The 519,591-nt window shown below is 40.1% G+C and overlaps 18 protein-coding genes, 1 long non-coding RNA gene and 1 pseudogene across 47 annotated transcripts; 10 read left to right on the top strand and 10 right to left on the bottom strand.

The window, feature by feature from the left end:
* Positions 1 to 80,077: 80,077 nt before the first annotated feature.
* On the bottom strand, positions 80,078 to 108,788 carry sucla2 (succinate-CoA ligase ADP-forming subunit beta). The gene is made up of 11 exons (XM_003449501.5): positions 108,633 to 108,788; positions 105,362 to 105,557; positions 100,932 to 101,031; positions 99,130 to 99,292; positions 97,192 to 97,320; positions 92,068 to 92,206; positions 88,561 to 88,722; positions 87,312 to 87,454; positions 87,054 to 87,174; positions 83,694 to 83,782; positions 80,078 to 82,361 (listed from the first exon to the last, which is right to left on the bottom strand). Exons 1-11 carry the CDS (start codon positions 108,714 to 108,716, stop codon positions 82,287 to 82,289), a joined length of 1,401 nt encoding a protein of 466 aa, XP_003449549.1. The 5' UTR covers positions 108,717 to 108,788; the 3' UTR covers positions 80,078 to 82,286.
* A 1,317-nt stretch (positions 108,789 to 110,105) lies between these two features.
* med4 (mediator complex subunit 4) lies at positions 110,106 to 113,560 on the bottom strand. Its single transcript, XM_003449500.5, has 7 exons — positions 113,416 to 113,560; positions 112,823 to 112,889; positions 111,998 to 112,168; positions 111,574 to 111,631; positions 111,382 to 111,468; positions 111,165 to 111,296; positions 110,106 to 110,811 (listed from the first exon to the last, which is right to left on the bottom strand). Exons 1-7 carry the CDS (start codon positions 113,484 to 113,486, stop codon positions 110,639 to 110,641), a joined length of 759 nt encoding a protein of 252 aa, XP_003449548.1. The 5' UTR covers positions 113,487 to 113,560; the 3' UTR covers positions 110,106 to 110,638.
* Positions 113,561 to 116,066: 2,506 nt separating this feature from the next.
* On the top strand, positions 116,067 to 135,005 carry itm2bb (integral membrane protein 2Bb). 2 transcript variants are annotated; one of them, XM_003449499.5, is made up of 7 exons: positions 116,067 to 116,326; positions 130,366 to 130,497; positions 131,640 to 131,708; positions 132,689 to 132,838; positions 133,224 to 133,334; positions 133,746 to 133,896; positions 134,146 to 135,005. In XM_003449499.5, the coding sequence occupies exons 1-7, from the start codon at positions 116,243 to 116,245 to the stop codon at positions 134,232 to 134,234; spliced, it is 786 nt and encodes a 261-aa protein (XP_003449547.1). In that variant the 5' UTR covers positions 116,067 to 116,242; the 3' UTR covers positions 134,235 to 135,005. The 2 variants fall into 2 exon arrangements, with proteins under 2 accessions (XP_003449547.1, XP_005475331.1); XM_005475274.3 differs by having other exon boundaries at positions 130,366 to 130,524.
* A 2,240-nt stretch (positions 135,006 to 137,245) lies between these two features.
* LOC100698951 (serine/threonine-protein kinase Nek5) lies at positions 137,246 to 156,456 on the top strand. Of its 4 annotated transcripts, none has more exons than XM_005475277.4 (24): positions 137,246 to 137,377; positions 138,274 to 138,401; positions 138,941 to 139,037; positions 139,117 to 139,214; positions 140,454 to 140,537; positions 141,196 to 141,266; positions 142,823 to 142,909; positions 144,715 to 144,769; positions 145,032 to 145,145; positions 145,531 to 145,617; positions 146,177 to 146,273; positions 147,445 to 147,557; positions 147,897 to 147,955; positions 148,825 to 148,989; positions 151,378 to 151,456; positions 151,714 to 151,770; positions 151,978 to 152,058; positions 152,210 to 152,311; positions 153,243 to 153,323; positions 153,514 to 153,609; positions 153,845 to 154,019; positions 154,151 to 154,261; positions 154,365 to 154,503; positions 155,105 to 156,456. In XM_005475277.4, exons 2-24 carry the CDS (start codon positions 138,279 to 138,281, stop codon positions 155,397 to 155,399), a joined length of 2,466 nt encoding a protein of 821 aa, XP_005475334.1. In that variant the 5' UTR covers positions 137,246 to 137,377; positions 138,274 to 138,278; the 3' UTR covers positions 155,400 to 156,456. The 4 variants fall into 4 exon arrangements, with proteins under 4 accessions (XP_005475334.1, XP_005475333.1, XP_005475335.1 ...); XM_005475276.4 differs by having other exon boundaries at positions 151,714 to 151,827; XM_005475278.4 differs by lacking the exon at positions 145,032 to 145,145 and having other exon boundaries at positions 151,714 to 151,827.
* A 67-nt stretch (positions 156,457 to 156,523) lies between these two features.
* Positions 156,524 to 160,946, bottom strand: LOC100698681 (GDP-Man:Man(3)GlcNAc(2)-PP-Dol alpha-1,2-mannosyltransferase). The gene is made up of 6 exons (XM_005475275.4): positions 160,682 to 160,946; positions 160,165 to 160,386; positions 159,652 to 159,854; positions 159,168 to 159,336; positions 157,909 to 158,528; positions 156,524 to 157,753 (listed from the first exon to the last, which is right to left on the bottom strand). The coding sequence occupies exons 1-6, from the start codon at positions 160,732 to 160,734 to the stop codon at positions 157,470 to 157,472; spliced, it is 1,551 nt and encodes a 516-aa protein (XP_005475332.1). The 5' UTR covers positions 160,735 to 160,946; the 3' UTR covers positions 156,524 to 157,469.
* Positions 160,947 to 161,734: 788 nt separating this feature from the next.
* On the top strand, positions 161,735 to 165,771 carry LOC112844146 (uncharacterized). The gene is made up of 3 exons (XR_003216786.1): positions 161,735 to 162,365; positions 162,646 to 163,378; positions 165,419 to 165,771. It is a non-coding gene; the product is annotated as an uncharacterized LOC112844146 (long non-coding RNA).
* A 2,470-nt stretch (positions 165,772 to 168,241) lies between these two features.
* On the top strand, positions 168,242 to 182,215 carry lcp1 (lymphocyte cytosolic protein 1 (L-plastin)). Its single transcript, XM_003449498.4, has 16 exons — positions 168,242 to 168,403; positions 174,126 to 174,221; positions 174,934 to 175,082; positions 175,210 to 175,333; positions 176,014 to 176,146; positions 177,308 to 177,389; positions 177,498 to 177,663; positions 177,900 to 178,042; positions 178,387 to 178,482; positions 178,842 to 179,037; positions 179,143 to 179,221; positions 179,355 to 179,469; positions 180,043 to 180,176; positions 180,432 to 180,552; positions 180,925 to 181,049; positions 181,153 to 182,215. The coding sequence occupies exons 2-16, from the start codon at positions 174,158 to 174,160 to the stop codon at positions 181,280 to 181,282; spliced, it is 1,857 nt and encodes a 618-aa protein (XP_003449546.1). The 5' UTR covers positions 168,242 to 168,403; positions 174,126 to 174,157; the 3' UTR covers positions 181,283 to 182,215.
* Positions 182,216 to 182,947: 732 nt separating this feature from the next.
* Positions 182,948 to 187,843, bottom strand: cnot11 (CCR4-NOT transcription complex, subunit 11). Of its 4 annotated transcripts, none has more exons than XM_005475281.4 (8): positions 187,637 to 187,843; positions 186,897 to 187,237; positions 186,517 to 186,681; positions 186,186 to 186,338; positions 185,284 to 185,486; positions 184,343 to 184,545; positions 183,830 to 183,926; positions 183,212 to 183,409 (listed from the first exon to the last, which is right to left on the bottom strand). In XM_005475281.4, exons 2-8 carry the CDS (start codon positions 187,213 to 187,215, stop codon positions 183,212 to 183,214), a joined length of 1,338 nt encoding a protein of 445 aa, XP_005475338.1. In that variant the 5' UTR covers positions 187,216 to 187,237; positions 187,637 to 187,843. The 4 variants fall into 4 exon arrangements, with proteins under 4 accessions (XP_019208308.1, XP_005475338.1, XP_013129452.1 ...); XM_013273998.2 differs by lacking the exon at positions 187,637 to 187,843 and adding an exon at positions 187,456 to 187,630 and having other exon boundaries at positions 186,897 to 187,360; XM_005475280.3 differs by lacking the exon at positions 187,637 to 187,843 and adding an exon at positions 187,456 to 187,630.
* A 266-nt stretch (positions 187,844 to 188,109) lies between these two features.
* On the bottom strand, positions 188,110 to 218,601 carry LOC100698414 (abl interactor 2). Of its 7 annotated transcripts, XM_005475287.3 has the most exons (12): positions 218,459 to 218,601; positions 207,508 to 207,675; positions 203,530 to 203,706; positions 202,936 to 202,953; positions 202,273 to 202,376; positions 197,490 to 197,642; positions 192,999 to 193,123; positions 192,418 to 192,738; positions 192,027 to 192,191; positions 191,864 to 191,944; positions 191,526 to 191,708; positions 188,110 to 191,148 (listed from the first exon to the last, which is right to left on the bottom strand). In XM_005475287.3, exons 1-12 carry the CDS (start codon positions 218,573 to 218,575, stop codon positions 190,973 to 190,975), a joined length of 1,788 nt encoding a protein of 595 aa, XP_005475344.1. In that variant the 5' UTR covers positions 218,576 to 218,601; the 3' UTR covers positions 188,110 to 190,972. The 7 variants fall into 7 exon arrangements, with proteins under 7 accessions (XP_005475344.1, XP_005475346.1, XP_019208305.1 ...); XM_005475289.3 differs by lacking the exon at positions 192,418 to 192,738; XM_019352760.2 differs by lacking the exon at positions 197,490 to 197,642.
* Positions 218,602 to 219,365: 764 nt separating this feature from the next.
* LOC100698151 (transmembrane protein 237A) lies at positions 219,366 to 235,722 on the bottom strand. Of its 8 annotated transcripts, none has more exons than XM_025903879.1 (13): positions 235,631 to 235,722; positions 233,377 to 233,470; positions 231,304 to 231,759; positions 228,073 to 228,154; positions 227,845 to 227,973; positions 227,360 to 227,465; positions 224,662 to 224,816; positions 223,325 to 223,445; positions 222,216 to 222,407; positions 221,691 to 221,764; positions 220,934 to 221,021; positions 220,139 to 220,260; positions 219,366 to 219,488 (listed from the first exon to the last, which is right to left on the bottom strand). In XM_025903879.1, the coding sequence occupies exons 4-13, from the start codon at positions 228,140 to 228,142 to the stop codon at positions 219,421 to 219,423; spliced, it is 1,125 nt and encodes a 374-aa protein (XP_025759664.1). In that variant the 5' UTR covers positions 228,143 to 228,154; positions 231,304 to 231,759; positions 233,377 to 233,470; positions 235,631 to 235,722; the 3' UTR covers positions 219,366 to 219,420. The 8 variants fall into 8 exon arrangements, with proteins under 8 accessions (XP_025759664.1, XP_005475342.1, XP_025759665.1 ...); XM_005475285.4 differs by lacking the exon at positions 235,631 to 235,722 and having other exon boundaries at positions 231,304 to 231,460; positions 231,625 to 231,759; positions 233,377 to 235,425; XM_025903880.1 differs by lacking the exon at positions 235,631 to 235,722 and having other exon boundaries at positions 231,304 to 231,445; positions 231,625 to 231,759; positions 233,377 to 235,425.
* Positions 235,723 to 244,398: 8,676 nt separating this feature from the next.
* Positions 244,399 to 362,843, bottom strand: enox1 (ecto-NOX disulfide-thiol exchanger 1). 2 transcript variants are annotated; one of them, XM_005475294.4, is made up of 16 exons: positions 362,554 to 362,843; positions 328,026 to 328,058; positions 289,331 to 289,479; positions 288,517 to 288,651; positions 280,557 to 280,724; positions 279,152 to 279,358; positions 278,652 to 278,885; positions 272,090 to 272,302; positions 267,872 to 267,978; positions 264,649 to 264,766; positions 263,655 to 263,872; positions 259,269 to 259,376; positions 256,255 to 256,311; positions 255,155 to 255,257; positions 248,049 to 248,134; positions 244,399 to 246,720 (listed from the first exon to the last, which is right to left on the bottom strand). In XM_005475294.4, the coding sequence occupies exons 3-16, from the start codon at positions 289,338 to 289,340 to the stop codon at positions 246,589 to 246,591; spliced, it is 1,896 nt and encodes a 631-aa protein (XP_005475351.1). In that variant the 5' UTR covers positions 289,341 to 289,479; positions 328,026 to 328,058; positions 362,554 to 362,843; the 3' UTR covers positions 244,399 to 246,588. The 2 variants fall into 2 exon arrangements, with proteins under 2 accessions (XP_005475351.1, XP_005475350.1); XM_005475293.4 differs by having other exon boundaries at positions 288,517 to 288,654; positions 362,554 to 362,842.
* On the bottom strand, positions 290,514 to 290,632 carry LOC112844245 (uncharacterized; annotated as a pseudogene).
* A 4,669-nt stretch (positions 362,844 to 367,512) lies between the features above and the next one.
* On the top strand, positions 367,513 to 374,530 carry lacc1 (laccase (multicopper oxidoreductase) domain containing 1). Its single transcript, XM_003449496.5, has 5 exons — positions 367,513 to 368,558; positions 369,535 to 369,713; positions 370,481 to 370,646; positions 371,263 to 371,488; positions 372,738 to 374,530. The coding sequence occupies exons 1-5, from the start codon at positions 368,066 to 368,068 to the stop codon at positions 372,916 to 372,918; spliced, it is 1,245 nt and encodes a 414-aa protein (XP_003449544.1). The 5' UTR covers positions 367,513 to 368,065; the 3' UTR covers positions 372,919 to 374,530.
* Positions 374,531 to 388,350: 13,820 nt separating this feature from the next.
* LOC112844165 (uncharacterized) lies at positions 388,351 to 396,307 on the top strand. Its single transcript, XM_025903933.1, has 2 exons — positions 388,351 to 388,664; positions 388,852 to 396,307. The coding sequence occupies exon 2, from the start codon at positions 389,598 to 389,600 to the stop codon at positions 395,580 to 395,582; it is 5,985 nt and encodes a 1,994-aa protein (XP_025759718.1). The 5' UTR covers positions 388,351 to 388,664; positions 388,852 to 389,597; the 3' UTR covers positions 395,583 to 396,307.
* Positions 396,308 to 396,735: 428 nt separating this feature from the next.
* LOC102083145 (piggyBac transposable element-derived protein 4) lies at positions 396,736 to 400,406 on the top strand. Of its 2 annotated transcripts, none has more exons than XM_013273994.3 (3): positions 396,736 to 397,042; positions 398,024 to 398,140; positions 398,224 to 400,406. In XM_013273994.3, the coding sequence occupies exons 1-3, from the start codon at positions 396,876 to 396,878 to the stop codon at positions 399,881 to 399,883; spliced, it is 1,944 nt and encodes a 647-aa protein (XP_013129448.1). In that variant the 5' UTR covers positions 396,736 to 396,875; the 3' UTR covers positions 399,884 to 400,406. The 2 variants fall into 2 exon arrangements, with proteins under 2 accessions (XP_013129448.1, XP_005475352.1); XM_005475295.4 differs by having other exon boundaries at positions 396,737 to 397,042; positions 398,221 to 400,406.
* An 8,042-nt stretch (positions 400,407 to 408,448) lies between these two features.
* On the top strand, positions 408,449 to 446,668 carry itgav (integrin, alpha V). 2 transcript variants are annotated; one of them, XM_013274010.3, is made up of 32 exons: positions 408,449 to 409,033; positions 413,396 to 413,523; positions 420,921 to 421,009; positions 421,527 to 421,641; positions 422,834 to 422,895; positions 424,034 to 424,082; positions 425,823 to 425,945; positions 426,440 to 426,484; positions 426,819 to 426,862; positions 427,866 to 427,922; positions 429,233 to 429,285; positions 430,708 to 430,783; positions 431,259 to 431,388; positions 431,674 to 431,771; positions 432,355 to 432,448; positions 432,571 to 432,616; positions 433,881 to 433,988; positions 434,183 to 434,238; positions 434,346 to 434,500; positions 434,676 to 434,813; positions 435,028 to 435,095; positions 435,203 to 435,347; positions 435,572 to 435,664; positions 435,989 to 436,068; positions 438,414 to 438,494; positions 439,133 to 439,238; positions 439,624 to 439,782; positions 440,358 to 440,492; positions 440,767 to 440,880; positions 441,474 to 441,581; positions 442,675 to 442,794; positions 442,988 to 446,668. In XM_013274010.3, the coding sequence occupies exons 1-32, from the start codon at positions 408,870 to 408,872 to the stop codon at positions 443,078 to 443,080; spliced, it is 3,132 nt and encodes a 1,043-aa protein (XP_013129464.1). In that variant the 5' UTR covers positions 408,449 to 408,869; the 3' UTR covers positions 443,081 to 446,668. The 2 variants fall into 2 exon arrangements, with proteins under 2 accessions (XP_013129464.1, XP_013129465.1); XM_013274011.3 differs by lacking the exons at positions 408,449 to 409,033; positions 413,396 to 413,523 and adding an exon at positions 418,918 to 418,991.
* A 246-nt stretch (positions 446,669 to 446,914) lies between these two features.
* Positions 446,915 to 453,429, bottom strand: si:dkey-69o16.5 (Alpha-aspartyl dipeptidase-like). The gene is made up of 8 exons (XM_003449495.5): positions 453,009 to 453,429; positions 452,195 to 452,283; positions 450,820 to 450,894; positions 450,593 to 450,672; positions 450,157 to 450,330; positions 447,564 to 447,623; positions 447,370 to 447,452; positions 446,915 to 447,066 (listed from the first exon to the last, which is right to left on the bottom strand). The coding sequence occupies exons 1-8, from the start codon at positions 453,101 to 453,103 to the stop codon at positions 447,000 to 447,002; spliced, it is 723 nt and encodes a 240-aa protein (XP_003449543.1). The 5' UTR covers positions 453,104 to 453,429; the 3' UTR covers positions 446,915 to 446,999.
* A 1,722-nt stretch (positions 453,430 to 455,151) lies between these two features.
* On the top strand, positions 455,152 to 469,708 carry tgfbr2l (transforming growth factor beta receptor-like). 5 transcript variants are annotated; one of them, NM_001311323.1, is given in 8 exon segments: positions 455,152 to 455,305; positions 461,530 to 461,686; positions 463,771 to 463,979; positions 464,150 to 464,898; positions 466,297 to 466,434; positions 466,568 to 466,709; positions 467,765 to 467,892; positions 468,197 to 468,364. In NM_001311323.1, coding segments are annotated over 8 exon segments (1,845 nt in total).
* Positions 469,709 to 473,043: 3,335 nt separating this feature from the next.
* lmln (leishmanolysin-like (metallopeptidase M8 family)) lies at positions 473,044 to 503,012 on the top strand. Of its 2 annotated transcripts, XM_019352861.2 has the most exons (17): positions 473,044 to 473,508; positions 474,453 to 474,556; positions 474,683 to 474,713; positions 475,091 to 475,173; positions 475,894 to 476,011; positions 476,346 to 476,524; positions 476,711 to 476,816; positions 477,171 to 477,265; positions 477,345 to 477,462; positions 477,778 to 477,885; positions 477,987 to 478,174; positions 478,413 to 478,545; positions 478,743 to 478,902; positions 480,160 to 480,290; positions 480,637 to 480,847; positions 481,136 to 481,274; positions 502,976 to 503,012. In XM_019352861.2, the coding sequence occupies exons 1-16, from the start codon at positions 473,371 to 473,373 to the stop codon at positions 481,234 to 481,236; spliced, it is 2,004 nt and encodes a 667-aa protein (XP_019208406.1). In that variant the 5' UTR covers positions 473,044 to 473,370; the 3' UTR covers positions 481,237 to 481,274; positions 502,976 to 503,012. The 2 variants fall into 2 exon arrangements, with proteins under 2 accessions (XP_019208406.1, XP_019208405.1); XM_019352860.2 differs by lacking the exon at positions 502,976 to 503,012 and having other exon boundaries at positions 481,136 to 483,370.
* Positions 503,013 to 510,753: 7,741 nt separating this feature from the next.
* Positions 510,754 to 513,038, bottom strand: LOC112844164 (uncharacterized). The gene is made up of 2 exons (XM_025903931.1): positions 511,002 to 513,038; positions 510,754 to 510,823 (listed from the first exon to the last, which is right to left on the bottom strand). Exons 1-2 carry the CDS (start codon positions 511,844 to 511,846, stop codon positions 510,754 to 510,756), a joined length of 915 nt encoding a protein of 304 aa, XP_025759716.1. The 5' UTR covers positions 511,847 to 513,038.
* Positions 513,039 to 519,591: the final 6,553 nt, after the last annotated feature.

Below are 519,591 nucleotides of genomic sequence, written 5' to 3'. Positions count from 1 at the left end.
GAAAGGGAATACGCTGCAAACCTCCATGCTTCACTTTTATTTAAACTAAAACTAGCATATTCACGGGATATTAATAATGTATGATGCATCAGCCATAAAAGTATTTTTCTTTCATCTCTCTTGTTTGTTTTTTATATATCTTGGATGGCTCGACAGCTTGGTGAGAGAAAAACTTTAATGTCATTCAAACATTAAAAAAACAAAAACAAAAACTTTTTATGGTTCAAATTTGAAATAACTGACTTAACCAATACATGACCAAGTGAGAGGGGGGGGGGCCTTCTGCAGTGAGGTGCATGCTATACCAGCCTATTGTGGGTCTAACTGTGGGTGGTGACCACAAGAACAAGACCGGCAGAAAAAAACTTCCTGTTGTTGGAAGGAACTTAGTTATTTGGTAGCTGTACGAGTTTTTTCCTCAATAGTTTCGCCACGTTAGCGCTAGCAAGCACTCTCTGCTTATGAGCAAAAAAACAAAACAAAACAGGGGAAGTTTTAGGAGTGACAGCGAGAGAGAGAGAGAGAGAGAGAGAGCGAGTTTTGAGATGTGAGATTTGTGACGTTTAGCGTGTTTGGAGTGTGTAGTTAATGTGTTGTCTTGTGTAGTTAGTGTGTAGTGTTGTGGATAGTTTTGTGTTGTGTGTCAGAACAATGAGGCGACTGCTGTCTCCGGGTAGAAACAGCAGTGATACACCTGCTGCTGTCAGACCTGCAGGTATCAGGCTGTGATGTTCTCCTTTGTAGTGGACACAAAATATTTTTTTGGAGTGGCACAAATAATTTGTGTGGCATCTTATTGAAGAACAGCTGATTGTTCTGTAAATAGTTTGAAATGGTTATTTAAAAAATCAAGGTAAATGGATGCAAATAAATTTGTTGTTTGCAAAACTTGTGCATAGGATTTTAAAATTGACAATTTATATTTGCATTTAAAGTTATGAAATATGATTCATTAAACATGTTTGTGGTTGTTACAGTAAAAATATAACTTTTTCTACTCTGATTTTATGGTTTTTGTCTGATTTTAGATCAATTCTGGTTATACAGTATGACAAAATGAGAACATAACTGTAAATTCAGGCACGCGAGGTTGTGCTGAAAAGGATGATACCAAACAAGGCAAAGCAAATAGTTTTTAAAGGGAAAATGTGGAGGGAAAATCAAGAGTAGTAAAAAAATGGCCAATTATACCCTGGACCCCAGGGGGTTAAACGTTCTTTGTTTTTTTTTTAAGTAACGCAATAGTTACTTTTCCAAGTAATTAATTACTTTTAGAATATTGTAACTCAGTTACTAACTCAGTTACTTTTTTGAAGAAGTAACTAGTAACTATAATTGAATTACTTTTTCAAAGTAACTTGCCCAACACTGGTGGCTGGTAACAAAACAGTATGTTCACGTCATAGTTTTACTTATTTCTCTCTGTGGTGCCACCTCGTCTCCTCTGTCCTTTGAGCCTCAATTCCTAAAACCCTTCTGAAGGAATTAAGATTGAGGACAGAGGAGGCTTGATGAGGAGCTATAATCATGCAGGTACTAGCGTCTCCAAGAAGAGCTATGGCACACTGCCAATTTACAAACCTGAGCAAACATCTAGAAATAATCGTTCCTTAGCATTACTAGGTTTTGTTAGTAATTTAAGATGATCATCTGTGTGATTAAACTTTTTGGTTTTCACTCTTTATGTCTGATGAATTCAAAACTGACATCTATGCATTCTTGTCACGTTGTGGCAATGCCATCTCAGATCATAAAATAAAGCAACAGGCTGTAACATAACAATGACCACACAATGCAACCGTCCCACATATTTAAACGACTTCCTAATAAAATGAAGGCTACAAATCAAGGATGTTTCATTTTACCAAATACTCGTCATCTGCACTGCTGGAACATCGCTTCTGCTGAATAGATCCACTTGCCTTCATTATAATATAATTCAGCACCTAATTATAATGATCACAGTGTACGGATGTATAGATGTCTGTATGTACCCTATTTTCTGCGTAATGAATGGGGCAATCTGAAGGAAGCTTTGCATGAATATCATCATGCATGCCGCACTTATTCACATCCATATCTTTTTGAAAAAGACGTCTATTTCATTTTTTCCCTCCAAATGAGACGTTATGTTCTACATTTGTGCTTGTTTCACGTGTCATGTCCATCGTACATCGCCTGTACATAATCGGCTTGTCTCCAAATTTTGGATCTGGGACGAAATTTAGTCAGACTCACCACTAAATACGACATTAAGAATGGGAAAGAGTGCTGAAAGACTGGCAGAACCTCAAATAAAATCATTGATAGTCAAAACACCGCCCTGCGTCAGATTGGCGGAACCCTGGACAGGGTAGCTGGGACAGGCTCCCCCTGCGACCCTGAAAGGATATATGGAAGAGAATGATTGGACAGACAAATACTTACCAAAATAATCTTCTCAAAGGATTGGTTTAAAAGGAGCATCAGATTTTTACAGTTTGTACTCAACCAGACATTTCCCATCATAAGCCAAATACATGGAAAGAAGATTTGGAAACTGAGATCCCATCAGAGGATTGGAGCCAGCAGATCTGGAGCTCAAACTATACCCTCCTCAGTTTAACAGACTTTTGTTGGTTAATCTGAACATATATAACTCCTGCCAAGGTAAACTGTTTTAATAAAAATATACCAGAGGCTACAAAAACACTTTCACTGAGTCTGGTAGAACCATAAAAATATTTTAGTAAGAGCTCAGAGAGAAGCTCACACAAGAAAATTAACAAAAAACAAAATTAAAAAAAGAACATCAGTCTTCTAAATTTCAGAACACACAGGTCTCTCTTCTTGTGAATTCTTTTTTTAAAGTATGTTAGTTGCCGTGTTTTGAGCTGGAGCAGAGATGTGAAAGTCATTTTACATCATCGTAAACAAACCGTCCACTTTGAACTTAAGTGGGTTGGACCAGAACAATGAAACTGCTCTTAAACTGCTCTTAATTCTCTAAACCAGCGGTCCCCAACCTTTTTTGCAGCACGGACCGGTCTTTAAGGTGTTGCGTATAAATACAACAAAATAAAATCAGTACCGGTACCAAAAAAAAGAAAATGTATTCATAACACACGGGAAAAGACCGAGGGCAACCGAGTTAACGATAAAAAAGATTTTTTTAAAAACGATAAAAACCCTGAAAACCATAAATAAACCATAAAAACCATAAAAAAAAATCACTCGAGCCTTAACTCTCGTGGCCCAGTACCAAACGACTCACAGACTGGTACCGGTCTGTGGCCCGGGGGTTGGGAACCACTGCTCTAAACTCTTTTAATAGTAGATAGTGGACAAACAGGGACTGTTTTTACATTTGTTTATTTCTTGTCTAATCGCTTTGGTGTCTAAACGAATGTGTGTGAATGTATGTATGAAAGGCCACGGTGGCCAGCTTATCAACAGGAAAAGCTGCAAAATTTACAAGTAAAAAATCAATGCACTCCTTCACATTTATAAAGCTGTCCAGTGGGCCGGACTGGAGTCTTTGCCGGGCACACTCTGGCCCCTGGGACATGTGTTTGACAATCCTGAGCTATAAAAACATTTTTTTGTGTTTTTTTGTTGAAGAAATAAAATATTGTTGAGCAGTAGGTTACACAATGATTAATTGTCAGTTTTGTTGATTATTTGTTATTTGCATTAACAGTTTGTTTTTGCAGTATCTCCTTTACTTTAATGAACAATGCTTCAGTGCTTTCTGTGCTGAAGGATGCGATACAGTGAGCACTGAAGCACCTTTCCGTAGTGTTTAGAGAATTTGAATGTCTTATTATGGCTGCCAGATATTTCAAGGTAACTTCACTCAGTTAAAGACTTTCATAACAAAACGGACTATTCAACCACAATTTCTGAGTGTATGTGTGTGTCTCAGTGTCTATCTGACTACAGCAGTGGTGTCAGATCTTGGGCAAAGCCTGCCAGCTGCACCACATTTCAATAACAACACTCTCTGCAAACACCCAGTTCTGCCCCAGCCATGCCGCTGTAATCTGCACTCCACAAACACTCACTGCTGCAATGTTTCTAGCATTTTAGTTTTTCTGTGCAGCTTTGGGTAACTGCTTGTTCCTTACCCACCAGTAGACGTCTTCTCCAACTCCCGTGCAGCTTTGTTGGCGCTGTTTCTGATCCTCAGTCCTCTGTAACCTGTCAGCTAAACCTGCATACCTCTGTCAAGCCAGCATACTCAAGATTCTCTAAACTCTCCTTGTCTCTTTCAGAGACAAGTAGCTTTCCTCGCCAGCTGTACAGACTTTTTTCAGTAAATATTCTTTATTCTGTCACCTGCCTCTGAGTGTTTCTCTGTGCTTGGGATCACTGCTGTGTAACACCCTGTCCAAACAAAGTATTGCAGCCATATTATTCTTGTGTCCTCTTCCTGCATGTCTGATTCAACAAATCCTTTATATATGTTTCTATATATATAGTTGTAAAAGGGGTTTTGTCTGATGGCATTACAGCTCAAAAATAAAAGCACATGTTTACACATAAATGTGCTTTTTGCAATTGTAGTCAGTGCTTTTTGAGCCACTAGGAGTTTCTTGGTTGCTTATTACTGTCCAAACACGTGAAGAATCAATTCTATATTTGATGTTTTCTGGATTTCATATAGATTTTAAATGGTACAAACAGCTGCAACTATAATTAAGACAACTGTAGTCATTATTCAAATTAAAGGATCATTTCCAATTTTAGCATTTCACTGTCAGGCAAATCAAAGATCACAGAGGGAGCGCCACTCCTTCCACTTCAATGCTTTTACTAAAATAAGCTACTCTTCCATTTGATTCAGTACTAATGATTCAATTTCAGAGTGAAATAAATGTGGAGCACTACTGGAGCGCAAGGTGGAACTTCTGATTTGCAAGCGGAGAGAGAGCGAGAGAGAGAGTGTCTCATATTGTACTAATCTGATTCGCCCACAGCAAGTACGGTTCAACCATCCAATTTGTCTTTGTGAAGAATTTATCTCTGCCCCATCTGTCTTCTGCTGTTTAAAATAGTACAAGCCAAGAGCAGTTCAAACACACATGCACGGGCACGCACACACAAACACACACGCAGGCAAAGTACGTCTAATTTTAAAAAGTGTTTCTATCCGAGCATGAATGACACAATCTGCTCTTTGTAATGCTTTCCTTTTTTCTCCCCAGTTTGCAACATCAATCAAAATGAACCACATGAAAAATGGAAAAATGGGATTAAAACTTTCAGTTTCTATCAAACAGTCCCAGATGTCCTGAATTGAGAGACAGGATACAACCTGTACAGGTCACCAGTCCGACACAAGGCGAGACAAAAAACTAAATAAAAAATATAATTTAGACTCAACACTTAAGCCATGACCATGTCTTTGGACTGTGGGAGGAAACGTAAGCACCTGGAGAAATCCCTCCCGGGAACAAAGACAAACCATAAACCCCACAAAGAAAAACACGAGGTTTGAAAGTGGAAACTTTGTGCTGTTTCATTAAAAAAAATTCAAGTTTCTTGTGAAAACAATAACTGTATGTTTGATTTTTTACTTTTCACTTTAGGTTGTTGCAAAGGACCACAGTAATAATCATTTACTGAAAGATGATCTCCAGATTCTCAGTTGAGAGGATACATTATTACATTATGTAAAGTATGGTTACATTAGTAATGCCTCAAGATGTGTGTAGTTGTGCTATAGGAATTTACATTGTCAGTTAGTTTGTAGAAAATGCACAAACACACGTTTCTATTTTGTTCTGATTTGGTTTGTTTTTGATATAGTGCTGGAATTTTATCTCACCAAACACAGATTAAACATGGACTAACGTCTTCTCCTATTTCATACAAAGAATATTCAATGGACAAAAATAATCTCACTTTGACGGGCCCAAAGACTAAAATGATTTTCAAATTGTACTTCTTATGCATCACATTGCACACTTTTCGAATATCATATTAAAATTGATCAATTTTGAAATGTTGGTGATATTAGAAACAGACATGAGATCATACTGAATGTTTTAACTCGTGTGACCTTAAATTCATTATTTATTGTTGCCTGCTTCACATCAGCTGTATTTTAGGGTTTTGTTTTGTGTTTTTAAATCATTTTTAATAATTAACAGACAAACGCGAAAGCGTGAAATTAGAGGTGCAACCACCAGTTTAAGTCAGGATTTTGGGCTGAAATTTTCCTTGGCTGTACGTGATGGTGGAAGCACCACAATAGTCACTCCATGAAGTGCAGCTTTTACTTTATTACATCTCCTTGTTTGCTGTTTGATTATTTAAAAATCTTCAGATTCATCTTCATGCCATGTGTAAATAATCAGCCAATTATAATTTTATATATGAAATTGTAAGTATTGATGGTTTGAACCTTCAATCTCTGTCATGGGCATCTCACTAAAATAATAAACCTGATCTGCGAGGTCAAACTCTGAGTAGAAAAAAGAAAATGAAGTGACATAACATTAAGTCTGTATCATTGATTTTTTTTAATCAACAAAAGTCAACATTAATTATACAAAATAATTACAATGGCAATTTTTTTTAAATATGCTATCCACAATCTCCACCCCAACACCCACTCACGAGGCCACGCTTCCCTGCAGTCTCAGATAATGATGTTGTGTGTCTGTGCTGTGGAGATCGTAAAGGGTGTGATATCATAATCCTCTGGGAGGGTCACAATCTATCACCTTTCTGTTTGTGCAAGTAGTAGTCGTGAAATGTCAGTCAGCATGACTGCTCTGATTGGTGCACCTGCTGTTCCGCACACACATCATTACCCTTTAAATACATACTTATAGCCTCTTTTTAGGCTTGTTCCAGTTGAGCCATAAATTATTCAAACACTCCCTGGCTTACAAAAACACTGAGATGAGGCAGAGTCAGCCACAGAGAAGAATTTTTAAGGGCATAAGTAATACCTTACTTCCTGGGCAAACTTTGAAGCCTACAAATATTAACTACAGTAATGACTGCTAATCGAAATGAAGAAGTACTAGTTGGTGTCCAAAGTGCAGAAATCAAAATGTCCTTCTAGGCGTTTCCTCTGAGCTTCAACCATCATTGAAAAGGTTGTTATCGGGTGTAGAAGTTTAGTTTTTAAGTGGTTTTAGTAAGCACAGGGTAATTAAAGGATTCCTCACAAATCCCTCCGGAGATAGGCGTAGGCAGAAGAGGGGATTAATTACAAATCAGAGCAGGGATGAGGGAGAACACAGGAGGAGAGATGTGGCAAGGATGAAACCAGAGAGGTTTGAAAAAAAAGGCAAACTGCACCCAAAAAATAAACAAACAAAAAAACACAAATATCAAATGTAGAAACTTTTTCAGGGAAAATGTAGTGGATGGATGAGAAAATGTGATGACAGGAAAGAGATGAGCGTTGGAAAATGTGAAGGAAAAGAGCGGAGAAATGGGAACAGGGAGAGCTGGTGAAGAAAGAAGAGGAGGAAAGGAGACGGAACAAAACCAAAGTAGGAGGAGGTGAGAAAAAGAAGTAAAGATGATTAAGAGAGCACAGGAAAAAAGTCAAACAAAGACAGAAAGAAAGAGAAGTGGGGAAGAACAACACTGTGTTAATATTAGACAAAAGTTTGGAGTGAGGGTTGCTTTGCCTCTTTCCATTTTTACCAAATCGATCTTCTCGTTTTTCCCTCGTTCATGCTCGTGTCCTTCCAACCCTCCTCACTCCCACATGATGAACAGACTGTGACAGAGATGAGACACAAACAAGATGGTTTTTTTCTTTCTTTTTTTGTTTTTTACATTTCTGTAAATATTCTTTCCCTGCAGGAGACTGATGAAACTGATTTCTCAATAAAAAAAAATAATAGTAACAATAAAGATATTTTCAGTCCCAGTCAGACAGGATTACATATCAGATAAAATATTCACTGTGGTGCCTGTTAAATAATAGCATATGGTCTGTAATAGACATTCTGCATGGTTTATAAAGAGGAAGTATGAATGAAAGAAAAAAGTATTTCAGAACTTTTAAGTTTTCTTCGGTTATGCGGCGATATAGCAAGTCTGAATGTCCACTGATACATTTTAAGAAGGCACTTCCAATTGCTTAATAATAACAACAATATATAACATTTTTAACACGTGCATATGTATGTAAAACTGGAAGCAAAAGAGAATAGCAGCAACTACCTGCAAAATATCAAGCACATTCCTGACCCCTTAATCATTGTTTAATACACCCTTGATTCCCTTTTTATTCATATAACTGTCACCTGTCCTCACAGCATAATATTTTATGCATTTAGATTTGTTAACTATTTATAGTCTACACCTACAGTCGGTTTAGAACCACCAAATGACATCGTTTTTTGGACCCCATTCAGACAGCTAGCAATTTAAAGACAATATGCAACTAAACATGTCACTCCTGGTCCGATGCTGACATTGTTTTGGTAAAGTTACACACCGACTCAATATCTGTTTTAGTGATCTCTGACTAATGTAACCAGGTGTCATCACCGCTGATGTGAATGTCATGATTTTATGGGCTCTGTGCCCTGGAAGACAATTCACTATGGCTGCTGGTGTCTCTAATTCACATGTCTCAAAGCTAACCACTGTATCGCCATGCCACACATTTGTACACAAATGAAATCTTAATAATCAGAAGACTCCTAGGTAAGATTCCCTCTTTGTTTATCAACTCAATGTGAAATTCATTGTGAGTATCCAAGCAGTCCAGTGAATAGATGTCAGTGCACCCAGCAGAACAGAGCAAACAGGGAACTGTTAAAAGTTCATAAGGTCTTTTTGCTAAATCCAACACATTACAAAACAAATTTTGCTGCCACACCATAAGTCATTGTAAAATAGTTCACTGAAACTGTCAATCAAGGAGGTTATGCAAATGTAAGTGAATGCCAAAGAGAATAGTCCCTCCCTTTGAGTCTACTCCCAGACTGTCAAAAATCAGGTTGGTTGAGCAGAGTTCAACTCTAGGAGATATCTGGGAAAGCGGGTACACCATAGATCTGGGTACTTCCCTCTTAGTTCTACATTCACAAGGATTTATTCGGTCCAAGTGGCAATGAAAATCTGTGTTTGTGAACTAATATTAGCATGTGTTTCATCTCACTCACAACATTTGACAGCAATGGGGCTGTGTAACGTTTGGCATAAATCTCTTCAGTCCACACTGAAATTGGCCTTCATTCCGCCGTCTATCATCCAAACCACCCACCAAGCGGTCTTCACTGAGCTGTTGAAGACGGCTATCCATGAGGAAATACGATTAGAATATGACAAGACTACACAGAACAAACAACACTATACCTTCATTTATTTTATTTTCCCCTTCCACCTGTAGCATATGAGGAAAATCAGTCTTTGCAGATGTTATACACAAGTTCCAAAGACAAGTGTGACATTTTTTAAAAAGATTATGACGATATCATTTGAAAAGAGCTGGACTTGGATTAGCAAAAAGTGGGAACCAGGAGGGGTTTCATACATTTCATAACAAACTTCTGACTGATGACTCAGGGAGTGACAGATGTCTTGTTTTCTCTGAAAATCGTAGTTTTCAGCAAAAACATGTCAAATGAAACTGTAAAACACAAAATATGCGTTAGGAAGGCCTGATTCTTTCAATTTTTAGAGGCCCTCCCATTAAAATCCATAGTTTTGCTGTCACTCTTCCAACGCTGGCACAGTGGCACTTTGTGTCCACTGATTACCCCTCTCCTTATGCTCTGTGACAGGCCTCTATTACATCCTGAAACCACACAGTTGGTAATCAAATGTGTATAATTACAGTCTTTCGATTTACTTTTTTTTCCTCCCCTCACACTATTTTACATCTTGTTTTCTTTATTTCAGGCAACTTCTTCTTAGCTCTGTTCTCAGAGCCTGCTAAACAAAACAAACAGCACTTTAACAGCTTTTGCACCAATGACATTAGTTTGAACCACTTATGGCGCTTTTGTTTCCATTTCAATCCCAGGCGTCAAATAAAACTCGTGAATTTGACTTCGCTGAACACAGTAGATAAGAGACAAGTCAGTATTGTACCTAGGATTATAACTTTATCTAGCTTTTTTTTAGGTTAAATATTGACTTTGAGGATCTTTCGCGTACTTTCAAAGATTCCCCCGAGGCCGTGATTTCAGAGTAAACAATATAACAAGAGCAGCAGATATCAAAATAAACCAGAGGGAATGTTGGCAGGAGAAGATACCACAAAATTGATCCCAAACATTTCACTCATTTACCGCCTCCTGATCCTTCCATCACTGCCATTTCCCCAAGGAGATCTAACAGGGATTATAGTTTATCTCTGCCTCAGCCTTCAGGCCCTGCAGGTTTATTGATCATCATCATCTGCATGTGTGGTTTCCCTCAATTCTTCACAGTGTTTAGATGCTGCAGCCGCTCTCCTCTGGAGTTTTCTTATTCAGTTTAAAGTATTTTTCCTTAGTGGTTGTTCATCATCTGGCTGACAGATTGAGCTCCTTCATTGCTCACAAAGGAAGGCAGATTGATCCCTGACTGTCATTAATTCATTCACTGATGGTCGTACTTTGAACTGAAAAGGAAACAAACAGAGAATTCAGGTATGAGTGAACAAAATGTTTCTGGTTCAGTCAGATTTCAAGTCAAAGTTGAATAAAATGTTAAAAATAACTTTGGTGTCAAAATTATAATCAAAACGTTAAACCCTCAAAATTCCTGTAAATGTAAGACAAGATGCAAAGGTAAAAAATTAAAGGTTTGGTCAGACTTGTGAGATCAAAAGTGAACAAGGTCAACGTTTTCAGGTAAATGTGAAAAAAGGCTATGTGTGTCTAATAAAACAAGTACCAAAGTCAGAATGTGGCGTGTAATGTAGTAAATAGAAGACTCAGAAATCTGTATAATAATAAAAAAATCCTTGGACCCATGGACAATTAATGAAGTTAATCAGGAAGATGACTGGATATAAAAAGAGCTTGTTAGAGAGTTTTTCATAGAGGAGACTTTCACTGGTTTGTGAGCAATCACTTAAATTAAATAGCTGAACTTAATATTTCTCAATATAAAATTGCAGTGAATTTTGAAATTTGGTCATCCACAGTAAATAACTATAATTCATAGAGTCCAAAGAAATCTCTGTATGTAAAGGGCAAAAGGGTGATAACTGAACAGCTGTGATTGCTGAACACTCCTGCACCAATGCATTAAATACATTCTGCAGTTAGAAATGCAACATAGCTCTGGAACACTTGTTCATCTCTGAATTCCTAATATCATTTTAATACTTTACCATTCAAAAACATGCAGTCACTGAAGTCATTGAAGTGGACATGATACAATACATGTATGATGGCTAATTTACACCATGGAGCCTTTAAAAAAAAAACTGTCAAAGATTTAACATCAGTGTAAAGGTCACTTTATAACAAAAAAAGGTTTAGGCCATATGTAGCAACAATCTTGTGAATACAGTATGTGACGTCAGTGGGTTGGTTTAACCCCCAGTTATCTCATAGTTAAGTCTTTCTTTTCCCAAGCACATCTAAACAGTAACATGCATTAAAGGTTACTGCATGTGCATGTGAAGCCACAACCACAAATACATTTCTTACTGAAGCATTATCAGGAATCTTAACATCCGTCAACATGTCGTATGGGTTAATGTGTGTGACTTACCAAAACAACAGGAGTCTGCAAAACAGAGGCGGTACATTTTGGAAACCTTATTACGTTATTTTGGTTTGCATTGCTGGCTAAATGTAAATGAAGGAGACAGTAATGTGCCAGTTTTGTTTACCTGCAGAGATGCTGATGGATGTTAGGATTCCCATTCATGCCTTGGGAAGAAACTTTAGTATTTGTGTGGTGTGATGTGCATATAGCCACCTGTTGCTACATGTTCTACAGGCTGTAAACTGTTTGGGTGAAATACTTAACCCCAAGATGACTGGGGGTTCCATGATCGCATCTTGTGAACATCTGCTCTGCCAGCTGATTGCACCACTTAGTCTGTACACCCAACCCAATGAGGAAAAATCAACACACACAGTGCTTATTTATAAAGTGATCTATAAACCTGAACATTACCGCTAACAGATGGATTTTCCAGTTGTAGTGCAGCTAGCCAAACAACAAGGAACCGCTTACTACTTAAGAGACAGAGTAAAATATATCCTTGGCTTTATAGCATAAAACTCCTTATTGCAGCCGGGGCAGCACAAAAGTCACCCCCTTAGATCGCTTTTTAGTTTTAGAGTCTTTGTTTTCCACTTTGTTATTGGTCCTGTTTATTAGCAGTGATGTTGCAGTGTGTACTGGTACAAGATGGCGTGACACATGCTCTTAAAATTTCAACAACCCAGGTGCTCAACTGACCAGCCTACAGTTTAGTTCTGTTACCTACTGAAAATATGCAGCATATTATGACACAAAAATACAACAAAATGTAACAAATTTTATAACTGCATTGTTAATTTAGAACATTTTTGTAGACATTTGGCATTGCACAAGTCAAAAATAATCATCACATGCAAAACTCTCCTACTTGTAGGTGCCAGTTTTTTCCTTGTCTGAATGTTTCTTAGTGCAGACAAATATTTAGTATTTTGTGTTCATCCTGTCTTATCTTGCAAATAGTCTGCTGTACTGATTAATGAGTTATATCAGTCAGCTCATTAATCACAATAATCTGCTCATGGCTACTGCAGCCACGCAGTGCACACCGCTCCATTCTTGCATGACCACACATCAATTGATAGCTCAGGCATCGCCACTGTTTTCCCACAAGTTCTTCAGCTAAAGTGGTTCTCAGCAAACTAAAAAAGTTTTTGAGCTTCAATCTGTTTTTGGAGGCTACGACACCTGTTTTTCTCATCATTCCTGTCCTGCTTTTAAACGATCTGTTAAATAACAATCATTAGCATCTGAGGTACATGTGGAGCCTCCAGTCTAATGTTAGAAATTCCATTATTTCAACATACACTCATTTAAAATTTTTAATATCAGAATCAAAATTGAGAAATGGTGTACAGTGAACTGTGATGGAAGGAGCCCAAGGACATTTTAAAGTGTTGATTATCACATTTTTATATCAGAACATCTCTTCATTTGAACACGCTTCCCCGGAGAGACCTCCTCTTCACACAGCCCAACTTTTTATTATCCGAGGAGAGAGAACGCCGAGCAGGACGAGGTGGGAGGAGAAGGAGGAGGAGAAGGACAGACTGACATGTGCTTTAATAAAACAACTCATAAACACCAGAAGAAAAAAGAAAGAACTTGCTTCGCTAAACTGAATCTCTCACGCCCACATCCACAAACCCACAGGCAAACACGAGATTCACTCTGTATGTGTGTGTATGTGTGTGTGTATGTCCCTAAAAATAAGGACATTTTAGTCATTTTCTTTTAGTTGACTTTGATTTCAGCTCTACCCAGCAGTGCAAGAACATTTCTGTTTCTTTGTTCCCACAGCTGGTAAAGATTTTTGATTCACAATGTATAGGCTTTAATCTTTATTGATGTAATTATAATGTGATTTATGTTTCAATCAAATGAACGCAGAGTTCCAGCTTTACAACATTAAACATTCAGAGAATGATTTAGTCACTGAATCAACATAATTATGTTAGCTCACCTGCTCAAACATCTTCTATGACAGTTTTCATTTCATTAGCGGAAAACAAATTAGCACTAATTTGACCAAAAATGACTTTCATGTATCAGGTATGTGTGTGCATAAGTAGAAAAACCAATGAGGCATAACATTATGACTGCCTGCCTAACATTGCATTGGTCCCCCTTTTGCTGCCAAAACAACCCTGACCCTGAGCCATGGACTGCACTATACCCCTCTTTTCCATGAGAACAATTGCAAATTTCAGTCACGCTTGTGTTGTGTTGGGGATTCTTTCTTGGTCAGCACTCTTTCATGGACCCACTCAGTGCATGTAAAACTCACTTAACTCTGGGCAGTGACGCTGATTCCAGGAGTTTCCGGTACATGACAGGATTGGGCCTTGGTGGTTCCTGGGTTGTTCTTGAACATCCTAACCAGGTTCTTCTAATCTGACAGTGACAGTCTGGGTCTTCTTCCAGGCCTCAGTAAAGAAATGACACATCCAAATAACTTGCACTTATGTCCAGTTGATTAAACTGATGATCTTGGAATCTGCAGTTGTTTGGAAATGGCTCCAAGAGACCTTCCCAACTTCTGTAAATCTTCTAACAGTTTTTGTTAGATCTTGACTGAGTTCCTTGAACTTTTCCATTGTTCTGAGTATTGGTCAATCTGTCAAAAAAATCTGCTGACAAAGAGACACTACCAGTTGTAGTCAGGCATCGTCACTGACAACAAGGTAATAAGCCATGCCACTGTCATGTTGCAGCATTCAAATGCATATTGAAGGGTTTGACTTTAAAAGATTTTAGTGAGTGCATGTATATATTTGGTCTGATTTCATACACCAGTGGTAATAGGAGTGGAAAAAACCCAAATTCAAAGATGAGGAGGTGCGGTCAGCACTTCTGTCCATATAGTGCATGTTTTTCTCCCAATTTTACCCACATAGCTAACACATAATGCAGATTCAGTGTCAAAGCCTGCCAACTTCTGGACTCCTTAGACTAGACTGATCTGATCAGGTGTCAGGTGCTAGTCTCACTTTGGTGGACTGACGTAGTTCGTCTTCAGCCACTAATACTAGAGGAACAGTTGATGTGTCACTGCAAGTACATTTACACCTGAAAACAGCCACTGATAAAATCTGGTTATTTTAATATTGTTACTTTTAAAGTTATTGTTGACCAAACAACCAAGCTGCCTCCTTCACGATCATCAGTCTCTGTTTAGTAAAAAGTGCAGCTCCTGATTTAAATGGTCGTCAGTCTCTTTCGATTCCTGCTGGGTTTTCACTTCACTGTCCAGAGGCATACTGAGTCTCTTTATTCTCTTGCCTGCCAAGCCCCCGCTGTGACTTACCACCGATTACATTAATCCAACCATCTTTACTCCCTATTTACCCACAATTCATAGCATTACTGCATCCCCGTGCCTTTTCAGCACTGTCCACGTGAATAATGCCCTGCAGAATCCAACAGGCCCCCATGCTGACTGACAGAGCGTAGCAATGTTTCATGCTCGCAGACACAATGTACTGTAATTTTCGATAAACAAAGAATGAAAGAAAAGTTCAATCAGATGACAAAGAACTCAAAAAGCAGGAAAACCATTAAGCAAAATTTTAATACTGTGATAATATAAACTTTGTATCTGTAAATACTGATGTCATAGTCTCATAGAAGAGAGAGAGAGAGGTTGCCATGGTGACTCTTTGTTCCGTATCTCAGTGTGCTGCTTGGAGATGCAGAGATAATTGGATCATAAATAAAAGGGAATCAAAACAATGCATCAGGTGAGAATTTAGAGCAGACCTGCATACAAACAGGTGAAAAAGTGGTGGGAAAATGAGGGCTGGGTGCTCTAGTATAAATGATTTGGTTTAACGAATATACTTGTGTGCTGTCATGAGCCACTTTCAGTTTAAATGGTGCCACGCTGGTGACACCACCTTTAGACTGAGATTTATTCTACACCCTGAAAAATAAGATGTTTTTTTATAGCATATATGTTGTATAAAGTTTCTATTAACCCTAACTATGATCTTTTCTTTGTTATTTCTTTTTATTTCTTCCCTTAACCTTTACCAAGTAGATTTGTTGAATCTAACCCAGTAGCCACAGATACTGTAATTACTTTTGAAGTGAATTACTCCAATATTTTAGAAATATTTACATGGACATTTCCAATGCTAGGAACTGTAGTGAAGCGGAAAAAAAGTGCGAGAGAGAGAGAGAGAGAGAGAGAGTGAGAGACAGAGGAAAAAACCCACAGCTCCCAATAATGAGCCGGCTCGCGTCGTTCACTTCAAAGAGTCGGCTCTAAGAACCGTTTCATTCGCGACCGACACATCACTAAACTGTAGCTATCACAATATCATGGCTTCATTGTTTTCCTATAAAAATTCACAATATATTATTATGTCTATAGAAAATACAAATAAGACAAATTAGTTTCGCCATTACAAATGCTTCTTATAGAATGTACAAAACAATAGTACAGTTTTACAAATAGCCAATAGTGGACAGTTAATAGTTTTCACCTGTCTCAAACCAAGACTGCTTGGATCATCTGTCATGGGAGAAAAACAAAAGTATGAATTTTGGGGACTTGTGATTCATATTCTACCTCGGCAGCTTTATTTAAATCCCTGAATGTGGTGAAGAATATTAAATTGTTCATCCTTAAAGTTCGGTGCTACATAGCTAGTGCAAACTAACCACCACATGTAAATCATACGTTTTTCTGACTTGGACTTTTACAGTTTAGAGCCATGAAGATAATTAAGCCAACGTGGCTGAAAAAAAGAAATCACACGAGGACAAAAACAGACCAGAGAGAGAGCAGTACCAAAGTAATGCTAACGTAACAGGACATTATTGAGCTCATGATGCTGAGTGATGATTCCTAAAAAGGTCTTTTCTGTATGCTGGCTGGAGGACGTGGCTCTGAGGGATCAATTTAAATTACAGGAGGACAAGCAAGTTTGCTGAAAATTCCCAGTTTAGTAATTACTGGAGAGAAGGTGAAAAATAACATGCACTCCAGACTGGATTATAACCACTGACATGAAAAGGTCATATTAAAATACCCTCTAGAGAAATAAATCTCATCCAAATTGGGGTTAAGACTAAAACAAAAAGACAAAAGAGAGGGAAAGTGGGTGCTGTTATGAGAACTGAGATGTTCCCATTAACTACAGCTGACCCAATGACCTGCTGACCCAGCTGCTGTCATCAGCAATCAGTATTCTACTACAGAGGGACGCTCACTGCTGTGCCAGACTGTGTGCTATGACTGTGGTTAGCCATTTCTTGCTGCCTTTTTTACCTGTGTCCCCATCTGATTCTGCCTTCCTGTCCTGACCTGTGTCATTAATCACTTGCTCATTTGCACATTACTAAACACTCAAACCAAAAAGAGGCTCAGTGCTGTAATGAGCCAGAGCAAAATTGTTGCTGTGCCTTACACTTTTGTATTTTGCATCAAAGTATTTTATTTTAGAGCTATCTGAAGATAAGATGTAAGACACTGTTAGCATTTTTTCAAACATTCTTCCTCAGTCTCACTCTGCTCTCTTCTTTTCGTGTCGCCCCCAGTTGGTTGCAGCAATTGCTCCTCCCTGAGCCTGGTTTCTTCCTGTTAAAAGTGAGCTTTTCCTTGCCACTGTCGCCAAGTATTTGCTCATATGGGGTCATCTGATTATTCAGGTTTTCTCTGCATTATTGTAGGGTCTTTAAATTACAACAAGGTCCTTAAGGTGACTGCTGTGTTTTTGTTACATTCGCTTTGATTTACTCCCTGCCAGTCTGCATCTGTTGTGTCCTGCATTCAGGACAGCATTAAGAACTTCTCTGGCAAAGATCCTCTCCTCTGGCTGGAAATGATAAATAAGGTGATGAGTGTCATGTTTTTTCCTACAATTTTCTAAACCAAAGTCAGCATTTTGCCCTCGAGCTGAACTATTTTAAAGAGTACCAGCATTTCATGAAAATTACAGAATTATTAAATAATGGAAATACTGCCAATGTGTACCATTACATTTTTTCCACAAGGATATTTGGGGATGATAGGAGTAATTTTATTAAATCCTCATTTGTAAAGCCGGTTAAAGATGACTTTTAAAGTTTTGTTGTTGAACGGGTCACTGGCAGCAAGATTCAAGGTTCAAGATTCAATATTGTTTATTTGTCACGTGCAAGGTTATACAAGTACAACACGCAGTGACATGTGACCTGATATGCTCCTCGACTGTGCAAGAACAGAGAGAGAACATTATATACAGTGAGTCAATATATAGAAAGAGGACATTATGAGCAGTAAGTGAGTGAGTTATACGCATTATATAAATAAAATGAAATTAGAAGATTTTGTAGTGTGTAACAAAGAAATAAATAGGTAAACAACTAAAAGGGTGCATAGTCTGTGCGGAACGGTCAGGAAGGCATCTGGACGTGGCCGCGCCATCTTAACATCTACCTATCTATCTAGAGTTAGAGAGGAGAAAAGACCTAAATGCGGCACACTGTAGGCACAATTAACATGAGGTGAACTTTGGTCTGGCTGTTGCATTCACAAAACAAGAAACCAAAAAAAGTAGGAAAAGCAAAAAAAAAATAGAAAACAAAGTGTGAGAATCATGAGGAGCATGAGGGGAGAACACAGAGGGCAAACGAATGACAGATACAAGCGAGGAGGCGCTGTAACTGGACTCTGACAGAGGGGAGCCTAATTTTTCAGACTGACAGGGAACAGGAACTGTGTATTCCATCACACTTGAGCAGTGCAGTGATGCTGGAAGGCAGAGCAGCGGAGGTGAAGATGTGGAGAGATGAACAGCTGCAAAGGATGGTGACAGCAACAACCAACAGTGGACCAAACATTAAAAGGGTCACATGAGAATCTGACGGTGGCGTAGGGGGCCATGCTAATAAGCTTATAAAATGGGAAGATTAACACTGTGTGGGCCTGCACCCTTTTAACCATCATTTGCTGTATGCTTCCTCACGTGACATATTCATTGCAGACTTCATGTACTCGTAATGTGGCCTATAGCACCACACCAGGCAGTAAAATAATTATATCCTTCCTCAGAACCAGCGCCTGCACCACTTTATTTCGGCTTATGGTGACTTGCCTTTACTTTCCTCAAGTATTGAAGGTAATTGGCATTTTCTAATTAATTATTTTTGATAAGTATAATAAGTTGTATTTGGTACAAATGATTAGTTCCAACTACATTTAAGCTAATTAAACTCATTGTTTTTGGCATCAGATACGAGCTTCCTGCCTTGTTACTGGTGGCCACCAGTGCTACCCCTCAGCCTCCCTAGTAGAAGCACCTATGGTTTAAGTTTGAACATCTTAAGTGATTTTGTTCTTCAGTTATCATTCACAAGATTTTCAGAAAACCTTGTCCTCTGACATTGACCTCATGGTCACTGAGATTTGACCTCATTAGATTTCTAATAGTACCTATGGTATCCGTTTAAAAACCTTACACCACCTTGTTCTTGAGTTACTGTGTTCAAAACGTTGGGTATCTATGCTGCCTGCCGCATGCTGCGGTGACAACAGTAGCTTATTTAAGGGATAAAAACAATTAATTTCTTAATATGCATTTATTGTGAAAAATTACAGCTAGTGTCACTACTGTATCCAAACTATAACTGATTAGATCATCAAAAAGTCACTGCATCCAGGTTTCCAGTAGGCTAAAAATGGGTTAGACATACCAGCAGCTGACATGAGGAAGACTGCACCAAATTTGACATTTATCTAAATGACATCTAGAATAAGTATTAGTGTCTGATCATGTCTGATATTGCATTTTCAAGTGCAAACTCAAAAAGAGTCCCAAGATCTGTAGTACAGTTATGAACATGATGCCATACTGCTAATCCTAATGAAAATATTAAAATCCCATTTGTCAACATCATAGTCAACATGAATAAAAGTCATTTATACTGTAAGAATCAACAACTGTGCAAAATGTGTCAGTCCATCAGCAGGACTTCAATCCCATCTGGACCAAAGAGGTGGATGAAGAAATAAAACTGTTTTAAAAGCTGCATTTTAAAAAAAGAAGCTGTGATGAAGCCAGGGAAAAGATGATTTTCCTGGTTACTGAGACCTTGTGGAGATGCTACAAAACTTCTAGAGAAGCAAAATTGTGTTTCAGTCAAATCCTCTTAACTCATACAATTTTTCATGATACTCAGGATCACATAAATCAAGCTTGGCTTACTTTCTGGGTGCCCAGATTTCCATAATAATAGATGCAGTGTGAGGAGAGACATCAGATTCTACGTTTGTGGGGAAAATGTGAAAGTGTGGAAATCTTCAGCAGCAGCAGATTTAGATGCAGATTTAGATGCAGATAAGATTAATGCATAGAGAGTCTGAATAGAAAATCAAAGCCAAAAGAGCGTGAAGAGGCCACCGGGAGATAAGGCAGTAAAAAAATAAATAAAACAAAGACATGGCATCTTTATCAAGATCAAAAGTCCATGTAGTGTGTTTGCATACAAATTGATGCTGCATCATCCACTGGCTGATTCACTGACATTGCAGAGCATTTCCAGTTTGCACTACTTTATATTTCTACTCCACTAAATTTCAGAGGGATGTGCTCAAGAAAGAAAGAAAGAAAAACACTTTTTAATCAGAATACATCATTGATTCAGTTAAACCTCTGGGATATTGGTCTGGACAGTTAAGTAGCAGAGGGGATTATTGATAAGTTTTTAAAATAGGTGAACTAGAGTGACAGCAGTGAGACAACCCCCAAAACATCAGTGGTTTTACAGGTGGAGGTTCCCTCATCATCTTTTCTGACTGATTTATTTAACTAGTTTTGCGTTTGACTAGGGTCGGTGTTACTCCTGGCAGCATGAGCCGATACCAGGACCCTAAAGATGTTCCACAGGTACTTGAATTCCTCCAGGGTGGAACTTCAAAATCTGTCATTGCCGAGAGGTTTCTTGTGTCTCCCAGCACAGAATCAATAGCATGAAGGAGATTCCAGGAGACAGACTGTTACTCTAGGAGAGCTGGACAAACTGGAACTGATCAAGGAAGCTTTATGTCAGGAAAAAGGGCTCCATACAGGTAAAATACTAATGAAGGTGTCAGGTTTTGTGTTTGCTGAGGTGCTGAAAAATAGTTTGTTTGTATGAACAGAATAAAACATTTCTGGCAGGATGTCAGGATCTGTGTGACTTCATAGTACTAAACTAACACAATAACACACTCTGCAGGGGTTGTTGACCCACTATTGATCATGTGCTGCATCACATGAGCCAAGGTGTAAAAAAAAAAAAAAAGGTGTCACCAGAGATTTCAGGTGAAACAATTGTGAGACCTTGCCTCACCCTTTCATGTGACCTGTTTAAGGATTTAAATGCTGTAATGCTAACATGATAGCAGCGGTGGAGATATTAACAATATCAGTGTTTTAACACAGGCCACAGATCTGTAGGGATTATGACAGCAACAGGCTGCCAAAAACTCTATGATATAAAAGTAGCACTGCATGGCTGTTTCTTTGAATCCAAGATCACTTAAGGTTGTATAACAGTTTACATTGAGAAATAAACTCAATTTGCCCATCTACAGTGTGCGATTCAGAAGAATTGCACACTGTAACGCTCGTAAGGAAGCCATTAATCTTTCAGGAGATAAACACAGCGTCCCACTCCATTGTCAAAAAAAGCCGACTGAGATCATTTCCATTGCATGCATCGTGTTATGCAATGTTAAGAAAGAGACTGGTGAACAAAAACCATCTACAGTCCAGTGAGAACTGCATGTAAAGCAGCAACAAAACAGCTGTAACAAACTAGGAAAACATGGAGGCAGTTTTCTGGCATTTTTTAAAAGACCATTTTTAAAACTATGTCTAGTGAAAAACTACTAAAATTAATTCACAAATTTAATCAAAAAACAAAAAAATCAACACTACAGCTGCAATATGTTGCCAATTAAGCTTCTCTGTTTGGAGCTTTACAACACTGTGCTGAGATTTACATGAGGTCACCATGTAATTCAAGATTAAGTTGTAATTGGTCTCATTAAGCTCCTGAACGATAGTTTCTTTTGTAACATCTTGTAATGCAAGATGTAAAATACTATTATCTTGCATGAGACCTCAGGGCCTTTTGGGGGGAAAGGCTACTCTTAATCTGTTAAGTAATGAGCGCTATTTGCTTTGTAATATTATTAAACTTAAACGTGTTAAATATCTGACTTGCTAATGGAACTTCACAAATGATTTTTCTATAATTTGCAGACAAAACGGTCACAGACATTTAAAAATTGTTGTTAGGAGTAAAACAAATAGAAAGAGATGACATCATCACAAACATATTTCTGAATCTTTGACTCTTGTTGCTTATGTAGGATTAGGTTCAGGGTTTCATATGAAATCTAAATCTTTTTCTAAATGAAAAAGTTGTAAAGCAAAAGGTAAAAGTGTCACGGTCCTGGGTTGGTGTTTTGATTTTTGTATTATTGTTATTAATCTTTGGTTTCATCTTGGTTCATGACTACCAGGTTTTTGGTTTCTGTTTTGTATTTCTAGCTCTCCAGTTCCTCTGGGTTTGTGATTTCTCGTTCTTTGGTTTAGTTCTGTCCTCGTGTTTATTCGCTTGTTCCTCAGTCAGTCGTGTCTCATGTCACTCCTGTCCCTGTACTCCGTGTTCTCTCTGTTCAGTATCAAATCCGTGTCTCTGTACCTGTCGTGTGCTTCCTGTTTTATTTTGATGGTCCCTGTTCTGTGTTCACTCTCTGTCCCCATGTTTTCTCTGTGTCTGTCCTGATCCCACGTCTCTTTTCTAGTCAGTTTTGCTCTACGTTCGCTCTGGTTCCATGTCAGTCATGTTGTAGTCCTAAGCTCGTGTCTCTGAGTCCGTGTCTGTGACTACGTGTCGTATTTCCTGTTTTATTTTTGATAGTCTGTGTCCTACATCAGTGTATCTAGTTTTGCCTTCCCTCATCTCATTATTTCTGATTTGTCCCAGCTGTGTTTCTTCCTGTTCCCTATCCTCTCGTTATCCCACCTGTGTATTTTAGTCCTCAGTCTTCCCCTGCTTGTGGTCGCATCATTAACCTTCACACTCTCTCCCGTGCTGTGTTATGTCCCTCCGTGTTCAGAGAATTTCCTAGCTTGTGTTTCCTACTTTCCAGTGTACAGATTAGTTTCGAGTTTTCATGTCTGACATTTTGGTTTGCTTTTGTGAAGTTCATTTTTATGTAGAGTTTTTCCCAGCAATAAAGCCACGCCCCAAGTTTAACCTTATGCTTCTGAGTCTTGCGTTTGGGCCCTTCATCCTGCCTGCCACACAGCACTCGCCATGACAAAAAGACTGGAATCCACAGCTGTCTTGCAGCAATGACAGATGAAGTTGTTGCTGAATGTTGTGAGATCTGAGTACATGTTATATCATGTGGTGTGTGCAGCAGGTCTTTGATACAAACCAATTAGGCATCTCTTTCCTCCATCTGCAGAAAGACATCTGTCTCACTTTAAGGTGACACTTCAGTCCTGCATTTGACAGCACTTTGATCTCAGGGTGAAACTTTATAACTTGCACACTGCAGGACGTTTTCACCTCCACACAAAGGATGATGATTTTCCTTTACCATGTGAGCTTCACATAATATTAGGCTTCATTTTATCAAAGGCACACCAGTGTTCGTTTTGGGTTATTGCTCACTCACTGTGAGCATCTGGACAAGAGTTTTTTCAGTGTTCTTTCTGCACTTGAACTTTTCCTTACATGGACAAAACAAAGAAAAACATATATCATATAAGGCTACAGCCACACATGCAGGGTATTTTGGTAAACGTACCTTTTTCGGGATTACTGAAAACTTTTTAAAACATTTCTGACAGGATTAAGATTTTAAGAAACATTGTTTTTGTGTTTACATGCAGATAAGGAAGCCAGAGATTTTGTTCTGCAATGGCAAAGGTGTGCACCTTTGTCTTTTTTTGATGTAAGACTTTTGCATCATGTTACTGTTAATTCAAAAATAAAATATTTTGGACATACAACATTTGGGTCAGCACTTTTTTTTAATGGAACAGCAACGAAAGCACTCACTCATTGCATATAGGTGGTGTGGTTGGTCGGTTGGCATATAAAGAAAATCAAATGGCCAATATAAATCAATGTAAAGCTAAAAGAGCACAAAGCAGCACAAGCCCAAATAAAAATGGAACTTGATTGACGGTGTTAATATAGACTAGCAAAGAGTCTCTCTGAAAAGCTGATATGTACTTGTGGTCCTGGCTCAGTGACCCAGTGTTTTCTGTATTATTATTATTATTATTATTATTATTATTAATTATTATTATTATTATTATTATTATTATTATTATTATTTTGTGATTTCATCGTGGTTTATGATTACTGGTGGTTTAGTTGAGTCTTCATGTTTATTATCTTGTTCCCCATAATCAGTCGTGTCTCTCGTCATCCTTGTCCCTGTGTTCCATGTTTCCTCTGTTCTGTGCCTGTCATGTATTTCCTGTTTTACTTTGAAAGTCTGTCTCATGTCAGTGTTTCTAGTTTGCTTTCCTTGTCTCGTTAGATCTAATTTCTCCCAGCCTTGTTTTCCCTCCTGTCTCCCATTCCCTGATTACTCCAGTGTGGATTTAAGCACTGTGTTTTTCCCTGCTCTGTGTTGTGTAGTCCTGTGTTCCCCTCGCTTCCCTCGCTTGTGTCTCCTACTTTCTAGCTTCCAGTATACAGTTTAGCTTCTAGTTATGTTGAGATTTTGGTTCATTTTTATCAAGTTTATCTCTGATGACAAGTTTTTCCAGCAATAAAGCTGACATTTTAAATTCATCCCTCTGTGTTCTGCGAGTCTTTGGGTGCAATCCCCTGCCTGCCACACAGCACACATCATGACAGCTGATGAGAGTGGAAACAGATGAGTTGAGGGTCTTTACCCTACCTACAATATAAACTTGCCTGAAACTATTGTTGTTGTAATTTTGTGTAACTGAATTTGGTGTGGTAGAGAGAGAGAAAAAAGAAAATGTATATCTTTTCTTTTTATTTTATAGAATATTATAATATTGTTAATATAATATAAGTGTAACTCTGTCCCCTCAAAAGCTTTTTTTACTTCTTTTAAAATATTAAAAGGAAAATTTGCCACCTTCCTGGTTGATAGTACAGTGCTGTCACACTCCATTTTCCTCCAATGTTATTTTTCACGGTGCTCTACCTGGGCTGTGGATGCCAGAGGGTCTGACTTTAATATGGCACAGACACCAGACTTCTCTTCCAGTGACAAATTAACATGAAGGGAAAAAAAATTATAATCCTCGAGCTGCGAGATAAAGAAACAAACAGCAAGTTTAATGGCCTGTGCAGCTGTTACAGACTCATATTGTTTTTTGACAAACACAGAAAATGATGAATGGAAAATGATGATAAGCAAATTACTTTGGCATAACAAAGTCTGCACCTTGTTATGAGGATATGGAATTTCTGCAGCATGTGAAGATCACACTGTCAGACCTTAATTAACAATGTCACCTCACCTCCAGTGACGGGGAGGTGGGGGTACCCTTAGCTCCTACAAGTCATCAACAAGCACTGAAGCATGACTGAGGGTTAAAAGTTTCTAAATGGTAAGCCTGACTGTTCAACCTGGTTTAACAAACACAGGTTTTAGGATTACAGTTCTTCAACATTAGAATAAGCTAGGGAGCTAGTAAAGGTCTAAACATTACATGCTATGTTCTGCTGAGGTACACTGTGTGATCCTATCATGTCAATACTGACTCGAAGCTCTGAGGAATGTTTCCAGAACCTTGTTAAACTCTATTATGAAGAATTAAGGCTGTGCTGAAGGGGCTCCAACCAAGGATTATTTAAGAAGCATTGCAAAATGGTCTTAAATCTTCTATTTAATATCAGTATTGATAGTGTGGTGATGTAATTTAATATAAATGTGCATTCTTAAATATCAGTAGCATTAACTTTCTCATTTGGTATTTATACAAGTAGGCTCATTGATACAGCATTTGTTCTTCCCCCTGTTAGACTGTGAATGGATGGCAGGGTAAAAAAAAACAACAACTAAAAACTAAAAAGTGCATTATTTTACCCAAAGCTAAACATATTTCAACTTTCAAAGAGTAGAGAAAAATTCTTCTTAAGTCAAAAGACATGCAAAAGGGCACAGCATAGTGTTAAAATCCATCCATCCATTCTTTTCCGCCTCTCCTTGTGCTGGAGCCTATCCCAGCTGTGTTAGGGTGAGAGGCAGAGCATACCCTGGACAGGTCGCCAGTCTGTCGCAGGGCTACTAATGTTTAAAAAAAAAAGCAGAACTCTCATTCCTAAAAACCAAAAAAAGTGCACCGGTCTTGGGCAAAACCACTTTGATTTGATTTGAGTATTAGTTCCTGTGTTTTTGGTCACATCTCTTTAACCCTTTATTTAGAGAAGCTAAAATTAGGGTACTACATGCAGGGTATACAGCAGACAGGTTACCAGTCTATTACAGGGTTAACACATAGAGACAGACAACCATTTAATTTCTGCTATAAAATTAATTATATCAATATATAAGCGTGACACTACCGGGATTCCAGCTGCTGCGAGCGGACAGGACGAGAGAGAGCGGTAAGAGGAAAGGAGGGGGACTGGCAGTGTTTGTGAATGACAGATGGTGTAACTCTGGGCACATCACTGTAAAAGAACAACTCTGCAGCAGAGACATTGAGCTGTTAGCTGTTAGCATGTGTCCGTACTACCTGCCCCGGGAATTCTCGCATGTTATCGCGATAACAGCGTATGCCCCCCCCTCGGCCAACGCGGATGCAGCATGTGACTCTCTCCACTCTATGGTCAGCAGACTGCAAACACAATCTCCGAGAGCCCTTCTCATAATATCAGGGGACTTCAATCATGCCTCACTGGACTCCACACTGCCCACCTTCACCCAGTATGTGACCTGCCCAACCAGAGACAATAAAACACTGGACTTACTGTATGCCAATGCAGAAGAGGCATACAGTTCATCACCTCTCCCTCCCCTGGGCAGATCTGATCACAACCTGGTGCACCTTGTCCCTGTGTATGAGCCCTTAGTGCGCAGGGAGCCACCAGCCTCCCGCACAGTGCAGAGATGGTCGGAGGAGAGCGAGGAGGCTCTTAAGGATTGTTTTGAGTCGACTGTGTGGGAGGTGATCTGTGACGACCACGGAGAGGACATCGACAGCCTTACTACATGCATTACTGACTATATTAATTTCTGTGTGGATAACACCGTACCTACCAGGACTGTACGGTGTTTCTCCAACAACAAACCTTGGATTACTCCAGAAATTAAAGCTGTCCTCAAGCAGAAGAGGAGGGCCTTCAAATCCAAAGACAAGGAGGAGTTGAAAAGGGTGCAGAGAGAGCTGAGGGGACTGATAAGGAATGGGAAGGACAGCTACAGGCAGAAGATGGAGAACCAGCTTCAGCAAAATAACGTTGGTGAAGTCTGGAGAGGCCTCAGAACCATCTCAGGCCACAAACATCAGAACTCTCTGCCTGGGAGGGATGTGAGGTGGGCAAATGAACTGAATCATTTCTTCAACAGATTTGATTCATCCATGAGGCAGTCTCCAACATCGGCTGCAGACTCACCCACCCCCACTGCTGCTGTTCCACCTCTGACACCTCAGACACTTCACACCTCCTCCCCACCCCCAACAACAGCATCCAATACACAATCAACACAAGGCTCCAGCCTGTCTCTCTCAACCACCCAGGTTAGGAGGGAACTGAGGAGGATTAAAGCCAAGAAGGCAGCGGGCCCAGATGGCATCAGCTCAAGGGTCGTCAGGTCCTGCGCAGACCAACTGTGTGGGGTGATGGAGCACCTCTTCAACCTGAGCCTGGGAAGAGTCCCACAGCTCTGGAAAACCTCCTGTGTTGTTCCAGTGCCAAAGACTTCACGCCCCAAGGACCTCAACAGCTACAGGCTGGTGGCTCTGACATCCCACCTGATGAAGACCCTGGAGCAGTTGGTCCTGGCTCAGCTTCGGCGCCTTGTGAGCTCATCACTGGACCCACTTCAGTTTACCTCCCAGCCTGGCATTGGAGCGGATGATGCCATCATTCACCTCCTACATCGTTCCCTCGCGCACCTGGAGACCGCTGGGAGCACTGTGAGAATCATGTTCTGTGATTTCTCCAGTGCCTTCAACACTATTCTTCCCTCGGTTCTGAAGGACAAGCTGGAGAACTCTGGAGTGGACCATCACCTCACTACCTGGATTCTGGACTACCTCACCGACCGACCACAGTATGTGAGGACTCAGGGCTGTGTGTCGGACAGGGTCGTCTGCACTACGGGGGCCCCACAGGGAACGGTTCTGGCTCCGTTCCTCTTCACCATCTACACTGCAGACTTCTCCCACAACTCCACCCAGTGCTTCCTGCAGAAGTTCTCTGATGACTCTGCAATAGTCGGCCTCATCACTGATGGGGACGACAAGGAGTACAGAGGACTGACTCAAGACTTTGTGGACTGGTGCCAGCTGAACTACCTCCAGATCAATGCCAGTAAAACCAAGGAGCTGGTGGTAGACTTCCGCAGGCACAAACATCCTCCACTGCAACCACTGAACGTCCAAGGTATGGACATCGAGGCTGTGGACAGCTACAGGTACCTTGGTGTTCATCTGAACAACAAACTGGACTGGACTCATAACTCAGACGCCCTCTACAGGAAAGGGCAGAGCAGGCTGTACCTGCTGTGGAGACTCAGGTCGTTTGGAGTAGAGGGCCCACTCCTGAAGACCTTCTATGACTCTGTGGTGGCCTCAGCCATCTTTTATGGTGTGGTCTGCTGGGGCGGCAGCATCTCTGCTGGGGACAGGAAGAGACTGAACAGGCTGATCCGGAGGGCCAGCTCTGTTCTGGGATGCCCTCTGGACCCAGTGGAGGTGGTGAGTGACAGGAGAATGGCGGCTAAGCTGTCATCCCTGTTGGACAACATCTCCCACCCCATGCATGAGACTCTGACAGCACTGAGCAGCTCCTTCGGTGGGAGACTGCGGCACCCACGGTGTGGGACGGAGAGATTTCGCAGGTCTTTCCTCCCCACTGCTGTCAGACTCCACAATAAAGACTTTTGCAGCTGATCAAACACACACATCCACAAATGTGCAATAAGACTGCTATATGTGCAATTCTTCTTCTGACAAAGTTGTATTTTTGTATTTTCCTACTCAGTTGTATATAGTATTTCTATTTCTATTTTATTCTATTGTATATAGTATTTTATTTTATTTTATTGCATTTTATTGCATTCCAGTGTTTTCTAATTTCTGCTACATAATCTCCAAAAGTTGAATCTGTTCATCTGGACGTAGCGTTTTGTGGGAGAAACGTTTCGTCACTCATCCAAGTGACTTCTTCAGTCTCAGCTGACTGCAGGTTTCCCCAAACCTTATAAACAGTACATTTGCATAATGACTGAAACCAGCCCACTGAAGGAACAATGGGCTGTGAGGTCAGTTCCTTAATCATAATTATGCAAATTCTCATGACCATTGATCAACAATCACTGACCAAAACCCATTGATCAAAGAACACTGATCAATGGCCATGAGTACCATTCACAGAGATTTGGGGAATGGCTGCAATCACAGCATTGTAAGATGGCGAAAGATGTACCCTTAGGCCCCCTCCTCGATTCAGAGATGGTCTTTCCCTTTTCACGTAACCTCCCACGTTACGTGAAAGGTTTTCACGTAACGGAGGTCAACCTCCGTTGACCTCCCAGCCCATTGTTCCTTCAGTGGGCTGGTTTCAGTCATTATGCAAATGTACTGTTTATAAGATTGGGGAAACCTGCAGTCAGCTGAGACTGAAGAAGTCACTTGGATGAGTGACGAAACGTTTCTCCCACAAAACGCTACGTCCAGATGAACAGATTCAACTTGTGGAGATTTACTTTCCTGGATGATTGAGAATGCATCAAGACCTTCTGCTACATAACTTTGCACTTTTGCTGTAACAAAACAAATTTCCCACCTGTGGGACTAATAAAGGTCATCTTATCTTATCTTAAATAATATCAGTCTTCTCTCTGCAATTGAAATTGCATCTGCACAGGGAGGGATTTGTTGATCACACATAGCTTTGTAATTCTAGGCTCCAAATCTCTAAGTAACCCTAATATAATGCATTTAATACATGTTCATATGTCATGCAACAGCATTCTGTGCTGTCATTGGTAATCACTTCAGTCGCTTGCCTCAAAGTTCAGAAAGGTTTATCTCGAGATCTGCCCACTTCATGTCACCAGAGATATGTTTGCCCATAGTCTTTGATGTTGAGGAATATCTTTCTGTAGTAGCCATGGTATCTCTGCAAATCACTTCCTGTGTCAATGTAGCTTTAAACGTTTACGAATTTGTCATAGTCACTCCTGTAAAATGGTAATGCTACAGAAATCTGAAATAAATCAATTTACTTATATAAGTTATGTTTGTGGGATTTCGATTTGATTTGAAAATAACCAAACACAGTGGATACGCCACACAGGTTTCTCTTAGCTGGTAACAAAAGCACCACTTCATCCGGAGACGTAAGCTTCTCTCGTCAGTTAATCATGAGCACCACATATATTATGTGGATAAATAACATACGCTTGACTCCAAGAATTGAGTTGAGTCTGTGATCTTCAACTGATGCTTAGAAGCTTTAACTTTCAAGGAGAAGCATCACTTATATTTATGTTGAAGTTTTATATGGAATCATCAGTAAGAGGTGAATAGCACCATAATGAAGACACATCAAAAGTATGGCTTCAGTACTGCCTATGAAAATGTTTAATCTTTTAGCTCCAGATCTTTAAAAGTATGGCACAGAGAAAAGCTTCAAAAGATCTCTAAAAGGTAGAAAAAAGTCAAACTTATTTGCACACACAGCATTTCTTGAATTTAATGTGCAGCTTATTGTCTAAAGATGCTAATTCAGAGATTCAATATTTCAAGAATTTGGCGAGCCAGATCTTCTTAATAGGTCCAGCTGGGGCTGAGGTTGAGAGAGAATGCAAGATGGAAAGATGGCACTGGGGCATGATTAATCATGAAGATTGCATTATTGCCTGGCAGCCAAGTGTTAATTCTTAACAGTAAGCTGCAGCTCCACTGATTCATCTCTGCCCATGTTACAGGTTCAAAGGTTTCCTCCATGAGGCTGTTTCACAAAACTGAAAGCACACAGAGGAAAATTTCATTACTGTTGTATATTCAAATTAATTAATGACTTTGGTTATTTAAAGACGTATTTGTACTTCTAAAGTGATTTCAGAGCAGACTTTGCTATATTATCTTTTTTAAGAATGTGGCTAAATTGAATTAAATGATGTACTTTGATATACACGTCACAAACAGCCAGTGGATGAAACATTTTTAGGAGTTCAAAGTAAGAAAGACGGGTTAGTTAGGTGGGTGGGGGTAAAAGTGATTCGTGTTCCTAAAGACCAAGTGTTTGCTGCAATCTTCAAGCGCAGTGTATCATCCAGAGCTGTGGGCATGTGACTGAATACATGCTGCAGACTGTTTTCACATCTGTGTCCATTTCCACAGATGATGAATGTGTTTGCCAACTCACTCCTGCAGTGACCCAGACAAAAAAAACTTGGAAAGGTGATATAAAATCATTTTCTTAACCCTAATACACAAGAAATACGACAAGGTGACACATGGTTGTTGCAGGAAATGCGAGGAAACAATGTGTGCTACATTTGAAATAGACAGTTGCTATTCTTGACAATACTCTTTTCACATTATGATTTTTCGTGCTTGCTTTCCAGAGAAAAGCTGACAGACTAGCAATGCTTCTTTTCAGCACTGTTTTGTATTCAGACACACATTTACACCTGGAAGCATTGTACACATAAAAGCTTTGACGTGAAGAGAAAAAGGTTCATGATTGCTATAAAAACTGTTAAAAGAACAATATGTCCACATTACTATTTCTGTGAAGGTTGTCAGTCATCCAGGTCATTGTAGTCTAAGGAGCTTGAAAGAAAAGCGCCTGAACTTCTTTAGGTTTCTTGAAGACGTTTCACCTCTCATCTGAGAAGCTTCTTCAGTTCTAACGGTGCGCACACACCGAACGCGATAGAGGCGGCCAGAGCGTCAGGTGTACATGTAAAGTCAATGGAAAGAGCGCGATGACACGCGATTGCGCATCCGGCGAACATGCGGAAGCAGATTTGCGTCGCGAAAACGCCAAAACCCGTGAAACGCGCGTCAGTGTACCGCGTGGGGCGCGTTTGACTCGCGAAGAAAACCACGCGTGTCAGATTGTGTGTTGCATTTTGTGCACACGCCCGTACCGCGCCAACCGCTGGAGTTGGAAAATATGAACTCCGGCGTCAAATCGCGCCCCGACAACCAATCAGGAGGCCGGTGACGTGGCTGTAACCAGGTCACAGGGGCAGATCAAACCAAAGCCTTCATTCTTCATTCCGTATGGAGGAAAAACTCATCACTGCCGTGGCTAATCACCCAGAGCTGTATGATGCCAGCTGCTACTTCTACCGAGACAGGAATAAAAAGGACCAAGCTTGGAGGCACAGAAGTGAGGAGATCGGGCAACCTGGTAAGTTCATTCATTCTCCTTTTTAATTTTCAGACTGACCCGATAAAGCCGCGCAAAAGCTAGCAAGCCCGCCTACTGTCCCGCTATTTTCCCACTGATGTACAAATACCTTTCCGCTAACAAGATAATGTGTTTATTCAGAGGACATCTGCAGCACAACACATCTGGCACAACTTCCTCCCACATTTCCGGTCCACGCGCGTGGAAAGATGCAATTTTGAGGCGCGATGGGTTTTTCTTGGACACGCGTTGAGGTGCGAATGTGCACGCGTCAAATTAGGGGCGTTTAGGGCGTTTTCGCTCGCCTCTATCACGTTCGGTGTGAACGCAGCCTAAGAGCAATTGGTGGAGAGTCCTAGAGTTTAAGCCCTATGGAAGTGTCCCCAAGAGGGTCATGGACCCCCTATTGATCCTCTACCTAATCACATGAGCCAAGGTGTGAAAACGGGCATGTGAGTCACAATCAGCCAAGGTTTCAGGTGAACCCACTGTGAAACCTAGCCCCACCCTATCATGTGATTTCCTGAGGTCAGATGGCCCAGGATGTGAGTGGGAGTTAAGGCGTCTGGGAAGGGATCTCAAAACTGGATTATAGATAGCTGACAGTTGGTATCGTAAACCACCACCTCTGTTCAAAGATGGTCGTTCACAGTGGACATAGATGGGTTCTTTCACTCCTCTTTAAAACCATCTGTCCTCTCTGTCCAAAAAGTGAACACTCGCGTCCTCGAAAGAGTGATCTTTGTCTTTTAGATACAGATGAAGAGCTGAGTCTTGTGCCGAGTCGAGATGGCTCTTCTGAAGAGCCACCCCAACACCTCTGTGAGTAGGTAGAGGATCAATAGAGGGTCCATGACTCTCTTGGGGACACTCCCATAGGGCTTAAACTCTAGGATTCTCCACCAATTGCTCTTCGAACTGAAGAAGCTTCTTGGACCAGAGGTGAAACATCTTCAAGAAACCTGACGAAGAACATACGCTGTTCTTTCCAAGCTCCTTACACGTCTAAATTACTAATGTCAGTGTCACATTGATTGCTACATTTGAAGAAGGCAAATGAATTTACAAGCAGCTCCTTCTTAGTTGAGAGATGGGTAATCCGTGAACATTACCCTTCAGCAATGAAGTGTTTGAGTTTAGTTTTAATCATCTAGAGCGGTCTTTGTAGTTTTGACTGGACATACTGTACTGCTGTCAACGTAACATTTATAGGCCCCGTTCACATGTACACGCCCCGTTCACATGTACACGTGTATTTTGGTAAATTTAGCCTTTTCTGTGCTTTTTTGCTTTTGCTTTTTGTTCAAAAATCAAAATACAACTGCAAAATACAACACAGTCAGCAAATGCCCGATATCCCAGATTAGCATTGCAGCCCTGCTCACAAGCCATGATAATATTTTAGCAGAGTCAGGAATATGTAGACCAGAGTGGGGAAAGTTATTTCAGATTAATTGGGATTAACTATGAGTTTGACGATACAATAGTGGGCAAGTATTGTATCGTCAAACTCATAGTTAATCCCAGTTAATCTGAAATAACTTTAGGTCATGTTGGAGGGAAGAGAATGTTTATGTAATGCCACAAAGCGGAGCATGGTAGTTGCCGATTTTCTTGTCCAGTTGCTTCTGTGTCATTACTTCACATTTGGGCTGTCTTTATCAAAAATCACCAATGAAAACCAAAATAGACACAAATGATAGTAACTTTACTTCAAAGAACAATTATTAGCTAGCAGGCAAACAGAACCCAATGGCAGAATGGAAACAAGAAACATGGGGCCAGAGGGTGAAGCAAAGACTGCAGTGAAAAACACTGCTTGAGCGCTAAATGACTGCATGACGATCTGTAAAGAGCTGAGTGTTTGTTAGGGTGTTTGTTAGTTGCTCGTGTGGTTTAACATCACCAGGGATGCAGCTGGAAAAATAAAGCAAAATCTGTTTTACACCACATAAGAAAACATCTAAGCAACACGTGAATGTAACAGAATACATTCTTGCAGTAATACATCTTTCTGTGGCTTAATGACGATGCAGTTTTACTGGCAATCAGGGGTTAAAAATGACTGAACCCTAAATTCAGACTGATGACTTCTAAAAGTATCAAAGTTCCTATAGAAGCAGGTCCTGTTATCACCAGCCAAACTGAAACACACCTTGGAATATATATGTGCAAATATTTTGTAGCAATATAAAATGTACAGTATAAAATGTACAGTACTTTTATTTCAGTGATCAACACAGAATATCCTGTTAAATCATATATTGAATTACTGAGTTGATAGCCACTTTCATGTGATTGCTTATCCTGATTGCCAGTGTCAGGGTGACAAGTGAAGTCAGATATCAGAAAAATATCCCAGACATGTTGAGCTTGAAGGTGACACGTGGAAAACAAAAGATTGCTCCTAGCTAAACTGTCACAGGAATGTCACCTGAACTGAAACTAACCATTGTGAGTGACAGTAGTTTCAAATACAGTGCAGCATTTTTGGACAGATGACACTGACTGGATGTTTGGATGACTTTTTATTTTTTGTGCATGTTTATTTACATTTCAATATATCAACTATGCCAATTTATGTATAAGATGAGCCGATTTACTATTTGCTGACAACTATGAATGAATTACTCAGTGACATTGAAAAAGAAAAAGATCTTTGTGATTATTGTGACCTTTCATTCGGTCCGTGAACACTGGTGTGGATGCTGATTGGGCTGAACCTTTTGGCTGCCTCTCCCTTTAGAGTACATCTTTAAAAGAGGTTAAATTTTATATCATTTGAATATTTATTAAAACAAAACCATTTGAAGAGTTTAATAAAGTGAAAAATTGCTCTGTAATGGAACTGTTAACAACTCATTAACCCTGGCTACACACAGCTTTTTACTAGACATTAGAACAGAGACGACGAGGAAAACTCAAATTTGTTGTGGTTAAAAGCTTTGAGTAAAGTCTTTGTCTTCAGACTAAAAACAACTACATCTGCCATATAAATGTAGGGTGCAGAGAGTATATCATTTCCATCTATAAGTAGTGAAGTGGAAGGATTGCAGTTTTTCTCAGCTAATTCTCCAGATATTTTAATTTCTCAGCACTGAATGCATTTCCTAGATCAACTTGTACATGTAGAAAAATATATTGTTAACCTGCAAAGTACTCTAACTTGTCCAAACACTTGATTCATTTGAAATAGAAAAGTTTTCCAGTTTTATTCCAAAAAATAATTCCAACATGGTATTGCAAGATTGTGTAAAGGCAGTGAGAGAGCTGATCTACAGGGAGTCCACAGGTCCACAGGGATCATCGAATTCCTGTGACTGAGCAGGTGAGTGCTGAATGGTTCAGGGAAAAATGGGGTTTTAGCAGGGTCCATAATGCATGAGGCTAAGCAGCCAGGGTAGAGGGGCTACACTGGGAGTCCAGGGCTGGAGGCTGTCGTTGGTGCTTGGGGGAGTAGCTGTGAGGAATGAGGACAGGAAAATGTTAGAAGGGCACAGCAGACTAGACTGAACAAAAAAATTCTAGATATGAACCTGAGTAGTTAGACTATACAACACAAGGTGGGCTGATGATCTGACAGTGAGTGAAGATCAAAACTGGAGCTTTACACAGTACTTTATATCACTGGAATCTTAAAACATTCATTCTAGTAGAGTTAGTATTAGCAGCCAGTTCACAGTCAGACATAGAGATGATTTGACATTCAATAAAGGTCAAGAGAAGCAGACATGGCCCACAATGAGGACTGCTGTGTAGTTTGCAGAATTACTCTAAGAAGCTTATGTTGGGGCCATTTTTCTCTGTTTCTATCTTGATTTTGATGCCTGGTGCCTTCTCAAGGGGATTGTAGGGTCAGGTTCACACAAACTTCAATTTATAATAAAAAAAAAATAATGAGCACAGTTTGGCTAAAATGATTTGATTTGGTTTGGAGTCAGTGGTTTCCTCATAGCATGCATTTTTGAAGTTAACACTATCACAGTATTGAATTTTTTTCTATGTAGGCCGATAGTCCCTTTTACTAAATGCATAACATGAACAGTCTCAGAGTGAATCTCATGGATTTGTTTTAAACACCCAGATATACAGAGAACTTATTTTCACTGAAGCTGGAAAAGATTGGAGACTGTGGCCCAATAAAGATTCCTGCAGTCATGTGCACTGAATTTGCCGACTTCAAAGCAACTTTGGTGTATCGAGACAGCAATAAAACACTGATAAGACAGTGTCAGTGTGCTATCAGTTTGCCATTAAATATGGTGATTACATTCAAACTGTATGTTAATGCAGCGATTAACTGTAATAAATTGGTGGCAATCTTGCTTTTATATAACCAGAATGCAATCAAACCAGCTGATTCAAGTCAGAGACAAGACATGTCCAGATACCCTGGGTATCACGTCGTAGGACAGGGCTCTGCTAAATTCCCTGCTATACTGACAATCAGAATCCAAAAAAACAAACACAAAGCACGCCATTATTTTTAATTATATCTTTAATATAGCACAAGGTTCAGTAACCTTTGCATAAAAATAGTTATTTTTAAATTATTTCTAGGAGCTTCTTTTACTTTCTTACTTTGAATACATTTCAGAGCCTGTACTTTTTCACTTTCAAAAAGTTGAATCAGTACTTCAACTTTTACAGGAGTATTTGTTAACACTAGTATCTGTACTTCTACTTAAGTACAGAATGTCTGTACTTTTGCCACCTCTGCTAATAAGCCTGTGACAAACAGTTACAAGGAAAGAAAAATAAAGACAGAAAGTAAAAGTGAGTGAGACACACACAGGAAAGCAACTGCCAAAATAAAACAGGAAGTAGAACCAAAGAAGACAAAGTTAAAAAGATAAGACAGAGAGTAGGAAACACTGAGGGATGCTAGCAAATAAAAACATACACAGGAAAAAAAAAACTACAAGAAACAACAACACAACAGGAGAACATAGGAACGTGGCAATTGTGTGTCTGCTGTTTGCTAGAAGTCAAAGGCTTCTTGCAGCTTTTCCTTTGAAAACAGTTATGAAACAGTCCAATAACAGTGATGACAGGGAACAAAACCTGCTAGTAAAATCACTTGTTTTAAGTGCTGCTCATTTAGAAACGAGCACTTGATGAGCAGTGAAGCTGCTGAGCTTTTGCTCCCACTGGGCTGACTCATTCTAGATGTCAGCTGTCTGTATTTGAGTTGTGTTTGAGCAGGCACTCAGAATAATATGTCAGACGACCTTTAAACGGTCACATTGATTAGATGACAGTGACAATTTAGACAAAGCTAACCATATTTTCATGGCTCGTCCTTTGCCAGGCAAGTCAATTAAAGAAGCCAGCAGAGCTGCTGAACCCGCATACTCCTGTTGTGTCATGGTATGTTATATTATTTACTTCAGCCTTCACTCCAACTCTTGCAGAACGTGTTTTTCTGTTGTCTTCAACCACATAGTTGTTTTTTTTCATCATGTCTGCATCTTGCTTTTGTTAAAGGTCAGCTAGCTTGGCAAAGAAGATGAGCACAAAGAAGTTCAGTGGTTCTTGACAGCTGTGAATTCTGGAGATGAAGAAACACAGATGTTTGATATCAGCAAGGAAACACATTTCATGCCATTGCTGTGTGGACGACGCAGTACAGGAAGTTGCACTCTTAACACCAATATCAAAAAATCTATATGAATGATACTATTATATATTAATTGGCTATGTGTGATTTCATATACAATCATGATATTTGAAATAACTTACTCTAATAATTATACTCTAATAAAATGCAATATTTGTTTATGGAAGTTAAAATAAATGTTAACCCAAAAGCTACACAATTTGCATTTGGGCACTGGTTCATAGGAAAGCCATAGGCCTGTGCACGATGCCAACACAATACTTTCAAGGATTCACTCTTTATAACAATCCCCATCAACACTGCTTTTCACCAGCAGTTGATCTGATTTTGAGCATATACAAAGTGCACACAACAGCAGGTGTGAACTGGCTGTTAGGAAAGAAGGATTTACAAAACATCTTGATAAGACCATCCACAGCTTCACAAGAAAAGCAAAAGCATCAGATCATCAGCATACACCTAACAGTGCACTTTTCCATAAATTTAGAGGTGCATTATAGTGGCAGAGCCTTATCATGCGATTTCCTGAGGTCAGATGGCCCAGGATGTGAGTGGGCGTTAAGGCATCTGGGGAGGGAACTCAAAACTGGATTATAGATGGCAGACAGTTGGTGTCGTAAACCACCGCCTCTGTTCAAAGATGGTCGCTCACAGTGGACATAGATGGCTTCTTTCACTCCTCTTTCAAACCATCTGTCCTCTCTGTCCAAAATGTGAACATTGGCATCCATCCAACATTGGCATGAGCTCACCCGAAACCCTGGCTGATTGGGACCCACACCCATTTTCACACCTTGGCTCAGGTGATTAGAGGATCATCAGGGGGTCCTTTTGTCCCTCTTTGGGGGGATACTCCCACTGGGTTTAAATCTGGGACTCTCGGCCATTTGACTCTAGAACTGAAGAAGCTTCTCGGATGAGAGGTGAAACGTCTTCAAGCAACTTAAAGAAGTCCAGACGCTTTTCTTTGCAAACTCCTTTGACTTCTATTCACTGACTTTAACCGAGACATTAAAGTACAAATACCCCGCCCTATAAACTGCATCAACTCTGGACATAAACACTGCCTTTAGGACAAACTGAAAACAAAATCCAAGACACACATTTAATGTTCTTCACACCTGAAGCACCGGGGTCATGGTCTGTTTTTTATTTCATGTACTGAATTTCAAAAACTACTCTTTACTCCCATTCTGTCTAAAACTTGCTCATGTCCAGTTTGTCAAATCTTAGGATTACTAAAGATGTGATCTTCTTTAAACCACTTACAGCATGTTCTCTGCACTCAAACCAAGAAAAAAGAAACAGTGTTTTGTTTTGTTTTTTGAGGACCTGTAAATTTATTTTGATTGGATGACACAAATAACAAATAAACACTCCATCCATCCATCCATCCATCCATTTTCTGCCAAAGAAGACCCCAGGGCAGACCGAGGCCACAATGGAGAGTTTACATCTCTCTGCTGGCCTGGGAACACCTTGGTGTCCATTACCAGTATCAATAACTAACTTAAAATTTGCAAAGAAAACACTTAAACACCACAATATGCTTCATGTCCTTTAGGGCAAACATTTATGATACCTTTCTTCAATATTATCAATGTAGATATCTTTCTTCAACAAATCAGTGTTGCATGTATAACATTTTTTGATGTTTTTAAATGACTCTAGAGTTTTTTTCAATTTCAGAAGCTGAACTTTGATTAATCTGTATTTCCCTTTTCTGATTTCTAGTCATGGGGAATAGTTAAGCCACAGAAATGTGTAGATTCATGTTAAAAGCTCTCTGTAGTGTTGTATCCAAGTCTAATGTCTTTCCTATTCTAACTGCACAAAAATTGTAGTTCTTCTGTTTGAGAACTTTAAATTATGTTGTTACTTCTTACATCAGTGATTTCGTAGTTTCCCGTGGCTTCCACTAGAAGCTAAGACAGGAAAGGAAAGCCTCAGAAAATCATATCTAAGACACACACTGTCAATTCAAGTAAAAAGGTTAATTTTAAAAACTCAATACCATTTTGAAGATCATTGAATCTAATGTTATCTAATGCTAAATGTGTATTGAGATGTCTGAATAAAGCCATTCATTGTGAACAGTAGCATGGTCTAAGGGTTTACAAACTGTCAGTGAAGTCATCTCCAAAATCAATCATCATTTTCAGTGCGCCCAGGATCAGAGTGTCAACATCCTCGTTGGTGTTAATTTCGTGGCTATAGTTTTTCACAGGAAGGCTGCAGTTGAGTGGGATCCCCAGTTTGGAGCTGAAATCTGCCATCTGAGAGTTGAAGAAACAATAAATCAGTTAAGTTAAGTTAAGTGTTGACTTTTAAAGCTCGTATTTTACAAAGGTTTGTATAACTTAATCACATTCTTGGTAGAACTTGCCTTGTTTTTCACATGCTTGCTAAGATACACATTCTTCAGATCCTTTTCAGTTTCACCACAGGCCTCATCAATTTTGGTGACAATAGCAAGTCCACTCTGACTCCGGTCCCTTCCTCCAAACCCATGATGTCATTGAAGACAAAGGGGTAATACTTCCCACTGACTTCTTTCGGGATTTTATGGGTTTTATACTGAAATATGAATAAAATTGTTACACAGCAGATTGTAATTTTAGAAGACGCATGAAATACTGACGCAAGGATTAACATAATGTCATGGTCCGTGGCTCTGTGTATGAGGAGTGTGTGGGATGCCCCGGTGGCCACACCCCCGGGCTGGGCCACCACCATCACACCTGCATCCCGTTCCAGGCGATTGCCAGGAGGACTATTTAACCCTGTGCTGACGGATGCTCCACGCCAGTCCATTAGTCACCCCTCAGTGGTAACCAGGCTCCCTGCAAAGCTTTGTATATATCTAAGTGTTACTTGTACTGTGTTAATTCTGCCTCCGTGTGCCCAGGTTACTATCCGGCCTTTTGTGTCTGCCACCTGCCTGTCCTCCTGCCTGCTCGGATCTCTAAGTGCACCATCTATCCTCATCCCTGCCTCCTTGGATTCGCTTCCCAGGGACACGCCCCCCTTCTGAGCCCCACGATCCTGATTACGGCTTCCCTGTGTAATTTGTCTTCCCGGTTTCCTTCAGTTCCGCAATTTTGCTTCCTTGGTTGTTCCGGGTCACCTTTTGTTAAAACAATAAAGTCTGTACTTGCTCGCATTGTGCGTATTGAGTCTGCTTGTGTTCACGAACTGCGGTTCATGACACATAAGCTGTGATAGTATTAAAACAATCTGTTCTAAGATTGAAAAAAGTGCAAATTTCTCACCAACTATGAAGTAAACACAATTTACAAAGAACTTTTTGAAATTATTGAATTTAATTCTAAGTCTTCCTCAATCTAGCTGACCTTATTCTGTTTTCTAAGACCCCTTCTCCTCTCGATCTTTACTTTAGATGGAATACAAATCTGGATTAGAAGAAGCACATCATATAGTGTAAATACACTCTGGAGTTGGTAATAATAAGAAATAACATTTCAGAACAGATCACTGATATTCATACCCCCACTTATTTATGTAAAGCTGTTAATGTATCATGTTTATGGGTGCCTATAGATTATGAGGTTGTGAAAATAGGATTGTCTACAGATAAAAATGCCAAGAAACCTAAGAGTTGGTACTTTTAAAGATAAATAAATTAGAGTGAATAAAGGATAGTTGACCTTTTTGGTAAAACTTTGGTTAGAGGTGGTCGTGCTGGCCAAAGCTGGAGTGGCTATTCTCCCTCGTAAGGTGCTGCTGACAGAGCTGATGAAGCTGGACTTTCCAGCTCCGACTGGCCCATAGAGAAGAACTCTGATATGTTTGAGTTTTTCATTTTGAGGTTGGAAAGCAGCTGGTCTTAGCACACTTCAAATCCTGTCCCCCCCCACCCTGGACCCCCACCAATTCGCATACCGCCAGAACAGGAGCACAGAGGATGCAGTCTCCATCGCACTGCACTCTGTCCTCTCACACCTGGACAACAACACCTACGCCAGAATGCTGTTTAGAATAGAATAGAATAGAATAGAATAGCTTTTTATTGTCAGTTACAAGAACAGTGAAAGGCAGTTTGGCATCTCTCCATGTGTGTGGAGTACACAATAGCGTAAGTATTTACACAATAACAGACAAATTTACATTTACACAAGAAAGATATGTACAAGTTATACATACACCTGCAAACATACACGCACATACATACATATATGTATATATACATATATTCATCCGTACATACCTACACACACACACATATTTCCACATACACGCTTACATCTATATACATACACATACATGCCATCTAACTAGCAGGTGCATTGAGAGGTGCAGCGTGATCAGTGATATTGCACACTGAGTGTGTGTGTGTGTGTTGGGGGGGGGGGGGGGGGGGGGGGGGGGGGGGGGAGATGATATTGCACATTGAGTGGGGGGTGCTGTTGGAACTATACTGAATAACGTTATAATAAATACAGTTTAAAGAGGTAGGGGTGTTGGTTGCATTGAAGTATAAACAGAAATACGATTTATAAATAAGGTGTAATGTCCATGAGTGTTGGCAGTGCAGTTATCCTTCAGTTCAGCGTTCAATACAATCCACCCCTCACAACTCATCAGGAAACTGACAGACCTGGGCATCAGTTCCCTCATCTGCAAATGGTTACTGGACTTCCTGACCAACCGCCCCCAACATGTCCGGCTGGATAACCGCTGCTCATCTACCATCACAATGAACACTGGTGTACCACAGGGCTGTGTGATGAGCCCTTTCCTCTACTCCCTCTTCACCCACGACTGCAGACCTGCTGATGGTTCCAACACCATCATTAAGTTTGCAGATGACACCACGGTGATTGGCCTCATCAGTGACAACGATGAGGCCGCCTACAGGGAGGAGGTGGATCGTCTGGCTGAGTGGTGCGACACAAACAACCTGCTGCTTAACACCGAGAAGACTAAGGAGCTCATCGTGGACTACAGGAGGAATGCTGACCCACATCCACCCATCCACATTAAGGGGACGGCTGTGGAGTGTGTGAACAGCTTCAAGTTCCTGGGAGTCCACATCTCCGAGGATCTCATCTGGATGACCAACTGCTCCAAGCTGGTCAAGAAGGCTCACCAGCGCCTCTTCTTCTTGAGGACTCTGAGGAAGAACCACCTGTCCTCAGACATCCTGGTGAACTTCTATCGCTGCACCATCGAGACCATCCTGACCAACTGTATAACAGTCTGGTACGGGAACTGCTCCGCCTCGGACCGGAAGGCGTTGCAGAGGGTCGTGAAAACTGCCCAGCGCATCGCCGGAGCACCACTTCCTGCCATAAAGGACATCTACAGGAAGCGGTGTCTGAAAAGGGCTGGGAAAATCATCAGAGACCCCAGTCACCCATCACATAGACTCTTCACCCTCCTGCCCTCTGGGAGGCGCTACAGGAGCCTCCGGACTAAGACCACCAGGTACCGGAACAGCTTCTTCCCCACAGCTGTCAGACTCCTGAACTCTGCCTCCTGACATCTGACCCACGTTAAATTCATGGACTGAACATACACACACCCACAACTATTCTATTATTTATTCACCTATTCAGTCACTTTAATTTTAAAACTGTGTAATTTTAAAAACTGTATATACTCTATATTCTGTGTATTTATTATCTCACTCTTATTGCCTGTTTATGCCCTGACCTTATCTTCAACGTCATGCTGCTCTGTTGTATCTTAATTGCCCCTTGAGGATAAATAAAGTCTTTCTGACTCTGACTGACTGAAAACGGCAGGTGACACCTTTTATAAGCTCCTTGATTCCAGTTTTCCTTTCTTTATTACTTTCTTACTCAGTCTCTCTCTCTTTTACCCCATGACCTCCCCCACTCAACACACACAAACACATGCACAAACACACGCACGCACACACACACACACACACACACACACAGGTCATGGGATCTGGGGGCTTCAAAAAAACATTTTAACAGTTTAATAGTCTGTTTACTGCAAACGTCTGCAATCCCCACTTCAACCCTTGGACCTTCACTCCACAACTGGACCTTGAAATATAATTTCCAGTAATACCCAGTTACTGTAATCAACATGGTTTAACCTGGCTTCAATAAAAAAGTAAAAGTAATAAGCCTGCTCTTTAAAAAAGCTGCTTGCTTCCTTTAAGAAGCTTCATTCAGTGCTCTTCCCTGCTGCGCAGTACTATAGTGAAGGTAGGAATCAAGATTCATTTGTTATGTGGTTCAAGTTATGTGGTGTGTAGGTTAGAGAAGCTATAAAAAATGCTGTTTACACTGTGCGTTTAATGGGTTTGTGTGTGAAATGGATTTTTGCTTGTTTACTATGAACCATATGCAGTGTTACAATGGAAGTAAAACTATAAAAACTCCTTAATCTTAAATATAGACCTCAGGACCAAAATTCACTCCAAGTCAGTTTTGTTCACTATAAATATGTTATTAATTGTATATTGCTTATTTCTCTAACAATTCTTTGGTGTCTTAATATCAGTGTCTAAGGTCTGATGTTTTATTTTCTCTAAAAAAATTATTTTTAATTTATGCATAATTACAGTCCTTATGATGAGGTGGCATATTGCCACAAAGATGTACATGTCTCTGATCTGGAAGACCTGTAGTTCCCACATATTTATTGTTTTCTTTCTCTACTTTTGCTATTTTTCTTGTTGGTCTCTTGAGATTACATCATGACATCTGCACCTAAATGTAAGTGTCAATCTTCTAGACGACCACAAGGCTAATTAAAACTGTTTTGCTGTTATTCAAAAGTGTGGTCTGTACAACAAAGGTCATAAATAATTCAGTCCTCTCAGCTCAACCAGCCTTGAGGTTTTGTTTGATTTTTTATACAAAGAAACAAATGGGAGGATAGATCTTCAAAGTATTGTAATTCTCCAACCAGACTTGAAAATATTAAGACCCCTGTAATAAACCAAAATATGTTATAATAGCATCTTTTTTTATAATTAAAATTTCCTTTCACGAGTCTAAAACTACATCTGTTTCCCTAGGTGGCCACACCTACTCTGGACAATTGTCAGAAATCCTGCAGGTTAGTTTTCCTGCTCTAATGTTTGTTGGTAATACAGAAAAATAAGTAAATTTTATGTTCCAAAAAGAAAATATTGCTGGCCTGTGTTTTAGTTTCAGGAGCTACAGACTTTGAATGTCTCAGAAGATCCTTTAAATGGTATGTCCAACTTGTCTAACTCTGTTTGTAAGATGATTTGTTACAGTGCTCATGTTTTTTCTATTTCAAAATCTTTCATATGTTATGATGAATGTTTATTGGACTATGATGTGAATTTAAAAAGTATATGAAAATGAAGAGATTGGATTACATTCTGTTTATATTTTGATGATAGTCAGTTTTTAACATAGTTTTTACCATATTTCTCTCGTCATTGTCATTATAGCCTTTGACAGCTAAAAATCTAAAATGTCATGTCATCTTCTTTGTCTGTAGCTGCTGAAATGCTGCTCAGATACTATCCTTACTCAACTTATTTGTTTGTAACCAGTTCAAAACTGTCATTTATTAAAATGTGTTGAAATATTGATCACACAGTCCCTGCTTTAGCTCAGTGGGATGAGCAGGCGGCCATATGCCTTATGGTTGGTGAGCAGTAGGCCCGGGTCTGACGTATGGTCTTTTGCTGCATGTCTTCCCTGCTTTCCTGTTGTCACGGGTTCAAAATATTGGGGATGGATACAGGAGGAAAACCAAAATAACAACACTGGTCCGGCCGGGTCAAGTCAAACGATGATTTTAATGCACACGTGTGGGAGATGGGACACTGTGCGCAGACAGCATCCGATCTCTCACCGAAAACCACACAATAGTTTTTATGAAAATCAGGGTATTGGAACGCCCCCTCATGCGTAAAGTAGGTACAATACAATCAATGTTGACAACTTTTAACACATTAAAAGAACATCTTCTTCTTCCCGAGGCCAGATCCTTCCCAGTAATCTTCTAACTCTGATTATCCCCTAGAACAAACAGTCTCTTCTGCAAACATAATCAAACAGCTACAAGGCTTTGCAAACTATTATTTAAATGTTTGAACTCTCCCCTCTACATGAATTTAACTACTGCTTGTGTGTGTGTGACTCGACCTCAGCATTCACTCTGTCTATAAGGATAGAGGCCAACTCTGCATGTGTGCAATAACCTAACTGAAATCATACATGTAATAAATGTTCTAATCAAATGCCACTACTCAAAGCTTAATAAGAAGAGTATAAATGAATAAAGGATAATGATGAATAACAGGATATATGTGTTTTGTAAGCGTGTTCTTTCTATAGCTCAAGATCCTTAGCACAATAGATTGTTCAGTCCTCGTGCTGAACAAAGTTTCCGACCCTCCACTAGTTGACCGAGCCCCCCTCATTGGCAAGCACAAAAATACAATGCATGTGTATACAAAAGGATTATCACTGCACCTGTAATAGAAAATGTTAACCTGGAATCATGACAATACCTGTAATACAAGTTGCACCATAAGGCCGACAGCCTAAAGAAGTTCTCTAATGAAGTAACAATTAATGATGATACATAAATGAACTAATGAGTAATTATTGCCAATACACACTACTTTAAAGGTTAACAAAAAATATATCTAAATAAAGGATCATAAAATAACATGATGTAAGTGTCTTGTAAGCATGTGCGGCCTTCTACGCTCTACGTCACTTCCCTCAATAGATCAGCCAGACATCCCGCTGACTGTAGCTTTTAACCCTTACTGACATGAGCACAACTCCATAATAAGCACCAAGCGGCAATATGTATAAAGATGATCATGGTTACACCTGTAATGAAGGATTATATGATTATACCAACACCTCTAAATAGAAGATTAACATGAGGTTATAACAATCACTGTAATACAAACGTTAATGTAATGTCAATAGCTTCAATAAATGCTTTTAATGCAATGCTTATTATATGATTCTGATGTAATGATAAAATAACAGTAAAATATCTCTTCTCACTGTCCATCTACACTGTCTCTATCCAAAAAAAGAAATGCAAAAAATGTTGAAACCTGTGTTAAAATAATTATGGTTACTTATCCTGTTGCTCTTTTAAACTTCTGAAAAAATGTGTTTCATAAGTTCTGAATGTAAATGTTCTGTTTTATTTGTATTTTAAGGTTTTTAGCACCAATCGAGGACAACTTTTTAATTTCATTGTTCAAGCGACAATGACAATGAACATATTGAATTCAAATCAATTAAATTCCATTAAAAGAGCATTTATGGATAATTTTTTATTGTGAAGAGCGGATTGTAAAAAGAAGCGAATGTGGTTGTGATTGGTAGGAGGACTGAGAGAAGTTGCGACGGAAAGTATGAGAAGTTTGTGCATGTGTGTATGTATGAACTGGACTATCTGCTCAACAGTCTTTGTCAGTGTGTATATTTTGCCAACTGCCATTATGCAGCTTCTCATTTTTGTTTTAGCTCAAGAGCATGCGCCATCTTGGAGATGTCCAACAATCACCCTCCATTTCTTCAAACATAACTGTTTATATCCATATCAGGACTTTTTATGATATATCTCATATGATAAAGCTGCAGAGAACATCAGTGACCTCTTTACTCATACACGATTCTTACGCAGTTGTGCTTCTGTCCGTCTACAAACTCACAAAGACGTTGAACTTTGGTTCATGTTTCTATGATGATGCTTTTAGTGAAAGTGTCAGCTGATATGAAAGCACAGCTTGGAGTGATGACATGTCTCTGTTCTGTTTCCTTCTTTCTATTCCTTTAGTTGTACACAAAGTAAAGGTTCACATAGTCACTGCAGGAGAAACCTTTGGGGCTGACAATGTTCTGCTGACGGACCTTGCGGGTCTACAGGTGGAGAGCACAGACCAGCAAGGATGCAGCATCATCATTCTTTTCTGTCCAATCAGCTCTTGTGTTGGGTCAGACATGAAGGCAGCTATGAAGAAGGTGTCAGGTAAGTTAAAGCTCGATCACACTGTGGAAGCTGTGTTACACCATTGTGTAATTTCGTTCAACTCTCACTTATTATATATTTGTGTTTCACTTAAATGTGGGAAAAAAACGTTTTTGTTTTTGTTTTTCATTTTCTCTAGCTTAAGTCTTATTGAATGAATGTTTTCATATTGCTCACTGTGGACAAAACCCTGGTGAAACCACCTAACTTGTGATCATGTAGATGAAATGCATAATAAAATGATATAGTTATTTTAAGAATTAAGTGGTAAATCAGTGGTAACACAGATTAAGATAACAAAATGACCCAATTAAAGCTGAGAATGATATCATGTTCCTCATGATATCAATCTAGCAGCTCTAATTCCTCTCCTCTTTTCTTCTGTTTATTCAGGTGACAAACCAGTCATTCTGGTTCTGATGCACCACACACGAAATCCTGACTACTCAACATGTGGGGAAAGCCAGTGTTCAGTCTATCAGAACGTTGTCCTGGTTGTCCATGTTCTCTTCCATGAAAGTGTGAAAGGACTACTGAGAAGTTCAAAAAACAGTGAGGCAGTCCGACAGATACACTATAAACTACTGCAGTACAGTAGCATTAGCAGGCTCAGAAATGACCAGGGGACCCAGGATATGAGCCAATCGTCATGAAGAACTGTGGAAGAAGCTCATGAAGGTATGGTCAACATTGGACACAATAAAAAGAAAGGAATCCTTTCCTTTTTGGGGGGGGCGCAAGACAGTGCTGGTGAGAGTGGCTTCTGTGGAGATTAAAGTTAAAGTATGAGTTAAAGTATGAGTGTCTATATTAAAAAATGAATAAAACTAAAGAGCATATATATAATCTGAATGATCATGACTATATTCCTTATTAATATTATGTTTCATATTTTTTTGGCTAAAAATGAGCCAGCACAGGACCTGACATCACATAAAGGTCCCTTGAGCAAAAAGTGGTGCCTTCACCAATCTGTTTAAGACTAACTGCAATAAGTCTGAGTCAGACTGAGACAGCTCACCTCCCACAAGGTGATTTACACAATCGCCCTGTGACCTCAGTGATCACCCAGGGGTTGAGGGTGCTGTATGTTCGGCCCACCCGTTGCCGTCTTATTTTTACTCTAGTGTGACTGAGCCCTTGGAAGTCTAAACTACAGGCGTCTGTTGCTTGTGATGTAATATGTTCACAGGATCGGTCAGTTTTGTTCTTTTCCTTTGATTTTAAATGTACTGATGAATATTCACTGTTTCCCATTGACATTCCTTTCCTCTTCAAACTCACTTATTGTAATAAATATATACATTTTGTGATGAAATTGTATAATATTTTTCCTAATACTATCGAACTGTGAGAGGAAAAAGCCAAGTCATTAGGTTGAGATATCATCTGAATTTCAGGAGCAGGACCACTCCTCATTCACGCCCCTTCTGGCCTCAGGCTATATATGCCCCCTTCACCAATACTGGCTGTTCTCATTTTCCTGCCCTCCCTTTTCCTTCTCTTCTCCTCTTCTCCTTTTCCTTCATTCACTCAGTCATCCAGGTCATCGTAGTCTAAGGAGCTTGGAAAGAAAAGCATCTGGACTTCTTTAAGTTGCTTGAAGACATTTCACCTCTCATCCGAGAAGCTTCTTCAGTTCTAGGGTCAAATGGTGGAGAGTCCCAGATTTAAACCCTGTGGGAGTATCCCCCCAAGAGGGACAAAGGACCCCCTAATGATCCTCCTTTTGTCCTTAGCTCCTTAGATCACGTATCATATGTAACACACTAGACATTAAGGACTTAACTTGCTTGACAGTGTTTAATATAGCCACCTCTTGGAAGCCACATGAGATGATTTGGTTCTCCCTTTGTCCTGTAGGGATGTAGAGTTTCGTGATGCAGCATCTATTTGCCCTCTGATGGCTGCTGGTCGAGGCAGAGAGCCTTTACCGTCAAACCAGTGACGAACAGCCTGACACTCTCACTGAAAGTCCCCTGTGGCCAAATGTCAGAATAATGACTCATCACAGTAAAATGTATCTGGATCTGATGTGCTGGGATCTTGTTCACACCCCACACTGCAATGTTGTACACACGCGCACACACACACACACACACACACACACACACACACACAGAGTGAGTTCAGGTTTGCTTTTCCTCCCCCCAAAAAGCAGCCTGTCACTTCATAGATCAACAGATCTGTGGAGGATAAGTTGTCATGGTGACACCTGCATGTTCTCCCTCTTCAGCGTCACACTCTCCAGCTTTCAAATGGATTGATTTCTGTCCCTTTACCGTGTATTGTCATGCAATATGAATTCGACCTCGCAGCTCTGTATAAACGTGTGAGGATATAAATAAACACAGAAACTCTGAGCTGATGCTCGCAGCACTCCTCAGCAAAGCTCCATGTACAGTCAGACCGTCTCTTACAAAGCAAGGACTATCAGTCATACTACAGCAAGAAAGAAAACAACCGTACAATTCAATGCAATTCAGTTTTATTTATATAGCACCAAATCACAACAACAGTCGCCTCAAGGCGCTTTATATTGTAAGGTAGACCCTAAAATAATACATACTGAGAAAAACCCAACAATCATATGACCCCCTATGAGCAAGCACTTTGGCAACAGTGGGAAGGAAAAACTCCCTTTTAACAGGAAGAAACCTCCAGCAGAACCAGGCTCAGGGAGGGGCGGGGCCATCTGCTGCGACCAGTTGGGTATACTTGTTTTTGTTTTGTTTTGCACAATGACACACAACATTGACTCCATGTAAATGCTACTATTACTGGACAGTTGTTTTCTAATTGAGTCCGAGGCTGGAAAGATGAATTTGAATAGTTTTTGTAAAGGACTGAAACATTGTTACCCCTTATATTTTGAAAATGCACTTGTGTTGTAATTTGTGTGTGTGTGTGTGTGTACAAGATAGAGACATGTCTAGAAGGGAATTTTATAAATGAGGGTGTTTGTTATACGATGAACCATCCAGTCAGTCTGTGAGGACCTGTGGCTAATGGGCTTCTCTCTTTTGTTTCACACTTGCAGACATCACATTCATCCTTATGTTATAAGGATGTTTTGAGCTTGTGGTGGCCAAGTTGAAGAAGGTGTTGTGAGTTTACAGCATAAGCTTATATAAATGCATCTGCTCCCCCAGCCTCTCTTCAAGGTTGCTGTCCATGGTGCTGATCAAAAGCTGAAACGATACTGTTGATACTACTGATTATTGCTATGATTGTTTTGCACTTACATAGTGTGTGTGTGTGTGTGTGTGTGTGTGTGTGTGTGTGTGTGTGTGTGTGTGTGTGTGTGTGTGTGTGTGTGTGTGTGCGTGTGTGTGTGCGTGTGTAAGAGTAAGAGAGTAAGACAGAGTTATCTGGAGCAAACACTCATTAGCTGGTATAATGTTAGCTTGTAACCAGCTGTTGTTGTTTAGTCGGTTCGTTGTCAGCTGGCTGGGAGGGCCGCATGTCAATCAGTAACTGTGACAATATCAGGAATAAATAAACATGTTTATCCACATTTCTGTGAGAGATGAGGCTGGAGATGAGGATGGGGAAAAGGTAATAGAGGAGACAGAGAAGTGGAGGACGAGGCAAAAGACATAATGAGAAAGAGATAATGATAGTATCCATGTCCAAATTTTAAATGATCATTTATAGTTTGAACTGTTTGTAATCATCAAATTCAGTGTAACTAATAAGACGTACTACTGTATGTTTATGTTGACCACTAGATTCAAGATGGCAGGATGGATTAGTTCAAGCTTATGTATGTATATAACAAATCAATCAGAAAATCAATCAAATCAATCAATTTGTTGGAAGATGTAATTACATCTAATGTATATTATGAGTACAACTTTTTTTCATTGAATAACCCCAAAGAATGAATGCTGGTACCTTTAATACAATTCCTGGAAGAAACTTCACCAAACTAGGAAGTTCAAAAAGAACACATACTTCATTAGCTTTCCCTGGAAGGAAAAACCTTTGCCATGTTGAACTGCCTGAGTCACCTCAAAGTTTACATTTTGGTTAAATATGATGGGACATTCACGAGATTATTATGTCTTCTTGAAGGTGTTGGTTAATTTCTAGGCCTGGCTGTCTGTACTTAGTGCCAGAAACTGTTGCTGGATCTCGAGCTGACTGTGCGTGTTCTTCAGGAGTAGGAGTTCAATCACATAGCTCAGTGATGTACAATCATAAGATGAGCTCATCTCATATGCTGATTTACATCTACTCCACCTGCCTAAATCATTCACACCAGGACACTCTGGTAAACAAACACTGGTTTCATCAGGCTGTTTCTGAGACAGGCGTCGTCTGAGGCGCTGAGAGCAGGGCGCTCTTAAGGTAAACAGAATAGCACAGGCCCCACCTTGCTTCTGTTCCTTCTGACAGCTTGCTTGGCTTGTCTGTTCTGTTTCTGTTTCAGTGCTTAGTTACAAAGACCATCAACACCAACACCTCTGTCTGCTGTGAGGAAAATATATTTTTCTTCTTTTGAAAAAATCTGCACTTTAATTATTGTTTTAGACCAAAACCAGGTGACTGAGAGGCATTCCAGTCTGACTTTAAAGCATCCATCCATCCATGTGACCATTGGGCTGATCCAGATCAGGGTTGTGGGAGGACTTTAAAGGAAATCTTTCCTAAATGTCTTTTAAACTACAAATCCTAAACGTCCAGCCTGGTAGGTTACCACTGGGCACTGGACTGCTCAGCCAATAAAAAGAGGGAAGAGGCAGACTAAATGCCTGGAGCCCAAACATGGGTCAGCCAGAAGCTCAAAGCTGAGCCACTCATAGTGTGAGTCAGCTTTGAGGCTCTATAGCCCCAACAAATCTATCCGCAAGTGTAATTATGAAATACTTTTTATCCTTCTAATAATTAATAATATTTATAAAAATAATTTTTATCTTCATCTGCTGCCACAAGCATATGCCATGTTAGTTTTGCTATTATTTGGTAGAAGAGATGCCATTAAAACAATGATTACAGGCAGAGGTAAATGTAGAGCAGGCTGTTCTGCAATACTAGTTAAATTAACACACATGAGTTTACAGAGCATTTAGAAAGAAATTCCTGGATATATCACGGATTTTAAAATCAGCTGGAGAAGCGCAATCTTCTCTTGATTTGCTACCAGCTACCAGATATTTACATTCATGACTGACCTTTGGTCTGAGGGGAGTCGCAGAATTACAGCTAGAAAAATGTCTGTGAATAAATGTCAAATGGAAAATAAAAAAACTCTACCTACATGGAAAGTCTTTCTCAGTTTTACAAACTCACATATCGACAAAGATTAAGTAAGTTTAAGTTGGAAAAAGAAGTAAAAGGTCATCAAAGGCCAGAATGTGCACAGAAAGTAAGCTTGATGTCGCCTAATGAGGACTCCAGGGAATGCTGGGAGAGTGAGTTTTGTTGGGGAGGCTTACTGACATGGGAAGAGCAGCACCTCTGTGGATCCTCTTGATTTCTGTACATGGAGAGTAATTTTTATTTAGTGATTCCATGTCGATATCTTTTTACCTTCACGGTGCTGTTTATGTAGGCTTGTTGTTTGACGATTCAGTCACTCACACCTACTGTCAATTTAGATTCCCGATTTAACCTAGCACCACCTACTGTGTGTTTTTGGACTGTGGTAGGAAGCCAGAGTTTCCAGAGAAGAAAGGCCCTGGCCAGATGGTGGACTTAAACCCAGGACCTTCTTGCTGTGAGGCAACAGTGCTAACTACTGTGTCACCAGGTTGTCATTTAAAAATAATAATAATAATAATTAAGTAAATATGGATTACATAGATCCAATTTGGATTTCTCAGCATGGGCACTGAACAGCTGAAAGGCCCTACAAACAGAACTAAAAGAGAAAGTAATCCAAGCTTTGCCTAACTCCAAAACCTCATCTCACGATCGCAAACAAAGCTTTTATGATGGGGTTATACAACAGCATCAGTGAGTTCTGGGACTACACCCATGTGTATGTGCTCCTTTGCCCCATGCTTCCTGTGTTCTCTACTCAGTACTCACTGGTCTGAAAACACCCATCTTCAGACTCTGCTCTGGTGTCTCCTGGATGACACCCTCTCATGATGACACACACACAGACTCACAAGGTGAAAACTGCCTCTAGATATTGTTGTCAGTCGAGATCTGTCTCAGGCGCCTTGTGAGGAAGGGGTTTTTTACATTTTTTTTTTTTTTTTTGCTCCTGGCATACCATAAGTTCACATCATGATGCCTCGGCTAACTAGTTTCTCCAAGTATAACATCCTCTTACAGCTGGAGCCTCAGGTTGTCTTCTCACGGGCCTTTAATACATGATAAGGAGGGGCAATCAAAATAAGATGCCACAGCCTGAAGAGATTTAAAGAGGGTTTGCATCAGATGGTGAAGGCATCTGTTGCTTGTGATCACCTTCCACCTGAGATAAGGCAGGAGGCTGACAAAGCTGGAAGAGAATTAGACTTTTCTTTGCAGCAGTTTGACAGGAACTAATCACTTTTTATTGCTGTGCTGTGAACGTGGTTATCTGTTTGAGCCCGGTGACTCATTCATTTTCTGTTTATTTTTTCAAATACAAATAAAGAACATGTAGAAAGCCTTAGGCTAGATGAGGAAAACATCCTCCCTATATGTTAACTATAATAACAAAGTCCATCATTGTATTAGTCCCATAGAGAATTCGAGTGGAATAGGTTGTTGTAAGATGAGTGTATATTTTCTAATTGAAATTCAAATTTAATAATAATTAATTTTTTTTTTAAAAAGTGTGGACAACAGTAATTCATCTCTTTCTTACCACAGAGTGTTTAGCTTTTGAGTCCCTCTCAGGATATGTAACAGCCTCCCAAACACTTCCAGGCAGCAAAGCTTTTGACCCAATAAACAATGTCTGATCCTGACATCCGAAACATCAGCAGCCAATCTGCTGAGAGGAACAGGAAGCCGAAACATGAAATCAAACAAAGATGGGCAGAGTGCCGTAGGTTATTACAGTCCAATATCTCATGTCAGAGACGCACACCCCGAGAATAGACACAGCACCATTACGTTTGTGATGTGTCTCATTGAGAGGAGATAGAGAAGGGAGGGAAGATAAGAGCCTCAGATGGGGAAACAGAGCAAAGAGTCCAGATACAGCAAGGAAGACACGCCGTCAGGAAGCAAAATGATTTGTACACACACATACAAGTCAACACCACAAGAAGAAACAGTCCATTCCCCCCTCCCCTTCATCTTAGGTCCACCACATTATACAAACACTCGACTCCAGGTAAATGTTTTATTCAAGTTCGAGTTTTATTCGTTACTTTAAGTAAGCAGCATTGTGAGATGGATCATGTCCTACATTTACATTTAATTGTATTATCCTCTGTCAATGTGTGTGTGTTTACTCTTCTGTCACAGATGACTGTTTGCATTTCCGACACATTCTTATTAAATGACTTTCCATGGCGTTAAACTCCAATTTTAAATAAAATCCCACAGAAGGCATTAATATAGACTTTATTAATCCCACACTGGGGAAATTAACAGCAGGACAAGGGTCAGGAAGGAAAAACAAAGAAGTCGAAAGAAAATACTATACAAGAATGATTTGTATAAATTGTTGTTATATACAGTAAAATACACTAGAAAACATTTCATAGAGATTTTTTTAATAAGCACATAAAGTGCAGCGGTAATGATAATATTTACACATTTTTTAGTGTGTGTTTCCTATGTGGGTATTATATTTATATATACATATATATATTATTGGATGCTTTAATATATGTTTATAAATTTAGACATGAATAAAAGTCAGGAAGATGTTTCCGTTTGTAACATAGATTGAAAACAGAAAAGGATGAGCTGGAAAAAAGATATAACCCTAACCCTATAAACTGTATTTAAAAGATGGACCGTTGTTTGTGGGCTACCATTGTGAAGTCTGAGTTTAGCATTTCAGCTGTTGTTGTTAGGAACAACAGCTGAAATAGCCAGCATCTTTCAATATGTTGGCTATATTGAAACAAGCACATTACGAGTAAAAGGTCGAGCTGTGAGAGAAAATAGGGATACATCACGCTTTTATAGTAGAGCATCACCTTTATAAAAAGATTAACTCAACTCCAAGACCGTAATTTACATAAAGGTCATCCGTCCATGTAACTCTGTGTCACAGGAACTCTGTAGCCATTTTAAACTGTTATAGCAAAAAGTTGACAGTCCATCGAGAGGCTAACACAGAGACACAGACAGACATTACCCTCACTGTGACTGAGACCTTAAACCTGTCACTAAAGCATTTACTGAGGACATAAAGTCAGCAGTAGAGCCATTTTCTTATAGATTGCTATAGGAAGCACTTCTTTTTGCAATTAGAGAAATCACCCTCTGCTGGCTATTAGAAAGCGTGCCTGTTTGAGACTGATAAAATATAGATTCATCATTATCTCATGTCTTAGTGTAGCTTAGATATAAAAAGGAGGACATTCAGAGTGACTTAAATTGTGAAGGAAAGACAGAAAGACAAGCAAGACTATTAAAAATCTGCCACCTGATGCATCCAAGCATTCAGCAGTGCTGCACTCCAGTGTGCCTAAAACAGGGGTGGGCAACTCCAGGCTACGAGGTCCGGTGTCCTGCAAGTTTTAGATATTACCCTGGGTCAAAACACCTGAATCACTCGATTAGCTCGTTACCAAGCCTCTGGAGAACTTCAGGACGTGTTAAGGTGGTCATTTAGCCATCTACTTTCAAGATTAGGCTTAAAACTTTCCTTTTTGCTAAAGCATATAGTTAGGGCTGGACCAGGTGACCCTGAATCCTCCCTTAGTTATGCTGCAATAGACGTAGGCTGCCGGGGATTCCCATGATGCATTGAGTTTTTCCCTTCCAGTCACCTTTCTCACTCACTATGTGCTAATAGACCTCTCTGCATCGAATCATATCTGTTATTAATCTCTGTCTCTCTTCCACAGCATGTCTTTCATCCTGTTTCCCTTCTTTCACCCCAACCGGTCGCAGCAGATGGCCGCCCCTCCCTGAGCCTGGTTCTGCCGGAGGTTTCTTCCTGTTAAAAGGGAGTTTTTCCTTCCCACTGTTGCCAAAGTGCTTGCTCATAGGGGGTCATATGATTGTTGGGTTTTTCTCTGTATTTATTATTGTGCTATCTACTGTACAATATAAAGCGCCTTGAGGCGACTTTTGTTGTGATTTGGCGCTATATAAATAAAATTGAATTGAAAATAAAATTGAATTGAATTGAAATGAATTTGAATCAGCTATGTTGGACCAAGACCACATCTAAAACCTGCAGGACACCGGCCCTCGAGGCCTGGACTTGCCCACGCCTGGCCTAAAACAATCCTCAGTCAATCGGACCTACAGACCAGTCATTGGCCCCTGATAACCTCCAGTCGCTAGGGAAAAATGTATATTCCCCAACCTGTGTTGTAGTCCTGTGTTGATTGTCTGTTACATGTAGCACCGAGGTCTTGGAGGAATGCTGTCTCTTTTCACTGTGTACTGCACCACTGCACATGGTTGAAATGTCAATAAAGCCACTTGACTTGACTTGAAATTGGCTACAATACACGTCCTGTACCAAAAGCACACTACAGTGGGTGTGGTCACTAGCACATTGCCTCCTGGAGATTTCATCAAACACTCACATACTCACTAAGCAGCTGTGAAACTGCGAAGAGTGTGACTGAAAGCAGAAATGGAGATTGTTTGCCTTCAAAATAAAAGTTGCACCTCACAGCTTCAACCAACCAACATGTTTTAAAAGGAGTCCTTTTTAAAAGCCTCTGAAAGCAATCACACTATCTGTTTTTTTAATCACACTCTTTACAGCTTCTCAACTCCTTATCAGGTAGTTTGCAGGTGTTTAAAGACATGTAGGTGTCTTCCATATAAACTACGGGGGGCTACAGCAGTGATCAGTTTCACATAGTGACAGTAAGCAGCCTTCAGCAATCATTTGTCAACCAGTCAGGCATTACTAATTCTTTCCTAGTGACCATGACTGCCAGAAAGTTATCAGTCTTCTCTAGATCTGCAAATTGTTTGGACAAATGGATCAGAGTTTGTGCAGATCACAAATAAGCCTGATTCAAGCCTCATTTTGCATAAGAAGTGATCATAACTGAGATCTAAGCTTCTACGTGTCAGTTCATATCAGCAGAAAGGAAGAGCAGAAATACAGAAAGTGCATCAGAGTGTCACCCTCACGGATCATCTTCACATCGCCCTCACTGAGCTCAAGACGCATTCAGCTGCTGTAAGAGTTTGTGCTTTTAAATCTAGAAAGGCAAATACCTTATCAGAGTCTGTGAGAGCGGCTCTGACTGACAAAACACACAAATCCACGTATGTATCAGATTTTTATGACATTTTTATTCCAAGCAGGTCTTTGACAAATCCTCTGTGTCATCTTTATTACCCGGCGTCTGCGTTGTACAAAAGGACTTTCTGTCTTTCCTGTCGATTTGGTGAGCAGAGCTGCTTCAGGGTGTAATAACTTCTGAATGAAGGGCTGCTGGGTGCCGGTGAGCTAATTTTAACTCTCCCCAAAATGGCAAGAATTTAAAATGGTCCAAAATGAGCAGGGGCTGCACTGCCCTGCTGAGGAGCTGTGACAGAGACACAGCGTGGAGCGGGGAAGCGACTGCGACCACAAAACTCACAAAGCTCACAGCCGTTTGAGTGATGGGCACTGATATAGAAAGACTATTTCTGGAAGCCATGGGCTGAGTCATGCCTTAGAAAGATTATTTTTCTTTCCTTCCTTTTTTTTTCTCCTCCTAAAAGTCACCAATGGGAATAACACAGGACCTGTGGGATATGTTGTTTCTGTATTCTGATCTTTACTCAGTCCCTTCACTCCAGCCCTGAGATTTGTTCAGCTGGAGGTTTCTTCGTGTTTCACCCCATAATAGGGGAATTTTTGGGTTTCTCTCCATCTTACAAATAAAATAAAAATAAAATGACTGTTGTAAGTTATATAAATTAATCGAAATGATCTGAGCTGTATTGAAACTGACCATGGAAAAATGGTAGAAAAAGGTTTATGTGTATATCTGAATTTGAGATTCAATAACAGGGTTTCAACTGGTCAAACCAAAAGAAAAACAATTAAATAGAAGCAAAAGAATAAAACAGATTTGTGAACAACACAAGGTCAGGAAAAAAATTAACCAAGTTCTAATAAAAATTACACCCCTATTCTGCCTTTAGCTGTTTTTATGAAGCCTTTTCTCATCACCTTTTCCAATAAAAATGGTGATAAGGGGAATTCATTCCAGAGATTTGGAACTACCACTCCAAAGACCTGATCTCCATGTGTTTTAAAATGAGTGGCACCAGTACTGATCTCTAATCTGAAGACCTAAGCAACCCGCTTTAAAAGTTAAAGCAAGAATTTCAAAACTGACTTCTGGAGATTTTAAAACTGGAGAGATTTGACATCTTTACAGGAATAAGTTAGAAGATGTGCAGCTGCATGTTGGACAGACTTTGCCCAATTTAACGAGGTTACCATCTTCAAATAGGTGCTAATTCCACCTTGGAGATAACACAACTTAACTTAGCAATATTCCTGATATTTTTAAAAAAATGAAGATCAAGTCAGCTTCCTGTAAGACAGAGAACTAGAAAACCCCAAAGTTACATTAGCATGATTTAACATAAGAAGTTAGCATTGTTTAATCCCTGGGATGGCCCCATCCTCAGCAATGTCTCTTAAATTACCATTTAACAAGTCAAACAGGTATTTACATCATCAGATTTGCGTTCGAGTCTCACTAGAAGAGTACAGAGATATTAGCAGCCTGCAACTGATGTTCTGATAACCGCAAACTGCTGAATTAATTACAACTATTTTCACTGAACTCACCTACCTGAACTGGATTTCAAAATGTATCCAGTGTGTGTGTGTGTGTGTGTGTGTGTGTGTTTACAGCTAGTACTTCCCATGCCACATGCAGGTGAGAACATCTGTCTGTCCAGGTGTCAGTCTGTTTTCCAGTCCCACCTGCCCCCTCGATGGTGACTGGGATCAAAGTAACTGTGCCAGAGAACCATACATGCTGTGATCTGCTAAATATCCACTGCAGATATGGATTTTCTTTTTCTTTTTTTGTGTGTGTTACTAGCAGTATTAACACTTATTCATTCACTCATAGGTACCCCCTTCCAGTTCTCTTCCCTTCTGCTGTGAAAACAACTCCCAGTGTGGAGTGGCCAGACAGCCTCTCTACTTTTAAGGTTGAACTTAAAACTTTCCTTTTTGGTGACATGTATAGTTAGGGCTTATTCAAGTGACCCTGAATGATTTCATAGTTATGTTGCTATAGGCATGTCCTTCAATTTTGTCCCTCTCTTCCTTAGTCTGTGATTTGTCCTGTCTTCCTATTCTCTATTTTTCTTTTCTTTTTTCCAATCACCCTCAAACAGTCTGGCTGTCCCTCCCTGAGCCTGGTTCTGCTGGAGCTTTCTTTCTGTTAAAAGGGACTTTTTCCTTCCATTGCCACAAAGTGCTTGCTCACAGGGAGTCGTTTGATTGATGGAGTTTTCTGCAGAACACTGTCGGGTCTTTAACTATAAATTGCCTCGAGGTGGCTGTTTTTGTGATTGGGGCTGCATAAATACACCTGAATTGGAGAAGTTTGGGATTATTATTTATTTTGTGATTTTCTAATGGTTATTAATTCATTAATCTATTCCAAAAGCATTTTTTAAAATTTCAATCAGAAGGTGCAGGCTTGATCTTTATTGTTGCTGTACATAATGTGTGTGTTTTCTGTTGAAGTAGCCTATGTCATGTTGTGATAACCACAAGCATGTGATTACAGTGGTAGCAGTGTGCAGGATAAAATAGTATAAACATGAAATATAATTATGTATATGCAACATATAATCATGTTTCCACAGGACTCTGTGTAGTCCATGACTCAGTAGCTTGTAGAACCACCTTTAGCACCAATAACTTGATGTATTCATTTTCTGTGTGGCTGTGTGAGTTGCTCATATTGTTGCAAAGGAATTTTGGTCCACTTTTCTTTACAACGTTGCTTCAGTTCAATGATTTTCTTGTTCTGTCATGACCTTTAACATTTAACATGCTAACTAAGTCCTGTAGTGTCTCAGTGCATTTGATTAGCAATGCCTGGCTGCTATTAACTCTGCTAATTCCTGTTGAGGCAGTAAGTGTATACTTCATTTTTCATGGGACTGCATAGTCCTTTGTTTTCCAGCTTGTACTCAGTGTGCCTTCTTGCTTTCTTTGCTTGCATTTGTCTTTTCCTTCCTAGCGTGTGTGTATTCCTCGTGTTTGTTTTGCTAGTTGGTGTTCTTTGTTGTTTATTGTTTGTTTGTTTTTAGGTTTCCTCATGTATATTTGTTCATTCAAAGTTATCTCCTTGTGTGTGAGCTCTTGTACTGTTTTCTGTATCTCCAGCACCTTGTTTGCCAAAACTGCTCCCGGGCAATGAAAGTTTCAGTGCTTGAATATTACTTTACCTTCAGGTGTGTTTCATTTCTTCCTCAGGCCTCATTTTTGCTTCACTAATGATAACTCAGGAACAATGCATAGAAGGTAATTAAAACCACATTAAGCACACATTTGAATATTAATGAGGTAACTTAAGAGTATTATGATCACATGAATTTTGGCCATGGAGATCGCACAGGGACATAAGGAAGTCCTTCTTGTTAACTTTGGTTTGAAAGTCAGCGTAGTCCTGGTAGAAGGACATGTGCACACCCATGTGTATGTGTGTGTATGTGTGCACATGTGTGTGTGAGAGACAGCTCTATCAGCAGGCAGCCTCATTTATCTATATTTATGAAGGCAGGGTCCGGTCACCCCTTTCTTCTCTCTTACACTGAAGCTGAGAGAAAAACAGTGCAATGACTCATCACACACTCCTCCACCTGCAGAGATCCAGAGAGGATGAACAAGCTTCCCTGATGACCAGTGAAGGAAAGCGTGTAATGCCTTTTTCATTGAAGAAAACGGCTTGCTGTTGTTGAAGATGACAGCTTATCACAAATCACATTACGATCAAACACTTGAACCTTTGATGGCCAGAGACACACTGAATTATGATATTGAACAGCCTTCTTTTGTTGCTTTCAGTGAGCGCCCAGGTTGGAAAGCAGCTACTCGTCTCACAGGCCAGAGTGCAGAAATATTTTGTGTGGCCTCAGGGTATATCTAATGACTTTATTGATCCTCTGAGTTTTATGTTCCTGTGCTGTGGACAGAATCATTAGGGTCTTTTCGGATTGGGTATCTGTCCCACGCTTGTGGATGTGCTATGTTTTAAAAGTCTTGAGGGAATTTGTTCAGATTTGGCAAAGACATTCATTGGATGACAAAGATGAATTGAGGAGAGTTGTTTAAGTTGTTAAAGGTCAAGGTCACTGTGGCGTTATCATGTTTTAAGACAAATAAATAGACACGCTATAAATGCATTTCACACAAAAGTTAATTGGATGAAATATTACAGTGATGTTGTTTTGGTGATTTTTATAGGTCATTGTATGTTTGTTACTTGATCTGTACAGTTTCCAATAAGATCAACTATTGTAGATAAATGTAGCGAAGTTAGGTGCTGGTTTAGCTCACAGATTCATCAGGTGACCGTACGCCATGAGACTAAATGCAGGAACCACAGACCCCTTCCGTGACTTAATACTAACACTAATGGAAAGTGTAACTAATAATCAATTTAGATTTTTTTTTAAATCCAAGATTTTCTTTTGATGCAGAGTAGAAGTGTCAAATTAGACTAAATGGAAACTTCAGAACCTTCAGTCCATCCGGTCTTCTAGCAGAGCCCTGGGAGTTTGAGGGTTTGTCAAAGTATCACAGCTGTTTCTAGGTCTGCCCTCTTCTGGACAGCAACCTCAGATGTTGCACCTGGAATCTACTGGAGCCACTCTTACAGTTTTGGGGTTACAGTTCATAATGCCACATCTGCTACAGCTGTTCCTTCAGCCCTGGTACTTCTCTATTTTCCCGTGCTCCTTCATCCTGATGTTGCGGTCCACTGGGATTTCTACATCTTTCACAAATGCAGTCTTCTGCTCCATGTCAGCCACCACAATGGCTGGTTGGTTAACCAGCAGCTGCTTGTCTGTCTGGAACTTCCACAGGATCTTAGCCCTGCTATTCTCAACCATCTTTGGTGGGATCTCCCATCAGGACTTGGAGACTTCTGGTCCATACCTGGCGAAGATATTTCTGTACACTAGCCCAACCATTTGGTTGTGATTTTCAGTGTACAATGTCCCATTTTATATTCTGCTACTATGTGCTGGATAGTCTCCAGTGTAGCTTTGCATAGTCTGCAATTTGGTTCCTGTCGGCTGTGGCAGACTCCTCTCGTTCCTCTATCGGTCTGGAGCTTGAGGCCTGTTCTTTTGTTGTCATGATCAGAGCCTCTGTGCTGTTCTCTAAGCCATCCTTTTCTAGCCACTTGTAGGATTTCTTTATGTCAGCTACTTTCTCTAGCTGTCAATGGAAGATCCCATGTAGGGGCTTGGTTGCCCATTAGAGGCTCCTCCACCTGTTCCTCATCACAGTCTGTCTTCAGCAGCCTGAGGTATTCTTGGAGCAGCTCATCTCTGGGGCCGTCTTTCTGATGTATTTGCAGATGTATCCTGTGTGTGTGTGTGTGTGTGTGTGTGTGTGTGTGTGTGTGTGCGCTGCTTGTACTTCTCCACACCACTCTTGTGTGCCATTCCCCAATATGTGCTTTTCTTCTAAAAATAAAAAAATCAAAGCACTCATGCATTCAAACCCCTACAGGTCCATGATCTAAAATTATGTTTTTAGGTATACAGCACACTACTGGAGCCTGGATTATTATGAATTATTCAATACAGCCATTTCAAATTAAAGGAGTTTAGAAAGTCTGGATGCAATAACCCAGGGGAACCAGAAGCTCCTCCTTATGTGACAGCCACTGACCTCTTCACACACTTTGAGGTGGACAGTAGACAGTCTATCCAGGGTCTACTCTAAAATGAACAAAATCAACCAAAAATACACTTACTGCCACTTCATATAATCGAAAAAGCAGGTATATTTAAATGTTAATGCATTTTTGTCTCCAAATTCTGCATCTGTACATGTTTTTAGACATTTCTTTTTTTAATTAGTGTGTGATGGTTTACTTAAAATTGCATTTCATACATAACGTAAGCGTCTTCATTACTGATCCTTTTCATCTCACTGTCTTTCACCGTCTTTAATAAATTCAAACCAATGTGACACTGTTAAATATGATTTAATGAGGCACCGTCTGATGAGGCGATGTTAAACAGATGGTTTTACGATCCTATCAGCGAGAAAACATCTGCCGCAGTGTCTGCTTTCTCATCCCACCGATCACTGTCTGAACGTTGGCAGAGAGATGATGAGAAGATGAAACAGAGTCACGCGAGCCATGGCATCTGCGTGTGCAGAGATGCTAGCATGAGATGGAGTCATCATGGTAGCTGGTCAACCGTCGGCCAAAATCCTGCACGTCTGAACTGCATGTTACCCAGCTAAAATTTTATTGCATAACAAAAATCCACCTGTGTACTAATTCTAAATAAAAAATTTAGAACTAATCCTTTCTATTTAACAGTCCCTCCCATGGATGCAACAGAGAGCAATTTGGAGTATTTTACCCAAGGATATTTGGCACACAGCCTGGAGCAGCCAAGGATCAAACCACCAACCTTCTGATTAGTAGATGACATGCTCTACCTCCTGAGCTACAACCTCCTCCAAAACAGGGAAAACTCTAACTCATACTCTGTGAATTTAAATCATTACACAATTAGATCCAATTGAAGTTCAGGCTTTCAGTTTTTTTGCTGCCTTTTTTCAGCTGTTCCTCTCCTCCATACTTTTTTTCTTCCATCAGTCTGTTGCAAGTTAATCTGTCCTAACACTTTTTTGTCACAACAGGGTTGTTTAGATGTTTTCTACCAGTCTGGTCTTCTTGTTCTTGAATCTTGTAACCCAATTCATTCATAAAGATGTCTTTTGAATGTAGACTATAGACTGTAGATATGTTTAGCTTGGTTTTATTAGAAGTTTTTTCTCACAACCATGGAAATAATGTAATCATGCACTTTGTTGTTTTCTGTGTTCTTTCGGGTGTTTTGGTGTTGCTAAGCTGGGCTATGCTTTCACTCTGTTTCTAAATGCACTAGTTTGTTGATTTGGCCACTCCTGGAATTTTTACTCTCCCTCTCTCTCTCATGTGTGGTGTTGGGGGGGGTTTTCAGCCTAATGCCGGTCTCCCTCCCTTTCACAAACAGCTCTTTAGGCCACATATTTAAAATAACAGTGAAAAAACTCGAATAACTTTGAGCTTCTAAAAATCAGTGACTATGTATAAAAATGACTCTAATTCCTACACAGTCAACGCAATACTTTTATTAAAGCCCTTGAATTAAAGCTGAAAGTCTGAACATCAATCACAATTTGACTAATTGATTTATCCACCAAATCCACGGTGGTGGTGTAGACAGGCAAAACTAGGAAAAAAGTGTCTTTGCTCAACAAATTACTGACTTATCTGTAATAAAAACACACCAAACATATGTATAAAATGTACAGGAACACTGTGACACATATGGAAGATGGATTTTTAAAAAAAACCTGCACAGATCATTACTCAGGTATGTATGAATGACATGACAAAGCCCTTTAAACGTCACAGGTCTTAAACAACTGATCAAACACACTGTACAAGATCAATGATGTCACAGCTGGAGAACTTCCAGCCTTACTTCATACTTTTGATAATCACTGCTGACACCTTTGTGGTTAAATGTATTTAACGTATTTTCCGCAATATAAGGCGCACTTAAAAACCTTTAATTTTCTCAAAAATCGACAGTGTGCCTTGTAATGTATGAATTCTGGTTGTGCTTACTGACCTCGAAACGATTTTATGTGGTACACGGCGCTCAGAAATCTGTCAAAAAATGTTTTAGTCAGGGGCCTCGCGGAGAAATCTGGGTCCAAAACTCCGTCCGCTTCAGGTCCCAAAGTTAAACGGACACTGCGGCATCACTGAGAGTTAAAAACTGTCTAAATTCTTTCATCTTTAATATAATGATAAGTGCTGCTGCTTTACCAGGTGTAACAATTAAGTTAACACATCCAGGCATCCATGAAAATAAAATTCATTACATTTAAAAGTTAGCAGGAAGTTAACTCACTAGTTTCCACCTAAACATGATATAGCATGTTCTGACTGAGAGAGTTCTGAAAAAATTAAAACATGCAGCTCTGCTATCACTTCCAACATGAATGAAGACAGGAAACTAAACAGCAGTGACTTTTGTAGGGTTACTGAAGTTGGGCTAGCTGGTATATAATGATGTGCTACGTGATCGCTAGCGACACAGCTACGTTAGTACAACATAAACACAGTGGAAGGACGCTAACTTTTTTCCATTCGATAAAAGTTAACATGAGGGTTAGGGACAAATGCAATCGCATGGCAGGATGCTATAAATGGACCAAACTTCAGTCAGGAGAACAACTGAGATAATCCATCCACAATATGAGGTTAGTCATTAATATACTGCAACAACATGGGAATAGAGCAGCTGCGAGAGAATTCAACATTAATGAATCAATGGTACGGAAGTGGAGGAAGCAAGAAGAATGAGTTGAGTAAAGTTTGACTTATATGACTGTTTTGTTTTGCTTAATGTGCCTTATAATCCAGTGCGCCTTATGAAACCTCAGCAGAGGGTTTCAGTATTAAAAGAAACAGGTTGTCATAGAAATAAAATATAAAAAATCACAGAAGTTTTATTTAAGTCAAAAGCTTTGGTCGAAGAATGAAGATGGAGAGTAATTAGACTTTATATTGACTATAAAATCCGCAAACAGAAAGGTATGCAAAGCTGGGTAGTTCCATCTCTCTGTTATAATACATGGAATTATAGAACTTGTGCTTTATTTGCCTCTGTTGACACGCCAACAGATTCCTGACAGGAGTCACGAGGAGCCCCTGTCCACTAAAAAAATGTAAAGGGTTTTTAAATCTTTCAACTAAAAATACCAAACTTAATATTATATCCACTCAGTCGAGCAGGGATGGCATCAAACATGTGCAAAAACTATGGTCATTTCTGAATTTGGTGCAATTAATAGAAATTTCTAAGAAATATTTTGGCATGTTAAACATTTACTTGCTCATTAGCCGCTCTGCCTACAAGCCTTTGAAAAACTGTTTTGCTCTGCAGTAGTGGTTTTCTTGCAAATTATAAACTGCTCATTTCTCACAGGCATCTCTCCAGCATCATTAAAAACTGCAGGCCACTCCTGAAAACAAGAAATCTGGATGCCCCACTAATAGCATCCTTGACAGATTTTAATCAGGTCTCTGCTCATATTATTGTAACGTCTGGACTTACTCACCAAGGTAGCACATTTATGCTTCCTACAACCCAGGATCACTTCAAAAGGACCACGTGGTTATCATTTATTTTTACCTCATGCTAACATGCTTTCACCTTGTCTCATCTTGACTGTTGTAATTATGGCACAGACAGAAGGTCATATCCAGCTCTTGCTCATGAAAAACCCACCTATCAGACTTTAAACACATTTAAAATGATTTTTTTTAGATTATTTAATAGGAAAATGACTCGTAAATATATATATAATGGTGCATAATTACATTTTCTAACAAGCTGATGCATTTTCATGAACTTATAACTAATCTATAAAAATATATAGGAACAGGTTTGTAGTTTGTGGGAGCCTTCAACGTATTTTAATACAGTGGCCGTGAAGGACATCTCCCTTCAGACTAATGGCAGTTTATGGACATGGCTAGAGACCAGCAACAGAGGATCACAACAAAGATGGAAGAGAAGCTGTAGGCATTCATGTGCAGTGGAGGGACATTTAAATGAATGCCCGAACCTTTAATCTCAAGATATGTAGGATCATATCTATATGAAAGGGGTCCCATTGACCTAAGAAGCAAAAACGTGAAGGAAAGGGACAACGCCACCGACATCTTAATAAAATGCCATCCTCTTCCTCCTCACCTCAAGCCTAATCTCCTGAACTAAAGTCAGAGCTCTAACAGAAAAATTAACAGAAACATGCTCATTTATTTCCAATGTTGTCACAATTACGTCTCATCAGTAGATTAGACGTGTGACCTCCGGACAGCTGACAAGAGCCAAGCAAACAACAACATGTTGTTGTATAATGTTTGTATAATGTTTATAGCTAACATTAGCCTAAAAATCACAATTTCCCTCTGACAGTTTGATTACATTCTTGCATCATATGAGAGTTTATTAACTAAGCATCAGAGCTATGTTACATCCACTTCAAAGACAATTTCACTAAAGCTAACAGCAGCTAATAGCAGCTAACCGAGGCTAACAGCAGCAAAAATGGCAGCGCTACCAACAGTTCACCGTATCCTCAATCCGATCCTGTCACTGGCCAGTATTGGATGTAATGACCCAGCTCAGATTGCTCAAAAGGATCAAGGTTCTTTGTCTCGACTCGAGCTCGGCAAGTTCAGGAGCTCCTGGATCTCTGTAGCTTTTTCAGTTCAGAGATACTTGGGGGGCTCAGGATACTCAGGGAGCCCAAGAAAAACAGTCAGCTAGAAAGCTCGCACAGTAAACATGGGGGGCTCAGGCAAGCCAGTCTCTTAGAGGGTATTAATACTAGGTGCAGGAACAGTCTGGGGCCTAGTGACCTTCCTCCTCAGAGTGGGGAAGAATTTAGACTCAGCCCTGGCTGACCCAGGCAGAGGAATAGACATGGACCTGGCATCAGTTGTCCTCAGCAGTAGAGATAAAGGGGTGCTGCGACAGGCTCCAGGCAGCTCAGACTAGGCTTGTGTGCAGGGTTGCTGGGCTGCTGCACTAAGGAGGAACAGCACTGCCAAGGATGCTTCATCCTGAAGAAGGTGAAACAGAGGAAGTGGGCTGAGGCAGGCAGGGGGCATATGCCTCAGTAGGTGGCTCACTGACTTCATGTTTAACCAGCCCACACTGACATGTGAGGAAAAGCTCCCAGTGTAGAACATTCAGTTCAGTTCAGTTCATTTTTATTTCAAACATGTGCCTTCACAATCATTACAAAATATCATTCCATTTTTTGTTTGAACAGGAGTAGGCAGAAGTATATACTTATTTGTCCCTACCTCCTCAGGTTTTACCTCTCATTCATTTGATTTTCTTTTAGTCTTAAATTAAACAAACAACATATGAAGCAAAAGTAAAGCAAAACAAAACAAACATACATAAATCAAAAACAAGAAATAAGCAAACCCCACCACAGTATAGTTTCTTTCATATGAAAAAGACAGAATGTGTAAATTTGCAGATTCACAAGTTATGGAAAAAAACAAACAAACAAACAAACAAAAAGAACTACAACACCAGCAACAGAACATTAAAGCCAAAATTTCATAAGACTGGCTTTATCTTTGTTGAAATTTTGGTAAATTTATCCAAGGTCACAACTTTGAAATCCATCCAGACATTACATTAATTTTTTTACAAAAGTCTGGGTGATGGGAGAGTCAGACCACTGCGTAAAGTCATCTTTAGCCCATCCCAAAGAAATCTTTATTATTATTATTATAAATCTTTATTATTATCATTGTAATTATTATTACAATTATCCCCAATATAAAGATTATTTAAGAGTTATTCCTCCAAATCAAAGGTCTAGAAGCTGTCATGTGCTGTACAGATAATATTATATTATGATATTAATCAGAAGTCACTTGCATTGAAATATATAGTTATATATATATATATAGAGAGAGAGAGAGAGAGAGAGAGAGAGAGAGGCACCAGATCTGATTATTTATCTCCTTGCTGTTTAAATAAAAGCCTGTTTCCAATTAAAACTGGGTTACATAACTGTGCTAATCTGTGCAACTTTTATGTTGTAAATGTGCCTCAGGTTCCCAAAAGGTTGATTCTGTTCATCTGGACGTAGCGTTTTCAGTAATTTCTTTAGTCTGTGAGGTCTTCAGTAAGACTGAAGAAGTCACTTGGATGAGTGACAAAACATATCTTCCACTGAAAATGCTACATCCAGATGAACAGACTCAACCTTTTGAGATTTACATACCTTGATGATTGAGCATCCATCAAGACGTGCCTCAGGTTGTTTGAGGTTTTGTGTGTATCAGCTTGTATTTTCTGACTGTGTGTCAGTATTCAGGGCTGTCGTCATCAGTGAGGCCGTGTACTTTGAACTAAAATGAACTGTGTTCTTTGTCTGCAGCAAACTTTCTGATGTAAAACAGTTTTCACTTTAACATCTCAACTGATTCCGGCTGAAAATGATGAGCCTCGCTTGAACTTGATAGTTTTATTAGGTCACAAAAACTCAGATAAACAGTTTTCTTTCCGTCTGTGCTTCATCCTCCTCTCGTGTGCTTGCTCACTTCCCTCCCCCTCCCCGCTATCTCTTCGCTGGGTGCAGACAGTGATGGAGTTCCAGCAGTGTGAATACAGGTGGCTTGGCTCCCTGGCTGTTTGCTCTCAGCTGGCTTGCTCTGATAAGGTTCAGAGTTTACAGAAGTTGTGCTGCTGCTGCTGCCAGTTCATTTACTTAACTTGTGATAAGGCCAGTCAGCTGCAGCGAGCTGGGTGGGCTGGAGGTGGCAGGCAGTTGTTGGTCAATTTAGTTCATTCATAAAAAAACACACGCTGTCGTTCTGTGATGAAAATGAGTATATTTCACCAAGTTTCCAGACGAAGCCAAGAAGAGAAATCTACAGTTGAGTGTGTGTGTGTGTGTGTGTGTGTGTGTGTGTGTGTGTGTGTGTGTGTGTGTGTGTGTGACTTAGAAGAAGTAGATTTCAAATTCACCGGAAAAAGAATACACTTGTATCAACACAAATAAACATATAATCAGAGCAAAATCACAAAATCAAGCAAATTGCTTTGGATTCCACTTTTTATAGTAGGAAGTTATAATAAAACATTATTACAAAATGTTGCCCACAATCCCAGTCGCTTTGTAATGCAGTGCACGATAATCATCTGCATCATGAAATCTGTGTGTTCAAAATAGAAAAATTGACAGCTTAAAAAAAGGCAAAAATGTTATTCTTGTAGTGTGATTGACTTTTCATTATTCAATTAAATCATTCATTGAAATCAAGGGTATGTTTGTCTCTACTCTTATTCAACTATCTAGTGTCCACAAGTAAGTTGTGTTCCTATGTAAGTATATGAAATGTAAACCTTATTGTAAAATAATGATCGATTTTCTTTAAAATGTACATTATAGACTTTTTTACCAAGAGGAAACCTCAAAAAGTGGCCAGCTATCACTCCCCTCACCACCATCTATCTAGCCCTACATAGATATCCCATAATGCCAGTTATTTAATAATAGGCGTCTTAAAGCAGTGAGGGTTCACCTGAGCAATCAGCCTTCTTTCTCCATTTTCTCTCATTTCTAATTAAAAGACCCTTTTTTCATCATTTATGGCTTACACATGCTGAATGAGTGACGCTTTTATTATGAACCCCAGAAAAACTTTCCTCTCCTGATATAAGGGCCTCCCCATCACTGAGCCCTACAGGAGTCTTTAAGTTTTTTATTTGAATTTTGAATTTAACAATAGAGTACAAAGGTGATGCAAAGTTTTTCTGGTATTTTGAAAGTGGAATACTGTGTATTTTGCACACAGCGATCAGTATCAGGCAATAATAAATAACTCTGCTGCCCAGAGTGACAAACCAGTCAACCAAAGTCTTATCATGCTTTACAGCATTCACTGAAATAAGACTTTAAATAAACATGTGGTGCAAAAAACTTTCTGTTTCAGCTTTTAGCAGTGACGTCAGTGGCAGATTGACCATCAAAATACTAGCTAATGTTGGAAACAGTGACAGACTAGAAGTGGATTTGTGGCTGAAATAAGAGGTTGGACCGTTATGAACCCTATATGTCTCAGATACACTTATGTGACAACTGGGGCAGAAAGCAATCATCTGCCGGTAATAGATAATATGTAAAGAGAAAAAAACCCACCTGAACTCACGGTACTGAAAGTGATGTCTTTGAATGAAAATAACAGGTTTCCCACCCAGCAAGAGGTCTTTGAAAACATGTGTTTGGATTTGATTGAAAATTGAAAGTTGAGAAGATGGCTTTCTCAGATTGCTGTAGAGGTGTCAGGTTTATACACATAAATGCACTCAAATTCGACAGCTTCCAAATAAAAGAGAGAGGCCAGATCAGTACACTTTTTGTTTTTGTGCTACTACACAAATATTGATAACTGTAAACCTGTGATTTTTTTCAGGTTGTTTTGTTTACCAGCACACTAAAAAGTCAAGATTAATATCACTGAGTAGTTTATGATGTCAACTATTTTTACTGTAACATTTAAGACACCCATTATTTATGCTGTAAAGCTGACAAACCAATGAATTTCCAAAATAAAATATCTTTACAAAACTTTTAAAAATCTGCTAAAATTGTAACAGTTAGTTTAAAACAACTCATATAGGTCTACAAACAGTAGTGCTAGCGTATAAACCATGAAAATACCATTAAATAGTAGTTATAATAACTTAGCTTACGTAGCTGTGCCCTCCATTGGTCCAACAGGCATCCACACACTAATATAACAGCATGTGAGGTTCTAGGATTCTGACATGGGAATAAATAAACGTTTCAGCACCACTGATTAGCCTCCACATTTTGCTATCCCACTATAACATTTTCCTTTCAATTCAATTCAGTTTTATTAATATAATAATCATTAGAATGAATGAAATTAGAATGAAATCACAACAAGAGTCTCCCCAAGGCGCTTTATATTGTAAGGTAGACCCTACAATAATACATACAGAGAAAAACTCAGCAATCATATGACCCCCTATGAGCAAGCACTTTGGCGACAGTGGGAAGGAAAAACTCCCTTTTAACAGGAAGAAACCTCGAGCAGAGCCAGGCTCAGAACCATCTGCTGCGAGCGGTTGGGGTGAGAGAAGGAAGACAGGATAAAAGATTTGATGACATAAAGTTATGAAGTATCGTCTGTGATAATCATTGAAGTTCTTTTGTAAAATAAAAAATATATGTTTAATTCACTTTTTCCAATAGATTTGGTCAACAAAGACATATTTCCCATGATCAAAGACAAAGCTAAAAGAAGCATTATATGAAGCACTTCATATAATGCTTCAGAAACCTTCATTGGTAAATATATATATAAAATATATATTTTACATGCTTTCATTTTCAGTTTGATATTGGCTGACTTTGACTGTCACCAGAGGTATGATGGGACTATGGGTTTTGTATGTGACGGCAGAGATTTTTACATTTTGTTCTACACTTTACATGAAACCAATGAAGTGAAGCTATTGTGGAGGAAATATTATTAGTTCCTGAGATTCCCCTCAATCACCTGGAGGCTTTCCAAAGAGCCACGAATCATCATGATGACAAGAATTACAGTCCAGCATGAAGGAAACAAACATGTGTTTTTTTTATTGTTTTTTTTTAATCTTTCACAGCATTATTTTACAATCTAGTTGTATAATAAGGTTTATTGTTTCTATTCTTTTAATTTACAAACTTTCATCAGGCTCTGTTTTAGTTTACACACGGTACATGCATGCAAGATTAAGGACACACTAAAAATCAACCCGGACTTTAAAGGGTTGGTTCCTTCCTGCTGCTCTTCCCTCACTTCTGCTGCAACAAAGTGAGCAATGACCAGCCAGAGGCATCACGATTCACGTGTGAGCAGCAGCACAGTCGCCTCTGCTGAGAGAGTGGGAGTCCCTGATGTGATCCGTGCTGACACTTCAAATATCAGTGGTGGAGAAGCCTTTTATTTTAGACCATGGCATAATGTGTAAAAATAGCCCATTGTAGGAATTAAGATTTTCACAAATTTCGTCAGTAAAATGCATCATGTTGGTGCCTGTTTTATAGTATTTTAATAGACTTGGGCCCATAGGTTTGGGGACAATGACAGTGTTTTTTTTTCTGTACACAACCACAGTAGATTTCAAATAGAACAATTAGGATGTGATTGAAATCACAGCCACTGTAGGAGGGAAGAAACAGTTGGTTTTGGTGACAGTGTATACAATGAAAGAGTAAAAATAATTAATAAAACTAGTTTAAGCGTAGATAGCCAAGCTATCATCTGTAGATCATAAGACCCACATTCATTCTTGAAGATCTAGGGATAGACCTGCTAATAGAGGAAGTGTGGTTTTGTATAAGGAAGTCAGGTGTCAGAGAAGTATGTGAGGCTGGTGCAGCACATGTTGAGAAGTGGCAGGAATGTCCAGCCTGAATGACTGAGGTTTGCAGATGATGGTGTGCTCTGTAGTGAGAGTAGGAAGCAGGTGGGAAAGAGCGTGGAGAGGTGGAGGTATGCTCTGGAGAGAAGAGTAATGAAAGTCAATGAATAGCAAATTAGTCCCACAGTCACTCTACAGAAAACAGTGGTTGGAGATTTTTACTGCAGCCATGTGCAGTGAAGTTCTTGTTGCCTTTGACGTGGTTTGTTCAAAGACATGGAGCGGGTCTGCGGCAAGTTGCAGTCAGCTGCTGTCTTCAAAGTGTCTTTGTTACAGCAAAATGAGTGTTAAAACAGCAATAAGACACCTCATCAGTCTGCTATCAGGCTGTGATTTAGCTTACATAGGGTACATGCATGCAAGATCAAGGATAGATAGAAGGGTTGATGGTTGTTTTCAATTGACTGTAAAAAAAGATCCTTGAAAGTCATAAATCTGTTGCACTCTTCATACAGAAATTCACATTAATAGAAATTCAAAACAACATGTCTATGTTAACAGATTAGTCAGCAAGTACCAGTCTGTCTGAGAGTGATTGCAGCAATTGTTTGAAGACACATCTCCATCTCCACCAGGAGATGTGTGCAACCCTTTGGGTGATGTTATTTTAATAAAACACATGGATTTAACTTTACTGTTTCACAATAATTTAAAAAGATAAAGGCAACAATTTAGAATTTTTGAATGCAATGTAATCCAGCAGGAAACAGACAAACTCTTAGAGGTTATAATCTCACAGAGAAAAAGCCAAAATATATAAAATCAGTTTGTGGTTGGGGCAGGGGTTTTTCTCTGGCATTTCTTGCTGTAATTTCTAACTGTGACCTCCCAGGGCTGGATCTTCAGATGATGTTTTCTGCTTATGCAAGGAACTATGAAGAATTAGAAAAAAAAAAAGTTGAGCCAGGAAAAAATCCGTCATGTTTTTCTGTTCTATACTCAGTTACTTTGATACAATACCTTCTGCTATGATGGTTACACCTATGATTAGGTCTCACAAGTGTTTGCTTTATTTTCATACCAAGATGGTTTACACAGAGTTTGTAATTGTAGAGAAATAATAAATTCATAAATGATACATGGTAAAGTCAGACATTCCTTAATCATTCTGACCGTGCACTTAAAGCTTCTCCCCCTCAGACAAGATCTGGGCTGCACCATGTTTAACTTCTCCAGTGATGTATCCATCTCAGCACAGTACAACCTCACACCAAATCCCAGAAAACGGACAGAACTCAGGTATTAGAAACATTTCATTCTAATGATTATATTCTCATTCATCTGATTAGATTTTGATTAGATCTATTTTTGATTCTGAGTAGATTTAAGCATGATTCATTATTAGCATAATCACATACAGATAAACTGCTGTAGCACTTTGTATCACTTTAAATAAAAAAAGCTGGTCCTTTGATCGAGTCCTTTGATCCTCGCTCAGATGTAATGAGAGATAAGCTGGGGGACTTCCCACCCCTCTCAACACTTTCAATCTGTCAGGGAAAGGAAGAAAATGAAACGAAATGTCATTATTGTGTTTTCCCTGTCACAAGGAAGTTACTGCCCCAGTTTTACTCTCATGTGAATGAGCTTTTCCTCATAACCCACCTTTTCTGCCATTTGGTCTCACTGATTATGTTGCAATTAATATATGTAATATGTTTCAAACTTACAATATTACTCTTAGAGACTTTGGTAATCTTTGCTTTTAGTCTGATAAAAGTTGCTGTACATCTGCAGGCCACTTTGGATCCCACCTCAAGCCCCGCCTCTCATTTCATGCTCTATCACATTTCACAGATGTGTATCACATCTGTGAAATGTTCTGCTGGGGTCTGTTCTCCATAGCAAATATACAATACAATACAAATATAAATTATGCACAGAGAAAAAAAAACAACCTTCTCTTGGTTGAACTGAATGACTTAGCAATAACGCACACACATACACAAAAAAGGAAAAACAACATCAGATTAAAAGTGTTGGTTTGGTTTTGAGATGAACAAAGCTAGACTTAGATTGTAGAGGGCATTTGTTTTACTTTGACCACCCGCTGTAAGTTTATTAAACACTGCACAAGTGATTTTAGTAAGGTACTGCTACATTTTCCATTACGGCTAAAATTACTCATGACACAGATTGAGTGCAGTTTGTCCCGGCTCCAGCACAGACGCTGTGCCTGCCACCCACAAACACACATTTAGAAAATTAAAAATGTGTCATCGAGTTTCATATTTTAGTTCCAAATGCATACAGTGCATCCCTGACAAATCAGAGCCCAGCTTACTCCTCCTTTCCCTCTTAATTAGTTTTAGAAATAAAAAAAGGTCCATTTATCACAAGATTTTTGGCCTCAGCAGTCTTTTCATCTCTGGAGAAACATGGCAGGGAGAGATATAATGAAATGTCTTGTGTACAATCAAAATCATCTTTTCTAGCCACAGGGTCGAGATTTGAGCCTTGTGCTACAGCCGAGGAAATCGTAGAAAAAGAGGCTGGAGCAAAGACTTCAAAGCTCAGTGTGAGTGTGTGTTGTATTGGCAAGGTTTAATTTGAGTGAAGATGTGAACTCAGCAGGGAGTCCTCTGATGACTTAACCCAGCTTTTCATCTCTTCTACAGTGACACGGCCTTCCAGCGCTCAAAGGCCATATCCACATTCAGCTTTAAAGCAGTGACTTCATCTCCTGCTTCCTGCTGATATCGCCGTCCATATTAAAACAGTGCTGCCCTTGTGGATTTCAGCAGCAAAGAACTGCTAGAGCTTGTTGCCTGAACTGGAAGTGGGCACGTGTGGTTGTGTGCAGATTGACTGATAGATCTGCTGCTTGTGAACATCAAGCACCTGCATTTTAGCAGCTGTCTGACCAACTGTATAATTTGCAGCGTGGAGTAAATGACATCACACTGCACATAATGCACATTCTTCTTTAAGAAGTGATGTTATATTTTGTGCTTGTTTTGGCATCTCTTTACAGATTGACTGGTGTGTTCCCGTAGATGTTTTATTTAGATTCAATACCAGCCAGAACACACTCAGACACATACATGCACACAGCAAAATTAACTCACAATGTGACAGTACAAGCTCTTGCTTGTAGTTATTGCTGTTATTCTTGATGTATCGACTGATTGGAAGATATTACTACCCTTGTTTTTTAAATATGTGTTCATAAAAATATAACAGACGTTGTCCAAATTTGCTGATTGAAGATCTGGTGTCAGTAGTCCAAAACCTTTGACGCTAGTTTATATGAACTGTGAAGGAACAATAGTCAATAGTCTTTGGCCACATCTGTCTTTCCAGAAGTCTGATTTATTCAGATGGTGCTGTGCAAAGCTAAAAGCTGTCAAAATTTCAGAGGTGAACACACTCACTGATAATGAATTAATGAAGAGCATTTGATTATTAGCACCTGGCTGCTACTTAGTTGCTATGGATGCAATCAGCATGAACTTACATAACTATCATTAAATAAATAGATTTGTCGATCTTAAACATGGGCAGCACAAAAGCCAAACACTGTGATGTCAAACACTGGTTTGTGAAGTCCCATTTTAAAGCCTCAAGCTGAGTGTTTTCGACTTGTGATTAGCAAGCCATTAGCCAATGATGGCTTAGTCATCAGGAAAGAGTTTACTGGGATAAGAGAACAAGGAAGCTGAGGGTCGTAGACTTCTATAAAACTGGAAGGGTTTCTGCAACCCACTGCTGGTCATTAGGAAGAATGCAAGTTTAAGGCTTTTCCATGTTGGCTTCAGTTTACAGACCCATAAACTTCATCCATCTTCTATACCATCTATGATTTCAACTTGTATCATCTGGCATGTTATTGTAAACTTGTTAAACAGTGGATTGGTCAAGCCTTGACTATAGGACACACTTTTTTACTTCCATTTTGGGTCTCGACCAACTCAGTGCGAGTGTGTGAAATATCTATAACTCTTTATCTGTTACATGTCCTTCTACAATTTCATCTGGTCTCTGTCCTCTGACCTGCCTGATGTTTGATTTTCACAACTTCAGAGCAGGGTAGCTGAAAGACGACAAAGTGACTTCTACCTTGTTAAATAAAGCTAACTAAAGCAGGTTAATCTTCAAATGTTAACCATGTGTGAATGTTCCTCCAGTTTCTTTTTACTTGAGCAGAGTTTGAATCATCATGTGTTGTTTTCCATCAACAGAGTCAAAAGCATTTTAACCTGCTGTCACGAAACACCCACTCAGGTAATCAACCTGCCATTACAGCCAGCGTGGGTGACTCTGACAGAACCTGTAATCAGAGAGCGCTCGCTCAGAGTCGTTACAGGGCCAACACAAATGGAAATATGCTTACAAAATTATTATCATTTAAACAACAAAATGATCCTGCTGCATACCGAGCAGAATTGTTAGAAAATAGCATCAAACAAAGACCATAGTTTAAAGTACCATTCAGATGGGACTGAGATTACACAGGTAAACATTAGAAAACATATTCCCTGTTTGTGATAGTTTAACTCATTCTGAGAATATTTTTAACCTCAGCAGAATTACAGAAAAAGGTACATAACATTAAAACAAAAAATAAACAAGTAAAAAAAAAATTTTTTTCTATCACCTACTGACAGTCATCTGTATATTCATGAATAGAGGCTGTACAGCTTGGGTAATTCGATAAATTTAGAGTGAATATTAGTTGTTTAAATGTAGTCAGATTGTGTTTTTCTGTAACTGTGACTTACTTGGTGTCATCTGCCCTCCGTTTTCCACAGCAGTGCAGAATCTTTTTGATTTTTTCTGGCAAAGCCTAATCTTCTGGTATCCTTTGTAACCAGTGGTTTGCACCTTGTTTTAAACCCTCTGCATTTCCATTCATGAAGGTGTCTCTTGACAATGAGCCACCTACAGCCTCGACAGTTGTTGACTGGGCTATTTGTTGTGGAAGGTTTTATCTTAACCCAGGAAAGAAATCTGCACTTGTCCACTTCATTGGTCTTCCAGACCTTAAAGTTGACTCCTTTTGCTATACTTGGGATCAGTTTGTCAAAGAATAACAAGGGAACAGGTCTCACCTGCTCAAACTGCTTCTCACCAAGGTGTCAAATTACTTTTGAGGCTCTAAAAATGGTTGTAATTCCTGAACAGTTGGTGTTTGTTAACGCCCCTGAATTGCAGTTGAAAGAAACAACAGAAAATCAGTCAGAGCTTTAGCTAAATCCCCTTTTAGCCCAAACTTACCGGCTGTACAAGGCTATATTTTTTATTAATGAAATTTCCAAAGTAACTGATGAGGAGGACAGCAAACCAGGAGACCCGTTGTTGAATTTGCTTTTTTTGAATAAAACTAACGCTCATCTATAATTGGACAAGTAAGCTCTATGTCATCTCTGCTTTTTGCAGTTGATGTGGTCCTGTTGGCTCAGAGTAGAGCTGGTACACTCCACATTGAAAGGAGCCAGCCTAGTAGAATGCCTCCAGCTGTAGGTGTTCCTGGCACACCGAGGACCGCCTGCCAAGAAAAGCTACAGGTGGTGGCTGGTGAGAGGGAAGTCTGGGCCTCTCTGATTAGGCTGCTGTCTCTGTGACCCATGCCCCGGATAAGCAGAAGAAATGGGTGGAGGCCTGGATGTATGAATAGAAATATTCTCCACCATCTCACAAGACTATTGCAGGTTCTTGATTTCAAACTCATACAAAACATTAAACAGTTGCTCTTTTACAGGACAATAAATAAAGGCTTCTGAGGCTTTATGTTGCCACTACATTCAGCACCAATTAGGCATTTTTTGGTAAGAAGATTAAACCAAAATAAATGCTCAGCTTTGTACAGTGTCCAAGACAAAACACACAGGAGACAAGAAATTCAACCAGGGAAAAGTTGGTGTTCTCTGTATTTATTCTTTTCTTTTTCTTCCTTTGCTGTGCTCTTTGTGAGGAGCATAAATATTTTACAGAGCGAGAACATCAGTTTGGTTATTTACAAGATAAAATAAATGACGTACAACTCACAATGTCAGCTTGTGTTTGGAGAGCTGGAGGAGGAGTAAAGGGAAGAAAGAAAAAACATAACCTAGAGCCATTTTACCGTTTGACTTGGAGGACCTAAGTACCCCAACCTTGACTCTGACTTCACAAACAGAAACAAAAAAAAAGGAGCTAATAGACTGTGGCGCGATGGCACGACTGAACACACGGGAGCAGCAACTGCAGAGGTCTAAACCAGCGAATTATTCCATAGAGAGAATAAAGCAGATAAATAAAGAGCGACACAAAATTCCAGTGTCTTCAGCAGTCATCAGTCCATTTCTGGTGACTTTGATGCTCCAAGGGGGGAAAGAATTATTATGGCAGTAGTTCATTTAACAAGAAAGTTGCCTACAATAACCACTTTGAACACGGTGATAAACCTGCAATCGGAACCAGTGACTTTTCTGTCCTCTTCAGTTTGAGCTCAACCGGAAAAACTTGTGACTTGTGAACGTTAACGATCAGACTTCCTGGCTGCCCCCATTAGCCAGTATAACCAAGTACTGTTTGGATGACAGTGGAAGTGTTGGTGTCCACCGGTTTTGTGCAGTTTCAATTTGGAAAATAATAATCTCAATATTAAAACACAAAGACTGCAACTGAGGACTTTTTTCATTATCTGTTTAATTATTTTCACACTGCCCGGGAATACATCAAATTCCTTATTTGGATTACTTAGCAGCTCAAAACAAAAAGATCTTAAAAGTATTGTCATGAAAGACATCAAAAGAACAGACTTTTTGATTTTCAGATGGTCACAAGATGTGAACTCCATCTGGTTGAAACCTGGCAGGTAAGCAGGAGCAGTTTCCACGGGAACAGGAACGTAGACCAAGCTCTCTTGATTTACTTTGGGATCATTCAACTTTTGATCTCCATGTTCCTCCCTGGCAAAACTTGAGGTGCCCAACACGAACACTGAATAATTCATTTATTTAAAAAAAAAGAAAGTTAGCTGTGATGTATCACCTGTGTTCAACATACCCACACACGAGCTCCACCACAGCTGGGGCACAGCCCAAACGCCAGGCCTGCTCATCAATACTCGCTCAGATCCTGATGTCGATCGATACGCCCGCAGGTGTCGTGCCTAATAATTCAGGCAAACAAATGCGACTCGTTCAAACCCGGGTTAAACCAGATTAAGCCGTTCAAACTTTCAGGTAAAGTCAGAGATTAACCCGAAGACCATCCGTGCAGAGTGTGCAGTTTTGAAAGGAGGAAACATCTGCTGTGTGAGGAGTAATGAAGGAGGCTGAGGAACTCATGCCTACAGGAGGTACAGAAATAACACTGAGGCCTGCATGGAAAAACCCCCACCATTATTAAATCGATGCTGCTGGTTCTCCAATAAGGAGAAAACTGAGGTTGTTTCCTGATGCCAGAGTCAAGCTTGCCAGCATGTTGTTTGTGTGTTTGTAGCTCTTCACTCACACACAAAGAAAATCGTGTATGGAGGAATATATTCCTATTTAGAGGTCGCACACTGAAAGGCACTCGTGCTAAACCGTGTAATGGATAGCACTAGTGGGTCCCGACTCACAAGCATTCAGCTGAAAACAGGAAATGATGCGACTCAAAAGAGCCCCAACCTGAATACCAAGTAACAAGACAAAGCTACTGTTTTTATTCTATTATTGTTTCAAAGTAGGTCAAAGGAAGTGTTTGCAACAAGTACCAAATAAGACAGAAAGGCTCACCGCGAGTCTCCCTCTCAGGGTGGAAGAGAGTGAAGAAGAACAAGGAAGAGAAGGAGGTTTGTGCGTATCGACTCGAGTGCAACTTAAGTGTTTTTTTTCTGGGTTTGAGACTTTGAGTAAAGGAGGGAGACATGGGGTAGAGAGGAAATGGAGATTTGGGGGGGGGGGGGACCTGTTCAGAGTCGTGTCATCGTGCCACAGAGCCAGAAAGAGGTTTAACAAAGGCCTAACCTAATGTGTCTTCTCTCTAGCTCATGTTGCTGTTTGATTGGGTAGTGGAGTGGCGTGTTGTTGATAGGCTGACCCGGGGGTGTGAGAGAGGAAGTGCTTGGAGGAAGAGAGCTGAAAGGTTGGGTTTCTTAGATGGGCAGCTGGAAAGTGATGTCCACTTGAGCTTCCTTTGCAAGGGAGACGATTTCAGAAAGCTTTACAACCTGTGGACAGAGAGCAGAGTGGGCTCATTAAATAAAATTTAACATAACATACTTTTATAATTGACCTTTATTTAACCAATAAGCCCGTGTTTTAAAAAGGAGACCTTTTTTAAGATAGTCAATACAGAACAGATGACACAAATGATACAGGTCTCTGAAGTCATGCAGCTGTTTCAATGGGATCCCAATCCTCTTCTTGACTGTGCTTGAAAAGTCTGAAATTCAGGTGTTATGCAGGTATTCTGCTTTCAATTTAGGATTGAGATATAGTGCACCTCAGGTTTGACAGCTGACATCCCCATCACTCACAGCAGTCACGCTTCACTTCACCTCATTATTACCAACTTAGCCACTGACGTTCTACATTTACAAACTTTTTCTAGAACTTTTATCGTGGGAGTGTCATCGCCCAAGTGTCATCTTGAAGACGCATATTTGTCTCTCGACGCACGCACACCTCAAACTCTACTTGAACAGTTATAGAGCAGCTGCACCTGTTAATCAGCTGATTGCACAGGTGCAGTCTTGTTTTGTGCACTGAGACACACGCTGCAGTTTCATGCCATATCATGTCATACTTGTCTAGTAATTTTCTCCAAAATCATATTAATTCTAAACTTCTTTTTTTTTTTTAAATATTTGGTTATTTTGGCAGAACAAAAATACCAAACACGACAACTACTAATACAGGTGACTGATACACGTTTCTTTTCCTAATCTAACAACAAGGACTCTCCACTCACATCAATCTAAAGGGTTTTCATTATTTCTCATCTTTCCTTAGAATACAAAAGAACAGAACAAAGCCTTTCATTTCCTCACTAACTCACATATCTGACAAAGCTGATCCTGCTCATCACTAATATCCTGTTTTTAGATCAAATACAACCATTTTCCACATATATAATCGTTACATTAAAGCTGGAAGCAGTCCACTTTTAAGCAATTAATCAAGCAGCTTAATTGGATGTGAAAAGTGTTTAGAACAGAGTAAGATTTAATAAAATGTTATCAAACGGCCTCCCGGCACACCTGCTCCCCAACCCTGTTCTCAAATACGCTTTCACACTGTTGCTGCTTTCTGGTTACTTTGTGCTATAAATATAAAGTGACGTTTTTCCTCACATTGGTTCTCTCTCTCTCCCTCTCTCTCACACACACACACACACACACACACACACACACACACACACACACACACACACACACACACACACACACAACTTCCTCCTCCTCACATACAGCGACACACCTAAAGGCAGGTACATGTCAGCTCTGCTCTCCCCATTCATGACGTGAACATTTGAGTTGAACGTGCGTCTTTGTGCGTACCATTTTTGCAGCTTCGTCCAGGTCGTCGCAGGCCAGGATTTTCAGCGGACTGGCAGCGATCAGAGCTTTGGCGTCGTCCACTCTTGTTCCTGAGGACAAAAAAAAAAAAATATATTGGAGGAAAAAAGTGAGTTTTCCAAAACAGCAGTACCTTTGGCCTCCCTACAGCTGTGTCACTGTCAGGATTGATATAGTTTCTTGATACGGCAAATATTCGTTTGGATGTTGTTGAATGTTTTTGAACCTTGAGGAAGTTAATAACCTCCTTGTGGTTTTCTATGGATACCTGTGCCTCCTGTGCTGTCCACCCTCAGACCATAGTTTCCATTTCCACTCGGGAAAAACAAAGCTGAATGTCTAAAAGGTCTTTCCAGACGTTTGGAGAGCTGATGAAGTTTCTTTGATGAAAAAGAAAATGTCTGCCAGACCAAAGTGACAACTCAATTTCCCTAAAACTGCCCTATAACCTCCCAGCAGACAGTTTTTATTAAAGCTGCTGTCAGACAGCAAGCCGTTGCCTCCTCCTTTGTTTTCGAGGCAAACTGCAACGGCAACCAGGCGAAGGCGGATGCCTTCACACTTCATGGTTCAACTTTTTTCAGCTTGCCTCTGTGGCTTGCTGTGCAGCCATGGCAACCGCAGATACAACCATAGGGGGAAAATGGTAACAAAGGCTCATCAGCAAAAAGAAGACAAATCGATGGAGATCAACAACATCTGCTTTAATGTCTGATTATACAGACAGACCTCACAACCCAGAAAAGAATTACAAACAGAGCAAAGCAGACACATCCATTACAGAATTAGCCACTGACACAAATACACAAACCCATTAATCCAGGATAAACCAGCGAAGCACTCTTAGACACGAAAGAGCATGTATAAACATACCAAAGAAACTTGTCAGTGTGTAGACAAACACAGTATATTTATTATTTTTTTAAAAATTAAAATGTTAAAAGAGAGCATATTCCTGTTTTGAAAGGAGAACGTAGTTCAGTCAAGTTTCCAGAGTCCAGTTAGGAGCTGTGACCTATCTGATGTATCCGAGTCCGGCCCCGATTAACAAGTCATTTGGTCACACGCACATTTGTGGATTTGGCCACAGGAAAAGCATGTCTTAAAATCCAGGAAGCGTTTGGGTTTAAGCATCACACTGATGAGCTTGAACGTTTATCACAGTTTAAACACCGCAGAGATGTTTAAAAGGTTACAAGACAGAATTTAACAGCTTTGGAAAGTTATTTCAACTACTTTCCTTTACCCTTTACCACTAGGTTTAGAAGATAAAAGCAGATAAAGCATGCATGAAGGAATTCTTGCCTGCATGTGCTTGATTATCAATCACAGCATTATAGCAAATGATCTGCTGCAGTCCAGCAAAAGCCATTTTCAATGCTGACAGTCTTGTTTTGTTTTTTTACCCTGTACTGCAGGGTGTTAAAATTCAAATAGCCTTCAGAGCTTTAGACTAACAGCAGAGTATTTAGTTTCAGATGACTGGATGACTGAGTACTCTGAAGCCTTACAGTCTCAACCGCACTCAGTCAATTAACTTCATTTTGAAGGTAGAAAAACAAACCACGGTATTTAATCACATCGCTATAGGTAACCAACAAAATCTCAATTACATTCAACCATGTCCAAAACCTTTATGCGTGAAAATACTCCCTGAAGAAAATATAAAATACAGATGATTCTGCTAAGGCCAATATTAATGAGCAATATTTTTTAATGTGCAAGTATGTTAAGTATGCCCAAACCTCTAAAAAAAGTACACATCACTACAAAGGAACTGAAAACATCTGCTGCAAACCATGAACTAGGATGTACTCTTCTGAAGAAGGCAACTTCCTCTGTTGTTGAACCTTTCACCCACATCCTATTTTCTCTTTGAAACAGATTTTATACCAAGTGAACTTAAAGCAGCCCAAGTCCCTCTCTGCTCAGGTGACTCCAACAGTTCACAATCATCACCTTCTGACACTGCTGATCATAACATCCTATTTAAAAAAAAACAAAAAACAAACAGCATGCAAGGAGCAGCCAATCAAAAGAAAGTTGGCTTCTTCTCATCTTAGATTATAAAATGTGTAAAGAATACATGTTTAATCATTTTTTTTAAAGTTAAACAGAAGGCAGCCCTCCTGTTTAATTCACGTAACGTGTCTAAAGCTGCAGTGCAGTTACAGTCTTGGCACTGGAACGCAAACCTCAGCAGCAGCATTTTGAGGTGACATCCTCTCGTTTCCAAAATAGAAAACAGGAGCAGAAAATGTTGCCCTGAGGAAAACTGAGAAATGTCAGCTCTGTTTAGGCTCCAAATACAACCATGCACCATTTCTTTGTGCTTGCAAATTTCACTGCCTTGCACTGCCGAATGAATAAAGATGAGAAAACCAAATTGGCAGAGGAATATCACCCAGTGAGGGATTCAGCTCTCTGGAAGGCCACAAAGGACCAGCAAGTCTTTGTATTCAACACTTGGCCTCCTTTGGTAATATAGAGTATGAATGTACATATGCATATATCATACGATATCACAATAATTCACACCTCATTTGGGTTTGTCGTTTTCTGCGTGTTTCCAAGAGCCAGACTTTGAAGTAGGAAGCATCAAACGAAACAGACACGAGTCCCCCCCCTCAGCACTGCCAGCTGCTGCCAGTTAACCCGCCTGACAAGGTGGGGGAGAGTGTGTGTTTGTTTCCACTGGAAGGGGAGCCTGTGGCTGCAGTCGATCCAGAACATTACAAGCCTGCGGTTCGGGAGTGTGTTTGCGACCAAACCCCTGTCTATTTGCATTTCCTTTTAAAACGAGGTTTAGGCTGTTGGTCAGGTTGGTAATGAAATCTGCATTACAAATATCTGTACTCGTTTTTAAACTGAGATACTGTGCTGGAGAGTTGTCGGGATTTCCTTGCATTCCTTAGCTCACTAAGATCAGACATCCCCGAATTCAGCAAGATCTTCTCATGGAGGGATCCTGAGGGGCTCCAAGTGCAGATGAGATATATATAATCTTTGATCCTTATCTCTGATCCTATTCCCAAATCACTTCAACTGGCTGCTACCAGATGTCTGAAGTCGTCATCCTTTCGTTCAGCTTTCAGAAGGATTTGGTGACTCACTGCGATGGGTGAGGATCAGAACAAAGACTTGTTGATCCAAAGATTGGCCTCCTCACTACAGAGGGAGGGAGGCATCAATCCCCCATCAAAGTCATGGGAAATTATTTAACAAGAGTAAAAATTCTATTTAGGATAAAGTCTAAGCTTCAATTTAACAAATTAACGAATACAATGCCACATTTTAAATCCTTTTTTTGTTAAAAAAATAAAAAATAAGTGCATTTCTCACCTTGTAACCGCACTACGATAGGGATCTTGAGGTCCAAGTCTCTTACAGCCATGATGATACCCTGGGCGATGACGTCACACCTCATAATTCCTCCGAAGATATTGACCAGGATGGCCTGAACCTGAGGAAAAAAAAGAAACAACTTCATCAAAAACTGAATGTTACAAGAGCTCAGAGGGGTGAGCTACATCAAGCTTCAACAGTTTCCTGTTGAAAAAAAAAATCCTGAACAGCCTTTGGAAGGTGGCATCTTCTTACCTTCCTGTCAGAGGTGATGAGTTTGAAGGCCTCCGTCACCTGATGAGCTGTGGCTCCTCCTCCTACATCCAGGAAGTTGGCTGGCGTGCCACCATGGAGCTTGATGATGTCCATGGTAGCCATGGCCAGACCTGCTCCGTTTACTAAAAGAGACAAAGCCACTGGTCAAATGATTCAGGCAGACGATTTTCTTCTTTTGCACAGAATATGTACTGGGGGGAAAAAAAACAAAACACTAACTGATAATAAGACTGCAATTAAATAGGAACGCATTACATTTAAATCACAACTAAAATAGCTCCTACTACGACAGTGCTGTCTTTACACTCAAAGTCTGGTCTGACAGTCGTTATAAAAAGCCAATTGGTGAGAGGCTGGTAGGTGTTAATGGCTGATACTGATGCACCACTTTGAACTAAAGCAGCTCAGGTTTGTACTTCTGCGTCTGAAACTAACTGTACTACTGCCTTATGTTATGTGAAAAGGTTTAATATCCATTTTGAAATCTTTAAATGATGACAAAACATTACAGACTCCCACTAAAAATTGTTTTTACACATGGAAACAAGACTTGGGTGCCACTGTGCTGTAAAATACCACCCCACTGTATTTATGAGTCCCTCGCACTTTGAGCCAGTAGAAAGTGTTAGAGCCAACAACAGCTACCGAGTTTGGATATTTTTAAAGACGTAAGAAAGAGAAAAAAAGACCGTGTATGATCTGCTTTTCATTGTTAAGAGACAGAATTGTGTCAGATAAGCTAGCACACCACTGGACACAACACAGCAGCTCAGCTGGATCCTGTGAACCGTTTCTGAGACGTTGTCTAAAGTAAGTGAAGAAAAACAAATGCAACAGTTCCACTAAACGGCCGCAAGGTGTCTTTAGGTTGTGGGATGCTGTGTATGGAGCTGAGGTGGCTAGAACGTTGAGGGGGGAAAAAGACAGTAAATAGGAGACTGACTGACTGACTGCAGGATATCGCAGGACAAATTAGCAAGCTCCTTTTTTTAATCTATACATATCCATATCTTGTCCAGTTTGGTCATATTAGTATCTGTGTTACCGTTATAACCTATAACGTTCATTTTCTGTCTGGCATTACCGAGCATTATGGGAAAATCAGTACCCAATCAGGATTACAACTGAGAACATATCTCAAAATGACCACCAAATAAGTTCACAAACTATAATAAACACGAAAAATCAAACTACTAAATAGCTTTTCTGACATTTCACTTGCACTGACCCAGACAGCCGATGGTTCCATCAAGGCCGATATAGTTGAGGTCAGCCTTGGCGGCCTGCCGGTCCCGCGGGTCCTCTTGAGTCCAGTCCCGCAGTTCAAACACCTTCTGCTGGCGGTACGCTGCGTTGGAGTCAAAGTTGATCTTGGCATCCATGCACATCACTGTTGACAAGGAGACACATAAGATTTTGGCATTAGAGGAAGATCAACGTCAGCTCATCTCTCCATCTGCCAGAGAGTCAGCCATGGGGGAGGGAGAAAAAAAAAAAGTCTGATCAACTCTGGGACACAGAGTGTTTCCAGCACTGGCACCGGGAATGTAAATGTACAGCAAAGGGTTTTTTTTAAAGACCTTCTAAATGCTTATAACCTCGGAAATGATCAAATAATTCAATATGTCGAGGAGAGAGTTTCGCTTAGTAAAGAAACAAAAACAATTCAGGAGAATAACTAATTTCTCACTACACTCTGCTAAAATTTCTGGCTTTGATTATGAGCACAAGGAAAAAGGAACACTGTGAGCTTCACTGAAAGTCATACCTGAACAGTAACCGCAGGACAGAAGAACATTTCTAACATGTCTGTAATCAGCTGGCTACAGTGAAGGAAGCTAAGGAGCTATTATTTATATATATATATCTTTTTTTTTAATCTTTCTTCAAACGACATGATGATCATGCAGAAGAAGGACCTAACGTCTCATCAGGCGCTCAGCACAGCGTTTGGCACAAAGGTCAGCGGTCTCCTTTCCTCACAAGTGTGTTTGAGAGCTGTGATTCATGCCTGAGGAGCTCATCACTGTGCATCAGGCAAAGCCATTAACTCTGACTCACTGACAGAACAACACGCACACCTCAGACTGAAATCAATCTCCTCATCATCTCCAGAATGCTTTCATGGACAAACCCCGGTGCATTCCTCCTTGCCAGAGACCCATAAGTCCGGTTAAATTAGTCTGTTCCCCAAAATGAAAATGACCTTTAGAGGCCAAGAGCTACACAAGCATACCAACCACACACCACTCACATCTCAGTCAGCAAGACTGCAAACCTGGGCAAGACTAGCATGGCTCCATTTTTCTTTAATGTCAACTAGGCCCAGGAAATTAAAGAATCCTGATATTTGTCAAGAGGTAAATTCCCTAACTAATGATTAAACTGACAAGTCGTGTAGAGTTAATGTTTGTCAGGGTCAACCCTCTTCAGCAACATGACTGTGTAGCTGAAAAAAGTGCAACTCCAACCAATCTTCCGGAAGATTTGGAAAAGAGTGAAAAATGCAGCAAGAAGCTGATGCTGCATCTCGCTCATATTTCTAAGTAAAAACAGACCCTAAGCATATCTAGGAGCATGCACGTGGACAAAAATGATTACACGATTCAGTCCAAGTACATATTTTTCTGAACAACATGACTGATAACACAACAGCAGTCAAGAGTTGTAGTTTAATATGGAAGCAAAGCCTCTCTTTGCTGTGTAGCATTCACAGCAAAAGAGCTTGTTACTATAATCACCATGAAAGCATTTCCTGGTAAAACAAAAGCTAGCAGAGTTTTTATAATCAAACCACCTGTGCAAAAAAAACAAACAAACAAAAGAAGGGTGGTTGCCAAGTGATTCCATTGAATATTTTACTTTAAAGAAGGGTTGTAAATATTTGCCAAAAGATTCGGTCAGTCTGCCAATGACCTAAACTCTCTGACGAGTCTCTTTGCAGTAGGAGACTCAACTCAACTGGTCACTGGGCAGGTTGTATTCTGGTTATATTAAGTTTGCCGAGCACCAAGTCACTTCCCAACTAAACAGTTGTCCTGAAGCAAGTATATCACTATTTGTTAAAGGTGATTTCTGTGCATGGAGATGGCCACAGGTCTGTGATTTCCAATGATTTATCACAGTTAAATGGCATACCATCACATAACAACCCCATTCAATTGCAAACTGATAGCAGACTGATCCAGTGTCTTGACCATTGACTGTAATGGTCTTGACCCAGTTTTATCACCAAAGGCCTTTAATGTGACATCCAACTGTGACCGGTCACAGGTCTGACCTTCATCTTCAAAGCAACCATGTCAAAGGTAACAAGATTGCTACTTCATTGCATATGATTGCAATAAATCTGGTGTTGCAGCAGCCTCTCACTAGGGCTGTGCGATATGACCAAAATCTCATATCCCGATATCAAGACATCTATCGTCCGATAACGACATAAATCACAAACATGTAACATTTTCTGTAAATTCTGTGAATGTCGGGCAGCTCGACTTGCGTGAAGTGTTTCCAGCTGGGCGTCGCATACCTGGAGTCAAGTGTTTTAACTGATGCATGAAATACATTTTTAGACATAGGTTGTAACGGCAGCCGTTTTCTTTGTGAGTATTTATTACACAGCGTGCTGCGGGGAAAAGCCTGTTCTAACGTTTGAGGCTAAGGTTTATTTTTTAGCACCTGACGGCTCTTTTTTGCTTCTCATCCGTAAATACTCTGCATCTTTCACGTGATTCAGTTTATTTTGAAAAGTCTCAACAGGATCTTGAGCTTTATTGTGAAAGGTTTATGTGGAAAATAAACAAGCGGACACGAGGTGGTTTTACCGTCGTTGTTGCTAACGACAACGCATAAAAATAAGCGCTTGTCCGTCTGTAGTGTTGTTATATTAAATATAAGAGAAAGAGAGAACTTTAGGAAATTAATATAGCCACTACAGTGACCATCAAAATAATGAAAAAATATTGCCGTAAACAGTTTATTTTGCGACACCACGACACAAACGATAGCGTAAAATGAAACGATAGACGTTTTTATATCGTCATCCGATATATATCGTTATATCGAACAGCCCTACCTCTCACCACTGTTTTCCTTAATAATATTAATTTTGGATTAATTCTTTTTTTTTAATGTTTTAATTTTTATGAAATGCCATCAATGAAATGAACAACCATTTTTTAGATTACCAGATTTACAAATCCTTAAAGAAAAATTCCCAAACTAAATTTGGGCACCTGTATACCTTTCATTTGAATACATGCTGAACTGCTCGGTAAGACCAAACTGGTTTTTAAATTTATTAAAATATCATAAATTAATGCCATTAAATTCCTTTATCAAGCTGTATTTCCTAACCTAACAGTGACTCTGACTTCATCTCTGTGTTCAAATAGGATGTTTTCGTTTTTGTTCTCCAGACCACATGACTAAAAATTCAATGAGACAGAACATGTGTGTGATAGAGGGTGGAACAGTGATGTTATGACTCAGAAGGGAAAGATTAGTCTGTTCTCACTCAGGTTGCATCTCTCATGGATTTTAACACTTATTTCCTGCTACTGAAAGCTTAAAATGTGCTCAAAACAACTGTAAACACATTTGTTTGCCCACATGATCAGGCTACACATCACTCCAACCAGCTGAGTTAGGTTAGGGGAAAAGGCTAGACAAGACCCAGCACCACCCAGCAAGGACAGAAATACAGACACAGACAGGTGCATGTGTGTGCACCTACCAATGCCAGAGGAGTCTTCCACCATGGGATTGATCTCGACCATTGACGCGTCATACTTGATGAACAGATTGTACAGTTTGACCATGGTCTCGGCTGCCTCGTTCACCAGCGCTGGAGGAAAGCCCATCTTCTGAGCAACCTGCAGACAGATATACTTTGTCAAAAACAAATCAGCAGCGAGCTATTTTCAAACAAATGGCAGAGAAATGCATGTTTACAGCCACGATTAGGGGGTCAAACATAAAGCCCGTGGGCCAAAATTGGCCAAAGAAAAGACTCTACTCTGGCTTTGGAGAATGTGGAGGAGGAATTTTATACTTTTAGGTTCACAGCATTTACTACATTCACACATCAAAGTAATTAAGTAATTAGAAAGAAAGAAACATTTCTGTATTTTCATTATTTTATTTTATTTTTTTTAAGAGAAGAAATTATGAATGATCAAATATCTTCCGTTTTAAAACTACGACGCACCTTCAATTAATGTGTACAATTACAGAAAAGGTTCTGGTAGGTCACTGCCCAAAAAGTCTTGCTGACAGATTTACTTACCACTGCAGCATTTCTTTATCATGTAGAAACACTGAGCTGTACGGTTTACTTACCTTAAGATTTGTCAGGGATTAAATGTATAGTAAAACTTCTGTACACTGACAGAAAGGGAGTTCTGATCATTATCAACAATGCCATAAGAATTACAGCTTGATTTAACCTGCTTTAATTGTCCTGATATCTTTAACGTCTTTCAGCTCATTATTTTGGTTTTCTTGGTCACATATGTAGCACTTTGTCTCATTCGCTGCTCCCACAGAGCTTAACTCCTGTCAACATTAAGACAAAAGTGAAATTTCAAACAGAAACGGTAGCTTCGACAGGTCTCATTAGAAGCACGGAAAGCCTGCTGGGTCTGTAAGAACATCACGTCGTTTGAAAAATGTGGTCTTGGCGGACAGAAATAAATGCAGTGAAGGAATATCAATGCCGCTCCATCTACTTTGAGAGCCCTGCAATCAACACCTCTTCTCTCTGTCAAATATATTGAGTCTCTGCTTTCACTATGACAACCAACATATTCAATATTCAGAGCCAAAGAGATGTGCAGCAACAAGGGGACAGGAATAAAGTGGAAAGGAAAAGAAAGACAGGCAGAAGTGAGAAAGGGTGGAGAAATGAGTACATCTGTAAACAAAATAAATGAAGTCCACCAAAAAACAAGAAAGAACTCCAGCATTAGCTTCTGAAAGTCAGCTGACAGAAAAAATAACGAAATTTGTGTTTCTTTTAAAAGTGATCAGAATAATTTCTTCATGAACTGTGTTCTGTTTCAGTGATTTTCATATTACTACAATTTCTCTTTATTTTTTAAAGAACTCAAGTCCAGAATCAGTGCTTAATGTTTCTGAGGGGAAGAAGACCCTGTTCTAAAGCACAAACTGTTCTGCTGCCTTTAATGGTTAATTCAGCTTAGCTGATAATATAATTTTACAATTCTTAGTTTGCAAATTCATGTTTTATAATGATGTATTACTGATGACTGAGCCACAGTCTGAGGTTGGACTTTGGTCTTCCACTGTTGAGCTCTCTTAACACACTCTGTGCAGGCCTGAACTTTTCTAGATGGAACTAAAAGGACGAAAAAGTCTGATGCGATCAGATTCCACATTAAAAGGTCGTTAATCTCCCAGTCCATGACAACTGTCAACAAATATCCTAAATTTGTTTATCCACTGCTCCAAAACAAATGATTAAATACCAGAAGTTCTTGGTGAAGGCAGAAGAAGGGTGGGAAACCAGCAGCAGGAAGAGATGGATGTGGAGGACCTGCCAGTTCTTTGGAAAATGCCAGTCAAGCTGCACAGTGCTAACTGGGGAGCACAGGTCTCATGGACTGCCTCATGGAGTCTGATTGTAAGAGTCCGGTCAGGAAAAAAAAAAAAAAGCACATAACTAGCATGCACTGGAGGTCAATCTGAAGGGCTCTGGCAGTGTTTGTCCTGTTTCACCTTTCACAACGGAGCAGATCCCAGTCCTACTGCTGCTGGCTTGATGTCCTCCTATAACCCCTCCCAGCTCTCCCTGGCTATCCGCTCATCTCCTTGCATCTACTCCACACAGTTGACTGTGATGTGATACACAGCAAACCTTGCAACAGCAGATATGTGTGGTCATTCCCTTTTCGGGGGGGGGGGGGTTCTTGCCATTGTTACTTTCATTTATACCAAAGCAGGTGACACAAGGTCTGTCCAGTTGTGCATCCTAATTGGACAGACTGATACCCTGAGGTTTAACTGACTTGGTGTAAGACTGCGATGATCAAGTGTTCCCTTAATTTTATGTTGAGCAGTACATATTTAAAGTGGTAAAAGACTGATGGCAGCTTCCATGAGAAAACCCAACAAGAGCTGTACAGATACAGCTTGCAACTCTGAAAGCACTCCTGCTGATGTAAGAAGAAACAGAGGGAGAGTCTGATGAAGCCTTCTGCAATTATGAATTATAAGTTGATGTATGTCAGGAAACAAGCAGACATAACGCGTCATGGCTACAGGGTGATCACTTCAAGCTTTGTAGTTTGTTTGTTTTTTAAATATTATTAAGATCATGTTTCTTTGTTGAACACATTTTTAAGATCAGTCAAGAAGAAGCTTTGGCAACATGCAGATGCAGTGATAATGATTATTAAACAATATAAAATGTTTTGAGTTTGTTCAGGTGATCTGGAAATAAACCACAGTTAATGGAGTTCATGATCCAAGCATGACTGAGCTGAGCGCTCAGGTGCTCAGCTCAAGTGTGCTGAATTTTCCCCCCTAGTGCTTTTTACTTGTTCTACATGTAGCAGGAACATCCTCACTCTCCTCAGAAGTAGCTGCTCAATAGCTGTAAAGTACAGCAGCTACATTACAAACACCGCAGCATCATCTTGTTGACAAAAGGTAGTCCACAGTGCATCAGAAAGTATTTGCAGCACTTCACTTCTTCCACATCATGTTACAGTTATGTTGTCATTTTACAGCCTTATTCCAGAACAGTTTAAAATTTAAACACAAAACTTTACACATTGGCCCATAATGACAGAGTGAAAAGTTTTAAGAAGTTTACTTGAAATGCCAAATTTACCAAAAACAAAAATTAACAAAAATACAACATGTACATTTAGTATTTACTCAGTGCTTTCTTAAAGAGCCTTTGGCAGCAATTACAGCCTCAAGTCATTTTTAGTATCATGCTCGTTTTTTTTGTTTGTTTGTTTTGGGGTTTGTTTGTTTTTTATATGATCTGATCACAGTGTGCACCTGATGCCACTCCTATGTTATCTTGTCTGTGTGCTTAGGGTCATTGTCATGTTGGAAGATTAACCTTGCTGCAGTGCAGAGCGCTGGATGTGTCTATACATTGCTACATTCGTCTTTCCGTTGACTTTGACTAATCTCTCAGTTCCTGCTGCTGAAAAACATCCCAGCATGATGCTGCCACCACCATGCTTCACTGTAGGGATGGTATTGGCCAGGTGGTGAGCAGTTATGAGTCTGATCTTCGTGTCCTCAGACCAGACGATTTTGTTTCTCGTGGTCTTAGTCTTTCAAGTGACTTTTGGCAAACTCCAGGCGGGCTGTCATGTGCCTTTTACTGAGGAGTGGCTTCTCTCTGGCCACTCTACCATGCAGGACTGATTGGTGTAGTCCTCAGATATGACTGTGCTCGTGGAAGGTTCTCCTTGCTTCACAGAAAAAAATGCTGGAGCTTCGTTAGAGAAACCATCAGGTTATTTGTCAGCTCCCTGACAGTCTACCCTGATGGCTCAGATTAGTCAGGCAGCACCTCTAGGAAGCGTCCTGGTGCTTCTTCCGTTTACAGATGATGGAGGCCGCTGTGCTCATTGGGACCTTCAATGCTGTTTTCTGCACCCTTCCTCAGATCTGTACTTCAATACAATCCTGTCTCAGAGATCTACAGACAATTCCTTGGACTTCATGGCTTGGTTTGTGCTCTGATATGCACCTTTAGCTGTCGGACCCTATATAGACAGGTGTGTGCTTTTCCAAAGTCGCGTCCAGTCAACAGAATTTACCGCAGGTGGACTCCAGTCAAGTTGTACAAACACCTGACAGACGACCAGTGGAAACATAATGCACCTGAGCTCAATTTTGTGTGTCACACCAAAGACTGAAGAATTCTGTACATGTTATATTATTAATAAACTTGTAAGAATTTAAAGGAAATGTTTTCACTTTGTCACAATACCCCATGTATTGTGAATAGAATTCTGAGGTAGAAAATGAATGTAATCCATTTTGGAATAAGGCTGTAATTTGACAAAAGTGAAACACTGGGAATATTTTCCTGATGCACTGCAGGAATACCCAACCCTACCTACACAACCTGCTGTCCTTAAAAAAAACAAGCTTACTCCTTCGTAAGGACTAGAGCCAGTGTCTAATTGAGACTATTTTAGAATTCACATTAACATTTCGTTCTGCATCACTGTTATTGTTTGTACATCTCATGTGAAAATCTGATTCTGTAAAAAGCTCCAGCTGAATGCCTGTAGAGTCATCTTTGTAAATAAAGCAGAACATGGGGCATTATTTATCTTGCTTGGCACATCACTTACAAACAAGTTTGTTTTTTTTCTTCTAACAGATTATTTTAAAGGTAACCATCAGACTGAAAAATGAAAAAAAAAAAAAAAGAATGACTATTCTAAACCAGGCACCAATTTCATACTGTAAACATGAGAAAATACCAGTTGTTTTCTATAAGCCCTAGAAAATGATTATAACTTAGGCTCAGAGGAAAATTTGGGATGGTGGGCGGAAATTTGGCATTACAGGCCAACAAACTAAAAATTTAAAAACCTTAATTATATCAAACATACATGTAAAAACACGCTAAGAAGAATGCAAATATTTCTCCAACCAATGACCTTGTTTAGATAAGAGTTATCCTTCTTTAAACAGCAAAGAGCCCCTTGTGATTTAGACATTTTAGCACTCACTGCAGCATGAACGCACACAAACACACTCCCCTTTCTCTTCCTCCAAGTCTTCCTGCAGCCCAAACTACAAAGTTGGAGCACCTCAAGTCTGTTTCGTGACTTATTACATCTACCATCGATCGCACCTTGACAGCCTGCTCCATCTTAATGCCCTCCACGATGTCGATGGGCTCCTTCACAATGGCATCTGGATTTTCCGCTGCAACATCTTCGATGTTGACGCCACCCTGTGAGCTGCCAATCAGCACAGGGCCCTGTGGGACACAAGTGGGAGGGATGGGGATTTAAAAACTTAGAGTTACTGCAATATTTTTGTTTCAAAATCTGTGAAACCTAAGCCCCAGATAGACACCTTTACAAGGAAAACGAGTGATTTAATAAGAGTGATTTTATGCAAGGAGGTTTTGACTATCCTCTCCCAATAATTACAATCAAAATTACCTTCTGTTTTTTACTGACTTGGCTGCTCTTCCTGTAATTTAAATCAAATCTGAAGCCACATCCTTCAGACTTAAAATTCATCTTTTTGTGTGTAAAAACTAAAAGATGCTATTGCCATAAAAAAAATTACAATGTCTTCAAACCTCTCAGAACAAAAGCAACAAAGTAGTCTGTGGCTGCACAGTAAAATCACCGTCCTCATAATAAAATGCAAACGACAACAATAAGCAATTTTATAATCTTGTCATTTATCTTCAGACTATTTTCTCAAACTTTTACAAACCCTTAGATTTTCTATTTAAAGTCGTGTAAAACAGGAAAAAGAAGAAACTCTCAGACCGGAGTAAGTAAGTAATTTTCATTGTTGTTAGAAAAGCAATGCTAAATAGTTTATAAAATATGAAAATACTTATTAATTTTACATTCATCTGATTGTCAATAGGCTAATCACTGAGCGCGCTGATTGCTTGCAGCAGCTTCATAAACACAGCTGCATAGAAAAAAAATAAAAAGGTTATCCACACAAGTCTTCATGACTGCACATCCTGAGGAGGCTCCTCAGATCACAAACCCCGTTTAATACAAGGTTTTGTTCCAAAGACTCCTTAGGAGACCTCTGAGACCTCCTTATTTCTGCTGTGATTACGGCAAAATACTAAGAAGGAATTTCTGTGGTGAGCAGCATCTTTTTCCCTTTCTTCATACAGTAAGAACATGTGGAATACATTACAATCAGAATTTTATATACTATATACAACAGTGTCCAAACGTTTTAAACACATAAAATTCTTGCTCACCACATGGTTCATGATCTATGACTGGATGATCAAGCTATAGACACAATGGACACGAATGTTACCACCTTTGCCTAATTATGAATAAAAACCTGAACATCCAGTAAAGCATACAGACTCACTGAACCCTGAAAAAGATCCAGTGAAAGTGTTAAAATTCTTAACACATATAAAAACACTGACTTCATACTGGTGTAAGTCATGCTGAACAGTCTTTATCTTCAGTACTGTGCTGCCATCTAGTGGTCAAAATCAGATTAAAGCAGGAAAAAATCTGTTAACTGAATCACGACTTTCTTTTTTATGAGTTCAATGAAGATGAGTCAAGATGCATTTAAGCACTGAAAAATTAATCTACGTGTGCTTTGCTTAATTTAGTCATCTGAATGAAAAGATGAGATGACACTGTGGAGGGGAGGTGCGATGTACAGTTTCATTACAAAAACAACAGTGAATCACATCCAAATCTTTAATTTCACATCTAATTTTTGTAGTTTATAAATTGCCTCTAATTTTTTCAGAGCTGACTTTTCTTATGATACAGATCTTAATTTAAATGAATGAGTAATGTGTTTAACGTGTTTAAGTAAACAAACAGCAGCAGCAGCTTGAGCTTTTCAAACTATGCCTGCAGACTGTCAGCAGCTAAACTAAAATGAAATGGGCATTAAGGGCACTCCTTTTGAACTCTTCCACCCACAGCATGACATATTCAGTTCAGCCACCTTTGTGTCTTGTTAGGGAAATTAATGTCCCCCTGAACAGCATCGCTCTCAGCTGAGCAAACACATCATTTTGCTTCATGTGGGTTCATCTGTGTTCCCTCACCTGAAAGGACCTCTCCATGGTGATGGCGAAGTAGTATTCTCTGCGTGGGTACCTGCGCTCGCAGATGAACACCTGGTTGCAGATACGACCTGCCTCCCCGGTCTGCTTGGTGTACAGCTTTCGACCAATCATCTGAGATGAAATGTCTCGGGCTTCCTCTGGCCTGGAGATGAGGAGGAGACAGGAAATGAATACCAAGTAATTTAGAAAAGTTATGAGACAAATTGATAAAAACAACAATACAAACTAAAATTATTAAACAGCTACTTGAGTTTATTAACATTTATATCATATCTGTCAGCACTTTCCTGAGCTAGTCAGTAAGCAGCAGAATGAGGCTGGACACAGTTACCAAGGTTGTAAGTGTAATCTGCTCTGTGTATTGTACGGTGCAGAAAAAAATCCATTTCCACTCTTTATAGCCTCCGTCCTCTAAACAACAGTATGCAAAGTCTGAGCAGTAACTTCTGAAAACAGATAATAAATCAAGAACAGGTTTGTCAAACTCATTAAGAGGAAATGAATAGTGCAATTTATTATTTTGTTCTTCAGATGAAGTCTGGAGTTCATTTTCATCCATTTTCAGTAGTACTGCAGTTTGTTGCTGCCACACTGGAGACACTTTGCCAAGTAGGCAGCATTTTGCAATTACACAGCAGTCAGCTGTGCTAAATAAAAACTAATGAAGCACTTTGATGCCTACAGCAGCTCAGATATTCAATCAGCTCTAGAATCTGTAGGCATGTGAAAAAAGAGAATCCTACCTATTAGGAGCAGAGGCGGAGTTTCCAACAGTATATTAAAAGTAGGTTAATATAGTAGGAGAAAAAATGGGGGGTAAAGAACTTACTACTATTTACTACTTTTTGTTTTGTTTTACCAGTTCAGCTGATATACACTTAAAAATTCGTTGGGGGGGGGGGGGGGGGGGGGGGGGCTTCTATTCTATAATAGCAGAGGTTTTGACTGTTTGGGAGTCTGTTAACACAAATGTCAAGGAGGAAGCAGCTGTTGGTGAGACTCAGTCTGGGAGCGTAAGGCCATTTAAAAAACAACTTCAGGCCGTACGTCTGCAGTGAGAGAGATTAAACATTCGAGACCCCTGACAATTTTCCAGCAGTGGACAGTCCAGAAAATCCACCGCAACAACGGACTCTAAGAAATTACAAAAAACCCAGGAGCTACATCACAGACCCTACAGACCACAACTAGCATGTCAAAGTTCATGATAGCACAGTTGTGATGACTTCAAGTTAATCAAGTTATTGTTGCTAAAGATCTTTCAAATCGCAGGCTGTTTTTCACAGAACTGCATAGCATTGTGGGAAAACATTCTTCAAAAGACCGTATATTCACTACTCAAGGTAGGTTAAATCGTTGAGCACTCTACGTATACATGGTCAAACATCATTAAGGTCTCTAAACACAACACTGTTTCTTCATACAGAAGGAGCTGAACTCCCTGGTGTCTCCCACCTCCCTCTTCATGTATGCGTTCTCCTCTCCTCCTCCTCTCTGTGCCACAACATAATGAGGAGCTAGGACAATAGTTATTTACCGTTATCTCTCCTACAATCTTTTCACTCCCATGGCCAACACAAACATTTCCTGCTGATCCTATTTCATGTTAATAATCTTAAACATGGGTTTTACTGTGAAGCAGCAAAACATACTCTTTGGTACATGCGTAAGTGAGGATAGGATTTTATCTAAAATGTGTTTACATATAGACAATCGTGACTTAGCTGAATTGTTGTCAGTGACGACTTACTTTGTTGAATTATAAAGGCTGGATTACTTACGAGTAGACGATCCTCACTCCTCCCTTCAGTCCACCTTCAAACGTCCCCTTTCCTCTGCCGCCAGCCAGAACCTGAGCTTTCACCACAAGGTCCTTCGAACCTAACATTCGCGCACGCACACGCACACACACACACACACACACACACACACACACACACACACACACACACACACCAATTACACACTGTGATAATAAATGCATTAAATGTCACAGTAACTAATCAGTTACATAATAGACCGGCCAGAAATGAAGTTTGTACATTGTCAATAATCAAGTTTTTTAAAAACATTCCTGGTTCTCTGTTAATATTTACACTCACATATTTCAAATGTGTGTTTGCTGCTTAGTTCCATAAATGTACCAATCACTGCTCTACTTCAATTTTTATATTGACAGAAACAGACCTCCATTTGTATTCTTTCTGTAGTGACCCAACGTTTAGATGGACTAATTTGATCTTATTCTCCTGTCACGCATAAACAATATGGCCAAAGGCTTACAAGACACCATGAGGCTTTTGCAATAATGGCTGAGTTTAAAAGTGAGAGGAAGGACTCCAGTTGGCAACTAACTTGACCATTTCAAAAATATGCAGTGACACAAAGCTCTGGGTCATAGTTGTGTTTATGAGAAGGTTTGTTCACAAGTTTGGTTTTTCAAATCTAGGTGGCAACTGACTAACTGTGCTAATATTGCATAATAGTTATATACACATTTAGCTTTAACTTCCTTAAAACTAGCACGGCATGCTGTAGCACACAGCATGTTTAAGTTTTCTTAAATTAATGAGTACTTTTGTTTATTTTCATCTACACACAGTTTCATTCTGGGGCTTGAGGGAGGGGGTTTGCATAGCTCAGTTTAATTATTTCCTTTTATCCTATACTTGGCACACCCTATCACAGTTCATCCTCTGTCTCAAACAAGCTCTTTAGAGCAGTCTCACAGTGCTGTGCAAAAGTCATGACACTTGGAATTTTCTAAAGTGGTCTTGAGCAATAGTTTAGCAGGGTTTCTGAAGATCTTTTAAAGTTTTTCTTTTGAGTTCAGCAGCTTTTTTTCTTTTTTGCTCATTTTAAAACTGCATAGCATGTATCATGTTCTTAAAAATGTTTGATGAAATTAGAAAAGTGGAGGACAAAAGAAGATGTGGCAGCAGCCAGTGGTACCACTCAGCCTCCTAGCAAATACACCTAATGTATCAAATTTTACAATGTCTTATTCTTGGGTTAGCACATTCACAAAGTGGGCATCCAAGCCTCCTCAGAAATGGTCTCAGTGGAAGGGGTAGCTGTCAAGGGGTCATTCTTAAAGAATATAAACAGCTAAATTAGATAAAAACTGCACTAAATATCAGTGGCAACAGGTCTTATGGAGAGATCAGTCCAAATTTGACATATTTGGTTCAAATCATCATTAATATATACAGGAGAAAAATACAGCAGTGAATGTCTACAGCCATCTGTAGAACATAGTGGAGACTTAGTCATGTTTTGGAGCTGAATTTCATCCAGGGACGCAGGAGATCTTGTCAAATTGGTGAAATCATGAAAAAGTATTTCATGATTCCACCAGATTAGTATTAGTATTCCAGATTTTGATCCACTGTGAATTAACATCTGGAAAGCATTTGACTATCAACATCTTCATTATCAACATGACAATGACCACAAACACACTGCCAGTGCAGTGAAAGCATACCTGTATGGACAAACAGACAGTGGCCTCCCAAAACCCAGACCCCAACATTACTGAATCAGTGTGGGAACATCTTGTCAGAGAACAGAAAAACATGGCAGACAACATCCATAGAAGAGTTCTGAATGTCCTTCGAGAAACCTGGAAAACTTTTCCTGAAGACTACTTAAAGACATGACAAGAAAGGTGTCTAAGAGAGTTCAAGCTGTGCTGAAGAATAAAGGTCTTTATACCAAATGTTGACTTTCAAGCTTATCTCTTTTCGGCTTCTATACTGTATATCCATGTATGATTGCACATGTGTCAATAAATAACTGCACACACTTCCCATTTTCCTAGCAAAATAAAGAAATTTGGGGTGGCTAAAAACTTTTGCAACATACTGTATATGCCCCCCCCCAAAAAAAAAGCAGTAGAGGACCAGCTTAGCTAAACAAGTCTTATCATATCACGTATCTCCTTACTAATAGAGGAATATAACTTCAACGCAGGCAAAGTAGGAGTAAAATATGAGGAAAAAAAACATGGCATGTAGCTCTTTTCACGTTATTTACAATGAACAAGAAACAGGGTGTGTATTGATTCCAACAGGTGCATCTTCTTTCCATCCTAGAATTGTGCATGTTGAGTGTCAACTGATACCACTGAAGCAGAAGATGGCTATGTATAGACTGGGTGTGCGAGAGAGTCTTTCTCTGTCTGTCTCACTCTCACACTCACGCACAAACACACACACAATGTTAGAAAAGCCTCCAAGGGGCATTCAGGTCCAGAGGGGTGATGAAAGAGTTAGCAGCATAAATGGATAGTCACGCCACTGCGTTTGTCAGAGAGTAATAGCGTGGTTAAAGTCAAAAGTTTCATTCCATCTCTTGAAATGTTTTCAAGTTTAATGCAGAGCGATGGGGTCAAAATGCTTAACACCTCCATCTTTAAAATTTTTCATTTCAAACATAGCTCTAAACGTGCTCTTCTTGCTCATATGACCAACCAAAAAAATCACCACTGGTAAATCCACAACAGTGGCTTGGTGGTGGACCATTAACAGATAAAACATTCATAATACACTCATAACACTACTAAAGCACACTGCATTTAACGTGGTTGCTAAATTCAAAGGTCTCCAGACTGAAGTTTGACACAAAAGAGTTTAACTACAGTGACTCCAAACGTAAGACTGCTTTACTTAGTCAAGTTTGTGAAAGTGATGGCTTATATTTGTGAATTAAACAAGAATTGCAATATGAGATTGTTTGGAATAGAAACAGTACTAATGTAATTTGGCTTCTTACAGACAAGGTTGTATTATGGGTTGTTTAAAACGTTAATGTTGCCACAGTCAGTTCACATTGAAGGCATTTGAAATTTAGCCTACTGGGTTTCTGAAGGCTTCTGTAATTAAATGCATGTACAACATCTTCAAACATCAGTGCTTCTCTATCCATTAAAGTGTGAAGCTGTGCATACTGACTGAGGTTGGACATTATGTTTAAAATCACTTAAATTCTCACTTAAGCCGTTCTAAATAACAGAACTACAGTTTTTGGTTTTTTGTCCTTATCTAACAGTAATTCACCAGCAAAGGTCATATTTTTAAATGTCTCCAAGGAAACTCATGGCTTACAAGACCACACACTCTTTCTCCCTGCTACCACTGGGACATAATGAAGTACACATTGTGATTTAGCAATTTAGGCCTTTTTCATGTTGTGAAAAAACAATATTTCTCACAGACATAAGGGAATAACATTAAATGTCCAGTCAGGTTTGTAATATGGTTCCTTTTAAACTGAAGCTTTAACATACTTTTTTTTTTTTTTTAATACAGGTGCACCTCTTGTGTGGCTGCTTGCACATGTACATGTTTAGCATCTGTTTTCAAATACCAGTACAGCTATAGGACAAATATACCCAGGAACAGGGAGAACATGCCAACTCCACACAGAAAAGCCCCAAATCTGATACACAGGATAGACTGATGACCTCTATTGAGTTTTACACCAAAAACAATACTACAGTTTTCTTAGACATTGGGACATTGACCTGGTGAACAAACCAACATGCACAATTTTGTCTAAATAAATAAAACTAATAAAGATAAGCTCTTTCGCCCCATTTCAAAGTGCAGTGGTTCAACAAATTTGAACACACAACATTATGACCAAGCAGAAGCACATTAAAACCTACACCGTACTTAAAAATGTCAAGTGAAAGTATCACCATTGAGTTGGATATTTATAATAATACCACAATTGCTAAACTGCTAAACATTTTCCTCAATAATTAGTCTATGATCTTTTAAACATTATTTAGGCTACACATTGCCAATTTTAAACAACTAAAACCCTGCAGCTATGCAGAGTTAACACAAAAGTTATCACGGATCATTCTTGGGAGAATATATCAACTAAACTGCATAGCAACACATCAAACAGCTGTTGACTAATTTCACTCTGGAAACAAAGCTGTTGCCCAACCTGAATTGCCACATATTTCAAGGATTATAATGCAATTCACAGTTTGCCGGAATGAAAGGTGATCTGAGTAAACAGTCCAACCACAGCCTCATTTACAGCAACACAAAATAGAAAAAAGTGGAGAAGCCTCCCAATGGAGAAGTGGAGACATTGACAGTTTTGCTTAAACAAGTTTACCAAACGTTTTAAAATCATAGTCTGAGAAAAGGACAGTGAAAGTGAACTTGCTTATTAAGACCTTGTTCAACCTTACCAATCTGCTTGGCCACAGCATACGCCTCCTCTGAGGAGTTAGCCACCATGCCGGCCGGCACAGAGATGCCGGCCTCCTTCAGCAGGCCGATGCTCATGTACTCATGTAGCGAGAGGTTCCTCTGCTGCTGCTGCACGTGAGGGGGCTGGGGCTGGGACACATGGCCGCCAAACAGACCTGAAGAACCACCAAGAACCTGAAGGGACAGAAAGAACAAGAACAGGAAGCAGTGAACTTAAAGCCAGTACATATGCCATCTTCAAATGTCAATCTAACCTACAAGTAAACAATCTATTTTAACTCAAAACACGCAGACACATCATTGTGTTGTTCCTGTCCATAAAAAAAGGATTTATTTAAAGTCTACGTAAAATGTCCTAAATCTGATCACACAATGCCATGGCAGCACACTCGTTAAGCAAAAGCTGAAGAACTTTTGCTCAATATTGCTAGAGCAACATGTGAAAATCACAGATACTAAACCCACAAGATAAAATTCCTACACCACAAAACATTACCATCCTTAGAGGAAGAGAGAATCATTCACAGTCCGTAGGACCACAAAAGTAACACTGGAAATTTTAACAAGGATGTGAAACAAAGTGTTACTCGAAGCATGTCAGCTGGGCATTAGACAATCACGTTTATTTCCTCAACTAAATCAGTGGACCAAAAGAAAAATACAACTTTTCATTTTTGGTCAAGAAAAAACAAAAAACAGTGCATGAAATTCCAGATTTATGCAGGTTGAAGCATGGAAAAAAAAAAAAAAAAGACTGGCTGCTTTATTAGGTACACCTGCTTCACATATTTACTTATTAACACAAATATCTAATCAGCATTTAGGCAAATAGGCATGGTCAAGACAACCTGTTAAAGTTCAAACTCAGTATCAGACCAGAGAAACAAAGCGATTTAAGTAACTGTGATGGTGGAATGGTTGCTGCTGCCAGATGGGCTTTGTCTGAGTATCAGAAACTGCTGATCTGCACCTCTAGGGTTTACTGAAAAAGAAAACATCCAGTGAGTGGCGGTTCTCTGGGTAAAAATGCCTTCTTGTTGATGTCAGAGGTGATAGGAGAATGGTCAGCTGCTTTGAGCTAACAAGAAGGCAACAGTAGCTCCATTAACCACTCAGACTAAAGCAGCAGAAGCTCACACCAGGTGCCACTCCTGTCAGATAAGAACAGGAACTGAGGCTCACCAAAAACAGTCAACAGAATAATGATTCTGGATTTTTGCTGTGATATTCAGATGATAGCATCAAAGCTGACCGTAACAGGCTCCATCCTGCCTTGTTTCAATAGCTGAGGCTAATGAGGTGGTATAATAGTGTTGGGAATATTTTCTTGGAACATTCTGGTTCCTTAAGTACAAACTGATCATCATTTAAAAGCTCTCACTGTACTCAGATGGCCTCCACGGTCACCAGATCTCATTCCAACAGAGTACCGTTAGGACAGGACGGAACAAGACACTCACACCATGAATGTGCAGCTGACAAATCTGCATCTGTGTGATGCTCCATGTCAATATGGACTAAAATCTCTGAGGAATGTTTCCAGCCACTTGTTAAATCTGTGCCACGGACAATTAATGCAGTTCTGAAGACCAAAAGGCGTCCCCCCAGGTACCAGTATGGTGTACCTGTGACTGAAGTAAGTGTTTAGCTAAAACAAAACAAGACATTTGAAGAACTAAACCTGTAATGGTTTTTGAGGTTTCAGATACCAGACAATTAGTCAAACATTACTTCGTTCTGTTACCTTTACACACTCTATAAAATTATATCACAAGCAAAAGTGTGTGTAAACAGACATTATTAACTCTAATAGGTGTGCACACACTATCAAGATTACAATGAACAGAAAAAAAAGGGAGCAACTGAAGACTTTTTGTTGGCTACTCAAGTAACACTTTTAAAGTCCCTCTTGCAACCACATAATGTGTAGCACATGTAGTATTTCACTGTTACACCATTCAAAGTGAAAAACCAGAACAATACTGCAATTACAATATACATTATATCACATTTCCAGATGGATAACTCAAAAATTGCTATTGATGAATATAAGTGTAGGCAAACTGTCCTGACAAGTAGCCTAAAAAGAATGAAACCATTTAAAGATCACTGTTCTTTTTCGTTGATCTATATTACACCTTTCAACCATCTTTCAAACCAGTATACTATAAATTTTTTAGCTGAAAAAAAATGCAAATATTTTGTCACTAAACAGTGTATTCTGAGTTTTGGAGAAAAGAACTGAATGCAGTGCTTTTAGAGAGCTTCAACAACCTGCAGATACCTTTTTAGTAAAACAAATGTAAAGCTTTCCTGATGTTATCTGAACGGAATGTGTCAAAATAAGTTTTACATGCATTTCAAACTTTCAATAAGATGACACAGAGACTTCTGTTAAGAATGCTGATACTTTTACCACCGATAAGACAAAACACTAAAACCAGCTGTTTTGTATTGTGTAAGTCCTCTTCATGCTTCCAAAACAGCTCCGGACTGCCAGAGCACAGCCATGAGACCACTGGGTTTCTCCTGTGGTGTCAGGTGTCTGCAGCGATGTCTAGGCTGGTGGTGTTAGAAGAACATCCACCAGAGTGTCGAGACCCAAAGCCTCCCACCGATACGACATAAATAACGTCATTCTGCTCGGTGTAGAGTATTCAGAATTTTCCTGGTCAGGCTCTATCTTATGGGGGCCCTGGTGTAATGGACTCCCGGTTGAATTGCGCGCTCTTCCCGGTTAGATCTCTTCCGTCATTTTATCTTGCTGTTCCCCCCGTTGTATATTTACAGCGTATCTCTGCGGTGAACGCTGTTTATGCTTCCGAGCCTGAGCGGATTTGTCCAGTTAACTTTCCAAGAAGACCCAGCGGGACAGATGTGACAGGGGAGGAATCGCAGGGATGGAAGCTGTAGCAGCTGCCGGTGGAGGTCACTGAGCTTCACTGAGCATATCCTCCACCAAGAATGCCGTTCACAGCCACACGAAGTGCACGGCTACAGAAAAGACTAAGGGCACAGGGATTCCTTGGCCTTTTACTGCTTGATCTGCAGATTTGACAGCCGGCCATGCTAACTATGTGCTAGTTAGCGTGTTAGCCAAAATAACGGAAACTCAATGGAGTTGTGCTAATGTCAAATTTGACCCTGTCAGATTCGGAGAACTTTTAACCCTCGGGGAAGGTGTGGTGCCATAACAGACACATTCCTCGACAGCCCAAACGTTCTCCTCCATTGTGGATACACACTTACCTTACAAGCGGAGCTAATAGTGTTTCTAGCCCCTGAAGTTCTCAGGCTAGCCGTCAAACGGCCGCAAATCAGGGACGTCGCCATGTCTCCCTCTACAGCAAAGTGGATTGAACACGCATGCGTAGTGCAATTCCAAAGACACCCTCCCCACTGGCAATTTCAAATGCTGTCGGAAATTCCACAATTGACGTTCAGTCCCATGAAAGGAATATTATGGCCACATTAATATCTATCTATCTATCTATCTATCTATATGATTATTCTGAGAATAATCGAAAAACCTTCTTGAGAAAAAAGTCAAAATACTATTTTTTTTTAAAACTCGAATGAGTATTTTGAGAATAAAGTCGAAATGTAGAGATTAAAGCCCTCTGCAAAGTGCCTTGCGTAGATGAGCAAGTAAAATCGTACTTCAGAATCGATTTACGTTACAAGTAAATTGTTTATTTTTAACCATAAACACGGTGTGCAATCTCCACATTTCGCCTTTTTCCCCTCAAAATAGTTTTTCGAGTGTAATGATGAAATTTCGGCCGAAATCTCAATATGAACAAAATTTTTTATTGTTTTTTTCTGAATCTGGCCCTTTTACTACCATTGTACAGTGCTTAGGATGAATGACTGCTGGTGTGTGTTCAAATATCTGAAGACACGTGTACTTACTTTAAGGAATAAAAATGAGCATTTAAAAAGTAGCTAAATGTATTTATTTGTTTTAAATATCCAATTCATGCCTATTTCCCCCTTTTCATAACACTGAAAACACTCAAATTGGCTACGTCACATAATTTTAATTGCATACTGCAAAAACAAATCTTTATTTCAATCTTTAACCACAGTATACAACAACATAGTGTTTTACAATGAGTTCCTAAAGGCAGCACTATCATTGCCTCAACATACTGTAAATAAAGACTCCTTCCGACCTTTAACCTAAATAAATACAATTCTTAGTGTCAAGTATAAACTTGTAAATTAATAAACGAAGCCATATCTCATGGCTGGTTTTTAAAAAAAAAACAAAACAAAAAAAACATGTAGGCACCGTGTTGCACTCTTACATTAGTTCCACTTCTATGTAACAAGAAATGAAACCATATCTACCCAGTGCTCATTTCTGGCTTGTATCTCTATTATCTCCTCATCTTTCCACTCAAAAAAGTTGCCAAATGCAAGATGGCCCTGATGTACTTATTGCGCTTTTGCATTATTTTCTACTTCCACTTCCAGTGGGAAATAGTGTTCCAGCACATATGTGTCAGTTCTAATTTTCAAATTTAAGATTTGACAATTAAAAACATACAGACAACACCTTGCACCATGAAACGTACTGAACCGTAATGGATGAGATGATCTCTGACTGTATCTGCTTCCATCTAATGGTGTTCAGGAACATTTGAAAGTTGGTGTTCCTAAACATTAATAACAAAACAACAAATCCACATTCCAGACACAAAAAAAAGAGTAGAAAAATAGTATTCAAAAAGTATTTATTTACAAGACTGAGTATTTACAGACATATTTACACAACTTATATACTACGTTGCAAACATTCTGACCGTGACCAACTAAAATTAGATATCAAGTCTCTCACACACACACACATACACACGGTGTCACCAAAGAGCAAAAGAAGGCAAATTATTGTGGCTCTGGTCTTTGTTTTCTGAAGGATATTCTTTGATCTGTCCAGAATGACAAGTTCATTTTTGCTAGTTCTAGTTTATACAGTAGTTTCACTGAACTGTATAGTAACACCAATTAGCCTGGTTCTGTCCAAAGGGAACATAATCCACCTACTAACACCATAAACTCACTAATATTCAAAAAGGGTAAATTTAAAAAATCAATTTCTCACAGGCACAATAAATGACTGAAGCTGAAAATGCCTGCTCAGCTGTTGCTCGCTGGTGAGCTCTGAGTCCAACATACAGACACACACACACACACACACACACACACACACACACACACGTCTCAGCGTCTCTTGACTCTGAGACACACTTTTAGTCGGAGTCACTACTGCTGCTGGAAGAATCTGTGGACATGGCCTCTACATCATCTTCGTTCTCCTTGTTGTGACCCGGAGGCTCCAGGCCAAAGTCATTGCCGTGGTGAGGGGGCAGCATCCCCACTGAGACATCAGACGACTGCCACGGGTAATGAGGCGTCAGGACGTCTGAAGTGACACGAGAGAAAAGTGGTTATTCTGTGAAATGCCAGACACTGACTGACACTACTTATCTCAGCTCCCTTATATAGTATCTGAAAGCTGGCACTTTTTGCCAAGTTTCTTATGTTACAGAACATGATGTGGATGCAGTCTGAATGGCAACAAATAAAATCTGTGTTCAGTGTTTATACTTGATAAAAAGAAAAATAATGGATCCATCCTTTAACTTTTTATCATTATAACGATAAATTATTAACTTATACATTTTGAAATCACTGTAACAAACCTCTGACCTCATCTACAATCTCTTTGCCAGGAGGCATGGGCACTCCTTTCTTTAACTGCTCAGCTGGACTTACCTGGTAACCTCCCAGCAGCTAATGCATCTCCTGGCAGATGCCCATTCACACCATTGGTGGACAGGTTGGCCATGTGACCAAGCATCCCACTACGCATTTCCAGGTCGGTAGGGTACGGTCTGCGTGGATCACCTGTCAAGTATGATGACAGTGAATGAAGCTGAACATAACTTTTTACCAACACCCGGTGGGAGCTACAAGAGAGCCTGGCACATACCTGGCACCCAGTTGAGAGGAGCACACACAGCGTTACTGGCACTGATTCTGTGAGCATACTTGATGATTTCTTCTGATGAGATGCTTCCTGCAGAGAACATGTAAACAGTGTCAATTTATGAGCAAGACATCAAAGAGAAAACCAGCCATCAAACACAGCTTTCACCAGAACGTGTCGGGAGTGTTCCCTCACCTTTCCTGGCTCTTTCAATGGATTTCAGTTTCTCTTTTGCCTGGTAAACAGCAGTGGCCTGAAAGAGATACACAGAAATATATCAGTCCTCTCTATCACTTGTCACATGATGTTAGAATTTAAAGAAGATGTAGTTTCTGTTTATCATGACTCTTCATATGCTGGCCTCATTATTTTAAACCTTGACCATGTTTAATATGTACATCTGTAACAAAGTAAATCAGAAAAAGAAGAGAATCATAGGCCCCTTTACATTTACAATAGCAACACTATAACCCTGAACGCCTCTGCTGTAAGAGCACAGTGTCAGCTACACCAGCATACTTAAAACATTTGAGCATTTATTTCAATCTGTCAGCGTTGCCCTGCTCTGGATGAAAAAAAAAAAATTAAAAATTAAAAACAACAGACAAGCCAAACCCACCAGGATGTGTTCTGCTTCCTTCAGTTGTTTCTGGAGCTGCTGGATGTCACTGTCTCTCTTCTCCACCTCCTTCTCCAGCAGTTGCATCTCCTGGTGAACCTTCCCCTGCTGCTGTGCCACCTCCATCAGCTCCTGAAACTCCTTGTCCCTCTGCACCAACAGCTCCAGAATCTTATGGATAAAGCATATACACATTCTGTTATCAAAGATTTCCTATTTGATACGCTTCATACAGGTTACTGTAACTAACTAAAATCAGTCAAGTCTAACTTGTAAAATAATTTTAGGCATTCTCTGGAGACTCAGACACAATAAAAGGTTCAAAAGTTATGAAAGATTTATGGACAAGACGACAGAAAATCAGTTGGAAGGAACTAAATATCTTCAAATGTGACCGCATTAAAATTAAATGCTTAAATCTAAAAAATTATGGTTAGCAATTAAGCACAGGGTTTGTCCTTAAAGAAACAGTGATCCTGTATCAGTGATCATGTCTCACCAAAACTTTAAAACAGCAAAAAGCAAAAAACTTAAGACTGTGCAAGTCCACAAAGAACTTAAAGATCAAGTACCAGAAACTGGAAAAATACAGACACCGAGTGGCAGACAAGTATCAAACTGGACAGTGTTTCACAACACTGACCAAATATATAGCTGGAGACATTTTAGAATAGCTGCCACATAGTGAGACTTGCTTGTAGAAGGCCTTTGGCTAAGCTTTGATCACCACTAACCCTAAGACTACACATGGTCTGACGGTCACTGTGAGGGTCATTAGTTTGTTTAAATCTCGGTGTGTCAACTGCAGGCTGAGTGGGGTGTTACCTGCGTGTCCTCTCCAGGTTGAGGCATTTTCTGACTCCTGGACAGGGCCAGCATCTCTATCAGCTCCCTGAAATGAACGCACACACAATGAGAAATGGGTCAAACAGCACAACTCAATCCAACAAATCAATTTCTATCTTTATATATTTATTTACTTTTTAAAGCTCATACTGACGATCGTTTTCTGTACGCCTATGTTCACTTTGTTTCTCTGATTAGTCATTTTGGCCATTCTTGTGGTAGTTTCCTTTTAAAAATGACTATTAGCCGCTGAGTGTAGTACCTACAAACTCTTCAGCAACCTTGTTTTATAAAATGGACACACTCAGTCTTCTAACTGCTAAAAGTTTCCAAGAAAAGACTTAGAACAGTGTTTCAGGTTGTTTCAAATCCCAGGGTTCGTTATCTTTCTTTCAGAAAAGCCGTTGTTTCGGCCAGTGAGCGGCATGTCTGCTAGTAATCAGCACAAACTGGGGGTGCTAGTTCACGGCTCCAAATATGAGTATTTTATCTCTTCACAGATAAAATACGGATAGCTTACCAAACCGTTTACACGAGACACAAGAAAGCCCCCACACGAAGTTTAATTTTACCTGGATAAAACCTCCAAATCATCCAGCACAGACAGTAGTCTCTCCTTCGTCGATTTCTCCGCCGCCGCCATGTTTACTTTCTTTCCTCTGGTTTGCGCAAGACAGGAAATGATGTTCCAACATGCTAATGCTTCTTCTTCTTCTTCTTCTTCTTTATTGTTTTCGGGCAATTTGCGTTTTGGTCTCTAGGGTATGCTAGAGATATGACTCCTGTTCTCACTTCCGTAGCATTTGTTGGCGTTATTACATTAGTATTATCGGCAGCCCCAAAAAAACAAACAAAAAAAAAGTATTATTGGCAGCCATATTCTAATCTAGACTTATGGTGCCTTATTTATATATCTATAATTTTCAATAATTTGTACTAAGTTCATCTACTCCAAATAAATTCCTCCCGTTTTTTTGTTTTTTACTTTTTAATGCACTGCATTTATTTGTCAGACCTATGTTTTTAATTATAGGTTACCTGTCATTTACGAAGATAAGAGCGTCAAATATTTTTTTTCTGTTATCAGCGTATTTCACCTTCATTCAAGCGAAAAGCGACACGAATGAAAAATTAAGGAGTACATTAAGTTGGAAAGGTTGATAATATATATATATTATTATGACGGGACATAATGTGGAAATATTCAAGTAACGATTCAAGCGCTTGAAAATAAAAATGAATACAGTACTTCTGCCATATTTTTTTCATTGTTTTTCTTTTTTTGAGTACATCACACATCATACATCCCAGCTGGCGTGAAAGAATTGTATTAATCTTTTGTTTTGTTTTTTTGTCACTGTATATAAATGTGTTCACACAGCTTTATTTTATTTAGTTCCCATGTCCCCGACCAGGGGGAAACAGCCATTTCCCAGATGTCGGCTGTTTCCCCCAGTCTGTGGCAGGCCGTAGACAGCGCAAACCGAAACTGAAGAAGCTTCCGGACCGTCAAAATAAAAGTGCAAACCAGCTTAAAATTTCACAAAAGTTTATGTAATGCAAGCATTTATGCAAAATGGGAAAAGTGCCACAGTAATTAAAAGATAAAATACATATAAACTTTTTTCTCTTGGAAGCTGTGTACAGTGTATCTGTATTTCGTGGTTGGATATTGCCTTTCGGAGATGAGAACTCACATTGCAGCCTGATTTTATTCACGTGGTTTGTTGAGATATTTGAATCAAATAAATACGATATATTCTGAATTCATTATATAGCTCATCAGTTAAAACTGACAGTTCTTCTGTTTTTTCTGTAAATCAAAAATGTGTATATTTTCTTGAAGCCCATTAAATTATTTAAATTTTGGATTTCTTTAATCCACTACCACTTTTTAGTCATCATTTATGTTCGTGCCATTATGTTAATTTTCTTATTTTCTCTTATGTTATGGCAGGGTTATCAAACTCCTTTTACACTGTGTAAATATAAAGCCAGATTTGAGCTTAACTCCTACTTCTGTCATTGCAAAGAAGTTTAACTACACATTACACAATACATCTCAGTTTTTCTGCATTACAGAGAAATACTGAAGTTTTTCAGCACAACTCCTTGGGCTTAAACTGTTATAAATAAATGCATAAATTACTTCCACTAATTACGTTAATTGTATTAAATTTACACCCAAATGTATTAATACAGAAAAAGTTCTATTGGCTTATGGCACAGATGGTCTTTTACTTATACAAACAGAACATTTTTGTTAATTGAAAGAATTTTTGTTTTTGTATTTCTCCTGTAAAGCCACTGCAAAAATGATAGATTTGAATAATGATGGTAAAAAAGTGTCATTTGTGTTTTCATTCCTTGTTTATTTTAGGTTAGTGGTCATGGGGGAGTTTTTTGATCAGTAGGAAAACTCATAAAACTTATGAAAATACAGTTTAAAAAGCTGTCCCAGGGGCCAGATTGGAGAGGTGATTCTGGTCCCTGGGCTTATGTTTGACGCCCCTGCCTTACTTTTATCGTATTAATCAGTGTGTGTAGCTCGGATTGTCCCCCACTCCTTGGTGTTGATGGTTGGTTATGTAAATACATCCCAGAAAAGTAATAAACTCTATAAATTATATTTATAGTAATAAAGTCTTGAGTTTAGTGTATGTGTTCCACTACATTTCGGAAGTAAATGATATAATATTTATTGACAGCTCTAGGTACCAGAGCAACAGTCGTGATCTAATCACTTTCATAATATTTGCACAGTTTTATTGTTCTATATTTAAATAAAACATTTTAGTCTATTACTTGTCTTTTTGTATTATTTATCTATTTTATTATTTAACAGTCATTTATATGTTCTTTTAAGTAGGTATATTATTAAATATGTTAAATGAGTTTTTCGTTAATTGTTTTCTGCATTGTTTTATTTGTTGTTTGTCTAGCATTCCCATTCACTGTGCTTCTCGGCCTATTGTAAATCGCTTTGAAATACATATCTTATATAGGAGAGGCTATAAAATAAAGTATAATAAAAGCAAGTATAATAAGGTATAATACAGCACGTATATACAGATAATTACATAATTTCACACTGATGTTCTTTTTAAGCTAAGTTTTAAGCTTGGATTGTGCCATTTTGCTTTTATATTGTCGTATTTCAGTCAAATATCGGAACGTCTTAGATTAATCGTCGTGGATATGCTTTTATTTTGAAAGTCGGAAGCGCGGCGACTCTAAGTCTAGCTTTACATCGCTCTTATCACAACAACAGAGCAGACTTGGCCGGGGGAGAAGTGCGACTTATTTTTACTTCGGAGCAAATTGTCTTTGCTGTTGTTTGCTTTCTGTCGTGTTGCTTTTTTTCCCTTTCTCTCGGAGATTGTCGCCACTTGTTCCAAGATGGTCAAGGTATCATTTAACACGGCTCTGGCACAGAAAGATGTGAAGAAGGACGCCGAAACTCTTATTCCCGAGGAGGACAAAGTGAGTAGAAAATGGCTAACAGCAAACTCGGTTCTCGGTGGGGGGAAAGGCGCAGTTAAGCATAAATGCGTAGAGACACAATACTGTTGTTTAACAGGGCTCCTGATATATTTCAGTTTCTCCACTCTTTGAACACTTTTAAACAATACATTTTAAAATCATACAATGTATCATTTAAACTACTAACGTCAAATAATTGACTGGACGTTACTTCCTCATGTGGCGTTTGTTTTTTTCACCTTTGATACTCTTGATGTTTCCGGTATTTTCTACTTGTTTCCATTTTTAAATCTATTGTATCCACATAAATATAATATTTACACCTTTTAAGTTGGTCTGACAATACCCTGAAAACATTAATGTAAGTTTATGGGCTCTAAAGTGTAGGAACGAGCTTTGCCTGACTTTTCATGTCGTTTTAGAGGTCAGCAAGTATACCAGGTGGTTAAAGCGTGCAGTTACCAAACAGACCAGTCAGTAAGCAGAAGAATGTAAGAGAAAACAGTGGAGGGAAAAACATTAAGTGCTGGCACCAAAATCACGTGTAGATTTTTACCTGGCAAATTTTAGGATGGGTTTTAATCTGGTTTCATATTACAGTTATTCCTGCTTTTTTTGCAATCAGTTGGCCTCAGACTTCAAGGACATGAACATGTGCCGAGGAAAGAAAAAAGAAAAGAAAAAAAAACACAACAGAAAATGCAGATGTTATGTTATTGCCTCTTTGTGAAGAGTGCCACTCTCAAAAAAGAGAAAGCAGAGGAGGTGGGAACTTCCCCATAACTAAACTTAAAAGTCCATGCAAATTTAGTTATTTTTAATCTGCACCTCTCAGCAATTAATAACAGCTTAGAATGGAAAGACTACACAGGAAGGCATGGGAGTCTGTCACTTTGACATCCTCTTTGGTCTGAAAGATGTGTATGTTGAGTGTCCTAAAAATGTCATTCAAAAGTTAGAAAATTCACCTTTCCCCCCCAAAAAGTGCAAAAAACCCAAAAGAGTGCTGTGCAGTGTGGTGACGCTGCAGTGTATTTTACACAACATTCACTAGAAAAGTGCAACTAAATGACAGTTTTAGAGTTGCAGAGCGGCTGCGACTGCTGTGTGATCTCACCCTGCAAAGGAGCTGGTTGTATTATTCAACTGCTTTCGAGCTGACTTGTGGAGTTGAATGTGTGGGCTGCTGAGGCGTGTTGCCTGTCAGACAGTAAAGTCTACAAGAAGATCTTCCCGCTGGCCTCCACCCTGTTGTAAAAGGAGCTGCCTGTTGTTTCTGTTTCGGTCTGACAGAGGACCTCTGGGCTCTCTCTGTATGCAGAGAGCACTGCGATGTAAACCTTGCTACAGTTGCAAACGCAAACGGCTGCTTGTAGTTTCAAAGATGTGTGCTGAGTGACAAACCACAAAAGTGTAATTCTCGATGAGCAGCTGTGAGAATATCTTAACTTGACTCATTGTGGTGAGAGTTCTGCCTTAGCATGAAACTTTCACACAATCTGCCTGCATGGTTATTGTGGGATTAGACTGTATGAAGGAAGGTGGCAGGGCTCAGTTTCTACCGCCCCCCCGCCCCCCTGTGTCTTGAGCTTCAGTCTCACCGACTTTTATCTTTTTAATCTTGATAATCAGAGCTTAATGTGCTCCTTCTGGGGGATTGAAGTAGAAAAGAGGCGATTCTGCGCTTAGTTTGGGGTTGTGTTTTGGGGGATTTTCTAGCACTTGTGGAGAGAGCAAATGAGGACTTTGTGCCATGTGTCTCGTGCGCGGGGTTCAGTAGCATTTCGTTGAAATGTAATCCCTTGAAATCCTTTACTGGACCTTTTTTAAAGTAGATTGTGTACTCTGTTTTTTTTAGAGTTAGATATCAACCCCTATCCTCTAATTTGATTTAAATTAACAAAATCTGGATAGGATAAGAAGTGCATTATTGTCCCAAAAGTCAGGAAATGTCTTTGTTACAATTGCCAAAAAACCTGTAAACCAAAAAGTTCAAAAGAGTTCAGAAAACTAAAGTGAAGGCGCTAATTAAGTAAAAGTCTAATACAATAAAATGCGATGCAAGTTTTAAAAATGTTAACATTTAAATAAAATGTCAAAAAGTGGCAAATATATAATAAAGTGGCTGTATAAAGCAATATATCTTAAACTGAGGATTTCAAAACAAAACAGGATAAAGATGTAGAGGAAGTCCGGTGCTCACGTGGAAGAACAGACATTTATGATAGTGATTAATGATTGATTTGTCACTGGCAATGTCAACAACTTCTTCATAAGTGAGGACGCTTTACTAAATGTCTAAGACACGATTTAAAGTCCTGTACCGTATCAGATCTGTTCTCGAATGTATTAACATGCCCTCACAACAAAAACGAAAAAAATCAGTCTACAGTCACGTAACAAGGTGTGTGTCTTGTTGCTCAACAGGATCCGAAAACCGATGAAAGTGGTTATCAACATTGCAATGTCAGGCTAAAGCTATTAGTCAGCAGCTGCTTTAACAGGTGGTTAGCTGATTTAAATTAATCACAACTAGAAAAAATCATTTTTATCCCAAACCACCAACAGGAGTGGAAAGCTGCTTGCACACAGGAGCAGAGATGGAACTGGAAGTGTATTTATTGCCCCCATCCAGCATGAGAAGCCAGCCCTGTCTGTAGCAGTGAGAGAGCACTGGATCATATCTAATCTGATTTAAGCAACCCTGAGTAGTGGTCATAGGTGGATGAATATTAGCTGAATAAGTGAAAGACTATTAAGTCTTTAATAGCTCCTCTTGTTCTCTAATCCCTCATTAAACTTGTTGAACTTTTTTTTGTTTATGTGTAAAAATTGCTGAGAGGAACAGTATGCTAATACAGTACATTAGCCTTAGTTTAGGAAATAGCTTGGAAAAAATCATGATGTGATGTAAATTCAGTTCTGTTTTCAGTTTGATTTATTTCTTCTTCAGAAAGTACCGATTAAAAATACCATTAAAGTAATGGACTGATAAGCATTACCATTAAAAATACCATTAAAACCATTAACCATACCCATCCCTCACTCTGTAGTCAAGGAAATATTTGGAAAGTTTTTTCTAACATATTTACAAATCAAAGAGAGCTTATCACACCGTCATCTATTTTGCCTTCATGGAAATTTTCCTGCTGCTCTGCTTCCTGAGGGAGGAATCTGCTCTACTGGTCGGACCGCACAGGACCAAACAGGAACTAGCAAATGTTTTATGTTTTTGCTAGTTGTGCTTGTGTGTTGGGGAGGTTATTTGATTATAAAAATAGTCAGTCTGTTGAGGTCTTGGCTCCTGTTACTGCTGCAAAGGATCTTCCTTTCTTCATTGCTTATGTGAACACAGACACTGTTGTAATTCAGTGAGTTGTAAATCTTGTAAATGTAGCAGCTTGCTGGTTTACTGCCATATGTGTTGATTAGTAAACAGCAGATGAGTTATGATGCAAAAATAGGAGCTAGGATCCTTTAAAGTGCAGGATGAGCCAAGTCTTGCTGATACAAGGTGGCCTGATGGCAGACACTTGAATGAGTCTTGTGGTCTGACAGGCTGGAGACAGTGAGTTTGTCTCTAAGCCATCCCATTCTGCCCTCATCAGACGTTTTGGTCATTCCTGCTTCCTGTTGTAGTTGTGAATTTTCCTTGGATGTTTGGATTCAGATACAGTTATTAATCATTACTGATTGGGGAGAATGCCACATGATTACTATGTATGGTAGGGGGTCTCACAAGATCAGCCACTAGCTCCTTGTTGGTTGGTAGACTAAACAAAAGAATGTCTGCAGGGGCAAAGAGCAGTTCAGACTACAGCAGACTGTTGAACTTTGGAAGACTTGTTTCACAGGGAATGATAGAGATCCAATAGCTAACCAAAACTTTGATTGCTTGCTGCTGGAGACTGAGTGGGTGAGAGATCCTAAGCAATCCAGGTAAAAATCCAGCACCTGCAACTGCTGATGATTACAAGCTCAGCTACAGAACATTTTTCCAATTTTTACTACTTGTGAATAGATCTTGTTAATTAAAGGCTGTATTTGCATCATCTTGACTCTAGCTGAACTAAACAGTCAGTATGTTCTGGCTTATCATCACTCAATAGTGATGAAGGCGTACTTTGCCAAAGAAAAACCATGCACCTGGTGAGCTTCATATCGAAAGTAATCATTTTATTCTACTTTTGTTACTACAATTGATGAAAGCTAAATTTGGATTACAATTAACATCCAGTAAATTGTCTAGCTTTAGTAACTCTGTCTAAAAGATCCGATGATGATTGCTGCTGACATTTCTGCAGTGTCTTGTTGTTAGATGTGCTGCTAAATGTGTTTATTATATCTGCTACGGTTTTACATTTACAAGAAAAGCCATTATGAATTTTGATAGTTTCTCTTTTTGTTTGGTTCCTCTTAACTCTCTGAGTCACTATCTGTCTGATAAGCTCTTGTCTGAATTCCCTTTCATTTTCATTATTCTTATATTTTAGCTCAGTTATGAGCAGAAAAACAGCATATTGAGCTTTTGTAAACTTGAAATTTTATAGCATTCTTTAGATAAATTGAGTAACAGTTATCAGCATGTTTTATGATGGATACAGCTGTGTTTGCATCAAATACAAATATCTCTAAGATTGGTTGGAAATGAATTAAAGGTGCTTGATTATGTATCTGCTCTGAGTAAATAGATGTTTGTTTGTTTTTAAAAAGTGACTTGGTATATTACCAGACAGCAAAAAGCCATGTGAATGAAACGCAGTTCATGTATAACAGGAACAAATTTGCAAGCCTGTTTGGCTCCACAGACGCAGTTTGAGCACTTGTGGTGTATTCAGGGACAGCTAAACTAAGCATGAAGATATGCTTAGCCTAAATATTTAGCTTGACCTATTTTTCCCTCTATAGTTGTCTCAGTGACTGTCGTTAGTATGAGACACACTCAGGATTATTGGGGTTAAGGTCTGACAGAAACATCCTTGCACAGCAGTTGAACTGAAGGCCATGACTGTACCTACAGAGGAGTGTACTGTTTGTTATGTGGCTTTGCAGCCCTTTATATTGCCTGCCTGATAGTGTTTATTTCTTTTATACAGGATGGCTGTGAGCCATACACAGTCATAGTGCTGGACTTGCACCTTTATACTTTCAGTGTTGTTCCTAGTTGCTATAGAAGAGACAGCCGCTGTGTAGCCACTGTGTTTACATTTGGTATAGAACGATGTCAGTGTGTGTGTGTTATTCATGACTTGAGATGCAAATATACCTGGAAGTACCTGGAAACAAGAACAGTATGTGTGTCAATATTTGCATGAGAAGTGCTCTTAAGTAGCAACCTTGCATATAATTTGCAGGTGACCGTAAACACATTAGGAAACTGTGTCCAAAACCAGAACTTTGTTCATATCCAGTGAAAAACCTCTCATACAGTCAATTTATTCCCCCCCCCCAAAAAACAGTTATTTCACTTACAAGTTGGCAGAATAATTACTGCAAATTTAGTAAAATCTTTATGCTTCTTGTCCACTTATTGTTTATTTCAAGTATTAATAAATGTACCATTTTATCTGCTTTACAAAATTGCTGCTTTGTGCAAATTTAGAGCGCTCTTCAGTTAGATATTTTCTCTTTATAAATTTTCTATTTCTTAAATGGTAAATGGCCTGTATTTGTATAGCGCTTTACTAGTCCCTAAGGACCCCAAAGCGCTTTACACAACCAGTCATCCACGCATTCACACACACATTCACACTGGTGATGGCAAGCTACATTGTAGCCACAGCCACCCTGGGGCGCACTGACAGAGGCGAGGCCAATAAAATCATCAGTTTTATTGGCCAAGTGTTTCAACGGCACACTAAAAGATTTTCATTACATTTAGATATTGTCATTGAGCCAATGCAGTTTTGCATTTGTAAGGCGCATTTACACAACAAACACATTATTAGTACTTAATGTCAAGATTAGAAAAACTTCCAGCCACCTCAGCTTAACTTTGGATGGAGGAGCACCTGTGCTTACCTCACAGACGGTGTTTGAATCAGGCTGTAGTGCTACAGCAGTTGTGGGTGGTGCTTATTAAAGATCAGCTTTCACATCTCTGTCCTCAAATCAACTACAGCCGTGTCGAGCTGAGTGTAGAACATCTCAGGAGGAAACCGCTGCGCTGAAAATTTCAGTCTCAGAAGAGTCTAGTGTTTAATTTCATGCTTAAATATAAATGTCGAGTTCTTCTGACTTGATGTTTTTATTTTTTTAAACTTTCAGTTATGAGTTGAGAAAGAGTTTGCACAACTTTATTTATTTAAAAAATATAATTTAAACACACCCAGCTACCAAGAGACTTTTTGTAGTGATGAGAAATCATTGTCTTCAGGTCAGGTTAAATTTAAATAAATACATTTTTAAAAAGTAACAATCAAGATAAAGCAGCCAAACCCCATTTGTTTATAAATGAGCAAGTTCCAGGGACCAACGTCGTGTAATCTCTGTGTACTGACTGTGGTACAAAATGGCTTCTGCAGCTGCGTTTGATAATAAGTTTGATGTGTCAAACTATGCATATTGCAATAGTGTCAAAACCGTCTCAGTGTGCGACTTCATCCTCTCATTCTGTGATGAGTGAAGAAGATGAGGTTGAACTTTATCAGCTGACACGCACAGGCCAAAGTGTCTAAGCTGAAGTACAGATAAGAGAAGTATATTTTGAAGATTATGAAACTAGACTACTTCTTCTGTATATTGTCTTTTTGAACATCGACAAAACTAAAGAATGATAGAAAATAAAGAGTGCTTCTAAATATTTTTAAAAAATCTCTAGTTGTAGCATTTCATTTGTGAACATTTTCTACTGAACTTTAAACAAAGTTCTGGCACATTGTATCGAGCTGGTAACAGACGTCTCTGAAAACGACAGAGCACTTTTGCAAATATGTGATGTCTTGAAAAATCGAGCAGATATTTGAAGTTTACACAGCTGCATTCTCGCCAGAAAATATTTTGAAAGTTTATTTTGTGATCCAGAAAGAGTAATTTTAAAACTAAGTAGCTGCCGCCATTGTTGGAACCTGGAATTGGCTGGGCCGCACTATGAATTCTGGGATAGGTTGGGAAACACCCAACCCATCCTTCAAATCCAAGGAAATGAAGGACGCATTTGTCGGCTGCATTTGGAGCAGCCATCAAATTGCAAAAGAATTTCCCTCAGGATAAATAAAGTTCTTCTTATCTTATCTTAGTAATAAGATAAGAAGCCTCACAGTTTGGGTGTCATGTACTTTGAGTGTATGTGGTTTTATAGAGGCTGAGCTGGAGCAGATACATGCTTACACCTGCTGTTTATGCAGATGCTCAAAGGAAACTGTGGTTGTATCTTGTTGACGTTGCGGGCACTTTATTGCAATATTTAGGTTAAGAGCTTCATGTACATACTTGCTGTGCTTTGATTCCTAATTTCAGCATGAAACCTGGTGAACCTCCCTGCCCTGTTTGACGACAGTATAATCAGCTATGGAAGTAATCATTATCATTAGTAGTCTGTTGAGATTTAAAAGGTCTCCTTTTTACGTAATGTTGATTTTCTTTTCCGTCTATCGCGTCTTTCAGCAAAGAATCGAATGAAAATAATGTTTTCTCTCAGTTTTGGAAAGGAGCTATTCCACATGTGCCAGTAAAAAAAATTTGCTTCCACCTTCACATTCATCAGTAGACCTAATTACAGATTTGGATTACAGACCTAACCTTTCCTCAGTTGCTCTCTGCTTGTTTGTTCTCTGGTTGGTGTCTCAGACATGTGGGCTGCTTGAAAAGGATTACAGTGTAATCAGTCAGATGGAGAGTCAGCCAGAGAGCTTTAGCTGCCTCCCACAGGACGCTGCCGACCACTAAAACTCAAGAAGAGGGAGGATTAACTAAGCAGGCACATATATATGACAGTAGCTATGAAGCCCATGCACATTTACATAGTGCACACTATCTGAATGGTATGCACAACCACTGCTTAATGTAGTGAAAAAGTGTAGGGTTGCTTTACACCATGATGCTATTAGTATTATATCTGTGACACATATCTATGTCCTAATGTATGTTTACATACTTATAAATACACTGTATGGTGGAGGATAAGCATTTAACCACCTGTAATACATTACAGCTAATGGTAATACACTTTATGAAGCCCCTAATAGGATTTCTGTCAAACAGATTTCAGCCCTTCCCTTAAATCCTTCTGTAAGTACACCAAGAACTACTTTTAGATCTATTTCCATTAGAAAATCCACATTCTTTTAATTTCTTTATGTTGGACATGAGTGCTCTTATTCTGCAGAGTTTTGTTGGGTTTTTTTCCTTTAAGCCAGTGTGACAAACTTGCTGCCTTTGGCTTTTTAAACACAAAGATTTGCTGCTTTCTTTTAAATTTGTTAAACTCTTTCTACGACCTAACGTAACCCAGTTACTGCCTTCACAGACACACTATGTAGCTCAGAGGTGAAGATAAAGTTTCATGTGTAGACTGAAATAAAACCCGCCTTGGACACTGATACTCACCTGTCTCCACAGAGACGGAAACACAAACCGTCCTCAGGTAGACTGATGCATATGGACTTTGCAGCATTATCTGCTTAAGACATTTACTGAAAGACTGAATCGTGCTTAGGATCACAAGGAGCTCTAAATAGTACTTTATTTGCATATTGATTATTGACAAGGAAAATGCCACACCACAGAACATAAAACATATTTGTTGTGGTGAACTGAAAAAGTGTTAAAGCTTTCAGTATGCCTGCAAAAGACAAAGAACGGCATTAATATGTAACCAAAGCCTGACAGAAATGGAATATATGCATAACTAAAATATTCCTGAATTATTACCAAAATAAATTGAACATACACACACATGGTTGGCAATGGTTTACATTTAATCACGAAGTTGCTTGCAAAGCAAAAGTACTTTTGCTTTTCAGTGAATTCTAGCTTCTCAAATGAGCTTTTCTTCCTCATCTTTATACTGTCATACATTTAATATCTTTATGCCAAGTATAAATATCAACACCGATCTTCAAATTTAATTCACTTCATGTCTTATGTTACATCAAGGTGTGAAAGGCAGAAAGCACTTCTCAGATTTATTTCTGGAAACTTGATCGTCTTTTACGTTCAACAACTAAGCAACAGTAACCAAGACTAAAATGTGGTGCTTTTCTGTTGATCTGCCACATGCTTAAAACAACTAAGAATGATAAAGGATTTCCACTACTTGTTGACCACTGAGCACAGTGAGGAGGGCAGGGTTTGTGGCCACAATGACTCTAAAGATCTTCACACACAGATTAATAGCTCTAACCATGAGAATCCACAGTCATAATTTAGTGGAAAATGTTTGTTTGTTGTGGTGGGTTTAGTGTGGTCAGCCCGTAGGTTCATCTCAAAGACACACACTGACACACACAAAGACGGTCATTGATCCCTGTGGTGTTGTGAATGAAGCCCAGAGGACATTTCAGCACAGTGTAAACCAGCAGCCTTCATCTTCACAGCAGCAGCTCAAACTTGGGATTTCTGTGGCCACCAGTGTTGGGTTTGTTCCTCAGAAACATGTACAGGTACTGAAAAATGTAATCTGATTACATTAACATAGTACTTTGGAATGTGCTACACCCATCACTGGTGACCACCAACCACAACAAAAAGCTTACACAATAAGTCGTTCCTGGCATAAGAACAAAAGAGGAAGTGTCATTTAACCAGTATAAAAAGTGTACAAAAAGATGTTTGTGTTGAGAGTTGGGCCAGCTCAGATATGTTTCAGTTTCATAAATTTCATAAACATATATACATGTAATGATAAAATTAATAATCTGTAGGCTTGATGAAATAATACAAATTTAATACGCGAGTGTTCTCATGACGTCGGCATACTTTCCTGTGTTGACATTGGAGTGGTATAACGAGGGTGCGTGTGTTGGAATTATGATACGTTGGTCTGAAGGCCTGTTAGGTCTTGTTGTTGGTGAGGCTTTAAGAGACAGTAGTAAAACTGGAAAATCACATAGCAGAGCTCCAGTCTCGAGTTGATTCTGTAGAGGTCCTGATACAAACTTTGTCTTGAAATTTGAAAATGTTTTTACTTGGTGAACTCACTATTGATGCTTCCCTGTCATGCTTCATGGTCTGTGCATTAGATTGTTGTTGGAGAATAGCGAGCAGTTTTCAGATTGCATGTCACCAAATGCAGTTCATCATAATAAACTCATAAATAAAATCATCCTTCATTAAAGACACGAACCAACCATAGATGGTCAGCTGCAGTTCAGCTGCAGAACAGTTCTGACAGATTTATTTAAGTATGTTATTAGTAACATTCATTTCACCATTTCAGGGAGAAAGTCATCATCAGTCCTTATTTAACCTCACCCTTAGTAAACTTATTGCAGCTTTGCCACTGGAACCAATATTCACACCCTAGCAGTACTTTGGACAGCACTACCCTACACTTTCCTGCTTTAGTTTCCTTCCTTCTGCTCTGTTCAGTTGTGGAGAGCTGTGAGTACCTGTGAATTAGCTATTTGCTTGTGTTAAGTCTCCTTCATGATATTGACCAGGATCCTTAAAAGTCAATGCTTTTTAATTAAACTGCAGTACATGTGTCCTTCCTGGAAGGTCTCAGAACTCTTTTATTCTGTTTGCTATAGATATTTCTGCTTTTTATGTTTTGCTAACTTTTTTTTTTTTCTACCCTTAAAGTCAAAAAGACATGTCAGTGATTGGAGCAAACCCCTTATTTAGCAGAGGTGACCCCAGCTATACAGCTGATGGAGAAAAGCCTCAGGAAATGTTCCCATTTAGTGTCTTTCTGCCAGGCAGTGGTTCTATTAAACTGACTGCATCTGACACTAACATGTTGCTGATCTGTCAGCCTGTGTGCACTTTTAAAATGGCCTCACCCCCGCTTCCTCTTATTCGTCCTCATATTTGGTTTCATGTTGTTGCTAACGTCTGCTTTTTGGTTCCTTTTTTTTTTTTTTTTTTTCTTTCAAAACGCTATTTCTCTTCATTCCAGGAAAAATGTTACATTCTAAGAGTTCCCTCCTGCTGTCTGTACTTAGACTTGTAGATCTGAAAGGGCTGACTGTCTGTTTCTCAGCTGCCACCCTGATGCTGCTTTAAAAAAAACATAAAAAACTCTTAACACTTTTCTCCTCTACCCAATGTGCCCCCCTTGCTTCTGACCAGAAAGAGCTGAGGCATGTCCCACATTTATCAAGTTGAAAAGTGTACCGATAATGCTGAAATGCATGGTAATGCTTCACTGGCCTATCAAAAAACCCCCCGTAAAAACAAGTTTTAAACTGGAAGTCAGCTGTTCTCAAAGCAGATAATTCATGCTGACAAGTCTCGTTTTGTGATGACACAGTATATCTACAGACCACAAAAGATGAGGATGTCCTCAATTTTTTTTAATCCAGTGTATAAATGTGTTAAGTTCAAGTACTAAAACATGAAAAAACACCTTTAACATTTTAGTGATTATTAGCTATGATCAGTGTGACAAAAGACCGCTTTTGTTCATTTTATAAAATTTACACATTTTTGTAGTCTTGCTTCCAACCAGGATGATTTAATAACCATAATATCCCCTGGGTTTGATTATATAATAATGATAAGCATTTTCCTGTCAACCCTTGTGTTATTGTATACAGCATACTGTTGAACTGAACCAATTCGAGACCAATAAGGATTTAGGAAATTAGCAAACACACTCTGTCTGGAAATGCATGCTAAATATTAGCCTTTTTTGATCATTTAATTGTTGCATGGGTGTAAATGCATGGTTTACATATGAACACAGGAGACTCTGAGGCTATGTTCTGCTTTAGTTGAGACAGAAGGATGTGCCTTTTACATAGTGCAGCACTATGAGCAATTTGTCTTTACGTTAAAATGTTTGGTCAGCCAAGTTAATTATGCAAGCAAGCATAATTATGTAATATCATGCACCCCCCCACCCCCCAAAACGGCCACAAAAACAGATTATGAAATGTTTTCATCGGTGTTTCTGTAACTGAAACCGCAAAATTTATTTTCAGACTTAACAGGAAATTTAAAAAAGAAAATGGTATTCACAGGAAAGCAACAGATCAGCTGTACTTCCAACGTGTTCCCAGTAATAGAAGGTGCCCGGCTGGAGTACACAGTGTAGGTTTTGTTTGCAGCTAAAACCCCTGTTCTTTTCTTAGCTGTTGAATTACTTGCCCATAATCCCATAATCTTCATTTCTCCTCTCAGCTCACGTTAGAATCTCAGCTTCCTTTGTTAGGTTGTCCAGAGAAAGCAACTTTTATGGCATAAACAGAAATCCCTATTAAAACAAAAATGCCAGCCGGACTTGCATGCAATATCATTTAGTAATGTTGCCACGCTAGCAGCTCCGTGAGCCTCTGCTGGCAGAGCGTGACTTTCAGCTGATGCAAATATAACAACTTCTCATCCTCACAAAGGCAGTATTATTGTGTTGGTGTTACAGATGCCCCTTGAAGCGTCCCTGCATTTATTGCTACTCAGCAAATGAAAGTGTGTGAGGTTCTCCACAAATGTGGATTATGTTTTCTTCCTTTTAAAACATTTGGACTTCAATAAAAGGGGGCTCTAAATGCCACTGTACAATAGCGGCTCAGGAGTAGCTTCTGTCTTAAAGCTACCAGGACAGCTTCTTGTTATCGGTTCCTCCAGCCTTTGCAACTCAATTTAAATCTAATAAAAGAACATAGCATGAAGAGATCATTCCAGTGAGATGAGAAACCAGAACAAGAAAACCTGCTTCCTCACCTGACCCAGATTTTTTTTTTTCTTTTTTTTTCTTACTGCCCGCTGGTCAGAGAGAGAAGAAGAAAATGCAAATCAGGTAGAAGTTTCTAGCTGATTGTAACTCCTTTTAGTCACTATTCAACAAACAGGAAAATGTAAATCTGATTTTATTGTAGTTTCCCCTTTCCTGAAGATTCCAGTGAACTAATAACAGAACGAGTTGAGAGCCACACTTTCATTTCCTCTGTTTTCGTTTCTTTTCACATTTTTAGGTATTTTTTCACTCTGTCTCAGTTTGTTTCCCCCCTCTGTGATTCGCATCATGATGAGTCACCCTGATGCTGTGTTAGTCTGAAAAGAGATGTGGAGCCTCCTTCATCTGATCTCAAGAAAGCCTTTGTTTTCTTACACACACACACACACACACACACACACACACACACACACACACACACACACACACACACACACTGTCCTCATGTCACACCCTGGCCTCTGGTTTAATAGTTGTCGTAGTTCAGGAGATTTTCCCGGCTGAAAGGCTGGTGAAGGTCGGGACGGGTTCTGATTTTTATTTGAGTCTAAGTGCATTTGAATTTATTAAAAAAAAACAAAAAAACAATGTGCACAGTATTCAACCCATACTGCTGAAAAAGTGTGTTTCTGTTTCTTAGTAGTTTGACAACACAGGGGATGGAATCCGACCGATTTTTGTTTTAAGTTAATGTAATGTGGAGTGCTACTAAGTACATTTATATAACCGCAGTACTTTGTGTGTGTACTGTCCTACATGAACTTAGACTTTACCTGAGTAGGTCCAGCATGGTGAACTTTTCATATGTGGTACTCAGCAGTGTGTTGCTGTCATTATTTGTATTTGTCAGCTGTGAAGTATGTGGTTTATGAAACTGAATTTTTGTTCCCTGCATTTATCCTTAAGAAAGTGCTTCTCCCCAGACCAGCTGCAGTTTCACCAGTGTATTTGTTTTCTGGGAGGAGGCCCTGCCTTGAAGCGTAGGGTGGTTTTGAATGCTAAATACTTAAAGGGAAAAACTCAGGAAAATGCATTTGTGAGGGTTTGAAATAATAGGTACGTGTTGAAAATCATCACAAGTATTTAACAATAATAACCAGACGCGTACTGATCCTTGGGGGATTCTCTCTGATCCCTGAATGTATAATTGGAGACAGTTAAACTTAATCATATCTAATCAGTAGTTTTCTCTCTCCTGCAGGACGCTGAGGCTGCTGTGCTGATGCGTCACCAGTCTCGCGCCTGGTGCTGGTGCATGTGCCTTGGTCTGGCCCTCATGCTGTCTGGAGTGGTGGTTGGAGGTGCCTACCTGTATCGCTACTATGTCATGGAGGTGAGTAGCGAGCCTGAGGACAATTTGGTAAGTATCTCATACAGCGCATGGAGAAAATAGTGCGTTGCTAAATATGAAAGCAGACAGATAGAAATGCTGTCAACATTACAACAGAATGTCACAGACAGAGGTGGCTCAGGAAGAGTTGATCATCTATGATAAAAACTAATGGCCGGTGGTGACACCACTTTATCCACTTCATAATGGAATATATAAGTTTCCATATTTTCTGTTTAAAACAGTGACAGTGATGAACATAAACATAAACATGTTACTGCTGACTTGACGAAATTTCATATAATTTAGGATGTTATTTTCCTTCCATGATCAAAACCACCCTCATTTAAAGCGCCGTGCTCAGCTGTACTCCTGCAGCTCAGACTGACAGTCAAGAGCAAAGCACATAGTACAAATTTATATATACTTTTAAACACATTTCAGCTCCCCTTTCTGAAGGAAAAACATCCAAATTTAATTTCTGTGTTCTTGACACGGGTAAGAAAAGGCATGAAACTTGGATCAGAAATTGCAGAAGAAAATGTGAACTGACACAGCGCGACAGGTCGGAGCATGTACGCCACTGCCAGCTGTTCTTGTCACGTTAAGCTCCGCCTACAGTACAGTGGCAGTTCTAGACATAAACTAGACCAAGCTGTTTTGAGTTTACCAACTTGAGCTAATCCTTTATAGTTGAAGACTGAATAAACCTATTGCTGATCTGAGAAGGCTTCCTGTTTACTATTCTGTAAATGGCTGTGATGTGGCTGAATGTCCTCTTCTATTTTTTATTAATCCAAATTCTCCCTAAATTTAAAGAGAATCAGATTCTCTCCATGTCTATGTCACATCACATTCCTTAAGGAAATGTGAACATGCGCTGTTTCTAAATTCAGAAAAACTTTGTGTTTACAGAAGTAGTATCTGTTTTTATGCATTTCTCCAGAGAGAACTAAACTTTTAACAACAAAAACTGATATTATTAGTTATGACAAAATGCTGTGAAGTAGACGAAACTGAAGGACTCACTGGGAATAACACTTCCTCAAATTTGAGATGTACGTTCTTTACACTTCATGTAAAGATTGTCAAAAATGTCACATCTCTGTCTCCTTCCTTTTTTTTCTTTTTTTTTTTAACCACAGGAGGGCCAAGTATTTTTTTGTGGCGTCAAATACCGCGAAGAAGACTTCATGATCCAGGAGGAGGATGAGGTATGGCAAAACTCTGGATATAGTATCTTTTCCTTATCAGAGGCCTGTGTTATGAAGCAGGATTTGGGTTGATTTGTTAGTGGACTACATCGCTATGACCATTCAAGATGGAAACCTAATTTGCTCTGGAGCATGATATGTCAGGTTTGGAGACCAGCGGGTACGAAATCACTACCCACTGACCCACTGATCAGTTCTCTGGAGAGTATTTTGCTGATTTATTTAAAAAAAATAAACAACTTCTTGACCCCAGAGTGATAGCAGGAGGGCCTGCTGGTTTTAGAGACAGAAAAAAGCTTTTGGTTTTCTCTGCATACCCATCAAGTATCGCATTTTTAAGAACTTTTTTTGGGGGGGTTGTTTGCTGCAAGCATTTTCCAACCTACATCAATGTTCTGTAAACCTGAGCCTAAGCCTCATACTTGGCAATCTTAAATAAGATTGTGAAGAATTATGTCATAATTTCTAGCACATTCCTTATTTCTCGCTCTTTCATGCGTGAACGGGTTTGTGGTTAGACTCTGGGTTGTGTATCGAGTTGAAAATCCCCAAGCGTTGATTGGTTGGTCTCATTGAAGATGTGAGGGAGGGTAAGTGAAGCCAGATAAGGACGAGATACCACGAGTATGACGAACTCCCTTGCAACACAGGCCTGTGTTTATATGTTTGTGTTCAGTAGATGTGACACTGGTTCAGTGTGTCTATTGTTTTCATTTAATCATTACCGACTGAGTCACTGATTAATGTCCTGAGTTGTTGACTAACTGACCTCCACTTGCAGGGCTCTTTTAGTAAAGTGAGCCTAGTGAGTTTCGCATCACTGCCATAAATCGGTGTATGAGCTGACAGGCCTCCAAGCTTTGCTCTATATGTTTTTATTTCTGTACCAAAAGTATTCTTTAATAAAATGTGACTTTAAAGTGTTTCACTGAGTAACCAGTCACTGGAACTTATTAAAAATGTTACGCACTGGTTCATAGGTGGAGGTGGAGCTGCCAAACGAGTACCACCTGCGTCAGATGTCAGAGACGATCCGGGTGTTGGAGACGGAGCAGGTGGAGCTAATCAGTGTGCCTGTGCCCGAGTTTGAAGATGGAGACCCAGCTGACATCGTCCACGACTTTAGCCGGGTATGTACAAGTGTATGTAAAAGTGAAACTCTTAGTGTTGTCGCAAAGCTACGGTTGCACATTTAAAGGGATTCAAAATAGACCAAACATCACTTGGAATAACATTCTCACAGCTTTAGAAATATAGAATTTTAGAAATGTGAGTTGTGAGTGATGCAATGTCTGCTAACCAGCCAGTAGGAATTCAGCCTGAGGTGATTCACTCGGAGACAAATCTCCCAGCATAAGCACTTTTATGAGGAACTGTATGCAGATATATGTAGCTATTTAAGATTTAGATTTTAAAGATAACCAACTCAGCTTTATATTTTGTTACTAGGTTAAAGAAAAAAGAAGCAAATACCAGTTACTTTCCTGTTTTCTAACTGTATTCCTTCTTTCTCAGAGGCTGACTGCTTACCTGGATCTGTATCTGAACAAGTGCTACGTCATCCCACTCAACACCTCCATTGTCACGCCTCCCAGAGACTTTTTGGACCTTCTCATCAATATCAAGGTAACCGTGCAGGGTTCAGACCTATTAGTCTTACTGTGCTGACTTAAGCCTGGATTATATTTCCACAAATCTGCTCAGGTCCAAGTAACATAGTTTCATCATCAGACAGTGAGTGTGAGGCTCTGTGTGGGGAAGATGTTAAAGCATCTTCCCTGTTTAAAACACTTCAGACTGTTCCAAACAGCTGCGAACAAAATAAATGTATTGAAACCATCAAGCCACCTGCTTTAAAATGATATTTACCATGGATCTATTAATACACGTTCCAGTATTAATGACGATTAAGCAGAATCTGGCACTCCTTAAAGAAAATGAAGAGATCTCCAAAAATCGAAATACAGAAACAAAAAGTGCAAAAGATATTTACATCATGCTTTAAATAATTTGCATTTGGTTCCTCCCTCTGCCCAGGCTGGCACCTACTTGCCTCAGTCTTACCTGGTCCGTGAGGAGATGATGGTGACCGAGCGCCTGGAGCATGTTGACCAGCTCGGCTATTTCATCAACAACCTCTGCAATGGCAAAGAGACCTACAAACTGCAGCGCAGAGACAGAATTCTGGGTAAGCATGTCAGGCTTTCATTTAGGTTTAAACACAGAGATATAAGACTACAGATGCCAAACAGGCAAGGCAAAGACAAAATGCACTGCCATACAAATATTTAGCAAGCATTAAGAGATTGTAAATCATTGCGACCTTTGATCTGTGCATTTGAATGTGTGGAAGTTTATCTATGTACTCTTTCAGCAACATGAGACACGAAATGCAGCGATACAGGTTTATATAAGAGATTCTCTGATCACCTCACAGGTATGCAGAAGCGCGAGGCTCTGAACTGCCACAAGATTCGTCACTTTGGAAGCCAGTTTGTGGTGGAAACCCTGATCTGTGAGCCTTAAGACGCCTCGTCGCCTCACAACTGCTCTTAAAGTCACTGGCGTGCAGTGAGATTGTGTTTTTAATCCTCACCTGTCTATTGTTTCCTGTCCTTTACTTCAGGTAGTTTGAGTGAATGAGCGTGGTGAAATGTGATGCTGTTGGCTGAATATTAAGTGATCCTGAAATTTAAAAAAAAAAAAAAAAAAAAAAGGTGAAGCATTGCGTTTTTTGTTTTATGTTTTGTTTTCCAATTTCTATACAGAATTCTTTTTCAGAGATAAATTAGCTTACAGCCAGCTGGTATACAAAAGTAAATTATTTTAATCAAAGTAATTGCAAACATAGTATCAAGCTCTTCATTAATAGACGTGGGTAAATATAAGATTTCCTTGCTTTCAGTTCACATATAACATTTTAAGACAGGGGGATTTTTATACCACTCAGTCCACAAAGATTTTTTTTGTATTTTGTCTGCTGTAGCTGTTAATACACTGCACCTGTTTTCTTAACTGGAAAATGATCTTAAAATAAGAGTGTAAATGCACGCTTCTGTTGCAGAGCTTTAAAGTGTGTGAAATCCAACCGAAGAACACAATATTTTAATTTGGATGAAAGAGAGCTCCGAAAAAGAAAAACACGCTTATATTAAAATCTTTTTCACAGGGGTTGTCTGTCTTTTTATGAATGTGTAATTTTTTTTTCTTTTTGGATAACTCTTCTTGTACCAATTTGTGTATATAATCTCTATAAACATAAGCAGACCTACAGAATAAAGAAAATGGTAGAAACTATAAATGGTGTGTTGTGTGTTTCTGTGCCAGAAGCTTCAGAAAAATCCTATAAACTTTTAATTGGTGTATATACACTAATTATTATTTTGACTGTTTTTCTGTTATTAAGCGAAGGATCAGACTACTTGAAACCAGCAGTACATGTTTATTTAGTGTGCCACACTGGCGCATCAGCTCTACATCTTTTACGGGTTCTTTGACTTTAATGAAAGCTCAGATTATTTCTTACATCAGTGTACTGTTCACCACAGAGTTTCTGTTTTCATCATGCAGATCATAACTCATCAGAGAATGGGACTGACAGTGTCAGTGGCCATGCTGTTTACAGCGGTGTAGTTGCCTTGTCATCACATGCAGTCGTTACCTCAGTGAACTAACATGGATCAGCTGTCACAGTGGGCTCTCTGCCTGTGTGTCATAGGATCCCGGTGGAAATTTGTCTATGATTAAAGCACTAATCAAGAGAGCCCTAACCCAGGGGGCTCATGGGAAAAGCAGTGGATGGAAAGTCACCTTGATGGAGCAGGGAGGTGTTTGCACACAGGTCATAAAAGCTGAGGAGGTTCGTACAGTTACATCTGCTCTAAATACAGGACTGAAACACTATTAGATTTCTTTGATGTCTGTTTCACGTTTTAAACCTTCATTATTGTTTCACTCATGTTTGCTAATTTCAAACAGTGTCTGCTAGATTGTACTGATTCAGTTTAGGTCTTTCAGAGCTGCTTTCCTCTTACCAACCCGTGCCAGCCTGAGGCCCTCAAACAGGAGCCTACAGGCTGTTTGTGGGTCTACGTGTGAAACACAAGGCCCAGGGGCCAGAATTGGCCCTGAAAAGACTCCATTAAGGCCCACTGGACAGCCTTCAGAAATCTAAAGGAGGGCATAAATTTTGTTCCACCTGGTAAAGACATCCCCTATAACTATTCTCACTATACCAGAGTAATTAAGTAATGGTTAAACAACTAAAGTTCCTACCTTTTTTTTCAATAATATATAAATATGTTTTGCTTTTTGCTTTTTACAGTACATATAGTGATTTGTATGTTACATTAGCTGCATTTCACATTTTTTCACAAATACACATTTTTCCAAAGGTCTAGCGTCTATCCTGAACACGTCTATCCGTTTGTTTTTGCCGTCATTACAATCGGAGTTAAATTTCATACTGGTTGAGTACACGTGAATTATTCAAGTAATGTGAGAAAGTCATTTACGTCATACTTTTAATATTTAAAATGATTTTACAGCTGTATTTCCTGACGTGGATGTTTCAAAGTCAAATTATAATACAAAATTTACATTGTTTGCTTTACGCTTCACTTGAAGTGAAAGCACTGATATGATTACCTAATACCCCGTTCATAACTGAAGATGTGAGGATTTATTTTATATTGCAGCTATTCAGAGTATTACATCACCTTTTTTCAGATGGAGCAACACACACCATGAATAACTACAAGATGGCTGCCTGGAATATCAATCTGGGGTGTGAATGCTAAAATCTGACAAGAGAAACATGATCTGTGACTGTGAATAAAGGAGCAAACCTCTGCTGCTATGCTGAAGGTTTAAATAAAGGCTGATGTCTTTACACTGGCTGGAACGCCTTTGGCTCTGACTCCAAATGGCAGACACCCAGTCCACTACATCTATTTACTGATACATTTTTAATAACTACCCAAAAGTAGTATAAATAAAGGTTCTTATCTTAAAAAACGTCCAAAATTATGCAGGTAAACATAAGATTATTAGATAACATTACAATGCAGGTATGCCAGCAAGTAATCGAAAAAAATATAAAGCAAACAATAGAAAATAATCTTCCTGTGTCCGTGTCCTGTTTATGTGTAAAAATAGAGTCTAGGTCGGTTACTGCAACATGCGTGATTAATGTGTATAGGAAGTGACATGCAACAGCTGCTTTGAGCATTTTAAGAGATAACCTGTTGAAACTTAGACTTAAACGAAATTATAGGCAAATACGTTTAACAGGTAACCTCTTTATAATAATAATTTACATTAACATAAAAAATGATTAATAAAAAAAATTCCCCGTATGGCCCAAAAGTGTTGGAGTTTAAATAGTTTACGGCGCAAATAAAAATGAACGAATGAACTATTGAATACTAGGTACTGTAAATCAAAACTACAAAATTAAACGGTGCTGAACGGCTTGGGAAATATAAAAGCGAAAGCTAATGGCGAACTCGCCTACAAAAACTACTACTCCCAGCATTCTGCGTGGTTTCCTTTCGCGCTTACCGTAGTCCAACACTTCTGGAGACAAGCGCTTCTTGTAATGACTTTATAAGTAATTTGCCGCCGTTTTCTTTCGCAATGTGACTTATGCTTTTGCTACTTTTGAAAGGGTAAGTGGAGAGCTTCTGTGTCGCTAAAAGAAAGAAAAAGTGAGCACTGTCCTCCTCTTTGGTGAACTTGTGTTAAACATGCTAAATTGAATGCTAGTAGCCTGTGTTTCAGTCTCCATGGCAACGGCCTTAGTGCCGTCTGTTCGACAGCGACCTGTAATTAAGAAAAATGAACGCGTTAATAGTTTAAACTCATTCCAAATTGTTTAACCATTTCACGCATAGTGGTCACAATAGTGGACAGCTATTCAAAGGCTGTTTTCTTGTATTTTTATCAGTGTTGATGGTATACTTGCACATAAACCACCACATTGGACACTGATGTGTCACTCCATACCCTGCCACCCACTGGTCAGCAAGATGTCCACCTAAGTGGACATGTAAAAAAAACTCTTTGAATAGTACATGTTAAAAAAAAAAAAGAAATTCAAAAATCTTTTTTCATGCCCTAAAGATGAATAAAAATACTTAAGAAAGAAAAAATCCTGATTGAGGTGGTCATAATTCATGTATGAAAGGGTTAATAATACTGATTCGTTTTTTAAGGCGAGGGCATAGGAAAATAGCTTACACGCATAAAACACAATTCAAACCGAATTACTTGAACATGGGACACTTTTTTCCCTGAAATATTTTACGTGCTTATTATCTGACGTTTTGTTTTTTAATATTCATAGTATATATAACCAGATACGTTGCATGCGACTAACATTTATTTTATTTTGTTTTATTAGTTTTAACCAACGACTCTTTAACATTACCACCGTTTTAACATTTTCATTAATTTTTAAAATGAGAAAAAAAGTTTTCTATTGGATTTTTTTTTCATTATTACTCAGTCTCAGTGAGTTTGTGTTTCAGCAGCTAAACTGTTTGCCCCTTATACTGTCTTCCAGGCGCAATGAACGACTATGAGGTTATCAGACAGATTGGGCAAGGTGCATTTGGAAAAGCCTTCCTGGTCAGAGATAAAGGGGGAGGTGGAAACACACAGTGTGTCGTCAAAGAGATCAGCCTCAGGAAGGTACAGCAGCATAGCACAGTTTCACCACCTGCAGTGCTGGCTGGGATCAGGAAAACGATTACACTCTCTGTGACTTACACATGCATTCAAGCAGCTTTGTAATGTCTCAGCTTTGTAATTTAAGCTTCAAACACAAATTAAGCTTATCTGATATACATGTACCAGCTTCATTTGTAGTGGAATCAGGTTATGTTTAAAAAAAAACCGTATTCTGCAGTCAATACAGTCTAAGACAAGTCTTAAATAAGCTGTCTTTCTTACTGTATACATTAGAATGTCTTTTGTAAGTCACTACAGCCCTTGAGACATTCTACATCTCTCAGCTAAAAAACGTGTTGTTTAAGTTTTATATGTTACAAGACTAACTTAAGTAAATAATATACTTACATTGAAAAGGACTGGTGATGAATGGTTAGTTGCAGCCCAGATAAAACATTAAAGCTCGAGTGACCAATTCTAAAGTATATTTAGTGCTTATTTAGAAGTGTTCTTCCCAAGAACACATTCCTCCTTTTATTTTTGTGTGTTTTGCTGCTCAGATGTCAGCAAAGGAAAAGGAATCGTCCAAGAAAGAGGTGACGTTGCTGTCAAAGATGAAACATCCAAACATTGTCACCTTCATCCGGTCCTTTCAAGGTATGTGTGGGCCTCAGAGTAGAAGATGTAATGTATCAGTTTATATCAGTGTTAAAGTGTTTTCTGGATGTCTGTATAGAGAGAGGCAGCCTTTATATAGTGATGGAGTACTGTGACGGAGGAGATCTGATGAAGAAAATTAACATGCAGAGAGGAGTTCCTTTCACTGAGGAGCAGGTATACCTCACCATGGCCTTAGCTATTTGATAAAGACTGATCAGATTTTCCTCACTGTGATAGTTTTACACTGAAATATGTTCACAAACACACTGAAGGACATACAGTCTCTGTTATTACTGCACGTAAGTAATAACAGTACAAACACACATCGATCAGACATAACATTATGACCACTGACAGGTGAAGTGAATAACACTGATTATCTCTTCATCATGACACCTGTTAGTGGCTGGGATATATTAAGGAGCAAGTGTCCTCAAGGTGTAAGGTTTGGAGAAAAATTGTGATGGCTAGATGATTGGGTTAGAGTATCTCCAAAACTGCAACTCTTGTGGGGTGTTCCTGGTCTGCAGTGGTGAACAAGCGACATGGTTATGGATGCATGTGAGGAGCGAAGGCTAAGCTATGAGGTCCAATCCAGCAGACAAGCTACTGTAGCTCAGATTGCTTTAAGTTAATGCTGGTTACATAGATACATAGAGCATCACAGTTTGTTGTGTGTGGGGCTGCATAGCTGCAGACCAGTCAGGGTGTCCGTGCTGACTCCTGTCCACCACCAAAAGTGGCAGGAATAGGCACGTGAGCATGAGAACTGGGCCATGTAGTAATGGAAGAACGTGGTCTCATTGAACAAATCATGATTTCTTTTACCTCACATGGATGCTCAGGTGTGTGTGACTCACTTACCTGGGCGAACACCTGGCAATAGGATGCACTATGGGAAGAAGGCAAACCAGTGTGATGCTTTGGGAAATGTTCTGCTGGGAAAAGTTGGGTCTTGTCATCCATGTTGATGTTACTTTGACATCTAGTACCTACCAAAGCATTGTTGCAGGCCATGCATATCATAGAAACAGTACTCCCTGATGGCCTTTTGTAGCCTTTTTCAGCAGGATAATGTGCACTGAATTCCCCAGATCTCAAACCAATTGAACATCTGTGGGGTGTGCTGGACAAACAAGTCCAATCCACAGAGCCCTCACCTCTCAACTTAAAGATTAGAAGATCTGTTGTTGGCATCTTGCTGACAGATACCACAGCACACCTTCATGCCTCGATGGGTTGTTTTGGCAGCAAAAGGGGGACCAACACAATATTAGGCAGGTGGTCACGATGTTATGCCTGATCGGGACATTATTTGTGGAGGTTTTCATTTATATTTTTCATCAGGTGGTAATTTGCATTCTATCCATAGGAAAATGCCACAGTAATAAAACAGAGTTGTGTGTTTCTCAGATTGTCGACTGGTTTGTTCAGATCTGTCTGGGCCTCAAACACATCCATGACCGGAAGATTCTCCACAGAGACATCAAAGCTCAAGTATTCAACCTGCTTCACTACAGCTTGCAATCACATATAAAGCTGATTCATTCAAAACAAGCTGTTCTGTCTGCGTTCAGTATTTTTAAACTATTTGGTATTTCGAACTTTTCAACAAATTACACAAAACAGGTGGCCTTATATAGTAATGGTGTTTTTTCAAATAATAGTGTTCAAACCTGCCCATGTGTTCACCTCCTCATGAAGAGTTATATGTTTTTTAGTCTGTGTCCTGACAACAACCAATGTAAGTCTGATTATAATTTTTAAAGACAAGGATTGTGATCAATAATCATCACTTTAACTGAGCTTTACAATGCAGAGTTTACATCGTGCATTCATTATTGGACATTTACATGGTAAACATTACCTACAGAGACTGAGGTTGAGCTTTATAATTATCTAGTGTTATCATTGCACAGTATTGTACAGCTGAACTGTCCTGAGATCAGCTTTGCATTGAACAAAGACCTTGCTGTATGCCAACTCCAAGAATATCTCAAAACAACTGACCACAGACTGCTCATGGCCATCACTGTCTTTCATCAGTCTTATCCGTTTACACACACACACACACACACACACACACACACACAATGTTAGTCCCTTCCTTGTTGAACACAGAGATCCTTTCATTCTTGCTCTCCCTCTGGTCTAGAATATCTTCCTAACCAACGGAGGGATGAAAGCGAAGCTAGGGGACTTTGGAATCGCAAGAATGTTGAATAAGTAAGTCAGTGTCATCTTCACACACACACACACACACACACACACACACACACACACACACAGTGCAGCTGTCTGTCGCTGAGCACTCTGTAAAACATGGATGACTTCCAAACAACTGATTATCATTCCACAAACTGTCGTCCCGGACATGTAAACAAACGGTTGTGGAAATAATGGTCTGCCTGTAGTTTTTTTTGGCTGCTTGCAGAGAATGATAAAAACACATCTATGTCCTGTAAAAAACAGTCTGTGCATGCAATAATTGTTAGACATGACTGAAAATAGCAAACATGTTCAAAATGTCTCTACAATTATTGGATGTTTGATGAACATTTGTGCAGAAAGTCATTGCTCCCAGAGACTGAGTCCTAATGGCGAAGAATATTCTTTGACTGATTTTCATGAGCGCCACCAGCAAGTTTTGATTTACTCTTTGTAGGAGTTCAGCCAGCTTCTACTTGTATGACTGACATTCATTTATCCTTTAGCTTCACTTCAAGATCACTGTCTGATTTGCAGGAGAGCTGAGAGAAAATACAGAAAAAATAAGCTACAAATTAATTTTGAACTCTATAAAAATATATTTTACTGATACACAATAAAATAAAATTAGCCAGACAACCCTACATCTCCCAACTGAAAAACCAGTCTAAATCTGATTTTCTATATTCATCCACTATCAGAGGTAATATCTTAGTCTGTCACAGTAATTTATCTAGCACTGCCTCATATTCTCACCTTTAAATTTTAAAGATCAGGAAGAAATTATTCATCAAGGCCTACACCTCAGTTTAAAGTCCTAGACCTCGTTCCTTGACCCCATTCCCACCAAACTCAAAGGCGCACCTCAAAATCTGATCATATACTGGGATTTTCCCCAAAAAACAATTCATAAAACAGAAAATATCCAGCGGGCAGGTGAAAATGCCTTAAAAATAAACGCCAGACTTAAGTGTTAGTGTTTAATGAAGAGAAACAAATGTAATTCAGTTTTTCTCTATTGCTACATTCTGTTTTCTACATGCTCTTACCTTGCTAGGCTAATTAGCCAGTTAGATAACTTATGATACATATTTTCCTGATCACTTAAGTTCATGTTCTTACATTTTGACTCACTGACAAAAGGAGCTTCAGTTTAAAGTTATGTTTGGTCTTGGTTTCTGTTTACATTTTTCCAGAAAAACATTTCATTTGCTTTTCTCCAGAACATATATTTAATGTTTCTCGTCACCACTAATGATGACTTCCATCTTACATGGCTGACCAAAAAAACAAAAACAAATCCTTCCTTCAAGACTTTGCCTCAACCAATTGTTTACATTGAGTGCCCTTACTAAAAAAAACATTTGTATGCAAAACACCCATATTGCTTTATGAGACCATGTGTAATTTAGTGTAGATAAGATAAGATAAGATAACCTAACCTTTATTAGTCCCACACGTGGGAAATTTGTTATGTTTTTTGTATTTTGTATGTTCTTTGATAGCATACATATTAACTTGTATTTACAGTTAATTTATTTACCCTAATATTGTTGTTTCTGTCCATTGTGTAGTACCATGGAGCTGGCCAGGACTTGTGTTGGGACACCGTACTACCTCTCCCCAGAGATCTGTGAGAATCGGCCCTATAACAACAAGACGTACGTATGTGTGGTTGCCATACTTATTATACATCATACTGTTCAGATTGTTCCGTTATACCTGTGCAACCAGTAAGCTCCATAACATAACCTCTTTTTGGATATTTCTTTTATTCCATGATAAGCTACAGAGGCTTGTTGTGCCCACAATTCAATGTTTTGTAAAAAAAAAAAAAAAAGTTATACAAACCAATTAATGGAGGGGCACAAAAATAAAGCAGATGTGATAAAACTGTGTTTTTGTTTTGTACCTGACATGTGTGGGGCTGAAGCTCCAGTTGTGTACGGTTCAGCTCTGAAACCAGGCATCAGTGTCTGGACAAATAAATCAATCTGTCATTAACTTTGATCAAGATCTTTTATTAGCAGTGGAGCCAGAGTGTAAAGTCTGTTTATTAGGAGCAGCTTGAGTGGGATCCTACATAAAAAGAATTTCCTGATAATTTATATGTGAATATTTGCTTTATTAATGTTCCTATGGGACAGCAGTATGAAACAATATGTCACAATGTAGTTTTTATCATCTTCCTTATTTTTGGTCCCAGGGTTTTGAGTTGTTTTGGAGTACAGGGAAACGTCATAGTATAAACTTCCTTCTTCATAGTACAGTCCCCTGCAGTCCTCTGCTATGTTTTCCAGTCTCTTCAAAACAAAAAAAAAATCCTTCTAACCCTTAAAACTTAAACAAGGCCCATAGTTGTTGAAGAACACAGTTTTTAAATTGCTCTGTTTTCAAATTTACTGTCTCAAAAATTGTCTTTTATTTTTAAGACATCTTTATCTCGAGGAAACAACAACACAAGTATGCAGCGTGCACCGCAAAAGCCTAAAACCTTTTTTGTTCCAGGAAATCATTGTTGAAATCATTGTGATCTTGAAATCCCTCCTACACCTTGTTTTTGGGGACTAAGCTGTGATTGGATGAGGGAGGGTTTAAACAAGTAGCTGAGGCCAGAATGAGGAGGTTCCCTGCTAGAACCTGTGACTGTGGATTAGCTTTGTGGGTGTAATAATAGAGCACGGTGCTGTAATCTTCCAGTCATGATCTGCTCAGGCTGCAGCACCTTCACTCACCTCAACGTGTTCAAACACATACACAGAGAGACACATACAGGCCTGCCAAAAGCAGCCTCACACATGCAACATCTCAAGCTGATGATTCGTCCTTCCTCCATTCTTTTTTGTGTTTTTGCTGCTCTCTTCTGCAGTCTTATTTTGATACAACTGAGGTCAAAGTTCCTTCCTCTTTCCCACACTCACACACATGCACACACACACATGGGTTTCATGGCTGAAACCCCTACTGATGTGAACTAATTCCAAATTCCTAAGCTGTCCTTTCAAAAGAAGACAGAAATGCCTTTAGCTTCTCAACACTTAAAAGGTCCCAACAAAGTGCGAGAGGACAAACACCCCACACACATGCTTGGCTCTGAGCCAAGAAAGCAAATGCCTGAAAAGAATTTTTCCTATTGGTAGCTATACTCTGATTAGCTGCTTCAGTGCTCTTAAGATTCTGGTGTTGTTTGTAATGTTTGTGAGTTCAGCTCAAGTGGACTGGAAACTGAAGTTTCACAAGGAAATATTGAGTTATACAAGGTGAGGTGTATCAGAAATAATCATTTAACATGCTTTGCAAACACACTTTAGTAAATAAACCCCCCAAAATCAACAGTGAGGTGAGAGGTAATGTAATGAAGTCTTTGTCTCACTAGAAAGTTGATGTGGTTAAGATGATGTCAGATTGTTTTTGAAATCTTTCCTTCTAACCTTTGTCCTTGTGTGTGTGTGTTTCCTTCCTGCAGGGATATCTGGTCTCTCGGGTGTGTCCTGTATGAACTCTGTACCCTAAAACATCCAGTAAGCTGCCCAACGCCCTGCACACCCAAAGCTGCTTCACAAACTCAGCTTCACTAATGCTGTCTTAATGCTAACTCTTACGCTAATGCTGGCCTCTGCGTAGGAGGGCAGTAAGAGAATCAGGAATTAGACCAAATAGGAAACTGACACAGAATCTGTTTTGGTCGTCCAAAGTAGAGACATTTACATGGATTCTCTGTGTGCTGCATATATGTATCCCATGGGGTATTTGTGTGTGTCTGTGTCGACTTGACTCCTGCAGTTTGAGGCCAGCAGCTTGCGACAGCTTGTCAGTAAAATCTGCAGGGGGCGCTACAGCCCAGTACCCAGTCGCTACTCCTACGACCTACGCCTGCTGGTCACCCAGCTCTTTAAGGTCAGACACTCTCATGTCGGTTGCAGGTTTTTCATTTGGTCTGTGGATATGAGTTAGATAAACAAGTGTGCAAAACCAACAAGTATGAACATGAAGCTGGACTTTTGACTCAGACTTAATTAGTAATGAGTCAGACTGCAGTTAGCAGGGAGTAGAACAACTGGTCCTTTGGGCTAATATCTGAAGTGGTTTGGTCATGCAACCAGGCTGTCACACTGGAGTAAAAGCAGGTAGTCTGGATGCTTCCTACAGGGAAGAGACTGCATTCATAGACCGAGATGGTGGGTCTTTGCTAAAAATACTTTTGGATCTCCCAGGAAGCACTGAGTTTTTACTTTAATTGTGCATACACATGAAAACAAACATTTTTTCCTTTCTTGTTCAGGTCAACCCACGAGACCGTCCCTCAGTCACCTCAGTCCTCCGACGTCCTATTTTGGAGAAAAATATCAGCAAACACCTGGATACTCAGGTATGCAATCGGATTGGTTCACAGATGATTGATGTCATCAAATGGTCATCTCAGTAAAAGGAAATTGTTCATGTTTGCAACATAAAACAGTCAGATAGTTTAGGAATAAGATAATATGAGTACTGTCACTAATTCATGAAACAAAATCAAACACATAAATCAAAATATATGACAAGATCATACAAACACAGCAAACAAATTTCTTAAAAAATAGTACTATATGGGCATAATACTAAACAACTACTTAGTTATAAATATTTTAAAATATTTTTTCAGTGCCTAATATATTTGTCAAACAGATTGAAGCATTACTAAATATTAATTGAGATGAATTGAGATTTTAGATAATTCAGATTTCAGGAATTTGTTATTTTTCAGGCAGGATTTCATGGGGCATGAATTCAAACAGATCTCACATTACATGAAATGATTTTAGTGTGTTAAATCAAATGTTTGTAAATTCCAGATATTGACTTGGTTATAAAAGTCTCTGACAGATAAATACGTATATAAATGTGCAGGTTTGCTTCTGTTTTTGTGATTTCCTGTGTGTGAGCAGGTGATGCAGGAGGAGTTTAGCCACACCGTGTTGCATAGAAACAAAGCTGTGGGGTCTCAACCAGTTAAAACAAGAGGAGGAGCAGCAAACACACAAGGTGCAGCTGGACTTACAGTACAAAATTTTTAAATTACTTGGAAGGGAGCTTTTTTCCCTCACACATCTTTTGGAAAACATGCCTTGATTTTTTTCCCTTCTGATTTAGGTTCTGTCAGTATCTTCTGCCTATTCTGTTCCTACACTGTGTCCATGATGTTGAGGTCAAGACTCCTTACGGGGCAGACCATCTGCTGCAATACTTTTTTTTCTGTTTTGTTGCTCAAGATAGTGCATTATGACTTGGACCATGTTGTTATGGTGAAGAGCGAATTTGGGGGCTTCAGATGTCTGTCTGATGCGTTTATTGATGGTTATATGTTTTAATTTACTTTCAAAATAATTTAAAGTACATAAAGCATACCTGTAGGGATGCTTCTGTATGCTGTGTGCAAGGAACAAACATAATTCCCTTTCCAGTCACTATCTATGATGTGGGAGTGTTTTTTTTCTACAACTTTTTGCATTATTTTTTATAGTACAAGCTGTAAGAGTGGTATTAGATAAACATCAGCAGAGCCTTCAGGTATAAGAGCAGTAAGAGAATCTCTTAATAATTTCAGTTCTGCTCTGAGTCTTCAATTGTGTATACTGCAGTGACACCCAGTGGTAGCTTACCCACACCACATGCATCCTGGACTGTCCTTCAACACATCTGATAAGCTGCAGGGAAACTCCTGTCCGCTCGTATCACTCGGTAACCGTTGGGGAAGAGCTGGAACCTGATTGGACTAAATGTAATCACCTCACATCCTGGCTCACATTGTGTTTTGATAACATCAGCGCACAGCCCAAGTACAAATCACTGAGGGGGTGTTTATTTTCACTTTCTCCTTCACAATGGTTACCTAACTTATTTGTCTCAACACTTGCACATTATTTTTACCTGTTGTTTGAGTGGTTTAGTCTTTTAATGAAAAAAGCAAAAAGCAAGACTTGAAAAACTGCATGCACTGTCAAAGCAGTAAAACCCCCCACTGTATACGCATATAAACCTACATTTATGTCATGTGTGAAAGTGACACATTAAAAACACAGAAACCAAGAAAAGTGAAGTTTATCTGTGAAACAGCGACCAACAACAACAATTACAGCGTGTGACTCTGTGCTCACAGACAGCAAAAAACAGCCCACTCCATGTTATTCTAACTCAAGATTCTCATGTTTTCCAGGTAAGATTCAGAAGGCTAGAGTAGCCGAGAGGCCGGGGAATGCCAACAAGCGAGTGCCTGCTAGACCAGATTGGAAAGTCCCTCTCAAAGCCTACACACCCACCTACCATAAAGTAATAACATGGAAACAATATCCACAGTTTCACTGATTACCACCATAAAAAAGTAACCTTGTACGTTTCAGCGGTTAATGACTTGCTTGACTTGCTAGCTTGTTTTTAACTACTGTACCTCCAGTGGTGTGGAACTGCTGTACTTAGCTAGTAGGTGCTTTTTCAGATTTGGAGTAGAGCTTGTATCACCCAAGCATGATTTTTGCTTTACTGCAACTCTTTGTTCTTTTAACAAAGGTGCAGTAAAGCAATGGAAGCACAGCTCAGTCAGTATAATACAGTTCTTTAGTTTTTCTTGTATTTCTGTTGTATTAATACTGCATTTGTTTGTAATTGCAGCCTCCTCAACGTAGAGAAGCACAACTAGCAGCCAATAGAGAGTTTCCAGGGATCCAAAGGTTTGCTCAGAATGATGTGAACGCATAGTAATTCCTTTGGACCTATTCCCGCCTGATATTGACACTTCTGTTTACAGCTGTAACCTGACCAGCTTTAAGTGCATCTTATTTCAAGATGATCTGTAAAAAAAATTATATCTTAGATAGCTATAATATAATAGCTAGCTGCAGCCTCATATGAACATGACATATTACATCCATCTATCCTTTTTCTGGTTATCCAGTTAAAGTTTGGGTTGGGGTACTGGGGAGCCCATCCCAGCTTCATACAGTGAGAGCTGGGGTACACCCTGGACAGGTCATCAGTCTGTCACAGGGCTAATACAGAGAGACAGACAACCATTCACTTTCACATTCACACGTATGGCCAGTTTAGCATCACTAAGTAGCCTAACCCCAAGAATGTTTTTAGACTGTGGGAAGAAGCCGGCGTTCCCGGGGAAAACCCACACAGACACAGGAAAGTATGCAACCTCTGCACAGAAAGTCCCCAGACTGGATTTGAACATAGACAAATTACACCATGTCATTATGTATTTAACAAAAATTAAGCCAAAATGCAGAAGCAGTGTGTAACAAAGTAGACCCTTACTGGATGCAGAGGGAATTAAGTGGGTAAGTAGCAGCCATGTGCTGCTAATCAAATGTGCTTGATTTAAATGATCATCATCAAGTCTCCAGAGCTCATCAAGTTATGTCCTGATATGTAAAACCTTAGAATTGAAAGGATGTACTTTCCTATACCTCTATTGTATGTTTCTTATCATTCATACAGATACAGATCTCAGTTTTGGTTAATCAACTATTAGCTTCACTTAAAAATTAATGATGGTTTATCATGCATGTATAATATGTAATATTAATTACAGGTTTAATGGTCAGCAGCCTGTCAGCCATTACCAACACTACCACGCCCAGTTGGATGCCTTTCAGAGGAGGAACAAAGAGGATGTTCTTCCTCTTCCTCTTGTGGAAAGACCAAAGGAGCAATGTGAAGACCAAGCTGCTCCTTGTTCTGTGGAACCATATCAGCGGTGAGTGACCACAGACCAGTACACCTGTCACTAACAGTTATTCAGGAAACAGTTTCTGTAAAAACTTTCAATTAAATTAACCAATAAAAACAATTCTGGATAGAAAGTACATTCAGCTGTCATTACAGTAGCTGTCAATTGAGTTCCTCTTTACTAATGGATGATTTGTTTCAGCTGTACATACCACCATTAAAGGTTCTGTTTAAGTAGTTAAATGGGATAAAATGGTAATATACCATAAACATATCTTTACATTAAACAGACTTTGTGTTCACCCCTCACACATTCAGTTATTGGGCAAAATGTTTAGCATTTCTACACTTTGATCTGAAAACACTCATGTGTTGTGGCCATTGATGGAGGTTTTTTGCAAACAGTTTTTCTGTCAGGTGGGTCGAGCTTTGCTTTGCTCACTGTTGCACATGCACACTAGTCTTTGTCACCGTCCTAATTCTAAAAATCCTTTATTACAGAAATAAAAAGATTCCTGTTCTCACCCCAACAGGTCATGATAGATGGCCGCCCCTACCTGAGCCTGGTTCTGCCAGAGGTTTCTTCCTGTTAAAAGGGAGTTTTTCCTTCCCACTGTCACCAAGGGCTTACTCAAAGACAGTGATCTAATTGTTGTTTTCTCTGTATTATTGTAGGGTCTTTATTTACAATATACAGTGGCTTGCAAAAGTATTCGGCCCCTTCGAACTTTTCCACATTTTGTCACATTACAGCCACAAACATGAATCAATTTTATTGGAATTCCATGTGAAAGACCAATACAAAGTGGTGTACACGTGAGAAGTGGAACGAAAATCATACATGATTCCAAACATTTTTTACAAATAAATAACTGAAAAAGTGGGGTGTGCGTAATTATTCAGCCCCCTGAGTCAATACTTTGTAGAACCACCTTTTGCTGCAATTACAGCTGCCAGTCTTTTAGGGTATGTCTCTACCAGCTTTGCACATCTAGAGACTGAAATCCTTGCCCATTCTTCTTTGCAAAACAGCTCCAGCTCAGTCAGATTAGATGGACAGCGTTTGTGAACAGCAGTTTTCAGATCTTGCCACAGATTCTCGATTGGATTTAGATCTGGACTTTGACTGGGCCATTCTAACACATGGATATGTTTTGTTTTAAACCGTTCCATTGTTGCCCTGGCTTTATGTTTAGGGTCGTTGTCCTGCTGGAAGGTGAACCTCCGCCCCAGTCTCAAGTCTTTTGCAGACTCCAAGAGGTTTTCTTCCAAGATTGCCCTGTATTTGGCTCCATCCATCTTCCCATCAACTCTGACCAGCTTCCCTGTCCCTGCTGAAGAGAAGCACCCCCAGAGCATGATGCTGCCACCACCATATTTGACAGTGGGGATGGTGTGTTCAGAGTGATGTGCAGTGTTAGTTTTCTGCCACACATAGCGTTTTGCATTTTGGCCAAAAAGTTCTATTTTGGTCTCATCTGACCAGAGCACCTTCTTCCACATGTTTGCTGTGTCCCCCACATGGCTTGTGGCAAACTGCAAACGGGACTTCTTATGGTTTTCTGTTAACAATGGCTTTCTTCTTGCCACTCTTCCATAAAGGCCAACTTTGTGCAGTGCACGACTAATAGTTGTCCTATGGACAGATTCCCCCACCTGAGCTGTAGATCTCTGCAGCTCGTCCAGAGTCACCATGGGCCTCTTGGCTGCATTTCTGATCAGCGCTCTCCTTGTTCGGCCTGTGAGTTTAGGTGGACGGCCTTGTCTTGGTAGGTTTACAGTTGTGCCATACTCCTTCCATTTCTGAATGATGGCTTGAACAGTGCTCCGTGGGATGTTCAAGGCTTGGGAAATCTTTTTGTAGCCTAAGCCTGCTTTAAATTTCTCAATAACTTTATCCCTGACCTGTCTGGTGTGTTCTTTGGACTTCATGGTGTTGCTGCTCCCAATATTCTCTCAGACAACCTCTGAGGCCGTCACAGAGCAGCTGTATTTGTACTGACATTAGATTACACACAGGTGCACTCTATTTAGTCATTAGCGCTCATCAGGCAATGTCTATGGGCAACTGACTGCACTCAGACCAAAGGGGGCTGAATAATTACGCACACCCCACTTTGCAGTTATTTATTTGTAAAAAATGTTTGGAATCATGTATGATTTTCGTTCCACTTCTCACGTGTACACCACTTTGTATTGGTCTTTCACGTGGAATTCCAATAAAATTGATTCATGTTTGTGGCTGTAATGTGACAAAATGTGGGAAAGCTCAAGGGGGCTGAATACTTTTGCAAGCCACTGTAAAATACCTTGAAGCACCTGTTGTTGTGATTTTGCGCTATATAAATACAATTGAATTGAACTGAAGTGAGCAGTTCTTTTCTTGAGTAACAGTTAATCTTCTTGTGTCTGTCAGTGTGGCTGCTGCTCGAAATGAATACCTGCAGAGAAGACAGGAGGCCAACCACTATAAGCTGAGAGCAGAGAAACAGCTGGTAGGACCAAGCTCTGTGGCTCCACACACTGTTGCTGTAATAGCTACTCTGATATTAGTGTATTTACTATAAGTGGAGCTGTAGTGTTGTGGTCAGTGTAGTGGAACACAAGTACCTCAAAACTGTTCACTATTAAACTGTACTAATGCACAGTACAGTTTATTACCTGTGAGACTATACTGTAAGAAATGAAAGTGGTACAGTTTTCCCAACTTTTAGCCACTTTTACCTTTAGCCTTTGCTTTTCTGTTGTTCAGGGTCTGCGTCCATGTACAGCTGAGTGCAACAGCAAGCCTGGTGGTCAAGAGCAGGAGGTGGGCAAACCTGAACACCAGCATATGCCTCTTGAGAAGAGACAGGGGGGTCAGCAGGTGGGACACACTCACAAGACACAGCAGCGAGCAGTTAGGTTTAGTATCTAAATGAAGGGGAAAAAAAATATGTTTACAGAAATAAAGAAATGCAGAAAAAGTTTTCCCAAGAATGTTTTCTAGTAGCTTTCAGAGTGTGTGTGGTTGCAGGAGTACTTGCGTCAGCTCGATCTCATTAGACAGCAATATCACCTGGAGATGAAACAGATGAGGATGAGAGCTGAAGCACAGGTACGTACAAACTCCTGAACTCTTGAACCTTCCCTTTTACACTTTGGGTCACTTCAAAGGTTGAAAGAACCTTCTGCAGTAAATACACATAATAGCAACTCTCAGTCAATAATGAAGAGCATTAATATATTTTCATCCTGTCATGTTTCAGGCCAAGCCACAACACAAACACGAGACCTTTGTGTTGGAGCAATCCAAGGACACAGAACCATCTGTCGACAACAAAGAGCCCCAGAAAGCAGCACCTGCACTGGTGAAATAGATCACTGGATAGGAATCACAAATACTCTCTTCATATTGATGATATTTTAGTAATATAGAGCAATTTTCTAAAGCTAATTTCATTTCTTTCAGAGGCCAGTTATGAATTTTCTGCTTTCCTGTAGCGTGACATTTGCAGTGCAGTGCCCCTCTTTTACTCATATATGCAAACCTCCAGAGAGGAAAAGGGGCAAGCCTTTATATTTATTCAGACCAGCAACAAACACTTCATAAATATGTGAAAATATCTCTGTAACATGTTCTGCACCATCATGGACTGCAGGCTCTAACTTGTGAATGCAGTGTATGATGGTCAAGTTAGGGTTGGTCTTTCCACTGACCGTTCCTCTCTAACAGCCCATCACAGCAGCGTCACCATCAGCTGCCAAACTAACAAACTGTAGCCTTTCTTCACATCAAGGCTTTGAAACTGCAGGATGTGAGACAACAGACACCGCGCATAACTGAATGAATACAATGGAATGAAATAAGAGACTATAGATCTCACCTTTTTAGGGAATGCTGATGTAGATGACCAGGCATGCGTTTGATTAATAATGTAATAGTTTTGACTCTGAAACAGCCGTGCTTAATGAAAAGTTGGAGCAGAACAGAATCCAGATTGTTCACGTCTACGCAATGTCATTTCAACTATCAAAGCATTGCCAGTGCACAAAGTGTTGTTTGCACTGTAGATCGATTAAAGATCCATTCTCCTTGCAAATTACACCCTATGTCTGCACGGCATATACCTGTATTATCTTCATGAACTATTACAAACCTATAACCATACTTTAACAGTATATTCTGCTTTATTTTTAAAGCAATCGCTGTAGTGTTTGCACACATATTTAGGGATACAATATTCATTCTACAGAAGAATTAATGATAACTGTAGTTTTCTCTGTGTTTGGTTTCTGCAGGATGTTGAAGCAGCTCTGAGGGAGATCAGAGAGGAGAACAGAGACCAGATGAGAGCTTTGGAGAGAAAACACAAAGACAAAGTGAGTTTATACCAACAAAAACAACTCTGCAGAGGTTAAGTCCAGTAATTCTATTTGTATACCTGCATTCAAACTATTTGAATATTGAAGACCTTTCCAGATTCAACAGTGGCATTTAAGTTGTTGACACATCTGAATCACTGAAGACTACTGTATCTTTTGCTCTTTTTGGGGTTTGTGATGTCTACAGAGGGGAATCATGTTTGAGATCCGATTAGATCATGAAGAGCTAAGGGAAGACGATGAGGAGGAGAAAGAAGAGGAAGGAAGAAAACAGGATGACCAGGTGAGAGACAGAAGATATCATCATCATCATCATCACCTTTATTTATAAAGCACTTTAAAACAACCACAGCTGACACAAAGCTGTACATAGGAACTATATAATGAAATTACATAAGATAGAAATAAAAGAAAAAGTAAAATAAATAATTAAATAAATATAAATATAATAAATATAGTCTTTAGTATCTTTCTAACTGCCAATCTTCTTCTCACTCTTACGTTCCTTTTCCATGCAGGAAGTGGATCCACTGAATCGAACTCTGTCCTTCCAGGAAGGAGCACAGCTGAAGCTCAAGGATTGGCTACAGGGGAGGAGGGGGTGGAGCAACAGGACTCCTCAGACTTTGCTGAACGCGCTCGGCAACATGGACATCAACTCAGTCTACAACACGGCAGTCGAGGCTGGACAAGGTGCAGCATACCCGCAGAACAGCTGGGTGGTGATGCTCAAAATGTTTATTAGAATTAGTCGGTCTTTGCTTTTCTGAATAATGGTCATCTATTGGACATTGTAACCAAGGCACTAAAATGATGATTTTAAGGTGAGGAAGTGGCAGGTCGTAGGCAGTGGATTGACAAGCCCCCTAACACCCTACTCAGAGCTCTGGCTCAGGCTGAGCTCACATCATCAACTCTAGACTCAGTGGCCACAGGTGAGACATCACACACTCGCATCTGATCAGTGTTGAACCCAGCAGTGTAAAGGGTACAATGTGCTATTCTCAGTGGTCCTGAAATATCTTTAATGTGAAACAGATTTAGAGACACAGCAGGGCGGAACAGAGGAGGAGATTAACCCGGACGAAGAGGAGGAAAGGGATGGGGAAGAAGAGGAGGAGTCTGATGTAGAGATGGATGAAGAGCGTCTGGAGCCGCGGTCAGATGACGATGACACGTAAGTCAATGCTTCCTTCTGTTCACATTCTAAATATACTGCATATTTTTACTCCATGCTGCCACAGTGAGCTGAACCAGATGGAGTTACAGTTATGAGTTTATTAAAGTATTGTACAGAAATTAAAGGATTAAATGAGAGAGAATCAGATTGTCAACTATAACTTTGGACAAGTTCGTAATAAATTCCAGAACAATTTAGTGAAAAAATGCACCAAAAATTGCTCGTCAGTGCTACTGATTCATGTAACAGAGCAACGCTTTACATGTCTCTGAATTTCAAAGGGAGGGGAATAGAACAATACCAGGTATATAAGATATGAATGTATTATAGGCAACAAAGTTGCCTATAATACTAAATATAATATTAAAAAAATGATTTTTGCAATGCTTCATATTTTTAGTCACATTTGTACACAGAGGTTGAGCCACAATGTGCAGTGAGTCAAAAAGCCTCTACCTGTCTTTACTCAGCAGTGTACACGCCCAGAATTCTGCAACATCACAAATCTTACTTAATTACATCAAACATTTTGGTCAATGTTTTTTTTTTAACTCTTACATGTCATTAAGTGTTAATTTTTTCCACTCTTTCTCATTAGGAACTTTGAGGAATCAGAGGATGAGCTGAGAGAAGCAGTGGCAGACTCCATGAGGAACCTTTTTGTCATGGAGGACACAAACTCAGACGAAAAGGAGCAGGAACGTGAACCACAAGCTGATATGATGGAGGAGGAGATGGATGAAGGTGCAGTAAGCTCTGGAGATCCTCAACAAATCCAAGCAGAGGTCCAGAATTCAAGTGAAGAAGCGGGATCGTTCAAGGTATTTCCTTCTGAGCCCGAGTCCCACAGACAACATACCACAGCTTCAAACGAGCAGCATCAGACTCCTTAACCGCCCGCAAACTTTAACATTTTTATTTTGTGGGAGTTGGACAAAAATGTAAGAGTAACTGGAATCTGATAAGAAAAAGTGATTGTTTTCATGATGTGAATACATGACTCTGTGAAGGATTGTTGTTAATTTAGGTTGTTTATCTGGCGTAACCACAAGTCACACTTTCTAAGTTATCTTCAGCCTATTCCAGTAAATAGCCCAGTGGAATAAGATATTAAGCCTGAGTAATGTGCAGTTATGTGAATGTGTGTGAGGAAACATACACTATTAAAAGCACAAGAGTTTTTGTGAAATTTAAGGCACTTTGCCTTGTAAGAGGGGAAAAGCACTACTAAATTAATACAAGTGGGAATTATCGGACTATCCATGACATTATAATATGACACTACTTCACTCACATGTTATTGGTTGATGGCGATGGACTGCAGGACACAGCTAAGTGGCTAAACTGGCTTCATAGTACAGGTCTCACACATATGTCATTTAACAGATGAGTTGTTAATGTTTGGTAATGTTTTACTTTTGCGCATGATATCTCGTCTAGTTTATTTCATGTGTGTTTTTTACAACAGGCTGGCAACACACAACAAATCTGAAGTGTTTCATTTATTGCAGCATTATTTAATTTAATTGCAGTTTGCAAGTGAAACAAACTCCAAACAGCCTTTTTACATGGACAGACTTAAATAGTTCTAATTCCTCTTTAAAAATAAAAGTTAGTCAGCCTTTTACATATACTAATATTTCCATGCCTGGACCTCATCACAAACAGGAATACAACAACTGAAAAAACATTTAAATTAAGAGTGCTTTGGCCATCGTCTAAAACCACAAACCTGTGGGTTTAAGTGCTTCTTGTGCACACAGAAAGCGTTACAAGAAATTCTTCATCAGACAAAACATTTCCACCCTTCCCTTCACGTACATTTACAAGCATGTTGCTAACATCACGCCACTGTAAAAAATAAAATCAAACTATATCAGTATTAACTGGACATAAATCACTTCTACACGCTTAAAAGTGTTGTAGCTTGGAATGTCACTCTCCCCGCAATATTAAATTATTTAAAGAAATACATTTTGAGAAACGTGAGTGTTCCTGTGGTCTTTCTCACAATCAGTTTTCTCTCCAGCACAGAGATGCAGCAAGTGTGGCTTAGCTAAGCACGAACACAGAAGCCTTAGCTCCACCAACAGTGAAAGTTCTTTAGAGCTGTTGGATTTATATGTGTCTTGTGAGCATACAGTGAGTTTTATCTACCAGTTTTGATCTGTATTTTTAGTTTACTAATCACAAAAAGTTGTTAGCACATATGGGGTGATGCAGTTATATGGATAACATCCAATCTGAAACTGTAAAGATATGAGGATGAAAATAAATCACAGGAATTAAACGTTCATCTCGTCTTTATGTGAGAACTCTGTTAACGTTCTTTTTCATTGTTACCTAGCTTTACCTTCCAATGACCTCACCTCATTGTTGTCTTTTTTTACCTCTTATGAGTGTCCATTGTTGCACATCCTAACAAAACCCAGGTGATCTCCGGATATCCAGGGTTGGCTAAATTGCTCCTGGAGCAAATATCACAGAGAACATAAATAATAGCTATAATTATGAGATTAAAGAGGATATTTCCTGAACCTCGAGGTGTCTTTTAATTTTTTTATGTAAAGTCACATCAACACATGACTCAGTTTGGAGGTGAACAGAATGTGATTTTTCACCCAATTTGTTTTTCCTGTCATCGTGCTTCCAGCTCTGCTGTCACTGAAGACTTTCACACAAGTCTGACACACGCACAGTCCTACACTCTTTGTTGGTTTTGTTTATTCATCCCAATTATTTCTCTGGGTGTCCACCCCGAATTTGTGTTGATAATGTTGACTTGCTTTGCGAGATTATTATGCTGAGAATGATCCACCCCATCACACTTAAACTTTCAAGCTTAAGCCGTTTTAAACATCCACATGACCCTCACTGTTCAATCCTATATATGTGTGTAGCACTACTTAAAAGACCAACAGCGTCCTGGTCCCTGGTGGGCTCCACACCTCATCTGTTTTAACTCATCGCTCTAGAGTACCCATCAGAGGCTCCATGGCAGCCAGGAAACAAGACTCAAACTCCTGATCGGAAAATCGTTCCACAGAGTCCCTGGCGTTACGGCGCATTTCCAGTCGAGCAGCTGGTGACAACGACAGGATGGTTTCCATGGCAGCCGCATAGCTGTCCTCACTGTCAGCCAGGAAGCCCGTCTGCCTGCCTTCGTACGGCACCACGATGTCCAGCTTTGGACCTCCGGACTTGTGGGCAAGAACGATGGTGCCTGCGGCCATACACTCCACCACACCTGGAGACAAAGATGGAGGATTAATGTTCAGACCGGCTGATCTGAAAGTCTTACTGTTAAGTTTTTCATTCGCTCATTTCTGTGGAAAACTGTGCACTAAGTACTATTGAAAAAGAAATACTTTGTACGGTTTTAGTAACACATGCCGTGCTCACCGATGCCGAAGTGTTCGTTCCACATTGTGTGCAGACCAATGGTGGCGTCCACCAGCTCTCTCTTCAGCTCCTCAAAGGGGATATTAAGTTTGAATTCAACATGGTCGGCGATGCCCAGCTCCTGACAGAGTCCCCGCAGCATCAACACCCTCTCCTCATCCTCCTGGTTCCTGCATCCGCCAATCAGCACCAGCCGTAGAGACTCCCTTCCCCCTGGGCCGTCCCCTTTCCTGTCTAGCAGTTTGCGAAATGCTCTGATCTGAAGCTGGTGATCCTTCTCTGGCCTGAACTGACCCACCGACACGATGGAATGGCGCTTCCTGTCCCCTCCGCCGCCGTCCTCTTCTTCTCTTCCAAGCTCCTCCCAGCCCTCCATCTCGTCCTCATCCTCCAGTGGGACATCTAGGAAGGCCCTGATGTCACAGGGAGGGTAGACGATGCTGGTGCGGCTCGGAGAGCGCCACAGAGCGAGGATGTGTCCCAGCGTCCAGGTGGAGTTCACCATGATGACGTCGCTGCAGGAGCCAGCCAGGCCGTACAGCAGAGCAAAGCAGCAGTAGTACACCACCTTCAATGCACTCAGGATGGGGTTTCTTGAGATGAAATCAACATTGTTGAACCTGAAATATAAAGACGAAGATGAAAGGTAAGGTTTTTGTTTTTTTGGGCAAGACTAATCACACAACAGAACATTTACAGGTCAGGATTGGATTAGCCTCAAATGCCTGGGACGCTTTCATACAGCACAACTGAATAGCTTTGGGCAAATCTAGTCAAACACTCCACACTAAACACATCGTGTATGTAGCAATTCTCTGTTTTCATTTTACAGAAAGGCTGGATGATTTTTCTTCAATTACTCTTTCTGTCCATGAGTACCACTCACAGAGAGTTGCAATCACAGCACTTTAAGATGGTAAAAGATGGAGCCTAAGGTCCTCTTCTGTGAGCGTGACTGACAAAAGCACAGAACAAGTGCCACTGGTGGCGTCCTTCCTGATGACATCAGACACATAGTAACAGACAGCAAGCACAACTGGATGGTTAGCAATGGATAACCAGTCATGTATTTCGGTCAATGCAAGAACTTATCACTCTGTGCTTGCCTAATTTGACAGTGACCATTGTTAACCAACACAACCGTGTAGAGTAAGCCTGACATTATTTGATCTTGTTCTTTTTGCCTGCTGTACATTATTTGTTTATTTGTAAGCTGCTGTTGTTGGATTAAATGGAGCTGTGTCTAAATGCACTTTTACCTTGGGTTCCTTTCTCTGACCACAGACAGCATGTCGGTGCTGACAGTGGGATAGTGAACGTAGCTCGCTACTTTACAGCCTCCCAGGTAGCGGAAGATCGGCAAGGTGAAGGCGTAGCCCATCGAGTCCACATACAGGTCAGGAACGAAGGCCGTCAGTGCCTCCCACCCTAAAACACACACACACTGTGTCACTTCAACTGACAAACCTGTTGATCCCACGGAAAAGAATGAATTCAGTAAAATTCAAAACATATGATCCACAGCAGTGGATCACACGAATATGAAGGAATCACATACACGTCATGTGTTTCATGTTTGCAGAAGCGTTAGCAAAATAGGGTGGAGACTACAGTGAAGGCAAATGTTAGAAATACACATCATCTTGTTCCCATACATTAAATCAAAGACAAAAAAAAAATCTTACTGTAATATAAATGAGTACTTGAATTTATTTAGTCTCTCCATTTTAGCCCGGATCTTACCCAGGAACATTGAGCCTGCGCTCTGACCCAGTAGGGTGAAGTGAGGGTAAGAGCTGGCCTCCACGAGTACACGGTGACGCAGGAAGACAAAGGTGACTGATCGAGGCAGCGTGATGTTGAATCGCTGCCGGGCTCCCTCCAGAATCTGCTCACCGGTCACTCCCTGGTCACCCGTATAAACCACAAAGGAGACGCCAGGATATCTGGGATAAAGGCAGAAACTCTACATTAGTGTTTAAACTTAGGGTTTATCTCTGTGGTCTGAGGGTCAGCTTATGTTTTTAAAAGCAGTCAGTTGTGCTATACTATTTGCTAGGAAGCAGAGAAGCTGCTCTAAATGGCCTCACTAGATGGTCTGTGGGTCTTGGAGACAATGGTAGAGATAGTTTCAACCAAACATAGCTGTGAATTCAAGGACAGAGCTAGAAGAGAAGTGACTTCCTCTCCAACCTACAAACAACAACAACAAATGTGAGACATACTTTCCCTTAAAATTATTTTTAAATATTTTACCGGTGCATGAGGGCCCTCAGGGAGCACCAGAGGACCCGCTCCCCGCCTCCTCCCGCGTTACAGTAGGGGTGGAAGAAAGCCACCGCCGGGCCATCATCCTGAGCCCGGCGGGTCTTGCGGTGCCCCTGCAGCCACATGCGGACCCCCAAGAGGAGCAGCAGGAGGACGAGGGTCAGGATCAGGCTCAGGTAGAGGCATGGCACCAGCAGCGACCACAGCAGCCTGCGGAGGGAGGGAAAAAACAGGACTGGCAATGTGTGACACTAAAAACAAGCTCTACTCAAGACAATTATTAATCTGTTACTATGGTAACAACTGGACAGGGGACAGTAAATTTGTTATTACTGTTGATTACGCTAATGATAAGTCAGCTAGCTGCTAGTTAAGCTAAAGTTAGCTTGTCACGCGTCTCAACAATACTTTTCCTGTTTGTTTGATTTTTTTTTAGCACTAGCTCTTGGTACACCATTTTATCACCGAAGTGCAAATAAAGCAACACATGGGAGACAATTCCTACCTCATTAAATCACAAAAACACAGAGATAAGTGGTGGTGGTTGTCGTGTCCCATTTTGACAACACAACTCCGTGACACTAGCGGAAGTAACTGTCAGCTGCCCGAGTTGACCAACTGTGATTGGTTCAGCCTTTGTTTACGTACACGTCATCGACACATGACTTTCCTGAGTAGCAACGGAGGTCAGAGGAGGGGAGTTTGCACGGGTATAATGAATGTATCATTAAACACTGGATGGTGAACTCTGAGTTCATATTTTGGGAGTAAAGAGGGACTCGCTTCTCCCTGAGTGAAACTGTGACGAGTGCCCGCCAACCAGAAACCATTAAAGTTCGCCTTCAAAGTAAAAGTCGCACCTGTTTGAAATTTGTTAGGTGCAGGAGTTAGGCACAACTTTTATTCTGAAGATAAATATCATTTTCCTGTTTGTGATACACTTCAAAGTTTCATTAAAGCTGGGAGAGCAGTCGGTAGTGCTGTGCGATACTGCAGATGTTAGAATCGATCCAATACCAAGTAACTACAGGGCCAGTATTGGCAATAACAATACCAATACTTTTAACTTAAAAAGGCAGCTTATGTAGAACGGATTTATGAGATAAATCATTATTTTTAAATTCTGAACACAATTTAATGACCACTAAATCACTGTGATTATTCATTCTACAGTTATTTCTACAATAATTTGTTAGATCAAAAGAGACTGTGTTTGATTAGTATTTTTTTAATTTACCCCCAAAATTTATTATTTACAAAATTCAGTGGGCTATATATTGAGCTTGAATTTAGAGTATTGATTGTAGTATCAATGCCAGGGGCGTAATTTCCAGGGTGGTTAGGGGGGTTATGACCCCTCAATCATCATACCCAACCAATATAAGCCCCCCAATAAAATTATGAATTATCTTCCATAAATAGGCTGTTGATTTTCTTTACTCGTTTCAGGTATTACCAGCAAAATAGTTGCATGTTTAATCATCTGGGAATTTACCCAGATTGATTGATTGATTTATTTAGACAGAGATCTTGACCCCCCCCACCCCCACCCCCAATGTTCAGCACAAAGTTACGCCGATGATCAATGCTATGGTGCTAGTATTAATACCAATACCAGTATTAGAAACGAAACTATCCATATTTAAATCAGTCCGCACGCTAGTAGTCGGTCAGTTACTGATCAAAGCAGTTCCAGGGAGGCTTTCAGTGCAGGGCCTTCTTTCTGATAGCAAACAGGCCAGTATTGACTCGCTTCTTTTACTGATGTATACTTCTGTCACCTGACTGCCATTTTTCTTTTTTTTCTTTTTTGGTTTTTGGTTACTGCTCTTAACTAATGAATGTCGCTGCCTCATTTCTTTGGTTCATGCTGACACACACTGTGAAAGAATGATCACTTTAGAGGCAAAAGTACATGAACAGATGACTGACGAGCAGTCTGATGGCCTGGTGAGCACTGTTCTCTCATCATTTCATGAAAAATGATACAGATGAATGATTCAGACTCGACTACAAGTGCTGAATTTGCATTTGGTAGCTTTTCACAGGAACTCTTAATATGAGGACCAAAGAGGTGTTGATGCAAGCGAGGAAGATCATCGTTAGGGTGAAAAACCAAATATAAACCCATCAGGAAGACAACAAGTCTTTAGGGGGGCCAAATCAACAACTTGATACATTCTTAAAAAGTATGAAAGACAGAGAAAACTAAGTGTCAGTATGATAAGAGGGGCACTTCACTTTCAACTTTCATATTTCATATTTCAATTTTGGGTAATATATTGGAATATTTATACATTAGAGACATTAAAGCTATTCTATAGTATACTGTATTATATATAATATTGATAATTTAACTTATCAGTATTACAAATAATATTTCTTACTGTTCTTACTGTTGTGGAACAACTGTGACCACGCTGTTTCCTCTGGGATTAACAAAGTATTTCTGACTCTGATTCTGAACAGGCTAACTCAGCAACTCCAAAAGGTGTGAAAGACCACAGAAGACAGCTAAAGGAGATGATTGCAGGATTTCTCCCTTGGTTAAGAACAAAACCTTCAAACAAGCAGACAGAGAAGCAGTAAAGGCCTGCCAGAGCATCTCAAGGGAGGAAGCACAGATTTGATTGGGTTTTGCATTCAAAACCAGGAGCGTCTTCCTGTGTCTGTAGAAAAAATATGAATCATTCTGGTGACAATCATACTGTATGATTATATAATGGATAAAAGGTACCTGCTCTTGACACAGGAAACATGCTGCGTTTTTGTGTTTTGTTGCTTTGTATGAAGGAATGTAATGCTTTCACTAAGCTACTGCTTTAAGGATTTAACATTTATCTAACATCATTATTATTGGATGACCATAAAATTCACAGCGTTCTGCTGTAGGTGCTTCAGGATCATACAGTAGTAGAACCTCACACTGATGATCTGTCCCTATATGCTCCCAGTCATGCTTCTGACTTGTTCTGCTTCCTTCTGGCCACTGCAGACTCTTTTGTCTCCAGGATTCAAGCCAGAGATCTCTGTCTCATTACCAGTGATGCTCCTCCACACTGAACTGGGTCAGTTTGCAAAATAAACCCATGTTTCCGTCCTGCGGAAGTTTGAAGCCCACGAGTGCAGGAAGCCAAAATGAAAGTGGTCAAGAGGTGCACTAGAAGCCAACCTGGAAATGGAGATATCAAATTTAAATCAGGTATGGTTTTTGATATTTATAATCAGTCCTGGAAGTCGTACAATACTTGTTACCTTCCAGGTTTAGATCTTACATGAAAACAACCTGTGTATAAAATCTGACACTAATACAAGCTGAACAGAATGTCTTAAAGAGAAACCAGTGTCTTCACCTACAACTGTAGTATGTAGTATGAGCTGTCAGATGATTATGAATGCATATTAGTGTTTACCAGCTGGGTGTAGAGTAAGTTCTGAATGTAGCAAAGAGTTGCTAATGTGATACTAACAGGCAATGGGATGTTGTACCTGAAAGTCCAAATTTTTCTAGCGAGGTCAGACCTGAGGCGACACAGGCTTCATAAAACTTGTTAGAAACATGAAGCGCCTCTACTGAAGAGGTTCAGCAGGCTTACTTTGTGAGACATTTCCAGGGGAATCCCACTGTGATGGTGGTGATGGGATAAGAGGGAGCTTTTAAGTCAGATAAGGCAAATATGGACTATTAATCAAACACATGTTGTTCATTTTGCTTATGGTATAAAGTGTTAATTTGGGGCACCATGAACAAATTTGACTCCCTGGTGGGTGAAGTAGTCTGGGCCTACTTATGAAAGGTGCAGTATTTAAATCCATCAGAATATTAGTGTAAATACAACATCATGATGTAAGCTGGAAGCACAAACTACCCAAAGGTTAGGACTATTCCTGGTTATGGACTATGAGCCTCTGTTGGTTCACTGCACGTTTATCCAAGATCAGTCCATATTATATGATACAAGCCTTTTTTGATAAACATTTAGTAAATAGTATCCCAATTAACAAAACATGACTAATCAGTAGTGTATGTTGGTGATTTTCCCTGTAGGTAAAACCTCTGAGGTCTGAGCCTAAGCATCTCTGCAGTTATAATTTAGCAAAACAGCAACTTTAGTTAGTTACTAGCAACCGAGACCTTCTCAGATCAGGATAAACAGGAAGCGACACATTGCAATGACACTTGACTTTGAGTTTTTTGTTTTTGGAGGAGTGGGGGTAGGGTGTTTGCAGTAGTTTGCAGTATTTTGCAGTTGAAGCCCTCAATGACTCTGTTTGTGAGAAGGGTGCAAATGTGGCCCGAGGCCTGCTCTCGGGCCCGGGTGTCAACCTGCTGCCCGACGGATCCCCTCAAACCTGCCCCACCCACAAAGCACCTCCTGCCACGAAGGAGACAAAAAGCAATGTTGTTCATGCTTTTTTCAAGTTGTGCTCTTGAGTAGATTCAAAAATACCAGCTGTGTGCATCCCACAGTGATCAAAAACCAACATTTACAGTCCCCCTCCTGCACTGCAGCCTGTGAACCAGCAAAACCAGTTTGCACATTTATACAAATGCAAAAATGACTTGTGACTTAGGATCTGTAAATATGTGAAATTTCAAAGCCTTGCAGTTAATTTATGATTTATAAATGTATCTCATCTATTGAGTTTAAGAAATGAGCTCATTAAAACCTTTCTCTTTGCCTTCATGTTGACACCAGCTGTTTCCTTGAGACAAGCAGCAGGTGGCACTAACTGTCCAGTCCAGTTTAGTTTCTCTGACATGAGAAAGGTCACAGTTTCTTTGTTGCTCCATATGGATCTGAGGCTTTTGGCTGTTCTTCATTCCATGTATAAATTGAAAATGTGTATTAATAAATGTTCATCTAAACACAAACAGCCTTTTCATAGCAGCTGTTTTGACATGTCAAGGCAGGAAAAGCAAAGGTGTGTTAATGGTAACTGACGGTGCTAGTCTAGCTTCATCGATTACTGGGACATTAAATAAAATTGACTCATTAATGCTATTTATTTCCTTGGTGTCTTCTCTGCTATGAAAGGGTAAAATAAAAATAAAGGTATGTTGAGAAAGAGGAACAGACTGTGCTCAGTGTTTAGACACAGATATTGCGCTGTGCACTTCCTGTTATTTACACATCCAAGAGTCTACTTTAAAAAAATACACATGGCTGCAGAAAATACAGTTATTACAACACAATTTAACATTGATCATCTATCACTTCTTTCTTTTCTTTAACAACAGCCAGATGCTGACCTGACATCATTACCATGTGCTGCTCCATTTTGGGTTGGATGTCACTGACTCACCAGATGACTTGAAATGATCCACTTAATGCTGCTCAGACCAGATTTAAGCAACACTAAATGATTCAGCAGTTTTGGTTTGAATTTAGACAACAGCATTTCAATTTTTTGTTTTTTAAAAAAAGGAAGATTTATGTATGCGAGACTGTGCTCTGTTCCTCTTTTGTAGTACTTTGGTGACTACGGCTAACAGAAGGCCATTTCTTTTTTCAAGAGAGTTTTCCACTTGGAAATTTGTCCATTGAAAAAAACATGTATTTATAACAGCAGCAGTCAAATCACAACAACAGTCACCTTAACAACAGGCACTTTGTATTGTAAGGTAAAGGCCTTACAATAATACAGAGAAAAACCCAACAATCATATGAACCCCTTTGAACAAGCATTTGGTGACAGTGGGAAGGAAAAACTCCCTTTTAACCTGAAGAAACCTCCAGCAGAACCAGGCTCAGGGAAGGGCGGCCATCTGCTGTGACCGGTTGAGGGTGAGGGAAGGGAGACAGGACAAAAGACACACTGTGGAAGAGAACCAGAGGTTAATAATAACTAACTAATGATTAAATGATTGAAGTGACTACCAATGAGAGTGCAAAATACCACTGATTGACCTATAACCAGGTAATGACATCTATCAAAGAAAGTAGTCCTTGTAACTAAATCAGATATAGTGCCCTTAAGTTACTATGGCAATAAGCCAAACAGATAAGCTTCTGTATCAGTGTGGCCGGGTTTAGGGACCAGACCAACAGTAATTCTATCATTTTTATCACCAGAACATTATTAAAAGTTTGAGAAACACCAAAAATATGATTTAGTTAGCATTTACTATAGTCCTGAGTTGCTAACAACCTAGTAGAATAACACATTAAGGCTAAAAGTTGGCATGTTAGTTAAGTTATGCAAAATCACTTTAGTGGACATATTATGTACTCCAGTTTTGTTTGTAATTAGTCACATCTTAAAATAGATGGAAACAGTCAAGTGGTCACCAGGAGAAAAATTTCCAGTGGGTGGGAGCATGTGGGCTCTTTGGAAAGAGGTTTTGTGAGACAAACAGCTACTACACGGCACTTCTTTGCTTAAGTGACCCCGAGGAACAACCAGGATCAACCAGTTGTTTTCACAATTAGATAACAAACCACACATTCAGGGGTAATGCAGTCAGTGGGCTAATGGAGTGATGAATCCATATTTTTAATATTTGGTTCAAGCTATTACACAAATTACTTAGTAGCTTAGCTATGAGCTTTCAGGCTTTGCTGAAGAATAACGGTGGTCATGTCAAATATGGACTTTCAGGGTAGTTACATGGATATAACTGCACGTTTCCATAAATCACTGCACCTATTTTCTGTTTTCCCACAAAAATATAAAAAAATGAGTGGTGGCTCGAGACTTTTGCACAGTACTGTATAATGTCGTGAAAAAGAGAGCTTGCAGAGCACTCTGAGCAATCCCGTGAAAAACAAAGTGCACTAATTACAATAAGTTGACGTAATCTTTTCTCTATGACTTGTTGGTATCTCATATTATTGTGGAGGAATTTTGGCCCATTTTCTTTGTAATGTTGTTTCACTTTATTGAAGTTTGAGGTTTTTTGTTTGCGCACTGCTCTCTTGAGTTTCTACCACAAGATTTCAGTCAGGCTGAGGTTTGGACTTCATTGACGCCATTGCACAAGCTCAATTTCTTTCTTTTTCAGCCATTCTATTGTAGATTTGATGGGTGTGCTTTGGATCATTAGATATCAGATAGATGGTCACACATTGGACTCTAGAATAGTTCGTGGTGACTCAGTGACAGCAATGTGCCCATGTCCTGTGACCAAATCATGACCCCTCCACCACAGCTGGTATGAGGTGTTTGGGTTTCTCCAAATACAGTGCTGTGCATTATGGTCAAACACTTCACTTTGGTCTCATCTATCCAAAGGACATTGTTCCACACGTCTTTGTGATTTGTGCTGAGATGTACTTTTTAGAGAGCTGAGACTCTCTCCTCTCTCCTGGCAAACCTTCCAAACAAGTCAACCTTCCTAAATAACTTTGGGAAGGTTGATGCACTGTGCTGACACACCCCTGCACTTGACTACTCCAGACCTGCAAACTGCCACAACCTCTGCTTCTTTAGAGGTGCTCACACTTTCTGATGGTCGTTTAATTAATTGCACTTGATAAATACTCTCTTGGTTTCTATGGAAGCAGTAATGGCACACTTAGTTTTTTACATGTGGGCATGAAAATGTTCTTTTTCACAGCTGTAGTTTATGTGTCTGTAGCTACGTAACTGTTCCTCAGTGCGTGGCTCTTTGTAACTCCAGCTCTCTGTTGTCTTTACCTGCCTCTCAGCTTCCCTCCTTGCTTTCGCTCTCACTAACAACCACAATTATATCCAAATAAAAATGAAACTGCAGATTAAATAAGTAGATACTAAATGATATAAGGTGACAGAAAAAAACTACTTGCCCAGATTTCTTCAGTATTGATTCATCTATTGAATTTGTTTCTTTTAACTAACGCCTTCTTTTTGATGTCACAATGTTTTAAATGATACCACTGGAGTCCTGCGACACCTAAATGCCCACGGCGACCGCTCCGGCAACTGTTCAAAAACTGCAAAAGAAGCTTCAAACTGTTAGCGGTGGGGGGGTCACCTTGACTTGTAGCCACCGTGCATTGCCATATAAAGACAAAAAACGCCTTTCATTCCTGTTTCTAGTTTCAAGTGTTGCATGTCACTTCCTTCCTCTTAGATTTGAATAGATGCGTCGTCGCCCTGCTTTCGGTCCCAACTCAGTGCGCTGTCTGAAAAGCAGTGAGCAGCACAGCAGCCAGAAGAACCGACTGAGGACGAAAGAGATAAAGACGGACGACAAGTGTTACCCTCCGAGCCCAGAGATCAGCCTCCTCACCACGTCTCTCAGGTAAAGAAGGTAGAGGTCAGGTGGCTTCTAATCCACGTAGGTATTTCCTGAAGGCGTAACTGCAGGGTGAGAGTAAGACTTAGATTTTTCTTTTTATTATTTAATGCCCTTTGCAGAATAGAAAGAGCAAGAAAGACTGAAAGATGAAGAACATCTCTGCAGGGCATCTTTGTAATGATGTATTATCACATATATCGCTGCACAGCCATTGATTTTATTACTGAAGCTGGATCTTTCTTGACTGCAGCTCAGTTTTGCTGCTGTGTTCATTAAAGCCTGCCCTGCCTCAAAAACCAACAGCACAAACTCTAAACCCACCTTGTTTACAGCGTGCATGTTGCCTTTAATCATTTAACACCTGCTGTACATAAATAAAACAAAAGAGCAGCTAGAAGCAGAGTGAGGCCTGCACGGGGGAGAGGAACAGTGCAGAGAGCTGAAAAGGAAGTTTGCGGTTTTCAAACTTCAACTGCAAAAAAAGAATCTCTTTAAGCAATGGGTGGGCAGAAATTTAGAGATCATCTCAGGACAAGCGATTAATACTTTATGTTTGGAGAAGATGCTAAGCTGTGGATACAGTTAACTCAGACCTGCTTGGATGATGTGCGCTAATGAGGTTTATTATGTGTAAATGCTCTCAGGGAGGGGTGAGGCGAGATTGGGGCCATGATGCTTAGAGACAGCCCTCTTTCTTTGTGCTTTGTGCAGCTTTTTAAAGTACTTCTACCCATGCTTACCAAATAATAATACTTTTGCTACACTACTTTGCTATTTGATTTTACTTGCCAATCATGCAATATTCTGATGAAACAGGATGCTTGCCCACAGATGAAGTAACACGTGTGCATTCAGTGCAGGATATTCTTGACACTTGCTAGTGTTGCGTGTTTTAGATCGTGGCGCTGCAGGCCATTAAGAGGCTGAATGGAAATGAGGAGAAACATCGGTGTAAAAGCATTTCCTGTGGTGTGAGGCTTTTTTTAAATAAATGACAGCATGCATGAAACATGGGATGTGCGGCGCTGCGGTGAGGAAACGTACCGCTCTTGCTTTAACACATGGAACACACTAAAATGACCTGTTTGCATCATGTTTCCCCCCACGCTTTTCTCGGTAATGACGCCAGCTCACTGTAGCAGCGTGCAGAGCTTTGGTGGTATGTTCTCTGATTATTTTCAAAGTGGAAGGCGGAAGTCTTTAAAGTTAGTTTGTTTTAATATTAGGTGGCGCAGTGGTGCAGGGTCACCTCACAGCAAAAGAGCTTCTGGTTCAAATCCCAGCTGGGGCCTCTCAGCGTGGAGCTTGCACATTCTCCTAGTGTCTGCGTGGGTTCTTTTTGGGTGCACTTCAGAGATGTGCATGTTGGGGTGTAGGTGTAAATGTGAACGTGGTTGTCTGATTGCTTCTGTGTGTCAGCTCTGCGACAGGCTGACGACTTGGCTAGTGCATGCCCCGCCACTCGCTGGGGTGAGATTTATTAATCCTAAATCATCAAAGCTTCAGCAACACTTCACTATTTTAACTATGTTAAAAATTAGAATAAGAGATTTCAGACACAGTACTCATGTGTAACTAACTTTAGATTTTTTTTGTTTGTTTTATTATGAATGCTGTTTAGTCCAGGTGTTAGTCAGAGTCAAGATACAAAGCAGTGCTGGGAAAAGGTGAAATACACACGGACTCATGACCCGTGTACATGAGAAAGTTAAACCGTGTGAACTGTAAACCCTGTTTTTAAGGGGGTTAAAGTTTTCAGAACGGAAAACAATATTAGCAACAAAAAGGAGAACTCATGCATGCAGATGCTAAATCAGTCAGAAATGGTTGATATAAAAAATGTTTAAAAATAAAACTGTGAAAAGAAACTGGAGCTTGTTGCCACAGAGAAAAACAGATAGTTTGAGGCAGATCACAGAAGAGCAGCAGTGCTGGGTTTATGAGCTCAGCGACACTTTGCACCATAAAGGCCAGACTGAGTCATTTAATTTCCATCACCCATTTTAGCACATTAAAAGAGTTAAGACCCGTACTTTCGCAGAGCTGAGTTTCATTTCTGCTTCTGACTGCTGGCTGCTGTCTAACAGGCCGCTTGATTTTTAGTGGCTCAAAGCTAATTCTCATACTTAAAAGATACGTGTGTGCACATGGTGAATTTGGCTCCAAAATCAAAATAAGAGTGCCAGAGTGGACTTATTAGCAGCGGCTAATGAATGCCAGTGGTTGAGTCTTGCGTTCGTCATTCACCCACGCTCAAAAAAAGAAAAAGAATCTGCCCAAATTAAATAGTGTAAATAATCTAACAGTATAAAGCCCTTATAAGGCCCTTTTTGGGTGCTTGTGGCACATTTATCTAACTGTGTTGTTTATAGTTGTATATCTTAGACTGTACAATTTTTATTCTTTATCATGCTGCTGTAACATCTATGTAACTATCTATAGATCTATCTATTGCTGACTTCAGGCTGTGTTTATTGCTAATTAATTTAACTACATGTACATTTCCCAAATAATTTAGTTACATAAGTAAATGTGAAATTTTACATTTAATGGAATTTGCCCAAATGATATTTACTTGATTGGTACAAATTCAGTTTATACCAGGCACATTTTCCTTAATGATGAATTCTTTGAATAAATTAACCTTTGATTTTATATATTTCAGTTGCATTGTTCTCATAATTATTGTTTCATGTTCATTGCGGGCGAGGAATCTTTTTTGTTTTTGTGCATCTGTGGGTCTTGCTGCAGAAATCTCCAACACCCTTTATGGTCACTCTTTACGAACAATAAAACAAAACCCAGCCCGGCCCTCCATGAAGGACACTTGACTATTGCCCACTAGAAGCTGAGAAACATTTACTGTGTACCTGCACAGTTCAATCCAAATGATTCATACATCTGTAACCTGTCATCTCTGTGGATCTGATCCAAAAATGTGCAATCATTAAGTCTTTCTTTCTTTTTTTTTAGTCACTTGTAGCTCAGTGGGGTTAGCTTGAGCAGTTTTAGCATTCATGGGGGAAAAGAAAAGGAGAAGAAGTTTGGGTGTTTTTACACATTTACATATTTCGACTCATGCTAATATTAGCTGCGTCTTTATTTATCCTATCTTGGGTTTTGGGTACATCACCTGAAATCAGCTAATTTTGCTCTTTTTAAGGCAGCTTTCTTTTGATTGGCTGCCCCTCATTAACATAGGTTTGAACAACAGGTCATTTTACAACAGTAATTGTAAACAAAGTATTTCGTCATTAGCTTACAGCTGTCTGCAATCACTTACTTATCTTTCATCAATGTAACTGTGGCTGTGACACTTCTCTTTATACTGCGACACCATCTAGTAAATCGCTAAGTGTAAATCGCATTTTACAGCAATTTGCCTTTTCTTATCATCCCTTACATCAGGTAGCTTTTCGTCCAATTTTATTAATAAAGTCATCATCAAAGCGCCTTCCCTATAAATCTGTCGTAGCCCCCTTCCTCCTTTTGTCTTAAATGTTACTTTGTGTGCCTCTTCACGTTCGACTGCCAAAAAAGGATCTGAAGTCGACAAATGCTCGGAGTGAATCATCACAGACTGAAATATAACGTCCTGCGTGTCATGTGATTGGCAGCTACTCAGAACTGCTTCACTCTTCCTTATCTGCAGCTTTTTCCTTTCTTAAAAGAAAAAAGAAACAGGTCATGAACATGTGGTCATTGTCAACGTGACTGTTTGGCTGCAAAAATCGACAGCGCTCCAGTTAAATTGCATTCTTTAAAAATGCAACGCATGACAGTGCAAGGAGAATATATTGCAATGATTTTTGTTCATTTAGTCTCTGTTTTGCCCAAGTGACACTGGAAACAATAGGTTTACTCGGTGGCGTAAGTGGTACATGAATAGATAAATCTAGATCAAGAATGTTAAACTGAAACTGTCAGAATGGTGAAATAAAGGACCTTCTGTCACATTACAGCATCAGAAGTAAATGTTACAAATAGTCAAAGTTTCCACACTTGCAGTCTGAAGCTTTAAGTTTGGCACTGCTCGGCCTCATTTGCAACATGACCTCAAACTTCCCACTGAACTGAGATCATCGATCACATCTTCAGTTGCTCAGTTCCTCTCTGCTCTCAACTTTTTTTGTGAGTAAAGAACATCGAAAGGAATAAAACCTGACTATGTGTTGGTGCGTCCAAGAAGCTGTTTCAGACAGAGGCTGAAAGGCTGAGGTTGATGGGCTCCCACCAACAAGTCCTCAGAACTAACACTTCTACATCCAAGGAGCAAAATGTGCCTTCAGCACATTTTCTCTGGGATCTAAAAACCGATCGAGTCAGCTGACACAGAAAAAATCATTAGCTCTACTGCAGCATTTTTTGGAACAACATGGAGTGGGAGCTTCTGTTTACTAAACTCTGTCTCCAGTTCCTGGTGGATGTTTGTCCCTGAATGAAAGCTAAACAGAGTTTGAACATGCCATCTCTGGATCTCTTCATCAGCTTTCAAAAACAAAATTAATTAGTTTAATTCTTCTTAATTTAATCACTTAAATTATGGTTCATTATTTATCACAGCCTCAAACAGGGTGACATCATCTTTGACTATAAATCAAATCAGTAATGATAACACCCAGAAATGTAAATTCTCAGACAGCTGCAGCTTTGGTTGCTGTGGTCTCTGAGCTAATTCTATTTGACTCTAAACTGCAATCATCTGAATTCTCTGTCAGATCACCAATCTTATAGCATAAGAGCCTCTTTTGATACCCAGTAGTAGGGCAGATCGCTCCGCCCACTGCTGCCTAGCAGCAGAGAAAATACCGTTAAAATGAGAAGACCCTAATCCATATGATTTATGTCCAAACAACATAAACAATCATCAAGCTACACTAACAGAGATGCACAAAGCGATTCCTTGATTTACTGAAGCAATGGTAGCTGGTGCTAAACCTGTGACTACACTCAGTACCTCAAAAGATTCTCAGCGATTAAAAAGTGCCACCTCTTAGAGTGAGACTTGTTGTTGTTGTGCAGCTTTGGGTAGACCTTTTCTTTACTGCACGGGCTGGTAGAGGGACTGTGTTTCTAGAAATGTGCTTCAGGGATGTCCACACAAGAAGAGACCAGCAGTGTTGTGTTGACTGGAGACTGTAGGATGTCAGGGATGAGAGGTGAAACGGAAATAGGCAGTTTTTAAGTTCAGTTTCAAGGTGAGAAGCTGATGCGACCGCCAACGAGAGCAAAGGATACTTTTGATGAGGTGGTAATAGCAAAACTGGAGGCTTGAATGTCAACTAGACAACCGCCATCTACAAATGCAGACGCAGCTTAATGTGAATGAAAAGATTCTGGTTTCTAAACAGGGTTTTTGTGAACCAGAGCATCACTGTGCTGTTTCCTCTTTTGGCAAAGAATTTGTATGTACTTGCGACTTGACTGTTCAGTGGGTGGTTAAAGGTTACCTGCGGGACCTCAGAGTGCTCTGATCTTATTACACGCCCAGCAGTAATGAACAGAGAGGCTTTTGTCTGTCAGGCAGGAAGTGAAGCACAAGCAGGAAGTTTTACACTGGCAGAAGTGAGAACTGAGCAGTTTGCTTCACAGTAGAAAATCAGGATACCATCTTTGAGTTTCCTCTTTCTTTCTCTACCACATGGTCCCCGCTTACATGCTACTCGGTGCTGACAGGCTTTGACTTTTAAATTTAATGATGTCTTGTTTTTTTCTCTTGTGCCAGTTTCAGGTTCCTCTATTGATTCACGCTTCAACATGGCCGCCCCACCAATCACTGCAGAGGAGCTGGAGGATCTTAGAGAAGCATTCACTAAAATTGGTAAGACAGATGTTCAGATGATCTCTGAAGGTGTGCTCAAAAGATGTACGACTTTGTTAGTGTGTTTAAAATGTCCTGGGTGAGTGGGAAAAGTCAGATTTGGCTGTCTTTTGATAGTTCTTTCCTCTAATTGTATTTTTCTTTCTTCTCATGATAAAGATCTGATCATTCCAAATTTCATACAGTTACCATTCAAATAAATACAAATGCCATGTAAAGAAGAGATCCCTAAGAAGACACAGCAACAGGTTAAACTAATATCATTTTGAATATTTAAATAAGGCTGATGTGTAATCTCAGCAGCCCGTGCAGCCACAGAGATGAGAAGGAAGTTACACACCGGACATGAAGTTAGGTAATAAAACAATACCTATGATTAATATTTCAGGCCGGACATTGTGTTAGAGAGAAGTGTGCAATCTGCACCGTTAGCAGAGTGAGTAGAGTAGCGTTGCATGATTTTAGGTTCACTACATCTTTCTTCTGATTGGTTGGAGTTGAAGAGGAGATGATTTGGGTGCACAGAAGCCCCACCCACCCGCTGTGTGCCTGAGATGACCATATTAAGGATATCCACCTGACATCATACAGACCTGTGCCTGAGCTATTTAGAGCGACTTACATGAGTTACTGTCTTCATTCTATGAGACTTTATAGGGAAAGTTTAATGGACCCTCTTTAAAGTTATGCTTTCCCCTCCATCCTCCTCCAGATGTGGACAATGACGGCGTTATCAGCAAGGATGAGCTTGATGCTGTCCTCAAGGCCGCCAACCTTTCACTGCCCGGCTACAGAGTCAGAGAGATGATCCAGGAGCTGAGCAAGAGCAGCGAAGAGCTCAACTTTGATAAGTTTACTGAAGTGGGTTTACTGTAGAATGATCAGACGAATATACAGTGCAGACATGGTGTGTGATCACTGATCACTCACTTCATGCATACTGCATAAATTATTATTTCTGACCTTTCTTTTTTGTTCCCATCTCCAGATTGTCCATGGACTAAAGAGTGCAGAGGTTGCAAAGACCTTCAAGAAAGCAATCACCAAGAAGGAGGGCATCTGTAATGTGGCAGGAACCTCAGAGCAGACTGGCACTCAGCACTCTTACTCAGGTCAGCACACACAGTCGTGTTTTCATATCATAGTAGGGACATCAAATTGATATAACACTTTCTCCCTAGCTGCTTACCCTAACCATCAAAAATGAATGCCTAACCCTAACTGTTTGCCTAAACCTAACCATAACCTAATTGTAACCCTGACACCAAAACCACATTTCGAATCTCAAAAATGCCTTCAACCTTGTGGGGACAGGCATTTTCTCTCCATAAGGTCTGTTGGTCCCCGTAAGCATAGTAACATTCTAATTTTTGGTCCCCACAAAGATATGGAAACACACCCAAACCCAAATACATTAGACATTACTGGAGAGTTTTCATATCAGTAGTTCGCTTAATTTGATGCCAACCAAGCTTAAAAGTGTTTATGTAAACAATAAAACAAACCTATTATTTAATATGAGATGCTAACCTAAACTGTATGAATGATAATGATGAATGATCAGGATAAATGGGGCCACCAATAGTCAGTAAAAAAAGCACATCTGTTGTTATATGTGTGCATTGTTGAACTTGCCTCAGAGAATCAACTAAATGAATCAGACACCAGAGTCTGACACTCATATGTATATAAAGTAATTTAAAAAAACAATCCGTTTTGTTAATATTTTGCACGTGGTTGATGCAGATGATCATCCAGCTGCTCACTTTAATTTGCTTTTTTTGTTCTGCAGAGGAGGAGAAGGTAGCCTTTGTGAACTGGATCAATAAAGCTCTGGAGAAGGATCCAGACTGCAAACACGTTCTGCCCATGGATCCTAACACCAACGACCTGTTCACCGCCATGGGAGATGGGATCGTTCTCTGGTACGTTATCTTTCACAGGAACAACAGCTGACTTCCTGAAAACTTAACTCACGGTTTTAAATACAGGATTTCACCCTGTTTTTCTGCTTAGAGCTTTGTAATAGCTTTCTTCTGGAAAATGGAAAGATTTAGTAAAGAAACATGGCATCAGCAGTTACACATACTGCACCTTTAAAGCAGGCAGGTTTGATATCTGTATACTGAAGCCCTGCAGCCTGATAGACTGACAATGATAAGCAATTTTGAAACTTTAATAAAGTGCTGGAAAAGTGCTAGAAAAGACTTTCTAAATATTTGTATCTTCTAGTTTTTATGAGAAACACATCTGATTAAAGTATGTTGCATATGTTTTACAGACGTGCTTGGGTTGGATATTACTTTGGTTTTAAATAGCTATATTAACTTTACTGGTTGGTTATAAACTGAAAATTTGAGCAAATTTAAATGACAAACCCAGTTCCAAAAAAGAAGACAACTGTGATACCTTGTAATAATTTTTAGATCTCTTAAATGTATATTTTATTCACAAGACACCACAGGAAACAAATGTTTAAACTGGGACATTTTACTACTTCATTTTTGGAAGCAACAGGTCTAAAAAGAAAGTTATGACAGGGCTATGTTTACCACTGTGTCGCATCTCTGCTTTTAGCAACAGTCCGTAAACTTATCACTTTTTTTTGTATTTGCTTTTTGTTTCATGATGTGTTGCATCAGCACCTGGATTCTTACACAACCTGTTGTAATAGATGCGGTGCAGCTTAGCCGTGTCTGATCAGGAGCTTCCTGAAAGACGTTATCTGGATGGAAGCATATGTTCTAAACCCTGTATATACCTTTGAGGACTTTGAACTGGGCATGCACTTTTGGAAGTGGCCATGCATGCCCATGACAAAACCAGCCTGTTTTTAAAGGAGTGCTGCCTGAGTGAATGATTCAGTATTGATTGTCCACCATCTCCCTGCTCACAGATATTTCTCCAGAGTCTCTGATATTATGTACAATCCATGTAGTTTTGCAGATTCGTGAACCTCTGTACTTCCTTGCTGAGATATTTTAGCTTCAGGGACATTAAAAGGCAGAAATGAAAGTAGTTCTACTTTAGAATTGGGGAAGAAAATAGTTCTGTTATCAATCTGGATGTTTTTCCTCTCTTGTTAGTAAAATGATCAACCTGTCTGTAGCCGACACCATCGATGAGAGAACAATCAACAAGAAAAAGCTCACACCCTTCACCATCCAGGTGAGACTCTCCTTGATTCTGGCAATGCTTCTCGTCTTCTTCACCTGCCACTGTCAGCAGTCTAACAGAGTCTCTGTGCATGGGATATCTTACTGCTTGATCTAACAGGAGAACCTGAACCTGGCCCTGAACTCGGCATCAGCTATTGGCTGCCATGTGGTGAACATTGGAGCTGAGGACCTGAAGGAGGGCAGGCAGCACCTGGTCCTGGGTCTGCTGTGGCAGGTCATCAAGATCGGGCTGTTCGCTGACATCGAGCTCAGCAGGAATGAAGGTGTGTGTGTTTCTCATTTAGAATACAATGAAAGCTAAAAACAGACTAAAAAAAGACCACAGATGTTAAAAAAATACTTTGGAAGTGATATTATTTACTTGCTGAGAATTAGATTCAAGTATTTAAGACAAAAAATAAAACCAAAGCCACCAGCTGCTTTTCAGTTGCTAACCAGCTAATCTATACTCACTCCATGCACATGAGGATGTTTTTAATATCTGAACACATGCGTGCAGCTCTGATCGCTCTGCTGCGGGATGGAGAGAGTCTTGAGGATCTGATGAAACTTTCCCCCGAGGAGCTGCTGTTGCGTTGGGCCAACTATCACCTGGAGGAGGCGGGCTGTGGCAAGATCAACAACTTCAGCAACGACATCAAGGTGATCACACACAGACACACATCTGGGCCTTCTGTATAATGCATAAGCAGTCTCAGGCCTAGAAACGCAAGCTGGGTTTAAACCCGAATACTGAAAGCAAGAGAACAACATCGGCAAAAGTAAAGCTAACTCTGTGTTCTCAGAGTCCCACAGACCAAATGGAGAAAAGAACTGCTGTAGCCGAGTTGTGATCACTTTTATTCATAAAAGAAAGTCAAATCAGCCAACATCAATCTTTCATCGATACTGTACTGCAGACAGACTCACGTTAAAGACCTTTTCTTCTCTACAGTGTGAAGTTGTCTGGCTGTTAGAAGGTAACCTTTCCAAACTATTTGTTCCAGGATTCGAAGGCGTACTACAACCTGCTGAACCAGGTGGCACCCAAAGGAGACGAAGAGGGAATTCCCCCCATTGCCGTTGACATGTCAGGACTCAGGGTAAGACACCCGAGCATGCATCTGATAGCCATAGTGACCATTTATAGGACTAGTTCACACACATCAGTCAGTGTTGCTATTGTTTTTTATTATTATGCTATTTTTTCATTCTTTGTTCCATAAAATATCAGAAAATAAAAAATCTAATTCCTTAAAGCAAAAGGCAACATTCCAAATACGTAAAATACAAACTTTATGAATTAGTTTTGGTGCCAAATTAAAAAAAAAAAAAAAAAAGAACAGTTTAAATAAATATGTGCAGACTTCTGTTGTGACGGACCTGATTCTTCAGGAAACTCTGATTTTCAGCTGGTTTTGGTTCTCACGTTCTTATGTCGGCCTTGCTGCTTGCTCTGCAGGAGAAAGACGACCTGAAGCGAGCGGAGCTCATGCTGGACCAGGCCGAAAGGCTCGGGTGCAGACAGTTCGTTATGCCTACAGATGTCGTCCGTGGCAACCCTAAGCTCAACTTGGCTTTTGTCGCCAATCTGTTCAACAAATACCCGGCTCTGAAGAAGCCAGAGAACCAGGACATCGACTGGAGCTCCATCGAAGGTGGGCTTAATTCATATGTGAGAGATTCCCAACTTTCTAGACCTCAGTGTTCTCGTTTTCCCGCCATGGATTTTTAATAGCAGATTTTTTGTTGTTTGTTTCCAGGTGAAACCAGAGAGGAGCGCACCTTCAGGAACTGGATGAACTCACTGGGAGTCAACCCTCGTGTAAACCATCTCTACGCGTAAGACATCTCACCGCTCTTCCTCTGTCCTTCTTTGACATGCAGCATGTTGAGAATGTGAACACGTAGACAGCTGGACGGTCTCTCAAGATTACAACACCAAAGTGACGTGATGTGTTTGTTTGTGCTGCAGAGACATCGACGACGCCTTGGTGATCTTCCAGCTGTACGAGAAGATCAAAGTACCAGTGGACTGGGACAGAGTCAACAAACCTCCCTACCCCAAACTGAGCAGCAACATGAAGAAGGTACAACAGCTCAACACAGTTCAAGTCAGACATGATGGCTCATGATGGCCGGCTCTTTCGGTCTCACTTCTTCAAATGCCTCCCATCTCACTGTTCCAGGGGAAAGACATCAATTTATGATGGATATGAAAATCCCCCCCAAAACATTTTCATCGAATTTGACCAAATCCACGTTGCCTTTTCTAGAAAGATCAAATTTCCATTCATATTATATACAAAATTTGCAATGATGTTCGCTCTCCTGATCCCACTATGAATTCTTGAAATACTTCTGTATTCATTCACAGCAGCCAATGATTGTTTGTGAAAGATGTTTTCATTCAAAATTTTTTTTCTTTTTTTGCAACCTCACGACCCAGCAAGACGTTTGTCATTACGACACATACTATGCATGTTGTAATGACACATTACACATATCTGAAAGGATTCATCTGATCTGGAAAAGAACATTACATGTGTGAGAAGCTGTAAACAACAGGACACAGGACTCAGAGATCAGATATTCAGATATTTTAGGGATTTCAAGCATCCACTGATCCGTGCTGAACCCGAACCTTTGTTTGTGTGTTCCAGCTGGAGAACTGTAACTACGCTGTGGAGCTGGGAAAGAAGGAGGCCAAGTTCTCTCTGGTCGGCATTGCGGGTCAGGATCTGAACGCAGGGAATCGAACCCTCACCCTCGCTCTGCTCTGGCAGCTCATGAGGAGGTAAAACCTCACTTCACTCACTTCTCACATCTCTTTGGTCTCATCTTCTTATTTTGGTTGCTCTGATTTGTGATGCGAACATATAGGGCTGTTGGTCTAACCCGATATGAAATCAGCAGATATTTGAACGTGTTTTGGCTGTTAAAGAAAGCGTGGTAATGCATTGAAGGGTGTATAGCACCAGGAACTATTTAACTTAGTCTGCTTAGAAATGCCCCATTCAGGAATCTCTAAGCTACCTGTGTGTGCACTCAGGTACACCCTGAATATTTTGGAGGACCTGGGCGATGGGCAAAAGGTGATCGATGACACCATCGTGTCCTGGGTCAACGACAACCTGACAAGGGCCGGAAAATCCACAATCTCCAGCTTTAAGGTAACACACCTCGACAGTACCCACATGGAAATCCTCCTTATCCTCCAGTTAATACTCCTGTGCACAGATTTATCACAGCTTTAAAGGGAACCTATTCTACTTATTTCCAGCTCCAGATCTTTATTGTTGAACTTCGCTAGAGTTGCTTTGTGGTTCAGACTAACCCGAGTTTATGTTGCACTGGGCCTTGGTGCAACTGCTTAACAGTTTGATCCTCTGTCTGAAACAAGCCACTGCGTGAAACAAGAACAAAAACCCAACAGGGAGGTTTTGGTTACACTCTGGATGGCAACCAGGCTCATAGCAGTGTAGTTTCACATCTGTAACACTAAACAATGAGAGATTTACAGTAACTCTGCTGTTGTTGGTTAGGACGGCTCCATCAGCACCAGCATGCCGGTTCTTGACCTGATCGATGCCATCCAGCCTGGATCCATCCGGTACGACCTGCTGAAGACCGAAGACCTGACTGAGGAGGAGAAACTCAACAACGCAAAGTACGTACAGCTCTTCTTACAGCTTCTTATCACTTAACAGTTCAGAAATGTCTCTGCATCGCCAGCAGCAGGAGATTTAATCCAACAATTACTGTGTCTTTAGGTACGCTATCTCCATGGCCAGGAAGATCGGCGCCCGGGTGTATGCACTCCCCGAGGACCTGGTGGAGGTCAAGCCTAAGATGGTGATGACGGTGTTCGCCTGCCTCATGGCTCGTGGCCTGAGGGCCTAAAACCACAATCACGTCCCGTCTGTGAAGAGGAGACCTCTAAAGCTAGCACCCAAAGGAAATAAGTTGCTAATGCAGAGGCTCCACTCACAAGTTGTGGCTTTAGACTGTAACCATTTAATGACCAGAAATATTGGATTTATGATGGCGATACAGCTGTGGGACACATTTCGTAACATCTGCTGGTGATTGATGTCTTTTACTCGTGTTTCTTTTAAATGTACAATAGAAAACTTTGTTTTATTCAAAACCAAGAAGCTGAAATAATCCCAAGGGTCAAGTTAAACCTCACCTAAAGAGTTGATTTAAAATCACACAAATCACAGGTGTTACTTTAAATGTGTTTTTACATGAAAATATGAATATTAGAAAAAGGATCTGTACCAGTCTTGATTTTCAAAGTGTTTAAGTCAGCTACACAGATTTCTACCTCCAGCAAATAAACTAAGGGGAAAAAGTTCATAGTGTTTCAACTGCAGACTTTTAGCTTCAGTGTCTGTTACAGTAGCTGATTCACAATTCACAGAAGACGACAAATCAACAGGTACAACCAGGAAACAAGCACAAAAATAGGCTTTTAAAAAAAAAAAAAAAAAAAAAAAAAAGAACAGAAAGGCTTTGAAGGCAGCTGATTGGAGGTTAAATGTCCATCTTTGTTGCTGTATTCATTTTCCACTTTTCCTCAATCATCTTTTAACTGTGAACATTAGAAAAAAATAGTTTTTTCCAGTAAAGACTTAACCGGAGCATACATACAATCCACATTATATCACAAAGAGTTTTATTTCCTATGTAGAGCTGCAACAATTCATTTTTTTAAATTTCTGTGAAACCACAAGTGATCAGTGTAACACAGAGCCATCTGATTACAGACCCAGCCAAATCAAAATGTTTATATGTGATGTTTTTCAAGAAATAAACCAATTTTTTTTTTAATTACTTTTGTTATTATTCATTTGACATCCTGACATTTAAGTGGGGTAATCACTAACATTATATAGTGATGGACATTGTGACATCACTGTGGGATGCACACCTGGGTCGCACTCAGAAAATGTTTTGTTTTTCCCTGATCTCAGTGGAAAATGTCACAAGCTCAGATGAGTCCAACTGCCATTACGCTGACACACTAGATGCCAGTATTAAGACTTGCTGCTCACCTGGCCGCCCATTCTTCATTACATGACCCACTTTAACTCTTACCTTCATTGAGGCTTTCAGCACCTGTGGTGTGAAATTAATAATTGGCAGTACAGCAATTCCCAAAAATGAACATAACCGGTAGACCAGTGTGTGGTAAACGCTAAAGGAGAACTGCAGCAGTGGGATCAGCCAGCTCTTATCGTGGCTGCTGTGCAGATACGTCAGTAAAAGTGGTTTTTAGCCTTCTTTGGCAGTTACTGATCTAAACTGACACCATGTTTACTCTTAACTGTAACTTAATATTTAACAGATATATTCTTTCTGAAAATGTAGGATGTATTTAGCGTCTTTAAACTGTCTACAGGAAATACTGTGTCTGCCTGTATAAAAAGGATTTGAGTGTCACAGTTGTGTGAGGATGCTGATACAAGCCATTCAAGTACTCACCATGGCAGGCAGGCGGCACAGGGGGATGTGAGTGACAAGAGAAATGTAACAACAATCCAAAAATACAACTACACGGAGTCAAATAGACAATCTCTTTAATGAAAGAAACTCAGGTTTCATTTTCAAGGGGAGAGCAGTGGAAAGGAAAGGAAATGCTGCTGTCCTTTAGGCAGAACTGGATGCCAAATTTGAAGGACTTCATAACATATTTACAGTTTTTCCTCTGAGCTGCACAGTTTTCTCCTCCTGTGATGTACAGGGACACTACGAGTGTGCATTAGAGCAAACAGTCCTCGTTTAGCCGCTGCTTCAGTCCGGCCCGTGTAGCATCTATGACAAGTCTTATTTGGCAGGTTTGGCCTCGGTGGGGTTTTCTCCGGTGTCCAGAGTCTTGAGGAGGCGGAAGAGGCCGGCGGCCTCGCGGATGCGGCTGAACTCAATGCAGAAAGCCTGAACCTCGATGAAGAGGTCCTGAACATTGATAATCTTGTTCCGGATGAGCGACTGCAGGAAGACACAGACCAGACGGACCAGGCGATTCTGGAAGAAAGAAAGTGTGATTAATACCTAATAACACCACACAAAGCATAGTCTCCAATTTACTGGAAAACACACTGAACCAGTTCAGAAGATTCTCACCCAGTGTGGGGTGAGCTGTGCAGTACAGCCCTGTCAACAAGTCTGAGCTATAGTCTGTGTACTACAGTCATTCTACCTTTTCATTAGTCTATTATTTAGCACTTATTAGTAGGGGTGTATGTGCTGCACATGTACAGTTTGTGGATACACCCCGCTAACCAAGCTTGCTAGTGTTAGCTGATTAACACTCCACACTCACAACAAAACATATCAACTTTCTGCTCCAAAACTTGAGGAGTTCTTTGTCCTTTTATGGAGTTTTTTTTCAAGGATTATGATTAAATATTAAGAAGCATCACTATATCGAGTGTTGTACTCTACCTGCATGTATTTGTCTTTGATTTGCTCACAGGTGGAGATGCAGTTAGAGATGTAGAGGTGGATAAACTCAGGAGGCAAATCCACAGCTGTGGTCAACCTGAGGACAACCCCCGCCCCCAAAAAAACAAGAGTGACATTTCCACTTTTGACAATGAAACATTTAACAGCTTTTAAAACAGACCCAGTTTAGTCAGTCAGCTTCTGAATGAGTCATAGCGTGAGGCGAGTTTAGGGATTAGAACTGGGCTTACTGGCGAGAGGCCGCTTTACTCTAGTCACACAAAGTGCAGATTAAAAAGTAACCAGTGACACAAACCCCACAAAACCTTGAAAATGTTTGAAGACAGGATTTAAAAAACAAAACTTTATTTTTACTTTGACTTTTTAAAACTCAGAACACTGACTAAGAGCATCAGTGTTCTGATCATCGTCCTGGCTTTGGTTGTTTTGTTTTGTTTCAAATCACACATTTTGCCTTTTTCTGTAAGCAGCTCCATGGCTCCGTGACCCCACCTGTTGACGACCTCCATGGAGTGCAGCGACATGTCCATGTTGACCAGCACTGAGAAATATTCTGTGATCTGGCTGCTCTGCATCAGCTTTAGCAGCATCTCGATGGCCACCAGCGGGTTGTTCTCAACCAGGTCAGGCAGCTTCACCGGAGACAGACCGATGTGGTAAACCAGCTTCGGGTCCTTCTCCAGCTCAGCCAGCAGCTGCAGTGACAGAGCATGCAGGGAGTTACTGACAAGCAAAGATTTACACGCTGCATTTCAAATACACTGGAGGAAAAATGATAAATATTTTACCTCTGATAATGTCATAATGTTAAAAGCTCAAACCGTTACTGGCTCCACATCTGGAAACAAAGATTTTATGCTTTCTCTTGTAAACCCTCTCTTCATAATTCAGGGTCAACGGGGTGCTGGAGCCTATCCCAGCTGTTCTGGGGTCAGAAGCGAGGCATGCTCTGGACAGATTGCTAGTATGTCACAGAGCTAATCCTCAGTAACAACAGACTGTATAATGAATCTCTCTGGGTCTGGGAGTGATGGTCGGACAAAAGATGTCAATTTTTGATGTGGCTAAATATAAAAAATTATCATCTTGTATAAAGATGCATACTGTCCTCCAGTGTCTGGAGAAACAGAAATAAACTCCCACTATCAATCAGCTGTAAACTATCAGGCTTATCCTCTGATTAATCCATCTCATTCCATTTTATTCCTGTTGATTTCACATTCTGACTCTTTTCAAACCATTTTTCAATGTCTTGTCTTAATATATTTGTCTTGTGCTTTTCTCCTTTTTGTGAAGTAGCAACGTTAACCCTGAAATTCCTCTCTGGGTTTATCTAGTTGCACTCCAAAGGCAGCTGGTGGCAGCACCATAGTTTCAGTTTAAATAGAATTTCAGTGCCTGACTTTAAGAGAAGCATTCTGTGGCTGACCCACCTGTGATTGCTGCTGTGCAGACAGCGGGCTCTTGAAGGCCTTGGACATGATGCGTTTGATCTCCACGCCGGTGCTGTTCTTCACACACATGGAGCGATCCCACTGGATGCTGTGATCTGGCTCGGTAGGGTTCAGCCACGCCAGCTCGTCCTCACACACGTGGAGAGGAGGCGGCGGCCGGATGAACTCAGGGCGGAAGTGACCTGAGGATTAAACAACGATATTGAAACACTTGTGATAATCCTGGTCTGTTTCAGACTTAGCTTTATTCATGGGTGGCGGTCTACTCTAGTAACCATGGCTACATGTGTGCCAGCTTTAAAAGGTGTTCTCATGTTCAGAGAGCGATGAATTGTAATATTGGGACACCACGACAAAGAGCTGAAGCTCTGATGCACACACTAGTGAGACTTTCAGGTTCTTGTGTGACCATGCTGCTTCATCTGACTTATGGATGAACATAAGTCAGATGTGCACTTGACAGCTGAAAACCCACAAAACTGCCAGCAAAGCAAAACGTTTACGTGCTTTTCATCTGTGATCTCCTTATTCACACAGCTCCTGTCTTGTAAGCTAGAAGTGAATAACCAGCCCAACGTTTTTTTAGTGATGAGAAACATGATGATAAGACATACTCTTTTCATTTTGCAAATTGCGCACACGCACACATACACAGTGAAATCACTGACTCAGGGTCTTTGTGTCATGTCAAATCATTCTGAAAAAGATGGAACACGATGACCTACCGAGGTGACCTCCTAAATTGATCCCCCCTCCCCCCACCTCCACCTCCACCAACAACAACCGTGGTCAATCCTAAAATCCCTTTTAACGTTCTTTGTTTTCTGCATAACAAAAGCCTTTTTTGAAAAACGAACAAACAAATCACCAATAACACTTACTTTCCAGGGGAGGGCGCGGGCCTGTGACCAGAGACTCTATGATCTGGTTGGCCACAGAGCTGTCGAATCCTGAGTTGGACGAGTCTGGGTCTGGATCGTTGAGAATGCTTGGGAAACTGGCCTTACTCTGAGTGGGCAACTCTGACTGACGCTCTAAACAACAAAGAGACAGAAACAGTGAATTAAAACATAAGAGAAACAAAGTGCACTGCAAACTAAAGAAGAAAAAAAATTGTCTTTTAAAACAAACCAGTATAAACAAGTGACAGTTTTGACCAGTCACACCTAGTCTTTCAATCAGTAGATCATTTATGGGTGAGTGGGTACTGACCTGCCAACGCTAGCTGCAACCCGCTGATGTCTACAGACTGGGGCATGTTGCCAACATCCATGCAGGACACCTGTCTGGGTGTCTTTTTGAAGAGATCCCTGGGAGGTGCCAACATCAGTTGGGACAGGAAGAACTTCTCAGGTTGGGTAATGGGAGGCAGGAAGCCTGGACACCAAACAGATGAGACTTCATAGCCCTCATTCATCATGTTACACAGTCACACCAAGACTGCCAGTGTTACTGGGTGTTTTCCAACAAGAACTGAGCGCAAATGTTTAATTGAACTGAACAAGTTTTTGTGAAATGAGAAACAGTTGGCTGATTTCTTTCTCGGTGACATAACCAAAGTCAGGAAAAAGCGTTTTCACACGGAGACCTACCGGACAGCACCTTCTCCTGCTCCTCTCCGGCAGGTGCGGGGTTCAGCAGGTGCGCGAAAACAGCGGCGAAAGGGTTAGCGGCCAGTGGCTCGGTGCGGTACATCTCCCACAGCAGGTAGAGGGCGATGAGCCGCTGCGGGGAACTGGGCAGTAGGTCCGGTTGCTGCAAAAGCATGACCAACACCGAGCCCACCCTGAAGTGCTCCGCTTTCCCGAAGTAATGATGAAAGTGAGTGGAGAGGCTTTCGAAGGAGTTGGTGCAAGCCTCTTCCGAGATGATGCTCAGCAGGTTGGACAGTTCCTTCGGAGCGAGTGTCATGGTTTCCTCAGCTGAATCTTTTCTGCTTGGGCGGAACCGTTATAAGACTGTATTGTTTTTCTTTAAATAGCTAATATAGCAAATACAGCATCTCCGCAACGAACCGGGTGTGTTTAATTCATATTTGAAGAGGAAATCTGAAAAGCTACAGAATGAAAATAATCAAACGAGTTAGCAAAAAGTTAGCTTAACTAGCATTGCGGCGCTAACTGACATAAAGCGGCATTTTCATAGTCATACCAAATATTCCGCCCCACAAACTCCACTCTGCCCGGTGCTGAAACTGCATAACAGTCTTACAAAAACTAACAAAACATTAACCGATAGAAACATCCAAGTTTGTCCAGGTGTTTTCACGACTGTTGAGAATCGGTGACCGATGTATTAGCAGTTTAAATTCACGACAGTACGTCGGTCATACCGAGCTGCATCATGGGTGATGTAGTTTCGTACAGTGGCGTTTCACTTCCCCCTTAAAATAAACTCGCTAAAACACTTTATATAATCATTTAAGTCATCTATAGGAAAGCAGAAATTTTAGACTCGAAAAGCGTGAAGCGTCATCCAATAAGAGTCACTTTTAAAGCTACAGCTGATCATAAAATAGTGGTTTGACTAACTAAAGAGCTTCTTCCTTTACCCATCAGTCCTAGCGTTACGTTATCATTTCCGGCGTTGTCCTGTCGAAATAAAGTGATCATTGTCGATACACTCACTTAAAAGTGTTCTTTCATTCAGTTTTTTAAAAACCTTTAAGCAGGTTTGTGAATATTTTTTTTTAAAAAAATATTCTCAGTTCTTGTGACCATACGTATTTAATTATTATTTCTTAACTCTTCTGTACGCAGTTTCTACCGTCCAGTCCGATAAATACACGGCAGTAGCACATGCTTATTGTTAAGACATTTATTTTGCATTTTCACTTAAAGAACATTGTGCTTTCAGTCATGTTCACTTTGGAAAGGAGAAAGCTTCTCCTGCGGCCTGTTCTTTCAGGTAGATCCTGAAGAATGAGATGGAAGAAATAAAATGAAAGCGATGATCTAAAGAGAAACCAAAGCTCCTATAAGAAACTCAAACGTGATGAGTGCAATTCAGCAGGGGCGCGTCCAGACTTTTTTTTTTGCCAGCTGATTGTAGGGTGTCTTACTTTCTCTCGTGGTCACGTTTAATGAAATTATTACTAACATAGGAGGGGGGGGGGGGATTTAACTTAAAATATTTTGTGAATCTCAACCCAGAATTGTCCTGTTTAGAGGTTAATGTCTGCACTGAGGGCAATCAAACAGATTCCTGATTTTCTTTTCTTTCTTTCTTTCTTTCTTTTTTTAAAGGCCTTGGAGAAGCTGTCCATAACATTTCACAGTTCATCTCATTTTTTAATCCACACTTTAAAGGGATATTGCAGGCTAAACAAAAACCAGAGTGAGCCAAAGTTTGGAGCAGCTCAAACGATTTGCTGTCTACATTAAAGACATTCTGTCTGAAGGCTGGTGATCGCTGTGTTCACATATGAACTTACACCAGGTTTTTTTGTTTTTTTTTTAACCTTTTCAAAGAGGGTTGTGTGCTGCTTCACACTACACCTTCTGTTCTTTGTGTGCTCCTACAGGGAAGTGTGCAAGTTTCTGATGAGTTGTATCCATTTTAATCTGGACAGCACTTTGTGCTTAAACTTGAAAATACATGGATATATAAATAAATACAATAATATCTGAAAATGTCAGCTTGGTATGTAGGTATTAAAATAATTATTTGCAGCCACACAAGAGAGAATCTTTACCTTACGAGCATCAAGAAAAAAAGTTTTCTTCCTTCAACTCAAACATCTATTAGGGGAAAAACTGTTTCTCATCTTATTTGTTATTTAATTTGGCATACTCTGGTTTCTGTGGTAAAACACCTCTTAAGTTACACTGTACATTAAGGACACACTGTTTTCAGGTCCAAAGTCACTTCAGTCAACAAGGGAACATTTGGTTCTTACTGGTTCTCACACACACGTGCACACAACTCTTCACACACACATATGGCACAAAAATATCCACCTTTTTCTGAGAGTCGGTCTTACGTCCAAGCACACAGGACTTCAGTTAAAGGGCTATTACAAGCAAAAACTGCACAGAAACATCACAACCTCCAGCCGGTCAAACAGACATCATAAAGCAAGCTGGTGAAACTACAGGAAAAGAAAGAAAACAGAATATGGAGAATAAAAATGTCCGTTATATATCAGGCATGCAGTCAAACACACTGTAAACTTAAAAAAACAAAACAAAAACTGATAACAGCTCCAGAATCTCCTCCTGGCGATTAGATCAGGTCCACTTTACTACACGACAACAAAACCACGATGAGGTCGGACACAGGAGAGCTTAGTTCTGCTGTCTGGTCTGACCTCGGTGATTGATCAGATCTCTTGTGGATTAGATAAAATGTTAGTTTAGTTACACACATACATTTATGAAGCTGAAAAGCCGGTTCTGCCTTTGCAGCGTCATTCAACACAGAACTAACAAGAAAACTTCAGCTACTGGAAAACAGACAGTTCCACTTAGACGTCACATCACAGCAGGATGTGTGATGTTAAAGGAACTTTCTATGAGGACAGAAGCTCAGTTTTCACTGAATACTGTCCATGAAGAGAGCAGGATGGCATCCAATCAACTTGCAAAAAGGTCACTCACACAACTTCACTGAGTTTAGTGTTACTGAAGATCTTTGTGCTGTTCGCTTTGTTTAACATAAAAACCTTTCTGACTTGTAGTGTTTTCTTTTATTGTTTCCTTCATGTCAAGTTTATCTCCCAGACTCCGCACTCAGAGAACACCTTCTTTCACCTCATTGGCAGATAAGGCTCTTAGGATTGTTTTTTTTTTTTTTTTTTTTGGCAGATTGGCACCATTAAAAGTGACGCAGGATTAGCTTTTACCAGTTCCACACTACAGTGTCCATTTGAATCAACATCACTGGCTTATGTCTAGATTTCAGCTAGATTTTCTGTTACTTATTATAATAATCACTCTGTTGTGATCATGTCTATGATTTCTAAAAACATTTATGAACATTTAACCACACTTACATACTAAATGGTTTCACATCTGTATGATGCATGCAACATGTGCTGCAAGAGAACAAATTTCTTATGTCAACATCTTAAAATCAATTTCTTGTGATTAAAAAAAATAAAATCAAATGTGTCCTACTCATGTCTTGATCTTCTGGGTGCAGTCATTTATTTTGATAAGTAGGACTTAGATTATTAGGACAATTATCACTTCTGCAGCATACACACATTTGTATGACCGAGACCCGAAAAAACTAAAGTGTTGTCATACCCTGAATGTATGGCAACACCTGTACCATCAAGTCCCACTTAAACATTCTTTTCTAAAATGTGTGTAGTCGTTCTTAAAAGAAACAAAGCTGTTGTGTGGCTGGAAAGCACCGCATTTCATAATTTCTTTGAATTACACTGGGTTGACAAGAAGATACCCAAAGAACTTTACTGACATTTTACTTGCAGGTTGAAAGGTCTCAGGTGTTTTTAAATGAATATCTCACACCTGAAACAACTCTTAGTCCTAAAGCACTCAGGTAAAGCCTGTTATTGATTAAGTGGTCGTTTTGTTTTCACAAGCTCTGACTTTCTTGTGATCAATTAGTGTGAATTTAAGGAGACAAATGGCAACGTGGAACAGGGTCACATTTTCCCTTCTAGTTCTTGACTGCAGCTGTGATTACAGACACGTTTGGCTCAGTCAGCGTAGTGCATGATGGACTCTACGTAGTTTCCAGGGAAGAGACCGGTGGTCGAGTTCATCACTCCTTCAAACCACCCGTCCTCGTTCTTCTTGATGACGTATATGATCGCTCCTTCTTGGAATGACAGCTCGTCCTCCTTGTCGGCCGTGTAGTCGTAGATGGCCACCACTGGAGGGCGACAAACACACCGAAATATGATCACAGAAGGTTCAGTCATTTCACCCGAAGCGGTGCAGTAAATGTAATTACATGCATTTCAGTTTTTATGCACAAATGAAAACAAAAACAAAAAAAATAATTAGCTGCTCACCCCTGTGACTAATGCAACAACTAATATCCAAAGCAATTAATGAGTATAAAAGACATTAATACCTGACTTAGGTATTACCTTAAATCCAAGTTGTGTTATTCTACCCGGAGACGCAGTTTGAGGCTACATATATGAGCAGCTAATTCAAAGAACACTGGTGGAGTGATCTAAGACAACCTCATAAACAATGCTAACTGTAAGTATTTTGTTGCCTCTGTGTATTTCTGTGGCGTACCTTTCTCTAAGTAGTTCCTGGGGGCCCACGGTGGGTCTTCTTCAGCATACGGGTCGTTATACTCCACTACTGCTGAGTCCTCCTCTTCATGCCCATCCTCAGCTGGCTGAGGAGTGGGCAGGGGCTCCTCGTGCGCTACTTGGTTCTCAGTGGCAGGCTGCGGGGGAGGGGGGGCGTCTGAAACTGGAGGTGGGGGATACTTTACATAACCAGAACTGAATCTGGGCTTAAAAGCTGATGATGTCATCCGTTTTGACACACAGATGTTCACGAGAAAAATGATGTGCAGAAACATTTCTCTGATAAATTACTGAAAAAGAATCCAGATTAATACTCACTGGACTCCTGAACTCGAGCTACAAACCCCATCAGAGGAAGCTGAGGGGTGAACTGGAGCAGGGAGGGGGGCGTGGGAGAGGCTGCAAACACAAAAGACAAATTTTTACCAAACTTTCTCAATGTGGGAGTGGAGTGACTGGTGGCTGCTTTTATACTGCATACCTGGGCTCTGGTTGTAGTAGGGACCGCCATTGACCTGATTCTGGGTTGTAATTGGCTGACCGGTCACCGATGGGGGGCGGCGGTAAGGCAGTGACCCCCCCACCTGTGGGGTTTGCTGTCGAGGCTGAGGCCGGTTCATACTGTAGAACTGAGGGACGATAGGGCCTGACCAGCAGAGAGGGGCAACGTTATGAACTCATATTTTCTTAATACAGTGCGTATCAATCAATCAGTGACTCATGATTCAATTCAATTTTAATTTTCTGTGTGTTAAACATGAAGGAAAGAGGTAAAGATTAGCTCCCTGGAGTGGAGATAAAATCCACAGAAACAGAGAGACAAAGGAAGACTTGGTGATGTTTGGAGAGCAGAGGTGTCCCTGAAAACTCACCTTCAGTAGGTGATGAAGAAGAGGAGGAGGAGGAAAGTGGAGGTGGAGGGGCAGGGGGAAGCAGCTCCGACTGGACTTCGGATGTGCTTGGGGAAGAGTTAGAGGGTGGGGAGGTGCCGGCATTTGGCGCATTCGCTTGCGAGTTTGCTTGGGAAGGTGAGCTGGCATGTTGAGAAGGTGAGCTCGGAGGCAGAGGTGCGTTGGGTTGTGTTAAGGTTGTAGTGGAGGAGGAGGAGGAGAAGGAGGAAGGAGTTGGGGAGGGGGAAGGGGAAGAGTTAGGAGCAGTGGAGGACGAGCTAGCAGGTCCGGCAGTTGGGGAAACTTCAGGCAGAAGAAAAGGAAGGATGGAAAGGAGGAAGGAGTTAGGAAATAAGGTTAGAGGAGGGAGTGAGTGAAAGGACAAACAGCAGGGAGCTGAATTTCAAGTGCAGAAATTACACACTCAAAAATTAGGCTGTTTATAGTTTATAACTTTAGAATGAGTTTAAAATATAAAATGTTAATAGTACAAAGAGTCCAGTTAGAATTGGAGGAATGGTGGGCAGATGTGTAGCACAGATGTGTATATTTCTGAGCGTTACCTGGGAAGGTGGAGGGTGGGGAGGGTGTGGGCACAGCGATGGGAATGCCCACGCTGCCACTGCCGCTGTTCTCCCTACTGCTGCTCCGACTGCTGCTGCTGGGATGGCTGCCTCCACTGCTACCACTGCACACAGACAGAGTGGGGGAAGTCAGTGTCCTGCATAGGGATGCGTTCCACCTTGGATCCAGTTCCAAATGGGTAAAATACCAGAATCACTGAGCTGCGAGGCCAAATAATCTCCTATCAAACCTTTATTTCATGACTCCTCTGATAAAAGCATTCAAGCTGAAAAAGCATTGAAATGAATGTCAAATGTCCCACCTCACCACCAGTACTACAGCAGGTTCTGTAACCAATAGGATAAGATTATCTATGGCATGCATGGAAACGAAACAGCAATTTCTCAAACAAGTCGTAAAGCTCTTTGACTTGGCTCATGAAAGTCATAAAAAAAACAAAAAAAAAACCCACTAATTTTGGCTGCACTTAAAGGCTATCTATAAGGAGAGACTATAGCAAATTTACAACAAGTATGTATTTAAAAATTTATTGGTGTAAACTGTGTGATAGGACATTGCTCTCTATGTGTGGAAAGCCCTACAAACATTCGAGTTTAGGTTTAAGGTATAATTTTGATTATAAAATTAAAACCCCAACAATCAGACCTCCTAAGAGCAAGCATCTGGCAGCAGCGGGAAGGAAAAAACTCCCTTTTAACAGGAAGAAAGCTCTGGCAGAACCAGGCCCAGGGAGGGGCAGCCAAGTGACGCTACTGGTTGGGGTGTGAGGGCAAAGAGAAGAGAGCGAGACAGGACAAAAACCTCAATATTACTGATGAATGGTTCCTGGGTCACAATTAAAACGACCAAAAGTCGTATTACCAGGATTCTCACAGTTGAAGTTACATCCTATTGTGTAGTCGGCCGATTTTTTTGTCAGTTCAGCCTTATATATTATGTTTAACCCGAGTGACCACCCGGTCTGCTGTTGGGTAACGGGCATCTCCGAAAACATTAGAGCACTTATGCAAATATGTGATGTCTCGATAAATCGAGCAGATATTTAAAGTTTACACAGCAACAGTCTCACATGAAAATATCTTAAAAGTTTATTTTGTGACCCCGAAAGAGTAATATTTCAAACTCTGCCACTCTGTGTTCCTCCGCCACTGCCTCGTTTGAGTTTTGGACGAAATGGATTCTAGGATATTGCATTTCGTCATTTCGAGCTGAATGGAGACGAAAACAGCCAATCAAAAAAAACCCCCCAAAAAACAAAAAAACCCCCCCAAAACCCAGCCAATCAGATTTTTTTGCGTCCAAGTCTGTGATTGGCTGGTTTTGTGGCACAAATATAACCGTGTACAGAAAGAGTTGAGCGCACACGGGCAGAAATGTTGAGAGCGCAAGCGACACATTGCGAACAAGCGCAAATGCAAAAACTGAGCGAGAGGGGCTGCTAGTGTGTTAGTGTGTGTGTGTGTGTGTGTGTGTGTGTGTGTGTGTGTGTGTGTGTGTGTGTGTGGATAATAGCAAACACTGAAATACATTTTTTGCACGCAGGAATGAATTTTGTTCACTCAAATTTAGCTTTTCTTTGTTTAAAATAAATTTCTCCTCAAAATGCAACACTTGCACCTGCAAACTTTTTTTTTTACGTGCGCTCAAATTTTTTTACGTGCGCTCAGAATAGTGGCACAAAAATAACGCCATACACTACACCGATAAAAAGGAGTTGAGCTGTCTCCTATACGATGGCAGCTGGGCACACATGGCCCGCAGCAAGCCTACATTTGGCTCAGCAGTGAATCTGGCTTCCTGCACGAAACACATCGTCTAGACGAGTGATTTTCAAGGTCTGGCCTGTGATACGGTCACAAATGAGCCAGAAAGGAATAAAGGACAGGAATCATATTTACGTTATTTACACACCATATTTACTGAGTGTGTTTTGGTCTCTGTTCAGTTCCAAATTATCTGTTGTGGGGCCAAAGCATTACCTTAAATCTTTAATTTACACTAAGCAGCTGCTTTTATTTTCCATCCATTATAAATGCAAATAGCTAATATCAGCCCGCCAATAATACGGGTCCAATATAGTTTCATATTCATATTATTTTTTCTACTCTATTCTTTCTTTCTTACTTCCAGCCTTCGCCCTCTTACACTACGCCCTCGGGCCTTTGGCCTGGCAAGTCATTTACAACACGAATGCTAATAAAGCAGCAACCAGGAGTCACATGGCATCAGCTTCTAACTGGATGTTTTGTACACGCTGGTCTTTGCTAATAAGAATTGATGAACTGAAACAAAAGATTTGATAAGAGCAGATTTCTCAGCCTCACAACCTGGAACTGGATTTAATGAGCAGAAAGGCTGTTGAGTAATTCTGCTGTGAGGAACTTATTTTTTGCTTTATAACATTGTTAATATCATGTTTACAAAAAAAGACCTCTGAACTTGTAGACCAAGAAAACATGATGTGTAGTATTTCACAGTTTTCCAAAATTACATAATCAACAAAAAACAGCTCAATTTTTACACTCCAGAAAATGTAAACAATTAAAAAAAAAAGTGGATATGAAACACTCACTGACTGCTTACTCAGTCATGATTTTTCAAAAGGCATAAAAAAAAAGAGCGACAGATAAAAGCAAACTAATATTAAAGGCAAAGGCAGCAGGGGAAGAGGATGACTCGCTGATGAAGATGAGAAGAAACAGCAGCAGAATGAGAGAGAGCTAACATCATTACAGGAGCAATGAAACCATAAACACAACACATGCAATCTAATCAGTTTTAGAGTGACCGAGCTGAAGGTGGTGACTGGATGGGAAGGACTTGAGAATAGTTTGAGGCAGAGCTGTGATTGGACAAAACAGAGCCAGGCTCTAAATAATCTACACTCTTGTTTATTCATTTTTAAAATGCTACATCAGCCCTGCACAATTACCACAAAGGGTGCCTTTTAGAGCAACCACAGACAGCATAACAAGAACGTAAATTCTGGGTCTAAAAAAGTGAACCTGCATTCTTTTTACAGACGACCAGAGGGAAACTCTTGTGTTTGTAGAAAGCATACTGGTTGTACAGAAGTCTACAAGAAAACCACCATACATCTCTATTGCTCTATGGCTCAGTGACTAGTTCATGATGAAACTCATTTTGTAACATTTGTGACTTTTCCAAGTGTCAGAACAGAGGATTATGTTCATTGGCTACGCACCTGTCAATCACGTTATTGGAAAGTTATTGGAAAGTGAGATTCTGGTCCGCCCCTCAACCCGTCATACTCTTTATCACATATAAAGAGTATGAAGAGTATAAAACACAGAGACGGCCAAAATGCTCAGCTCAGAAATTTCATACCAGGAGTCTGAAAGGTAATGACATGGTGGCTATGTCCATCTTTTATGCTGTCTGTGAGATTAACACAAACACTGTCAAAGACTTAAACATTTATTTTCAAATGCAAAATTCAAAGTATTTGCCTCTCTCTCCTATCCAGGACACCAACAGCTACATAAACTGCAGAGGAGACAAAAGAAAACTACAAGCTGAAAATGAATCAGTTAGTTGATGCTGTGAGGATGTAAGCAGAAAGTTAGTTCTGTGTGTCCTCTGTGTTCTCTCAGCAGTAACACTAACACTTATGATTAGGTTAATAAAAGAACAACATAAAATCCTTTTAGCAATGAACAGTGTATTTGAAATGAACCAAAACAAGCATGTACTCCCTGCTGAGCAAATCCACAGAGGAAACACTGGACAGCAGCAGAGAAGCCATAGCAGGTGAAAGATTACAGAGGCCTAGAGGAACGGGAGCGAGACTGTATTTCTGTAGTGCTGCATGAAATATGCATTTGTTTGTCAGTTATCTGGAGCGGCGCTTTATAGCAGATTTCATGAAATGTTTAGATTTAAGCTTCTGAAGTTGATCAAGACTTTAAGGCCAAGATGGCATTAATTAATGAATTTTGTGGCTGTATTGCTATAGTATAGTATTGCTATAGCTGTAGCGCTATATTGAAATCTTTCTCCCTGTATCTTATTTTGTTGATGAAGTCAAAAGCTGAGAATGTTTTCTGCAGGATACATTTTGTCCTGCACTGAAAAACGATTCTCCAGGAGTTCTGAAATATATGCTCAATGTTTAGTCACCGTGCAAGCCAATTAGATCAGCTGTAAATGACCAAGAATGGAAGCATGAACTAAAACACGCTGCAAAAGGAGGAATGCAAAGAGAGCGTGAGGATGAGAGAGAAAACAAGCTCTCCTTTAGCTTTTTAAGCTGGTCTGTCTTAAACAAATCTGTCAGGGTGAAATGAAAATCATGTCTAAACAAAAAAACAACAACAAAAAACCCCAGCAGTGATTTTAAAGTTTGTCAAAGTTTTATAAATGTAGAGATGCAAAAGAATTTCAGCAGGGAAAAGCAAAAGCTCTGAACCCCATTCTGGCAGGCCACGTTTACCCACTGACCCGACTACCTGTATGTTCGGGGTCGATGGTTGAGGGTAGCGGTGCGGGCCGGACTTGGAAGCTGTCCCCCTGCCAAATTGTTTCTGGTAGGGCTGGAGACATAATCATTGGGTACAACAGGGGGGCGTACAGGCTCCAGCGTCCTGTAGGGGGAGTTCTTCCTGTACATGCAAAACGTAAGGGTGAAGACAGGGTTAATGGGGAGACAAATTTGATTCTGGTGACAAAGGATCGCTCCTGAAAGTAACATTAAATAGCCACAAGCACAGTTAAAGCATCAGTACTGATATGCAAGTACACTTTATCTCTGCATCAAATGTGAGCTAGCTATAGCCTCCTTCCTGCTGTGGAACAAAAAGAATAAAATCAGTAAAGGTCATGTTCAAAGGCCAGTGTGTATTTTTAGAGAAATACAATTCCTCCTGCGTCACAGAGCTGTATGTAGAGAATAAGGACGAATGAACGCCAATAGAGGACAACAAAAAACTGACCAAAATCAGAGTAAAGCCATGGATCAGCACAATAAATGTCACTTACTGAAGAAACATAACACAAGGCAGGCACAGTATCCACCTGGTTAACTCCTCCTCACTAATAATTACAGTTACATCCAATATTTCTGCAACCTGTGAGTCATGTAATGCACAAGCAGTTATCACTGTATGCAAAAGAAAAAGACTGCATGATTTCTAAGCAGATTTACAGTCATTTATTTGAACTTTCTATTAGGGTTTCCCATTTATGTCTATTCTGTCTGCAAAAGATTCTGTTATTTCACCAAGTTTAAAGCCCCGCAGTGTTAATCCAATCCGATTAACACTGGTGCTAAAGAAAGAACAGTCAAACTTAGAAGGTGAAAACTCTCTGAATCGTCTGGGTTGTTGTTTATGTGAGTGTGAGTCGTCAGAAGGCCTGTTGATTACAGCATTACGCCAGCTCACTGCTGTGATTTGTTCCTCGTCTCTCCATGCACATTTGTGTTAGAGTGTGTGTGTGTGTGTGTGTGTGTGTGTGTGTGTGTGTGGACAGACATTTGGCTTGTGCACCAAAGCTCCAGTCAACTCAAAGTTCCAGCCAACTGCTGAGCTGCTTCTGCTCTCTCATTCTTAGGAATGCAAACACGTTCTCATCTTATTTGTTGTGATACTGCACCAAATGTCAGACTTCTGGACATTAGGTTTAAAAAGTAGAATTATTTAAATATCAGAGAACTAGACAGCGACCTATTCCTAACTTCAGTGTTGCTTATGAAATGAGACAGCAGTAGCGCAACATTGTAAGATTGTGTTGCAATACGGGTTGTTTGCAGTCTTGTGATGATCTTTGGCTAGTCAGGGCTCTTTCAGCAGGGAAACAATCCTGCCGTGCTGTTCAACATGGTACAACAGGTGGCTGATCAGCAGGTTACAGGAAATCGGAAGCAACACAGCAGACAACACAGACTGAATGAGGCCACCTATGAGCCTACCTGCTGCACAAAGACAATCAAAGTATTGCAATAAATATTGTAATAAGGTAATGCACCAGCATGTAAGTTAGCTCCTCTGACCGGAGTCACTGACCTGGAGCTCTTAGGTGTTATTGCTGTTGGTGCCTTTTGGAGCATTTTCATGAAAATAACCCACCAATATCACTTAGTAACTGATGTGGACATTCCAAGAAGCTTGTGGTTCTCTTTTGGTGAATTTGATTTTACATGGATGTAGCTTCCAAGTCTGAAAAGTGAAGCCAGTAAATACATAAATACAAACCTGCATCCCTTTTTTTGGCCACCAGGGGACGATACCTGTGGTTAGAAAAAGGCTAATGGTCCTATAGAAGTCCGTGGAGAAAACAACCAATAGAGTTTTAGAAAGTGGGATTATCCAGGAAATTCTTATTGGTTAGCAACATGTGACTGACAAGTCGTTAGCCAGTTAGCGTGTGGTTTCCTGGTAACATCCACACCTTGGTTGTCAAGTATCACAATACGAAGAGGGTGACGTCAGGTCAAGATGCTCATGTGAATCTCATAGTTGCTACAACCATCTTTTATACTGTCTCTGGCTGTATTCACAAAGCTGCCTAGCGTTAGCTACTAATTAGCTAATAAGCACTCTGTCATTTTAATCCAAATACAAGAACTTCTGGCTCAGAAGAACCAGCATGGTGGAAGGTCCAAACGCAAAATGTTGGGTCAAAATCAACAGTCGACATCACAGTGGTTACATCCATCTTTTACATCGTCTATGGTATATAGGCTTATGTGTGTTGTGCTAGCTAATTCAGCACACCTTCCTTTAATGAGTGTGATTCCACAAATGTTGAATACATCTCAGCAAATAACAGGCCCACAGCTAGCTCACCAACTCTACTGGTTACATATACTTGCCAGGAGTATCAGATTATGAAAATGTACAGGCATATACAGACAAATGTGATTACACTCTCTTTCTCAAAATGTAAAAATGGCATTGGACCACCCAATATTTACTCGAGAAAGCTGGACCCAGAGAAAGTAAGACAAAGGGAATAAATAAGAAATAAGGAATGAGAAAGTTAAAAAAAGAGAGAGAAAAGAGTGAAATCAAGATGAAGATAAGGAGAGAGAAAGAAGGAGGGCTACAGCTGGGTGACCTAGATGTTTGAGGGGAGAGAACACAACAAGCTTTCACAACGCATGACGTTATTCCTCTGAGCACTGCATTTTACTCTGTGTGTGTGTGTGTGTGTCATTCCCTTCTGCCGGGTCAAATCTGTAATAAGCTTGCGGCAGGACGCTCCATCCTTCCACAAGACACAAACACACACAATCTGCAGCAGGTTCACACATGCACACGACTTATCTCAAAGTCAGTTCAGAAAACAACACATCTGTGAGAGCAGATTTATCTTATTAGTCCATTTATATTGAAATTGGGATGCTGTGTAAAATCTACATACAGTCAGAAAGCAACAATCTGCAAATCTCAAACCAATATTATATTCACAACAGAGCATATGAAGGAGATTTTACCATTTCAGGAAAAATATGGAATCACTAAACATGTGTCCAAACATTGGGGGTGGGGGGTGGGGGGGCATTAAAGGTATCATTTACTTTTCCAAGTTAGTGGCATTAAAAGGAAAAACAGGAGAAATATTTTCCTACTAATTAAGTTAATTGGCAACAGGTCAATAATATACTTGGGAATAAAAGACGGGCAGAGGTTAGTATTTCGAAATAATCTTCTTCAATGTAAAATTACAAGTATTTCATCATTTACAGTATGCATGTCATTAAAGAAGGCAAGAATCTGGAGAAATCTCTGTGCGCAAGAGACAAGGAGAAAATCAATATTGGATGTCCATGATCGCTGAGGTATGGCATTAAAAAACAAAACAATGTAATTTGATGACTAAATCATTACATTACAACATGACGGCTTCATGGTAGAAGAGTGAGTTGTACTGAAGTGTGCTAGACTGAATAAATTTGGCGTATTATGGAGCAAAAAATACAACATAAAGGTTGAGGTTGCTACACAGTGAAAACACTTTTTTCCAAAATGAGCTAATATTTTTCATGAAATAGAAAACGGTCTCAGTTTAAACATCTGGTATGTTTTATATGTTCTACTGAGAAAACAAATACGGGGTTATGAGATTTGCAAATAAGTGCATTCTGTTTTTGTTTACATTTTACGTAGAGCTGGGCGATATAAGATTTTTTCATATCACGATATGTTTTTTTCATTTCAGGCGATAACGATATATATCACGATATAAGCCAAATAACTATATTTGTAAGATTTAAATGTGCCGTTGCTCACAAGTAAAATGTGAAATAATTAGCAGCTTGTTTTAATTAAAATATTTATTTCCCATAATAAGTTCAACAGGGTAGATGTACTTAAGGAACATGAGACTTCAGTTTCAGATAAATAAAGGCAAATATTGTAAACTACACAAAAGGCAGCCGCTAAAGCGTTTAAGTTTCAAAATAGAACAAACAAAACACACCACTAAATTGTCGATTCCACTTAGAAACAAAATATTAATTCTAAAAATAAATCTTAGGTCGTTTTACAGAAGAACAGACAAAATTGACTAACTTTTGTCAATATCAAATAAACTGAGAACTAAAAGGAAATTCTCTCCTTGTTGTATAGCTTAGCTTTTCAAACAGTTTTAACAGTTACTTTAGTCTGACAAAATAGCCGAAATACCTTCACACTACGGAACTTCTGTGGCCCTTCCGTTCGACAAGCTCTCCGGCATTGGAACCATCATCTGTTTTTTCTTCGGTAACCTTCGCTCACGCTCTCGGTTGATTTTTCTCTAGTCGGCAAACTCATTTCCTTCATTACCTGGGCGGCCCGGCTGCAAAAACAAATACACATGTGCGCCTTGGCGCTTGTGCTGTACGTAACAAGTCATGTGACGTGACGCTGCGGCTGTGATTGGTTCGGCTCTGCGCTACTTAATTTGGATTGGCTGTTCTTTTTTTTTTTTTTAAGAGGACAAGAGAGATGAGGTCTATCGCAATAGTTTAATTTTTCTATCGAGAAAAAGTTATTTCGCAATACATATCGTTATCGTTTTATCGCCCAGCTCTAATTTTACGCATTCCAAAATTGGATTTGTACCCCATGGAGGCCACACTACTCACACATTTAAGAAAAAAAAATTGAGACAAATACTCAAGTTCCAAGAAATACACAGAAAATTCACTTATATTAAACCATGGAAGCACAAAGGATAAGACAAGGCGAATACTAGTAAGGGAAAGAACATACACATGTGGGAGTTGGTGCTAGGCTGTGTACATACCCCAAGATGCCCTTGCCTGCCCTCGGAGGGCTGGGCGGTTTTTGTGTGGGAGGGTTTGACCGAGACAGACCCCCTCCAAGTTTCATGTTCGGCTGACCATTCACCTGTGAGAATAAACACAGTGTTAATGCTCAGCGCTCAGCTCAGCTCAAAACAACAATCACCCCTGTGACAGCTTTAAAACATCAGGTCCTGGAGACCACCTCTGACCGTGTCCTGTGATACTGGGTAGAATGATATATAAGTCCTTTAAGACCTTCAGGACTCATTCGAACATTTTCCAACACTAACTGTTACTTCACGGTTGGACAGCAGGCAGGCTGTGCACTCAATAATACATTTATAAAAGGCACAGAGCTCATTAATCAGGCTGCTATGATTTTTATATGAGAACTTATTAAGCATTAAATAGATTTTTATGATCAGGTGAAAATTGGCATCAAGAAAAGGGGCTGAGTGTTAAGTTCCAGAGGTAGGAAGAGTGAGCTGATTCTAGTATATTTTGCTGCTTGGTTTGTTGACCACTGCAGTAATAGCACAACAGTCACTTTCTTAGATCGTTACTGCATTTATTGCTTTTCTAATGGCATTTTCCACATTACACAAGTTCCTTCTTTTATCAAACACACTTCTAATCTGTGTAGGTGTTTTGTGCATCCTTACCTTGAACCTCAACAACCACTTAATATGCCAATGACAGCAAATGGAAGAGAAAAGAAGAGACAGGGTAGTCTAAAGGTTAGTTACAGTGCAACAGTGCCATGCGAATACCAGCAACCATTAGAAACAAAGGGCAGAAATACAGATGAAGAAGAGCCGGTGGACAGAAAAAGTGAGGACAGTGAGGAGGAGTGCAGTTAAAGAAATAATTGTGAATGCGCGATGGCTAGTTAATTATTGCTACTTATCCCAATAAAAGCCATTTATTTACAAGCGCACACTCTACATGCTTAGACAAAAACTGTGGCTACTATCACTCAGTTATACACATAAACATGCAATTTCTATCTAATTCTTTTTAAAGAGATTTTTAAAAATATATTTCTTATTAATACATATAGTAAACCTGGCACAGAGATATTCATTCAAGAGTTTACTGATGCTTGCAATACATAAAGAAGAGTAAAATAGAAAAGGTGGTACATGCTGCAGACACTTGAGTGTGGATGAGAATCTATGTAATCATTTATAAACACTTGAATATGTGAGTGCATATAAACGGATGTTATTAAATTTCTTCCTCATTACTCTGCCTACCTTGACTCCATGGCCAATGTCATCCAGCATACTGTAGTCGATGGGCTTCCTGATGTAGCGCACTGGCCTCTCCGGATTGGCTGGAGCTACAATTTTATGAGCGCGAGACGTGTTTTTATTGGTGGTCAGGATGCCGATCTCCCGCCTCGCTACCTTCTCCTTGTGAATGTCAACCGTCTGGAAGAAGAAAAATGGAGGACGAGCAAATTAAGAAAAAAAGAAAAGAAAAAAAAAGTCACGAAAAAAAAAAAAATAGCACTCATTTTAATGCGTCAGTGCTCCGAACTGAAATATGGATTTTAAATGAAATGCTCCCGGCGTGGACGCAGCTTAAGATAGTAGCAGCAACATAGATGAAATACCAGTGGATACAAAGTTTAGCTGAGGTTGATGAGAAGGAAAGGTTAGAACAAAGTGTTTTAAAAAGCTCTATAAATTATTATCATCACTTTGACCTTCAGATAAATCTATTGACCTTGAAGGAGAGGTCAGAGGTCAAATGTGACATATTTAAAAATTTTTATACGACACTTTCTATATGTTGACAACACACAACACACTTGTAAGACTTCTAAATGTTACAATGAGCGTACTCTACACACCTACAAAGTTTTATCAGTATTCATTCAAAACCTTTCCAACTTTCGTGTTTATACAGGGAATAAAAAGCATGGATCCAGCGTGTTACCAAATACATAACCTCCTTGGCAGAAGTAACAATCGAAATCAATCACCTTTAAATGGGAGCTTTGAAAAAACCTCAGGATTAAAACTTTGACATTAACATTTTTCTCTGCTAAATTAAGCTTCTGGTTTAATTAAGATGTTGATGCATGATGAGAGTCATTCTTAAGCAAGTGCAAACTTCATGTAGCATATTTCCCCTTGCTGAATGAGGACATACTCGTTACATGTTTTAGTCTAGAACAGAAACCTGTACACTTCTGTGTGTATTATAAGTGCACCACAGTGATGGTGTCCTGAATCGCTTTGCTCCTGGATGTTCCTTTCACTTCAGAATTATAACTGGAAACACTGATCATATTCTGCTCGCTCTAGTGCTTCGTTAATCACAGCCTTCCAACAGTGTGCAGCGCGTGTCTTTATTTTAATCGCTCAGAAGGCTGCAAAGTATTTCGCAACCAATAATTCTTATTGTTTTAAACAGCTGCTGCATGGCCAGTGGGTCCCATGTGTGGTCCAAGGGAAGTTGAATTATATGAGCTGCATGCAGCCAGTAAGAGAAATAAACAGACACCGAGTTCACAGTGTCCTTACAGATCAGCCCGAGCAGCTTCCGACCAAACAGTCAAGTTAATGCTCACATGATAGGTTTATGGCGTCTCCTCTCTGACACGCACACACAGACACACAGAAGAAACACTGCAGCGCCACAGCCGAGACAGAGAACCCAAGTGGTTAAAGGAAAGTGTTTTTCTAGATATGACAACAGCTGTCAAAACCTTGGCAGGTGGAGAGCCATGAAGACACCTGTTAAAAGAAGCTGAAGAAAAGTGCTCCTGTGTACCACCTGCTTGTTTTAAGCAAAGAATAGCAATGGAATAAAGAACAAGCTAAGACGAGAGCTGCCTGTGTGTAGATAAAATGATTGTTTAATTTTTAAACGTGGGTTTTTGAAACTTTGCTGCAGGCTGACAGCTGCTGCCTTCTCTCTCCAGAACAATGACACCTTCATCCTGCAGGGGGATACTTAAAGGGAGAAATGCCATTTATTCCACTACAATACTAAACTTCTCCTAATTATTTTGCAGATTTAGACTCATAATACAAATTCCAAATTGTCATGCTGCATACGAAAACCAGGCTAAATCCCAACATTATTATTTTTTATTTGTTTTGAAAAAGGTGATAAATAACAATATATGTTATTGCAATACTCAGCATATCACAAAATGCTAAAAATCACCACAATCACATTGTGAGTGAAGTATTTTGTGTGTGGGGTGCTGGGTAACTCCCACCTCTTGTCGAGAGGTTTGTTGGACGAGGATTTGGTTTATTATTTGCAGTTATAGTCAAACCAGGTTAATCTACATTGTAGTGACAGCTTTGAGAGTCATCTGCACACAGTGAAGTTGAGATAATTGCTTGGCTCAGTCTGCATTTCTGGATGGCTTTTCCCAGGCTGAGTAGAAATCTACTAATAAATTATGCTGTATTATGACAGATTACACTCTCCAGCAGTATATAATGTAGTAGCCTGTTTTTTCAAAGGTCACTAAAACTGTACTTGATTGTTTTAAAGCAGAGATGATGAACTCCCACGCCAATCAAAGACAGAGCATCCGGCCTGCGCTACGAGCACGCCGGGACATCTCTGCCTCACCTTCCACGACTCCCATCAGCTGCTGCAGCACGCAAATGCAAAATGGATTTTTAAAAGATCATCTCAGTGCAATTCCTCACCGCATAAAGCGTTCGCCTACACAACAGATGTGACTGTGTCTCGCAGAACAGAAAGCGGCAATTATGACGTGCGACCACAGCCTGGCCTGATATAACAGGGACAGAAGCATCTCATTATTTCTGCTTGCAGAGCATTCCGATTATACTAATTATTCGGAGGTCCGACGAGGAGAATGGAGCCCCTGTACCACTGAAAACTACGATTATTCCTCAAAGCACACAGTTGCTCTGTGAAGAGACTGTTGAGGATTTAAACACTCGGTGAATGAAAATAGCTCTTTTCTCAATAGAGTGCACTGAGCGACGTGTCAGCTCAGAGTTTTTCTAGGAACAGGAATAAGTTGGACACAGCTGCAGTGTGAGATGTGTGGGTGCAGAGTGTTGTGTAAGCCTGATCGGATCCCTGGCAGCACCACACACTTTCACTCCACTGTTGGGTGCAATCACACTTACAGGTGGTTTTATTCATCCAAGCAGCTGACAGAAACAAAATTAGAGCTCTGTGTTCTTTGTCCTCCAACAGTTAGCATTTAAATGAAAGGGATTACTGTTCATTTACTATAGCATCCGATATTACTGTAAGTCATGTAAAGAAGGTTAAAAAAAAACTCTGCAGGAGAAACCGGAACCCTGGTATCACATTTTAGAGTCTTCGTGGATTTGACGGCGATCATACACAGAATTATGTTTGCATAGAGTATTAACCTGGTTAGAAATCGCCCCATCTCCATGATTCTAACATTACCCATTAACATTTAAGGTATAAGTGTTTTTCACTTCACAGCACAGAGCCGAACAGTGCACAGTGGCCTTTTAACGCTTCTCTGAAAACAGCTCCCTGCTGCTGCTGAAAAAGATGTTCTTATGCCGAGAGAGTGAAACAAACGCGGTTTGAAGTCGTAGTGAGACAGCCAAACCCTGAGCTGAAGCTCATTATAAAACTCTGCAAAGCAAAGAGGAGCCGCACATTCTCTCTCCAGAGACACCATAAACATCGTGTCTACGTTTCACTGTATACACCACCATAAAAAATATTGATTTAAAGACTGTTTGCTGCTTTAACCCTGAACCCTAAAAAAACATTACCAATCAAAGCCTGTTTATCTTTGTATAGTGTGTACAGAGAAAAAGGCTAGTTTCTCCACCGTAGCCACTTTATGCTAATAATTTGACCTCTCTTCACTTTGTTACTGCTGAACATTCAGGATTTTTTCGTCCTATTTGTAAGCACAAACTCCTTCTGGGCTGCTGAACATAAATGCATGCATACATGATTGCATGTTATGTCCTTTCATTTAGGAGCCCTCTTGCGGGTGTGTATAATTTTATGCCATGTGTGTACCAGTGTCTTTGTATACGGGCATTCCTGCTCACAAACTTCATATTTCAGACCATGTTTACAGTTTGAAACCTTCAGCGTGCCTCTGGACGCCTGACTTGGATAACAAAGGCAGTGCGAGGAGGAATTTTCATTAAACGTCATCCCTCACACATACAAAGCGGCTGTTTAATCCTCTAAGAAGAAATGAGAACATTCAAAGTTCAGCGGACCTGTGAAATGTGGTTGACGGAGCTCTCCATACGGCGGAGTTGTGAGGCCTGGATGTCCAGCATCTGCAGCACATTGTTGGCCAGCGTGTTGATGAGGTAGGCGACACTGGCCAGAGACTGTGTGGTGTAGCTCTTCGTTTCCTCCAGCGCCCGCTCCTTGTCTGCAGACTGCAGGGAGAGAGGAGACAGATTCAGGACAGGAGTCACAGAGTGCAACCATTTTACTCACAGACACAGACAGAAAAATGAAGCTTGGAAATGAGAAATATCACACGAACGTGGGGCTGATAAAACGGATGAGGCAAAGTAATATGCTATTCAGATTTTTCAGATAGCCACAAGAAATGCACTATTACAGGCCTTGCTTGCCCAGTTATGCTCAGGTGGACCTCGTTAGGCTAACTCCCAACTTTAGTATGAATTTATGACGTGAGTAACTGTGAAGCCTAGTCTGCAACAAATCAATGAAATACCACAAAAAATAGTGAGAAATATCAAAACTAGTCCTCACAGTAACATACACATGAATAAAACCCTTGTGATTTCTGCTGGAATGTCACAGTCAGCATTTTATCGAGAGAAGCTGGCAGAATGTATGCGAGTGTGTTTGCATGACTGCACGTGTCAGCGTGCATCAGCAACTACATGTGCGAGTTCACATGTGTACTGTATGTATAAAGAGTGTGTGTGCATGCTTGTAAATCACTGTGAGGACCAACATGTGATTCATAACTTGGGATCGAGGACATATGTGGGAAGTGAGGTCATTTTGGCTGTTCCCCACTTTTAAAATACGCCCTCAAACTGATCAGGGGATTTATAATTTATGTTATATAAAGGTCAGTGTTGAGCTGAGGGGCAAGGGAATTATGGTCCCCACGAATACAGAAAGCCCAACATGTGTGTGTATAATTGCTGAAACACAATGTAGGTCAGTGCAAACTCATTCACGCCCGAGGTTGACAAGAAACACACTGACGTCCATGTGTGCCTCTGTGTTACACACGCACTCGCTCACACACAAACACACACTACACACTTATAGAGACATGAAAAATATTACAATAGACAAGACCAATGCAAACACACACAAAGAGTTTGTGTCATAGGTTCAGATGACCCAGAGCCCTACATTCAGTCGCAGAGTCTAAACCATTAAAACTTCTTCAGTGACATAATTAAAGAAAACACTGAGCAGTGGTGTCACGAACCTCAAAGCAAACCAGCAAGTGGTTCACCGAGTCAGAGACACAATGCTGCATTTGAAGTCGCTATTGTTACAGCGTAAAAACAAAAACCGCACGCCGAAGTCATAATAAACTATGTGTGAGAGCAGAGCAAAAAGAAAAGAGAACAGCAGGTGTTACAGAGGCTCCAGCGGTGACCTTTGCCCTAAGCGAGCTGTGCAGCACTTTCCAGCCGTTTTAGGTGACGCCTGCTGTGACAGCTCAGCTCAGCGTTTTAACACTTCGAAGAGCACAGTGAGATTTTATTTTCATATTTTACATTCCAAATGAGTGGACAGAGAACTTGTAGCAAGTTCTATTTTTTTAACGTCATATTTTTGTGACCGCGGTCACCGTGAGGGCTCGAATTCTCTGCCGTCTGCCTTATTAATACTTCATGTGCTGATTCTATCTGGCAGTCTATTTGATTTATGAGACATAACATTTCTACATATAGGTTGTGGACATCCCAGTGTAGTGTAATGGTGATCTTTTTTAGTGTTATCTGCTTAAATCTAGTAAGAATAAAGGACACAAGTTACACAGTGTAACAGTAACTGATTATCAGCAGTCTGTCCAGGCTGCAGATGTCTGCACACTAAATTTCTCACTGCTCCTCATTTCATCCATCACTCCATCCATGCATTTTCAATTGCTTATCCAGATCCAGGTCATGGGGGATACAGAGGCATTCCCAAGCCAGCTGCCCCCACTCCCATGCCCACACACCTTGATAGGGGACAATGATATTTTAATTACTCAAATTCCTAAAAATGTAATACAGTGATTTGTTTAAATAGTCACCACCTTTTGTTGACTGTAGCACTTTTCAAACACGCACTGCAGCACTGACCTTTTCTAGCACTTATCTGAGAGCACAAATATTGGTCTCAGTCAGATGTGGTGTTAAACGGTTTTTCACCTGCCAGCTCGGGGCATGTCTGATGGCACCGATGTGGGAACTGTACAGACTACATCCAGAAGCGAGAATATGGGAGACAAAAACAATCTCCTACTGTCCTTTACATTCAGTCACTGAAGGTTAGTAAAAGTTTGTAAACATTGAGACAGACAACCATTCACACACACACACGGGCAATTTAGAATGACCAAATAACATAAACCCACTAACTGCATGTCTTTGGACTGCGGGAGGAAGCTGAAGTACCCGGAGAGAACCCACACAAACACGGGGGACTCAGCACCTTCTTGCTGTGAGGCAATAGTGCTAACCACCGTGCCACCGAGAGTTTAAAAGAGTGAATAAATTCATAAATTCGGCCCCATCTTTTTGAGGAGGTCCATGACAGCAATAGTCAGCATCCACAAACTTTGTAAATTATATTTGGAGAACGTAACTTTTGAGTCCAGTCCTTTTTGATAAATATTCTCATTTTTATCTTTGCTTCACTGTCTAATCTACAATCAGCCCACCTCCTTCCCTATTCTTCCATCCTCTTCTGTCTCAGTCATCTCCCTTTCCTCTCCTCTCCTCCCTTTCATCACATCATCCTAATATCTCCTATTTTTCTCTCCCCTCGTTCTCATCAGCCATCTGATACCCTGTTAGCAGTGACCTAGTTGGAGGGATGCCTCCTCTGGCCTGAGGCGAAGGCAGAGCAGCACACACTTAGTCGCACACGTAATGATGCTGTTGATGTTATCCCCTCCTCCCTTTTTCCAACTAAGTTCATGTACATAAATCATATCAGACCTATGTAGAATCAGAAGCACGCTCTAATTCCCCTGACCTCTTTTTTTTTTTTTTAAACTAACTATTAGCCACATTCCTGCTGTTAATTATTCTGAGATCAACATTTAAAAACAACCACAAAGTGTGGCGGCAAATGCTGCTCTTAAATGTTAAGACATCTTAATAAAAACAGGGTGTCTTGCAGCAGATGGTACGGCCTCCACAGAGCCCTCATCTCGACATCACAGAGTCAGTGTGGGATTGCATGAAGAAATAGAAGACCACACAAACCCACAGAATACTGGTGTCACGATCTCCAATATCAGCTGAGTAACCAACAATTCTGAGGTAAGTTGTAACTTGTAAGGTAAAGATGGCAATCACTCATGGGAAAGAAGAAATGAAGAAATCCACTCGCTGGAATGTGTCCGTTTCTGTGTCATGTCATATATACTTATATATATATATATACTTATTTAAAAACAAAATTAAAAAAAACTGAATCAATCTGGCTGTTAAACCTGAGTTTAACCAAGGACAATCTTTTATTTTCTGTCAGCTTTATACATACTAATTGAATTTGACCTTTGATGTTTATTTCCAGCTCTATATTATAGTCATAGACTCACTAGAGTACTTTTGCATGATTCACAGTTAAAAAACAAAACAACCCAAGACTGCTCTCTTAACTTACATTTGAGAGCAAGGAGAGAGCAGTCTTGGGTTGGATTGTTGACCAAAGGAGGCCACCCTCCTTTGGTCAACAATCTTTTGATTGGCTGTCTCTCACAATCAGAAGGTTTGAAGAGCAGGTAGGAGGGGCTGCTGTGCTCACAGGACTGACTCAATAACAAAAGACAGCCAGAAACTGCACATTTGCAGCAGTCTGGACATTTAAAGAAAAATAAGGACAATCTTATCCCACATCAGTGTCCCACATTACCACCTTATTCAAGACAAGTACATAACATAAGCTAACCCAAACCAGACTGATGAATGCGGTTGGCAGAGTAAAACCATCCTTACTTGCTTCTTTGTGAATCCCCAGTGATGTAAAAAACTGAGAGCAGAAATCAAGTCGTCAAATGACTGCTGTGCAAAGATAAATGTGATGTCATACACGTCTTGCCCCTTTATCTCATCCCTTTATGATATCAGCTCTTAAATAAAAGCGAAAGCCAGAGAGACGGATTTTAACAAATTGCTAACACACATGACTGGGAGCACTGGGAGAGGTGGAATGGAAGAAAGTGCAATTCTCTTTGGCTTTGAATCAGTCCCTGCACTACACCGTTCATCTTAAACCAAGCACAGGTTTGTTTGTAGCTTCTGTCAGAGAGAGACAGCCACCAACGGCCAAGAGCCTGCTTTTACCTTACAAGGACAGGTCGCTCTCTGTGTGTACACAAATGTAAGTTAATGGCTTGAGAGGTATTTCTACTTTAAATTATTTTTTTAATTACTCAATTACATAAAACATACAGGCAGTCTTTGTGCACACTAGAAGAACAATGAGGAACTTGAGGAAAAAAAAAAAAGACAATTTGTCAGTTAACGTCACGCAAAGTTTAGTTAAGAGAAAAAAAACAAAAACATATTTTTTTGCTGTCTCTTTAAATCAGCATCATCAATCCTCCTCTTAACGCTCAGTGAAAGCACTCATTTTAAATGTCAATACACAGCATCACTGCAGCTTGGTAACAGCTGCTGGGTCAAGCAGTATTAATCACAATGAAATTTTACATTGCTTCTAATGTCTGGTAATATAAATGAGGAAGCATAATCACTTTTGCAGATGAACACTAGTGATTATTACTGATCCTTAATAATGTAAAGAAAACAAAACGCAAGGAGTAAATAAAATGAATTTGAACTGCACTGGATCCGAATCCACTTGCTCTCACAGTAAGTAAAACATGAATAATAATAAAATGTACAACACACAGTTTTTTATCTTGTCTATCAGCCACAAACACACTGTGATCACAATAATTTCCCCACCTCTTGTGCGACACTCTTAATTAATGGCTGACACATTTTCTCCCAGCTTTATTTGCATTTTAAAGAAATCGACAGCTGTTTGGAACGGCCGTGATTTTCTTCTCTGTGGCAGTACAAAATGTTACAGGAGTTTTCTCCAACTCCTGCAGGTTAAACTGGGAATACAAACAGCCAGATTTGATTATTTCTGAAGAAAAATGGAAACACAGCTAAGAGCATTTGGCGGAGAAAAAAAAAAAGCCAAAAATCTAAATCTGTAGATCCATCTGTAGAAAAAAAAAAAGCAGGATATTTTCCATTTGTTCACTATACTTGCCACAGATTTAGAATTATTTCATGAAAGCAGTCATTTAAAAATAACCCAGGTGTTTTTGGTGTGAGCCACTTTCTCCAGCTCATCCTGCGGGACGCCACGCATGCATGTGGGATGACTAATCCCCCCATGGTAATCTGAGGTCTGGCCCCCAATCCCAAACCAGTCCAATGTACCTGGGAGCCATCCAGGTGGCATCCCAGTCAGTAAGTTTGGGCATGGCAATACTGTTACTTAAAAATCCCAGCTCTATCTGTCGGCCCGAAGCCGCAGTCTACTAGGATTTATAAACTGACATTTTAAACATCATCTTCACAAACCAGGATTTCTGGTGCCAACTAATTGTTTAGCCAACTAACATCCTCATGAACAATGACTTATTTCACTAGTTGAGGAGTTTGATTAGGTAACATAAACATCATCATACTGTAAACCCAGCTGAACTCTCAGGCCAGTGTTAAGGTACCAGAAGCAGACATCACTCTGTTGGACACGTGCTCCAAAAAATAGCTAAACTAAATTGATTATGAATAGATTATTGGGAATCAAAGAGTAACACTGTTTCTACATCAGCTGGCATCCAGTTCCACCTGGTCTCCACAGAGGGTAGTCATGTGACCATGCACCACTGCCTAAACGGAGACCGACTGTTGTAAATGGTAAATGGACTGATTCTTACATAGCGCTTTTCTACTCTCACGGAGTACTTAAAGCGCTCTATACAACATGCCTCATTCACCCAATCACACAAGCACTTTATCTACACTTAGTGCTTTCTAACGATATTCATACACGATGGATGCATCGGAGAGCAAGTTGGGGTTAGTATCCTGCCCAAGGATACTTGACATGCAGACTGGAGGAGCAAGGGATCGAACCACCGACCTTCCGATCAGTAGGTGACCTGCTCCTGAGCTACAGCAACCCCATAAGTTGCAGAAGGACAGTTGTACTGTCCTTCTGAAGTGCCACTCCACAAGCAAATGCTGCAACAGTGCATTAATTATACATTGCTAGCTGAATATCACATAATTATTAGAAAAAGAGAAAAAAAACAACTTTTGTTCTATGAGCCTGCATGTATGATCACCTCAGGTTTGCCAAGCTTCTGATCACAAACCCATCTTTCCAAATGTTCAGCGTGTTTCGCCCCCGCAGGAGCTGTTCCTGGCATCAGTAATGAAAGTGGAGGCTGATGCACCAATTGCCATGGTTTTCAACCCAAAACACACACACACACACACACACACACACACACACACGACCAGAGTATATGTCCAGCTTCCTGCAGCGCTACCATGTGTTTTCAATGAGCAGCAGGAGGTCGAGTTACATTACAACTACCTCTGCTGACAGCTAACCGGTACCAGCTGTGGAGAACCCTGAAGGAACAAAACAGGACAGGACTGTAGTCGGGGCAAGGGGGAGAAACGTGTCTGCACATGCTCAGTTCAGGCTCGTTCAGATTCTGTGCTGAAGGTGCTAAACAACTACACATTTTGCAATTTATCTGAAAAAAAGAAAAGTAGTAAAGACCTGCTTTGCTGCTTTTTTCCTCACCATTTTTCATCATTTTCTCTAATATCTTTTCCTTTGTGTTACAGTAAATATTCCAACAGACTTATTGTAAAAAAGAAAGCAGCTATTTAAGGCTCTAACTTTCTAGAGTGCAGCTTCAATTTATCTCAGTTTACAAACCTACAGCACTAAGGAGGAGGATGTGTGGGTGGTGTTATATTGAAAACCGGGTCTCCAGCATCTTTGGAAGAGGCAGGAACAGTCATCTCTGTTTTTTTTTCCCTGACAAAGCTAGGAGTCTGGATGGCTGTTTGAAGCATGAACATCTAAAGTAGGAGAGACCATTTCCCTGATTAAAAACTGACCACGTTAATGATCAATAATGATCATTATTATTGATCACAAGAACAGCAAAGATTACTTTTCCCCGATTATTAAAAGTTGCCAATAACTTAAAACTCCAGCGAAAATGTGTAATTGAAATGCTGTATTATTTAAGGATGCCACATGCATGGCAGCAGAGCATTAAGATCTGCACCACCTGCAAAGCTGTCATCATTTTACACATTCTAGTAGTCCCACACAGCTGTGGGCAGTCAGAACAAGAGGCTTCAACAGAGCAGAGCATTAAAATCCACTTTAATTATCACTTTGAGCAGAGGCAGAACAGGAAAGTCAGCACACAAGCTCAGCTCCTGCTGTTTGTGTCTCCTGACATCAGCCTGATATCTGCAGACAGCTGTTAGAAACTCGGCGCATACAGGCAGACTCGATAGTCCCATACTCCTCCTACTTTGCCTCTTCCAAACATAGTTTTGTTAATAAACACAACTAATGACCAGTTTGCAACTGGTTCACATAAGAGATATTCTCAGACTACATTTGTAATGGAAATCTGTTTTTATACCACATAACAGATTACAAGGTCTTGAATAATCAGGCCCCATTTTATGTTAAAGACCTCATAGTACCCCGTCAGAGCATTTTGCCATCAGACTACTGGCTCAGTTGTGGTGCCTAGGATATTTAAAAGTAGAATGGGAGACAGAGCCTTCAGCTTTCCTTTCTGATTAAGCATAAAGTTAGAGCTGGATGAGGTGACCCTGAATCCTCTCTTAGTAACTTTTAAATAGGCCTAGGCTGCTGTGGGGGCTTCCCATAATGCACTGAGTGTTTTGTCTTCATTCACCTCTTTTCACGCTCTCCGTTTTTATACACCTCTCTGCATTTAGTCATTAATTATTATTAATCTCTGGCTCGCCTCCACAGTGTGTCTTTTGTCTCGTCTCCCTCCCTTCACCTCCAACCAATCGCAGCAGATGGCTGCCCCACCCTGAGCCTGGTTCTGCTGGAGGTTTCTTCCTGTTAAAAGACAGTTTTCCCTTTTCACTGTTGCCAAGTGTTTGCTCACAGGTGTTTGTCTGCTTGTTGGGATTGCACAAAATAAAATGGGAAGGAGCCCTTGTCCTCCCCACTTCCAGGAAGCCTTTATTTAATGCTCAAAACTGACCACACCCATGTTCAAAGCCAGCATTCATTTTGATGTCAACCACAGACGTGCAAAGCTTCATGACTGTATCTTGTACAGTTGCAACATTATGTTATTGAAAATCTCTGTTCACAGAAAACAAATAAACACTCAGAGCACCTTGATGCAGGTAAGGAAATCAACTTTCTGGGAATGCAAAAGTAAAAGAATAAAGACACTCTGTAACCCCCCCCACCCCCCCCACCCCCACCCCTTAAAAAGCACTAGACTGTTTTAAATCTGAATTTGGACCACAATGATGCCAGGATGTGGCCACATAAGACCAACAACAACTTGACCCGGGTCAACTCTGAATCCAAATATTTAGCCCATAAAACAGGATCAGCACACTGCGCTATTATGTAACAATCACATCATCTGCTGGCTGCATAAATGTAGGCCATCCTCTGGGTACTGAGTTAGCCATGCTAGGCTCAATCTGAACATGCAGTGTGAGCAGTCTAACGAGCTAAAAAAGACTTTCAGTTTTCCTGAGAAGATGACATGTTACTGCTGATGTGACTGCTAAAAATGAGAAAGCTAATGCCAAGCTAGTACTGTGTGAAAACAGACTGAGAATTTCAGAGAAATAAAAAGGTCAAAGGTTATAAAGGAAAGAAGAAATAGAGAGGAGAAGGAATAAAAGAGGGGAAAAAGAAAGCGCCCTTGTGGAATTCATCATGTGTAGATGTGCAGAACAAGATTTCACTGTGTCGGTCTGCTGTGACGCATCATGTAGCGCCTGTGTGCTTCTGGCCTTTAAAGAAGAAAGACTGTTGATGCACTTTCACTTGTTGACTGACAGTAAGACTCACACAAACACACGAATCTAAATGAAATGTGGCGATGAACAGGTGTGTCTACAGAGCCAGCTGAGGAAGAACAGTTGTCCGTAACAGCCTTGTCTGCCCACGTACACTCACACACTCTCCGATAAGCAAGCACGGGGGTGGAGGGATGGCAGCCCAGTACAGATACTGGTGTCTAACTCACATTCTCAAGAAGCCATCAGTGGATAAGCTGAGTGTTAATTTAACACTAAATTCAAGGGGCTGTATTATGCCCGTGACAAATGACTGTGCTATAATACAACAGCTTCAAGTAAGTCGCAGTTGAAAATTGCCGTATGTGCAGTTTTAGATCCAACCTTTGCTTGTCACGTCCGGTTTTAATGACATGACAAACATTACGTTTGGGGGAAAAAACCCATCAGCTTGAAGATTCAAAAACAGGACTTCACAAACCAACAGCTGGCGTAATGGTGGCTACGTCCATCTTTTAGACCATCTATGGTTTGAAAAGCAGGTGGTGGGCCTTATGTGCTTACAGCCAGAAACAAAAAGTTTGGTTCAGCGTGCAGAGCAGAAACAGTGTCAGATAGAAACAGTGTACAAAGTATGTGATAGAACAGGTCGTGGTGTTGTTGGTCCATTTGCCAGCCACAGAGAAGATCCACTCTTGTCCCCTTCCCTTCCATATGCCCACTTGACGCATACGTCATCCGGTTCCACCAATGATGGAAAGAGCAATGAGTGCAAACCCCTTTTCCTCCATGTCATATTTGCATAAATTAGCCAGAGTTGTGAGCCTGACATGACCATATTAGGGATCTCCGCTGTCACTGACGTCATACAGAGCCAAGAGGAGAAGAAAGTGTCTGAAACTGAGCATTTAGACCACTTTGTTTTGGTTCACAGGAATAACTTGACCTCATGGTCTGAAACTTTGGCCATGTTAATATGAGCATCAACCACTGTAACAGCATAAAAAAGAAAAGCACAATTTGTATCAAAGAAAAGCTGTCAGCTATCAGCGATGATATTAATCATTAGCTGCATCTTCAAGGACAAACGGAATCTATAAAGGATCTATACTAAAGATTAATCTGATACATTTATTTGTCATAACAGCCGTATTTGCCACCTTGATGGCAATTTGAAACAATGTTTTTACTAGATACTGAAGACTTTAGATCAGGACTGAAACTAACAATTATCTTCAAATTTCCCTAATTCTGCCGGTTATCATTTGATGAAAATAAATAAATAAAAACAAACTGTTTATAGAATAGCAGTAAAAGTAAATCATAAATCTCAGCAGCGATTTACAGTGCAAGTTATCGGCCACAATCACATACCAGTTAAGTGTCGCGCCAGACTCCCATTAACGCATCTCTGCTCAAGCGATTGCCTGCTTACATAAACATCACAAACTTTGCAAGAGACATTTTACTAGAAAAACGCAACTCGACAATTAATTCGGCACCCATTCAGTGAACATATTCAAACTTATTTCGGTTAAAGCAAACTTTTAAAACTAACCCAAATCCACCCATCACATTCCCACAGAGTCACGCTCCATCAGAAAACAACACGGTGCTGCGCAAACCACTTACAAAAGTTGATTTTTCACTAGTAAAGATGTGTTTGAGGATATTTTTCAAAAAACCGAATTGACCCCGACACCCTTCGTATTCAGGCATCAGCGGGTCAGTGTTTGTATTGAATTCGCTGTGACTTTTCCCCTTTACATAAAAACCACGGGTAACATAACGGAATCTGGCACGGTCATTCCATCACTCCTCTATCCAAACCGCCTACTCCCAACTGACATTACCTCGATATGTCATTTCACCCAACTTATACACTTGCTGTTTAAATATGAGCATGTACCTGGACATAGTTGCTTTCGCAGTACTCCGCGACTCTTTCCAGGTTGGTAAAACTGTCCAACAACGCTCTTCGTCCCGCAGGAATTTCCTCCTCCAGCAGCATCTGCAGCTCCGCCATCTTTACATGGCTTTTACTACACGGCTGCAGCGCGCGCTGAATGGATGGATCCTAGCGCCTTCAGGGGCTGTGCGGAAATGTCAATACTGTGATGGCATGAAGAAAAGTGGGAGAGTGGGAGTGCTCTGAGGGACTACCAGGCACAAGTGTAGAGCCCACTGTCGTAAGGTGGGGCCACGATATTGTTTCGTTTGACTGTTTAACCTTCTTTTTTAGGGAATGTTAATCAAAGTCACGCAAAAACATCTCGGAAACGACTACAAACTGTTATGAAATACACGCAGGAGGTGATGCAAATGATGAAGGTAAAAGAGGCAAATAGAGCTCAGAAATATTACAATTACTTAGAAAACTGCTACAAACAAACAAGGCACACAAAATGACAAATGACATCAAACGGATACACAAAAGGAGACACATCCAAGTACATGCAAAGCGACTTCCCAATTACAACACACAGCATAAAAAATTGCTGTTGTGTATAAAAATTGTTACAGGCAAAATGGGTAAAATGACCACAAACAGAAAACACACAAAGACACAAAAACTGCAAAGTGATGAAAACACAACAGACACACAAAATGACTTCACAGACAAAACTGCTAAAAGGTGCAAACGACCATAAGCAAAAATAGAGGAATGAAAATAATACATACAACATTTACAAGTGGAGTACAAACACCAGAAAGTATTTTATGCTCTTCTGGCACTTATTCCTCTGCAGAAGTATCAACCACCTATTACCATATAGCCTTTATTAGTTTATTTGCAAAATCAGCTCAAACACAAAGCTACATTATACAAAAACATAAACAGACTTGGAGACAAAGAAAGAGAGAGAGGTTTCAGGCCGGAATGTCCAGGTTCTCATCTCCTCTCGGGTATCCCTCCACTTCCATTGTCATCAAAAACTCTGCAAAAGGAAATCCAGACCATCAGCTTACATTTCTACAAAGCACACACACGCTGGCTTGCTGACATGTGAATGTCTGCCATTTGCTTTTAGGGTTTGAACATGTTTCACTTTGCTTCTATCTAGTGGTGACATAAAGAATGACACCAGGAACACAGCAATGCATCAAAAGTATTACTTTTATACTATATACAGCTACATTTAAATTAAAAAAAAGTGATGTGTCATTAATCCTTCAGACTACCTGGTGTATTTGGAGTCCAGGAGACTCCATGTGCGTGTGCTGTGTGGCCAAAACCTTGCAAATCCTACAGAAGCCTTTTACGATTTCTGTTATTGTAGTTTTATTACCACTTTTTCATTTTATTTCACTGTTTCCACAGGATGTGAAGTATCATTAACGTTTCCTGTTTGCTCAAGAAGGTGTCCCCAAAGTTAAGTAACATCCCTCTGTGTGATCTTTACATTTCATTTTCTATAAAAAAAGTTTTTGAAGCTTAAAAGGAATACATATTTGTTATGAGCAATAGCATATTTTTGTACAAGTAATGCAAAAGACCAGAGAACTGTACTTAACTACATTTGGTTACTTTCCATCACTGGGTGATGGAATGTCCAAGTCATATCAGGTTAGTTTTAGCTAAACTTGCCTTCTGTGTAGTCGATGTCTGGTCGTGTGGAGACGACGGCCCAGGCCAGGCCCACTGATAGCGCCACCACCAGGTTCACTACAATCCACGGCCGCAGGATCTGCTGCTCTGAACCAGGAGGCCTGCAGGACATGAGAGGTTAAACAGCAGTTATTAATTTACCATTCCATGTCAAGATTGAGTCCTCAGGAGGGTTTTCCAACCATGGTAAGGAGAAAATAGCAGAACTCTGAGATTCTCCAAGTTAAGTTTAATAAAAGAAATGCATTAGCCTCTTAAAAGTCTTTGGCAATGGTACCTCAGGTCTCAGTGTTGTTAAAAGGAAGATGTTCCTTTTATGTGGAAATGTGTGAATGTTTTCTGGATACTTTTGGTTTTCAAATGTTTTGTTTTTAAATTTGCCAAACAATTGAAATGTAAGTATTACTCAATATATAGAAAGATATTCAAATTAGTTTCATCATGGGAAAAAACCAACATGTGACTACAATTGCCTGAATAAGGGTTACACTTTTGGTAAAAATCAACTTCTTATACATGGTTAGTGTTCTACTAGAACCACAGAAATATTAATAAGTATTAATAAGTATTGTATAATGTAAAACACCTGCTTTTAAACCATCCTGCATTAGATATTTCCTTTTAGCCCTTTAAGCTCCTATCAGTTTTTAAATTCAGTTGCCATGTCAACCTTGAACTTGTTGTGGAAAGAATTGCTTTCATCTGTTTTTCTCTTTACTTTTCCAAGATCACGCTAAAAATGCTGACTTATAAAAATGAAAACAAAAATCTCACCACAGAGTCTCGTTGGCAGTGGGATACAGGTTGATGCGATCACTGGCCATTTGCTGGCTGAGGGACAGGATCAGGGCTATAAAATACACTGAGCACACAAAGAGAGAAGATGTTTGGATACTTACAGGCATTTAAAAAAGAACATTTTCAGTTTTCTATGAGATCCTGTAAAAAACCACTAAGAGAGTAAAAAATGACCAGTCCAACATGCCTAGGTTCATAATTCATTAGCTTTAGATCTACCTTAATCGCCCTTACAATGAGTAAATGTTTTCTGTATGACTTTATCAGTCTGTAACATTGTTGTGGAGGAAGTTTGGCCCACTCTTCTTTAAACCTTGGTTCTTTGTTCATGCACAGCTCTATGAAGCCGCACAGCATTTAAGCCAGACTGAGGTTTGGATTTGCTGCTAAGCTGGCGGTCATTGTTCTTCAACATGACCCAGTGTAAGCCAAATATTACCTGTCAGACAGATGACTTCACTTTTGAATACTTTGATATGCAGAGTTGGGGGAATTGGTGCTATGTTCACTCCTGGAAAGACGACTTTGGAATGACAGACCAGCAAATTGCTAAAGCCTTTATATAATTGAATTAATCAGGTGCATTTGATTAGCAGTACCTGGGTCCTACTTTTGTAATTTCTATGGAGGCAGTAAAGGTATCTAGTTTTTTACATGACTGCATAGTCCTTAACCACATTAAGGCCTTAACATCAACATCATCATCATTCTGCTTTCGTCTTGTCTTACTTACAGAAGGAAGCCAGAGCGACAGGATCCAGGGTGAGGAAGCCTCTCAGGGCCATGGAGGCCTTGGCCAGGTTCACTCTGAAGATGGTGCAAAACAGCAAAGCTCTTACTTTTCACCTTCTTATTTATTCAAGTCAACAATTCCTGTCCAGCGGGAATTTGGATAATTATGAGACAATTTCTTTTAATTGCTGGTGGAAATACAGGTCTTCAGTACACGTTCCCACCAAGTGCAGATTCTTAATTTCTTTCAAATTACAAGAGCAGTGAAATTTTGGGATTGTTAGTTTAACAGTTGAGATGAACAAAATACAAGAACAATGCAATTTAAACAATAAGAGATGAAAGATATAAAGTAAAAATGCACAAGTTGAATAATTAAAGATTTTTCAAAGATAATTAAAATGACATGATAAAGGCCACAAACTGAACCGCACTCCTTTAAGTAGCTTAAACAATGGCATGGGTTCCACCTCCACTTCTCAATGAGAGTGTAGAGGTAGACCTCTGAGTTATTAAACACACAAACCTGTCGAATGCAGACACAGTGCTGATGGCCAGCAGCAGGTAGAGCAGAGACTGAGCCGGGTAGGCCAGCAGGTGGTACTGCTGCAACAGGTTGGGGAGCGTGGTCATCTGCTCGCCCGCTAAGACGTACACAACAATGATGTTCCACACTGCGAAGCCGGCCAGAAAACCGTGGCAGAACAGACCTATCACCCTGCAGGTGGAGATCACACCACAGGACCACGTTAAACTGGTTTCATGGCAGCTACTCATGCTACTCATTGAAATTGATGTCTTTGTTTCTCTGTCACAAAACAAGAGAAAAGAACTGCTGAATTGGTGTATTTAGGACCACTGCAGTATGATGGCATAGCATGTGAAATATTTTATATCAGATATACATTCACCAGCCACTTCATTAGTTACACTTTGCTAGTACAGGGTTAGAACCCCTTTCTGATTTCTTTGTGGCCTAATTTCAACAAGGTGGAGGAAACATTCTGGTCCATGATGACATGATGATGCACATTTCCTATTCCAGGTGCTCTTTTGGTTTGAGATCTGGTGACTGTGGAGGGTATTTGAATACAATGAACTCATATTTAAGAAAGTAGTTTGAGATGATCTGAGTTTTGTGACATGGTGCATTATTCTGCTGGAAGCAGCCATTGGAATACGGGTACACTGTGGTGATAAAGCCATGTTTAAATGATGCTTAGTTGGTACTAAAGGGCCCAAAGCGTGCCCACATACCATTACTCCATCATACACAGCCCAGCCAAACCTTTGACATAAGCAAGGAGGGGTCCATGATTTCAAATTCTGAGCCTGCCAGCCTATCACTCATACATACTATACTATCATACTCAGACCAGTCTGTCTGGTACTAAGAACCACGCTGCATTCGAAGTCACTTAAATCACTTTTCTTCTTCATTCTGATGCTCAGTCTGAACTTCAGCAGTTTGTCTCGATCATGTCTACATATCTAAATGCATTCGTTTGCTGCCATGTGATTGGCTGAGTAGACATGTATAGGATACATAACAGTTTGAAACAGCTGCTGCAGCTAGCTCCTGCCAATGTTAATGTAACCCATTTAATGTGTATGTGTATGTGTGTGTCTGCAGACCTGAAGCTGCTGTGGACTCGTATTGCAACATCTCTGGTGGTCCAGAGCTGTCTGGGTTCCATGTAGTCATCCATCAACTCAGAGTGTCGGAGATGCTCCACTCGCTCTCCCTGAAACCGCCCTGAACACACACACACACACACACACACACACACACACACACACACACACACACACACACACACACACACACACACACACAATTATGTTTCCATCACTTCAATTTTCTGGAGAAGATAATCCTAACCAGATCCAAACCTCAGAATCCAGCCATTGTCTAAGAACATAATAATAAACATTATTGGGAGTTAAGTGAACTTGTTTTTAACATTCATAAAAGATTCACAGTTTTACATGTTGACCAGTCAAATTATTCGTTGTCCTGAGCTTTATTGGATGGGGACAGTGAATATAGACAGAGAGAGGAAGACATGCAGCAAACAGCCATAGGTTGGTCTCAAACCCGCCCCTACTGCTCTCTGGCCATACAGCAAATGGTCACCTGCTCACCCACTGAGCTAAACCGGGTGCACTGACATTTAAAAAAAAATGTTTACATTTAAAAATCTTGAAGGCCAGCAATGACATAAATGATCATGCGGTCATTTCAAAGCCAGCAGTCAGTTAAGCCATGCAACACCAAGTGCTTGGAGAGTGTCTGAGGAGATTTGCAGGGTCAGATGAGGTCATCTGCCAGTGACCCACATAGACAAGGCGCCTGGTGGATTAAAGAGGCCAGTGGTGTGGCCAGGAAGGTAATCCCTTTATTTTTATTCAAAAAATTAAAAGTAAAACCAACAAACAAAAAATCAAGCAAATTTTATTTTGTGAAATAATACTAAATAATTTATTTTGTAAAGGAAAAGTCAAAAAATAAATGGGGCAGATAGAGCTCAGGAGGTAAAGCTGGGCACCTCCTAATCATGAGTGTGTGTCAGTGTTCTGTTAGTTTTTAAACTAACAGAACACTGACACGTGTATAATTTTTTTTGTCTGTTATATATAGAACCATGGTCTTGGAGGAATCATGGTCTTCACTGTGTAATGTACCACTGCACATAGTGCAAATGGCACTAAAGCCACTTAACTTGACTTGACTTGTACTATGTAACTGCCAGTCCATTTACTATTTAAATGAAATGTTCACTGGTCATGTCAAGTCATGGTTTCATTTATAGTATTTAAAGGAAGCAGTTTGTAGAGTTTGAAACTTCTAGATATGTTTCTGCATTTAGCTGTTCGCATTGATGCTCAAAAAATGAGAAGGATCATCATCCTTCTCATCATCTTGCTGCCACGTTGTGTATTTGACCCTGGTAAATCTGATTCATACTCACGGTTCCTCTCCACAAACACTTTGCCAGCCGGATGGCTCTGTCCGTGCGGGGCTGAGAACAGGGAATGCTGGGGGATGGGCGACTGGGAGTCTGTGATGATATCGTCATCTTCTGCTCCCAGATCATTGCTGGAGTGCTCTGCAGCCTTCGCCTTCCTGCCAGGTGACATTGGGAGGAGAGTTTTTGTCACATGGCAGCACCAGTCCATCCAGCACATTTATCCAGACTGAAATATGTTACTGCTTTTTAATAACTTTGGTCATTATTAGGTGTGGACACATGGACTGACATGAATATGTGCATCCAGCATTCATCACAACTCTATATTTGGTGTTATAGAAGTATTAAGTTAACCAAAACTAACCTAAAACTACAGGTGAAAAAACAGTGAACTGAAAAACAAAAAATCACCTATTGAGATTTTTCGTCTCCCCTTTTCTTTTTTTGTGAGTTGCCATAGCAACTGGGGACTCTTGCAAGGTGTTAGAAATCCAATGAGTAATTGGAGACAACTGTAATAATCATTATGGCTTTGATCGTGTACGTCTGCATGCTGGGCTTTGTTATCTGGTAATTGTTGATTGTTGCTTTAAGCCAAGCTAACACAGCTTTTTGAGCTGATGGTGAGTCCCAGGTGTTTAACCTTAGTGAGGTTATCACCTCAAATGCTTATGACTGCCATGTCCTGGATGCCTGATAACCTACAAAGACATGCTAGACTATCAGCACATAAAGCTCAGAGACCTCCAATAGCCAGAGTCTATCAAGAGACGCAAGCTTTTCAAAATAAACACGTGTTTAATTTATGAGTGTAAATGGGAAGTAGGTTTGCCTTTCAAAATCAAATCCTATATGTTACACAAACAACACTTACTTGTGGCTTTATTCACACAGACACAGACATAGTTAATGACATGTCACATCGACATTTTTGCTCACATTGAAAATGAGGGACAATGTAATAGGAGATAAGTGGAATTAAAGGTGATAACCTCAACCGCTAGTTAGCTCCATTAAGCTGCCATCTGGTCCTTTTACCGTCCATTACCTCTCATTACTGTCAAATAGCTCATCTCCATAACGATGGCTCTCATTGGCTCATAACTGATCTAAACAACAGGTACATTGGCAATTTACTGATTTATAGATATGCTGGTACAAATTATTTTGTCTGCTTTGTTCTTGTAAACCCTTTTGCCGGGATGCCGTGAAAAATAGAGACACACAAACAAAAAGAATGCAATCATACAAAGATGAATATGAAAAATGTTACCCTTTTCAGTCTTATTACTATGACACGTTTCAAAGAAGGTGGCACAGGAACATTTAGCCAGTGTATTACATCTCTTCTTCTTTTAATACATGCGAAAACTAAAGAAATCAGATGCTGTGGTTCTGGAAGCAAAATGTTGACTGCAAGCAGGCCAGTTTAGTACCTAGACTCTTTTACTGTAGAGCTATGCTGTTGTAATGTGTGCATAATGTAATCTGGCATTGTTGTGTTGAAACGAGACCATTCTGGGAAAACATTTTGGGGATTTTGATTTTCCATTTCCTGTATATATGAATTTTTACAGCTCACCTTTGCTTTTGAATTCCGTATTTATATTTTATAAATTTAGGCTATGAAATGTAGAGGTTTACACATTAGCCTGGCAAAGGAAAGATTACTGGTTCAAATCCCCTTTGAGGTTACATCAAACAAAAAAATGTGCCTTTAGTGACAAAAGGCAGACAAAAGGCAGAAACACTAACTCCAACAGTACTGCTTCCATGATATTATCTTGGTAAGTAGCAGTACAATTACAGAAATACCCAAGAGCTATGTCTCAGTTTGCAAAGGTGTTTCTGAATAAACCACAATACGGCTGGAACAATGTCCTTTTGGCTATAATGCACATGCTACATTTGGAGAAAAACCAGCATATCAGCACAATTACATCACACCGACTGTCAAGCACTGTGGTAAACTATGAATTGGGCTTTTTTTTGCTGCCACAGGATCTGGACGCCTTGCAATCACTGAGTTGACCATGTACTCCTATCAAGCAACAGGACAACATGCTCCAAGTACAGCAGCAAAAATAAAGGAGAATGGACCAAAATTCCTCCACCTCAGTGTGAGAGACTGATAAAGTTATGCAGAAAATGATTACTTTAAGTTATTGCTGCTAAAGAGGTTTTCCTTTCCACTGTTGCTAAGTGCTCATTCATAGGGAGTTCTGCGACTATTGGAGTTTTCTCTGTAATATTGTAGGGTCTTTATCTAACAATATAACACATCTTTGGGCAGCTGTTTTTATGATTTGACACTATATAAATAAAACTCTGCTGAACTGAATTGAATTGCATTGAACTGAAATTGGTTTTACAAGCTACTGAATCATTGGTTGTGTTTTGCTTATTACCACAGTCTTATGAAAGCATTCTTTTTCATATTACTGCACAGTGACTAAGTTTAACTTTTGACATCGCTTCAGCTAAAGCTAACTGCCACAGTTCACTAATATTTGTTGATCTTTGACCATAGTTAATGCTACTGCTTGTACTTTCCTAATTTGGATTCCTGACTGTCACAAATGATGAGTGAACTCATTACTGAAAAAACCCCTCAATGGTTCTTTGGATGCATTTTTCCATCAGTGATGGTTTTCCATCTAGCTCAAATATGAGGATCTGACCTAATGCTGGTACTCACCTCTTCCTTTTTGTCCTCCTGGTTACAGCGACATTCATTTCTTCTCCATCTATCACTGGTTCAGCAATGTTGCCATTTGGCGTATCAGCATGCTCTGTTTCGTGTTCTGACAAAGAAAAATATGATGTGAAAGCTTTAAAGGTCACAGTTGTCAATCATGATTGTTAGTTGAGGCCCTTTATTTTTTTAATCTCACTTGTTGTCATGCAGCCCATCATCTAACATCTAGTTTATTCTGTGCCTTTAGAACTCCCACTGCCTCTATGACAATTACAGGAACACTGGCATATGTAATAATAAGAAACAGAATGGGTGTAAAGTACATGTAAAAAAAATAAATAATGGAAATTCTGAACAAACAGACTGAAAGAAAGAATCAGAAATTTAGTCTTACTTTTCGTCTTCTGTATAGAATTAGTATTGCCTGTGAATTTGGGTCACAACATTTTACACATGGGTGTAAAAGCTAGTAAAGGTTTTGTTACCAACTGTAGGTGCCTTCTTCTTCTTCTTTTTCTTCTGTGGTGCTAGATCCTGTGGCTCTGGGGTCAAAGGGTCTCTGCTGTCAGAATGGCTCCTGTTGATCACTTCCTCCATCTCCACATCCAGGGCCACTAGAACAAAACAAAAGAGAAGAAAACAAAATAAAAATACTGGATGATAGAATACATTTTCATTTAAACTACAGATAGTAGTGACTGTCACTCCCTCACCTTCTCCCTGCTCTTCCTCATCAACAACCTCTTTCTTCACCTTCTTTTTCTTGTTCTTGACAGCTGGCATTGTGTCGTGTTTCTGTAAGGAGAACAAAGAGAAAGACAGAAAAAGTCTTTATGAAATCAGTCACAAATCTCTCTCAGTGTCTCACAGAATAGCTCCCTTTAGAAAGTAATTCAGGTCAGTTAATTCATGTTAATGAGGATATTGAGGTGACTAGTGGTGATGCCAGTTTGAGATAAATGGATTAGGCTGAAGCTCTGAAGACAGGTGGTTCAAGAAGCACACCACAAAGCACAGAGCACATGGTTTGCTGAAGAACACCTGTAGTAACACACTACACTGTAATGGACTGAAATCTTGGGCTATCCAAGAAGGCACATGTACAGGTCCATCTTAAGTTTGCCGGTGAACACCTAAACGATTCATAGAAGGCTTGGAAGAAAGTGCTCTGGTCAAAAGAAACCAAAATCAAGCTCTCTGGCAGGAAGAGGAATGCTCATCATGATCCAGAAAACACCATCCCAGCAGTTAAGCATGGAGGTGGAAACATTATGCTTTGGACTATTTAGCTGCTGGGGGTAAAAGACGATTTCACTGCATCAAGGTCAATGGACGGGGTCATGTGAGGTAAAATTGAGGACGCGAAGGCGTGGCAAAAGAAGTACATTAAGGTCATGGAGTGATCTAGCCAGTCTCCTAACCTCAGTCGGGAGAAATGTGTGGAAGGAGCTGACACTTGAAGTTGCCGAGCAGCAGCAAGAGAAACCTAACAGATTTAAAGTTTCTGTAAAGAGGAGTGGGCCAAAATACGTCATGAGATGTGTGCACACCTGGTGACCAACTGCAAAAAACATGGTATTGTTGTGCTTTCCAACAGTGGTTTCTCCACCAAATACAACGTTATGTTTGGCTTGAGGATCAAATACTTATTTTTACCCACTGTAAGTTTAATTAGCCCAACTGAGAATCAAACATAGCGTTTTGTCCTATCTGCCCAATGAATGGAGACACTTAAGGCAAAATATTTATGCATCATTCCTAAGGCCTAAACAAAAAGTGCTTGAGTAAAAATGAGAGGATCAGTGACTAGAATGCAAAAACTTATACACAGTGACTTTGAAGTACCACAGAACAAATGTAGGGCTGTACAGTAATGTCATAATTTTGCATTTAACTTCCTCTCTATGAAGAAAGGCGGTGGTGGGTTAAAAATCCATAATCAAAAATGAAACATCATTAACTTGTGCTCACAATGCATTTGAGCAAACCTTCGAACACTTTATCATCTGACATTTAACTGAAGGAATGATAGACGTGGAAAAAATGAGAGAAGTTGTGTTATAGTAGCCTGAGAAACACTGTCAGGTTTAGCAGCTCTAATCACATTCAATATCAGCTACATGTTACTGGTATTAATCTGGTACTGACTGGTCGCAATGTGCTGGTATTTGAATTTTAATGTGTTCATATCAATGCTGATGTCAGAACAAAATGTGTCTCTGTGGGGTTGTTAAAAATACATGTTAATATAATTTTGACCACATTCAAAACTGACATGTTATAGACTTATTCAATCTCTGGGTAAAATGAATGAATGAATGAATTCATGAGTATAAATCAGCTTGTAATCCTGCAGAACAGCAAATTGGTTTCAGTGTAACTGCAATTGGCTGGTTAATTGTGGTAACTGATGTTATCTCTAAAATGTTTCCATATCTCTAAAATTAGAAACATCATGTCTCAGCGTGATGCTGAAAAAACTAGTTCATGCATTTATTACGTCTAGGCTGGACTACTGTAATCTATTATTATTGCTCTGTTGTATAAACTCCCTGAAAATCCTTTGGTTGATCCAAAATGCTTCAGTGAGAGTACTGACAGGGACTAGAAAGAGAGAGCATTATTCTCCAATAATGGACACTGCAATAAGACCAGGCTGGTGGGGGCTTCCAATGATGGAGAGCTTTTCTTCTTCACTCACTTTTTTCCCACTCACTATGTGTTTATACACATTCAATAATTAGTTATTCACTTCTTCATCTTGTCTCCCTCCCGTCGACCCCAACTAGTTGTGGCAGACAGCTGCTCCTCCATGAGCCTGGTTCTGCCGGAGGTTTCTTCCTGTTAAGGAAAGACGTTTTTCCTTTCCACTGTCGCCAAGTGGTTGCTCAAAGAGAGTTACTTGATTGTTGGGGTTTTTCTCTGTAGTATTGCAGGGTCTTTACTTTACAATATAAAAAGCTATGTTCCCTCCTTCATTTGTTGTCACACATGATGTTATTTATAACATCTATAGATCACTTGTATGATGATCTTTTAACATTGTTTTTACTTTTATAAAAAATTCTTATTTGAGGTGTGCTTTTCTGCAGATATACTGCAGAATTTGAAATTTACTGTGTTCTGATAGTCTGAAACCCTGAGGCGGCTGTTGTTGTGATTTGGCACTACATCAGTAAAACTTAATTAAACTTATTAAACTATTACGTACACTGGGAAGTATTCTAAATTTACTAAAATCAAGGGCACTTATTCTACTTTTTAATTTGTTATGGCAGCACTCTCCATAATTTACTGTGCTATTGAACTGATTAACTGATTTATGGATCAGTGCTTCACATCTGTACTTAATTTCATGTATTTTTCAAGTATTTTTTCAAGAGTGAACAGATGCTTAAAACTTGCTTTATGTCAATTTGGGACACAATGGCAAGGGCATTGGTGATGAGACTAACCATCAGGGTGGCAGTTGGATAGTATGACTATATTCAGTTCAATTCAATTTTATTTATACAGCGCCAAATCACAACAACAGTCGCCTCAAGGCGCTTTATATTGTAAGGTAGACCCTACAATAATACATACAGAGAAAAACCCAACAATCAAATGACCCCCTATGAGCAAGCACTTTGACGACAGTGGGAAGGAAAAACTCCTGTTTAACAGGAAGAAACCTCCAGCAGAACGAGGCTCAGGGAGGAGCGGCCATCTGCCATTACTGGTTGGGGTGAGAGAAGAAAGGGTAAATGCAGTGGCCTGGGTTTGAGTCCTACCTGAGGCCCCTCTCTGTGTCCTACAGCATTTTCACAAAATCAGCTTTGGAAGCCAGACTTCCTTAAAAATAGAATAGATATACCCTAATAAATGTAACAACTTTGACTCAACCCTCAGTTTAAGTTTTGTAAGTGTACAGAATAATCATTTTAGCATGTACCTGTGCTTACCTGTGCAGCTGAGTGTGTCTGTGGCTGTGCAGAGGAAACACTACAGACCGTCCACGATCTTATCCAGCCGAACGAAAGCCTCTCAGTAAAAACTCCCCTGTCTGCGTCCCGCTGTCTTCAGTGAGCATGTGATTGCTTCACTCTGTGAATAAGAAGCCTTAATTAAAAAAGGAAATAAAAGATGAGGAGGTGGAGTGAATCAGGAAGAAGATATAGAGAAGGCAGCTTGCCCGGCTTTGAGACTTGTCTCAGGGTTTAGAGTGACAGGTGGATCATGTGCTGAGCTGTGTTTTGTGGTTGGCGGATCAGCTGTGATGTCACCTGCTCGCTGCACTTCAAATAAGCCACGGATGCTGATAATCTCTCAGTTGTTTTCTCGGGAGATCCAATCACTGGTTAGTCTGCAGCTCAGTCATCAAGAAACAGAACCAGGTCCAACTCTTCTCCATCCTGTACCTCGATACACATATTATACTGATCTTAAAACACAGAGTAAATTTTAACAATAGGAAGGTTTTAGGGATACTTGCTGAGGCATAAGGTTCATGGGGTTGATAGAGTAGCTGGGAAACATGACGGAAGATTGGTTATGCATACTGCACATCATTCCCTTGCTCTTTTCCCCCAAATATCCTGTCCAATTCTGGACACATCAACAACTAATACATAAAAAAAGAACAATGGTTTGTAGTCACAATAATGGGTAGCAACACACTCTCAGATCCCTGGAGAATGAATCCCAATGACTTTGATTAGATAATTTGAGTTTGGAGCAAAGTGTCCCAGCCATCAGGATGGATATCAGTAACTTTAGCTTATCACCACCATCAGGTAAAAATGTCATTCAAAAAGACACAAAAGTCTAATTTAACCTATAAAATTGAGAAACCGAGCAGGTGCACTGGTCCTCTGTCAACGATAAGAGCTTGAAGGTTAAACCTTTACACGGCAGAGATCAGGTCACTGAAACCAATCCTATTAGGCCAACACACACAGACACATGCATACTGTACATAAACAGCTTGAAGTCAGCATCTGGAAAAAGATTACACTCAATAGATATTTTTTTTTTTTTAAAATAAGAAGACTACATAAATATTCAGTGATTTATAAATTACTGGTGAATGTCACCCACCACTCAACTTGCAATTTCTGGTTATGAAAGAATAACCTTTACAAAGGATAACAGGCTAGTTTAAATCGTGTGTGTGTGCGTGTTAATGTATAAACACTGCCACTCACATTTTCCCACCCACTCATTGGTTTTTGTTTTCTGTTGTTATGTTGGGTTTCACAGACTTCCACTCAGTGCTGTTTATGTGGATGACCGTCAGGCTGGGGGACGTAGCGAGATGACGCTAATCCTCCAGTTAAATCAGCTGAACTACATCAGCCCTGCAAAGGATTAACCTGAGAAACACAGAGAGGTTAACCCTCTGTGTTTACACCAGGTGTTTCTCTCCAGCTCAGTGTATGTTCACACCACAAACCAAAATAAATAATTAGAACTGAAAAAAAGAAGGAAAGTGATTTGAGAACTTCACTAGAGCAGCTTTGCGTTTTATTGCTCAAAATAATCCTTATCTATTTTATACAGTCTGGTTTGGTGTATTCAGAATCCCTCGCCCTCCTTTTAAGCCAACATCCTTCTAAACGCCTTTTCTTCGTGAGGGAAGCTTTGAGCAGCAGGTGGGTGGGGCTTCTGTATGTAGGCTGAGGACCATATTAGGAACATGAGCTCTCTCTGACATCATAAGGAGCCAAGAGTAGAAAAAGAGTGATTAGAGTGAGTGTTTAGAGCAGTCTGAAACCTGAGCTTTTAGCTCACTTGTTTCTATAATGGTTATTAGAAATAATAATATATGCAAGCTTTGTAATCAAAATATATTTAATGCTAAAATATAAATATTGTTCTTGTTTATGAATTTCAAATTTACTCTTTTTACTTTTTATTTCTTTTATTTCTTTATTTATTTTATGAAGATGCAAAATTACAGATATTTACTTACATTCCTGAACAGAACTAAAGATGTGAGCCTTCTAATACTCCAGTGGATAAGAATATGTACTTACATCAATTGGACTCAAGATGTCAGTGTAGCCACTCTGTAAAACAGTTGCCTCAGCGCAGAACAAGATGCTGATGAAGATGTAGGGCATTTATTCGCTGATAAGCAGTATGTGGATTCAAGCCGACAGTAACGATAAAGCAAAAGGAAGATTGTAAGTCTAAGGAAGTTTAGCTCTGTGAGCAAAGTGACAAGAAGAAATTACAAAAGCAAACTCTTCAAATGTCATCAGATCAGATTCATCCAATAACGGTTTACATACATGAGCATTTGAGAGAAGCCTGCTAACAGGAGGGCTCGCATCTGAAATTTGACACTCAGTTATATCAAAACTCTGCTCTGTTGTGTGCTTCTATTAATCTAACAACAGTAATAGTTCTACTTATAAAAAAATTAATTTGTAAACACCTTCCATGACATTGTCCTAAACTTGACTTGTGCTGTTGTGAAATGGGTAATTAAATCAAAATGACTAAAACAAACAAACTAAACAAAACAAAAAAACCCAACAAGCCATATATCTCATTACCTGGTTTCTCTACAAGTGCACAGAGTTTGTTTTTCAAGTTCTGTTTTATTCTATAAAACACTATGTGCTTTACACTATACAATACAAAAATGAATGAAAACAGAAAAGCCTTTCAGCATATCTCAAAATTCAAAATTTGAAAAAAGTAAAAAAAGAAAAGAAAAAGATCTTCACTTTCACATCAGTGAATTCAGTCTGTAAACCTGATAAAGTGCAATGCTGAACTCGCCACAAATAGAGACTTAGGTTTCTCAACCCCACAGACTTTATTACAGTCTTAGAAGTTTACAGAGTCATCTTAACCGAACTGGCTAATCTGTAACATTATGAACAGCTGAAGAGAAAATTCTTTATTTTTGAATTCTGCTCTGCATGATGTAGTTTTTCACGACTGTCTACAATTTAAAAAACAAAAAACAAAAACAAAACTAAGAAAACCTCAACTCTAAAGTTCTGTGCAGAAATCTCCAGGTTACACATCAGTAAGTTCCCACCATGAACACACACCATTTATGCATCCTGTCAGTCAGATCTCAGCAGCAGATTGAGTAGAAGCGGATTGCTGCTTTCTGCCACTTCAAACACTGACCAGACAGAGGTTGCTAAGCAACTGTTGTGCAGTATTTTGTGATTCAGTTGTCTTTACACAACAAAGAGATGCTGTATCGCTGCTCCTGAATGTGACCTTATCACCGAGCCACCCACCATCAAGAACACGACCTTCCAGCAAAAGATGCTATGAGACATCAGTTCAACATGTTTAGGACTTTTAGTTGCTTCAGACTAAACATGTTTAACATGTTTAAAATCAGACATTGTCTTTGAAGATAATGCAATTATACTGCAGATTAAAGTCTAATTATGTAATACATACACTACATTAATAAAGGGCTTACTGGTTATGCAGAAACGCATGGGAACAGTGCAAGCAACAGTACTTGCACTCTTTCTCTCAAACAAATAAGTTAGGCCACGCCCACCTCTGAATTTGAGCCTCTGGTATTAGTTTGATGTTAGAATGACACTTTATCAACTACATCTTGCTCCTGTTACACTGCTGTTCTAGTCAAAGACATACAAAAATAAAAACCTTCAAAGTATTCAAAGTTTTCCCTACAGTAGGTGTCACCATGGGAACATTTTTCCTAGAAACATGTTGAAGTGGAAATATTGTTATTTTAACATTCAGGCTGAAAATAGTGGCATCTACGTCATGAATGTGCTGGAAATCATATCTATCAAGAAAAAGCTTCTTTTTATTTTGCCACTATACATACTTGTAACTGTTCAACTACTTGTTCATGAAATCAGTCATTCCCACTGCAGCAACTCAATGGATTTGTAAATGTGGTCTACAAGGTGATTTAAGTCAGCGGTCCCCAACCTTTTTGGGTCCAGCCATGGACCGGTTTAACGTCAGACAGTATTTTCACGGACCGGCCATTAAGGTGTCGCGGATAAATACGACAAAATAAAATGATACGACCAAGACAAAACTGCGGTATTTTGTAAATATAATAATAAACGTTCACTGTGTAATTGTGTAAATTCATTAGCAGCGTGAAATGCGCCAACAACAACATTCTCTTCTCTGCCCCATTAATGCTCTCTGGTTGCTACCGTAACGCGTAAACATTTCTTTCAAAATAATACAAACAACTACAACACGGGAAAAGACCCAGGGAAACCGTGTTAACGATAAAAACCCTAAAAACCATAAATTTCACACCTGAGCCTCAACTCTCGCGGAGGGGTACCAAACGACTTACAGGCCGGTCGGTACCGGTCCGTGGCCCGGGGGTTGGGGACCGCTGATTTAATGCCGGGCTCACACTGAATTTTTGGCCCATTTTGAGCCGATTTTTGAGTCGTGCGACCGTTTTGGCCATCGGCCCGAGTTAGTCCTTCATCGTGCGTCGTGCATCGTGTAGTGTACGTGGGGTAACGAGAAGCGATTAACACCTCACGACCGGCTCCCGATCATCAATCGCTTGGTCGGGAGGATTTCAAACCTGTTTGAAATCCTCGCGACCGTCGTGAGGGTGTCACCGCAGCTTCTCACACTGCGCACGCGCAAACACAAATGTCAGCGAAAAAGACGGCGCAGCACGGCAGTGCAGCGTGTGATCTGGACACAAGCGATGGAGGCACAACTTGTAGAACTTTGGAAAGCTCACCCGAGCCTTTTCGATGTGGCCTCACAAAATTATCACGACCACAACAACCGTGAAAATAGTTGGATCTACACTGCTGCTCAATCACAGCTGCCTGATCAATGTTTTTCATAAAGTTGATGGTGGTGGTGTGCGTGTCTGTGTGAGTGAAAGACAGAGAGGGAGAGCGAGCGACAGAATTTCTGTTATAACCTTCATTTTATGAACGCACAGTTTGAGCACTCAGGTCACATCAGAGCATCGGGCTGTATAGTGTGAGACCCTGCATCGTGACCTATGAACTTCTAACCCCTGCGACTCAATCGTACAGTTTGAGCAGGAGCTGAATCGCGCGACTGAAAAAAATCGCACAGTGTGAGCCCGGCATAAGTGACTTTGAAGATGGCATCCTCTTCCCTAGATAACAATTTTCCTGTGATGTCCCAGCAAATTCAGTCCAAGGATAGATGTAATATTTAAAGAAATTGCAAAAACTCCAAAAGTTACATACAGAGCAAAGCTAATGAGCAAAGCTGAGCAACTAGTAGTTGAAGGCTATGAAGGCTACACAAGAGTGCCCCAAAAGTTGATTCTGTTCATCTGGACGTAGCATTTTCAGTGGGAGAAATTACATTTGCTTAATGACTGAAACCAGCACCACTGAGGGAACAATGGGCTAAAGTGGGCAACACCCACTTTCACCAGATGCAAAATGTTAATGATGTACATGTTAATGAATCAATAGTTTGCATTTAGTAACATAAAAGAATCTGTCTTGGTGCATGCTCAATCATCCAGGAAAACCCAAAATGTTGATTGTGCTCATCTGGACGTAGTGTTTTCAGTGGGAGAAACGTTTTGTCAATCATCCATGTGACTTCTTCAGTCTCAGCTGATTGCAGGTTTCCCCAACCTTATAAAGAGTATATTTGCAAAATAAGTGAATCTAGCGCAACTGGTGAACAATGGGCTGTGAGGTGTAGTGTGTAAAGCACACTATTCTCACATGTCAATTCCACTTTTGGGAACTCTGTGTTTGAATGAATTTTGCACTTCAGTGAGAATCAGAAATGTAATTGAGAAAAGGCCAACAAGTGTATTGTGAACAGTACTTTACTCCCCTTTTCAGGACTTGCTTCACTTAAAAAGGTTGTGGGCTCTTTTGGACACACCATCTGATGCCGTCATTTACAGTTGCACACAGCTGTCTGCCAGAAGCAGCATCACAATTGCCCACATAGAAATTCACCCAAGAGATTTCCCACCGTAATGCTTGCCAGGTGTAGTGACAAGCAGGCGTTGGTGACTAGACATGACAGCGGCGGGGGATATGAAGGAACGTCTCGACACTGCACTCAACAAAGAGAACACAAAGAGCTGTGGCTAATTACAGCCGCTGTCAACAGGCTTCATTAGAGATGCAGCACGGCTAATGGAGGCCCGCTCCTTCTGCCACCTCACAATGCTGCCGCACGCATTATTTATAGGCCAGCGACACACACACTTCCACTTCAGGATGTTGAACAAGCAGATTTTCTTGGCGAGAAGACAGCTGGCTGCTGAGCTGATATTTACTGCTTCGCCTTGAAAAGAGGATGGTTTTAAAACAAGGCACTGTGATAGCTTGTAAGAAAGTGTCACGGCTAGGAATATGCTCCAGATTTCTGCTGTCTTTCAAGAATATTTTAGGTCAGATGTAACATGTAACTTTCCATGTTCGTCATACCAGTAGCTGTGGAAACTGCTCCCCTTATAACTTTTCATGTTAGGGGTATCTGTAACTTCATGAAACAGACGATCAGACATTCACACACCCTTCATGCTGGTTCAAATGCGTGAACTAGCATAGCCTGCATTCTAGCTCACTTTTTTCTGTGAGCAGGTTATGGTCACTTTAAAGTTACAAGCAAACTTTCTCCTTTCTAAAAGAAAATCTTTATTGTCTATGTTGTCCAGATTTTAGGTAAAATAATTATATACATAAAAATTCTCAAGGTTCTTCTAAATCACTTCTGATTTGTCCACAAATATTCAAATGAAGGTCAAATACGAGTTTTGCACAGAAGGGTCATGAGATCGTTATAAACCACGGTGCTTTGCTTGGATTAGGCTTAGCAGGAGCTCACACTGGAGCCATGCCCGGGGGAGGGGTTCACTGTCAAGTGTCTGCTGGTTGGGCCCAGGGGCCAGGTTCAGCTAAGATGAACATAAAAAGCACCCCTGTTGTGGACCCGTTACCTGCAAAAAGGGCTGTAGAGGAGTGCAGTGTGGTGTCAGTAAGAAGTGGGGGCCTTGGCACCTGGCAGTCTGATCCCCGACTGCTGAAACTAACTTTTGATATGTGGAATGTCACCTCCTTGGTGGCAAAGGAGCCCGAGCTAGTGTTTAAGACTGAGAGACACTGCTTAGATATAGTTAGGCTTTCCTCAATGCACAGCCTTGGTTCTGCAGGCAGTGTTCTGGAGTGCGGTTGCCCTGCATGAGTGGCAGTGAGCAGGGATGGGTTTAGATGTATTCCCCAGTTCAACACCTACACTTTGGGGTTCTTTCCATTAGACAAGAGGGATGCTTCCCAGGATCTCTGTGTCTGGGAATGTGAGTGACTGTCATCTGTATTATATGCCAAATTACAATTCTCGGGGTGCTGGAAAACCCCTCCTGGTGACCCGATTGTCCTGGTGGAGGACACTCACATGAGCAAAGAGCTAGATCTGAACCCAAGAGGTGTTTTGTTATTGGACTTCTGTGCTAACCTGCATTTGCCGTAACAAAAACCCTGTTCAAACACAAGGATGTCCATAAGTGTGTGGTACCACGACACCCTTGGTTGCAGGTCGATGAACGATTTTGTAATCATGTCGTCAGCTCTCCTGCTGTATGTTCAGGACATTAGGGTGAGGAGAGGAGCAGAGCTGTCAGTTGATAACTGCCTGGTGTTGATTCAGATAAGGCCGTGGGGAGAATGGCACACTTGGATAGTGAGAGTGTGCTGGGAACATCTGGTACAGTCTGGAGGATCTTCAACTTCCACCTCTGACAGACCTTTAAAAGCATTCTGCGCAACAAGTCTGAAGGGACCATGTTCCACACCTCCATTGCTAAAGTGTGGAGTTTTGGCTGCAAGCTGGTTGGTGCTTTGTGCTTGTCTGAAGAAGATGGTGGACACCAGAGATAATCCTACTGCCACATCTGTGCAGGTGGATCAGTAGCGTCATAAAAAAATGTGTAAATCAGGTAACAAAATTGTTTTGGTAGCACTTATTGAAGCATTTTGAATCATCATCTCAACTCCTTCCTGTCCGGAACAATGATGGGCAAATGGATAAATCAACAGCCAAACAGAAACCCTGGGTGAATGTGGGGAATGAAGCCACTGCCAGCTGTTGTGTACAAATGGAGACATGAACAGTTTGGGATCTGAGGAGAGAGAAAAGCCTGATGTTGACACAGTAAACCTACAGAGCCATAAATACTGCAGCCAGCCTTCCCCACTCGTGCTCCCTCCTCTCATGCACGGGCCGCAGTGTGATTATGCGTGTTCCCTGTTCAGGAGTGGTGTATAAATAGTAAAGCGCTGCCCCAAATTGCGAAATTGGTTTCTCTCTTCTCTCAGACCCAGAGGAAGCAGAAGCAGCCGTGTTGTAAAATCTTTTAGGCTGCTGCTTAAACTTGTGGACAAACTGCAGCGCTGGGGAAAGCGCTGGGACAAGACATTGCTGTCTCTAATTTAATAATGCAAACTAATGTGGCGCATTCTCCTCATTTCTTCTGACAGCGGCCTGCAAAATGTAACAGAAAAAAAAATTAAGGCATTAATGAATAAATAGCGTTTGGAGATGCTGCCGTTCAAATTCATGTCAAAGGTTACATTATAGAGATGCAGGAGTTTGGTGCATGAATGATTTGAAATTGATTCCTGAAAATGATGACAGGAGCAGTCACAGAGACGTGTCTGATTGACTAAAGTGGTTATATCACATTATGTATAAATTACAACAATATTTCAGAGAAACTCCAAAGTAATTTAGTACTAATTATAGAGGAAACGGAGAGTGTTACTGCTAGAAAATGATGAATGAGCTAAATGACAAAGAGTACATAAACTGAAATGATGCTGTACAGTCTGTATGGTGAACAGTTAAAATGCATTCTGTACTATAACATTTTAGTTATTGTATCATACTCTTTTTTTGCAGGCAGTTCATGTTTGTGAACCAGTCCTTGGGGTTTTGTTATAGTTGATAATACAGTATATTATTAAATGTAATGAGTATAAAGCCTGATGTTTTTCCATTTAATCATAATTGTGTATTTTTATTCACAGTAAAGGGGACTGAGAATGACAAATTCAGGCAATTCAGAGTAAATGTGCCTGACAGACGTATGCAGGTTTTAAAGTTGGATTTCAAAGACTTTTGTTCAAATACATTTCTGTTAAATTGGTGCTGCAGCTGCAGGGATGTGGACGCTGTACCGGTCCGTCATGGTGAAGAGAGAGCTGAGCGTAAAAGCGAAGCTCTCAATTTACCGGTCGATCTACGTCCCTACCCTCACCTATGCACACGAGCTGTGGGTAGTGACCGAAAGAACCAGATTGCGGATACAAGAGTGGCTGACCTCTCCCTTAGAGATAGGGTGAGAAGTACAGCCATCCGGGAGGGGCTAGCAGTGGAGGCGCTGCTACTCCACATCGAAAGGAGCCAGATGAGGTGGTTTGGGCATCTGGGTGAGGTGTTCCGGGCATGTCCCACCAGGAGGAGGCCCCGGAGCAGACCCAGGACAGGCTGGAGAGATTATATCTCTCGGCTGGCCGGACAAGTTGGAGGAGGTGGCTGGGGAAAGGCGGGTTTGGGCTTCTCTGCTTAGGTTGCTGCCCCTGCAAGACTCTTCTTCCAAAAGTGGAAGAAAATGGGTGGATGGATGGATGGATGGATGGGGTCACATACTGATACGTCTGCAGTATTCTGAACTATATATAGGTTTGGAACATTCAACTGTGTGTTAATGAGCTACATCTAAGACTCTACATGCATCAGTTAGCACGTTAAAAGCTAAAGTTAATGAGAGTACAATTAGGCTGAACAAGTATGGCTTGTTTGGAACAGTTTCCCAAAGAAAACCTTTTCTCTCTAAAAAGAACATGACACAACAGCTCAGGTTACCAGCTGTAAAGCACGGTAGTGGAGGCTTGATGATTGGGCTTTTTTTGCAGTTACAGGACATCTTGCTGTCATTGACTAGGCCCTGAACTCTTCCATATACCAAAGTATTCTAGAATCAAATGCTACACTTTAGAATAATGAATAATTTTGGAATTCGGCACCTAAAGCTTGGCCCAAAGTGAGTCATACAGCAGAACAATGATCCGAAGCACAGCAGCAAATCTGCAACATGGCTGAAAAAGTCTAAATCTCAACATGACTAATGGTACATGTGAGGGAGACTTTTCCCTTGTGCAGCATAAAACCTTATAGACCGCTTACAGAATTATGAAAAATGCCAGTTATTGCCTGACTCTTTTATCTAAATAACTCGAGTTTGTTCCTTTGCACACAGAATTCTGTGGCCTTTAATAGTAAACCACTTCGTTACCACTATCGACTACATTTTAACCAGAAGTGAAGCATTCAAGATTTTAAACACTGATAGCAATGATCTGTCATTTCCTCCACGAATCCTTTCCAGCGGCAGTGACAGAGAACGGGTGCACGGTTATCATTACCACCAATGGCCATAAAGAAAGCATATGGAACACGAACCGGCACACTCTCTCGAGCACTTGCTAAGCAACCAATCAAAAACTAGAAACTGAGGCTTTGCCTGTGTGCACTCATCTGCATCTTTCCATTGCCTTTCTATGTGATTCATCCACTTCTAACATTTGCTTCACATTCAGTCTCAGCACATAAAGAGGAACTGCGGCTTTGGGAGGGACTGCAGTAGAAGAGACGGCGTGCCTGCAGTACAGCAATATATCCATGAAAGCGGGTGTGAATTCCTTTGCAGGAACTTCAGTGAGTCAGTGATTCCTCTATGGAATTAATTTTTCTTGAGCTGAAAGAGACTTGTGAGCAGGGAAGGAGAAAAATGCTAAAAAAGCCTTTAGCTTTAGCAAAGATTGTGTTTGACAGTGAATCTCTGCCCCAGATTTTTATTTAGATACCCCGTGCATACACATACACCCACACTCATGTTTCCATTAGCAGCCGCGTGTGTTACGTCCGTGTTGCATCAGTAGCAGCTCTGTGGTCATGAACAGCCTTTTACATCATCCTGTGAGCTGGATTCCCCAGAGAAGTAAAGTTTGAATACTTTTATTTAAAGTCTCCTTTTACACTCGTCTTTTATTTAGTTTTGTTGCTGCGCTTCTGAGCTTCACTTTGCAGATGTATTACTGTAAGAAAAACTTTACTTCCACGTCACTAAAACCATAACCCGTGATTTTCTCCACAACTTTGCTGTGGAAATAACTGCAAATGCACTTTTAATGTCATTCATAACCCATAAAACCCTGTAACATTTAAAGGGAAAAGGTCAGCAAGGTGTCCCACATGCAGTTAGCAAAATGACCATCGCACTGAGCTAAATTTGGTGTTTGCTGTCACTCAGATCTCAGGGCTGAGTGTGTGTAGTATTGATCTTTCTACTGTAAGACTTATTGATGTAATACCTCAATGTATGAGTGTTTTTGTTAAACCTTTTTATGTGTATTGTTGTAGTTCCAGCAGAACCACCAGATCTGTGGTCTGGTTTCTAGTTTTAAATGTATACAATGGAATAAATCAAAGAATAAAATATTACCGTGGCACCAGCATGCCTGGAAAACTACAGCCTACCCTAATTAAATTCCCCAACAAAATATTTCCAACCCCTGATTTACTGTTTGTCCATAAATTGCTGTTTTTCACAGTTTCCCAGGAGGGAAATATATTTATTTTGAAGTAGTATTTCTTAAACTGGTTGTTGAGGTTTTGTGTGGGAAAAAAAAATCACACAAAAATATCCATCATGGCCTTTGTACTATCCATGTTTCTGTTTTTTTTTTTTTACAGTCCTTCCTTTGTGTTGTTAAGTTTTGGTTCCTCAGTTATCTTCAGTTCTTGTTTTGCTAAATATTTTTCAGTATCATGTTGCTTTTGTGGATCCGTCTTTGTGTCTCTCAATGTGTCGACTGTTTTTAAGTTATTTCCTGGTTTAGTTTTAAGGTTAGCTCCTCATGTGGTCAGGATACTTCCAAATAGTCCCAAAAAGGCCTCTAACCACCATTTGGTAAATCACGCTTTCTATATGACCTCAGTGGAAAACATTATGAGGTCAAGGAAAAGTGTGATGGAGAGTTTACAGGGAAAAGAGAAGCATGGAGTAGAGAATTCATCTGCAAAATATCACTTCATTACAAAAGGTTGGAATTTTAAAAAGTGGGAAGCTAAATACCCTAAAAAAATGAAATGAAATAAAAGTTGTTTCCTTACTTTTTCCTGCTGGAGTGTGTCAACGTTTAGACCCAAAACAAAACAACACAAGAGCAGAGATTACTAATGCAAACTGATCTACAGCAAAGCTGAAATACACAGTCGATATATAACTCACAATCTGGATTTAGACAGCAGCAAGTGATAAGAAGTATTTTATTATAGTAACGTATTCAAAGTTAACTTGTATCAGCCTGTAGTTCAAAATTCAAAACATGGAGCACTTCACTCTCCTTCCACTTCCAAGCCACACTTTTGTGCAACCAGCCAACACAGCCTCTCTACTTTAAAGATAGCTCCCCTCCTCGAGCAGGGTTAAGCTGAACATTTCTTCCTGTTAAAAGGTTGTTTTTCCTTCCCCCTGTCACCAAGTGCTTGCTCATAGAGGGTCATCTGATTGTTGAGGTTTTCGCTCTGTTAATGTAGGGTCTTTACCTCACAATAAAAAGTGCCTTGAGGAGACTGCTGTTGTGATTTGATGCTATATAAATAAAACTGAACTGAATTAAACTGTGTGTATTTAGTCATTGCCACACAATTATCATTGTAGACCTTGTGTTTGTGATTGTGTGTGTGAGTGTGCTGTTTTCATTCTTTCTTTCTTTTTTAGAACTAGATATTTAAATAAGGAGAAAGAGTACCCATAACATTAATGGGAGTGAAATGCTAAATAACATTAGCATTGTATTTTCTACACGTCCAGCTTTGTGGTCTTTAAAAACACTCACAAATGACAAAAATCATCTTCAGTCCCCAGACGAACATCATGATTTCTTCCCTTTGCCCTAGTCAGGGGGATAATAAATATTTGTCACAGTCATTAACTTTGAAAAAATTTGAAATTTGAAAAAAGTAGCACTACTCAGGCCATGTTTTTTGCATTTTACCATATTTAATTACAATATGTAATATGGCAGTGGAACATTTCAGTCTGCTGCCTTCTGTGAACAGCTTCTTTACACAATATATTGAAATAAATTAAGCAGAATGATTGAATTTCGATCCCTCACATCGGTCTTTGACAAATCAGCAATTTTTCTTTCTTTACTTCCATCATCTTCATGGAGTTTTTCCCAAATATGGTCCTTTCCTTCCTCTAACCCTCCTGTTTCCAGTGTCCGTGTCCTCGTCAGGGAGCACCTAACAGGCCTGGAGTGTTTTCACACTTAGTCACTCAGATTATTTCAAACTCCACATCAGTTTGCCTGTATATTATTATTTTTTCAATTAAAAAATATCTGGCAGTAAGAAATAAATAAGAACTCATGTTCACACACCAACCCCAAACTGTCACTCAGTAAACACTAGCATCCAGTAACAATGGAGGCTCACATTATTTTATCTGTATGGTAAATGTATCCAAGATGTTTCCCGATGGTACCCAGGTGTGAAGCAGCACGTGTCTGTTTGAAGACTTTTGGCTTGTTTATTCTCTGATCAGGAGCAGCAAAACAGCAAAAATCTAGGTCCTTATACTGCACGTAGTCTTCACGGATATAATCCCACAGCGTAGTCTGGCCTTAAAACTGTAAACTTCTAGCACTTTATAAGGTACTTTATTACTGATAGGTACAAATGGTCAATTCCAGATCATGTGACACAGACACATGATCTGTTCTAATCAAAAACAGAGATTAGAACAGGCCACAGGCATTAAAGGTACCAGGCTGCAGTGGTTGGAGTTCCACAGGGTTCTGTGCTGGGATTAGTTCTATTTACATTATCATTATAGTGTGTCTCTCGTTCCATCTCTCTCTGCTCTTTCCCCTCACCAAGAATGTGTTATTGTTGGGTCTTTACCTTACAATATAAAAAGCATTGATGTTGTGATTTGGCACTGTATAAACAAAGCTGAATCGAAACTAATGCAATGAGCCTACCTAAAGAATTCACAGTGTCAAACATGTTCTCACCATTATTTGTCTTCACATATGATGATATTTCTAACACCCTGTAGATCTCTTGCATGCTGACCTTTCAAATTTCTTTTACTTTAAAAGCAATCTTATTTCAGATACTCCTTTCTGCAGATATGCTCTTTTTACAGAATGGGGGATTTACTGTATACTGACAGTCTAGCAGAGTAAGGCTGACGTTAGTTGTGCAATGGCCATCCTTTCATGTAATCTGTGGTGGTCACTGTGCACACAGACTTTTATTACCTTACTTTAGCCTTAAAAGCAGCAAATCTTCTGAGGCAACACATAATTTGCACCCCAGTAAAAATTCTGGGGAAAATCGCTTCCTTATGGACAAAGTCAGGGAATTGCCTGAAAGCTTGAAAACCCCAAATATGAATACCCAGAAGAGAAAATGCAACATAAATAATGTTAGATATTGTTTCACCACCACATTCAGAAAGTAGCACAAGATTACAATCAGCTGGCAGTAAAGATTAAATTAAAGGGCTCTGTATGTGTTTTTGTTGAATGACAGATTTAGAGTTGGTGTACAAACTCCTTTCCAAACCATTAAGAGGAAATGATCTATCTGTGGTCCCATCATGCCACAGGAAGCCCAGCAAAAACTCCCTTGCACAGCCAGTTCTTGGACCAAGTAGGAGACGATTTATCTGCCAGGGAAATGAGGTTTGGCATCAAATCTTTTAACGTTCAACTTTGGTATAAATTTTTTTAAAACTCTGTCTGTGATGTTTCGGTTGTTGCTGGATTTTTCAGGCACCGACAGCAAGACACCAAGGACCATGATTCACTTCAGAGGACAGACAGAGGGTGTGTCTTCAGCGCTGACCGACGATATCTAGTCTATAACGCCCTGTTGCAGTTCACCGTGGTGAGAATCTGCAGTGAGGAAAAGAAATGTTATTTCACCTGAACCGGGCATCCAGAGGTGAAATGTCTTGGGATTTAAAAAAAAAAAAAAAAATCAGTCGCTTTCACAGTTTCCAGTGTCTGCTTGAGTGAACGTCATCTGTTGTCTACTGCACTGCCGTGTGTCTGAACAACATGCGCACACACACATGTGAATTAAAGGTCCGAGGCATTGTGCGCGTCTCTTCACGTTGGTGTGACTTCGCAGCGTGTGTGTGCGCCACTCCTGTGTCACGCTGAACTCAGTGTGTCAAAACCGCAGAATTTCCATCTTTTTTCCAGAGTTGCACCGACGCCACTCAGCTCCTGCCTGAACATACTGGGCAGACGGACCATGAGCCGCTCCAGTTCCCCTGCAGATACCTGACAGCAGAGAGGAAGAGAAATCAGACTGACATAGATCAAACTGCAGGGGCTTTTATTTTTGACTTTCATATCATATTGGATATCAGTTTGTTACTTTGATCTACCTTGGATTTACAGGTACAACCTTCACTAGATTAATTAAAAACCAAAGAAAATCGGATAATTTTTAGACACATTTTGTTTTTATATGGCAAATCTTTATCAACTGGCAACATCTAGGGCTGTATTATGAAGCTAACGCTTAAGTGCCGAAAACTGTAGTTCCTCTATTGACCACTTGAGGCTCCAACCCCCCCCCCCCAACTTTATAGCCTCGCCCGTATCTGTTTCTATCTGATTTCTCATGCTTTTTACCTGATGTAGTGCTTTTGAGTGATCATTCCCTAATAACATTTATATTTACAATAATGGTTTACATAGCAGCGGGAAATACATCTGATTACAGTAGATATTTTTTTGAAAGGGCTGTAACTAAATTTAAGGATATGCTTCCTCCACTGTTATCTTCTTCAACGTCATATTCCAACACAGAGCCGCTATCTAAACTCAGGATGTCTTCACCTTACAATATAAAACACCTTGAGGTGACTGTTATCGTAACTTGATGCTATATAAATGCGACTGAAATGAATTGAAAAAAGAAATGAATTGAAGTTTTGTGGCATTGTGACTGCAGAACAAATACAGCTTAGCTACCCTAAAATAACCTGTTGGATAATTATCAAAATCATTTTTTATGTTTCTGTAAGGGTTAATCCACTAATATGTGCAAGCTCTTTAATCTACGTGATATTTATAATGCAAAAATATAATTATCACTAATATAATTGAAAGGTTTTACATATAAACAAGGAAAAAACTGTTGTAAAGCACATTATTATTATTTGGTAAGATGGCAAATTACAGTTATTTATATGCTATTTCTAAAACATTACTTTTTATATAAATTATTATAGGTGGTATACTAGGTTTGTTAAGCATTGTATGTGAGACTGTTGCCCAAGATGAATGAAATGAAAGTAAAATTGTTATGTGTGTGTTCTTTTGTGCCTTAATATCAGCATGCCGCTTTGTGTTCACTTGATAAAAATATCTAAAAGCAGTGATGCACCCATAGACTTACTCTCGAGCAAAACCCAGAGAACTTCTTAGAAATGGCCAGTCCAATTCTAAGAAAGGTTACATAGATTATGCCTTTGCAATCCCTTGTTTGTTGCTCACGAGTATTTTGTGTATTACATACATTTTCTATGTCATGTGTTCTTTAATAGTGTTTAGTGAGAAATGTAGCTGAATGTTTCATGTTGTTTTTTAATGACATTTACCTTGGAGTCTAGCCTCTGTATGTACGACCACAGATACTCAAGGTTGGCCCCGAATGGATGGACATGGAGGAAGGTCGATATAATGCCTGCGGAGAAGAAGGGCCATTAGATAAACCCGCGGTTCAGTGCAATGAAAATATGAGCAGGGGAGCGATCTAACATCTCACTGGCAGAGATGATGAGTAACTAAATCAAAGGTTAACAAAACTATAGAGAAACATCTAAACCTCAATTAAGGATGGAATAGTAAAAAAAAAAAAACATATTTATGTTACACACAATGCATACAAATATTTCAATGAGCATTCATTCTCATTTTCATTTGCAGATTTTACTTTAAATTTGCTCAACATTTGGACAGAAACATTTGTCATTGGATTTCTGAATATTTGTGAGGCAAATGTGGTCTTTGAAAACTGCAACTGTGTATATTTAGTATTTACCATCAGTATTCATGAGTGCTTCAAGAACAGGCTTGGCAAACTAATAAAGCCAATGTGTGGGCGTGCACACACACACACACACACACACACACACACACACACACACACACACACACACACACACACACACACACACACACACACACAATGAGCTGACAAAGAAGTAAGATCCACTAGAGTGACTATTACATATAAAGGTTCAGGCTCCAGCAGAGCAGCCAATCTGCATCCTCATGAAATGCTGCACAATAAACAAATGGCAGGGCAGCCCCATAAAAATGCTGGCCAGAGCAGAAACTGCTCTCAACTTGATTACTTCTGAGAGGTCCTGCAAAGGTAGGCAGTCATGCGGAGGGGGGGAGGGAGTGGATGATGGTGGGGGCTGGGTAAGGGTAAAGAAATAGAGTGGCGTCCCCTGGAGGATCCAGCACAGCCAATATTTATTTCCTTGATTTATGTGGCGAAACGCTTGCAATTACAGACGGGCCTAATTCAATTTCTTCCACCAGGCCTGCTCACATGGAACAGTGCCACAGAGAACTGTAGGCTCAAGGAGGGGCTGGGGTGGGGGTGGGGGTGGGGGTGCACTAAAAAAGGAAGTTAAATTTCAAGCTTGCACCAAGGAAAGTGAACTCTAACTTAGAAAAAGGGAGGAGAAAAAACCTACGTATCGACGAATGCAGTATGAAATTTGGGTCTAGGCTATTTTAAGTGCAGGTTCAGATTAAGTTTTATAGTATTTACTCTGGATCCAAGTTATTTTTCAGGAAAACACCTGCTAACAGTATATTTACTGTCACGATATACAAGTGGTACAAATCTTTGTCTTCTTGTTTTTTTAAAGTAGCAAACACAAAAACAACCCTGTTACTTCTCCTTTAGATGAGTTAAATGAGTTAAAATGAACAAATCCAAACCACAACTGAAATATTTTTTAAGTGTATAAGATACTGTTTACTGCTGATAACAGGAGACAAGCATACAAAGGAAAGTTTAGGAGCAGTTGGAGAAATTGATGAAATTACAACATGTGCATGCGTGGTTCGTGGTGCAGCTGCAGAGGAGGCTGACACACCGGAGCTCCATCGGCTCATCATGCCTCCCCTGTACTGAACGTGCCGGGACCTGAGATGGTTGTTGTTGTGTGTAGGATGCAGCTGAAAAGCTGTGGCTGTGAGTTGTAAGAACGAACAACTGGAATAAAGTGTTAAAGCGCAAATTATGTGGTCGTGTCTGTCATTCCTGTCACAATACACCCATACTGATTTTTGGTTAAATGTCTCATAGCAAGTTGAATGTAAACCAGACATTTTTGGTCACCATCAACAAGCTTCTGGCATCATTTTGTCTGGATATTTGACCACCTGTCTTGACACAATTGTTAGAGTTCATTTAAACTGGTTGGTTTCCTGCCACAGATCTAGCTTTTAAGCATATTCCACAAATTTTCAACAGAGTTGAGGTTAAACTTTTGGGACTGTCACTCCACAAGCTCAATGGGCCATTTCTACACAGCTGCAGATTCCAGGATCATCAATGAAAAGGGAAATGTTTAAGGTAGTGAAGATGGGGCTTTAAATCTAAGAACAATCTACCAACTGTTAACCATAGTAGTGATAGTATCATGCTCTGACAAAGCTTTGTTGGTACAGGTAACACTGACAGATGGGATGGACACTTGATGGTTGAAACTTGGACACTGTTGAATGTTCCAGCAGGACAATGATCCCAAACACTTATCTAAACGGGTCTTGGTATGTATCAAGCAGGCTAACATTAGGCTTCTGGAATTGCCTTCACAAAGCCCCACATTCAACTCTATTGAAAATTTAAACACACTCCTGCCAAGAAGAGTGGTGAAAAAAACAGTTCCAGAAATCATTAAAAGCTTAAAACTACTGACATTCATGATGAGTGCTTGAAAACGTTTGACCACCACTTCTACAGACAACACAAAAGGTAAGAAAAAACTTGTATGCCCTCCTATTCAAAAGAAAGGAAGTGCTGCAGCTGTATAACTGGAGTCTTAAAATGGTTTCAGCTGTTTAAAGTGTGAGGCTTTTCAAATAGTCCAGGACTAATTAATGAATCATGGCAATTTGTGGCTTCTGCATCTGTGTCTGCAGACAGTGATTCAAACAGTGGACACAAACTTGAACACAGGCTACAACTGAGTGTGTGTGTACTTATGGACATGTTCCACAAATGTGCAAAAGAAAGCATGCTGGCAAACCTTCTGATGGCTAAAAAAGCTCCTTTGTTTATTGTGTTTGGTTGGACTATTTGAACAAGTCAATAGCAGAAAACAATCTGTGCAGCCACACAGCAATAACTGAGCCATAGATGTGGAACACAGTGACATCACGACACAGCGCACACAGTCTGTATGAAATGAGCATCCAATTTATTCTTTTACATGTGCACTCAGACTCACGATGACCCCTTGCAGACGTGCAAATGCAACAAACACACCATCTAAACCGACAATTTAATTTCACTTGAAAAGCTTCTGTTTTTTTCTCCACCTTCATTCACACACTGATATCAAAAGGTTCAACATACATGGATGACTTGCCTACCTTTCTTATCATAGTAATGACAGTTGCAGAAAAAAATGACATATAAACATATATAAGAAAGAGAAGATATAACCGTAAGATTAACTGTTGTTAAGTGTTAATCTGTGTTCTCTTATATACGTTTTCAATTCTAGTATTTATTCATATGTTACTTTTGTGCAGCTTACCTCTGTATGGCTCTTGTACAAATAAGACACCTTGCGCACACACACACACACACACACACACACACACACACACACACACACGCTTTCAGATAATTGTTGTGGCTGCAATATATTACTATTTGTCTCTGAGACAGTAATGGAGCCATAGAGTTATAAAGTAACCCTAACCCACAGATCATTTAAAAATTATATAAAATATATGATAATAAAATAATTTATATAATATCGGCTCTATTATATTTGTACTGTCAAAATGAAATGACATTAGTCTCATGAGCTACATTAGCAAAACTAGTTCACTGGCAACGGTTTGCTAAAAGGACTCAGCCCACGGCTGTGGTGTCTCTCAGTCTCTGATACATCACATGCCAAAAAAAGGTCTCAGCTTTCTCCAGTAAAAGTGAAACAAAAATAAATAAAATAAAGATTTCTATTCTGTAAAACAACATTGTGCCCAATGTCCGTAGCTGCTACTGTCACGGCTGCTAGGTGCAGGGAGCAGCATATGGTTATACTAGACCGTCCAACACTTCCAGCCTCCGAAGGACACTCGTACAAAAAGATTGCACATATAGAATCTGACTTTGCAATTCTCCCATAGATTTGAATTGTAGATTCTTTGTGTCTCTCCCGCAATGCCTCTGGTATAACCCACTCCCACTTAACTCAAGTTAGTCAGAAAGCCACTCAATGTGGAAGCATTCTCCCTGCAAGGCTCACTTGGTGACCTCCTATGCTGAAAGGCTGCACGGACCTGTGCTTGATTCTGCCCGGGACCATTTACTGCGTGTGACTCTCCCGACTTTACTGTCTACCCTATCCGGTAAAGGCAAATATGCCCAAGAACCATAAAACAGGAAGAATAGGTAGCATAACATTTCGAAATATTTCCACTCAGCGTTTCGATATGCAAATTAAAATGCTAAATGTAAATTCTATTGTCTTATTTGATTTTACTGTGTGAGAAAATGGGCCACATGTGCCTTTAAAAATGTGTTTGTTTGATGAAAATCTCCCAGCAGCAGCAGCAGCAGCAGCAGCAGCAGCAGCAGGGGAGGAAGACAGAGAGCCGTGCCTCCTCGCTCCTTCATATTTGGATTTTCTTGGCGCCACTAAGAGAGATAAATGTGCTGCTGTTCCTCCCGCTCTGCTCTGCTGTGGACAAATACAGATCGTTCTGTGCTTTTCTCCACGCTGCTGCATGGTCTGTGGTAACACGAGGCTTTACAGAGGGAAACAAAGGCAGCAGAAATGAATTGAGTCCAGCTGCTGTACGGGGGCCCAACACAGAGTGAAATCCACGTCTCTGATCTTAGAAGAAGATAGAAACAGAAAGGAGCCACAGCAGGCTTAAGGCACTTTGTTTTTCAGTCTCTCCTGCAGAAGAAGGTTTGAGAGCTCTCCAAACTCTCAGACAGCAGACGCTATGTTTACGCCTAACACGACAGCGCTGGTATGAGCTGAGACGAGTTAAGTGTCAAGCGCTCTCGCGCACTCACGTTCAGTTATCTTTAATGCGCCGCCACTAAACACTGTCAGAACCGTGCTGTGCACTGAACTTATAAAGCAATCAGGGCGCCGCTGTCCACATGTGTAGCATGAATGAACGTCACAGTCTGCACAGTCTCTCTGGAAATTAAATTAGCCATGAAAGCTGTCAGTAAGTTCCAGTCAAAGACTTTCATAATCCAACTATGCGCATAATCCACCTGGAGCTGTGTACTGGGAGAGTTTCTTGGAATGAGCGGAGGCTGGAAACAAATCACTCCGAGCAAGAATCAGCGCTCTCACACGTTCACCTCTGCTCGCACAGCAGCCAAATTAGATTCACATCTTTCCTGTACTGGAAGAAAGCAGAGCCCAGGAGAAGACCACGACCAAACTGGTCTGTGGGCAAAAAGGTTTTTATACCAGTGCTTTCCACTGATAACATAATGGAGAGGTAAGCAAGCTTTCATTTTGTTCCTTTCTTATGCCAGCTGAAATACATGACAAGAAGAAGGATATGGAAACACTTCAGGTTATTATTATACACTGGAGATTAATTTTCTGACTGAAGTCTATCTTTTCCTTTCGCTGTCCAGCCTCTGCAGAGCAGAAGACTGACGATCTGAGGTGAAAAAGAGTAAAAGATTAAGCAGTGAGTGCTCTGAGAGCTTTTTTGGCCACAGTTTTGCCTGTTGGGTACAACAGGAACATATTGTCAGTGAACTTCTGTGTTATTCCTGACACTGTTTGCTGGAACAAATAATAAAACCCCCCATCGATTTCAACCGAAATGTCTATGGGTTTTATTTCAGTGTTGTCTCATCCATACCTCACTGCACTCTGTCACTTTGTACGGCACAATGTGTGCACATCTGTACACTTATAATATCTGTAACATAACCCAGAAACATTAGTGGTAATACTTGTGTCCCTTTATATTTATGTTTATATTTCTCTATTTCTACACTTCATTCTATAGATAGTCAAAGGAGTTTGCAAAGAAAAGCGTCTGGACTTCTTTTCACGCCTTGGCTCATGTGATTAGAGGATCACCAGGGGGTCCTTTGTCCCTCTTTGGGGGGATACTCCCACTGGGTTTAAATCTGGGACTGAACTGAAGAAGCTTCTCGGATGAGAGGTGAAACGTCTTCAAGCAACTTAAAGAAGTCCAGACGCTTTTCTTTGCAAACTCCTTTGACTACGATGACCTGGATGACTGAGAACCTTCACAGACATTCTATAGATAGCTTTATTGTCTGTTGTATCTATGCTGCTATCACAAGTCAATTTCTGGGATTAACAAAGTTTCTCTGATTCCAATATAAAAACGTAATGTGATGGACCTGCATCTGATAGAACAGAACATTTTCCTTGATAAAACAGCTCTGCACATAAAGATGTACCTGAATTAGTTTTGGTGCGTGACTCAGATCCTTTAAAAAGCACAACAGAAGCACAAAATCGCACAAAATGGCTAAAATACTACCTGTGGATTTAGAACTGAGACAGACTCACATTGTAACCTCAGCAGTGTCGTCCCAGACACCAACTAGTTTATAGTATATTTAATAAAATACTGGCAGCTACCACAGATACCCTTCAGCCTCCTAGCAGACACATCTATGGTATCAATTTCAAAATCCTACATCTCCATGTTATCCAAGTTATCACATTCACAAGATTTTCAGATTTACCACTGATGTCTGACATTAAGGTCAAAGTCACTGAAATTCAAACTTGTCCAAGATTAGTAGTAGATACACCCAATTTGAAGTTCCTATGATTGCATTCACATAATTAGGGATCTATATATACAATATTAGGGTATACTATATTATACTATGCTACATATAGGGAGATTACACTAGATCAGTGTTTCCCAACCACTGTGCTGTGAGAAATGATCAGGTGTGCCGTGGAAGATTATCTGGCTCCACCTGATTAGTACTCTAAGCGATCAGCATGAGTAACAGGCAGAACAATTACATTCTCTTCCACTAGAGGGCAGTACAACTACCTGATGTAATCAAATGGGTTGCTAACTGCCAGTAAAACAGATGAAAAAATTGCATAATAGTCATGATGTGAGACAATGCAGCGTGTACTAGCAATAGATAAATATTTGAAAAAGAAAAAGTAGCCTATCTGACCTGTGTCCTGGAGAAAATTCGGACCCAGATGAAGGCCCTAGCATGAGTGGTGTTCAGAAGAAAGCAAAAAAGGTACACTGGGGACAAACTGAACCAATTCTGCTATGCCTGGTGCGTGAGGAAAAATTATCACCATGCTTTTTGTGCCATTTTCGTTTGGTGGCATAACTATACTTGAGCAATTTTTTCAAACTCAGACCAGTGTGTTTCAGCCATGTGTTATATGGTCACGTGCTCAAACAGTGAGCTAAACTAGCAGCCAGTAATAGCAACATTTACCAAGAAGCAGAGCCTCTTTTTCTGAAGTGATGACTCCTCTTGTGATAAGCTCAGTCCTCTGGTCTCTGCTGTGGTACAGAGAAGGAACACAGCCGTTGATCCCCTGTGAAAACACATGTGTATGACAAAAGAGCCAAATCATAAGGGTACAAATACACTTTAACTACCAATTGCTACATGAAGCTGATAACAGAGGGCTGGGAAACACCCGGAAGTGATTTAGCATTTGCACTTGTGTTGTGTCCAGAGCTGAATGTGTTTTGCTGAATAGTTTTTGGCGCGATATTAACAATTACGCATTTGCAAGGGGCAAACTGAGAGAACAGAAGCTGCTGGGTGGCCCAACATTTTGCCATCTGCCTTTAAGCTTCCACAAAATATCTAAATAATTTATCCTAAATCAGTTCATATATTCTTCATTAATCCAAAAAGCACGAGGAACAATGCCGCTGGCTTTCTGTTGAAACATTTGTTGGATCTCATTGAAATCAGCACTACATATTTGCGTGACACGGGTGCTGCATGCACTTCAACACACAAACAGCACACAAAACCCAAGCAAAACCTCATCATTTAATAAAAGGCATCACAGTGTTGCACTCAGGAGGTCCAGTACAGTGAATGCAGATCGACTCAGAGTAGCATGATATAAACGTCCGTGTCCTCCTGACTTCAGTCAGTGTGCACTTCAGCAGCTTTGAGGCTAACAGTCCATCTCCCATGACATGTGCAGTATACAGACACTGTGTGTAAATGTGTACATACTGGGTCATTGAGAGGCAACAAAGTTCTGTAAGAGACAGCTGAGGACCAAAATAACACACATGCTCTTCCTGTAACCTCTCCTGATTTCACTCATGTTTTACTCTCATCAACTATTTCCTTTGTTTTGGTCTGTAAAATTTCAAGTTTAAAAAAAAAAGTGTGCTGAAATCGTGTGGATCACAAACACAAGCATCAAATCTACACTTTTCAAACTCTGGAACGGGGCCATGTTTGGCTTGACAACCTGACAAAAATGTAGTTTTTAAAAATCAAACAACCAAAAACTGTCAGTTATTTTTCTGCCAATCGACTTCAGCTCAGGCCTCAGTTTTTACCTTTTCATGGAGCTCGCCGTTGGTCACTTCCACAGTCTCCCCATTACTGCTCAGCAGCTGCAGAGACACAGAGAGAAAACAGAAAGCATTTGATGAGTCGCAGTGAAACTCAGAGTTTGAAGAAAAAAGATCTGTAACAAAGAGTCTGTTTTTTCTGCTCTTTTATAGATGGGTCTGTTAGAGGGAAGTAAAGACAGACTTAAAATGTGCAGACTGTGAGTCCATTATATAGATACTCTGAAGAAACACTGTGCCGATAGCTGTTTGAGAATTATAAATGTATGTATCGTGCACAAACAGAGACATGGCAAACTGGTCATTAGGCGTTATGGAAGGCTTTACAGAGGGCTGCCACAGAGACTTGGCCGATGTTTCCTCTCATCTAACTCCCTCCTCTTCCCACGTTCTTCTAACTTTATCATCCAGAAAGTAACCCACTCAGCAGTGGACTGTTAAATGGGCTAGATAAGTACAAAAGCTAAAAAAAAACCTCAGAGAAAATAAGTAAAATTTTTAAAAGGGGGCATTTAAATTGACTGTAATAAGTAGCGACAGATGAAAAACAGTAATATGGAGCAGACTGTGGTCCCCAGTTTCCAGCAAAGACCAGTAAAAGAAGCTGAAGGTAGCGATTTACATCCACAATCATCTGTTATTAATACTGTCCTGGATTTGAAACCTTCTGTTTTCTAAGTATAAAATATGACTAAAGACACTTCTACATCCCCGGCACAACGCCATCGTATCTGCCTCCTTCAAACACGCAACATAACTTACAGCTGCTTCGACTCTGCGCTGCCAGTTATCCATCACAGAGCACTCATCAGAAGAGCCCGGCAACCTTCTTCTCATTACTGCGGCCAAAACTGCACAATGACACGTTAGCTCTCTTACCTTCAGCCAGCTGTTTTTACTCAACAGTTTCTGGGCAAAAGTCAGTCGTGTTTTGAAGATTTGACGCTCTAAAAGGGACACAACTCATGTGCATGGGAAAAGTATGAGAGGATAATGTGGGTTAGGTGATTAATTTGTGGTTTGTGTGAGTCCAACATAATTCTGTGCAAGAGATACGCAGTGTAAACAAGCTATCTCCCAAAAACTGCATTAGCCACACAGCTGCCATTGTTCCTGCTCCTCATGTGAACTCTAAAGAGGTTTGGGCAATCCAGGCTGTCACTGCAAGGCAAGTTCCTCAGGTATGAAGCACCTGAAGCACCTACTTCATTTGGATTGTCTCAAAGACTTCCCCCACAAAAGCTCCTGTGGTATACAGGCGTAAGCTAACGCAGATGATCCTGGCAGCTGATTTACGTGCTGTTACCTCCGACCGGACTTGTTCACCTCTGCCTACAGACTGGATTCATCTATGTGAAGCCTCTGTAAAACTTGGCAGTGAAATCACTACATAAAAAGCGTGTCTCCTCCTCCCCCAGGCCTCCTCTGTTCCCCCTGGCAGCCCTTTTCTTCCTGCAGAATGTATGCATCTATGAAGCCTAGGTCAGCCTGCAGTAATGTTGCTGTGGGATGTGGCAAAGAACCATCGGATAGCCAAAATAAAATTTGTTTGTCTATACATACACTGCTGAAAATATTTAAAGGAACAGATCAGATCGCAATACGATAAAAATATTAGGTGTTCCATTGGATTTAGGTCATGTGAGTGTGGGGGTCAGTCAAGCCAGCAGTCAGAAAAGATGAGGCGAGAACATCAAAGCAGCTGATTCGATGCCTCCACAGATCCGATTGAGTTTCTTTGGTCATTCATAGTTCATCCTTCTTGTGAGAACCACGTAAACCTTTTTGTGTTTCTGGAGATGCTTCAAAGAAGTTGAAGCAGCCACAACAATCTGCTATTAACGGCTCAGCCTTACACCTGCCCATATCTCAGACTGTTGACCTTCACATATATTGTTGCTATGAGATGAGAGTGAAAGTGAAACTGACTGAAGTCCAGTTCTCACAACCTCTAGACGTTACACTTGTAATGCTGTGGTTTCACACATATGTCCAAACAGAACTGCTGTGAGAGGGAATTATGGTGAAGGGCTGAGCGAGGCAGTGGTGTGAAGGTGCACCTGCCCCACTAAAGGTGAAGCACTGTGTGCTCTGTGTTACATTCAGGAGTCCCACGGTTCAGTTCTTGGGTGTTTGCTGGGAGCTGTCAATGCTTAGCTAGCAGATAACGGTCAGTAAGTACACTAAACCAGGTTTTGCTTACTCTCTGACACATAATAATAATAATCACACAAGATGCAGTGTGTGGCTGATTTACTGCTGGTGAAAGGCCTTTAGCAGAGTAGTAAATACTGTAACGTTACTTTCGCTGTAAATAAATAAATAAATAAATCGATGTTTATAATTTCTAGTGGGTAATATGCAGAGAATATTTTGCAGTTTCTAACACTTGGTGCACAGGTATTTATAAACCGCACACACGCCATCTTGGCCAGTCACCTCTCAGCTGGAGACCGCAGAATAACATCCTGGCAGGGCTGTTGCCATAGCAGCACTCATGTCCTTCCAACCCCCTTCATCCCCTCCATGAATTTGAGCCTCTGTGTGTGTTGTAGCGTGCTTTTCAGTATACTGCACATGAAAGAGCCACAACAGAGAGACCGGAAAATGCACTTCATGAGAACATGAAGACTGAACGCTACAGCGGTGTTCTCGCTGTATTACTGCTGTGTTCTGTGTGAAATACCTGATTTAAAAAAGTGTAAAACAGTCAATGGACTTAATGGCATTAAGCCTGAAAAAGGCAAAGATGTCTGGTCATTCTTATGTAGACACAGGGCTAAAGAGTCCAAACAAAAAGGAATCCAGTCAAGCGTAACAAAGTTGTACATCATCTGTTTATGTGCCAGGAATATCTTACTACTTTATTTGGTAAAAAATACTTAAACTGCAACCCTGATTAAGATAAGCAAAAGATGGAGGGAGGATGGATGCATGGATGGATGACTACTTTAAATTCGGATGCCAGTCATGGAGAGTGAATACTATTTGGTGCGCACCTTGTCTCGGAGGCTGAGCACCTCCCCCTCCAGGTAGCGGTGCTCCTCTCTTGCCTGCTCCAGCTCGGTTTCCTTGCTCGATAGCTTCTCTTGCAGGCTCAGAAGTTGCTGGAAGACAAGCACAGATCCACATTTAACTTGACAATATCAATTTAATAATCGCAGCAGGAGTGTTGCTTTTTAGCTTCACAGATCAAGTTGTTTCAGATTTAACCTACTAGGATTGTAACCCTTATTTCTCGTTTCTGAACTGAGTGGTTTCTGTCATATTTCGTGCCAGAAACAGTTAAGGGAAAACTTTAAGTTCAAGGGGTCTGAGTGCCTACAAAGTACCGGGCTCTGAATCTCTGATTTAACAGGCTTTTAACATTCTTAAGTATTAAACATTTTATACATTATGAAAAAGTATCAGATTTTTCAATTAGGCTTTATGTCAATAATATAATATAATATAAATGAGCTGAATAATCTACAAGGAAGTTCCTAAAACTTTGCTAAGGTCACAAGATGGACAACAATACGTCTTCTTTGGTGGTGCGCAGATCAAAATGCTGTGGTCAAACATAAGGCCCAGGGACCAGAATCACCCTGTTAAAGAATGGACACTACTGGAAAATGTGATGGAAACCATCAATTTTGGACTAAATATATTTCACATTTTTCTAGTGTCTACTCTAAAGACTGTGTCCACAGCTGACAGACGCCTTTCATTTACTACAGCAGGATCTCTTTATCGTGCAGAAATATTGAGACATACTGTTAAAATTGCACTGCTTGTTTTTACATCATTATATCTCAGGGATAAAAATGTGCAATTAAAGTTCTTTACGCTGACAGAGGGGGGAGTTTTACTGGTCAAAGTTCGCTGTATGTGGCCCCCAGTGAAAAATGAATTGATGTCCTTGCGGTGGAGTAAATTTCTGGCTTCTGTGAGGCGACTGCTGTTGTTATTTGGCGCCATGTAAATGAACCTGAAAACTAAAAGATCTTCTCCTTAACTGGCATCAGGACATATTTAGATGTGCAGTCTTACTGCAGGAGAAACTGTTTTGTGACTTTACCGTTCACAGCTCTGCATTTCCAGGATGACTTCAGAGAGTCTCAGGTTAACATTAGCTTGTTTTTCAGTTGCTGAAGGTTTGCTGGTTAAAGTCATTAATTTAAACATGGAGGAAAAAGGAAATGATGTTTACTTCGACTAAATAAAACAAAGCCAAGATGCCAAGAAGCCGCAGGACGTCTTGCTTTATGTCTTAGAGGATGAGAAAACAGAATTTTGACTTGAGGCTGCAGCTGTCAGGGAGTGCTGTGAGAGGGTTTTTCTGCCTGCTTCCTTTACCTACACTCAACACTTTGTCATCTTATTATTCTCCTGGTGCTGAAGCCACTTTTATTCAGATTTTAGTCTTTTTATCACAATAAGATGTTTATTATTTAAATGAACTGACTGTTTCATTCATCGTGTACGCGTTCATATTTTTTGCATGATGCGAAGTCATCTTAACGCCGTGATGAAGTATATGAAGCAAAGCACTGATTTTGTTTGTCACAGCTGATCGTCTGCGCTGAGGGGGAATAAAAAAACAACGCCGCGTGACAAATGAGAAGCGATAGCAGTGTGAGTTTCCCTCACACTACTAAGAAGTCAAGTAAGCAGCACATTTACAATGAGCCAGCAGGGCAGTGTGTGCATGTGTGTCTATATGATGGTGGTTGTCTCCAGTGTGCCTCATTTTATCAGCGCTGTCACTTTAGATTGAGAAAGACAGGAAGTCAAGTTAAATCAGGCTAACTTGTGGCAAACGAGCTGCGTGCTTTCTGTGCTTCATGAAAAAAGTAAAGTGAGGGATTGTGGGAGAACTCAGCAGAGAGAAAACACTGTTTGGTTGTTGGTTTTTCTGTGTTTGCTTGTGTACGCTACGCTTCCTGCTCTTTTCTGTTCAAAAAAAAAAAATGCTTTCTTGCAAACACTAAAGAGACTTGAGCTCATGGGTTTCATTATTCAAGTCATTTTTAAAGACACATTCCTTGGATTTTAAAAAAGGTAGCTGGTATGTATCAGCTGCTTACAGAAGAGGATTAGGGCCACTGGAAAAAAAAAAGTGAGAACGTTTTTTTTTTTTTTTTTCCCAGAATTCCCAGAAAAAAGTCAGAATTCTGAGAAAAAAAGTCAGAATTCTGACCTTTTTCTCAGAATTCCAACTTTAATCTCAGACTTCTGACTCTGGAGAAGAAGAAAAAAAAAGACGTGCCCACTTTTTTTTTTTTCCCAGTGGCCCTAAGCCTGTTCTGTAGCTGCTCCTTTAAAGGTCACAACAGTGGTTGATCTGCATCCATCTCACCCTATCCTGAGCATCGTCACACCAACCCTCCACCAGCTCCATCTTCAGCATCCTTTGGCCAGAATATCTAGCACCCCTCCTCTGTCCAAACCATCTCAGCCTTGAGATGGTTTGGCATTTAAATCAGCTGTGTTGGATCAAGGACACATTTAAAACATGCACGACACTGGCCCTCGAGGCCTGGAGTTCGACACCTTTGTCCAGCCTCTCTTCTTCTCTCCTGATGTCCTTTGCTTTGGATGGTTGACCACAGGTATTTAAACTGGTCAAGCTTCACTACCATCTAGTCCTTGCACTGTTATACCTATCTGTGTTAAGATTCCTCTGAAATCTTTACACAACCCCCCCCCTGCCGACCCCAAAACAAATTCCTATACCTGTTTACCGAATCAATCATTCTTTTAGCAAATCCTTCAGTGTCACATGTGATTTACATGATTTATTTACTGTTTTTATAAAACAATAAACATGTTTTGAATGTTGATGCCTAACAGTAATCACAGTTGGCAGAAGTTAAACACGGTTAGAGAGCAGATGTAACTCCTAATTGTTTGCACTTGTTGGGTAATGATGTGACTGTATGCTGGTTCAGAGTGTACAGCCAGGAAGGGCTGATGTGGATGGAAACAATGTGAGAGGCAGAGGAGGAACACTGCACATAAAAGGTGTTGGAAGAGAAGGCAAAGGAGGAGGTGGAAGGGGACGAGCAGGAGCAAACATTTCAGATAAAATCTGAGGAACTGAATCAATTATTTCTTTTAAAGCTACTTGTAATTTCTTTGGAATTTGAAAGCAATCACACGAGGGACGAATGAGTTAAATGTCAACACTGTTTTCGAATTATTTTGATGGAGAAGTTCATGAATGTTAAGTAGTTTTATTAGTTGTAAAGGCTGCTTGTGTGATCTGAACACAGTTTGGTTGTGAACACAGAAAAAGCTTTGATGTGCGTATTTGCAGCATTTTGGGATTATAGCTTGAAAATTGGGCTTTGAGAAACATGTGGAAAGTTTTCAGCAAATGTGTCATAGCAATGATGAAAAACTATGAGAGAACTCTGCCCTAGAGAGCCTATTAAATATCCTAAACAGCTTACTAAGACGCTAAAAAATTAGATAGAAAGTTAGCTGCAATCATTCACTTTATCTTATAGGAAAGAGTTTAGGGGCTATCCCAGCTGTCAAAGCCTTACTTTGGACTGGAAAAAGCCAAAGTACAGAGTAAAATATCATCTAAAATCCGTATTTGCCGATTATCAAGAGGATCTGTAACCTGTAAATACTCAAATTAAGAAAAGCAGTTTTTGTTAGTAAGAAAATAAATTGTTTATCTGCCTAACGAATAGTTTCCTTGCTTTTTCTTAAAAAATACAAAGAGTGAGCGTCTCTGCCCCGGAGGCCTGCTTTAGATGGTTGCCGTGGAACATTTAATGAAGAAGCTGCAGAAGCAGCAGCGAGAGTAACACACACTGTTGTCTTCACTTCTGCTTCATCAAAATTCACTGTTGAGAAATTTTTTGAACAGGTTCAGCAGCACCAGTGTTCATTTCTTCATTATTATTAAAGGCCATTATTCATTCACTAATTTACAGTATTGATTAAGCAGAAGTGAAACTGGGAATCTCTCTGACCTGGTGACGGTAACAAGAAATCTTACTGTAATTCATTCTTCCAAGTGTTTCTGAACCATTATAGCCAACACTGTTTATTTTGTCCTCGTGCTTGTGGAGGTCTTAATGTTCCTCTGTCTGTTTTTATAAACAGCCTAGGGTTTAAGGAGCAAATACATTTTTATGTTTTCAATTCAGAGCAAATGTCTTCCAATAGAAGGCATAAAAAAGATATTTAAAAGCAAAACTGAACAGCCATAAATGACAGATTACACATTATTGCAATAATTCCCATGAAAGGTGTGACGCAAAGTTATGAAAAGTGTGACTATCAGCAGAGATCAGAGGGATTTCCTAAGCTAAAAAATATGATTAAAAGGATTATAGTCACTTCTGAGAACCATGAAAATGTGATGTGCAGGCAGACAAACAAACCTGCTGCATGCTGTGCATGCTCTGCTGCAGCAGCTGGATCTGAGCCTCTGGGCTGTGAGGGTGCGTGTGTGTTTGCGTGTGCACGTGATCGTCTTCTGGGCGGCTGGCTCTGCTCTGCTCCTTCCTCAGGAGCTCCACCTCGTTCCTGTAGGCGTCCAGCTGCCAGCGCAGGGAGTCGTTCTCCTCCTTCAGAGAGGCCTGAGTCTGATCACACACTCCTGCGAGAGGAGAGGGGGAAGAAAGGCGGGATCCGGAAAGGTGAGGGAGGAAAGGGAGGAGGTGAAGGAAAATAAGAAACAAAAGGATGAGACAAAAGCAGGTGAGAGAAAGAAAGAATGGAAAGGGAAGAGAGAGGCCTTGTGTTGTAAAAAAAATTAATAAATAAACGTGAGCAAAATGCAAGCTCCTGACACTCATCTCATTCGGGGTCCACATCAGTGCTGTCCCCACAACTTTATCTTGCTTTTGTTTGTTTTTATAATGGGTTAAGGGTTATATGAACATCAGATTTAATGCTGCACAGGCTGCAAAGTCTCTTGTCAGAAATGTCTTTTTAAAGGCTGGTTTAAATAAAAACTGCCTTTACACGTATTCGAGTAAACCCAGCTTGAGCTATTCTGTTTGCTGCACAGGATTTTGTGACTTTTTATTGGTTAAACTGCCACACAAATAAATCTGCTTGTCTAAATCACATAAACCCAAAGATCCTGAGGAGCTCTTGTGAGCAGAGCACCAAATCGGGCGACCAGTGAAAAAAAAGTGTTTCCAGAATCTGGACGTCTCAAAGACAGAATTCATCTCAGAAAAAATACTTTTACTTTCCGTGTTCACACTTCTGCGTTTGGCTGAGACAAAGCAAAGCACAAACAGGAGCTGACAGAGAATCAGGGAAAAAAATTGGCACGTTTTCATCTTCCATCATCATCTCTAGCTGGAGGCCTCAAATTCACACCTTTAGTCATTTAATGTGTGATTTGAAAGGTGATATTATTACCATTTTCCTCAGTGCGCATCTTCTTGCAAGGACTTTCATCCGACTCGTCATCCGACATCTCCATCTCCTCTTCTCGTCTGATGCCCATGATCTCTTCGCTGTGGGCGTTCCTCAGCTCCTAAAACATTACAGCCAGCAGAGACACAGAGCGACAGCCGTCCTCAGCTCACTCGTGAAGAAATGGGATGTCCTGTTAGCGATTACATCACACGTGTGCTGTTACAAGTGTCGTATTTGTAACAAGTTGGGACAGAAAGGTTGTGTTTGCGTTCTAAAAGGCTTCCAAACATTCTTAGAAGTTATCTGTGTCAACTCAATGCATTCTTCTCTGTTCCATCTTTACAGTTCTATGCATCTGCCTTTCCTGTGTTGGTGGCTACACTGATGCTTTACGGCAAGTTTTTCAAAGAAATAAGAAGGTGCTGTTAGGAGTTCACCCATAGATGTACAAACAGATTGCTTTGATGCTAAAGAAAACTTCTTAGCCACTTCTGCAGTTATAAGAAGCTTCTTTTATGTACTGAAACACTTCCAAACTTGCTGGTGTAGTTTGATGCACTTCCTTTGGGCTTTAAATTCACAATAAAACCAGGATAAAAAACAAACCACCCAGTAAGCCATACTCTAATAAATAAGAGTGTGTGTGCTTTTTCTATTTTAAGTGTGAGGCTTGTGTAGCTTGTCTTGTGTAGCTCACTCAGTCACTCATGTATCCTGTTGTTTTATTGGTTCTAAGCCTCTGAGTTTAACATGCTTTTTACAGCACAGAACAGCCAGTGTCAATTATACCACTTTGTTTTATATCATTTTATACTTTAATTATTACAACAGTGTGTTGTTGTTAACTGGCAATAATACAAATGAATGCCATTTAATAACAACTGTGGGTGAATTTAATCTGTGGCTCTCTTCCACAGCATCTCTTTGTCCTGTCCTCCTCCCCTCACCCCCAACCGGTCGGGCAGATGGTTGCCCCTCCCCCCAGCAGAACCAGGGTCTGCTAGTGGTTGGTTCTGCTAGAGGGGGAGGGGCATCCATCTACCCTGTTTCTTCCTGTTAAAAGGGAGTTTCTCCTTCCCACTATCGCCAAAATGCTTGCTCAAAGGGGGTCCTCTGTTTTCTTTGTATTATTGTAGGGTCTTTACTATATTAAGTGCCTTAAAATGAACTGAATTGAATTGAATTGAATTTCAATTGGTTAAAGTTAAGATTGTGGCTGCACCAATAGGTGGCGCCGCTATGGCTACATCCAGTTTATGGTGGCAACTCAGTCCTCACAATATTGCAATAAAAAAATTTTGCAGCCTACCTACAAGCTCAACTGTCATCATTCCCATTGCTTTCATAAACTAATCATTCATCAAGCGAAGCACATACGCACGAGACGTAATAGATTGAGAGCCTTTTGCCTGCGTGTCGTATTATCTTTCACTTCTGCAGAAGCTGCCTGTGAATCAGATCTCTGCCATTTTCACCCATATTCATTAGCTTTTCATTTGTGGGCTGTGATTTCACAGGCCATTTCCTAACAGAATAATATCCATCTCCACTGAGGAAAAATGTGCAGCCTGCTTCCAAACAGTTGCAGAGACACTCCTGTTGTTGTAGAAATATGGATTCATATAGACTTACCATGAACGGTAGCCATTAAAGGAAGAACTCACAAGGGGACTGAATCTTACTATAGATGAATGAGAGCCTGTGGAATTCAATACCTCTTACCCAAAGATATTAACTGTGGTGACACCAGTGCCTCAGTCAAGACCCTTGTGTGTCATACAGTATTCACTTTGGCTACCCAAAATATAAAATGCCAAAATAAAGACAAATGAAAGAATACAAACATGCTAAGAGGATGTCTTTCATTATTTGCTTTTCAACCCGGACCAAATCGGAGCACAGAAACATCACCGGGTTTGTCAGCTCACAGTGCCCACAGCTGACTGAGTAACTGAGTGGAGTCAAAAAGCCTAAGCAGGGGATATAGAGCAATGACATGTAGCACAGATTATATCCATCCATCCATCCATCCATCCATCCATCCATTTACCCAGTGGAGTGAAAGCTTCCGACAGTGAAGTGCTTTTTATACTTTAGGTCATTTATTGGACTTTGCTTTGTTTTCAAGAAAAAAATTTCCATGTCACTCAGCTCCTTTTGGTGTTAGTCTTTGGCAATAATTCTAGGTCTACAACTCAAAAATAAAATATTGGCAAATGCAGTGGCCCTTACATGGCACCTTTCTATTTAATTTAAGTACTACAAGTCTAATACACCCACTCACACACATTCATGCAGTGCTTTTATCTCTAGCTAAGCACATGTGCATAACATTCACACACGCTCACTTGCCGATGGATGCATCAGGGGAAACTCAGGGTTCAGTATCTTGCCCAAGGATACTTTGATAGATGGACAAGAGGAGCCAGGGATCCACCCACCAACCTTCTAATAAGTAAACGACCCACTCTACCACCTGAATGCGCGATCTCAAAGCTTGGAAGTGCTTAGAAATCATCATTTGAAATTGTGTGCTGGAGCCAAAACACAAAAACTAAAAAAAACACACCTACTCCCTTTGTCCCTTTGTGATTTGACATGAAATACACAAAGTCAAGTGCATTTCACTTTTATCCTTTCTTCGATCACTTTGCATTTCTGCATTCTAACTTTGTGTATTCAACTCCCTCACCCCCACAGAACAACAAACCCACAACCTCAGTGAACAACAGTGCTCAGTATGGAGACTGCAAACAACATGAACAATCCAAGTGCGGCAACAGGCTGCTCCACGTCTGAATCCTCTGTGGTGCTACCGTGTGAACGGGTCTTCCCTCTTTCGCATGCAGCATTCTCGTGTTGATACTTGTTTTCTAGATTTGACTCTGGATAAATAATTGATTTGAGACTTAACCCTGGAAAGCAGTGTTGCCATAGCAGCGCCTCACACTTTCGAGGAGGCATCAGATCTTTGCTTTACATTGGGGCTGCAGGGAGAAAGGGAGGCCCGGGCGATCAGAGGCTGCTGTCTGCCCGTCTGTCTGTCTGTGAGGGCGAAGCATCCAGCAAAACAACAACCCAGACACTGAATACAACAAATCCTACGGGACTGTGTGTCAATCAGCCAGCTCTCTCCTGGGGACTCAAAAGTGACAGCAGAGAAGAAAGCAGTGAGCCAGGGTGGGAGGAGAAAACAGAAAAAAACAAACAAAGGTATACCAACCTCACACTGCTTGCGCCAAATGTCTATGTTCTTGCGCTGTGCTTTTGAGAAATGGTCCCATGCCTTTTGCCGGGTGGCAGCGGTGAAAACGGCGGTGATCTGCTCGACTTTGGGGTGAACGGGGAGGAGGAAGAGGAGGAGGAGGGAGGGTCAAGACAAAACAAGCCGTTTATGTAGCGTTGTAGCACTGACTGAGGCTCGTACAGCAGACAGAGGAGAGACCGTGGACATGCACCGACCACAGGCGGCAGGCCGCGAAGGTCTTTGTGTTAAAGGAACTGTTCACTCCAACACTGAAGTCTGTGACATCACTTGCTCAAGTCAAACTCCAGGAAGGTTCACGCTCTATTTCTCTTTATCAAATCATTTTTTTTTTTTGCCTCTTGGTTCTTTCATATCAGCCCAAACAGCTTCCAGAGATGTTCCTCACTGCTATCAAGGGCTCAGATGAAATGCTACCATATTTCAGAAATTAATAAGAAAAATGAATCAAAATCAACCACATGCAAAATCATGCAAAATCTCAGCTACTACTTTACTGGATTTCAATGGATACTTTTGACTCAGTGAGCAGATGATGACAGGACGACTGTACTTGGAGTAAAGTGCTCCTTTAAAGAAAGACTTTTATCTGAAGAATAAATGTGTAAGCATAAGAATAAATTTAAAACTAAATTTTAAAAAACATTCAAGTCTTATTATTACTTGGCGTAAATTAACAGGGAGTAATGCTTAAAGATAAAGACTGAATAAAAATCTTATTTGCCATGAGAAAGATGAAAAACAAAATGCTCTAAATGCAATGAATTTTTATTCTCCACCTTCATGTAAGAGATTGTTGGAAACAAGAACTCGGGCAAGCTAATTAAACTAAAGTGAATAACACTGATTATTTCAGTACAGTGTTCTGCCGTTACCTTGAAACACAACGTCTGCTATTGTTGCGGAACGACCAGTCCAACCACAGCAATTGCCCTCCCAAATGTCAGCTGCCTTTCCCAGCAGGACCGGGAAAGAATGCCAAGGAAGGAATACCTTGAGATTTTCACAACCTGGATTGGGACCTTGAGAGAAATTGCTCCAGATTCACTGGAGCTAGTCTGCTTCATGGAGTCCCTTCTCTAAAACAAGCAGAACACAAAGGTTCAGCTGCTGTAATCCTGTGCGAGCCACAGCGGGATACCCCCTGAGGTTCTGTATCACAGCCCTGATGAGTCCGAGCTGTTTTGGTGATGTGATGGGAACCTACGTAGCGTTAGGCAGGTGGCTTTAATCTTCTCTACTGGGCCAAGCAGCATGAGCCCTGTACAGCTTTCCAAATAAACCTCTTTTTTAAAAAAAGGAAAAATCTGGAGTGCAATTGAGCTTTATGAAAAAGGTTTTTTTTCTTTATAGATTATACTCAGTGAACAAAAACTGCAAACAACATGAACAATCCAAAGCACTCCAAGGCTTGCGATATAATGGTTAAATATTAAACGGTTTTCATCATCATACCTCAAGTCTCAGAGTGCCTTTGCTTTTTTTACCTATTGTTTGCAAACATGTTTTTACATGAGTGATTTCAAAAGCTTGTCTTAGTCTGACGTAACAGCCTGGAATGGCTGTTAAGGGTGACTACATAGAGATCTAAATCCAAGGCAACTGGCTGGATGCGAAACACAAGACCAGATGGAAAATGCATGTGTCTGCTAAAAGGCATGATCCCTTGCAGCACCTATCAACACTGGCGTCCTGCAGACTTTGTTTCACTTTCAGCTGAAGAAAAGTGTCTGACATGTGGATGCTTTCCACATGATATAAAAAAGCTATTATACATGTGTCCTACTGGCAACAAACACCGGCTCCTGGCCACATTCCTGGAGCCACCATGGGCCGAAATTACTGTCATGGCTGAGAGAACAAGTTAGGATTGTGTTGGATAATTAACCCCAGTTGATGTCTCCGAGTCGTGTTTCAGTCAACTTGCAGAGCAATTAGCCACAACTGGAGTCTCTGTCATCCAGCTGTAGTGCTGGTCAATAAACATCAAGCAGTGTTTATCTTCTCTGTGCCATTTGATTCATGGGAAGCTATCCACATCTTCACACACGTGCACAAGCTAATATGCAATTTTCAGGGCTGTCTGTAAAGCTGCGGGAGACTCTGAGACTGACAGCTGGAGAATGTTTTGCACAAGTCCTTGTTTCCTTGGATCTCAGAGGTGGTGAGAAAATATATGTTATCACAGCCTATATAGACAGATGCATGTCAAATAGGAAAAGCTAAACCAGAGCCATCCTCTAAAAGTTTAAAAGAATTCCTTTAAAATGTGTGTCATGTGATGAGCAGGTCTCTCTCCTGGCCAGTGCTCTGTACTTACATCTCATCACCTGCAGCTTCACTTCCCACAGGACTGACAAAGGCAACATTTATCCAGAATGGACAGTGAATTTTATAATCAGAAATGTAGACATGTCACATAGGATATTACTTGTTTAATGTTAAGGGGAAGCTATAATGGAATCAATCTGTGTGCAAGAAATTACTGGACAATTGGGGAGGATTGTCTCTAACTTTGTAACATCCAATCAGAAAAGACACACTTCCATTCTGCATGAATATGCTGCCTTGCATTTTTCTGTTGCTCTGACATTTGATTTGTGGTCAAACATTTCGAGTAATGACATAACTTTCATTTGCCAAACCTGAATGAACCTAAAGCAATTTCAGATTTAGCCTTTTCAGATATCACAGAAAAACTACTGACAAAAAGACAAAAACAGTAAAACTGTCCATGTTCTCACTCACCTTGTTTACAAATGAACACAAACCTTGAAATGACTCCAAATATGCCTTTTTCTGAACGTAACATCGGCTTAAATGTGCATTAAGTGATATTTTTGACCATTTCAGCTCCTAGTTTCGGTTCTGTGCATACCTCTTGCTGCTCATGTGAAAAATATCACCTTTGCACACTTTATTTCCCATACTTCTTTCATTGGTGATGTTTAGATCGTATCTGGGTGTCAGAAATCTTAAAAGCATTACATATTAGCAGATGATCAGCCTTAGCTATTATTAGAGTAGGTTTAAATTAACACACACGTTCACTTGGGTAACTGTTTTAGGTTAACTCCTTCTAGATAGGATTCTAGGAATTATAAGGTGAAGTTACTGTTATGTATTTTACCTGGTAACAGTAGAGGATTTAAAGGTTGTGTTATGTAGATATTTTCCTTGGGAGGTGGTGGAGACCAAAACTGAGCTAAAACTAGAGCAAATGTACGATATCAGGTGGACATGGATTCCTTTTCATTTCAGTGGCTGTGTCTGTTGCTGCTGGACACAACAAGTGATTATCGTGTTTTTGTAAAAACACTGCCTTCTAGTGGTCAACATTCACCTAATGCAGCTTTAATTGCAAAGACTTAGCTAAGGGTCAGTGAATGGGTGCTATTTAACCAGGGCTGTTTCAGAGTAGCATTAGGATGCAGTAACACAGCAGCTGTGGTTATCAGTCAGTGTGTGTTGGCATTTTTTGAAGGCAGCCTGTGAAAAGGTCAGAGCGCTCTCATGCTACTGACTCTGAAACCTCTGTGCGACTGACCTAATCACCACTGCACAGCGCGCCGAAGATAATGGAGCTGATGGTGAGACAGATCGGGGAGTGTTGTCATGGAGACTGGGCCGAGATGCTCAGAGAGTAAATGACTTGCATCAAGGCGGGCTTTGAAATGGATGTGGTGAAAATGGCTTCATGGTCTGCACCACCGTAATCTGCCACTGCACCACACCCTGCAGCAGTGTGAGAGACTGCAATCTGTAAGATCACACTGATGGCACACGTGGTGGCACGAGGTCAAAAGTGGATATCTATTAACTGGGTTTCACCTAAAAAAGTAGTATTGTTCAGTCTCAGGTGCTTAATATACAGACTTTAGCCAAAGTCTTATGTGTTTAAACATCCTACATGAATCTATTGACTTAACTGATCAAACTGAAGGTGCAGTTGACTGATGGGTGTTATCCAATCATATGACTGCCTCTAGTTCATGGTTCTCTTAAAACTGGTGACATAATGAAACTTGCTACCTGCAGTGTGAAGAGAAAACCACAGGTTGAACTTACCTGTACAGTTTACACTTACTATGGCAAAAACTTCTCACGTGAGACGTCCTTTGTCTGGAAGTTCTGTCAGTGCGTCTGTAAGTGTGTAAAATATGAAAGCATCCTTACACTGATTTAATATAGCCAGCAGAGCATTCTTGAAGACCTCTTTGGCACGCTCCAACTCCTCCTCGTGCTGAGCTTTCTCGCTCATCAGTCGGCGAACGTGGCTGTTGGCCGACTGGATCATGGAGTAGAAGTGATTGGCGGTGCGGCGGTTGACTTCGCCCCTGTCGATCCAGGTGAACAGAACGGCTATGGCCTCACTGAACTTATGATCATCTGTGGGAACAAGTTGAAAAAGGTAAGAAAGAGAGGTATGGCAGTTCTTTTTTTTCAATACCAACACCAGTGATACTTTTAAAAAGGAACTGGACTGTGTTTGTAAAAGTGCATTTCAAACCGTACTGATTGAAAGTGACTATAAGTCACCTGTTGCCGCATCGAGTATATTCATACAGTGCCTTATTTTATACATTCTAACTCACATGCTTGGACAATTTGGAATAACAACTAACAAGCATTTCTTTGGACTCGGGGAAGAAGCTGAAGTATCCAAACCAAGGGAAGAACATGGTAACTTCATACAGGAAGCCTCCATCTAACCAGGTGATTCAAATAAGGAACCATCTTTGTCTGTGAGGCAACTGTGCTCACCAGTGCACCACTGTACTGCACAGGTGCAGCTTTCACATGATGACAAAAGGTTTGTATCTGTATCTTACCGATAACTACTGTTTGTCTTATCTTCTTTAATCAGCTGTTACATGCAAGAAAATTTTGACTTGATCTAAATCCCAACTATGACCTCAACCGCAGGGGTCCTTCAAGGTGAATAAAGCTGCGTTCAAAAGTACATTTCTCATTCATTTTTCCCATACATATTCAGTGTAGAGCGGAGTTGTAGCCCTGCACTTCAGATAGACATGCAAGTGTCCTGGAAGAATGAATGGTACAGAAAGAAAGCATACTGTTTCTTTCAGCATCTTTCACGGTTCCCTGATGTTGACGGCTTAACATTTGAAGTAACACCTGCAGTTCTATGAATTTCAAAACCTTACGTCGCCTTGTTTTTAGAAAGCTTGACCTCTGACCTTGAGGGTGAGGTCACAGAGATTTGAACTTGTATGAGATTTTTAGTAGATGCACCTATGGTATCAATGTGAAACTCCTACGCCAGTTCATTCTCGAGTTACTGCATTCACAAACTTGGGTGTTCACGTCGCCAGCCTGCCTGCCTACATAATGGGATGCTTCTGTAGTAGATATGTGGGGTAGTCGTGAGGTGCCACTCCTGAAAAAAGAGCTGTGTTAAGACTCAGGCTCAACTCTTTATCAGTCTCAACACAGACATTTTCCTCTATGGTTTTCCAAGCTCTTCCTTGTCCTCAACAGTCATATCCGAACTGCTTTTAATTCCTTGATGGCAAAGCCCAACTTGACAGCTGTAGGTGACGGCTGAGGGAGGCGAGAACTCCTGACCAAAGTCACTTTTGATAGACGGATGTTTTCACATTTTAATTTGAGAGAAAAAGCATTACAGCTGCTTTAAAATTTATACATTCACAATACTAAAATCTCTTTGGACTCCAAGTCCCTCCCCCAGCACGCCATGTCTTGGTACATCACACCAAATGGTGACAGCCGTTTCATGGGACCTTTAACATTCACTCAGCCTAAATAAACAATGGAGCAGCTACTGGGGACTAAAATCCTCCTCTGGAGGCCTCCGCCGTTCACGGGTCTGTGAGCCACGTCACAGCCGCTGAACACAAAATGCATTTTTGATTTTCAACTTTTTCAAGCACAACCTTAAGCAGCGTTTGGTCTCAGTCACAAAAACTGCGGCGTCTCGGCGGGCTTCCGTCGAGTGCATTCTCTTCCATTTGAATAATAATTGAATGGTGCCACGGAGCCGCGGACGACGGCAGAAGAGAGTGAATTAGAGAGCATTTAATGAGCTCAATACCCAGTGCAACACAACCTGTAAGAAGACACTTTCCCCCATTCTGATAAAGCCCCATTCATACACAGCAGCAGATTACAGTCACATTACAGCGAGCACAATGAAGCGCTGCTGAACAGGGACGAGCGGGGGAATAATGGAAATTTATTTCCCCTGCTGTTTGAGGTGAAGAATGAATTGAAAAGGGTTATTCAGAGAGAAAACATGCTTGTTTATGTTAGGTATTAGAGGATGGATGGGAACACTACACTGAGGCTGAGGCTTGGGTTTTGTAGATAAACTGGAGATTCTGGAGCAAACAGAAGCAACATGCTGCTGGTTTTCCAGAGAGATAGGACAGAGACACAGATAAATACAGAAAATGGCAGACATAGAAAAGGTAGCTTGAAAGGAATCCTCTTTAAAAAGTGCTATTATTTATTATTAACATAATAATTCCCTGATCACTGTCAAGCTCATTTTGGAAGGCAGAGTTTTGATGCTTCATTTGATTAAAATGCACTTGCGACTGGACTGCTGCTATGTGTCTTCATATCTGAAGACTAGGTTTGCTTGAAATGAACCAAATGCGAGAGCTTGTGATTCTTTTGTGATTGCTGTTGCTGCATACGCCTTAGTGATAATCAGCTGGCATTTGAACGTGGCATCTTCGTGCCTCGGTGACCATCCTTGTCAGGTCACAACAACAATCTTCCAGGGTTAAACCTACTAACACTTTCATATGACTTCAATAGATTAACTTATAGGATCGTGTTTGTTTGTGAAGCACTAAAAGATCTGATTATTCTCTGGATAATGCTCGGCATTTCTGTTCCACATTTCAGCACCAACACTAACCTATGAACATCATAAAAAACACAAAAGGCAGTTTGCACAATGAAAACTTGGATGGATGAACAGATGGAAATGTAAAAAAACATCTTGATGGTGTAGTCTGTTCTGTGATGAAGAAAACTTCCATGACAGGTCTGACATTAAGACTTACTTTTAATGACTATCTGAGATGTAAAAATGGGTTCAGAACAGCAGCTCAAACTTGGATCAATAAAGCAGCTTTAAAAAGAGCAGATATGTCTGACTGTACCTTATAACACCGACTATGTGCATCAGTTTGAGTCATTCAAATCATCTGGATCTATTGTTGCACTAAGCAAGGACCATCAGGCTTTTTACCAGTTCCCATGGAAATAAGATATATCTGATTCCCACTGATGGTGGTAATGTGTGTCTCAGCAACACTTTATTGGCACAAAGGTCACAGCACCACATAAGGTGATGTTATTATTTCTTTTTGTGTGGGAGTTGTTACAGTCGAGATTTTGACTTTCTTTTCTTTCATGCTTTATTCAAATGATGTGTGCAGTGGATCTGACCGCACGTTAAAGACGGGTTTAGGTTGAAACACAGAAAATATAACAATAACACTAGATGGTAATGTTTAGTTTTCCTGCTCAATCTGAGACAACATGAAGGTCATCACAATGCATGAAGGCAATAACAGTAATAAGTAGTGCGCTGGATCTGAATGTGATTAAATTGCACTAAATTGCAAGTGATTGCAGCGCCGCTGTGTTTTTATAAACAGAGAACATTTACAGCCTTTTACTGTAAATATGCAACACTTTCAATCACTGGAGACAAGAATCAGCCACAGCAGAGTGGAGGCAACACGGAGGAGGTGGAAGAGGAGGAGGAGGAGGAGGAGGAGAGTGACCTTCACAGCAAACACCCCTCATTGCTCACTTCTCACTCATCAAAACCACTGCCAACTCAGTCCCACACTTCATCCTCTCCCATCAATTCTCCTCACGTGCAGAAGGAGCAGGTGAAGACAGGTTTGGAGCAGTACAGAAAGAAAGGGAGTGGTCCACGGTATTAATCCCATTACACAGTAGATAAACGGGGGTTTGAAAAACGTAACTCCTGTAGTAAAACTGGGCTGATTTTAAAAGAGAAGCATAACGAGGACTTTACCTTTTTTCAAATGTCACCTGAATTATTCATTGTCATGATTCGTTCTTTTATGGAGCACATTTCTACTCAGGTTTAAAACAGCTTGGGGAAAAATACTGGGTGTCAAGCATGGAAAACATCTGAGATCAAACCAAGGATTGCTAAATTTTACTCAAACACAACATTTGAACTGCATTCTCACCACATTTTCTGTTAATATAACAATAAATATTATATATGTGGATTGGTGCTGTGGCTGCAGTGATGCCGATGCTGTACCGGTCCGTTGTAGTGAAGAGAGACCTGAGTATAAAAGCGAAGCTCTCAATTTAGCGGTTGATCTACGTCCCTACCCTCACCTATGGCCAAGAGCTGTGGGTAATAACCGGGAGGAGGCCCCGGAGAAGACCCAGGACACGCTGGAGAGATTATATCTCTCGGCTGGCCTGGGAACGTCTTGGTGTACCCCAGAAAAGCTGGAGGAGGTGGGAGGGGAGAGGGGCATCTGGGCTTCTCTGCTTAGGCTGCTGCCCGTGACCAGGCCCCGGATAAGCAGGATAAGATGGATGGATAGATGGAAGGATATTATATATATGGTCAGAAACCCATCTCATTACATTGTACCACACTGGGTATGCACTCAGTGTAATTCTTCAACATGCAGGCTTTGCCAGTTGAGGAAAAATAACAGAGGAAACTTCAGCATGTGTCAGAGGTTTTGGATTGTTGCTTTGGTTATTTCTTGTTTCATATAGTAATCTATCTTTCTGTTTGTTGCTGCCAGCTTTACTTCATTTTACCCACAATTTACCCGCAGTCGCACATTTTTATACTTTCATTTTACCTTTCTTCTTTGGTGTCACTTTTTTGCCTCAATGGCCTTAGAAAAAAAATCAAAGTTTGGATGAAAATGGACCTTTTCTCAACATTAGCCACATGCTACAAGTCAAATGCCCATCAGGTTCCTGTGAGAGTGATAAGACCAGGAAAGCACATTTGCATTCATTGTAACCAGGTGTTGTGCACTCTATGTTTAAGCAATCCATTTTTTTTTAACCGAGTGATGCTAACAGCATGGCTCAATCCAAGTAACTTTGTGTTTGTGATAAATTTGGTGATCATCTGACTTCTAGTCACCAGGGCACACACACTGACACACACACTTCATCTATGACAGCTGGGAGGGTCCTGCGACTTTGAAATGGTCAGCGAAATGAATTGATGGATATCTTATTATATACAACTTGGAAAAAAAAGACAAATACTGCAGCATCACAGGTACTTTAGATAATGTTAGCATCCAAAATATGTTCGTTGAACATCAACATCAGTATTTAGCTCAAAGCTTCATATTGTGTTGCTGCTGCCATAAAAAAACAGCTTAGAGTCTGACAACTATAAAGAGTTGGGTTTTTTGCTGTACAAAAACTCCAAGGAGTCAAACATCTTTCTTCCTTTCCAGAGGCTAAGTGGTGTTTCAGCCTGAACACAGGGCCTAAAACGATATATTTATGACTCGATTACATCTGTAAACGCATTCCAGAATCCTACAATGGCTTACTTAATAATGCATATCTTACTGGATTATAGCTGCTTGAAGCAAAAAAAGAAGAAATAAGCAGGAAGCCACTAAAGGCAACGAGAAAGGTAAAGACACATAAAAAATTGCAACTGTTTTGTTTTATTTTGCACTGTTGAGAACTCTGGTAAGGCTTTTATTTAGCAGTTTTTGCTCCATCTCAATCGTGTTTGTCTCATTTACTGTTCACTGTGTTTGTACTGATGACTGAATGCGGAGAGCTCAGTCTGTGCAGACATCTTTGATAAACACTCGAAAATCTAATATTCTTATGTCACTCCAGAGCTCTCTGAGAACCGCTGAGTAATAAATGCAGTTTTTACAACAACACACAAAACACTGCTGTAAAACAAAAAACCTATACAGACCGATGCAAGTATGGCTTCTTGGACAGTCTTTGAGTGCGGCTCCCCTGTGTTTGCACACTGTTTGCCTGCATTATACTGTTGCCATCAAACACAGTTGTTTATCGGTGGCTACAAACGGGGGGATGAAGAATATCAATAATTGTGCAGCTTCCTGGACAATTAATTCATGCATGTTATTGGGTATCACAGCAAGTGACCTAAGCAGGAGATTATACACACACGCACACACAGAGCAACAGATGTGTTGCCAATCAAATTAAAAGCGTTGTTATCTGTGACCTACAAATCCGCTTTGAAAAGTCGTACATGGCTTTGGACTAATATGTTTACTACAAGGGATTTTATTTACTCTCTGTATCCATGACAACAGCTGCAGATTTTGTTCAGGCTTCTGACCTCCTGATCCAAACCACAAAAAACTTGAACAGATTCGGTCCAACCCTGTCACATTACTGATCAAGCTCATGGTCGTGCTGGCCTCTGCAGTCTTTGGGTCTCTGCACTTGCCAGCACACCAAAAATGAATTTGGATACAGCATTTAAAGGAGGAGCAGGGGTTGTTTTTCTGTGTGCATGTGTGTCAGATTTGCTCTTTAGAAGCATCAAAGGGTATCAGCTGAGCCATCACCTGATATGAGTTAGCAATGAGATCAGTTGATCTGCTAGATTTGTTGCACAGTAAACTTGTCATATAGTGGCAAGAAATTACTTTCTTAATGCAAAACTAACTGACACTTTCTCTGTAAACTCATCGCCAGTGCTCACCTTTTAGTCTGTCTGCTAACAGTGCTACCTCGTGTTCAGAGTAGTGCACAATCGGAGGGGGAGATGGTGGCCGCAGTCTGTCTTCATGGATCTTGCGGCGGTGTCTTTCCTCTCTGGCCAGTAAGCGCTGTTTACACTCCCACTCATAAAGGTCATCTCTGGCCTGGGCAAAGTCTACATGGATCTTCCCAGAGTCCTTTTTATCAGTGCTGGATCCGATACGCATCCGATACCCTGAAGGGGAGAAGGTGATACCATTATATTTAGGCATTTCTACAACAAGTAGATTTGATTTTCTGCCTTCTGAAGATGATGAAGAGTTAAGAAAAATAAAGTTCCTTAAATAGCCACCTGAGACTGGCCCTAAAAAATATGGCCCGCTTTGTAAAAATCAAAACAACAACAACAAAAAGCAACCAAAAGCAAATCGAGACAAACAAATGAAAACAATATCCCAACTGCAAACTTGAGGCATTGCATTTCCCAAGAAAAGTGCTCACCTGACAGGTAAATAGCCTTGTCTACCATGAACTCCTCACTGAAGCGGATGTGGCAGAAGTTCTTCTTGCTCTTTCGGATGGCGTTGATCTCCCCACATTGGTCAAACACTTCCCTAATTATTTCCTCTGTGGCGTTCTCTGGCAAACCCCCCACAAATACTGTCTTACAGCCGGGAGGGCGCTCCCGCGTCGATGGAGGAGGAAGGTCTGAGGCACAATAAGAAGACCAGTTACATGATTATATGGCCACATCATCCACAGCTCTCCTGCTACACTGCAGTTTAAAGAGGAAAACTATTGAGTTTTATGTCAAGTTTGAGCAATTAAAAAGAAAAAAACATTTAAATAATAACATCTAATATTAAAATAGATTCCATCTCACATTTAAGCTAATTACCTAAGTCACAGTCTGTAAAGTCTCACCACTAGATATCAGCAGATTGCAGTCAACTGAATTCTGGTTTTCAACCACTCCAAATTCTACTACATAGTTTAATTTATGGTGGCTGCTGTAGGACAAACAACTCTGGCTGCCTTTCATCTGTAGTGAGTGAAGGCTCTCAGCCTGCTGTTTACCTCAGCTGTCAATACGTGTTAATGCTTATTTTGTCTGGATACAGTGATACTGGAGTGAGTTGTTGAGGATATCCTAAACTTTTCTGTTGGTAAGCTCTGCTGTTTTTGACAGTGTTAACTGCTGTCAGTCGGCATTAGTGAAACTTTCTTTGAAGTCGAGCGAACGTTATTGGACTTGGACACTTAGCGAATAAACTCTCATATGGTCTGAGAATGTGATCAAACTGTTTATGAGAGGGAAAGCGTCATTTCTTTGGTCACTCGAGTGTAACATTAGCTGGTAAAACGTTATAAACAGCTGTTGTTGTTTAGCCAGCTCATTATTACCATTATATAAAAGATGGAGCTTGAGATGAGGAGGAAGAGAATTCAAAAATGCTGGTTGCATTGCCTCTTTCACATTTTTGCTTCTTTTTTGAAGGAGACAACTTCTCAAAGCACACATATGATCCTTCGTATCTTGAGTCTTAAGGTGCAGAAATAAATTTAAATGTCCCTCCATGCCACACCCAAATCCTATGACTTCTCTTCTATTTTGCCTTTGGTTTACTACGTATGTAGCCAGTCTTTAGACACATACATAAAACAGGTTTAGTCAGAAGACAGTTTGTGGTGGTTTCAAAAATCTGCAAACTCCTGTTTGTTTTTTAGGATTAATTATGTATTTTTTTTCTATTAAATAAGTATATAAACATTACTGACTTTACCTTATCAGTTTATCAGTTTACTTTTACTAGCCTGATATTGCTGTCTACCATTACTGCAAAAGTCACACCCCTCCAAAGTTTCAAGTAAAGTTTATCGGTTCTGCATTAAAGTACAGTCTTACTAGGGTTCTGAGGGAAGAGAGTGCAGCTCTTGCAGTGGATGATCTCCTTGATGACGGCCATGTCGGAGGGAACGGGTGGAGGGGGGACCAGGCTGATTCCTGCCATCATGGGGTTTATGGGTGCAATGAGGCCCAGCCCAGGGTCGAATCTCTGGATACACAGAGAATCTGCATGACAGAATAACAACAGATTACACCAGTTACACAGGCTCTGACCTTTTATACACAAAAACCATAACATTTTTCATACTTTCTTCCAGTATATAAAGAATGAACAGATAGAGTGATACGGTCTGACTTCAGACATGCTAGCACCACGTCTCTAGGGATGGTCTGTCTGCTGGTTGGTGAGAGATAAAATCCAATGAATGGAATGATGTAATGTTTTGTACAGACTTTCACGGTGAGCAGAGGTTAAATTCAGTGACTTGTTCTAGCATCATCACAGGGTTTACATTTGTGGCCGTGAAAGACACCTTTCAGCAACTTTTGTTAGCAATCCTCCCCAGAGGAAATTCTCTGTCACTGTAAAATGGCAAATAGCAAAAAAAAAATTCCCATTTACATCATTCAAGGTCTAAATTGGAAAATATCGAAATGTCTAAAGATCTTTGCAGTGTGAAGAGGACACATTTGACTTCATATTGTTGTTCTTAATTTTTAAATATCACTGTTATTATTGTGAATATATGGGTATTGTGATGGCGCTGTTGTACATTTGCAATGCTTCACTTACACCTCAGTGACTGCCTCACAAGTTGGTCCTGAACTGGAGTTTCCACATGAATAAATTCCCTCTTCAAACACTCATAGTTACAGTCATCGCCACCGCCAAACTATTCAGAGGAATGGTTATTCAGTACCAAGAGTTGGTATATTTAAGGGCCTTAATTAAACCAGTGGATGATTTATTTATAGAAAAAAGGGCATATTTGTAGAGGAAAGTGAGCTAAATTGGACAATAAGCCGTTTCTGTGAGAGGAGAAAACAAAATCACTATTGGGTTCTAATTGCACTTTAACATTTTTAAATCCTGTTGAAGAACCAATAAAGCAGTTATTGTTGAGGTGTCTGTGTACGTTCTTAGTTATCCAGGTCATGTCTGACTGTCGCTTTCTTTCCAAGCTCCTTAGAGTATTGTTGAAGTCATTAGGACTCTGGGACTGAGATGGCTGGAAGGTTGTTACCTTTAAAACCCGATTAGTGGTCATAACAAGAGCTCATATATACAACTGGTCGTCAACCGCATATGCAGAAGAGAAAAGGAAATTAGTTAAAAAAGAAAAAGGGAGTTTAAACGATCACTCCCTAGATAAGAAATAAAAGAAAAACTGGGGACTGGATCCTTGGAAAAGGACAAGAAAATATCATCTCGAGTGTACTAATGGGAAAAGCGCAAGGGAGGAGAGGAGAGAGAGAGGGAAGAAGAAAATCTGTGTTCTCTAGGACAAAGAGAAAGTGAGGAAGAAGGGGGAAGATAAACAGTGAGAGGACAGAGGCGACAGGAGCAATGCTTCAGCTGTCTGGGTGGAAATAGAACAGGCAGGTTGGAGGAGGGCGGAGCAGCATTGCATGTTCCCATCTTCAACGCTGCAATAACAACGGAGCGGGAGGAACAAACCGTCAGCAGAAAATCACCCCCACCACCCCACCGCTGCCCACACAGCCACAACACCACAGAAAATAAAGTGATTCAGATTACAGGCGAGGGAAGCTGTCACACTAGGAAAGGACAAACGTCCCTTACAGAAATTTAATAAAAAATAAACGTTTCTTTTTTTCCTGCTTTGTACAGAGGATTGATAGAACGCACCAGTGATTTAGTGTGAAAGCTTTTACTCCTGCCGGTCTGAACATTCAGCACACTGCAAGCCTACGTCGGAAACAATCAGCAGCTCACAGGAAGCACAGGAAGTGAGGCGCTTTACATTTCCAGTTAGCTTGGGATAAAGGGAAAAATATAAAATTACCAATGGTATTCTCAAACCGCTCACATTTCTTTCCTCATAGGCATTGCAAATCTCTTAAAACAAATGTGCCAAAACCTGTGGTTCCTGAAATGAGTCCGGCTCTAAAAGCATCTCGCTCCCAAGATGACCAAGATGACAGTTGGTTAGATGCTAAAATGTTAGATGATATATATTCATCAAATATTTTGATGCTCTCAGATAAGGTAAGCGATGCTCTTCTTCATCCTGTTCATTGGTTTTAGATTGTTTTTCTATCCTTTCATGAGCAGATAAAGGTCTTTTGATCAATTTCAATTCAATTTTATTTATATAGCACCAAATCACAACAACAGTGAAGATAAGAACCAGGCTCAGAGAGGGGCGCCCATCTGCCATGACCGGCTGGGGGTGAGGAGAGGAAAACGGGATGAAATGCACACTGTGGAGGGGAACCAGTGATTAATAATGATTAAATGCAGGTGATTAAACAAATAGTGAGTGAAATGAGGTGAGTGAAGAAGTGCATCATAGGAAATCCCCAGCAGCCTAGGCCTACTGCAATCTGACTAAGAGACAGCTCATGGTCACTTTATGCAGCTCAAACTACGAGCTGTAGCAAAAAGGAAAGTTTTACGCCTAATCTTAAAAGTAGAGAGAGTGTCTGTCTCCCAAATGCAGGTTGAAATATCTTGTTATAGGGCCATCAGCCTGCAGCAGATATTCATGAGGATGGGTGTGTTACATAAGGTACTGACAAAGATTCAGACTTTGGAAGGATGAGGACAGTTTTGGAGAGCATTCATGAAGATGAATACTACTCCTTAGATTTTGTCAGTCCCCACACTGCTGAGCTCAAGCTGAGATCTGCACAAAGGGAGTGATGTGGCCTGGTGCTTCACATCCTTCAATAAACAATACATTTGATTGATTATTAGAAAAACCCTCCACGTGAAAGCCTCATAAAATCATTTCTTGGAGAAAAATGGCCTTTAAGCTGGTAATCTTTGGTCAGCACAGTACTGATAATTCCAGACATATACTAATTTGCACTCAGCATTAGATCACACCGAGTGCTGCAGGGTAAAACACATTATGTTTAGCAAAGAGAAAAATGCTTCATGTACTCTTTATTACACATCTTGAGGCTTATAAAAAGACACAAAAAAAAAAAAACACCAGAGAGATAATCCTCCATTAATCTGACCACATAGAGCCAAGATGCATTCAGAGATTCTTCAGGTCTTAGGAAAACTCATTAAAACGGCATCTGCGATACCCTCGACAGGTAAATTACACATCTCCTTGCCACACATTCATCATAATCACAAAAGGCTGGTTTTGTTCATAGCTTTTCCTCCAGGAGCCAAAGTGATTCAAGCCAGGTTCATTTCTCTGGCTAAGAGCTCTGCTGCGACTGCCAGACTCAGAAACAGAGGAAGGAATATAAGGAAGAAAAACACACACACACACACACACACACACACACACACACACACACACACACACACACACACACACACACAAGTAGCCTAAAAAAATTAAAACCTGAGCCGTGAAATAAAAAGACGAGCTCTGACAGTAGAAAAACAGTGATCGTGCCTCTAATTGTGCTTATTTTGTACTATACACTAGAACCACTGACAGACATGCGTAGTATTGACCGTGCTGGGAAACATCTGGCTGTGATTAACATCAAGGTGAGAGCTCATCAGTCACGACACACCCATACAATGAAAAGTGAGCATTTAAATGTATCCTAATTGTGATCTTAACACAAATCACACTGGAGCTCTGACCTACACGGCCTCGTTTTTAGCCCTTAACAAATGGGCCCAGGTTTCACACGTTTCCAATACTTTACAATATCATAACAAATGACTCTGCATATTAGTTCAAAGTGTTGGTACTTGTAATAAACTTATATATATATATTTTTTTTAGATTCTGGACTTTTTAAATGCATTACATCTGTGCAATAGCTGCAGTTACCAGGATTAACATTAAAGTTTCCTTCTTTTAGGACAGAAGGACAGAAGCTGCAGTTAGGAAAGTTTACCTGCTTTATTTTTAGTCTTGAAGACTGGCCCTTGCACCTTTTGCTTAAAGTTGCATTGTGACATTGTGGGCAAATAAGGAGACGAGACGACGAGAGAGTAACGGGTTCTTACAGGATTCTGTTTATTTTGTACAGATAACGCAAGGTGTGAATGATGCAGCATCAATGGCCATTTACTTTTGTTTCTGGCATCATGCCTCTGTTGATTCTCACTGTAAACCTGCTCAAGTTAAGTCCAAACTAACTTTTCCTTTTTCCATCAACAAATGACAAATAATTCATGGTTTAAGCTGCTCAACTGGACTAGGTCCCACAAATCTTTACGTCTTCTCTAAATTCACAGGCTCCCTGTGCTTTGTCCTGCAGTGGTCTTGTTATGTAGGGACGCCACATTTTCATTACCTAAAGATCTGAGTTTTAGGGTCAAACAAACAACCTGCAAAAATCCAAACTACTACCAAGAAATCACCAAAGAAGACTGAGAGAACACAGAAGAAATATACACAGCAAACAGAGATAAAAGGGCACAAGATGAACTGAAATGAGACAGAGATGTGGGTGGGAAAAAGAACAAAGGGGAGCCACATGAGGAACTAAACTTCACAATAAAACACAAAGTAAACTCAGATCCACACAGACATTCTATTTTATTACTTTAAATAAAGGCTCTGAATACTATCAGCACCACTTTAAAAAAATTAATAACCGTCTCCTAGAAACATATGAAAGCAGAAACACATGTTTCTGTGGTTTGACCCTTCAAAAGACACATATCTGATCCACTCGTCCGTCTTTTTTTTCTGTCAGCCTTTCATTACCTAAACGTTCCCTCCCTCCCTGTAGTTTAACAAGGGAAGAGAGCTGCAGATGTTGCCAGAGGTGTAGTCTCATCACATCATCAGAGCGAAAGAGCATGTCATCATTTTAATATTTCCACTCGGATCCAGAGGAATTTGGTTGCTACGATGCTGTTTGTCCCTCCCTACAACAGCTCCTCTCTCCTCATTGTGGTTTCACTCAGTTAAATCCATGCATTCAATTATTCTGGACTTAACACACACACACAACCAAGTACTCAACAAATCTCCCCACGTGCTCACATATTAAAGCCCCACAATGCAGCACTTATACAACGACAGCTCTTAAATGGTAACACACACGCGACCATAAAGCTCAGACAAATCCCCACGTCTCAGAAAGACAATTTCGTAAATAGATTGCGAGGTGAAATTAAGCCCAGAGAAAGAGAAAACGAAGCAGAGCAGCTAGACACAGAGCTTAGTGTAGTTTTAGTTGAAATAACAAGTGAGAGCGGTTAGTCTGGAGCACAGCCACACTGTACACCCTGCTGAGGGACACAGAAAGCTCAGTTTTTAGTTGTGGCCTTGCATATATTTCTCTGGTTACACTTCGTAGTCCGCGGGGCACTTTTTGAGGTATATGGTTTACATATGAAAAAAGAAGAAAAAAGAGAGAACAAAACAGCGGTATTTATTATGTCCAGATGTTTCAGTTCATATTGAGACGAATGCTTTTTCCAGCCCTGCCCTCTTTAGCAAAGTGTCACAGTTTGATACATCTGGAAAATCTCTGCCTGCTGATGCAAGAAGCACTCTGTTCTTATAACAACACACAGATTATAAGAAAATGTCCAGAGTTCATAATGAGTAATATCTGCTTTGTGGTCCAGGAACCCTCCAAAGATTCACAGGAAGAATCTGTTGGGGGATAATTAATCGGAGAGCAAAGAAAGGCTTCAGAGCAGCGTTGCTCTGGTATATTTAGTGGTGGCGAGAAGTGATCAAAGCAGTCAGGAAGTTACATTTAAGTTTTAGATATGTGACTGAAACACAATTAAATACAACTATTTTCCAAAAATTTCTTCAGATTAAATAAAAGCCAAAAGATTTTTTTTTTAAGTGAGTGAGAGAGAATTTCACAAAGAGTGAAATACTAGAAAAACATCCTATCGTTCTGACATGCTCGGTGGGTTTCTTGGGGTAGCAGGTTATTGTATGACATCATTCTCAATGTCATTGTGTCCTCATGCTAAATGTATGCATCATTGATTTAGTCAAAACAAAACAGAAAAAAAAGATAGATGTTTGCACATGTGTTCGGATCAGGTCCGACTAACTGCTTCATCCAGAATAAATAAATAATAATGACTAAATTCGTTTCAGGTTGCTTTTCTCCCTATCAAGTAACCAGTTCCATCGCTGAGCCGCAGGTCTTCCAACAATCCTCACATGGTTCCCATCCCGTGTCTCCCTCTGCAGCCAACTATGGTGCACATTTGTGCACACCCTGTTTTTCTTGTTTTGAACTGATTCACACGGATTCAGTGATATTTCTGAGTCCCGGGTTACAATCAAACACAGGACACACAGGCTTGAAATAAAAATGTTCAATGATACATCTAGGTTTTTACTTTTACCAAGAAATAACACGGCAAGGGCAGGATGTACTAACAGCTTGTATGAGTGCAAAACTTTCTCTAAGCACAGGAGCACGTGGGATTTACTAAAGAGGCGCAGTAAATGTTTAGTGATGGAAAGGCTTGGTCAGTAAGTTTTGATGCATCTACAGAACAACTCTCTCACCTCTTTTTTTGATTTTGCTCATTAATCGAAACATATTGGTTCTTTTCCACTGCCTCACATCAACCCGAACCTTCATTTTGTTTCCAGTCAGCACCAGATGTGCAAAACTCACTTCTCCTATTTTCCTCACTGTTCAGTCTGTTTCTCAGGGCCCAGATAACAGGCTGTTATCTGGCTTACAGACTCCAGCCTTTTTAGTGCTGGTGGAAGTGGTGGGACTGTAACATTACCTGGTGTGGTGAGTGATTTTATTTCCATCTGGAGAATTTGTGAGTCTCTTTAGGTAACATTAAGTGGTAATAACTAAAGCAGTACAGCCCTTGTACCTTCTACATGAAGACCTGTAATATACATATCCACAGATTTATGGTTGCTGAGAGCTTCTGAAACTGAGACAATCAAATACAGACCAGGCCATTCACTGGACAAACAGGGCCTGGATCCAGAAAAGATCGAGCAGCATGTAAGTTTATTCACCTTACTTAACATCTGTCACATATCCATGATATTTACGGAGCGAATACGAGGACTTCTGATATTTCACAGGTGTTTATATAATTACTCTCTCTCTCTCTCTCTCTTTTTTAATCCATTTAACCCCATCCTCGAGGTTTTCATACCAGGAACGCGCTGCTAGTTAACGGGCCACCTGTTGCTTTTTTCCTCACATAAGAGATGATAGCTGTGCAATTAAAAAAATGTCTGAGGGTTAAAACACTGAGCTGCACTGCTAAAATTCTGCTAAATGAGAACATGCTTCCTTCCATGATTGTACTTTAAGTAATTGTTTTGAATGAATGAGACAAATGAGAAAAGAACTTTTAATTATTGGCAATCTAAGCAGTTTAGAAAATGTTGTGAACCTGGGTGTCAGAACAGAATCAGTCACCAGTGTGACAAAAAAAATTCAGGGGTGAAATTTAGCAACCTTAGTAACACAAGTTGTACAATGTAGAGTGGAAGTTTGTAGGGTAAGGATATGAATTCTGAATAAACAGCACCAGCTCAATAAAATATTCCTAAATCAACCTTCATATCCATCCTTTGGATCAGCTTGGGACATGCAGTAATACTCCTGCTTTAAAACACCTGTTAAAATCAGTGGTTCTTTTGTTTTGTATTTTCTTTTTGTATTGGCCACAAAGAGTTTTGCTGCTACCTCATCATCTTGTATCTGGCGATATGTGTGTATATATACATATATATATATATATGATGAAATCATTTCATTGATCCTTAAGTCAAATAAACAGTTTGCATACAACAAAAATATTCAGAGTAAATAGCAAATATAATTAACCATCGATGGTTGCCAGTGAAATAAATTTTGCAAAGTTGAGAGTAGAAGGTACCTGAAACCAGCTGCTGCCCGCTGATGCCCATGGGCATGATGCCCAGGTTGTTCATGGCCGTGGCCCAGGCTCCATGATCAGCGACAGGAACACTAATGTGGTTCTGCTCAGCACCCAGGTTGCCTACACCATCAGCTGCTGTAGCAGAGACAAGCAAAACACATTGAATGCAATACAGGATGAAACTGCATTAAATGAGAAGGTAATATTTTCTGGGAAAAGGTTTAAAAAAGTGGGGGACGGCTCATATTACAAAATTCGATATTGCTTTTCAATAAGGTACCAGTGTGACTGTGTCTTGTACAGAAAGTGATGTATTAAGCCAAGCTCACAAGTGTTTTATAATGAGTCTTTCAGAATCAGCTGGCACACTCTGAGTGTTAACTTAGCAAAGTTTTAGCTGCAGGAGTTCCTGAAGGCTCCTGATAAATTCTGCTGCAGAAAATAGATCCATTCACGATAACAAAAGGAGACCAGACTGCAGAACACAACCGGGGACAAAATATGCCAAACAGCCGAGTATTATGGCTGTCACAGAAGATGAACTCAGAAATGGTCAGAGGAAGTCTTTCAATCCCCTGTAACTGACAGATCAGGCATACAAATGTGGAGAAAAGGCTTCAACAAGGAGGACTGTCTTCCACGTGGATTTATGCGATCTCTGGGAAACTTTCCCAGCAGAATCCTGGCAAAGTTTTTCCTCACCTTTCTTGCAAAAACAGGAAAAAACACACACATACACACACAGAGAAGAAAAACATGGCCTAACAAAGTTGGCCTATCTTCAAGAAAGCACAGTAAATTCAATATGTACCACTGGCCATAGCAGGGGGTCTTTTCTCTCCACTCTCTGCAGTCCTGTCATCAGATCTTTCCTCTGGCTGACGGTAAGATGGAGGGATGGATTATTGGCTGGGAGAACACAGGGGCCCATCCACTCCAAGCCACAGTCACAGTCCACCTCTGGAATACAAAAAAACAGGAAGTTAAGGACTTTGAAACATGGCAAAGTCCAAAAAAAGTCCTTGAGACTGGAAATGAATTACTAAGCCAGAACTTGATGCAAGAGCAGAGAAATCTTTAGGCAATTAGGAAGAAATGCTCCAATCCCAGCTGACTTTCTACCAAGAAAAGAAGCTTAAAGCACACACACACGTACACACACATACACTGACACTTAAGCAGCAGTTTCTAATCTTAGAAAACACACAGAACTGCGATATAAACTCCTCTCTCGCTGATTAATACGCACACAGACACACACTCGCGCCCTTTATGTGTGTTGTTAGTGGGCCGGCATCTCGCTCATTAACAGTTTCCCACCCCTGCGCCGAGCCGAGCTGTCGACGCCACACGGAGAACATCAGAGGAACAAACTGACAGCACTCGATGACGCTGAACAAATCCCACATTTCTGTGTGACAGGCCGGTTTTTCAGCTGCATCCATACCAATTACAAGCAGGAATCATGCAAAGCAACAACAGCACCATTGTTCCTGAGTCTTGACACCCACTGTGACCGTTTCTATTATTATGCTTTTCTTATTCAGTATAAATTTCAGTCAACCCACCACTTTGGTCCACATTGAGCTATATCAACAACTATGAGCCAGGATGCAATGAGGTTTTGTGCAGACATGATCCAAAGACGATGTGTTTCAGTTTACATTTTTTCCCTTTGCTGCATTTACTGCATAGCGTATATGTATAGAATTTAAAGTTTTAGCTCTTGGTTGAAATTTTTGGTGTTTAAATGATAAATGGATTCTTACATAGTGCTTTTCTACTCTCCTGGAGCACTCAAAGCACTTTATACAACTTGCGTCACTCACGTCAGCATTTTTCTATGCTTAAGTGCTTTGAATATAACATTCACTCTCTGACAGACGCGTCAAAGAGCAAGTTGGAGTTTGGAGTATTTTGCCAAAGGCTGGAGCAGCCAAGGATCAAACCATAAATTCTCCATTTAGTAGATGACCTGCTCTACAGCCACCCCAAGCTTACAGTACCTGATGTTCCCAGGCGGTCTCCCACCCAAATACTAAGCAGGCCCGACCCTCCTTAGCATCTGAGATCAGACGGGATTGGGTGTCCTCGGGGTGGTACGCCTATAAGCTGTGTTTTTGATGTGTATCAATGCATTTTGCCTCTGCTTATGGCGCTCTATTGATTCATGTAACCTAATTATGCTGCCATTTAAATAGAACACTCTAGAAAATTACATTTTGATCTCGAAGGACCAGCCAGCTATTTTCTTTACTAATTTACTATGCTGTGGGTCACTGATGGCTCGAGACCCCAGTATGCACTGCCATTAAGGAAGGGAAGGTTAGCAAGCAATGCTAACTAGCCTCCACTGGTCCAATTAGTATCACAGGGGAAGTGCGGAGCCACATTCTGGTTCTTGGTAATTTAACTCATTATTGGGGATGTCATTTTATCTGGACTAACAGAAAAAGAAACGGAAAGCAAATAAACTACATTAAAATTTATAGAGGGAAAGACTCTAAAACAAATTTGCTTTTTTCTTGTCAGTGTTAAAGTAAAGCAGTGATAATTAAGATTAATTAACCTTCAGATCTGAAAAGTCAAGTAGGAAGTGCCTTAAACAACCAGGAAGTAGTTTTGAAATTATATATTTCTATGAGAAAATAACTTCATTGGTCAATGATTGATGACAATAAACGGTCTTGTAAAGAGTTCATAGTTTCAGTTGATATTTTAAAGTCTTCCTGAACACACCATAGCATTTAGTAAACTCAAGATCTATTTAGAGTAAAACAGATTCTAAAGCAGGATGCACTTTATGTCATTGCTTTATCACTGACTAGTCGACTCTCAGCCAGATCAACTCCTTGCTTACGTCCAGTTTCAACATATAAAGATGGCAATGGACAAAATGCCAAATGTAAGCAAACTTCCAAATGGGCCATGTCACGGTAGCTACTTCCATCTTTTATTTACAGTTTGTGTTTTTGTGTACAACAGCAACCAGAGTTAGTGGCACTCCAGTGGCATATTAGATGTGCTTTAATGAGGTCTGGCTCTGCTGAGGTGCGTCTTTGGTGGGTTAATTAATGACCTATATGTTGGTGCTGGCATGTTTCCATCAGCCAGAACAGCAGAAAGATTTCCATTTCCTCGGTTTTTCACATGTTACACTGAGCTGCTGTTTAAATTATGAGAGCAGCAGTCAATAGAGGGAAAAGAAGCTCCTTGTGGCTGTAATTATTACTGACACATGTGAAAAATGACCCACATGTGCTTTGGACTCATTAAGCAGGTAATGTTTAAATCACCCAACAACAAGAATGATGGTTTCTATAAATATGTTGAAAAAAAGGGTATGTCTCTTTAGAGAACTATAAAAGGTCGTCCTATCTCGAGGCTGCATTTGTCAGGAGTAGACTGTATCTTTGATGTAGGATTCAAAGTGTTTGACATGCTGAACACGTTGCTCTCACTCTCTCTCTGTCAGCCCACTCTGCTCTGCAGTAATCACCATTATTCACATCTGACACCAGGAAACCAGCTGAGCCCCGCAACACATCCTGCTTTAATTGAGACACAATCATATCGATGACTTTTCATTAATGACCGCACACTACGACGTGCGGTTGAGGCAGGCCGCGAGTTAAATTCCAAAATGTACACTTTTCCCGCTGCAGTCATAAATCTTAATTATAAATGTGATGATTGGACAATATTTGCAGTTTCAGTGAAAATGTTTGCCTTCACTGCAGGCCTCATCGGAACAGATCGGTTTTGTTTGTGTCACTGGCACGGTCTCAGCACTGAGGAGGCAGCCAATCAAATACCGCCGCACTGAAGATTTACATGTGTAGAGCCTATAGGACACGTGTTTAAAGTAAATGAAGACGGATGCTTCTCACATATCAGAGCACAAAGATGCACAGTCATTTCCAAAGAGACGAACCTTTAACCTAGACCTGAACTGATCCCTCAAACCACATCTTAACCTTCAAAGAGCCCGATGAAGGAATGAGGACCTGAGAAAAATGTCCTCACAAGGACAGAGGAACCTAAGCACACACACATCCTGCAGGCAGAATTAGGTCCCCGGCGATACGGAGGGGGGATTGTGGATGAAGCAAAGGCTTTTGACAGGCTGAGGAGGCTGCTTCGCTGCAGCATCGCAGGAAGTTCACAAGTTTAAGAATGATTTATCTTGCATAAAAAAGGCACTTAACACAATAGCGGTTTGGTTGCGAAGACGGCCTTGTCTCCAGCACCACCAGCAGAGTGTGTCACTGTATGGCAGGCTCTTGTAATGTGATACTGCGCTGTTTATGCTACACAGTTAGTCACAAATTAGACTTACATGTGTTTAAATGCTGCATATTATTTATGAAGCCAGCAGAAGTTACGTTTAAAAGTGTCCATAAAAGTCAATAAAATTTCAAATCACACAAAAGAAAAGTAACAACATCCACAAGGTTGACTGACACAAAACTGTGTGTGACATTAACAATCCCCAGATCCTAATGACTTTGGTTTGCTGCTCAGCAGGTAGTTCACAATCGCTTTTACAGCCTTTTCTCTGAAAGAGATGCGATGGTAGCGGTGAGAGTGAGTCAAATCAGTAAAGATGTTGATTGGATTGGATCCAGATCTCAAGCTTACCTGAATAAAACCAATTTTTGTTCCAGAGAGGCTTGAAAAGTGGGGATCAAGGAAAACACGTTTACAGTTATGGCAAAAAGTAACTACACCGTCTTTTAATTTTAAGGTTTTAGATATCAGGACTCAACAAAAATCATCTGTTCCTATTAAAAATAGAGCCTCAGATGAACAACAACATGTGAAATATTACATTGTGTTTAGCTTCAAAATAAAGCTAAAATGCAGAAGCAGTCTATAAAAAAGTATTAAGTGATCATCAGCAGTGTGAGCACTCTACAAAAGCAGGGGTTTTGTCCATTTACTGGTCTGGACTTCAGGTTTGTTTCCACACAATCGTATGTAGGAGATACAAAGCATAGCCTTGCCAATCAGTCTGAGAAAAGTTGTCTGGCTAATTCCAAACAATTTGAAGTCCATTTAAAGTTACTGACAAGTGGAATATATATAAGACCAATCTTCCAAGCAAATTCACCCCAAGAACTACACATCAGGCTCTACAGGTCTCAGTTAGCAAGTTTTGTACAATTAAAAAAGACTGAACAAGCATGACTTGTTTGGAAGAACAGACATGACCAGAGTAGCCAGATGTTTGGTCATAATGAACAGCACCACGTTTGGCAAAAACCAAACTCAGCATCTCAGCACAAACACCTCACACACATTGTCAAGCTGGGCAGTGGAGGGGTGATTTAGGTTTGTTTTGCAGCTACAGGACCTCTGTCCCTTGCAGTCATAACTCACCCATGAACTCCTCTGTATACCAAATTATTCTACAGTCAAATGTGAGACTGTCTGTCTGACAGATACAGCTTGGCCAAACGGGACAATGATCTGAAGCTCAACAAAACCCAACTAAAATATTCTAGCAGAATATAAGAGGGTTGCACATAAACAAATGCTTACAAACCTCAATGAATTGAATCAACATTGTCGAGAAGAGTGGGCCAAAATTCCTCTGCAATAATGTGAGAAACTGATGAAATCAGAAAACAACCACTTCAAGCAACTTCAAGCTGTTCCTTCTAAAAGTGTTTCTGCAAGCTGTAGAATGATACTGTTTACTCTGTTTTAGTACTTCCTTTTTAGCACGACTTTACATGCTAACATCATCAGATATTGTCTTTCAATGAATACCATACCACTGTAACATGGTCTTCCACAGAGAGAGAGTTGCACTATGTTTCCTATCTTCTAAAAACAAACAGTTTTATAAGGTTTAGTTGTCATTAGTTATCTTACATTTAAGCCATTGCAGTCATTGTCTGCTGAAAGCATTTTTACATTGTTGCTTTATTCAGAAAGGCATTTAATTTTTTGCAGTCTCAGTGTTGGCATATCAGCAGATATTACGGCATGTATAGTTGGTTAGAGTTACAATGAAAAGGGAAACAAATATATATGTATATGTATTTTACAAACAGCAGCTTACAGTGAAGACAGTGCAAGACTCAACAACACCGTCTGTTCAATAATGATGCAAACTTTACCACATGTATTGCACAAAGTTCTCAGAATACTTTAAGCAGCAGTCAGTGCTGCAATCTATTTGAAAAAAAACAAACACATGGTGATATCAGTATCTGCCAACCGACATTGCAGATGGGCTCTACCAAAACACTGATTACACCTGCACCAGTAAAAGAATTACAACATGCAAGTTTACCTAACAATAACTAACCATAGTAATCAAGAATGAATATTAGGAGATGTGCTGAGTGGCTGATGTAAAAAGTTGAGGTGGCTTTAAAGGTGTTCCTGAGTTTGCATGAGCAAGATGGTGGCAGTGATGCAGAGAAATCTGTTTGATGGAGAGCTTCTGTAAAGTGTGACAAAGAGGCAGTCAGAGCTGCTATCATCTCCTTCTCTCTGCTTTCTCTGAGCAGCACATCACTTTAACACAAACACACAGACACACACACACAAACAAACACAAACACACTCTTTATCCAGGTAAGAATCACATGTTTAATGGGCCACAGCAGGCAGTTACTTGAAATCTACACAGAAGCAAACACCTCCAGCCATGTACCGTCTACAGCAACTGTCTCTTTTTTCAGCTGCTTGCTCGTTCGTCTCGACCCGCTTTGGCTAATCTGTCTAATTTTCTGTGTGCTGAATGCGAGCATGTGTCTGTTTGGAGATGTAATGTACCATCACAGCCTTGAAAACTACCTCATGTTTGATATGTTTTCTCAGGTGCCTGAAGGCTCAAGTGTTCTTTTTTTCTCTCTCACCAATAAATGGATGAAGTACTTAAAGTAATCTTATTCCGTACATGCCTCTAAGCCCTAAACAGTCTATTTTAAGTTTGTTATAGCTGCAAACATCATTTTCTGTTGAACAGCTAGACTGTATATCTATTATACAACAATATGTTTGTGCTGCAGTACTAACAGAGGATGATTGCTAGTGAGTTAAAGCACATATGTTACAAAGAAAGGATTCAGACAAAACCAGCACTTGCACTGAAGTGCAGTGAATAATACCAAGTAATATCAATTCAAGTCAGTTACATTTCATCTGTATATCATAACGGCTATGCTCTGAATCTGATCTGGCACTTTGATGTTGCTAGCTTGCTAGCAAGTTAGCATTTAGCTAAGCAGCCTTACAGAGTTGCTGGTCACGTCTGTCATAAATATGTGAAAGAAGTTCCCATATTGAAGCTAAAATTAAGTGTAAACCAAACTTATTAACATAGAATTTGCTTTGAAAAACCTCCAAATGTTGTAATTGCTGTTACAAGTCTGCCAAAACCTTCAGCCTTCATTGCCTTCCTTCTTTTTTGCGTATCCATCCGTCCACTGCTTCCTTCTTCTGACAGTCGACAGGTCCACGCCAAACTCTGCTGTGCGTTTCTGCTCACTTTCACGCACCATGAAATATTCACAGCTGAATGCATGTCCTGTTTATTATTCATGAGCTCACTTGATCTCAGCATCATTCACACACAGCTCATGGTGGAGCTGCTTGTGAATGATCACACTCTCATATTTGCATATTAAGGAGTGTTCAGGTTGGTGTAAAACAAAGTTAAATGTGCAAAGAACTTGGCAGTCACTGGAGTCACTAAAGCTATTCTTAACAGTGAGCTTCTGATTTAGAGCCAGTTAACCCTTGTTGGTGCTTCTGGCAAAGGGAAGGAGCAGATGTGCACATTTTTACTTTGCAGTTAAGCTACTAAATGGTCACAGTTTTGCATATTTACTGAACATATTATAGTTCACAGGATCAGTTTCTGACAGAAATGTATAAAAAGTTGATGATTTACAGGCAAAGTTTACCAGATATGGATTTTTCTGAGTGGATTGTGACCGTTCCTGAACATTAAAATATGTGTGTGCAGAAGTATACGCAGTATAAAGAGAACCTAAATTTGAATCCTTCAGTATTTTTTTTTTCCAAAAAAGATCTAAAGAGTAAAAGTGAAGCATAAACCCAAGAACTACAACATACTAAAGAGCTCACACTCTCTGGGCTTTTATAGAGGATGATTGCAAGATAGTTCATAATAAATGACAAACTCACAGGATTCAAAATTTTGATTTCAAACATGAAGTGAGTAGTAACAGAATTTCTAGAACTCCACGCTCAAATGCTTCTTTTACACTCATTTTTGTTGTGGTTTAACTTTTTGCCTTGCTTTTGTTTTAGTCATCATTCAGAAACAGATGCTATCGAGTATTCTGTGCCACTGAGTACTGATTAACTGACCAATCATCATGCGCTAGTAAAAGTATATTTTAAAAATTTAGAAAGAACTTGCCTGCACAATACCCACCACTACTGCTACAAGTTTGAAGTTAACTTCAGTTCTGAAAGTTTGGGCAATCTCCCAGGAATCTGTCCTTTTTTTGAGGATATGATTGTTATTCCCTACACTGACGTGGTGACTGGTATTGTCCCACTCCCCGCTACTGTTTAACTACAAATCACAGTAGCCAATCACAGTAGCTGTGGACTGCATTTCCAGGGTGGCATGCCAGGTTACGGTGTAGGGTTTAGGAGAGGTTTAAGGACAAAGATGATCGTTCTCACAATTAACCTACAGGAAAAGGCAAAAATAAGTAGCATCAGCAGCTGAGAAATATGTTGGCGCTCTTTAAAGTGCGACACACGTGTTCTTAATTGGTCTCCAGTGGTGGTCAGGATGGCCGTCTTTAAAAAAAATGACCCATAAATCAGAATAAATCTCAGCTCCTTTTAGACACAAAGTGTTCCAGTTCTTTTAAAATGTGTTGTGGGACCTTCCACACATTCCACACATTAATGGAGCATGGCAACAGTCCACGATGAAAGTCTGCAACCACTCAGTCTTCAAAGCCACCGTGTTTCTGAGGATGTCCCGTTCTCAACCGACCACCAATAAATGATAGTAAATACTAAAAGACTGACTGTCTCCTTCAGCATGAGCACAATTTCCTGTAAAGCTCCACATTCTTCAAAATGTGAAATAAAGAATTTTAAACTGAAATGGTTTTATTTCACATCATGACTCCACACTCACTGCATTTGATTGCAGCAGTGAACAGATGAAGGGTTCGTGTCAAGGGAGTCATGCTTCACTTCACCCACACAGCCCAGCACACACTGTATTTCTGTGGTTACAGTGCACAGTGCTGCGTGTAACACTAGCCTAAAAATACAGTTCCTGAAGGCACCTGTCATGCAGTGGTTACAGACAAAGATATGTGCTGAATTACAAAATTGTGAATGAAACATAACTGAAAATGTCAAATGGTTAAAGATCACCAGGCAGGTGACTAAATAAGCATGTTACTTACTAGCACCATCATATAAAATCAATACATTATTTTACTGATTCAGTTTTAATGGAAATTGTCTCCAAACTTTAAAAACACAACACATGACAAATATATCCTGCCTACCAGTTGATCAATGTTCACTTTTAATGGTGTCCTGATGAGTTTTTAATAGTTTGTTGTACAGCAACAGAGCATTACAGAGGCAGTGATTTAAAGACGGTTGCTGCTGATGTATTAATAGTCAACATGCTGGAATCAGTCTGATTCACATTAAAGGACAGAAGACAGAGAGCGCTTCAATCCAGGAGAACAATGGCAACTTTTATCTCCACGTTTCTTTGAACAGCCTTAAACTGTGGCCTGGTGATATTTTAACATTCATTAGTGCTAACACCAAATACAGGTGTGATTTATTTTGTTTTCTTCATTACATTTTTAGTGATTTTAATAAACCTTTTCTAGCCAAGCAGTAACCTCCTGGATCCAAAAGATTGAGCCAACATAGAAGTGCCAAAAACTGCAATTCCTCCATGGCCATTTGAGAGCCTCTTAAAAAGCAAGTGAGCTTGCATAGATGCAAGACACAGAACTTCATGGAAAAATGATTCCGATACAAAAAAAGGTTTCTCTGTAGCTAAATTCCCTCTTCATACCTGTAATAGGAAGACCCTTCCAGGCTGGAAGGGACAGGGACAAAGATATGACATTACCCAAAGCCTCCAGAGGATTGGGCCCCTGTTAGAATCTAGTCCTCTCTGTCTCTCACTGTAACTCCTCATCAATCAAGGACCTGGTCAAAACTGCCACACTGAAGCTCAGCCAAAACTGCAAAATATCACCAGTCAGATGCTTTTCATAAAAGATAAGTATCTGACTGATACGCCACTAATACGCCACACAGTACTCGTGATCCCAGTATCCGCTGATGGCATTGCCAAAAACATTACAATAGAAAAAACAAGCGTACTCAAACTGCAGAGCTAATAATTCCAATCTAATAACTCTTGTTATATTCCAGCCACAGGCTGTATTAGGCTGGCTTGTCCTTCCTAATGAATGATTTTATTACAAACAATGATCTGGATTTTATGTTCCTAAACGAAACCTGGTTACATGAAAACAACAGTTCTACGGTTATTATTGAATCAGCTACTCCAAACTTCCTTTTTATAAGTGAGGCTAGAACACACAAAAAAGCAGGAGGAGTGGGCACTGTATGCAAAAATGGCCACCACCACAAAGAGCTGTCATATGGCATATCAAACATTTGACTGTCTGAACATTTGAATCTATAAAATATAATGAAAATTAAAGGATGAGCTTTAAAGAAAACCTCTTCATGTGTATATTTTTGCTGATGTTATTGCAACACTGTCTACTGTTACAGCGTCTTTACAGGTAGGACTTTCAAACCGATGCCATAGGTGCATCTCCTGAAAATCTCAGATAAGTTTAAAGATTGGTGACCTTGAAATTAAGGTGAAGGTCAGATGTCAGGTTTACTGAAAATCTTCTGAATGCAAGTTGATGCAAACACATCAGTTTGCATTCACAATTAGTGAAATATAATCAGTGTTTGAGCAAGTGTACTGTCATGACAATGCAGGTAAGAATACATTATGATTAGAGGAGCATTCATACATTAAGGCTCAACAAATGATGTTATAAAATAAGTCCTGTCTTGTGACACAGGTGTTTCAGGGGTGACCCAGCAGGTCTAGAACTTAAACTTCCAGGGGATTTGTGTCACTTAAAGATTCTACTACTCATATGGAATAAACTTCCTGATCAGCTAAAACTGTTAACAGGGCCATAATATAGAGGACGAGGTCCTCCCACAGTTTTGACATTGCTTGGTGGATTGGTGGTGATTATCCTATCTAGAGAAGACCCTGTTGTTTGTTGTTATATTTAAGCTTTATACGATTGTTTTTCTCTTCCTATCCTTCTGTAAAGCACTCTGAATGACTGTCTGAATAGTGTTATACAAATAACCGTGACTTGAAGTCTAATTAGCCGGTATCTTTTTGTACATTTGCACCGGTACATTTTGTGGATGCAGTTTGCTGACTAAGGCCTCTAGGGTTGGCAATCAGAATGCTAATACTGAGGCTTTAAAATCCAGAGTCCAAAAACAAATTATGTCACCATGGCTACGCCTATCCTTTATATGCAGACTGTGTTTCCTGCAGATCCTACAACACCATGTCATCAATACAGGGTTTGAAGGTTTTTGGCTCAGTTGCCCAGCCATAATAATTCAGTTCCAGTCAAAGTGCATCAGCTCTTTCTACCTGCCTCGTTCCCTCCATCAAACACACTGACTGTAAGAACTGACTCTTAAATTGGTAAAGTGTGAAAACACACGTTTCACACCACATCCTTCACGTGCACACAAAAATATGCAAGGACACTCCTATCTGCACTAAGCTTATCTGCACCATTACACATCACTTTTAACCAATAAATATTGGATCGAGCACAGAGTGTGCTGTCTACTTCACACATTCTGTGAGCGGCCCTTTATAATTCTTTATGAATATGCATGACACATGGTATATAGCAGCATCCTCATGAGGAACGGTCTGTATCTATGGAAACACCAACAGATCAAGAACTCATGAAACTGGTTTAGCTGACACAAAGCTGCTACATGTGCGATACTACCCAGCTTCATGTGGCAGAGGAAGTTTATACAGTAAAAAAAAGCTTGCGCAATGGCTTCTGTCAGAAGCAGCATCAGCAAAGGTGGGTGCATAAGCCTGCGGATTAGTAAGAGGTCACAAATTTCCCTGCTGCCTTTCAGAAGCCACTCTTTAGAAGACTCACAGATCCACAGCAATATGCATGACATATAGTGATTCTTTGCCTTATCTGCTGTGTAACTGTCAGCTGGGTAAAATGTTTCTTTTTTTCCTGTCATCAAACTCTTTGCCTTCCTTCTGCTGCTTCTCCTATCAGCTTAACACCAAATTCCATCATTTCTAAACCGCCCCAGCCACCCTCTTTACCCTATATTTACACAAGTGTTCTATGTCCACGAGAATTCAAAGGTCTGAGTGCTTTAAATTCACCGGAGGCTCCGTACATCCTGTTGTGACGTCCTCAGTTTGACACATCCTCAGAGCACAGTCAAGCGACTGGCAAACAGGGTAAAGAGGAATTAGAAGACGCTAATTCCTGCTATCTGTGTGGGCGTCTGATTTATGGGGTCATTTAGTTATTCAAATGTGGCTTTCACTGTGGGCAGTTTTCAATACGATTCTGCAAAGGTCCTGACCTGCCAAGCAGACAAACACATTTATAAAATCTCGCAGTGAGTGAGCAATGACTAGAAACTCAAATGTCAATAACGGCGAGCAGGTGCAGCTCCTGCTCCCTGAGATTTGACGCTTTACTCTCCTTCTACTAAAAATAACTGACAGAAAGCGAGAAACTGTACACGTTCCTCAAGGTTGTACATCTGCCTACGGTTGCACACAGGTAAACAGTGGAAAGCAAAAGATGGGCTGGATTTGGTGACATGTAATATTAAAACCACCGACTATTGTCTGAGATTGATTTAAATCTTTAATGGCTTTTAAAGGCTACAGTAGCTGCAGTCTACCAGGTGGTTATCAGGGCTGATAACTATAGAACTGTAACTCTTTGCACTTATTTGTGAACAACAAACCATCAACAGATTTTGTCATTACATTTGAGGACTCACTGGTTAATTATTCATTTTTGTCTAAAAGTATAATGTCAGGTAATCCGCAAGGTCTGACACGTTCACATCCAAAAGACATCTCTGGTTTGAATCACTGTCATTTCGATCTTCCCGTCTGCCACCCTTAGTACTCTTCAATGTATTCAGCAACGAGCGTAAAGAGACTAATCTATGGACGGAGTGCAGGGCCTGCCATTTCCAGTGTGACTGGGACTCCCTCTTTACCCTTCAACTGAGAGACAGGGTCATGGCCCAGATATCAGTCAGCACTCGCTGCAGCAAATTACTTCTAATAAAGCCTTTAGAAAGGCACCATTAAACACAGCGACAGAGAGAGAGTGAGGGAGAGAGACGGGCTGCAGTCGTGGCAGCAAATCCAATCAGCTCCAATCAAATCATTGTCCAGCGAAACAGCCCAGCTAAGACCCCGTAATGACGACCAAATAAAAGGGAGCATTTTGCATTTAACATCTGAATAGCCATCAGTGTATAAACGGCTGAAAAAGAAAACATCTTGGCAGGTTTTCCGCGGCTTATCAAAGAGCACAGAGTCTTTCCTCTCTGTTCGGAGACATGACTTAGAAAGAGAGAAACATTTATGCAAACCCATTTAGCTGATTAAACAGCCGAATACGACTCTAACACAGCTTTAATAAAGCATTAGTCAATTAAACCACCACCAGCATAGACTGACAAATATTGGTTACTTTTATAAGTACATTAATGCTGCATTTAAATTGAATAAATGCAAAATTATATCACCGATCATTACTCGACACAAACCTTCCAAAAAATTGTTCTTTATGTGCATATTGAGCCACACTAAAGCTCCTCGCAGTTACATCAGTGTTTGTTTTCTTCCTGCTTTCACTGTCTCCTTTTCCTCCACATTCATTATCACTTGATCAGGTTACTGCCCTGTAGTAAGACTCATAATGAGCCAGTGCCTAAAATTAGCTGTGAAAAGGCTGCATCAGAAATGGGACAAATAGCAATTAACGGCTGATGCGGAGGCCAGCTCCACAAACTGAAGGCCGTGGACAGGTCGCAACAAAACACTAATTTTCTTTTCTGGCTGTGTGTCACATGCTGATTGGCTGCTCCTTTGAGTTCTTGTGTTATGAATATGTTGCTGCCCCGAGCATCAACCAGGTCTACACTGTTTGTAAAACTGTTCATATCTACTTCTTCACATTTAGTTTTTTAAGCTTTTATTTTTTAGCCATGTGCTGAACGCTGTTTAGTGCGACTCCTATCTTTTGAAAGGAAGAGTCGTGTGAAAACTGCACACACTTTATTCTGTGGAGGAAAAATTTCAGATATTCAAACAGTTATGAGATAAAATGGATTTACTTTTTCAGATTTTGCAATTTAGAAAACTTTTTCCTGATAATGTTCCGTAGCTGTCACGATCCTGGGTCTTATAACCCAGTGTTTTGAGTTTTAGTTTATTTTGATGTTTATATGGTTAAGCTCATTAGGTTTTCTAGTTCATTCGTTATTAGATTCCCCTTGTGTCTTCCAACCCCTGTTAAGTCCCTTCATGTGTTTCATGTCTGTGTCTTATGTTGTCAAGTTCAGGTTGTCATGTCTGCCTCTCATTATATTTCCTGTTTTATTTTGAAGAGGTCCTGTGTTCCTATGTTCAGTGTTTTTAGTTTTACTCTCCTCTTGTGACGTCGTTATGTTCGTGTGTCAGCTGTTTCCCCATGTGCTCCCACTTCCCTCATTAGCCTCCTGTGTGTATTTTGTCCTTGTGTTTTCAGTCATTCCTTGTCAGGTCGTCTGCTCATCCACGTCATGACTTCGGGTATCCATGTCAGTTCACCATGTTTAACAAGGTTTTTTTCATGTTTTAGGTTTAGTTCACCCAGTTTAGGTTATTGTTTAGTTTCACCCATCCCCTTTGTTTGTACCTTGTTTCCCAGCCTTAATAAACGGCTTGTTTTTTGTTAATCCACGTCACGTTCTGTTTTTGGTCTGCGTTTGAGTCCTCTTTTGCAAACACATACAGCCTGCCTTAGCCAGACTGTGACAGTAGCCAGAGGAGCATTAATTTTTATGGATGTGAATGCCTTGGGTGCTTAGTCTCTCTTTGTGACTAACCAGCTTTTTCTTTTCTGTGTATGTCAGCCCTTCTAGAGGACTGTCTGCAATCACTCTCAGACAAACTGGCAAAGGTTTCTAAGTAACTGTTGCCTAATTTATAAATGCAGACAGATTGCCAACATTGCAAACTGAGTCAGTCTGATGAGGATCTCAACTGGTTGTATTCAGTTAAAGGTGGGGGTGATTTTGGCTGTGGCTCAGGAGGTAGAGCAGGTTGTTCACTACTTGAAAAGTCAACGGGTCTGTCCGTGGCTCCAGCCTACACCACACCTTTGGACAAGATACTGAGTTGTAGTTGGAGTGTGAATGTTATATAGATGTAGGCATAGAAAAAGTTGTGTGAATGAGGCTTGTAGTCCTTTTCAGTGTTTAAACAGAGTAGAAATATAGGATTAACTAAAGGTGGCAGCTTTACTGCTGATGCTCAAAAATACAAAAACTCAGGCAAGGAAACAACTAGTGACATGACACAGGAAACTAAGGAACTAGGATACTTGGAAATCATACAGAGGAGAGGATACGACAAAGGATGAATGCAAACTGAGGGTTTAAACACACGAGAAGAGATCAGGGCAGAGTGAAGCCACCTGGGTGACACAGCTGAACAGAATCTAGCTAATGAGACAGGGGAAGGAAAACTGAACTTAATTCACGTGCGATATCAAAAATAAAACAGGAAATAACTGAGACCAGGACTAAGATATATAAACTTGACACAAAGATAGAAATAGAAAACAGAGACAAGACTGGACAGACAGAACAGAAATACCAAAACTAAGTGATCAGAGAACTAACTGCACAGAAATCAGGAATCATCACAAACCCAGGAACGGAAATATAACCAGAAGAATAAATAGTACAGAATACAGAACCAAAGTACAAGATTATCAAAAACACAAAACTAGAAAGCCCCAAATATCCCAGAACTCAAGACCCTGGGACTTTGATTATCATAAGAAAAGCTCTAAATGTTTATATTCCTATATAAAAGCAAGATTGCTAAGTGCCTGTGTCATTTGAATTTCTCTTTCATATATATGAGGTTCTCTGAATATAAATAGTGAATGGGAATTTATGATTTATTACAGTTAATCCCCATGTTATCACAAACAGATGACATGTAATTGCCAACCTTACAGCATTCAACCGCAAACTGATAGCAGACTCAGTCTTATTGCCATGTTATTACATAAGACTTGGCCCCCGTCTTCCAAGCAACTATTTCAACTAAGTCCATTGAACATATTAAGATAATTTCAGGTCATGCTATGGTTTCCAACCACTGTTTTCTCTACTCAGACTGTAGCCTTAAAGGGCAAACAGGCTGTTAATCAGGCTGGCTGTGTTTCAACATAAGCAGCATGTTCTGTGATCATTTGTGAATGTAACAGCACTGCATCCTTCGCCTGTTGACAGTTTTATGTTCATGTGGTTTAATGTGAGAACTGTTTGTGTGTCTGCAAGTTTCAAATAAAGATCATTTGTGGCTTTTGAGCCTGTCAAGATAAACTGAATTATTTAAGGACTATATTCCCATTTACAGGTTGCCCAAAGAGTTAAAGCAAAAGAACCAATATTTGAAAACCTATTTTCAGAACCTTTAGTTAGACTTATCTAGGGACACGTCGTATGCAACTCTTCCTCCCCCATTTCCTGTCTTCTTTTCAAACATCTTCTGTCCTAGAGAGACAAAAGTGTAAAAAAAAACTGCATATTTTCTTTCCACCTCTCCTGAAATTAAAATAATGTCAGGCTGACTGAGTGCAGTGATTCTAAGACTAAGTTTATGCACTTGCAGTGAATAAACTGCAACTTCACTATAACCTCTTCAGCAAAAGATATTTTACATAAGAATGATACCACAGATTTTCCAACTAATCCTTTAAAAAATTTAGAACTGCAGTGTTTGGCTGATCAATGAATCATGGTTACAAAGTGTCAACCAGTGAATTGATTCTGGTTCCCCGTGTCTTCTGTGACTGCACACATAACGTCTTTGTTCTCTGAGCAGACATTTATAGAGGTAACCTTGTACTCTGGGTAAAGAGCATGGCCATTTTTTCATCATTTACTGATGCTATAGAACAAACAATTATAACTGGCATATCAATCAATCTGTGGTGGCTGATTATGGTGCAAAACCAGAACACACGCTAGAACACAAGTACCATGAAAAAGTAAGATTGTAAATTCAGTCACAAACTATGAGATAATAACAGCTGAAGTCCAAACGTGTCATCATTATCCGTAAAAGTGCACAGGCTATCAGATGAACCTCACCAAGCTAATGTACAGTTTGTGTCATCTGGCAGGGCTGCATTACCGAGAGCGCTCCATGCATCTCAGTTACAACGCTGCAGCTCTTTAGTCTGTGAATCAATCCACCGTGGATTGCTTAAAATTCAAGCAATGCTATTAGCGCGACTCCGGCTCCTGTTTCGAATCCATTTAATCCACTTAGGGCCTGAGAGGCAGCAGGAAGGGAGGTGGGGTGGTTCAATACAGCTGGCAGTCAGCAAAAGAAAGAAAGAAAGAAAGAAATGGGACAGATAGATGCAACCTGACATGTGTGTGACTAATGAGAACATGCTGATCGACACTTAAAACAGGCAACATGTCAGGATTTTATCTGTACTACGTCTTTCAGAGTCATCCTTTGGAGCGGCATCACGATATCTGAATCTCAAGTCTCCTCGCACGTCTAGCTGAACTTGTGATCCCATGATTAGTAGTTCCAGAATACAACAGTGACTCCAACTCCACATTAAAGTTGTATACCTCTGCACCCTGCAGTTTGTCTCCAATTTTGTTATCACATGCTATTATTACACGCGAATGGGACAAACTCAAGTTTCATAACGGTCAGTGTGACGCTGGAGTAACGGTTAGGACATCACTCTGCGGAGCTCCCTGATGCCGCCGCATTGGGAAAACCACCGTCCTGTAATCTATAAATCTGTTCTCCATATATGAGTGTTTTTCACTCATTCACGACCTTAAGACTGCTTTTCTTTTTAATCTCAATCCAACAGTGGCGTGCTTTCTACTGCCACAGTTTGTGTTACATAACCTGGCTGAAGCTGCACCTGAGCAGGTAGCCAGCATGCTAAATGGACTGCTATTTATATACAGCTTTTTTAGGCTTCGCGAATACTCAAAGCACCACAGGCCACATTTACCCCATTTTGTATCACATGCAGACCGAGAGCTGAAAATAAAAATAAAAATGACCTTCAGATTAGTGGATGACCAACATCAGCGACGGTAACCGCTTTTCAACAGTCTGGCATTCATATTCAGAACAAGAGATGACTTCGGTTTCTAAAACTGGGATGTTATGTCCACATATACAGGATACATACACAGGATACTGTTAAAGCCTGTTAAAAGTAGAAGCAGCAAGTCTGGGCTGGTTGTGTTCCTGCATGGGAATACTTTATATTCTATGAATGTGAACACAAACAGCTGAATTATGAGTGGACACAATCATTTGCTGTGACACTCTGGAGCTTGTTAGAGGTGGGAAAGAATGGCAGCCAACAAATCAATGTTTCTCACATGATGAAGTGACAGAGGAAGAAATAAATCAACCACACAGCATTAAGACCTGGACATGAATCCACACTGTTCACTCCAGGTCATAAATGTGCACAAAATCAGAAACAACAACAAGATTTATGTCAGTTCATCTCACATAGTTTATCCTTCCAAATAGATTTTATAAACAAGTTTACTTTCTTTTGGTAAGGTCCAAAACAGCCATAATTCAAAGATTTAAAAAAAATCTTTTGTTTATTATTAAGTAAGTTCTCAAAAATAATGACATATAATTGCTCTTCTTTAGAAAATTAGTATTTTTTCTTCAAAGTATATTTATTTTGACAATCTGGAGAAAAGGTTAGACAAACAGTGGCTGATTTCTTCAGCCTTTGACTTGACACTGGCCAGCTCAGGACAGTAATGAGATGCCAGCTACAGTGTGAGGTCAAACAAAAGACGAAATACAGTGGGTGAATTCTGCGCACTCTGAACTGGAGCTTGTTCTGAACCAAAACCAGAATGATAAAAAAAAAATTAAATGATTTGTGAAAATAACTGAATCTGAATAAAACTTAAAAATAAATCAACGATAACCTCCGCCCACTGTCTCTATCACAGCCACAACATTTGGGTAGAACGGTTCTTCATTAGGTACAAAACAATGCTCATATAGTGACTCACACACACTTGTATATACATTCACATCCAAACACAGGTCGAATTCAATCATTCAAACAGAGAGTGCTGAACACGTGTACTCTGAATAAAACTAACTTTGCTGGAGGACTAAAAGTCTGCAATGTCAAGGTGTCTTGAGATGATACACAGATGATACACTCACTGCTGTCTGTTTACATTGCCTGACACACACACACACACACACACACACACACACACACACACAGACACACAGAGACACACACACACACAGACACACAAACACGCAGTAACACTAGGTGTGCCAGCGATTGGTGTATTTGATGATGGTAATGATGAGTGATTACCCTGCTCAGCTGAGCAGGAGACAAACTGACTCCACAAACACAAAACTCTTCAGACTCTCTCTACGTGACAATCCAGTTTGTTCACTTCACAGTAAGTTGTGAAGTATCCACCAATCATATGATGCAACTTTAACTTTATGCGTGCTGAAGGAAGGAGTTATTTTTGTATGGCAACACCTGAAGTAATACTGGTGGGCCTGGAAAAAAAAAAACAGAACAAAACACTTTCCTTGAGTCCAGAATCCATATTTAGATCGAGGTTTCTAAATCCCTGGTTACCTACCTACACATTTTGTTTAGTGAGATAAAGCTGATGTTGGCTATAAACAAACTATACCACAGTTGTATAACTTCAGCATCACTGACATTAAGTTCCAGTGTTTATACATAAACACAATCTCTGCAGGTACATTTAGCCACTTGTTAGCAAATACCTTCTCTGGGAAAAGCTTTAACCTCCTAGGACCTGGCGTCCACGTATGTGGACGTCACATTTTGGCTTGTCTAGACCAAAATACTACATTTTGCTCTACAAGAACCTGCTATCCGCTTACGAGGACATTATACTGCCACTGTTCTATCAAAATTTAAAACGAATGTCCTTATATGTGGATCTCATTATTTCTTAGAAACAAAAATCAGGTAAAAAAAAAATCTGGTTCTGGTTCTTTGTTTTTACATTCATCAGGTCCCAATCAGCCCAAAGAGGAAAGCGCAAAGTTGGGGTCTTAGGAGGTTAAAATGAATAAACATTGTATTTATTTTGTCGTAATAATATCACAATGTATAATTTTATAAAATATTATAAAAATATAATATTATATTTATTTTATTCTGTTGAATAACATGAAAATGTCTATTGATTTTCATGTTTAAAAGCCCATTAAAAATAACTATAATAATAATAATCATTGACTGCGGGTTGTGTTTCTGTATCGTTAACAAGCACAAAACTCCGCTTATAAATGACAGCACGACACTTTTATATTCTGATGTGCTACGTGAACACTTTGTAAATTTGTACTTAGTTTTACTTTTTGTCCATCGCCTCTTCAAATGATTTAGGCAATCTTGGAATAGTCTTTTCCAAGAAATTGCTAGTCTCAGTTTAAAAAACGGAAAATTAACTGAGTTTTCTACACCCATCCATCCACCCTGAGCTCCTCCCTATACTGACTTGTGCCTCCATAACAACGTCACCTGATTTCCTTGTTTGCGCCATAATAACTTCATCTACTTGAAGGTTTTTTTTATTAGGATGACATCAAATTAGATTTTGACAGAGAGTATAGTGTTTACATATGCACAGCACACCATGGCAGTGCCACACATCGTCACACACATCCCCGGGGCAGTGAGTTTTAAATGTCACAGGTCTGTGTTTGTGTGTGTTTAGGTGTGTGTTACAGTGTGTATGTCGATGTGTGGGTGGCAGAGCCTCCAGCAGGCGACAGCGCTGAGTCACAAAAAATGACCAGATGGTGAAAGAGAAAGAGAGGAGCGAGGGTAAACGGTAACAGAGAGAGAGAGAGAGAGAGTACAGGGTAAACACAGACAGAGGAGAGAGAGAGGAAGGGAGAAGCGAAGCAAAAGAGAGAGCTTCTGACAGAGGCAGAAGGAGTGTTTTGTAGCTAGCATTCCTCCAGCCGTGACTGCTCTCTGCATTTTAAACACCTTCCCTTCTGTCGCTGACAGATCGAGCTCTGCAGGACGGACCAATTAGCATCACGCACACACACGACACGAGGGCACAAACACAGAGTGTATAGCAGGGAAATAAATCTCTGCTACGATGTTTACTTTTGTATCTATGAAAGATGGGAAGGCCTGTCCACATTTTGACCACAGACGACAAGAGCCATACTTATGATTAATGTTCCTGTAAAAATCAACAAACCCTAATCACAAACACAGAATGACAAAAAAATACAATGTAATAAACAAAGCAGTTGCATGTAACAATGTTCTTTGTCTTTTTTACAGATAACAAAGGACCCATTGCATGTTCTAACAGCTATTAGTGAAGACAAAGAAATTAAAACTAAGAACTGTACGGTTCTAACATCTTAATAGGGAACTAATATGTGTCCAATATAAAGAGTGATGCATGAGTGATTTGTGAGTGAGCAAGGGACACAAATCTAGGGTCATTTTAAGCTCATGGGAGGTTGATCCAGAGAATTATTAGTAAAACTGACTAAGTGTTTAAAATAAAATTGCTTATTCAAATTTATTCGTATGTTGGCTATTTTGTACAAGTGGTTGGAGACTATACATTAGGAATAAAAGAATATTTTTTTTCTGTTTATTAGCCCTGCAATAGACTGGAAACTATCAAACAGTCCAGGGTGCACCCCACATTTACCCTCTAACCCTGGATTGTATAAGTGGAAGAAACATGATGGACGAAAGGAAGATGTTGCCTTTTTTCCCCCTATTGTTTACAACTCATATAATAACTTGTAATGGATATTTTTACTTTATTTTTTAAATTCTTATTTTAAATATCTCCATAATAATACTTCATGTACTTTAAGTTCCTTAAAATATAGTCCACATATTCTAAATATATACTATTCTATGTATACTATATAGCAGCAGTCCCCAACCTTTTTTGCGCCACGGACAATATTTTCACGGACCGGCCTTTAAGGTGTCGCGGATAAATAGAACACAATAAATCATACGACCAAGACAAAAACTGTGGTATTTTGTAAATATAACAATAAACGTGAACGTGAATTAAGCTGGGTCTGTCTGTCAGGTTATATCTCAGGACAGGGGTTTAAGCAGTAATGCTTATTAGGTCTGATTAGTGCTACTGTATACTTCCACTTTATCAAGCCAATTGCTTCACATATTATTACTATTAGTGGTGTTTTATATTTCCTATCAATATCACATTCCCTACATTGATCTAATTGCTTATATATACATACATTCCTACAAGTGTCTTTTTTTATTTTTCAATCCATAGAAGATGTGTTGGCATAAATAAAAGTTTGAGGAAAAGAGACAGTCTAAATTTGCACTGGAACAAGATTTTAAAAGAGAAGAAAGAAGAAGAAATAAATAAAAAAGAAGGAGCGAAATAACGATGGCAGAATTAGAAAATTAATGGAAACTGAATCCTGTGTGTGTGTGTGTGTGTGTGTGTGTTTGTGTGTGTGTAAGCACAGCCTTGTATTATATTCATGCTAAATGGGCTGATTGACAGAAGCAGTGGGCTGAGGCGGCGCCGTCTGTTCCCATCCCCTCTAATTACAATCAAAAAAGACGAAAAGTGGCAGAACTCATAGCTGAACCCCCCTCTGTGTTCCCACAAATGTAGTCACGGGCGATACAGCGGCCATGCTTCAAGTGCTAGATGTGACTTGGATCGTTTTAAACTGCCCCCACCACCACCTCAAGATTTAAGGCTGCTGTTTTGGTTTGCTTAATCAGAATCAAATTATTTAACCCAAACATTTTTACATCTGAATATGAGGAAAGTGGAGAAAGTCACCACAGCTGGAGCATCAGGAATGCACCTGGACAGCGCAAAAAATAGACCCTGCTGATGCAATCCTTGTAGTGCTAACAGCTGATTCAAACTTTTGGCATCAGTCAATATTGGCTCCTGTGAACGATATCGGTCTCATCACACGGAGGACATCTGCCGCGTCTAGATGTTCTGAATCTAATCCTGCTTTAACATGATGTACCCAATCACTGCGACAAATAACATCCAGACGACACTGATGATATCAGACAACAAGCTGCAGCAGCACAGAGGAAAGGGAGCAGGTGACGGGGGAGATCATGCAGTGGTGTCATTTATCTGGAAGACCTGTTGAGCTGTAGAAAGCTTGGAGAGCAGACGGACAACATGTGGAAATCCACATTCATGTTTATGAGGGTTAAACCGGTTTTGATCTTACAGAGATAGGTGGTTTACACGAACAAGAAACGTGGTTCTTCATATCACTGTATACATTACAAATACTATTCTGGATGCTGATTACCTTGTGCTGCATAAAAGAAGAGTTTTTAAATGATGAACCTAACTTTTGGTCTCCTGTCTTCTCCGTCACTGACCTGCAGACCAGTTGGTGACCCTCTGGCAACCTCTGGTCACTAGGGAAAATGTCCATTAAGTGTTTGGAGATAACTCTGCATCTTCCATGCAAACTCCTAGCAACTGGAGCAACCTGCTAGTGACTAGTACATATACGCAAAGGCAGCACCGTGCATCAACCTCGTCTTACCTTCCTCATCTGTGGTATCACCATGGAGTACACCCACCATCCAATCCAGCCACTTCTAACCTTAATTCAATGTATACAAGGGTTTTCATGCAAATACACAAATAGTTTATCTAAAGGACAAACTGATCTGATCTAAGTACTTGTAAAAGAGTTTCTTTTTACTTTATTTCACTTTCTAAAACATAACGATCAATTTTTTAAAATCCAGTTTACACTTGCACTTAAAGTGCACTTAAAAATGTAAAGGTGTCATTCTCAAACTCAAATGGGCCGTCAAGTTGCTCCTTAAAATGTGGAAATGCGTGTGTGTGAGTGTGTGAGTGTGCTAACTTCAGCTGCAGGCGGAAAAAAGTCACTGCAGCCGTTTGGATGGGGTTGCTTCCAGAAATCTGATGAAAAGTCCAGATGTTTTGGCTCTCTGTTCCACATCGTCATTTATGCATGTGTGTGTTTGTGTCTATGAGTGTGTGAAAGAGGAAAAAGGAATGGAGTGCGCATTGAATTAAGCATGCATTAACCCCAATTTCAAGGGACCGACTGAGGTCATTTAAACTATAGAAAGAGTGGAAGTACAAAGTTTCCCTCTGACTGCACATCTTTGTGAAAACCTGCTCTGACTTACTTTAACAAAATGTAAAGCAGACTCTAACTTGAATCCTAAAACCAAGTCTGAACCCTCAAACGAAGCCTTTGATGGTCTGTCCCAAAGTGAGCATCAGCCAAAATGTCCTCACTTTCCAAGGTCTTAAACTAGCACAGCCATTCTTTGTTCAACTTTAATACTGAAGAAAAGGGGAGCACTAAGTCACATCTTATCAGTCTGAGTCTCTCACCTACCTCAAGTTAATTCCCATTCACCTTAAGTCAAAATCTATCTAAACCCTTCTTTTGAGGTCTGGACTCAGTTTTTGCTGAAGTTCTGCTGGACTGAGTAGAGTTCACAGTCAAGGAACAACCCAGACTCTGAGCTACAAAGTGCATCAGTCTATTTAAAGAGGCAAAGTGAACCCAGCAGACAGCTGTGAACTCTGAACACTCTGCAATAAATCTGTCAGCTCACACTCTGCACTCGCTGAAACGTACTCTGTATCTATGACTTATCTTTCAAATAAAATCAATCTGTGCACAGACGTCTCAATACACACTGCTAAGGTCCATCCAAGACTATATGTTGTTACTGTCAATCCAGCCAGTGTCATGTCAGTGTGTGTCCTTTTCTTACATTTTGAGTTTATTACACTAAGTTTTCGTTTGTCTTTTGCGGGAAACGTCATCCAATGGTATATATGATGGAATGGTTTTATATTGTATTTGTAAAGCGCTTAGCAATATTGTTTTTAAAGATGAATGCAATAGAACAATAGATTAATGAATAAAGATTTTTTACATGTTTAAGAGGTCACTAAATGAACAAAAAGCATACTAAAAATCATCAATTAAAGCTAATTAAATAAAACTTGGTAAATAAATAAATCTGGTTAAAATAAAGAGACTTGCAAGAGTGCAACATTAGCAAGTTTTCTGCAAAGTTTTCCATGTTTGTCATGATTCTGCTTTAGAAACCTTAACAGGCAGAAACTGACTGCAGTCATGCAAAGCTGCAGCCTGATTGCACATCTCTGCTTTTGTTATCGACTGAAGTTGAGGGTCTGGGCTGGGGCCGGCATTCATTCAGCTTTCAGTCGGGGTTCTTGGCTGTTGTGTTGTGCTAGCAGCATAATACAGTTGCTTTTGTTCGGGACACATTTTGCACTTTACAATCCTTTTATAAAAATAAAATGTACATATCCAAGCAATCAAAGCAAGACAAGATATCAATAAATAACATTACAATAACGTTGGTCCAGAATCAACATTGCAAATGACCAGTGATGTTCTCTGAGCAGTCAGTTAGCTTTAGCCAAGAATTTAGCTAATCCTTTCAAAATTTGCTAAAATTAGCAAAGCAACATAAGTAATTCAAATTTGGCTAACATCAAACTAAAATTGATAATCTACTTTTATACTGTATAAGCTAATGAAGAAAACACTTGAAATGCTTACCGTGTGTTTTAGAAGAGATTTTTAAATAAAAAAGAAAGATATTTTTTAGTTCCTTTTCTCCCACATTGTAAGGCTATGACTTAACAATAGCCTGAGTGGTTAGTTGCAATGTTGATCCTGGACAAAATTTATTATAATGATGCAGGGGATATCACATATACCCACAGTGCATTGTGGTCAATAAAGGTGGGACATCAAATCAGTTGTGTGTCAAATCAATCCAGGCTCATCCATCATGTGCAGGAAGACAGCACATTAAAATATACTGCTGAAATCAGGCCAGAAATCACAAGAAGATGATCCTTAACAGGAGGGCAGATGGAAACAAATCAGGTAGAGCTGGTGACTTACATGGGGAAAGATTTTAGTTGTAAAGTGTGCAATGGATATGAAGTAATACACATTTTCTTTAGCTATCACAGTGTTTTAACGCACTCATCTTAAAGGCCACCCAAGAGGATCCTAATCAGATGCCTGACTAAATTCAACTGGTAACAATAAACTGCTCTCCCCTAACAGTTCAGCTGCTTGCATCTGTGATCTTTCACCTACTACCCAAATCCGAATAAATAAAAAGCTTTGGCCACTGTAAAAACAATGGCCCCATACTAAGTTCTGAGAATTCACCTCCTAATAAAAAAACAAATACCCTCCATTCCACTTTCAGATTCGTCTTCCTCTCTACAGTTTGCTGATGCTGCAGAGGACCCGCAGCGCTCACAAAAGCAGCGGCGAATAAACTGGAACACAGCGAAAGCAAAAACAGATTACTGCTTCGTCACAATGATGCTTTTATTGCTAAAGAATAGCCCGAGTGTGGAGAAATCGCAGCAGGAGACTTTCATTTCTTATCACAACCAACACACTTTTCAGTCTCAGTCGTAAGCGTAGAGTAATTCTGCCTTCAGAAAACACTAAAAAACAATAAAGTTTATTCAGCTGGGTTGGTACGAGGTGCTGCACAGTCACACAAACAACTGAAGCTATTCTGGGTTAAAGCTGCTGCCGCCGCATCGCATTCCCCGGAAACACACACACACTTGTACATCAATGCATAAACACTCATACATATTTATTTACCTCATATGCAGTGGTACACACAGCCACAAAGCTACACAAATAAAGTGCACGTGAACACAAAATCTAGGAGGGGTCTTACTGAAGGAAAATGGTCCTTAATCTGCAGAAACGTAGCCCATCCCCACAAAGACGGCATTATAGGGACAGGTTCTTAGACATGAGTCTCTGGTGATTTTCTTTTTTTTAATGGAAGCACTGTTGCGTAGAGGCGTTTATTCAAAGAGCAGGCAGCAAGATCACCTCATCTGATTTAAGCCAGCAATTAAAGAGCAGCCAGATGCCTGTGGGGGAGAGGAGGGGACGATTGAGGGAGCGAAAGAGGAAGAGATCAGAGGAAGCATCAAATCAAGAAACGATAGGGCCTTCCTTTTGTGCATAGAAAGCCTGCTTTGCTTCCTCCTACATGCAGATAGACTCTTTGTGTGGTGTCGGTGTGAGACTCCATTGTCACACTCTGTATCTATTCACACCTCGGCTGAGCCAATTTCTCAATTGGGATGCATTTGCAGAGAGGTTTCATTGTGACTTGATCAAAGAGATGGCAGGTGGAAACGCATCATTTTATTAAAAAAAAGAGAGAGAGAGCGAAAGCCCTGCAGATAAGCTTACTGTATGAATAACAATCTGATATTCAGGAGATATAATATTACACATGTTGGTGTCAGAGCTGAAGGCATCATTGGATGTAATTCATTGTCACTGAGCATCAGTTACTGGTACATCTTTGTGACTCACTGCCATGCTCATTTCCCCTGAGCTGCCAACAGTAATTCATAATAGAATCACAACTCAGAAGATGAGGAGGTTCGACTAATCGTCATATTAGTATAAGTCATATCTATAACCAAAAAGCCAAAACATTCCATCTTTTAGCTTCTCACATGCAAAGTTTACTCTGCAATTATCTTCACAATAAATTAGCTACCGTACTAAGTGCACTCTACCTGCTAGCACTATTAGCTTAGATGAATTCTAAATAAAGCATAAAAAGTTTGTATTTGCAGAATGTTGAATCATATTAACCTTGATATTTTATACAGAAATGATAGCAACATATTTGGAGTAGATGAGTGTGCGCCTGCTGATATTCATATAGTAAAAAACTACCTGCTATCGTGGTGTCACAGTGGATGGACCTCACTAACTGATGGAACCACAGCTCATGACATGTGCTCACCGTGGAGCAACTGGTGCCTTTATATATAGTTGAAAACCAGAGACATGGTTATAATTTGTCTTACTATAACAACCATAGCATACGTATTTAGATATGTCTGTATGTACCCTATCACCTCCTTACAGGTGGGCCAACCTCAAATTTTGGACGAACATGTCAAATATGCAGCAATTATTGGAGATTATGTATCGGAATTTCAGGAGCAGGACCACGCCTCCAAACACGCTCCTTCTGGTTGTCATCTATATAGGTTCCCTCAGTTCTGCAAGCTGTTCATTCTCGTTTACGTGACCCACCCTCCCTCCGTCCCCTTTTCAATTCTTTAACTTCTTAACACTTCGATTTAGTACACGGGGATCTGCCAGGCCCGAGAGCCGTCGCCAGTTCCCTTTGAGGCCTTCCTCAAATTGCAGCTCAATTCACTTCCAAGCCATTCACCTTTACCTACTAAAACCCTGTCAAATCTAAATGAGGATGTGGGCCTTCCAAGCCAATCAGACTTGTTACATTTCTCAGGTTGAGCACGTCAGGTTACGTGGAAGGTTATGGCGTAGAGATCTGAAAAAGATCTGCAAAAGCACAACAGACCTGGATTTGTTTTTAATCACTTCTTTTATTTTAACACTTCTAGTAAAATTAACATTTCATCAAATTTCATTCAATTTTTTCATCAATTAAGTGAGCAGGTTTTCAAATATAGAGCCTGTAGAGACAAGACTGTATGAAGTGGATAAAACGTATTGTTGAGATGATGGATGTGTTAATAAAACGCTGTGCTTTAAGATCGGACAATGGCTGTAAGGTCAAGCATCCAGTGCAGGTGTGTTTTTGACATAAGCAGCTGTAAGCAGTAAATTATGGATTAAGGCAGCCACAAACCTTCAATATCTTGGCTATGAAAGACATTTTTCCAGAGGCAAGACACATGTAAAAGAGTCCCTGACAGTTTGCTAACATGGTCGATGTTCTTCCGCCTGATCACATTTGTGGATCTGACACCGTCGTCTCCCCCAGCTGCCATGAAGTATTAAATAACTCTGGAGGATACACTCAAGCCCAAAATGTCTCACACCAGAAAAAAACCAAAAAAACTAAGGGGAAAGAAACAAAGCTGAAGATGAGAATGTCTGCGAGTGAATGTGTCCACAGAGAAGTATTATATGAGGCCGCAGCAGAAGCCTCAGGGTGTCATCCGCATTCGGACCAGAAAGGACACCTCAAGGTTGAACCACCTCGCACTAAATTATTCACCAGTAAGGAAAAAACTACACATCTCCCCTTCACTCTGCTGTAAATATGCAAACACAACCCCGCCTCCTAACAAACTAACTGATAGAAAACTCTGGATTACATAATAAGGAAACATTGTTAATTCATTTAGCGAGGCAAAAAAATCTATATTCTCTGTGACAGTAAATCCTTTTGACACAAGCAGCCATGGGAACTAACACAACACACATTCCCCGCCACACACTATAACACAACCAACAGCAAAGAACTTATACTGATCATCATTAAATTATTTACCTCATCTTTGAACTTTGAACTCAGCTTAAACCTTTGTTTTACGTTCCTTGACATGATAAACACATGGCTCATTTCTGTGTTAAAGTGTGCTTACATTTAGTATATGTGTTGCTGCACACTGAAAGGTTCACACTAGCTGTTCAGAACTTTAATAATAATTGTTTTATAAAAAATGAGTCCTGCCAACTTAAATTTATGGCACAGTTATACTTGACTAAAATTAAGTCAAATGTCCCTTTAAGAAAACCCCCTTACAAATAGGAAATATCAGTGGTTACCTTATTTATTTTATTATTATTATTAGTTATTTATTTTATTTTTTTTGCATTTGGCAATCCACTGCAAGTAGTTGCCACAATCACTTTTGATTGCAAGCCAGTTCCAGGAGACAAGTTGCCTAGTTAGAGGCAACCTGTCTCCTGGAACTGCATTCTGATTTGGACTGCAATTACCCTGGATACACATTTGGAAAAAAAAAATTCCTAAATAACAATTTATAAAATAACATTGCAATCAATCTGAGTCAGTCTGCAATGGATCTCTTTTCAACTCAACTCGACGTCACTATTTGTGGAGGAATTTCTGAATTTGTTTCAAACCTGGGGTCTGAATGTGATTAGTTAATGTGAGTTTCTGTGTATGTAGACAGAAAAAGACTCATAACAGATGGGACTCAAAGTAGGCACACATTTCTTTTATCATTCATTTGTAAACTTTCCATGCTTTGTGTTTAATTACACAAAATCTTAGGTAATTACAATTGATGAGCAGTAAAATGCACATCACTTGTCATTGAATTACATGGAGTACAAGCTTAAAGATTTGTAACTTCTAACTAGTATATAACTGCATATAGCCGATTACTGTGTACAGACCAAGAAAATGCTGAATTTGAAATATAGTTTAGTATGTAATGCACTTATTAAATTTAAAATAAAAAGTAATAGAAAAATGATTGTAGAAAATAAAATAAGCAGGCATTCATACTAATTAAAAAAAAGGTAAAAAGTCAGACTTCTAACCTGATCTGCATTATGATCCTCCTTTCTATCATGAAACCCTGCTTTTGTCACAGCACGCAGGTCCCACTAAGAGAACCTTCTCCTTCACGGCTGCTGCAGTGCTGACACGTACGAGGACCTGTAACTTTCCATTTCAATAAGCCCGGGGCAAAATGAGCAAGCTGCCCGGCATCGATCTGTTTTTCCTCAGGTTTTATGGAGGGCAGGAGGGAGGAGGACATGTCAGATTTTCCCTCAGTTGGATGGCAGGCAGCGGCTGGTCTAGACATGAAATCACCAACCGCACGATGAGACACCGAGACAGAGAGACTGGAGGTGCACATTCCCTGCTACGCCAGGTTTTTAAAGTATAGCAGCAACATTGTTGTGTGCAGTCTTCACGCATTAGAACAATCAAACCACAGAGTGCTACACAAGCCCGTGTCATTTCTTTGCCCGTTCACGTCGGGCCGTCTGGAGTTTTGTGGGTAACGGTTTTTGTGAAGACATCAGCACGCTGCAGCTAAAGAAGCTTAAGTAAACAGACAAAACAAGCAAAACTGAGGAAACCATCCAGCACATGACAGCACATGAGCTCTGTTCCTCTGGGTTTATAACATATACACACATACGCAGGGCCTCACATGCATGGCTCTGTACTGGACCCACAAAAAGGAAACAATATCAGTTGGCCCTGACTCCAACTTCCACATCACTGTGCACAATCCCAGCATTTTTCAGGGTTTGTTTTTATGTGACCTAGCACACCAATATTTGTCCTTCTGATGATTTTGTTCCCTGTTCCTGCCACAACAAGCCACCGCTGCCTTTCCCTGCGCTCTCCTCCAATTGTGTTTTTCTCACTTCTCTTTCTGTTTTTCTGCCCCTCTCTTCTTTTTCTCTCTCTTTTCTCGCCTCCTTCCCCACCAGTCACTGTGATGAAGTGGCCAGTGAGTAGCCGTCTCTGTCGGTAATCACCACGGTAACTCATGGCAGCGCTGCGGCGCCGGCAACACGCCATCCATCACCGCCTCCACTGCTGCAGGAAACTGATATATCAAGATGTAAATTCTGGCCTTGCTGCTGCTCCCAGAACTCCTTGGATGTCTCCACAGAGGAGGGGGGGAAACAAGGAGAATATGATGGTGGAGAGGGATAAGGTGAAAAGAGGAATAAATGAGAGATGAGATAGCATGCACGGAGACTGTAGGGGGTGGGGGGTAAATATAGAATGCTGAGGAGAAAAAGAGGGGTGGATAACAGGATAGAGGATGTGTGGAGCAGAGGAGAAAGGTAAGAAGAAGGCAGGGACATAAAAGAAAAAGAAAAGAGTAATGAGGGGATATACTGCAGCAGAGGAGATATGAATAGGTGGGGGAAAAGAGGACAAAGCACCTATGGAATGAGGAACACAGAGTAGGGAAGCTGATGAAAGGGAGGAAGGGAGGAGAAGAAAAGGAGAGTGAAAAAGCAGAGGGAGGAGAACGATGAATGTATGATGACGGCGACAGTGTTAATCCATCCTGATGCATCCTTATTGCTCTGTCACAGCCTGCAGTTACCACACGAACACACACAAACACAAGGGTTGTAACATTTGAGCCCTGCATATAATGCATGTGAACGTGTTTAATGCAGTGGGAGATGGGAAAAATTAAAAGAGAGAAAGAGTAGTGTAGCCTAAAGAATCCATGGGGAGAAATCTGTAAGAGCAAAGATGGTAGTAAGAGCAGAACTTCCAGGGCGGAGGTGGGGGGCTTTTTAGCAACTTATTTTAGGCCAGGATTTAAAATCTCTGTCTGTTGGCTGACTGTGTGGACAGGTTTGCATCCATAGTGAAATGATACAAATTAAAGGATTCCAGTCACATTTCTGACACAAAGGCATGTGAGTGAAACAGGAAAATGTGATTAAAATAAAAATGCAGACAAACATCAGCTTTGAGTGTCAGTGAGCCAGAGGATGAAAAAGCGAAACACAAAGTTAAAAAAACTACATCCTGTTAATGTTCCAAGAGAACTAACGACTGCGACACAGAAGGTAACTCAGAAGGTATGAATGTAGACTTTGGATTGGATAACAAATTTCCAACTTGTGGGGCCTTTTTCCTGGACCAATTTTTGTCAGTTATTTTTTCAAATCATTTTTTAAGATTTTTCAGATGCAAACAAACAGATCTGACCAATCAGACCACTTGTAGCTCAAAACACACAACAATACCAAAAATACAAATAATATAATAATACTATTTTACGTCTGACACACATCTAGACGTTGCTCCAGGTCAATCGGCTCTCTGAAATGATTTCTCTGCCTCTTCAGATGTGGTCCCAACTCTGCCAACAGGAGTTCAAACTGCCCCACTGTCCTCCTGAAATATGTATTAAAAGCGCTTGTGATGCAGCTTCAGCTCCTGGATCAAACCGTGAGACTCTCCCTGCTGCTGCCAGAATCTCGGTTTCTTCCTTTTCTTTTCTTGTTTAGAACCAACAGGACCAGCTCATCATGTTGAGTTTATTTTTTTATAGCAAGTTTTTTGCTGATGAATTTTCAGCAAAAATTACGTGGTCTTGGTGTGTAATGGCCTTTAGTTTCATTTTTAATAGGTTTAGTCTTTTTAAATGATTTTTTTCTGTGTTTTATATTGTATTATATTGCCATATATCCAAGGCAAGATTTGGAAAAATACGTAAAGGTATTCCAACAAAGACACACAGCTTTTGAAAAGCAGAGACTTACTATTTTGTAAAAGTACAATGTCTGAATGAACACAATTGTGCGGCACTAACACGTACTAAAACCAGGCTATCTGTTCTATATTTTTTTTTAATTTTAATCAGATTTCCAAGTTCACGGAATCTTTTCAATTAGTTTTAATTTTTCTAGTCTAATTTGTATTTTTAATCAGCTACAATGTTTTTTCACATCTAATTTTAGTTTGTAGTTTAGTTTTAGTTAAATATAATAACCTTGGTTGCGAATACCAGTCTGGTGTTCCCCAGGTAGCTATAAGAGGTTGCTAGCAGTTAGTAGTCCCATTCATATGGGCCCAGACACCAGTCGGTGACCCTGTGGGAGCCGCCAGTCTCTACTGAAAAATGTGTATTTCAAACTCTTTGCAAGCAGTATCAACAGTGTTGGTCAAGTTACTTAAGTTGCTACTTAACAAATTTGTTACTAATTACTAATTACTTCTCCAAGAAAGTAATCCCATTACTTTACTGATTACTTATTTTCAAAAGGTAGTTACTTTATTACTTAGTTACTTTTTAAAAACATGATTTACAACCTGAATACGTAATAAAGCAAAAGATCTTTCAGCCCAATTCTATTTTTTCTGATTAATCCATCATATAAAACTGAATCAAATGAAAAACTGCCTTTTTAAAATTGTTTTATTAGTTTTAATCTTTTAACTTTATGCACATTGCATCAAGCAAAAATTGTCAAACAGTGTTTGACTAGAAGAAATTTGTTTAACATATTCCAGCATATAAAATAAAATCATGTTTTGTCTTTAAACTCACTGTTTCAAATAGATGCAAGTAAACACAGCATAAAATGAAATAAATCAAAGATTCATTGGTACTAAGTCCTCTGTTTTCCCCTGTTTAGCAGGAGTGGGGCCGGTGTAGGTTTGCCTAGTGCCGCAGCGGTCATGTCAGCGGGGGGATCCGGAGGTTTCTCAGTGAATTTCACATCCCCGTGTCAGCGTGCTAGGTGCTTGCTCAGATTTGAAGTTTAATTTTTCACTGTAGAAAGAAGTTTTCTTCCCACACAGCGTGTACAGCGCACGGTAATGTTTTTGTCACTTTTTACGGAATCAAACTCAAAGTCATGTAAGTACTTCCAAGCTTTAAACGCTGCATGGTCGTACTCTCTCCCGCACTCCATATTATCCATTGTTGATCTACACGTCTGTCACTGCCACGAATGTCGCACGCTCATATGTCATTGTAATGAGACACTCTCACAATCAAAATCAGGGTTTAGTAAGCAGTAATGTGGCATGCTTACGGGAAAGTAACAGTAATCTAATTACTTTTTGCAGTAGCAATCCTTTACTTGAAAAAGTAATCAGATTACATTAATGCATTACTGCCCATCTCTGGTTGTGAAACTGGTCACAAACACTAACGTGTTCTGGAAACGCTGCCACTGTGGCCACAGCTACAGGAAAGAAAGGGAAGTCAGCAGGGACGGAAAGTCTTCAGCTGGAAAACTCCCTGGAGGTGCCTCATCTGTCTCAGCCGCAGAGCAGCAGAGCAGTACCTGCTTTGTGCAACACCCACTATTACAGCACTGTGATTAGTAATATTACTGTGCTGAGTGATTTGGGTTTGGTAGGTGTTACTTTATGAGTGCTTTCAAGAGCTGCATGCAAGGTAATGTAACTCTAAAATTAGGTTAGCAAGTCAAATTTGAAGTCAAATGTAAAACCAAACAAAAAAGCAGTTTTAATTCCGTGAAGAATTTGCTGTTTGTTTCACACACTATATGATGGAGTGGGATTTTTATGCATTCATATCCATCAAGTGTTGCCAAAAAGAGACAAAAAACATGCACTGTCTGCATGTGTCCTCCCATGGCGTCAGCTAAATCTACATTTGACTTTTGAGCTGATGGGGAATCCTTCTAAAGCAGATGAAGCTAATGATATGAATCACATCAATGCCTCATATTCCAGACAGATTTCCAGTGTTTACGATAAGATTACTACAAGCTCCTGCTTGGGTCGGTGGGTAAAAGACTGTGTGCACAATGAAAGTTTAAAAAATCACATGATCCTAAAATTCAGCACATCTCCATCTTCTCCATCTGTTGTAGTGAAACATTCTCGTTAAGAACTACACACTGAGCACAGCAGAGAGAGAGGAAGAGAGCGCAAGAAAGCAGAGGAAAAATCAGCCATTTCACTCCTCCTCAGGTCATCATTACAGCGCATCAGGACAGCTGCTACCATGGAAACCTCCAGAGAGCAGAGCCTAGAAATACTTGTTGGTCGCAAAAATCAAAAGCCAAACTATCTGCATCTAGGCAGTTTGTTTCCCACTCTATTTATTTATTTATTTTGACCAACTTTAACTAATTTTTAATTTCTAATCTTTCCTTTCTGTAACGGAGGAAAAAGTCTCACCCTCTTTTAGAGCTGCTGTTGATGTCATTAGCTCACTTCTCCATAGACAGATGGATCCACAAACTAGACACATTGGAGCTCTTTCGGATGAAGGAAAAACTGATTTTGTGAGTTTTCCTCTCATTTGTTACCCTTCTTGCATCCTTATACTGGTACTGTCTGTATTTTCAGTCCTGTGATATTAAGTTGAAGTCTATATTGTTGTTTTCTGTTTACGACTATCATGTGTTGGCTCATCTGATGCTTTGATATGATGATGATCTGGTCTGATAGGGTGCGTCATTTTTAATGTTTTTATATAAGGCTCATCTGTTTGGTTTTGTTAAGGGTTATAATTAGGGACATGGCTGCAATGATTAACAGGTGTGTTAACACATGCAGACGTAGCTACCGTTTTTCCGCACCATAAGGCGCACTTAAATCCTTTCATTTTCTCACAAATCAACAGTGCGCCTTATAATCCGGTGCGCCTTATGCATGAATTCTGCTTGTGCTTAGTAGTGACCTCGAACCGATTTTTTGTAATACACGGCTTGAACTCCGTCTACTTCAGGTCCCAAAGTCAAACGAACACTGCGGCATCACTGAGAGTTAAAAACTGTCTAAATTCTTTCATCTTTAATAAAATGATCAGTGTTGTTGCTTTACATATGTAACAATTGAGTTTAACATCCAGGCATCCATGAAAAAAGAATTTAGTTTAGTTAGAGTTAGCAGAAGTTAGCTCGCTAGTTTCCACCTAAACATGATATAGCATGTTCTGACTGAGAGATTTCTGAAAAAATTCAAACTCTGCTATCACTTCCAACATAAATGAAGACAGAAAACTAAACAGCAGTGAGGTTTGTAGGGTTACTGAAGTTGGACTAGCTGCTATATAATGATTTGCTATGCAATCACTAGCGACACAGCTACGGTAGCATAACATAAACACAGTGAAGTTAGAAGATGAATACTAACTTTTTTCCACGCGTTAACGGGAGGGTTCCCGATGGTTAGGGACAAATGCAATCACAACGCAGGATGCTGTAAACTGACCAAACTTCAGTCAGGAGATAATCTATCCACAATACGAGGTTAGTCAAGGTTAGTATTAATATACTGCAACAACATGCGATTAGAGCAGCTGTGAGAGAATTTATCAATAATTAATCAATGGTACGGAAGTGGAGGAAGCAAGAAGAATGAGTTGAGTAAAGTTTGACTTATCTGACTGTTTTGTTTCGCTTTATGCGCCTTATAATCCGAAGACGCATATGGTCCGAAAAATACGGTAACACTTTGGATAATTGAAGTGACTAAATTGGACCTCTCCACCATGCTAGTGCTTTTGGTCCCTTTTAGTAGAATTTTTAATTGAGTTTTCTGAGCCCAAGAATCACGAGATGTTTGTACTTCAGATGTAGTTTATACATTTCAAACTTTAAAGGGCTTTAAAGTCTTGCACGATGTTGGTGTTCTGGCAGCTGTAAACATACGTATCAAGTCAAATCCCACCTTAGATCCATTATTAAATTGTTTGAAATCCTTTTCAGTTATCCAATGACAAATGTCTGACTATATGTTATGTTGTATCTTTTCCACTGCTCGGCTCTGATGAAGACACAGTTGTAGTGACACACAATGAAAGGCTGTAAGCAATGTGCGCTCCAGTCCAAACAACTTCTCAGTTATCTCCGTTTGAATTATATAATGTGATCTGGTATTTATTTGGATATGTAAACTGTATTTTAGGCAAAATAAAAACGGATCAGAGGTTCTAAAATTCAGAAAAGCTCATCTTGCATCTTGCTTTGCGTTGTTTTTGTTTTTTTAATCCAGGCTTGATTGGATATAAAAAGAACACAGAAAAAAAAAAAAGATCATGATTCATGATAACATTTTATCAGTAGATGTTCATTTTAACAGTCACACATTCCCCGTTAAATTTGGCATCAAGAATTCGAACTAATCAGTGTAAACAGGGTTTTGATTCAGAAGGCTCACTACTTACAAGATTACCGCATAGAAAGTAATGTGTGCTTGACTCTAGAAAGCTCCTGATGTTTTAGGGGAGCAAGAAACGTAACTTACTAGATATGGATTCAGAAAAAATATTGTAACTGAAACTACGGCTGACAGTTTAAATTCATACCATTTACAATCTGTGCTGAAAAATTCCACTTTGTGTCCAGAAAAGGACAGGACTTTGAATTTTGCTGCAATATTGACGCAGCAGTCAGCTAAGCTAATCAATAAAAATAGAAAACAACTGTGACCAGTGCTGCACTAATCAGATACTCATGAAATAATCACATGACAGCAATTTCATACATTTAGGCATGAGGAGATGCTGAGGCTTAAACCGAGAATCAAAAAGGGGAAGAAAAGTGATTCAAGTGCCAGCCCACATTTAAAGTCAGCTGAGTAGTGTTTCATTTCCAGTACTCATCTGAGTATTTCAGAATCTGCTGATCTACTGGGATTTTTCCACACAACACCTCTAATGGTGTCTAAGTATGCACAAGAGCATCTCTGAACAAGCAACACACAGAACCAGATGGGCTACAGCAGCAGAAGATCACCCCAGGTGCCACTCATGTAAGCTGAGATATCAGAAGATTATAAAAAATGTTGCCTGGTCTGATGTTCCGACACTCAGGTCAGAATTTGTGGTAAACACGATCAAAGCATGGATCCATGCAGGCTGCTGCTGCTGATGTAATGGTGTGGGTATTTTCTTGGTACACTTTAGTACCCTCAGTACTAACTGAGCATTGTTTAAACACCACAGTGTACGAGTATTATTGCTGACCATGTCCATCCCTTTATGACCACGGTATACCTATCGTCTGTCAGCGTGCCACAAAGCTCAGATTAACCCAAAGTGGTTTCTTGAGTATGATATCGACTTCACTGTACTTGAATGACCTCCACAGTCAACAGATCTCAATCCAATAGAGTATCTTTGAAAGGGGAGATTCACATCATGGACGAGCATGTCAATATGGACCATTTATAAATCTCTGAGGAATGTTTAGCGCACCTTCTTGCCTCTGTGCCATGAATGGCAGTAAGAACTAGAGACCTGTGTTGTAGTTCACAGTGATGTTATGCAGATTTACAAGAAGGCTGCAGTGGATTCCATCAACAATAAACCAGCATGCATGCACAACAAACTGTGCATCCTAATATGTGATAAAGCAGTTTTCTTTGTAATTTAAACCAAACTAAACTTGAGAATAATCTAAGGCAACGAAAATGTGAAAGTGACCTTAGTTGCACAGTAACAAAGAGCAGCTGGACAACCACTGCAGAGATGTGTCTGGATCACCACCTGAGGGACAGTTTTCCAAAACACATTATCAACACAGCTTGAGGTGACAAATAATCAGGCTGGTTCTGCATCAACTCTTTAGCCATTTGCTCGTGGAAACAAAAAGAAAGAAAGAAAATATGGCATGTCAAAGTGATTGGACAGGGTCTATTCATCACACACCTGCAAAACCAAGAAGAAAAGACAGGAAAGATAAACTTCTGACTCACTGTTGTGCTGCAGCTGCTCACGTCTGATGGCCCCTGTGGAGACAAAGACAGAATTCCTCATTAGTTTTATTGGTCCCGTGTTTAGGTTTTACCACTGTCCTAATGAATTAAATGTGCTGAGATCTCGTCAGGTTTCAGCCATGACATCATCTCAACAGTCCCCCGAAGCAACGCAGTGCCTGTCTGAATGTTAATGTGTGTGTATGATGGATTCAAGGCTCGCGGAGGTGAGCAGCTAATAAAACCGCTGCACGATTTATTGCACGAAGGCGCAAGAGTTCTGTGCACATACACACGCATACGCTGAGGACCAGCTGGGCTTTGCTGACCTTTCTAAAGAAAGGCTAAGCTTTAGAAGCCCACAGAGAAACAAAAGCAGGAAAACTGTGTCGAAAGAAACAGCGCTAAGCTGATCAGATCTTGATGACAGACTGTGCAGCCCGCAGACAAAAGGTCACTTCAGCTAAATCATCTCACTAACAAAAAGGAATTGGCCAGTAACAAAGAGCAATGAATGACATCAAACAGGATTTATTTTTATCATAAAGTGTAACAGGCTTATAAAGTGTACTAACTGACTATGGGGAAACCACACTGCCTGCTGCTAAATTATGCAGAATCATTATTCAGTGTAAAAGACAAAGGATGTGTAAAATTACAGTTTAATACTGTAATTTTAACCTGACGTCTAACTTCAGATGTCTAAACTATCCAAAGGTATTTTCCAAAGACTCACTTTACTAAAGAAGTATAAAAGCTCCTCATATTGATGCAGAGATGAAAGAAGTACTAGTAAAAATACTTGTACTTAAAATACTTAATAGTATTCAATGAAAGCCACTATGTTTTCACTGGATAAATGAGGTGTTTCCAGTTTTTTTCAGGTGAATGATTAATAGTTTTAAGAGATTTTTTAGAGATTCCTTCAGCTTTTGGAAGGCCAGTGGTTTTCCCAGGTACTTTTTTAACATCCTCTGGCTTCAAGTTTGGAAATTTGTCTGAAAGACCTGCTTGCTCATTTATATCAGCAGGGTCCAGGCAGCTGAGGTAACTAGATCAAATTCCCTCATCAGTCCCAACTTCACCGATGCTAAGCACTGGCTTAGCATCGGTGACTGACTTATTGTTTTGTCGTGATTTAATTCGGTGCAAAAAGAAACACCAGGAGTTGCAGTTAAATCTTCATTAGCAACGCTGTTGCCATCAAGTGCCTCCAATATCAAAGAAAACGGTGCTTTCCACTAAACCTGACAACCAGGTGCAGCATCATCCTGTTACTGTGACAACAAAGCTAATTAAACTTGTAACATTGTAACAGTGACAACAACATCATCCCATATACCAAAAAACACTGTCATTGTCACACATCTACAGTTGGTAGATTAAAACAAAGAAACAATATTTTAAAGTCAGTTTTAGCTGAAAAAAACTTCTTTAAAAAAAAACAACATTTGCAGGCATGATGCTATTAAGATGGGCCTATGATAGCAGCTTAGAGCAGATTTTATCTTTACACTTTCTCTCTCACTGCTTTCAGTTTTAATATGTATACAAGGCTCCACTCCCTTGAAATGCTGAATGCATCCTCTTGCTTCAGCTCCATGTTTACTGCTTCAGTATGTGGCTGGTTATGTATCCTCTCTTTAGCAGTGTAATCATGCAAAACTTAGATCAAACAATGGCTATCAGTTAGTCTCATAGCATAATATAATCTAAAATGTAAAAACAAATATGACATGATGTAAAGTGATGAGATGTTCTGTTACTAGCTGAATGGGAAAAGTGTAGGTGTGTTGTTTTTAAAGACAATAAAGCATTAAATGTGGTGCTGGGTGATGGTTGTAGCACAGTCTGTAAACAGAAAGTGAGCGATCGCTGTTTAATGTTCAGCCAAGTGAAGAGTACAGCGCGTGAGTGCCAGAGCAGGCCATATGGCAAAGACACTCCCAAGCCAAAGCAGTCTCGACTGGAATGAACCAGTCCATCTTCCAGCAGCTCCTGTCCACATACAGACACAATCAGTATGGTTTCGTTTCACAGTGATTAAACTATTAAATTATTTTTAATATATATTTTTTTCTTTCAGTTGTTTTACCATCCAATTATTACAAGCAGTGAAAACAAAGCTCAACTGAGCTGAAACTGGAACGCATAGAAAATAAAGGTGTGGAAATGACACCGCTTACCTTAGCTAAATTACCGGTAACACCCCTGAACAGCAGGTGTGCTGTTAACCTTTCCCCCCCTCTCTCTCTGTCTTTGCTCTTGTTTCTCACTAAAGCTTTAATACTTTTATTTCTTTACTGTCGGTCCCCGGTGTTTTATTTATCTCCTTGTTTTCACTCCCTCATCACCTCATCACCGCCAGACTGACTGATATGCAAATAACGAATAAATCTGCATATCAATTAACAACATCATCTCCTCACCAAGCATTCTCATTGCATGTACGGAAAGGAGGGTGATGCATGTGGATCATATGAGGGATGCATTAGAAATTCTGGATTACAGAATACCTGTGATTCAGTCTTTGTTTTGTTTTGGGGGTGGGGGGTATTCATGTTCCTCAAACTATTTTTAGAAGCAGTCAAATGTCGAAATGTAAGAATTATTTATTTAGTTTTGTAATTATAGGATTAAGAGTGACTTCAGCTGTACAGCATTTTAAAATGGATTTAGTACAATGTTGCAATACATAGTTTTAATGCCTAAATGCAGACACAGTGATACAGAAATGTGTCAGGTTAATATTTACAATAGCATGATGGTGTTGCAGGATTGCTTTGGTTTTGATTGCAGATGTTCTGCAGATGAAGGTTTAAGCCCTTCTTCCAATTTTCCAAAGCTGTCCCATGGATCAGACTGAGTTTTTTTATCGAGCTGTCAGGTCTTGTGTTTGACACCCCTGTGCTAAGATGTACTAGCGTTTTAAAAACTATTCTTTTAAAGGGGGACCTTTTCTGCTCATCTTCTAACTCCACATATTTATTTTTGGACTTTCTTTTTCAGGGTAGCTTCTCATAGTTTAAATTAGTCGTTATTTATCCAAAACTGGGCCTTAGTGGAGCACATTAGTTCCGTTACCAATTTCTTTGGCATCACACAGACTACAGAGTAGAATAAATCTCTTACAGCCTGAGCACTGCACCCAGAGTTAGTGCTTACACACCCACTGATCTCATCATTTGAACCTTGTTTCAGTTGGCCACGTTTTACGGGAGCATCCACCTTTTATGTCTCATGCATTCTACAGTTTTCTACACCACACCTCTGGATGGTATGTTACTGTAAAGCTCAGCATTTACCTTGTTTTTATAGTTTTTGTGGGCACCCAGCACTGACTGTGACCCTACCTGCCTGACCCTTACCCAAGCTAGAATCCAGTTATTATCCTTAAATCTCAAATAGTGTTTAAAGTTGTAGATCTCTACAAAGCCGTTGGACTCAACCAGTATGGGGGATGTATTTGCAGGGTTTCAGGACCCCACAAATACAAAAAAAACCCCCAAAAACCAAAAAAACACAAGCCTATAGAAAAGACACATTCACATAACTACACACTGATCTGCACAAAAAGCTATATGAGTTATTGCATCGGTCTTCATCTTCTCATTTGCAACCCTGCAGTGCAATTGATTCCTGTTGGCTTAGGTGTTATATAAATAGATACATCTGTGTGGAGGCTATAAATAGAAGAAGAGATGTTGACATGTATAATACTGTGAACATTTTAGGGGCACTATGTCTCACAGTGATTGGGAACATCATAGCAGTTTGACAGCTATGGCAAATACATATCTGATCTTGCAGCAAAATATTGAAGTGTTTTATTTTGGCACTGGTAGCTTTTGGTCAAGTGTAGAAAAAAACAATCCGGCGGTGAGAATGGACACCGAGGCTATTAAGGTGCTGAATAAATTTAGTGTATTTCTCACTGACCATGGGCAGAGTTAGTGCTTACACACCCACTGATCTCATCATTTAAACTGGAGCATCCACCTTTTATGTCTCATGTACACTGACCATTGGGTCAGTGTACATGAGACAACAGAGAAAGCACAATAGGTCCTCATTAAAGGATTAAAAGATAGAACAGAATGTAATTTTAAATATTATGAAAGAAGCAACAACAAAAAAAACCCCCAAAACTTTAAAATTGTCCATGCATCACAACAGGCAGTGAAACATATTATACCATCTAACTCTCATCCACTTATTCTATTTTCAAACTTGAGTGCAGTCTGGTTCATTTCTAAAATGGTTAGCAGCAGCAGAAGATTTAAATCGGGCCAGTCTAGCAAAACTTTGGTAATTACTGAATTTGAACTGCAGCAGCATTTAGCCAGCTTCAAATACTGAACCTCATTCATAATTATAATACACTTCCCTTCTTAGTAGTGCAGAATGACTAGCAAAATGTGAAATCAGAAATGTTTATCTGGTAGGAATGAATTCCTTCAGCTGAATCCTGAAAGCCAAATGAGAAATCCAAGTAAGTGCCGGTCTTCCCTCTAAAGCAAACCTCCAGGTCTCTGCCGACCGGCCTCTCTATTCATCACACACCACCGCAGTCGCACTGGCTGTTCTCTCCTGAAACAAAGCACAGCAACCATTTGTGTGTTTTGTGTGAGCTTCTGCTTTATGGCCCCTTTGCTTTGCCTTGATCAATCAAACAGGCGTGGTGAGCAGCAGGGTGAGCGGGGAGCGCTCTGTAGCAGAGGATGGGGCGATGTTCCCGCATCCCACCTATTGGCACAATCCGTGTTCCGGCAAGCCCTCGTATAAATCACTGTTAATGACACCAGAGAGAAGAGGAGGAGGAAAAGGGAGCAGTTAGGCTAAATAATCTGCACAGTGCTCCTCAGGATGTTGCTTTTGGAGAGTTTATGAGAATTTCACCTGCCTATGGAGAGAGCGAGGAAAAGCCGGACGGCAGTCTTTCCAGGCTCATACGGAGGCTCAATGTGGTTTTAATTTCTTTAATTGAGCCTTTATTAAACCATGGGAGCCCCACAACGTCTATTTCCACCCATATGTTTCTCCAGTGGGTTTGGAAACTTTGACAAAATCTTGAAATATCACCACAAAAAATCAAAATAAAAGAAAACGAGCATGACAACGACACCATCTTCTCCCTTGGTGTTTACACAGTGAGAGAGGCTGCTGCCAACGTAAGTGAGGTGATTTTCACCTGTGTCTCCTCTGAGCTGTATTTTCTCCATCTCTTCAAAGACGCCAACACACTTGGTGAAACAGAGAGCACAGGAGAGCAGCAAAACCGACACAGGGATGGTGGAGTGAGTCCAGGGTACGTAAGGTATTTGATCGACAAAGTATTTCACATCATTGTTTGATTCTTTATTTTTCTGACACACCAGCTGAATGTTTTGACTGCACTCTGCCACATGGAAGGATCACTCGCTTAAGCCTCAGTCGTGATTTCCAGTTTGTATTTTTCTTCATAACAGTGGTAACGTCATTACAGTAAGTACTTACAATAAGCTACTCCCAACATGCATCATGAATATAGAATATATAATACAAAACTCCAACCTCTTTCTCACTTCATGCACGTGTAAATGTTGCATCGTTTTACTCTAAAACAGATGTCAGATGCACGGAGCATGCTCAAACATTTCATTTAGTAGCTACAACTGCATGTTAATTAGCTACAGCTCATCTAATCTGTCATTTTAAACAGTGACAGCAGGTAAAAGACAAGAAGAAAACACACTTTTCATCACTCTTCACAATCAAACAGAGCAAAGGGAGATAAGAGGAGAGGAGGTTCGTTGACATCTGTGAGTGTGTATGTTGCAGACTGGAAGCTGGCTATAAGAAGTCATGTCTATAGGCTCATATCTTTCTCCTTAATGACTAAATGAAACTGCAGGCTGAATACAAAGTATTCAAAAAAAAATGTATTTAGGAGAAACGGAGAGGCCCCGTTTATGTTGTGGGCACCAGTGGAAAATGGCTGCGATCAGGATTTTCCTCAAGTACAATGAGGACAGGCACAGTGTGTGATTTGATGTGATGTGCAAAGAGAGGCTGGTTTGCTTTGTAAGTGGCAATCCAAATGCCCTGCTACTCTCGCTTTACTGCTGACACAGTGGCTGGATGGCTGGTTCCAAATAATATGGAAATGGCTTCAAATAACAGTTTGGGAAACTTGCAGTCTCTAGTGACTGACCGGTTAAGGAAATGCGAGAAACTGATGGAGATTTCAATGTGAATATAGCATGACACAGTCACTGTTATAAGGGACAGAATATGACAAGGCCCATTAGACAAATTAGAAAAAAGAAAAGAAAGAAAAAAAAGTCAAAGACTCCACACTGCTTGTCAAAGCAGTGACCCATAGAATAAAAGGATCTGGTGGCTCTGATGTGTAAGGCAATATTGTGCCTGTTGGGTTGCCTGTTGTTTGGGTTCTTCCCTTCAGGAGGAAGGGTCACTGCAAATCAATACAAAGATGCTCTGAGTGGTCACCACTTTCCTATGATTCAGGAGGTCTCACAGAATCACCTGACATATCTGACGAATATGAAAGTGATGTCATTTATATACTACGAGCTTTTACAGTGTCCAGATCTCAACCTCACTGAGGCCTATGGGAAATTTAGGACTGACATCTTAGACAGCACACGCCACATTCTGCTCTTTCCCACGAGTAGAGTAAATTTAAGTACCAGTGATGACAATGGATTGGAATGGGATGCAGATGACTGGAGTATATTCATCAATTTTTCCTACAATACATCTCTGCATGGTATATTACTGTAAAGCTCGCTGCCCAAATATTCTCAAAAGGAAACAATCATCTACAAATTTAAAAATCATCTGATGGCCAGTTAAAGTCTGTACTTTCTTCTAAAAGAAGACTAAAAACATATCTCTCCTCCAGTGTGCATGAATCCTTTAGGTTAATCCACCTGCCTGCTCAAACACTGAGCTATAGGACATGAAACAAACATGAGTGCACAGCATTTACCTTGTTTTATAGTTTTTGTGGGCATCCAGTACTGACTGTGACAAGTGAATGCCTAACCTGCCTGACCCTTACCCAAGCTAGAATCCAGTTATTATCCTTAAATCTCAAATAGTGTTTAAAGTTGTAGATCTCTACAAAGCCGTTGGACTCAACCAGTATGGGGGATGTATTTGCAGGGTTTCAGGACCCCACAAATACAAAAAAAACCCCCAAAAACCAAAAAAACACAAGCCTATAGAAAAGACACATTCACATAACTACACACTGATCTGCACAAAAAGCTATATGAGTTATTGCATCGGTCTTCATCTTCTCATTTGCAACCCTGCAGTGCAATTGATTCCTGTTGGCTTAGGTGTTATATAAATAGATACATCTGTGTGGAGGCTATAAATAGAAGAAGAGATGTTGACATGTATAATACTGTGCACATTTTAGGGGCACTATGTCTCACAGTGATTGGGAACATCATAGCAGTTTGACAGCTATGGCAAATACATATCTGATCTTGCAGCAAAATATTGAAGTGTTTTATTTTGGTAGCTTTTGGTCAAGTGTAGAAAAAACAATAAAGTGATGTGAATGGACAGCAAGGCTATTAAGGTGCTAAATAAATGCAGTCCATTTATCATTTACTATGGCCATCTGCTTTAATCTGTGTCATGAATAATGGGAAGAGATGGAGTCTGTTATCTTTCAGCAATAAACACATTTTACCACTGAGTCACATGTGAGGCTGCAGAGGATTCTAAATCACTTCTACAGAACACCTCAGACCCCTAAAATCGGACAGATCGTTGATACAGCTGTGAGAAGATCAGATAAAATGGAAGGATATCTGTCTTGATGCATGCTCAGTCATCCAGGTTAGTAGAGCCCAAAAGGTTGATTCAACAAAACAAATCAACCTTCTTTTTTTTTAACTTGTGTGTCTTCTCAAGTCTTCAGTGGACAGAACTCAGATGCAAGGAGAAGAGACAAGTGAAGGAAATAGGGACACAATTAAGGGAATTGGGTGTACTCCATGATGTTGAGATTAGGGCTCTGTGGGGGCCCAACCATCTGCTACAGGACTCAGTTTTATGACTCTGGCTGTGGGCTCATTGTCCTGCTGCAAAAGTGATTTTGGGATGATCAGATGGTATTGATAACAGACAGGAAAACAAACAGCTAAAATGCCTAAAGGTTTTGTGCGGCTGTGGAGGAAGAGCGTTTTTGTTGTGTCTCTTCATAAATCGTGTCAAATTATAACTCGTCGTTAGTGTGAGAATGTGTTTCTGCGCCTCATGTTTGCTGCCGAAAACCGACTTTAAACACGACCAATTACAGCACCCTCCTGCATGCCCACATGCATTAATCATATAGACAAGTAAAGAAAAATATCACCTTTTGATGTTCATTTCAAATTGAATTCTGAAATAAGCCATCATGCACTTATTACTCTCCGTGAGACACAGCTGATTATCCCTGTGTGCTCAAATGGAAATATTCCTGAATGAGAACAAAGAGATTTCACGGCAGCTCCATCACAACCCCCTCACCAACACACACACACACACATACACACACACACACATACACAACATGGAGATGTACACAGGCAGCGGTCCCATAGGACGTTCATGAAGACTCCTTCCAATAAAGAGGATTATAGATTTTGCCCTGTGCACCCAAGTGTTTCCAATGAAATAACGGCCTCCTCCTGCATAACTCATTAAAATGTAACCCCCCCACCCCCCACCCCCTCTTCAGAATATCACTGTACTGCTCTGCATGCATTACAATCTTTGCATGGAAAAATAACCCTGCCATGCATGTGTGTGTGCGTGCGTGTGTGTGTGTCTGTGTATGTACATGCATGTGTTTTAGCATCTGCATTGCAAGGGTGTGAGAAAATTAGAAAGGAAGATAAGAGGAAGTGCGAGTGAAAATGTGCTTCTATCCTTGGTGGCCCTGCAGGCTTTGTGGCTGGTTAAAGATTTCTCACACACACACACACTCACACACACACACACACACACACCTACACACACCTACACACACACACACACACACACGATCCTTAAAATAAGGAGGAAGCAGTGAGATGAATGTTAAATTTACATTTTTCTTCAAGGCGACAATGGAGGCAGGAAATACATATTTATGTTGAGGCAACACCTCGACAGGAGGAGGGCAGTGCTGCATGCAAACATGCACATGAACAATTTTTTGCTTGCTCTCGTTATGAGGACTCTAAATTACATAACATCCTCCAACATTAACCTGACCATAACCACAACCGTGAGCTACTTTCCACGTGTGAAGTTATGTTACTCTCCTCTCCATCTTGCACCTTCTGCCCTGCTTATCATGTGAGATAACTTTTTGACTTGTAAAAACAATACATGCAGGTGACAAAACCATGGCAATGAAAAATTGCACAGCAAACATAAAAGATAATCAAGAGAGATCTTAAGTTATTCTAGTCTAAATCCAGATATATAAAGTTACATTGTAGTTTTTCTTGTTTGAATTCATAAAAAGCAGTGCTGGTGCATTTAGTCAAAACCTCCTTTAACAAAATGTTTCCAATACCCTTTTTATGGGCTTCCCATCAGAAAACTCTCAGCTCATTTTTTTTCCTTTTTTTTGTTGGAATGAATATAATAAGACCTAAAAATGTGTTGAAATTGACTGACTGATCTTGAAAGCATTTGACTGCTTAAATTACAGCAGCCAAACTCTCTTCTGGCTGTGCTTGCGTCCTTGGATCTAACTTTACATCCTGAGGAGACCCTGGAAACAGATCTGTGTTAATTTAGCTACAGTCTGAAAATGAAACTTCTCAGTTTGACAAGTTCATGGGGCTGCTATGATGCTTCCCTCTCAGAGGAATCACCCAAAACTTTTAAATATGGTTCAATCCATAGATGCACAGACACATGTCCTTAGGAGAAGGACATTAAATTTACCTGTAGTTCAACCAATCAGCTAGAAAGTTCAACAGTTTCATAGAAATAAAGAGTGACTTAAAAAGTGTGAAACGTTATCCACCCAAACCCTGCTAACTTTAAGTAAAAACTTATGTTTCCATGGTAACACTAGGTAACACCTGCTGACAAAAAAGGTGGAAACATGGGTCATTATGTGTCATTTCCTGATAATACTGTGACGCAAGCAATGAGCATGGAAAAGATTTTTCAAGACACTACTAACCCAGATTTTTCCAAGGAAAATACCCTTGTAACCGTTAAAAATTTCAAGGAGGTCTAGATTTTCTGCTGGACTAAAGAGAGGTGAGTGGTTTAAAGTGTTACTTCGGTGATGTGTGGTAACAGAAAAGTACTCCGAGAACTAAACTGCTTTGTGCAACACATTTAGACCTCTATCTAAAAAGCTACACATTGCTGTTATTTATGACATGCTGTCTTATGCAAATATATAACTTTGCGAGCAGTTACATATTGTCATTTCAAAGTTTCTGTGTAATGATCAAAGGACGCCTTCTTTAATATGGCTACAAAGTGTCAAACAATGAGAACACATGATGCAGTTACAGCACCTGTGACAAACAGCTGCACATTTCTCACACTGGCACATTCTGAGAGACGGAAGGTTAAAGACTGGCAATTGTCTGACCTGGTTACATGCTTCTATGCTTTTGAAAACAGTTTGTGACTGTACAGCAAAACGGTAACGTAGTTAACCGCTGAACAATAGGGCAAGTGGAAAATCAGGAAGGCCCTTTCTGGAAATAAAACCACAACCAGGTGACGTCAGCTGGTGTCAGTTTAAAATATTCAACATGTTACAGAAACTTTTGTGGGAACAACTGAAGATCAGAGATAATTGTAATTTCATCAGCTACAGCTGATGCATAGAGGAACACTCTTGGTCCAACTCGGTCAGCTCAGGAAAAAGTATTCTTTCCCTGAATTCACACTTTGTGCCCTCACAACAAAAAGTAAGGTTAATGGTTTTGGGATTTTTTTGTGAGGGGCAGCTTTAAAGGCTTTTTTTGAAGCCAACCTGAGATGTGTGGAGTATGATATATGTCCAGTAGTGGTGCTTTTGGAGGCAGTGTCTACAGGGGCAGAAAACAACGACAATGTAAATTATGCAAACTCCAAAGTTGCTCCTCATCTCTGTTGCACTGATCTCTGCTACCTTGGCACACCTCAGTTTCACACCCGACTGGGTGATAATGTAGGCTAATTCTTCCTCGGTCTCTCTCCCCACATTTCCTGTTTGTCTCTACAATCAGCTATAAAATAAAACATAACATCTTAAAAACAAGCCAGTATGGACACAGACACTTACCAAGTTAAGAACCAAGTGTGGTTCTGTTAAAGAAATGAACCGTTCAAGTCTTACTTTCCTTTGGACTCTATTTTGGTGTCTACCCGTCTTTGTTTAATCAGTTAATCTGAGCAATTAGGAAAGTTAGTGAGGTGGCACATGCTTACACTACAAGCTGGTTCTCTGTTGTTGCTAAGCAACCTGATAACTCAAAGATTTGCAGGATGAGGTGAGTGTGCTTTCACGTGTAAAAAAACATCTCTCCAGTTTTCTCTCCCTAGGTGTCCATCCTTCTCTCTCTTCTCTGACTTTACTTTAGTACCTGCAGACAGATTTTTTATTTGATTCATAACTTGTAATAAAACAGACCTTCACTGATGAACTTCTGTGTTACAGGACTGTGTTGGAACAGCTGTTCACAAGTCCCTCACGAACTAAATAAAGTCCCAACAATCTCACAAGCTATGGATTCAGAAACATTTAAAGAACCTAATATATCTGAAGCAGCATTCAGTTTGCAAAAACTGAAACCATGCAGCTGATGTGCAAGAACCCATCCAGTCCACCAGCTCTTTGCAAAGTGTAAAACCTGTAGTGAAATTAATCTTTGCATAGTAAAATCTCCTGCTATTCCAGTTGATTACTAGGCTTACACAGGAGTGAAATATATATTCAACGTCATATGTTTTTCTAGATCTTGACAAGTTTTTTCACATCTTTGTGGCTTTAGGAAGGAGACATAGAGAAAGAGAGAGAGGGAATGACATGGAGCAAATGGCCACAGGTGCAATCAAATCTAGCCTAGCAGGAAGGGCCAAGAATTCAGTAGATGGTTTTCATGCTCAACCAGATAAATTATAGTAAAATACTCTGCATATGAAGGTCTGTTTTTGTAGCACCTCTGAATTGTAATGCAAATGTAATAAGATATTTACAAAATGCAACTCGAGTTTAAGTATCTCAGGGTCTTGTTCACGAGTGGCTGGAGAAGGGAGTGGGAGATCGACAGACGGATTGGTGCAGTGGCTGCAGCGATGCGGACGCTGTACCGGTCTGTTGTGGTGAAGAGGGAGCTGAGTGTAAAAGCAAAGCTCTCGATTTACCGGTCGATCTACGCCCCTACCCTCACCTATGGTCACGAGCTGTGGGTAGTGACCGAAAGAACGAGATTGCAAATATAAGCGGCAGAAATGGGCTTTCTCCGAGAGTGGCTGGCCTCTCCCTTAGAGATAGGGTGAGAAGTTCAGCCATTTGGGAGGGGCTCGGAGTAGAGCCGCTGCTCCTCCACATCGAAAGGAGCCAGTTGAGGAGGTTCGGGTATCTGACAAGGATGCCTCCTGGGCGCCTCCTGGGTGAGGTTTTCCGGGCATGTTCCACCGGGAGGAGGCCCCGGGGCAGACCCAGGACACGCTGGAGAGATTATATCTCTCGGCTGGCCTGGGAACACCTTGGTGTTCCCCCGGATAAGCTGGCGGATTTGGCTGGGTGGCTGGGGAGAGGGAGGTATGGGCTTCTCTGCTTGGGCTGCTGCCCCCGCACCCCGGATAAGTGGAAGAAAATGGATGGATGGATGGAACTATTTAAATTTATCTCAAAGTGTTTACCATCTGTTTTGTGAATGTTTTTAGGACATACTTTTACTTCTTTACATTAAAACAAAGCCAGGTTATTATGTGACTGCCTTACTGTTCCAGTATATAAAGAGATCAAATTTTTATGTGGCTAATTAGCTAAAAAGAGTTTAGCATCCCCGATGTAAATGGTATCACATTTCAATAAATGATCCATCATAACGTAAAAAATGTGATGCTCTATGTGACATAAATCAGTCAAATTATTAACACTCTCAAAATTAGCTACAACCCTCATTTAGTTAAAAATACTTCAAAGGCAACATTGAATGTTCAAACTGAGAAATGCTATTATTTTTATTATTTCACTCTATTTATACAGCACTCTAGTTTCATTTTAGTGTTGATTTTAGACATTAATAAATTATGTAACAACACAATGGATTCATATTCTACAGCATTAGCTAAGAGAGCGGTTAGCCAGGTAGCTGTACCTTGACTATGCTGCATATATTTGGCGTAACAAGCTAAAGCCATCTCGGTTGCCAGTGCACTGATACTCAGGTGTACAGCATGTACATTGGTCTCTCATATCATACCTTACATACATAAAATACAACAGGCCAGTGTAACAGTAGTATAACATAAAGATGCTAGCGTGCACATGGGGTGCAAGCAATGCAAAGTTTACGCCTCCCTTTTTCACACTTGTGATTAAAGCTGCAGCAGCTGGAGAAAACTGCAGCTACTTTGCTTTCTGTTTGGACTTTCTGCTCCTATATCATCACTGACGGGGGAGGTTTCTCTCAGAGTGGCGGCACCTACTGTTCAGGAGAAGACTCCAGCAAATCCAGCACCAGTATAAATGCTTATAGGGCTGTTAAGACATCACAGTTTGTGCATGTGACAACTAATGCAGTGAGCATATATTTAACATTTATGCCTGAATGATACAAAACTGTCACTTAAATTGGTTTATAAAGCAGCATTGTCACACATTCCAAATCAGGAAAGGATCGCCCATAAAATGAATATGGTAAATGGTACCACTGGAGTAACCTGCATTAGATGGAGCTTGTCAGTGAATGACTTAGCCATGCTCTACATACCACGGACAGAAGGCTAAGAGAGAATAGAGGCCAGAAACACAAGAGAAGAAAAGATGTGCTCTATTTAACCTCTGTTCTCTGATTCTATCCCCTGCAGCTACTTTCCTCCCAAGCTGAAAGGTTGAGAGATGAACTCTGACGTCTCAGTAACATGGCCCGACTTCCTGTGCTGTACAGTTCAAATGTAAAAATGCATATTTAATGTGCAGAGCAATGGGACAAACAGGAAGATGCAGAACCAGGTTTCAGGGCTTTTTCTGGGCTTAGAATTGTCTCAGTGCAGACTACCTTCCAAGGTAAAGAAAGTAACCAGATTTCAACAGCCCTCGAAACTATTTAAGCAGACGTAGAAATAAATAAATTTAACTGTGGAAAAAACCTCAAGTCATTAAACAAAAAGCTGCATTTTTCAGGACATGCTCCATTAGTTTTGTGGTGGGACAAGGACTAGACATATGACTCCAGCTCAGTGGGAAAGATTAGACAAATTCATACCAATGTGACTTTTCCATCATCTGTTGAGCCAGGAAGTTTCCATGAGAAACAAGGACACAAACACATTAACATGTGGAGCAAAGACCTATCTGTAATCGCCAACACTTAAAAGCTGTCAAGTGCCACTTATTAGGAAATTGGTTGGCATGCACATATTGTCTCTGAACTGTGTCAATGTGCAGATGGCTGGCAATATAAAACTCAATGAATGAGTGTAAAAACGTGACAAATGAGTTTCATTCATTTATATAAACCAGGTGTGATCTTCACCTCAACGTAGCTTTGTATTCTGTTTCTCTACCTTTACAGATAAACCTGTTAAGTATTCCTTTGTATTATTTCATATTATTTAATATTGTTCTATTGCCATATTTTCTGTTTCATCATTTCTGGGTTTCAGGAGTTCAACAGACATGCTGGATGGTGACCAAAAAAACTGAGATCTACCAAATTAAATAAGTTAGGGTTTTCAATTTAAAGGTGTACCATATTTTTAAATTTTAACTTTTTTCATGGTTAATTTACCATAGTGATGTATCACTAACAAGGCCCTCAGGAAGCAACATGAATGCACTAAAGAAGTGCATCCAAAAACAATACATGCTACTGTTTATTTACACAAATAAAGAGAGTGGAGATGCTACCAGCTGAAGAAAAGGGTTTAGGTTGAACCATATGTTTATCAGTATTCATTTCAGCCTCAAAAGTCTGTCAGGCTATAACAGCAATGACAGTAAGACGGAGAGATCACTGTCTAAGGTTCCAGAATAATGGACTGGAGGAAAAATGGTCTCCAGCTCACCTCTGTGCTTTTTGTATACTGCACCCAGAGAAAAACCCAAACCTGTAATCACCAGGTGAGCTAGGAGACCGATGAATTTTGGGAGCTGTAGTGTGGTGTGAGATGTGGCTGTAGGGGACAGGAGGCTGTCCAAGAGCATTTATCAGTGAAACCATCAGAGCAGAAGATGCTCTCAGCAGCCATTACTGTCACACGCTGCACTCTGCAAAGCAAACACACGCGCACATTCATCGTCCGAGCACAGCAGAGGCGTTCATGCAAGCACGCGTTCACACGGAGAGTGAACAGCGTGGTTGTGTGGAAGCTCTTTGCTTGAACAGAATCCTCTGTGCAGCTTCTTGTCTGCATTTTTGTGCTGCCAGTAACCAGGTTTTTAAAATTAATTTAACTCTCTGTCCTTGACTGTCTCACAGAGTACAACCACGATAAGCTGGTTAAAACTGTAAACACATATTTTTCTCTCTTCACTGGAATGAAGCCTTCAATATGAGAAAAAAATCTGAAAACAGAGCTTTCACAACAGAGGTCTAAATCACAGATCACTTAGCAGATTTATTCCCCGTTTCTCAGTTAAGTTGAGATATTAATGGACTTTTTACTCCTCAGGTTTTAATGCACCCCCGTATGTATAGCAGTAAGCGAAGGCTTTATGATCAACAGTTACTTCAGTCAGTGAACACATCATTATTCACAGGGCCTGATGTGCAGTGATTTAAACTGTCTCTGTTTCAGTACAGGCACTGTAAACAGGCACTGTGCATGAGGCTAAAAGCTCTGCATCGTGTTTTTTTGACAGAGTTATCAAACTATAATCATTTATTTGGCTTTGACTGATTTGTAATAAGCTTTTAATGAGGAAGTAGAACAATGTAAATCACAGATTAGCAGTCAGAGATGCTCTCAGTCGCCAGTAATTGGAGCTGCACTGCAAAAAAACGCTAATTCAGCCTCAAGCTTTTAACCCGAATATTCACAGATTTTGTCAGCTGATCGATGTTTTCTGAAAGCAGATTGTAATTCAGGATTTGAATTCAACATTTATCCCAAAGATTTTAAAATAAAATAGCTTTCTTTTTTCTTTTGAGAAATTAGAAGCTTGTTGCCATTTATAACTATTGTGGAGTCTATTTTTAAGTCCATACTTGGTTGTGCAGATATTCTGTGCAGTCAGGTTGCCTGACTGACAAGCATTTTTCATGGTGCATTACACTAATGACAAACTTCATACACCTTATTGCTACTTGTTACACTAGGATTGTATTTCACCATTGCATTTAGCTGTTGGGTTTCCATGAATTCAGCCTCACACACCTAATGGGTGGAGATGAATCTGTCGAGCAACTGGATGAGACAGTAAGTATCCATTAGCTCAACATCCCTAATGCAGTTAGCAAAATGACTATTCAGTTCTGCATGTGAGGCTGATTTCATGGAAACAAAACTGAAGGTTGTGTTTGGCCCACACAGCTTCTCTAAGGAGATCAGTCATTACATCAGCCCCCTTGTGAGCTTTATCAAATCATCTGCTGAGAAGCTTTGTAGTTTTTCTTGGACCAGCATTTGAATTTTGATCTCACATCTCAAATCTCATCCAGTCCTGGTTCTAAAAAATAGCGCAAAAATCAAACCTTTACTGTCATCCAGTGATTTGGAACTTCTAGTGCTCACTTTCATTTTTTCTGGCATCTGCCAGTCTTTACTGGCCTCTCATCAGCTGGGCCAGAATGCAGCAGCTAGGCTGCTAACATAAAGTAGCCATGAAACTCAGAATTTATTTAAAATTTTATTATTGACTCATAAAGCACTCCATGTCCAAGCACCTGCATATATATCAGAGCTACTGAGAACTTAATCCAGCAGTGGGCCCCTAAGATCATCTAATCAGTACATTTTAACTGTTCCACCCTCTTATTTTGAACGCAGACGTGACAATGCTTTTGAGGTTGCTGCTCACAAACTTTGGAACAATGTTCCTTAACCTATCGGGTCAGCTGAGTCTGTGATTTGTTTTAAAGGGCTGCTGAAAACCCCTTTTTATAGGTTAGTCTTTCCTTAATCTTTCTCCAATAACTTTTGGCCATAGTTCGTATAAAATGTGCCTTTGCTGGAATGAACGTAAGACCATATGTTTGAATGTGTGTCTGTGGTTTTATCCAAACTGTGAATCACTTTGTCACTGTGTTTTAAAAAGAGCAAAAAATAACATTATTATTATTTATACCTACACTTACAACTCAACGTTGAAACAAATGTTTAAACTTCATTCCTGTAAGTATTCAGTGTTTTTGGAAACCTGCAGCATGATTTAAGCTGTTTCGACGCCTCCTCGTTTACCCAAATCTGTTTAGGTTTCCTCCGCTCTGATTCTGCTTTAGATTTAAGAACCAAATAGATCACAGGAGTTGGGAGAAGGGCTCAGAGCAAAATAAGGCATTACACCTTTCTTTAAAGTTGGTTCTTATAAAGCTGAAGCAGGTTTTCAATACTCAGCAAGAGGTTCAAATATTTTACACAACCTTGAAAATATCTACATCCTTAGGCAGTTGTTTTTCAAGCAGAAATTTAGAAGAGTAAAGACACTGACGCACAGGTTTGAACATTAGTCAGGCAACTAAAATGTCACATTGGTTGGTCTCAGTTGCTGCGGCTCTACTTGAGGCTGGCATTGACTCAGCAGAGTGAACATTACAACCGGCAGAAATCAGGGCAGCCGCAATGTGATCATCAGGACAGAGCAGAAAGCAGAAAGACAGAGGGTGTATGCTGCTGTCGGTGTATCAGGGGGTTTGGCAGGCTGCGGGCAGCTTGTTCCCTCTATTGTTCCCACTGCTGGATGGTGTCATGATCCGTCTTCTCTGTCCGGAGGAGTCCACTCTGTAATAAAAGCTCATCCCTCACTGTCTCCGACTGTCCTGTGGCTGTCAAACTGATGCAGCTACAGGGTATGGTGTGTCATACATATAGGAACACAGTTTAACCGCACTTATGGGAACCTCTGGTTCTTGCCACATTTTTATCTGTTCTAAATTTGTTTTGCCAAATATTAGAGAACGCACCTGCTGCCCAGAGGATCAGAACAGTGGTCAACCAGTTTTCTGCCTGGCTGAAGATCAGGTCAATATTCATAATTTTACAAATCAGCAGTCAAGACTAAGACTACCCTGAAGCTAAGCATCTTACATCTTTCATGTCTGATATTATGTATTAAGGAAATGACAGCAAGTAGTTTTTGATATGTGCAGGAAACACCTTTGAGTCATTTCACAGTTCTGTCAAAGTAATGGCTCGATTTTTAATTTCCAGATGGTAAACTAAAATGAGCTGGTTCCTATATAGTGCTTTTCTACTCTACCTGAGCACTCAAAGCAAATTATACAACATGTCTTATTCACCAATTCACACAAGCACTTTTTCTGTGGCTAAGTGCTTTTCTATCTAACATTCACAATCCATTGAATATATCAGGGTTCAGTATATTGCTCAAGGATACTTTGGCATACAGACTAGAGCAGCCAGGGATCAAACCACCAACCTTCCAATAAGCAGATGTTGTCCTGTACTTCCAAAGCCACACCCACCAAAGAGCTGGCAAAATTAGCAAATCACAAAAAAAATTTAACACCAATTTGTTTGTTTCTGGCATCAGTTGGAGTGACTGCGGTATTACTGAATGTTTTTCACAGTATCCACATGGCTTCACAACAAGGGTCTCTTTTGTCTTTTGATTTGATCTCAGGAAGACGACCCTGGATCCAGAAATCTCACATCTTTCAGGTGAGAATAATACAAAATACAAGTACAAATACAAAATGTACTCAGAGCACTGGGTCAGAGACCCAGCCTGTGACACTGATATTATATAGTCAAAGAATGGCATAGTTTGTTACTACACTTAATAGTTCTAGCATTTCAGATACACACCAGAAATACCAAACAGGCTAAATGGGCAAACAGGCCCCTAAAGACCCTAATGCGGGTCACCTTGGGTCTTTATCATTTGCTTCATTTGGTTCGATATAATTCCAACAACAAATCTGAAACTTAAATAAAGGGTTCTTGTGGCCAAAGCAGCAGACTAGAGTCTGGAATTGAACTAGTTTTTGACATGAAAGGGTTTGCATGCCCGCCATCGTCACCAAGCACCTGCTTGCAGCTCGGATACAGCTGACAATTGTTGGCCCAACATTGATTAAAAAACTAGATCTGGTAGACAACAAACGGCAAAAAATCATTTTGATTGTTCTACTAAATTCAATTCTGTGTTGTCCTGTGTTTACTTTGCCACTTGTCAGCAGCAGTGAGATGACACTGCTGTTCTGACAGCAGTGCTTTCCCTGCATGCTTCAGTCTCTGTTACATATAAAACAACACCTGCTTTATCTGTCTGTCTGTCTTTGTCTGTCTCGGGACTGAAAAAAACACAGGTCTGGTGCACCACTATATAAAATACATTCTGTCTTGTATAATGTAGTTATAAACAATTATATCACATAGGTTTGACACAGCACAGACGACAAATATTAATGTCTTTGCATTAATATTTGTTTTATCTGCATCAGACCGTTCTGGGGAAAGCAGTGAAATCAACCGAAGAAAAACAAAACCTATTCACAGCGGGACCCAAACACCACTCAGGAAGCCTGAAAACGTGAAAACCTGCACCGCTGATTCATGCCAGATGTCTTGCACACGCTCACATCGCTGGATATAAAAGCTCCGCATTGAAACTGTGGGGATGTGTTGGTCTGCCACAGTCAATCTTGTGCCAATACACATCATGTCACCGAAAGTTTCACACAGCTACATTTAACCCTGGATAGAGAGAGGCAGATCAAGCCAGCGTGTTATTGGTGGGGGAGAGTATGGAAAGTCACGCTGTCCTTCTTTAGGATTGACCTACATTCCTTCCCTTGCTTGATCCTAAACTTAAACTCCCCTTAAATCACTCTTGGCCATAAACTTGTATGAAATTAATAATTAGTTTCTTCCCAAAATCAACATTTTAGTAGACTCTAAAATCTGTGATGCAAGTACATGTATATCCACAAGGGTCAGTCTCTTTCTTCTTATGGAATCTGTAGCGATCAGGCTTGTTTATCAACAAATACATCATAATTCATTATTATTATTATTATTATTATTATTATTCTCATTAGTAGTAGTAGTAGTATCATTGTTGATGTTGTTGTCGTTGTTATTATTAATATTTGACTATAAGTAGTCAATCTGTTTCTGACACTGTATTTAAAGTTAGTGAAAGAGAAATCTATTGTGTGAGATGAAAGACATTGAGAGGTTATTAAGCTTCTAATACAAATTAAAGTTAAAGTTATAACATCTGAACTCACATATAAAGCTGACATTAAGATCCAGCATGTGTGTCTTAACAGGAAAAATAAGGACTAAAAAAATAAGGTCTATCAGAAATTTCAAGACCCTGAATTGATGTCATTATATCAATCTGTTTTGTTTTAGCATGCAAGGCACTTCTATGGGAAATCATTACATTATCATTGTCCACTGCAAATGCAAATGCAAAGCATGCTTGATAATCTCCACGCTTTAAGGTTTCCGGTGATAGCTCTCTGCACATCCACCTCGAAATTGCAAAAGTACAAACTGTTGATTGTTTACTGTCGTTGGTCTTTTAGACAAACGGATGGCTGCCTCTCCAAACTAAATGTACACTAATAATCTGAGACACAGCTGGGCTCAGCTTATGTCTCACTTACTGAAACACTTGTTTACATCCCCAAAGCATTATATATGCAAACCTACAATATATTTATCACCCAAATAGAATAATGATAACTGAAAAAAAGCAATAAATTGAGATTTTTTTAAATGAATTTTCCTGGAGGAACTAATCCGAGTGATAATTTAACAAAAAAGACCCTTTTTGTTACTTATGTATCTTGTATCACTCAGCTCTGTCCCATGAAAAGACCTTGTCCTGCTGTTGGAGCCATCACTGTGGCAACATTATTTCTTCATCTGCTCCAGAAATCTGCTGGAAGATAGAGGCTGAAAGTGCAGCAGGTGGAGAACTGTGCCGAGCTCACTGGGGCTGCAGAGCAGAGCAAAGATTAATGTTTCCATTTGCATTTAAAGAGGGTGGAGTTAGAGTGAGCAGGAAGAGAGACTCACTGGCAAAGCAGCTGATTATTTCTTGGTCATTTATTGCAAAAAACCAACAAAACAGTTTACATATTTTTAATCATTTATTTAAACAACTGTGGGTGTGCTTCCTTCTGCATACATGCACATACACATGAGGATATGGGCGTGTCCCTTCTCTTAGCTACTGGCTAAAATACATACAAATTGGGAGACACTGCACAAGTTTCCACTGGACAAACTTCAGCTCTCGATGCATTACTCGCTCTCTGAATCTCTGGTCGGTTTCTGTGTGTGTGTTAAGTTTCATCTGGCAAGGACTGGCATCCCGCCTCTACATCTCTGCATGAATGAACACAGGCTTACAGCTGCAGCCGTGCAGCAGCATTATGAGGGCACGCACACATAGCAGCAATGTGTAACACACTGTGACTAAAAACCCAAAGACAGAGCTGCTGATCACGTTGTTAGGGCTACAGCTATTTCATACAGTTTGGAAACTGGGAACGGTCCACCAGTGGTCCTCAACCACAGCACCGTAAACTTCCAACACAAATGGGATTATAAAAGGGGGACTCGCAGCGACAGACCACAATCTAATTACTCCATGGGATCATCTTGCCCCATAACATTGAAATAAAAGTATTACCTCTCCAGACCTAACATGTGCACGCGATTCGAGTCTCGCCTGCACATTTAAAGGCAATAAGCCGAGGGAAGAGGATAGCAGATGATGTCTTTTATTTGAAACAGCACTCTCATGAAGAGAAGAGATCGGGAAAGACTAATATCCAGTTCGCACTTGGCCCCTACAGGCATCTTGGGCAGACTGAGCTTCTATCCAGTATCTAAACAGCCCAGAGTAAAAGCAGCCAGGATGAATTAGGTATAGGCTGCAACCACGTCAAGCAGTAGTTTGAGCTACAATGTGGCCATAAGCAGACAAATCCCAGAGGGCTTTTCCTGCATCTGTCGGCCTGACATACAGTATGGGATTTGTATCCACCCCAATCTAAACTATGCCCAGCTTCCTCTACTGCAGGCATATTTGGATAGAACAACCATTAGAACTATATGAAGATCATGCAGACCAGGTAAACATTTGACAATCAAATAGACTCAACTCGCACATTAGAAACATGAAAAAAGAAGATAGTGATTTTTGGACAAAACAGTGAGTTTGTTCCATAAGAAAATTATTCCTTTTGCCAAGAAAGCAGCGGCTCTGTGGAGATGATATTTGTCCATCTGTTTGACCATCTGTAGGATTACACAAAAAGATATCAGGCGGGGCATGTGCAAAGGAAACACCCACTGAAATATGGCGGGGATGCAAATTACTCTGAAAATTTATATGGAGCGATTTTGAAGGGGTTTGGCTGAACTGTATCACCAAACAAATGCAGTTGCAGTTGTCTGCCCTCTCTAAATGTCCTTATTGTACTTTTTTATGTTTCAAATGTTTTTTAAGTGAAAATAAATGTAAGCGAGCAGAAATGTGAGTCTATTCTCTGCCGAAACAGGAGCAACTCAATTTTTAAAAGGAGTGAACTAAATAATACAAATATTCAAGTTAAAGGAGGCATCTTCACATCTATAAAATATTCAGTTTGTAATCAGATAAAACAAAAAAATGAAACATCTTCCGAACTGTAAATGATTAGACAGTTAATCACTTCTTGTTTCATTCTCACCGTTTCTGTTTAAAACTCTACGTACTGCGCACACCATTTCTCGCGCTGGTTTCCTAAAAAAGCTGTTCTTGTATGTTTTTTTTGTGTTATCTTTGTTTCTTTTGACATTTTAATAAAAATATAAACGTTGTCTTATCACATATCAAGTTAAAAATGTGAAATATTCAAAATAATCTCCATTTGCCACCCTTTCGTGGTCTTAATGAAACTACACGATCGATTAAAGTTGCTGATGAATGCTGTTGTTTTGTTTCTGTAAGCTGCATGATGTGTTTGACTGTGTTTCTTGATAAAGGTCTCAGAACAGAGCCACATCAATTAATCAGCTCAGCTGGCAATAATTTTGCAGAGACATTGCTATGAGCAGATTCATTTTACAACGTGCACCAATGTGAAAACTTTTTTTTTGTAAGTACGCAGAAAAGCAGAAAAGCTAGATGAATTTCCACATTTGTCACATGTACATCCAGCAGTGCGGCTCCATCACTGCCATTTAAAACTGCCAATTCCCAAAAATGTAATATACTGTATATGTAAACATGCTGTATGAACAGGGAATATTTGTCAGCAACGACATCAAAATGTTTTTGCTCCATAAGCTCTCCATAAATTTTCAAAACACTGACATTGGCTTGTTTTAGCTTCTCAAATGTGATGTTGTCTTTTGTTACATATTTGCAAGTAAAACTGAACATTCTAAATTTTTGGATCTTTAGTTTAATAAGCTAAGAAATTTGAAGATGTCACCATGACTTCTTTAAAAATTCCCTTTGTTTTTTTGTTTATTGTTTACTTTACTGGCAAATTTCCTGAGAAACTAGGCTAGTGGTTGAGGGCGTATATGGATCTGCATTGGACTTTCTGATTAAATAAAACTTAGAATAAATAAATGGATGAAACCAGCACAAATGAACCGACAGCTGAATCAATAATGAGAAAGTCATTAGTTGCAGGCCTGCATCGGCCGCTGCGTCTCAGACAGACAGGAAGTAAATCCTATTTCCTGCCACTCTCCTCTGCAGCTTTCAGCACAAATCAGATTTACTTGATGTGTAGCCAGAAAAAGACCACACAGCACACACTCACACTCACACACACACACACACACACACACACACACACCAGCTATTGTGTGAATCAGACTGCACTTCAGTCACAGCATTTCTTCCCCTCCGGCTGCTTCCTCCATCACGCTGATGGCCGATCCTCCTTTGATGTGCTGCCGCTCTGTGAGCCGCCTCTGTATGTGGCCCATGCTTCTAACTATGTGTGTCTTAATAGCTCAGTGTGTTAAGGTATCAGTCGATGAACAGAAAATTTACCACAGTCCTTATGATGCTGGGCATGCTGATGCTGTGTATTTTTCAGAGTCAAACATTTGGCTGTTTAAATATTCATTCTGTTGATAAAGTAATTATTGAAGCTCATACAATTAAGACACCAGAGTAATTTATTAATTTTATTGTTATCATTTTGCTTTTGATTGTTTAAGCTATTGATTAATGTATTCATTTTTAGCTTTTTAAAACTTTAAAATGAGTAACAAAAATGTGCCAAGCTGATCAGCTAATTGCAGCTTTTAAGCACTGATGACACCCATCGGTTAGCAACCTGCATCCACAGACTGGCTGTAACAGAAAAACAGAAGCACAGTCTTCTTGGCTTGACTTTCATAACAACTAATATGGCAGCAATCCATATTTTTTCCATAAAATTTAATATGCTCCAAAAGGCACCAACACCACAAACCACTTCAGTAACTTCAGTTGCTGGAGGAGAAGCAACCAGCTGCCCGTCAGTTTAACTTTAACTTTAAGCTTTGATAAGGTTTAGAATTCACTCTTTGCTCCTATTAAATTGTAAACTAATGATAGAGGTTAAAATCATTTTTGCACCACATTGTAAACATGCCCTTTTTTCTGTTATAAAGATGGGCATTTTAACATGGAAGTCTATGGGCCTTGCTCACTTTTGGAACCAGCCTCAAGTGGCCACTTGAGGAACTGCAGTTTTCCCCACTTTTGGCTTCATTTACTATTGCACTACTATAAAATACCCATCAAACCTTCCTACAGCACAGTTACATGCTTCAGCTGACTAAACTCCAAAATACTTTAAAGTCCTAAATATACAGTTTTTGACTTAAAGCTTAGAAATCTTTGGCAGATTTTTCTTAATTACCTATAATTAGTCAGATGAATAAAATGTAACAGAAAATTAATCAGCAACATAATCAGGATACACTGTACTTTCAAGGCAGTTTATTTAATCAAATAATACATTTGTTTATAGACTCATATCTAATTTAAGATGATCTTATCTCAGTTGTATCTCATTATAAAGTAAGTACCAGTTCATCACTGAATATCAGAAACAGTTTCCTGTTGGTTTCAATTCAATTTTATTTATATAGTTTCAAGTCACAACAACAGTCGTCTTAAGGTGCAGTCAAGCAAATAGATTAAAAAAAATTAATTCTAACTGATAACTATTTATTGAATTAATAAGCTCCAGCCTGGACAGAGAAATATGAGAGGGGCTGCTGTTTGAATCTGAAAGCTACAGCAGCTTTCTGGAGTGACAGTAATGACTTTGTCTCCATTAACATGAGGAGGAGGAGGAAGCAGGAAAGGGGCTCACTGAGGTTAATTCTGGTAACATGCCCTCCCTTCTTCAGTCTCACAGTCTGAACTAGAGCTGCTTTCTACAGAAGAAACATTCTAGCTCTTATAGCGACTGTTCATTTGTTCCCTTGATCAAACCAAGAAAGAGATCACGTTTCTATGTTGAGGAGCAACACCTGCCTTGTAGAAAAATATCCATGGTTACAGCATTAACACAACTGGCATGTTTTCTGATTGTACTTTGTTAAAGGTTGAGGTATGTGTGAAAATCACAGATCACTTAAGACTGAATTTGCTATTTCCACCCAGAGACTGCACAGTAGAGACTGAGGGCTGAGCATGTGATATCGAGGTACTTCCTCCTGCCATGGCTCTAATGTGAGCACACACCTCTTGGACTTGCCTCTTGATGCTTGATACTCAGTGTAGGAAGATAAAATGATTTCTTGGTCCCAGAGTTTTGAGTTGGGTAGCTCCATAATTCCTTTTGGTGTTGAGAATTATGTGTTTTGAGTTTTTCTTACAAAAGTGTTTCCTGGTAGGTGTCTGTATAATCGTATTCTCAGATTTTAGTTTTATGCCTATCTGCCATCTGTTCATGGTTATAGTTGGGTTTATATTTAATTCCTTGAGTTCCTGGGTATCCCTTCCTCCGTGTCTTGTTTAGTCTCCGTCTCTGTGTTAACGCTTCCTGTTTTGTTTTGGTAATCATCTTCCTTTATGTCTTGCATTAGTTTTTATTTCCTTTGTCTCATTTTCTCACTTAGTTTCAGCTGTCCTCACACCTGTTACCTCTCCACTGGTTTCTTGCGTATGAGTCTTAACTTCTCCTTTGCCGTGTCGTCCCTCATGCCTGTTTGTCTCCTTGCTCTGTTTCCCTAATGATTCCTGACATTCAGATTTTCCGCTTCTGCCCTGCAACTGTTTTGGACTTCTCTCTGTTATTGTGAGTGATCAGCAAAGCTGGATTTTGACTTTATTTCCTGTCTCCCAAGTCCTGCATTTGGATCTGCAGTCTGCCTTCCACACAGCCATTCCTTGGCACTGCTAGTTGTCTCTACATAGATATCAGCTTTTCTGTCTATGGCTTGGTTGCTCTTAGCTTACTAGCTTCTCTTTCTCTGGTCACTACTATGAAAACTCTGGTTGCAAATTACATTGAAAGCATGAGATGGCAATTTGGATTTGTCTGAGGTTCTCTTCAGATGGGAGTTGAAAATGGATAGAACAGTTCCAACTCCAGCTCCCCAGAAGGGCGAAGACTTCTTCCAACTCATCTAGATGTTCTTGACCCAGCGCCCATCCTATCTGAATAAAATGTGTTTCTTTTTAAGAATGTTTACTCTTTTCTGTTTGTGAATATGTGTTTTTACCTAAATGTCAAACTTAGCAGTATTTAAAGTGCTTTATATCATGATGTTTTCTGATTTGATAGTTATTGAGCACAGCTGTTAAAGCATCAGAATCTGGGTCTATGTTTCTGACAGCATCTAAGTAGTTTGTTACAGCCTGTTTTTTTTTCTAATGCAGCTTTTGTCTCCCAATTCGTGCTATTTGAGTGCAATAATAAATCACTAGAGTGCTCCTTTAAGTGAACCCAGTCACCCCCTCAGTCAAAGTAATTTCATTCTTGCATTTATAGTGACCCTCTGGCTTTAAGAACATTTGTCTTTTTGCATTAAAGCTGACTGTTCTGCGCTGCAGCTTGAACGCATGGCACTGCGCTGTGAATTCAGGAAGCACGTGTATATGCATTTTGTTTTTTCCCCTCGGACCAGACGCTGCCCTCCTGCTCACACCGCACTGGTTGTAAATCTCAGACTCTGATTTCTGTGACAGCGAATGAAAACCAGCTGTGAGGAGCGAGCGAACGAGCGGGAGAGAAAACTGGTCTGGAGCCAGAAGTCAGTCTGAATGCTGAGTCTTCCAATCAATACACAGCTGGCGACTCCTCTCTCACACACAAACTCAAATAGCTATCCTTTGGAGGACTCTGCCTCACTTCCATTGATTCCCCTTGTCATGACCTTAAGCATCAGGACAGCATGCCAAATCTTAAAGTGATGCTTCATACAAACAATGTATTTTTTCATCCCCCTCTCAACATTCAGCTGGGTTTCAGCTGAGATCAGGTCAATTTTTTGACTTTTATTTTGATGTTTTTCTTACCTTGTCTCTTCATTAAAGATGGCCATAGCTCCCAGATCAGAAAATAGCCTTTTTCTACTAGTACCTACTCAGCTCGGCTCGACTCTGTTCTTAGTTTTCCCATTAGGTGGTAGTATCTGGTGCCAGATACTTTTTTAGTATCTACTCGGGCGGGGTTCCAATCAATCTGAGTCCATCCGAAAATGTGATGTCAACAGACTGAATGCCACCGATTGGTCAGTCAGTGACACAACTCGATGATTCATGAGTGCGACTCCTTCACAAAAATTTAATCCATCAATTTTCAGTTATGTTGTTTGTGTCGCATACAAATGACATCACATGACTTTTGGAAACGTTGCTATAACCCCAACAAACACACTGAGGTGGTGCTCAATAGCAATGGGAAATAACCAAAACCAGTTTAAGTCAAGTTGAGCTGAGTAGGTACTAGCGGAAAAGAAGCAAAGGAGAAGCCAATATGGAAGTGCCTCCTACCTGCATTCTTACTGGTCAGCAGGAGGCAAAAACAGAAGTCTGATTTTATCAAACCCCATGATAAAATAACTGTACTTTTCTCTTTATTTATGACCTCAACAAACATCTCCTTGATGAGGCTGTTGTTTTAATCGCATGTTCAGAGTCTTCTAGTAAACAGCATGAGGCTAATTTTAGTCAATTATGTTAACCTTTACAGTAAAATTAAATTTTATTTATGTAGTGCCAAATGACAACAACAGTTGCCTCAAAGCGCTTTATATTGTAAGGTAAACACCTGACAATAGTACAGAGAAAATAAAACAATCAAATAATCCACTTATGGGCAAGTACTTGGTGACAGTGGGAAGGAAAAACTCTTTTAACAGGAAGAAACCTCCAGCAAGACCAGGTTCAGGGAGGCAGACATCTGGGGTGACCAGTTGGGAATGAGTGCAAAGAGACTCGGTCTCGGACTTTCTCGGTCAGATCCGGTACAAGTTCATAACATATTGTTACAGAATGTAGTATTGAATTGAGAGTCTAACGTTGAGAAAGGATTATCTAGCATTTGTTTCAGGCAAAGTTAAGTTTTGCTAATCATTATTTTTTAAACGAAAAACAAAAATGTATTTTCTACAACACAAACCTTTTGTTTATTTGATGATGGGAGGCAGATGTAGTTTGATATGTGACTGCTAGTCAGACGTTACAGGACATGAAACGGTATATTTATACTCAAAACAAGATTCAGGTGTACATATTTTAACACATGTAAATGAGTGAGTGAGGTTTGTTTTTTTTCAATGCCCACAATTTGACGTGTTTTTCAGGTTTGCGTCCCCACAGTGAGCTGAAATCCAGGGAAACAGAGACTCTCACTCACACATAAATGCTGGTGGAAACATCTCTAGTGAATAATTCCTCCCGCGGTGGAAGACAGCCTAATGCTCCCACCGTATCTCAAAATACCACCGCAATTAGCGACAGTCTTCCCCATTGAGCTCTGCAGCGTGGGGTCAATTAACGTTTGTGAGGTGGCGTGGCAAAATCTGCAAAAGACACGAGGAGGATGGATAATCGCATTACAGAGGCTAACAAGCTGCTTTTGCCACACGGTGTAATGAGATGCACCGAACACAATCACGACACAGAAGACTGAAGAGATTTTCAGTCCAATCTGAAAAACTGAAAGAGGAGCCCGTGTCTGTGCGCTGAATGATGGAGGCCGCGGCGCATTGTTTCCTCTCTGTCCTGCGAGAAATCGTCAGCCTCCTTCTCCCCAACAACCCGCCAACCTGGGGGAAATCTGGTGGGCTGCGCAGCCGCCACCACCGCCACCATAGCTCTAATCCCTTCAGCCTCACACGACCTCAGCAGCCGGCCACCGCTGGGCAGAGTGGTGTCAAATTCTACTGCAGTGACTCCAGAGCTGATATTCAGCAGTCACAACGTCGTGTCAATTAATGATGTAACAGCCGGCTGTTTGCCTGCAGACAATAGAGAAGCTGTTTGTTGTTGATGATGATGAGTGGTGTCTGTGTTTCCACGGCCTCCTGGGAATCACTGTTTTAATGTCACTCATTCTCAGGCATCGTGACAGGGCGATCTAGCCAACACCAAGCCGCACCCTGGATACTCACTGATTGATACATTGTAGAACTGAAACAAGTAATCAGTTAGCTGAGCTATTAATCTGAACTGATTTTAAAATGGCTGGGTTTGAACACTGTTGATTATGTAATATTAGATGCGGTCCAATATATTTCCCATCCAGCTGGACTGTCAATATTTATGTGTTTGGTGAAGTTTGCAATTACCCTCGCAGTGAGAACCAGGTTCAGGATCCAGGATCCATACTCCAGGATTTTTCCATATCACTTTGTAGTTATGTATTTAAACCATTTATTTGCATTTTGGGTAAATCGGCTCTGAAATGATTTCTTTGCCTCCTCAGATATGGCTCCAACTCTGCCAACAACAGCACAAACTTCCTCACTAACATCCTGAAATATGTAAGGAAGTGATTGTGACACATCTTCAACTCCTGGATCAAACCATGAAACTCTGCCCTGCTGCCTTCTCCTGAGAACCGGATGAAACCAGAATCTCTGTTTCTTTGTTTTCTTGTTTAGAAACATCAGGACCAGATCATCATTGCTTCATGTCAGCTTCAGTTTTTTACACTGTGCATCTTTTTAGGACAATTTTTCTGCAAAGACACAATGCTTTCGGTGTGTAGATTTTTCCGATCTGAAAAATTCATAATTTATAATTTTGCAATGTGTAATGGCCTTAATATCAAAAGCAGAGAGGGTGTCTGTCTCCTGAATCTAAATCCAAGCTGGATAACAGAAGATGGGTCTGAAAACTGAGGGCTCAGTCTCCCATTCTACTTTTAAATACCCTAGGAACCAAAAGTAACCCACCAGTTCAAACCCTAAGAACAATTATCGACATATAGATAAAATAGTGCACTCTTAAAAGATTACCAGTGGATGGAATGGAAGGTCTTATACTGGATATCTGCGGACTTTAAGGAAAGCCCTGAAAATTTAGCAGTTGTCCCCAGAAGCAAAGTCAGCTAACTAGCTGACAGGTCTCCAGACTCGTGAGTAATTTTGACTCTTTCTGCAAAGTAAGCCAGAGATAAAACATCCAAATAAGTAACATTACCTTTGTGATTAACTCTAGCACACACAGCAGGATTGCTTCTCATGACCTAACTGCAGGAAACCAGAGCCCAGTGTTACAGACTTCTGTTATCTGGATTCACTTACCCTAACAGCTGCAATCAGGGTAAGCAGTCACATGAAGCTAGTTATCAGCACACTAAGGTAAACCAGGGTATCCCTGCGCATTCACATTAAACGGGTGGAAGCATCTGAACAGTCCCACTTGTGTGTAAGTGTACTGGCAGCAGAACGGTTGACTTTACAAAGAAAGATAAAAAAACAATAATATAAAAAAAAATGAAGAGGTTAAACACATAATACAGACTAAAAGCAACGCAACTTCTGCAGACAAAGCAGCAGTACGAGAGGAAAACATTGTACTGAAAGCACTGAATGAACTTTGAATGGTTGAATGAATGGCAGCCTAAAGCCCTTTGGTCAATAAGACTGGACAAGAGCTACTACATTAATAAAGTTTAGACTATTTGCAAGGAGGAAGGAAAGCTGTCAAAAATGCAGACTGTGCATTAAGAGAGATCAACATTACAGCTCTGTCATTGAGAAGCAAGAGAATCTGATCAATTATAATCAAGCATTTCATTCAATTAATGTTTAGAAGACGGTTTTTATTCTTTCAGCTGCAGCCTTGGTGGTGTTTAACGGTTTGAAAGCAAGAACTGAATAAAGGCTTGGACTCTGATTTGATACAAAATCAACACGTGTAAATAGGTCTGCAGTTTTAGGGTTATATATTAATGCTTATACAACAATATTATTATTTTAAAAAATACAGCCAACAGGAAAATAACTTAAAGAATAAGGTTATGTTTAAGAATCCATTTTTCTTATTGATGCTAATCAGGAAACGACTTTAGATATTATTAAATAACATCCGACCCTTTTACTACCTACCCACAGAGGTCAGAGGGATCTTTGAGCTCATTGGTCATTGGGTTGGCATGTCATACCTGCTGATTTCTAATCTAGAACATGACCTGCCCTGGAGCAGCATGAGGTACCATGGTGATATACCCTGATAAGAAGTGAACCACAGAAAACCCAGGGTTAACCCTGAAGTTACCCAGATAACACAAAATCCTGCTCCATAATATAGTCTTTAGGTCGAATCGTGAGCACCAACCAATTAATTTTTAACTACACGTGTAACTGCAAAGACCATCAGACAGAATGCAAGTATTTAACATATCCAAATGATTATCTTCACAATGGAACATAAATTGGCTAAAGAGACAATCCTTGGTAAAGACCAAAATCAGAACAAGAAGGGAGTCAATCAGTTTATAGGACTAAAACACAAGATCCCAAAAGGAATAATCATGCTGGTTTGAAATGGGATTAAGTGTCAATGTTGTAGCATGCTATTGATGATGTGATCAACTGGTCAGACACCCAAATCATCCAATTCCCAGTGTTCTCAGCCCTGACCAGTGACCAGCTGGTCAGGCTCATGTAAGCAGCCTCAAGAATGAGGTGGTTCATTTCATGCATGCACAATACATGCACAGTGGCACAGGCAAACAGTCACAGACACTCACAGCTACAAGCTAACATCTTGTTAGTGTGGAAGCTCCTCACTATGAGTGAAAACAAAAAATATACCAAAGTGAATCACTGGGGGACCACCACCTAAACATTCATAACAGCAAACCTCAGTCAGACACTTAAACACCCTCACACAAGTGAACATGGACATTTTAAAGAAGCTAACAAAGGAAAAGTGGCTAGATAGAGCCAACTACACGCTAGAAGCCTCGTTATGAGCAAAGGTCTTAGAGAGAAAATTAGCAAAAATCTGTAAAAATCAGAATCTGCCAATGAAACTGTAATCAGTGCAGCTTAAAAAAATTACTCATAAAAAATGCATGTCAATTTTTTCTAGCAAACTTCACAGCATATCTTTGGGGACTGAGGTTTCATGGTAAGACAAAACCACATCATATTGGTCTAAGAGGTAAAAACTGATTAATGGAGATAATTAATAGCAGATCAATCTCTTAAAGCTGATATTCCCAACCTGCAAATTTTCACAAGTCACAGGTCACCTGCCAAAATTATACCACTTTACCATTAAGGTTGCAAGATTTAAATAAAAGAAATATTCATAACAAATAATAAATTGTGCAACAAACTGAGCTCGAACACTTGGATGACGCTCAGAGAGACCCTCTCTCTGAGGCCTGGTATTGGTTCATCCTGAGTCACCTAACCATCAGATTTAAGGAAGTGTTTGTTATTAACACTCCCTGACGCCATCTCTCCATGGTGCTGAGGACGTCACCCGGGCGATGTGTTACCAAGAACATCTTGTTTATCCTGAGCTTCTCAGCATCAGCACAATGTAAACTAAAGACTGTGCTTTACTCTAGTAATTTGTCCAACTTAAACCTATTTACACTTTGTTTACTGCATTATTATTTCATTTGACATCTTTAATGAGGATTTCCCTTATAGATTTTACACAAACTGGCAGAGTGAGCTATGAAGAAAATCATCTTCCTTTGTTAGTTTTCCTCAACATTTCCCCTTAATTACTCTCTTATTTCTTAAAAACTCCAATAGAGCCAGACTTAATAGCTGTGACATTCCTTTTCTCAATTTCCACTATAATTAATACCAAACACTGCTCAGTTTATTGGACATACTCTTTTAATTTACAACTAAACATCCAGGAAATGAGCCAGACCCATAAAACAAACCAGTGCCTCAATTTGGTAATGGCTCCACGGCTATGACAGCATGTGAAAGCAGGTGACTGGTGTGAGCCTGACAGTGACAAAGGCAGCTCTGTGTGTGCTGCTGAAGGGTCGTCAAGGTGACTTAATAGCAAGGGCATCCTTTCCTCCACCACAGCTGATCTCCCCTGCACACCCCCCAAAACCAAAGACCAGCATCACATAAGCTCACACAGCAGCAGGGCCAGCATTTAAACGCCACCAAACACACACAGAAAAAACCCATCACACACGAAGCCTCTCAGGTGCAAAGAGTAGAGTGAACAGATGTGCATTTGCAATTAATCTCCTTCCCCCCTCCTCTGGATTTTCTAGAAGCAGAAGTGCTGACCCTCTATTTGGTCACTTTCAGTCCTCATTTATTCGCCTTTTGATTTCTTTTTTACTCTTAGTGACTTCTAGCCTCACTCTGGCTGGATTACACTTTTAATTGGAGAATCTGTTGAACAATAGGCGGATCCAGAGCCCCGTTGTTACAGACACCTCTGCTCTCCCCGCTGGATGAAAAGCGCCACGGCACCGCATTAAGTTGTCAATAGCGAGTCCCCGTTAACCAAAATGAATAAACAGTCACTAACAGAGCTTCGGTTCTGGTTTCACCCCGCTGTTTCACACTGAGCTCGGAAGGATGAAGTAACGAGAGAGAGAGAGAGAAAGGGGGGAGAAAAAGCATCAGCGCCTTCCAGTAAACCGCTCAGCGGGCTGACAGGAGCGTGTCATCTACCGGGGAAATGAAACACACACACCGGTCAAAAACACAGCAGAGAGCGCACCTCTCCGTATCTTACCGGGTCACACAGCGGAAGATTCGATAGATGCTCCGCAAATCCGCAAATTGCGTCAGCGCAATAAATCCCGGTGCTTGTGAGTGTGTGTGTGGGGGGGAGAAGCTGGGAACAATCCTCCGTGTGTCTCTTCTCAGGCGCTCTCAGCCAGCAGACACCGATACATCGCCGCCGCCGCTGCTGCTGCTGATGCCTCCGGTAGGAAGAAACCTTGGAGCGCGTCACCGACAGATAGAGAGAGGCAGAGAGAGAGAGAGAGAGAGAGAGAGAGACGTGCACGACGGCAGGGTCTGGTGTCTGTCAGCGGCCGGTGGAGTCTGGGACAGCAGGGGGGGAGAAATGAGTGGGGGGGTAGGCGTCAAACTAGGTTATGACATAAAATAATAAGAAATAAAGAAAGCGCTTATTGGTTTGATATTTCATCTTCAGCAATTAACCCGACATTGAGGCAGAAATTTGGAGCCACATTATTGAGAACCAACTGATTTTTTGTAGGTTTAAGTTAAAAAAGGCAGTAAAGCCTCTTTATCCCAGAGTAAAAAGATAAGCTCCCAGAGCCATACCTGAGTCCTCTATGTGTCATTGTTGTTACTTCACCAGGATCCGGAGCTCTAAAGCAGAAACAGTGGGTTTGGGTTCTACTGCTGGTCACACTTTAAACCAGGTGTTGTTCCAAAAAGTGATTTCCTATGTGTGTGTGTGTGTGTGTGTTTTTTATGGCTAATGTCTTTGCTTATATTGGAAAATAGACTAAAGACAACAGGATTTATGAAGAGTTTGTTCCTGCTGCCCTCTTGGCCAGATCAGTTAAAACAAAAGTGAGCCTTTTTAGCTGGACAAATAAAAGATATATAAAAGTCACTTTGTCAAAAGCTGCAGTTTCTGCCTTGTGATAGAAATTCAGTTCAATTCTTAAGTAGTTTAGCGCCAAATCACAACAGCTGTTCCCTCGTGCTGGTTTATATTGCACAATAAAACAGAGAAAACCCCAACAATCGGATGCACTTGGTGACAGTGGGAAGAAAAAACTCCCTTTTAACAGTGTGACATTTCTGCAGCAGAACCAGGCTCAGGGAGGGGCACCCATACTGTGACCGGCTGTGGGTGAGGGGAGGAAGACAGAACAAAGACACACTGTGGAGGCGAGCCAGAGATTAATGGGTTAACCCTATAATTCATGAGAGATATTTTTGACGTATGTTTCACAGATTATAGGCCAACAGGTCATTTTCAACAGCTGAAATCTGATCAATTATTTGTTTCTTCAGTGACACGTCACACTGTAACAGGGTGTGCTTTACTACTTCTGCCTCGAAAAACCTCAGTGGAGCCAGCTTTAGGTTTAATACAGATCAATATTTTACCATTGAGCAGAATCTCCCTCTGCAGTGTTCCTAAACCTACTAACTCACTTCACTCAGGAGTCACATTCATGCTTTGCTTTTGTCCTCCACCAGGCACACACTCTTATAAAACAATGAAAACGAGTACAGTAAAATTGGGCATGGGGTTCATTTATCCAACAAAACGCTTGAAGTCAATCAAAAATAACAAGGTTTAAACAACTAAAAGCAACTAAAATGTCAGGAACTCTGAATTAAGTTAGGAATACATTTCTTTTGATGCACATTTACACAGCTTTTAATGTATTTATATATTATGAGCATCTACATTCCCAGTGCAGTGAAATTTCCACTTGTAAAACTCTTTTCTTACTTTCTATACACAGATCTATCCACTAATAATGACACTAGTTTGTTGCGGCAGCCGCACTGCCAATTGATTATACAAGACTTTTTTAATGGATGTGCTTTGTGTTTGTATTAATGAGACAGTCATTGAGAGAGAGAGAAAAAGATGGAGGACATCATTAACCTGCAAAAATGTAACCTTTGTAACCCTCCTAATAACGACTCACAGTCCTGTCGGGTTTGGCACCCGTGGACATGGCCCGATGCTGTTTTTTTCTACTCTTTCTTGGCTTGGCGGTGATGTTCTGTCATCAGTGATCCCTCAGTGGTCTCAAGCCTTTTGTTGTTGCTGAGCTCATCAGTGCATATTGCACCAGACTGTTGACCGACCACAGTAACTAGTTTTTCTTTTTTCAAAGCTTAATGATGTCCTCCTTCCTTTGGGCCAGCATCTGTTTGGACTACCACGTTTAAGGTTCCCATAAATTGCAGCCAAATGCAAATGCAACACTTGTAACAAACTCCACACCTTTAATCTTCTTAAATTTGTCATGAAATCTGAAAACAGGCCACCTTTGTCCATGAACCAAATCGCTCTCCATTGTAATCGCATAGTGCATTATTTTGAGAAATTCACTGAACTTTATTCACAGCTTGATTTAATCATTTCCCACTAACTGTGGTGAGGCACAAAAAACATGCAGAAATACTTGACAGAAAACGTAAGTGCCCAATCGCAGAAGTAGGGACCCTTTTACTGCTGTTACACTGGCATCTTTAGATTAAATATGGCAACCCATGCAGCAGCCAGCTGCAATAAGTGGTCAAAAAATGACATTTCTTCAAACGCTACGACTGTTTTAATAAGCATTAGTAAATGATTACCTAATCTATAACGAATGAAGCCATCGCATACAATCTTTCCACTTAGTAAAAGCAGAAAATACATGGCTGTTCCTGACAAGCAGGATCAATACAGTACATTATCATTAAATTAAATATAGTTGCAGTCAGATATACACACTAGGCAGATGAATGAGTCGTATGGCCTTCTTTATTTTTGTAACACTTTATGTCAATGCCAAAAAACCCCACACAGATATAGATGGAAATAGGCACCAATCCCAGTGGAGAAATATAAATATATGCTGATAATAAATTCCTCAGCAGCAGCAGCAGCAGTGGGAGCAGGCTGTAACCTTGGCAGGAGAGTTGACAGGGAGCTTCAGCCCCAGTGGGCAGCCAGAGTGGGAAAATAGAAAGCTGCAGCAGAGACATCCACTGGGGACAAGGCTACAGCGTCACATTTCATATACACGATGCAAGGAGGCCTGCTTGGTTGTGATGGGGCTTAAACCTGGTAACACACAGTGAGGTAAAACACATCTGTATGTGTGAAGCTTCCTGTTTCTGGTTGGTAAGTTGCTGAGAAGTTTGAAATGTGTTATCAAACATACAGGCTGACGATGAGGAAGCAGGTGGTATCTGAGCTGGATATCTGGCGTCCTCTGGTGGTGGCTTAGGGCACATGCAACCAATCAATTTAAAGTGTATTACATGCAACTATGAACATGAAAACTAGAATTGAACTAAATAAACTCTTATATATATATGTATGTATATATATATATATATATATATACATATATAGTTTCAACACTTTTGCATTTGGCTACTGACAATAAAATAAATAATACATAATATGACGGAATATAGTATATCATAAAAAACTCATATATTAATAAATAATCATGATAATAATAAAAATTATGAGATTAAAAAGAAAAAGTGCAGAAATATACAAAGGAAAAAAAATTGAATGTTTTTAAATGTTGAAATGAATCCTCCCAGCTATTCCCAGTATTGGGTACTTCTGGCTGTTTTTTTTTTAATTATTACTTTTGTACCATAAAGCATAAAAGAGTTTACGAGCCACAGAAGCACACTTTACCCCATCACGCAGTAAAATCCTTCTTGCATGCCTTCGAGTTCCTTCGCTGACCTCTCCCAGCAGCACCATCAGCACATTTTTTTCTCTTTGTTTTTCTCTCTCTTTACTTTGTTGTTCTGTTGCACCCGATGTTAATTACGTTGCTGACACTGTGGCTCACAAACAACCCAATGGAAAATCCAACATCCTCCTGCTCATCAGGTGAGTCAGGTTTCCACATAGAAAGAGACAGAGCTGACATTCGCAGCCCAGCGGTTCCTCATTCCTCGCGTCTAGCAGGAATGAGGCTTTGAAAGCAAAGCAGCTGACAAACTGTCCTGTGTACTGTACAGATTTCAGGGGCAAATCCTGTACACTGTAATCACACTGACGCTTGCTTTTGTTTAAGTTAGGCAGTAAATGACTCTAATAAATGGGTTGTAATATGTTGTAAAGCTGCTGTAAATATGGAAAAAAGAAGGCATTAATGACTTTAGTTAGAGCTCGAGACAGCTGAAATGATATAAAATATTGCTGACAAATGCAGTGCTTTAATCAGTTCCTTAAAAAGCTGGTCTTAGTTTATTCCAACTTCATTGGAGTAAATAATAAACTAGTCACTACTTGGTTTTTTGATGGTTACAAATGCTAAATAGAGGAAGTTTGAGTGTGACCGCATGGACTGTACAGGGATCATATGCTCTGGCAATTACCATTATTTCCATCATGACAAAATATGATTAATAATGTGGTTCTACTACCTATGCTACTCCATTCATATCAATTAAGGTTACAAAATATTTACCCTGATTTTAATTCCATTTGAACTTTAACTTTAACCTTCTTTATCCCATTTAGCTGCTTTCTTTTCAGCTTTTTTATTTTATTTTTTTACATTATGTTAGTATCATTCAAACACTAAAATATAGTTAAACTTGTCACTCTGCAATTCTTTCATAAACAACAAATTACAATCAAGTTATAATTTAGGAAAGCGGTACAACAGTGAGTGTCTACAGCTATCTGTAAAACATGGTGGAGGCTGTGTCATGGTTTGGGTTTGCATTTCAGCCAGTGGTGTTTGAGGTCTTGTTACAATCATAAAGAGAGTCGCATTTTCATCCACCATGTAGTTCCATGTGGCCTGTACACGTTTCAACAAACTGCTGCACCTATTTCCCATTTTCTTAGAAAAATATAAAGAAATGAGGGGTGACTCTAATACACAGTACTGTATACTGTTTGAATGACAGCATGAAAATGACCCATACCATTCCAATCAAGTATTTACCAGAAAATCGGAGATCCATTTGGTGTATACTCTGAATTATTCACAGCATTAGATTAAACCTATTGATGCATTTAGAACCACAACATGATAACATTATGTTAAACCATTAAAAAAGGTTAAAATGTTGCTTTAATAATATTACAATAACCCATTCTAACTGATCTATTTCAGTTTGACAAGATGACAGTGTCTACAGACATGCTGCAGCGGTTTAGCCTACACTGTGTGCTAATATTTTAATACTTGCAGTATTTCTCGGGGACACGCTGGTGCAGTTTGTGGCCAGCATTTCTGTGCTCCTAATGTTTTGCAGAAAAGTCTGTATTGTGCACACTTGGACTTCACTCGACCTTTACTGTATGCAGCGGTCAGCAGATGCTGAGGAAACCGCTCAGAAGAATTTCCACCGAGCGTTAGGACTTTCCAGAGTGGGCGGAGCGACTGTGCAGTGCAGGAAGTACTGAGTCAGCTGTAGTTTCTGTAGTTTTTGAGGTATGTTGGTTGTCAAAGACGTTCCTTGCGGTCCCACATAAAGGGCAGGGAGTCTGCATTTGTCTGAGTTTTCTCTGTGTGCTGAGCGGCAGATACTTCAACTTCTCCGCGATGAGTCGAGCCGTGCTGGTGGATCTGCTTCACCGCTGCTGTGCATCATGCACGGGCGCTTCTCTGCTGGAGGACTCGGTTTCGGACTCGCAGGTCTTTGTGCTGTGCGGGAACACTTACCGGGAGAAAAACGGCTTCGTAGACACGTTCCTGAGCTCCTGCAAAAGTGTGCACATCCTGGACTCGAGCTCCACAGTGGAGAGTTTGTATCGTTTCAAGCAGACTTTGGACCAGCTGGACCTGAGCTCGATCACGGTCCTCACCACCGCACAGGGCAAAGAGGTGCTGGCTCATTACCAGAACCTCCTTTTTACGGCCATATACGACTTCCAGTACAAGCAGAGACCGGTGGACGAGACCTGTCCTAGTTGCAGAGGCTCCACAGATTCGGTCTCACCTGGCGAAGAAGTGCGCGAAGAAGTGTCGACGTTTATGCAGCAGCTTCCTGCGCTGAAGGGAGAACTCACAGTTCTGAAGTCTGCGCTCATTCCAGGTCGGCTTAAGCAAAACATACATATGAGATTTCTGGAGTTATTAATTACTGTATAAGTGAATGGAGTTTGGATTTCTCCTCCTACATCAAGGGTGTCAAACATAAGTCTGGAGGGCCAGAATCGGTCGGTCAAAGACTCCAATTTGGGCCATTGAATTCTCTTTAAAAATGTGAAAGACTGCATAGATTTTAAACTTTTAGGTGTGTTTTTATATATTTTACAGCTTCTCCTGTTGATAAAGATCTCCCCCACTGCTAGTCATACAATAGCAAAGTAAGGTAATAAATAAACAATTAAGGTTCCTGTTAACATTAGTGCACTATATGTGAAATACAAACAGTTTGACTTCCCCCTTCGACACTGACTGTTTGGGAACAGCGTGTTTTCCATTTTCTGTAAATGGGTGTATATTTGAAAGGAGGCTAGAATGAGCTTGTCTATCAAAACTTAATATGTCATACACATACTATATATTGGTAGTATATATTGCACAATAGTAAAGTCCAGAGTCTTTACTGTATGGAGGAAAAAAAGTGATTCACTGCTACTCCACTGTTAAATTTTATAATAAAGTCAAATCATTTGATAACCACTTAAACTATAGTGATGTATCTATTAGATAAAGAGGAAACTGAGAATGTACCAATACCCAACACTATATACCGTTGGACTCCTATGTCCATGCAAATATGTACTAGTGTACCGATAACAGGAGACAAAAGACTTTTTCACACCACTGTGCATGAGATCAGCTCATGTTATTATTTAATCCTGATATTTAATGAAGTTTCTTATCATTTAGTGCATTGTGTTAAATTTTCTATTAAAGTATAATCTGTTGACAAGATATTGGTAAATAAATACAAACCGAGCTAGAGGTAGCTTAGCATTCATTTAAATGCTATTAAATGTATTTATTTAAATGTGTTATTTTAGAAAAGCCATTTACCTTTTTTCTTTCTCTCTTTGTCTCAGATTGTTTTGGTCATGGCTTCAGCACCCGTACAGGTGGTGTGTCCTACATCCCGACCTTATCCTCCTTGAATCTGTTCAGCAGCTGCAGGAGGAGGGACCCGGTGGCTGTGGTAATGGAGAACAGGCGCCGATTAGCCCTCCATGCTGGTTTCCATCCTCAGCCCATGCATTTAGTCAAGGTACTCAACACTCATTATTTGAATTAAAAAGGGGTTTGGAACATTATTGTAGTAATTAAAGCTAGAGTCTGACCAATTGGCAGCCTGCAATTATCGGCTGATATTAACTATATGAAAAATAAAAAAGTAAAGAAGAGATGGGAGAAACAACCATGTTCAACCATGTTATGAATGTTGATGTTACATGACTTGTCCACCAGAGGGCAACGTCCACGTTCCAAACACAACAAACAACCATCTGATCCAAGCTGTCAGACAGAGCACAAATGAGTAATAAATAAATAGCTACATGTAACAGACATAGACACACCTGTTTGTGTTCTGTGTATCTAAAAGAAAAAAATATTATATTGGAATATGTGATTTTTAAATCACCAAAAATCAGACTTAAAATATCGGCTGAGTGGCATCTTAAAGTACCAGTAGCATTTATAAAATTGTATCATCTTACATATACTAAGGTGCAAGTTTTACATATTTAATTCTGGGTGCACATTTGTTTGATATAGTCTTTTGTTTTTAATATTTACCAACGTATTTCACATATTAACAAACTGAAGCAAACGAGCATTCACAGTCAAAGAAAATGAATATGCAACAGTAACAAATAATGAACAGATTAACACTCCTTTTTTTGTTTCAGTTGTTTATGTTTTTTTGGTTTCCAACTTCGGGCCAGTTTTGTTCTAACCTCAGCGCTGAGGGTCAGTGATGTGAGATCATTGTTTTGTTAAAGGCGTTCAGGACTGTCAGCTTGTTTTCTGAAGGTGAACCACGCTAACGATGTCTGGGTCTTGGGGAAAGCTGAGCCCGAGAGTTACGATGCAATGGTGACCAATCAGACTGGACTCGTCTTAGCAGCTCCAGGAGCCGACTGCATGCCGCTCCTCTTTGCTGATCCGGTCGCAAAAGTCATCGGAGTCGCACATGCAGGTCAGTCCTCACTGCTTCTCAAAGTTTTGATCACTGACTGCTAATTTAGGGAACCATCATATCACTGGGGGCCAATCAAGAAAAAAAATGCACATCAGAACTATTAGTTAGTGTTTGTAATATGTCTATGTGTGTGAAAGAGAAACTTGAGAAGAGGAACTTGAGAAGACTTTGCAGAAAGCACACGCTTCAACATTCTCTGGAATCAAAGTAAATTCTTCAGTGTTAATCATGCTATAGACCAGGGGTCCCCAATCTCAGTCCACGAGGGCCGGTGTCCCTGCAGGTTTTAGATCTCACCCTGGGTCAACACACCTGAATCACATGATTAGCCTCTGGAGAACTTCAAGACATGTTGAGAAGGTAATTTATTCATTAAAATCAGCTGTGATGGATCAAGGACACATCTAAAACCTGTAGGGACACCGGCCCTCGTGGACTGAGATTGGGGACCCCTGCTATAGACTCTTTATATAAATTCTTTTAGCCTTTGGCGCCCCCTAGAGGATTTATTTATTCAAGCTAAAACCAAACAGTTGAAGAGAGCGTGCAAAAGAGGCTGCAGTGGTACAACTTTACAATATGAACTCTGACAATGAGATGGCTACATTTACAGGTTGGAGAGGAACCATAATGGGGGTTGCCATGGCCACTGTGAATGCCATGGTGACAGAATTTGCTTGCCAGGTTAGCAACATTGTGGTGGCTGTGGGACCATCAGTGGGCCCCTGCTGCTATACCATGGAAAGAGACCAGGCGTTGGACTTCATGAGCGTCCATCCAGACTGTGTCCCTGATCCAGAGTTAGCCAGACCACACGTCGACATCCGTCTCGCCAACAGGTACGGCTCACGAAACAAGAACACTAGCACAATAGATTAACTAGAGGTGACAGAAGTACAGAATGTCTAACAAGGAAAAGAAAAAGAAAATAGTTCTATATTCTGTTGCCTACATTGTAGAGGGAGTCTTGGCTGTAATAAGAGAATGAATAGGGAAGAGGTTAAAGTGGGATTCAGCAGGTGGGGATCCCTAAAATCAATTGCAAGGTCTCAGAGTGGGGAAAAGAATCACAGCTCAAAATAATTTCTCTAGATTTTCTTAAATTTCCAGTTTATCAAACACCACTGAGCGGTCCTTACCTTTAAATCTAAGCTCTCTCCTTCCTCTCTTGTCATGTCTTTCTTATCTTTCTCCATCTGTGAGTGAAGTTAGCTCTTTCTTTTCTCTCCCTGTGAAATACAGCAGCCAGATCTTTAACAGTTTGTTTGTTAAGCTGATAGAAACGCTGCATTTGAAATTACCTGTCACTTTTAAAAAAAACTACTTGAGTAAAGAACAGATAACTGGAAATTCTACTTAAGTACAGTATTCTACTTTGTTACTTCCCACCTCTAAGATGAACCAATGAGGGAAAACTGGTCGTAGCAGTGCAAGAAACAAATTTAGGATTTATTGTGGATGTTGATCAGCATTCACATAAAATGTATATTTTCTTTGTTGAGGTCTTAAAGGCATTCTGAAGATGCCCTTTTCATTTGAGTCTGGTTCAAATTTGACCCGAATTTCAGAAAATGTTCAAGATGTTTTATATGCAAATTCAAAGTGTATCTAAACAGACTAGTGGATGCACTGACTACCCGGATTCATTTTAAGAGATGTTCCAAGATGTACTAGTCTCGTTCTTTGAAGATGTAAAAGGTAACTGTGTGGCAGCCACTCAACGATGACTCAGACTTGAACTTAAATACATCTCAGAGGAATTCATAGCTGAGTGAATTCTCCAAGTTCACTTTCATTCTGTCACTAGTGTTGGAGTGTGTTATATTTATCATGGAGTTAATCAATAAGATCAAGTAACAGCTTCAGTTTAAGACTAAGGGTCTTCTTGCATTTATCCATTCTGGGTTGTCTGGAGAGAAGGTAAGAGGAGAGAAAGGAGGTCCTTGTTTAAATTTTCAGCCATTACTATTTGAGTATTTGTTGGAAATAGTACACCGAAGCTTTAAGGTCTTTAATATTGAATTCACATATGGGAGTTGCTTTTCGCTCAGCTGTGAACCAAACCAAATGTCTAATTTCCCATCCCAGAGTTCTCCTCCAGAAAGGTGGCGTCCTGCCTGAGCACATCCATGACAACACGATGACGCACTGGTCCTGCGTGACGCCCTGCACCTCATGTCACCCTGAAAACTACTTCTCTCATGTCAGAGATGGGCTTAACTTTGGCACACAGGTGGGCTTCCTGTGGATCAAACAAACGAATGAATGAATGAGTGTTTAGCACATTTACCTCATATTGTTGTTAGCTAAAGCTCCACAAAGTCAATATGCTTTTTTGGTAAAATTACGTGGTACAAAAAATGTAGCAGACAGAAAATAGCTAAAAACCAATTGTTTGCTAATTTACTGTTTGATATTTACAGCTTTAAGGATAATTTTGCATGTCCCACAGACTCTAATCTTCAAATAAACTAGAGGATTAAAGTTACAATGTGCAAAATCTCAATGCTAGATGTCAGTACATAGCAGACTGCATTCAACTGAGTTCTGTTTTCGTACCCCTCCTAATTCAAATACACAATCCCAGCTAAGGTGGCTTCCATTCATCTGTAGTGAGTGCAGGCTGTCAGTCCACTGTTCACCTCAGCAGTACCAATATGTATCGACTCTAGCGGAAACTGCAAAACTTTGTGGCTGAGTCCAATACGAGTCGATGAGTCAGTGAAGCTCATTTCTGTCTGACAACGATACCGCGGTGTTGTTCAAGATATCCCGAACTTTTCTGTCAGTAAGCGCTGCCCTTTAGTGACACTTTCTTTGAAGTGGAGCTAACTTTGTTGGATTCAGAATCTTAGCGATTAAACTCTCATACGATGTGAGAATGTAATCAAATTGTTTATCAGGGAGGGAAAATGTGATTTTTAGGACACTTGAGTCTAACATTAGCTAATATAGCATTAGCTTATTGCTGCTGTGTTTTAGCCAGCTCATTGTTAGCTGTCTGAAGGTAGTAGGGTCGCATGTCTAATCTGCTAGCAATAATTATGATGACATCAGGAAAAAATGTTTATGCACATTTTCATGTGTTAGAGCTCTGACTTCAGCTCAGTAGATTCAGCTGAGGAGAAAGAGGATGACATTTTATCCAGTTATTGCCTTCCCTCGCATTTTCACTTCTTTAGTGAAAACAACCACTTCTCAGATGATAAAACATGGGTATGAACCTTCATATCTTGAGTCTGTAGGTGCAGACACAAATTAATATTTCACTAAGCTAAATTATTACTATTTTATTTTTTAAAATTTCACTAACTTTCAGGGATTTCTCACTTGAACGAACATGTTTTATAGCTCATAAGATTTTTTGGGTGAATCTAATTCTGCAGGGAATTATTTCGATGTTGTTGGAAACAGCATAGAAATACTGGACTGATACCGTTTGTCCGAACACGTACATTTGGACAGTTGTGGGTCCAACGTACCAAGCAAACTACCCACTAGCCAGTAAGCATTCATCTAGCTGCTCTAATCTGTCTCTCTTAATTCCAACCTGAGCCAACAGAATTATTTAGAGAATGAATTGGTGGGTTTAAACACTTGGATGACACCCAGACTAAATATATCTTTTCTTTTTATTCTTGTACTGAAAATTTTGGAGATCTGGTTTTTAATGGCATTTAACTTTAGTCAGAGACGCACAACATAATATTACTCAGTAATATAGGATTTAAGACAGAACACACATGATACCTTAAAGGAGTGGGGCTCAAGTTCTCTTGGTGAATGACAGTAAAAATCTGTACAGCATATTCTACATTGATATTTCTCTTCCTGCATTGTAAAGCATGGTAATTTTAGTGTTCAATAAACTTTCAGTCCAATGACCGGCTACGTGGGTTTTATTAATAAACTGAATGACAGATGGCAGCTGCAGCTGCTTTTAAAGTAGGCCAAATAACATCCTGCTGCGAGGTTCATCAGAGTTCAAATCTGTCACATTTTACAGTAGAACATCCAGGCGATAGATGGGTCATTTCATATGAAAACCAACCAACTGCACCAGTTTAATGTTTCTGATGGAGAGGAACAGAAACAACCATTAGTTTGAGCTGTTCTCTGATTATTCTGTGGGAAAAAACCTTTGGGTGCAACTTTTAAAGGATTGCATTACAATGTGAGATCGGGCAGAACAAGTTATACCAAATAAGAGGTTTGTTTTTTAAACCTAGTGTTTGACATTCCCACTATAGCCTTAATTCCTTCTCTGTCAAAAATCATTTTCCAGTAATCTACAATCCTGTTTAATTCTGTGGCTGTCAGGTGGAGACACTGGTTGATTTTACATGTCAGTTTCAGTTCCAAACTTTTAGGAGCATTAAACTTTCTGTTGTTTGATTTAATATAATGAATAAATGTAATTTTATTAAGCATGACAGACACAGACGTCTTCAGGGATACAGACAATTTTTATTCTGAGAAGACAAAAGTCTTGATTTGTCTTACAAAGCAGCCCTTTTCCTAAAAAATAAAATAAATATAACAAAGATCATTTTATTAACGCAAAGTGACTCATTGAAAGGATCGGCTGTTTTCTCAACAGCCTCATCACTGCATAAAATTAACTGGAAACACAGAGAAACATCACATTTCTGCATGTTTCACCAACACTGACGTGGGATCTGATTTTTTTCTTCCCCCCTCAACTTAGTGCAAGTTCAGTCATCACATTGAACAGTAATTACAAAAAAGTAAAAGCAAAGCACAAACTCTACAGTTCAGTCAGTTTTAGCTGAGATTCACTTTTAACATGATCAAAGTGAACTGAGGTCAGGTCTGCACAGGACTAACAGCAACAACACAAACTCTACAGTGCATGAATCGAAACACTTACATCATATAAATCATGTTACTGACAAAGTTATCAATTAAAACATTTCTTACACAGACACACATGCGTGACTGACCTGGTGGCAAACTTCATTTGTGGGCTTCAGATAATAATAAAACCTCTCCTGGCATCAGCTTTCAAACAGAGACATCCCTTCACATTAAGGCCAGTTCGTTTAGTGCAAACACAGAAATGCAAAGTCAGTCTTAAAATGAATGTAATGAGCTCCATTAGTCGGGGAAATGAGCCAGATTATTAACATCAATCACTAAACCAAGTTGTCTAATGTTAGATTGTATTTTCTTTAAGTGGTGAATTTTTTTTCTTTTTATTACTGACCGAAAATTATTTTGTACCCACACTACTAACTTAAATTTATGTGCAAGTCACACAGTTTCTTTGCAATTTTAATTTGCATCTCATTTCAAAACATTTTCAGGGCCTTCATGGTCACTTTGCCACTATTGGAGACATTTAGCATGCTCATGTGGTTATTTTGCATCTCTGTGTGGTGATTTTATACGTTTTTGTTTTCTATGGAAGGTCATTTTTGTGTCTTTATTGTTCTTCTCTCCTTACTGAACTGGTAGAATTGTGTCTCAACCTACTTAAGGTAATCAAAAATTTATTAATAATAAGTTTGTTAATAATTTTGTGTCTTTGTTTGTTTTTGCATAAATAAGAGCAAAACATTGCAGATTTATCGGAAAAGAAGGAGCGTATCATTATTTCAGACATTCATTCACTCTCCACCACAAAAAACAAACAAACAGAAACTCGCACTTTTTTCCTAAAGCATTGCTATTGTGGCTTCAGAGGTTGTTCTCAGTTGGCTCATGCAAAAGAGTTTAAATGAACCACAAATGTAGGAGCCCTTCTCACTCTGGGCCATAAACTGAAAACAATCACTAATCCAACAAATGTATGAACTGCTGAGCGAAAGAGTGCCCGTCATTACAGAAACAAAGAGCCAAACATTATAATCTGAATTTAAACAGTAAAAGTGTTTCCATTACAGGCTTCATGATATTAAGCACCACTGGATTCCAGCCAGTTCCATCTTAGTTTAGCTCATTGCATCACCACCTAAGCCGGGAACTGTAAACAGGCCATTTGGCTTGTTTTGGCCAATAATTAACAGAAATAAGCAGTCACGTATTTTTAAGACCAATGGAACAAGGACAAATCCAGTCTTGGTTTTGAATTCAGAAGGAAATTTGAGAGCTTTGTGCTTTTGAAATGTCAGTGGACTCATTTGTGGAAACATTGCTGGGTTTTGGCCCTGCTGAGGACACACAATGAAATGAAACCTGTGGGAAACATTTTTTTGGATTTTACTTCTCAGTAAAGACCTTCAACCATTTAATCTCCAACCTCTCTATTAGCTCTAAGTGGCTGCAGCAGCAGCAGGCTTGACAATCTGAGTTGACTGACTATCAAAACAAAAAACCACCACATAATTCATTTGACTTTTACAACAAATAAATTCCTATACATTTGTGAGGTTGGAAAATAATTCTAGTAAAGTGAATGTACAGCATCGTCATCAGCAAAACTTCTACTTGCAAAAAGCAAAGGCCTCGACTGCAAACGCTTGAGCTCGTCATGTAGAGAGCAACAATCATCAACATTATCAATCTGCACTCCAACAAAGATCCATACCTACATCTGAACAGCTACATATCTTAAATAAGGATAAAATGACTCTTAGAAGAAAATGAGGTAATGAATTTAAGCTCAAGTGACGTGTCAGGAGGTGGCAGGGGAAGTCCTTCCACCATATTCCTGTCCGGCCTCATATTTTTATTTACAGAAAGAGTTTTCAGCATAAAAGATCCTGTAAGCCAGAGGTTCCCAAAGTGTGGGGCCCGCCCCCTAGTGGGGGCACAGAGCCATTGCAGGGGGGGCGCGGTATGAAAAGAAAAAGAAAAAAAAAGAACGCTTGGACACTGTGGACAGGTTTTTGACGGGGCTCCCACACAAACGCAAAGCAGGAGATGAAGCATCGCCAAATATGTTTCCAAACCAACTTCCTTCCAAGCCAAAGACTAGAAAATATGGTGAAGCATATCTTCCCTTTGGCTTCACCTGCACAAGTGCCAAGGTAGGTCTCCCCTGCAAAATTAGTTTCCCTGCGTCGGGAGCAGCGCTGGGCTCTCCAAACAGTATCCCACATTCTTGATTTTTAGTTCACAAACACTTCTTGTAATAACTAATTACTCCTGACATTTTGGACATGTTAGCTCTTTATGCAGTAAAGTTACAGCGGGATACAAATAACATCAGGCTGATCCTGCCGTAATTTGTTCCCCCCGTTCAAATCACGGACAAACAGTAAACCACAGCTGTTTATGTGTTTAAACCCATTTTGCACAGAGAGACATTTTTTGAAAAATGTATTGATAGCAATGTTGAATATTATTACACAGGAAAAAACAACTACACGTAAAATAATTACACCATGACGCCTCTGCCTTTCTAAATGCAGGGACAGTAACTGCATGTGTATATGTAAGCGTGTAAAACCTGAAGATAGTCAGATTAACAGTAACAGTATTTTGTCTCTATCTGCCATTCTGCAATTCATCTCATGTAAACAATAACGTGGCGCACAGCGTGACGTGAAAAGAGGCACATACCTTTGTCGTTGCGTGACGAACTCTGTAATCCTCGTCCACACGTAAACGCAAAAAAGGAGTTTTAAATAATCTCCGTTTTCGGTGTTTACGTGTAGACGAAAAGCCCAAACGCATAGAAACAGCTGAGTTTTCAAAAATACCCGTGTAGGTGTGGACGCAGCGTAAAAGAGTTAGTAGTATATTTTATTACTACCTGTAATTTATTGCCGTTTAACTTGTATTTGCTTAATTGTTTACTAAATGTTTGAGGTGTGAAATAAACCGCAATGGAGTTTGTAAACAAAATATGGGTGTTGTCTGTGAAGGTTCTCAGTCATCCAGGTCATCGTAGTCAAAGGAGTTTGCAAAGAAAAGCGTCTGGACTTCTTTAAGTTGCTTGAAGACGTTTCACCTCTCATCCGAGAAGCTTCTTCAGTTCTAAGGTCAAATGGCCGAGAGTCCCAGATTTAAACCCAGTGGGAGTATCCCCCCAAGGAGGGACAAAGGACCCCCTGGTGATCCTCTAATCACATGCGCCAAGGTGTGAAAGCGGGTGTGGGACCTAATCAGCCAGGGTTTCGGGTGAGCTCATTGTGAAACCTGGCCCCACCTTGTCATGTGAATTCCTGAGGTCAGATGGCCCAGGATGTGAGTGGGCGTTAAGGCGTCTGGGGAGGGAACTCAAAACTGGATTATAGATGGCAGACAGTTGGTGTCCTAAACCACCACCTCTGTTCAAAGATGGTCGCTCACAGTGGACATAGATGGCCTCTTTCACCTTCTCGGATGAGAGGTGAGACGTCTTCAAGCAACTTAAAGAAGTCCAGACGCTTTTCTTTGCAAACTCCTTTGACTACAAAATATGGGTGTGTGTGTTTGGAGGATGTGTTTGTGCGGGGGGGGGGGGGCGAACATTTTTCTTGTAAAAAAGGGGGGCCTGGCAAAAAAAAGTTTGGGAACCACTGCTGTAAGCTTAAAAAACTTTGAACAGTTACCTTCTGCTGCCACCAGAGGTCAGCAAAATGCACAGAGCCTCATGTTGTTTCAGAGGAAGACGTTTGCAGGATTGTGAAACTATTATGTAGTTTTAGTTTGCATTATTCTCCTGAAGAGGTGATAACTATTAGATTTATTAAACTGATTTGTATTAGATTAGACTGCTGATTTATTGTGAATGAATGATATTGTTTTATGATGCATTATACTGCTGAGTTATAAGAAATACCGTTTTCAGAGAGTCATGGCCTTATTTGTCTGATTAGAAGAGAACAGAACATACCGCAGAGGTTTTCTGCCCCATCTCATCAGGAGGAGATAAAACAAGGAGCCGAGGTCATAACTTGGGCACCGTGTGAGAGAAAGAATGTGAATGTTTAGGCTTTTACGACTAGGTGGGGGCCACTAGAGGCTATAAGAAGCTGAGTAACCCTCCACCAGTTTGAGATTTGCTGTGACCCTCTGCATGCAGGTCTCCCCATCATGATGGTTTATGCTCATAAAGTGTTGAATTGTATGGAAATAAATGATTGTTGATTGAGCATTTATACACCGAGTATTGTCCTTCCTTCAGCCCAAAGATTAAAAGAATTGGGAGATTTTAACAGTAGTTTGCACCATTGTGGTTTTGTTGATCGACAGTCAGTTTGTCACAATCTTGAAATTAGTTTGAACCAGAAGAGATCAGCTAAAAAAATACAGACGTCCCGCTTTTATCACAACAGTGTAAAGAAAAAGGAATCTGATGAAGTACGATGATCCCAAAGCTGAAGTAAAGATGTGAAATTTAGGAAGAAACCAGAGTGAATCTATCTGAAAATAAACAAGTGTCCAGAACTAAAATGTGTTTTGTATGGAGGAATGATGCTGCAGATACTCTACATGCTGAAGTGAATTAACCATTTTCATGCACTTAAGTAACCAAATCACTGCAAGCAACCTGGTTCCAGCAGAAATCAGATAACATATTAAACATATATACAGTAACCTGGTTACTTAAACATTCAATGACGTGCTTAAAAAAAATCTGTGGATACAATTTAAAGTGTACACAAAACAATATTACACTCTTACAACTTTTGATATGTCAGCTGACCATCTGAATAGCTAGCTGTAGCAACAACTGGTCAATTATTATAAAAGGGCTGACAAATTTTATTTCAAATCACATAAATGATTCATTATAAAATAACTTTAAAATTCTTAATCCTAAAATAATCTTAAATCACTGTTTATTACTCGACTAGTATATAAAACATACTGATCAAATGTCTCGTTTTGCACTAAACCCTGTGTGTGACAACATGAAAAATAAGCAGATCTTTGAATAAAAGATGCTAAAATCCGAAAATATTTGGCATTTTTTTCATTATTTTTTACATACAAAAACTTATTTCTATCATGTGAGACTTTTGTTTTGAAGAGTTTGTTATTATTAATAATAATAATAAATAATAATGATAAAGTGGTAATAATAGGTGTGTTGTAAGTACATATATGTATCATGGTCTTGATAATAAAAAAGAGGTATTAGTGCATTCTGAGTATATGTAATGTGAGTAATCCCTGCCTCACTGAAAAGGAAAAATTACACTGCTTATTTTTCATGTTCCATTACTCTGCCATAAAAATGGTCCCTGTCGATCCAACTTGTTCTTTTTGCCAATAATTCGTCCACAAATAACAGTATTAGCTGCCACATAGCTGCTTTCCATGTTGATATCTGACAGAGTTTTGTCTCTGTGTGTGTGTCAGTCAGATAAATCTTGTTTAAATGAAAGCTGGCTATAACCTGATTACTTAAGTGCATGTAAACCTGGTGACAGATAACTGAATGGACCTTCCTTTAAAGAAAGGAACAGAAGAGGGGATGACGGGGGGAAGTGGGGAGGAAATAAGGAAGGAAGAAGGAAGTAATGAATAAAACAAAAAGGAGAAACATCTGCAGTCCAAGACCTCAGGCAACTATGGTATATAGTATGTATACACAACAGAATTTGAATGAAAACAACAGTTAAACACAAACACAAAACCCCTACAATTTTTTAAACTGTGATTTATAGAGATAATGAGAGGAGGGAGTAAAGAGATAAAAACAAAAAAAAAACATGACATGGCCTATCCCAGTCACTCCGTGTCATTAAATGTCTTTTAGCTAAAGAAAATGAAAGAGTCCCAAAAAGAGGCAACGGAAAAAGAAGTGGAAAAAGAATTCTGGGATGTGTAAAGAGTTATTACAACGATAATCTCTAGTTTAAAGTTGACCTCAGAGACATCGCATGGCTATGTAAACTATTGCTCACGTGTGCCCTCCCATCACAGCAACTTCTGCAATTTCATACTATAGGTTTGTCATTGACCCCAGCTCCTTTTCCCAGACTGTGGAGAACATTTTCCACGTGTCTTTTCTGATCAGATTAAGGCATTTACTGAAGATTTAAAGTGAACTCTAGTGCCTCCTGGTGACTGTAAGCAGGCGTGACGGTTTCATTCGTGTCTCAGGATGGCTTAGTGTAAGTGTCACAGAAATGGTTTATGTATAAAAGAGGTTAATAGTTGGTTCCAGCAGTTAAAATGTTCTTGCATGTCAATTTCTGTGGACCATATAGTGAAGGTATGTTTTATCTGGTGTATGAGGCATGTTTATCTTGGGACAAAAAAGCTCGAAAAAGTTTTTGTTGCACCGCTATTATCGCGAGGTTTGGGTGTGATCATATAGGCTGTGAGGCCACACCAAAGGATTTCAGTGAGCCATCTGCAGAAGTCTGGTTTTTCTACTATCTGTACAAGGTATTTGTTATAATTGTATTTTGTAATATTGTACAAATTTTCAATGTATGGTGTTCTAATTATTTTATATCTTAATTTAGAATGCACAAGACTTTAAGGTTATTTGTCCTCTGAAATGGCAGGCAGTCACGAGGTAATTTTTGTTTGAAGCACATTAGTTACTTTGAACTGATTGAAGGGCCTAAAGCATGTGTTTATGTTTGTCGTTTCACTGCGTAAGCGCTTGTCTTGAAGAAGCTGTGTCTGTGTTTTCATTTCGGAGCTACACTTGGCACAGATGTATCTGGATGAAGACAAATTGCCATGTATAGGTGAGATGATGTGACACGTGTACTTTTCTGACTGGGGATGACATAGAAAATCCCTTGAGGTATAAAATAAAATTAAAAATTGTTTTCATGTCTCAGCTCCTGTAGAGGAGGGGAGGTGGAAGCTGGAGGTTCACCAGACATAAAACGTATCCTCTCTGTCAGCCCAAAGATATGGAAGGTTAGCAGGTATTGGGTCTGAAGTGCAGATTAATGAAAAAAAAAGCACGGTAGCTACAATCAATATTTTGTTTTGTGCCTGTGATATTGATTGTATAGTTTGTTTTGTCCTTCTCAGGAGCTCAAAGACTCAATTATTCGGCCTCCGAACACAGGCTGACTGACTGACCGAACCACCTTCTCCATAGGAAAACCTCAGCGTTGTTCTCTAATTAACAGAATGAATTTGTCAAAGGAACGCCCTTTAAAGCTGCCCTCACAAAAACAAAACAAAGGACGTTTTTGGTCAGATGCTTAGATTTTCCAAGTCCAGAAGTAGAAAAAAAATATGAAGCTGCTGGAAAAGGTTTACAGTTTCGTATACTTCAGTTCAGTTATAAGGACATTTAAGGTTCAAAAGACCTGATGAATTCACCCGCAACATCTGAAGCGGGTGGTTGAGTTCATATTTTAATCACGAGTTTAAAGGCTGTAGGTTGCAGCCATTGCTCTAACACTGTATAAATGTGACAGGGCTCAGTGCTGGTTCTAATAGTCTGAGCTGCTTCAAGCTTTATTTGTGAAGAGCACTGCAGCTTACAAAACACATAGCTAGCTTGTACAGCTACGATGTAAAATTTTCACAAGCTAAGATGATCTTAAAATAACAGGGCTAGGTGCAGTGATGCTAGCATTAGCCATGTTAGGTAGGCTGACCAACCGTCCTCTTTTCCCCGGACATGTCCACTTTTCACGTTCTGGCCGGGGGGATTTTCGAGATGGATGAAAATGTCCGGGTTTTCCTATAGGCATACAGAGGACCCATATGTGCAACTTCGTCCCCGAACTGCTGCGTTGTAAGTGGTTGTTCCGCACTCACAGACGGGACAGAGTGCGCAGCGGCGCACTGAAAGATGCCACAAGATGCCAAAGCGCAAGTGCATCTTTTCAGACAAACTGCAAAACAAATTTCCCTTGTACCATCCCTCGGAATAAATGGGAGGCGGAGTGCACTGTGTGCAGAGCTGGCAAATACGTTTGTGTGTCTAACAAAGGTTTAAAAACGTATAAACAGGGGTGCATATAAGTGGTCCGCAGGTGCGCATTCGCTGTCAAAATAAAAAAACGCGCACCAGATAAGAAGTTGCAACGCGCGTTTGCGTACATATAAAAGGCACTGTTTTTGTCCGCTAGAATGGGACTTTCACGGCATATTCTGCACCACATCTCTGTGCGTTCATCATTTGTTTGAAGCCAGCTCACCTCCGGCAACCACTTTTCCGAGAGTACGCGCTTCTTTTGCGGTTCGGACTCCTGACATTTCTTTGGAGGTGGAGGAACACCAAAGTAATTGCTTAAAGGAGCTTGCTTCTGCGACATCTTTAAGAGTTTTAAACAAATGTCTGTCCTCCTCCAGAAAATCATATGTACGCTAATGCGCGTTGCAACTTCTTATCTGGTGCGCGTCTTTTATTCTGACAGCGAATGCGCACCTGCGGACCACTCATGTGCGTCCTGCATATAAAGACTGTGCGAGGCGAAAATTCATCTAGTAAGTTGACTGAGTTCTTTGTTACACCTGGGAAAAACGAGGATGTTGTTGTATCTGCAGCAGAAGGTGCACTGGCATTTCATACTATGAAGGGTCACAATAGCTACAGACCCATGGATTGCACTTGTGTGTTGCTAAAAAAAAAAGAAGCATTTCCAGACTTTAACAAAGCAAAAAAAAGTGCCCACACCAAGACTGAAGCTATTGTAAATGGTGTCATAGTGCTACATTCAGTTGAAGTCAGTCTTTGAGCTCTTAATAAAATCCAGTACTGTGGCATTTCTCAGACTTAAGTAACCATGGAACAGAGAATATATTCTCAACCATACTTTGACTGGAAGAATGGTGGCGTGCAAAAAAATTTAATTGAGGTTAGAAACGCGAAATGAGACAGCAGAAACCATTGCACAATACCTCACTGGTACCTCACTGGTCATTTTTCTTATACAAATGAGGCATTATTTCTGTAACGTTATTTAATTCTAGAGGTTTTTAAATTATTTTTTTTGCACTTGTTGATTTGTAAAAGCCTATAAGACATTTTTATTTCACCATTCATTTACCGCACAGAGAAGGCATTATTTAAGTATGTTAAATTCTTCTTTAAGCAAACAGTATTAATAAAATTCTTCATGACTGAGCCAAGTGTCCTCTTTTTTGGAAATCAAAATATGGTCACCCTAATGTTAGGACATTGTCAACAGGTGGTCAGACTGAGTAAACAGACACACTCAGAGGTTTAGTTCTGTTTCACTGCAGGGTCCCTTCATTCTTCACATATCTGTGTCGGGCAGAGTGTAAATCCCGAAGCTGAACGACCTTTGTACAAGCACACACGCTTCTTAGCTTTGCAAAGCTATGAGCACAAACAGCAGCATAGAAAAATCCAGGCAGCCAGCCTGTGTCTGTCCAACTAATCAGAGCTCCTTACATCCCACGGTGTGGCTAATTTGCATTGCAGCAGGATTATTAAAATGAAGTCGCTAATCCAATAGTTAATCCGTGAGCAAACAGGAAAGGGAACCGGATTTTAAAATGAGGAAAGGACTCGTCATATTAAATTGTGTTTTTAAAAACATTTTGAAAATCAGTTTTTTAATTTGTAATTCAAAAATGAATTTACAAATGCAGAATTTATTCTAAAATTCATTATTAAAGCACAGAATACTTTATTTCGATGCACATGGCTCTTGTGGTGAGGCGGAGCAGTGTTGAGGGATGTCTCCTGAGGTCCACTGTCATCTCTACAGTCTTGAGCGTGTTCAGCTCCAGGTTGTGCTGACTGCACCAGAGTACCAGCCGCACAACAGACATGCAGACTCATCACCATCCTCAATGAGGCCAATGACGGTGGTGTCATCTGCAAACTCTTTAGCCTACAGCCCTTCCAGTAATGATGGTCTTCCAGTAATTACCAGTGTATGCTCATTATCAGCAGGTTCACTGTCAAAAGGCTCATTGTCAAACATGACGTGTATGGTATCGAGGTGTTTGGCAGCTTAAATATGTGTTTTGCGACAGTAACACTGGGCATTAACTCTTTTTGTGCTCTGCAAAGTAAAAAGGAAACTGCCTGTTATTCCACAGAGCACACCAGAAAGTCCTCAAATAATGGGAACGAGTTCTTCCCCAGAGCCCCTTTCACAGCTGTCAAGCACCTCTACCTAAAACAAAATATCTATGGTGAAGCAAGAAGGTGAGGACAAAGAGGATTTAATGGCAGCCTCTGATAGAAAGGCCGATGTGAGCACGGACAAAAATGTAGAAAATAATGATCTGCTGGGGGCTTCCCATTATACATGATGGTTGAGAAATGTTTCCTCTTCATTATTGTAGGGTCTTTCCTTACCGTATAAAGTGTCTTGTGGTGACTGTTATTGTATTTATATAGGTAACATTTAATTATCTGAAGAGTGCTTCAAAGAAAGTAACTTCAAGATATATTATGTTCAGAACTTTAAAGTCACTTCAACTTTATCTTAACTCAGGTCTTCACATCTCAATGCAATATGCCCAGTGGTGACGCTTTACAGCTTGAAAAATGATCAGTGTGTTTAAGCTGACTTCGACAATAACATAAATTAACCTAAATTAAAGCTAATTTAGGTTAATTCAGTGGTTCCCAAACTTCTTTTGCTAGGCCCCCCTTTGTTTTACAAGAAAAATGTTCGCCCCTCCCGCGCGCGCACATCCTCCAACCAAACTCCATTGCGGTTTATTTCACACCTCAAACATTTAGTAAACAGTTAAGCAAATACAAGTAAACTGCAATAAATTACAGGTAATGAACTACTAACTCTTTTACGCTACGTCCACACCTACACGGGTATTTTTGAAAATGCAGCTGTTTCGTCCACGTAAACGGCGTTTCAAATCACCGAAAACTGAGATTTTTTTTAAAACTCCTTTTTTGCGTTTACGTGTGGACGAGGATTACAGAGTTCGTCACGCAACGTCAAAGGTATGTGCCTTTTTTCACGTCATGTTGTGCGCCAAGTTATTGTTTACATGAGATGAACTGCAGAATGGCAGATAGAGACGAAATACTGTTACTGTTAATCTTAATATCTGCAGGTTTTACACGCAGTTACTGTCCCTCCATTTACAAAGGCAGAGGCCTCACAGTGTGATTATTTTACATGTAGTTGTTTTTTTCCTGTGCAATGATATTTAACATTGCTATCAATACATTTTTCAAAAAATGCCTCTCTGTGCAAAATGGGTTCAAAAAGAAACAACTGTGGGATACTGTTTGTCCGTGATTTGAACCGGGGGACAAATCGTGGCAGGATCAGCCTGATATTATTTGTATCCCACTGTAACTTTACTGTATAAAGAGCTAACATGTCCAAAATGTCAGGAGTAGAATAGAATAGAATAGAATAGCTTTTTATTGTCACTGTTACAAGAACAGTGAAAGGCAGTTTGGCATCTCTCCATGTGTGTGAAGTACACAATAGCGTAAGTATTTACACAATGACAAATTTACATTTACACAAGAGTAGTTAGTCATTATGAGAAGTGTTTGTGAACTAAAAATCAAGAATGTGGGATACTGTTTGTCCGTGATTTGAAGAGGCCAGCGCGTGCTCCCGATGAAGGGAAAACTAATTCTGCAGGGGAGACCTACCTTGGCACTTGTGCAGGTGAAACCAAAGGGCAGATATGCTTCACCATATTTTCTAGTCTTTGGCTTAGAATGAAGTTGGTTTGGAAACATATTCAGCTATGCTTCCTCTCCTGCTTTGCGTTTGTGTGGGCGCCCCGTGCCAGCAGTGTCCAAGCGCCCCCCCCCCTGCAATGGCTCTGCGCCCCCCCCCCCCCCCCCCCCCAGGGGGCGGGCCCCACACTTTGGGGAGGTCTGGGTTAATTTAATTTAACCTCAATTAAACAACATAAATTAGCCATAAATTGCCAGACTGATTCTGGGCCCCTGGCCTTATGTGTGACACCAATGTTATTTAGGCTTGGATACATGCACCTCTGCCTACATGATACCCATACAGCAGGTTTTGTTGTTGTACACTAGTCGCTTTGCACACACAAAAAAAAATGAAAACTAAAAAAAGACTTGTGAATAATACCAGAGATGAGTAGTAATGTGTGAAAAGTAACGTGTTACTGTAATCCAATTGCTTTTTTCAAGTAACAAGTAAAGTAAGGGATTACGATTGCAAAAAAGTAATTAGATTACTGTTACTTTCCCATAAGCACGGTGCATTACTGCATTACTAAACTTTGATTTTGTTTGTGAGACTGTCTCATGACAATGACGTACGAGTGTGCAACATCCCTGACAGCAACAAATGTGTGTAGATCAACAATCGATAATATGGAGTGCGGAGAGAGTACGACCATGCAGCGTTTAAAGCTTGGAAGTAATGGCATTACTTTGAGTTTGATTCCATAAAAAGTGACAAAAAATTACATTGCACGCTGGGACGGAAATTTGAAATTCTAAGAGAAACCCTGGATCCCCTCAGTGACATGACTACAGCACCAGGCAAACCGCCACCGGCCCCATTACTGCTAAACAAGTGAAAACTGAATCTTTAATTTTATTTATTTTTTGCTGTATTTTCCTTGAAAGAGTGACTGTAAACACAAAAAATTATTTTATTTTATTTTATTTTATACGCTGGTATATGCAGAAAATAGGTTTAAATGTTATAATTTCTTCAAGTCAGAGCATATAATTTAATTTTTGCTTGATGCAATGTGCATGAAGTTAAAAGATTAAAACTAATAAAACAAGTTTTAAAAAGAGACTTTTTCATTTGTTTACCTTTTACATGATGATATCATTTTATATTGCTTTATAACATATTCAAGTTGTGTATCATGTTTTTAAAAAATAGCTGTTATAAAGTAACTAATTACTTTTGTGTAACTGTCCCTGAGACGGTTAAAATAAAGTTGTTTATTTCATATGTTTCTGTGATAGAGAGATGCTTAATAATTACAAGATAAGTTGATAAAAGTGTAAAATTGATTAAAAAAAACATGTCTAAAATATGTGACAAAATATGGGTTTGTAAAGTGCTGTAAAGTTTGTATGAGGTAGAGTTTGTAATGGTCACATGACCAGAGTTTGGTTGAGAGCGCAACCATGGCATGGTGAAGCTAGCATGGATACAGAGCTACAGATGCATCTACAGTCGCAACGTTAATGTCATTCTGCATGTGGTCCAAGAGGCGCACACGGTATGGTTTCATGTATAATGTTTGTATAATGTTGCATACGTGTTCTACACTTGTAATGAGAGGACATTTTTGTGATATACATTATTGTGCATTTTTTCTGTTCTGCTTGCACAGGACTGTTTATGGACAATGATATGAGAGACTGATAAGCTCAAACAGTTATGTTGTAAACTTTGTGTTTCTTCAGTTTTCACGGTGTCTGAAGACAATAATAGTCAGAGAGAGAGAGAAATAAATTTCCGAAGACATCAGTATGATGCGTGGCCATTCTTTGTTGGACCCCTGTAGTTACAGTGAAAACGTACCGCCAACGTGGCTGGAAGCTCGACGTTAGAAGCAGTGTATGTTCCAGAATAAGAAAAGAAGAAAGGTTCTTGACAGCGCAGTGTGTGTGGTTCGAGAACACAGCGGAAAAGAGGCTTGCAAACTCAAAAAGAGGAAACACCATTATTGGCGCTTTGGACGGCAACGACCACGACTTCACCAATAGAGGGCGACATTGACCACCATAAACTACAGCTCTGCAACTCTCTGCCGCTGCACACAGCAAGAACTGTATAATCCCTGGCGGTCTTCAAGGAAAAGATAACGGCTCTGCATTCAGCGTCAGGTTGGGCTGTGATATATGCACAACTGTTAGTAAAGTTTGGAGAGGTCTATTAAAATAATAATTTATTTTGTATGAGAAATGTTTTGAGTTAAAGGTAACCAACCTGTCATTATAGCCAAACTGTTCCCTTTTATTTTACAAGTGGTGTTGTTTAAAGTATTCTAATAATGTTTAAGAGTTCAACTTAAAAGAAGACTAACAAGGGGTGTAGTTAAGCAAACTGTTGCAAGAATCAGATTGTATTGAGAATTATATGTTTGCCAGGATCGCATGTACATATAGCAACAACTTGTTTATGCAGCAGGTTTGGTGAAACATGTACAATGTCAGTAAACACAGAAAAATCACATATTGAAGAATGCAGAGAACAAATTGATTCCCTTAAGGGAGAGTTGAGTAGATTGAATGAACAATTGAAATTACAGACTGATGATGTTGAAAGGGAGAAATTGGAGTTACTCATAGGTGATATTCATGCTAAAATAGAAATCAAGCAGAAGCCTGCCTCTAATACTTCAAGACTAGAGCCCAGGAAATCCTCAAGGGAGCGAAAGTTAACGCCCAAAATGCTAGAACTTAAGCAACAAGAGTTTTCTCAGAAGGAGAGTAAATTTATCAAACTATATGAAAGCTGGAAAGAACAAGTTAAAGCTACACGTTCCAAACTTAAAGAAGAGTGCTCTGACCAGGAATTAGCTGACATGATGGATACTGTCGAAGGGCTGGAGACACAAGTGAAAAATACATACGAAGATATAAGATCGCAGTCAGCCCCTTCTACTGAGACTAGAAGAAAAATTGATTCCTGCACAGCAGTTACAGCGGACTTGATGAGAATACTTAAAGTACGTATGAGTGAAGTGGGGCAAGAAGAGTTTGATGCTAAGGCAGAAAATGCGAGACTTCACATGGTGCTAGACAGAGAATATGCTCAGTCAATATTTGGGACTACAATCTCCCGACCTTCTGTACGTAGCTACCGCTCAAGCTGTTTATCGGAGCAGCAAAGCATCAATGCAAAAAAGGCAGAGTGTGCTGCACAGCTTGCCGCGAAGCAGGCCGAGATAGAGATGGAGGAGGCTATTGCTACACAAAGGCAAGAGCTTAAAAGACTAGAAAATCAGCGAGATCTTCAGGTAATAACTGCAAAGCTAAAAGCTTATTCTCAAGCAGATTCAAGTGAAGCCTGTGGAGAAGACAAAAGCGCACACAGTGAGGTAGTCAGTTGTCCTCCATTAGCTCCTGAAGAAATCATACCAGAGAAAACCTACAAGAATAATAACAATGAACAACCAAACAATAATAACAATGAGTCATTGTTAATGCAAGCCTTGCATGACACAATGGTCCTCACCAGACTTCCTGCACCTGAGCCCCCAGTCTTCTCAGGGGACCCACTTAAGTTCTTAGAGTGGAGCACTAGTTTCAAAGCTTTGATAGAACGGCGATGCACAAATCCAGCTGACAGGTTGTTCTACCTACGCAAATACATCAGTGGAGAAGCACGGTCTGTATTGGAGGGAAGCTTTTACAGAAAAGATGACGAAGCATATGACCAAGCTTGGGAAGCTTTGAATGCTCGGTATGGCCACCCCTTTGTAATTCAGCGTGCATTTAGGGAAAAACTGAACAACTGGCCAAAGATTGGTTCAAGAGAGTCGCTTAAACTGAGACAGTTCAGTGATTTTCTGACAGCCTGCAGCAATGCTATGCCATACATCAAAGAACTGCAGGTGTTAAATGACTGTGAAGAGAATCAAAAATTGCTCCAAAAACTTCCTGACTGGGTGACTTCTCGTTGGAATCGTCATGTCACAGTGCAGTTACGGCAAACAGAAGAATATCCAAGCTTCAAACAATTCGCTGACTTTGTTGCACAAGAAGCGGAAGTTGCATGCAATCCCGTAACATCATTTCATGCCTTGAAACACACTGAAGAAAGGTCAGCTAGAGACATAAAGCGTCCAAGGGCTAATGCATACATCACAAATGTGAAAGCATCGGACAGAACAACCACAGGATACAGCGGAGTGGAGAACAATTCAAATGAGGCTGATATAGAAAGAAAAGCACATGCTTTGCCATCAAACTCAGTCACATGTATTTGCTGTGGAGAAAGCCATTCTATTCACAAATGCCAGACCTTTGTTAAAATGTCCGTGGAGAACAAGAGAAAGTTCATACTCGACAATAACCTGTGCTTTGGCTGTCTCAGAAGAGGACACAATTCAAAAGACTGTAAGCGCAAGGCGACTTGTGGGGTTTGTAAAAAACATCATCCAACAGCTCTTCACGAAGACCGTCCAACGACTGCAGTGAACACATCATCACATAGAACGCAGGCAGAAGAAAACATCTCTGCACTTTCTTGTTGCATGGACAGAGGAGATGGTGGGAGCACATCCATGATAGTCCCTGTGTGGGTTTCTTCAACCACCACTCCAGAGAGAGAGACCTTAGTGTATGCTCTATTAGATACACAGAGCAGCAACACTTTTGTAGATCAAGGGGTATGTGAGGAGATGGGGATGAGTTTAGAGCCAGTGAAGTTAAAGCTAACCACTATGATGGGAAGAGATTCCATTGTTCAGAGCGAAAGAGTTAGTGGGCTCAGAGTTAGAGGGTTTTCCTCCAAAAGCTTTATCAACTTGCCACTTGCCTATACCAGAGACTTCATCCCACTTGAACGTTCACACATTCCCACCTCTGAAACTGCCAAAAGATGGAAACATCTAATCAGAATAGCACAGGAGATGCCCGAGTTGATGGATTGCAAGGTCGGGCTGTTAATAGGCTATGACTGTCCTAGAGCACTGGCACCACGGCAGGTAATCGCGGGAGGTGACGAAGAGCCATATGCAATCAAGACAGACCTGGGCTGGAGCATTGTTGGCAGTTCACAAAAAATGGCAACATCAGCAGAAGTGACAGGCCTGTGCCATCGCTTATCTGTTAAGGAACTTCCACCCTTGACACCAGCCACCATCATCAGAGTACTTGAGTCAGATTTCAAAGACACAGCTCCTGGAGAAAAGAGCATATCACAAGATGACATACAGTTCATGCATCTGCTAAATGAGAAAATACACCAGAATGCTGATGGGCATCTAGAGATGCCACTTCCCTTTAAGGCACGCCCTCAGCTGCCAGAAAATAAGCGTCTGGCTCTGGTGCGGCTTAAGCAGCTGAAAGGGAAGTTTGAGAAAAACCCCAAATTTAAGGACGATTATGTAAGGTTCATGGACAATGTGTTCAAGGAAGGTGATGCTGAAAGAGCTGAAGATGATCCCAAAGAAGGAAATATGTGGTATATTCCACATCAAGGCGTCTATCACCCAAGAAAACCAGAAAAAATCAGGGTTGTGTTTGACTGCTCTGCAAAGTACAGTGGCACAGCTCTGAATGATCACCTCTTGACTGGGCCTGACCTCATCAACAGTTTGACTGGAGTACTCTGCCGATTTCGCCAACATCCAATTGCAATCATCTGTGATGTAGAGAAGATGTTTCACAGATTTCATGTAAACAGAGAGGACAGAAATTACTTGCGATTCCTGTGGTGGGAAAATGGTGAAACAAACACAGAGCCAAAAGAATATTGCATGAAAGTCCATCTTTTCGGGGCCGCATCCTCACCAGGCTGCGCAAATTATGCAATGAAGTATCTTGCGAGCCAAAATGAAAGGGAACACCCCACAGCAGCCAACTTCATAAGAAGTAGTTTCTATGTTGATGATGGGCTAATCAGTGTAAAAACTGTGAATGCAGCCATTGAACTAGTGAGAGATGTGCGGAAGGTGTGTGCAAAGGCAAGACTACGGCTCCACAAGTTCATATCCAACAACAGAGAAGTCCTGGAGTCAATTCCAGATAGTGAACGAGCTAGTGGAGCCCAGGATGTGGACATCAGTCATCATGAACTCCCAGTTCAGACTGTGTTGGGAGTAAGGTGGAGTGTAAGCAGTGACACCTTTTCCTTTAAAGTTGTCCTGGAGGAGAAACCAGTAACACGACGGGGAATTCTGTCCATTATAGCCTCTGTGTTTGACCCATTAGGCTTCTTAGCTCCTTTCCTTCTAATAGGAAAGAAAATTCTACAGGAAATGTGTCTAAAGAGCATTGGATGGGATGAGCCACTGCCTGGTGAATTGAAGCCACAGTGGGAGAGTTGGGTCACTGATCTGAAGAACCTGCAGAGGCTCCAAATCCCAAGATGCTTTGTACCTGAAAGCCTTGGGAAAGTCCAGAGAATAGAACTCCACCACTTTTCAGATGCGAGCAATCGCGGGTATGGTCAGTGCTCATATATCCGGGTGGTGAGTGAAGACAGAGTGTATTGCTCCTTAGTCATGGGCAAAGCAAGAGTTGCACCCACGAGAGTTGTAACCATACCAAGGCTGGAATTAACAGCAGCAGTGGTGTCCTCAGCAGTCAGCAGAATGCTAAAAGAGGAACTGGAGCTCAAAATTGACCAAGAGTATTTCTGGACTGATTCACAGGTGGTTTTGGGCTACATTAACAATGAAGCCCGCAGATTTCACGTTTTTGTTGCTAATAGAGTGCAAAGAATCAGAGAAGCAACTGATCCAGCACAGTGGCACTATGTTGACACCAATCAAAATCCAGCGGATCACGCTTCCAGAGGCCTCACAGTAGCGGAACTGATCAGTTCAAATTGGCTCGTTGGACCTCATTTCCTGTGGGAAAGAGAGTTTGTCACATCAGACTCAGCTCCAGACCTTCTGGTAGGTGATCCAGAGATCAAAACGACACAAATACTACAAACAAAGGTAGTAGAGGACGGGAACTTCTTGGAGAGACTCAAAAGGTTCTCAAAATGGCATACAGCAGTAAATGTAGTTGCTAGGATCCAGCAACTAGCCAAAAGAGCCAATGCAACAAAGGGTATAAATGTGGAAGACAGGAGAAAAGCAAGTCATGTGCTTATAAAATTAGCACAAGAAGATGCTTTCAAGGAGGAAATACAAACACTGAGCCATGGTAAATTACCACAGAGCCATCCTTTGTTCCAACTTGACCCAATAGTGCAAGACGGTGTTCTCAGAGTAGGAGGGCGGTTAAGGAAGGCTTCCTTACCGCTTGACTTGAGGCATCCAATAATCCTACCCAAACATGGCATAATTACACACCTGATTTTAGATCAGTGCCATGAGAAAACCCAGCATCAAGGCAGAGGACAGACACTTAATGAGCTGAGATCAAATGGCTTCTGGGTTGTTGGTGGGAGCAAAGTCGTGGCTAATCACATTAAGCAATGTGTTACATGCAGGAGAGCTCGCAGGCCAACAGAAACACAAAGGATGGCTGATTTACCGGCCGCTCGTGTTGACCCCTCACCACCATTTTCCTATTGCGGGATGGATTGCTTTGGACCTTTCCATACTAAGCAAAACCGCAAGGACTATAAGAGGTACGGTCTTATATTCTCTTGTTTGTCCTCTAGATCAGTCCACATAGAAATGTTGGAAGATCTCACGACAGATGCCTTCATAAATGCTTTACGGTGTTTTATAGCTATTCGTGGAGCCATCAGACAAATCAGATCTGATCAAGGAACAAACTTTGTTGGGGCAAAAAATGAACTGACAAAGGCCTTAAAGGAAGTAGATAAGGACAGACTGTCTGCTTACCTGGCCAGGAAACAGTGTGACTTTGTTATGAATGTGCCCGACGCCAGCCACATGGGAGGTGTTTGGGAACGGCAGATAAGGACAGTCAGGGGTGTCTTAACCAAGGTCCTTTCACAGAGTGCTGGAAGATTAGATGATGCTTCTTTGAGAACATTTTTCTATGAAGCCATGTTGATTGTTAATAGCCGTCCTCTCACCACCGACAGCATCAGTGATCCCAAAGGCTTAGAGCCACTCACCCCAAACCATTTACTCACCATGAAAACCTCTGTACCACTGCCTCCACCTGGAAAATTTGTGCCAGAAGATCTGTATGCCAGGAAAAGGTGGCGCAGAGTTCAATATTTGGCAGAGCAATTCTGGAGTAGATGGAGGAATGAGTACCTCACAAATATCACACTAAGACAACGCTGGCACTCTCCAAGACGAAATGTTAGAATAGACGACATTGTCATTGTGAAAGAAGAAGGAATCCCTCGGAGTGAATGGAAGCTTGGGAGAGTACTGGATGTTTGCAAAGATGAAGACGGTCTGGTTCGAAAAGCCAGAATACAACTAGGAAATAGAAAACTATCGAAAGAGGGTGAAAGGCTCAATAAACCATCCACTCTTGAACGCCCTATACATAAATTAGTGGTCCTAATAGAAAGTAATTAGAATGTCCCAGTGGAACTTCTGTAAATGTGTATGGGATGGTTAAAGTATTAGACTTGACTTGCAAGTTGGTCACAATTAAGTACTGTTTGGTTCTGTAAATTCCTAGATTTATTCAAATTACTCACATTTCATAAATCATAGTAATTTGGTGGGAGTGTAACTGTCCCTGAGACGGTTAAAATAAAGTTGTTTATTTCATATGTTTCTGTGATAGAGAGATGCTTAATAATTACAAGATAAGTTGATAAAAGTGTAAAATTGATTAAAAAAAACATGTCTAAAATATGTGACAAAATATGGGTTTGTAAAGTGCTGTAAAGTTTGTATGAGGTAGAGTTTGTAATGGTCACATGACCAGAGTTTGGTTGAGAGCGCAACCATGGCATGGTGAAGCTAGCATGGATACAGAGCTACAGATGCATCTACAGTCGCAACGTTAATGTCATTCTGCATGTGGTCCAAGAGGCGCACACGGTATGGTTTCATGTATAATGTTTGTATAATGTTGCATACGTGTTCTACACTTGTAATGAGAGGACATTTTTGTGATATACATTATTGTGCATTTTTTCTGTTCTGCTTGCACAGGACTGTTTATGGACAATGATATGAGAGACTGATAAGCTCAAACAGTTATGTTGTAAACTTTGTGTTTCTTCAGTTTTCACGGTGTCTGAAGACAATAATAGTCAGAGAGAGAGAGAAATAAATTTCCGAAGACATCAGTATGATGCGTGGCCATTCTTTGTTGGACCCCTGTAGTTACATTTTGAAAATAAGTAATCAGTAAAATAACTGAATTATTTTCTTGGAGATGTAATCAGTAATTAGTAACTAATTACTATTTTCAAGTAACTTGATTAACACATAACACATTTCATTATTTACAGACAGTGGATAACACTTTATAGGGAGAGATCAGCTCAGAGTATCGCCATACGGGCGAAAGCCTTGTCCTTTGAATGGGCTCCATGAAAACAACCTTATCTTTGTCACACACGCAAAATTGTGAAATTCCAACACAAACACGCTTTCGGCTCATAAAACACTTCAATTACTTCCTGAACCAGCGAGGCGTCAGACGTAACCAGTGACGTCACTTGCGCGTGGAGGAGGTAGTTGGATTTCAGCACAGGACGTCCCGCCACTGCAGATCGACCAATAGGAGCCGGAGTTACTATCCCGGCTAATTTAAAGTTGCAGGAAGACTACCAATGTTTACACGCGATACGCATTACACGCCTGTCCTGCGTTGTGCGCGCTGTTGTCGTGCCGCACGTTTTACTTGCAGAAATGGCCTCCGAAAACAAATCGTGCAAGACAGAGGAGCTGCTGGAGATTTCGAAAGACAGTGAGGTAGAGTTGTGTGTTGAAGATTCTTCATCAGATGACGAGGATCTCATCCAGGTAGACAAAGAAAATGGCAGCGATTCGAGCTACGAAATACTACTGCCCCAAAGGTATGCAGTCTCAGTTTTATTGGTGAATACTTTTTATCTTTTGTCTTGTTGCATGCTCAGTCATCCAGTAAGGAAATCCCAGAAAGTGGATTCTGTTCATTTGGACGTCGCGTTTTCAGCGGGAGAAAAGTTTCATTACTCATCCAAGTGAGTCGAATTGAATTTCCCCAACCTTATCAACAGTACATTTGATAATGGCTGAAACTAGCACCACTGACTAACAATGCGCTGTGAGGTCAGGTTCGTGATCATTAATATGCAAATTGTCAGGACCATTGATCAATAATCTTGAGTACAATTCACAGAGAACTGAGGAAAGGCTGCAAACACTGGAAGTGAAAGAGGCTAATTGCACCCACATTATAATCAATCTTGTCGCTTTTGGTCAATTAAACTATTTTTATGGAACTGATGTCATATTTCTTACAATTTCTGCTTCTCTCTTGGCAAGATCTCTCTTGGAAACATATTTTCCATGTCAGTAACAACCAAATAATTAAAAGGTGTATATAAAAGTCACTTGAGCAAATATTGTTTGTGTCTTCTAGTTTGTGATACGAATCTTCTTTCTCACTCCTAATGACTTGATAGCATTCATGAGAGAGATGTTTGACCTGTTGTTGGCAGATCATAGGTCAACAATTCATTTATAATAGTTTAAATTCCCGCAATCATTTTTTGGCAAATACCGGAAATCCGTTTTTGGCACAACACCGTTATAGCACAAGAAGCAGACGTTGTCCACTGATCAATGGTCGTGACAATTTGCATGTTAGTGATCATGAAACTGACTTCACGGCCCATTGTTGGGCAGTGGTGCTAGTTTCATGGTCATTATCTATGTTGTATTGTTGATAAGGTGGAGAAATTCAGCTGAGACTGAAGAAGTCTTTAAGATGAGTAGTGAACGTTTCTCCCACTGAAAACTCCACATCTAGAAGAATCTAATCAACTTTTTGAACTTCATGTTTGTTTTATTAGTGATGATGAAGACTATGAGCCCCCAAGTCCCTCATCCCCTGCACAGCCATCAGAGCCAGATCATTGCCAAGCCACACAATCTACCTCAGCTCCGGCTGTCCCCCAGTTGCCTGAAAGGTATGTAATCTCAATTTTACTAGTTCTTATAAAGTTATGTTTTTCATAGATTTTGAATAAGTATTCTTTATTTACCACAGCAGCAACAATGATGACTATGAACAACCTCTGCAAAGCCCAGCCAAAAGAAAAGCTAAATCGAAGCCTGCTAGGTCTAAGTCTCGGAAGAGTGAGCCTCCTGAACAGGAAGAAATGTGGCGTACCGAAAAGGTGGAGGACAGAAATCCTGAACCCTTCAAGTTTATGCCCTCCAGGGAACCTGGTCCTACATTTAACAAGACGGCATCATGGTCTCCACTTTCGCTCTTCCAGCTTTTCTTTAGTGTACCTGTTGTACAGACAATCATTCAAAATACCAATGCCAATGCTGCAAGAAGGAAGGCAGCTGGCATAAAGTTTCAATGGACTGATCTGACAGTGAAAGACTTTTACATCTTCTTGGCTATTATTGTTTTCACAGGCCTTGTAAGTATACACCACAGAGCTGACTACTGGAAAAGGGAATGGCCATACAATTTTCACTTCCCCCAGGAATATATGTCCAGGAACCGTTTTGAGGCCATCATGTGGTCATTGCACCTCTCCAACCTGAAAGACGACGAGGAAAACCAAAAGAAAAGAAACACCCCGCAGTACGATCGGCTTTTCAAAATCAAGCCGCTCTACGACCAAATCGTGAATGCCTGCAAAGCAAATTTCCAGCCTTATGAAAACATCTGCATGGATGAGAGGATGGTGGCATCTAAAGCTAGAATTGGCGTCAAGCAGTATATGAAGGCGAAGCCCACAAAGTGGGGATACAAGCTGTTTGTTCTTGCTGATTCAGCATCGGGTTACACTTGGAACTTTTTTGTGTACACAGGGAAGAGTGAAAGCAGCATAAGCCATGGTCTGAGCTACTCAGCCGTTTTAGATCTTCTGCCATTTCCTTTGCTTGGTCAGGGCTACACTTTATATTTGGATAATTTTTATACCAGCTCTGCACTCCTCCAACATCTGCATAAGACTCGCTTTGGCTGCTGTGGAACCATTAAAAAAACCCAGAGTGATTTTCCCTGCACAGAAAAAAATGACTTCCCTAAAAGAGCTGAGAGGGGAGATATGCGCTGGATTAGAAAAGATGAAGTGCTCTTTGTCAAGTGGATTAACGCTCGGGAGATAACGATGTGCTCCACAGTGCACAGGGCCTTCAGTGGAAAGACTGTGCAGCGTAGAGTGAAGGAGGCTGGGGTGTGGTCGGCAAAGCAAATACCTGTTCCTGATGCAGTGCTGGATTATAATAAGAACATGCGTGGTGTTGATTTATCTGATGTTCTCATTCGTTATTACAGTGTTCAACAAAAAACAAAGAAGTGGTATAAGACTTTTTTTTATCACTTCGTGGACATTGCCATTGTGAACAGTTTTATTTTGCACAAGGAGATATGCAGGAGCCAGGGTCGGGAGCCAGTAACTCAGAAACAGTTCTGGGAGCACCTTGCTGCGGAAATGCTGTCTTTTGCTGTAGGCTCAGCACCAGCAGCACCATCGCCCACACTCACATGCATGCCATGTTATTACAGCAGCGATGCTACACAATCCAGGAGGTACTGCAGGAGGTGCCTGGATGCTGGCATCCCAAGGGTGAAAACACCTATTTATTGTAGGGCTTGCAATGTCCCCCTGTGCCTCACGTCCAAAAAAAACTGTTTTGAGCGCTGGCATAAACTGCAGGAATATTTATCAAGTGTAAATGTGCACTGATGGCTTGCTTCCCCTCTTGTAATGAAACCTGGAATTTCAAGAAATACTAAATCATTTTGGGGATGTTATTATTATTATTTTTATCAAGAACCTCCCCTAATGTCAACTTTTGCCCATGTATTAAAGAACAATATGAGCAGAGAAAAATCCCTGTAACGGGCACCATATGCACCTGAAACAGATCAGATTTACTGAATGCATCTGATTTGGAGTTCTACACAAAGTGTTTTGCCATTTCTAGTAGCCCGAGTATAGTTTTAGACCCACTGCAACATTCATAACATTCAAGTTCAGGCTTCAGAGTTCAACGCTGGTGATGAAATCTTTTCCTGGAGGATGCCTATGTCCATGTACTCAGTGTAATGCAGTGCAGATTTGTTTGACAATGGAAGTTCTGTGGGTGGCCCAAGTTAAAATGTTCTTTTGTCATCCAGCACTATAAATCTTTCATGAATAAAACCATTGAACAGAGTTGCAAAGAATTGTATTCAATTGAATAAATAAACAGATCATTTCTACTAAAGCACACAGTTTATTTTGTATCAATATGTCATCGATACACTTTTTAAAATTTCTTTTAGCCTGAGATGAAAATGCTCAACTGGGGATAGGAAGTGCCCATAACAGGTCTTCATTCCTAGTGTGAAGTTTGAGTCTTGGATTTCCCCAGGAAATCTCTAAACGCCTAATAAATCAGAATAAAGGTTTGGTCTGTCTAATAATTGCTCCTCTTTGGGTCATGGGCCTTATAGGCCAGTAACTAGTGAACTTAAATACAACACCCAGAATCGGATCACAAAGAATAAAGTCTTTATTATACACTTAGGAGAATCAGTCCAGAATTGCATAGAGCTGTGGAAAAGTATACCTCAAGACGGTCAATCCAGCACTCTCACAGGAGTTTTAATATTTTATGTTTTTATACACTGTCAACCTACAGTGCTGGGCTGTGGGCTGAAGTCAGATTCGTATTTAACTTGATTAGGATATGTATTAAATTTATACCCTTAATATATATCCTGAAAAGCCTATAAATGGATGTCCTTATACTGGCATTACAAGGCTCCTTCTTGTTACAGGCCTCAATCATTGCATTCTTTTATTTTTAATTGAGTAGCAAAATCTGGCATTCTCCCTGGCATCCCTCATCCTCCACAGCTAACCAGGCTGTCAGTAGTGGCTCTTATACAAGATACCTACATTAGCTGATCTGTGCCATGCCTGAGCAGAGCAGTTTTCACTAAAAAAAGTTCATTTTTTCTGTTCTTGCTGTATACTGTACTATATTCAGCTACAGTAGAAGTGATTCAGATGAACTCAGTCATGGTATGCACCTGATGTAACGACGCACGTTGAGTAGGTGAAAGGATGGTTCCACAGTGTGCGGCATCAACTGTCAAACATGGAGGAGGAAGCGTGATGGTCTGGGGATGTTTTGCTTGGATCCAGGGTCGGTGACTTGTACAGAGGGAGAGACACCCTACTACACCATTCTGCAGCGCTATGCAATACCCTCTGAGTTGCGCTTAGTTGGTCAGGGGTTCATTCTGCTGCAAGATAACGACCAAAAACATAAGTCCAAGCTATGTCGGAACTACCTCAGAAAAAAAGAACAAGATAGTAAGCTTGAAAACATGGAGTGGCCAGCGCAGTCTCCAGACTTAAATCCCATTGAGCTGGTTTGGGATGAAATGGACAGAAGAGTGAAAAACTCGCTGGGCTTTCCCAGTGGCCAATCACTTGGAAGTGAAAGAGCACATCGCACAAACCAAATGGGTGCGAAAAGCCCAGATCTATTGTCATGAAGTTTTACCCCTTAGGCTTATGAAAACACGCTAGTTAAGGGTGTGATTGGTAAATTTTACAAGGAAGCCTCACTCTATGCAGTATGTTAAACAAAGATGGGAAAAGGAAGGAAACATTTCAATATGAAATTGAATATGAAACTTCAGTATTTTTTTCTGCTACTAAAAAAATGCTATATTTAACATTGTGTTTTCTTTGGACCAAAATCTTCTTGTTTGTAAAATGACAATTTGTCTGATGGTCTCAGTAAAGGTTTTTTCATGGATGAAAGAAAATCTGCTGGACTGTAATCCCCTACTTTACCTCTAGGAGGCAGCAAAACTATTAAAATTAGTTTCTGCTGCTGTTATTCTAGCAAGTCTTATGATTTACTTATTTAACTGGTTCCTTCTGAATTTTTCTTATACAGCATGATGTTCACTTGATTTCTGCTTCAGTATAATGAAGAACAATCACAAGGACTTCATGAGAATAAAGAATTTAACTGGGAAAGAAATCAAATGTATGCAGTCAGTATGTAGTGATGATTCTTCTTCATAGCTTCTTCTTCATAAAACCCTCTACAGCTCTCTGGTGGTCATCCATTCTTGCCTTATCAGTGCTCCAAGCCGATCACAGGCTGTTCACTTGCTTCTTAAGGACTGACTGACTAGATTAAGATTTGGGGAGTTTCCTGGCTGTAGAATGTTAATTTGATGACCACCAAATCACTTAGTTATAACTTCTGTCTTGTGACATGTTGCTCCATCATACTGGAAAATAGACAGATTGCCACTAAATTCCTTCTGGATCATTGAAAGACCTTTTGCACCATTCTTTGTTTATGACAGTGTTTGGGGGCAGAATTGTGAATGTGCACAATCCCATGGATGAGAAGAAACCACATAGATAACCTCAGGATGCTTCACCATTGGCACAACTCATGGTAGCATTTACCTTTCCTCTTTCGGACTATCAATTTTTTAGAAGTCCCTAACAGTCAGAAAGGGGCATCATCAGAGAAAATAACCTTTGACCAATCTTCTACTGTCCAGTCCTTGTAGTTTATGCAGAATTTCAGTCTTTCCTTGATGTTTTTCTTGGAGAGAAGTGGCTTCAAGCACCTTCTATTTTATAGAGAAGTCTGTGCTCTCAACTGATTGATGCGTGACATCAGTTGACTCACACTTTCTCTTGTGCTATGAGAGGATACGTTGAAACGATGATACTCATTGTTTAATGTTAGGACCAAATTGTCATTGGATTTTTCAGATGAAGTTTACTTTTACAGCAATGGAGCTGTTTACAGTTCATGAATATACTTTTTGATCACCCTGCATTAACCTTTGGCAACAAGTATAAGATGTAATTGTTATGAGATGCACCACACATACTATATGCAATATGACTATAAAACACACACAAAAAAAAGTTTCTTTTCCATGTGACATGTGACATGGAAAATAAACATCAATACAAATGTCTTTATACACAATGAAATTACACAAATTTTTATAGAAATTTGCTGTAATTGCTACTTTGTCCTGTATAAAAATCTTGAGGCACATTATATTTTGCTAGGAAAATGAGAAATTGGTAAATTGATTTGAAACATATATGGACTCCATAGTATATAAGGTGTTTGTGCAGTTCTAACAACATTTACTTTTATTCTTCAGTCCTTGAACTTAGGCAAGCTTTCTTGCCATTTCTTTAAGCAGTCTTCAGGAATAGTTCTTAAATCTCTTCTGTGGATGCTGACTGTCTTATTCCATCAATCCTGTCAATACGATCCCACACTGCTTTATTAATGTGGAGGCTAGGTGTTACATTGTGTGTTTTTCACTTTTCTGTGTCAACTTTTCTTGTTGGATGAAACACACTATGTTGTCTCTATTCCTGAAGACTACTACTTACAAGAAGGCTTGCCCAGTCTTTCCAGTATACTGCATGTAGATTTACGAGTTATCTTTTGCTCACAGTGTTCTAAGACAGTCTCTATAAGTGTTCTGGGCTTGTAGTCTATCTAGTTAAAAAAAATCCCTTGTCTTTAAGTTTGTTAGGTGGAGACAAACACCAAAAGTCGTCATTTTCCTCTGTAAGTGCTAGATGTTTTAACTGTATAAGTATCACTGACTTAAAAGGGGGTGTTATACTAGTGTGCTAATTTTCATCTGTCGCCACCAACTCTTTTAGGCCTAATCATAATATCAACAAGTTTAACCTCAAACCATAAAAAAGCAAGACCGAATCATCAGATAGCTTTTAAGGAGTCAGACACAGTCCTCACTCCTCCCTCTACTACTTTAATTGGCCCTCATAAAGACAGAGATTCAAGAGGATACTTGGATTTAAACATTAAAACCAGGCTAATGTGCATCTGTGCTCTACATGGTACGTAATCTGCATAGTTAAGCCTTACACAACGTCCATTACAACATCTCTCTCAATTTCACAAGTATATTCTCTCTCTCTCTCTCTCTCTCTCTCTCTCTCTCTCTCTCTCTCTCTCTGCCTGTCTGTCTCTCCTGCTCACTCTGATTTCACTCCTTTACATTCATACAAATGTAACCATGGCACCAAAACCAGGCTTAAGTGTTTATCTTGATGCCTTATGCCATCAACATATGATTCATGCTATGTATTACACCGACGCTGTTTCCCTTCCAAACACAAACATATAACCTCCCCCTTCCTGTGAATCTCAAGGGAGTCCTGCCACACATTCTTGAGTGTACACTTCATTGGAGCAATGATTCAGAGCAGCTCATAGCCAAATAAGACGAAAACGCCTCAGCTTGCCTACTTTGTCCGCATATGAGCTGCTGCTGTAGCTACATGGACTTGGCCACTTGTGCATTCATACACAATGACAAAAAAACTTTGGGCTGCAACTCTGTTAGAGCTGAATGCTATTTGTAATCAGTGAGTTGAAGAAATGAACTCTGTAAAATCGCCACTAAAATTAGATTTTTAAACCACTATTATGTGTACAGCAAAAATGAGAAAAAAAGGAAAAAAGGGGTGGGGGGTGTTAGCATAGAACAAGTGCAGAGTTGCCCTGGACTGGTCTGTTTAGACTTGACAGATCTGTTTTGACTTGAGCTGTGCCATTTGGCCTTCAAAGATTCCAGACATGTGCCAAACTGCAATGAACTTTGACTCCGATGTCTTGATTTTTTTAGGCTTCCCTGTTCTAAACTGGCCTGTATTGCTGTATGTTATTATCCTGAAAAGTCCCAAACTGAGAAAGCAGGAGACTGGAACTCGGCTCTTTTGATTACATGTTGGGCTCAGGACTGGATTTTTAAAAACTTTTTGTTATCAGACTTAGTTCTTGCTTTTTCTTCATTCTTTTACCTCGTTGCCTTTTCTAGAGCTAAATATACAAAAGTTGTAACGTGACTTTCAAGAACAGAAAAGAACAAAAGTGGTACCTGCCTATCCCTGAAAAGGGGCTCACTAATGACTAGTAAACAATAATGTTGTCCCCTTCTCAGAGAAACTTTGATTGTAGCCATTTTTAAAGCAGGCAGATGGATACTTCCTTTTGCAAATATGTTACAAATGTGTATAAAATGTGTAATGTTGTTAAAGACTTACAAAAGTCACCTATTACTGTGTTGGTTTCTTTGGGGCTATTATGTGTGGACAGGCATGCTCTCATTGTGCTTGCATGGGTTTTCACCTCCTCTTGGATAATTCTTAATCAACCTTAGATGGGAGGCAAATTACATAACACACTTGAGGGCATAAAGTGCATAAAATGAGGTGTTAGATAAATAAAAAAGAGGAATAAAACTTGTAGTGTAAAGTGCATTAAGTTGGTGAAAAGAGTTGAAATCTAAGTCTGTTCTGTTCCATTATTATCCATTATATTTGAGAGTTTTATATTCGAAACTTTAATCATTTGGATCTGGTTTGAGGGGTGTCTCTGCAATGGATTGTAAGATTTTACTATAAGAGTCAAATCATGAATCTGTCATATAATAGTGAGGGCCCAACAATAAAACTAGCTTTGCTTGCTGTAATCATTGTTCTTTTCCAGTTTGTCCCAGAGAAGTCTGTTCCCGAACCACTTTTACTGCAGAGGGACAAAATCCACAGTCCTTACTCTGTAAATTTACATGGTAAAGTTGATCTGAAGCATATATGATGCTTGAGCAGTTTAGCTTTGTCCAATCAAGACGATGTTTCCCTAAATTAAAATCACCTCTTTTATCACTATCACTGCACCACAGCTCATTAAGAAAAGGGGGGAAATTTGCCAATTCTTTAGTTACTTCAAATGTAATTCATCAAGAAATTGCTTTCTTTGGTCTGTTTAAGGAGCAAAACCATTTTCAGCGTCCACTTCAAACTGCCTAAACATAAGAGGTTGAACAAATGAATTAATTCTGTCGTTTAAAGTTTCCATTATCTAGTAACAACGTTTCAGCTAACGAGACAAACCAATCCTTCATATTATCTGCTGACAGTGGCAACGTTTTTTAGAGGTGTAAAATGTGTAATGTTCTCACAATAGGAAGGGCCTTTTAAATTTTATTTATAAAAGTAAACTATTGACTATTACACTTCAGCGATCTTTTACACATGACTGATGATAATAAGTTGATGATGACCCAGAATGAAGCAAAACAGAACAGAAAACAGCTACATGACAGTCAAAATCCCTCCTTATAGGCTACGCCTGCCTGTCTTGGAAAAGTGTGTGTGTGTGTGTGTGTGTGTGTGTGTGTGCGAGTGTGTGTGTGTTCACGCTGTCTGATGCAGGGGAATGGACTTCCTGTTCAGAATGTGTTGTCATGTTGACTAACCAAGGACACCAAGAAAGGGAAACGACCTGGCCTTCAGAATAAAAGCTTGGTATGTGCAGTCTAGTTAACATGATTAAAGGCATTTTAACAATCCCAAAGCTATGGAGGCTAAATAATTTGCTAATAGTCTATAAATAGAGCATTATATTAATAATGTGTTATATAAGGTCACAAACAAACATACAAACAAACATTGGTTTAATACATATACATAGATTAGTGTGTAATAATGATTTCCAAAACAAATGAATATGTTCTCATAAACTTGCCTGAATTAATCCATTAAAATATATAGGACTTGGGCCAGTTTGTGGAAGTCACAGTGTTGCCTCTCCAACTTGAATACAGTGTCCGAGATAGTGAGAGGGACATCCCTTTCCTGCCTAACTGTGTCTTATGTATGTGATTAGAGATTGGCCAAATACATAGTACGCCCAAGGTGGAGGACAAGAGAATTCATGAGCGTTTGTGTGTTGTGGAGGCAAATTTTAATTTGTGTCTGCACCTTCAGATTCAAAATGGGAAGGTGTTTTATCGTCTGATAACAGGTCTCTTTCACCAAAGAACCAAAATGTGAAGAAAAGTGACAGCACGACTGGATTCTGGATAAAATGCTTTCCTTTTCCTCCTCAATTCACCGCTCATCTCCTTCATATCAATGTGCATATCAATTTTTTCAGATTTTGTTGCAGTTACTTATTGCCAGCATGCGACCCTGTGATTAGCTGACAACCAGCTGTACAACAAGAACTGGTTAAAAGTTAGTTTAGGATTGAGTGTCTTAAAAATCTCTCTTTCTGTCTGATGTAAAGATTCTCATATGACTGAGTGAGAGTTTATTTTGTAAGTGTTTGAGTAAAACAGGGTTATATTAACTTCAAGGAAACTTTCACTAGCACAGGCAAACAGAGGCTAACAGTGGCAAACAAGTGTTATTGGCAGAAAACCTTAGGATGTTTGCAACAACTCGCCTCAATATAGGGCTGGTTAATCTGGGATACCAGGCATTTTCCTGGTGGGCCGATAGGCCCAAAAAGTGACTCAAGGGTAAAAACATAAAATACAGCAAAATATTTGACACATAACCTTTTTTTTATTTATTTATTTTTAACTCTTACATCTATTGTTAAGTATATGTATTCCTCAAATATATTAAAATATAATTTTTTATATACAAACAGTAACAGAAAAAAAGTTGGTTATGTGGTACAGTCTAAATTTAATGTTTTGATCTCTTTTGGCTGACTACAACATGTTTGTCCTATAGCAGCCACCAAAGCACTGAGAGGAGTTGACTGCAATTATGCAATCTGCTGCCATCTAGTGGTGAGATTTTACACACTGTAACTCAAAAAAAAAAAAGAAAAGCAAAATATGCTAAACATTTTAATAAAAATTCCTAAGAAAACAGTACTTGATGGACTTTCACTGCTTTTTCAGCAGAGCATCATATATAGTGTTTCTCACAACTGTAATGAATTGTAGTGGCACAAACATTTCTATGACTTTTTTTGTGTGTGTCTCCTGATGGGCTGGATCCAGTTTATTTCTCTTTTATTTATTTGTTCTCTATTAATGGGAGTTTTTATTTGGAAACAGCAGTGCTTAGTGGCCAGCTTATTTTGGGCAGGAAGAGAACCTGAATGTTTATGGACTTGATAGAACGTCTGAGCATTTATGAAGTATCGTCACAACAACAATAACTACCAATGATGCCATTGCGCACTGTGTGTGTAATTTAGCTGAGCAATAGTTGAAAATAATTTAAACTATTTAATATTTATCTATATATCTAGCTAGCTTGAAAGAAACTCAACTGTTCTGAATCCCTTCCTACATTTGAAATTGTAAATTTGATTTAAATTTCCAACTCCCAGCACAGCCGAAAATCATGCTTTTGTTTTGAAGGGTATCAGACGGAAGTTGTTTGCTATGTTTGGACATATAACTTGACTTTAGCTAGTTGGAGCGAGCCTATCCTTGACACACTTACCCACACCATACAACATACACACACACACAGTGTCGCGGCCTCTCCCCGAGCTTGTTCCGAGATTACGCCGCTTTCATCGCTTAGACAAACTAACGAATCGCCGGTGAAAGACTGACTCTGCCCCCGCCCTGCGCTGTGTGTAACGCTGGTTAGCTCCGGTACAAGCTGGGAATGTGTTTTATTTAACAATTACATGACGACTTGTTCTCTGTACGGTTGCGGGGGGGACGCTTGTTAGCAGGGCTGAGATTTTAGGCATTTTAAAGTTACACCGTGGGTGCATACAGGCCACAACACCTCTAAGCTAACTGATTAACTTGATAAGGGACAGACAACATCTTCGGCGTCTGTGTTTGTGTCGGTGAAGCCGCGGAGATCTCCAGCAGCAGCCATGGCAGGGACACGGACAGCTGCTGTGCTGGTCCTGGTGTGTTTACACTTCCATCGCTCCGGCTCTTTCAACCTGGATGTGAATAATTCCATCGTATACTCCGGACCTGAGGGGAGCTACTTCGGCTTTTCGGTGGACTTCTTTAAGGCTTTAAACAACCTAAAGTAAGATTTGTAGCAGAGTAGATGGTTATGGTGATGATGGTGATGGAGAAGCGCCTGTTCAATGTAACCTTTGGTTTACCTTACTTTACATTATATATGCTTCTGTTGAAGTACTTTACTTAAGTTTTACACTTTGGCCATTTTGTTATTTAGTGACAAGTTCTCAGCTAGTGATATGTTTTTAAGATTTAACATGACAGTCCATTAACAGCAGTCCATTAACTTTTAACTTTTACTTCAGTACTTTATTAACCAAATTGTAAGGGCTGAATTTTACAGGCAATTTGAATTTATTGCCCATTATTATAACCATATATTTTAAGAAAAATCCATAAGTCAGAGATTCTCCCTTCAAAGCTGCACCAGCTGTGACTTTATTTAAAATGAACACAGACAAACAGGAACAGTGCCCAGAGGCCATGTAGGCTTGGTGCTGTCTAAACTCTCGTCCATGGATATCCATGATTATCCAGTTTTACTGAAGTGAAAGTAGTTCTCTCAAAAGAACACTACTGATCTAGTTGTTTTCAGACTGCATTTGTTTTGTTAATTTACATCATTAACAGACCAAATGCAGTCCCAAAACAGTGCCAACGCCCTCGGTCATAGAGGAGGTTTAACCTGAGGTGCTTTTAAATTGTGTTTCCCATATTGTCAAGTGTCATAAAGGTTCCTGAAAAACGTTTTTAAAAAATATTCCCTGGAGTGTGTGAGACATCCTAATAACAGTCTTATCATCGCCTTTATGCTTCCTGGTCTTGTTTCTTGCTGTATTTTTAGAGTGTCTGCATGAAAAGATAGCAAAAAGCTGCCTGTCATCCTCTCTCCCTGCACAGAGTTTCTGCAGCAGTTTTGTAGATGCACATTAACAAACTTGCACCGTGCTACTTTTTATGTATAATAAGAAAACAGGTGGTTTTTTCCCAGACCTCTTTAAAGCATCATCCCATAACGCATAGCCCAGTTGTTCATTTTTTGTGTTAAATAAATTCTTGTGGATTTCATCCCTTGTTCAACTAAACATCAGTAGGTACCCAGGAAAATGTCAGTTTATTGCAGATGACTCCCTCAGTGCAGCAGAGCCCTGTTGACCTTGGTAAGGGAACATATTCAGTAACTTTGTGTTGTAACATCTAAAACCTCTATGCTGTGCAGATAAATATCGATTGCCTGCCATTTCTCCATATTTCAAGGTTCAAGGTTCTTTATTTGAGAAAATATCAGAGAAATGTTGCAGTCTCATGTGACAATAGACTGACAGAGCGGACAGAAAGTTAGAGACTTTCATCTGCAGTAGCCTGAAAAACATTGAATCCTTTTAGTAACACTAATTAGATCAGCACTGAAATTCACTGCCCATGTTACAGTTATTGCCATGGTCAGAGTGGATTTGTATAATATGATATCAGGACCGAAGTTGGCTGAACATGGCTTAATAATGTAAATATGTCCTCATACAGAACACGGTCGCTGTGGAGACTCGTTTGGTTCTAGTTATTAAAAAAGAACTATAGATTTTCCTCACAGGGCCTAATGCATGTCAAGCATAAGCTGTATAAAGCATGGTCGTAGCTACTGTGACGCCACCCATCACCCATTAGTGTTTGACTGCTGCCATTTTGGTTTGCTGAACCCAGAAGTGACTGTGGTTAGATGAGAGGGTGGAATGATACGTTGTCGCTAGGAAACATCATCTATAAACCATATGGGTTGAATGCACAGTTACAGATGCCTACTAAATAGTGCTAAATAACAGACAGACACTACAATTTCACTCACCAAAACTGAATCACAAACTTCTTAGATGCTCCGCACCACACCCATGTCAGTTGTTTAAACATGGTGACTCCAGTTAGTGAAGCTGAAACCCAGCGGGTACCAATCAGCTACAGCTAAACATGTTGTCAGCATCTAGATGGATGAGTTATAAAAATAAATACAAATCCCCTCATACTAGAGTTGTTATGAAGCTGGAAACTCTCCACGGAGGCCAAAAACAGTTTTTACACCAGGCTGTAAACAGGCCTTTTAATGCATCTATGGGCACTGCCTCACTATGTTTTTCTGATGCCAAGCTCAGAGCCACTAGAAGAACCGTTCATTTGTGGTACTTTGTGTTGGCTTCATTTAGAGCTATGTATTCTGTTAAATAAAAAAGGTCAAAAGTTTTGATTCATTTTATAAATCTCACAAAGCTATATCAGCCAAATGTTACTAACAATAAGCTACGCTAAGTTCAGCCTGTCCTTCGGTTTTTATTAGCTAGTTTGAGGCAGCAGTAGTGGCTGGAAGCTAAAAACCCCCCAGTGTAACAATGTGTGGCCTGCAGTAATTACACGTATTGAGAGATCACTTGATTTGTAGCTGTTTTCCTGTTGTTGTTTTAATTTTATTCTACTGAGTGTGGTTCCTGTCAGCTTTTAAAACAACCACATCAATCATTACAACCACCTCGGTCTCACTGAACCAGCAGCCTTTTAGCACAGCAGTGTTTAACGGATGAAAAGTTTTCATTCGTTTTATAAGTGGTCAGTACCTTAGGTAGTGAAAACAGTTGCAGTTGCAAAGGAAAAAAAATGTCCACTGAATGGCTCTTTATAAACAAATCCTGTTTTGCACTGCAGCAAAACCTAAATGCTTTGAACAAAGACCTACTGTTCACCTGAAAACTGTTGGCTGTCTCTTGCAGCATCGCTACAAGCAGCCAAATCATGTTTTATATCGCTGAGGAAATTTGTCATGTTACCGCAGCATCTACAGACGGGAGATGATCTGTGTTTCGTATGTTTATTAGATTAAGAACTAGTCACATACTAGTTATGGGATGTTCCAGGCAATGATACTTTTGGACAAACACTCACTGTTGCAGCGCTGTGGCTCTGTAGACCTCTTTAAACTACACATGAAGGTCATTGTACCAGTCTCGGTCAGTAGTACTGATAATGTCATCTTCTGGTGCTCTGGATGTTTCTCCTGTAGATCTGTAGTCCTGTGTGATGTATGCAGAGTGGGGACATCAACACTGGAAGAAATGAGCAGGTTGAAGATAAAAGCAGCATCCAGTGTTTTCTTTCTTTTCTTTTTAAATTTAGTTTGAACCATATTAGAGACTAAAGTTCTGCTTTCACCACAGACTTCCTGGAGAGTATGAGTCTTTTAAAGAACTCTTCTACTTAACATTTAACTGGATGAACCAGAGTTTAAAGTTCTGTGAGATGGTTAAATCCCCAGAAAGTCCCTGCTTTGGTGCTAGATAAATTTAGTTCACTGTGCTTCAGTAAATTGAGCACACGGCTGAACTCTGGGCCTTTTTATGCATTATTGCATTGCCTCATCCTAACAATATCAATCTCTGTGCTAAATATAAAAGCCTGCCTGAAATGTGGTTTAAAAAAAATGCTGTTATTGGTATTACTGGTATTACTATTATTATTGGTATTTGTTATTGGTATTGGTATTATTAGAAGGTGGGAAAATACCACCACAACTAATCACTGCACCTCAGAACCTGAGCTATAATGAAGCTTAATAACCACCCAAGACTGTCATTGAACTCTATAGCAGGAATAAAAAAATCCAAAAACAGTGCAGATATATGGCGATGCTGATGTTCGTTTTACTTGTACAGCAATGATTTAAAAATCTGATTTATTTATTACTATTTTCTTTCAGATGCAAGAAACCTAAAAAGATTACGTGAACATTTGTTATGAGCAGTTAAATATGACACTGCAGTTATAATAATACTGTTTTATTGTCACAACAAGTGGTGGACTGCTTGTTTACACTCTTCCTGTCTCGGATTAGCTTGTTGTCATGTTTGTGGCATTTGTGTGGCAGAGTGCACTCTGGATAAACTAAGCAACATCAGCACTTGTTTGAAGGGTATTTCTCCAAGCACTTCTTTTTAAAAAAACCTTTATTTATTGGCTGTTTTAAATGTCATGGTGGATATATCAGCAAATAGCCAGAATTAACCAATATATTAACCCTGTCTATTTATCTATCAAGAAATATGCATATTAGTATAGCTAATATGCACATTGCATATCCATATGCAAGTATTTGATGAGTTCTTACTCACAGACTTTCCTCATATCTTGTAGGCCGAGTTCATTCACAGAAATTACTATGATAGTAAAGCTGCCATATTTTGAAACACCAGCTGAGTCGTGTATGCACAGGTTTTTAGACTGAGGTGGTAACAGATGACTGAAAGATTAAGCTTTGTTTCCTAAGCTGAATCAGACACAGTTTAGCCTCTCTTGGTCAGCTTAATTACTGCATGACAGCATTTGTGGCTTTTTCTGTATGAGTTGGTGTCTGTTTGTGTTACGGAATAACGTCCTCTCCTCTCCTCAGGTCAGACGTTCTGATTGGAGCTCCTCGAGCTAACATGTCTTCGGACAGCATTGTGGAGAGAGGAGTAGTGTACAGCTGCCCCTGGAGCGGTTCCAGCGCCTGTCAGCAGCTGCTGTTTGACAACAAAGGTACCAGAAGACCCTTTAGTTTGGTTAAAAACTCTTCCCCATCACCTTAGGGTGGCTTTAACCTTCAATATCTCTCCCTCCTTTAATGAAAACCACTTAGAATTTACATTTTAATTCCAGACCATGATAGATAACGTGGACAGTTTTCAGTAAGCGTATTACTGATTGGATACTGAGGGTTCAGCTCAGCCTGTTTCTGTTGTTTTCATGCTAAGACACATTCAGGAATGTGCATTGAAGCAGAATGTGTGTGGACTCGTCCGTGTACTGTGAGTGACAGAAAAACTGCTGCCTCCTTCTGTTTATCCATTTTGCAATCATCTGTCTCCAGCATTGATCATAATTTAGTAATTTACTGGTTCTCTTTGATTGTGAAAGGCCAGATGAGCAGAGCACTGTCTTCACTGTAAATATTTACACAGTGATAAACAGTTATAATTTGGCAATGTTCTGTGATGTGGGTATTAATCCCTTTATTGTCTTCGTAGAATTTCAGTCATTTTTCTGTGAGGCAGCAGCACCCACACGTTCCAGGAATCCTGGAAGCTTCACACAATAAAATGTCCTTTTCTTAGGTGCAAATGGTGATTATTTCCTTTATATGTGAATGAACTGATTATGAAGAACAGCAGAAGTTGTCAAGGAAATGTTTTTGGTCATATCTGTTGTTTTTACCAGGGGAAGCCAAACTTTCGGAGAATATGTGGCATTTTGGATCTATAAATGAGTAAATCTGTGTTTCACACACTTTTCTGACTACACCACATGTGATCCAGAGCTTTAAATGTTCTCGAGTACTAATTAATCTATATTTGTGGCTAAAAACTGCTGTACACTGATATCAAAAATAGCAGATAAACTGAAACTGAGACTACCTGGTGAACCATTGACCCACTCAAGAACCATAATTTCTCTCAGGAGCTCAAAGAGAGTTAGGATTTTACCTGATTATATACTTTGTCATATTCTTTAGTTCCTAAGCTGATAACAAAGCAAATGTAGGGCCCTCCCACTTTCTGTTCAGCACACTGATAGTCTTATTGTCAATGAATAGAAGTTAATGAGGCTAAAAGGCTAAAATAATGAATTCTACCTATTTCTATAGAAAATGTTTTGAAAATGCAGAACTGATAATATGTTTGCATTGAAATGAAACGATGCTTATGTGGTGTTTGCTTAAAGGAGGCTTTTCTTCCACATGAAATGCTACCATTCTGCATGGTGATTGGTCAGTTAGAGGTTTATGACAGAACAAACTCACTTCATGGTTCCTTTTCCGCTTCCTTTCAAGCGAAAACAAACATGTATAAAGAAGCAATTGATTGTTGTGGTCGAATTAAAATTCCTTAGAAAATTTCTGCTGGTTTCTCGCGTCGTGCCAGAACTCACAATAGCAAAGCGGGACTTGTTTCTGTGTCATCCTTGCGACTCAACAAATGGGATTACATCTAAGCCCGTCTGTCAAAACCATAATAAAAATGTCTACAATAAAACCATTTCCTTCCCATATGAAACCAGAAGTTCAGATGGGTGTTCTTGAGTATTTAAATGTAAAAAAGGGAACTGTGTGTTAACTTTTTGTCCAACAGACGTTTGTGTTGCTGTCAGCTTTGCATACATGCAGTGTACATTTTTAAAGTCTCCTCTCTAGACTTAAAGCTAGCCTATGTGACATTTGAAAGGTAAACAAGGAAAAGTACCATTTATAAGAAATCGTATCTGTTTTGCCTGCTGTTCTGTCTGTATGTCCTCCTTAATGATTCAGACTGGGAGGTGGTCAGTTGGCTGTGAGAACCTATAAGTGTTTTGTTGTTAAAAGTATTACGTTAAGAAGTCTTGTTACTTTTGACAACTCAAGAAGGACAAGCTGTGGTGTGTTCACCGCTGACTTTAAAGCAGGAAGAATCACACCTCTGAATGCCGCGACACCCAGCACAACACTAGTGGTTTAAATTGCTAAATGTAAACTCAGTGTGTAGCTGGTTTATTGCTGGTTTTACCAAGGTCTCTTTGCGTGTCAACAGTATTGGGTCATATAAAGATGTCTATAAGAGCTAGTCTTTCAAAACAGAACTTATCTTGTGGTGAAACAGTGCAGCCGCAGTGTTTCCAAATCGCTGGTGACTGCACACATTGACAGACATGATTTATAGATTTCATAACGGGGCTGGGTAACTGTGGCTATATGATTAACTTTTCATGCTAGCTTTCATTTTTTAAGAGTAGGTGTTAAATGAGTGACTGTCATCTTTTTGAGTGTAGGTTTAATGTCTTCTACACACTGGAGTGAAATACAAAAACACCCCTAAAGATCCAAGGAGGAAAAATGGCAGGCACAGGAGAGCACAGACAAGCCAGGTGTTGATGTTACCTGAACAGTATGCTTGGGGCAGTTCAGTTCATGTAGCAACCACTGACACATGCTCTAATAGTGATGGCAAAGCACCGACTTGCCCCAAAGGGATGAATAAACTTCTTTTACGGTGTTTTGTGTTTTAAGTGACGTTTTTATGCACATTCTTAATTTGAGTTTAAGATATAACTAAGTCGAAATGTACAAGTGTTTTGAAGTCTAAAAAAAACCCCTCTTAATCTATAAAAGCAAAGTGTGACAAAGAGCAGTGGAAACAAATGATGACGTATATGAAGCATGTGACCTCAAGTTCCACTGAAGCTCTAGCTCCACTAAAGATGTGCAGAAACATCACATGAAAAAACAGAAATGTCATATTTCCGTTGTCTTTTCTACATTTTTATCTGGCGCTCTTTCAGTTACCTCTTTTTCTGCAGTGGTGTTGGGGTAACCAACCAGCTACTTTTGTTTTGAAATAGTCGTTAAGATTGACATAGCAATAGTGAATTAAATTGGTGGGATGGGAGATTTCCATTTGGTAATTAGGGAATTAGGTAATTGTCTTTCTGTGCTTACATTTGCCAAGAAATCTCCAGGGTATACATACCAAACATATTTTCCCCTAAAATGGAACCACACTTTCTGCCTGTTCCATAAAAGAGGACATGGAAGACAAAGGATTAGACGGAATGAGGGAAGTGTAAATAGCCGGAGACAGGGCAGTATGTGTTTCTTTGAGTGAGGCTGTGTAGTTGAGCTTGGTTGGTATTCTGTGGGAGACCTCAGCCATGAAAATAGGAAGTTAAAAAAACAAACCACACAACACTCCAAAACGGTGACGTCCCGCCCCCTCCAGAGACGCAACACAAACAGCATGGCGTCAATATTGCCCCTGCACAAGCTCTTTGCAGACAAAGAATACATGCAGTATCGGGTTAAAGCAGAGTTCATGCACAAAGCAGGAGAACCTGCATTTTGCAGGATATATTTTATGTTTCTTTCACCATTTAAACCAACTGAGATTATTCTCCCTCCTCCTTTGAAAAATTGACACTGACATTTGACACATACACTTTGAGTGGCACATGAATAAAACCTGAAATCTTTACCACCACAGTTAATGAAACTGCTTTCGTTTTCCAGTAAAATAAGTGCAGGATTTAGTTGGAAACCTGCAGACTTTTTCAAAATACCTTCAGCTCTATTATAATTTGGCTTTTTGGCAGATGTATTCAGTGGTATGTACTGTACGTATATCTGTCTTTAATCAACTGATTTTGGCCTGTAGCTCTACAGCACTGGAATACCTGCTGAACAGTTGGCTTCATGCAGCCTGCTGTTCCAGGCCTCTTATGTCCATAAAAGGTAAATTTGTCTTACACAGCCTCAGTAAGTCTTGTAAAGCAGGCCGCCTAGTGCAGGATGTTTACTTTTCAACTTGTTCAGCTTCATCTCCTGATGTTACAGTCAAATTGATCAGCAAGTGCCTTCCCATCTGCCTTAGAGCAGGACACAGTCAGCACTGAGCCTGCAGGCTCGGACAGAAACCAAACATGTTCAGTGACACTCTTCTCTTGGTTGTAATGTAGTTAATCAGTGGCCCAGTTACAATGCTGTGTGTGTGTGTGTGTGCGTGCGTGTGTGAGTGTGTGAGCCCATGTGTGTGCTTTTCCCCACAATAGAGGCCTTTGTTGATGACCTGAGTCATTACTGGCCAAAAGCTTTACTGGACCAGAGAACAGAATTAACTGGAATTTGACTGTGTGTGGGGGTGTGTGTGATTGTGTGTGACCCAGACTCAGCATTAGTCTGTCCTGTCTCTGGTTTTTTTTGGTTGTTTTATTCTGTCTTCAGGAATATTGTGTACAGCAAATATATAATAGTTTTTATATATTTGCTTTTATGCGCAGCACGTAGCAGGACGTGCTAATGGCGTCTCCATCAGCTTTCCCTGGACTTGTTTAGTGCTCATTAGCAAATTTTAGCACTTTAACATCATGAGCGATACTAGCGTGCAGATGTGAGCGTTAGTTAAGTGTCACAGAGCTGGTATAATAGCTGAAGACTCTCAGTGTTGTTAACTCTGACAAGGAGCTTATGCTGTTGGTGTCATTCGGTCTATAAACATGATAGCTGGAAAAGTTTTGAATAAATTCTGATTAAACTTTGTAGGGGTGTAGAGTGGAGTCATGTTAACAATCCATTAAAATTTGGCCTTCAAAATTACATCTTCAAGGTCATCTTAATGAACTAATTGTCTAAAGTGGAAAAGAAGCCTCATAACTTTGACACCATGATTCTTACAAGTGTGGTATGCACTGGCAACATATAGGAAATACTGTATAAACATTTAAAATATGATGTTACATTTGACCTCTGACCTCTCCTTCAGTGTCAAAAGATTGATCTGAATGTGAAAGGGATAAAAATGCTATTAATAATGCTCAGTAGAGCTACTAAAAATGGCAATAGGTTTTCAAAATGACAGGAACATGTGATCATAGGATGCTTTATGTGTATAATTGATTAATTTTATTACAACATATGATGTACAGTAACTGGTTATAACTGTTTAAATGAATAACAAATTGAGTAAATGTGCAATAGTTCTGATTGTTTTAAACAAAATAAACTCACATGATCACAAACTTTTCACTTGATATATATCTCTAAAGATTTAAATGAATATTTAACAATTTACTGAACAGTGAAATTAATGCTACTCACACTTTATCCATGTACATTTAAAAAAAAATGTACTGAAAATGATCCCAGGTACAGTACAATGTGTTTCAACAGGATAAACTTTGCAGTTGTTTTTACTGCACTACAAACTTTTTAAAAGTACGTTTAAAAAGAACAAAGAAAAATAAATGTATAGAAAATACAAAACTGTTCCCCTAGAAGTGAGCTGAGAGCGAGCGAGTGAGCTGCCTTGGTGGAGGTTTGTTGTTCTCACCATGTTAATGTGGACAATAACAAATTTTTTGGTTAGCAAACAACAAACAGTGCCTGAGTTTGTTGTCATGGCGACAGTCCTTTTAAGATGGTAACTAGCTGGCAGCAAACAGTTGGCATCATGGCTCCTTGATTCACCACCATAATTACAGATTAGGTAAGACTGATGCAAGTTATTGCCAAACTGGCAAACTAATCCTTTTGTACTTCATCCCTCGTGTCCACTGGGCACCAGAACGCTCTTTTATCAACCAAACATAGCTCTGAGAGTCAGAGAATTTGAATTTAGCTGGAAATGCCAAGGCTGGAGTTTCCCGTCCTGGTGGGAAAATCCCAAACTGTCCGTGTGTAATATCTGCCCAGGCTTAAATATTTACCTGCTTGTTGCTTGTAAATATTTATCTGATTTCTATGGGAGTCGTCCTTTTGTTTCACTAATTCAGAGCTCAGTTTGTTATTATGTTTTTGTTTTTTTATTGTTTGTTTTTTCACTCCAGCTGGGAGCAGTCAAATGCCAGCTGTTGTCTCCTGACAGCATTCCTATTATACATTCAGTATCAGTCAGTGAAACCTGTGGATTTGTGTGTTATATTCCTCTGAGTAGCTGCTATTTACATTGATAATAGCTTTGTACATTTACATTGTAAGTAACATTTTTTCATGATTCACATTTAAAACAGAGCTTTTAGTGACCCAAGTGCTGTACAAAGTATGTATAGCTACAGTATGTACACACACAAGAATGTCATTAAATGAAAAAGTAAAAAGTGGACAGAAAATACACAATTTAAGATGTTTGAAGCACCTCCATTGGGTTGTTTTGTTGAATGTTTTTCATTCATTTATTAAACATTGGTCATTATCTGAAGATATAGTCAGATAATTTTGAGATTTTCTAGAACTTTATTAAAGAGCAGTCAAAAAAGGCATGAAATGCTGTGATGGCGCATACTGTCAGTGGTTTACAAGACTGTCACCAGTGTGCAAATGCCACTGTAAGGAAAAATGAAGCGTTCTTTCTATTACATGTCATTACATAATTCCAGATGTTTTATGTTGTAGTTCAAATCCTGTTGCTGGTATTAATAAACAGCAACTGTCCATATGCAGTACTGTGCTAAAGAAGGTCAGGATATCTGGACTCAAGAGCAGAAGTGCTGTTTGGTCTTTGTCATAGTGAGACCCACTTCTCATCAGCATTGGTGATTCTCTGTAGCTCAGTTGGTCATTTTGAAACAAACGTGTGTTTGCTAAAGTGTGAGGTCTGTAATTAAATCTCTGATGCAGAATGTGAGTGTTCATAATGGAAATCATACAGACTGGGGGAATTTTGCAGCCATTTAAAACATGCGTCATAGCACGTGGGATGTGCTTATGTGTAATGGAGAGGGCGGCTACGCCAGTCTTGAACTAAATTTTTAAAAAAAACCCAAAAAACATTAAATTTCAGTGCGGTGTTCATCATTCAGTGCTTATTAGGAAAAACTGTGCTTAAGATGGTAATTAATGGTGTATGTTTGCAGTCGTAGTCGTGCTGCGATCTGTCTGATTGTCTCCTGTTTTTCTTCCTGAAATATTCGTCCTGTCTGTCCTTCTTTTAGGAGACTGGAGATTTTCAAAGCACTGCAGTCATTTATAGCCACAGCTGTGTATGTGTCATAAGTCTATCAGAATTCTAAGTTTATCCCTGTTTGAATGGTACTTGGTGGCAGGAAAAAAAAGTATGCTGCCCAAACATTATTAAACATAGGTCAGAGCTTTTCCATTGGAAAACTGCTGCACTAAACTTTTAACAAAGACTGTCCCATGTCACATTAAAATTTACCAATCAAGAGTCTTCCCTGATGAAGATAGAGTCCAGACAGTCGGCCATTCATTTCCTCTAGTTATTGTTAATTTGAAAAACCTGGACAGTTTTGTGCTGCTGCAGCTTTAAAAAGGGGAAAACAGACATCTTGAGTATTAGTTCCAAATTTGTATTTGTGTGTTTAAAGATATATTTCTGCTGCTTTATTTAGAGGCCGTTTATTTGCCATCGCTGTTCTCTAATTTAAATTCTTTAACAATGATCTTTTTCTTTTTGCAGATGACAGGATGAATAATGGGGCTAAGATGGAGTTTAAATCCAAACAATGGTTCGGTGCGTCAGTGCGATCTGATGGAGAACACATTCTGGTAAGAAACATGGCACTAACTTCATGCTTCTCCTTAACACAAATTTTAAGGTGTAGTTTCTCCACAGGACTTGCCTCATGGAGCCTTTCTGTCCAAAGTACCCAGAATGTTTTGTCTTCCTGCTGAAGTGAAGACCTCTGAACTTTTGGATTGGTCAAATGTTCTGATCTAGCATTTTCGAGATCCTACAAATCCTGGTTGTAGTCTGCAGATGATTAAATAAACTGTTTCAGTCCACACTTTTATATATCTGATTTGACCACAGGAGCTGCCCATTTAGAACCGCTGTTTTGGGTAAATAAAGTGCGCCTTCTCCAGTGTAGGAGCCAGTAGTTCTCCACCACAACTGAAACAGAAAGGCTGAAAGGATGGACTGCACACTTTCCCACAGTCCCTACAGTTAATGTGACTTAGAGGATCAAGCACAGTTTTACCAACAATCCACACCAACTATTTTTGCACTGAATTAATATGTCGCTGGATTCATTTGTTTTGTCTATGTGTGTATGCTCTGTAGGCGTGTGCTCCCCTTTACCAGTGGTCGACCTTTGGCGTCTCTGAGCGTGAGCCTGTGGGAACTTGTTACCTGAAGAAAGGAAACCAGGTGGTTGAATACTCGCCCTGCAGAACAGGTATGTTTGTTTCTTCCTGTCCTAGTATCCGCAGTGGAATTCTGTTCTTACCCCTCCCAATTCAGGTGCACAATCTGAGCTACGGTGGCCGCTGTAGGACAAACGTATAACAGAAAACATTTAGACTGTTTTCCATAACAGCCGCAGCTGGACATGTTTCAATACTACATGTACACACTATATTTTAACATATTTGAGTAATATTGACAGTTAGAAATACATTAGGAATAAGAAAATAATATGTGAGACATATTGTGCGGCATTTTACATTTTTACCATGGAGTTACCTCAAAAACTCTGCTCGCCGTTCATGTGTGATAAGTGTAGGCTGTCAGTCTGCTGTTTACCTCAGCTGTCAGAATGATACAAGACGACGAGTCAGTGAAGCGCTCTTCTGTTCAGTGACGGTGATACTGAGGTGAGCTTTTGAGGAGATGCTGAACTTTTCTGTCAGTGAGTGCTGGTGGTGGTTTTTGCTGCTGGAAGTGAATGTAACATTATTGAACTTTTGAATAAACTCTCATACAATGTGAGAATGTAATCAAACTTTATATCAGAGGTAAAGTGTGATTTTTAGCACACTCCAGTCTAACATTAGCCTAAAACCAGCTGCTGTTGTTTAGCTGGCTCATTTTCACATGTCCAGAGACTGGAGGGTCACATTTTTAATTTGCTGTATACAAAGAGTTTCAACTATGTCGGGAATAAATGAGCATGTTCATGCACATTTCCTTGTTAGGGCTCTGACCTATGTTCAGTTCAGACTGAACTAAGATCTTCAGTAAGGAGGAAAAGGATGAGGTGGAAATGAGGAAGGAGACAACAGCAGAGGAGGAGACACATAATAAGATATTAAATAACCTCAAAAAATGACATTTTTTAGTTTTTTGTATTTAATTGATATTTAAGCAGTTAGTTTGTTAGTTTTTACCCCACTTTACAGCTGGGTGGCATGAGCACCTAAGTTTGTGAGTGCGATAACTCCAGAACGAGGCGACGTAGGAATTTGAAATTCAGATCATAGGCGCGTCTACTGTCTACTAAAAAGTCTTGAATGAGTTTGAATCTCAGTGACCTCGTCTTGAAGGTCAGGATGAGAGGTCACGCTTTCTGAAAATCTTGTCGTCATATATCATCATATCCTTGTATTTGGTGCTTTATAATAAATTATGCTATTTTATTTCTTCTCCAGATAAAAACTCACCAGAAGGGCAGGGCTTCTGCCAGGCTGGCTTCAGTGTCGATTTCCTTAAGGTAGGATTCACACACGCTGTCCCCAAATAACTTGTTTTGTAAATTGGCTCAAAGCGCTCATTGTCAACTACGTCAGGAGTGTGTGAGGCTGTGTGCCGACCTGTCTGCAGCACTGCTGCTGTGTGAAGTTGGCTGTCAGTACTGTTACAAATGAACAAATGAGTACCTAATCCAATAGTAATGTTTAGATTTGTGTCTGAGAATGTTATTAATTTTTTTTATTATCCCTTTAGTTTTTTTTGTGGACAGTAAACAGGTGGAAGAAATTGTAGTTTTAAATGAGTGTATCTTGGTTTACCTGGTGCACCTTGTTTATTTAGACAGGAAGAGAAATCTCTCTTGGATATAGTTTTGCAGTTCAGAGCTGCATCCAGGAAATTAAATATTGAGTTTTGCTGATTAATATTTGTTTAATCAACAAAACTTAACAACTTGCTGCTGGACAGTGATTTGAAACAAGTCGAGCCTCACACTACTGGCACTTCCATAAATGGTTCTGCATAACAGCATTTGCTCATAAAAGAAATTTCTCACAGCATTTTTTTCATGTAAGACAAGTTCATGAATTCAAAAACGAGTTTAAGTTATAGGATCACTGTAGTACTTAAGATGTATGCTTTGGAGATTGTGCAAGAATGCCCACATTTTCATAGCATCTCAACACTTCAGTCTATACAGTGTCCGTGGGCTGACGTTCCCGTACATGAAGGCACGACCAAATGAGAGTTAGAGAAAACAGTGGAGACTGAGGAATGTTGTATACACTGCACAGTTAAGTGATTGTGAATCAGGAGATAAAAATGCAATAAGTCTTCAACTGCAGCAGATTGTCCTTTATTCACTGCATCATCAACCATCAATTTGAGTTTAGTACAGTCGTGTCACATTCAGCTAGAATTCACTGCCTCTCTATCTGTTACAACATAATGCAAATTAATAATGGTAGAAATGAAAGATTTGGGGCGAGGATATGATCCCATTCAGGAGAGCATCTGTACTGAATCACTAGTTCAGTAAGTGGAACTGTTAACCCTTTGGAAAAGAATGTGTTTTTTACTATGAGACTGAGTAAAGAGTGCAAGACAAAATCTGGATTTTCCTTTCCCCTCTCCTTTTTTTTTTTTTTTAATGTCTTCAGAACGACAACAGGGTGGTGGTGGGAGGACCTGGCAGCTTCTACTGGCAGGGTGAGTGTGTCACTGACTACGTGTAGGTGTGTGTGTGTTTCCTGCTGCCACCTTAAAGCAAGTGTGGTGACTGACACATGAAGAGAGACAGTTCATTTCCAGGTCATCCAGCCAGCCCTGTTTTCACAGCCTCTCTCTCTGTTTTTTAGTTCAGGATGAACAGACAGAGACCGACACCTTTTTATGAATGACAAGTAGTAACAAATAAGGCTATGACAGAGCATTCAGGCAGAACACTGTGTCAAAAAGGTGTTTGCAATACTCCACATCGTTAATAACATGGTCTGCTGCTCGTTGAGGCTTTCAGCTCAGCTGTCAGTGGTTTTTAAAAGCTGCTGGATCAGCATGAGCAGTGTGTGCTGTGTCACTGTGGGGACTGGGGGCAAGAGAACATTTACTGTAACTGTATTTCAATACAGTTACAGTAAAGTTGAGGTACACTAGGTACTTTATCCCTTTCACGCATAGTGGTCACAACAGTGGACAGCTATTCAAAGGCTGTTTTCTTGTGTTTGTGTCAGTGTTGATGGTATACTTGCACATAAACCACTACATTGGACACTAATGTGTCACTCCATACCCTGCCACCCACTCCAAAGGTGATGTTGTCCACCTAAGTGGACATGTAAAAAACTATTTGAAAAGTAAAATCATGTTCAAAAATCTTTTTTTCATGCCTAAAGATGGATAAAAATACTCGTCATAATTAATGCATCAAAGGGTTAAAGTAAGGTTGTTTTTCTGAGTCTATCCACTGAAATACAGAGAAATAACTTTGTTTTATAACTCTTAACTGAAGTGGACTTTGTATTCAAATTCAAATTTGGTCCTAAAAACTGTGTTTTGCTTGTGAGCTGCTTATAAAATTCATTTTAACAGTTGCAAATTTAATCAGCATGTGTGGTTGGAATTGAAGCACCCAGAGCTTTTTTTCTACGTTGACAAAAAGTAAAAACCTAATGAACAAAAGCTGTGTTATTATGATGTTGTCTGTAGCGTAGTTTTCACAGGTACAGTTGATCAGAATGTTAACAGCTATAGGAAAAACACACTGATCTCAACTTGTAGTTCACAGCATTACTCACTGCACCATCTCACACTGGACCATAGCACGCATCATCGCACGCTTAAGATTTTAATGAGCAGGTATAGCTATGAGGTGTGTGTGTCTGCCTGTCTGTCTATATCTCAGCAGCATTTTGTAATGTTTGTCTGGCCATCTGATATTAGAGGGTGTGACATGGATTATACCCCGAACGCTGAGTCAGTCACACAATTTTTTTCCCCCTTTATGGTCATGGTCTTCCTGCGCTTTCCTGTGTTAGCCTAATGATTGTTTCCTGTTGAGTCAGCACTCACAATTACACACCCAACCACACACTCCACACTGTTGTTTCTGATTAGATAGCTGTTAACGCTGCGTCTCTGTGGCTCCTTTAATTACAAGTTGTATGTTTTTTGTTTTTTTCTTGACACCAAAAGTGCATCAGCGTGTAAACACACACGTGAAAGAACTTTTTCTTTCTGCCCTTTACTTCCTTTACTTTTTTTTGTTCCCCTAAATTGCTTGGGTTTTTTTGCTTTTATTGTCTCCTGTGCTCTAACATTTTTCTTTTCCATCTTTTTTCTTTTTTGCTCTCTATCCTCGCTCTTTCCTTGTGCTCTGTCTTGCTTTACTCTTCTTGTTCTCCTCCATGCCGTCTCGTCTGTCTTTTCTTCTTCTCTCTCCTCTCTCTTCAGGCCAGCTGATCTCTGATGACGTCTCAGAGATTTTTAACCGCTTGAATAATGACTACATCACCCGTTATGGAAACACGCTCTCCACCAAGTCAGCCAATGCCCAGTATGACGACAGTTATCTTGGTAACTACACAATCACGTACACACCTTCAGTCACATTTTCATAACTTCCATGTTTATGTCTCACAGGTCTTTGTTAAGCAGTGGGTGGAATCCATCTTTTGCATGTAGTCTGTGATCATCATTAGTGCTAGTCTACAAGCAGGACCTGGTATAAAGAGATTTTTTTAAAAAACTGCTGCTTGAGTTTTTTTATGTATAAAATTAAATAACTGTCAAATATAAAACTATGAAAGCAAAGTTTAACAGTAAAGCATTTACACAAATTACAGCGTTGCAGCTGCAAGCTTTGAGGACGATCCAAACACAGCGGATGAACTTTTCTAGTGTGTCTAGCTATTGAGAATGTGCCTATAAGTTACAATATATTCAAATTACATGCACAAATTCTTATTTAGAGGTCCGTCTGCATCTTTAAACATATTTTGAAACGATCAAACCCCAGAAGATTTGAAGAGCCACACTAACCGAGAGACTCTGTGATTGTGTGTTCACAGGATACTCTGTAACAGTTGCAGACTTCAATGGCGATGGAAAGGACGGTAAGAGTGATAATAAAGGGGATTTATACAATGCAGGTGTACTGCAAATACACCAGTGTGAAATGTTCACACAGTTTTCACACACTTACAAAGAAAAGGCTCAGAGTGAGTTGAATTAAATGCTCTGTTTTTAAAGGCAGCGTCCCGAGGACGCCCAGCTTCCCTTTTAAAGCCACAGTAACTGTAACAGTGTTGGGTTTTGGATTATCATATAAGTCAATGACATAATTCTAACAACAATATTTGAAGCAATAGCAAAAAGAAAGTCACATCTGTAGTTAGATGATAACCAGTCTGTTAGTGTCTATCTGTTCAACTTCTTATGCTTCCACAGATTTTGTGACTGGAGTACCGAGGGGGGAGAAGGCGCTGGGTTACGTAAGTGTTAAAAGCTCACACACACTTCTCAATGTTTGAACTATGCCAAGTTCCGACTGTTGTCCTGGAGCTTCCAGAGTGCAGGACATATTATCCAGTCAGTCTGTGGTCGGTGAGTGTGCCTACCTCGGGGCTTTAGGCAGAGTGCTTCATAGCATCTAACCAACAATTATCAGCTAGTGCTCTGCTTCAGATATTCACTGTCAGTCTCTCAAGCTCAAGCTGTGATTGGATGATTGGTGGTTTCTCTTCATCTAGTTGTATAACAATTTAGAGCAAACCATTATTGAGAGTTCAGAGTTTTAGTTACAAAGACTAACTTCAATTCTCCTTATGTTCATTACATATGGTTAGAGTAATAAACCCACACTTTAAAGACTTAGATCTTTTCATTACGATACATAAGCTTGCTGTTAAATATTAATCATTGTGGCTTTAGATTCCATCGCAAATAAAACACAGAGGATAATAAGCTATCTGTCCTCAGATTGGTAAACCATGTGTAGAAAAGAAGACATAACGAAGTACAAATCTCTCTCAGGTTTAATTTTGCAGTTCGGAGTCACGTCCAGGATATAAATATTGAGATTTGTTGATTTCATTTTTAAATACTTGTTGGAGCCAGGGTATAATGCAGCTGATGTGGGCTATTATAAACCAGTGAACCTGCTTGCACTGGCTTATTACTGCATAAGTGAAGAAGTGACAAAGATCAGACAAAGTTGTATAACAGAAACAGATTTTTTTCTTCTTTCATAACGTCTGGTAAACTTTTAGAGGGGCTGGACCCTTAGGTTGGGAACCAGTGGACAAAGCTGGCTTCAACAGTGCTGCTGACATTTGATGATTCTGTGTTATTACTGTAAATGTATAATGTCACTAACAGAAGCTGAAGATGCTTATTATTGTGAGATGCACAGCAGCACTGCTGAGTTCTAACAGCGTTAATGGGGATTTTTTAAACGAACAGCATCTGATCTGTGCTGTGTTTTCGATGTTTTAGGTGAACATCTTTAACGGCGCAGTCATGGAGTCCATGATCAACTTCACAGGGTCACAGGTGAGGTGTGGGACAGCCGTACTCTGTGGCACAGAAAGCCACAGCTGCATGCTTCAAAGTGGGTTTTGCCTCTGAGGATTTAATCAGTAAAACAACCACGGGTGGAGAAAAACAAACAATCAGCCCGCGTTCTAGATCAGTTGACAGATTGCACGGGGCCAGTTACATTCATTTAGAAATGTCAGAAGTCGACACGTGTGTTTGGTTGTCTGGAGGAGACGAGCATCACTGTGCATTTTAATGTAACAGCTTGTACTGTACCGTTTTGAACCTGCTTTGAAATACTGTCTGATTGTGGTTTATTAATCAGCTGTTCACCAACAGTTACTTTCAAGCAGCTGTAATCCAGATGATATTCACTTATTACATTGAGCAAAATGATTGATCGTGGCTACACAGAGGGGTTATATTCAGCTGCACATAAAGCATCTCAGTGAGCTGCAAATGTGTTTTTAGTTTGCTGTACAACACCCAAAATGTCAGAAGAACAGAGCAGTTCTTCCTGCTACCACAAAGAAACGTGCTGGATGCCTTTTTAGTGATGGTCAGTGTCAGATGGCAAGAAGAAGAGAGAGTATTATTAATTTGGTAGCTCTGAAGGGGTGAAGAAACCAGGCTTTGGATCTTTTTAGGTGTAGAAGATCCTGTGAACACTGATCTTAAATCAAGATGTCAACTGCTCCAGATGCAGATACAGCAGAGGGGGAGGAGGGGGAGGAGGGTGGGGAGGAAAACAGACTGTCATCGCTCGAGTTAATTAGTTCCTCTTCATTTTCCTGTCTGTCCAACATAGCTCCCTCTGAACCTTCTAACCCCTCTTTTATCAGTTTCCTGCTGCCTGCTTTCTCTTTAAAGAGACAGACGCCTCTCCCTGACGTCAAGCCTCTCACTCCTCCTTTAGTTTTCTCTGAATTTCTTCTGTTTATGCGATCTCACCTCTGATATCATGTGTGTCATTGTGTTAGTCGCTGGGTTGTGGTTTGAGAACGGCCTCTTATTTTACTCAGAAGCTGCTGATGGACTGTGTTTCTTTACGAGGAGAAACATCATTCTAGCTTGTATCAGAGATGCAGCCATTACATCACAACTGTTTACAGAGATGTAACATTAACATGGCGTTCCTAAAGAGTATTAAATTCAAAAGGCCACAGTAGTCTGACAGGCAATAAATGCTTAAACATACAATACATGCTTAAATAAGAAGTTCATTCTAAAGATTTCCAACCCGACTAAAATGTTTGTGACTGCGTGCTTTCTTGTGTAAACTCACGATTCCATCTCCTCTACTCTCCTTCGCTCTCATCTTGTAGATGGCTGCGTACTTTGGACATTCAGTTGCAGCTTTTGATGTCAACAATGACGGGTGAGTACGTGTTTGTGTGTGCTCATACAATTTCCCCGTCTGTGGTTTAAGACAAGTCCTCCAACAAAAGGACAGATATATTCTTCTGTACGTAGATATCCGTGCAGCAGCGCGCCATCCATGGAATTTATGGCAGAACAATTGTTGTCAGCACAGTGCAACAATAGGATGACAACATATTTCCATTGAACCGGCTCTCTATGCAGTTGTGGGGATATGAAGTCAAGTCCAGTGGTTTTGCTGCTATTTGGTGGCGTTCTGTGTGTATGTGTGAGTGTGTATCAGTGTTTTCTGCTGTGTTAAAGCTACATATTGAACGAGAATCCATTTTTCTTTAAATATCTGAAGCCGACTTCCCACTCACCATTAAAATGACAACAGTTGACACTTAGAAGAGCTAATGTTTGTCCAGCTTGGGTAGTGTTTTGGGGAAATATGAATGGCAGATATTTTTATATTTTTAATTAACGCGTCTCTAGTAGACTTTGGCGTACTTGTACCCTCGATGGACTCTGCTTTTGACCTCTGGAAACACTCAAACTTCAACACTGTTCACTTTGCTGTCAGCTTGAGCCTTGATGGCCTCTTTTAAATGAAACCAGAACGCGGCTAAATTTGGAGTGTTTCGAGACTTTACACATGCTTGCGCAGTTTGCGGTGGTTCATACACTTGTTTATGTGTTTAGTTGTGTGCCAACTAAAATAAGTGGTGAGAGAAGCTGGGTGCTAATGCCATAGCTTTAAGGAAGTGGTGGAAATGATCAAACACAACCACCTAACCTCTCAGAGGTTGTTTGACCATCTTATCAGTGTTTCTGTTCAGCATGCTAACACATGCTGACTGCTTGTTCCCATCTGCTCCTGTTGTGAGAGTATCGTGTTAACTGGTTGATGATGATAAACAGCTGGTTAGTCTCTATTGGGGCGTTCAAGAAAGAGGAACCAAGAAGTGTCAGGAAAATCAGAGTAAAGATGAGAGCGGGTGAAATGTGGGTACCAACGTGGAAATGTGATACTAGAGTTGGTGTTGTGTATCAGTCGACACAGCTCTGATGTTTTCTGCGTGACATTTAAGTCTTTCCGCTTATGTTGATGGAGCAATGCTGCACAGCACCTTCTGAAGTAAAAAAGCAGTTGAGATAAAATCGCACCACACTGAGCAATTCGATGACTCGGTGTATCAGTTTCTTTAATCAGCCCTTTCACTCATTCTTGTGCCATCTCTGTCCTCTCTGCAAGCACTCTTCTTACTGTCACACAGATCACAAAGGGATGTAAAGGATGACAGACGCTTTGCCCTTAGAATAATATGGATACACTGTGTTTTAGTTATAAATATAAAAAGCAGATGCTATATTAAATGAGTATAATCAAATAATAAGTGATCTGGTGTTCTTATTTTGTGTTTCATCCGTCTGTCAGTAATATGGATGTGTTCATTGGAGCTCCCCTCTTCATGGACAGAGCCTCAGAAGGAAAACTGAAGGAGGTGGGACAGGTAGGCACACACAGAGCGTCCGTTGTGCATACACACATACACACATACACTGTAAAAGTGTTTGACAGATTAGGTGAACTGTGCTTACTTTGTTTTTTTAAGGAAAGCAAATATATTTTGCTGGAAACTCATCAACTTTGTAAGAAATAATTAGACAATTAACAACTCTGTGCCGAAGTATGAAGCTATTTAAATTAGTGCTGTCTGCGTTAATCTTGTCAAAATTAACGCTGATAGCACTAATTTAAAATATTAATACTGTAACACAAATTTAAGGCAAAGGGTAAATCTTTCTAAAATATGAGCAAAATATAAAGGATGTGGAGTTTTTTGTTAGCCTTCAGTTTGTTAAAACCGTGTGTGTGTGTGTGTGTGTGTGTGTGTGTGTGTGTGTGTGTGTGTGTGTGTGTGTGTGTGTGTGTGTGTGTGTGTGTGTGTGTGTTTGTGTGTTTGTGTTTGTTTGTTCGTTCTCCAGGTGTCTGTCTATCTTGGTCGGGGTGGATTTTCCTTCCAACCACCTCAGTTGCTCACTGGTACACACACTTACGCCAGATACGGCTCTGCCATTGCAGCGCTAGGAGACCTGAACATGGATGGCTACAACGGTAACACAGAGCACCACAACACCACCCTCTCCTCCTCCAGTGTTTTAGCACTTTCTGTCTTTGTGAGGATAAAGTGAAGCTCCAACCAAATCAAGCTCCACACATCCCTTTGAAACAGCAGTTTAAAACTGAAATTTGTCCACAGATACATATGTGTGTATACAAACATAGACACAGGTCCTTGCTGAAGTATACACGATTTAGTAAATGCATGACCTGCTTTTCACCTTGACCACTACACAGTAGTTCTTTACCCACTCCGCGTCTCCCTCCACTCTTCTCCAGATGTGGCCATCTCTGCTCCTTACGGAGGCCCCAACCATAATGGTTTGGTTTACATCCATAATGGCAGCCCTCAGGGGCCCAAAGCAACACCATCCCAGGTAAATACCACACCTGCCCCTTCCATTCAATGTGTTTATATACACTTTAGTGTATACTTATGCTTATAGTTAGATTTCTACAGTAACTGGATTTTGTAAATGTTATATGGGTGACAACTATTTTTCTTTGTTTTTATTTTTAAGACTTTGGTTTAGTGTTTATGGTGTGAAGCAGTGTACACAGTGAAAATCCTGCCCACACTCTGAAGTAGTCACAGGCAAAGACCACTGAAACCAGTGATTCTAACCTCAGATCTGGACTGAAAATACAAACATAAAGTTTTCACTTAAACTGGTTCACAGTTAGTCTGGGATTACCATAAAATCCTGAGTAGACATTCAAAAGAATGGCTGTAAGAACTATTTTAGTTATGTTTGTTTCTAGTTTCACTTTCAAATAAACTGATTTAGATAACTGGATTCAGTTCTGACCACTGTGCTGCTGCTCACGTCGATGTGGCCTTCCCACATCCTCCCAGTCATGTTGGTGTGCTATAATTTTTAACTGAAAGGAAGTTTAATACTATAGCAACAAGAGCCCAAAGATAAACTTTTAATTTGAAATGTTTGCCTCATCTCTCAGTGCCTGGAGGGCAAATGGGCATCCAGTTACATGCCCCCTAGCTTTGGGTACTCCATGTCTGGAAATACTGACATAGACCAGAATGGATATCCAGGTAAAGACACACACACACACACACACAGAGAAACGTGTAGATGTAGAGAAGCACAGTGGGAGGCAAATGAATGTCAGTAGCTGTGCTGTGAAAAAGAGCTGATGTGTGTTTCTGTCCCACAGATTTAATAGTTGGAGTGTTTGGAGCAGACAAAGCCGTTTTATACAGGTAATCAAATCCTTAATCTACAGTGCGTGTGTGAGTGTGCTCCCCTGCTGTGACTGTGTGTGTGTCTGTAATGCTTCTGATAGAAGCTGACGAGTTTAATGAGCAAGGCCACCTCTGATATCAAAGAGCTGCTGCTTTCATTCAGCTCCTACTGGCTTTATAGATGCTATTAGGACACGTTCAACCTGCATCCCCATCCTAATTTGTTTTTGTTCATTAATATTTATGTACATATATATCCTAAATGTTTACTGTGAACCCTTTTCATACAAAGTCATACTCATTCATAACCGCTTAGAACAACCAGATGTGCATGGAGTGTTTCCATTGTTGAGGTCTTGAAACCAGATGTGATGAGTGAGGGGGAGGGTTTCTGACTGGGGCACTGTACGCTCAGCTGTCAATTGCCATAACTGCTTTCTGAAACATACAGTAGAATCAGTGACGTAGATCACGCAGTCATTATGGAGGCATGTACTCAGATCAAGTACAAGGAGAGTTTTCCAGAGACTTGTTGCAACAACAGCTGTCAACCCCCTGCTGGACATTAAGAGGAATGCAGGTTTAAGGCCTAGAAGCTACACCTGTGTTTTATACTGTCTATGATTTATAGATTCACTGTGATCGACAACCTGTCTGTATCTCCTGATGCCTGGTATGAATAGATGTTCAGAAAATTGTCTTGAAATGATTTTAAAAATATGCTACTTATATCCTTAGGTTTAAAGTTTCCTCCAGTTTCACAACATTAAGTAAAAGTGTCCACATATTCACTGGAATTCCTAAAAGCTTGTTTTTCATACTTAATTTTCCAAAACAAACCAAATGCAGGACGAAAGATTTAAAAACAGCTTTGTCCCAGCAGCCATCACAGCCATGTGACATGATGCTGTGCGGTTTTTAAATACTTTTGTCTGTCTTAATGTGTTCTGCCTTGATCACCTTACAAGGCAATTTTTTAAATATATTTTTAAAAATCATTTGTAAAATGCTAAAGGTATTTTTTGTTTTTGAGTAAAGCTGTAACAGTCGATTAGTCTTTCATCAAAAACGTAACTATTTTGTCACTTGTATTTCCTGTCCCGCCCTGTAAAGCTCGTAAAACTTTTACGCCTTTGTACGTGAATCCTTTTCCTTCTAGTTTACGTGTAGGAATGAGTTTTATTACAAAACAAAACAAAACACACAGGGACAAACGACTAACGGGATGTAATCAACATAACACGCCGCACTGACCTAACCTCTGTGTGTTGTGCATGTACAGAGCCCGTCCAGTGATCAGTGTAAATGCCACGTTGGACATCACACCCCTGATCATCAACCCTGAGGAAAAGAACTGCACACTGTCTGGTACCAACACGCCTGTATCATGGTGAGCAGTCACATTTCTCCTAAAACATGCACTTGTAGTCTTTTCTGACAGGTTTTTTTCTTTTTCTTGTCAATGCGTTCAGTTCGCCTGCACATAAACACCTACAGTCATCCTTTGCTGTGCATTTTTGTCAATAACTGATTGAAACATCATTGTTAAACATCATTAGGGGGGACTCATGTGTTGTTTTTCAGTTTTAAGGTGAAGTACTGTCTGAAGGTCAGCGGCCACAGGGCTCCAGACCTGCTCAGTAAGTAAATCTGCAGAAGCTACATCCCATTTTCCCTCCACACAACAACAAGAGTTAGATTAGTTGTGGCGGTGCAACATTCAGATTTTGTCTAATAACTCTCCCAGCTTTCCGAGTGGACCTCATGTTGGACCGCTTGAAGCAGAAGGAGGCGACTAAGCGTGTCCTCTTCCTGTACAGTCGCACCTTTCAGTACTCCAAAGACATGACCGTGTCCAACGGCAAAGGGCCGGCCTGCGAGGAGCAGATGGTCTACCTGAGGGTGAGCGACTCACACAGTTTAGAATCACAGGACTAACGGATGAAAGCTGCTTTTAGAGATACATGTTAACTGGATTTGTGACCACAGAGGAATTCAAAGTTTGAAGGATAAAAGGAAAACGCTTCCCAGGAATGGATTTACAAACATGACTCTTTGTTTCCTCCTGCTCTGTCAGGATGATCGAGAGTTCCGGGATAAGATCACTCCCATCTCAGTGTCAATGGAGTACAGTATGAACTACCAGCAGGCTGCAGACAAAACGGGATTGCAGCCTATTGTTGACATGTCATCTCCATCTGAAATCAACAAGCAGGTAAGCATGTGCAGCTTATTCAATGAATGAACAGCGATCTGTGACTTATAGGGCCTTTGGTAGTCATGTTGGCATGTAGAGAATGATAGTTCACAATTTATTTTTTTGATAATGAAGGTTTTATAGTAGGTTGGACCAAACAATACTGAATGACTCCTTTTATTTATCGTTCTTTGATACTGAGCATCTTCATCTTTGCTCTTCTCTCCATCAGGTTCATATCCTGTTGGACTGTGGGCCTGACAACATCTGCAAACCTGACCTCAAGCTGTCGGTTAAAAGGTGAGAAAACAAACTCAACACAAGTTAAATCAAAAAGGTTTTGCCAATGAAATCAGGACGGAAGTTTAGGTGAGACCCTCAGTTTAGTGTTCTTTCCCTCCCTTCAGTGACCGTGACCAGATTTACATTGGTGATGATAACGCTCTGACCCTCGAGATCACAGCTGAGAATCAAGGCGAGGGAGCCTACGAGGCCGAACTCCACATCTACCCTCCGCAGCAGGCTGACTTCAGCGGCGTCGATCGCAGTCAGGTAATACAGACGTCACCCCACTTTGCCCAGATTCAGCCAAAATCAGTTTAATGTTCACTTTGAAGTGAGGAAACACATTTTCCTGCTGCTGTACTTTGAGAAATAAAGCTGAAAAGTTATTGCATTGGGACCTTTGTTCATAAAGTATTTCTGCACAATCCAATTCATCATTGAGCTGTGTGTGTGTATTCCATTAATAATCTGTGATGTCTTATTTTTCTTAGACCCTGTCTAGGCTTTCCTGTGCCTACAAGAAAGAGAACCAGACTAAAATGGTGGTGTGTGACCTAGGAAACCCCATGAAGGGAGGGACTAAGGTCAGTGATCGGTGCATGTAAATCAGTAAGTGTGTTATAGGAGTTGATCCAACTGTTTTAACAAGAGAAAGTTAAAAGAATCAAAGGTGGTGGTGGAAGTTGATCAGAAAGGAAAGACAAGTTTAAAGCACATTTGCTTTGCCTGAACAAATATTTGAATCAAATATGTTGAACTGCAGCTTTAAAATCAGATTACATCAGTAATGAATTTTCGATTATTTTGAGTGACCTTTGTTCAGCAAATCAAGTCTAGTGGTGTCTGCTAGATTTTCTTGCATCCTCCTGCTCACTGATTGGCCCTGTCCCTGTGCTCTCATTGGTCAGGTGGTGGCTGAGTTGGGGTTCAGCGTGCACCAGCTATCAGAGGATGACACATCTGTCCACTTTGACCTGCAGATAGTCAGGTACGGGATGGTGTTTGGTCTCTTTGTTCTGAGCCTGCTTTAACTCGTCAAATTTGACCCATTTTGATATTTGATAGAAGCAAAAATACCCTGGATGCTACGCTTTTGTACACGTGCTATAAATGTTTGTACACCAAGGCTGCTCCAGGACAAATTCGACCTGAATCGGTTCAGATTAGGTGGATTTTAAATCTTGGGGAACAGTTAAACTGTAGGAGTGATCATACACACATAAGAACAAAGGTCATGACGAGGTCAGACGGTGCCTTCACACAGAAACAAGAACTGTAATAGGGTGGTGGAGTGGTTAGGAAACAGGGCAAGAATGTTCCTGGTTCAAATCCAAGCTGGGACCTTTCTGTGTGGGGCTCGCATGTTCCCCCTTTGCCTGCTGGGTACTCGAGCAAAAATGCGTGTGTTAGGTTAATTGTTGATTCTAAATTAGCTATGGAGGCAGATAAAGTGCTGTATGAATGTACAGTTAATTTGTGACCAGTAGAAAAATGCACTACAGTCATTTCATTAGGATTAATCATCAGTTTATTTAGTTTATTAGTCAAATGGGCTGTTTATACATTCTAAACAGATCTGTTGTTTAAAATTTGTTGTACACAATCATTATGAGGGACTCAGAATGGGTCAAAATTGAGCCGAACTTACTTTGAAGGCCTGAAATATGAACAGTAGGTAATTCTGGGTAATTGTGATGAGTGCCGCATAGCGCCACCTACTGACAGCACTTCAGTTTGTTTTTTTGTTTTTTTTCATATTAGCACACAAACACTGGTGTATAGAGAGGCAAAAGTTACACAAAGACTAAAATCAAGGCTAAAATTAAAATAAGTTTTCACTTTGTCAATATGGGGAATTAATGGTCTCAAGAAGTGTTTAAAATGAAGGATTTCAGTACGTCCTGTATCCAGTGTGAAACGATTATTCCAAGGACACAAAGAAAAGCAGAGAACAGTAGCATCAACACACCTCAGGAGGTTCAGCGTGATAGAAGCTAACTGCAATCAGACTGAGTGTTCAGCCTACTTAATTCATTAAAGCAGAGCTCTTTTCCTCATCTCGCTCATCTGAATGACAAAAGCCCTGAAACTGTGAAGGAAGCAGCTCCGTCTTCACATTCTTCCGTGTTAGTGTGTTTTTGTAATTCTGTGGCAGAGAGAGAGAGAGAAGTATGTTAATGAAGGGTTTTCAGCAGTCTTTGGTTCGCCTCCTCTTCAGCTCATCGACACACTCGTACTGCACAGCAGATTTACTGCTCCTTAAATGTGTGTCAGGAGATTTCTGCAGGCCGTTTCTCTCTTTTTGTCATCACCTTTGACATGTACAGATTAACTATGTTTTAACCTTTTCTCATATTCTTAAACTTTTTAAGGTAGTTATCTTTATTATTATCTGGTACATTTGACTTATTCCTGATTTCTTTTGATTTCTTTCATGAGTTCTACATGTTAGCAACATTTTTGGTGATTTCTGTATTTGTCAGGTTGGAGCAACAGATTTTCAGTCAGTTAGTTGCAATTGAGTGTTGTGATGTCTTTGATTTGCAGTTTGGCACTGACAGCATTTTCTTCACGATAAGCACAAATGTAGAATTTAGCATCAGGTTCCAACTTTTAATCAGGATTTTACTTTTTTTTTACTATTTATTACCATCATTCACTGAACTTATTATTAAATAGTGTCTTTCATTTTATTTTATCTGTATATCTTTATTTGCCTTTTTTATGACATATATCTTCTTTGAAATGTCTTTTAGATGCTTTACAAATAAGAATAGAATAATCAGTAAATTGTAATATTTCTCCAGCCATTCATTCATTTTCTTCAGCTTATCCAATTTAGGATCTTTACATTAGAAATGTAACAGAGTCCAGGACTGAGCTGCTGAGCATAAGATATGGTGGGGCAGAGCCTATCATAGCTGTCCTAGGACGAGAGGCAAGGTTGCCCCTGGACAAGTTGTCAGTCTGTCGCACAGCTGAATCATACAGACAGACAACCATTCACTACATTCAGACCTGTGCGCAGTTAAAATTACTGATGTAACTAATCCTGGCACAGTGGTTAGTAAGATGGCCTCACAGCAAAAAGGTCCTGGGATCGAATCCAGCCTCTACGTGTTGTCCCCGTGTCTGTGTGGGTTCTCTCAGGTGCCTCTGGCTTACATTGACAGATCCACAGTCCAGAGACGTGCACATGGTTAGATTATCTTAATCAGGTTAGGTCATTGTATTGTGATGTTGTTTGCTTTAACACATTTAGGGGTTAGGGATTTTTTGTTTGTTTGTTTGTTTTTGGTCATGTGGATGTGACTGTTGATGTTGACTTTTCAGCTCTAACCAGTTTGACAACACCAGTCCCAAAGTCACCAGCGTCATCAAACTGGCTGTACTCGCTAAAGTCTCCATCAGAGGGTAAAACACACAGAAACACACACTGCTGCTCCTGAAGGTGTATCAACTTTCTGCTCAAGAAGCTTCAAAAGAACAATATTAGATTATTTCTCTTTTAAGAGGCTGTAATTTATATGATTTTTGCCAGTAATAACAATTGATAAGCTTGTTGCCTCGTCTTTAACTTCCTAAGACCCGAACTCTTCCACGGCATGCATTTTTAATTTCCCTTTGATATTTGGGCTTATTGGGACCTGATAAATGTAAAAACAAAGAATTACCAGATTTTATTTTATTTTTTGTTACCTAATTTTTGTTTCTAAGAAAAATGAGAGCCACATATGAGGATATTCGTTTAAAATTTCGATAGAACAGTAGCAGTATAATGTCCTCGTAAGTGGATATCAGGCCCTTGTAGAGCAAAATAGAGTATTTTGGTCTAAATAACCCAAAATGTGATGTTCACATATGTGGACGCCAGGTCCTAGGAGGTTAAAAAGGGATGAGGCTTTAAAAGTTACAGAATTTGTACAAGTATAAAAATCAAACTGTTGACTACACCCTCGTTTAACTGGTATATCTCTGACTTTGAAACACACTTTAAAAACAGGTTTTTATTAAATTTCAGCTTCAGATTGTTCCTTAAAATGTTTTTCCAGGTCTTCATCTCCTGGTCAGGTGTTTATTCCTATCGCCAACTGGAAACCGAGAGACCCTCCTGTGGTCGGTGACGACATCGGACCACAAATAGTACACGTCTACGAGGTACAGACACACATGCGTGAACATGCAGGAGAGAGGGGTGATTCTGTTATTTATCTCACTGATTTAACTAAGACTGCACAAAATAATAGAGTATTATTATTATTCTTGTTATTATTACCAGCTAGCATAATGTGATGTAGGTCAAGCTGACCTCATGATTTCACAATGATTTATGATATGAGACTGTATTTCTTGCCCCCCCCCCCCCTGTTGGTGTTATTGTGTAGTTCAAATGCTTTTTGTTTTTTGAAATGATTTATTAGAGCCCAACATTAACAGCTTCATAGTCACAGATTTAATGCCAGTGGTTATTGAAAACATTTCTTCTGTATTATTTTTTTTATTTCTTTGGACTGAGATTAAAACTTGCGTTCCCCTTTCACAGCTTCTGAACAACGGTCCCAGTACGTTCAGCAAGGCAGCGCTGGAGGTCAAGTGGCCGTACCAGTTTAGAAACGGCTCTCTGCTCTACATCATCAGCTACGACACAGAGGGACCCATCAACTGCACCACTGAAATACAGATAAACCCACTCAATGTCTCTGTAAGGCACACAAACACAGAGGCACACTACACCAATACACAAACAGTTCACGCACAGCTTCTTTCCACAGTTTTGTCACCTGTTATCTTAAAGGTACTTCTTCTAAATTTGTGCTCAAAAATATGACTATGACTTTAACATCTGTGGATTTTCTTAAAGAGATCAGCTGACATTAAACTAGTGCTAGGCTGTACTTTTTACCACTTTGTACCACAACTTGCTGCACTGAGTCAGTTTAACCTTCAGTTAAGCGGCCACATCATCACAGGACACACCTGCTTACAGTGGTGGTGAGAGAAAAAGGCAAAGCCTCTTGAGGAAATGGGGTAGCTAAATCAAATGTTCAAAGTGGCAGCACAGACCACAAAACATGTCAGCACCAGCTGATAAAATGCTGCCCTCTAGTGGTGAAGGTTTTAGTTAAATTCTGCAGATTGTAATTAGACAAAGTAGCTTTAAACACCTATAAGAAGTGTTTCTGCTGTTCCAGTCAATAATGTGATGCTGTGGCAGTCTCTTACATCTTTCCAATAAATAAGCCTTTCTGTGTGTGTGTCTGTGTCTGTGTGTGTCAGAACCCACTGAGCTCCTCAAAGAACACCAGCACTGTTACGCCTGGAGGACGAGAGTCGGAGGGACGGAATCAAAAAAGCGTCCGCCAGAGGAGAGATCTGGAGTCCAGAAATGCAGAGAACGACCTGCAGACACTGGTAAAGCTACACAAGCAGATATGCTTTGATTAACTCATTTGTATGACATGAAATTACACCTTGACTCATGCCTGATCCTGCTAAGAACAGCTAATGCATCCCAGCAGCTTTAGATGACATCTTCCGGTTTAAGATTTTCAGAATCGAAATGTGTTCCTAATAAAAAGGATTTTTGCATTTTTTTCTATCTGTAATTATTTTCTGACCAAAGTGACTGTGTGTGTGTGTGTGTGTGTGTGTGTGTGTGTGTGTGTGTGTGTGTGTGTGTGTGTAGGACTGCCACACAGCTAAGTGTCTGACACTGAAATGTCAGGTTGGTCGTCTAGAAAGGAGGAAGAACGCCATCCTCTTCATCTACTCCAGACTGGATGTCAACAACTTCCTCAGGGTAATCAAATAAAAGCACCTACGTTAGGGCAGAGCAATGTTACTGAACACAGTAACCAGCTCTGTGTCTGTGTTCTCTTAAATTATAAATGCATGCACTTTTCTTTCTGTTTCCTTTCCTGATTAACACAACAAACTGGTTTGGGCTTGCCATGTGTCTCCATCATATTATTGTAGTTTACAATATAAAGCGCTTTGAGGCAACTGTTGTTGCAATTTGGTGCTATGTAAATAAAATGGAATCTAATCACACAACAGAACATGTGTGCAAAGTCTTAGAAACAAAAGCTGGTCTTTAAGTTTCACTATTGCACTAACCCAGTGATGGCTGTCTGTGCATCTATGGGTGCATTACATGCAGTGGTTGCTAATAGCTAATCCAACATTCATAATCTGGACTTTTTGCCAAAATGTAAACAAATAACCAGAACACAGTTGCCCAGACTGTCACATTTTTAAACCCCTGTCCTAATTTCTCTAATAGCTGCAGAGCACACGTCTGTTGTTAGGTAATACCCATTCTCCAGGTCGTGATTTATCCTCAGCATTTTGGACTTCATTTGTCAGACATGTGACTTTTTTCCCTCCTTTCAGCCTGAGAATCAGAATCGTTCCTATGTGATACAATCAACGGCTAGCTTCAGTGTGATCGAGATGCCGTACAAGAACCTGGAGATGGAGCTACCATCCAATAGCACCACAGTAAGACACAAACACAAATGATCAGCAAACAGCCGAACATCAACTTGGGGCTCAGTCACAATGGCCTAGTCGGCTACTACCTGACAACTCTGGCCATCTTCTGTCCACAGTTGCTCATAGTTTGCATGGAAGACACAGAATTATCTACAAACACCCCCCCAACCAAACTTTGTGGTTACCATGGGATCAGTAGGGCTTGGCTGATCGTGGCAGTGCTTAAAATGTAGTTTGTCTAACTCACAGCTACAGCTGAGCCAGGAGTGACCTTGTGGACTGGATTTAACACACAGACGTTTTATACTCACAACTTTATTATCCAGTTTTATTGGCTTACAGACAGCTGTATGGATGTGTTTATTGACTGGTATCATGTTTTTGTTTTTTTGTTTTTTTTCTACACACAGAAGCACAGAAAATGTAGTCAACACAACATGTGTGTGCATATATACGGAGGTTTCATGAATGAAATACGTAGCAAAGTAGTGACTTTAAAGTTATGTTTTTCTTCTGAAGTGCAAAGAATTTCACAGGAAGATAAACAAGCATACAAAACCTCTCAGTGCAGGAAGTCAGCCGCATGACAGTACACTCGTTATCAGCGAGGAAAATAAACTCTCACCTTGCTGTTACACAAACCAGTTCCTGTCTGCAGAAAAACAAAAAACAAAAGAAAAAATCTTGATTTCTGAATGAGCTCATATTTTCACATAAACCACATAAAATGTATTCATATAAACAGTAATAGTCCCTTAATATTAGATTTTAAATCAGTCAGTGAAAACATTCTTCAGTGTTTTGCTATCATACAGCAATCTCTAAATCACTGATAAAACATGCTAGTGCAGGTCCACAGCGTGTTTGGAAGCACTCGCTGGTATTTAGACTCCCGACTCTTCTGGACTGTAGATTTAATGAAGGGTTGGAACAAGTTGATACCAGTCTTGAGGAATTTATTTTAACAACCTTAAAGGAACACAGATGAAGGACGGTGCATTTTAAAGAGTTAGATTGTTCATTTTATAATGAATAATATATAATGACTTTAATCTGATCAGGAAGAAGTGATTATGTTTTTGGTTTCGTCTCGTTTCAGGTGAGTGTATCAGTGGTTTGGGTGGCTGAGCCTCCTCCACCAGTGCCAGGCTGGGTGGTGGCTCTGGCTGTACTGTCAGGACTGCTGCTGCTGGCGCTGCTTATTTTCATCATGTACAAGGTAGTAAACATGTCCATTCACTGTCACTGTTCTTGTGCTGCTTTTTTCCTTTTTCCTAAGCTTCTGTAGTTTTACACTGAGACGTGTGTTCAGATGTTGCTCTTCTGTGTCAGATTACAGGCTGAAACACCACTTTCACTACCAAATATAACCGACTCTTGTGCCCTCTTCTTCTTCTTCTTCTCCTGTGCAGTTGGGTTTCTTTAAGAGAGTCCGCCCCCCACAGGAGGACTGCACTGAAAAGGAGCAGCTGCAGCCGGAGGAGAACGGAAACACTGATGCCTAGATGTCAAACTGTGAGGGACTGATGGCAAATCAGTAGGGGGGGAAAAGAAATCAGGGTAAAAAGGCCTCTGAGAGCATTTCACTGTATTGACTGTTGGATGGCAGATAATGATATTGATTTAAGATTTAATGTGGTGATTTTTATTTTTATTTTGTTTTTTAAAAACTTGTCAAGTTGTATTTGTGCCAAAAGAGAATCTGGAAAACGTCGATCAAACAAAATCCACAAAATTTAGTGTTAAAGGAGCAGTTTGATGATTCCTAAGAAGCTGCATCACAGTGTGTGTGTGTGTGTGTGATGTCTGAATGACGCTGATGTTGCGAACTGCAGATGTTTTGTGAGTTCACACATACATTTGTTTAATTTGTGAGAGTCACATGATCAGATTGCCTGCTTTAAAAATATCAGCTTGATTAGCTTACCTTAGCATGGGACTGGAAACAAAGAAAATCCACCTCATCTTTTCGCATTAATGATATTAAAAATCACAACACTAAGTATTTATATAAACATTTAATAAATGTTTTTTGTTCCCTAAAATCATTATTGATAAAATATGTTAAAATGCATTTACAAACTAGCTGTGAGAGTTAGCAAGTCGATCTGTTGTATTGTATTCAACATTTGAAAAATGCAGAAATTCATATTTACAATTCAAGCTTTTAAAATTAAACAAGCTACAACATATTAGTGAACATTAATGCTGTCAGGCAGATCTTGTTATCTCTTCACAGAACCAGGCTAGCTGTTTCCTAGCCAAGCTAATCCACTGCAGTTTCATAATTAATATTCAAACACAAACCTGGTGTCATTCTGAACATCTAACATGTCCAAAACCGTTGAGCTATTCCTTTAACAAATTGAGAAACTAATGGTTTTGTTCCAGCATGCAGTTAAAATCAAAATTACAGTTTTCCAGAAGTTATGAGAAGCATAAACCATCTTAATTTGCACATTTTCCATCCAAACACAAATCCAGCACTAAGATAAACGGCCTTGTTGTTATGTTACAGTCAAGTCATTGTTTTAGAGTTTCTACAGAGCAGTTAATTATTAATACAACCAGTGATATTAAAGGAAATAAAGGTGTGTATAAAGGCTGATAACTAAAAATGTAAAAAGCAGTGCTGTCAGTGCTAATCTCGTTAAAATGATGCTAAGGCCATAACCGCATTGAGGTGGCAAATCTGCTTTAGTGAGTTAGCGCGGAACGCCCCATGCGTGGGGCTGCACGGCGTCAACGCGTTTGCGTGGTTAGCTTGTTAACGCGTTAACGCCGTCCAGCCCCACGCACGGAGCGTTAACGTCATCTTAAGGAGATTAACACTGACAGCACTAGTAAAAAGTAAAGAAGAAATGAGAGAAACACCGTTTAGCCTCACCGTTATGAGTGTTGATGTTGCATAGATTGTCCACCAGAGGGCACTCTGCAACTTTTCGGTTGAAAATGTGGAACACCACAAACACGATAGCCAGCTGATCCAAGCAGAACGTAAACAAATAAAACACATATGTCACATTGTTGTGCCATATTATCTTAGTATGGACTCAAATTATTACTACGCAAAACAAATGTTTGTTTCATATGTGAGAATATCGGCCGATATATTGAATTTTTTTTTTTCTTTTTGTTCTAGTGATGTGATTAGTTGTGATCAACCAGCAATGTAAAAACAAACAATAACAAAGCAATACGGTAACTGAAGCAGCTAATTAGCTGCATTCAGGTCTTTTTAGATTTTGGGGTAAAACTGGTTTATCTGCTGTAGCATGGGATGATGGGAAGGTCACAATAATATATTTGCCCTTATGTACGCTTGTTTTTTCTCTTCCTGCTTTGTGTGTGGGGTAGCTGATCTGATTTTCTCTTGTATGAGTTTGCTTTGGGATGTTGGTGGTTGTTTCCTTTGTATTTTGTACACAACATTGATTAGAGTTTTAGAAGTTTGTCCAGCTTTTTTCAACACAATCAAGAAATTGTTTGGCCAAATGTAATTTTGTTTGTGCAGAAAATGGTTGAAAATCATTTTAAGTTCTGTCTGATTGGTCATTCCACAGAAGCCTCGTACCTCGCATCATTATGTTGAACCTGATGTTATGTTGTGTCTCTGCAAGCAAAGAGCTGTAACTGGCTGAGAAAATGTTTCAGGCTGTACGGAAACTGGTTTATATTTGCTGTACATTTCTAGCTTTGTAAATAGTTTCCAGTAATAGAGTAAATGCATTCTAGATCCTAACAAGTATCGATAAATGAACAATTTCAGTCATTTTTCAAGTGAATAGATAAACGTTTTTAAAAATTTCGTAGGATTTTTTATTTTTAACCTGACCAATGGATGAAAGTATTAAAGTATTTAAGACATTACACATTTTAATGTTTAAGATTTGTCAACATGTGGAAACAGCAATAGTAACTATGGGGGTGGAGCTTAACAGACTATTAGTAATATTACATTAAAACAAGTGAGAACCTGGCAAAGTATGGGCTGTTATAATGTTAGTGAGTTGCGACTTGAGTGTTGACCAGTGTGTGTTGACATGATCACTTGGATTGGATTGTGTATTTGCAAGCATGTGATTGGTTAATGCTTCATTACGTCATTGTTGTCACTAGTTGAGGCCAGTTCAGCTCACACAGCAGCAAGCATCGAGTTTCACTTTGTAGTTTTTAATCACAAACTTCTTTTTAAAAAGACTTTTAGTCCTTTTCACTGAATTGGTTGTGACAGTTTTTCCTGCACTGAGGCCTTTTGGATTTCTACTTATTTACATTCAGATTTCAGACTGGCAGCTTTGCTGGGAACAAGTTAAAACAAACGCAGGTTTCTATTTTGTGTTTTGAGTATACGTTTGCTCTAATACTTAAGAAAAAAAATACTTTGCTATTTACCCATATTGGGTTTGCATTATAAATTAATGTTTATGGCTGATTATAGGTTTACAAATATAATAATGCAGGTAACTTTCATCATAAAATAAGACTTTAAAAGCACGTTATACATCATTGTTTTCTTTCAGTGGCATCTTAACCAATACTTTGAACCAACTTGTCCTACTTGAGCAAAGACTCGTGTGTTTGTGTGGGAGTCAAAACTGAGCGGCTTCAGTGGACTGTTCATTTTTTCCCATAAAAGGTTCTCTAAGGTTGATTGTGTGTAAATTAGACCAAAACAGCATGTTTCTCTTTGCCAGGAGTCAGTTGGACAGAAATCTGTTCATTTCAGTATCAGTCATTTAGAATTACTCGGAAAAGCTGCACATCACTAAAACATTTACTTCTGTCCTAAAATCTTTGATATGACCTTATTGTCAGCACTCAGTCCTGACCGATGATGTAAAAGCCTTTGGTGAGTAGAAGAGTTTGTGTTAAATATTGAGGAATAATAAAAAACAAAGCCTCCTGGCAGATCCGAGTGATTTGCAGCCAGTCATTTGTATTTTCTATTGCTCCATGTTTCTTTCTGCCCTGAGAAAATATTGACTATTTTTGATGTACGTATTCTTTCACATAGAGAATAAAAAAGTGATTTCATAAAGAGATGATTTTACCTTTAAACTAAAATAAACTGATTTGTTCACATCTGTTCAGTATTTTGTGGTGATCTCTTCTTTTTAAACCAGGCAACCTTTTACAAATGTATATATGAATATTGCATTTAAATCACATCACCATGTGTAAAGTGGAGGGAATTTGTACCTCACAGACTTAATGGTCAATTTTTGTTTTAATTTATTCAGTTTTTTGCAGAAATCGCTAAAATATACTAGGTTAGCTTACGCTAGGTACCTACAGTGCTAATGTCTATAACATACAGCATTTACTGGAGAGACACATTAGACATTTCCTTAAAATCTTTATTCTGTTTCAACCAGAGACATTAAAAACTTTGTGTTCCTCGTCTTGCTTCCATTTGACCGATCATTGTGCATCAGTTAGCAGGAAGCTAAGGTCACTGCCTGGTTCATACTCCACTGTGGGCTTTTTCCTGAAACACAATTACACAGAAAAAAATAATGCATTTAAAAAATCCTGCTGATATTTGCTGGTCACTGGAATAACTCAACGTGTTTCACGTTCTCAAATTGTGTGTTTGTCCTACTGATGATGTAAAGACCCTGGTTACACAGTCACATTGCCAGGATGCTGTAAGTTTAGATTTAGTTAAGAACATGTTAACATTGAACTAATTTTGTTTTAGTGTAAGGCTAATAAAGGCTACAGTCGATTAGAAAGGAGACTGGATAAGTCAGTGTGATGTCCTCTCAAGTCATGAAAACCTGTGTGTTACCTGGTGAACAGTCTGGCCTTAGTGGTTCCCAGCAGTGTGGCTTTGTTTCCCTCCACTAGCAGCAGGGAGCCCTCCCTCAGACCCTGAAAACAAACAAAAGAGATGTTAATTTTCCAATGAAGCCTCTTCATCTTCTCGAAAGATTTGAGCACTATTACATGTATGCAGGTCTGCTTCCCCTCACTCTCACTCACCAGGACACACGGAGTATCGGGTTCTTCGTGGTACTGGGTGATCCTCTGCTCTCTTGTTTCCTACATGAAAACAAGATTCAAGATTGTAAGCACAGTAGAAACAGTGGAGGCTGAAACCACAGCTAAAATATAATTATTGATGCAAAATGTTCAAAATAACCTCGTCGTTCACTCTTCTTTTTAACAAAAAATAAGGACAACTGCTAATTCGTGACAAGCTGTCCTCAGTTAATTCAGCAAGTGTATTTTAATGACAGCATTCCTGTTTTGCTGAATACCTGCTGCTGTGAACACATTACAGTGACACAGAAGAAAACCCAAACCAAAGGGGAAACTCAGGGTTCAGTATCTTACATGGACGCAGACTAGAGGAGCTGGGAATTGAACCACTGACCCTCCAAACAGATGACCCAGTGTACCTCCTAAACCACAGTTGCTCATGTCTGTTCAGCCAAATACTGCTCCCAAATGTGTGATGATATTAAGGAATATATATAAACATAAATAAAAACTAAAATATTTAAAGATACAAATCTAGGTTTATTAAGATTTGTCATTGTTGCAATCACCAAGAGTGACCAACAGGGGGTGGTGGACAGCAATTTATCTTTCAGAAAATAAATTTTTGCTTTATCGACAGAAATGTTTTTATGAAGTGATTGTTTTTCCTTTGTCATTCTTCTCACAGCTGTTTGCTAACAGATGCTAACAACTGATTGTCCATGTAAATCATTTTTCCAGCACAAAAGGCAATTATTCTTCAGGTCTTTTCTAGTGTCAGGATTTGGATTTTGTTATGTTTTGGTTTGGTTTTCTTCTTTTTCTATATCATTACAGCATCAGAATCCTTTCAGTATGAAATGTATGCAATAACAAAAATCATACTCCAGACTTCACCTTACCCTCTGACAGCTTGCAATGAGTAAACTTTTCTTGTTTTCTGACACTTTTACCATCTGAACAAGTAATGATGAAAACCACCATTCCATGAATGACCCTTACACCTCAGGAACATTTTTAAACCATTTAAGAATAATTATATACAGAAATAATTTGGCAGAAATATGAGAAGTCCATATTTTCCCTTAAGCTGGACACCAGATGCTCACTGCCACGCCCAACCAAGTGCAACCGCTACCCCATGGCCTGGCTCCATGAATTCAGTGTTTCACAACCCTCAAACTAAACATCACATGTCATCACATTGGTCAGAGCTACCCCAAATCGCTTTGCTGACACAGCAGCTTTTTTGTCAGCTGTTGCAGTTTTACAGCTCTGAGTGTTGCATAATTTCCTCAGGCTGTTTTATCACGTGTTAGCTGAAACTCATGTCAAACCTTCTGCACATCATCTGTCCCTTCATACAGATTGTTTATAGACCCTTAAGGTCTAGAATGTATCCAGCTTAGGCTGGAGTCCAGTCTTGGTTATTTTCTACTGTGTCTCCATTCGTTTCTGCAGAGATACTTAATATGACCACAAAATGCAGGTAGTGCATAATCATTTATTAAAAAGATTCCCACTGGTGTTATCATCTTTCTCCTAACCATCATTCTGTGGCATTAAAACATGAAGTTATTAAGTAATAAACTGCAGATTTATCCATTCATCTGCCACCGCTTATCTGGTCCAGGTCAGAGGGGCTGCGGTCTCAGCAGAGAAGCCCAGAGCTCCCTCTACTCGCCCACCTCATCCACCTCGTCCCAGGGAGACACGGGGGTGTTCTGAAGTAAGTCGAGAGATATAATCTCTCCAGTGTGCCCTGTACTTGCCCTCGCCCTCTTCCTGGTAGGACGTGTTTGTTGTACGTCATCTTGGAAGCATCCTAATCAGATTCCTGAACCACCTTAACTGGCTCCTTTCAAAGTGGACGAGCAGTTGATCTACTACTGCAGATTTACTGAGGTCCAAATTCACTCAGTGTAAGGCGACATCTTTTTAAAGCCGAGCGAAAAAGCTCTTTATTCCAAACCCCGATGGCACTTTCACCATTTCACTGTTGGAGCTGTTTCAACAGCTTTATTATTTTATTTACATATTACTCATAGTGCAAACATGTTGTTGCTTTGTCGCTTCCAAACATATCTGCTTATCTTTGAGCAGAGGGCAGCCATAAAGCAATGTTAGTGTTACTTCTAACACTGATACGGCATACAAGCGACAGCTCAGGGCAGTAATCATTTCCTTTTATCTGTCAACCAACTAGCAAATCAAAGACTGCTACATAGTTTTTCACTGATGATTTTTAACCTCAGGCTCGTAGCAGTTCAGGATTTTCAGTAGTTATAATACTCCCTGATCATTTTCATTTAGCTGTACATTAGTGAAGGCTTTGCAGTGGACTGTGGCTGGAGTACCTGTAGCAAGAATTTCAGCTTCATCTAGTAGCAGTGTAAAGCAGCAGAAAATAGAAATCCTCAAAACAAGCATCCAAAGCTGTACAAAGCTGTACTTGTAATAAAATACAGAGATAGTTCTTTCCAGCTCTAACAATCAGTAACTCTTTAGATGATTCTTTGCAGAGACAGAGTCTAGACGAACCTGCCCTAACGCCCTCCTCACAGCAAACAGAACCTCAGGCTGTGTGACTCACCCCCATGTGGCGGCTGGTGGGGTCGGTGTCCAGGTAGTGCGGGTTGATGTTGAAGGGGACGAGACCAATGGCAGAGAAGGATGGAGGGAAAACAATGGGCATGTCGTTAGTGGTACTGATGCTGATGGTGGCCACATTAGTGCCTGCACTGGAGCCCATGTAGGGGACACCATCCTGGGCAAGGATTTAAAGAATGTGGGAGTAAAGAAAAGGGAGACAAGAAGTAGCCATTACTATTGTCTTATGTAGTCTTAAGTAGTATGTGTTTTTATAAAACGTACACAAAATTATATTAAAATGGCATGTTTTTAATAAAAAAACCATCTATCAATCTATATATAACCATTTGTAAAAATGTTACATTTTGCAATTATAAAGTATTTTGTTTGTTTGCTGTCTTGTTTTGTTCCAGTTAATATCTTTGGATTAAATATACCTCCATCACTCTCTTCCTGATCTCCGTCACCACTTTGTTGTCATAAAGACTCTTCAGCAGCCGGAAAGTGTTGCCTCCACCTACAAACAAAAGCCTCTTTTACCATCTTCATACTCCATATCGGGTAAAGTAAAAGTTAGACAGTAATGTAGAATAAGAGTGAGAGAAAAAGTGTGAAATCCCTGAAGAAATTCCAAGAGTTGCTGCTTTCCTCGGATGTTCCTCACCTATAAAAATGCCCTCGGCCTTCCGGACAGCATCAACAGGGTCTGAGGCCTCGTGGATGCTGTCCACCTCATAACCTGCAGAAGACAAATGCTTGTATGACATGTAGGATTTGACTGAATCATATCTAGCAAAGGATGGTCTGTAAACTATCACATACACTGAAATCGAAAACAAAAACAAATATTGAAAGAATGCAGAAAAAAATGGAGAAAACACCAAAATGCAGAAAACATAAGGAAACATAAGGAAAATACACAGAATACACTAGAATATATAGAAGAAACTGCACAGAAAATACAGGGGAAAATGGTTTCAATATATCATAAAGCATAACACCTAAAACATGCGAATCTACAATGAGCAGTCTGTGTGTCTCAGTGTTCCCATCGACTATTATGTCAGACGGACTTGCCCCTGGTAGGGTCTCTTGTTGGACTCTATCTGGAAGGTAGAGCACCTGATTGCTGGGCCTTAGCCCATGTGGCGCAGACAGGCACAGCTCAAAAAGGCAACTTGAGCCTGTCTACTTGTTTGCTCAAAGAGACAGAGGCCTTCCACTTTGGTGCGCTCTGCTTTTTGTGGTTGATGTGATCCTGTTGGGTTCATTGGTGGGTTCAAGTCTGAAGCCAGGCTTCTGAGCAGGAAAAAGATTGAGTTCCCAATCCGAGTTAGAGACGAGTTGCTGTCCCAAGTGGACGAGTTTGAGTATGACTTTGACTTGTTCACAAGATAGGGGAGTGGAAGACTGACAGACAGGGCTGTATCTCCAGTGATGAGGACTTTGTACTGGTAGTTTGCTCTGAGCCATCAGTTTACCAACCGATTCACATCCACACCCTCACCTGTGGTCACAAGCTCTGAGCAGTGACCAAAAGAGCTACAAGCAGTGGAAATGAGGTTCCTTCAAAAAGGTTGGGCTTTCGCTAAGTGATAGTGTGGCGAGTTCAGTCATTCAGGTAGAATTTAGAATGACTGAACCACTACTCCTCCACACCAAGAGGAGCCAGTTAAGGGGATTTGGCCATCTGATTAGGATGTCTCCTGAATGCCTCCTGGGCAAGTGTTCGAGGCATGTCCTAGACCCAGATACACTGGATTAATTACATCTCTTGGCTGGCCTGGGAACGCCATGGTGTTCCCCGACATCAGCTACAAGCAGTTGCTGGACTTCTCTGCTTTGGCTGCTGCTGTCCATGACTCAGCCCCAGATAAGTGGCAAACAATGTATAGATGGCTATAGAACACAACTCTTAAATAAATGTATATTTTTTACACATAAACACAAAGGCATATAATTACATAAGGCTTTATAAATATGGAAGTAACAAGCAGGTGTACAATATGAGACTGAAAAATAATCTTACACGAACCTACCGAGAGTCTTAAACTTGTCCCTGGCTAACTTAGTGTAGGCGTCTCTGTCATGGAGAGCATAAGGAACAAACAGCACCCTCTTCACGTCTCTGAAATACATATAAACAGATTCATACAATCATGATAAAAACCAGACAGGGCATCATAGGAGTCCTACCTCAAGGCCAGTAGTGAATGTCTGTACACTAAACTTAAAAAGATTTCATTCTAAGGATTCTCGCTGCCCTCTGTCCATAACTTTATAGTATTACATTGATGCTGAGTAGCAGAGCTAAGTATATTTATTAGGTACTCTATATGATTACATTTTATTAGTTCCATGGGTTTTCAAACACATTCATAAAGTTGCGTTTACCATTAAATACAACCTTATAAATAGATTAAAAGTGCAGCATAATTTGAATTTCGTACATATGAGGGGGAAGGCTTACATATGAACCAGAAAACTGTGCCCATTCTTTGCTGTTCTGGTTTTCTACAACATATTTATTTCTGATCAGCAATTCTGATTTCCTTTTCCTTCCAACCCCCTCATCCAAACCCCCCATCCCACTCTGCCACCACCCTGAAAAATTCTGCAAACGCCCCTGCTCGTAGAGGGATTTACAAAGAATCAACTACAAATACATATATAATCCCGGTTCGCTCAGTAAACTGACAAAATAAAAATAAAAATAAAAAAAAACTTTAACAAAATTAAGTTTAATTCTTCTTTTACGTCTTTGCATGTCACTTGACTTTGCCCCCACTTCCTGTTTCCTGACCCCATTGTCAACTTTCTGGCCCACATATATGAAGCGCGGCGCTGACTTACTTTCCAAAGAAGCTGGAGATGTGCTGCTGACAGTGCTCCAGGTAACCACTGCCGTGCAAAGTGGAGTTGGACACCAGCAGGAGTCTCCTCTTCATCTTGGCTCGAATAGAGAAACAGAAGAAAACCCGCACAAGTTTTACTGCGACGGAGTCCAGAGGTCCGGGGTCACAGTTCAGCTGTGATTAGGCTGATAGCGGCTCCCTGACAGCCAGTAAACCGGCTCTCATCAACTCTGATCCCGCCACGGAAGGAGAGTTCACCTGGGAGCCGTTTAAAGCTCACAGCAGCATTCACGGTGCAGCACACCGTGTTACTGTCAGAGCCGCTCTGTCCTTTCTACTTTAAACTTACTTTTATAAGGAGTAGTTATATTTGATCAATTTTACCACTAGCGGAAACAACACTAGCGCTTCTAGCCAAGTTCTTTCACAATAAAAGTACCTCCTTTTCGTTCCTCCTCAATTCTGCCAAAATAAAAGCGTCTTTTTTCTTGCAAGTCTATCGTCCAGTTCTAACGAAACAAAAGTCCTTCTACTTCATGGGCTGCTTTCTTGGTCTCTTTCCTTCTCTAATTGTTTTTACACCTTCCAAAAACGTGTATTTAAAAAAATCACAGTCCAGTAAAATCCTTTCAGAGTAGAATTCTCTTTTTCTCCTTTCTCTTGAGTTATGTCAAATTAAAGCCTTGTATTTCCTTTCTGGGTTTCCCCAATTTACTCAGAATATAAGTATTCTGTACTTTTTCTACTACTACTACTTCTTTGTTGGTTTTCCATGGGTCCATTTAGGATAACAGGTGTTCCCTTATCCTTGCTTTTTCCTCTTCATCTTGTTTCCTGAATACATGTGTACAAAGTGATTTCTAGATATAAATACAGAAAAAAGGTCATTTGTACTTTCATACAAAATTCATTATCTCAAGCTCAGAAGTTTTCTTCGTTCAGTGACCCAGCCAACAGGAACACAGTAACATGGTGGGGGGGAAAAGAAAAAAAAATCTTGTGAAAGTAAGTGATACAAAGTTGTGTCAGCATTTATTTGTATTTGCTCACTGAGCCCTCACATCACTGTGGTTTGAGCATAACCTGACTAATGAGCTGGAATAAACCTGTTAGTGCTCACAGTCTCACCCACCGTTTCTTCTTCAGATTGGTTTAATATAAATGCAAAATTCTGTGAAGAAACTTTTAAAACTCTAAACTGAGATAATAAAAAATGGACAAGGATGAACAATGATAAAAAGTAAATAAATAAAAGTCATTAAAATATATAGAACTTACCTAGAAAATACTTTCTGAGACTAAGAAAAACCATGAAACATAATAAATGCATTACAATGAAAGTATGATTTTGCTCTATAAAAAAAGAACTGAAAATTAGTTTCATAAACATTCTTTTTTGGCCAAGAATTTGAATTAAGTAAGTAATATCACCGTATTTAAGAGGCTGTTAAAACAGAACTGATACATTTGGATTTTCCCTGCTTTTAAATATGTAAAATTATATCATGAACAACATCAAATCATTATCATGCCCTAAAAACATGCTATTTATTTTCTTTCTGTAACAATAAGATAAATGCAAAATAATAAATTAAATTATAATGATAATTAATGCAGTAATAACAAAACAATAGTAATAATAAAATAAAAGAGAAATAAAAACAAAATTCCTTGTTTTCAAAATTAAATTTATAAAAATAATTACCAAAAAATTTACAATTGTTTAAATGCTCATGGACCTAACTGTAAATGAGTACAGATAATAAACACACCATGACACTATGGGGGTTTTTTTAGGTTTTTAAAATGTACAGGAAAAAAAACTTTTCTCAATGTAAAGTCATAAAAAGGGCACCTGCTTTAATTGTTTTTTCCCCTATAAATACATAATAAGAATAACTTATAATAACTTAAAATACATTTTTAAAAAGTATTAATGATGACGTGTTTGCAGACTTTGTTTTTTTTTTTAAAGCAGGACTTTCCTGTAATGGAGTACTTTTACACTGAGTGAATACTGTTTCCACCGCTGTGTGTCACATGTGGAGAAATGAGACAGAAACAGAGGCAGCAGAAGGGGGCGGGGCCAGCCCACATCTGGATGAAAAACATCTGGGCTCCCTCTCTCTTTCTCTGCGTACATGAGAGGCTCTCCGCTGACACCGGGGGCTGAAGACCGAAGCACCAACACACCGACTGACCGGGCGCCCCTGAGTTTCATCGACTTACTTTGCCGGAAGATGATGGCTCAGTGCTGGACGATTTGGACCGGGATCCTCGTCCTCCTGACTGCCTGTGAGTGCTGCCTGATTTCTGGGCTGTTTCTTTCTTTTCCTCGGAGCTGGAGGGCCGAGCGGAGGGCATGACAGAGAGGGGGGACGTTTTGTTTTGGAAAAGCTACTCAGATCCGTTATCTTGGTTGAAATGACTATACAGCACATGAAGAAATACTCATGTGTTATCAAGTGAGAGTGGACGATTCATGCAGCAATACAAGTTGCAACAAAGGTATCAGATTTATGTAGCTTAGTTGGAGTGTCAACAGAAAAGTACACAAATATCATTCATGTAGTTAAGTTTATCAGTTTTGTGTAGTGTCAACAGTCCACAAGTATTATTAGCGCCATCAGCAGATAAGATGCTAAATGTGACTGTCTTCTGATTCACACGATGGATCCTGAGCCATTTAAGTCTCAGCAGCATTTTCCTGTTTAATCTCTCTCTGATACTCTAAAAGTCCTAAGTAAAACGTCAAGTATCCCAGGACATAGTCTTAATTTAAACATATTTTTTTTAAATGTACTCAATACAAAGATATGACCCATGTGACCATTACAGATGTTATGTACTCCTGAACATTGTGTTTTACACTATTTTACTCTTGCTGGTTGGAGTGGATTTCGTTTATTTCATGTGGGATTCTAAATAATTTCTGCACCATTCCATATTCAAATACGTTTCTCAACCAATCAGTTCGCTTGACTTCCTGGTTTTTAAAATCATAATATCAATAATTCAAACTTCAAAAAAAGGCAAAAACAAAGTTGTTAAAATATTTCAAAATAAAAGAATGAATTGGTCAGCATTTTTAAATTTAATTTGTGTTGGCAGTTATCAAAAAAGATATATTTTATATCAACAGTCAAATTCTATTTCAGCTTTAGTCTTGTATATATTGTATTTCTTGTTAGACATGGTTCAATCTATAGCAGAACATGCAGTAAAACAGACAGTAACTGCCTTCAAAATGCAGAAATGGATTCTCATCTCGAGTAAATGTGCTTTCCACCATGGTCATTATGCATGCAGTTCCTGTTAAAGGGCAGCTTATTATCTCATATCTAACAAAGAGTGAGTGTATCTGAAAGTCCTCATGAATGGCTACACACACAGTCACATCTTGGCGCTGTTTAAGACATTGGAGAAGACACAGACTGGCACTAAAAGAAAGAGTGTGTTAATGCTTTTGGACACTTTTCTTGTACTTACAGAAGAAATCGAACAGAATGCATATTTCAAAAAGACAGATTCCCAAACGAACAAGGGACAAAGACACAAACACTGCACAGAAAGAGAAAATTAACACATATATATAATGATATATTAAATAATTAAGTACAAAGGGAGTGTTGAAAAGAATCCACTCGTGGGGATTTAAGGACTTTTTCTTTTGTACACAAAATAATTCAAGTCACATACAGACAGAATGTTAAAGTGCATCTGACAACATACTCCACAAAAAGTTGTCTAAGTCATCAGAGTAAAAAACAAAAAAGGCTGTTGTGTCAAATACAAATATCCTGTCACTTCAGTCTGATTTACTGCACATAGTGACAAATACAGCATCTCAGAGACGTCCCAGAGCACCATCCATGCATAAATATCAACTTTTCATTGTTCCAGCCTCTCATACAGCATGAGGTTGTTTTTTAAAAAACAAAGTTTTATGATTTTGCTCACATTTGAGGAGCTTTTGTTTGCTTCCAGATTTACTGCCCGTGTGAAAAGTGAAAAATGCATTCCCTAGGCTGAAATGTAGTATTGAACCCATTGGTATGTTTCTTTAAATTTAAATTCAATGATAGGAATAAAGAACATGAGCAGTACTAGTGCCCAGTCATGGAAGGGATTAATAAGAAAAACGAAAAGGTAAAGATTATGACCAAACAATAGCGATAAATAAAATCCAGGCATACGAGGCAGGTTGGAGCAACTTTAAAAAGATCTTTAATTCAATGGGAAGCAAGCATAAAACAATACTGACTTACAAGCTGATGTGCATGATTTAATGAGTTTATTGGAGTCTCTGTTGTAGTCGTTCATTGTAATTTTTCTCTTAAATAATGTTTTTGAAGATCAGAACACCATAAACTCCCAACTCTGGAAACTACTAGGATTTTTAATGAGGCTTAAAGTATTCATGTTCCCTCACTCAAATTCATCATTAAATTCAAAACAAATACTAATGGCTACTGGCTTCAACACAATCCTGTGGGACTCCTGCTTGTGTGTTTACTCGCATTAATTAAGAGAAAAATTGGATGGTAAGTTATGTAGCATAAATACTTTGCAAATCTGTAAATAATGATAGTTTTAAATTTCATAATAATGCAACAACGAAACAGTCTGTTATCTGGCTAGTCTCTCAGAGCCAGACTTGAAGTCTCTATGTTTATAGTCTTAGGACTAAGATAAGCCATCAAGCTGCCGGCTGAATGCATCAGTAATCAGAACATCTAACCAAGGGTGCAAATGAAGGTATTTTCCAAAATGTCAGACCTTTCTGTCAAAATAATGTATATAAAAATCAGTTCGTTTTGCGCGTGTTGCACATGAGTGCAACATGCATATGTGTATAAGCTTAAATCTCCTGTTTTTGTGTGTGTGTGTCTATGTGTGTGTGTGTGTGTGTCTTAAGTAAACTTGGAGTTGTGATAGAGAGGGCCTCCTCCTCCTCCGAGTAGCATGGAGCGCTCACATTTCCCATGAGCCTTTGAGGGAGGAGTGTTGGATGCTAACTTGGCTCTCGACGCAGCTCACTTCTGGCTTCAATTTATTCCTGGAGGCACACACACACACACACACACACACACACATACTCACATGTGTGTACTTCTAACTCTTGAGGGTCTTAATGCAGTCCAGGCCACCTACCCTAACCTCAACCTCAACCATATTATAACTTCAGAGGGTGGGACAAGTATTTAGGACTTTTGCTTTAGTAAGTCAATCATGTAAATGTCCTGTTACCAGTTAAATCACGCATGTGAAGCTTTACATAATTAAATACCAAAAAATAAAAGCACTTACCATGCATGATTAGTTATTTGCATTATGGCTATAAATGCATTCATGTATTTATGTATTGCAGCTATAACAGATGCTGCCTGTAACTACTGCTGGGTAACATTATGACATGATAATACATCATCATTTACATGTTGATGTATTTTTACTTTTACGATTAAACAACATGATATTTACCTCTCAAATATTTGGGAGTGTGTTTAATACGGTCTTATATTTGTTGTGTTTTATCTGCGTATTCTACTTTTATTGTAGGTTACTGATATTTTAAATGGCCTTTTTAAGTATCCATGCTGTCACAGCTGCATAAGTATAAATTAATGATGGTGTAAGTAAATGGTAGTAGTACTCGACCTAAAAGCAAACTATACTCTTGCCTACGTAAGTATAGTGGTCCTACTGTACTTGAGCAACATTGTTTTTTTTTCTTTTTACATTACAATGATAGTATTATTAATATGATATTAAAGTTAACATCATGTAATAGGTTTAGTTTTTGTATGATGTTAGACTTTGTATCTGATAAACTAAATTAACTGCAGGCAGCCTTTGAAGGCGGGTCCCTAAATTGGGACTAGTTGAAAGTTCCTTACTTTCTACAAATGTCCACATACCCAATCTCTAAAACTCATACTGGCCCTTACAAAGATAAACATTTGAGTACACGCAGAGCCTGTGATGCTGATTCAAGCTTTTTACATCCCAACTCTTTCTTCCTTTGTCTTCAGCCCAGTTTGGAAGAAACATCTGGAACTGCTTCGGCTTTGTGTGTGTGTGTATTTGTATGTGTATTTGTGTGTTACACAGTTAATGAACTGCTGTGTGTTTATGTGTACTACTCTGTATGTGTGTGTAGACCATATCTAATTATAATGCATTGTGGTTGGGTTTGTGTGTGTAATTGAGTACATGTTTACGTAGATATCCATGCAACACTGGGATTTCTGTTTGTGTATGCCTGTCGTTGAGAGGACACATTTTAGCTTTCCATTTTATGCCACTTTATGTTGTTACTACACATTTGAATTATAAATATCATACCCTGTAGTCCACTCTACTTTTTACTTAATAATTTTGTACTACTTTTGTTTCTTTAGTTACTTTGTAGATGGTATAAAGACAGACCCTCAATATGCATGAATTATACTGCGCTGCAGAATGGCTACTTTGCATTTACATGACTTTTACCTTCAGCAGAACGTGTTTACCCAGCAGCAGCATTAACTCTGACTATTCTGGGAATGCATGATATCATAAGTACAGCATGTTTATTGCTTGGGCCATTATATCTGTGTCATCTGGGTGGGATGACAATGTGGCAGAGCAACACACGCATATACAAGCTCAAGCATAGTGTAAAGATATTCACTTACTCTACAGACAAATACACAACAACCACATAGTACAAATACCAAAGTCTAAAACCGCACACACAAAGAAATAAAGTCTGCTTATTTCTTTGAGAGACTGCTTGCTAACAGTTTTCAGCTCCAAAGGGACACACCCATATCCTGCTCTAAGTCACATTCACTTTATGTAATTCTGTACGTGGCAGAGCTGATGCAGTAGGATGTTTTGAACTTTACTATGTTGGAACCTCCAGCTAAAACTGAGAACGCAGCTGCCTGTTGCCCTCAACACTTTCAGCTGTCATTATATTATCACATATCACAAGCCTCAAAGCTAATCTCCTCTGTGACCTAAGCAATGTCATGATATATGTACACAATGTTATTAATGAAGTAGGATTTTTGGGTTACCAATCAGGCAGGGGTTGACACAGAAGTCACAGATGTTTTTTATGTTTCATGTAAAACCTTTTTTACCCTGCACCACACTGATCCATTTCCATAAAAATCACAACACTGTAGAAAAGGGAATTAAAAGCACAATGCAATGATCTCTTAGTCATTTGATGCAGATTGTTAACTGAACAACATGTTAAATGCAGAAATGTTGATTTGATTTGATTCGAAAACAGATGGTACATCCCAGAAATAATTGGAATTGTTGCCAACAGGTGAGTAACATTGGCATCAAAGAGTGTTTCAGAAGAAAGCATGGGAGGAGGTTAAGCAATGTGTGAGGAACTGTGCAGCCAAATAGTACTGAAAGGCTGTTATCTCTGGACGCTTCAGCACGTCATTAAAATCAGACAGGCTCAGGAACACGTGTGAAAACAAAACGTGTATGCAGAAATGTAAGTTAAAGCTCTGCCATGCATTGCATATAAATGACATTTGTGGCCCGTGGACTGATTTGAATGTCACATCCATGGGGCCAGAGATGAGTGACACCATCCAGCTTGTGATCCATGGAGCACCAGCACAATGCTGACTGACATAAAGAGGTTTTGTTTCAGCACGGGAAGCCAAACACACGGTTTCGTTTTCAGACATGGCTCCACGGTAAACAGTTTGAAAATGGTCTGCCTGATTAGATTCGTATTAATTTTTATCCTAAGATATACTTTAGTGAATAAGTAGCATTTTTGTGTCTTTTTTAAAATTGTGAAAACCGTATGAGATCACTAACTCTACTGCCTAAAACGTTTTATACCAGCGGTCCCCAATCCCCGGTAACGGTCCGTGAGTCGTTTGGTACCGGGCCGCGAGAGTTGAAGGTCAGGTGTGAAATTTGTGGTTTTCAGGTTTTTCCTCGTTAACTCGGTTTCCCTGGGTCTTTTCCCGTTTTGTACTTATGTGTCTCATTTTGAAAGAAATGTTTACACGTTGCCATAGCGACCAGAGAGCGTTGAGGGACAGAGAGGAGGACGTCACTCTCAGTGTTGTTGGCGCGTTTCAGGAGGACGCTGCTAATATTAAACAGTGAATTTACGTTTATTATTATATTTACAAAATACCACAGTTCTTGTCTTGGTCGTATCATTTTATTTTGTTGTATTTATCCGCGACACTTTAATGGCCGGTCCGTGAAAATATTGTCTGACGTTAAACCGGTCCGTGGCGCAAGAAAGATTGGGGACCGCTGTTTTATACAACAGAATGGGAGTGGAAACAGGAAGTAAACAGGGATCTTGTTAAAGCGTTGTGTTTGTCGACACCAACTTCATACTATATGTGTTATATACCTCTGGTCCTGCAGAACCAGCATAATTCTCACGGCTGCTACAAATGAGCTTTGGGGTTGGCTGAAATGACTCATGTTATTTTTCCTGCTGATTTCTGATTCATCCGTTTCTTACCCTGAAGGTCTTCCAGTTGATGTCCAGTCTTTAAGCCACCTGAGCTTCAATTTATGCAGGTGGTGTGAGGTATCCACGCCGGTGTGCGAAGGCAACATATGCTCCAGCAACTGCAACTTGACCTCTTTCTGTAACACCACTGAAGAGATCTGCATAGCCATATGGTGAGACCCTTTTTGAGTAACTTATATTCCTATGATTTGTTTTGTCTGTCTTCTGTGGGGAAACTTACAGAGCCTATGACTTAACCTGTATATTGGTAACTACAATGAGAAAATAGACACATGGCAGTTTTTACTTCTCCTCAGTTTGATGTTTTCTAGCTGACTGTTTTGTTATTTGTTTAATACAGCACACCCTGAAGCCTCTAACATCCATAGAAATGCTATAATATGACCATGGCCACATTGTTATTCTTCAGCAATGTCCCATGAGTCTGCAGAAAAGAGAACAGTACAGCCGAGCTGGTTCAATATGGTGTCGATCAGTGTTATGAAACATCCTGAAGTGATTTCTCTCAGCGTGCTACTGTTGGACTTAAATGAAAACACACACAGTCTCACACGCACGAACGCAAACAAAACATGTGACCACAATTTGGCCTTTTTCATAGTTGTTGGTTAATTTTTCTATTAGGGAGAATCTCTGTAGCTTCAAAACTTCACGCCAGCTTTCTGCCGCTGCTTTCTTCATGACTGGAAAGTTTTTGCTGATTGGTAGTTTTGTTTGGATAGCAGTCCTACACTGGGATCCCCTCGCGATCCCCCCCCCCCCCTCATTTCCTGTGCACGTGAGCCAGCCTGACCCTCCCAGCTCTCTGAAGGAAACCAGCGATAGAGAACTGACAGAAGAAAAGAGGAGAAGAAAATTGGTTTATTCAGGGCAAATATACACAGTCTGTAGACTCTCTGTCAGGAACACGGTGTTTGTGTGAGCTCCACTTTAATGGTGTCATCTTTGCATCAGTGGTGCAAAGATTCAAACTCTGTTTACTTACGTACTGTAGCTAAGTGAAAGTTTGAGGTACTTTTATTAAGTTTTCTGCTTTACTCTTTGACGTGCTTATTGAATGAAGATGAAAAAATACTACCAAAAATGGTCAAAAGCAACAACAAACAAACAACCCTACAGATTGTTGAACAGCTGGTTTGTGAGCAGACTTTGGGATGCGCTTTGAGATTGCTTTTAATGCAGTAGTCAGTAGCCATTATTCTATTATTCTCTTGTAATGTAAAAAAGACAGTTTCCTAAGGCCCCGGACTCGGGCCTCTTCAAGTATTAGTTTATAGAAAACTACAAGACATAAGAACATCACCATGTAGCTGTGGTCTTGTACAAGCCCTGATCGGGTGTAATAACCAAATCAGGGATTCTCTGAAATGATTGTTTTTCAAAAGAATAAATTGTTATAGTATAATTGCTTTAATAAAATTAGCTTAGATGCAAATTAAGATTCTACAATTAACTTTTATTTTGGTTTGGTGTTTAGCACTGTTGCCTCCCAATAAGAGGGTCCTGCATTCGAATGTACACTCCAGGAGTTAGTCTGTATGTTCTCCCTGTGCCCATGTAGTTTCCCAGCTTCCTCTCACAGTCCAAAGACATGTATATTAGGTTAACTAGTGATTGTAAGTTGTACATCGATGTTAGTTTGAATATTGTCTGTCTCTCTGAATTAGCCCAGCAACAAACTCTCAACTCGTCCTGGGTGTACCCTACCTTTTGCCAGCTGGGATACGCTCCAGCCCTGGCTGAACTGGATAAGTGGAGGAAGATGGGATGCATTTTCTTTTTGGCCAGTTACACATTAACATATTTAACAGCAGGGGTAATAGAAGTGGTATAAAGGGCTGAACTTCCATCCACTTTCTTCTGCTTGTCCAGTCCATAGTGAGAGGGACGGGGTACATCCTCAACAGGTTGCTAGTCTGCAAGTCTCCTTGCTAGTCTTGTGGCTGTCCTCAGTCAGTGCTGTCTCGATGACTGTATGAATGGATTCAAAGATAAATGTATGAATGTAGTAAATGACAGAGCACAGAGCAGAGTTGACCTTCAGCTTTGTGATGCGATCGGTGGCTGTTTACAAGCCAAGTGGGCATGAAGTCTAAATCTGCTGAGCGTCAGGCTGGAGACATGATGTCTCTCAGCTGGCTATGGAGCACATCAGCAGGATGTAAACTCGTCTTTAAGTAAAGCCAATCACATGCATTACTTTATAATGTTGCTATGTTTTTCTCTGCTCTTCCAGGAGGAAGGCAAACAACACAATGACAGTGTACACAATGTGTCACCACCCAAATCTGCCACTGGATGGTATCAGTCCTGACCTGCTGCGGACCTTTACTTCCAGGGAGTGTCGTATGGTCCCACAGGCTGCAAATGACTCCATGATGGTCTGTGGATGCCAGGGTGAACATGAATGTAACGACAAACTTGTCTTCGACAAGGGAGCAAATGGTGAAGAGAAGGAGGAACGAGGGAGTGTGGGAGGGAGGCGTGGGGAAGAATAAATGCATGAAAAGATAAATATGTGAATATAATGAAATCCTGCTAGGTGAATGAATAGATAAAACAATGAACAGGCAGCTAAATCAGTGGTTAACTGATAAAATCCTCTGTTCCTGCAGGATTCTTACCGCTCCAAAGTAAGGATGTGATCCCTGTGGTAGTGGTTAGTTTGGTGCCCCCTATTCTGGTGGCCATAGTTGCCATTGCTGCCTTCTATTTCTACCGCATACGTCGTCCTGACAAACCAGCTCCATCAGTATGCCCTGACTGGCCCACTAAACGCACCCCCGAGCTTTACCAGGCCTTGGATCTACCATGTGGGGGCCTGGGTCCTCAGGGAGAAGGTGCAGGAGGAGGTGTGACCGATGCTGAACAGGATGAGTCCAACACCAAGGTGCAACCTCTTAACAGTGACACTGTTAGCAGTATGACCAATTGGCAGGGCCAGCCAGCTGAAGTGCTGCCTATCAAACTGGATGTGCTGGTGGGGAAGGGGCGCTTTGCCGAAGTGTGGAGGGGATGGCTGCTCCAGGGCGAGAAAGGTGGAGTTAATAGCTATGAAACTGTGGCAGTAAAGGTGTTTCCAGATGTGGAGTACGCCTCATGGAGAAATGAATGCTCCATCTTTGCTGACCCCGAGCTACAGCACGACAACGTGATTCAGTTCCTAGCAGCTGAGGAAAGGGGCCTGTCGGGCCACACCCCACACACCTACTGGCTGGTTTTAGCCTATCACAGCTTAGGAAATCTGCAGGACTTCCTCACAGCTAACATATTGGGCTGGGAAGAACTCGTTGCCATGGCAGGCAGCATTGCTAAAGGATTAGCTCACCTTCATAGTGACACAACACCCAGTGGGCTACCAAAGGTAAATATAACTTATCATCTTCTAAGATTTATTATTATTGATGGTCCCACTGAAGCGCTGAAGGGAATCCACCATGAAGTTTAGATTCAGTTCAATTCTATTTCTATAGCACCAAATAATAACAACAGTAGTCTCAAGGTGCTTCAAAGGGAAAGGGAATGAGCCAGAATTTAAAATGAATTACTAACAATTCAACTACAATAGTGGTATCAAACACTGAAGCTGAAGGCTTTATCTTCCATAGGAACCAAGAGTAAGCCCACAGTCTGGGATAATATGGTGCTATGAGGTCTTTAAGATATTATTGGGCATGATTGTTTGAGAAAAAAATGTAACTTCAGGAAATAATCAAATTAATTATTAGTCATCAAGTAGTAGCTTTGACTTTAGCACATTGCATGGATGACTTTTAAGTTGCATGGCTTTGATTAAATAAGTTACAGTTATTCAAGGATTTGAACACCAGCAATGAAATGTTTTTATGCTTTGCATGTTTATGAATTACCCCCTTTTTATATTTCAAGGTTTCAATGTCCTTTACTAACTTCTAAAGCAGATTTAATGAAACAAATGCTAGCTGAGAGATTGCATTTACAAAGAAGCTGGTTAAAACTAGACTTGCTTACGTTAAACATTTTATCTTTGGTTCTATATTCACACCTAGTCATTCATGAAATGCCAGATCAGATTTCTAACTTAGTCCTGACCATCACACAGTACACTTAACCCACACTGGATGCATATATGACTCAGGGTGATTATAGTGGTTATTATGCCAAAGGGAAGTGTGGCTAAAATCATTTGTTTACAACTCAGGTAAACAATGGAAAAAGTATACTTCATCTTGGTTAGCTAAACACAAGGCCTATGCTCTCTAGCTTCTTCTTCTCTTTTTTCAATCTTTGCTCCACAGCTTCTTCCTAATATCCAAACTTAAGGACACAAGTGTATATTCTTGCATTGCCAGGTAGTAGACTGCTGTATCTATGTCAGTAAATTAACAACACATAATTCACTGAACTCACAGAAGATGAAAAGGTGCCCTTGTAGGACCAAGGCCTAAGCATATAATGCAATTTAATTAATGTTTTCTCCAGGTTCACATAGATTTGGACAAAGCCATTTAAATTGACAAATGCTGGCCAAGAAAACTCTACCAGCATATCTTAAATCAATGCTGCCTACTGTGAATGAAATCATGCATGGTTTGAAACTGCAAAGCCTCATGATTCATTGTATGGATGTGGACCATGATACAGATACCACAGCAGCAATATTTTCACAAAACAGATTTATCTCTATCTGATATGGATATATATGAATCTGTAGGATAAATCTTGGGCACAGTTTTGGGCTCCTTGCTGAAGTTGTTGTTTTGAGCATTGCTTGTTTTTGTAGGTGCCAGTGGCCCATCGGGATCTCAAGAGCAGTAACATTCTGGTAAAGAGCAGGAAGGAGTGCGCATTGTGTGACTTTGGTCTGGCTTTAAGACTGGACCTGTCCCTTACAGTCGATGACTATGCCAACAGTGGACAGGTAATCTGTGCACATCTGTGCAGTTTTTGTTTGATTCTTTTTATTAAATACACTTATGACCCAAACTATTATGCATACCTGTCTGATGTGCTGTTTGCATGCCACCAAAAAAAGAGTTTATCATTCTGTCTAGGTGGGGACAGCTCGCTACATGGCTCCTGAGGTCCTTGAGTCCAGGGTGAACCTGGAGGATCTCGAGGCCTTTAAACAGATGGATGTTTATTCCATGGCTCTAGTCTTGTGGGAGATGGCCTCTCGATGCAATGCAATTGGAGGTATGTATTCTTTTCTGTGTTTCTGTAGATCAAGAGAACAAATCCTTCATAGAGAGGACCTGCCACCCCATGTTTTTCACAGTTTAGGTTAAGGCCCAAGACCATACAAAGATGTGATGCCAGTCATTGTGCAATCCTATGTTAAAAAAAGAAAGAGGTGATCAATCAGAGTCCAAAAGAAGGCTATGACCACAGAAGTAAACTAAATGTGTTCTTACCGCACTAAAGGAGGAAAAAAATTAAAAGAAAACAAAACAGATTCAGTATGCAACCTTTGACTCACTGATATCCAACACATGGAGACTTCCTTTATGAATGAAGAGGTGGAGTTAGTTTAGCTTTGTGGAGCCCGTTTGTATGTTTGCTTTGACTGGAAGTGAACCAAAACCAAAGTCTCTGACTTTCTCCAGTTGCTTCACGGTGTAGCACCCCCTGGCTGTAATGCTCAGCCTGCTTCCTGCACTTTCTTTGTTTAAAACTGATCTTGCGTGGCTCAAAGTGCTTTCCTTGCCTACAGCTTGTGTGGTTGATATAGTTAGCATATGTAATATGATACACAAATATAATGACATGTAATCTTTCTAAATCTGTAGGGTAAAGGTGCTTAATTCTGCTTTGGTTTTCCTCTGTGTTTTACAAACGGGGAACGACTGGATCTCCGTCTTATCAAAAAAAAGGGGGAAAAGAAAAAAAGAGGTGACGTGGGACAGATGTTCTCAGTTTTTTGCATGTGTCCAAAATCTCTTTGCACTCTTCACTGTTCTTTAGAGCTTAGCACAAACACGGCGTGTTGACGTGTGCATAAAAGTGAAATGATGGCTACTGTCCCCAGAACTTGATTTAAGCATGACCTCCTGTTGAAGACAGAAATTTAGATCTTGGGAGTTTGCTCCAAAGTGTGGGGGGAGGGGTGCTGCTGAACTAAAGGTAGTCCCTGTGACAACAGCTGCAAGTTCAGTTACAGGTCAGTCAACTCCCATTGCAGAAAAAAAGTTTATGATAAATGTGTGTGTGTGTGTGTGTGTGTGTGTGTGTGTGTGTGTTTGTTGCTGCAGAGGTGAAGAGCTATGAGCCAGCATTTGGCTCCAAGGTTTGTGAGCAGCCCTGTGTGGACAGCATGAGAGATCTGGTGTTGAGAGACCGAGGACGTCCGGACATCCCACTAGCATGGACGCAGCACCAGGTCAGTAAAAAAGTAAAAGTGCAGTAAAAATCATGTAGCATACTTCTGTAGAAACGCAGACAAACTGAAAGTTTAGGCTTCTGGCCACTGTCCACTGCCCACTCACAATTCAGCCAATCATATGCCAGGCAATTCATTTTTTTCCTGGTTTATTTCAGGGTGTAAAAACTCACAAATCAATTACAAAGATATCCCAAATTTGCCTAATCATGACCAAATCAGATTGTAAGAGTTGCTTGATACAAGCTTATACTCATCACTGTCTTCAAATGAAGCCTTTGGATCTAACTCTGATCTTCTTTAGGGGATGAACATCTTCTGTTCCACCATCACTGAGTGCTGGGATCACGACCCCGAGGCCAGGCTCACGGCTCACTGCGTGGTGGAGCGCTTCAGCGCCCTGGAGCAGGCGGAAGATGACGAGAGGGTGGGAGACGAAGAGGAAGACGAGGAAGAAGGAAGTCAGGAGTAAGAAGACGAGGTGAAACTCTGGCAAGAGAATGAAGCAGAGAGAAAAATGGACTTGGAGATGCCTCATGCTCCGTCTCCTGGAGGAGAGGAGATCTCTTTTCTTCCAAATTGAAAGGGAGGACATGCCTGATGATTCACTGCTTCACACTGGTTTTCCCCCTAACGAGTCTTCATGGTTCGCTGTGTTTGCATTGTCTGAGAAACCCGTGGTTTTTTCTGCTAATCTTCAATGAGACACTTACTGAAAGAGAAGGAATTGATAAGTCACTAAAACTGGCAAGAACCTAAACTACAGTTACAGTTAAAGAATTTTTGACTGATAGTTAGAATGATCTAATTTGCCACAGTAAGGATATTTAAAAAGTCAATATTAGCAAGAGTGGACCACTTCATAGACATTGCCCCAGTTTGTCCAGTCTCAACAGATGGGAATGGACCACACTGGTGCAGAGTGGAACATCTCAACATGGAGAGTGATTTTACACAAACTTTTAAACTCACAGTCGTATAGTCTGGAGAATCTTTAGGTAGTGTTTCCTTTCTTAAATGAAATGTGAAAAAAGGGGTTTTTCCCACAAGAATATATAAATAAATAGAACAAAATAGTCCAACATATAGTATGACAAACCTTTATATGAACCAAAGAATAATTCATTGTTGTGCAATTTGGCTTGAACTTGTGAAAAACAAAAAGTCTATACCAGCAACCCCCTGACTGTACTGTTGCCATTTTATATCGACTTCTAGAGGGACAATCATAAAGAAAAGAATGGCCCCAAATTTCATGTTTTTTTAGACTGTACATTTTCTGAGATATTTCAAGCACACCTACTCTTGGTGCCATTTTTACCCCTTTGCTTTTTCATGTAGTGATCTGGCAGTGCGAACGCAGCCGTTGTCACCCAACAGAGAGACTGTGTTTATTACGAATCTGTGTGTTTTCTCTTTGTTGCTTCCTGGATTTTTCCAGCAGAAGACCAGAGGAGACAGAAATGAACCTAAGACTGACTGTGCCTTAAATGACAGACCTACTTCTTCGCAAACTTTTGCTGAGGATGTGACACCCGAATCCGTCATAGATCTGCTGGCAGAGATGCAGACGCTGAACAGTTTGAAAAAGATTCGATTTGTTGGAGCTGGTCTCCATTTTGTCACAGTATTATTCTTTTATATTGGCTGTGACATGTGACTTATGATTGCTATACTATAACTTACTACTGTAGGTTATATGACTATAACCTACATTTACGAATAAACAGGAGAGAAAGATCTTTTTACTGGTTTTATGTTTGTTTGATAAAAATTTTTAAAAAATAAATTTGACTTTTGTCATCTACACAGTGAATACTTGGTGTATTTTCTTCTTTTCAGTTACTTCTCTGAAAGACATTACTATAAATGCTAATAATATAAACTTACCTGCCACTCAATTCTATACAACTTGCTAGCACTGGTTTGAACCCCTTTTTTGCTGTTTGAGTGGCCTCATATGGATTAAAAATAAGATTCTGCGAGGTGCTGGAAACATTCCTCAGAGATTTTGGTCCATGTTGTCATGAAAGCATCACACAGTAAGCAGCTTAAAAATAACCTATACACCATTACACCACCAGCAGAAGCCAAAACCGTTGAGACAAGGCAGGACGGAGCTGTGCATTTGCATTAATTGCACCAGATTTCGCAGCAGAAATTGAGACTCAGACCAGGGAACTTCTTTCCAATCTGGTGCTTGACTTTGGTGAGCCTGTGCAAATTGCAGTCTCAGTTTTCCGTTCTTTGCTGACAGGAGTGGCACCTGGTGTGGTCTTCTGCGGTTAGAGCCCATCTGCTTCAAGGTGCCTTGTGCATTCAGAGATGCTCTTCTGCATTTGAGTTACTGTTAACTTTCTATCAGTTTGAAGTGGTCTGCCTCTGACCTCGGGCATCTAAAAGGCTTTTTGGCTTAAAGAACTGCCTCACACTGGATATTTTTTCTTTTTCAGACCATTCTCTGTGAGCCCTGGAGAGGCTCTGTAGGAATATCCCAGTAGATCAGCAGTTTATGAATTACTCACACCAGCCTGTCTGGCACCACCATGCTTGCCTCATTCAAAGTCACCTAAAATCACATTCTGATGTTTGTCTACATACTTGAAGGCATTGAATTACTGCCGTGTGATTGGCTGATTAGATTTAGATTAGATTAGATATTTGCCTTAATGAGTATGTTACATCCCCGAGAGTAAGGGCTAAGGGACAAGGGGAATAACAATGGTATAACAGGGAAAAGAAAAAGCCAAAAAGAGCATATTGTGAAAAACAAAGTTTAAATTAATAAAGGAGTCAAGTCAAAAAGTCGGCAACACCGTTATTTCAACTAAACAAATGACATCCACAAACTAAAACACACCGATGAAGGACAAAAGAGATGGTGAACCAAATTAAAGGTTCACTTCTGCTACCAGTGGATACCAGCTACTCATTAGAAGCTCAAAGAAAACAAAGTTTCATTAAGACAAGCTGAGTACACCACTAATGCTCACTACCTAAGACGGGTCCACACACTGACTGAGCTGCTCTTCAGTAGCCAGCTGTGCACTGGCTCCTCAGGAGAGATGGGTGGCAGCTGAGCTCCTGAATGCAACCCAGTGTCTGAAAACCTATATGTTAAAAAACAATATAGTGTTGTTCATTATAAAAAATAAAGTTTTAAAACTTTTAAATCTGTTTTTTATGGTGGATACAAAGCTAAGTAACAATGTTTCTAGCTTGTTTCTATCTGACAAAAGATATTCCACAACAAGAAATGCACCATATATAATAAAAACGATCGTATGTTTGAATGATCCATTTTCTGTTTTAGCCTACATTTGTTTACACTGAAAAAAACTATGCCCATTAGCCAGCAGAAGTTGTTGTGTACCTGTGAATGTAAAGACGACAATCATTTTACTACTGGCTACTTAAAAAACAAAATTAAATGTGATGATTCAGAAGTAAGTTCTTCCATTTTCTGATCATTTCTGAGCCTTTTTAAAAATATAAATGTTTGTTCAAATTTAGGAATGAACATCTGAGATAAATCTCAGAAATCATGTGTTCAGACACTATTTAATCCTAGTTTGGTTATAAAAGAATAAAAATCTGTTCATTCTGTTTGTTGTGGGAGAAAAGAGACAAAGATTGAATAGGTTAGATCGCTTTCACAAAGGAAAGGGAGAGTAAGTGTCGCAGCATTGTTAGGGATAAACTAAAGATATAACACAGACATTAAGCAACAAACTTATTCTTTAAATTAAGCAATGGATAGAAAACATTACCTGGTTCATTTTTTAAAATATGAAATGTCAGAAAATATTGAAAATATACAGTGTGTTAATCATTATATCCTTACCAAGCAATCCTTTTGAAGTGGTTGCCTCTGCAGATTTATGTTTTCATATCTCTTTGTTTTTAACCATAATGAAAACGCAAATCTCCATCATCACAGAAGAAACAAATGAAAGGGAAGCTGAAAACCACCAAAACTTTACAACAGCATTTTATGGGTTGGGCTGGGCACTGAGATGGTTTTGGAGCCTGCTAAACAAAACAGAACTTTTTCATTAAGGCCTGAAAAATACAATAACTATAACACAGGATAAATAAACACCTATTACAATGAAAGAACCAATCGCTGAACATAAAAAAAAAAACATACTAAATGTGTATGTTTTTGGTGCTACAGTTTGAAATGTTCATTTTAACTGAACATTTTAAGTCATTGCCATGTAACACTGGAGTTTTTCACCTTCCTAACAGAGTGAAACAAGAGCTAATACAATCAAACAGACACAGGGTGGATTCTCATTAGCTACAGCGATCAGAGATGGTCTAACTGTAAACCATGATGGGCATTCAGATGTAATCACATTTACCTCGTGTGTCTGATGTTTTGGTGTCACAGAGTGTGGGAACACAGCATCACATGGTGGAAAAAGTGAAAAGCTTTACAGACCTGCCTTAAGAAAAGAGGCATTAACTGTGAAGTGAAGGGAGCCATAATGAACCTAACCCATTTTCTGCAAATTTTGGTTAAACATGATGTCTTCACAATTACAAAGCTCACTTCAAATGAACCCAAAAAGAACTTGAAAAAGAAAAGGAGAAAATAGACCCCATAAATCTCAGATTCTACACGAAAAACTGGTCTGCTTTATGGACTAGTGGGGGATGTGAACTTTCTTTACTGACCTTTTAGTGGTGTTAAGGTAAGTAAAGTGTTTGCTATTCTTAATAAATAAAAGCACATATTTTATGCTCAATATTAATATTAAATACAAGTTAGGATAATGATGTTTCGAGGACTGCTTTTTTTCCTGGAACTGCTAAATCTAATTTATGTCTCAAGTACATTTTTTAGACGGATTCTAACTTTTTATGGATTTGTGAATCTGTATCGCTGCTATAAATAGTTACACTTATACACTTATACACTTACACTTATATTGTATATAATAAAAAAATATTATACAAGCTTTTAAAGCAAATACCTTTCTAAACTCTGCACTAAAAAAAGATAAAATGTTGTTAATTATTTCCTTTGCCCCTTTGAGAGAGGAAAAAGATGTACCATATCCGTTGAATATACCTCATCTCACTAAAATACGATCTTTGGAGCGCTGTCTTCCTTCATTTGGGGAGAGTGAATCATCTTGACAACAGACGATCTTCGGAGTGCACCGGCGCTCTGCTCTTCTCTCAGCTGACATAAGCTACAAACCAGGACCGCCGCAGCTGTCAGGCGTATATTTATCCCCTCACCGGCCGGCGTTACTGCTTTTACTGCACTCTCTTCACTTCAGATATAACTTATTTGAATTTGTCCGCTTGTTTTTATTTATTCATTTATTTTTTGCGGGATGTTAACATGTTTTGATTCACCGTGCAAGCGATGAACGAAACGAGAGTAGAAGGGACCGGACCGACACCGGCGAAGGTTCTGTTGACTTCGGGCTGCCAAGCCCCTTTTGTCGGGCAGGTTGGAGGATGGAGCTGAGGTTAAGCCGGGATGGCAAGCCGTCCGTGTCCTGGTTCCTCCTCAGCCCTGCCCTTTTCTTCTCCCTTCTGGCCGTGCTAGTGAGCTGTCACGGTTCCTGCAAACACCGAGTCCCTTCTCCCAACGAGGTGAGCGTCGGCTGTCTCTGCCACAGCTTAGCTAAGCTAGCACGTTAGCTGCGTCGGCTATTTAAGATGGTATTAAATATTATATTGTGTAATAAGACTTTATTGCCTCGGCACGTGGAAAATGAATAGTTAACAAACCCCAGCACGATGTGAAGGACGTGTTTTTATGATAAATACAACGCAAGCATGTTGTTCAGTTGGTTCCTCACTAAGACTTGATGTACAGTATGATAGCAAGCTAACAGGCTAACAGTGATGCCACTGTGGTATACAAAGCTTTTACTGTGTTCACTGTACAGCTTGTGTCATGCACATTTAGACTGTGAAAGCAGCTTTCAGATCACATGCCACTGTCTATAAATCAGTTTCAGCTGTTCAGCTTCAGCCTTTTCCCCTTTAAACAGCCAAAATAACATCTGGCTAGATTCATTATTTCTTAACTTATTATTTCAAAATACAGCTGCACTCTGTATCCCAAACATTGTATTCACAGAAGACATTTTTAACTAAATTTACACAAAACTCATTCACAGTAAAATGGACAGATTACTTTTTTAATTACTAACTAAAAGGCGAGTTTGTGACCCTCAGTTTTTAGCCATTAAAAAAAACAAACAGAAAAGCTTATTGGACGTCGTTTGTAAGGTGGAGCACTTTACCTATTCTGAAGGTATTTCCAGAATCCTTAAAGACTCTGATCACCAGCATCAAATATAATGCTTGCTTCTGATTGAGAGCAAATTGAACTCTGTTTTGAGCATTTCGCAGTAATCACAAACACATTTTTGTACTGCAGTTTCTACTCTTGATAGTTGTCATATGTTCCAATACTAATAGTTTTGTAAAACACTAAACACATCAAATATTATTAGTAGTATTGGTTGTTTTAATTCTCCTCTTATAAATTGCAATTCTCATTCTCATTTTCTGCGGTCCTGTTTCAGATTGTCCACCATGTTTACTTGAAGCCTGAGCGTTTGACTAAGAGAAGCTCGCCTGAAGACCTTCAGCTGAAAATAAAGATCATCTATGACAGCAGCGTTGACCAGTAAGTACTACAGCAACTCCCAGGATTAAAAAACAAAACAAAAAGCCAAAGAGAACAACTGTCACCATTTTTCTAGCATCCATATGCCAGGTTTGTGTGTGTAACAAGGATGCTCTCCATCCACAGACTTACTGCAGACAAAAGGAGACTTGTGAAGGTGAGGACACACCTGAGCACTTTATACAATAAATGTTTTTGTAATAGTTAAAGTCTAACTATAACCTTGTAAAATAACACATCTCAACCACAGAGAAAATGGTATAAATAAAAGTGGAAATTAAGAGTCAACTTGTTGTGGTTTTCCCGATTTTGCATTTTTAAGCAGTATGTAGGGTTTTCTGTTAAATCTTACATTCAAAGTCCAATAACCACGAGAACTGCAACATGAGGACATCATCAGTGGTTTTAACATTCAGCCGTGGCTTCTGCTGTTGGTTTTGTTGAGGTGATGTCGGATTGGGCTTTGCAGCATTGTTGGCTGTGCTCAGAGGTGTAACAGATTGAAAGTGTGTTACTCTATGTGTCCCTCTCTAGGATAAGCTGTTTCCTCAGGCCATCGCTTACCTGCAGAGGGCTTTCAGTGTCAGGCGCAGAGTGGGGCCTGTACTGCTCAGCAGGTATGTAGTCCCTGCCATCACTATTTGAACCACACCTGTGCACTAATTTTCAGTTCAGTAATCTAAAAGAAAGTAAAACAATAGAGTCTAGAGTAATTTAGATTTTTAAATCTGTTCAATGGCAAGCATTTTGTTGCTTGCCATTTTGATTCTTTGGCTCTGTGATCAAATTTGGATCAGAGTGCAAAGTGCTAAGCAGTCAGCTAACAAACACTTGGTCAGAAACCTGCATCCACAAGTTGTTCGGGTGCAATGGGCAAACGCAGATAGCTGACAACTGGTGGTAAGTGACAGATTAATAAATACTACAGTGTCACTCGCCAAAAACCGTAGCACAAACCTCTTTATGGGTTGTTTCATGGATTAAGTCGTGTTATTTGTCTAATGATTTGAAGAAGAGTCACCAAACACACCAAGACCAGTTGACTGAGGCCTAGCAGGTGTCAATTAGCTACAGCTCCAGTGTCAGCACTCCTATAAATCAAAGCATCCCCCCTTAATAAAATCCAGATGAGTAAGTTAATCAAGCGCTGTGTGTTTATGTTATGTTATACTATTTTAATTGCCAGATAGTAGTTTAAATGTTTGTTTCTCTTGGATTTCAGGGAACCACATCTGTGGTTATATTTGGTTGGTAATTGGTTGGTAATTTTTTATTTCAACATGTGAACAATATACACATAAATATATATATTTAATTAACTGTTTCCGTTATCTCAGACAATGTGCAACCAACCAGTACATGAGGAAGAGAGATGACCCTCATCGCTACTGCCAGGACGCCTGTGCAAATGTCACACGATGTGGGCCCATTACTGTACCACAGCACCACCTGCAGGTCAGAGCGTGCATAGATTACTGATCCCACAAAGCAAGGGTTCTAGCCTTGCTAGCAGCTGTTTTCTGTTTTTATTTGGAATATATAAAGTTTTAATTGATTGCTAATTAACATTAAAGTATTGACCAAGCATGCAATGTAAAGCAAATGTATATAATATTACTGCTGTAGTTGAATTCTACAGATAACACATAACCATCCAGTGCTGTTGACCATTAAAAAATTCTGACGAACGTTTAACCCACAGTGTTTTTATGCTGTGATGTGAACACTTGTCTGTCCTCACTGGTTCAGTGTGCTCTCTGCTCACTCCAATGTCGTGTTTCTCTTCTAGCAATGCAAGGTGTGCAGTGAGTCTGGGAAGTCATGTGGCCCTACAGGGCCCCCAGATGGGCCTGGAGTCGAAGGGTCCGATTTTGTGCTGTATGTCAGCGGCGTCACCACAGAACGCTGTGGGCAGGAGAACATAGTGGCTTATGCTGCTTACTGCCAGCTGGAGGCGGAGCTCGACAGGTGGGAGGATAAAAACCTTACTTGGTGTTAATTTAAAAAATAAAGAAACTAAAAATACAATCCAGCCTTTAGTCTCGGTTTTTTTGCTTTATAAGCAATGAACTGTCGTCTTGGTTACAGAAGTAAATCAAACTGTCAGAATATTACAGTATAAACTAATGTAAGTCGGGGTGTTTTTCCTTTTAGACCTATAGCAGGCTACGCCAACCTGTGCCCTGCTATGATCTCCTCTCAGCCTCAGGAGTTTGAAGGGATGCTCTCCACAGTCAAACATGAAATCATCCACGCTCTGGTCTGTACCACTCGTCACTGTTGTTGAGCTTCCCGTGGAGCATTAGGTTCACACAGATTGCTCAAAAGACATTTTTGAACCATATTTTCCTCGGCAGATTTTTAACATTTGAATACATTTGGAGATGCTTTACTGTTGACCAACAACATCTTACCAAAGCTGAACTGAAAGCTGAAAATGGATGTGGGTTTATTTTTACCTCATGTGAGCATATTAATAAAAAATGCAAGATTTTGCCCAGAAGATGTGCTGCTATAAACACTGTTGTGATTGGGTGCTAAATAGACTCTTGTTGAGTAATTTGTGCATGTGTGAAATCTGTCACTGACTGCAGTTTCTCCTTACGTCCTCTAGGGATTTTCAGCCGGTCTGTTTGCCTTCTACCACGATGATGAGGGCAAACCTCTGACTCCTCGCTTCGCAAGCGGCCTGCCCGCCTTCAACGAGAGGTGATTACACTTTATGTCATGGTCATTTATGATTTCTAGTGTTCAAGCTCTAACTTCTAATCCTAAACCTGTGCATCAGTCTGGGTCTGTACCAGTGGAGCGATGCCGTTATCAGAAGAGTCACCAGACTGTGGGACATCAGAGGAGGCGTGATGGTCCGACACCAAGTGCATGTCCTTGTCACTCCTCGTGTTGTGGTAAGAAGCTTCAATATTAAGAAAACTGGTTAGTCTCGTAACTCTTCTTCTGTTTATGTGAGTCTAGAAAAGGATGATGTGCTGTCATTTTGCGCCTCTTAGCTGTAGTTTTGACTGTGCTTATAAAAACGATTGTTTTACAAAGATTTATGTAGGATACAGCTCCGGGAGGTGTTGAAGGAATGTAATATAAAGGTCTTATTAGAAAGAGTGGACAAAATTGAACCTATGAGATTGTTATTGGAGGTCAGTTTAGGCGTTATAGTTGATGTCAAGTAATAATTAAGTAGTATGTGTCTTCCTTTCCGTTTCCAGGAGGAGGCGAGGAGACATTTTAATTGCCCCATCCTGGAGGGGATGGAGCTGGAGAACCAAGGAGGGACAGGAACCGAACTAAACCATTGGGAAAAGAGACTCTTAGAGGTCAGCACATGTTTTCTCTGTGGCTTTTTGGTAGCCAGCAGTTTAGGCTTCTCCATCATGTTCATCTATATATATATTTTTTTTTTTCCCATTCATCCCAGAATGAGGCAATGACGGGCTCCCACACTCAGAACCGAGTGTTTTCTCGGCTGACGCTGGCCATCATGGAGGACAGCGGCTGGTACCGCGCCAACTACAGCCTGGCTCAGAGGCTGGACTGGGGTCGTGGTCTCGGCTGCGACTTTGTTATGAAGAGCTGCAAATTCTGGATGGACAAGCAGAGACAGAGGTGACAGAAACACCGTGCCAAACAAAGTTGAAGTATTTTTTTTTGCTGTTTCTTTCCCTCATGATCACAAAGATCATGCTTTTAGTTTGAAGCTGGCACCAGTGGTTGAAAAAAATGACGTTTAACACACTGAAAGAGTGGCACATGTATATGTTACAGATAAGTTCTGTACTGTACCAGGTACCCACAGTAATGCCATATCTAACCAGCAGCATTTATTATGTACTTGTTGTTGCAGAAGACACGCTGTAACTCCGTACTGTGACACAGTGCGAGCCTCTCCTCTGCAGCTCACCTGCAGACAGGATCAGCTGGCTGTGGCTGTGTGCAACCTGCAAAAATACCCACAAGAACTGCCACTTGAGTACCAGGTATGCTAACCCCCCACCACTACCAATATTGATATGTTTGTGAGTGTTCTGCTGAAACTAGTGAATGTTTTATCTTTTATAGAAAATGCCTGACAAGGTTATTTATAGCTACCACACAGTGCTCTGTATGTGCATGTTAGAGTAAGCTCTGCTGTGGTCAGTGAGTGTGCTGAGGGTAACTATATGTGCTGTGTCAGTATTTCGAGCGGATCCCTGACGTGGCTTCTGATCAGCTGTCGTTCTTTGGGGGTGCTGTGGAGATCGCTGACTACTGTCCCTTTAGTCAGGAGTTCAGCTGGCACCTCAGTGGAGAATACCAGAGAAACTCCTACTGCAGAGTGTCTGAGAACCAGCCAGGTACTGCTTATACTGCTGTTTCTACTGCTGCCTTTAATCTAGTGGTGTTTTAAATCAAACTCTGTGAACAGCCGTAGTACAGGGAGGGAGGTGAGAATAGTTTCCTAATGATATTTCTTATTCTTCTGTGCCTTAAAAGCAGGTCACACATATCTGATTGTAACAACAAAAAAAAAAAAGCAAAAGCAAAGAAACCTCTCACTAGACTAATGGCAGCAATTACCTTTACTCTTTCTTTTGAACATTTCTAAACCTGCTGCATTTTCAAACCATGTACCCAAGTATTGAAATTCAAAGACCGACTTCATATAAAGATGCATAGGATGATCCTAAAGCTCCTTAGGACTAGAACTAATCCTGGTTTGGACACCTTAAGGCCCTTTCACATAGGACACGGCACGTGCAGCAAGGAGTACTCACAGTCAAGTTCAACTTTGAACTTTGACGACTGTTTTCAGTGGCCAGATCAGCCAGACTCTGCATCGTGCTCATTTTTTTATAGTTTTATTTTTATTTATTTTTATTATAATTTTTAAATAATTTGTTAAAATCAAAAAGAGCTTGACAGAGAAGTAGCTTGCCACTGTTTAGCATAAATCCATAAGAACACATGTCCGCCCAGTTTCATTGTCAGGAACGTGAAAGAAACCTTTTCGGTCATAGGTGTTACTGAGAGCTCATCAGTAAAGACAGCGGTCCCCAACCTTTTTTGCTCCACGGATCGGTTTAATGTCAGACAATATTTCCACGGACCGGCCTTTAAGGTGTCGCGGATAAATGCAACAAAATAAATCATACGACAAAGACAAAAACTGTGGTATTTTGTAAATGTAATAATAAACGCGAATTCACTGTGTAATTGTGTAACTTTATTAGCAGTGTCCTCCTGAAATGCGCCAACAACATTGAGAGTAACGTCCTCCTCTCTGCCCCTTAATGCTCTCTGGTCGCTATGGTAACGTGTAAATATTTCTTTCAAAATAAGATGCACAACTATAACACGGGAAATGACCCAGGGAAACCGAGTTAACGATAAAAACCCTGCAAACCATAAATTTCACACCCGAGCCTCAACTCTCGTGGCCCGGTACCAAACGACTTACTGACCGGTACCAGTCCGTGGCCTGCGGGTTGGGGACCACTGAGTAAAGACATTTGGAGGAACTCTTGTATAAAATCTGTTTTGATCTGCTGTTGTTGATGCTGTTTCTGTGAAATATGTGAGATTTCTATCTGTGGTGTTGTCTGTTTGTTCAGACTGGTGGAGGAATTATGGAGCAGAGCAGTATGGACTAGACTCTGTGTGTCTGTACCAGAAATCAGCCTTTGTGATGGAGCAATGCACTCGGAAGATGACGTACCCTGACTGGGGCTCCGGATGCTACAAGGTGCTGACATGTACATATACTTATTTATGTTTGTCTGTGAATTTTTAAGATCCCCTTTACAACTTTTTCCATAGCTGTCCTCAGTGGAGAAGGTGACATCTGTAGGTTGAGACTGTTACCTTATAGAAATCTGTAGATTTCACTTTTATTTGGCTGTTTGACAAACAGATTAATAGTTCAGGTTAAATAAATTAAATCCCACATATTTTTGTCCCAAACTGCTTTGGTGGGATCTCAAAAGGTTTTATACAAAGGGGAAAAAATCCCTAATAAAGTTAGAGAAATGAGAGGAAAGTGCATGTTGCTGTATGTTTTGGGTCTGTCTCACACTCTCTGTGTGCTGCAGGTGTCATGCTCAGCTCAGGGCCTCACGGTGTTCGTTCAGGATCGTTCCTTCCTCTGTGTCCGTAAAGGTCAGCTGCTGAGCATCAGCGTACGCGTTAACGAGTGGGTTTACAACGGTGTCCTCATCTGCCCCGCCTGCACCGACTTCTGTGATGACTGCCCCCTACCCTACCAGCTCCCACCCATCAACACCTCCAGGAGCAACCCAATTGGTCAGTCAGTGGACCAGCTGATTTAAATGCTTCTCTTCCTGTCACATGGTGAAGCTGTCTGCCTTTCAGATTTCAACTTATGGTTGAATGAAGTTGTTTAACAAGTAAAGAAATGGGAAAAGATATAAATGAGAACAAAGTAAAGAAACTGGTGAGAAAAGCACTGAAAGGGAAAGATAAAACTTAAGATGTGTTTATAATTAAATACTCAGTGTGTGTGGAATATAATACTGTTATGTAAAAAACAAACAAGATTTGATAGATGGTTATTTTCTGTCTTGATTTTAGATCCATGCTCCAGTTCTCCAGGTTTGGCCACCACTCTGTGGCTCCTGCTGCTCAACCTGCTTCCTCTAGTGGCTGGACTGCTGCTCTGCCACTGCAGCTGATAAAACACACACACACACACACACACACACACACACACGCGCCAGGGTAGCTGAACAGTCCTCTATACCATAGTCACTTGAGGACTTGGACTGCAGCTGGTTTTCCTCTTTGTTTTATTCATTACTTCCTTCTTCCTTTCCTCCCCACTTCCGTTCCTTTCTTTGCCATTTCTCAGCCTATTTTCTCCTTTTGTTCTGTGACTGCATCCTCACGCATCTCTCACCACAGTCAGGTATCCTTTTGCTGGAGGTCCATTCAGTTATCTGTCACCGGGTTTACATGCACTTAAGTAATCAGGTTATAGCCAGCTTTCATTTAAACAAGATTTATCTGACACACACAGACAAAACTCTGTCAGATATCAACATGGAAAGCAGCTATGTGGCAGCTAATACTGTTATTTGTGGACGAATTATTGGCAAAAAGAACAAGTTGGATCGACAGGGACCATTTTTATGGCAGAGCAATGGAACATGAAAAATAAGCAGTGTAATTTTTCCTTTTCAGTGAGGCAGGGATTACTCACATTACATATACTCAGAATGCACTAATACCTCTTTTTTATTATCAAGACCATGATACATATATGTACTTACAACACACCTATTATTACCACTTTATCATTATTATTTATTATTATTATTATTATTAATAATAACAAACTCTTCAAAACACAAGTCTCGCATGATAGAAATAAGTTTTTGTATGTAAAAAAAAAAAAAAAAAAAAAAAAAAAAAAAAGCCAAATATTTTCGGATTTTAGCATCTTTTATTCAAAGATCTGCTTATTTTTCATGTTGTCACACACAGGGTTTAGTGCAAAACGAGACATTTGATCAGTATGTTTTATATACTAGTCGATTAATAAACAGTGATTTAAGATTATTTTAGGATTAAGAATTTTAAAGTTATTTTATAATGAATCATTTATGTGATTTGAAATAAAATTTGTCAGCCCTTTTATAATAATTGACCAGTTGTTGCTACAGCTAGCTATTCAGATGGTCAGCTGACATATCAAAAGTTGTAAGAGTGTAATATTGTTTTGTGTACACTTTAAATTGTATCCACAGATTTTTTTTAAGCACGTCATTGAATGTTTAAGTAACCAGGTTACTGTATATATGTTTAATATGTTATCTGATTTCTGCTGGAACCAGGTTGCTTGCAGTGATTTGGTTACTTAAGTGCATGAAAATGGTTAATTCACTTCAGCATGTAGAGTATCTGCAGCATCATTCCTCCATACAAAACACATTTTAGTTCTGGACGCTTGTTTATTTTCAGATAGATTCACTCTGGTTTCTTCTTAAATTTCACATCTTTACTTCAGCTTTGGGATCATCGTACTTCATCAGATTCCTTTTTCTTTACACTGTTGTGATAAAAGCGGGACGTCTGTATTTTTTTAGCTGATCTCTTCTGGTTCAAACTTATTTCAAGATTGTGACAAACTGACTGTCGATCAACAAAACCACAATGGTGCAAACTACCTGCAAACTTCTTCCTCTGAAACAACATGAGGCTCTGTGCAGTTTGCTGACCTCTGGTGGCAGCAGAAGGTAACTGTTCAAAGTTTTTTAAGCTTACAGGATCTTTTATGCTGAAAACTCTTTCTGTAAATAAAAATATGAGACCGGACAGGAATATGGTGGAAGGACTTCCCCTGCCACCTCCTGACACGTCACTTGAGCTTAAATTCATTACCTCATTTTCTTCTAAGAGTCATTTTATCCTTATTTAAGATATGTAGCTGTTCAGATGTAGGTATGGATCTTTGTTGGAGTGCAGATTGATAATGTTGATGATTGTTGCTCTCTACATGACGAGCTCAAGCGTTTGCAGTCGAGGCCTTTGCTTTCTGCAAGTAGAAGTTTTGCTGATGACGATGCTGTACATTCACTTTACTAGAATTATTTTCCAACCTCACAAATGTATAGGAATTTATTTGTTGTAAAAGTCAAATGAATTATGCGTTGTTTTGTTTTTTTTGATAATCAGTCAACTGAGATTAACATTTTAACAACTCAGATTGTCAAGCCTGCTGCTGCTGCAGCGACTTAGAGCTAATAGAGAGGTTGGAGATTAAATGGTTGAAGGTCTTTACTGAGAAGTAAAATCCAAAAAAATGTTTCCCACAGGTTTCATTTCATTGTGTGTCCTCAGCAGGGCCAAAACCCAGCAACGTTTCCACAAATGAGTCCACTGACATTTCAAAAGCACAAAGCTCTCAAATTTCCTTCTGAATTCAAAACCAAGACTGGATTTGTCCTTGTTCCATTGGTCTTAAAAATACGTGACTGCTTATTTCTGTTAACTGTTGGCCAAAACAAGCCAAATGGCCTGTTTACAGTTCCCGGCTTAGGTGGTGATGCAATGAGCTAAACTAAGATGGAACTGGCTGGAATCCAGTGGTGCTTAATATCATGAAGCCTGTAATGGAAACACTTTTACTGTTTAAATTCAGATTATAATGTTTGGCTCTTTGTTTCTGTAATGACGGGCACTCTTTCGCTCAGCAGTTCATACATTTGTTGGATTAGTGATTGTTTTCAGTTTATGGCCCAGAGTGAGAAGGGCTCCTACATTTGTGGTTCATTTAAACTCTTTTGCATGAGCCAACTGAGAACAACCTCTGAAGCCACAATAGCAATGCTTTAGGAAAAAAGTGCGAGTTTCTGTTTGTTTGTTTTTTGTGGTGGAGAGTGAATGAATGTCTGAAATAATGATACGCTCCTTCTTTTCCGATAAATCTGCAATGTTTTGCTCTTATTTATGCAAAAACAAACAAAGACACAAATTTATTAACAAACTTCAATTTTCAATTCAATTCAATTCAATTTTATTTATATAGCGCCAAATCACAACAAAGTCGCCTCAAGGCGCTTTATATTGTACAGTAGATAGCACAATAATAAATACAGAGAAAAACCCAACAATCATATGACCCCCTATGAGCAAGCACTTTGGCGACAGTGGGAAGGAAAAACTCCCTTTTAACAGGAAGAAACCTCCGGCAGAGCCAGGCTCAGGGAGGGGCGGCCATCTGCTGCGACCGGTTGGGGTGAAAGAAGAAAAACAGGATAAAGACATGCTGTGGAAGAGAGACAGAGATTAATAACAGATATGATTCGATGCAGAGAGGTCTATTAACACATAGTGAGTGAGAAAGGTGACTGGAAGGGAAAAACTCAATGCACCATGGGAATCCCCGGCAGCCTATGTCTATTGCAGCATAACTAAGGGAGGATTCAGGGTCACCTGATCCAGCCCTAACTATATGCTTTAGCAAAAAGGAAAGTTTTAAGCCTAATCTTGAAAGTAGAGATAGTGTCTGTCTCCCGAATCCAAACTGGAAGCTGGTTCCACAGAAGAGGGGCCTGAAAACTGAAGGCTCTGCCTCCCATTCTACTTTTAAATACTCTAGGGACAACAAGTAGGCCTGCAGAGCGAGAGCGAAGTGCTCTAATGGGGTGATATGGTACTACAAGGTCATTAAGATAAGATGGGGCCTGATTATTTAAGACCTTGTATGTGAGGAGCAGGATTTTGAATTCAATTCTGGATTTAACAGGAAGCCAATGAAGGGAAGCCAAAACAGGAGAAATCTGCTCTCTCTTTCTAGTCCCTGTCAGGACCCTTGCTGCAGCATTTTGGATCAGCTGAAGGCTTTTCAGCGAGTTTTTAGGACATCCTGATAATAGTGAATTACAGTAGTCCAGCCTGGAAGTAATAAATGCATGAACTAGTTTTTCAGCGTCACTCTGAGACAGGATATTTCTAACTTTAGAGATGTTGCGCAAATGGAAGAAAGCAGTCTTACATTAATAAGTCTTATTATTAATAAATTTTTGATTACCTTAAAAAGTAGGTTGAGACACAATTCTACCAGTTCAGTAAGGAGAGAAGAACAATAAAGACACACCAAAATGACCTTCCATAGAAAACAAAAACGTATAAAATCACCACACAGAGATGCAAAATAACCACATGAGCATGCTAAATGTCTCCAATAGTGGCAAAGTGACCATGAAGGCCCTGAAAATGTTTTGAAATGAGATGCAAATTAAAATTGCAAAGAAACTGTGTGACTTGCACATAAATTTAAGTTAGTAGTGTGGGTACAAAATAATTTTCGGTCAGTAATAAAAAGAAAAAAAATTCACCACTTAAAGAAAATACAATCTAACATTAGACAACTTGGTTTAGTGATTGATGTTAATAATCTGGCTCATTTCCCCGACTAATGGAGCTCATTACATTCATTTTAAGACTGACTTTGCATTTCTGTGTTTGCACTAAACGAACTGGCCTTAATGTGAAGGGATGTCTCTGTTTGAAAGCTGATGCTAGGAGAGGTTTTATTATTATCTGAAGCCCACAAATGAAGTTTGCCACCAGGTCAGTCACGCATGTGTGTCTGTGTAAGAAATGTTTTAATTGATAACTTTGTCAGTAACATGATTTATATGATGTAAGTGTTTCGATTCATGCACTGTAGAGTTTGTGTTGTTGCTGTTAGTCCTGTGCAGACCTGACCTCAGTTCACTTTGATCATGTTAAAAGTGAATCTCAGCTAAAACTGACTGAACTGTAGAGTTTGTGCTTTGCTTTTACTTTTTTGTAATTACTGTTCAATGTGATGACTGAACTTGCACTAAGTTGAGGGGGGAAGAAAAAATCAGATCCCACGTCAGTGTTGGTGAAACATGCAGAAATGTGATGTTTCTCTGTGTTTCCAGTTAATTTTATGCAGTGATGAGGCTGTTGAGAAAACAGCTGATCCTTTCAATGAGTCACTTTGCGTTAATAAAATGATCTTTGTTATATTTATTTTAATTTTTAGGAAAAGGGCTGCTTTGTAAGACAAATCAAGACTTTTGTCTTCTCAGAATAAAAATTGTCTGTATCCCTGAAGACGTCTGTGTCTGTCATGCTTAATAAAATTACATTTATTCATTATATTAAATCAAACAACAGAAAGTTTAATGCTCCTAAAAGTTTGGAACTGAAACTGACATGTAAAATCAACCAGTGTCTCCACCTGACAGCCACAGAATTAAACAGGATTGTAGATTACTGGAAAATGATTTTTGACAGAGAAGGAATTAAGGCTATAGTGGGAATGTCAAACACTAGGTTTAAAAAACAAACCTCTTATTTGGTATAACTTGTTCTGCCCGATCTCACATTTTGATGCAATCCTTTAAAAGTTGCACCCAAAGGTTTTTTCCCACAGAATAATCAGAGAACAGCTCAAACTGTATAGCTGTATAACTCAGATTTCTGTAAAGTTTTTTATTTCATATTCTGTATAGTTTTTCATATTTATATCCTGTTCATATCCTGTACATAGCTTGTACTCACTACAGCCTGTACATACCTATAGTTATAGAATATTCACAACATACTTCATACCGTGTACATTATAACATACCATAATAGACCCATTTCTGTAATATACTTACATATCTATATTATTGATAATATATATTGTAATATATCTATATCACTAAAGCACTTCTGGATGGATGCAAACTGCATTTCGTTGCCCTGTACCTGTGCATGTGCAATGACAATAAAGTTGAATTCTATTCTATTCTATTCTAAACTAATGATAAAATGGCCTGTATTTGTATAGCGCTTTACTAGTCCCTATGGACCCCAAAGCGCTTTACACACACAGTCATCCACCCATTCAAACACATTCACACACTGGTGATGGCAGGCTACATTGTAGCCACAGCCAGGTATGGAGGCCTGTCTCCCCTCCCCCCACCTTTTGAATACAAGCGTGCTGATCCACACAGGTGTACACACGTGTTCACAGACACAAACTACACCTTTCTTGGCTGCTACCTCAAAGCACATTGTGCACTGTCGAGCTTGCGTGCTGCACAATAACATTTAGTATTTAGTATCTACTGTTATCTACTGTTAGCTAGTTTATTGTGATGGTGTTGTATTTATTATGTTGCTCTTTTTTTGTTTGTTTTCTCTTCTGTTTTTTTCTTCTCTCGACAGGTGATCCAGGTGTTTGCTTTTCTTTTTTTTCTCTCTCCCCTCTGTTTTGTCTTTCTCTCCCTCTCTTTCATTCTTTCTTTCCCCCTGTCCTATCCCCCAGTCATGTCTGTCCCATCTGTAACAACTGAAAATAAAATAAATACATAATTATAATAAAGGTCAATCAAATGGACCAATATGGCAAGGCCATGATGATCCACTTGGTAAAGTAAATCCACTTGGCATCTTTCTTGGCCTTCAGACAACAATTCTGATGGCTAAAAAAAAAAAAAGAAAAAGCAGCTGCAACTGCCATCTGTCATTCAGTTTATTACAGTTTTTTCTGATGGCTTGAGCACATTTTTTGTAACTATTGGCTATTTTTGCAAAACTCTACACACAAATAAGAAAACTCTTCACCCAATCAGCAAAACATTGTAGTTTTCTTGTAAAAGCGAATAACCCTTGCTTAACTCTCCACACCTTTGTAAAAATGGTATTTTCATATCCAACAGTTAACACAAGCCATCATATTAATAAGCACACAATGAGAAGCACACCAACTACACACTGATGGTATGAATGAAAAACACATCTGGCTTTTGCTTTCTCTGTGCACAAGGTAGGCTATGTCAGATTGAGCTCATACTTTTGTCATAGAGCCGTAAGCACAGAGGGATCCAAACTTCAAGTACTGGTGTTTATTCACACACATCAAAACAAACACAAGTGTTTATTTCCAAGTATAGGATTATTTGCAATCGCCATAATGACTATATGGGTTTCTTGGTCTGCAGTGAACATGCTTCCTCTGCTCCCAGCATCTGGTCGTCTAGCAATTCTGTAAAGTAACAATTTCAGTATTTTTACATCTATGGTATTGTTGTGTTTCTCATTAGCATATGGCAGTGATACAAATCTTAGTGCAAAGTGACTGTACTAACCGATTCTCATTTCAAAATGTCCTTATGATGCTTGCTACAGTGTAGCGGCTCAAGTTAGGCTGAACCGGTTGGCCAGCTTCCCTCAGGGTCATTCCATGGTTGATTGCATGGTCCACTATTGTAGCTCTGATGTCATCAGCAATTCTGTTTCTTACTCTTCTTACCCTTCCTCCCCCCCCTCCCTGTCCTCCTCCTTGTCCTCTTCATCCTACTTCTTCACCTCCACATCCTCTTCCTCGGCCTCCTCTACTTCTCACTCTTCCTGCTCCCTCCATTGTACTCCACACACAGAGCTTACCTGTATTATAGTGCTTAGGCTGATTGCAAAGTGAACTAATTATCTAAAAAAGTTTTCACATGTGACAGTGTGCCAGACAGTTGGCAAAATAGTGTAAATAATGGCCTTAAATGTCTTTAGGGCAGCCAGGTGCAGGTGTGATGGACCTATGTGCAACAATGTGAAGGGGAACCCTGCTGCTTACCTTGACTATGAAAGCTCACCTTTACAGGATCCCAGCTGATGCCAACAGCAGCCGAGCCACGAGGCAGACAGAGAAGATGGACGTACGACAACTTACACCTAATGGACATGACACAAGATCACATCCATCCTTGGATGAAAAGTGCCTGATACAGATACGTGTTTAACAAGACCACAGAGAAAGACTATTACATCTACTCACACATGCCGAGCATTAATGCCGAGTTTTATTTATTTTTTTTATTTATTATTTTTCTTTATTTGAGTTATTCCTTGTTTAAAAGCTGTAATTTCACAGATGATAAGTTTATCATTCACAGCATACGCAGATGTACTGAAATCAATGAAGATCATGAAGACTTCTTTTCCTATTTGTCAGATGAAGATGAAGTGTAACTAATGATGTAGTAACTGAGAATGTGAAAGACAAGTAGTTACTCACTGATGAATTGTACATTTCATTTCGTGATAAACAGGGCGGAATGTCAAGAGAATATTGTATATATGTGATCAGCTGCATGAAATGTAACCTTTCATTGATTGTCATTAAGCAGATTTCTACATGACTTTTTACCTAATAACTTTTGACATGAACTCTTCTGTGATAAACAACTTACAGCTTCCTCTTTCTGTTTTGGAACATACAGACTTAGAAAAGGGGAACCTCAGCTCTGAGTTCTGAGAATAACTCTGTTATCTTTGTACACACACACACACACACACACAGAAACATCTTGTATAAATAAAGGACGCAGACAGTCATGAGACGCAGATCCTGTGTTTCATGGCTGCCCTCGCGAGTAAAAGAAAATCTGCAGTGTTTGTGTGTTTTCTAACTCAGGTGTCTCAGCTGAAGAACGGCAGGGTGATTTAAAGAAATCCCCTGTCAATAGTTTTGCTAGGAGTGTGTTGATCATTTGGAAATTGAGTGTAAAGTAGTGAGTTGTGTTCACAGTTCTGCAAAAAGAGTGCTGTGCAGTGGATTGTAGCTACAGGTTTGCAAAGTGTGTGTTACAAAATGGCAAACTGAGTGCAAAGCAGTGTTTGTGCTTTTAGTTTTGCAAACTCAGTGAGTGGTTTTGCTATAAGTATTAATAATTTTAGAAATTGTGCTATAAGAATCACAGTTAGGGTTTAAGCATTCAGAAAAAACTGTAATAAAACCCACGTAGCCGGTCATTGGACTGAAAGTTTATTGAACACTAAAATTACCATGCTTTACAATGCAGGAAGAGAAATATCAATGTAAAATATGCTGTACAGATTTTTACAGTCATTCACCAAGAGAACTTGAATGGCCTCACCGCACAGAGCCCCACTCCTTTAAGGTATTATGTGTGTTCTGTCTTAAATCTTATATTTATCTGTAAGTTAAATGCCATTAAAAACCAGATCTCCAAAATTTTCAGTACAAGAATGAAAAGAAAAAGATCTATTTGGTGCGGGTGTTATCCAAGTGTTTAAACCCACCAATTCATTTTCTAAATAATTCTGTTGGCTCAGGTTGGAATTAAGAGAGACAGATTTGAGCAGCTAGATGAATGCTTACTGGCTAGTGGGTAGTTTGCTTGGTACGTTGGACCCACAACTGTCCAAATGTACGTGTTTGATTAAAAACGGTATCAGTCCAATATTTCTATGCTGTTTCCAACAACATAGAAATAATTCCCTGCAGAATTAGATTCACAAAAAACATCTTATGAGCTATAAAACATGTTTGTTCAAGTGAGAAATCCTCAAAAGTTAGTGAAATTTAAAATAATAAAATAATAATAATTTACCCTAGAGAAATTTTAATTTGTGTCTGCACCTACAGACTCAAGATATGAAGGTTCATACTCATGTTTTATCATCTGGTTGACTTCACTAAAAAAGCAAAAATGTGAGGGAAAGGCGATAACTGGATAAAATGTCATCCTCTTTCTCCTCAGCTGAATCTACTGAGCTCAAGTCAGAGCTCTAACACATGAAAATGTGCATAAACATGTTCATTTTTTCCTGATATCATCACAATTACTTATTGTTAGCAGATTAGACATGCGACCCTACTACCTACAAACAGCTAACAATGAGCTGGCTAAAACACAACAGCAATAAGCTAATGCTATATTAGCTAATAGCTGTCCCAAAGTGTAGGCTGCATCCTTCGGAGGCCGCATTTGAAGGCCGATTACGTCACAGCCAGAAGGCTGTCCCAATTTGTCGACTCCTTCAAATGTGGCCACAAATGCGTCTTTCATTTCCCCTAATTTGAAGGATGGGTCGGGTGTGTCCTTCACGGCCCACCATATCCCAGAATTCATAGTGCGGGCCAGCCAATTTCAGTTTCCAACAATGGTGGCGGCTACTAAGTTTTAATATTACTCTTATTAATCTTTCTGTGTCACAAAATAAACTTTTAACATATTTTCAGGCGAGAAAGTAGCCGTGTAAACTTCGAATATCTGCTTGGTTTATCAAGACATCGCATATTTGCAAAAGTGCGCCGACGTTTTCGGAGACGTCTGTTACCCACCCGCTCGATAGCTAGCCGGGGGTTCAATGGTCACTGGAGCCGGTGAGAGCAGCAGACTCACGGCTTCATCGTTTTCAGACCCCCGCTGTCTGTCGCTACTCAGGTTAAACATGATATATAAGTCACTCGGATAACTTAAAAATGTAATTGTTTGGCTTTTTTCTGTGTTTTATTGGTTCCGGAGTAAATCGGTTTGGCTGAGATCAAAGTTATTAGATTATTAGATTAAATAAAACTTTATTAATCCATTGGGTGGGTTCCTCCGGGATTTTCACACAGCTGAATAAACATCAAACAGAAAACTGATTAAACAGAAGTGTGAGACGGTCGAAAATTTACGCCAGTGTCCTGTTATATTTTAGATGGCAAGGAGCAGACGGCCGAGTTTATTAAACTCCACCGACACAGCGGTGACTAGGGGTGGGTTTTAATAATCGATTCATCGATTAAAATCGATTCTGGCTTGGATAACGTGAAATCGATTCATTAAAATCCTGAAGCGATTTTTTACAGTTTTTTCTGAATGCTTAAACCCTAACTGTGATTTTTATAGCACAATTTCTAAAACTATTAATAGTTATAGCAAAACCACTCACTGAGTTTGCAAAACTAAAAGCACAAACACTGCTTTGCACTCAGTTTGCCATTTTGTAACACACACTTTGCAAAACTGTAGGCACAATTCACTGCTTACACTCAATTACCAAATTTCCAACACACTCCTAGAAAAATTATATACATGTATGGCTATCATTAACACTATTTTGCCAACTGTCTGGCACACTTTCACATGTGAAAACTGTTTTAGAGAATTAGTCCACTTTGCAATCAGCCTAAGCACTATAAACAGGCCACAGGTAAGCTGTCTATGTGGAGTACAATGGAAGGAGCAGCAAGAGTGAGAAGAGTGAGAATCAGAGGAGGCCGAAGGAGAGGACGTGGAGGTGAAGGAGCAAGAAGAGGACGAGGAGGGGAAAGAGGAAGGGTAAGAAGAGTAAGAAACAGAATAACTGATGACATCAGAGCTACAATAGTGGACCATGTCATCAACCATGGGATGACCCTGAGGGAAGCTGGCCAACGGGTTCAGCCTAAACTGAGCCGCTACACTGTAGCAGGCATCATTAGGACATTTCGAAATGAGAATCGGTAAGTACTTTGTAGCACTGCCATACTCTAATGAGAAACACAACAGTACCATACATGCAAAAATACTGAAATTGTTACTTTACAGAATTGCCAGACGTCCAGATGTTGGGGGCAGAGGCAGAATGTTCACTCCAGAGCAAGAGACCCATATAGTGAACATGGTGATTGCCAATAATGCAATAAGACTGCGCGAAATACAGCAGCGCATAATTGATAATGACACCATCTTTCAAAATATACACAGTGCAAGCATTTCTACACTAAGTCGTGTACTTGCATGTGGAGATATTGACCAGGCATCATGTCAGGCCTGGATATGGCATTCAAGGAGATATTTTCCCCGGTGCCTTGGACTGGAGGATATCGCATGCGATGTGGACGAAATTTTGTGGCCGGACCCAGAAAGACGACATGATGTAGGCTGATTGTCTTTTTTTCCCCCTTTTTTTGTGTGAAATTCCTATTTTGTGTTCTGACTTTGTCTTGGTTTTGATGAGTGTGAATAAACACCAATACTTGAAGTTTGGATCCTTGTATGTTTACATGACACTATGACAAAAGTGTGACCTCAAATTGACATCTGTACACAGAGAAAGCAAAAGCCAGATGTGTTTTGTATTCATACCATCAGTGTGCAGGTGGCGCATTGTGTGCTTAGTAGATGATGGCTTGTGTGTACTGTTTGATACGAAAACACCATTTTTATGAAGTTGTGAAGAGTTAATCTAGCTGTGTTCGCTTTTGCAAGAGAACTACAATGTTTTGATAATTGGGTGACAGGTTTTCTTATTTGTGTGTAGAGTTTTGCAAAAATAGCCAATAGTTACAAAAAATGTGCTTAAGCAATCAGAAAAAACTGTAATATAAATTTATTTTGCCCGAAACGCCAGAATCTCAGGTGAAACCTCACAAAATTTCAACAACCACCAAACAGCTAAGACAGTAAATGAGAGCAGGTACACGGATTCTGCACAAGGACGTAAACACACAGCGCGGACCCGCGGATCAGAATCAGTGAGATGTCGCCTTTCTCACCCGACGGGCGCTGCAGCTTTAAGCGGCTGCGCGCGGTCCCGCGGACGGCAATCACTTTCTGGCAGACAATCACTTTTCTGGCACAACAACTGCACGGACACGGTCGGGGCTGAAAGCCGACAGCTCGCTGATTCTGATCTGTCGGCGGGTCCGCGCTTTGTGTTCACGCCCTTTTTGCGCTGATTCTAAAGCTGTTAATTTTATCTCTCTCCAAACAATATTGACTGAACCAGCAGCAAAAGAAGATCCAAACTACGCTTCACATAAACATCGTCATGAAATCACTCTGACTTTTACTGTTTTGCTTCCACCACGATAAAATCACACTTCATGCACAGCTCTCTCTCTCTCTCTGTACTTGAAGAACAGTTTCCCGTCTAAAAATCTGTTTTCTGCATTATTCGCTTGCTTGTTACGCACAAGTCTACTGTTGTTTACAGCGCTGTCGGCCGCTGTTTTTTTTTTCGTTTTACATACTTCCGAAAAGAAAACCTAATTTCAATACTGAACAAATTTAAACTTTTTAAAATTATGCAAAATGCAAAACGCTTAGCCGTGTCTCTAATAAAACCGCTGTAACGTCAGAGGTAACTTCATATGTTGATTAATGGTTTTCTTTCGTTTTTGATGTACTGCAGAATATTTTTATAAAATCCCAGGTCAGGAAAACCACCTTCATGTTTTTCTGTGTTTTATCTTCAGCTACTTTGACACAAAGGCATCTGCTGTGACGCTTACACCTTTGATAAAGTCTTGTGTGTGTCAGCTTCCTTTTTATAGATACAAAAATATGTAAATGTACTGATCTGAATTATAATATTTCTGACTGTCAAAATTTCCTAGATTCAAATCGAATTTAATTGAATCGAATCGAATTGAATTGAATCGAATCGAATCGAATTGAATCGAATCATGGATCAAATCGATTCGGGACCTTGTGAATCGGAAACAAATCGATTCTAGAAATCAGTGACGATACCCAGCCCTACCGGTGATGCAAATCTGAAGACTAGACCGTCCCATTTCACAGCCTCGCACTTCCGGCCTTCTCGGTCTTTGAAGGACCCGGCCCACGTAGACTGCGAAGGCCGGGATGCAGCCTACGTTTTGGGACACAGCTAATGTTAAACTCAAGTGTCCTAAAAATCACATTTTCCCTCTGATAAACAACTTGATTACATTCTCACATTGTATGAGAGTTTATTCGCTAAGAGTCTGAATTTAACAAAGTTAGCTCCACTTTCAAAGTGTCACTAAAAAGGGCAGCGCTTATTGACAGAAAAGTTCAGGATATGTATTGGACTCAGCCACAAAGTTTTGCATTTTCCTTCATAGATGTCGATACATATTGGTACTGCTGAGCTAAACAGCGGACTGACAGCACACACTCACTACAGATGAATGGAAGCCACCTTAGCTGGGATTGTGTATTTGAACTGGGAGGGGTGCGAACAGAGAACTGAGCTGAATGCAGTCTGCTATGTACTGACATCTAGTATTAAGATTTTGCACACTGTAACTTTAATCTTGGTCAATATTCACAATAAAAATATTAGTCGAACATTTTGAAGTCTGTATGTGTTTCATAGTGTCTAACTGTCCTGGTACATTTAAACCTAACAGTTACTACATGATGGAAACACATCACATTATCTCTTTTAATAAAGTTTGTGCATGTATATACAGGTCATGCTGGCCAGGCCAAAGCAATGGTTTTGACAGGAACAGTGTTAACCCCGCCCCCTGGGTTTGATGGGTGAGGGTGACAGATAAAATTAATTCGTGAAGACAGCAGCAGGGGTCAGGACTGCCAAAATGAATTAAATAAATACATTGGTAAATAATCAATTAAACGTGTCAATAAATGATTAAATCTATAATTAATTAAAGATGTCATTAATCAAATAAAATTTTAAATAAATAATTTATTAAATGCTTGAACTGAAATGAATGGGCATTTAATTAATTATTTAAATCTTTATTTAGTTCACTAATTCCAATTTTAAATAACTGACACATTTAATTATTTAATGGAGTATTTAATTCATTTTGCCACTCCTGGCCCCCCAATATTAATATTAGTTGTAAATAACAAAACACACGAACACAAAGAAGTACCTCAAATTGGATTAAAGTAGTATTTCACCAACATCTTTTTCTTGGGACCCAGTTTTTAAACACCTGAAACCTTTGACTCAGATATAATGTGTTGTAAGACACTTGTCGCTCCTGAGCCACTGTCTGTGAATCACAGCATTAGGTAATGTCCATGACCCACACATTGATTTCCAACACACTGTTCATCTAAGACTTGAAGTCAGGATAGCTGTCATAATTTGTTGACAGCTCCATTGCATGTGGGTGTCACAGGTCGTCTCTAAAAATCCGACATACCCACAGTTATTGCATTCATCATTTGCTAGAAGGCATTGAAAGCTGAATAACCTGGCGCAAATTTGTTCACGTTTGCTAGCTCATGGTCCAATTTTGAGTGCGCATGCATTGGCACCTAGGGATGGGTATCGTTTAGGTTTTATCCAATACCGGTGCCAAACCGGTACTTTTGAAATGGTGCCGGTGCTTAAACGGTGCTCAAACTGGTGCTTAAAGAATGGAGAACACAAAATTGGTCCAAAAACCTCTCATGTTCAGCTGGTTTTTTTGGTAAAAAGATAACAATTTTAGCCTTTTCTGCAGCTATAAGGCATATATGGTCTCACTCTTGGCTGGAAGCAGTGCTTAAACAATGGAAAAAACACAAACTCTGTCCAAAAACCTCTCATGTTCAGCTGTTTTTTTGTAAAAAGATAACAATGCCTTTTATGCAGCTATAGGGCACATATGGTATCACTCTTGGCTGGAAGCAGTGCTTAAACAATGGAAAAAACACAAACTTTGTCCAGAACCCTCTCATGTTTAGCTGTTTTTTTTGTAAAAAGATAACAATGTTAGCCTTTTCTGCAGCTATAAGGCATATATGGTATCACTCTTGGCTGGAAGCAGTGCTTAAACAATGGAAAAAACACAAACTTTGTCCAAAAACCTCATGTTTAGCTGTTTTCCACTTTTTCTTTGGTCATTTTAGCCTTTTTGGCCAGGGTGAAGGGAGTATCTGCCATCAAACAAGAAGACAGCCGCATGTAACTACGACGGTGTTTGCTAGTTCACCTTACATGCATTAATGTAATAATGTGGTTAGCGTACTCAACATTAATTACACACAAACAACATGAAGCTACTCACGCAGAGGAGAATGGCTGCTGCTGCCATCATCATCCGTCATCATTTCTGCTACGCTGACAGGGCTAGGGACCAGGACTCTCCTCTTCGGGTTTTTGGGGGATGTTGCTAACTCCGGGTCTGATAACAGGCACCGCGCCCGCAGTAGATGTGCACGGTGTGAGGTCTCGCAGCAAGCTATCAAACACGGCGCATTTCTCGGCTTTAAAAAAAAAACGCTATGCGTCGCCAGGTGTTTCATCAGATTTGAGGTGTTACCTCCTTTGACAGTATCACAGTATCAGCTTGAAGCACTTGTTGCAGGCTGCTGAGTTTGCATCTTTTGCTGTGAAGTACAGCCAGACTTTTGACCGCTTCGCCTTGGGCATTTTTAATCTGTAGCTCTGCTCTAAAGGAACTACGTACCTGGCCCCGCCTACTATCCTCGGAAACATAAAATGACTGGCTAGAATTGGCTCAGGAAAAAAAAAGCACCGAAATAAAGCACCGAAATGTGCGCTGCTTTTCCGTCTGGTTACTACCGTTTATGTCAGAACCGGTGCCATCATGGCACCGGACACCGGTACCCATCCCTATTGGCAGCATCTCCTTCCAGGTAACAAGGAAATTACGTCATTCACATAGGTTCCTGATTGGCAGGAACAAAAATTACTCTAAATTTCGTGTTATGGATAGCTTTTTTTTCTCTAAAGAGTGATACATGTGCCAGAAATGGCTGCCCCTCCTTCCTCCTCTGGATGCTTCTGAATTGAATATTCACTTGTCCTCCTCCAAAAGGTCCAGCTGGTGGTACCAAAGGAGAAGGAGGGGAAGAGGGACTGTAGGAGAGTCAATATCAATAAAAGCTGAGCAGGACCTAAGAGCATGAACTATGAGAGGCTGAAAACAGAGCAGGAAGTATGAACTAGGTGAATCAGAGCTAAGAGGGAAGTGGCAAATAACATGAACTGTGAGGGGACACTATGAGGGCTGGGTGCGGGAACTTGATGGGGGAAACTGTGGCAGGTCAAGGGCACTGTAACAGAAGGAGAGGAGAGTCAGGGGGCCCAGAAGCACAGAGAATCGTTTGTCCAATTAATTAGCCATGATGCCTTATTTAGTTGCAGGTGGAGAGAAGTTGGAATTTTGGACTCCCCCAGACCTCTGTCTCACACCTTACCCTCCAAGCAGTAGTACAGGGAGGCAGACAGGTGAAACTTTTAATGATAATCTTTTTAAACAAAGACAGCTATACACAGTGTTACTGACCTGTGAGTGCATCTCCTTCGTTATTTGATCCAGTTTCCAGACTAGACCGTCAACTTGCAGCGCAATCACATCATTATTTTGCACATTTTTTTACAGCACTCGGATTGGCCTTGGTATCAGAGGCTGCTATTAAATCCTCTTTGTCCTCGCCTTCTTGCTTCACCCTAGATATTTTAGTTTGGGTAGAGGTGCTTGACAGCTGTGAAAGGGGCTCTGGGAAAGAACTTGTTCCCATTATTTGAGGACTTTCTGGTGTGCTCTGTGGAGCAACAGGCAGTTTTCTTTTTACTCTGCAGAGCACAAAAAACAGTTAATGGCCAGTGTTACTGTCGCAAAACACATATTTAAGCTCCCACCCAACACAATACCATACCTCATGGTTGACAATGAGTCTTTTCACAGTGAGCCTGCTGACAATGAGCATAGACTAGTATTAAGTGGAAGACCATCATTACTGGAGGGGCTGTAGGCTAAAGAGAAAGAATATAAATACATTTTAATTTCTCAAAGTGTTTTTTCTGCTCCCACACACACTCAAAGAGAAAAATTTCTTCGCCAAATATAACATTGCTCCACATGTTTAGGTTCCAGTGTCTTGGCAGTCCAATGAGAGTGGAGATTGGCTGTGTGTGCTCTGTCTTGGTAGAAAGATGTCGGCCATATCATCCTGCAAACCATGACTGCAAATCTGTAGAAGTCTGTCTAGAGTTCCTAAGTGCCTCTGCCGATCCCCCGTTATATGGAAACCGGCCTTCAATTTGGAAGGGGTGCTAGGTTTTGTTCCCACTCATTTTTACAGAAAACCAGCTTGAGGCTGCCCTATGACAATGGCCTATATAAAAATAACAACAACAACAATAACAATAATAATAAAAACAATAATTGACCATAGAAATATCATCATTAAAAATTACATATCATTAATTCAATTCAATTCAATTCAATTCAATTTTATTTATATAGCGCCAAATCACAACAAAAGTCGCCTCAAGGCGCTTTATATTGTACAGTAGATTGCACAATAATAAATACAGAGAAAAACACAACAATCATATGACCCCCTATGAGCAAGCACTTTGGCGACAGTGGGAAGGAAAAACTCCCTTTTAACAGAAAGAACAGCAGGCGGCCACCTGCTGCGACCGGTTGGGGTGATAGAAGGAAAACAGGATAAAGACATGCTGTGGAAGAGAGACAGAGATTAATAATAGATATGATTTGATGCAGAGAGGTCTATTAACACATAGTGAGTGAGAAAGGTGACTGGAAAGGAAAAACTCAATGCATCATGGGAATCCCCGGCAGCCTACGTCTATTGCAGCATAACTAAGGGAGGATTCAGGGTCACCTGGTCCAGCCCTAACTATATGCTTTAGCAAAAAGGAAAGTTTTAAGCCTAATCTTGAAAGTAGAGATAGTGTCTGTCTCCCGAATCCAAACTGGAAGCTGGTTCCACAGAAGAGGGGCCTGAAAACTGAAGGCTCTCCCTCCCATTCTACTTTTAAATACTTTAGGAACAACAAGTAAGCCTGCAGAGCGAGAGCGAAGTGCTCTAATAGGGTGATATGGTACTACAAGGTCATTAAGATAAGATGGGGCCTGATTATTTAAGACCTTGTAGGTGAGGAGCAGGATTTTGAATTCAATTCTGGATTTAACAGGAAGCCAATGAAGGGAAGCCAAAACAGGGGAAAGATGCTCTCTCTTTCTAGTCCCTGTCAGTACTCTTGCTGCAGCATTTTGGATTAGCTGAAGGCTTTTAAGCGAGTTTTTAGGACATCCTGATAATAAAGAATTACAGTAGTCCAGCCTGGAAGTAATGAATGCATGAACTAGTTTTTCAGCATCACTCTGAGACAGGATATTTCTAATTTTAGAGATGTTGCGCAAATGGAAGAAAGCAGTCTTACATGTTTGTTTAATATGTGCGTTGAAGGATATATCCTGGTCAAAAATGACTCCAAGGTTCCTCACAGCGTTACTGGAGGCCAAGGTAATGCCATCCAGAGTAAGAATCTGCTTAGATACCATATTTCTAAGATTTTCAGGGCCGAGTACAGTAACCTCAGCTTTATCTGAATTAAGGAGCAGAAAGTTAGCGGCCATCCAGGTCTTTATGTCTTTAAGACATTCCTGCAGTTTAACTAATTGGTGTGTGTTACCTGGCTTCATGGATAGATAGAGCTGCGTGTCATCTGCATAGCAGTGAAAATTTATGCTATGTCTTCTAATGATGCTGCCTAGGGGAAGCATGTATAATGTAAATAGAATTGGTCCTAGCACTGAACCCTGTGGAACTCCATAATTGACCTTAGTGGGTGAAGCGGACTCTCCATTTACATGTACAAATTGGAGTCTATTAGATAGATATGATACAAACCACTGCAGTGCAGTACCTGTAATACCTACAGCATGTTCTAATTGCTCTAATAGGATATTATGGTCAACAGTATCGAACGCAGCACTGAGGTCTAGCAGGACAAGCACAGAGATCAGTCCACTGTCAGAGGCCATAAGAAGATCATTTGTAACCTTCACTAAAGCTGTTTCTGTGCTGTGATGAGCTCTGAAACCTGACTGAAACGCTTCAAATAAGCCATTCCTCTGCAGATGATCTGTTAGCTGTTTGACAACTACTCTTTCAAGGATTTTTGATATGAAAGGAAGGTTGGAGATTGGCCTATAATTAGCTAAGACTGCTGGGTCTAGAGATGGCTTTTTGAGTAAAGGTTTAACTACAGCCACCTTGAAGGCCTGTGGTACATAGCAGATTATTAGAGATAGGTTGATCATATTTAAGATTGAAGAATTAATTAATGGCAGGACTTCTTTGAGCAGTTTTGTAGGAATGGGGTCTAAAAGACACACTGATGGTTTGGAGGAAGTAATTATTGAAGTTAACTCAGAAAGATCAATTGGAGAAAAAGAGTCTAACTTAACATTGATGGTACTAAAAGTAGCTGTAGATGATATTACATCTGTGGGATGATTATTGGTAATTTTTTCTCTAATGATAAAAATTTTATTTGTGAAGAAGTTCATGAAGTCATTACTAGTTAACGTTAAAGGGATTGTTGGCTCAGTAGAGCTCTGACTTTTTGTCAGCCTGGCTACAGTGCTGAAGAGAAACCTGGGGTTGTTCTTATTTTCTTCAATCAGTGACGAATAGTAAGATGTTCTGGCTTTGCGGAGGGCTTTCTTATAAAGCAGCAAACTATTTCTCCAGGCTAAATGATGATCCTCTAAATTTGTGACACGCCATTTCCTCTCCAGCTTACGAGTTATCTGCTTTAGGCTACGTGTTTGAGAATTATACCACGGAGTCAGGTACTTCGGATTTGTGGCCTTAGTTTTCACAGGAGCTACAGTATCCAGAGTCGTACGTAGTGAGGAGGTAAAATTATTAACAAGATAATCGACCTCTGTTGGAGTAGCGTTCAGATAGCTGCTCTGCTCTATGTTGGTACAGGGCATTGAAGATGATAACAGTGGGTGGATTATATTCTTAAACTTAGTTACAGCACTTTCAGAAAGACATCTACTGTGATAAAGTCTACTCCCCGCTGCTGTGTAATCAATTATTGTAAATGTAAATGTTATCAGGAAATGATCAGACAGCAGAGGGTTTTCAGGAAACACTGTTAAATGTTCAGTTTCTATGCCATATGTTAAAACAAGATCTAGGGTGTGATTAAAGTGGTGGGTGGGTTCTTTTACATTTTGAGAGAAGCCAATTGAGTCTAATAACAGATTAAATGCGATGTTGAGGCTGTCATTTTTAGCATCTACATGGATGTTAAAATCACCCACAATAATTATTTTATCTGAGCTGAGCACTAAATCAGATAAAAAGTCTGAGAAATCAGAGAGAAACTCTGTGTAAGGCCCAGGTGGACGATAGATGATAACAAGTAAGACTGGTTTCTGAGTTTTACAGCTGGGGTGGACGAGGCTAAGCATCAGGCTTTCAAATGAATTAAAAGTCTGTCTTGGTCTTTTGTTAATTAATAGGCTGGTGTGAAAAATTGCTGCCACACCGCCCCCTCGGCCTGTGCTTCGAGATTTCTGGTAGTTAGAATGACTCGGGGGTGTTGATTCATTTAAACTAACATACTCATCCTGCTGCAACCATGTTTCTGTAAGGCAGAGTAAATCGATTTGTTGATCAATTATTAAGTCATGTACTAACAGAGACTTGGAGGAGCGAGACCTAATATTTAATAATCCACATTTCACTGTTTTACACTTTGGTTCAGATGTGGATACTGTATTGTTCTTTCTTTTTGATTTTTTATGTTTAAGTTGTTTATTGCTGGTTTTTAGTTTGTTTTTTGTCTGTTTGGGAGCTGACACAGTCTCAATGGAGATGGGCTTTTGGGGGGGTAGCAGGAGGAGAGAAGCTGCAGAGAGGCGTGTAAGACTGCAACTTACATATCAACATTACAAAATCATTTTATTCAAAGTACACTCACTTAATTAGTCCACTCTGTGAGATTATTAGGACAGATCTCAGGCTGTCAGCTAGTTCGTCTGCATTGAAACATTTAACATTTTCCTGCATAGTGTTCATTACAGTGGAAGGCTATTCAAAGGCTGTTTTCTTGTATTTGCATCAGTGATGATGGTATACTTGCACATAAACCACTACATTGGACACTGATGTGTCACTCCATACCCTGCCACCCACTGGTCAGCCAGTGTTGTCCACCTAAGTCAGGGGTTGGAAACCTGCGGCTCCGGAGCCGCAGGCGGCTCTTTAGTCCTTATAGTGCGGCTCCACATGGTTTGGGAAAATAAATTCGAAGTATTTAGCTGAATTGTATTTTATTTATGTTAGTTCTTTTTTAACTTGTAGTTCTAAATTGGAAGATTATTGTGATATTGAAATATAAAAATAAAATTATATTCTATTATTTTTTCATCGCTCAAAATAAGCGTCACACTCGCAGAAGCCGGTATACCTGCCGAAACGCTGTGCATTTATCGAGACTTTCAACCCCAGGTAGGCCAATTATCGGTCTTCATCAGAATCAGAATCAGAATCAGAATCGTGTTTATTGGCCAAGTATATGTGCAGACAAATACAAGGAATTTGGTGGCACAGCAATGTAAATCACACACAGACACACACACACACACACACGCACCCACACACACACGTGTCTATATATACGTTACACATGCATACACATAGCTGTGTAAACCAACTATAAATAACTAATCTAAACATATATACATAAAACACAGAAATGAAATGAGGTGGAATGAATACTACAGAATGTATATAAGGTACAGTTGCAGTCTGGCAGTGGGAGCAGTGTGACAGGTCAACTGTTTAGAAGGGAGATGGCGAGGGGAAAGAAACTGTTCCTGTGTCGGGTGGTCCTGGTCTGCAGGCTTCTGTACCGTCTGCCAGAGGGCAGATCCTTTCTGCTGCCCGTACAGTCCGCTGCAGTCTGCACCTGTCCTGTTTAGTGGCTGCACCATACCAGACTGTGATGGAGGAGCACAGGACAGAATGACTGCAGTGTAGAACTGGATCAGCAGCTCCTGTGGAAGACTGTACTTCCCCAGTTGTCTCAGGAAGTACATCCTCTGCTGGGTCTTTTTGAGGATGGAGTTGATGTTGGTCTCCCACTTCAGATCCTGGGAGATGGTGGTACCCAGGAACTTGAAGATCTCCACAGTCGACACAGGGCTGTCTGATATGATGAGGGGGGGGCAGAGTTGAGGGATGTCTCCTGAAGTCCACTGTCATCTCTACAGTTTTAAGAGTGTTCAGCTCCAGATTGTGCTGACTGCACCAGAGTACCAGCCGCTCAACTTCCTGCCGGTATGCAGACTCATCACCATCCTGAATGAGGCCAATGACGGTGGTGTCATCTGCAAACTTTAGGAGTTTTACAGCTGAGTTCTTGGAGGTGCAGTCATTAGTGTAGAGGGAGAACAGTAGTGGTGAGAGGACACATCCTTGAGGGGCACCAATACTGAGGGACCGAGTTTCAGAGGTGATCTCCCCCAGCCTCACTTGTTGCTTTCTGTCTGTCAAGAAGCTGGTGATCCACTGACAGGTAGCTGGAGACATGCTGAGCTGGGAGAGTTTGGAAGAGAGAAGTTCAGGCACGATGGTGTTAAAAGCCGAACTAAAGTCCACAAACAGGATCCTGGCATAAGTTCCCGGGCGGTCGAGGTGTTGCAGGATGTAATGCAGCCCCATATTCACTGCATCATCCACCGACCTGTTTGCCCGGTAGGCAAACTGCAGAGGGTCCAGCTGGTGGCCTGTAATGTCCTTCAGATGGTCTAACACCAGTCGTTCAAAGGATTTCATGACCACAGACGTCAAGGCAACAGGTCTGTAGTCATTCAGTCCTGTGATGGTGGGTTTCTTGGGAACAGGGATGATGGTGGAGCGTTTGAAGCAGGAGGGAACTTCACACAGTTCCAGGGATCTGTTGAAGATGCGAGTAAAGATGGGAGCCAGCTGTTCAGCACAGGTCTTGAGGCAGGAGGGTGAGACACCGTCTGGTCCGGGGGCTTTCCTGGGCTTCTGTTTCTGAAATAGTCGGCTCACATCCTCAGTGTGTATTCTGAGTTTCAGGGAGGAGGAAAGGGGGGTGAGAGGTGTGATGGAGGTCGTTGAGTCTGGATTGGAGAGGGTGATGGTGGTCGTTGAGTCTGAAATGGGGAGGGTGGTGGTGGTCGTTGGGTCTGGATTGGGGAGGGTGGGGTGGTCGTTGAGACTGGATTGGGGAGGGGGAGGGTGAAGGGGGGAGAAGTGGAAGGTGTGTTGGGGTCATTGTCTGAAGCAGTGTCTCTGGGGAAGGGAGGGTGAGGCGTGGGAGTCTGTCCGTCTCAAACCTGCAATAGAATGTATTTAGCTCGTTGGCCAGGTCTTTGTTTGCTTCAACAGTGGGTGGGGGGCGTCTGTAGCTGGTGATTTCCTGCAGGCCCCTCCACACTGACGCAGGGTCGTTGGCTGAGAGCCGTTCTTCCAGCTTCTGGGAGTAGATCCTTTTAGCTGCTTTGATCTCCTTGGTCAGTGTGTTCCTGGCTTGCTTGTACAGGGCCCTGTCACCACTTCTGTAGGCGTCCTCCTTGGCCTTACGAAGATGTTGGAGTTTAGGAGTGAACCATGGTTTATTGTTGTTGTATGTGCAAAAGGTCTTTGTTGGCACACACACGTCTTCACAAAAACTGATGTATCATGTCACAGTGTCCGTGAGCTCATCCAGGTTATCAGATGCAGCTTCAAAAACAGTCCAATCAGTGCAGTCAAAACAGTCCTGTAGTTCCTGCTTTGCTGCGTTAGTCCACTTCTTCACAGTTTTGACTACAGGCTTGGCACGTTTAAGTTTTTGCCTATAAACTGGAATAAGATGGACCATGCAGTGATCAGAATGTCCCAAAGCTGCCCGGGGCACAGAGCGATAGGCATCTTTTACAGTGGTGTAACAGTGATCCAGTATGATGTTGTTCCTGGTGGGGCAGTCTATATGCTGTCTGTATTTAGGGAGTTCGTGGTTGAGGTTTGCTCTGTTAAAGTCCCCAAGGATAATTGTAAAGGAATCCGGGAATTTCCTTTCCAGGGTGGTGATCTGGTCAGCCAGCTCGCACAGTGCGTTGTTCGCGTTGGCCTGAGGAGGGATGTAAACTCCGACCAGCATGAAGGAAGAAAACTCCCGCGGTGAATAAAATGGTTTACAATTGATGAAAACTTTCCAAGTGTGGGCTGCAGTGTTTCTGTAACACTGTGACATCAGTACACCAACCTTCATTAATGTAGAAGCAGACTCCACCACCCTTTGTTTTCCCTGAGAGCTCCGTTTCGCGGTCCGCCCGGTGAAGTTGGAAGCCCGACAGATTTAAAACAGCGTCTGGGACTCGCTCACTGAGCCAGGTTTTAGTGAAGCAGAGGGCAGCAGAGCGTGCAAAGTCCTTGTTAGTCCGGATTAAGAGCAGTAATTCGTCGACTTTGTTTGGAAGAGAGCAGAGATTCGCGAGGTGAATGGAGGGGAGTGCTGTGCGGAGTCCTCGCCGACGTAGTTTCACCAGCGCACCAGCGCGAGTTCCCCGTCTACGTCTCCTCCAGGAGCCACAGAGAGCTGCTGCGCCTCCAACTAAAATCTCCAAAAAACTTTCCGAGTTTGTGAAAAATGAATAACAACTATATTGAGACGACTGTCTGATGTTTAGCAGTTCATCTCTGGAGAAAGTGATGTGGTCTGAGTGACCAAAAGCGCAGAAAATGAACAGAAACAAGAAAAGTGCGAGAGAGCGCAGTACCGAGGCTGCCATCCACGGCGCCATCTTGAATTATCATATCCACATTATGTCAGCAGCTGTTCTCCACCGTGAACTATGTGAAAAACAAACACCACTCACGCCTCACAGATGACAGCTTACAGTCCTGCGTAAAGATGAAAGTGACTTTGTACAGCCCAGATTTGCAGACGCTGTGCACAGAGGTTCAGGAGCAGAAGTCCCATTGTAAACATACCACGGCAGCCCCGACGATGTTTGCATGAACAAGATTTTCAGCATCTCTTTATTGACCACTTTTCACACACGGTTGCTGTACGCATACAGCCGGCTGTAGCTTTTCAGCTTTCAGCCGAACACATACCAACACAACAACATAGATAGCACAGACGTTATGGCGTTGAGGCATTATTGCGGGTGCCGCTCAGGTGTGTCCGCCTCCCCTGCAGGGGCGCTGCAGACCATGCCCTGCCACACACATTAACCAGGTAAAATACATATTTAGGCAGAATTTTGCAAATATCTATTTTTTATTTTTTAGCAGCATAATGCTTTTTTTTCAGTTATTTTTTAAAAGTCAGGCCAAGCCTCCAAAAGCCCAAAGGCGATATGATGGTGGAGCTCACAACAGTTTTTGTTTGCTACATGGATCATTTTAGTTCAACTTGGTGTCTTTCCTTTTGTTCAAAATGGGTTAATTACATGAATAAAGTTTAATTTTCTCTGTAGCACTTCATGGATTTCGTGAGCAACACACCTTAGTTGTTCACACAAAGCATAAAGGTAAAACACAAAGAGTGTTATCTTCATTTTAGACGTCAATAAGTATTTGTGGCTCCCAGTGTGCTATTTTGTGTGGAAACTGGGACCAAATGGCTCTTTGGGTGTTAAAGGTTGATGACCCCTGACCTAAGTGGGTATGTAACAAAACTCTTTGAATAGTACATGTTTGAAAAATGAAGTTAAGAAATCTTTTTTTCATGCCTAAAGATGAATAAAAAAATCACACCTTGGCGCATTCCGGAATTCCGAACATTCCGGAATCTTGGCCCATTCCGGAATTCCGAACATTCCGGACCTTATATGCATTCCGGAATTCCGAAAATTCCGGAACCTATACGCATTTCGGAATGCCGAACATTCCGGAACCTATACACATTCCGGAATTCCAAACATTCCGGAACGTATATGCATTCCGGAATTCCGGAACTTATATGCATTCCGGAATGCCGAACACTCCGGAACTTATATGCATTCCGGAATTCCAAACATTCCAGAACCTATATGCATTCCAGAATTCCGGAACTTATATGCATTCTGGAATTCCGAACAGTCCGGAACTTATACGCATTCTGGAATGCCGAACATTCCGGAATCTTGGCCCATTCCAGAATTCCGAACATTCCGGAACCTATACGCATTCCGGAATTCCGGACATTCCGGAACTTATACGCATTCCGGAATTCCAAACATTCCGGAACCTATATGCATTCCGGAATTCCGGAACTTATATGCATTCCGGAATTCCGAACATTCCGGAACTTATACGCATTCCGGAATGCCGAACATTCCGGAACCTATATGCATTCCGGAATTCCGAACATTCCGGAACTTATACGCATTCCGGAATGCCGAACATTCCGTATGGAGGACCACAAGAGCCACGCGCATCGAAATAAAAATTTCTGTGTTTTAATAATGAATTGTAGAATAAATTCTGCAATTGTAAATTCATTTTTGAATTCCAATTTAATAAACTGCATTTCAAAATCCTTTTTCCAATTGCACTTTAATAAACTGCATTTCAAAATCCTTTTTTCAGTTGCAATTTAATAAACTGCAGTTCAAAATCCTTTTTCCACTTGCAATTTAATAAACTGCAGTTCAAAATTCTTTTTCCACCTGCAATTTAATAAACTGCAGTTCAAAATCCTTTTTCCACTTGCAATTTAATAAACTGCAGTTCAAAATTCTTTTTCCACCTGCAATTTAGTAAACTGCAGTTCAAAATTCTTTTTCTACCTGCAATTTAATAAACTGCAGTTCAAAATCCTTTTTCCACTTGCAATTTAATAAACTGCAGTTCAAAATCCTTTTTCCACCTGCAATTTAATAAACTGCAGTTCAAAATCCATTTCCCTTTCCTGTTCGCTCCGGGATTAGCTGCTGGATTAGCTCCTGGATTAGCTGCTGGATTAGCTCTTCGATTAACAATTTGCTGGAGGCTATTCAAATTAGCCACACCGTGGGATGTAAGGAGCTCTCTGATTGGTTGGTCGGACACAGGCTGTCTGCCAGCCTGGATTTTTCTAGCTCATAGCTTCTCCCTGCTACGAAGCGTGTGTGCTTGTACAAAGGCCGTTTAGCGTCGGGATTTACACTCGGCTCGACACGGATATGTGAAGAATGAAGGGACCCTGCAGCGAAACGGAGAGCCAACCTCTGACTGAGTGCCTGTCTACACATTCTGACCACCTGTTGAAGGTAAGGTGCTAACGTGGCTAACGCTAGCGTCACCGCACGTAGCCCAGTTATTTTAAGATCATCTTAGCTAATGAAAGTTTTACGTCGCAGCTGTACGAGCTCGCTACGTGTTTTGTAAGCTGCTGTGCTCTTCACAAATAAAACTGGAAGCAGCTCAGACTGTTAGAACCAGCACTGAGCCCTGTTACATTTATACAGTGTTAGAGCAATGGCTGCAACCTACAGCCTTTAAACTAGCGATTACAATGCTGACAGTAAACTCGTCAGTCCAGATGTTACCACATTACTCTATGGTACTTAGAGTTAAAACAACTGAGACAGGCTGATTAAAATAACAGCTGTCAGTTCTCTCATTCAACATATAAAGACTGGAGATCACACTACTGATTTCAGTTCATTTAATATGTGAGTGCACAGATTCATTCTCAACTGGACATAAATGATGATCAAAGCTTGTATATATGATGAATTCATCAAATCCCAGCCTCTAACACAGTGCGCTGTGTAACGTCGGGTTGTGTTTAGTGGTTGAGAGGAGGCGGTAGAAACCTTAGCAGGATAGTAGGAAGAATACACGATCACACTGGTACTAGGAATTCCACAGCGTATCCTTTAATGCACATTCTCTTCTTCAACCATATAAGCCCGGTTGAACGGCTGCAGCTTAACAAACATAATGCGCAGTGTTCGTACAACCCATACGTTGCAAACAAAAAGAAAAACAAAAGAAAGGTCTCTCCTCATGCACTAGTGTGCAAGCACATGTCCATAGAATCACAGAGAGAGGGCAGTGGCCCATACTGATGACAACAATAACCCTCGACTTGGGTGTCTTAAAGAGACACCACACCATAGTGGCTGTTACATATTCCCCCCGGGTTGAACAAAGGCTGTCCCCAGCCGAACACAGCAGAGGTACAGTCCAGACTTAAACAGCCTCCATACATGGTCAGCAGGATAAGATGATGAAACCAAAACAGGGAAATGTACAGTGCAATATCGACAACTGGCATACATGACAGTGTCCCACATGGTGAATGTCCATTTAAATAAATGCTAAAGAAAGAAAATAAACTCAGGACAGCCAGGATAATTACAGAATGAAATTCCCTTTTTTTCTAACATTGCGTTTCTTCTTTTTCAAAAACTGCAACAGTCAGCAGGAACACCGTACCAAAACATGAAAACATTATCAACATGTAGTGCAGAAAACTCAAACCACGGTCCTGTTACAACAGTAGACCACATAAAACACATCAAAAAGCAAATAAGGTCACTTTAAGTCAAATCTGTCAGTATGAAAAGGGTTGGTCCACCTATTGACTGACCAGTCAGTGGTGACTCTAGGAACTCGTCTTGGTCTGAGGTTATAAGAACCTCTAACAGCACACCCATTGTCAGCAGGAGGTGAACCGTTAACCTCTGTCTCCAGAGCAATGTCAGCAGTCTCTTGGAAAGAGTTCTGGTCCACGAAAAGCGGGACAGTGTCAGTACAGTCAAAGTCAGTCTCAGCAGGGGTGTTGCTAAAGACCGTGGGAGTTGTGTCAACAGCGTCACAGTCCATGCGGCCTGGGGTTGAAAGAGCAGGAGGCAAGCTGCAGTCCGGGACACTGAGATCCAAAGCTGCTGCAGCCTTTAGTTTTGCATGCTTGCCAGATAAAGCTGAGGCCCAGGTGTAGAAAGGTTGCAGGTTTGCAACATTAAAAACTCCAACTTTCTCCCCAGTGTCCACTGTGGTGAGACAGTAATTCACATCAGACATCCTCTTGGAGATGCGGTAGGGACCAGTGTAAAGGGGGGCCAACTTTGCAGAAAAGTTGGACGATGCACCCGATTTTGGGTGCGACTTTACTCTGACGAGGTCTCCAACTTCATGAGAGACTGTGCGACGTCTCAGATCATAGTAGTGCTTTTGCCTTTTATGACTCTCTTCGAGCACCAAGCGAGCATGTTCATGAGCATCCCGAAGTGAAGCTCTCAGGTCATCTGAGTAAGACGTTTCAGGGTCGCTCAGTCCTTCCCAGGAGGGTTGAGTTATTGGCTGGGGGGAGGGTTGCCCCTGTGAAACACTCTCCCCCCCTGAAGTTTCCCTGCCGCCTGCCAGCTGCTCTCGTCTCTCTGACAATGCCAGTTTCATCTGGATCTGCAGGCTGAGTTACTGGATGGTGGTCAGGAGGCAGCGATTGAGGAGGCTCCGGAGCTGTCCTGGGAGAGTGGCGAGCTCCCTGAAAATCAGTGGAACAGTTAGGGCACGTACGAGATGTAACACCAGGCATGGCACATTTAAAACAGCGGGGTCCTCCCTCAGCTCTGTTTTTCAGCTGAACTCGGGAAGACTGTGAAAGGCTGGTGCCAAGAACAGAATGCAGCTCATGGGCACGCAGCACTAGATCAATTACTGACCTTACAGGTGTTCCATACAGTGCTACTCTGTACTTCTCCACTGCGTGTTTACAGATTAGCTCAATTTGCTCCTGTTCAGATGGTGGGTTCCTCAGTCTCCTGAATTCACTGAGCATATGGGCAACAAACGTTGGCAGAGGCTCTTCAGGGTGCTGGAAACGGTCCAGGATGCCTCTCAAAATCTGCTCCTGGTTGTCAGCAGGCAAGAAGACAGTTCTGAAAAGTTCACAAAACTTAGCCCATGTAGATACATGAGGAATGAGCACATTAAACCACTTTCTTGGCTCCTTAGCTAGGAAGTGTGGTAGCTCTCTGAGGATTTGGGCATCTGTTAAGTCTAAGGAGGTTTTATAAGCCTTAACAGACTGTAGCCATTCTTCTGGGTGAAGACTGCCATCATTAGCGAACACAACTGGCTCTAATTTAGCTTGGTGCAATGCTGCAGCAAGGACTCTGGTTGTATTAATTAGCTCCAGCGAATCCGATTGGGATTGGGACAGAACCCTGGCGGGCTGCGTGGGGCCAGGTGCTGAGATAGATTGCCCTGTTTCCCTGGTTGGCAGGCCTGGCACATATGGAGTAGAGGAGGCCTGAGGAAAAGGGTGAGTAATCTGGGCAGCTGGTACTTTTGGGACTGGTCTTTTTTGTTGAGTCCACTGCTCCAAAATATTCCTCTGGAGGTCCAAAGATTCATGAAGGCACTGCTGAAGCATATCAACCTCTGCCTGTAGACTTTGCACTTTATGCCCAAGGTCAGCAGCACTATGTCTAGCAGGAACTCGGTTGGGGTGTAACATAAAGTCTATATCATCACACATGTCAGTCAAGTCAGGATGAGTAGCCATAATACACACTTATCAAAATCAACTTCAGTTCCGATCACACAAAAATATCCAAACCATGTGAATTCTTAATTTAAGCAGCAAATGTATTATCTGACTTTGAAACGTGGAGGCAGAAGAAGTAAACACCCTGAATCAAAAGCGTTTTGCTGCAAAAGTGATCCAAACTTATGAGTAACTGTGTATGAGTAACACCTTTTCAAGTCAAATGCACATAAAACAGCATCTCAATAAGAACAGTTAAGTCAGGGAGAATCAATAGTAAATCAGTTTGAAATATAGACAGCGTTTTTTTTTTCTTTTTTCAAATATATACACTCACAACATCAGTTCGGTGATTTTCCAGCCAACTCCAAACTTGTCCAGTCCTGACACGGCATAGAGGTTTGTCCCGTGGAAAAGTTCCCACTTGCAGAGACCGTACGGATGAAGCAAAGTCTGCAGCGTGAGCTCGGCTGGTGAAGGGGAGAGAAAAAAAAAATCCGGTGCGCTTCACCTCGCATACATGCACTTCAGAAACTATGAAGAAGCGGCATCCGTCTCGCGTCCAGGTAGTGTGAATCCACGTTAATCCAAAAACGTCGCGGTAAAGGCGTTCAGCAGATAACGATATTATATCCCGAAAACAGCGTTGCGGTGGCTTCACCCGTTGCCGTGGAAACACACCTCCGTGATCCGGTGAATCGGTGATCTTCCCGACGTCCGCGTCGAGGCCAGCCTGGTCTGTTTCCGCGAAGTATGGCAGACATCTACTTTGCCGCGATGTACCTTGTAATGTATCAATCATCAGCTGCTCGAAGATACTGCATACTGAGGTCCAAGAGAAGATGTTCGGGCGCCATTTTGTAACGTCGGGTTGTGTTTAGTGGTTGAGAGGAGGCGGTAGAAACCTTAGCAGGATAGTAGGAAGAATACACGATCACACTGGTACTAGGAATTCCACAGCGTATCCTTTAATGCACATTCTCTTCTTCAACCATATAAGCCCGGTTGAACGGCTGCAGCTTAACAAACATAATGCGCAGTGTTCGTACAACCCATACGTTGCAAACAAAAAGAAAAACAAAAGAAAGGTCTCTCCTCATGCACTAGCGTGCAAGCACATGTCCATAGAATCACAGAGAGAGGGCAGTGGCCCATACTGATGACAACAATAACCCTCGACTTGGGTGTCTTAAAGAGACACCACACCATAGTGGCTGTTACAGTTGGCTCTCCGTTTCGCTGCAGGGTCCCTTCATTCTTCACATATCCGTGTCGAGCCGAGTGTAAATCCCGACGCTAAACGGCCTTTGTACAAGCACACACGCTTCGTAGCAGGGAGAAGCTATGAGCTAGAAAAATCCAGGCTGGCAGACAGCCTGTGTCCGACCAACCAATCAGAGAGCTCCTTACATCCCACGGTGTGGCTAATTTGAATAGCCTCCAGCAAATTGTTAATCGAAGAGCTAATCCAGCAGCTAATCCAGGAGCTAATCCAGGAGCTAATCCAGCAGCTAATCCCGGAGCGAACAGGAAAGGGAAATGGATTTTGAACTGCAGTTTATTAAATTGCAAGTGGAAAAAGGATTTTGAACTGCAGTTTATTAAATTGCAGGTGGAAAAAGGATTTTGAACTGCAGTTTATTAAATTGCAAGTGGAAAAAGGATTTTGAACTGCAGTTTATTAAATTGCAGGTAGAAAAAGAATTTTGAACTGCAGTTTACTAAATTGCAGGTGGAAAAAGAATTTTGAACTGCAGTTTATTAAATTGCAAGTGGAAAAAGGATTTTGAACTGCAGTTTATTAAAGTGCAATTGGAAAAAGGATTTTGAAATGCAATTGGAAAATGGATTTTGAAATGCAGTTGGAAAAAGGATTTTGAAATGCAGTTTATTAAATTGGAATTCAAAAATGAATTTACAATTGCAGAATTTATTCTACAATTCATTATTAAAACACAGAAATTTTTATTTCGATGCGCGTGGCTCTTGTGGTCCTCCATAATTCCGGAACCTATATGCATTCCGGAATTCCAAACATTCCGGAACCTATACGCATTCCGGAATTCCGGAATGCATATAGGTTCCGGAATGTCCGGAATTCCGGAACTTATACGCATTCCGGAATGCCGAACATTCCGGAACTTATACGCATTCCGGAATTCCAAACATTCCGGAACCTATATGCATTCCGGAATTCCGGAACTTATATGCATTCCGGAATTCCGAACATTTCGGAACTTATACGCATTCCGGAATGCCGAACATTCCGGAACCTATATGCATTCCGGATTTCCGAACATTCCGGAACTTATACGCATTCCGGAATGCCGAACATTCAGGAATTTATACGCATTCCGGAATTCGGAACGTTCCTTTCAGGTCTCTACTGCACCTCTTTACCTTGTCCTTCTGTTTGAAGTGGTCGAATTTGGCCACAATAGGACGTGGTCTCCCGGCCCTGGTCCTCTTAGCCCTAATATGATGGACTTGATCAAAAGTGATGTTCTTCACGGTGTCCTCTGGTAGCTTCAGGTGGGTTTTAATGAAGCCTTTCAACGTTACTTCTGCGTCCTCACTGGTATCACAGAATCTCTGTGATATTAGAAAACACAAGGTTATCTCTCATGCTACGGGCTTGCAGATCAATAACAGTCTCTTTTATTTTCTTATTTTCTATGTTAAGCTTGGTCACATTCTCGGTCAGAGACTTGACTGACTCCCGTAGCATGGCGTTTTCAGCCAGTAGCGTGCGTTTCCACCTGCTGCTGGTTGAACTCCAGGGATTCTCTCAGGGATTTATTTTCCTGGTGTAAAATCTACACCAGGGACAACCTCGTATCGAGCTGGAGAGTCGCATGCCAATTGACTCCAGGAAGTCAGTAATGTGTTTGCCGGCAGGTGATGTTGTGCCGGGGGAGTCTGCCGACGGGATCTCATTTTTTGCCGGGGGAAGATGCGCTTTGGACCTTCTTCATAACTACACCCTCGGAGCACTGGTCGATGTAATCTTGGAGAGCGTCTAAACTCTCCCCACTCTTTTCTTTGGCTCTCGGAGGAGGTGGACGCATCTTTCACCCTCTCCTTCCCTTGTCTTCCCTGCTGCCTCTATGTCTCTGTCTAGTCTCGTCTAACTCTAACCCTCAAAGAGTCTCTCAGTCTTGTTCTCTAAAACCGAAAAAATTATGGATTTGATCAACTGGCCCCGTAACGAAATTGAAACCCTCCTGGGCTTGGGAGAGTCCGATTGTCCTGCTGAGACGTTTGCTGCCGAATACTCGATGGTTGTTTGCATCCTGTGTCTGGCAACACTCTCAACTGAGGGCATTGAATGACATCTACCAATTCAGAAACACGATAACAGAGTTCTGGCTGATTGGAGCTGGCTCAGCCCTGTCTTATCGAAGAACAAGAAGCGGCTACAGCTGTTCAAAATCCCACAAGGATGGCCGACATGATAGACCAGGGGTGTTGTACTCTAGGCCTCGAGGGCCGGTGTCCTGCAGGATTTAGATGTCCTTGATGCAACACAGCTGATTTAAATGCCAAATGACCTCCTCAATATGTCTTGAAGTTCTCCAGAGGCCCGGGAATGAACTAATCATTTGATTTAGGTGTGATGACCCAGGGTGATATGTAAACCCTGCAGGACACCGGCTCTTGAGGCGAGTTCGACACCCCTGTGACAGACGATGGGCAGGGCTGTGAATACTCAGACTGTGTTTATTGAACGCAATATGGATAACATCTTGGAGAAGCTCATGGTTTTGAAATGGGTAAGATCTTGGAGAAGAAGAACGGGAATTGAGAGAATTGGTGACCAGTAACGGACATTTGACAAACTGTAAAAATTCGATGCAGTTGTTTACACTAAACACAAACATTCACCATCTTCACTCAGGTGGCTATCCCACTGGCGCCAGCTGAAGGCCTGCCAAGGTCAAAGCTGACTGGAACAACAAAAATTCTTCCATGATAAACAGGACTGTTGTCAGAACTCTTTGTCCCTCCTTCAAGGCCACCTGGGTCCACTGGAGACTGTTGACCTTCGCTTAACCGGGCGTGGTGACACTTTCTCTCAGCTGAACATGGGATACACACACACACACACACACGCACACATGTACACTGATACTGATACACTCTCACCATCACCCTCCCTTCCCCAAATCCAACGCCTTTTCCCATGCTTACCTCCCATCCGATATGGACAGCGGATCAGCTGGAGGTGCGATCGAAGATTGCAGCGGTCCCAGATCCAGCTGTGCACACTGGAATATTCTCCCATGTTGCTTGTCTGTGTTTTATTGTGTTATGGTGTGATGATATATGTGCATTCCTGGATTATCCCTTTGTGTTACACATTTCACAGTTTTTTTCTTTGCTACCTAGCCTGATCTGTCTCCCCAATGTGATGTTTGTGTATTTTATGTACGGTCGGCAAGGTCTGTCATCTCAGTTGTGGGCAACTGCTACTGACAAATAAAGGCCATCTCATCTCATCATTATCTGTCCTCCAGGGTTTTAATTAGGTTAATTATGATAAGATATGGTTAATTATATGACAGTTGATTGGTATATTTGGAATAATGGGAGCTTGAAAAAAAACAACCCTTTTGTTAAATTCTAAGCTAGCATTTGCTTTCTTTCTGCCAAATCTCCTGCGTCTGACGTCACCTACAGCATGAGTCACTTACCTTTCCCGTCACCAGTGAAGCTAGTTTTTTTACTTTTGTAATGGCGGCATTCTGGCTCTGTTTCACTCTTCTGTACCACCTTTAGGAGTCAATCCAGCAACAGGCAAATGCTAGCAAGACCAGGTACTTTTCTTTCAAAAAAGATGTTTAATGAAAATTTAAATTACGGCAAGACTCAAAAAACTGTGTTGCTACTGGCTTATCCGACTCCCCCATTACGTAAGAACATAATTACAGTGTGCCAGAAGCCCAAAATACCAAAAAATGCATCTATATTCTATACTTTTAACATAACAGTATTTGGCTTTTAACTGGAAATTATACACTTATACACACAACAAAAATGTATATTTCTCCAAAAACTAGCCTTTAATTGGCTCTTACATTGGTGGCTATAAATAAACCCTTGAACTCTTATGTGAGTCCGCGCCTGAGTCCGTTATGTTTGACACGGAAAGAGTGGAAAATGCACACAATCACACACACACACACACAAGAAAAAACAGGCTGGCAGTGGGTCAGAACGACCTCTGCGTGCACCAGAGAAACGCTAAGACCACGGAAGGGTTCATATGTTCTATGTCAAATCATCAACGATGAATATGGGCAAAACAAAAACAACCTTTATAAATATCTTGCTTTTCTTTTAGCTTGTTCTCCAGGTGTTGTTTTTTTTTTATACAACACTGAAAATGCTCTTGTGAGAACTTTTGTGAATGTAAATGTTAATTGCTTTCATTTAATTATTTTTAATAGTTCTAAATTCAACCAAGTATAAAGTCCCTGCTCTTTATTAATATAAATCATGCAAGCTATGCATCAGCCGCACCCAAACACTCAACATGATTACATAAATTAAGTCATACAAACTTAACAACAACCTTACTGAAGTCTCCAATAAACCGTCTATAGAAATTGGCAAATCTTAGGAACCGTTGCAGCTCCTTCTCAGTCTGGGGCTTGGGCCATTCTATCACGGCCTTTTTCTGGGCCGGAGCTGCCCCTGCTCCACTATGATTCCAAGAAATGACACTTGTATGTGAAACTCGCATTTCTCACCTTTGACGAAGAAAACTTGAAAACCAGGATGAGACAGACATGGTTCATTTGGTCAGAGAGATTCTTAGTGAAATTAAGAATATCATCCAGAGAGAGGAAGAGAAAGTGGATAATGAAATCTCTCAGAATGTCATTTGCCAGTCCCTGGAATATGGCGGGAGCATTGGTGAATCTGTGAATTTGTGAACGACAAGGCGAGATACTCGTCTGATACCTCAGATATGCAAACTGGTTTCCTTTGCATATCCTGACTAAGTGGTGGTTACACAGGTCCAGGTTAGAGAAAACAGTGGCCCCCTGCAATAACTCAAAAGTGGAGGACAACAGCGTTAGTGGGTACTTGTTCTTCACCCTTCACCCGAGTGGGAACGTGGATGGCAGAATGATCTCTGCAGCTAGTGAGTCGGTGATGTAGCACTCCATTGCCTCCCTATCAAGTTTTGAAAGACTATGTAGCCGATTGGTGGGCAATGGAGTGCCAGGAAAGAAATCTATAGGTACAGGTATCTTGAGGCAAAACATAAAGGTCAGGCTTATCTGTAAACTCCGAAGGCTCAATAACAGAAACACTTTACAATAAAGAAGTCAGGTCTGATATAGTTATTGTCCAGGTAGCATTTGATACACATTGGCATGTGAGAGGTCATTGTATGTATACTTTTCAGTAAAAGGGTTTTTAATACAACACTGCTGGCACAGTGATCTGGGTTTTCCCCCCCTCCACATACATTTTACCAAGACTGTTGAATAGAAGTTCGTTCATATAGAAAAAAGATTCTACATGATCATAAGAAATGCCGCATTTCTGCTGTAGTCAACCTCAAAATCTTCTGTATTGTGCAAAAATCCAGATCCACCCCTCATTGTTTTAGTAAAGTAAAATACAGCAAAAAATAAGAAAAATCAAAGATTCAGTGGCACTAAGTCCTGTTGTTCTTAAATGTATTTTCACCTGTTTAGCAGGATGGATGTTTCCTCGGTGCTGCAGCGGTCATGTCAATGGGGGATCCGGTGGTTTGTCTGTGAATTTCACATTCCTGTGATGCTAATGTATTTGTCACTTTTTACGGAATCATACTCAAAGTAATGTCAGTAATTCCAAGTTTTAAACGCTGCATGGTCGTACTCTCTCCCGAACTCTATATTATCCATTGTTGATCTACACATGTCTGTTGCTGCCACGGACATCGCAGGCTCGTACGTTATTGTCATGAGACACTCTCACAAACAAAATCCCTGTTTAGTAACGCAGTAACGCAAGTAACAGTAATCTAATTCCTTTTTTTGCAATAGTTATCCTTTACTTAACTTGTTACTTGAAAAAATTAATCAGATTACAGTAACGCGTTACTTTTAACACGTTACTGCCTATCTGTAGTTATTACTATATTCACAAGTCTTTTTTAATTTTTAATTTTTAGGTTTTTGTTGTTTGCAAACAAAAACCTAAAAAGCCTTTACAACATTGGTGTAACACCAATATTGTATAGGCCCAGAATAGGCCCAGGGGAAGAGAGAGAGAGCCAATGGTTGCCTGTTCACTGTTCATCCCAGTGATCTAAACCAGCTTCCACAAATAAACAATTTAATGAGAAAAAAACTTCATGACACACATCATTTGCCTGCACACATGCACAGGGTCTAGACTTGTTTTGCTCAAAACTGCAAAGTTGTTTTACCTGCATACGTGACAGTTAGTTCCAAAGTAAAGGACATTAAGTGAAATAACAGGATGCATCTGGCGGAGGAACAGAGGAAGGAAATGTTATTTTTGAATGTGTCCAAGGTTGGGATTACTGGAACTGATGCATGTTATCTATCTGCTTTGACACATGATGCCCGTCATCAGTGTTATATTATAAATACAACTGCTGATGTATTGTTCGGGGGAGATCGATGCAGATTGTGTGATGGTGCTCATCTTCCCCACACGCGTGTGTTTAATAAAATCATTGTTTTGACACCCTGGGACCTTGCAGTCGTTTGTCTCTTCCTCAAATACGAATCATG

The sequence above is a fragment of the Oreochromis niloticus genome, linkage group LG16 (assembly GCF_001858045.2).
Source record: "Oreochromis niloticus isolate F11D_XX linkage group LG16, O_niloticus_UMD_NMBU, whole genome shotgun sequence".
Taxonomy (NCBI): Eukaryota; Metazoa; Chordata; class Actinopteri; order Cichliformes; family Cichlidae; genus Oreochromis; species Oreochromis niloticus.
This window is presented reverse-complemented; position numbering and strand designations above follow the sequence as displayed.

Bases quoted from the DNA above. Each gene is read 5' to 3' on its own strand.
- sucla2 (XM_003449501.5), bottom strand. From the start codon at position 108,716: ATGGCGACGTCCCTGATTTGCGGCCGTTTGACGGCTAGCCTGAGAACT. The intron at 97,321-99,129 runs GTGAGGGAACAC...TGTGTCCCACAG, and splicing joins CCATGGAGAGGTCCTTTCAG to GGCCCTGTGCTGATTGGCAG. The intron at 87,175-87,311 runs GTAAGAAGATGC...TTTTTTCCTCAG, and splicing joins TCATCACCTCTGACAGGAAG to GTTCAGGCCATCCTGGTCAA.
- med4 (XM_003449500.5), bottom strand. From the start codon at position 113,486: ATGGCGGCGGCGGAGAAATCGACGAAGGAGAGACTACTGTCTGTGCTG. The intron at 111,632-111,997 runs GTGGGTTTGGCT...TATCTCTTTCAG, and splicing joins AGGAAGCAGAACACATCCTG to GCCACTGCTGTTTACCAGGC. The intron at 111,469-111,573 runs GTGAGGGAACAC...TGTTCTCTGCAG, and splicing joins CATTGAAAGAGCCAGGAAAG to GAAGCATCTCATCAGAAGAA.
- itm2bb (XM_005475274.3), top strand. From the start codon at position 116,243: ATGGTCAAGGTATCATTTAACACGGCTCTGGCACAGAAAGATGTGAAG. The intron at 130,525-131,639 runs GTAAGTATCTCA...TTTTAACCACAG, and splicing joins GCGAGCCTGAGGACAATTTG to GAGGGCCAAGTATTTTTTTG. The intron at 133,335-133,745 runs GTAACCGTGCAG...CCCTCTGCCCAG, and splicing joins ACCTTCTCATCAATATCAAG to GCTGGCACCTACTTGCCTCA.
- LOC100698951 (XM_005475276.4), top strand. From the start codon at position 138,279: ATGAACGACTATGAGGTTATCAGACAGATTGGGCAAGGTGCATTTGGA. The intron at 138,402-138,940 runs GTACAGCAGCAT...TTTGCTGCTCAG, and splicing joins AAGAGATCAGCCTCAGGAAG to ATGTCAGCAAAGGAAAAGGA. The intron at 154,262-154,364 runs GTGAGACATCAC...AATGTGAAACAG, and splicing joins TCTAGACTCAGTGGCCACAG to ATTTAGAGACACAGCAGGGC.
- LOC100698681 (XM_005475275.4), bottom strand. From the start codon at position 160,734: ATGGGACACGACAACCACCACCACTTATCTCTGTGTTTTTGTGATTTA. The intron at 159,855-160,164 runs GTAAAATATTTA...CCTTTATCCCAG, and splicing joins CTGAGGGCCCTCATGCACCG to ATATCCTGGCGTCTCCTTTG. The intron at 157,754-157,908 runs GTGAGCACGGCA...CTTTGTCTCCAG, and splicing joins GAACGAACACTTCGGCATCG to GTGTGGTGGAGTGTATGGCC.
- lcp1 (XM_003449498.4), top strand. From the start codon at position 174,158: ATGGCCGCCCCACCAATCACTGCAGAGGAGCTGGAGGATCTTAGAGAA. The intron at 178,483-178,841 runs GTAAGACACCCG...CTTGCTCTGCAG, and splicing joins TTGACATGTCAGGACTCAGG to GAGAAAGACGACCTGAAGCG. The intron at 181,050-181,152 runs GTACGTACAGCT...CTGTGTCTTTAG, and splicing joins GAGAAACTCAACAACGCAAA to GTACGCTATCTCCATGGCCA.
- cnot11 (XM_005475281.4), bottom strand. From the start codon at position 187,215: ATGACACTCGCTCCGAAGGAACTGTCCAACCTGCTGAGCATCATCTCG. The intron at 185,487-186,185 runs GTAAGTGTTATT...TTTAATCCTCAG, and splicing joins CCCGCGCCCTCCCCTGGAAA to GTCACTTCCGCCCTGAGTTC. The intron at 184,546-185,283 runs GTGGGTCAGCCA...CTGTCACTGCAG, and splicing joins CTGCACAGCAGCAATCACAG to CTGCTGGCTGAGCTGGAGAA.
- LOC100698414 (XM_005475287.3), bottom strand. From the start codon at position 218,575: ATGGCGGAGCTGCAGATGCTGCTGGAGGAGGAAATTCCTGCGGGACGA. The intron at 207,676-218,458 runs GTACATGCTCAT...CTCTCCCTGCAG, and splicing joins GCGAAAGCAACTATGTCCAG to TCTGCAGACAAGGAGCGGGC. The intron at 203,707-207,507 runs GTCCGCTGAACT...TTCTTCTTCCAG, and splicing joins CCGTCAACCACATTTCACAG to ACGGTTGACATTCACAAGGA.
- LOC100698151 (XM_025903879.1), bottom strand. From the start codon at position 228,142: ATGCCAGCTGTCAAGAACAAGAAAAAGAAGGTGAAGAAAGAGGTTGTT. The intron at 222,408-223,324 runs GTCTGCAGACAC...CTCCACCTGCAG, and splicing joins CGAGTCCACAGCAGCTTCAG to GGTGATAGGTCTGTTCTGCC. The intron at 221,765-222,215 runs GTTTGTGTGTTT...CACCATCTTCAG, and splicing joins ACTGTGTCTGCATTCGACAG to AGTGAACCTGGCCAAGGCCT.
- enox1 (XM_005475293.4), bottom strand. The intron at 279,359-280,556 runs GTAAGACTGTAC...ATTGTGCCTCAG, and splicing joins TCTCTTCCCTCAGAACCCTA to ACCTTCCTCCTCCATCGACG. The intron at 259,377-263,654 runs GTTTGTTTGTCT...CTTGTCTTCCAG, and splicing joins GCATGCACAGCATGCAGCAG to CAACTTCTGAGCCTGCAAGA.
- lacc1 (XM_003449496.5), top strand. From the start codon at position 368,066: ATGAGTCGAGCCGTGCTGGTGGATCTGCTTCACCGCTGCTGTGCATCA. The intron at 370,647-371,262 runs GTCAGTCCTCAC...CTACATTTACAG, and splicing joins CATCGGAGTCGCACATGCAG to GTTGGAGAGGAACCATAATG. The intron at 371,489-372,737 runs GTACGGCTCACG...TTCCCATCCCAG, and splicing joins GACATCCGTCTCGCCAACAG to AGTTCTCCTCCAGAAAGGTG.
- LOC112844165 (XM_025903933.1), top strand. From the start codon at position 389,598: ATGTCAGTAAACACAGAAAAATCACATATTGAAGAATGCAGAGAACAA.
- LOC102083145 (XM_005475295.4), top strand. From the start codon at position 396,876: ATGGCCTCCGAAAACAAATCGTGCAAGACAGAGGAGCTGCTGGAGATT. The intron at 397,043-398,023 runs GTATGCAGTCTC...TTGTTTTATTAG, and splicing joins GAAATACTACTGCCCCAAAG to TGATGATGAAGACTATGAGC. The intron at 398,141-398,220 runs GTATGTAATCTC...TATTTACCACAG, and splicing joins GTCCCCCAGTTGCCTGAAAG to CAGCAACAATGATGACTATG.
- itgav (XM_013274010.3), top strand. From the start codon at position 408,870: ATGGCAGGGACACGGACAGCTGCTGTGCTGGTCCTGGTGTGTTTACAC. The intron at 435,348-435,571 runs GTAATACAGACG...TATTTTTCTTAG, and splicing joins GCGGCGTCGATCGCAGTCAG to ACCCTGTCTAGGCTTTCCTG. The intron at 440,881-441,473 runs GTAATCAAATAA...CCCTCCTTTCAG, and splicing joins ATGTCAACAACTTCCTCAGG to CCTGAGAATCAGAATCGTTC.
- si:dkey-69o16.5 (XM_003449495.5), bottom strand. From the start codon at position 453,103: ATGAAGAGGAGACTCCTGCTGGTGTCCAACTCCACTTTGCACGGCAGT. The intron at 450,895-452,194 runs GTAGGTTCGTGT...TGTCTTCTGCAG, and splicing joins GGACAAGTTTAAGACTCTCG to GTTATGAGGTGGACAGCATC. The intron at 447,624-450,156 runs GTGAGTCACACA...GTTTTCATGTAG, and splicing joins CCACCAGCCGCCACATGGGG to GAAACAAGAGAGCAGAGGAT.
- tgfbr2l (XM_025903477.1), top strand. The intron at 464,899-466,296 runs GTAAATATAACT...TTGTTTTTGTAG, and splicing joins CACCCAGTGGGCTACCAAAG to GTGCCAGTGGCCCATCGGGA. The intron at 467,893-468,196 runs GTCAGTAAAAAA...GATCTTCTTTAG, and splicing joins TAGCATGGACGCAGCACCAG to GGGATGAACATCTTCTGTTC.
- lmln (XM_019352861.2), top strand. From the start codon at position 473,371: ATGGAGCTGAGGTTAAGCCGGGATGGCAAGCCGTCCGTGTCCTGGTTC. The intron at 476,817-477,170 runs GTCTGTACCACT...TACGTCCTCTAG, and splicing joins ATGAAATCATCCACGCTCTG to GGATTTTCAGCCGGTCTGTT. The intron at 480,848-481,135 runs GTCAGTCAGTGG...TCTTGATTTTAG, and splicing joins CTCCAGGAGCAACCCAATTG to ATCCATGCTCCAGTTCTCCA.
- LOC112844164 (XM_025903931.1), bottom strand. From the start codon at position 511,846: ATGGCTACTCATCCTGACTTGACTGACATGTGTGATGATATAGACTTT. The intron at 510,824-511,001 runs GTCAGTAATTGA...ACTGATTTTCAG, and splicing joins CTGTATGGAACACCTGTAAG to GGAGCTCGCCACTCTCCCAG.